General features: G+C 47.3%; 23 protein-coding genes and 5 long non-coding RNA genes across 69 annotated transcripts; 16 read left to right on the top strand and 12 right to left on the bottom strand.

Annotated features, from left to right (window-relative positions):
- Positions 1–3,469: 3,469 nt before the first annotated feature.
- On the top strand, positions 3,470–22,269 carry ANO9 (anoctamin 9). Of its 2 annotated transcripts, XM_084519569.1 has the most exons (24): positions 3,471–3,940; positions 8,809–8,874; positions 9,093–9,209; positions 9,860–9,999; positions 10,299–10,348; positions 10,938–10,996; positions 11,199–11,281; positions 12,812–12,946; positions 13,057–13,153; positions 13,545–13,605; positions 14,665–14,747; positions 15,211–15,315; positions 15,571–15,735; positions 15,830–15,866; positions 16,344–16,455; positions 16,723–16,780; positions 16,946–17,043; positions 17,249–17,415; positions 17,948–18,100; positions 18,390–18,537; positions 18,992–19,111; positions 19,253–19,346; positions 19,466–19,578; positions 20,484–22,269. In XM_084519569.1, the coding sequence occupies exons 1-24, from the start codon at positions 3,935–3,937 to the stop codon at positions 20,509–20,511; spliced, it is 2,295 nt and encodes a 764-aa protein (XP_084375695.1). In that variant the 5' UTR covers positions 3,471–3,934; the 3' UTR covers positions 20,512–22,269. The 2 variants fall into 2 exon arrangements, with proteins under 2 accessions (XP_084375696.1, XP_084375695.1); XM_084519570.1 differs by lacking the exon at positions 15,830–15,866 and having other exon boundaries at positions 3,470–3,940; positions 15,571–15,754; positions 16,326–16,455.
- On the bottom strand, positions 5,594–13,559 carry LOC311436953. Its single transcript, XR_014693181.1, has 4 exons — positions 13,434–13,559; positions 6,603–7,041; positions 5,956–6,163; positions 5,594–5,858 (listed from the first exon to the last, which is right to left on the bottom strand). It is a non-coding gene; the product is annotated as an uncharacterized lncRNA (long non-coding RNA).
- Positions 15,244–15,544, bottom strand: LOC311436955. Its single transcript, XR_014693183.1, has 2 exons — positions 15,471–15,544; positions 15,244–15,391 (listed from the first exon to the last, which is right to left on the bottom strand). It is a non-coding gene; the product is annotated as an uncharacterized lncRNA (long non-coding RNA).
- A 2,989-nt stretch (positions 22,270–25,258) lies between the features above and the next one.
- SIGIRR (single Ig and TIR domain containing) lies at positions 25,259–30,669 on the top strand. Its single transcript, XM_084520562.1, has 10 exons — positions 25,259–25,494; positions 27,243–27,379; positions 27,680–27,866; positions 27,947–28,077; positions 28,305–28,445; positions 28,575–28,718; positions 28,842–28,944; positions 29,024–29,174; positions 29,557–29,737; positions 30,066–30,669. The coding sequence occupies exons 2-10, from the start codon at positions 27,373–27,375 to the stop codon at positions 30,266–30,268; spliced, it is 1,248 nt and encodes a 415-aa protein (XP_084376688.1). The 5' UTR covers positions 25,259–25,494; positions 27,243–27,372; the 3' UTR covers positions 30,269–30,669.
- A 446-nt stretch (positions 30,670–31,115) lies between these two features.
- PKP3 (plakophilin 3) lies at positions 31,116–38,390 on the bottom strand. 2 transcript variants are annotated; one of them, XM_084520948.1, is made up of 13 exons: positions 38,054–38,390; positions 36,960–37,036; positions 36,028–36,752; positions 35,529–35,652; positions 35,148–35,352; positions 34,737–34,911; positions 34,435–34,552; positions 34,076–34,243; positions 33,538–33,723; positions 33,169–33,322; positions 32,694–32,886; positions 32,227–32,314; positions 31,116–31,970 (listed from the first exon to the last, which is right to left on the bottom strand). In XM_084520948.1, exons 1-13 carry the CDS (start codon positions 38,298–38,300, stop codon positions 31,935–31,937), a joined length of 2,496 nt encoding a protein of 831 aa, XP_084377074.1. In that variant the 5' UTR covers positions 38,301–38,390; the 3' UTR covers positions 31,116–31,934. The 2 variants fall into 2 exon arrangements, with proteins under 2 accessions (XP_084377074.1, XP_084377075.1); XM_084520949.1 differs by having other exon boundaries at positions 38,069–38,388.
- Positions 38,391–42,543: 4,153 nt separating this feature from the next.
- Positions 42,544–67,105, bottom strand: B4GALNT4 (beta-1,4-N-acetyl-galactosaminyltransferase 4). The gene is made up of 20 exons (XM_084519568.1): positions 66,794–67,105; positions 56,543–56,655; positions 54,944–55,051; positions 54,461–54,556; positions 54,065–54,155; positions 53,626–53,726; positions 53,169–53,236; positions 52,764–52,842; positions 50,993–51,059; positions 49,236–49,379; positions 48,857–48,966; positions 48,429–48,529; positions 48,101–48,183; positions 46,182–47,382; positions 45,088–45,395; positions 44,637–44,790; positions 44,414–44,486; positions 44,172–44,325; positions 43,734–43,860; positions 42,544–43,511 (listed from the first exon to the last, which is right to left on the bottom strand). Exons 1-20 carry the CDS (start codon positions 66,942–66,944, stop codon positions 43,397–43,399), a joined length of 3,444 nt encoding a protein of 1,147 aa, XP_084375694.1. The 5' UTR covers positions 66,945–67,105; the 3' UTR covers positions 42,544–43,396.
- A 2,480-nt stretch (positions 67,106–69,585) lies between these two features.
- On the top strand, positions 69,586–70,862 carry LOC311436952 (dispanin subfamily A member 2b-like). The gene is made up of 2 exons (XM_084519575.1): positions 69,586–69,894; positions 70,335–70,862. The coding sequence occupies exons 1-2, from the start codon at positions 69,679–69,681 to the stop codon at positions 70,542–70,544; spliced, it is 426 nt and encodes a 141-aa protein (XP_084375701.1). The 5' UTR covers positions 69,586–69,678; the 3' UTR covers positions 70,545–70,862.
- LOC311436954 lies at positions 70,807–74,482 on the bottom strand. The gene is made up of 2 exons (XR_014693182.1): positions 74,109–74,482; positions 70,807–71,813 (listed from the first exon to the last, which is right to left on the bottom strand). It is a non-coding gene; the product is annotated as an uncharacterized lncRNA (long non-coding RNA).
- A 105-nt stretch (positions 74,483–74,587) lies between these two features.
- LOC311436950 (interferon-induced transmembrane protein 1-like) lies at positions 74,588–76,148 on the top strand. The gene is made up of 2 exons (XM_084519573.1): positions 74,588–74,929; positions 75,813–76,148. Exons 1-2 carry the CDS (start codon positions 74,657–74,659, stop codon positions 75,966–75,968), a joined length of 429 nt encoding a protein of 142 aa, XP_084375699.1. The 5' UTR covers positions 74,588–74,656; the 3' UTR covers positions 75,969–76,148.
- Positions 76,149–76,712: 564 nt separating this feature from the next.
- On the top strand, positions 76,713–78,233 carry LOC311436951 (dispanin subfamily A member 2b-like). The gene is made up of 2 exons (XM_084519574.1): positions 76,713–77,038; positions 77,748–78,233. Exons 1-2 carry the CDS (start codon positions 76,853–76,855, stop codon positions 77,889–77,891), a joined length of 330 nt encoding a protein of 109 aa, XP_084375700.1. The 5' UTR covers positions 76,713–76,852; the 3' UTR covers positions 77,892–78,233.
- Positions 78,234–78,922: 689 nt separating this feature from the next.
- Positions 78,923–80,397, top strand: IFITM5 (interferon induced transmembrane protein 5). The gene is made up of 2 exons (XM_084521317.1): positions 78,923–79,423; positions 79,907–80,397. The coding sequence occupies exons 1-2, from the start codon at positions 79,238–79,240 to the stop codon at positions 80,123–80,125; spliced, it is 405 nt and encodes a 134-aa protein (XP_084377443.1). The 5' UTR covers positions 78,923–79,237; the 3' UTR covers positions 80,126–80,397.
- Positions 80,398–81,353: 956 nt separating this feature from the next.
- Positions 81,354–101,115, bottom strand: PGGHG (protein-glucosylgalactosylhydroxylysine glucosidase). Of its 11 annotated transcripts, none has more exons than XM_084519549.1 (14): positions 100,713–101,115; positions 95,044–95,311; positions 93,757–93,967; positions 92,717–93,152; positions 91,522–91,641; positions 91,193–91,327; positions 90,735–90,846; positions 86,883–86,955; positions 86,236–86,372; positions 85,485–85,618; positions 85,125–85,220; positions 84,575–84,672; positions 82,223–82,437; positions 81,354–82,053 (listed from the first exon to the last, which is right to left on the bottom strand). In XM_084519549.1, the coding sequence occupies exons 1-14, from the start codon at positions 100,959–100,961 to the stop codon at positions 81,989–81,991; spliced, it is 2,349 nt and encodes a 782-aa protein (XP_084375675.1). In that variant the 5' UTR covers positions 100,962–101,115; the 3' UTR covers positions 81,354–81,988. The 11 variants fall into 11 exon arrangements, with proteins under 11 accessions (XP_084375675.1, XP_084375678.1, XP_084375680.1 ...); XM_084519552.1 differs by having other exon boundaries at positions 91,193–91,324; XM_084519554.1 differs by lacking the exon at positions 100,713–101,115 and adding an exon at positions 97,239–97,524.
- Positions 100,170–101,699, top strand: LOC311436946. Its single transcript, XR_014693180.1, has 2 exons — positions 100,170–100,343; positions 101,478–101,699. It is a non-coding gene; the product is annotated as an uncharacterized lncRNA (long non-coding RNA).
- A 1,956-nt stretch (positions 101,700–103,655) lies between these two features.
- Positions 103,656–111,851, bottom strand: PSMD13 (proteasome 26S subunit, non-ATPase 13). Its single transcript, XM_084519566.1, has 13 exons — positions 111,599–111,851; positions 111,385–111,463; positions 110,666–110,700; positions 110,529–110,584; positions 110,129–110,172; positions 109,795–109,881; positions 109,327–109,498; positions 108,777–108,856; positions 108,567–108,692; positions 107,590–107,652; positions 106,584–106,664; positions 105,248–105,364; positions 103,656–104,485 (listed from the first exon to the last, which is right to left on the bottom strand). The coding sequence occupies exons 1-13, from the start codon at positions 111,691–111,693 to the stop codon at positions 104,390–104,392; spliced, it is 1,131 nt and encodes a 376-aa protein (XP_084375692.1). The 5' UTR covers positions 111,694–111,851; the 3' UTR covers positions 103,656–104,389.
- A 438-nt stretch (positions 111,852–112,289) lies between these two features.
- On the top strand, positions 112,290–118,067 carry SIRT3 (sirtuin 3). 2 transcript variants are annotated; one of them, XM_084519565.1, is made up of 8 exons: positions 112,290–112,443; positions 112,633–112,732; positions 113,789–113,986; positions 114,464–114,696; positions 114,841–114,941; positions 115,169–115,330; positions 115,749–115,958; positions 117,118–118,067. In XM_084519565.1, the coding sequence occupies exons 1-8, from the start codon at positions 112,389–112,391 to the stop codon at positions 117,136–117,138; spliced, it is 1,080 nt and encodes a 359-aa protein (XP_084375691.1). In that variant the 5' UTR covers positions 112,290–112,388; the 3' UTR covers positions 117,139–118,067. The 2 variants fall into 2 exon arrangements, with proteins under 2 accessions (XP_084375691.1, XP_084375690.1); XM_084519564.1 differs by having other exon boundaries at positions 112,291–112,443; positions 113,786–113,986.
- Positions 118,068–120,502: 2,435 nt separating this feature from the next.
- On the bottom strand, positions 120,503–134,550 carry RIC8A (RIC8 guanine nucleotide exchange factor A). Of its 2 annotated transcripts, none has more exons than XM_084519560.1 (11): positions 134,412–134,550; positions 133,002–133,101; positions 129,384–129,431; positions 126,833–127,447; positions 126,550–126,644; positions 125,626–125,776; positions 124,685–124,780; positions 124,279–124,423; positions 123,678–123,822; positions 122,420–122,539; positions 120,503–121,769 (listed from the first exon to the last, which is right to left on the bottom strand). In XM_084519560.1, exons 2-11 carry the CDS (start codon positions 133,083–133,085, stop codon positions 121,649–121,651), a joined length of 1,620 nt encoding a protein of 539 aa, XP_084375686.1. In that variant the 5' UTR covers positions 133,086–133,101; positions 134,412–134,550; the 3' UTR covers positions 120,503–121,648. The 2 variants fall into 2 exon arrangements, with proteins under 2 accessions (XP_084375686.1, XP_084375687.1); XM_084519561.1 differs by lacking the exon at positions 134,412–134,550 and adding an exon at positions 133,264–133,582.
- Positions 134,551–134,813: 263 nt separating this feature from the next.
- Positions 134,814–140,406, top strand: BET1L (Bet1 golgi vesicular membrane trafficking protein like). The gene is made up of 4 exons (XM_084519567.1): positions 134,814–134,965; positions 135,660–135,751; positions 136,542–136,598; positions 138,181–140,406. Exons 1-4 carry the CDS (start codon positions 134,947–134,949, stop codon positions 138,346–138,348), a joined length of 336 nt encoding a protein of 111 aa, XP_084375693.1. The 5' UTR covers positions 134,814–134,946; the 3' UTR covers positions 138,349–140,406.
- An 857-nt stretch (positions 140,407–141,263) lies between these two features.
- Positions 141,264–146,105, top strand: CIMAP1A (ciliary microtubule associated protein 1A). Of its 2 annotated transcripts, XM_084519563.1 has the most exons (7): positions 141,264–141,550; positions 142,712–142,838; positions 143,463–143,663; positions 144,068–144,169; positions 144,350–144,471; positions 144,923–145,063; positions 145,906–146,105. In XM_084519563.1, exons 1-7 carry the CDS (start codon positions 141,425–141,427, stop codon positions 145,987–145,989), a joined length of 903 nt encoding a protein of 300 aa, XP_084375689.1. In that variant the 5' UTR covers positions 141,264–141,424; the 3' UTR covers positions 145,990–146,105. The 2 variants fall into 2 exon arrangements, with proteins under 2 accessions (XP_084375689.1, XP_084375688.1); XM_084519562.1 differs by lacking the exon at positions 145,906–146,105 and having other exon boundaries at positions 141,277–141,550; positions 144,923–145,606.
- A 2,394-nt stretch (positions 146,106–148,499) lies between these two features.
- Positions 148,500–165,436, bottom strand: DDB2 (damage specific DNA binding protein 2). 12 transcript variants are annotated; one of them, XM_084519522.1, is made up of 14 exons: positions 165,360–165,436; positions 164,748–164,944; positions 163,961–164,120; positions 162,725–162,859; positions 160,885–161,068; positions 158,624–158,754; positions 157,945–158,136; positions 155,176–155,342; positions 153,932–154,031; positions 152,387–152,564; positions 151,162–151,307; positions 150,728–150,892; positions 150,364–150,409; positions 148,500–149,693 (listed from the first exon to the last, which is right to left on the bottom strand). In XM_084519522.1, exons 5-14 carry the CDS (start codon positions 161,054–161,056, stop codon positions 149,443–149,445), a joined length of 1,548 nt encoding a protein of 515 aa, XP_084375648.1. In that variant the 5' UTR covers positions 161,057–161,068; positions 162,725–162,859; positions 163,961–164,120; positions 164,748–164,944; positions 165,360–165,436; the 3' UTR covers positions 148,500–149,442. The 12 variants fall into 12 exon arrangements, with proteins under 12 accessions (XP_084375648.1, XP_084375654.1, XP_084375653.1 ...); XM_084519528.1 differs by lacking the exon at positions 155,176–155,342 and adding an exon at positions 156,931–157,076 and having other exon boundaries at positions 165,360–165,430; XM_084519527.1 differs by lacking the exons at positions 155,176–155,342; positions 165,360–165,436 and adding exons at positions 156,931–157,076; positions 165,093–165,352.
- A 24-nt stretch (positions 165,437–165,460) lies between these two features.
- Positions 165,461–184,810, top strand: PACSIN3 (protein kinase C and casein kinase substrate in neurons 3). 2 transcript variants are annotated; one of them, XM_084519544.1, is made up of 12 exons: positions 165,461–165,592; positions 175,926–176,000; positions 177,235–177,335; positions 177,753–177,909; positions 178,423–178,658; positions 179,012–179,167; positions 179,705–179,880; positions 180,657–180,777; positions 181,352–181,488; positions 182,159–182,221; positions 182,736–182,896; positions 184,496–184,810. In XM_084519544.1, exons 3-12 carry the CDS (start codon positions 177,282–177,284, stop codon positions 184,609–184,611), a joined length of 1,377 nt encoding a protein of 458 aa, XP_084375670.1. In that variant the 5' UTR covers positions 165,461–165,592; positions 175,926–176,000; positions 177,235–177,281; the 3' UTR covers positions 184,612–184,810. The 2 variants fall into 2 exon arrangements, with proteins under 2 accessions (XP_084375670.1, XP_084375671.1); XM_084519545.1 differs by lacking the exon at positions 182,159–182,221.
- A 10,186-nt stretch (positions 184,811–194,996) lies between these two features.
- ARFGAP2 (ARF GTPase activating protein 2) lies at positions 194,997–204,083 on the top strand. 2 transcript variants are annotated; one of them, XM_084519515.1, is made up of 17 exons: positions 194,997–195,156; positions 195,247–195,365; positions 195,746–195,818; positions 196,066–196,197; positions 196,287–196,367; positions 197,424–197,526; positions 198,189–198,245; positions 198,796–198,840; positions 199,931–199,983; positions 200,398–200,534; positions 201,047–201,178; positions 201,652–201,780; positions 201,862–201,990; positions 202,354–202,480; positions 202,582–202,672; positions 202,793–202,911; positions 203,361–204,083. In XM_084519515.1, exons 1-17 carry the CDS (start codon positions 195,085–195,087, stop codon positions 203,379–203,381), a joined length of 1,620 nt encoding a protein of 539 aa, XP_084375641.1. In that variant the 5' UTR covers positions 194,997–195,084; the 3' UTR covers positions 203,382–204,083. The 2 variants fall into 2 exon arrangements, with proteins under 2 accessions (XP_084375641.1, XP_084375642.1); XM_084519516.1 differs by lacking the exon at positions 198,796–198,840 and having other exon boundaries at positions 194,998–195,156.
- On the bottom strand, positions 203,017–283,419 carry CSTPP1 (centriolar satellite-associated tubulin polyglutamylase complex regulator 1). 3 transcript variants are annotated; one of them, XM_084519547.1, is made up of 11 exons: positions 279,087–279,111; positions 278,084–278,127; positions 274,046–274,148; positions 257,366–257,496; positions 219,042–219,126; positions 213,498–213,583; positions 210,736–210,931; positions 209,063–209,172; positions 206,696–206,759; positions 206,034–206,216; positions 203,017–203,035 (listed from the first exon to the last, which is right to left on the bottom strand). In XM_084519547.1, the coding sequence occupies exons 1-10, from the start codon at positions 279,107–279,109 to the stop codon at positions 206,036–206,038; spliced, it is 1,023 nt and encodes a 340-aa protein (XP_084375673.1). In that variant the 5' UTR covers positions 279,110–279,111; the 3' UTR covers positions 203,017–203,035; positions 206,034–206,035. The 3 variants fall into 3 exon arrangements, with proteins under 3 accessions (XP_084375673.1, XP_084375672.1, XP_084375674.1); XM_084519546.1 differs by lacking the exon at positions 203,017–203,035 and having other exon boundaries at positions 203,511–206,216; XM_084519548.1 differs by lacking the exons at positions 203,017–203,035; positions 278,084–278,127; positions 279,087–279,111 and adding an exon at positions 283,177–283,419 and having other exon boundaries at positions 203,511–206,216.
- LOC311436939 lies at positions 283,046–296,088 on the top strand. 3 transcript variants are annotated; one of them, XR_014693177.1, is made up of 4 exons: positions 283,046–283,180; positions 286,738–286,839; positions 293,691–293,759; positions 295,814–296,088. It is a non-coding gene; the product is annotated as an uncharacterized lncRNA (long non-coding RNA). The 3 variants fall into 3 exon arrangements; XR_014693178.1 differs by lacking the exon at positions 283,046–283,180 and adding an exon at positions 283,695–283,755; XR_014693179.1 differs by lacking the exon at positions 283,046–283,180 and adding an exon at positions 285,689–286,167.
- Positions 296,089–296,754: 666 nt separating this feature from the next.
- Positions 296,755–372,136, top strand: LRP4 (LDL receptor related protein 4). Of its 3 annotated transcripts, none has more exons than XM_084519513.1 (38): positions 296,755–296,910; positions 334,795–334,941; positions 340,728–340,844; positions 342,898–343,011; positions 343,474–343,590; positions 345,989–346,117; positions 346,458–346,577; positions 346,711–346,836; positions 349,132–349,257; positions 349,737–349,871; positions 350,036–350,161; positions 351,188–351,418; positions 351,725–351,881; positions 352,221–352,438; positions 352,767–352,943; positions 353,545–353,670; positions 354,378–354,586; positions 355,160–355,241; positions 355,890–355,995; positions 356,902–357,103; positions 357,446–357,635; positions 357,883–358,014; positions 358,672–358,812; positions 359,517–359,603; positions 359,813–359,984; positions 360,068–360,230; positions 360,476–360,701; positions 362,061–362,364; positions 362,702–362,920; positions 363,069–363,203; positions 363,376–363,484; positions 363,802–363,946; positions 364,463–364,576; positions 364,879–365,002; positions 365,662–365,729; positions 366,246–366,333; positions 366,869–367,010; positions 367,578–368,819. In XM_084519513.1, the coding sequence occupies exons 1-38, from the start codon at positions 296,817–296,819 to the stop codon at positions 367,620–367,622; spliced, it is 5,463 nt and encodes a 1,820-aa protein (XP_084375639.1). In that variant the 5' UTR covers positions 296,755–296,816; the 3' UTR covers positions 367,623–368,819. The 3 variants fall into 3 exon arrangements, with proteins under 3 accessions (XP_084375639.1, XP_084375638.1, XP_084375637.1); XM_084519512.1 differs by having other exon boundaries at positions 296,756–296,910; positions 353,548–353,670; positions 368,782–372,136; XM_084519511.1 differs by having other exon boundaries at positions 296,756–296,910; positions 368,782–372,136.
- Positions 372,137–373,010: 874 nt separating this feature from the next.
- On the top strand, positions 373,011–419,401 carry CKAP5 (cytoskeleton associated protein 5). 4 transcript variants are annotated; one of them, XM_084519703.1, is made up of 45 exons: positions 373,011–373,117; positions 381,133–381,225; positions 381,763–381,956; positions 383,093–383,299; positions 385,388–385,559; positions 386,483–386,615; positions 386,899–387,002; positions 387,405–387,518; positions 387,745–387,849; positions 390,727–390,816; positions 390,954–391,118; positions 391,925–392,053; positions 392,490–392,672; positions 393,569–393,682; positions 394,839–394,949; positions 396,173–396,265; positions 396,555–396,740; positions 397,206–397,300; positions 397,949–398,006; positions 398,091–398,216; positions 398,570–398,706; positions 398,874–399,048; positions 399,587–399,700; positions 401,584–401,712; positions 402,359–402,553; positions 402,908–403,043; positions 404,552–404,640; positions 405,439–405,546; positions 405,840–405,965; positions 406,656–406,805; positions 407,069–407,272; positions 407,520–407,655; positions 408,467–408,660; positions 410,395–410,567; positions 411,703–411,876; positions 412,326–412,446; positions 413,147–413,326; positions 413,645–413,832; positions 414,258–414,333; positions 415,127–415,315; positions 415,394–415,531; positions 416,070–416,153; positions 416,247–416,406; positions 418,028–418,182; positions 418,669–419,401. In XM_084519703.1, exons 2-45 carry the CDS (start codon positions 381,169–381,171, stop codon positions 418,921–418,923), a joined length of 6,222 nt encoding a protein of 2,073 aa, XP_084375829.1. In that variant the 5' UTR covers positions 373,011–373,117; positions 381,133–381,168; the 3' UTR covers positions 418,924–419,401. The 4 variants fall into 4 exon arrangements, with proteins under 4 accessions (XP_084375829.1, XP_084375827.1, XP_084375830.1 ...); XM_084519701.1 differs by having other exon boundaries at positions 405,436–405,546; XM_084519702.1 differs by having other exon boundaries at positions 373,082–373,212; positions 405,436–405,546.
- A 3,044-nt stretch (positions 419,402–422,445) lies between these two features.
- On the bottom strand, positions 422,446–432,589 carry F2 (coagulation factor II, thrombin). Of its 2 annotated transcripts, XM_084519706.1 has the most exons (14): positions 432,432–432,589; positions 431,353–431,516; positions 429,697–429,721; positions 429,438–429,488; positions 428,817–428,922; positions 428,607–428,737; positions 427,238–427,534; positions 426,702–426,815; positions 426,275–426,401; positions 425,684–425,851; positions 425,188–425,361; positions 424,773–424,951; positions 423,156–423,226; positions 422,446–422,741 (listed from the first exon to the last, which is right to left on the bottom strand). In XM_084519706.1, exons 1-14 carry the CDS (start codon positions 432,508–432,510, stop codon positions 422,598–422,600), a joined length of 1,830 nt encoding a protein of 609 aa, XP_084375832.1. In that variant the 5' UTR covers positions 432,511–432,589; the 3' UTR covers positions 422,446–422,597. The 2 variants fall into 2 exon arrangements, with proteins under 2 accessions (XP_084375832.1, XP_084375833.1); XM_084519707.1 differs by lacking the exon at positions 429,697–429,721 and having other exon boundaries at positions 431,333–431,516; positions 432,432–432,570.
- A 5,619-nt stretch (positions 432,590–438,208) lies between these two features.
- ZNF408 (zinc finger protein 408) lies at positions 438,209–439,819 on the bottom strand (the record flags this gene model as incomplete). Its single annotated transcript, XM_084519696.1, has 1 exon — positions 438,209–439,819. The coding sequence occupies one exon, from the start codon at positions 439,817–439,819 to the stop codon at positions 438,227–438,229; it is 1,593 nt and encodes a 530-aa protein (XP_084375822.1). The 3' UTR covers positions 438,209–438,226.
- Positions 439,820–439,963: 144 nt separating this feature from the next.
- Positions 439,964–464,349, top strand: ARHGAP1 (Rho GTPase activating protein 1). 4 transcript variants are annotated; one of them, XM_084519697.1, is made up of 14 exons: positions 439,964–440,099; positions 444,024–444,207; positions 444,733–444,825; positions 449,591–449,620; positions 454,919–455,006; positions 455,250–455,381; positions 455,851–455,937; positions 456,550–456,648; positions 457,352–457,459; positions 458,689–458,765; positions 459,169–459,246; positions 459,818–459,946; positions 460,168–460,271; positions 460,864–464,349. In XM_084519697.1, the coding sequence occupies exons 2-14, from the start codon at positions 444,069–444,071 to the stop codon at positions 461,041–461,043; spliced, it is 1,344 nt and encodes a 447-aa protein (XP_084375823.1). In that variant the 5' UTR covers positions 439,964–440,099; positions 444,024–444,068; the 3' UTR covers positions 461,044–464,349. The 4 variants fall into 4 exon arrangements, with proteins under 4 accessions (XP_084375823.1, XP_084375826.1, XP_084375825.1 ...); XM_084519699.1 differs by lacking the exon at positions 439,964–440,099 and adding an exon at positions 440,133–440,235; XM_084519698.1 differs by lacking the exon at positions 439,964–440,099 and adding an exon at positions 443,739–443,917.
- The last annotated feature ends 1,209 nt before the right edge of the window (positions 464,350–465,558 follow it).

The raw sequence follows: 465,558 nt of genomic DNA, 5'->3' as shown, positions 1-465,558 counted from the left end.
GGTGCAGCCCCCCAGTACTTTCACCTGGAGCAGCACCACCTCACACAGCCAGAAGGCTACAATGTGCTGCTTTCTGTCACCTCCAGAGCCACAGCTGGCCCTCTCCAGCACACTGGCTCTTCCTCTGCCTTAGTCTCAAATTTCAAAACAAGTTTTGCCCTCAAAAGTGGAACTTTTCCCATCCAGAACCACTTCCCTTGAACTATCTCCACAGCACAGCTGGTGGTGCTAGATGACAGCAGCTCGAGCATTCAGACCCAATATATTCTTGCCAGGCTCTCAGTATCTGGCCAGCTTGCTCATTAGCACTGTTGTCTAATAAGATTTTTTATAGCTGCTGAGAAACATATGTACTGCAATCAAATCTGAAGCTTAAGATGTTCAGCAAGTATTAGGCTTTATACAGTGGCTCGACATCACGGGCTTCTGTCTGATTCTTGTCTTCCCTGCTTTTCCAATAGCAGGTAGGATTCAAGCCCCATGTGACTTATCCTCTGCCCATTTCCCTTAGCACATTTTCTCGGAAACTTCTATCTGTTTTTTGACTGATGTCTTCAAAATTAAGCCAAAGTCCTACAAACATATTTTTATTATTTTTTTTCTCTACCCATTTTATGCCACTCAGCTTGCACAAACAGAATGGCTAATTTCTTTAATTGCTAAGGATCTCTCAGGGTGGTGGGCTGTCACACAAGGCTGAGCAGCCAGTTCTCATCTCTGCACATCTGGGCAGGATGAAGGATCTCTGCCTCCAGTCGGTTCATAAGTGGCACAGAAGCGCCTCACGGAAACACAGCTCTTCTAACAAAAAATAAAATAAAATATAACAAAATTGCAGTTTGACACCAACCACATCTAAACAACTTCTTCCGAATGATCTTTCTTCCTTTGTGTCCTTCCAGCCAGATGCACAGGAAGGCAATACCCTTCAAACTCTTGGAAAGAAGGAAAGAAATCGGAGGCCCTGGGGACCTAGAAGACCAAATAAATACTTTATCACCATCCTAAATTAGGGCTGCATGCATGCAGGATCACTTTGGAGCACTCAGAAGAGGACTGCTCTGTCAGAAAGCATCACTGCAAGGCAAGATGTAGACAGGCATCCTCTTTCTAGTAGAAGAGGTTTAATACATGAAGCTTTCAGCTGTCTGTTACCACTTCTCAGATGGAAACCACGTCTGGCTGGGACTGACAGGACAAGGGAGTGCTCCTAGAGAGCTTCAGTACTGCCTCGCTCAGTGCAGGTCAAACCACTGCCCAAAGTGGTTGAAACGTGTCAGGCTGATGCGATACCACAGCAGATTAGGAGGTACTCACGTGACTGACCCCAGCAGCAATAAACCGTTACGGGCGATACCATCTCAAATCACTCTGGCTGCTTACAAAGCATTTGTGCTGTTGCAATGCCTCAGCAAACGCACAAGCTGGAGCTTCGCAACACCTCACGCCTTAACCAGATTTTCCACCGACAGGCTGGAGAGTTCATAATTTTCCCCCCCTGCTTTTAGTTTCCCATGCTGCCATCCTCAGCACCGTTCCCCCAAGAGCACTAAACGCCAAGGCAGAGTGTTGCAGGAGAGTTACGTGAGGAGGAGAGCACTGAAATAAGCACACCATCAATTTGGCTGCCGGCCTCGCTGCAAAAGGAGCTGAATCTTGCCAGGGCAGAGCCAAATGCCTTCTGAACTGAAGAAGAAAAAGTTCATTGTTTCCTCTAAATGCCACGAGAGACACCACAGAGGTCGAACACCTAGGACAAAGAGCCGGTCTGCAGGCACAGACTCACCTTCCCCACTGGCTAGCAAAGCCCACGAGCTCTTGGGACTGGTGCTGGAAGCAGCTGCTGCCCGTGTTCAGGGAGCTGCCCTATCTGCAGAGCAAAGTCCTCCCAGCCCTCCCTGGCAAAGTTTGCAGGACGAAGACACAGATGTGCAGGTAGAGCCACGTGGCTGTCCTACCTTTCTGTTTAACCCGGCCGTGCTCAAATTGCAAAGGGCTTTGGTATTCTGTTGGGAGACACGGAAAGCACCATGGATCCCGTCTTAAAATGTTTCACTCCTTTCCCACATAAACACACACGTGTCCTCCCACACCCGTGGGGAGCTGCTGGTGATCAGGACAGTTTTCCCCTCCTGGCCAGCCCTACAGATCGCTTCTGGGAGGCTAAAGGTCGCTCCTTGCCCCCTGCTCTACCCTTGATTTCAAACACAGCAGGAAATCCAGAAGACAGCTCTTTTTAAAAAATGGTAATCGCAGGGCTGATTCACCGTCTGATCAAGGCGCTTGGCAAAGCCACAGAATGACTGGAAAAAACAGCGTGGAGATGCCAGCTGCCTTTCCTGCCAAGATACACCTGGGTTACCCCCCAGGACTCATTTTATATAAGAGCTACCCAACGCAACGCCCTCGGAGAGCACAGGAGAATCCAAACCAGGGGATGACTAACTCTTCTGGGAAAAGGCAGCTCTTCTTATCTTGGAAACTAAAACAAGAAACCACCATAAAACAGATATAGGGAGAGTTGTCAGACATGGCTCACACATCATGTTTTCACTGTCTCTTGTAAAAAGACAGAGCTATACCCCACTCCAAGCTGTAGGTCTGGATGAATTGAGCCTTTGTGATCATATAAGCGAGCAAACAAAAACATTTGTGTTTCGTTTATGATTTCCAGTGGGTCACTGCCAAGCACCTTGCCACAAATGCCGTCAGAAAAGCAGGGACTGAAGCTGTCACATGCTAGTAAATCACATCTGCTTAGAAGTGACAAGATTTTAAGGAGCAGTGGGAGGCAAGTGGCCTACATGGTTTGGGGGAATATTCAGGGCACACTTTGATGCTTCCCTCTTCAGCCACAAGGGAGGGAATACTTGTTCTGAGGGACTGTAAAACACTGGGAGATGTTCCCATACTTGTTGGCACTGGACGCTGAGGCCCCGCACGCAGCAGCACTATCACATATGGGAGAACGAAGTGCACAACTTCCAGTGCTGCTTTCGGCAGCCAGCGAGGCGTGAAGAAGGATTTATCGGTCTCTGTTCAGCCCTTCCAGGAAGCCAGATTTTCTGTGTGGTTTGGGAAGACCAGGCTGGGAAATACAAGAGGAACAGAAAACACTGGGCCACTGAAAAACCATGGAGAGCATCCTCACTTACCTGGAAGCTCCTACTTGGCCTCTTTTCCTTGTCCTGGCAGTTAAAAAACTTGCTTATGACCCCATCCTGTTCACTCTCAAAGCCTGTGCTGCTCCTACCATCTCTTCCATGGAGCCCAGAGTTCCCCCCAAGAATGATACAGATCGTGCACAGCTCAGATTTAAGTTTTTTTTTTTTTTTTTTTTTTTTTTTTAAGGTTTTGTGCTTATTCCCAGCTCTTTATTTCTCAGCCTGAAGTGTTTAATGCTTTCTAGAGCTTCTGCTCATTTCCTTCTTCTAATTTCTGCTAACTTCCTTCCTCCTTTTGGCCCCTGCTTGTGAAACCTCTTCAGGGGTGTTCAGAGGACACAGCGAGTGGCTCTGTATCCAAGGAAGACAGGGGTGCCCAAGGTGCTCTCTCCGAGCTAACAAGAGGAGCCACGAAGGCCGACTCCGTGGGGTTATCAGCTTACGCCGCTGGGCGGTACTGGGCTTGCCACTCCTTTGAACAAGGGTGAAGGGCAAATTTCTCACCTCCTCCTTCCTATCTGCCCACTGCCGAGCAGAAGCAGCTCCCTCCCAAGGCAGGAGGGAGTCCCACACGGAAGTCACCGCTCGCGTTCACATGAGACCTCAGGCAGAGGTGCTGGGGAAGCAGACCACCTCCTGCCAAAAAGCCTCAGGAGCCTCTCAGCCCGCTCCACCTGCAGCCTCCGCCACAGCACCGGCCTGACAGACAGCTCCCGAGGGACCAGGAGGAGCCAAAGGAGAGCAGGGGGTGGGAAGAGAAAGACTTCACCATGCAGGTAGGAAATGGAAACTGCTCAGCAATTTCCACGAGGTGGGTGTTTTTTTTCCAGCACCTCAGAGCCATCTGCAGCTTTGGAAATTCCTACGCTGTAAGCGCTGATCTCTGCCACTGACATGCTGTCAGCCCCCAGGGTACTCAAAAACTACCATAAAACCTCAGTTCCTCTTTCCAGTGAGCAATCTCGTTCTTATCATGACCACGTAAAGGAGAAAGCAGTGCGCTATGCTTGCTCTGCAGTTTCCCCACAGTACCTCCAGCGTGGGAGCGAGGCAGGGCTGAGCTCCACACACCACCTCAGAGGTGCAGGGGGGGTTCACACATGGACCCAACACCTCAGTGCCACAGCTCAGAGTTTCCAGGGACCAGATCACAGGAGCGTGGTTTGGTTTTAAGAAGGCTGAGACCAGATCTTTAGTTTCTACATGCCCAGGAAAAGGCACTGCTTGTTCCAGCAGAGGCGACAGCCCCCCGCGTTACAGGAACGCCTGAAATATTGCCAGGGGAGAAGGGGAGCTGCAAAGATTTGTTTCTTTGGCTTGAAAGAAAAGATAAAGTTTCTTTTGTTCAAAAGGCAAACTGTCTGCCTGTTCGATCAAAGATTGTCACGTTTCTTAGGAAGCTATGAGGTAAGGTGGAAGCGCTCCAGGGGAAGGGAGGAGAGCACAGGAAGCATTTGTAGGAATCATCCCCAAGACAAGATAGCAGTCCGGTCACCTTTGTGTGGGTGATAGGAACCACCCAAACTTTCACCAATCTACAGCTGGAAAGGAAAACAAGGATGCCGGATCCTGCCCAGGTGGTTCGCCTCGGTTACTCACAGAGCTAACTACACTTCCAGCCCAAGGGTACCTCAAAAAGATCCAGTAACCTCCTTGCATGGGGAGCAGGACTCCTGGCTGCCTACAAGGACCCGCTGGTACAGCTGGAGAGAAAACTGGCACACTTCAGGGCACACAAACCCTCCTCGCCAGCAAAAACACTGCTCTTTGTGCAGGTTGCTTCTCCCACAGCTTGGCAGAGCATGCCTTCAACCCTGCTCCAAGCACAGCGCAGGAAAAGGGCTAAATGGGAACCGTCCTTCTTGATAGCAAGGAGTAGAGTCCATGGTTTATACAACCGCTTCGGAGCTGAGGCGGCCTTGCCCACACACGAGGCTGACCCGGCTGCCTCATGCTCCCAGAGCAAAGCAGCTGTCGCCAGATTAGTGCTGCCAGTCCCCAGGGCCAGAGAAATAGGTGTGGGAGTCCTAATGATCCAAAGTCCCTGCCTTCTGCAGCTGTCCCTTCGCACGAGACACATCTGGCCTCAAAAGCAGGCAGGGCTCCTGCACAGCAGCCCCAGCAGAGGAAGCTTAACACAGCCTTTGCCTCAGCCTTTGCATGGATGTCAGCAGCCACCGAGAATTAAGCCTGCTGAAAGACCACCCTTCTGTCATCCCAGGTCTGCAAACCTCCCTCCCTGCAGCTGAATGCAATTTTTCCTATTAGAACTCCAGAGGTGGGCACCAGGAATCATCTGCACCGATCTGCAAATAATTTGCAAATCCTTCTCCCCCCCACACACACACACCGTTTTTCAGTCCTACACAGAGGCACTCACGGTGCCTACAGAGGGGGGACCAGGTGGTAAATCCTATTGCTATGGGAACACAGAGACAAGCCTGCCGAGCTGCTGCAGACCCTGCTTCCACGACATCCGTATTGCCTCGACAGCTGTACGCAGGTGGCCTGAGAAGCATCCCCACTGATTCTGGGGAAGATTAAAAAGTAACAGGTCCCACTTGGGATTAAGATCAGCGCTTGCTGTTTCAGGAACAAGCAGAAACAAGGGCAGGATGTGGCAGCATCAGGTCCAGGAGACTGGCCACATTATGACAGGGAGTGCTGGCAGGGGGAGGATGCTCTGCTGGAGCTCTGCAGGGACAGAGCAGGACTCAGGGGCTGGTGGCACCACAGGGTGTGAGGGTGAATGAACCTACCTTGGTAGATTCCTACCTGTGCATGAACCTACCTCGGTAATCCCTTCAGAAGTTTTTCTCTGGGGTAGGCAGTGCTGGTCAGGATGCTTTGCCTCCCAGTAGGGGACTGTGCGTGCAGATGACTTGCCTGGGCCACCTGGAAACAGAAGCTGCAACACTAGCAGATCCATCCACCTTCTCCTGAGCTCTGCTGGGGCTGACACCAGTTGGACAGCAGCGTAGGGGTGCATCTGGGAACACCTAGGGTACAAAAGAGTACCCTCAGCGTTGTAGGGATCATTGCTAGAGCCGAAAGGCTGGCAGGCTTTGCAGGATGAGGTTGGTGCATGCACAGGCTGGGAGAAACCAGCTGGGCAGGAATGAGACAACGCAACCTGCAGAGAGGTGGTGCCAGCCCAGATCTGTGCCAGCATCTGAGCATCAGGAGCAGGGGCAGAGCCCTGATGGGACTCCTGTTCCCTCCCCGTGCCCAGAGAGGGGCTCTCGGACAGGGACAGGTAGAGCTGCTCCACCAACTCGGTTCTTCCCCACCTAGGGAGACCGAACTGAATGAGAAGAACTTCTCCCACCCCACAGCCTGTTCAGGGCTTGGATGGAGCACATGACAGCACCACAAATGCCCTTTGTGTTGTGGCTTTAACTGGGGAATCTTTCAGCAGCGGGAAGCACTGGTTCTTACCGTAACAGTGTCTCTTTAGGGGGGACCCATCTTCCCAAGTCTTCTTGCTTTGACTTTCGCAGTCCCCCCACTGCTCTTGTGCTCTGGGTGAAGCCATGGCCATGGCTCCACATTAGAAAGTATTTGGCAGAGCGTTTCAGCCCTTTCCTCATCTCAGTCTCGCTGGCTCCCATGGCCTCATTCTTTCTTCAGTGGAAGCTTGGGATCCAGATCTTACATCAGGACTTGGTTGCACCACCACCGCTCCGCTCCCGGGATTACAGCTGGATGAACTCGTCTGGCTGGCCGATTTTTTGGGGCACAAAGTCTTCAGTGGCAATCCTGATTGATGATATCCCCTTCCCCAGCAGCTTCTTCTTTCTTCTGTGCTGCATCACCGTGCCCTTAGAAACAGCAGCATAACTATTTGCGGGGCTGCACCGTGAATCACGCCAAAGAACTGCAAAAAGAAATAATTTTTAAAAATGTCACTTTTCAGACAAGATCAATTCCCTGCCCTTGTACAGCACGGCCTTCAGAGCAGGTCTTTATTAAACTCATTAGGCTCACTGGGATCTGAAGCCCAGCACCTTCTCTCCAACCCACTGAAGGGCTGGTTGGACTAATCCTCTCTTGCTTAAGACCAACTACAGCTGCGGGACCGGGATAAGATCACGCTGGGGAGGCCAGGCACAGAGGATGGGGACAAAGTGTTTTGAAGCTGACATGCCCCTGTAGCGGGCACCCACCAACAGATGATCCAGGCCACCCAAGGGTGCTCTCTGCAGCATCCCTCAGAGAAGGAGCACCCTAGGCTGGACTGAGGACACCTACTGCCACAACATCATCTTACTTGCTTTGTGCAGCCCCAAAACCACCCCGCTTGGGTGTCTGAGCATGATTAGGCTCAGACTCACTTGGGTGCCTGAGCAAAATTGTGCGTTTGCTCCTGCACAGCCTCTCTTTGGAGCTGGCAGTGCACAGGAGGTCAGCAGGAAGAAGCCAAGTGCCAGCTGCCCCGGGCCCCAGACTGAGCCATTTGTGGTGCTTTCCAAGGAATTATTTTCCACCCTGTTTGCTGCACAAGCCTCCCATTGCCTGCGCCCCACTCTCTGGTCCAGAGACTTCAAAACTGCATTCCCCTTCCTGGCCAAAAAGCTAAGCTCCCTACCTGAAAGGGAACAGTAAAGAGCAGAAAAGGAGGATGAAAGTCTTGTAAAAACCATTGATGCACGCAGAGGGAGTGAGTTAAGCATCCACACTCCTCTGGAACGGATGTCAGGGCACCGGGTGAAACAAGGAGGAGTGAAGTCCAGAACAGAGGGAGGTTTTGTTCTGCTGGCTGGCTCCCTCGGGGCCCCAGGACTCTGTAGATATGAGGCATTACGAGATCAAAACGAGGCTGCCCTTGCCCGTGGAGCAGCAATCCCTCAAGGATCCCCAAACACAAAGACACATTTTTTGACAAAGACACATTCAGAAAGAGCCTGAGCTGGAGACCAAGAGTGCATGGGAGGAGGTTTTGGACAAAACATCCCTCCCCAGGTACCCCCTCACAGCCACTGGGAGAGGCATGAACGTGAGACCAGCAGAACCGAGCACAGGGAGCCTGGCTGATCCCAGCAGCTTCACCTCGCAGGAAGACCCTTCTGTCATGCTGTCCAACCTGCTGTCCCACCTGCCTTAATTTTGGGCTCATTTGGTCTCTGTTCTTCAGATAAACCACAAGTCAATGCACTCTGCTTAACCCCAGCAGGTTATTTATCTCACAATCTCTGCTGACGGGCAGGAACCACTCTTTGCTTTGCTCTTTGAGGCCAACTACACACCTCCACCAGCCCAGCTGGGGCATGCCCAAGATCCTCCGGCCCATATTCTCTTTCAGGATGCCTTTCTCCTGCTATTACCAAACATCCCTAGCTTGGACAGCCTGACAGAGCCTGTGCAGACCACATACAGTGCTGGGTTGGCAGACAACACTGCACATCCCTTGCCTGCACTATCAAAGATGGGTTTCTCCATACCACAAGCAGAGTGTTGCTTACCTGCTCTCACCAGCTGGAGCAGGGCAGCTTGACCCCATTGCTTCCAGCAGCATGGGCAAGACCTAACCCAAAGCATTGCAAAGCCATCCAGGTGTTTGCAGAGAGAGGTTTGCTCTGTGTCCAAACACAGGACCTCGCAGAGACCCCACTGAAGTCTTTGCTGGTTTTCTCTTCTTCCACAGGATGAAATTCTGTTGACCCCCTGGAGAAATTTTCCCTTTGAAGACTCAGATCCATTTGCCTCTGCGGTAAGCTTGGGTCCCTCTGCACTCACAGTGGGTTCAGAGATGAAAAACATGGATTTGGGGGGGAACACCATGGCAGCAGCTGCCTCAGTTTCCCCATCCCCACTCTTCTGCTCAATGCCAGTCCCCAGGGCACCTCTATAGAGAAAGGTCCAGATGGACTGGAGCCAAATGGGAGAGCTTACCACCCCCATTAATTCCCTTGTATTTTCTGTGGGCAGGATGAAGAGAAGTGGGATTTTGTCCTCGTGAGCGACATCCACGAAGTGGGCAGCACGAAGGAGATCAAGAGGAAGAAGTTCCTGGATGAGCTGAGCAAGAAGGGGTTCACCATCAAGGTAAGGGGCAGCAGGTATGGGTATCTGCTACGTAACACAAGGTCTGTAAAAAACTGGCTTCTAAGGGAAGGTTAAAGAAAGATAATTAAAGCCAGAAAAAAAAATAATCTATCCCTGTACTATCATGTGTGTACACAGAAACAAAATACTCATTAGTGACATAAGAATTTGGGTAAGTTTATTGACCTTCATATCTCTATGTGAAAACTAAGTTTTGAACTGGAATTCACACTCACAAAATCTCTATAATTACTTAGCACAATTATCAGATGCTCTTTAGGTCACCTATATCTTTCACGCTACACTAAAGCATTTCCAAACCAGCAGTTCATCTCAATCACCCCAATTATCAGTTTATCTGTTTTCAGCAGATTGTATTTTAAAAATAAGAGGAAGGTGAGACAGAGGTTATTTCTCTTTCAAGAACAAAAGGCTGGGGATGTCTTGTGGTACCCAGGATCCCAGCCTAGCTCAGGCCTCAGGAAGAAACACGAACCCTCAAGTAAATCACCCCACTGTGTGTAAAACACACGGCACATGCACCCAGGGGAGACCCCAGCCCCAGGACTCACACAGCCCCTGGATCTTACAGCTCTGCCTTTTTTTCCCTGCCTGTGTTGCTCTAACAGCCTCTCTCTTCTGCCCACTAGAAAATCGAGGACAAGAAGCTATTTTATGGGGTCCGTGCCCCGAAACATATCTTCCGGAAATACCAGTGGCTCCTGAGGAACCCTCAGGACAGCCGGCTGCAAGACTCCGATGCCCATCATGACATACCAGTGACCACCAGGTGGGTCCTGAGCTGGGCTGCTGGCTTCCAGCACCTTGCAGCCCCTTACCACCACACCAGCATCCATTTTTCATCTCAGCTCACAACTGTGCCAGGCTTTTCATTCTCCACAGAAAGCAAATTACCACCGTTGGTGCAAAGTGGCCAGCTCCTCACTGTCCACAAGCAGATCCCTGTTTCTTCCCCACTTCCTTCCCTGGGGTTTGGTGCACACCTCCCTTTCCTTCCCCTCTCTCCGGGGCAACACCACCAGTCTGTATCCTCAGGCTTCCCTTTAATCCCAGTTTCTCCTTGCTCAGGATACGGATTGTGAACTTCATCTTGCAGAACACGGTCACGCCTGACCTTGGTAAGGGAACGGGGCCAGTGGACCCTTACATCCCCCTTATCCCCAGGGGATAAGCACAGCTCCTGCCCTGTGCCAGGCACAGGCAGCCCAGCTGTCCCAGCACCCTTGGGTGGGGATGTGACAAAAAAGAGGGGCAGCTCTGGGAGGTCAATTTGCTGCTGTATCCAGAGGCTGGGAAATTTGGACTGCAGGAACCATCAATGGTCCACTATTCCCTTTCCCCAAATCCACCACCACCCTTCTGTGTCCCCAGAAAGGCTCGTTCCTCTCTGGCACCCTGGGATCAGTAGGAGAGCTAGCAAAGGTGCTGGCTCTCCAGCTGTCTCTGAGGACCTGCCTACCTGGCTCACTGCCAGCACCAGCCCCAACACAGCCTGCGGCATCCCAGCTGAGCAGCAAAACCACAAGGATTAGCACTGATCCCTTCTGGGTAGCTCAGCCTCTCCCAGGCATTTTTTTTTTTCTGTCCCCGCCCTTAAGGCTTCAGAAAAGATTTTGGGTGATGCTGCCTGTCAGGAAAGGTGCAGGGGGGAAAGCAAAGCTTTGTGTCACTGTGTCACTAATCCTTCCTGTTCCACTCTGCTACCAGAGAAGCTGCGTGACCTGATAAATAAGAACGTCTTTGAGACAATGTTTCCACTGCACGAGGTGAGGCCAAGTACACAGATGCCTGGGAGGAAAAGCCACAAGAGGTGGAGGAGCCAGACCGGGTGGGAGAGAGCTTTGGGTAACTGGGGCTGTATCGGGACACACCTGGATGTAGGGCACAACCGGGCTCCAGATGGGAGCTGGGCTGGGGATTAAGGTTGCCCTGATGTTCCTGGGTCCAATCAATTTCTCTGCTCTCCAGAAAGAAGAGGTAAGAGAATTCCTAAAGGAGAAGTGGGCTCGCTGGAGAGATATATTTTGCCAACAGCCGATTGAGAAGATCAGGTAACGTAGGCAGAAGAGGCACAGGGGATCCATCTAGCCAAGAGGCTCCACCTGAAACCCCTTCCCAAGCTCCTGTTTTTTGTTTTTTAAATCATTAGTTTCTACCTGGCTCTTCTCACACATATTGGGCCTTTTCTGCAGCTTGTGAAGTTCTGAGCCTAAAGGGAATCCCAAGGCACCAAGCTCCGTCTGCTAATTTTGCAGCATGAAAAAACCCCCGCATCTGAGCGGCTTTTAATTAGCCTCTTTCATTTTCCACCACCCTCTTCCATGTTCAAAAGGAAGGTGAGATGAGAACAGAGCATCAGTGAACACATCCAGCCTGAGGCTGAACTTGGGACTTTAAGGGCAACAAAGGGCTCCTAAAGCCACATTAAAACTCAGAGAAGAGCTTGGCTATTTTAAAAAAGGGAAGAAAACTAAGTCTCCATGGCCAGGAAGAGGAAGGCAAAAATAACATGCTGCTTCATAAGGTTTTCAGTGGACCGTGGGAGGGAGATGAAATGCTAAAATTGCATTCTCTTTCCTTAAACGTGTCTTACAGTTTGCAAGTCTAGCAGGGGCACCAGGGAGCCTCGATCCCTCCATGATGCTCGAGGTCAGACAAAACACCATTTCTAAGGTCAATGCATCCTGACCTGTTGTTATTACAGAAGAATCAACGGGCCAAGTACGAAATCATCTTCTTAACACAGGCCAGGGAGCACATCACCACCTCTGACTGCTGGCAGGGAGTGAACCCCTCTGGAATATCGGAGGGGAGGCAGGTCCCCCAGTCAGTAGTTACCAGCATTTCCTACCCATGCCTCCAACCTTCTTGCCCACACAAGAAAAAATGAGATGCTGCTGTCAGAAGGATGAAACGTGGAAGTATTGCAGGGAGATAGAGGATAGATAGGAGGGGATATTGCTCTGGTTGGAGAAATGCTGCACCTTGCAGCCCTCTCATCTTTTTGAAGCCTTTCTGTTCTGTAGACACAGGTTGCAACTTGGGCTCTCAATCACTCGCACCACTTTTACCTAGGATACAATTCATCTGACCACATTTACCCTTAAGGCAGTTTGCTTCAGTCACCAGGCTGACTGAGAACAGGAGAAACCACCTCATTGCCTTCTCCAAACCCTGCAGGACAGCATGCCCAGCACCACATGGTCCCCAGGAGAGCTCTGTGTTTCTCTCCATCCCACATTCAGCTTTCAGATGGAGCCGTGCTCTGAGCAGGTCTTTGCTGTGCAGCCCCACAGCAACATCCACAGTGCTCTTTGCTGCATCCTCAATCAGAGTCCACACACAGGGAGTCTCAGGATCTCCCTCTGCTGCCAAAATCCCCTGGGAACCGCTGCCCACTCCTGCTTCTTCCAGGTCACTTGGGCTGACTCTCCCAGTCCCAGCCAAATGCCCAGATATGCATGCAGCACTGCCCCTCCTGGACATGGCTATCCCTTTGGGGGTGGAAGAGCATTTCCTAGTGACCCCAAGCAGCATTGTCTCCTTGTTGGCCCCAAAGCACATCTCACCTTTCCTTCCAGGTGCTATTTCGGTGAGAAGGTGGCCCTGTACTTTGCCTGGCTTGGCTGGTACACCTACCTGCTGGGATTCGCTGCGTTGATGGGCCTGGTGGTCTTTGTGGCTGGGATTACTGTTTTCAACTCCAGCCAGGTGAGGTAAGGCAGCTGAGAACACCAAATGCACATCCCCTTCACCACCCTTTGCTGTGCATACTGCTTTGACCACTGCCACTCCCCTTTGCTTCTCTCTACTCCTTCCTCTCCAGCAAGGAGATCTGCGAAGCCAATAACACCATCATGTGCCCACTCTGCGACCAGAAGTGCCCGTTCTGGCTGCTCTCTGACACCTGCACCTATGCCAGGGTAAGTAGCCCCCTTCCCAAGACAGGCTCCAGGTGAAGGATAGGAAAACTCCCAGCTTATGCTGTGCCCACGCCACCAGAAATAAAAGCCCCCCCCCCAAAAAAAGTTGGCTGCAACACACAAGAGACCTCCACTGATAAGGAGGACAAGCTCCAGCCTGATCATGGTCTCCACCACCACCAAAAAAAGGAAAAGACCAAAGAAAAAGCATTTGCCATGATCTAACATGTCCCTGCTCTCTATCCCCTTCCTGCATTTTGCCCTCCTGCACCATCTTTACCTGTCTCTTGGGAGATCAGGGTGGCAAGAGGTCTACCGAGTGCAGAGGCTTCTCCCCAGCCCCGAGGTGCTCCTTGGTGCCCCCATCACGTTCTTCCTTGATCTTCTCCAGGTCACTCACATGATTGACAACGAGGGGACAGTTATATTTGCCATGTTCATGGCCATCTGGGGTAGGTGTCAATGTCTCAGCACCACACACACGGAGCTTGCAAGGAGGAGCAGCCCGCTATAGCTTAGGGGGAGAGGAGGTGGAAGAAAATGGGACACCAATGCAGCTCCAGCATTCAGGGGCTTTTTAGTCCCTAGCTCCTCTACTTCCAGAGCCTTCAGCTCCCCCTCCAGACAGCACAAGGGATAAAATCATGCCCCAAATTCCCTTCTACATCTCAAACACTCCTCAGCCACCCTGCCTGAGAGCTTTTACTCCTTCATCCACCACAGCCTCCACCCAACTCTGATCCTTTTCTAGCAGCTGCCTGTAAGTGGACACAGCTGCAGGAAGGAGGCACCACCACATCCCTCATTAATCCTCCTCAGGTTGCCACACCATCTTATAGCTTCTCTGGAAGACCATTGGGCTCTGAGTTGGTGTGATCCCATCACCATATTAGCTGCATGTTTAGTCTGCTTTCACTACAGCCCTTTCAGTTACAAACACCACCGTGGTTTTAACCAGCCAGCACCTGGGCTGGGTGTTTCACTGCTGAGCAGGTTACAGATGTGGTCTTGCATGTCCCCGTGGGTCAGTTTACACAGAACAAGCTTAGGAAGGTTAATTAACAGAGTGGGTGGCTGCAAATTAATTTGCAGAGGCATAGCCTTGCTGAGGTGCAGTGTGGGATGCCTACTCTCTTTTAAAGCATATTTTTCATCAGTCCAGAATAACGTGGTTGGCTGGCCCCAGGTAACCATGCCCACCACAGCAGGCTAGCCCTGGTGCTTACTCTGGTTTAGATCAAATCCCTTACAGTCCGTAGAGCTAGCCTGACTCCTGGTAAAAACTCACCCCCGTACCTCCATCCTCTTCTTCACTGCTGCTCATCCCGTGTCCTTTCTGGTTGCTGAGGTGCAGAGGTGGCTGCTTGTCCTTCATGGGCCGAGAGCAGTCCAAGCAGCTTTGCCATCAGGTTGGGTGGTAACACGACTGTCCATCCTGTGCTGTGGAATGGAGGGGTGACTTCTGCAGGGCCATCCCTGAGGGTCACCGTGCTCCCACCTTCCCCCCACAGCCACTGTGTTCCTGGAGCTGTGGAAGAGGCAGAGAGCCACTGTGGTCACCAACTGGGACCTGTACATGTGGGATGAGGATGAGGTAAGGATGTCATCTTTCCTGCTTAATGCTTCCCTTTTCAGGGCAGGAGATAGCTAGGCTTGCAGAAGAGACATGGCAGAGGTACCTCTCTGTGGATGTGGACACATAATAGAGGCACTTAAGCAAGGGGCAAAGCCAACACCTGCCTCCTTTGACGGTCCCAGGAGAGGCAGACCCCTCCAGAGAGCTGAGCAGATGCTGGCCTCCACTCCACATTGCTATTCCCCTCTCTGCATCACTAGCCCCCTCTTCACCTGCACGAGTGCTTGAACTCAGTCAGGACTGGTCATGCTGTTGTAGGTTGGGTTGGGTGCTCAGTTCTGTCCTCTGGTTCTGCTCATCCCCCACCTCCATTTACACAACCACCCTGGGCTTTCCACCACCTGGGAATGGCTCTGTTGGATCCTTCATTTTCCATACATATACATACGTGCATGTATTTGTTTTATTTATATATTTTTAGGAGGAGCTGGCTTTGGAGCTGATCAATAATTTGCAGCACGAACCTCGGCGGTACCAGCACTCCTACTTGCGCAGCACCATCGTCCTCATCTTGGTTCTGGTCATGGTATGTGCCAGGATGAACGTAGGGTAGAGGAGGCAAACCCTTGACACTCTCATTTCTTCCCATGAGCGTGACGAGCCTAAGGAAAGTCTAGATGAGGAGAGGTGGAGACATCCATATTACAAACCTCTAACCTCCCCTTAAGAGGACTGGCTTACTTTGGAGGCCAGTTCCATGTGGTGAAGAGAGGCAGTGTCTGAAGGCCTGGTGGTCCTCAGCTGGAACGGCTTCTCCTCACCCCTCTGCCCTCCTCCGCAGATTGCTGTGCTGATCGGCATTGCCCACGCGCTCGTCATTTACCGGGTGGTCGCGACGGCTTTCTTCACCCAGAGCGACTTCGAATTCTTCCGTGAGCAGGCCAACACGGTGGCCGTGATGACCGGGGCTGTGCTGCACTACCTCACCATCATCATCATGACCAAGGTGCAGAGAGTGGCACAGGGTGGGAGGTGGTGGGGTTTGCCCTTTTTGCCCCATCATCAACGCTCCCCTCTTGTTTTACACTTCTCTCCTGCAGGTCAACAGGCATGTGGCCCTCTTTCTCTGTGACCTGGGTAAGGGAAACTGGGGGCTGCCCCCTGCCTGCACCTGCACCCCACAGCGGTCCCCAAATGCAGCCAGACTCATGGCCCCTTCCCTTCCTCCACCACTGCGAAGCATCTCCCAGGCAGCTCTCACCATGCAGGTCCCCAGGGAAATCAGCAGCCCAGCTGGCTGTCCCCAGACACGTTACACCTTGGAGGGGCAGTGGGGCTGAGAGTTGAGATGATCAGGAAGCCAATAACAACCACAGAAGAGCTTATAGCATGGTTTTCCTCCCAACTTGAAGCTCCCTTCTGCCCCAGCTTGTGGCTCTGAGGGATCTTTATTCTAACCTAGGCTTACCACCCTCAAAGAGCTCAGGTGAAGGGGCAGGGAGAGCTCCACAGGGCGCAGAGACCCCTTTACAACCTCCAAGGCTACCATGGGATCCAGGGGGAGCGGGGCAAGGTCCCACCACTGTGCGACCAAAGCCCTGTTTCTGTCTACAGAGAAACCACGGACCTTCTCCCAGCGTGAGAACAACTTCACCATAAAGCTTTTCATCTTCCAGTTCTTCACAAACTTCTCCTCGCTCATCTACATCGCGTTCTTCCTGGGGCGGTGAGTGGTGGCCGGAGGCCCAGGAGGAGCCCATCCCATCCACCCTCCTCACCAGAGCACAGCGCTCAGGGCAGACGGGAGAGGGCCACAAACCACCTGGGAGCTCAGCAGGGCTTTTCCCTGAGGGTGCAGTGGGTGGGGGGAACCCCTCGCCTCTCTGCTGATGTCTGGAGGTCGGTGCTCTCCATCTCCATCCTCCAACGTTTATCCAGAGGGGGGTCAACGGTGGGGCTCAACAGATGTCACTCTTCTTGCTTCCCTGCTCAGGATCAACGGCCACCCAGGGAAATACGTGCGCATCGCTGGCAAGTGGAGGCTGGAGGAGGTGAGGGACTTGCCGTGAAACCCTCTGACCCCACACCACAACTCCCACACTGCATTTCCCCCCTACCCAGCAAGGCTCTGCTGAGCCTCAGCTTGGCTAAGTAGCCCCTCAGGGCAGGTCACGCTGCTTGTGGTGCCCAACCCCTCTCCTCTTATCCCTTTGCAGTGCCACCCCAGCGGCTGCATCACCGACCTGTTCATCCAGATGGCCATCATCATGATTCTCAAGCAGACCATCAGCAATCTGGTGGAGTTCCTCATCCCGTAAGCTCTCCTCTAGCCTGCAGAGCACTTCCAGGTGTTCCTCTATATGCAGGACATCCTCCCAGCTCTTACAGAGAACAACCCTGGCCTTTGGGCCAAGATTTCCTCCTTTTCCCTATATCAGGTCTCCAGGGCTGTCACTGCCAGCAGTTCAGCCCCGCTGTCCTCTGCAGGCAGCGGTACAAATTGCTTCCTCCCCTTGCAGCTGGATAGGCCACAAAATACGCTCTAGGCAGAAGCGCCCCAAGAAGAGAAACATGGTGTTGGGAGAAGAGGAAGAGCCTGAGGACCCCTGCAAAAAGCAGTGGCTGAGCAACTATCAGCTCAGCGAGGTCAACATCTTCAGCTTGTTTGATGAGTTCTTGGAGATGGGTACGTAGGGAAGGGGAGGGTGAGCAAGGAGGGGTGCTGTGTGCCGTGCCATATGTCCTCCTTGGGTGGGGAGAATCTGACCTTGGGGAGCCCTTGTATAGGCAAGGGAGAGCTCTGAGACCCAGCTCCATGCCCAGCCCCACTCCAAGAGCCCTGGCACACCGAGATCATTCCCAAAGTCAGGGAGGACAGGCAACTGCATTGACCTTGGGTCCCTGCCTAGCATCTTCCTCTCCTCCTAGGAGCATCAAGGTGATGGCCGTAACCCTTAGGTGCTCCCTCTGCTTGGCTGGCTCAACCACTGCCCAGTGGGACCCCCACGGAGCTCCCTCTCCGATAGCTCTGGGAGAGGTGGGTGTCCCCTGTGGGGGTGTAGGGTCTCCAAGACAGGTCTATCTCCCCCTTTCAACCCTGTGAGGCCCCTCTGACACAAGCCATGAAGCAGGACAAGCCCACACTGCAGCTGGGTCCCTGTGGGATGACCCCTCCAAAGCAGCTCCGTGCCATCACCCGGCATTTCTCCCCTCTGCAGTGATCCAGTACAGCTTCACCACCATTTTTGTGGCTGCCTTTCCCCTCGCCCCGTTGCTGGCTTTCTGCAACAACCTCTTCGAGATCCGTCTGGATGCCATCAAGATGATGCGGCTGCACCGGCGCATGGTGCCCAGGAAGGCCAACGACATCGGTGAGACGGGGCCCTCTGTAGCTGCTGCTTGGGAAAACAGTGCAGGTGGAGAGCCCCTTCTAATGGGGGTTGGTCTGGAGCATCCCTTTGCCAAGGGCTGGTACCACAGGGAGAGCTGTGTTTTGGGGAAGGAGAAGCAAGTTCAGATCCTGCAGAGGTTGAAGAGCACCTTGGAGCTCTCCTTCTGGCCTCTTCTGGCTATGCCAAACCTGCTGGGGCTGGGTTTGCAACCCCAGGAGAGTGGGAGAAAGCTGGCGGGGGGGTCTCAGTGACTGCTCCTCTCCTGCAGGAATCTGGCTGCAGGTCCTGGAGGCCATTGGCATCCTGGCCGTCATCGGGAATGGACTGGTGATCGCCATCACGTCTGACTTCATCCCTGTGCAGGTCTACAAGTACACGTACAGCCCCTGCATGACGAAAAACAGCACTGCTGTGGAGTGAGTGTTGCTGGGCAGGTGCCCCCACCCCTGCAGCCCTGCCTGCAGTGTCCTGTCCTGCCTCGGTGCAAGAGTGTGAGGCTTCCTCCAGAGTGGGGTGGGTCAAAAAGAGTTTTCAAATGACTTCAGAAAGAGTTTTCTAGATGGGACCAACTTCAGCATCGCAGCCAGCCTCACACCCACATCAGTGGGTCAACTGGTGCCTCTGAATGGAAAGAGCACTGCGCAGCACCCAAGAGCTGCAGGGAGGACTTTCAGCTGGGTGCCTGCCCATGCCCTCTCCTCCCCTCCCTCTTTTCCCACCTGGGGCCTTTAAGTTCCCTGCCAAAAAAAGACACAAGAGCTGCAGTTTCCTTCAGGGCATGCCATAACTTCTCTGAGTGTGGCCACAAAGCAGGAGCTTCCCCTCACCGCAGGGTTCCTGTGCCCAGATGTGCCCTTTCCTCCCCCACAGCTGCCTGACTGGCTACATCAACCACAGCCTCTCCGTCTTCCACATCCAGGACTTCGAGCCCCACACAAAGCTGGCCGAAAATCAGACAGGCATCATCTGGGATGAGATCACGGAGTGCAGGTACCAGCACCCCTGCCAGCCCCTCACCACGGCACCTAGCCCCTGGAGGAAGCCACCAGAGCTCTCCTGGGACTGCCGTGGTGGGATGTGGTGCCCTGTGAGGGGGGAGCCTGGGCTGGCGCTGATGGGGCTCTGCTGCAGGTACCGGGATTACAGGAACGCCGACGACTACAGCTACACCGTCCAGTTCTGGCACGTCTTCGCAGCCCGGCTTGCCTTCCTCATCCTCTTTGAGGTGAGCACTGAGGGCAGGCTGCCTGAGGAGGCACAGAGAAGCTGGGTCTAACACAGGGGTGGTGGCATAGACCTGGGGAGCCGCTCACTGCCCGCGGTGGCTCCGTTTGCTTTCTGCAGCACGTGGCTCTGTGCGTCAAGCTGATCGCAGCCTGGTACGTCCCCGATGTGCCCCAGTCAGTTAAGAACCATGTTCTGGATGAGAAACACAGCAACCTTCGGAAAGAACTGAGGTGGGTGATGCCCCAGAAGGTGCCAGGGGTTGCAGTGCTCAGAGACAGCATGGTGCTCAGCTGGAGACCTGGCTGATTGCAGGATCAGCCCACTCCAGAGCCCCGTGATTGGGCTCCATGCCTCTGTGGGCACAGAGGAGCATGGGGCTGTGAGCCCCTGCCTTCTGGTAAGCTCCTCCATCACACTTTTGGAGGTAGCTTCTCCCCAGCTTTCAGTCCAGCCCCTCCTGCTTAGGGCCTACAGCACTAAATGTCCATTTAAAGGTGGGCTGCATGACCTGGAGAGGAGGAGCCACCTCCCTCCACACCTGCAGTGTCACCGAGCAACCCAGGTGCCTGACTTTCAAGTGCCTCAAGGCCAGTGAGAAGAGTTCCACCTGAGGTGATTCAATACTAAAGCTCACCAGAGGAGGAGTCTGCTTGCTTTCATCTTTTCCTTTAGGAAAGACAAGCTCAAAAAAAAAAAAGAGCAATTTTGTCCAAATTTTCCATTTAAAACTTTGCTGAGGGGCAGGAGGGGGCAACCCACAAAACAATTTCAGCTGGAGGCAGAACCAGCTTAGCAGAAAGCTGTAGGTGCTGTTGTCCTCTAGGACTGAACCCTGCTTTGGAGGGGGGCTCAGCCTGCTTTGGAGGGTTTCAGCCTCCCCTGAAATCCAGGTGAGAGCAGAGCTCTGTGGGGCTCGGGAAGCATCACACCACCACCATCCAGCTCCCAGGCTGCAGCTTCCCATCAGCAGAGAGATTTGCACACACAGGGACTTCCCACAAACAGTGGGTTGTTCTCTACATGTACTTCTATCTGGCAAACAGCCCCATTCCCGCTCAGAACATTTTCCCCTCTTCCCCCCTTCCTTTCCGATGCAGATATCCCATCCGTAACCTCCCTCTCCCTTCTCCTGCAGCATGATGGAGTACTCCACCGACGTGTAGCCTCCTCACACTGCGGAGAGTGAGAAGCACGGACCTGAGCCCCTCTCCCCAGCCCAGCAGTGCCACAAGCACCGGAGGAACCACCACAGCACCGCTGGCAGAGACAGGCCATGTTCCCCCAACCTTGAACTTGAGCTGGGGAGTGACAAGGTGATGGCAGCTTCACAGAGCAGGATGTTTTATGACTTGCACAGCCACAAGGAGGAAGAACGTCTCAGTAGAGACAGGAATGCTACCTGGGGCACGGACTGGGCGAGCGTGCTGCTGGTCTGCAGGAGGTGATCGAGCTTCCCCATCAGTCATTGACTCCACATACCGTGCAGCCTCGCAGGAAAAGGCAGCTACTTCAGTCCACGTTCCCTCTCTGGTTCCTTTTCACTCCTTGGCACCTTCTTCCTCTGCCTTCAGTGACCTCCCTGCTCCTGTACCATCAAGAAAATTCAGTCCTTCCTCTTTCACACCAGCCAGCACAATGCTCCTCTCAGCACAACTACCATGTGGCTGCAACTCCAGCCCAGTGCTTTCACAGGCTGGAAAAACAAACTCATTAGCCTGAGTGGCTTTTGTACTGGGCCCTGCCAAGTCACTGCACCTGCTCTGACTCAATTACATTCCCACCTCAGCTAGAATGAGAGAATGGTGAATAAACACACTAACCGTGCAGGTGCAAGCAGCCTCATCTTCAGCTGCCATGAGTCACTGTAGTCACACTGGAACCATTCCCCCCTCCCCTCCTTTGCCATCCACATCACCCAAAGGAATTGTCTACTCCACCCCCTCTTTTCTTCATGTGGGTAATCAAAAAAGGGCCAGAGCTGGACCACTTGTGCCTAGCTCAGCACTAGGGCTGGGGGAGAGGTGCTGGCTAGTGACAGGACTAAAAGAAGTTGGTGCTTTGACCATGCATAGTGGGGGGGAAAAAAAAAAAAAAAAAAACAAACATTTTAATTTGCTAGGGTAACAAAAATGCATCAAGCTACACAGAAAATCCTGAGTCACAGGGCTAGAAAGGGTTACTTCTTGCTGCAAAACAAACCCACTAGCCTAAACCCCAGCCCTGCCAGCCTGATATTTCTTCCCCTCTTCCCTTACAGCTCTCCCTTCTCCCTACAAACACAAGAGGGTTTTGTCTGTAGCAGAGCAGGGGCTACGTGCCACAGCTGGTTTGGTGTCACAGCCATCACTGTGACTTCTCAAATATTTATTTCCAGCCTCTTTGCTTTGCTTACTGCCAGGCCTACCTGCAGATTTGCCAGCTCAAGGCAGAGTTATTTGCACGAAAGGAATGATGTGTTTGTTTGGCACTACACAGAAATGAGAACGTGCCCTCAAACGTGGGATCCTTCACTCAACGTCGGGTGCAGAAACAGCCCTTTGATGCCCCATGCCATGTTAGACCTGTGGGCGGCAGCCTTGCTGAGTTGGGTTGGTAAACACAGGGGGAAACAAATTTTCTCTTTTTTTTTTCTCTCCAAACTTTGATCCATGAGGAAGACAGGAGCACAGGCTGGGGCATTATAGCTCAGTTTCCAGTTTTATCATGGTCCCTGTAAGCTCTGGGTAAATCCACTGTGGATTTTTAAAGCTGACCTCTGAGTTTTAGGGTTTTTTTCTTTATGAGAACTGAAAACTTTTAACCAGTTTTGAAATTTAACCTTCAGCTCCACGCTTTCATCATCTCCTCTGTAAAATGGAAATACAAACCTCAGGGTGAATTGTGGGAATAAGATGAATAAAATGTGGGAGCTACATGGGTAAGCATGTGTGTGAGCATGTGTAATAAGCGTGTAGCCACAACACAAACTCAGAAAGATGCAGACAATGAAACCAGAGAAACACAGGTCAGGAACAAGTATTTCATTAGGACTCATCTGTCTCATTCTGTAATTAAAAGTCAGAATAATCCAAGTCCCTGTAAAGAAATGTATACAGTGATGCTCCTTTCTGTAACACCTGGAGAGTCCCTGTCCCGATTTAACAACGAAAAGCCACCACCTGCTGTGTTTCCTGGGAAAAGGAGAAGAAAAGTGACAGTGATTAAATGTCTGCTGCTAGGTGGCTCCTCATCCTGTAGCACTGCTCTCATTTATGGGACGTGGAGGTGAACTCCGGTATGCAGCCGCCTGGCAGCATTCAGTAGCTCAACCTTAATTAGCTTCAAGCTGTTAAATGCAGCAAGAACCGGCTATTAGCAATCTCCCATCGATAAAGTTATTTCCATCTGCCTCCTAGGTGGCCGGGAGCTCTTCCTACCTCAGCAGCACGCGCTCACCTTGGGCCAGGGGGCAGCAGCAGGGGGACGGGGTCACAAACCCCACAGCAGCACCACACACCGAAGCAACAACCTCAAATCAAGAGAATTTCGGCTGCAGCTGGGGATGCAGAGCCAGCTCCTTCCCTACAGCTGCCCCATGTGTGATGACCCCAGCCACTGCCTGCCTTGCACAACGCAGCCCTGTCAAAGCACAGAATGGGGGCAGAGCTATTTTATTGCTGAACCCCAAATATTTATGGTCTCCTGAGGGTCCCACCACACACTTCCAGCAGTTGCAGGGCTTGCAAGGACTCTGCCTTGCTACCAAGGCCAGCAGGTAACTCTCCCAGGGGGTGACATGCCTGTGAGTCCCTGCCCAGAACCGCAGCAAAAGGCACCAAAGTTAACTCAAAACAAAAACTTCACTCCCACGGACGTGGAAAGCCACAAACCACCAAGCAGGGAAATGAAACAAACCATGCAATGCTCTCGGCCCTCTGGCTTGTTCTGTCCTTTTGCCATGGTGAGCAAGATCAGCTCCATCTCCTCTTGCTTCAACTTACCCATGGGAATAACTCTGACAGACAAGAAAGGTTTTATCAGCCCTCAGGTCCCTCCCCTGCCTCCTGGTGCCCTTGCTATTCACATGAGCTGGGGAGCCTTGGGGATCCTTTATCACAGAGCCATCAGGGTTGGAAAGCCCTCCAGGACCACCTGCTTCAACCACCCCCTACCACCAATGTCACCACTAACCCATGTCCCTAAGCACCACATCCAACCTCTCCTTGAGCACCCCCCAAAAAGGGTGACTCGACCACCTCCCTAGGCAACCCACCCCAATGCCCAACCCCTCTCTTTGAGCAGAAATGTCTCCTCATTTCCGACGTGAACCTCCCCTGGCACAACTTGGGGCCATTCCCTCTAGCCCTATATCTGCGAGAAGAGGCTGACCACCACACACAGGAACCACAAACCCTATGGTAAGGGGCACCAGCCAAACACAAACCCAACCACAGTCCCTCTATACACCCTTTTTCCTTTTTACACCCCAACTTTTCCCTCAGGGTTTAAATGGCTCAGGGAGGGGAGTGGAGGGACTACAACTCCCGGCGTGCCCCGCGCGGGGTGGCAGCCATTGCCGGCGGGTGGTTGCCATGGAAACGGGGGGGGAACACACTGACCTGTGTGGGAGGGATTTGGGATTTTTTTTTTCATAGTTTTTAACAATTTTATTTTTTTTCAACGGCTATCTGATGAGCTGCAGACAGAAGGAGCTGCGCTGGGGGTAGAGCAACGGCAGGCCACCTGTGCAGAAGACCCTAGAAAAGCCTTTTAAAAAATAAATAAGTAAAATTTAATTAAAAAAAAAAAAAAAAAAAAAAAAAAAAAGCTATATATGCATTTTGAAAGGAAAAGTTAAAAAAAAAAAAAAAAAACAAAAACTTAAAACATAGAAAAAAAGAACAACCAGAAGGTGAAGCACTGGAGCCATGACACCCTCTCCCTACATCTTCCTGCCTCTGCGCATCCCTACCACACAGCCGTCCCACCAAAATCCCCCAGAAGCCAGAACTGTCCCCAGTTTCTGCCCTTCTCGTGCCGCAATGCTGCCTGGTGGTCGCTGTATTAATTTATTTCTAGAAAAGTCCTGCGGTGAGAGACACCCGGCAGTTCTTACCACTCCCACCACCATCACACTCCACTGGAGCAGGGTGTTTCAAGAAGAAACAGGCGCTTTTCTTCCCTTTTCAGCCACAAACTGTGTGATGACCTCACTGAAGACTCTGATTTTGGTGCTCTCAGGCACAGCCAGGTTCTCAGGCAGCAGGTAAGGACCACGATGTCCTTACAGTGGTCATTCACTGCACCAAATATCACCACAGCTATGAACATAACCCGTGCCTGGGCGTGCTGCAGCTCTAGTATTTACCTCCTTGGGACACATCACAGCTGTCACCTGCTGCTCATCAGCAGCCACGTCTCACCCAGCCCTGGTTCCCCACTGCAAGCTGACCCCACATTACCCACTTGGTCCTGCAGAGATCCTTCGGGCAAAGCTGCCACCCTCCTGGCCATGTCTGCGCCCCGCCATCAGTACCTCACCTTGACGGAGCCCCAAAGCACCGAGTTTCTGGGTGCTCAGCAAACCCTGTCCCCAAAATGCACCCTGGGCATCAAGTCAGTACCTGTGACCTCCCCTCTGTGGCCTGGGGAGCTGGTGTTACCGGTGGGTGCAGGTTTTGCCTCATCCCAACGCCTCCACTGGCTTTTCCAGCCACAGGGAGCTGGAGGGAATTTCCTCCTGCATGCACCCAACTCCCCGGGGGCTGCTCAGCTGGCAGGGTGCACGGTTTGCCTTCCTTCTCCTTTTTTCTCCCTCCTTTTTTTTTTTTTTCCTGTCTTTTTTTCCCCTCCCATAATGCCAAAGTTTTTTTGTTTTTTTTTTTTTTTCTCCAACAGGTTCAGGTGGAGGTGGAGCAGCGGGAGGGAGGGAGGGACGGCCAACTCCTCCTGCAGGCCTGGCGCCCAGTGATTGGGGCGGCAGGGGAACCCAGCAAAGGGCACGGGCTGAACCGGGGAGGGGGGAAAATAATAAATTTAAAAAAAAAAAAAAAAAAAAGGAGAAAAAAATACTCCACCAAGCACTGGTCCGGCAGGTCCACTCGGCTCAAGCGGCGCAGGAGGGAGGCAGCTGGCAGGGAGCCCGCAGCCTGAGGAAGCTCCTGAAGGTAAATGCAGCTCTCCGCTGCTTCCCTTTCCGCGTCAAGGTCGTCTCGGACAGGGTCTGTAGGGTCTTGTCCTCTCTCTGCAAGCCCCACCGCTCTCCTCTGGCTCCCCAGACAGCTTCCATCCCTGCTGCTTGCTCCTCTGCTGCCATGCCTCCCTGCTCGTTTTGCTCTCTCCATGGCTTTGCTCTGGGGGGATGCCACAGCCCAACCATCGAGCTCAGATTGCTATAAATTCGGCCTGTTCCTTGTCCCAAGACGTAGGAAACGGGAGCGTGCTACACGTTGCCCTGTGCTCCTCCTCCAGCCCTACACTGAGCTGCCCTCTGGGCACTCATTTTGGGCCCCACAACAAAGGAACCCCAGCTGTGCCTCCCCATGGGACTAGGGGGGCATTGAGGGCTTCCCTCAGCTCTCTGGCAAGCCCACATTTTGATGGGACTTAATATTTGCAGTGATGAAACGATGTGAGAGTGACCTATCTGGGCAGGACGAAGTGCAGGCTGAGCATCCCACCAGGCAGGGAAAACCCCATGGCACCCCAATACAGCCAGGTAGGGGAGGGGGGCTCATCTCCAGCCCCTGCTCTTCTATCATGGAGAAACCCAGTTAATCACGGAGACACCCAGTTAATATTTCAGGTATTGTTCAGCTGCTCAAGCGTTTCCTGTGTACCTTGATCCCCAACTTCACCTGGCACCAGGGCCTCTGTGCCAAAGGGAAGCAAGGTGCCTCCGTCCCCACTCCCAGCAGCGTCCCAGCATGGCTTCTCCGGGGACAAACTGGGTTTCATCGTTCCAAAACCAGTTGGAGTGGTGAAGGGCCAGGGCAAAGAGGCAGCCAAGAAGGATTTTTACCCCTGCTGGCCCCAGCAGTTATGCTGGGTGTGTTTACGGTCGCAGTGCCTGGCAGAAACACCGGCAACGTGACGTCCTTGCTATTCCCACATCAGCCCCGGCAGGCACAACACCCGCACTGGGGGCTCTGCGGGCGTCTGGGGACAGAGGAGCCCAGCCCCACCGCCAGGCTCTGCTTCACCGTTTGCTCCTGGTGCCTCTGCAAGCTATAGCAGGGTGTGGGGTGTCCTCCCTGGTCCCCCTTCTTCCCCTGGGTCGATTGCAGCTTCTGGTCGTGCGATGCCAGCCGGGGGCTGGTCCCCAAGACCCTAAACACACAGGGCACGTTGTGTGGCTGTGCCTCTCCCCGGGCATGGCCACGGGGCAGCACCGCACCAAGCCTCCTAACGTGTCTGGGAGCACTGCACCCATTTAGATTAGCTCAACGGTATGAAAGCTCACGAGATAGGGAGCCCGTGCTACTATAAATAAACCACCCCGTGGCTTAATTTGCATTCTCAATGGGCACCTTGGGCTGGAAGCAGCACCGTGGCCAAGTCGCGCGGCATGGAGGAGGGTCCCCCGCTTGCACACCCCGACGAGTGGCTGTGTTCAGATTGTGGCCTCTGGCTGGTTTTAGCTGGTGGAACATTGTCCCAAAGCCATGTTTTTAATGCCCCACAGCCCTTAGTTGGTCATTAATCGCCTCCTGACCAGGAATTTGCAGGCTGTGAGTTAGCACTGCGCAGGCAGAGCAGGTGACTTAGTGGCTGTGCTTTGGCTTCGCCCCATGGTGGCACCCACCACCCCGTGACCCCAGACTGCTGCAGAGGGGGAATAGGGCACTTGCCCAGCGTTGTGCCAACCCAGGAAAGAGCACCCAGTGCTCACGGAACATTTTCTCATCTCTCCCAGCCCCAGTCCACCCCGCGGCAGTGGTGGCAGCGACAGGAGAACTTTGCCCCCCCCGGCAGACGGCACGCCGCGGGGGCCCTCCTGCCGCGGGTGGCCCGCCAGCAATGCCAGCAGCTGATCGCTCCTGACCATGGCAGGTAGGCTGCAAAATGAAACATTTCACATATTTTCAGCTGGGGAGGACCCTGTGCTCCTTGGGCATGGCGGAGGTCCTGCTTGTTGCTCCGGGGGTGGGTGAGGGGCTGTCCAAGCCCCAAAAACCGGCCCAGCCTGCTGCAGCGCAGCTGCAATCGGTGCTTGCTGCCAGACCCCGGCAGCTGAGCTTGTTTTTCTGGGGGAGCTGGGCTGGCTACGGGGCTGTCATGCTTTCCACGCTGCTGGAAGGTGTATCCCTGATGGCTTTCCCCTCTGAAACCCCCTTCCCACTGTGCCCCCAGCCCTTTGCAGCATGCCTCCTGAACTTCTTGCACCTGCTGCCAACGAGACGCTGGTGCTGGCGCGGGGGAGCCGGATAGCCCTGAACTGCACCGTGCGCTGGGCAGCCACCGAGCACTGCGAGCCTGTCCCCTCCTGGACCAAAGACGGGCAGTGGCTGGGCAGCGAGAGCAGCCAAGACACCACTTGGTAAGGAGCCTGCCCCAGGGTACGTCTGTCTGCCTGTCTGTCTGGGTTGCCCAACCCACGGGAGCTCCTTCTCTCTCCAGGTTTGGCCAAAATGCCTCAGAGCACCTCCTCGCCACCGTCCTGCAGGTCAACCTCACGCATGACACTGACTTCGGGGTGTTTGCCTGCTGGGTCAGCAACGCCACGGCCACCTTCACCCTGCGGCGAGAGGGTAGGGGCACACGGGGACCAAGTTCTGGTGGGGACAGGGCAGGGGACAAAGAAGGGACACCCACGAGGAGCGTGGTCACGGAGGGTGGCCGCAGCGGCCCCGTGGGTATCACAAAGCAGGCACTGGGGGCATGGCTGCACGTTGGGGTGCAGAGCACCATACATTAAACCCAGAAGCCTGCATCTGGAGCCACTGACTGCTCACCGTCCCCTTCCCCATCCTTGCAGAGGCCGCGGGGCACGTGAGTGCGGTGCTGGCAGCCCTCCTGGTCCTGGCCCTCCTGGTGCTGCTGGCGGGGCTCTACATCAGGTGCCGCCTGAGCGTGCTCCTCTGGTACAGGAACCACTACGGCGAGCTGGAGATAAACGGTGAGAAGGGTGTAGAGGACACGGTGCCCCCCCTTAGGACAAGCCTCCCCTGGGCCAGGGACTCAGCAAAGTGCAAAGCTCCCACCCCAAGGTAGGCTCCCCTTTTCCCCATGGTCACTGCCTCCCCAGACGGGAAGCTGTATGATGCCTACGTGTCCCACGCCACCGCCCCGGATGACCGCAAGTTCGTCCACTTCATCGTGAAGCCACAGCTGGAGAACCGCTACGGCTACAAGCTCTTCCTGGACGAGCAGAACATCCTGCCCAACGCTGGTAGGCACCCAGCTGATGCCCACCCAGCCCTCTGTGGGGTTGGGCAGGGGGACAATGCCAGCACCTGGGCTTGGAAACCAAGAGGGGACAGGGGAAGGGCTGAGCTGCTTGTCTCTCTCACAGAGCCATCAGCCGACCTGATCATGAACGTAAGTCGGTGCCGGCGCCTCATCGTAGTCCTCTCCGTGGCCTATCTGGAGCAAGACTGGTGCAACAGCAGCTTCAGGTACGAACCTGCTCCTGTCAGCTCCTGGGGGAGAGGAGCCGGTGGGCCCTCACCCTCCTGCCCCACTCCTGACTCACAGGGAAGGCCTTTGGAGGTTGCTGGAGCTCTCCAAGAAACCCATCTTCATCGTCTTCGAGAGCCAGTACCGGGAGATCACACACCCTGCCATCAGCCTGCTGAAGCAGCACAGGAACCTGGTGACCTTGCTGGTGTGGCGTGCTGGCTCCATGGTAAGAGCAAGGTCCCACCTTGCCAGCACCCCTGTTTTGTATAAAAGTGCCCCATTTTGTGTACGCTCAGCGATCAGGAGCCCTGTCCTGCTCCAGGGTGTTCCCCAGCTGAAGGAGCCGGGGCAGCAGAGCTTTGTCCCCGTGCTGCTGTTGCTGCTCACGTCTCAGGGCCGGGCCATGAGCTGCATGCAGCAGGTTGGGCCGGTTTGTCTGCCGCCATGCGGGCACACTGCCATGCCGGGAGCACAGCTCTCACCTTGGCTGAGCTCCCAGCTCTAGAGAGAGAGAGCCGAGCCCCACAGAGCCTGCCACAGCCCCACACGGGCTGGGCTGGGCTTTGCTGCAGTCCTAATTCAACCGGGTCCCTTCTTACCCCGCGCAGACCCCGTCGTCGGACTTCTGGAAAGAGCTGTGCCTGGCCCTGCCCCGCAAGGTGTCCTTCCAGGGGACCATGGGGGACCCGCAGACCCAGCTGCAGGAGGACAAGGACCCCATGCTGATCCTGCACAGCAGCTACCTGGACAGCCGTGGGGACCCCCACCCTGACGGAGACCTGGGTGTAGGTTCGTATCCTCCACCTCCTCTCCCACGGGGGACAGATGTGCTGGGGACGGGGAGACACGTGCTAGGGGTCACCTGCCTGCTGTCCCTCTGTGCGATGCACAAGGACAGAAGTTTGCCAGCCCTGGGGTACAGAGGTGTTAATTTTATTGGCAGGGCCACGAAGGATCTTTTTGAGCCAGTGCCAGTGGGTTGGGGGGGCAGAGGGGCTGCTCAGAGTGGGGCCAGCCTCACAGCTTGCCCCTTTGGGCTACATTTACACTGCTGTAGTGGTAAGGTTGGCTTGAGCCCCTTCCCCGACACCTAACCCCTCTCCCCAACTCCTTCCAGGCCTCCGTGGATGCCTTTTCAGAGGACTCCCACCTCCCCACGTCAGCAGCCTCGGGGTGCCCGCAGCTTTGGCCACCGGCCCGCCGGAGGACGCGCAGCAGAGAGACGGGCACAGAGCCGAGATCGACATCTCGGACCTGGGCTCGCGCAACTACGGCGCCCGCACGGACTTCTACTGCCTGGTGACGGAGGATGACATCTGAGCAGGGCCACGACGGGGAAACGGGGTGACCCCCCTGCTCCGCAGGACTGCACGGAGCCAGGTCACAGCTGGAGGATCCCAAACGCGGTGGCTGGACCAGCACTGGGAAGAGAGGAGCTGGCTCCTTCTGGCAGCGCGTTCCCTGCTTGAAAAGCACCGCAGGGCTTGGGCACCCCTGGGTGCTGGGTCCCCCTCCCTTGCCATGGGTGGAAGGGACATTTTTCCCACCTAACAGACAAATTTGGGGATTGACGATGCCCTCCAAGAAGCAGCGTGCACTTCTGTCCCTTTTCCCTTCACGCCCCCCGTGGCCTGGGCTGGAAAACCACTGGGAGCAGCTGCAGCACCGCCGGCTGCAGCACCCGAATCCCAGTGGCAATAAAACGCTGCTGCTTGGAGCAACCCTGGTCTGTCTGCAGGGACACGGGTGACACTGGTGTCCCAAAGAGGATGAGCATGATGGCACCGCAGGGCCAAGTTCCCCCATGCCAGCACCCCGCAGGCCCTCTCCTCCCCTCCAGCAGGCGCAGGGCTGTTGTTCAAGGCCTTTATTTTGGGGATACACAGTGCTCGGGGAGCTTGTACACGGAGAGCTGGGGAGATAAACGGATCCCCTGGACCTCGCTGGGCCCAGGCGTGCCAGAACAGCCGCATCGGGGGCTGCTGCAGCCCCTCCTGGCAGCGCTGCCTGCTCTCCCCCCCCTTGCCTGCCCCCCACCCCTGTACCTATACTCTACCCCGTTTCCCAGACAGGGCGCGCGGCACACCCCAAGCGCAGGGCTCCCCTTACCAGCCCCAACCCCCCTGGCAGACCCAAGCGACCCCCAGCCCTTCCCCGCACGCCCCAACCCGGCCTCTGCCTCTGCAAAGTGAGCTTTGGACCCACGCTGGCGCCAGCCCGCGCCGGGCACCAAGGGCATCTCCCCACCCCATAGAGAGACGCCGCCCAGCAAACACGAGCTGCCTGGCCCTGCCTGGATCCTGCTTATGCAGCACCAGCCCCAACCCCAAGCCCTTAACAGAGCAGCAGCAGTGCCCCAAATGGTCCCTGTGGGGTGCAGGGATGGGGACAGCCCATCTTCCCGCAGCAGGGGCACGGGCAGCCTCAGGCACAGCTCCAGGTGGAGCCCCCAGCAGAGGGAGGACTGAGAACCACAGCACTGAAGCCGGTCCCAGCTCCTTTCAAAATCTGGGGAGCCAACAGCAGCCACCTTGCCCCCTCCCCAGGCTCCCTGCGTTGTGCAAAGCCCCGTCCCCGTGCAGCCAGGGCTGGACCGGTGGCACAGTCACTTGGCACGCTGCGATTTGGGGAGCTCAACCCTATTAGTGGAGGGGAGCTGGAAGAGAAACTCCCTCAAAAGCCCCCCTCGCCACCAGCACTGCTTTGCAGGAGCCTCCCCAGAGCTTCTGCTCCTCGGCCAAGCCACGAGACGAGCTTGAATTGGCGCAGGAAGGAGGGAGGGGGCTTGGCAGCACCTGCGTCTCCAGCCCAGGGACAGGGCGCCCAGCAGAGGGGGTGCAGGCACGAGGGGTGCAAGGAGCAGCCGGGGACTACGCTACGCAGCAGGGTCCTGTGGCGAGCAGCTTCCCCAGGACACAGGAGGCAGCGAGGAGCGTCCCAGCAGGGAGAGCGAGGGCTGTGCAGTCCCTTCTCTCAGGGTTTGTCCTTACAGGCTGAGGAAGTCCTCCTTCCGGTACCCCTTCTGCAAGAGAACAGGCCACCCGTCACACGCCGCGGGGACACCGCTGTCCCCGCTCCTCTAGGCGCCTGCCACCAAGGGGACGATGCCGTGGGGATGTCCCCACCTCTTCAGGAGGCAAAGGCAGAGAGGCCGAGCGAGCTGTGTGCCCGGATGCATCTGGGTGGCTCAGTTTTCCAGGGCGAAGCCCCTGGCCCTGGCTCCTTTGGGTTCCACCCCGGGGCCCCACTCCAGGACCCCGCAGGAGGGAGGTACGTACCACCTTGAAGTCCCGGTGGAGCTTGGTGTACTGCCACATGTTGCCCAGGAGGCTGGCCGCCGCTCTGGAGGACTTCTCGTTGTCCGAGCTGGAGCAGAGAGAGGCTGCGATGAGTTTTTGGGTGCCACCAGGCATGGGGTGATGCCCACCAGCCCACGGATACCACCCCAGGAGGGCCAAGGATTTGGGGGAAAGAGGCAGAAGACTACAGGCTGGGGCCTGCCACGACGGGCTGGGTGGCTGCAGCAATGGGCAACCCCATCATGGGGTGTCCCGAGGAGGCTATAAAGGGCTGGAGGCCAGCCTCGAGGCCGCTCTGTGCTGTCTGGGGATTCCCAACACCAGGGGAAGGGAAGGGAGGCTGGTTGTGAGCCTCGTCCACCTCGCTGGAGCAGGGGAAGAAGGAGGAGAGCAGGACAGGACCCCAGGTCCACTCTGGGAGAGAGGGGCAGGCAGGGAGCTCCCACCTGTCCCTTCTCTTCTTTATGTAGAAGAGCTTCCTGAGGCCATCGAAGTAGACGATGTCGCGGGCCGCCATGGGGCTCTCCACCACCAGGTTGTTGAGCACGGCGATGATGTTCACGATAACGTCAGCAGGAGGTGCCTTGTCCCCAACGCTCCCCGGCAGCTTCTCAATCAAGTGGCTGACCACCTTGGTTGCTGGGGGGCAAAGGCATCACGTCAGAGCCCCGGGGGAGATGCGACAAGGACAAATCAAGCAAGATGGCGGGGCTGAGGCAGAGCAGAGCACACAGGAGACGTTCGGGGAACAGGGAACAGGGAGGACACCTCGCATGCCAGCACTCTGCCTGCCTCTAACTGTGAGCTCAGCAGGCAGGAAGGTGCTGAGACACGCCCGCAGGTAACCAGAGGCCAAACAGAGGATCAAAAAGGGTGGAGAGCGTCCAGCCCCGGCCCTGCCCGGCCCTCCCTGGCACTCACACATCTCGTCCTTGTTGCGCGCGTGGCGGGACAGGTTGCGGATGAGCCCCGTCAGCGAGCGCAGCTGGTGGTGGTCGGCGGTGCGCACGCGGTCCAGGACGGGGTTCAGGATGCGCTCCTGCTCCAGGGCCAGCCGGCTCAGCACGCCCGCCCACTGCAGGGGCAAAAACACGCGGTGGAGGCACCCGTTAGGACCACCAGGCACCCACCTCCTCTTCCCACCCCATTCCTCCTCCTCCTCTCCTTGCCCAGCGTGGCCAGATGACCGGGCTGGCGAGGAGCGTGGTGGCCACGTCCCCCCAGTGACCAGCAGGAACAGCCCAGCGAGACGGGACAAGCCCAGGGGACGCTCCCCTCGTGTGTCCTCACCCTGCGGTCCCCAGCAGTGATGTTCTGCAGGGCACCCGAGGCCGCCTCGGTCGTGTGCTTGTTGAGCTCGCAGCGCTGCAGCAACCGGTTGTAGATGCCCACGATCTGCGGGTTCCAGAGCCACTCCATGCCCTTGGGGTCCTTGGAGACCTCTGTGAAGGTGACGATGTCCGCGTTCAGGTAGTGCTGCGGGGACGGGGACGGGGTGCAGTGTTAGACCTAGAGGGGTGTCCCCTCCACAGTGCCCCTTGCCCTTGGCATCCCCCGTGTGCATGGGCACCTCCAGGACCTGACAGGGACCTGGCAGGTCACACCCTTCGGCGTGGGGAGGGCTGGCACCCGTTGCCACACACGAGTGCCATCTGATTCACCCTCTGCTGAGCTCACCCGCCTGTCCCACCCAGCAGCCAAGGCCAGCGTCCACCTCCGCCCCGCTGTCATCACATCCACCAGCTGCTTCCCTGCCCCGGATGATGCAGCTGGCACGGCACAAAAAGGGCCACCCCCTCCCCAAAATCACCCTCTCCCTTCCACTGACCTCACGTGCTTTCTTGCTCTGGGGGCTGAAGCAGCCCACCAGCTCCCCCGTCATGGTGCCACCGTTGTTCCTGCGGTGGCCCTCCAGGCGCTGGAGGGAGGAGGGGGGCATCTCGTCGTACAGGCGGTAGGAGAGGTTTCGCAGGACGCAGACTGCATTCTCCACGCTCTGGGGAGAGAAACGGGGCACGGAGGGGTCAGTCCTGGAGAGCATGGAGCATGAGCACATCCCCTGGGGGGCAGTCACAGGGGGTCCCTACTGGGATCCACAGCCAGAGTCACACCTATGGCACCAAGGCTGGCAGCACCCCACTGTGCCCAGTAAGCTTGGACATACCCAGAGTAAATCCCGGGGCTCACCTTGTCCTCCGACTTGCCCACTTCCAGGGAGCTGTTCACGTAGTGGATCATGGAATCCACCAGCCCGTGGCACTCGCGCATCTTCTGCCGGGTCTGCTGGCTGGCAGAGCTGAGATTCCTGCGGGGGGAACAGGGATCCATCACAGCAAGAAGGGGCCTTCCCCTGACCACCACCTCCTGGTGCCCCAACTCTGCAGGGAAGCAGCTAAAGCCACAGGGCTGACAATGCTTTGCCTTGATGCACCAGTGCCTCAGAAACAAGCCCTAGGGATCTTTACCCTCAGCAGGAGTGGAGCAGGTACCTGAGGAAGCCCGTGGAGTTGTAGAAGATCTCTGCCTCAGAGGGGTTCTGCTGGATGACACCCGAGCCACCCAGCCCAGAGAGGGGGACCAGGACGAGGTCTGTGAGCTGCTCCAGCGTGTCCCGAGCCAGACGATCCTTCAGGTTGTCACTGGAGGAGAGATTCCACAGGATCCCTGCGCAGAGGAGAGGGATCCTCAGCCCTGGAGATGGCTGGAGAGCATGCCCACCCTGACCCACCTCCCCAGGGCTCACACCGGCCACCCACAGCCAGGCATACCAACGGGACAGCTCACGGCTGGGGACACCACCCAGAGACCACCCAAAGAAGTTGTCCCCACTAAGGCGGGGGTGGACCAGACCCACCTCCATGCCAGGAGGACCCCTGCCTGCCCCCGTGGCCATCTCTGACCTGTGACGTTCTTGCGGAGCTCGTCGTCGGGCTCCCGCAGCGTCCTCATGAGCTCGTAGATGCCGTTCTCCTCCACCAGCGCCAGCTTGTTCTCGGCGTTGTCGTAGATGAGGTTGCGCATGGCGCCGGTGGCGTGGCGCTGCACCTCCTGGTTGGGGCTGTTGAAGAGCTTCACCAGCTTGGGCATGGCCTGGAGGCTGCGGGCCTGCGAGGAGAGAGGCCAGATGGGTTGAGAGGCCAAGCCCCTCTCCCTTTCACTTGGGGTCTGGGGCTCCCTCCACCTCCTTCACCCCTCCAGGAGCGCCCCACTGCAGCAGAGAGGAGCAGGGGACCCGATGGAAGCAAGGACAGCCCCGTCCCCTTTGGCTTGCAGGTGCCCACCTGCTTCTTGGCGTTGCTGTCGCTGTAGCATTTGTGCTGGAGGTAGGCAGCACCCAGGACCTGCAGGTTGGGGTCAGTGGCTATCAGGTATTTCACCGCGGAGGGCAGGTCGATGTCGTCAAACCTGGAAGCCACAGGCAGATGAGGAAGAGCCCAGGCAGGGCATCCCCCGAGGGCCTTCTACCTCTGCTCCCTACCACATCCCACATCTCCAAGACCAGCCAACCCATCACACTCCTTCCTGTGGCTGAGTGAGCATCTTCCCACCCTCACATCTCAGGATGGGCTGCTGGCAGGAGATAAAGGCACGCAGAGGAGATAAAGGCACTTAGAGGCCGCCCCGCACCGTGGTACCTCGCTATGGGGCTGAATCCTACCAACCACCTCACCTCTCCTGCTTCCCTCGCAGCAAGGCGATGCCAGGAGGGCTGGAGGGTTTTGCCCTGAACCAGCCGAGTGCCTAAGGAGGACACAAAGGACTCATCTGCTCGGCACTCACCCTCCCGACTGCTGGGTGAGCAGCGTGCTGTGCCCGTTGTACATCTCCATGCCGCGTTGGTCCTGGAGGTGGTGGCTGGACTCAGCCAGGCTGCGCACGGAGGGCGCGCGGGAGCTGTGCTCCACCATGCCCATGTAGGAGCCCCCGATGCCCGCCTGCGAGGACGGCTGGATGCTGCCGAAGGAGCTGGTGCTGAGCCGGGAGCGGTTGTTGCTCTGGAAGCGCTGCAGCGTGCGCATGGCCGGCGCCCGGATGGTGCGGCTCTGGGGCACCTCGGCGCCATCCAGCCAGTCGGAGGAGCTCTTGGCGTTGGAGCCAGCGCTCATCTGCCTCTCGAAGGTGTAGGAGCGGGTGAAGCCGCCGTTGCCTTGGCTTTTGTAGAGGGAGCGGTGGCCCATGGGGTCCAGCTGATCCGAGATGACGCTGTAGCGGTCGTCCGCGGCGGTGGGCGGCAGCGGCCCGTCAGCCAGCCGCAGGGAGCGCAGCGACAGCGTGTCGAAGCTCTGCCGAGCCCGGTAGTTGCGCTCGTGGAAGGAGCTGGGCCGCGGGGAGGTGTTGGCAGCCTGCGACATGGCGTAGCCAGTGCCGTAGGCCCGGCCCTTCGCTATGCCCCCGTTGCTGATGGTCGCCATGCGTTTGTGCGGCGTGAGGTCCACCGCTGACCGCGAGGACCAGCTGCTGCCCTTGAGCGTGCCAAAATCTTTCTTGGCCATTGACTGATACATCTGCAGGGCGGGGAGCACAGGGTTAAGGGACGACGGCCGTGAGCCTGTCCCCTCCATCCCCACCACGAGCAGAGGGAAGAACAGAGCCAAGAGCCCCCTCGGTGCTAAGTTTCAACTAGAAAAGCTACAGCTAGAGGCTGGGCATCCCCGGCTGACTGGGAGATGGGTCCCAGTGCAGGGGCGAATGGCGAGCCCCCCAGTACCTACCGAGCTTTTGGAGTCCAAGCCATTGCTCTGGGAGCGGGAGCTGAAGGACGGGCGCAGGGTCGTGCCATAGTGACCGCCTGCGGGATGGAGGGTGGAGGCGGTGAGGGGCGCGCACACATCCAAGCAAGCAGGGAGGCATTTGGGCAGTCTGGGACCGATGCAGCCCCACTACCCTGCTGCCCTAGGGGTAGCAGAGCCCCGCTGGGAGTTGCCGTGGTGCCAGGGCAGTGGCAAGAGGGATGAGCGAGTCGGAGGACTGGGGATGTGCCTGCCTTCCAGCCACGGAGAGCAGGAAGAGGCCGTGGAGACAGCGCGCCTCCCACGGCCTCCCTGCCTTTCATCGTGCCCCGACAGCGAGAGGAGTAATTGCTACCTTGGCAGGGACACGGTGGCTCAGCACGGCTCCCCTTGGCCTTACCCGAGCTGGGATTTGCGCTCAGAGAAGCCTGCCGTGCCCCAGCCGGGACGCTTAGTCATGGCCTCCTGCTGCGGGAGGCAGAGCCGTGCCACCACAGCCCACCGGGTGGCCGTCAGCAGCGGTGCTGTGGCGTGGGTGCCACCAGGTGTCGGAATGGGGACAGCTTTGGGGCTTGGGGGGTGAGCAAGGCAAGAGCTGGGAGCCCCCAAAAGCCAGTCCCAGGGACGGGGCACGAGGGAGGAGGACAGGGAGACCCCGCCAGCGCTGCGGCTGCAATGGGAGCGTGACCCGCACCCACACCCAGCCTCGGCGAGCCCAGGGGTGCCACTGGGGCTCTCCCCTCGCCGTGGCGCAGCCCAGGGCACAATGGGGAGAAGCAACAGGGCGGAGGCCAGGAGCTCAGACGTTAAATGGAGGCGCTTGGAGCCCGGCCAGCAAGGCGAGACGCCGCTGAGAACCCAGGGACGGGGAAGGCACAGCCCGCAATCCCTGGGGAGCACAAAGCGGGGCGCGGGACCCCTGCTTCCCTCGGGGTGGGGGGAAACTGAGGCACGGGGGGAAACCAGCCCAGGCTTCACCCTCTTTGCTCCAGGGTGTGGGGCAGGTGTGGGCACGGGAAAAGGGGAACCCCCCACCCCCCTCCAAAATAATAATAATAATATAAAAAAAAAGCCACCTGGCGGTCTCCCACCTCTGCCGTCGACCTGGTCGAGCACGGCGGCCTCGGGGTGCGCGGCGGCCGCCTGCCCCCGCAGCAGCATTCGGATGCGGACCTGCTCCTGGACGCGGGCGCTGCGTAGCCTCTGGGCCTCGGCTGCCTCCCGGCCTCGGCCATCCAGCTGCCGGTCGGAGGGCAAAGCCAGCGAGCAGACGCCGGCCTCGGGCTGCAGGGCCGAGAGCAAGAAGTTGTTCGTCTCCTGCATGGTGGCGGTGGCGGCGAGCGGGGCCGAGGCGAGCGGGGCCGCCCTACTACGCAGGTGAGCACGGCAGGGCGGCGGCGGGGCCTTCCCTGAGCCGTAGGGAGGCACCCGGCCCGCCCCGCCGCCGCCACGCCTCGGCGGCCGCCGCTCGTCCCTGCTTAGGACAAGGTGGCCGCGAGCCCCCCGCCACCATCAGGGCCCCAGAGAGGTGCCCACAGGTGGAGGTGCCAAGGGGTGGCCTCACGGTGACAAGAGTGTAAGGGGTGTGGAGGCTGCCCCAAAGGGGTTTGGGGGAGGACGTGCCTCAGGCTACCATGACTCCCTTGGCAGGCTCCCCATTAAGCCCCAGAGCCTCAGCAGCTACCCTACCAGTAAGCCCCGGAGCTCCCCATTAAGCCCCAGACCCCTGCATTGAGCCAGCAGTGAGATGTGGACCCCTACGTGGTCCTGCCAGCCGACCCTCAGGGAGACCCCGACCCCTGGGCAGCCTCCCTGTTGACCCAGACCTTTGTGTGGTCTCTCTGCTGAGCCCTAGACCCCAGCACGGACCCAGCAGTGAGACCTGCACCACCCCATGGCCTCTCCAGTCCGTCCCAGAACCCCAGGCGACCCCCTTGGAGAGCCCCAGACACACATAGGGCAGCTCAGAAGGGTTCTGGACCACCAGATAGCCTCCTTGTAGCCCTGGTCAGTCCCACCAGTGAGCCTCAGACCTCCACGTGCCATCTCCTCGGAGAGCCCCAGGCCCCAGGCAGCCCCTTAACACCAACCCTCGCCCCCCAAATGCCCCCCACCCCAGCTGGGGCGCAGGGCTGACCCACCAGGGGGCTCCACAGGGGGCAGTAATTAGGGGCCAGGCTCTCCCTGCTTTGCTTTTCAAATCAGCCGGGGAATTAAACAACAATAATAATAATAAATATAACAACAAAGGGGGCAGCTCAGCGCTGCCGGGCTGGTGGCTGTGCACATGGAGGCAATGAATGTGGGGTGACTCAGCTGCTGCCGTGCACAGGCACTAATTAGGCTCGCCCCACCCACCCAGCCACCCTGGCCGACCCCAGCTTGGGGGGCACGCCTGCTTTTCCCCAGCCCAGCACGCTCCTGAAATCCCCACAGTTTTGTCTCGTGCCAGGCCATAAACCACGGCTTTCCCCTCTGCCCAAGTTCTTTCCCTGAGCCGCGCACTCATGAACTGAGCTGTGTACGTCCTCAGCCTCGGGACGGGGTTGGAGCGGTGTCCGCGGTGGCTTTGGTGCTCAGCGTCACCCGTTCCGGCCCCGCCTGGCAGCAGCGTCTTGGGGTTTGGCAGCTGGTGAGCTGGCCAGGGTTTGCAACACCCAGTGATGACAGCTCCAGACGGCAGCTTTTGTGCTTCGGTAGGAGGGGGAAAAGAGCAGGGAGGAATGTGCCGCCGTCAGCAGGAGCAGCGGCTTATTCTGGGCGGGAGAGCATTTTATGGCCAGGCAGCCTGTCCTCTGCTTTGATGTGGTCCCTGGTGCTGGTGGCTGCAAACCCCAAAACCCCAGGGCCACCGCAGCACCGTGCCCCGGGACTGATGACTCCCCCCGCCTCTCCATCTCTCCCTGGGGAGCTTCATAAGTTTGGGGATTACACCTGATCCTTCCTTTTTGGGGTCTGCAGCCCTAAGAAGACCCTGCTCCCGGCTCCGTGCCCACCTCGTGCCACCCCCACGGGTACACCGAGTTAGCAGAGCTCGGCAGGGCGCTCCCAGCCCGCATGAATCACATCCCCCCCGCCCCAGGAGCAGGCGGTTCGCTCCCCATGCAAGTTGCTGCTTGCTCACGGCCCCATGCCAGGCTCCGAGGGACTCGGGGACACCCCCCAGGCAATGCCTCCGCACCCCCAAAGCAGGCAGCCGGGGCTCTAAAACCCCACAAAATCATTCAGGATGGGGCACTTAGAAAGAAAACCAGCAGCACATCGGTGCAGCGTTCCTATTTGGAGCAGAACCAAGATGTGGCCACAGCTGGAGCAACGTGGGGATGAAAAAACTCTGTGGACACACCAAAGCAGCAGCTGGCTCGCACCCTGGAGGCACACCCGTCCTCTCCTCTGTGCCACGACTAATGCCGTGTCCCCCCGTGAGACCTCTGTGCCTGGGGGCAGGTTGTCCCCTCAAGCCCCACTGGGTGCCTGTCCCCAAAAGCAGGTCCCCAGGGAGCCTGTGGCTGCCGGTGCCACCAGCGGTTCAGGCAGGGAGTGGCTGGCAGCACCGCAGCGCACGTGGGCCACCCTGCCCGCGGTGTCCCTTTGACAGTGGGGACACCGAGGCACAAGGACATTTAAGAAGGGACATAAAAGCTGCTTGGCCAAAGCTGGCCAGGAGCTGGCCGCTGACGGACCCATCATCCAGCACGAGCTGCCCCTTGCCACCTGGACGAGCTGGCTGTGGGGATGCCAAAGGGTGGCTGATGCCACCAGCTCATCCCGGTGGGACCCACAGCCCCTCAACGCAATGACAACCCGCAGCGGGGACAGCCACACGCGTGCGAGAGCGATGGGCACGTACCTTGTTGGGTGGCCCCGGAGGGCCGGTGCCCTGCAGCATCCTCCCTCCCGGCCAGGCGCGCGCCCCTCCGGGTGCTTTCGGGGGAGCCGAGCACCCTGCTGCGGGGTCGGCGTTGCCGTCTGCGCCGTGGCGGGTGTGGGGCCGCGGCAGGGCCCGCCCCGGGAGCTTACCCAACCAGTCTCTTCACCGTTGTTTTGCATGTGCGCTCAAAAACCCACTTGCCTCACAGCCAAGTTCGTGCTTTTGGGGCTCGTGACGAGGCTCCGGCTCTCGGTGGCTCTGCGACTCGCCATCAGTGGGGTTCCGCGGGTCCCTCGGTCCCAGTCACCTCCACCGTGGTCCCAAAAGCCCTTTGGGGCCCCACCACCATGCCCCTTTGGCTAAGGCGTCCTGCCCAATGTGGGCCATTGAGCCCCCTGCCCAGCACAGGGCACCCATGGGTGCAACAAGGGGCTTCCAAAGAGGACAAGAGGGAGCAGAAGCAGAGGAGGGGGACACAGCTTTTGGGGCAAGGGGCTCCCCCCTGCCCTAGAGGCTCCCGGGGAGTGTGTTTGCATGTGTGGGATTGAGCAGGAGCCCTTTGAAGCCCAGATAAGCCGAAAGGGAGCGTTCCAAACGAGCCAAACCAGTTTTGGGGCCATCTCTCCCACCAGCGCCGGAGCCGTGGCTCCACACTGCACCCAGTGCTCGCCAGCCCCCTTTGCCCACCACCACCCCTGTGCTCAGCCCCACAGCCGGCCCTATAGAGAGCTGCTGGGCCACAGGCTTGGGGCTGGTGCTCATCTCTGTCTCCCCCCCCCATCCCGCAGGACCCAACAAGCCCAAATCCAGCACTCCCCCGGGGCAGGGCGAGCCGCTCAGCAAACGCCTCTCCCTCTTGCTCCTCAAAAAGAGGGAAACTGCCCCAGCCCCGCTGTCATTTGGGGTTCCCCTGCCCTACCAAAGCTGACATCGGAGAGGCTCAGTGTCCCCAGCAGGGTGAGCGGTGACAGCGCTGGTAGCAGCAGCTCCAGCGGGAGCACTGCCCGCTCTGACGGCTGGAAAAGTTGTGCCTAAGGAAAAGTGGCTTTGGGGATCATGCTGCCCACAAATTTTGGGGTCGGCGTGGCCGCCTGCCCCACCTGGGACTTCTCAGCCCTGAGGCCACCTCCTGGTGCAGCAGGCAGAGCCCTCACCCACAACAAAGCACTGAAAAAGGGCTCGAAAACAAGGGCAGCTGGGCGAGGAGTGGCATCATGGGGATAAAATCCCGCTGCCTGCCCTCTGCCCTCATCCCGCAGCAGAGCAACCCCAACAGCACATCCTGGGGTGACCTGAGGGACATTTCAGCTCCCTGGGGGTGTTCAGCCTCGCTGCATCACCCCCACGAGGGGCAAGGATGCCCCACAGCCTGCTTTTAGCCCCTGCTCCCGCAGTGGGGTGAGCTCCCCGTGTGGGGCATGGGCGGGTGGAGCCCAGGTGTGGGGTGGAGGCTCCCCAATCTCCCTGCAAGCCCGGGCGTGCATCAAAGGCACCCGGCTGCCTCCTCCTCCTCCTCCCCCCTTTTTCTGCACGTTGCCACCCAAAAGAGCAGATCCTCACCCCGTACCCGGCCTCCTCCTGCTCTGCCTCGAGGTGCAGGGTGACATGGGGCTGGGAGGGAAGGAAATCCCAGCCAAGACATTGATTTTATTTTTTAAGAATTAAAAAAAAAAAAGAAAAAAACAACGAACAAACAAACAAACAAACAAACAAAAACAACAGACAGAACTTCCTGAAAACAGCTTCCTACCTCATAATTTCACAGAAATTAGCTTGGAAACGTTGTTTGCTCTCCCCTGCTCCCGATACCTGCTTCGGGCTCTGCCCTTTCCCCCCCCCACAGCCCACCCTCCCGGGCCTAAGCATCGCCAGCTCGTCCTGCTTGAGGGGGTCCAGGAAGGGGCTCTGCCCCTGCCCCAGCCACCCACAGCAGCGGGGGCAAAGCCGAGCCCTCTTCTCCCCTCCAAGCCTGCCTCTGGGGATCCCGCTGGCCTTGGACCCCCACCCTGAAGGTATCTGCTCCGGCAGCCCCCCTGCAGAAGCTTGGCACTGGCATTTTTGGGGGGGATGCAGAGTGGGCACCGCCTGCGAACTTGGGTACTGCGTTTCTGGGTACCGCTTTTTTGGGTACCCTTTTCTGGGTACCTCTTTTTTTGGTACCTTTTTTTTGGGGTACCTCTTTTCTGGGGTACCTCTTTCTCACCTCCAGCATCGCCGGCGCAGCACAGCCCCAGGGCTCAGCCCGGAGGCTTCGCCCCTCCTGACAGCAGGATGCCCGTCGCCCCAGCGCTAATGAGTTAATAAATTCGTTTCTGACTAAGAAATTAGACCCTTAAGAAAAAAACCACGAGCCCGCTTTCGCCCACCCACCCCCCGTTCCCCGTATCGCCCCCCCAAAGTAACTGCGGTTCGTTGAGAGATCCTGGTGGCAGCAAGTGCCCTCCGTGCCAGCACCGGTGGCCACGGGCAGGGGTTGGGGACAGCCAGGTGGTGGCGGTGGTGGCCGACCTCTGGTGGGGCCTGGCAGCTGCAGGCCGGGCTCGGGGCGCTAGTCCTTGGGCGGCTTCTTGCTGCGGGTGTTCCACATGCCGCGCTTGGAGTGGTAGTAGTGGTAAAAGTTCCTGAGACGTAAGCGCTCCACCTCCAGCCCGCTCTGAAGGACCCTGCAGCCGGACAGAGGGACAAACGCTCAGGGAAAAGGAGGGCACGGACACAGCTGGGGGCGCCCCAAAGCCAGGTTGTGGCCTTGGGAAGCTGAACACCTCCTCGGAGGTGGCTCCAAGGTGCAGGTGACACAACCTGCCCATGGGAAGGGCACAAAGCAGAGCGGAGGCCAGCTATGCCCATAGGGGAGGGTTCAGGGGTCCCGGTGCCCCCATCCTCACCTGTCCAGGAGCTCCCAGTCCTCCCCGCCCCAACGGTCCCTGAACTCCTCCGTGTTCATCCCTCCGACACGGTCGAAGTCTGACTTGTAGATGCCGAAGAGGCCAAAGCCATTTACCTCCCAGTAACCTGCGGGGGAGAGCAGCGGGACCCCCGCCCCGCCAAACCATCACCCTGGGGTGCTCCCTACGGCCCGCTGAGCCCCAGCCATGGGAGCACCCCCCTTTCAGCCACCCCTTTCCACCATGGGTCTGTCCCCATCACTGCCACCTCCTGCTGTGGGTGGTTCACAGGGTGACACCACAGCTTTTGGAGCACCCTTGGGCTCCAAACCCCGTCTCACCAAAGCAGACCACGCTCATCCTCTCACGTCACCCAGCACGGCTGTAACCCACGCGATCCTGGGGCACGCGGGAGGCATCGCCCAGGGGACTGCTCACCGTTGGGCTCCCGCGGGGAGCTGCCGCAGCTCAGCCTCATGACGATGGGCGCGTAGGCCAGCTTCCCCTCCACGCAGTGCTTTCGGATGCTGTCCAGGATGTTGGCAGGGAAGTGGATGTGCAGGTCGCACAGGAACACGATGCTGTGCCCGTCCTGCAGCAGGGGGACAAGACGTGGCCACAAGGCTTGTGGACAGACAGCCCCAAGCCCCCACCAGAAGCCACAAGCAAGGGGAGCTCACCTCGACCATGTCCACGCCAGCCTGGAGCCCAGCTGAGCGCTCGAAGTTGCCCATGCGCCGCAGGTACTGGTAGCTGGGGAGAGAGCCCGCGGCAGTCAGTGTTGGTGGTGGAAGGGGACACAAGGGAGAGGGACTGAGAATAGCAGCGAGGATTGGCCCTGTGAGCCTCGTGAGGACCACGGTGGGACGTGGATGGGGTTGAGGGGTCTTTGGGGTAGGTTACCGGGGCAGCTTGGCATCCTGCAGGGCTTTCTCGACGTCCATGTCATCGCTGTCAAAGTCCACCAGGATGACGTTGAAGTTGGCGTCCTTTGTAGCCTCATACAGACCGGCCATGTCCGAGATGAACTGCTGGACCCAGCGCGCTTGGTTCTTCACTGCCAGGCACAGCCACAGAAGTCTCTCAGACCTCGGGATCCCAGCGCTGGAAGTCCCAAGAGCACGCCCAACCACACCAGCACCCCATCTCACGAGACCAGATAACCTCAGCATCACTAAGGACCTGGCCTCCTGAGACAGCCCTGCTCAGTGGTTGCCCAAGACCCCAGAAAACATGCTCGGCCCTACCATGGTCATGGGGATGTCCCTACACCCCTCTGCCCAACACAGCCACGGTTCATACCCTCTTGGCTGCCAGCACACCCTTGGGCCAGCCACGTCCTGCCGTCACCTACCAGGTACCACGAAGTGCACCATGATGTCCTGCTTCCAGCTGAGCTGCAGGGGCTGGCACAGGATGGGTTTGCCATACAAGACGCTCCAGGCGCTGGGCTGGGGCTCGGTGGCCCCCAGGGCCGGCCCCTCAGGGTTGGTCTCGGCACTGTCGTCCTGCTTGCCGTGGTGCAGGAGCACATAGACGTACTCGGAGAGCCGCACCGTGCGCTGGCCCCGCTCCGCCAGCTCCAGCTCCAGCAGGTAGCGGTTCCCTCGGGCCGTGTCCCGGCGCTTCTCCACGTTGACGATCCGCAGAAGGGTGTAGATGCTGCAGGGAGAGGAGAAGCAGCTGAAGCCACCACCTCCACGAGCTCTGCTCCCCGTGCTTGAGGGGCTGGGCTGAACCTGCTATCACCTAAACACCTTCTACAACTCTGTAACGTGTCTGTCCACGTGGGAAGCGGTGGGTATTGTTTACCTGGGCTTCAGCAACGCGTTTGATGCTGTTTCCCACAGCCTTCTACTAGACAAACTGCCAAGACACAGACTGGACAGGTGGGCTGTAAGATGGGCCAGCAGGTTGCACTCAGAGGATGCTGAGCAATGACTTTTACTCAGGCTAAAGAACCCGAGCGAAGTCTGGAGGAGTTGGGTCTGTTCACCCTGGGGGGACCTCATCACAATATTCCTGTTCTTAAAGGGCAGCTACAAGGAGGACCAAGGCTCTCTCTTCCCTAGGAGCCACATCAAGACAAGGTACAGCAGGCACAAGCCGCACCAGGAGAGGTTCTGTCTTGATATAAGCCAATTTAAACCAATTTTTTTTATTATTTTTTTTAAACAGTGAGAACAACCACTCACTGGAACAACATGCCCAGGAACACGGTAGCATCCCCACCACCGGAGGTTTTCAAGATGTGACTAGAAAGGGTGTCAGGCAATCTCATCTAGTCTCCTTTTTCCCTCCCCAGAGGTTGGGCCCGATGATCTTCCAAGGTCCCTTCCAACCTCCATGACTCTAACCCAACGTTGGGATCCCCCAAGTCCCAAAAAGCCAAAGGGGGCAAAAAGGCAGGTCCCCACACCTCCCTCCTGCCCCCTGCTGCCTCCCTACCCGCCATTCTTCTCGTTGAGCTTCTCCATGTACTGGGCCACCACGTCGACCACCTCGCTCTCGCTCAGCTGCAGGTTGCCCGAGACATTGCAGCGCAGGTCGTTCCAGTCGGATCTCAGGAGCTCGAAGTCCACCGAGCTGACGCTGAACGTCCTCTGCCAGTTGATGGAGTCCTCCAGCCAGCTCTGCGGCAGCTCTGCCGTCTCGTAGCTGTAGTCCGAGACCTCCTCCTCTTCCTCCTCCTCCTGGCCCTTTCCCTCCTGCTGGGACGCCGTCAGCTCCGACATCTTCAGAAAGGATGTCACCCTCGTCCCCACCTCGGAGGAGTTGTAATCGGTGGTGGCAGCCACCCTGCCCGGGGCAGCAGTCATGTCCTCGTGGGTCTCCCGGCTGAAGATCCCCTCGGCCCCCAGTTCTTCCCATTTGTTCACCCGCTCCCACCTCCTGCTTCCCATCCACGTGCTCTTCCTCCTGGCCGCGTCTCTTTCTTTGGAGATGTTGCTCAAGAGCCAAGGGGTCCGGTGGCCGGGCACAGCTCGGAGCTTGCTGGAGGTGATGGGATGCCTCTGAGGGGTCCTGGAGCGAAGGTGCACTTTCTTCAGAGGCTTTGGGTACAGGAAGATGCTGGGGAAGGCAGGCTCCTGGGCAGGGGTTTTGCGCTTGCCCATCTGCAGCCTGGTCACGTACACCTTCTCCTGGGTTTTCTGTTTTTTTTTGTCCTTCTTGGGTGCCACGGGCTTGTTGGGACCTGGTGTTTTGGCTCTGCCACCAAAGATGGGAACAGAGAAGTGGGGTTGGTGGCTCAGGGTCCCAGCATGCTTGGAGGATGCCAGCAGCCCTAGTTCATCTTCCTTGCCCTCACTGGGCTCCTGGGGTAGCCACTGGAGCATCCTCCCGTTGACTCGCTCCTGCATGGGTCCTGTAGCCCCATAGCCATGGGGACCCTCGAGGGTGGCTGCAGGGCTAGGGGTAGCCAGGGGCACGCTCCACCTTCCCATGCCCGCCTCATCCTGCGCCTGGTCCTGTTTGCGGCGAAAGCTGTAGTACTCCAGCTCGTCCCCATAATCCCTGGTGATCGGCAGGATCTCCTTCTTTTTGGCTCTGGTTACCAGCTCGAGGTTTTTCTTGGCTTCAGGAGGTGGGTCGGTAGGCTCAGGGCTGTCTGCTCCATCCTCCTCCTCCTCATCGTCCTCAAGAAAATCTAGGGAGCAAAGCCAGAGGTAAATACCCGGAGGGTTCAGGCCATTCTGCAGCACGATGGCTCAAGACAAGCAGGCAAAGCTCGTCTCCCTAAGGAGGATAAACCTGAAAACTGCCCCGAGGTGAGGGAGACTGAGGTGGCAGGTGCTGAGTGATACACGCCAAGAACAGGGGTGAGAGACTCTGCTAATTAACCCCTCCAAACCTCGGCTAATTAACCCCTCCGAATCCTGGCACTACTCCCATTTCACCTGGGAACAAACCGAGCCTGCACCAAGAGCAAGGCAGGCTCTGAAAAAAAAAAAATTAATTCCCCCCAGGAATCCCTGCCTGCACGGGCATCCCCAAAGTCCACACTGGTCCCAGCTTGGAGAGATCAAGCCAATGCTGAATCAAGCCCAGGTGATGCTAATAACAGAAGAGGAGAGGTAGAGCAATCGGATAATTAAATAGTGGGCTTGTGGGACAAGAGGGGGAAAAACCACGCCTGTCTACTCTTACAGATGCTGCAGCCACAGCTGCTTTCAGCCGGGGAGATGTGGCTTCAAAAAGCAGGGAGGGTGAGCCCCTGAGCCCCCAGCAGCAGCACATCACCGGAGGCATCCCGATATGCTGCCTCTCGCAGCGGGTGGGCTGGTGGGTCAGGATGCCAGGTCCTCAGCCCCGTGCCAAGCTGCTGAGAGATGCCCGAAAGCTGCCAGCGGGCGGGCATGACTCACTGTCTGGGCTGAGGAAGAGAAACGCTCGCTGGCGTGGGTCCTCCTCTTCCTCATCCATCTTCATGTACTTATAAAAACCAAACCTGGGAGACGGAGATGAAAGATGAGGTCCTGCAGATAAGGGAGGGGTGCTCGCGGGCGGGCGGGTGCGTGCTGCCTCGCACACACACATACGGGTGCACGGGGGAACGTCCCCAACCACAGCCCAGCTCTGGGATGGGAGCTGGGACCCCAAACCCAGCCCAGGAGCCCACAAGATGGGGTAGGAGCCAGCCTGGAGGTGGCTTTTTGCTGGGGACAAGGTTTGGGGTCGCGGCCCGACACTTACTTCTCCAGGTAGAGCGGGGACTCCCGATAGAAGCACTTGTTCTCGGTCTCCATGTGAGTGAGGCGCGTGAAGTCGTTGGGGTACACGAAGGAGAGGTAGACCTGGGGAGCCGAGCACACGGCCGTCACCCCTGCGCAGGGTGGGCTCACTCTGAGGACGTGGGGGACGGGTGGGGGGCACCCCAACAGCCAGGAGACCTCAGCTCCAGCCCAGCACCACAAACACACCGTGGGGTGCTCATTTTGGATCCCCCCGGGTCAAGGGGGGGAAGCTCAGCCTGACCCTCCCGATGGGGACGGCTCCTGGAGTTTAACCAGGTGGACACGGCCCTGCCAAGCCAAACCCCGAAATGAGGGCAGGAGCTTTGGCAGGTGTCCCGTGGGAGTGTGACCCCATTCCTCCCGCAGGTGTCGGGGAGAGACACTTACGAATTGCAGGCCCTGGTAGCGGGCGATGGGGAAGTCCTTCACCACGTAGGTGGGGCTGTAGGCACAGGGCACCAGCACGTTCTCCACTCGAGATGACTCTATAGCAGGGGCTGAAGAGAGGCAGCTGCAGCTCAGCCCCCAGCCTGTGCTCTTCCACCCCTGCAGCCCCCTCCCACGTTACAGTTTGTAGCCCAGACCCTCCCAAATTGCCCCCTGCAGAGCTGTCCTTCACCCTCAAGACGGGCAGAAGGCAGGGAAGATGCTCTAGGTACCTGGGGCAGCCAGGTCCTGCCTTTTTCGTTGAATCACAGGATGGTTTGGGTTGGAAGGGACCTAAGAAGTCACGGAGCAGTGCACGGACCTGGTCCCAGGCACTTACTGAGGAAGAAGGTGTCCCTGGGGTCAGGCTTCAGCATGTCAGCCCCATGTTCGTCCTGCTGGGCCTCCCAGAGGTAGCTCCCGCTGTGGCTGGCCAGGGACTGCGGGATGTGCTCTACGTGGTTCATCTTCAGGGACGACTCGTCTGCGGGGAGCGAGGGCAGAGCCTGAACCCCGTGGACACCCACTGCAGGGCTCGCCCTCCAGCCAGCCTCCGAGCACCATCTCACCTTCCCTAAGGAGCTGGGAGCATCCTCCAAGGTGGCACATCCCAGCCACTGGCCTCATCCCACCTGGAGGGCTCAGGGGATTGGGGATTCCCCCTCCTGTCCCCATTTGTTCATCCAGGACACAGTGTGGGAGAGGGGAGCCCTGGGGACCCCCCTGTGACTGTGGGGGGAACCCGGCTGAGTGGGGAACCCCACTGCTCAGCACCGGTTCCTGTGTCCCCCCCCTCGCCCAGCAGGGACACAAGGTTTGTGCCCCCAAAAGGAAACACACACACACGTGCTCTGCGACCCCAAACTGATGGTGGTCCTCCCTGGGAACAGCACATCCTACAGATTCCCAGCTCCTGCAGAGCCGAGGAGCCTGCACCAGCACAAACCCAGCTCCTTCAGCCCTCTCCCAGGCTTGCAGACCCTGTGACTAATCAGCCTGATAATTACTGACGTCAGCTAATGACACGAAGGGACAGGGTACGGCTGATCTCAGCCGGGAGCCCCAGCTCTGATTACAGCATCGCTCGCCACAAACACCAGGGATGGCAGCACTCGGAGGCTTCAGCTCCCAAGGACACGGGAATTAAGCCACCAGCGCTGTTCCCCTTCAAGCTGCAGGTAAACACACAGCGAGCTTGTTTGTGCCCTTTCTTCTATTTAAGGCTTCATGCGACACGTTGTCCTTGGCTGTTAAGCAGCCCCCAGAGCGCCCAAGGGGAGGTCACCGTGCTCTGGCCACCTCGGTCCCACGCAGAGCCGCCTGTCCCTAGCACCCAAGGGTGCCCTGCGAGGCAACGGGCGGGTCCCAAAGCCAGCAGCACCAAAACCGCTGCTTTTTGCTGGGAAGTGTGGGGAGACGTGGGACACGTTGCCTCGGATCAACAGACCCAGGGCTCCCCATACAGCAAACCAAGGTCGGGCTGCAGCCCCTGGAAAAGGCTGGAGCAAAGGAAAGGGAAAATCTTTTGTAGGAACCCCAAGGAGAGGCACCTCCCGCGTGGCTTGGCTTTTCCCTGGGATGCTGCTGGGCTCCAAAGGGAGCTCGGCGGCAGGAGGGTGCCAACACTGATGGATAGTGGCTGGGGGGGATTTATCTCAGCCTCATCCATCTCCTGGGCACCGGCATCAGCGTCTCAGCCCCCTCCATCCCTCTTCTCCCCACTGATCCCCATGCGCTGCCAATCCTGTGGCCTCATCAAAAACCTTCGAGGGCATGTTTGATGACCGGCTCTTAAGCACGGTGAGTGCAGGACCCATCTATCAAGCGCTTTCTTGCTGCCAGGCCGGGGAAGGGGCAGGAAGCAGAAGATCTATAGATTTAATTAACCCCCCTGCCATCCATCCCCACCCAGACGACAGCTCCTCATAACTCAGGGCCGGGCCAAGGAGCTGAGCTGCTCACCGAGGAACCAGATCTCTTTAGGAGGGTGGAGGCTGAAGTGCAGCAGCCCTGGGAGCTGCGTTTCCATGGCGTGTCACCTCCAACATCCCGTTTTTGGGAGGTGGGGTGCCCAGGGAGCTCCCGGGAGGTCCTTACCTGTGTACAGAGAGATGTAGGAGGAGTCGATCACCTCGAACTTCAAGCTGGGAAGGAAAACTCGCCACTAGGAAAAGAAGGACAAGGAGGATCAGTGGGAGGATGGGTCCTCATCCACCCTCAGCTCCCGGGAATTCTTCTGCATCGTTCCCAGCCCCAACCCTGCAGGGGTGGAAGGAGAGGTAGGTCTGACCCTACGCAGGTCCAGACCCATCTCCTGCCTTAACCCAAGGTGGTCTGGGCTTATTCCCTGGGTGGCTGGGAAGAACGAGGCTCCCAGAGGTGGGACAGAGCGTCTCATGCTACCTCCTGGCTGGGACTGCCACATATCCCAGTTATTTGTGGTCCTTCCAGGCCAGGCAGGACACATCCAGCTCTGCTTCAGCAGCAGCCTATTTACTAGCATCAACATCACAGGGGCAGCACAAACGTGGGCAGTGCCTTGGCAGGGCAGGGACAACGTCAAGGATCAAGACCGTGACCAAAGCCCTAAAATACCCCGAGCCCCAAAAGCACATCCTCCTTCCTCTGTCTCTCCCCAGGGCTGCGAAACGCCAGTGGTGAGGACCACAACCCACACCAGTCACCACAGGAAACCAGCACAGACCAAAGCGGGTCACAAAGCAACCCGCAGCAAATTCCTGCTGCTTTCTTCACGACTCGTTTCAGCGCAGCTGAAGCTGATTTGGGGCACGTTGAGTGTGCATTGACTTACGAGGGTCTTCCCAGCTGCCTGCACCGATGTGACTACATGTTAAAAGCATGCCTTCAGATGGATTCGAGCCTTCGTCCAGACAAGCCTTTAAGTTCCCCCAGGGAGAGATGCATTAGGGTCCTTTTTTGTTGTTGTTTCTTTGCAACCATCTGCGAGGCTTCCCTCCCTCCAGCAAAAAAATGCCTTCCCCACACCCCCCCCCCATTTGTTTTTCACATCAGAAATCCAGATCTTATCAGTGCTAGATGCACTGGGACCGGAGCCCTCAGAGGGTGAGGTTGAGAGGTGGGGAGGAGAGAGGCGAGGAAGGGGAGTTGTCAGCCTCTCTCTGATGCTTTGCTGGCACAAGTCTGACAGCAGTGATTAATGGCTGTTTGGGAGAAAGGAAACCTTGGCAAAAGAGCCGACATCTTCCCCTCCCAAAAAAAAAAAAAAAAGCCCGAGCTCCTGAGATGTACGCTTCAGGGCTGCGCAGGCAAGGCAGGCAAGTTCAGATTTGAAGCTCCTGGTATCTCCAAAAGGAGGGGGGAGGAAGAAAAAAGGGACCCAAAGTAACAAGGGGGGCTGACAGCTCGAGGTGACAGTCAGACAGTCCTGGATCAGACCTGTGGCTGTCCCGATCTTACCCACAGTCTGGGCTCCCCCAAAAAGGGACCTTTCCTCCTTTTCCAGCCCAATTCTCTTCTGCACAGAGCAAGAGGGAAGGGGAGGGGATGGGACTGGCTGTGCAGCGCTGGTGTCTGACCACCACTGCAGCCCAGAGCAGAGTCACTCTGTTAGAATCCATTACAGGAGGTCCAAGGGCACAAATGAGGGATGACGGGGTCTTTAGGTCCCTAAAGGCCGTCGACATGCAGGGATCGGACAAGCTGGGAGAAAAGCGTGTGTAGGAACAGCCCAGGTGAGCAAGTCCCAGCTCTGCTCCAAACCAAGGGGAAATCCTGGCTTTGCTTCGGGGTAAAGCACTTGAAGGCACACCAGGAAAAGCCCCGTTAATGGCTTTGACGACGCGATGAAATGAAGCTGGGAGGAGGAGCACAGGGAGCATTTACTCACCCCAACCTCCACATGGTCCGAACCTCGGTCATCTTGCTTATGGAGCAGCTCGAAGTAGTAGCGTCTGGATGACATGAGGCTGCATAACAGGAGAAAAGGCTGTTTAGGAAATACGCCTGCTACTGCTTCCAGCACGACGAGGAGCCCCTGGACCCTCAGGGCCAGAGGAGCTCTCTGGAAACTGCCTCTGCCTTGCTCACGTGTGGCTAAACTTCTTGGGGTGGGGAGAAAGGCACCGCGAGTGGGATACCTGCTGCCCAACTCGACTGTGGAGAAGCCTTATAAGAATTGCTAGTCCCCACCTCGTAGAGCCCAACACATCTGAGCCCCAAGCTAGTGGTGTTTTTTTGGGGGAAGGGCTTTTTTTTTGGAGGAAGAGCTGGTCAGGGTCAGGGCGCAGCTTACCGCAGAGGCTTGGAGACCTGCGAGCTGAACTTGGTGAACTCCCCCGGGGCCGTCCACTCAGTGCCCAGCTGGAGGAAGGAAAAAAGAGCATGTGAGAACCGCTGGGCCAAGCAGGCATGAGCCCAAATTCAGACAGGCAGCAAGGAGCAATCCTGAGGTGGAGAAGAAGCCAGGCTGAGATGGCCTGGCACTTCCCAGGAGGACGAAGCAGCAGCAGAAGCTGCCTCTGGCAAAGTCACCCACGGACTCTGCTTGCTCCTTTTAAGAGCTGCTGCAGCATAGGGACTCATCGAAGGGAGATTTTGTGGCAGGGACAGTCCTATGGGTTTGAGACACCGTTAGCTAAGTACTGGGGATCCCCACAGCGCAGTGGGGCAGGACATTAGCATGCTGGAAACGAGAGGCACCCCAAGGGAGGAGCTGCCCTCAGCAGGAGCTCAAGGACGACGGTGCGTACCTTGCCCACAAACGCAGCCAGCCGGGAGTTGGACGGGCTCTCGTCAGAGCTGAGCCAGAACTCCGAGTTGTCATCTGATGCCACGGAAAACTGGAAATCCCCTGGGGAGAGCAGAGGAGAAGGTCACCACGGAGGGATACAGCAGTCCTGGAGGGCTGGGATGGGTGCTTGAAGGTGACAGCTTCTCCTTGTGACCCAGGAAAACAGAGGGATGGAAGGGCAGAGGCGACAGGCTGGCCCAGACCCCACGCTGTGCTCTCCTGGGTGGGATCAGGGCTTTGTCTCCATTCAAAACAACCATGGAAAAGGGTCTTTGCCTCAAAGGGGCAAGCCAGGGGATTTGGGACTCCCTTCTGTCCTCATATGGTCCAAGAAGGGGGGAGGAGGCAGCTTCTCCTCATCGCAGCAGGGGGAGAAGAGGCCGAGCTCCATCACTCACCATCCTTGAAGGGGTGGATGTAGCCAAAAATCCTCAGCCCGTAGTTCTTCCACTTGGGCGACACGGCCAGCTTCTTCACTGTGGTGCGGGTCTGGGGACGCGAAAACACCCACGGTTCATGCCTTGCACCACCACCACCCGCCCCTTGTCCTCCTGGGGTCTCATACCCCTAAAACCAGAGGGGACACAGCAGTCCCATCACCACCCAGATCCCTCCAACTCAGATCTGGAGCTCGGCTGGCTCCAACGGGAACGACCTGCCTGAACAGGACCCAAAACCTGAAGGCTAAGGTCTCAGGGAAGGGCCAAGCTCACAGCAAGGGGAGATGAAGCAGCACCCAGAGAGGGGCGAGCAACCCCCCTCTCCCACACACCTCCTTTGGGTCTGGGACTCACGTGGGGAAAAAGCGGAAAGTGGAGGTTCTTCCTCAGGTGCCTCACGGCTCCTCCGCACCAGTCTTCGAAGACGTGCAGGTTTGCCTTCCCTTTGTACTGCGGGAGGAGAGTGCCGGGGAAGAGGGGGAGAGGTAACAGGACAGTGTCAGGGAAGGCTGAAATGTGGACACCCACGGCCCATCACCCACACTAACAACCAAGAGAAAGGCTGATCCCCAGCCCTGTGCCAGCCCCACGGTCACAGCACCCAACCCCAGCAGATAATCCTCCTCCTGCTGCTCTGACAGCATCCTTTGGCTCACCAGCAGGCTCATACAAGGGCTGATTCCCTTATGGGTATGGCAGCAAAAGCTCAGCTCCATCATCACCCATCCCCATTGGCACCAGAAGGCTGGGTGGAGGGAACCACGCGATGCTCCCACGTCCCTGGACAGCAGGGTTGTGGCTGTGCTCCCCCTCCACCATCACCTCCTGCCTGCATACCTGTTCATCCCAGGGCAAAGCCTGCTTGGTCAGGTTGAGTTTGGGGTGCCTGGTGGCTCGGTCAGACCACGAGCCCCTGGAAAGCCAGCCATCCAAATCCTGTGCGTCCTGCCAAGGAAGCAGGAGAGGGAGGTGAGAGACGCAGGGCATCGGGGCCAGCCCGCTGCAGGAGGAGGCCCCCCTACACGTAAACGTCTCATTTGGGATGTCAAGCGTTTCCAAACCAAGGGGAAAGCTTTCCAGGATAAATGCAAAGGAAAGCAGAGCACCCCAGCACAGAAAAATATTGGCGAGGCATCCCAGGGAGCAGGGCTTCAAAAAATGTTCCAGCTAAACTCATTTCCCATCCTCTGTCGAAAGTGCCCCTGCTCCTAAACAGCACGCCTTCTGTGCATCCAAAACACTTGGCCGGTCCTACAGGCTCCTGGAAAGGGAGCATTTGGGGCTTTGTTTCCAAAAGAGCAGAAGCCTGGGCAATAATGCAACCAGTGCATCTGCGCCTCCCTGCTCCCCTCTTCCTTTAAAGGGGATTAGGTTAATCCCATCACTCGCGCCTCATAATTTAGAAGGGCTTAGGGGAACAGTCACTTGCCGAAAGTGGCACAGAAGAGCCGTGTGCTTTCGGAGCTTCCCCTGCACTAACACTGGCAGAGGCCAGAGCAAGCAGATGAGCTCAAGATAAGGAAGGACGGGAAGGGACGAGCGACACGGGGCCAAAATGTCACCCTTCAGCCCCAGTGCCCTCCGAGCAGGGACATGCTGTGTGGGCACTGAGGCTGCCTGACCCCAGAGGACTCCCAGTCTCCCATGGACTTGGACAGGGAAGGAAAGACAGTGCCATCCCCCCCAAAAGAGGAGCCAAGTGTCCCCAAAACCAGCAGTAAGAACCGCAGTGCCAGCAAAGCCCAGCCCGTTAAGATGTGCAGCGTCAAGGAAATAATTAGCAAAGTTTGCCTAAATGAGCTCATTACCGTCCCGGAGGAGGGGAGCGATGCCCTTGGAAGGCATTATTAGGGAGGAGGCGTAATCGTGCTCCCTGGGAAAGCCAGGATGCAATTACAGAGCAGCCTCACCAGAACAGCCCAGCATTGGGGCCAGGGTGTCCTGCACACGGGAACAGGAAAAACAGCAAAAATTAAAAAAAAAGACCAAAACTAAAGTATCGGTGGTGCCAACAGCAAGATCCACTCTGATGCCTGGCACACGCTTGGAGCGCAGTGGGAGTAAAGTTTCCCATCTTTGCTTTTAAGCTGCAGCTGTTGCTCTGGATTCAGGGAGCCTCTTCGATGCCTCTCCAGGCATCCAACCTGCTCCGAAGCATCTTTGGCACGCAGCGAAGGGCTGCTCTTTTGGTAAGCAATGGGGCTTGCTGTCCCCATCCCGAGAGCCACAACAGGACCTGGGGCTAAGGAACAGGGAAAATAAGGAGGGGACAGCCCACGTGGCTCCACTAAGGGCAGATCGTGCCTGACAAAGCTGGTGGCCTCTCCATCCTCGGAGCCCCCTGCTCTGCTTGGCCAGGTGCTGAGCCAGGGACTCGGGCCAGGGATCTCGGCCGGTCCCACCCCACCCCAGACACGTTACGGCTCCCGTTGTCACCTGCTCCTCCTCGCGGCTCTCGCTGGAGTCCTCGGCCTTCCCTCGACGTGCCGATGCCTGGGCCGACGCCAGCCGCCTGCCGGGGTCCGTCACCTCCGCCAGCCGCTCTCCATCTGCAACACCAACAGGGAACCGGTGACACCACGGCCACCCCCTCATCACAGGTCCCGCTGGCATCCCTCACCCTGACAGGCTGTGGGTGCCCCATCCCTGGAGGTGTTCAACGACCGCTTGGACGAGGCCCTGGGCAGCCTGATCTAGCGGCTGGCATCCCTCTGCCCATGGCGGGGGGTTGGAACTGGGTGATCTTTGAGGTCCCTTCCACCCAGCGCCATCCTACGACCCCCCCCCCACAAGATGTTCCTGGGCTTTCCTGAAGCCACCTCCTGGCCCTGGGACAGGGATGGACGGGGTGACAGTGAGGCGGGTTCTGGCTGCAATTCCCTTTGTGGCATTCGCGTCCTAAGCAGCTTGCGGTGGCTCACCAGCATCAGGTTTAATTACTCCTCTCACAGCCCTTTGACGTAAGAGATGGGATAAGCTCCCGCGGGACCTCGGCTGCCTGTCCAGCTACGGGGACAGCGCTGAGCTCTGCCGTGAATTAAACTCGATCCAAGCATGGCGTGGAAAATAAAAGCGCAGAACATCCTGAGGTGGGAGGTACCCACGAGGATCACCAAGGCCAAATCCTGACTCCACACAAGGCAACCAAAGAGCCAAGCCATCTAGGAGCATTGCCCAAACGCTTCTTGAACACCGGCATGCCTGGGGCCATAACCACGTCCATGGGCAGCCTGTTCTGGTGCTTTCTCAGTGAAGATCCTTTTCCTAATACCCACTAGAAACCTCCTCTGATGTATCTTCAAGCAATCCCCTCGCATCCCACCACCAGAGAAAAGAGGTCAGCACCCCCTCTGCGCTCCCCACCATGGGGACACGGCGGGCAGCCAGGGGGTCTCCTCCTCTTCTCCAAGCTGAACCAAACAAGCATCCTCAGCTGCTCCTCCTAAGCCGTGCCCTCTGGGCTTTTCACCACCTTTGCTGCCCTCCTTTGGGCACACTAATATTTTCATACCCTTCTCACATCGTGGAGCCCAAAACGTCACGCAGCCTATGCATGCAGCCCGGGTGGGATGCTCCCATCTACCCAGCTCTCTCCGTAGGGCCTCCCTACCCTCAAGGGAACCAACAGCTCTTCTTAATTTAGCATCATCTGCAAACTTACTTAGTTTAGGACTCAACCCACGTCCCAGCGCTCTGATGTAACCGGAGAGAAACCAGCCCAGCCTGCCCCATGGGCTGTGCATGGGACAAGGACAGGCCCCAGCCCTCCTCCCGCAGGTCCCCAGCTCTCCCGGGGCATCCCACACCTCTGAGCTCACCACGCTGACCCCCTTTCCCCCCCCAAAAAAATCTCTCCCAATATATCTTCCTGCCTGCCAACACCAAGCTAAAGGGAAAGAAGGGATCCTACACCCACCGAGGGAGCTTGGGGACCCACTGCAGATGGCTTCGTTACCGGGTGCTGCGATAATTAGCGCCAGCCTACAGGCTCCCCTCTGCAGCTTGCACTGATCTTCCTCAGCTGCCAGGGAGGGTTCGCATTAAAACGCCCTCGCTTCGCAGTGTGAAAATAATCTGCTTCCCCCAAAATAACAGAGCAGACTTGAAAACTGCATTAGCTATCTCTGGGAGGGGCGGCAAACCCCCTTCGCTCACCACAACAGATGGATGCCTGCGAAACTTTTAAACAAGCACGGAGGACCCCAAAACCAGCACGGCAGCCCCCCGATGTCCACAGCGGGGTTCCCCCTTACCAACCACCCCGCACCCTGGTGAGAAACCCTCTCGGGGAGCCCAAAATGCCACGAGCAGCGACGGGTCCCCACAGACAGCAGGAGGAGTGGGGTGTCCTCCACATTTCGGTGCCCCCCACTCTCCATCCCCTCATCTGGCAGCCCCGGGGGGCTCGTCCCTACCCGAGTCCATTAGCATTCAGGCGGCCGCGCAGCCCATGTCTCCTTGGAGATGGCGGCACAAATCCCGTCCCCAGCGCAGCGCGGGAACAGGAAATTAAGCTCTAAAGCCCCCTTATTCTGCTCTCAGCCATTATTCAGCCCTGGCAGCTTCAGCTTTCTCCTGGCAGCTCCCTGCCTCCCTCCCACGTCTTCAGATACGCATCGCTCCTCCTGCGACCCCACCGAGGCCAAGATGGGGAGCGTCGCGGGGGGGAAAGCGAGCAGGTCCAGCTCTGCAGACCCTCCCCGTTCCCATACACCCTCTCTGGGATGACCTGAGCCAGCTGCAGGACACGGAGGCATGAGGCTGTGCCCTTGTGTTCGCTGCATGGATGCTGCCCCAAGTTTGGGGTCTGGTATACGAGGTACTGGGGAAATTGGAGCGAGGTTAGCAGAAACGCATGCAGAGAAAGAGGAGTCACCACACGGAGGCAGGCACCTGCCTCTACCCCACGCAAAGCAGAGTCTGAGATGCAAAAATTCAATTTTGGCCATGCAAAACCAGCCAGGGTGAGGTCGGTCCCCGAGCACACCATCGTCACCTCCCCCAGCAAGACAGCCGTGGAGCAGGAGGTGCCGCTGCTCCTACATCCCCCAGCCTTACGGTCCTCTACGGGAACACCATGGCAAGAGATGCTCTTGCCAATGAATTCACTCATATCCCAGCCCTGCCACTACAAATTCATTAGGGCAGGGTTAATTGCGCCTGCAAGCTTTCGGCAAAACCCTCTCTTCTCAGCAGGGATAGGGAAGCAAGCGTGTGCTCAGAGAGGTGGCCACATCCCAGGAGGAGGAAAAGCGCCAGCAAAGCCTTGGAAAAAGGTTTCTGCGACAGTGTTTGTTCTTCTGCAATTCAAATATGGGGTAGGAAAGTCAAGGACAGGCTTTGGCCCAAAAAATAAGTGCTAATCAGCCTGGCTGCTGCATGTGGGAACTGAAAATGAGCACCCCCCCTTGAGAAAGGGAGGGAAAGGCCAGCATCTCATACCAGCCAGCAGCAGGTTGGGAAGGAAAAGGCTGCCCGAGATGGAGCCCGTCAGCACGGGAGCGAAGGTCTGTCCCTGGGGGACGAGCCAGACCTCTGGTTTTCCACGACGGCAGCCACACGAACCCGCTCCGTGCCGCTCCGGCCAGCCGGGACCGCGGCGCACAGAGGCCCTTTCAAGCTGCCAATTCCTGCCTTCCTCTTCCCCTCCTGCTCCGCCGGCGGCACGCGGCTGGCTCGCCCCGAACACAGCCCCTTTCTTTGGGCAGGCTCCGGAGCTGGGATTTCTCCTGCTGCCTTGGTTCGAGGCCAACCCTGCCAGCTCAGGGGGAGATGCCCCTCGGTGATGCTTTCTCCCTAATCGTTCCCAAGGCGGTGCTGAGAGCTCGCTCTGCTCTTGCCCACCCAGAGGAGTCTCCAGGGATAAAGGCAAAGCCAGCGAGCCCAGCTGCCCGTCCCCAAATCCAGCAAACCAAGCTCCCCATCCCACCCCCTCCAGCTCTTTCCGTGTCCCTTGCATGGATGCGAGATGCTACAAGAGGGCTCGCAACCAGACACACGCCACCCCACTGGATGTAAAATCAGGGATGGATGTAAAACCCTCCCCACCTCTCCTCCAGCCCCAGCCAGGCTCGTGCAAGCCGTCTCCCTCCTCCCCGCTGTCATTATCAGCATCCCCAGGCAACGCCAAGAAAGAATAGAAGAGCAGCCCTCGCCTCCAAAGCAGAGGGTGCTGGAAGCCCGGCCCCAAAGAGGGGACAAAGGCACTGGCGAGCCTCATTGTTTGGCTCCTGGCCCCACTCCACAGCAAAGCCCAGAGGTCACAGCGAGGATAAAAGGCATAAAAGGCTCCTAGGAGATGCTGCTGTTCGGGGAGGAGCATCCCCTCCTCTCCTCTCCCTTCCCCTAAGCAAACCCCAACTGGGTGCTGCCAGCAAGACGAAAAGCGATGCACCCCAGTGCCAGATTTCCAAGCACATCAACCAGGTGGGATGTGGGACACAAATGGGTGATTTGCCATCACGTTCCCCCCGAGCCTTTGCCTGGTTGCTCCTCTCGCTGCTCATCCCCTCCTAGCAAGGTGCTGGTGAAGATACAGGTGAGGTGCTTGGGGCCAGGGAGAGCTGGAAATGAGGACAGTCAAGCATAATATTGAATTTGCACCAAAGCCCCCCAAAATCTTGTGCTAAAAAACAGAACAGAATTTGTAAATGCCACCACTGAGCCTCCAGGGTTTGGTTTCCCAGACTGCACAGCACCCACAGGGGGGCACAGAGGGATTTGGGGTTTGGCTGCCCCCCAAAAAGCCAGCAGCACTAGTGGTGCAGGATGTTCCAGCTGCCCCGATGAGCAAACCACGAGCAGAGCGATGCAAACGGGGATGGAGAGATGTTGCTGGGTGCTCCCAACCGAGAAATCTCCCCAGAGGCAAGCATCTGCTCTTGTCTTCCTCTTTCTGCCGAGCCGGAGATGCTAAAGCAAGCTGGATCTTACTCCAAGACAACCACCAGCAGCCCCTCCACCATCTGCCCCCGAAATATCGGCAGACCGGGCTGCACCAGTTGCAAAACCATCTCGGTGTCTTCAGAGCTGCATCCTTACAGCCCGACCCTCCTGGCGAAGAGATGCACAGAGGCAGCAGCTCAACTCACGCACAAGAAAGTGTGGAACAATCGGGATGGAGATGTAACAACCCCATCAGAGCCCAGCCCTGTGGTCTAACCAAGGCTACAGACAGAGTTTTACTGCTTACGGAAACCCAAACCCTGGGTTTGCTGCTCCTTGGCATCCCAAAGCTGCTCCCAGCACACCGGTGACGGGGTGAGATGCAGGAGCATCTGCTGAGGGCCAGGTTTTGGGTACGCTCAGTACCTGACCTCCCACCTTTTGGGGCTGAAACCCTTCGGCGAGATCTGCGCACGTCCTTTTCTCCTCCAGAGGCCGTGTGCTGACCTCGGAATTTTTGGGGTGCTTTTGAGCTCAGGAAGGGACTGGCACAAAGCTCTCCCAGCCCTGTCACCCCTCTCCAGGGGAGCCTGGCCTCCCCGAGGTGCCATCCCAGCAGATAATTACCAACAGCTCGGTGCTCGCCGCTGCCACACAGCCTCTGAGTCAGCAGCCAGCAGCGCGAGCTTCCCCCACCACCGGGCTGCCGAGCAGTTACAATCAGAGTCAATGCTGCAAACTCCTCCCAAGGCCACAAAAACCATCAGTGCATCTGTCCGGGAGGTTGGAATAAGGCAGGGGACCGCATGTGGCATCCCAAAGAGGGGCACGGAGCAGTGGCCAGGCGGGGATATTTCCCCTGACACTGCTGCTCCCGGCAGCTTCGCTTGTGCCACGGGAGACAGTAACGGTGGTTTCTTGGAGCCCATCAGGCTCCAAAACATCAACGCCTCAAACAGGCAGCCCCACATCCCCGTGCTTGGCCCTGAATCCTTCTGGTCACCCAGAGCTTCCCAGCTCCCACCTCCCTGCACCCCTGTCGGTCTCCATCCTCCCGTTTCATTTCGTTTGGCACCAGCCCCAAAGCACCCCATGGTGGCCAGCACCTGCGTTATGTCCTCCCCGTCCTCCCCCAGGAATTTCCAGCAGCCTTGGGTGCTTTTGAACCTTTCCTTTGCTTTTACATTAAATTTGAGAGGGCACAGAGGGGGGTGCCAGGCTGGGGACATCCCCACAGCAGGGATGTGGGCAGACACAGAGGAGATGGATGGTGACCCCAGCATCATTAGCCCCACAGCAAAAAGGAGACTTCAAACAAAGCCTGGAGACAAACAAGACAGGAAGAAATTCATTTTTAGCAGAAGCCCACATTAAAGAGACTGAGGAGTATTTTTTGTTGGGTTCTTTAATGTCTTTTTTTTTCCTCTCCTCTTTTTAAAAGGACTCGAGCTGTTGGAAGAGGTGATGCACCCCCCCTGCTGTGCAAAATGGTGCTGGGGAGGACCAGGACCCTGCAGAGCTACAGGGATGCTCCGGCACACGCTACACCATGTCCCAGCCCAGCCAGGCACTAGGCTCCAGTTCCTCCTCCCCTCATTTGGGGTCTCACCTGCTCAGGGTACCCACACTAGGGACCCTTTAGAGGATATCCTTTATATATAGCTCCTTTAAAGGACCCTTTAGAGGATAAAAGGCACCCTAAAGGAGCATCACCTGTCACAGCTCAGGATGCAGAGGGGATGCTGAGCCCCATCCCTGATAGTTTTGGGGTTTGTGCTGAGGCAGGAGCCATAAATGTGAACTCTCAGCCCCCTCCCAGACATCACAAAGGGGAAGCTAGAGGACTGTTTGGATCAATTAGGTGTAGCCCATCATTTCACTTCATTACCAAGCCTTGCAGTCGTCCCCACCCCGTTTTAAGGAGCAGCTCAGTGCTCACCCAGGGCAGAGGTGCCCAGGGCGGCTCAGAGCCGTGCTGCCACGTTTCCGAGCCACACGCCAGCTCGTTTTCCAGCCCCAAAGCCCCGAGACAGCCCCAGGCTACCCAGGACAGGGCTCGCTTGTCTGCCTGCCTCCTCCTCCTCCCCTTCCAGCAGCTCTTGGCAGGGCAGGAGCGGGTACAAAGAGCCGATTCAGGGCAGTGGGGCCGCAGTGAGGAGGGAAAGGGCTCCCTGGGGGAGGCCCAGGGGATAGCACGGAGGGGAAGACAGCGGCTCTGGGGACAGCAGCTGCCATCCGCTGCGCTCAGCCTCCCGGCGAGCACCGCTGTCCTTCCACAAGGGCGACCGAGCCTTTTCAAAGGGCTTTTTCCAATCCTCTCCCCTACCTGCACCTCTGGAGAAAGGAAAAAAAAGCCACCCAGCTTCACAAGTGTGCCAGCCTTCCAATTTAAAAAAAAAAAAAAAAAAAAAAAAAAAGCACATCATGAACCAAGGAGATGTGCTCGGGATGCTGCACGTCAGCCCGAATTCACTCCTTCCTGCTGTCCCTAGGGGCACAGGTGAGGACGGGGCATGGGGTGTGCAGGCAGTGATGCTCACAGCTCCTCCTGGAGAAGCGTGGTGCTCCCCGCTTCATACGGAGGTGGGAATTGCTCCAGCATCCAGCAGGGCCCCAGAAGGTTCAGGGCAGCTCGGCCAGCAGCTGGGCAGCTCGTGAGGTTCAGAAAGGCCAAGTGCAAGCACTTGCACCCAGCCTGTGCCAGCACAAGAGGGATGGAGTTGTCAGAGCAAGCTGGAAGACCTCCTCTATGAAAAGGGGCTGAGAGAGCTGGGCATGCTCAGCCTGGTAAAGAGATGGCTCTGGGGAGACCTCGTGGCAGCCTTTTCGTACTTAAAGGGGGCTCTTGAGAAAGATGGATAGGATGAGGGTTTAAAATTGTAGATTTAGAATGGAGGTAAGAAAGGAATCCTTCGCTCTGAGGGCAGTGAGGCGCTGAGCAGGCTGCCCCGAGGAGCTTCAGGTGCCCCGTGGCTGGATGAGCTCAAAGCTGGGTTGGACAGGGCTTTGGGCAACCTGGTCTGGTGGAAGGTGTCCTGCCCACAGCGTGGGGGTTGGACTAGCACGTCTTTTATGCCCCTTCCAACCCCAAACATTGTGATTTATGACCTCAGCACCCTCCAAACCAGCACCGCCTCTGCTCACAGCATTTTGGGGAGTTCTCTGGGCCACCCCGCACACCGAAACACACACACAGCAGCCACCATCTCACCCCATAAAAAGCCCTGCTAGGTTTTCCTCCCTGTTTTGGCTTTGGCTAGAGCCATCGCCCTCCTCCACCAAACACCCCACACCTGTTGCAGGACCCTCCCAAAACCAGGATCCCAGCACATCTGCTGCTCCTTTGGCACCAGCAAGAGCCCTGCGCATGCGATCGCTGCTCCAGCAAGGTGGCAGCCAGGGAGCAGGACCAGCCAAGCACCCCTGCTAAGAGCTATTTTAAATGTCTACTGTATTTTTTTTTGTCTGTTCTTCCCCTTTTTTTCATTTTATTTTTTTTTTCCTTTCCACCTGGCACGCAAGCATTTCCACCCCATTGACTCGGTGCGGTTTCCAGCCGGGAGAACACTGTAATGGTCTCATTATTTCAGATGAGGAATCTGTGTGTTAAATTAGGCAGAGAAGGGTAATTATCTACTTGTGGGAGATAAGGAGAAGGGGGGTATTTTTTTATCAGGGACACGATGCCAGCATGGTTCCCAGCTAAGTCCCCAACCACGCTGCTCCAGCTCCCTGTGTGAGTGCCTGCCAGGCCAATGAACCCCATGAACCCCCAAAAAATCCCCCCCACGTGCTCAGACCCCCTCCACACACACCTCTTGGCATGGCCCACCCCTACCTTGCCCCCAACAGAGCTGCCAGGAAGACTCACATCCCGCACCTTCAGCTTCCAGAAAGCCCGTGGGCTCTGTGCCACTTGGTTTAACGAGTAATTAACCCTTCCAAGCACCTCCTGCTGGCAGACACAAGCCAGGCAGCATCCTCTGAGGCAGGCTGAGAGGTCTTGGGCACCCTTTGGTTCTCTCGGGCACAGCTCCCCAGCCACCTCTCCCACTCCAGCGACAAGTGTCCCCAAAAATCCCCAAAGGCTGTGGGGCTGGGGACACCTCTAAGCTCAGAAGATCAGGTACCGGCCGTGCCAAAAGCTGTTTTTCCCCCAGTTTTTAGGCAGCCACGTCCCCAAATGCTGGGTCTGAATCTCTGCCACGTACACCACGGTGTGGATCGAGCCCAGAGCACCATCCTCACCCAGCACCTCCAAACCCACTTCTCCTCACACAGCCCTACAAGCGTTCCCCCTGCTGCAATCCCCAGGCTCTTTTTCCCCACCTTTCTCCCCCAAAACGAGGATCCCCCTGGCAGCTCGTCTTTTCAGCTGCAGCACGACTGCAGGGCTTTCTGCCAGGAGCCAGGGCACAGCGATGAATCTCGCTGCCACAGCACACAGCATCCCCTCGCCCCCCGAGCACCGTAACAGGCCAGCAGGGATGTGGGGCATGTACAGGAGGCAGCAGGGGAGAGCAGGAGCAGGCACCCACCGGGTTCAGCACCCTAAAACACAGCCAGGGAACGTGCTTTTGCTCTGAGCATCCTCCTCAGAGAAAAGGAAAACCTCACCCAGAGGGACTACAACAGACAGACAGCCGGGCTTGCCATCCCGCACCATCTGCCAGTCCCAAAAGAGGACTTTTCTGCCCTAAAAGATATCGGGCAGCCTCTTTGGGGTTAGACTTCTGTAATTTGGGGGTTTCCCGATGAGCCTGATCCTGCAGCGGAGAAAAGAAAACAAGCAGCGCTCCCCGCAAGTGCTCCTCAGAGATGATGCCCAAGCAAATCTCATTTCCTGCTCCTCTTATTGGCGTTATCCCGATTGCACCGGTGGGGCTTGAAAATCTGCAGGATCATGCTGCTCCTGCGGTCGGAAACTTTGGGTTTAGCAGCTGAGAGACTTCACCAGCCTCAACCTGCTCAGAAAAGTCATTTCTCCCCTCTACGAACACCAACTCCTTATTCCTTTCCCATGATTTTAGGGCACAAAGCATTTTAAAAAATAATAAGATGGGAGACAGGTTCTTCCTGCAAGCCCATCGGAAACGTTTCAAACTCAAGTTTTGGCCCACCTAGCAAATATTTCATGCAGTTTCATACCAGAAAAACAGCCCAACAAGGTGTGCAAGGCAGAAAACCGGGGGTCCATCAACGTGAAGCCCCTCACCCGGCTGCTCCCCTGGGGCTAAGCTTTTGGGGGAGCACAGCACCGGGCCCTCGGGGCTGGCCGTGCTGCAGTCTCCCACATCCTTTCCCAGGTGGAAAAGGGGTTTGGGGATTTTTGGGGGGGTCCCCATGGAGGGGATGGGGATGCTTCAGGGACAGGGACCTGCACCAGCGCCTGGGTGCCCCCGGGTTTAAGGCCGACTTTCTTTTGTTAGCACGGAGAAGAAGCAAATGGCTGGGAAGAGAGGTAGGAAACCCTCAAGGAAAGGAAATAATGGAGCAATAAATTTAAAAAATAATAAATAATAGTAATAGAAATAATAATTATGAAAATAATAGAATAATAATAATAATAAAATGAAATTAATAAATAATAATAGTAAAAGCCCCGAGGGATTCTCGGCTCCTTCTCGGCTCCCTCCCGAGGGTGTGGGGCTATGGATGGAGGTGACACCGCCTGTAGGGGAAATGTGGGATGGATGGGGCAAGCGGGGAGACACCGGGAGGGGGATCAACGCCCAGCGGGGGGTCCCGGTGATCCCAAGGGAGGGGTCCCGGGGGATGGGGATGGGGTGGGGGGAGTGTTACCTCTGCCGTAGGCGAAGGGGATGCGGAGGGCGCGCCCCTGGCGCACCAGGCTGATGTGGAGGTAGGTGAACCAGACGGCGAAGGTGAGCAGCGCCAGCAGCAGCAGCAGCTTCAGCTGCTTGCGGATCTTCTTCACCGGGAGCCGCGGCATCACCGCCCGCCGCCGCCCCTCCTCCTCCTCCTCCTCCTCCTACCGGTGTCTCTCCCCCTGCCAGCCGCCCACCGCGCCCCCAGCCCCCCGCCGCCGCCTAACCCCGGCCCCTCGGGCCCCCGGCAGCCACTAGGGGCCGGCAGCGGGGCAGGGGGGGCGGCGGCGGGGCTCGGCAGCCCCCGGCCCCCCGGAGCATCGCCGCCGCCCCGTGGCGCCGGGACCGGCGGGCGGGGGATGAATGGGGCGGCCGTGGGAACGCGGGGAGGGGGCGCCACCGATGAGCGACGGCGCCGCCGGCCAATCGCAGCCCGCGCCTCCCGCGGCTCGCCCAATGGGAGAGGAGAGGGGGCGGGTTTGGGGGGCCCGGGGAGAGGCCACGGGGGGACGCGGGGGGGGCGGCTCGGCCCTGCCCGGCCCTGGGGGGAGGGGAGGGGTGGGGAGGGGGAGGATGGGGAGGGGGCACGGAGCCGAGGGGAGGGGGGCTCGGGATGGGGGCTGCGGCTGCACGGACCCCCGGGGGTCGCGGATTTCCCCCCCCGCCGTGGGGTGGTACGGCCTGCAGGCTGCGGGGGGGAGGGGGGAGCCCGAGGGTGGGGGGGGAATAGGGGGGAGCCGGGACGCAGGCACCAGCCCCATCCCATCCCATCCCCATTCCATCTGTCCCCATCCCCATCCCTATCCCCATCCCCATCCCATTCCATCTCTGTCCCCGTCCCCATCCCCATCCCTGTCCCATCCTCATCCCATCCCCAACTCCATCCTCATTCCCATCCCATCTCTATCCCCATTCCATCCCCATCCCCATTCCATTCCATCTCTGTCCCCATAGCATCCCCATCCCTGTCCCCATCCCTGTCCCATCCTCTTCCTCATCCCCATCTCCATCCTCATCCCCATCCCCGTGCTCGTCCCGTCCCCATCCCCATCCCATCTTATCTCTGTTCCTGTCCCCATCCCATCCCGTCCCCATCCCATCCCCATCCCCATCCCCATCCCAATCCTTGTCCCAGTCCCAGCCCCGCGCGGTCCCACTGCCACCTACCGGCAGCTCCTGCAGGCTCGGCCCCCCCGTGTCACCAAAACCTCTCCCACCGGAGTTCCCCCAGTCCAAACTCTGCCAAAATATAACGATGGAGCTCATAATGCCCGTGGTGACGATGGCCATCACACCTGGCACCAGAGGAGCCGGCCCCAAGTCACTTCACCGCTGCAGAGGCAGAATTTTGGGTGCAGGATGTTGTTTTTTTTATTTTATTTTATTTTTTTCTTCCTTTCTGTTTGCAGCTTGGAGCGGCAGCTCCTCCTCCATGGAGCATGGGGCTGGGAATGAAATGGGGGGAGAAAGCATGGTGATAAGAAAAAAAAAATAAAAACCCTAACATCCGCAGCTGGGGAAACTAGAGGGCACCCGCGCTCCAGGCTGCGTTTTCCCACTCAGCTGGCGAGCAGATGTGGAAGGTTAATTGGCTCGTAATTAAACCTATTAGGCAACCATGCGGTACGTGACATGGGGAGCTCGGCTGGCCTGACTGTCCCAATGGCCACAGCAGATGCGTGTCCCTCCAGACATTAAGGAAAGTCAGGTTTTTGTCCCCAATAAGCGGCACCCTCCGGCCTCCCCCATTTCCCCAGGGGCCAAAGCGGAGCTTGGATCCTGGCCAAGATTTCGGCCCTCCAAAGGGCTGCGGGGCACAAGGTAACAGCGGGGACAGGTTTTGTGGATCAAAACCCAGTGCCTGCCTTCTGAAACACCCACTGAGAGCGGGGAGGGACGGGGGTCCCAGCACCACACGGCAAGGACATGGTTTAGGATTTCTCCCTCAAGCATCCAGGCTCAATACCAGGGACAAATCACACAGTGCCACACAGTGGGGCCATTATTTTGGGGTTTCATCAGGGGGTCGCAGAGCGGGAACATTATTTGGGGGTTCTTCCCCAAGCAGCCAGGCTCCACACCGGGGTGAAGGCTTCCAGCACCACATGGAGGGGACATGGTTTAGGGTTTAGTCATCAGGTGCCCGGGTTCAACCCCAGGGGTCGCGGTGCCACGTGGTGGGTACGTTATTTAGGGTTTCTGCATGGAATCGTACACTGGTTCAGGCTGGAAAAGCCCTGCTAAATCACCTGGTCTGACCCATAACCTTGCACTGAAGTCCGCCGCCAACCCACGCTATGGGGTGCTACATCTCCACGTTTCTCCAGCGATGGCGACGCCGCCACTTCCCTGTCCCAATGCCTCACACCCCTTTCCGTGACGAAATTTCTCCTAAAATCCAGCCTAAACCTCCCCTGGCACAATTTCAGGGCGTTTTCCCTCATTTGGCGGACAGGAAAAGAGCCTCCCCTCGCCACGACTCCCTTTAAGCTAATTACAAAGCACGGCATTACGCTAATTATTTAGCGCAATGAAGCCCCCCTGAGCCTTCTCCCTGCCCAACCACCCATCCAGCAGCCGGCATCACCCCCATCTCCTCCTGCTGCCAAAATTAATACACAAATAATTAAACAGACACTTTAACGACCCCAGCCAAGTCCTGGCGCTTGGGGACGACGCGGGGCGCAGCGCCGGGGCCAGGACATAGGAAGAGGGCGGGGAGGGCTTTTCCCCTCCCCAAACCCCAGCCCCAGCCCCAGCGGCTGGGAAACGAAACCTCGAAACCTGCGGTCTCTGAGCGCCCCCCCCTGCCCGCAGCGCCGCCCCCGCCGCCCGCCCCCGAGCCCCGAGCAAGCGGGGATGGAGCGGACCCGAGCTCCGGGACTCGCGCTGCCACCCTACGAGCCTCTGGTGGAGGGTTTGGACATGGAGAACATGTCCCGAAGCGTCGTGGTGCCCGTGGAGCCCACCCCGGTGCAGGCCCCCCCCCGCGACCACCTGGCTTGGTCGCTGTGCTCCACGCTGTACAGCAATGTCTGCTGCCTCGGCTTCCTGGCGCTCGTCTTCTCCGTCAAGGTTTGGGGAAAAAGGGGGACGGGGACGGGGATGGGGTGAGGAGGGGGTCGGGGGTAGTGTTGGCATCCAGGGGGTGGTGGGGTGGCGGCCGCGCAAGGTGGGGGGGGTGGAGCCGGGGAGCCCCAAAAGCCCGGCTCTAGGATGCGCCGTGGACCCCACAGAGTTCCTTTGGAGCCCCCCAAAATCGCCAAGCCTGGGGTTGCCTTGTGGAGCACCAAAAGTCCCGGCCGTGGGTTAATGGGTGGACCCCACAGATCACCTGACCCTAGGGAGACCCGCGGACCTCCCCAAATCCCCCATCCTGGAGGTGACCCCGCAGGGATCTCCGCAGACCCTCCGGAGCCCCAAGCCCAGGATGCCCCATGGGTTGCCCAGAGCCCCCATCCGCAGCCCCCTCTCCCCAGCCCTGACCCCACTGACTCCGGCTTTGGTCTCCCCAGTCCAGGGATCGCAAAGTCCTCGGCGACTACAGCGGGGCGCTCAGCTACGGCTCCACCGCCAAGTACCTGAACATCACGGCCCTGCTGCTCAACATCTTCTTGATCATCCTCATCATCGCCCTGATCGCGAGCGGCACCATCACCTTCGTCAACCTGCTCAACCACCAGCAGCAGCGGCAGGGTGACCACCGCTTCTTCGGCCCCACATAGCCCCTTCCCCGGCACCGGGGGCAGAACTCGGCCCGCTGCAGCCCCCGCCGCCCCTCGGAGCAGGGCTGAGACCCCCGTGCAGCCCGTCCAGCACTTGCTGGGGTCTTGCCCTGCTTCCCTTGCTGCTCCAAGTCCCTCCGACCACCGCTCAAAGCGCCTCGTGACACCTCTCCTCCGGCGGGAGCCGAGCCCCCAGAAGCTGCCTTTGGGAAGGGGACGCGCACGCTTTGCCACTTGCTTTGCTCTGTCTTTTTTTTATATATAGCCCCAAGTACCTTCTTGTCAGAAGTGTTTTTAATAAAGGTTTCTTTCACTTTTGCCCACGGCTCATCCTTTCTTTTTTTCTTTTTTCCTTTTTTTTTTTTTTTTTTGGTGGGGGGAGTCCCCTAGCCCAGCTTTTTGGGACGGGAAATGGTGGCTGTCCTGGTGAAGCACTGCCATGGGACAACTGTCCCCTCTGTCACCCTCAGTGCACGCAGCATTGCAAGGATGCTCCGAAATGCACAGACTGGTGAACCCAGCTCAGTGCATTGGGATAGGATGGACCATGGCAAGGATGAGGGCAGGAGGGAAGAGTGTCCCCGTCCCTGGGGTGCCACCACCATCACCCCTACCCCTAGAGATGCAGGCAGGCTTCATCGGGGGGCAGGGAGGTGCAAAAAGGGTTTTGGCCCAGCTCGGGGCAGTGGGGGACGGGAGAGGCTTCCAGGAGGAAGGGGGAGCCATGGGTGGGATGGCCCCATCCCAAATCACCGCGATGGGAAAGCACCACCAGGTGACAGAGGCACGGGGTGTTTTGGAGGACAAGTGAGATGGCAACACCTCTCCCCTCCTCTCCAAAACTTCTCAGCCTTGCCCCATCCTGCCAGCCCCCCTCCCTCAGCCCAGCCGAAGGGTGATGTAAAAAAAAAAATCACGCCCGTGGCTTTCATGGCTTCAGTCGTGTCCAAATTGACCCAGGCAAGGCCCCGACCACCCGAACAAAAGTCCCGGACAAAGCCGATCTGGCAGAGGTTCAGGTATGTGCTTGGCCTGCCTTTCCTGCTCCCCAGCTCGCTGGAAGCCTTCGCTCTGCTCCCCAGGGCTGGGGCCCCGCCAAGCTGAGAGAAAGCCTTTGCTTTTTTTTTTGTTTCCTCCAGAACAACTCCTGCCAAGAAGCTCTGCTCATGAGCAAGCCATCCGAAATCCTTCCCGCAATACACAACAGTTATTTGTTGCAGGATCCCTGGCAGCATTGGCCGGGTGAATCATTTATTCCTCCTCTCATTCCTGTAAAAGCAAACAGACACGTGCTGCCGGCTGGGAGCAGTGCTCTCGGCCACCTTCCCGAGCAGCCAGCAGGCAATGCATGTCCACAAGCAAGATTTGGGACTCCGTGTTCCTGTCCAGCTGCTGGGGTCAAGGAGCCTTGCAAAGGGCAATGAAATCCCTGCTCGGAAATGTTGTCCAGACCTCTCCAGGTCTCAGCAGCGCTGCCTCCTTCTAGTGTTGGCAGCAGCCTGGTCCCGTTATACAAGGTCTTGGCGGGGTGCGGGTGGGCTGGGCTGAGTCCCACCCTCTGCTGCGTGTTCCTTCCCCTCCTCAGCAGCAGGACCCAGCTGAAATCCCCCCCCCCAAAAAAAAATCAGGGTGTTTTTCACGCATGCCACCTCTCCATCTGACAGTCTCCCCAGGCAGCTGACACATGCAAAAACCTGGGGGCAATTCCTAAAGACAGCCTGCAGCCAAAAGTGGACTTCAGTTCTCCGGTCTGACATCCCCGTGGGGAGTGGGACAGACTCAGCGAGTGCATCCCCAGCCCCAAAACCTCTTCCCTGAGCGTGACCGTGCTTTTCCGTGCGTGGCACAGCTCTGGGAGGCACAGCTCCCTGGGGCCAGATCCCTGCAGGCAATGGGAGGGGGGGGTCTTTGGAAGCAAAGCCCTTATTCTTGGGGTGCACAGGGGCAGGGCAGGGGTGTTCCCGCGACATGAACAGTCCGTTTGTGCCCTTGCAGCAATCGCTGCGGGCCGTTGGCAGGCAGCCACCGGGCCACTGAACTCCCTGCCCTGCTCCCAGCAGCGAGCCCAGAGCGAGCAGTGGACTCGGTGAAACCCAGCGCCCCGTGCTCAGCCCAGCTGAGAAACCCTCCGACAGACCTGAAAAAAAATAAAAGTCTCATTCTTGCTTTGCAGAGACTTTTTCTCCCTTCATGCAAAAAGCCAATCCTGGTATTTCGCTTTCTCATCCCGTCCCTCTGGTGCATGGTGCCCTATAGCATCCCCCTAGCCCCATGCAGCCCCCTTCTCACTCCAGCATCCCCCTGGGGCTAGTGGGGACTGCGGCCCCCACCCAGCAGCAGCAGGGGCTGGACTTTGTCTCTTCCTTGTGCCTTCTTGTCCCTGTCATTTGCTCAGGTGCAAGAGCAAACTGAGGGCAATGCAGGCGACAGCGGGCAGGTGGCAATTTCAGGATGTTCGCGCTGAGCTCATTTAGATAAGACCACAACCATAAAGCCACGCTCAGGGAGGATTTTTAGAAACCTCAGCGGAGACGTGGGGTCTTTTGGGACGAGCCAGATGCTCATGACCCTCGCAGCTGCCAGCGCTGTCTCATTTTGCCACCAGCACCTTCACCCTTGGCTTGGGTGAGGCAGAGCAGTGCATTGTGCCCCGTGGAGGGACACCTGCAGCTTTTTCGGCAGAGCTGCGGGTCAGGTTTTTGGGTCTTCAGCGCAAACCCAGCCCCAAATCCCCGCCGAGCCCTCTCCCTCCTCCAGCTACAATTCCCCTCCCCGCCAGCCTCTCCACTTAATTGTCACTACGCCCAACTGAACCTCGTTACCTTCAAAGAGCAGCGCCCTGACAATGGGAAAATAGCTTCAGGAACAGGGAAAGAAATACATTTTTAAAAAATCTTTCTGTTCCTAAGGTTTTGAGATAAGCAACTTTGGGGGCCAGGGCTTGGATTTGCACCAAAGCATTCAGGTTTCCACAAAAGCCTTGTGACAGCAAGCACAGGTGGCTGATGCCCTTGATGTAGCCCAGACATGAAACCTCCCAATCTTCAATTTTTCCTGAGTAGGAAAACCCCATTTCTCAAAAAAAAAAAAAAAAAAAAAAAAAGTTGTTTCAGTTTCGTTTTCTCTGCCTCTAACTCATTTCCCCGGGAAACGTGAATTGAATGTGCAGGCTGTTGATGTTTCTGAAACACACACAATGCGTTTGCTCTGTGCATTGGTATTTTTTTAATTCAGGTAATTTTTAACTCCTTGCTGCTTTTCTGAACCTTTTTTTTTTTTTTTTTTTAATTCCCCTAATCATTTCAGCAGCTGCAAGACACTACAAAGGAAAGAAATAAATTTATAAATTAAAAAAAAAAAAAAAAAAAAAAAGAAAAAGAGTAAAGAAAAGAAAACCCTTCAAACCCAAAGTGCAAAGCCAGTAGCTTTATTCCCCGCAGATGGGGATCGAGTCCACAAATCCTCCTGGGGACAAGCAGCACACCCTATGCCCCCTTCCAGCCACCTTGCCCCGTGCCATCGAGAAGCCACCCTTTGCACTCCAGCCTCACCGAATTGCCATACCCTTGCTGACACCGTGCAAACGCCTCGACACGAGCTGGCTCCCAAATGCTGGCACTGCTGGGGATGAGATGCAAAAGCTGAAGCAGCTCCGGAGTGGTGTTTTGCAGCCTGTCCCCCCCACAGCCTCAGGATAAGGGCTGTTTGGGGTGCTCGTGGTGGCCCCCATCTGTCCCTACTGCCCTTCGTGTCCGTGCTGGGACAGAACAGCAGCTGGCACAGCCCTGCCCTGCACTCCCCAGGGCACGTATAAAGAAGCATAAAGCAACAAGGACAAGGAGATGAGGCTTTGCCACATCACCCAGCCTGTGGACTTCCCTTTGGCCCATCTCCCCATCCTCCCCACAGATCGTGTCTGGCTCCTTGTCGCTCCCCTGTCCCGATCCCAGTGACCCCAAGGCAGCCGGCTAATCTCCAGCTGGGACACGGGGCTGGTTGCCCCCGCCCCAGTGCGGGGCGGGGTGACCCCACCCTGACAAACCCTTCCACTCACCCATAACTGGGCGAGCCCAAGCACCGGTGCTCCAGCTCTTCGCTGCTGCCAGGCTGCCATGGAGAACTACCCGCAGTCCTTCAGCATCAACATGCAACCCTACGGCAGGAACGGGGGAGCCAGCACCCCCAACCCCCCGGCCACCTCCTTTGGCCAGGCCACCTCTTTTGGCCAGGCCACCTCTTTTGGCCAGGCCACCTCTTTCGGCCAGACGGAGCCCACACCCGTTTCTACCCCGTCACCCAAGGACTTTGTGCTGTGGTCTTTCTTCAACGCCATGTACTGCAACCCCTTCTGCCTGGGCTTCCTCGCTCTTGTCTTCTCCATCAAGGTGAGGGAAAAGTCAGCCTAGTCCCGGCAACCCCCCGCCCAGCCTGGGAGCCCTGGCTGCCACCTGCCCCCACGCTGGGGCTCCCCAACCCCATCCCACCCTACCTTTTCCCATCCCATTTTGTCCCATCCCATCCCATTTTGTCCCATCCCACCCCAGCTTGCCCCAAACCCCATTATCACCACTCTCCCTTCCCTGCCTGTCTGATGTCTCCCCAATCCACCCTGCCACATCCAGCCCTGCCCCACACCCAACCTCCCCTGGAAAGCCACCGTTGGAGGGCCACTTGTCACCTCTCAGCGCTTCACCGTCCCCAAGGGCCACAGGGAGAGGGGGACCCAGGCACCATGTTGCTCTCGGCTCTTCTCCACTGCCCCCGAGCACCCCAAATCAGCCGATGGTGTCACAAAGCCATGGAGCTGGCTCCCTGCTCCCCCCACCCCACCCCGAGAGCCTCATGCAGCGCTCACCAATGCGCCACGACACTTTTGCCCTACCTGCGATAAGCAGCAGCTGCTCCCCAAGCACCTTCCCTTTATTGCCTTTAAGGCTAATCGTTCGTAATGAGCACACAGGGAGGGGAGGGCGGCATTCACCGGCGCCCCGGGAAGCACACTGGGACCCCCCCCTCCTTCTCCCCCATCTCTCCTCCACTGCCAATGCCGCGGCTCTGCAGGACCGGGCAGCACATGGCCAAGTGTAATGGCTTTTAATAAGCCATTAAGAAATGGCTTTTAGGCTGCCGGGAGCTCTGCTTCCAACCCGGGGGGAGGGGGGTCTGGCGCCTCATGGATGCCGCTGCCAGGTTTCGGCAAGAGCGGCCGCGTTGCGGTGGTGGAGCTGGGCGGGTGTCTGAGGCTCCCTCGCTCCTCTCCCTCTGCAGGCCCGAGATAGGACAGTGGCGAAGGACCTCATGGCCGCCAACAGCTACGGGAGGACAGCCAGGAGCCTCAACATCGCGGCGTTATGCCTGGGTATCGTGGGCACCATCATCGTCATAGTCATTGTGGCACTGCTCTACAGACCAGTATACCCCTGACCTGGCCCACCGAGGAGAGGCAGCACCACGGCTTTGCTCTCCCTTACCCCCCCCCGGCCCCAAACCCCATCACCCTTCCAACCCCCTCCCTCCAGCTGAGGGGGTGCGCCCGCCGTGGTGACCCCGCTGGGAGTGAGCCTCTGGGGTGAGCTCAAGATCAATAAAGCTTTCCTCACTCCCTTTTGGCTTGGAAATGTCATGGTTTTGGGTTTCGGGAGGCGTTATCCACCCTAAGCATCCCCACCTCAGGGGGCTGTGGCTACCCCATAACTCAGACGAGAAGGGAACGGGGCCAAGCAGCAGCAGAAGGTCTTGGAGAGCACATCAGTGCTGTTAAATATTTCCCCCTTCCTGGGTTTATGGGGGTGTTTAGCACCCCCAGAGCCCCCTCCCAGACCAGTTAACCACCCCAGGTGGAGATCACAGTGGGGAGGGGGACCACCAAGCTTTACAGCCCTGCTGCTGAACCCAGGGGGAGCTGGGGAGGGGCTCCCACTTGTCCCCCCCCCCCCCCTCCAATCAGTCCCTCGGCAACTTTTAATCCCCCCCAACCCCTCCGAGCAGCAGCTTTGCCTTTTTCTGCCCTTGTAGCCCCCCCTAAAGCCTGCCCACACGCCGGCTGCCAGCCATGTCCACGGCTGCCCGTCCCTGAGAGGGGTCAGTGTCCTCGCACCCGGGGGCGGGAGCATGGGGGGGGTAAAAGGACGGACACCAACCAGGCTGAGCCTGGAGGCCGGGAAGGGGGCTCGGCTGCTCCGCCTGCGCTCTGGGGCCTCGGGGCCGGATTTAGGGGCGGTGTGGGGCCGCTGCGGGGTTGGGTTCCGTTTCAGTTCCCCTACACGCTTCCCAACCCTCCCGTCCCCGCTCGGCGCCCCTGCCCCGTCATGAAGCCCCAGCGGGAGGAGGTGAGCATCCCGCTGTACCCCCCCAGCCGGGGGCAGCCCCCCACCACCGGCCCCAACGAGCAGCCCCGAGACTTCTTTCTCTGGTCCCTCTTCAACGTCCTGATGGGTTACGAGCTCGCCTACCTCGGCTGCCTCTGCTTCCCCGCGCTCATCTTCTCCATCAAGGTGAGACCCCCCCCCACAAATCCCCCTCACCCCCCGACCTGGTGTCACTTTGCCCACCCACCCCAGGACCCCTGCCCACCCCGTGTCCCATTGTGTTGTCATCATGCCCCCCTATTCCAAGCCACCTCCTCCTAGGGTCTCCAGAGCCGATCTGTCCGGACCCCTGCCCCCAACCCAGGACCCCCAAATCCCCCCAACCCAGGACCCCCCGATCCACCCCCTTTGGCCCACCCCAGGACCCCCCCACTACTTCAACCTCCTCCAATCTGGTCTCCGCCTGACCCAGCCTGACAAAACATATCCCTCTCCCCCCCCATCCCCAACCCCCCAATGAAGTGCCCCCCACATTCGTTGCTGCCCAATCTGATCCCCCCCCAACCCACCCACACAGCTTGGGACCCCCCCACAACCCAGAACCTCCCCTCCATGACCTGAGCACCCCCCAGCCCAGAACCAGTGCCCCCCAACCCAGCCCGATTTTTCCCTGACACCCCCTCAGTTTATCACCCCCAAACCTTCCTACCTTGCTGCCCGTACCCCAAAATCCAGGACTGTGTGTGGAGGGGGGGTACATGGGCAACTTCACACCCTGTCCCCCAAGGGAAGGCATCCATGAGGTCCCAGCTCCCTTTTGAGAACTTCCCCAGGTGGGGAGGGGTCCCCAGATTTTTCTTCCTTCCCGCCCCCCAGCCTCCACTTGTTCCCACAGGCCCGCGACTGCAAGATGCTGGGGGACGTGGAGGGTGCCAGGAAGCACAGCACCCGGGCCAAGGTGTTGAACATCATCTGCTCCCTGCTGATGGTCGTCACCGTGATCGTTGCCATCACTGTCTTCGTGGCCGTCATCACCTGACCACTGCTGGCCACATCCCCTCGACCAATGGACCGACCCGCCACCCTCCCACTGCCCCCCTACCCCCCAAAAAAATATGTACCTTCGTGTCTCTGCTTTGGTTGGAGGGGGTGGTGAGGAAGGCAGAGCCCTGTCCCCTTGCTGTGCCGGGTGGCCGGCATGGCTGGTGGTTGGAAGGGGATGGGTGGGCCAGGGTGGGACGGGGAAGGGGCAGCCCCCTTCCTCCTCTGCTTGTGCTCCTCGTCAGGGAGCTGCTGGGTTCCCTGGGCTGCGTCGGTGTTTGTTGAAGCTGCAATGCTCATGTAGATCGCTGCTGCCACAAATAAAGCTCCTGCTTGCCAAGCCCCTTGCCTGTTGCCTTATTCACAGCCGGGAAGGAGAAGAGAGGGTCCTTCAGCATCTTGGTGGCAGCCTCCTCATCCTCACCCTCCTCCATCCCCACCGCCTTGCAGGGCGCTGCCAGCCCCCACCTCTTCCCCCAGCTGAGGACATGAGTTTTTTCCTAAAGATTTAGGCACAGCAGAAGAAGGAAATGGGGAAAAAAAATGTGTTTTCTGGCTGTAAACAGACATCCTGCTGCAAAGCCCCATCCCCTCCTACTTCCAGAGAACCCTAGAGGGCTTTGCTAGAAGCAGCCCTTCCACATTTTAGCATTAAATGCCCATGTAATGCATTCCTGGAGGAGGGAGGTGGGGAGGATGCCTAAGTGTGGAGCTTTTAGCAGTACTTAGTCCCACAGGCTGCTAGCCCATTACCCTGGGTGCTGTAGTGACAGAGATCAAAACGATTACTTATTGCAATTGCCCTTATTGAAACAACTGACGTGAAAGGCGCGTTGCAAGGCAAACACACACACACCCAACGACAGCAGCTTCTGCTGACACACAGGAAACTCCAGCCTCCCAGAGCAACCAGGCCTTGCTGGTGTTTGAGGAGTTTTCCCGATCACCACCACCTACAGGCCTTGGCTGGAGGCACCGGTGTGAGGAAACGTCTCCTGGCATCCTGCATCGTGTCCGGGGGGTGGTGGCTGCTTGGTTTCCAACCCATCCCACAGCTCTGTCCCCTTGGTCCCGTGCCCCTCGCTGTGGGAGAAAGGCTGGATATAGAAAGCCCATCCACTCGCGAGAGAAAGGCAGGCTCACAAAACCAACTTTGTTTCTCCTAGCTCCCAGCCAAGCATTTCTGATAACCACAGCTCGTGGAGGGCTGTAATTTCTCTGTTTTATATATAGAGGAGACAAGGCCGGGCTGCAGGCGAGCACTATATAAAGGGGCCGCCCGGCCCCGCTCCCCCAGCCAGGCTGGTGCAGCAGGAGAGCCGCGGGGTGCCTCTTTCCGTGGCCATGGACACGTCCTACCCACGGGAGGACTACCTGCCCATGACATCCCACAAGCGGGACCTGTCTCCCACCGTCGTCACCGTCGGGGCCTCTGCGCCACCCCGCGACCACCTCATCTGGTCCATCTTCAACACCATCTACATGAACTTCTGCTGCCTTGGCTTTGTGGCTCTCGCTTTCTCTGTCAAGGTAAGCTGTGCCATGGCCAGGGCATGAGCAGGGATGGGAGAGGGGGTGTTTGGGGTCACCTGGTGTTTCTAGGAGTCCCTGTCACCCCCCCGTGCTGATGCAGGAGCAGGGAGGATTTTCTAGGGCATCACAAATAACTGCCTGGAACGGCTGGGATGGGGGGCACAAAGATGAGAGCTCAACACCCTCAGATAGACCATTTTAGGTGACAGCATGCCCCGGTAAAGCCCTCCTCTTTGTCCTGCCACCTATTAATAATGCTGTCAGAAGGCCCCCAGCCAGGTAATCACAGCTTCTTGTTACCACCCGAGGAGCTACTGTTGGCCCTAGATGACGCTGGAGGGGCTGATATGCCCCCAGCCCCATGTCTGGATCTACCCTCCAGCTGGGCTGGAGCTGGGCAGACGCCCCAGGGGAAGGCTGGAGGAAGCCAGGAGGGTGCACGAGGGGAGCCAGGGCTGCCCTGCGTCTTGGTTCTTGCAGGCGCGGGACCGCAAAGTGGCTGGGGACGTGGAAGCCGCTCGGCGCTTCAGCTCCAAGGCCCGGTGCTACAATGCCCTGGCCACGGCCGGGAGCGTGGTGCTGCCTCTCGTACTCGCTGCCCTGGTCGTCACCGGTGTCCTCCACCTCTCCAAGCTCGCCCAGGACTCCGTGGGCTTCTTCAGCTACCAGTTCAACACAGGCGACGACGAGGACAAGTGACCAGTGGGCGATGGGCTGGACAAAGCTCCTTTGCAGCACTGGCAGCCTCCCGAAAAAGGACTGCCAGCCCTGAATAAAATCCTCATCCAGCCCAGAACCCCCAGCCCCTCCGTGCCCAACCCCATGCTTCTTTGGGCAGCTACGTTATTTCCGTTTACCTTGTGTGGTTTTGTTTATTTGTTTTTTAAATCCTGCCTCCCCTGTGGACTACGGCACCCCTCCAGCCTCAGCGATTATTATTTAAATCATTAAAACAATTCACCCACTGCGAACCTGTGGCATGCCTGTGTGTACGTGGTGCAGGGATCCTGCTAAGGGATGATATAAATGTGTTTTGTGTGCTCAGATAGTGCACTTCACAACTGCAAGAGTTAATCTACATCGCTTCTAGGGTGTCCCAGCCTAAAACAGTTGGGGTGAGGGGAAGAACATGGGCCTCATCTATAGCAGAGGAGGGGAAAGAAGTAGGCAGATGTTTCCTGACTTGGGATGGCAACAGCCCGGTAGAGCAGCCACCACCTCCCCAGGCAGAGCTGAAACCTACAAATTCATGGCAGCACAGCAGAATCCCCCCCAGCTGGCTCCTGGGCCATGACAGAAGGGACCTGCGTGTGATGACTGCGAGCCACATGGGATGCTGTGAGCCACAGCACGCCCCGGCTCAGCCCACACAGGATCCATGGGGACCTTCCCCATTGCTCTAAGCAGGTCAGGAGACATCCCCAGCCCTCAGGCTTGGCTCTCCCTGCTGCTTTGTGTTACGGCCAAAGCTGTCTCATTTTGGAAACACAGCCAAAAACATCCATTCACAAGTGGGGCCTTATTCCTATCTCCTCCCCAAGCACTGTAACCCAGGTGCAGCCCCCAGAGCCGTTATCATGGGGCAGGACAGAGGGGGCCATGCGTCCTGCCCTGCTGCTGAGGGCTGCTGCTAATTAGCGGTTCCGGGCCCGGTAAGGAGCCAGCCCTAATTACAAGGCAGAGGACCTCCGTTGCTGCCTTGCCTAAGTGTTCCCACATGCTGTCCGTGGTGCCAAGCAGCCACAAAGCTTTTTATAAACTCCCATCCATTTAGGTAAGATTCCTGGGGTTTGTGTACAGAGCAGAACAAGTCTCAGCAGGGCAGGGAGAGCCTTCAAAATCCCCTTGCTCAACACACGGCCGCTCTGATGAATGCATGCAGGAAATACAGTACCAAAACCACACATATTGTACACCAGAACAATGCTCAGTTTCAGCCTTGCCTTTGTCCCCACCTCATCACACTGCCTCTGCAGCATTTCTCATTGCAGGGGAGTCAAGTTCTGGGGGTGCTGGTACTTGGCACATCGAAACACCAGAAGCCAAGGGATCCTCCTTTTCCTGGTGGCTGCTGCTGCAGATTGACGTGGCAAAGCATTCATGGCTAGGCCTGCAAAACCCTTTGAGAAGCACAGCAGGAAGAGCACCCGCTGCTTTCTCAGAGTTTCGCATCCACAGGCCACTCAGAGAATGCATTTTAAACTGAGCTCACACATTCCACCGGTCTCTCCTCGTGCAAAGCACATGGGTTTTAGGCTTGGTGTTGTCCCCTCTACTAAGTGAGAGATGGGGACAGCCTGTGAAGTGGGAACACATGGCTCAGTCCCCCCCACTGTGGACAAGGATGCTCAGTTTCACTCAAAGAGCTGCTGCCAGCCCAGTGATGGTGAGTGCTCCACGCACCTTCCCCAGGCCCAAGAAAACAAAGCATACACAGTCCCACAGGGGCAAAAGTTTTACGGCACAGGCCAGAACACCACAAGGATGCTTCATCCTTCTTCCTCTGACATCTGCACTTCAGGATTTTAGTTCCCATCATGCAAAACCCAGATCAGCCAGGCTTTAATGCGCCTTGGTGGGTGACCTCTGAATCCATCCAGCCACCGTGGGGAAGGAGACGCTCTGCCCTGCAACAAAAAACAACATGCATGAAGCACGGGAACAGTTCCTCCCAACATTTTCTTCATTTATAGGAAAGTTGCCCAAGCAATGACTTCCTGAAGAGCTAGAGAGCAGGAAGTGCTGTTGGACAACTGCAAGGCCAGCACGCATAGTCACCCAGGGTCATGACCGTACCTTCACCCAGGGGAAACCGCTGCCCTGACTCCTCCAGCACTGCCTCCAGGGGCAGTGCGGGAGGGTCAAGGGGAGATTCAAACACTTCAATCCTCATCTCTTCCTTGGTGATGGTGAACTTCAGTTTGTTCCCCAAGTAGGAGACACCAGTGACTTTCAACTTGTGGATGTCATCAGGACACGAGGGGTTGAAGAGAAGGCTGGTCTTTGTGATCCTGGAAAGGCAGGAGGAAGTCAGTCAAAACAGCACCCCCTCATGTATCCTAGTGGCCCCTCCTCTTACTCCATGCATTTTCAGGCAGAAAGACTCCTAGGTGCATCCCAAGGCTCTCTAAGCAAATCCCAAACACAGCAACAAAGCATCTGGTGAAAAGCTACTGGGGCTGTGATTTCACAGCCCAGCACCCTCCGGTGTTTCTGTCCCTCTTCCAGTTGCCCAGCTTAGGATCCGTAGGTTGGATTTAAAATAAACAAACAAAAACACAGCAGGATTATACTTTTTCCCCTCTCAGTTTCCCGCTCCAGCTCAGGGGGTGACTTTATCAGCAGCTATGCTGGCAAAACTTCAGAAATGTCCTGCTCCGGGATGGGGAGGAGAACTGGGCACAGGAACAAGCAGTGGGCAGCGGAGTTGTATACAGATAATAAACTGCCAAAATAACTCAGAATAAATTCAAAGCCCCATATGTGCTCTTTCACAGAAAGATAAAAATCAGTCCAGCAGCTCAAACCCTTTCTCCAAAGCCTTATCCAAAGTCAAGCAGAGCCCATTTTTGTGTTTGGCTTTGGACAAAAAAAAAAAAAAAAAAAAAAAATGATAACAGTCACTAAATAAATCTCCTGCTGAAATCTTGACTTGTGAGAACTCTTGACTCTACTTGACTCTACTGAGAGGACTTGAGAGAGGCCCAAGAGCAGAAACAGCACACTTCTCCCAAGCTGTTATACCAGACACACATGCCACCAGTCCTCAGCCTGAAATTAAATGGGGCTCACAGCCTGGGCCTGTGCTGCCCCGCTCACAGCGCTGCCTCCACGGAGGTACTCAGCAGCAGAGCAATGTGCCAGCCAGCCACGGCTTATAACAAGCAAGGCAGGAGTGTGGTCTCAAGGACTACATCAATGTCATCGTGACATTTTTGGAAATTTGGCTCGAGCCCCAAAGTCTGTGGGTTGAGCCTATTGGAAGAGAGGCCCAAATCTGACACACACACTGCATCAGAAGACCTTGAAGCTTCGCAAAAGCTGAGATTAAGGTTTTCAGAGAGGAATATAGTAGCTCACACCCAGCTCCACCAAAAGTCTGGTGGATTTCTCAGCAGATTCTGGCCACACACACACAGAGTAAAAACACAGTGCTAGAAGGCCTTGCTGGCAATCAAAAGACTTGCCAGTGTGATCCATCCTCAATTAAACTCTAAGAATACACTCCAGGGACTGCTGCTTCAGGGTTGAAACCACCAAGCTGCTTCAGATGTGAGAGGCAGGCTTGAAATTATATGAAGAGCTTAGGGTGTTTTCTAAGGTATCTTAATGCTGTGGCAATTCCAGCTGACCACTTTTCCTCCACAAAGTTGCAGTCCTATGTGTGGATGGCAGATTACTTCAGAGGGGATGCAGAAGGACTTACACCTGTGTGTGTGGCATCTCTCACTGGCAAGGCTGCTGTTAGCCAGGCCATCTATGACCCTTTGCACTAGCATCCTTTTCCACACAGTTTCTGGGACTCAGCAGGAGACTTCCCCTCTGTTACATATGCTATTTTTAGTCTTTTGGCATGAAAAGAGCAAATACATTTCCCAGTCCCTTGCCATTTCAGCAGCGTCACCATCTCTCACCATGGTGATATCCACCGTGGCCTGTGCAAAAAAAAAAATATAATCTAGCAAACCAAAAGAGGTGCAAAAGAAATGGAAAGAAGAACTTCTGCCTGCTTGAGACTCCCTTTCTACTCAGCAGAAAAACAGGGAAGGAAGAAAACAGCTTTGCAAAATGGCAGTTTTGCTCAAGATTACTTTTATCTCCTTCTTCCAGCAAAAGGAGGTTAAGTCTTGACTCCTTTTGAAGCCAATGGCTTTAAACACTGACATAGCTGGAGGAGAAATGGATCAAAGCTCATCATTTCTGAGAACTCTGCTTTGTTCTCCAGCGGTGACCAACTGTCCCCAGTGACCACAGTTCATCAAGGATCGTTAACCACTACCTGCCAGGAGCCATTGGCAGATGTTCTGGAATTTGCTAGATGCTTCAAGTTCTTTTCTTTTTCACAAGCAACAAGTTGCTCCAGCTAAATGCTAACATTTCAAGTCACTTGTTGGTTAGAAATTAGACAAGACATAACGTAGGTCTCACCTGAACCCTGTGTAACCAAAGAGGACAGCTTGCAAGAATCCACCCATCCCTGTCAAGAAGTTCACAGCTCCAGATCCATCTGAATTCTCCACCCAGATCTACTCCAGTGTGAGGGGGAGGAGGGGAAAAAAAGTCAGTGGTTTCACTGGGACCCTTCATACAGTTGCGTGTTTGAATATGCTTACCATCACAGCCACATATTAGGGGTATTGCAACAGTCCTATGCTGTTGCCCATCCCAGCATGAAGTAGGCCTTTAAAATACTGCCACCTCCATTCCCTTTCCCACCCCTTAAAGGAAGAAGGAAGCCTGGGATGAGCAGGATACTGACCCCTGGCTTTGTATTGCTTGGTAGGAAGCAAACACCTCCTTGCTGTTCTTTGGAAACATGCAGAGAGAAGACTGAACGTGCAGCCACCCAGCTCAATATGATAATCATCTAGTGACTGCAAGCACACACAGCATAGATGGGATCTACTTGGGAACACACAAGATAGAAGCAAGAGACATTTGTCACATGGAAGCAGCGACAACACTCCACACAGCTGACCTTGAAGGGCTCCGTGATGTTGCTGAAACACTTGTTCAGTTGGCTCTGTGCTCTCTGCATCTCCTTCAGCTCCAGCCAGCCCACCGCAAACATGCTCTGCAGGAGGGAGAACTGTCCTTTTGCTGGCTGCTGTCTCCCTCAGGGGTGACTATGCTGCAAAGCCTCCAGAGTTACACCACAACTAGCAGTCTTCAGTGTAGATCCCTTTTGAACATATTTCTAGCTCCAAGATAACTGTCTGCGTTCTCTTATCACTTAAAGTAGGTTTATGCCCATTGATACGGGCTGGCATTGACTAACTCAGACAGAAATTACCACCTTGTGGATGAAAGCCACCTCAGACTTTGCCCCTCTCCTTACCCAGGTCATGGCTGGCCCATTCACCTCGGTGACAGGTTCATACATCTCCAGATCATTCCTCCGGACCTCAGGGCTCATGGAGTGCATCAGAGGGAATCCAAGCAAGACAACATCAGCTTGTTTCACAGGTTCACCTGGGAAAAGGAGCCAAGAATCAGTCAGACCACATATGCCAGCCAGGAATAACTGATGGTCTATTTACTAAAGGGAATGAATCTGGCATACAGAATCATAAACTTAAAACAACAAAAACCACATCGCGTTGGAAATGTTGTGGAACTGCAAGGAGGACAAGTCATCGCTGCCTTGCTAAAGGCAAGTAAAATGTACAAGGGGGCATTAAATTGAATGTTCACTTCCACACAAACTTTCACTACCAGAGGTTGCTGGAATGGCAATACATCGCACTTGACCTTGGAAGGATAGACCTAACTGCCAACATACAAGTTCATAGCCACCATGTCATCTGCAGCCCAGTAGCCCATGCTCTCAAGGCCTCTTTCTACCCTCTGCATACCTAAAATTCTTACTTGTATGACCACAATAATGAAAAACGATCCACCAAGAAGCAGAAAAAAAAACATCTACAGATCAGGATCCCCACACTGGCAACCCAAATGCTGCACTGAGAGAGCAAAAGCTAGAAGGTTTTGCTTCAGCCAACCATTCAGGCACTGTCCCTGCCTCTCGTGTGCTTCAAAAGAAAGAGCACCTGCCAATTCAAAGGTCTGCTTGCTGCCCCTCCGCTCACCTGGGCTGTAACCATCATACTCAGGATGATATTTCTTCTCCATATCAAAGGGCACTTTGATTTTGTTGGCACATTCCACCCACTCCTCTGGCACAGGGATCAAGAGGTCTTGAGCAATGTCAGCTGCAAAACGTAAGCTGAAAAGGAGCGAGGAAAAATTTTTTATATCAGGCACAAGTGCCTGTGACCCCTTAGAGAGGGAAAGAGAAGGGAGGGAGAAACATAAAAAACTAATTGAGCCATAACTCACCGCCAAAGAAGCAAGTGTTTAGAAAGAATATGGGTTAAAGTCTAAGCTCGGGGTAACAGCTTTCATTGCTGGAGCTGGGACTCCTTGTCTACCTACATATATTTCCAGCTGGCTAATTGTCTAAACATCCCACACAATGCAGGGAGATGAAATGAAAAACTTGTGAAATGCCTCTGCCTAATGCAGATACCTGAAGGGTCAGGTGAACTGCCAGGGGAACATCTACCTCCTTCCACCGACTGCAAACAAAGGCAAAGGAGACCAGCTCAGACAGAGGTATGCAAAGAGAGGAGAGGAGTGCAGCATGTGGGAGACTTGCTGTCTCCTACCCCTGCCAAACAGCTAGGCAGAAGAGAAGAAAATTGGCCCAGTGCCTTAACCAAAGCATGCGTGTTACCTCCGCTGGGCCAAGGCATTGGTGTAAGCAGAGTTATCAACCTGGTAGTGATATTCATCTGGGGGCATGACACCTGGAGGGAGAGAAAGGGGACACTTCACACTGCAGTACACCCAAGGTTTGCCATGGCTCTGTGCCCCTCCTCAGGGAGCTGGCACAAGAAAGGGAACCCCTCCATTGCACTGATGCCTGCTCACATGACTAGTGTGGTGGAAAAATTATTAATCCTTAAGATTTGAGAGGTCTAAGAAGTTTATCCTAATGAAAGGAACACTCCTTTCAACCAAAAGTTAGTAGCCCTGATCGTTTCTATCTCCCACTACTGAGCTAATACTGGATGTGCTCCTCCTATAGGCCCTAAGGAGTCTATCCCTCCCAGAAATGGGAACTTGGTTTCATTAACAGATGGTTGTCCAACATCCATTCTTCCCAAGAATGTATTTCTGCCTTTTTAACTTTACAGTGATTTTCCTTATGTCCTTGAAACAGCATATAAGTGCGGCCTCTGCAACGACTGGGCAGAGAGCATGGAGGAAGAGATGTGCCTGAGCATTCTCACTATGATAATAACTACTGAAAACACCTGTCTTGAATTGTACCTGCATTATTGCATGCTTGGAGTCCTGATATTTCCTGACAGTAGGTGTTGCCTCCCTGTTTCTGGAAGTGATCTCAGTGCAATGCTCAGTAGAGGGGAATGTAAGTGGTGTTTGCGTTTGCTGTAAAGAAGAAACACCCTCTCTTACAGCTTTATCAGTTAGCCTTGATGATCCTTGTGGCTTCGTTCCAACTTGGAATATTCTGTGATTTAGCTGAGAAAGTGCAGACTCTCAAGGTAGCAGACAACCTGAGGGCATTTCCCTTACTTCAGAGCTGAGACTCGTAGGCAAGGTGACCTTCAAGTCCTTAACTGGACATATTTCGCTAGTTACAAGCTCAACTCCTTCTCTTGCTTATGTCCACTTTCCAAAGGAAAAGTGAAAATAGGCATTTCAAGTGCCTCCTTCTGGGACAACTTTCAGGACACTGGGGTTTAATACAAAGGATCTATTGATCACAAGCTAACCTGCAGCAACTCCGGGGGCTTTTCTAGCTCTGATCACCCCAACTGCATTGAGATCCTTTCACTCTAACCCAGCCATCTCCTCCAGACCTTCTGCCAACAAACAGCTCTGCATCTCTTTTAGATCTTCCTCAAGTCACTGGTGATGTGTGCTCATTCAACATAAAATGCTTCAGCAGGATTGCTGCCTGTGGAGACACCCTTTGTCCTGCCAGACATCTCAGTGGTTGTACTTAGTTGGCACCAACAACACCAGGAGACCTTCAAGGAATCAACTCCTGCAGGCTACTGTCAGATTTAAACTCGGGTCTCATAAAAAAAAAAAAAAAAAAAAAAAAAAAGGTCTGCCTGGGTTGCCAAGTCATAGAATGGCTCGGGTTGGAAGGGTTTGCATTCTTTTTTTTTTTTTTTTTTTGTCACCCTGCAGCCCTCTCTTGTTCAGGCTGAAGATCCCCAACTCTCTCAGCCTCTCTCCATAGGAGAGGTGCTCCAGCCCTCCGAGCATCTTCGTGGCCAGAGCAGAGGGGAACAATCCCCTCCCTGCATTGTAGAAGGCCTCCAGGAGCATTTGTTCCATGATCTCCCCAGGCACAGAGGCAAGGCTCACTGGTCTGTAGCTCCCCAGGCCCTCCTTTCTACCCTTTTAAAAATGAGAGTGATGTTTCCCTTCTTCCAGTCACCAGGGGTTTCACCTGTCAGGGCTTTTCAAGTATGATGGAGAAAGGCTTGGCAACTCCATCAGCCAATTCCTTCATGACCCTGGGATGCATGGCATCAGGCCCCATAGACTTGTACCTGTTCAGTTCCATGAGATGGTCTCCAACCTGTGTTCTTCACTTACAGTAGGAGGGACTTTGCTCCCCCAGCCTCTGCCTAGGTGTTCAGCAACTCAGGAGATGTGGGCAGCCTGATTGGCAGTGAAAATGAAGGCAAAGAAGTTGAGTCCCTCAGCCTTCTCCATGTCTGTCATTACCAGTTCTCCCTTCTCATTTATCAGAAGGGGGGCACTCTCCTTGGACTCTCTTTTCTGGCCAGCATACCTATAGAACCCCTTCTTGTTATTTTTTACATCTCTCGCCAATCTCAGTTCCATTTGTGCCTTGGCTTTCCACATCCCATCCCCACACATCCGAACAGCATCCCTGTACTCTCCTCAGGCCACATATCCCTGCTGCCACTGCCTTATTTCCTTCTCACGCCCCAGTTTGACCAGCAGGCCCTTGCTCAGCCATGCTGGTTTCCTGCCTTCCCTGCTTGATTTCTTACACGTGGGGGTAGAGAGCTATTGCACTCAAAGGAAAACATCCTGAAAGAGCTGCCAGCTCCGATCAGCTCCTCTATTCCTAAGAGCAGTGTTCCAGGGATCTCATCTACTAGGTCTTTAAATAGCTGTAATTTCCCTTTTCTAAAGTTCAGGGTCCTGACTTTGCTCTCTGCCGGGTCCATATTCCCTCAAGATCACGAACTCAAGCAGGGTGTGGTTCCTGCAGCCCAGACTGCCTCCAATCTTCACCTACGTAATGAGTTCATCTGCACTGGCGAGCACCGGGTCCAGTAATGCCTCTTCTCTGGTTGGCTTCTCTAACACCTGGACTGGGAAGTTATCCTCAATGCACTCCAGGAGTCTCCTGGATTGCTTACAGCCTGCTGTGCAGCTTTCCCAGCAGATATCTGGGTAGCTGAAATCCCCCCCCACCATGAATGCTTGCAAGCACAATGCTGCTTGTAGCTGAAGGCCACGTCCACAGACTCCCCTTGATCAGGCAGCCTGTAGTAAACCCCAGCCACGAGGTGTCCTTTATTGGTCAAGTCCTTAACTTTTATCCACAAGCTCTCAACCTGTCTGTGGCTGTTTCTCAGAGGCAGCTTTTCACTGTTGAGACATTTCTTATAGAATCATAGAATATCCGAGTCGGAAGGGACCCACCAGGATCATCGAGCCCAACTCATGTGTCTGAGAGCATTTTCCAAATGCTTCTTGACCTCTGGCAGGCTCGGTGCTATGAGCCACTCCCCTGGGGAGCCTGTCCCAGTGCCTCACCACCCTCTCTTGGTGAAAAACCTTTTCCTGAAATCCAACCTGAATACTTAACATAAGCAGGGAAGGAGGTGTAGGAATGCTGCCCTCCATCTCTTCTGAAGCCCTTCTTGTAACCCTCTCTTCCAGTGTTCCTGTTACGTGATCCATCCCACCACATTTCCATGACAGCAATTAAGTCATGGTTTTCTAATTGCCCTGTGGTTTCCAACTCCTCCCACTTGTTTACCATGCTGAATGCACTGGTGTAGAGGCACTTCAGCTGGGCCATCTGCCACATCACCTTTTTGGAGGAGTCCTTCCCCAGTTCCTTTGGGACAATTCACAAGCATTTCCCTGCTGTCTCCTAAAGCGACAGTGTTCCCAGGTTCACTTCCATCATGCAGAGGTACATCCCTGTCACCTGCTGAACCTCTCTCCCTCCTCTCTAAAGCCCTCGTATCCTATTTTCCAAAGTGTCGCCAGTCACACCATCAGACCTCAAACAGCACCCAGGCTTGTCGCATCAATTTATACTGCCATGGAAGGGGACGTTGAGGGGTGTCCTGTGAGCAGCAAGGGGCTGAGAGAAAAACCAATTGGTCTTGTGGCACTGAAAGATCTGGGCATCTTGCCACATGGATATAGACGTGGATAACAGGGCAGGAGGCTACAGAACCCACACGTTCCCACCCAGGTCTGGCTGGAGGAGTTCTGAGCCTCTCTTTGCAAAGCCCTTCCCCACAAACAGGCCTGGAAGTTGAAGAAGTACCTCTGATGTGGTAGCATTGCTCCTCCTCGCTCCACACCATCCTGCTGCACCAGTACTGAGCCACGGCCCCCACCAGCTTCCATCCTCCATCCTCCCTGAACAGCTTCTGGTCCTGGAAGGAGCCAAAGCCAGAGAAAAACAGGGATGAGGGAAAAACAGGGAAGCATGAGGGAAATTCAGACGGGCCTGGATTCAGCAGAAGGAAAGGAGCTATAAGAAAATACACAGAGCAGGGGAAAAAGGCAGAAAACTGGCCTGAATTGAGTCAATAGGATGCCGAGCCACCCATGGAGGATCAAGAATGGGAGGAGGAGATGAAGAAAGGATCCCAGGATGCTACTGGCAGTTCCGACAGGAGCAGATAACTGCAGAGTGTCTCTGAGAAGGGACAGTGACAGTCATCAGATGCCCTACAGGCCTTACCACCAGGCCCTCTGTGTGGCACACGCTCGCTTTACCTGTGTGGTGTAATAATACTGCTCAAAGGCCATCAAAACATCCCCAGTGATGTGAATTTCTTGGGCTCCATAGATGTCCTCAGGACAGACCTCCTGGCCAGTGGCTGCACTCTCCCATGGGAATTTAGCACCCTGCTGGGAGAAGACACCCATGGAGCAGCTAAACACAACCTCTTCTGACACTCTTCCCTGTTTACAGCCTGCAGGCAAAGCCCAGCTCACAGCCTCTGGCTAAAGATAGAACCATAGAGGAGGAAGAAAGTCCAACTGTGCTGCTGGGTGATGCTGGCTGGGCTGCACTGTCCCCAGCCCAACAGCCCTGTCCCCACCTTGTAGCCTTGCTCCTCTGCGTTGCGTAAGGCTCCTTCCAGCATGCGAATTCGGTACTCCAGAATGGCTCGGGCAGCCTCAGGGTAAAACAGCAGGATGTTTGGGAACACCCAGGTGTCCTGAAAACATTGAGCAAAGCAAGGCGGTGAAATTGGCTGGCTGGGCACCCAACTGCTCCCACCAGTTCAAGTCCACTCACAGTCCTGAATGCTCTGACCATGACTTTGCTGCTGCTTAAAGGTGCTGTCACATTGGCTCACTAAAAGGGATAAACCCTCAAAGGTCTGTTTCTGCCCTCAAAAGTGCATCTAGGCACCCAAACCTCCTATCCTCTGCTAGCCACCCCCATGGTATCTTGCTAGGATTATCTCGGCGGGACTGTCCACATGCAAAAGAGGGGAGGTAGGAGTCCTCCAAAAAGCCAAGGGCTCCAGTGTGAGTCAAAAATAAGGCCCACAGGACTAAAAAGCCTTTGCCCATTTGAAATACCAGGCTGGGTGCAGCACAGGGGACTCAGCATCATCTAGCCATGTTTCTCGCTCACGTTATGCTTTAAATATTCAACTGCAGAGCTGCGTGCTCATTCGGTGCAGCTGCCTCCAAGGGCAGCTCTGAGCCTCTGGTCAGGGCAAAGCTGCCCGGATGGACTGGATTGCTGAGTACACACCAAACCCATGCCAAAAAGCTGAAAACATAGAAAACGCTTGCTTTTTCAATAGTTACCTCAAGCACAATAGGGTTTGCTGATGCCACCAAAGCTGGGAGGATTTCAGGCTGTTTTCAACTTGTTTCCCATATGTTAGTGGCCTCGCTTTAAACTAGACACTGAAGTTCCCTTTGCTTTGGCCTCCCCTGGGTGAGCGACCTATCTTAGCATGGGGAAGAGAGCTGCCCTGCCGTGGGATCCCTCTTGGCCTCTCACCCCCACTGCCTAAACATCAACACCAGCCTTCTAGCTTGGCTTTAGGCAATTAACTTTTGAGTTAGAGGAAATAACTAACATGAGAAATACCTAGGATGGAGCTGCGTCTCACTAGCTGTTAGCTAAGGAGAAGCAGGATGCTCTTCTACAAGAGGCTGGTGCCAAGACACCCCTACCATCAGGGAGGAGATGAGCAACCTCACACAGAGTTTTCTCTATCCCAGTTGCTGCTCAAAGCCCTGAGGTGAACCGACAGCACAGCTTTAACCCACCTGGTCCCAGAAGACATGCCCCCAGTAGTCCTCACCCTGGGTGCCATTGGACAAGCCGCCAGGGCTGATGCCGTGGAATAGGAAACCCGGGTTGTCCCGGGGAGGGATGGCGCTCAGCAGGTAATACAGACACCCGTAGAGGGCCTGTCTTAGAGGCAGAGGGCCATCCAGGTCGATGCAGCACCCTTGCCACAGCGCATCCCAGGCATGGATGTGGGAGGAATGCAGGGAGCCAGAGGCAATGAGGGCCAGCCCCTCGCTGTAGCTCCTCTTCACCTCCTCTTCGCTTTCAGCCACAGCTGTCAGGAACTCCCAGGATTGCTCCTGCTCCTCCCCGCACAAAGTCAGGTCTTGTGGCACAGGAGTCCAGAGCATGTGAACAGTAGGCTGGGGTCCCCCCTCTACCTCAGGAACCAGCGTCGTCCCATAGACGTAGCTGCAGGGGATGGCAAAAAGAAAGGGAAAAGTAAGAGCAGACCAGAAGTGCAAATCAACCCATGCAGGGTGAACCATCAGCTGAATTTTTCCCCTGTTCCCACCTAGGAAAGAAGCTCCCTTGTCCCCATACTTCAGCTCAGCAGCAGTCTCAATTCCAAACTGTAGAAGACTGAGATCCATCACAACTCTCACTGGGTCCCCAGCCCCACAAAACCTCTAAAAATGGCTATCTCCTCCAAGCTCACAATTTTCCCCAAACTCATTTCTTTGTAATCACATATAGTCCCTGTGGCCTCTGATGCTCTTGTGTGTCAGCATAGATAATAATTTTGGCACTGCAGCTAATAAAAGTGTTTCTATATATTTTATATATAATAAATAGATATATGCATGTGTGTATATTTGCATATGTATGTATGTATATATATACACTTCTTGTTCCTGTCAGGAAGAAGTAAATTTGCACAAACCTCAACAATACTTATAATCTCAGTCTAGCTCTAGCCTTATTTTTTCGGTTTCCTATCTGGGAACAAGGCAACGTGCTACAATCTGTGAAGGATTTGTTCCAGGCCAGGCTCCTGCCTGTGATGCAAACTCACCGTGCTCCCTGGAAGTCCGGTCCTTGGTGCAGGTCCAAGTCCTGGCTCTTTGGCACAAAAGGAGTCTGGAGCTGCACCGTGATGGGTTGGCCGGTGTGAGCTGACCGCCGGATGGTGATGCTGAAGGCCATCAGGTGAACAAGGGAATGGTGAGCGTAGATTTGATGGGTGACTGTATAATCAGTTGACTGAAGCACATGGCTGAAGGTTCCTGCAAGTGCAAGAGTCAGCCTTTTTAGCCACCAGGTCCTGATGTTCTGCCCCAGACTACCATTTCTACCTTATTTACTGGTCCCTATTGGCAAAGGAACAGTCTTCCCCAGATCCAGGCCAGAACATAAATTTTGACTGGAGAACACTGTTAACACACTAAATCTGACCAAGCTGGTGAGGAATGGATTTATAATTTTTTTTTTTTTAAACAAGGTTTCACCATTAAACAGTCTTTACTGAGCCTGGCTCCAGCAGGGGTTGAGATATAATCTGAAAATCACCTGCTTTTATTCTCCACTTATTCCAAAGCAACTTCATAAGAGTAATGTGGGAAAGGAAAGTCTTCTGCATGTCTTCCATGCATGAATGAAAGTGCCCATTTCATTCAATATGTACCACTACTAAGAGAAGATTTGCTTCTGAAAATAAATGTAGTTCTCTGTAAAGCTACATCCTGAAATCTGCAAAATGAGCACTCACAGAGAGATCAGCAAAAAACCCTCCTCACCTTTCTTCCAACTAGACATTCCAGTGCATGACATCAAGGTCAGAGCTGGCTGTTGTCCAAAGGCAAGAGCAAACAATGCCATATCAATTTCTGGCTCCTTTAAAAACACACTGTAGGGTTCACTTTACAACCATTAGCTAGCTGCCTCCAAAATAAATGCCTGCACCTGAACCAAACAGTCAGACACCTATGACAGTCAATGTAATCCGGGGTATGATTCATTTCATCTCTTTATAAACATTTGAATTGATGGATCAAATCTCCTTTGCCAACAAAACTACCTATCTGTCCTGCACAGAAGCTCCAGTACTGACTGCACCTAGAGCAATGAATTCCACTGCTGGGGTGGAGCTGACATCCTTCACAGACTAATCGGTACACACTGAGTCAACCCCATGGGTGAGTGGAGAGCAGGGAGAAGAAAGATGTGAGCTCCTGGAAGAGGCAAGGAGGCTTAACTTCCAGCAGAGGGTGGCCAGCAGTCGGAGAGGAAGAGCAAAGGGCACACATGCTGCAGGTAGGAAAGTTGCAGGATAGGGACACCTTCTCTGTGCTTTGCTCTTTACCCGTCCAGGCGTTCAGGGTGAAGGTCTCAGCCAGGCTGTCCGCACCAGGCACAGTCATTCTCACATTGAGGGGGCTGGGGACGTCAGCACGGTGCGTGTCGCCCACCGCGCCGTTGTACACCCCGTTGACATGGAGGATGTCCCGGTACACACGGGTGCCGAGGTACGCGTTGGTCACCGTAGCAAGAAGGCGCTGGTCTGAGGGCAAACAAATGGTGGTGAACACAGCAGGGTCCTCCTTGCCGTCAGTCATTTTTACCAGCCCAAGCTGCAGAACAAAAATAAAAAAAGTAAAAGTCAGAGGAAAGGGCTGGATGGAGCAATCCCAACACAAAGTTGGTGTAAGGCCAAGCATGGTTGGGGGGGGGAGATGTCAGCTGAAAATGGTGGCTGCAAATCGCCCCTCTTTGCACAACCTTCCTGCTCATCTACTTCCAACCTCGCTATATTCCTAGGGTCTCTGTTTCCTTTATTTTCCCCTCTGGTCACCACCAGCACCTCCAAGCCACAGTTTTCCTCCATCCCAGTGCCTCAGGTGGGTCAGCTCCACCTAGGCTCATTTCCTCCTGTGTAGCTTCCTTTTTGGCAGACATCTCCCAGCCAGCTTCTCTAACTTACCCAAATCTTGCGTGCTCATTGCTTTTATCACTTCTCCATTTTTTCCCCTTTCACTTCTCTCTCCATGCTAGTATCTCACCACTTCCTCCCAATACATCGCATCACACAACAATCTTCCTCTTCCTTCCTCCTCTTCTTCCTCCTCCCAACATTATTCTACAACATTACTGAATATTCTTTTATTCTTTATCCTCGTGGTACCTCCACACTTCCCTCTTGCATCTCTAGTTTCACTTCAGTTACTGGCTTGCTGAGGAAGGAACATTGTATTTCCTTATATATATATATTTTTTTTTTTTCTTAATATATGCACATATAAAGAGAACATTGCAGAAATTAGTTGCACCTGGTGCCTCTCAGCATTAGGCACTGCATTAATATAAAAAATGGTAGAAGTAGAGCAGAGACAGGCTCTCCGAGCACAGGGAGGACACCAGCTCTGGGCAGTACCCAAAAGCTGTCCCCACGGGCTGCCCAGCCGTGCTTGGGGACAGCTCAGTTGGCTCACGTCAGGCGGTGCCCACAATCAAATCACAAGGAAAAACACTCCTCCTGCCTGCAGGGAGGGAGTTAAAAAAAAAAAAAAAAAGAGGTGTGGGAAGTTCGGAGATTTGAGCTTGCCTTTCATGTCAGGCTGTGCTCGGACTCTGACCATGCAGGCTGCTGCCATGGGGCCCTGCTGGAGGGGAGACGACGGAAGTTGCCCAACTGAGATGGGAGGAAGGAAATAACTCCCCCCGCCCTTCCCCTTCCTTAAAAATTATCTGGTTGACACGTAGGTACTTGCCTAGATAAGCTCACCGTCCGGCACACCAGGGACTGGGGCTGCATCAAGCACCAGGAAAGAGGGACTGAGACAAAAAAAAAGTTTGCCAGCTGAAAGCTGTCCAAGGAATTCAGCAATGAGCACAGCCCTGGCAGACGGCCACCATCGCTCTCCATTGAGAAAGCAGCACAAATCCCTCTGCAGAAGGAATTGTGGCTGACAACTGCCCTTTGTCCCCAGCTGCATTGTGACCCTTTTACTTGCCTGCTTTTGGAGACCCAGACTTCAGTTTTGTAACTTTCCAGCTTCCGTCCTTTGAACCGCTGCTGGCGCTGCAGCATGTTTTTCTGGTGCAGAGCAGTCCCCACCCTGATATGCTGTGCCACGAAGGCACTTCTAGCATGAATCCCCATTCCTCCCAGACCTTCTGTCATTTTTAAAGCCCTGTCACACACAGAACACAAGGGTTTACTGAGCTGTCCTCAAAGATGCCCAGCTTACCTTCTGCTACAAGGTCAAACATGCTTTCTTCCGCATGTTGAGCTCAACCTGCCAGGCTGCATCATCTTGACACCACCCAAACACAGAAAAACCACGTCTCGTGTAGCACCCAAACCCCAATTCCAGCTTGCTGATGCAGATAAGCCATGGCCTCGATGCACCTGAGGCCCTACTTTGGAGGAGCAGCTGTCTGTCTCCAGCAGAGACTGCTTTGAGACAGCCAGAAGCCACGGTGCTGCACAGACATCCTCTATGCCCAAGACCACAACTACACATTTCCCTGCAGATTTTTCCAGAGCAATGTTCTTACCATCTCATGTCACAGTCCGGCTTTATACACGAGCAGAAAAACAGATCTTGCAATTGCCAACTGCAGTGGCCAAATTCATCCCGTGTGTCCTGCAGCAAAGGGGGATGGCTGCTCCTCTGCAGACACACTCGTGCTCTCCATCAAACGTGGCAGCCACAGGAAGGCACAGAAGCATCACGTTGCTGACCTAGGCTTAGGAAGTGGGGGCATTAAGGGGAGGGAAGAAAGAAAAAAATAGGAAGCTACCGTAGACCTAAGTGCACATTTCTCTCTGGATTCCAGATGTGCCTCCAGTTTATTTGTCAGTGCCCACTGGAAGATGGAGGTCCCAGATCCACCTCTTACTTCATTCAGTGTCTTCTCTCTGAGTCTGATCCTGCTCCCTTTCCCTCACCTTGTCTCCAAGGTCAGCCCAGGCATAGAGCAACCTCAGCTTTTGTTACCCTTAATGCTCCTGAGAGCAAGAGCATGATCAAGGCTCCCTGCTCAACCAAACTGAGCACCACCTGTGTCCCTGATGCAGGGGAGCACTGCATTAGCAGCTTGCCTGGCACCTGAAACACAGTCCTGCCATGCTACAGCTGCTGGAAAGCTTCAAACTGAGTATGGGAGAACAAAAAAATAATCCACCCTACACCAAATGTGAGCAATATAGGTAAATGTGTAGGGCAGCATCAATGCCAAAATGCTTTAAGGTCAAATCCTAGCCTCTACACAGCTACCCTCTGTAGCCTGCATGATCCTTGGAAGGACAAACCTCCTTTAGCCAAAAGATCTAAGGTCCATTCCTCAGGGATCAGTGGACACGTGGAAAGCAGCATGGCCAGATGCTGTGACTCGTGTAGCAACCTACTGCCTCTGGCTCAGTGCTCAGAGAGGATTATCTTATTGAATAATCCAGCATTTATGGGATAAATACTACACATCTGTTCTACTCTCTGCAAATCCACAGAAAAGCCAATGTCTGACTCAAGCAAAGCTGTTATCAGTGTTATCAGAAGGAAGCTGTTATCAGTGTTATCAGAAGGAAGCTGTTATCAGTGTTATCAGAAGGAAGCAAATCCTTCGTCCAGAAGCCCTCCTAGGCAAGCGAAGACGTTGCTTCTCTTTGCTCGCCATGGCTCGGGGAAGATGAATGCTCCTCACCACACCTTCCTGAGCAAGCCACTGTGAGTCACTTCAGGTTTATGCCTCAAGTCTCCCACAACCAGCACCAAAGAGAAGTGATAGTGACTGAGCCAGGAGGAACACGACCAGAAACCACGCTGAAAGCATCATGTAAGCTTGTAAAGAAAATAAATGAAATGTTCCTTGTCCCACCTCTGGGTCCAATCATGCTAAACGGGGCTGAGGGGTTTTCCACAGGCACACTTGGTAACATGTCCTGAAGCAGCTTCCAGGGAGGAAGGGGAAAGGAGAGGTAGAATATCAAGGATGTAAGAGGCAAGAACATGGGCTGCTCTACAGCTTCTTAGGAGACAGGGTCAAACTGTGGCCACTCCTGCTGTGCTCCATGTTCATCCCAGCAATGCTCCTCAACACGAGTATTTGTCTCGCATGAGAAGATTGATCTACAGGAGCAAAAGAGATTTCTCACCAAGGTTTTCAGAAAGGTACAGGAATGCTCCCCCCCTCCTTTGCACCCTAAAAAGCTGAGCGGGAGAGGATTGATGGAAGCAGGTGTTGCAATGTCTCCTAATACAATTAGGAGGAGGAAAGTGAGTAAGCATGAGATATAAACAGGGATTTCCTGGAGGTCAGAGGACTAAGAGTCTCCTTCCTTATCTCAACATGAAAAGTGTTTTTGTGAAATTGCTCAAAAGAAGAGATCTTTGCTGTTGGAGGTTCCACCACCTCCCCAGCTTTGTGACTGCCACATAGGGAGATTTTCCAGCTCACTGTCAGCGAGTTGGAAAAAAGTTCTCATGAGACAGGAGTCAAAGAGGAATCCTTCAGAAAGCCAGTTGCATGCAGCAGATATAAGGTAAGAGGATTCTCTTACTGCTTTTAAATTTCTTCAGTCATCTTTCATCAACAAAAGTGTGCTTGGCCTGTCCTGGTCCACGCAGCTCACTGGGCCACTTGTAAGGTAAAAAGCTGTACCTTCCTGAGACAGCTGGTGCTCTGGGAGAAAGTCTCTGACCTTCTCAATATAATAATAAGAACCCAGTTTTACCCCAAAGAGGAGCCCGCTGCACACCACAAAACCCCAGCAGCTGCCAGGAGAGCATTCCCAATTCTGTACAAATCTCAATAATCTTTCTGTGTAGCTGTTTTTAAGGGAGAGAAGAACAAAGCTGGGTTATTCAACGAAGCTGGCACGTGTTGAAGCAAAGGGGCCTGACTTGTCCCTCTGACAAGTGCCTGCACATCGCAGGAATGCGACCCAGGCTCGAGGCTTTCAGCCACTTCTGCTATCGGGTTGAGGCAAGTAGGAAGTTGCTTCTGCAAACATCAGCCCAACCTGACCAAACACCACCAACGAATCCGTCAGCGTCTCCAACAGTCCGTGGCTTGCAGAACAGATCATAATATCACATACAGTGCCTGTAAGTGCTTGGTTGGGAGCCTGTGCATTCGCTGAGCCACAAAGGGAAGACGGAGGAGCCGAGCAGCCATTACTGGTTCAGGCCAAGCAAGGGTTGGCCATCACATCTGTAATACCTTAAAGAATGCATATGCTTTTTATGGGTCTTACAAATTTAACAAAGTTCAGAATAAAAGGTTTGCTCTCCAGCAGGACTTTGCAGAGATGCCTTCCCTTGATAGCTGGGGCTGCTGTTTGTGGGGTGCAGGCAGAAGGCCAAACACTCCCTGGGGGAGGAAAAACACAGCGAGCACTCGAGGAGAGCCTCGAGGCTCGCAGGTTTTCTGCTGCCACGCTCCCAGGAGAGCGGGCCGGGTGCCGAGGGGTGGCAGCAGGGGGGTGGCAGTGACAGGCTGGGCAGCTGCAGTCCGAGTTGCAGCGAGGAGGGCAGCACTCAGCCTGCCGCCATGTGGGGCTTCCAGAGGGGCTCCCGGCTGCTGGCCACCATGCTGCGGGCACCACGGGTCCCCCGGGCGGGGGTCACCTCCAAACCACCCGAACACCCGATTTCTGCTGGGGTGAGTAGCTTTTGGGGGGGTAAAAAAAAAATAAACCCGGTGGGAGGGGGGGGAGGTAGCTGGGGACGGCCTGGGTATTGGCATACAGACCCAAATTTTTGCTGGGAATTAAAGTGAGGTGGGAGGAGAGGGAGGAAGAAAGGTGCACACACCTCCTATCCCCTAACCCCCCCCCGGCTCTTGCTTTCCTTTTATTTTGTCCATTCAGCACCCCGCCTGCCTTTTAAGTCCCCTACAGCCCAGAGTGCCCTCCATGGGGCTGCTTGAAGGCCCCAGGCACCCCAACAGTGCAGGGATAGCCCCAACCCCATTCCCACCCCCACCCCCGCCCCCCCAAATTTTTACTGCCATTTCCAGAGGGGCACTCACCCCCAAAGCAGGTGTCCTCCTGTGCAGGGAAGGTTTGCTGCCCCCGCAGAGCTGAGCTGTGCAGGTCCCTCCACCATTCCTTCCTTTGGCAGTGGGGACGATTGCCCACCAAAACAGCAGCTGCTCCAGCTGCAGAGACCCTCCTGGGCTGGGTGAAAGGAGCTCAAAAAAAAAAGGAGCTTTACGCCAAAAATCCTGGGTGGGTTTCGCCGCCAGCTTTTGCTTGTGGAGTTTACCCCCAAGCTGCATTTCCAAGGTCTGCAATGAAGTGTTCCACGGGCCTGATGACTCTTCTTCAAGCCAAATAAGAAATAAAAATGACAGCACAACGGGTTAAGTACCGTGCTTGTGTGCCAAAAATGGCAGAGGCTGCTGCGCGTTGCTCTTCCCACCTCAAAGTCATTTGAAAGTCAGGCACAGCTGCTTCTGCAAACTCTGTGGGCCCAAGCCCGAGTCTCGCAGCCGCCTGAAGGACACAGCCACACTTCCCAGCAGGTATCGTGACCGAGAAATACAGAGCAATAGAAACAGACCTAGAGAGCAGACGGCTTGGTCCGCTGTTGGTAGAAACTGCTGTGCTTACCCAAATCTTTCTACAGCCCCAAAAAAGTTTTCACCTGACAGCCTGGAAAGGGCAGAGCGCGCAGATGAGCGCACTCTGTTGCATTAGACACCGCAGCATGCAATTGCCCTGGGGACCCCATGGGCATTGCAGCTGCTGTGCAGCCACCCCGCTGATTCTTCTGGTCCTTCTCCCACCCGCAGGAGCAGGCCATCGCGCTGGCTGCCATGTTCACATGCTTCCTGGCACCAACAGCTTGGGTCTTGGCACACGTGGAGCACTACAAGAGCAGAGGAGATTAAGAAGTGGCCAGAACCACCTACACCCCCGGGAGCAGAAGTGTGAGCGAAGATAAGATCACAAAACAGATCTTCACCCAGGAAAGAACCCCGAGTTTGTTCATTAAAATCCATGTTTGCATTAAACACCGGGGTCTGTGGGCTTTGCTTGGTCCGCGTGCTTGTTGGTAAGGGAACGAACCAGCAATCCTGTGCTGTCCTGGAGGCAGTATTCCTTTATAGGTTTGCAGCAGGCCCCAGGGCTGCATGGTTTCCCTCTTGAGCTTTTACCTAGTAGAGTTGCAGTGCAGCAAAAAGCAGATGCCGAGGAACTACTCAGCATGAGCACAGAAGAGAAAAATTAAGTTAAACTCCTGACAAGAAAATGCTCAAGGCTTTAAACATCACTTTAAATACCACTTTAAAAGTGGTCTGCTGGCTGCTACACATCTGACTTCTTTTGATCCTGTGTGAAGGCACACACACCCCCCAGCCCACCACCCAAACACACACCAAGCTTCCTAAGCCCAAGGAAAGCTGACAGCCAGCACTTGCTCCCACTCAGAAAGATCTGGAGAGCAAACCGTATTTCCAGACATCCTGAAAAAACTTCTGAAACTGTCACAATTCAGTCAGACTACAGATCTTTACACTCACTTCAGAAGCTGCTCAAACGTTTCTGTACAAACACTCCCCACAGCACAAGAGGGTTGTCAAAATACTCGGGGAAAATACTCGAGTACTGCCTCAACAGCACTGCCTCAGCCTTCTGACATGCTTCAGAAGTGATGGCAGCCCTATGAGCCTGCTGCACTGTTGGCACTGTCTTTACTCCCAACATGCAGCGACATGAGGCTGCTAAGAAGTTCTATTTTCGAGTCCTCTTCCTGTCTTTAGCTATGAGGTAAATGGAAGATTTTCCTGACCAGAATGCTCATTCCCCCAGCATTCTCTCCAGAAGTCAGTAAAAGCAAGATCAGGAATGAGCTTTGGAAGGTGCAACAAGGCAGGAGCTAGGGAAGTCAAACTGCATGAGCTAGGAGGAGAGAACATCACAATGCAATTCAACAGCTCAGCTAAGGGCAGAGCAAAACATTAAAGCTGATGGAATGGGCAGGGAAGACGTGGGTATTCAGAACTGAACCAAGAAATTTTGGCAAAAACTAATAAGAGGCAGAAGGGTTGAGGGTGAGCAGGTGTAAGGTATGACAGTTTTACTTTTGCTGTTTTATAAAAGCTTAATTCTTCTTTGTCCAAGACACCTTTGCACTCACATAGCAGCATAGCATCAGCCATGTGCTTGCTTTTTTCTGTTGCTGGTCTTAAACCCTGAAAGTCAAGGCAGCAAACAAAAAAAGCATACAAAGAATAAGAATTTCTATACTAGTTTGAGCGATACAGCATATTTAATAAGCAGAGAATCAAAATGCTAACCGAAGCACTTGAAGAACAGTAGTCCATCAAGCTAGCACTGTGAAGCAGAAACCATCCATGGATGCTTTGGCAGCAGTACTTAAAAAAAAAAATCCAGTTACACCCTCAGGAATTTATCAAAGTTGTACGACTGTGCTCAGTTTAAAGCCACTGTTATAAGTTTTAGTGTATTTGCTATTACTACTGTTTAATTATGCGTGTTGTGCATCCAAATGGATACTTGGACATAGCCCCCAGTTCAGACCTGCATTTGTTTCAAAGTCTTGATGTGTACAATTATTTTCCATCCTTATGAAGACATCGGCAGTTGTAGAGTGAAACCATTACATTATGGAAAGCTTTTAAAGTCATTAAGAGGCAAAAGCAAAGAAACAAACCCAGAAAACCACAACCTCATCTCAGGCCTTATTCAACCTTTTCAGTCACTTATGCCTATTTGTAAAAAGATATCAGGAGTAGTTTCCCACAAAAGAGCAGAACTTGACAATAAAGAACACATTTAAATAGTACTACGTACTATGCAAATTACACACTCATCCAGCTGGTGATTAGCAGACTGATTTAATCTGTGTTGAAGAAAGGGCTTTTGTAACATGAAACCTAGAAGGAAGCACATTCGTAAACAGAGCAGAGATCCAAATGCGAGTCAGAAAGAAGGCACAACAGAACTACAAGAAAAGGGAAGGCAGAGACGTTTATTCCAGCAATACTGCTGCAACTCGCTTTAGCACAAAGTGTTCATAAAAGACAACAACCCCCAGAAGTATATAAAACCAAATCCACTGAACGGCAATCCTGGAAAAAACCCTTTGATGGAGTAAACACTCCCTCTACTGCAAATGAGGAGGAGGGGTTGTGGAGAAGGGGGGCGAAAAGAGAAAGATGATTTCAGCAATGCTGCCTTGGGGCTGCTGCAGGGGCACAGAGGGAGAGGATACGAGGGAAGGTCACGCCCTCCTAAGGCCAGTACCACTACGTAATACCACATACAGTGATCAGGCACCTCTCTAGCACGCTTTAATAGAGGAGCTTCTGCTACCCCTGTACCAGGCAAATAACCTCCACCCCCATAACATGCAACCAGCATCGTCCTCCCGCAACAGCTTGATAGCAAAACTGATAAATAAACCACTGTGGAGCCCGTGGCCACTTTTTTACGAGAGCAGGACGGGAGCTCCCACGGTCAGTGCCACTAATGGTAGCGTGTAGGGAAATCTTGACTCCAAGCACCAAAGGGTTACACTGCAAAAGGCCACTTACTCCTCCGACCAAGCATCAGAAAGCTGCTCTCCCCTCTGCCCGCCCACCCACCCCCCTTCCATATAATTCAGTACAGAGTCAGTGGTCTGAGTGCTGCTAGCAGCAGCAGCAGAAGTTACTGTCCCAGGGTAGTGCAAGGGCTTCTATGTCAGGATGTCGTGGGCTTGGTGCTCCACCAGCATCTCCATGCTCCTCACATCTGTGCACCAGAACTCCAGGCGATCTTTCATCCCTTTGATCTGGAAGACAAGTCCACAGAAAGTCACTTTGCTGCTCCCTCCCACTACAACACCAACACTCACTGTTAAGGACAAACGCTTGAGATCTCAACTTCTCATAAACCCCTGCATCTAGAAAAGACACTGCTTAACATCTCTTAACATCAGAGCTACGGTATTGTAAATTAAACTGAAACGCACAACAGGAATTGTTTGCAGCTATTATGCCATGGATGTAGCAATTTTGTGTGTGTGTGTTTCTCAAAAGGTAAAGGCACCTTATATAGTCTCCCAAAACATTTATTACGAAGGTGCTGAGCTTCTCAAATTCATCTTCGTTACCACCTTGAACTACTCTCTTCCCAAGACAAAGCTGCCACCTACAACCTGGGAACACAACATTTTGTTCGATGCACCTAAGTCTGAAGAAACCACATAAACATCTGCAGCCTTCTGTAGCACACTGTCATCACCTCTCTGTTTCCTGGTGGTTTGTGTGGTTTTTGAGAAGTGTTGCGAGTAGTTTATCGCCTGACAGATTTGCAACTAGCTACTGCAAATCAGATACAAGAAGTACTGTCTACCTACGGTAAGAGCTAAAGAAGGCAACATAAAAAGGATGGAGGAAAAGCTGATATACTTCTGAGCTCCTTGAGGAGCTTCAAGAAACACTAAGGAGACACTCTCAGCTAGTAACTCTTCCCAGTTGTTACTTTAGTTTCCGGTCACCTCAAACACAAGAAAACAAGTCAGAGCTGCCACAGTACTCAAGCTGGTCATTACCTGCTGTAAATCCAGCACACGTGGCTGCACCCACGTCATGTGCACCCTCTTATCCACTTCATCAATACTGCCCTTTACCAAGCCTACTGACAGCGCCTTCATCACCAGCAGTTCCACCTTAAAAACGAAAAAAAAAAGATCAAGAACACAGAATCAGCCGCTTTTCCAAAGATGGATGAAATTTTTAAATGGATCTAGCCTGCAGAATTCTTTCTACATTCAAAACAATCAAGACCACCTCCAGTCTCTCACACCCATCTTTTAAATGGAATAACTTATTCAGTGGATGAAGAGCTGTAGGTGCTCTGCACCTTTCTTTTAGCAAGGAACTCAGCAAAACCTTTTACCACATTCTTGTTGACAAGCTCGTCAGAGCATACAGAGGGACCGCAAGATGAGTGAAAGAATCTGCTAAGCCTCCAAGCTCAAGGGGTAGTGGTTAGTGATTCAGAGCTGCAGACAGCTAGCTACAAGCAGTTTCCCAGGCGTTGATACTGGGTCTGATACCAGTTCATTGCATTTGAAATCAGCAGCATTACAAATCTGCAGATGAAGCCAAACTGGTAGGAGAGGTAGATAAGCTAGAAGTAAAGAGTCACCGTAATGACAGACCTCAACAGCCTGAGCTAACAAGAACTGCGTGGAGTGCAACGAAGACAAGTGCAAGGTCCCACATCTGAGACAGAAAGCTTCCCAGCAACGGCACAGGCTGAGCTCTGGCCACAGAAACCCTGCTCAAAAGAGGGGGACTCGCAGCAGGGGCAGCGACCTCACACTTCCTCAAACATACCTGAAACACTGGGGTCTGCTGTGCACCACCCTCTTTCTAGTTTGAGTCAGGCAGTGCAAAACTGGAGAGAGTACAGCAAAGAGCCACCAAGATTAGGAGGTGGGGAACCTGACATAGGAAGAAACTGGATTTGTTCAGTTTCAGCAAGAGAAGGCTTAGGGAAATCTCATCACTGGCTTTCAAAACTTAAAAGGCAGTAACACAGAACGTGGAGGTAGCATTCTTACAAGGACACATGAAAAGACAAGGGACAACAGGCAGAAGTTGCTTCAAAGGAATTCCACCTGGATTACAGAAAAAAAACCTTCACTGTGAGAAAAATTAAACATCAATGACATGGTGGAATCTCCCCTCACTGGATGACGAAGAATCTGCCAAACTCACTTACTAAGAACAGGAACAATTCCTCGCAAGAACGGAGTTCTCCAAATGCACAAGAACAGGGGAGAACGTTTATACTTAGAGTTGAGCTGTGGGAGTAGACCTATCCAGAAGCTTTTAGAGCTTCAAAACTCAGATATCAAAAAGTGTCAGACCTGAACTCACCTCATTCACAGTCACTTTGGCACTCTTAGCAATCTCTTCAAAAGTGAGTTGCCTGTGATTGGCTGGTCGGGTGAAAGTCATCTGAATTCAAGCAAACAGAACAAAAAATAAAGCCGCATAGTTTTATTTCCCCTCCACGCACAGGTTGCACAACTTTCACTGCATCCCCCTGCTGAGCGCTCAACGTGCAGTGCCAACTACATTGCTTACATTTAATTAAAACACTTCAAATAAAAACAGATTTACATCAGCAGAAAGGAGCAGCACCCCTCACTCCTCCACACACACCTCGATCCTCCAAGCATTTCTTAGACAACAAAAGCTCCAAATAAAGCAAATCAATCTGTGCTGAAGTGTCTCAGTGCCCACCAAATTCCTGGCATAACACAATGCCTAGAGGACGTAAGACTAGTTCTCAGTAAAACACGAGAAGTGGAATATATCTGCACACACCTGTGCACAAATACATAAATATACATTATCCTTCAGATACTCAATATTTAAGTTTTTGAGAACAGATCCAGAGCCATGGAGGATTATACGTCAGTGCTATTTAGTAACAATAGAGCCAAAGCCTTCGAGTGACAGGAAAAAACTGCTTTTAATATATAGGGTTGCCTCTCAGGGAAAGGATTTTCAGGCCTCCTTAAATTAAAACGTTAACTGTGTTTTCAGAAGTCTTTGTTATACTAGAACTGTTACACTTGAGCAGTTTTTGCAGATACCTTTCTTCCCCACCTCCACATCCTTCCTCAAAGAGAGCACACCCTTTACACTGCAAACAAGCAGTAGCTGAAGACTTTTCCTAGCAGTACTTGCTTTTTGGCACCACCTAGAGGTGAAACTTGCAGTCAACAGCTAGTTATAACCCTGAGGATCCGTAAAACAAGTAAATCCAGCAGACAACACGCCGCTTAACAGTGCGATCCCCATCAAAAGGCAGTTAGAGCAGTGCCTTTCTATTTCCCACATTTAACACGTAACAGCTGTCAGCTCAGCAGCTCACCTCCATAAGACATAAAAGTTGAATCTTCTGCAGCAGAAGTGCTTCATTTGCGGCCAGATCTGGCTGTGAGAGGATAAAATGAAACATGTTCATTAGTACTTATTTCCCCCCCACCCCTGGGAGCACACTGTACACTGATGGAAGCCACTCGGCAACCCGTTATCCTCATTTACAAGGGAAAGACACCGTTATGATCCACCTACTGCTTGGCAGTCAGTCCATAAAATAAGTCTGCATGCTTAAATGCAGGGCTTCAAACGACGGGCAGCCTGCTACTACACGGCCACAGCCTGGTAGAAGCAGCCAGGTCAACCTGCAAATTACTGCTATGTCCATAATCACGGAATCAGAAAATCCGGAGTTGGAAGGGACCCATGAGGATCGTTGAGTCCAACTCCTGGCTCCACACGGGGCTTCCTAAAAACTAAACTGAACACAAGTCCTGTGAGGAGCAGCTGAGGGCACTGGGGGTGTTTAGTCTGGAGAAGAGGAGGCTCAGGGAGACCTCATTGCTCTCTACAGCTACCTGAAAGGAAGGTGTGGGGAGCTGGGGGTCAGCCCCTTCTCACTGATAATTAGTGATAGAGCTAGAGGGAGTGGCCTCAAGTTGCCCCAGGAGAGGTTCAGGCTGGCAATGAGAAGCCATTTCTGCTCAGAGAGAGCAGTCAGGCACTGGGACACGCTGCCCAGGGAGGTGGTGGAGTCGCCGTCCCTGAGGGTGTTCAAGGAGAGGTTGGATGTGGTGCTTGGGGACATGGCTTAGCGGGGAAATTGGTGGTAGGGGGTGGTTGGACCAGATGGTCTTGGAGGGCTTTCCAACCTGAATGATGCTGTGCTTCTATGGAAGAAGCATCGCTATGCTATGATTAAAATTACACCCATGCAAAGATTCAGGAAATTTAACTCAAGTTAAAGCATCTCCTAAGCAAACTCTGTAAACCAAGCCTAGCCTGAAGCAACGTAACTCGTTCACTCACCTGCTGCCCCCATGCTGACTTCAAAGCCTGAAAAGTCTCCACATTACCACTGTTGAAGGCATAAAGTGTATCAATCAGCCACTGCCTGTCAGTGTTCCTCAGGGACTCCAGAACAGGGTGCATGAGCTGTAGAATGCAGACAAGACTGTGTTAATAGGGTAAAATCAACTTGTGGTACTTAGGAGCTGAAACATAGCAGCAGCAACTTACCAGCTCCCCAAAGTTATAAACACCTTCTCCCAAGAGCCCTGCCAGCCCCAGGGTAAAGGCTCTCTCCTGCTGCTCTGACACTGCAGGAAAAAAATACAAACCACACTCAAAACAACAAAAATAAAACTCAGGATGAAGCAGCAGCCTAAGATCCATCGCCCCTTCCCTCACCCTCCTCTCTGTCTGTATTAAATTATCTCCAGCCTTCCTCCTCCTCATCTACTCCCACAACTGTCACTGCAGGCTTACTGAAGTTCAACAGTAGTGGCACAAACTGGCTATTTTTTAAACCTATTTTGAAGATTTTGGGGAACTAGAAAAAACTATCCCTTCCAGGAGAAGCACTACCCCCTGCCCCCACCCCTTCAATACATTTCTGTGTCGAATCTTACTCGGGCATTCTTTTGGTGTTCCCCTTCCCCCTAAGCCCTGACCCAACGACGACAGATTCAAAATAACATTGAGAAAACTTCTTCTCTGCCAGTGCATTCATTTAAAATGGTAAAAGAGAATGGAAGTTGGGGCTTTGTGTGCTTGGCGAAGGAGTTACCTGGCAGATCTTTAACATCGATGCATCCCAGGAAGCGCAGAGCATCCTTGTAGTAGGAGGCGTGGTTCCCAATCGTCTGGTAGTACTTGCTGGAGAGGTCGTAGAAGCGGCTGTGAACTGAAGTCACCCCGGGGAGATTGTTCAGCATCTCCTCAACCTCCTCGATGGTCTCCTGGAGGAGAGCAGGAGGTCTGTTTGTTACAGGTAAGGGCACAGCTCACACACGTCCACCTCCCAGGTTACTGGGAAGGGGTTTGCACTCCTGGTTGTTCCAGAGGTAGCACCAATCAGCAGTAAAGCAGATGAGGCCACTGCCAAAGCCCAGAGGATGACAGAAAACAAGGCAGGAAACAAAGTACTGCAGCTCAATCCTTGTTAGCTAAACATCACCAAGCACCCTAAACACTGCTGATTCCAAAAGGCTCTGAGTTGGGACCCAAAATACATGAAGAGCTCTCCTCTTCTCACCTTTGTGACCTGCAGGTCTCCGATGTTCAGCTTCAGGGCCCCAATGGCCGTTTTACACAGAATGACAGCTTCATCGCTGCTTTTTACCTGCAGTTACACAGAGAGACAGTTAGAGAACGTCACCACCCCAGCCAGGCAGGCTCCTGAAACCTCAAGGTAGTTGCATTCCATTTGTTAACAGGCCCCTGCCTTAAAATAAGGGATCATTCACCACAGAGAGGAAGTGTTCTCTAGTGCAGGTCTCAACACACAGTCTGCCTCTTCAGCTATATGATGCTCACAAGCAAAACAATTCCTGAAAGCAAATCACCAGAAGGTGCAACCTCTAAATTACCTTTTCTCGAGTCTTCTCCAAAAAAGTAAGGGCCACCGTGGGATCTGGAGTGGAGAAAGAAAGCAGCAATATCAGGAATTCCAGCCGAAATAAATCTCAGCCTTTAAAGAAATCTTTTAACAGAATTCAAGAAGACTGGAATATTTTTCCTAGTGTATTGCTCCACCTCCCAGAGATGCAGAAAGCCTGGCCTACAGACAGTGGCACAGCAGCTAACTCTCCAACAAAACAGCTCTCATACAGCAGCGATTATTTCAGCTCTTCCTGTTGGTGCTTCCCTTTTCAGCATAACCAAAACACAACAGCTAAGTTTTGGATATTTGGCCATTCCTATTAACTAGTTACATTCCACAGCCATCCCTTTTTAAAAACACTGTAGGCAGCGGGTAAGGTCACCTACCTGTCATCTGCCTCACTACATGAAGAATGATCTCTACGAGGGACAAGGGATTCACCCTGCAACAACAGAAAAGTCACTGCCACAGGAGTCGTAGCCGGCGGCACATTACCTAAAAACCTCCAGGCAAATAAACTCACCTGTGTTCAAACTCGCTGATGAAGTTCTCATAAAGCTGTGGGTACAAAGACATCGGCAGTCAGGGCAAAGTTATACTTTGTTTTACCTAAGATATTCAGTTTTCGTTGCATTCCTATTCATCCCTTCAACAAAGCAGTGGGCATCCAGCAGAGGAATGCCTACGGCACGCAAAATTCAGAAGCCCCAGGTTGTTTATTTTGGATAATTTTGTCTGTTCTACACCTAGAAATTAACAGCTCTTTATCACAGAAAGAAGTACAAAGTGGGATTGGGACGGAAAAACACAAAGGAGAGGGAAAACATACAACTACTCACGCAAGCAGTTATCTCCAGACACAGAAAAGCTTCCCAGAGCATGGGTGAAACAAATTACTGAATGATTTGAAGCAACCGTGAGCATGACAACCCACCCTGTGTTTGGGATCATAACCCTTTTGTTGTGAAAGGAAAGAGACTCCCTCTGCACCCCAAAACAATCTCAAGTGCCCAGAATTAAGCCAGCATTGGATTGAAGCTCCTCACGCTAACACATTTAATCTCAGCAGGTTTTTAACACATTAACTAAAGCCTACACACTTCATAACCCCCTCAGATTAAATTCACCTAGCTCAGTAATGCTCTGCAGTCCCAGAGTGCTTGCAGTGAGTACGATACAGCCCCTGTTGATCCGTCCCTGGTAGCAATAACCCCCGGGGAGGGGGAGCCCCGCGCGCCTCACCTTGATGAGCCCATCTCCCTGGGCGAAGCACGGGTCCTGCACGAAGTCCAAGACCTGCAGCGTCAGCTGGTGCCACAGCCTGTCAAAGCCACAGAGCCGCTCAGCGCCCCGCGCTCCGCACCGGCCCCACGCCGCTGCTCAGCCCCCAGCCCCGACATTACCCCCCCACACCCCCCCCCCCCCCGTACCCCCTCGCGGCCCCCCCGCGCCTCACTTCTTGTTGTAGAGCTCCTCCAGGCGGTGCCACACGGCGGCCTGCCCCGGCCCCGAGCTCTGGCTCTGCTGCAGGAAGCCCGGCACGTCCTTCATGGCGGCGGCGGCCCCGATCCGGATCCCAGTCCCAATCCCAATCCCAATCCCAATCCGGACCCGGCCCCGCGCAGCAGCACCGACACCGACACCGAGGGGGGCAGCACCCCGCCGGAAGTGCGCACTCACTTCCGGCCCCGCGCGAGGCACGCTGGGTAACCCCGGTAACCATGGCAACGCCCCCGAGGCCTAGGCCAAAACAACGGGCGCGCGGCAATGCGCTCACTTCCGGCCCCGCGCGGGGCACGCTGGGTGTCCCCCCCCCTCCCTGTAGCCATGGCAACGCCGGGCTCCCGCCTCCCCAAAAACAAAATCATTAACAACAAATAAATAAGTAAATAAGTAAATAAATAAATATATAAACAGTGAAATCTCTCCTCTCCGGCCCCGCGCGGGGCACGCTGGCCGTGGCAATGATTTATTTTTTTTCCTCCCCGCTCCTAAAAAAATAAATCAGAAAAAAAATAAAAATAAAAACACACACGTCAAAATAAAATAAAATAAAATAATAATAATCATCATCATCCTAAACAGACACATACACCCTCCCCAAAGCCCTCCTTTCCGGCCCCGCGCGGGGCACGCTGGGTCCCCCCCGCAGCCATGGCAACACCTCCCCCTCGGAAAAAAAAAAAATAAAAAAATAAACCAGCCCCAAAAAAGCCCGGCCCGGCCCCAAAGCGGGCCGCGGAGCCATGGAGCGGGGGGCCCGGCGCGGGGCCGTGGCGGCCGGCGTCCTCCTGGCGGCGGGTGGGGGCCGAGATGGGGGGGAGAGGGCTTGGGGGAAGGGAGAGGGCAGCGGGGGGTGGGCGAGGGCTCGGAGCCGGGAGGGGCGCCGGGGGGAGAAGCAGGGGGTGAGGGGCAGGGCTGGGCGCTGGGGCGGGCTGTGGGGACCCCCGCCCCGAGCCGCCCCCTCAGCGGCTCTGTGCTTTCTTGCAGCATGGAGGAGCCTCCGGGAGCGCGGCCCAAAGGATGGAGGCGGCCCCCGGGGCCTGGCTCGGCTCTTGTCCTGCTGCGGGATGGGCTGCGGAGCCTGGAGGTGGGCTACGGGGCTGCGGGGAGCAGGCACCCCGAGCCGGGGGCTGCTGCCTGGTTCCGCCAGGTCTCTGCACCCATATGGGAGCAGGACCCCCGTGGGAAGGGGCTCACACTCCTAGGTTGGAACTACAGAGCTCCTCCTGTCTAAACGGGCACACGGTCTCCGTGTCTGTGAGCCTGAGCTGGTGTGTTCCAGCCTGTGAGCCCAAGGAGCCCTACTCCTCGGAGTAGGGAGGTTTAGCCGAAAAATGTCAGCGTTTGCCAGGTTATGAATTTAGCTCTCTGGGAATCTGGCCTGGCAAGGCAGAGCCACGTCCTTGTCAGCCACGCTGAGGGCGATGTTAGAACTCGATAATTGTTATCTGCAGATTGCCAGGATCCAGCAGCTCCCTCTTGGCTCTTCACGTTCCCACGCCTTCCCTGGACTGCTCTTAATGTCCTGCACTAGCAAGCACTAATTGTCCAGGGAGAAACTGTTCCTTGAGATGATAATGACTGTTCTCAGCCCCATCTGCATGTACTGCTGACCTGCAATTCCTTTAGTCATTTTCCATTTATACGTGGAGCTCTCCCGAGGCAGAGCCCCCGGGGAAATAGAGAACTGGTGAAATGTCTGTGCTAACCCGGGCAGTGTTGTCCCAGTGACCACACCACCTTGTTAGAAACTTCTCAAAACCAAGGCCATAGAGAAGAGTCTTCATTATCCCAGAAGCATTGCAAGTAGATTATGAGACTTGCAATTCCCTGAATGCTGTTCTCACAGTCCTGTGTCCACTCCCTGTGCAAAACAAACAAACAAAAACTCTCAGGGGAATATGGTGCGTTTTGATTTGGCATTTTTAGATCTTTGTAAGAAAGTGTAATGCAAAGCACCTTTTCCTATGGTATTAGACTACTGCTTAAGCTTTCTCCTCCTTGATTAAGTACTAGCACACAGTCCTGCAGATTGAAGAGCTTTCTGCAATTTCTTGGGGTGTTTTTCTCCCCCTGAGCAGTTCTTTCAGCTGAAGTCTCTGACAGCGTGCTACCTGCTGTGCTTTCTCTCTGTTCCAAGCAGGATCCAAGGCACTAGGCCCTTCTCGCTGTCTGCTGCCACCAGAGCCATTTTAGGATTGGGCAGATGGGGAGATGATGGTGGGAAGAAGCCGCTCACCCTGCAGGACGTGGCAAAGCTAATTCGGAACAAGGAGTGTCGCCGAATAGTGGTGATGGCTGGTGCTGGGATTAGCACCCCCAGTGGTATTCCAGATTTTAGGTAATGCCTTCGTTGTTTTATTTATCCTTTTTCGGTGCTGGGACTGCCAGGATCAGGTGTAGGTAATGGTGGTGCCAGGCTAGGCTAATCACAGGAGTTTTCTTACCTGCTTATTCTCTGTCCGTTAACGGCAGGCTGGCACCACTCTGGGTCATGTTTTGGCCCAGGTCTTCAGGATGATAGTCGTGCTTGTTGCTTGGGTCTGTGGCGGCACTGATTGCACCACCTTGGCCCTTCCAACTCTGACTGTCAGCACACCTCTGCAGCCAGAAGGTGGGGTGGCACTAGATCAGGCCCACAAGGTGCATTCTCTTGTGCAGAGGTGGTTTCAGGTGCTCTCCTGATGCAGCTCTGCTCTGAATGGATGATGCAAAGCAGCAAGAGAGACCGCAAGGACCTGTCTGTGTGCTCTGTTGTGTCTGGATCTGGTTCTCTTCCTGCAGTCTGACCACCAGTCCTGCTTTCCTCTCTTTGCAGGTCCCCAGGGAGCGGCCTCTACAGTAACCTTGAGCAGTATGACATCCCTTATCCAGAAGCCATCTTCGAACTGACCTATTTCTTTGTCAACCCCAAGCCCTTTTTCACTCTGGCCAAGGAGCTGTACCCTGGCAATTACAGACCCAACTATGCCCACTATTTCCTGAGGCTCCTTCATGACAAAGGGCTCCTTCTGCGGCTCTACACCCAGAACATTGATGGGCTGGAGAGAGGTGAGTTTTCTCTTCCCCATCTCCCAACAGCAAAATACCAGGAAGAGGGTGAGGAGGAGGACTGGGGAAATGCCTAACAAACAAGGAGTTTCTGGGTCAGTCACCTCATGCTGAGTTGACCCGTCCCCACCTGCTGTGTTCCAGCTGCTGGGATCCCTCCTGACAGACTGGTGGAAGCCCACGGCACCTTCGCCACTGCCACTTGTACGGTCTGTCGAAGGAAATTCCCGGGAGAGGACTTCAGGGTGAGTGGTCACAGCTGGGCATTGACACAAACCAATGCAAAGAGAAGAACCTATTGCAGGCCCGTTACTTTTCCCTCAGGGCCAGCAGGGCTTGTTGGAGGGGATTAGGCTTGGTGCAAGGAAACAGAGGGGCTGGATGTTGCAGCAAGGCTACGATGTGGTTATGACCCTGCTTGTGCAGGTACGTGCTGCCCCGTAACGAGTGGTGTTGGGTGCTTTTACTTCAGGGGGACGTCATGGCAGACAAGGTCCCCCACTGCCGTGTCTGCACCGGAATTGTCAAGCCTGACATCGTGTTCTTTGGCGAGGAGCTCCCGCAGCGCTTCTTCCTGCACGTGACAGACTTCCCCATGGCGGACCTGCTTTTTGTCATCGGGACATCCCTGGAGGTCTGGGACTAGGGAACACCCCATCTCACAAGAAGGAAAAGGCACACCAACAGGGCTGAGGGCCTTTGGGGGACAGAGGGGGCTTAGAGAAGGCAAGAAACTGGGTTTCAAGGTAAAATGTGAGGTGGCAAGGTGAGAAATAGGGTGCATGCACTTTGTGAAGTCGAAAAACCTTGTGTGCTCCTGGTAAAGGTGGGCACCTAACAAGGAAGAAGCATTTTTTGCGTCTACCCGAAGACAGGCCACCAGATAACTGGTGACATCTGTGATTTGCTCAAATCTGGGGTAGCTTAGCCCACAGTGGGAGAATCTGATAAGCGCTAACGAAGTCCTCATGTGCAGTGAGTAAGTTCATGCCTTCAGTGCCCCTCAGCCAGGTGACGGTGTCTCTCTGCTCCTCTGGGTTGCCTTCCTTCAGGTGGAGCCCTTTGCCAGCCTGGCAGGAGCTGTTCGCAGCTCCGTTCCCCGAGTCCTCATCAACCGCGATCTCGTAGGACCGTTCACCTGGCAGCAGCGCTACAACGACGTAGCCCAGCTGGGGGACGTGGTCGGCGGGGTCGAGAAGCTGGTGGAGCTGCTGGGCTGGAACGAAGAGATGCAAGCACTAATTCAGAAGGAAAAAGAAAAGGTGGGAAGGGGCTCAGAGCCCCATCTCCCTCCCTTAGCCTCTTCGTTCCTCATGCTGGAGTTATCTTGGGGGAAGCAGGTGGTGCGTGCTGGGATTAGAGACTTGTACCCCAGACATTGCCACGTTTGCAGTCTGCATTCAGAGGGAAGGACCACAGAAATGTGCGGAAGGGTTACAAAAAGAAAAATATCAAACTCAAGTGGTATTTCACAATGAGGGCAGGCGCAGTGCCTGCCTTGGTGCCTTGGTTTCATTTCTAGTGAATTTTCTGGTCATTTGTGAGAAACAGGTAATGCTAGAAATGAAAGTTGTCTCTCACTGTACCACAGCTGACGCCAAGCGAGGTGCTGCAGTGGCAGGTATGCTGCAGCCACCAAGCAGCACGCAGCAACAGCAGCGCTGAGTTGCTAATGAAAGACTTGGCACCTCTTTTTTACACCTGATTGTTTATTTCACCATGCCATTCTTCTTACATCTGTACTCTTTTGAGATCTTCAGAAGTGAGAAACTGTCAGCAAGCAAGTTCTTAATTGCTTTAAATTTAATGCTAATGTTAATTATTATATTACTTTAGATCCACTGGGAAGATTTTTCTACATGTTGCATGGAATTCTCTAAACTTTCTTTCTTTTATTTTTAATTTAAGCCAAAATTCTAACTTGTGGGCTGGGCCAATTCTGCTTGTGACCATGCGCACAGCTCCATCCTCGGCAGCAGGGCTCTGACAACTTGCTGCAGTGAGAAGCCAGTTGTATTTTTAAGCATCTGTATGTTAATGTTTGCACACAAATTAACCTGACCCAAGAGAAAAATCTGGCTTCAACGTTCCATGTTTAATATTAAGGTTGTTATAACTTTCATCAGATTGTTGGATAGGAATGAATAAGAATTTTTAGGTTTAATTAGTAATTATTGGTTGGGTTTTTGATTTCTCATTGTAAGACATGTTGCATTTGTATGAGTAACCGGTCTTTGATGTAATGTTTGTGGTCTTCTGCATCTCAGAGGGATAAAGCTGGAGCAAATGTGGTAAAGCATGGAAAAAAAAAAGCCTCCTTGCTCTGGGATTTTGGTGTTAGCAAGCATCACGGACTGAAATAGCAGGGGATGGGAGGTTTGAAACACCCCAGCAAACACTGTGTGGTCTTTCTATTTTTAGCTGGATGCAAAAGACAAATAGGACAGCTGGCTCCCTGCTGCTGGAGAGCAACGTTCACCTTGAAGAGGAGACTTTGTGCCCAGCATGGGCAGGGAATAGCATGATGGCAGGGAGCTGTGGGAGAGGCCATCCAGCTCTGCAGCAGCAAATCCACCTGGGACTGGCACTCCGGGAGGAGGGGGATGCTCGTGGCTCAGTCCAGCCTGCCTGCAAGCAGACCAGCGAGGCCTTCACCACAAAAGAAGGGAAGCTGAAGGGAGCAAAGCCCAACTACCAAGCTGCAAACTGGTCCTGCACGTGAAGGCTTTTCTACTTGAGATTTCAGAACAGTTTATATAGCCAGTGAACATTGTTCTCTCCTCGCCTTACCTCATTTCAGCACCCACTAGGAGACACTTTCCTCTTCTGTGGCTGTTGCCCTGTCAGCATGCTATTTCACCATGTCCAGCCATGAGACTTCCACCAGTAAGTCACTGGGAGCTCCTGGGCTCACACCAGCATGCCAGACAAGATACCCAGCTGCAGTTTATGGTTAGCATCTCCCTCTTTCTGAGCCATCCAACCTTGGAGACCCACAAAGGACTTCACAGAGCCAGAGTTGAAAATGCCACGAAAGTCAGGCCTTACAGCAGCTGGTCAGAACCACTTAATTCTGGAGTGAGTTTCCCAGCTGCCCCCACAGGGCTGAGCATCTGCCAACTCATTTCACAGCTCCTCCACAGATATTTTTGTCTTAGTCGTGATCTTTCAGCTGCTGCAGACTTGTAGCATTTAGTCTTTGGATGAAACCTGTGCTAATCAGGAGATGAATGCTGTTAATGTGCCTGTAACTGGGGCCTAGCCCCTGGTCCTGTTCAGGAAGGCCAAATCAAGCCACTGGAAGAGCTGTCAATCAGTACAGTATTAATTATTTAATAATAAAAAGAGTTTGTATTCTTTTGCTGATGCCAGCTGAGGGTTTTTCTGTAAAATTCACACATTCCCTAAGTCTTTGAATACATTCTCTTCCTCCCATTATCACTCCTTCACCTGCTTTTTATGTGTCCCTGCTCCGTTTTTTTTTTCTTTTTGACTTTACAAGGGTGCCTTTCTTCCCTGTAAATGCTGTCCCAGGGAGAGGCAGTTATCAGGACACTGCACTTACCTCCCACTCCTTCCCAAACATGCTCTAGGAAACATACTTTGCATGTCACAGGTGTTGCAGAGCATCTTCTCTGCAACAGGGCATGAAATTCATTGCCACTGGTTCCAAATTTGGCTGTGGGGACTGAAGTCACATCCAGGTGGCCCAGGGTGACCCACCTATTACCACAGCAACCATTCTATGCGCAGTCCCAGATTGAAACAAGCTCTAAACAAGCACAATAAAATGCAAAACATTTTACACCACCACATTGTTACAGTCAACACTCAAATGCAGAAAATCATAGTGAAGGGAACAAAAGCATTTAAGCATACGGCTACGTTTTACTAATACAACACTGGTAACTTCTATGCTCTAAAAGCTGTTTCTGAGGCAAAGGTAGAGCCTCAAAAAGCTGTTGTATGGCTGATTATATATATAATTAGAAGTGTTTGGACCTAATACTCAGCTGCTGTAAATCAGAGTAGCTCTAGGAATGGTACTGAAGTCAGGATGGGATCAGTTTTGTGTGTTGGGTGTCCTAGCAGCTTCCTAGAAAAAAGGCTTGAACAAATTCCCAGCCAGATGAACAGACTTGTTTATCCAAATGTGCAATTCAAATATATCGGCACGGTCCGCCTCACAGCAGTGGGTTCATTTGAATGTGCAGCAGTAAAAGCAGAGGGGTTGTTCCCACTTTGCAGAGCACTAGAAGCCTTGTGGCACACAGTTTCATGGTGAAAACGAAGGGAATAATGCATTGTTTTTAGACGTGTTGTTTTTAGACCGTACCCTGCTACTTACCCAGAAGTGGCCTGTGGTGAGCGCAGCCCCTGCCTGCACTGGCACTTTTGAAATCAGGGCTCATCAGGGTTTTAAGCAGGATATTTGAATACAAGAATAGTACAAGCATTGCATTAAAAAACAAACCCTTTTCTTTTGCATGTAAAGCTTGAGAGCCTTACCAGCTAGAAAGAGATCGGAGGTCTGCATTTTCATGTAGAAGATTGAGGGTGGTGGGTTTCTGTTTGTTTGGTGGTGTTATTTTTTCTTTCTGTTACTCAAAACAAAACAAAATCAAAAAAGGGGCGATACAATTGGCCTGAAGGCTCCTGCTGTGATGTGCTGAAGCTATGTCATGATCTGTCATGATCTCATGACAAAGCTATCCACCATTTTCAGTGGGTCAGTTTCACATAAACACTGTACACCCCTGGGAGAATCTGTAACTTTAATCATGACTGCTAAAAAAAAAAAAAAAAATCATAATCACGCTGAAGAACTAACCTGGCAGTTACGAAGCATTCTTTCAGCTTTTCTCCATGCACAGACAGCCTTACAAAAGCAAGCGCTGGTTCCTAAATACACACGGGCAGGAACAACTGCAAACCCTCTGATCCCCCCCCTGCTGCCCTCAGCTGCAGCCTCCCTGGACCCAAATCGACTCAGGTCCTACTGCAAAGGCTGAGCAGCAAATCCCTGTTGCACAGAAAGAAAACAGAGCTGGTGTGCAGGATTTTGAACTACGACAGAACATTTGCAAAGCAGATGAAGAACAGTCCTGTAAACAGCTGCCTGCTGTGAGGCACAAGGGGCACATCGACATTAGAAAAGGCTTTTTAATAAGTATGTCAACAGCAAGAGGAGACCTAAGGAAGACATTGGACTGATACTTGGCAAAGATGGTCACCTTACAAGCAAGGATGAGGAAAAGACAGGCACTTAATGCCTTTTTGCCTCAGTTTTCACTATTAATGATAGATCTTGGGCTGCCCAGTTCTTTGAGCTGGAAGACCTTGACTGGGGGAGTAGTGACATTTCCTCTGCGGCCACTGAAATTATGAGGGACCAGTTGTGTCAGCTGAATGGCCAGCAGTCCACGGGCCTGATGGGATTCACCCCAGAGTACTGAAGGAGTTACAGAATGTAACAGATGAACCTTTCTCAACAACTCACCAAAGGTTTTGGGAGTCAGTAAGTCCATTCCAACTCAACTATTCTAATTTTAAAAAGGGCTAAGTTTTGTTTGTTTTTGTAAACTAAGGACTGAAGCTTGAGGATTAAATTCAGATTGCCCCATTCAGATACATTTAGTGGCTGCGGTACAGTGGGAGGTTCTGACCTAGCTTCATTTTAATGCTGCAATTTTACCTCCCAAATAAAACCGAAGTTCAGGGTGGCTGCAGCAAAACCATGTGTTAATTAGAAAAAGGTATTTCCTTACTTGCTCAGAAATACCACATTTGATGAATCACTGCCATGTGCAAATTCATCAGAAGGTTTCCTTTATTCTAGCATCATGTTTGCATTCCTATTTGTGCTAATACTAAGAGTTCCAAAACTTATAAGACAAACAGGAATATTTTCTTTAAAACATTTTCTTTAGAAAGAAAAAAAAAAGGAAAAAAGACAAATCTAAACCATGGCAAAGGACAAGACCAACACCAGCCCCTGGGTGCAAACAGCAGTGGGTCTATGGGAAAGCCAAGGCAGGTGAGGAGGCAGCACACAAAGCACATATTTTGGCCTTTCATTCAGAAAGCGTGAGATTGGGAAAGGCTGATGATGCCAAAACCTAAACTCCGTGGCATTGGGAACATTGCACAATGCCACAGACTAAATCTCAGAGCGTTGCTGGCAGTCGCCTGCAAGTTTCTTTCCTGTGATCAATGGGAACACTCTGGCAATGTCACCAAGGCCTCCCCTCCTGCCTGCTCCCCACAGCACACACACCAGTGCTCCCCTCGGACACACAAGTACATCCATGCGGCCCTGCTTGCACAGCCACAGTCACTCTCACTGCCACACGTAGCACACACACACGTACAGCTTCCTGCTAATGAAATGGGCGCACGATGCTGAGGCACCCCACAAATACAATTCCCCAAAACCATGGTCAATAACTGCTCACACTCCTCCCCTGCAGCCCCACGTTCCCGGGGAGCAGCTCCCCTCACGTCGGGCTGACCGTACACACAGGGACACGTCCACGCTGCTGACATGCAGCCACACGAGTGTCAGCACATATACAAGATGCTCTGCAGATTACTGATCCCTGATGGTATGACAGATAGATTCCCCCCCGACCCTTTTTCCTAAACCACATATTTAAAAAAAAATCCTACTGAAAAGTCCTGGAAGCAATTTGGAGTGTGAAATCCTCAAAGCTGCCAATGGGAGAGACCAAGGTAGAGCCAGGCCGTGACGATCCCCTGGAAGGAGAGGTGGTTATGGAGCTGGGGAGGTGGCAGGAGGTGTTCTTCCCTGTGGACTGTGAGGGTCCAGGCTGGATTCAGACACCACAGGGAGAGTCCTGGCCCAGTACTAGCCTCTGGGTGCAGCACCAGTTCCGAAGGGAGAACGGAGAGAGGCTCCCCAGCTCTCTGAGGCTGGGGCGAGAGGTCTGGATCAGTCCAGCCCCAGGTCTGAGTCAGATGACGACCTCTCGTCAGCCATATCACGGATGGCGTTCTCCATGGGGGCCAGGTTGCCGCTCGGCGTGATGCCCATGGGCTGGATGACTTGCTCTCTGCAGCCAGGGTGGAGAAAGGGGGGAAGGTAACACAAATTTAAACAGAAGCTTACAGCGGAAATTACTGCAGAGACAGACGCATCCTACAGCAGGAACGCTGGGCCTGTGCAAACTGCCATGAGGCAGAGCCCAGAACGACCCTGAGCCAGCAGCAAGAGCTGTATGAGGTCAGAACACCCTCAGCAGATCCTGGGCTCCTCTCTGCGATGCCAATTAACCAGGGATGAAAGATGACTGGAGAAAGCATTCCCACAGGGAAGGGGACTTGCTGGCACTAGCTGCCATGTGTCCCCAAAATGCCATCTCCTACCAAGTGGCCTTGCTAGGACCGTGGCTGCTGCTGCTGCCTAGCACTCAGCCAACCCTGGGGAGGTGCCAAGTGCCTGGAAACCCACCATAGGCATGTAAGGGAATTTCATGGCAAGCCATAGGACCAAAGAATTCTGTAGGGCTTGCAATGCCTTCCCCTAGATGTAACAGCACCCAGCTTAAGGAAATTTGGAAATATTTCTCCATGGATCTCTCCCACTGCCTTATGTCCCTTCAGTTTGTAGATGCTTTGAATGCATTCCCAAGGGCAGCGATAAATGTAAGTTACAGACAGCCAGGTGTTAACACAGACATGACTACACACGATCTTCTAGTACCTGGACAATTTGTCAAACATGTTGACTAACTTCATGGCTTCGTATTCCTTCTGCTCTTCAGTCATCCCTTCCATGGGGTTGGGGAGTTTCTCCTCAACACGTCCCGTGACAGGGTTAATGCTACAAGAAGAATAGTGAGAAAAAAGGTAAAGGTAGAGGAATACAACATCACAGCTAAGGGTGAAACTTAAATAACGAAGAAGGAACATTGCACATGAAACACAAGGGAGGTGGCAGGGTGGCAAAGGAGGGAGGTAAAGCACAGAGGTAAGAAAGCTGTTTAAAAACTCTCTTTACCTATACTAAGCAGAGGAATGCACTGGCAGAGCTAGTTGTAATTGCCACAAACCAGTGCCCTCTGGTCTTGCTGCCTAGGTTAGGTCTTGTGTTATTGCAGTGCAACAACACGTTGACTCTGATCTCTTCCTGTATGCCCTACACACAATCCCCCCCGCTACAAATCCCTCTCATTTCTCTGGTGAGAAGTTCCCATCCTGCCAATTCCACCATGCAGGTTTAAACCACGTGCACAAGGGGAGGCAACATATCTTCCCTCTCCTTAAGTCAGGAGGCAAAAAAACTAACACCAAAAAGGATTAAAAAAAAAAAAATAGTGTAAACCACATTTTACGCAATGCTGGAAAGTGTGGGACTCACAGTTGAGAACAATTCTGGAGCTCTCCCTTCATACATTTCACCCCTGAATTACCACCACCCAATAGTGAGGAAAGGAGAAAAATAAAAAGAAATAAAAATTCACTCCAGCAGCACAGGGCTCTGGAGCTGGAGAGAGGTAATCAACACTTTCAACCCAGCTGCAAGCCAGGAAAACCCTTGTCCCCTATATCTCAGTGCACAGTAAAACCCTGCCTTTATGTTGGGCCACCAAAAAGGTGTATAGGATACCAACTAGAGAGATGCTGCCACATGCACACCACGAGCAGTTCTGGTGCAGAATAGGCTCTGGCTCAGGCATCTACTTTGCTCTAGAGGCTGTGCCCAGCTGTAGGGACTGGGTCTACCTACCCGTGACCACACACACCACGGGTAGCTCGGCCACAGAGGCTTTTCACCCAAAAAAAAGGTAAAGGTAGCGGAATATAACATCACATCAAAGGGTGAAACTTAAATAATGAAGAAGCAACATTGCACGTGAAACACAAGGGAGGCGGCATGGAGGCAGATGAAAAAAGGGACAGAGGAATGGGAAGGAGGTGTAGGAGTAAGGGTGCTACAGAGGGGGAGCAGAGTTCTGTACTTGGGCTTTGCCTCTTTGTACTCTTCTGTGTCGGTGTCTTCATCTTCCGAGTACTCTCCCTCTTCCCGACCTCCAGCCATGAGGCCTCGTGCTGCCAGGAGCCCAGCCGCGTTCCCATAGCCTGTGTACTTCACAAACCGTGACACTAAAGGGAGGACAGAGAGACAGATCACCCTGTGTTTCCCCTCCTACCTCTGCAGCCCCGCCTGCTCCTCCACGCTCTGACAGCAAGATTGGTTCAAGGCCATGGAGACGCAGAAATGCCGGTGTTTCTGTGAACCCGGTGACAGGGAGCACAGCTCCCACAGCACGCACCAGGAATGGCAAGGACAACACACACAAGGTGTGGGGGGAATCTGAAAGCGGGTCAGGCTATCTCCAGGGTGTCAGGGTGTCCTTCAGCAGAGCTTTCCTGTCACCACTGGCATGAGAGACAGCAAGCCCTTGGAAACTCCACTCTCTTCCCTATCTAATGCATCCAGCTCAAGGGAAGACAGAGTTCCTGGTGTCTGCAGTCACCCGTCCCACACTCTGACTTGCCCAGAGGCCAGGCTCCAGGACTCCCTCTCACCAAAGCCTGCGACAGGCCCCTGTGACTCACCGCTCTCCTTGCAGAGCACAAAAAGGAACTCTGCTGCGCAGTGTTTCACTTCGGTGTCGATGTGGGTCATCAAACGCACCAGCTTGTTCCGCAGCGAGTTCCCCACCTCCGGACGGTTCTTCACATCCCGGAGCGGAGGCAGCACCTACAAGGCCACAGTGAAGGGGATCAGTGGAGCTGGAACATGCAGGGAAAAAAGTACATGCACTTTACAAATCAATTAAATCTAATGAACCCACAGAGTGTGAAGAAAAAACACTGTAGGTATCATGGGCTTCAACCCCCAGTATGTCAGAACCTAATACAGAGGGAGAGGAGCTCCCTCTCCTTGGATGGCAATACTTAGGCAGCTTGCTCTTCCCCTCTCTCTCAGTTCAGCATCACTTTAGTTGGAACCATGGAGTACCTTTGCCTTCAGGAACTTCCTCGTCTGGCGGTGAACTCGGGCGCTCTCAGTCAGCAGGTTCAGCACAGGGGTCAAACTCTCCTTCAGCTTGTGGCCCTGGAGAAGTGTTCACAAAAACGAGCAACATGTCAGTGACACCGAGTTCAATCTCTCTAGTTCGTGGTGGACATCACGAGTATCGAGTGGCAAGGAAATGGATGGACACCGAGGCAATTCCAGCCTCTGCAACAGGAGTTTCAGTGCTTCATCACTCCTCTAACTCCTCAGGCTTTCCGAGTCCTGCTCTGCAGCACAGCAGTGCTAGAAATAGTTGTGCAGAGCTTCAAGCATAGAGAAGTGCGGTGGTAATATTTGGAGGACCTTTGGAATAACTCCAGAGACTGCAAACCACCACCAGCTCAGTAACAATGCAAATTCAGGCTTTCAGAAACAGAGGAACAAAAGAGCACAAGGGGCTCGGGAGGAGTGAAGAAAGATGAATGGTCTCGATAAATAAGAGCATGACTGCCAGTCCTCAGACAGCAGACTGCTTGGGGAGTGTCAGAAAAACCCATCAAACAATTTGGCTGCATCCAAACAATTAAGCTGCCCAGCAAATCACCATTTACTTGAGTGAAACCGAGCACTTCTATTTTAATCACCCAGCTAACCATCTGCTGCTCAACCGATCTCACTACCAGCAGTAGCAGCAATGACACAGCGACCCTCCCGGTTCACAGATATTGTTTCAGTCCTACCAGCGATAATGGTTTTGCTTCTGCTAAGAACAGCCACTTCCGTAAGGCACTACCTCCAAAGTAACCGTGCCTTGCTGGTGCTCCTGTGGTTTTGACATGACGTGGCGGCACCGGGCTTTTCAAGGCTGAATGCAGGGAAGGTGCCCTGCACTGAACTTGTGAAACGAGCAGCCAAGAACTCTGCACAGCAGCCTCTCAACTTACCCTGTCGAGGCGGCGTTCTAGGAAATCCAACAGGATGTTGACTGCATCCATGTTGACACCCATGTATTCAAGCGAGCCGGGCCGGACTTTTGGGGTCAGGAGGACATCCAGACATTTCAGGGGCAGGTTGCCCAAAAGATTAACTGTATGGCTGAACATGTGAAAGAAGAACAGTGAACACACAATCAGGGATTTTTGTTCATAGAAGTTCTTCAGCTATCCAGAAATTAAGGTTTATTAACAACTTCCAGGAGCGCAACAACTCCTAAAGCAGACCTAACCTGTCTTTGGGTTAGATCCCAAGCTCCTCACACCAGTGGAATGAAATAAATCAAACTGCTTTTTTGTACAGCTGAACAACTTGCTGGAAGTCCAAAAAGACTTCAGTGACAACTGAGAAACTACGGATCTTGGCACAGAGGCCAAGTAGGACCAACAGGGGTGGTCAAAGGTTGTATCTAGGACCTCCATCACTCACTGGACCAATAAAGCTTAGCAATGTGGTGCAGACAATTTCTCAGCATGGCTCAAGAGACAGACAGTTAATTAAGGCCAGCCCAGAGACTCTTTAATTAAGGCAGAAGAGATCTGCTCTGGCTCACTGAAGTGGGAAGCACCATTGAAAAGACCTGGTGCACAACACTGAATATGACCCTTGCAGTCAGGCAGGCTCAGACAAAACATTTCCTCCTGGACATCATCCAGGAGGCTGTGGTATCAGTGCACATAATTTGACTGCAAAGGGCAGTCAATTCTAGCAGCACGAGGAACCTGCAGGCTGGACCAAAGATGCCTGTTTGTCAGAAGTGACCTTAACAATCAGCATACAAGCAGAGGATGGTAATGCCAAGGTCAGGCAGGGCCTGCCCTGGGCAGACTTCGGGTCGGTTTCTGTGCAGATCTTTATCTTGTTATCTAACAGACCTGTGGAACTCCTCCGTTCGGTCCTCTCCGTCAGCAGAAATCATGAGGCAGTGGCGCAGGAGGGCACCCAAGTGCCGGTACAAAGCAGCATCTTCCTGGCCCCAAAACAGAAAATGAAAACCTCGATCAGGAAAAGGGATTGCTTGCTACCTTTACACGTAACTGGGGGCTGCCTGGGGGGTAGCACCTACTATGAGAAAATGCAAGCAGAGCAGAAAAACAGTAGTCAGGCCATAGCCTGGGAACACGCAGATGTGGTGTGGTGTAGTATCCAGGAGCTTACCTCATCTACCTCCCTCTTGCTGGAATCAAAGGTGATGTTGAAGAGCACTTTGAGGATCTCCATGGCTCGCTCTGTCTCTTGCCGGGGCAAAGGCGGGAGGAGTCCCTCCTCGGTGGCAACTTCGTAGGGGTCCATCCACTTTACGCCAAGAGTCAGCTCCAGGGTGTCTGTCATCAGGCCGACGCCCCTGAGCTCTTGGGCCAGCTGCTGTCGGATGTCCACTCGCAGCGCCGTCAGCAGGAAGAGGAGGCGCAGGTCGAAGAACTTGACCTCGTGAGGAAGGTTCCTCTCGTTGTACAGTTTGATGCGCTTGGCCAGGCCCACCACCAGCCGAGCCTCAGCCGTCAGCTCCTGGGCCCGAGGGCTGCTGAAGACGATGTTGCAGAGGCATTTGAGGGATTCCAGGATGACGTCCAAGTCTGGCACCTCCCGGATGAGTTCCTCGGAGTAATCGATGCCAGCGTGCCTGGAGAGGGTCTTCAACCCTTCCTTGGTGGTGAAAGGGTCGAGGCAGTACTTGTCCCGGGACAGGATGCGGATGCTTTCCAAACAGGTGACCTGGCAGGACGGCTGGAGCTCTCTTTCCAGGAACTTGATAAGTAGCTGGGCCATTTTCTGTGCAGTTGGAAACAAAGAATGCCTCACGCACTGACACCTCATAGTGCTCCCCCAAGGGCACCACCCTGTTACACTCTGCCCTGGAAGATGAGAGCATCACCCAGACATGGACCTGCTACCAGCTCTGATTCAGGAACACATTTGGCGGCCCTTGGGAACAATTTGGCTCTAGAATCCAGTCCCTGCTCAATTCAAGCAAGGACAAGCAGCAAGAGACAAAGAATGGCTGGGAAATTGTATCAGATCAAAGGGGAGAGCACAACAGGTTACTGCTACTGACCTAAGGGACGATTGCCTATTTGAGGTTCACCTGTGGTTAGGATGGTTTAGGCTAATATGGTTTATTTGACAGCTGCATTAAGTTAAGGGACAGCAGGGCAAAAAAAAAAAAAAAAAAAAAAAAAAAAAGGAAAGCCCCTTTTCATAGCTTCAGAGCAACAGCAGATGTCCACTCGCACCAGAGCCTTAAGGTTAGGGAGGCATCTGCCTTGGGTGCTCCAGAAACAGGCTGATGAGCTTGAGAGATGCATCAGAAAACTGCTGCAGGAGGGGAAGAGGAACTAAACGAGTTCAGAAGCGTTTGTGGTATGATAGGAAAAGAAATGAAAAGACCTCAGAAGATTCAAGTAAGAAGTACCTCCCTAAATCTCAAGGCTGTCTGGAGACCTACTAGCCCAGATCTTCAGCAGGTACAGACTGGCAGAGCTCCAGTAACACCAATTTACAGCAGCTGAAACGCTGACCCTGGTGGGTCACAGTATTGCGTGTGATGGCAAGCTGTGGAGGAGCACGAGAGCAAAGGTAATGCCTCACAAAACCAAGCCTGGTTTTAGCTGCATGTAGCAACATTTCACATTTCACTAGCAATCCATTGCTCAAGCAATCATACCACGATGAGGGAAGATCTCACTAGGTCTCTCTAACAATAATAGAGAGTAAAGGTCTTTCTGACTCAGTCAGGCTAAAGAGATCTCAAAGCACGTGTGTCCACAGCTGAACCTTCAGAAGAACCAAACACACAGAATTACACAGTGATGCCCAATTCACGTTTGATGACAAACACCCCAGAAGTAGAGCACCTTAGCTCTGGGTCTGAATTCACAGCCTGCGCGGCCGCTCCAGCTCAAACAGCAAGGCAGTGCAGGGCAAAGAGCCCCGATCTTCTGACCATGAGTCAGGCTGCAGCTGGAAAAACTTCACGCTAGCATTAGCTGGCAATGGCAAGGACAAAAGAGGTCCCATTCTTCACCCTGATGGCCCTGTCTATGCTTGCTGTGCTAACACAGGCAGTAGTGCATGAACTGGACCACAAAACTGATCCAGGTGGAAAATAAGCCAGGAAAAATAGTTTTTTGTTTGTTTGTTTGTTTTGTTTTTTAGGCAGATCAGCCCACCAAACATATTCACTGTGCAGCCATGCAAGGGTCTGCCCTGGCATGAGAAATGCAAGACTGGAAGTGAACAGACAGGGGTGTTTATGTCCATTAAGCACCAGATTATGTCAGCTTAAAGTGCCTGTTAATACACAGCCCTGGTCAAATCCTGCAGCTGGCTCACGGTGAAAGCACTTACCCACTAGAGGCATGCATGTTACTATGATTTTTGTCCAGCACACTCGTACCATTGAGACCCACACAAAGGATCACATTTTTTGTACACCTGTGGCCGAGGCTATACACATCTCCAAACCCAAAGGGTTTGCTAATGTTGCAAGGATGCTGACCTTGTTCCTAAACCATCATCTACTGATGGAAAAACTAGAGCCAGATGCCCTGAGCACACCGTTCCCTGGGCAGGTACTTTACCAAGTTTTCAAAAAAAACACTCATCTCTTTCCCCAAAGGAGCTGCAACCATCAAGCCCTGCTGGACACAAGTGCAGAGCAGCAGATTTACCCCTCCAACAAGAGGAAGAAAGCAAAGAGCACGCCTACCTTCCTCTCTTCCCGTTCCTCATCATCAAAGGTGAAGCACTGAGATTTCTGTGGGGGCAGAACAGAAACAATTAAAATGAAGGAATAGTTTAAAAAGCAAAACTGTTTGCCTCAGCCAGGGAAAAGTAATTCAGCTTGAAAGCAACAGGTCTAAAAAAGAAAGCAAAGGCAAAGAAGTCTTCTCAGAAACAGTCACCTACCAACACAGAGGCAGGGAATCGGCATGGCAAGGAGTGTAACAGCACTTGAGAGGTCTGTAATACTCACAGCATTTTTAATGAGCCGTGGAAGTTCCTGAGGAGTCAGACAAAAGGACAACTTCCCTGTTGCTGAAGTTTTTGCTTCCTGCCTCTGAGGTTTTTGCTTCCTGCCTGCCTTTTCTCTCCTACATCATCCTTTCTTAAGCAACTCCAACTACTCGCATCACAACAAGCAGGGAACGAAGCTGGTTTAGAAAGCACAGACATTGTGACCCACACTGCCAGGTCAGAATAGCTTTCCTTGACCAAGATCCCTGCTATTCCAGGAGCCCCTGCTTCCTTTTCGTCATTGGAAAAGATCTGTGATGAATAATTCCCATTGCACTCTTCTGTTGGCTGTGTTGGAAGCTGAATGCCACAGGCCAAAGCCGTGCCCATCTGATGGATGGACTTATTTTTAAATGCTGCAGCTGTGAAGTGGGTATTCATCATAAATATCCCAAAACAGTCTGTAACAAAGTCATAGAATGGTTTGGGTTGGAAGGGATCTTAAAGTCCATCTGGTTTCAACCCCCTGCCACAGGCAGAGACACCTCCCACCAGCCCAGGCTGCTCAAAGCCCCATCCAACCTGGCACTGAACACTTCCAGGGTTGGGGCATCCACAGCTTCTCTGGGCAATTCCTCTCCCGAGTGAGGCCACCAAGCTGTGCCTACACACTTCTTCCCTTCTTATTTATTGTTCCTTTTCCTGCCTGAAAGCACCCTCTCCTCGTTATTTGGAGACAGATCCTTGTGTTCTTCGTTCCTGCGATGTCTGGAAGTAAGAGTGTTTTTCAGCTCGTGTTCTTTAAACACAACTGATAGACACAGGTAAACACCCCACTCCACGTGGCACCTCACAGCCTGAGTTACTCCTGTGTGCCTTTGCTTCAGAGAGCACTTGAACTGCAGAATGGTTAACATGCACAAATAATTCATGACCTCTTCAGTAAGACACATTGACAGCAAGTACTGCGAAGAAGGAATTGCTGGAACCAGGTAGGAAGAGCAGCCATCCTCTCCGCCTTCTTTGCTTCCTAACTTCTGGCAGAGTTCTCCAAAGGTGAACCACCCCGCACGAGGCAGTTTCTCCTTTTATCCCACACGTTGCCTCAAGTCAGACAAGGACTGTCAGTCAAGTCTGATTTCCTGCACAGAACAGTTCCGGAGCCTGTTTTGGAAGAAATCTGAATTTCTCTACACCCCCATTACATCCTTTTTCTTAAAACAAACAAAAAAAAAAAAACAGTTCTGCTCTGCTCACATGAAACGTTCCTGTGTGTCTCGTGGCTGTGCCTAGGAGGACAGTCTCCTTTCTGGCTACATCAGTTTCCAATGAACTGCTCAGCACAAAACATCAAAGGGTCCCTGGTAAAAAGCAGCACTTCCCAGTCGATGATGCAGTTCTGATTTATACCAAGAGAACATGAGGAATGCTTTTGAGAATCAAACTATTTAAAATTTATGAAAACATTAATTATGTATGCATAGATACAGCCTGATCAGATACAGATAGAGACATGGGGTATAATTATATCATATTTCTCTATTATTTTCTTAGTGCTCCCCATCACCTTTTACTGAGTTACACTGCAGACACACACTTACAGAGCTGCTCAATAATGACAATTAGTCTCACCACAAACAATTATTGTTATACACCAGGCTAGTCCTTCTCTTGAGCTTCTGCGATTCACCGGTATCCCATCTGCATGTCTGAACAGCAGAGCTTGTTTCCTGCGGTACATACCACCTTATGGCTCTGCTTCCCCCGAGCTGATGTTGATGCATCACTTGAGAAACTTCAGGTGCAGAAGCAGGACAGCTCTGCTCCTGTAGTGCTGGGCCAGGGGCTGGCCTTTTGTGCTTCAGCACCGTGATCTGATCTGTGCACAGGCTGTTGCACCATGTTACGAGGAACTGGCAGTTCAGTCCTGGAACCCATGTGCTCTGCAGACATCCATGGCACTTGTTCTCTTCCCATCTCATCCTCTTTGCAGGCTCCCGTAATCTCATTTACATACATGTTCACAATATCTGTGGTTTTGCTTTAGATCTATTTTATTCATAGAATCACAGAGTGGTTTGGGTTGGAAGGGGCCTTAAAGATCATCTAATCCCAACCCCCTGCCATGGGCAAGGACACCTTCCATGAGACCACGTTGCTAGTTATTCCTGGCAACCACAAATTGACTGCATATTCAGTAGTGAATTAAAAAACATATACCCCCAGAAAAGGGTACAGTACCACCAGCTTTTGCACTAAAAAGTTACGTAAGGAAGTTCCTTATTTTATCTGCATTTTCATATCCTCTTCGTTTGCTCCATTTCTTCTAGACAGACTAGCAAAATCACTGACATCCTCACAAGTTTCCTACGCCTGATACACTGACAAAGGATCCAGCTGGAGGAATTCTACAGAAAATACTGTGTTTTGATGCCTCAGATTGGTTGCACATCAAGTGCCATTTGCTCTCCTAATTTCTCCAGCATTACAGCTGCTGCAGTTGATGTTGATCCCGTTGACCTCTTTTTAACAGGGAGTCACTACTTCTTAGCTAAGATTTCTCCTATTTCAAAACTGACTGTTGGAAATAGTAGCACATTTCCCCTTATTGCACACTCGTGCAAAAACATTCACAGGTTTTCCCCACTGACTTCCCACCTCCTTAAGAATGGTGCAGAATGAGTCACGTAGATCTGCAGGGGCAGCCCTACCCTGGCGAAAACCCTCTGAAAGAGACTTTCCTGACAACCAGAGTCTGTTTCAAAAGTAAATTACCCCCACAGATAACCTTTTACCACTGTAAGGCTAGAATCACTTCCATTTCTGCTTCCCAACCATTCTTATTCATATTCTGTATTCATTATTTTGTATTGTCAGCTTTCAGACCAGGCGCCTGAATCAAATTGCAGCCTCCATTCATGTCATTCCCTAATTATCTTTTACTTGCAAATCAGAATTTCACCTGCAGCTCCTCCCTAGATGTGAGTTTTATTACCTCCAAACCTTGCCTAACATAAAGAGCTCCTCCTACTTGGTCTTCACACCCACGATTATTTCCCTGCCAGGTTTTACTTAGAATCTGGATAATAAAGAAAATCCTTTCTATGTGCTTTTCTTCCAGTATCTCAAGGACACAAGATAAAGCAAGGCTACGTAGATGCTTCATAGCAAAACATCAAAGAAGCAGCAGTCTGCAAGTAAAAGACGAAGCAGCCTGTAACATTTCCAAGGCAGTAATGCGCAGACAGATGCGCTCAGAGGAGGCAGACTGGGGACAGCTGGGTAGCACAGAAATCCCACAACATGGCCAACCTGCTTCCAGCCTTGTAAACAGAAGCTGACATTAGGCAGAGGTTTGATGCCCACTCACCTCCTGGTTGTAGATCTGAAGCACCTTGAGGACTGTGTCTTGCTCCCCGTTTTCCACCGTGGCTACTACAGTCCTGAGCTCCATTATCTCAGCAGCTCAGCTACAACAGAGGTGAAACAGAGAAGAAGGGGAGTGAGGGGGCTTCCAGGGTTCCTGGATAATAGTGATGCAAAGGGACCTCAACACACAGAGATCTGAGAGGGAGTGAGAAAGGGGTGGGGAAAAGGAGGAGGAAAAAAAAATCCCAAGTGAAATTGCTCACTCTGTTGCATCCATAAAAGCAGAGCAGATGGATAACCCAAGTACAACCAGCAGCCAGGCTCCTCTCTCTCCCTTTAATCCTCTTCCTCTCTTTGCTTTTCAATGTTTAATATATGCCCTTCCAGTAAAGCACTCAGAAAAACCTTCCCCCCTCCCAGCCAGGGGATTAACACAGAACAGATAACAGCAGCTCCCTGAAATAGCTCCCTGCCTCCTCCTCCTCCCCTGGCTGTCCTGATTTCTGTTACCGCACAGAACAACAACAAAAAAATAAACCCAGAAACATAGCTGTGGAGTAAAAAGAGCTGGAGAGGAAAGCCAAACGGATAGGCAAGCACCTCCGGGCTTGCTTTAAGGTGGAGCTACCTTTTAAGGTGGTGAAAAGAAAGAAAGAAATTGGGATTTTATTGCATTTGCTGCTCCCTGTGCTGGGACACTCGATGCCTGACAGACCACGTACCAGATTATGGCAGAGACACTGCTCAGGGGGGTAAAAACGCACATATGGCGGGTGGCTGGCCTCCCTGGCTCAAATCTGCCTGTCATTACAGAGCACAACGCACTTCGCGATAATAATGTAAATGAGCAGATGCGCATAATGACAGGGATCATCATTATTTTAAAAATAGGCGAAAGTTTAACAGCTTGTGCAGCCAGGCAAGCCCGCAGTGCTGGAAAGTAACTCCTAATCGTGGAATATCGAACAAAATTTCAGTACAAGCACGTGTTCGTACATCTGCTTAGATCCTGTGGAGCTCTGTGCCACGTCCCACAGCCTGGGTGAGCGGTAGATAAATGTGATTAGGAGACAGGGCTCCGCTCCTGGAAATCATGCTGTGCTGAGGGAGCAGCATCAGGTTAGCCCAAAGCATCGCGTTATCCCCCCTCCCTGCCCCAACACAGCCAAGATGGGGACTGTGAGGGCTGAGGGCAAGCCCTGCAGCCAAAAACCCAACAAAATGCCGAGCCCTGGGCCACAAGAGCAGGAGGAGCAGCTCATCCACACCAGGCATCTCTCGCACTGCCACACTGGGGTACCCGGAGCGACCTCCCTCCCTTTTCAGGGGGCAGGAGCAGCTCACAGCATGCCGTAACCCCCTCATTTTTGTATGTATCTTTTATTTCTGTCCCTCAGCTCCCTCCTCATACCTCCTTTCCACACCGGAGCCGAGCAGAAGGGGACGCCTAGGCCCTCCGGGGACGGGCAGCGGCGAGGAGGGCAGCCCCAGCACCTTCCTCCCCGCCGCCCCGGCTTCCTGCCGCGTTTCCTGGCCCCGGCCCTCCCCCGAGCTCCTCCGTGCACCGGAGGAGGGGAAGGAGCCGTGGAGGCTTCACCGAGCGGCGTTGGGTTTTTTTGGGGGGGGAACGCGGCGCCACCGCCTCTTACGGCTGGTCTGGAGGTGTCACAAGCACGGCGCAGCGAGGAGAGAAGGAAGCCGCTAAACCTCGCGGCTACCAGCCACGGGCGAGCTCCTCCCGGGAAAAACTCCTAACCCGGGGGGAAAACGCAACCTAAACTGCTTCTGGCCACGAGGGGACGGGAAGGGACCCCAAAAGGGCCGCGCAGCCCCCCGGAGTACCAAGGAGCCCCATAGCGGGGGGCGGTGATGGCGCTCGGCGGCCATTTTCTGGAGGCGGGGGCCGGCGGGGCTCCGCCTGCGAGGCGCCGGGGCCGGCAGGCGCCATGGCGGAGTGGGGCCGAGGTGAGGGGAAGGGGGGATGGCGGCGGCGGGCACGGGCTGAGGGGGAGCTACCCGCCGCTCTGTGGGGGTGAGGGGGAAGGAGACGCTTCCAGGCGCCATTTGGGAGCATCTCCTGCTGCTTCAGGGCTGGGGCAAGGGGTGCGACTCGGGGCGTTGTCGGCGATACTGTCGGCGACATCAGCCATCCCTTTGTCGCTCCCCTGCGTGACATGGCAGCGGGGAGGGCTGAGCTTCTCCCTCTCCTGGGGGGGGAATGGCCGTCTCCCGTAACGGCTTGGCAGGAGGCATGTCAGGAATGGCCGTGCAGGGTTTACACCGTGAGGGTCCCGGTGCTGAATTCACTGCCACCCAAATCCCATACGTGGGACGGCGCTGGAGGTGTCTGGAGAGTCACACAAAATCTGCACTGCTTAGAGCTGTTGGCCATGGTTGAAGTTTTTGGCGCGTTTAAGGATTTGTTTCCCTCTTCCATGGTCTGTCCTGGGGATGTTTCGGTGTGTTTTTGTCAAAAAAGGTTAGGAATGTTTAATAGTGTAGTGGCCGTGGGATGTGGATGTGGGCAGCTTCTGACAGCCCCTTGGGAGTGTTGGGGCGACCAGCCAACAGCTGGGCACCGAGGCTCACCACGTTGATTGAGCAAACACACAGTTCCTGGTGTCAGACTGATAAAACTCGTTCTTTTCCTTTTCCCCAGGTCAGAATGGAAGCGGTGTGGAGGATATGCTGGATGTGGAGAACAAGCGTATGGCAGACAGTCTGGCTAGCAAGGTCACCAGGCTGAAGTCGGTGAGTTGTAGAGTTCACATCAGATGGCACAGTGAATGAAGTTACCTCCATCATTCCTCTTTCTTTCAGAGTCTCCAGGGAGGTGCAGATGTGTGGTTAACACAAAGGGCTTCCTATCTACTCATGACTTTTAGAGAGTGTTGTGGTGATGTCACAGTTAACTTACTAGTAAAATGCAAGGGATGACTTTGTGAATCTTTACTTTTGAGATTTAGCTACATCATCTCCATGATTCCATGATCTGTTGGGAATTATGTGCGTTTAGTTACATTAAGGGAAGTTTTAGGCACGGAGAGAAACCTTAAAGGTTCACAGAGGAGTATTGCTAAGCACATCTCAGGAAAGAAGTAATAATAAAAAGATGGGTAAATTACTTCTAAAAATTCAAGCACCTCTGTGTTTGGTGTTACTGATGCTAATTTGCTCTTACTAACATCGAATGTTTTGATTTAGAGCTTAGTAGAAATCAGTGACTCATTTTTGAAGAAGAGAACACTGAATTTCTGCTGTCATGTCCTAGTGTTTAAATACCCCTGTCCTACGTTGATGTTGGGTAGTCAAACTTTATTTCCAGCATTGCAGAGCTGAAGAGTTCCAACAACCTGAAACTGAAACGAGGATCTTGTGTTGTCACTGTACTGAACAATCTTTCTTCTTTTTGTGTAAGAGACAAGGATGCAGTGGCTTGCTCTTCTAATGCACACAGTGGTTTTACAAGCACTGGATGCATTAAAAGCTATCTTCTTGTTAAAAGTTTGTTAATAACCATTTTCTCCCTTATCCTGTGCAGCTGGCTCTGGATATTGACAAAGATGCTGAAGAACAGAATCGTTACCTGGATGGCATGGTATGGAACCAATGAAATGTAAAAAATCATGGTTTTTTGTGTGCTAGCTTTCAGTACTTACCTTAACTTGGGCTTACTGGTAATTAAACATTAGATATTTAGCAGCTGCTAGTATCACATTGTCTGAATGGGCAACAGGGCATCTAGCATCTGGAAAGACTGATGTAGGAAAACACAATTCAGAAATACAGCTGGAGGTAACCTCATTGCTGGAATTAAAGAGCTGCTCCCTGTGGCTAATTCTGTGAGGTGGATCTATTTCTAAGCTGTTCCTGTGATTTTGGGTAATGCATAAATCTGCCAGGGTTACTTACTGTAATCTCTGTAACAGTACCTGTCAGGACTGTTCACTGATGTCTTTGGAAGGGGCAAGGCCAATGTTTTGGTCCTGCTCATGTTGTTCTGTGCCTTGTTCTGTCATTTTTCCAACACATAACACCTTGTAAAACCAAAATCACTTTCCAGAGTAATTGTCTCTAAAGCTTTGGTGGCTAATGGAAAACCACGTACTGGGGAAAGGCCAAAATGGCAGATCCTTATAGCAAAGGGATTACCTGCTGAGGCTTTTTAGGAGAAAGGTATTTCATAAACTGAATTGTGAGGACGGGAATCCAACCCAGAGACTGGAGAAAGAGATTAGTACAATAACACTGCTGTGTGGAGGGCCTTTTCTGCACATGCTGGATGTTGGAGAGCTGGTACATGGAAGCCAGAGAAAAGTTAATTGTAGTGTTGAAATCAGTCGAGTCAAAGGTGTGAGCTCAGCTTGGAAGCTTAATAGCAGAGTACGCTGACAGTGTCAGAGTATCTGAAATAGATACTTGCTCAGCCCAGAAATTAGAAGAACGGAGAATTGGAAAGAAATGGAGAATTGATGTAAAGGCAAAGGATCTTAAAGTAGAAGCCCTTATTCAGCGTGATATTATGCGTCCAGAACAGAGGTGGTTTTGAAATATTTAAAGAGAAACATAAGCAGAAATTCTTAAGTAGTTCATGAATAAGGAAAACAGACCAGGAATCAAAATGAAAATGCCTGAACTGAATTAATAAGGGAATTTTTAACCACTGCCTGGTGGAGTTGCACATGCATGCTGTCCTATACCGAAGAAAAGGAAGTAATGGAAAGGAACTGCAATTTTTCAATGCTTTTTATCCTGCCCTGGTATGCATGAATGGTGCTAGCTTCATGTAGAGACATTTCCTTTGGATGAAGTGTTGACTTGTAGAGTTGCCATTAGCAAGCTGCTCCCGGCAGAAAAAGCTGCATGGGAACAATTGAACAGCCCAGTAGCAGGTGGTTTGGCCCTGACTGAAAAAAAGGAGGCACACACATTGTTTTACATTTGGAACAGAACTTCCCCTGTCCTTTTTTCTGTGCTTTGAGCACAGTGGGAATGGTGCTGCTCCTGGAGCCTGAGCACAGGAGGGGAAGGGCCTTCTGAGAGGGATGTGATGGGTGTGGAAAAATGGGCAGTTACTGTGCAGCTCCCTCTGCAGATATTTTTTAGCCAGGAAGTGGAATTCTTCAGGGACAGCTTCACCAGTTTAAAATGTCTCAGTTTGTTTTTTCTTTCTCCTTTAGGATTCAGATTTTATGAGTGTGACTGGCCTGCTGACTGGCAGCGTGAAGCGTTTCTCCACCATGACACGGTCTGGGAGGGATAATCGCAAGTTACTCTGTTCCGTTTCTGCAGGACTGATTGTTGTTTTCTTCATCCTCTACTATCTGGTGTCCAGAGCAGGAACTTGATCTTGGTTGTGATGTGGCAGTTTTACAGAACAAAACCTATGTGATGATTGACAGACTTGTTCGTCACCTTTCTAAGTCTGCCCTCTTGTGGGATCCTTGAGACTTTCCAGACAGACATTCTAAACAACTTCTCACCAGCTTATTGTCATTGTTCCAGCTGGTCATCAACGTATCTTTATAAAATGAGTATGTTTCATTCTAAATGGGTTATGATGTATAACACAATTTTGATGTTGTTAATGCTTAAGACTTTATCTCTTGCCTAGTTGTCCATGTCTGGCAGCCTGTTTTTAAGGACCACTTTTGTCCTACCTCCTTTACTGATATTCGATACTAGGCTTATGAAGAGTTGCGTCTGATAAATCCAGAGACTTGTCAGTACTCAGAAGTTCAATAAATCAGCAGAGTTTAGAAGCTGCAAAATTTAGGATGCTGATTTATAAACTTCAGAAGGACAAACATGACTTATTCCAATTGGCCTCTAAGCTGATACCTGGTCTCAGTTTCCCCTTGACTCAGAGACCTGTTAATATCCTTGGTGTCACTGGGATGAAACGAAGTCTGTACTGCTTTGAAATGAAATCAGCATTAACTCTGAACCCTGATATTCTCTAATTGTTGCAGTGAGAAGTTGATGAGGTAAAACTTTGATGGACCCTGCAGGAAAGAAGGACCAAAGTCCCCAGGCTGCCTTGATTTGCACAAATACAGTATCTTTCTCCTACCTTCCCATACACTTGCAAATGCATTCCTTTAGACCATGAAAGCAGCGTAAAAAAAACTCTGATAGTAAAAGGTCTTAGGAAGATTGAAGAGGAAGCTGATTATGGCCTCATTACACTTAATTCCAGGTATTCCAGTACCCTGGTATTAGAGTGCTTTGGAAAGACATTGCAATTAAAAGCAGAGGTTGAGGTCAGGTGAAACTTCTAAACCATGCTGTTGGGGTGGTGGTAGGTTGAGGAAAGATTTGATTGGAAACTTAATGGATTTATTTATTAACATGGAAGGTAACCTAAGAAACTCTTAACTCGCTTTGCCGTTCACAGAGCTTTGCAGATCCGTGGCTGCGATGCTTGTGTCAGACATGGCAAAGCACACCCCCACCGGTTTTGTTTACAAAACAGTCGTTCCCAACCCACATGCAGAGCATGCTGGATTTCCTGTCCTGGGGAGCACTCTGGGAGTGCAGTAGCTGGGAACTGCAAGTTCCCCTCACCCTTCTGTCCCGTCATTGGGCTGACCAGCATCTCACCCAGGCATCACGGCCCCATGTGTATTCTTCCATGGTTGAATTATTTAAGTAAGTCTGCCTCTAACTGGAGTTAAGAAATCTGTAACTTTAAAAATACTGTGCCTGTTGGGGGAGAGGAAAATAAAAAAGCTTTCTCTCCAGACAAACCTGCACTGTATAAGCTTCCTGATGTATAAACCTTTCACTTTAGAAAGCAGCTGTACAAAGCTGCTGTTTCATCTTGTCTGTTTTCTGTACCAAGTGCCTATGTGTTTTGGGATTTGCTGTTCAAAGTCTTTGCTTATTTGATTTTCTTGTCCTCCTGTGACCTCTGCAGGACTAAAGCATTCCCCCTCTGGTTTCAGTCTTCCTCTTCCCCAACAAGCCCGTATTGGCTAGATATTTCCTGTGGCCTCGGCCTGGAATCACTTAGCAATTTCTTTGCCCTTGGACTCATCTGGGTCCAGATCTGGAAATGGATGGTGGTGTCCTTTGTTTAGCTGTGCCAAAATGCCAACCAAGTACCGGGACTAGTTTAGGTGTTGTTTTTTTTTCCAAGTTTGAGGAGAATGTGCAGGGAAGAAGAGTAGGAATGGAGGCATCAAGGACTTTGGTTCTTATCGCTGCTTCTCTATTAAATGTGGCAGCTCCCAGCAATGTCTCTGTGTGGAGGAACGATGGGTGAATTGACAGACCGCTTTGATTTCAGAAGCGGATGACTTCTGATGACAGGCCACTGGAACAGCCTGGTCTTCATGATGGTGGCCATTTCAGTTTGCTTTAGCTGTTGTAAATAAAGACCTGGTTTTACATTTTTTTGCCCAGGTGTTGTGTCTGGTTTTTTTTTATTATTATTATTTATTTCTCCTCCAGCTCCTGGTCTTGCCCTGGGCTCCTGTCTCGGGGTGCTCTGGCCTGTTTCTGTTGGCTGCTGCCCGTGCCCTGCTTGTGCCTGTTGACACGAAGCACTAGCGTGGGGCTGGAACAGCGGCTGCCGTGTGTCGGCACTGCCAGGCAGTGATTTCCATCATGAGGATTTATCTGTCTGTGGAATCTCTTATCAGGAAGCAGTAGCACACTCTTATCAGGAAGCACCACATAACCACGCTTAACCCTCTGAAACAGAACTGCAACATTTGGAAGTTCTTGGAGAACCTGAGAAGGTATAACCTGTACGCGTGCTGGAAAATAGCCTCCCCCAGCAGGAAATATTCTGAGAAAGTGCCGTACCTGAGACAATTCACAAGTATGAATTCAAAGCGGGTGTGCAGGGTAATAACAGCAACACAGTAGTTGAAATGACGATAGGGTGTGTGTTCAACTCTATAACACTACTGCCACTGGGACATGAAGATATTCCCTTGAAGGTACGCCGCTGCCCAGGCCTTCACCGTTATCTTCAACATTATTATACCATGTGGTTATTGAGTGACTCATTTGTATTGGTTTCAGTGCTCTCCCATAGTCCTAATACTGCAAAGTTTTTGCTGACACAAAAATTAGAGAAAACAGCGTGCACGCCCACCCACGCACCCAGTGCTGAGTCAGCACAATAGTTGCAGGTACACTGATTGACGTCCTAACAAAGCAAGACTTGGAGTTAAGCTGTGAGCTGTTATTTTAAATGGGGCTTTCCAGCGCCATCTAAAGGTGAATAAATGTGAACGTGCTTTACCACAAGCTCAGGATCAAGATCTTACTGCTACAGGGAGGCAGAGAGACAAAAAGCTCTCATTTTGGTTGCTTTGGCCTCTCCCTTAGGGACCACGCTGTCTGCAACACTCCCTCCTGATCTCTTCCAGCAGCGCTATCTGTCCATTCATCGCTCTGCTTAGGGAGCTGATGGTGACCAAGTCTTTCAACTTAGTTTCCCTGGAGATGGATGAAGTGGCTTTTATGAAGTCACCCCAGGAGAGCTGGGGCAGCAATAACAGTACATTTTCTGCTGATACTACCTGTAGCTTGCAAGTACGTCGAGCTATCACATAAGCATACCCACGGTTACGTGTCCCCCGGGTTTCAGTGCCCCTAGGTTAATTACCTCAGGCACTACCCTGCAGTTTATTCACATCTTCAGTGCCACAGCACTCAGGGCCCTCCCTACCCACTCACACCCCACAGCCAAGCATCCATCCAAATTTTAGATTTCTTTTCACCCTTCTTTTTTTATTCTTGTGCATACACTATCACAGCAAAAACATGAGATGAACTCACTCTGTTGTTCTCCTGAAACTCAAGAACCTGCCGCCTCAGAGCCCAATTTCCCTGTTTTATCGAGAAATGGTGTGTCTTCAGTGAACTGAGACACAGGGATGTGAGCAGTGCTGCCCTAGCTCCAAAGCTGTAATCATTCGTTGCTCTGCAAGATCTTCCTGTGCTGTTTCAGAGGAGGCCTCGTCTCTCCAGTATTCTCTCAGAACAAAAATTTACATCACACAGAATCGTAAAATCATCCAGGGTAGGAAAAGACCATTTACTCCCACCTTTAAACTAGTCCTTACAGGACTAGTTTAAGTCCCTAGTTGGAGACTTGTCCCCAGGGACAGAGCCCAGCTCCACGCCTCAGCCTGGGGGGCACAGGGCTGGCATCTCCCCGGGCTGAGGCCAGAGACACTTTACCAGCCCAAGCCGAGGAGGTAACAGCCCAGATGCCGTCCCCGTGGTCCCGAAGCCTCTATGCTGTCATAATGCATTTCCATGGCGATGCCGTGCCGCCCCCTATAAAAGCTGGCAGCTGACCCCCCCGCCCCAGAGTCAGAGTCTGTCCTGAGCTCTGCCTGTCCGCAGCAACTCTCTGTGCCCTGTGACTGTGAGCAGCCACAGCAGCAGCGCTCATCCTCACCGAATTTTCCTTCCAAGGCTAAGAAAGGTGAAGTCGGGCTCCTCTCGCAGGGGGAGGCGGGTTTCAGACCTGGGTTTTGGGACTGGAGATTCAGCTGTCGGTCTGCTGGTGAAAGCAGCAGCGATAGCTTTGTTTCCTCTGAAGGCTCAGTACCGAGGCACAGAGGGGACGGTGAAGAAGTCCTGTACACCAAGCGGAGCACTGGCACCTGAAAGAGAGGGGCAGAGCTGAACTCCAGGCTCTTTTGGGGCAGCCCATCAGTAACTCCTCTGCTCTTCTACCTTTAGGCTTTGGAGACACCTACCAGCATGGACGGAGCCTTTGTGGGGACGTGGAGACCTCACCGCCCCCGCGGCCCGATCATGGCCCAGTTCACCAGCCCTGGGCCCAAGTACTCCATCCCAGGGGCAACAGGTACCGCAACCAAACCCAGGGCGGGCGGCACATCTAGGACATCGCTGCTCACAGCAGCCCAAAAGTCTTTTCTGGCAAAGCCTCCGTGCCCCCCAGGCCTGGCAGAGGAAGGCTGATACTTCCCCACGCCCAGGAGAGCGCTGCTTTCATACCAGCAAAAGCAACGGCCTGGGCAGCATTTCCTGGCGCTGTTCCCATCGGCACTCCAGGGAAGTGAAAGCCTCACAGAAGCCACCTTCCTGCTGGCTTGCACTCGGCTCTCCCAGTGTCTGTGGGGTTACACTCTTGGATAGCAGCTGAATCCCGGGGATGCTCGTTACGGAGGGCCAACACTGGTGCTCCAAGCAGTGTTTTTGAACCGCTGGGTGCAGGAAGTTTGCTGGCCAGACATCAGCTGTCTCTATCTGCTGCCTTTGCAGTGCAGCTACAAAGCCATTTGTGCTTCTTGGCCGACTCTTCTGCACCCCAAGCACTGCGTAACTGGCTTGTGGTTGTAGTAGTCTTGGAGGAAAAAGGCCCACGGGAGGGGAATCTGGGAGGATGGCGACTCCAACTGCGCCTCTTCCAGCGGAGCTTGAAGTGTGCAGCCTCCTGGAGGTGTCCTTTGTGTGCTTTGCTTCCTAGGTTTCGTGGGCCACAGTCCCATCAAAAGCCGAGCCCCTGCTTACACTTGCAGAGGGACCAAGCCATCCGTGACCGGCGGCTGCGGTCCCGGTCCCCGCTACTTCGTGGAGCCTGACATCACCAGGACGGGGAAGTACGTGCCTCCAGGCGCCCACATGCGGGGACTTCCCAAAATAAACACTGAGGTCACACCCGGACCAAGTGAGTAGCGGTTCTCCAGCTCTTCATCCCGACAAGACCACAACACCCCACTTCTGCCCTGGCCTAGCAGGGGAACAAGCCATAAGTGTGGGCAGCCATAAGTGCCCTCTGAGAAGGATTGCTGCCAAGGACTACAGGCTGTGGGCACAAGGGGGCAGGACCCAGAGTCCAGAAAGAAGGGGGCACAGGCGGGGGGCTGACAAGAGGGACAGCAGGGCAGGACAAAGCTGTGGGGTGCAGAGAAATCCCCCTCGGTGCTGCCTGTGTCCTCCAGCACAGGGCAGGAGGAGCTGCCAGAGAGCTGGGAATTTTGCAGCTCTTCTGAAGATCCCCTCCTTGGGGTATCACCTCTGTGGCTGCAGAAAAAGACCAACACTTGACTGCTTTTCTTCTCTCGGCCCCAGGCGACTACCACACTGAAACATCCAACAAGCACGTCTTTAAATGCCCACCCGTGCAGTCCATGGCCTTCCGGCACGAGGCCTTCCGAGCAGACCACCCTCCAGGTAAGGCGACCCCGGGCAGGGCAGACACGTGCAGCCTGAGCGAGCTCCAGGGACAGCCTGCTGCTGCTCCGCCTCGGCAAGGGGCCGCTTCCAAAGCCTCCCCCTGACCTGTGGGGCCAGAAGCAGCAGCCTCTCACTCAGGACCCCAGCGCTCACCCTCTCTTTTCACTCCTCCTGCAGGCCCTGGCACCTACACCTTACCCAGGCTGATGGGACCTAACACAGCCTACACAACCGCCAGCCCGTGCTACTCTATGAAGTGGAAGAGCAAGCACGATCGCTTCGATGCAGACCTCTCCAAGGTGAGCGGTGCTTCCCTTCTTTTCTGCACTGCCTAGTGACCCCGAGCTGCTCTCCTCGTGCCACGAGGGCTCCAAAGCCTGCTGCATCCTTGCTGAGGGCAGGCTTCTGTGCACCAAGAGCAAAGCCAGAGAATCCACAGCTGTGCTCACAGGGCCACAGAGCTCTCCCGCTGTTCCAGCAGAAGAAAACACAGGGATGCTCTGCCTACACCTGCAAGTGCCTCACTTGCCAGCTCTGGCAGTTCTGATGATGCAGAGCTCATCAGAACTGATGGCTACCTGCCTGCCGCTCTGGAACATGCCCCTCTTTGGAGGGGAGCAGGCTGTGCCACAGCTGACGTTGTCCCAGGCTTCCCACGCCCCTTCTCTGTTGAGGGTGCAGCCCTCGTGGGGCATCGGGAAGGAGAAACCTGTGAATTTGTACCCAACGAGGTCCCCGGCTCTCTTGCAGACTCCCGGTCCCGCCGCATTCCCAAAGATTGAGGTGGACACCTACAAAAGAAGGGCACCCATCTACACCATGGGAGCCCAAACCAGAATTGGAGGGGACAGAACCATCAAGCCTGGGCCCGCGGACTACCGCACTGGAAAGGTAAGGCAGCCTGCTCGCCTCTCCTGCTCCGTTTTCCAACGAGCAGCCTTCAAGCATCTCCCCCTTCTGCTCAGGCTTCAGAGAACAAACGGGCTTCTCCCTGCAGGCACCGGCTGCAGGACAGCAGGCCTGCTCCCTGCCCCAGACCCTAGCAGAGGAAGGGCAGAGGACACGGCTTTTCCCTTCCACTCCCTCTGCCCTTACACGCAACTTGCTCACCCATCACCATCTGTGAGAGTGGAGCTTGGGGACACCCTGCAGATACACGGGGAGGGGAATCCAGCAAAGGCTGGGCTTGGAGAAAGTTCTGGATCCAGCGCAGGTCCAGCTGAGCTTGCCATGCCAAGCAGAACAACTGTCCTTTCAGCCCAGTTTCCTTTTGCACACAAGAGCTTCTCTTGAAGCGGAATGAGACAAAAAGCAAACAAAAATCAGGGAGGTCGTTCTTTACCTCTCCCATATCTATGGTGATGACTGCTTGCCCCAAATGGCAAGCAGGAAGAGCATCAAAGCATTTCCAGTGCTCGGCTAACACGGGAGGTTTTGAAAGAGCATGCCACCAGGACAGGGAGAGTTAGCTAAAGGTTCCCATGCATGCATACAGATAAGGATGAGACATGCCAAGTGCCCATAACCACCCGTTAGAGCAGCCTGCCTTCACTGCAACAAGTCTGCTCCAGCAGGAAGCTGAAGCAGCGCTGCACTGACATCCTGACACGGAGCAGTAACAGAGGCATACAGGGACTGGCTAGGAACAGGGGGATGTGTGGGACAGCAAGAAGAACCCTTAATGAACCCCCCCCTTTTTTTTTTTTTTTTTTTTAAAACTTTTCCCCTTCCAGGTGACACTGATCAAGCCCCAGGCACCTGAGACCACTTTTGGAATCCGTCACTCCATCTATACAACTCCACTCATAGTGGAATAAAAAAAAAAAAAAAAAATCCCCAAAAGACCTGGTTTGTTCTCCTTGAGCTGTGAGGAGAGGAATGGGAAGGAAGGGAAGTGGGGTGTGAGTGAGGAAGTTTCCTTTTCCCTCTGTAAGGTTAAAGCCTCAGCAAAAAGAGTTCAAGAGGAGAGCCCTGCAATCCAAAGGGCACGCAAGACAGCCAGCTCTACCAGCACCTTTTCACCTGTGTGCCTTCAGCCCACTAGGCCTTGCATCCTGATGGCTCCCTTCACGCTGTGCCAGGGCCGTGCCTCTCCTGCAGGCTGCAGTGCTCCTGGCTGAGGAGAGATGCCAGCCCCACAAAGAGCCATCGGAGCTCAACGCCGCGCCGTGACAGCACTCAGGGCCTTCCCTACCCACTCGCACCCCACAGCCAAGCATCCTGGAGCCGCACCACGCAGCTGCTGCAGGGAACTTTACACCAAGTGTTTACCACCTGCCTCGTAGCTTCTGGCAGCATGCGAGACTGCAGCAGGCACCAGAAGCACCAGCACTTCACATGGTGATGCTGTTCACTTCCCACCCTAAGTTCCCTTTCTGGTGCAGTTCCTTTCCCCTCTTGGCAGCAGAAGCCAGATCTTAGGTTACAGGCATTTCCTTTTCTTCCCCATGGAGTACCGTGGGGGCTTTTCCCTACACCATATTGGCATCTGCCAGCATGGGAACTCTGAATCAGCAGAAGCAGCTTGCTTTTCTCAATATCTTTCCCACCTTTTTAGCCTCTGAAAACCGCATCTAGGTCTGCTGCATAGCAAGACAGTCATAAGGGAAAAGCCACTGCCTGTGAGAACAGGCACAAGAAAGAAGTAAGAGAAAGTACACTGAAGGGGACCAGACCTGTTGTCTTTCAAGGCAGCAAATTTTGCACATGCAGAAGAAAGGTTTCTGTGATGATGTACTGCAGGTGTTCAGGAGCTTCCCCCTGCTCTAGCGCAGACTGGATCAGCCCATGGCAAATGGTAGGGCTGTGTTTCCACCCCTGGGGCAGCCGATTCCAAGTATATTGGACTCCCCTCCAAGTGAAGGCAAATTGTGGCCTGCACTCTGCTGCTAGAGGGATGGAGAAAAATGCATTAGCGATATCAATTGTGGCGTACCACTTGGCTGCCTTCGATTCAAGTTCGTACTGAAGTTCCAGCATGTCCGGCACTGCAGCACTCAGTGGTGGCGTCACTTCGTTCAGGCCACGATAGTCCACTGTTAGTCTCCACTCGCCATTAGACTTTCGCACTGGCCATATGGGACTATTGAAAGGTGAATGAGTCTTGCTGATCACTCCTTGGCTCTCCAATTGACGAATTAGCTTATGGATGGGGATCAGGGAGTCTCTGTTAGTGCGATATTGCCGCCGGTGCACAGTTGTGGTAGCGATTGGCACTCGCTGTTCTTCGACCCTCAGCAACCCCACAACAGAGGGGTCCTCTGAGAGACCAGGCAAGGTAGATAATTGTTTAATGCCCTCTGTCTCTAAGGCAGCTATACCAAAAGCCCACTGGAACCCTTTTGGGTCCTTGCAATATCCTCTTCTAAGATAGTCTATGCCAAGGATACACGGAGCATCCGGGCCAGTCACAATGCGGTGCTTTTCCCACTCATTCCCAGTCAGACTCACTTCAGCCTCCAATACAGTCAACTGCTGAGATCCCCCGGTCACTCCACAAATATAGATGGGCTCTGGTCCTTTATAGCTCGATGGCATTATAGTGCATTGTGCACCGGTGTCTACTAAAGCCTTATACTTCTGTGCGTCTGACGTGCCAGGCCATCGAATCCACACAGTCCAATAAACTCGATTGTCCCTTTCCTCCCCCTGGCTGGAGGCAGGGCTCCCCTAATCCTGGTCAGAATCTTCTTCGTTTCTGTGTTTGAAGGACTGTCTGCTGGAAGTTGGAGCAGCAAACTTTTCAGAGAATCCCTTTTTCTTGATTGTTTTCTTTTGCAACTCACGTACCCGTGCCTCTAGGGTCGCGGTAGATTTTCCATCCCATTTTCTCATGTCCTCTCCATGGTCTCGTAAGTAAAACCACAGGGTGGCACGGGGTGAGTACCCACCCCGTACACTTTTTGACTGTGAATGACTTTCTGTGATTGTTCCAATACATTTCCTTCTCATCATTAAAATAGATTCACACTGAACTCCACTCCTCCTGTTCTCTGAGTTCACAGGTCTAACCCCAGTGTGCTCAGTGCTGGAAAACAGAACGTACTGCAGTACGCCCCCTCCCAAGGGGAAACTGTGATTTACAGTCCCAGCAGCAGACAGAATTGAGATAAACTAGTTTTGATGGCAGCAACCATGCATAGACACAGCTCATAATGCAGCTATGAAGGGTCCATTGAAGACACAGCATTACGACTGACTTCTCTAGTTCTAGTACTGTTCTAGTTCTCTTAGTTCATCAGGAGAAAGGTCAACGTCTTCTAACCTCCCAAACAAAAGCAGCTCAGCAGAATGTGCAAAGCACCCACTCTATGTACCACAGAAGGACTTCAGTTTAGTACAAAACTTTATTCATAGCAATACTGCAAAACTACAAAAGTGAACACAGAATCTGAGCAGGCCTGGAGCCTGTCCCATCCACCAACCTCTGGAACAGCAGCAAGGCCCCAGACAGCTTTATTTTATTAACAATCTAGAATATGCAAAACTTTTCAGTTTAACAGCAGTTTGAAGATTTGGCTCTGAAAAGGGGTGTCTGGAAGAAATCCCTCATTTCTGCCTTAAAACATTCATCCAATATTCTGACGTGCATAGGCATGGGTGAGAAAAATTACCTAATTGGTAGCAAGAAAAAGCCTGGAGTTCTCGAGATAGAAACTACAAAATCAGTAGGTTCCCAGCTCTGTACTGCCCATGCATCCCACAAGGCAGACAAAGAGGGCTGGCGTGTTCTTTGTAGCCTAGTTAAACAGCTGCAAGCACAGAATAGGCGAAGCCTGAGGTTCTGACAAACGCACATTGTGGGGAAAGCTGGTGTTCCCTGGGTCACCCAAGCTATCCATCACCTCACCCCTGCAAATATTGGACCTTTTCAGGACGTCAGTGTTGCTAACAAGGGCTTCCTCAGTTCAGTTTGACTAGGACTCTCTGGGGACCCGTCACGAGCTGCTCCACAGCGCGCTACACGAGGTGATCACCTCTGTTACCGATCTGTTACTGGTAACAAGCAGATGTGGCAGGCTGGAAGCAGTAACTGCAGCAGGATCTGAAGACCTCTGAAGTTTCCCTGATGCCTCAGAAAATAAGTGGTAATTCCACCTGGAGGACAAATGGACAACTCTCTAGAAGGGGAAGCAAAGGGAATCAGGGAAGCAAGATCAGATCCAGGGAGGAAGGACAAAGCAAGAAGGCTAATGCCCTGCAGCACTTATGCTGCCCACTGCCAGCACTGAATTTGTCCTCTCCGATCCAGAAAAGATCAAAATACTAGATCAGTTTTCTAGATCCTTCCCTTTTCGCTTCCTTGCCTGTGACTTAGAATCTTTGCTTTTTGTTCTCATCTCTTCCACATCCCAAGACAGTAACTTAGCTTTCAGTTTGCTTGTCCCTGGGTTTGCCTGTCTCTGCCCTCCACGTCTGGACAAACTCCGGCTTCCGATCCCCTGTTCTGTCATGGCTTTCAGAAGATGTTCTTGCTTCTTCATCACCATCTCCTCCCGGCTCCAGATCAGAATATTAAAGCCTGAGAGGAAAAATTAAACATTGTATTTGATGTAGATCTTCTGACGGACAATACCTTTGGCTATGCTGCTTCAATGCCAGAAATTCAAAATGTTTTATCTGTTCTAAGACATTTCCAAGGCAAATAGGATACAAAGATATTTTATTGCAGACAATCTCCAAACACCCATGAAATTTTTCTCTAATTACAAAATGTAATCAAGTAATTTCTAATCTCATCTGTCACAGTTATAAGACAGAAACCTATAATCAGTTCCCTTAATCCCATACGGCCTAAGAAAAATCGTGTAATCTTGGCTGTGAAGCCTGGGAAATAAGGTAAGTCAAATAAAGGGAAAGTGCTACAGGCCTACCCGGAAAAGGCCTTTTTCCCCCCATCCTGTGTTCTGGAACTGTTATATGGCCGGCAGATGGCAGCAGGGCTCAGGGGAGGCTTCTTCCCCTGCAGATCTCGTGCTCAGGAATGCTTGAGAGATGACTAGCAGCCCATTTCGTAACGGCAAAAGTGGAAGACTGACAAGAAGGTCTTGACTTCCTTCACAGATGTAGAAAATTATAGGGGAGTACTAGTGAATGGGATCTGGGAAACCACACTCACGACTTACTTTTAGTCTTGAGAAACAAGCCTAGTCTTTCCTGGGTGCTTAGTGTTCTAGGTTCTCTTTACTCACCCATGCCAGAGGCCAGTGTGTCTCCCATAGGGTTAAATTTATTGAGCTGAAAATGGAAAAAACAATGAGAGTCTGTAAGAACATCACTGCTTACATAACAGAGGCATAAGAGCACCACTGCTTACATAATGGCAACAAACAATCTGGAAAGCAAAATGCTCCCTAAAGAGCATCACAGGAAACCCACAGATGACCACAGAACAGCCCTGCTCGAGTCAGCAGCTTTAGCCAGCAGCCACAACCCCACGAGACCGTGAGTCTGTCACAAGTGGAGAGGACGTTCCTATTGTTCTCGCCCCTAAAGCCCATCTCTTGGCTGCAGTTCAACACGCAGAGGTAGTTTTAGTTGCAGTGCCCAACTCACCGAGATGATACCAGACGCATTTGGGTCATGGAGCTGACAAACCATCTCCCCGGTGTTCCCATCGAATATATCAACAGTCCGCAGCTCGTTCACTGTGTACCCTGGGAACTTCGGGTCTGGGTAGCGACCCGCTACAATGAGGTCATAGCGAGGATGCCACGTCGCCTGGTCACAGAGCAGAGGGACAGGGAGTTAGAGAGGGGCAGAGTTAATGCTGACACACACCAGGGAACCAGCAGCGTGAGCAGCAGTTTGTCCATCCCACTCATAGACTCAGAAACACGAGCATCCTCAGCGGAATGCTCTGCAAGAGCTGCAGCAGTGTGAATATCCACCCACCATCGTATCCTGCCCAGAAATCAGACCATTTCTTTCAAAGCCTGCTGCTAGCACCAAGAGCAATGCTCCTCTCGGACTATGCTGGCTTAACTCACCTTAATAGGTGTGAGGTGCTGGAACTGCCGATGTGGGTGTGGGATCAGATGCTGTGGCTTGGTCCAATCTGAACAAGAGTAAACCCTGATTTCGTTGCGCTGGTCTGTACTCAGCAGCTTGGCACCATCCGTTGGGCTGAAGTAAGCTGGGAGAGGGGGACAACAAGGCAAAGAGATCAATATGCTGTGATTGACAAGAAACATAAAAGTCACATTTCTCTAACTAGGAAAATGTCAACTTGTTTCTTTTTTAAACTAAAAACGTACACGTGGCCATGTGCCCCAACACAAGACTTCACCCGTCTCAAGCAAACTCAAGGCTCTTACAGTAAGCTGAAACCTACAGCATGGAGTTACATAGGAAGAATCACTATTCTCATTTTAGAGTCAGAAAGAGACATAGCCAAGAAAGGAACTTGTTCATTCAGATGGGAAGTCACCAGAAAAGATGGAAACTGACACCTGCAGTTCAGACTTGCAGAAACTGGTAAAACTGCAGCCAAGAAACAGCCTTGAGTCCCACGCCCTGCTTTTGCCAAAGGAACCATCCCAATAAATTCAGTTTTCTCATCTCAGACACTGCTGATGTTTCAACACTAAGAAAGCACAGTGCCACGGTTTGTACAGCAAGTCTGAGGCCATCTGTAGCTGCCCTATTTCACCTCCCTGCCTCTGGCTGCACATTCCCACTGCCTTCCTTGCTTATAAGCACCAGCAAAAGGAAGACAGCTGGCATGCAGGAAAGCTTTTCAGCAAGAAAGCATGAGCATCCTCTCTGTTAAACCTGTAAGGCAGTACCTCAGAAAATGAGCTCTAAGCTGCCTAGCGTAAGTCTGTCAAAAAACACAATTTATGTGCGCTTCCACCATGAACAGCAACTCTGAATAATTTACTCAGAAGGTTGAAAAAAAAAAAATACAGGTTAACAAGTTAAATCAACCTCCTCCCAAAGGACTCAGGTAAAATTCATGTTCAATGTTTGTGTTTAAAAGTTACATGATACTTGAACAATTTGCATCTGGCTGTATTAAGGCTTGCTCCAAAGTGTTTTCATCTCTTAAAAAGCACAAAGAGATAACTGGAAGAAAGAGAGGATCAACTCACGCTTTTTGGGAAGAAAAGCAACGTAGAAGCCAAAACTCAGGAAAAAAGAAAAGAAGAAAAGCACGTGGATGGGAGATTCAGCAGACATCTGTGCGACTAAATTCTTATCTCATGAACTTACCTGCATTGACAGGTTTGTCGTGAGGAAGCACATGAAGAAAATTAGTTTTGTCTTTGATGTTTCTGAGGTCCCAGATTTTGACTGTCTGATCCACAGATGCTGTGGCCAACAGCCACTCACATCGAGAGTTAAACTCCACATGAGTTACTTTCTTCTTGTGCAATTTCAGCTTCCAAATCTGAAGCAGAGGAAACAAACAAACAAAAAATAAAAATCACACACACACAAAAAAGGACTGGATTTAAAAAAAATGAAATGAGAATCTGCTAGTGTACTAGTGCAGAGTAAAGAGGTCATACATTTACAGAGTTAAAAAAAAAAAAAAAAACCTTCTATAATACACCTACTGGAAACAAGAAAGGAGAGGAATGATCTTGGAACTATTTATTCCTGGGAGAATCTCTGATCCACCAACTTATTACAGCTATAGGAAAGAAAAATACAATCCCTGTTTCATGGAGCGAAGCATTAATGTCACTGTTAAGACCTCATGTGGAATACTTCATGCAGTGCCAGTGTTGCAGCTGCAGGAAGATTAAAACAAACTGGAACAGGTACAGAAATGAGCCACCAACATAATAAGGATGGGCCTACTTTGTGGGAGATCAGAAAAGCTTGCTTTCTTTATCTTAGTAAAAATGACAGGTGATGGGATACAATTGGCTTCTAGAAAGGTATCAGAAAAGAAATATAAGAAGAAATATTTTAATTCAGCAGAACAAATGGATATAAACTGACTATCAATAAATTTATACTGGATGACAGAAGATTCTTTCTAGTCAAAGGAGTACAGTTGGCCCTCCCTCTATAATAACAGGTATCTCCTAAGTGCAGAAGAGCCCATCAAATTCTTTCAAGAGAAAAAAAAATAAAGCAACTAACCTTTAATGCACAAAATTCATGTATGTGTAACTGCTCGCTAATTTACACAGCTGCCTCTGGCCACAGCTCACCGGGTGGCACACTCTTACAGATGTTACCCTTGCAGGCAGGAGAAATGGTAATTCCAGTGTGGTGGTACAGCAGGCTCCTGTAAGCAGGGCCACTCCAAGCCTGTTCTCTAATAGGTTTCTGTACTGCTTCAGAGTCTGCCTCTGCCTGCCCTCTCATGTCTAGAAGCAGTAGTGCAATTTATATCCCAATGTTTGTTGAATTACTGTTCCGTACTTACTCCACAGTCATGGAAAGGTGTCCGTCAAAGCAGTGCCTCCCAAATGACTCCTATCAGGGCGCTAAATTTTTGGAAGGATGAAGGTTGCTGGCAGAAGGTATTTAGGCTCTTCAGTTTACCATATAATTACTCTGCCCAGTAACAAATACTTTTAAGAAAAGGGCAGCACATCACACAGTCCCTGTTGGAGATTTGTTACTATCATGCTGACCAGCATGCTTGGCAGAAGCTGAGGAAGTCTTAGCCCCTAAACTATGTGTAGGCTCATCTCAGCTGCAAGGCACTTGTCCACTTTACTGGGCCCCTGTAGTGCAGGGAAGTCAATGAGCAGTGCAGATTCCTGTAAAGGAGGTGCTATAGGGAGCCATACAAACCTCTTCACCAGAAGTGCTGAGCAGAACCACGTTGCCCAAATTATCTCCTGTCACCACAGCGCGGCAGCTTGCAGAAACATCAACGCTGCAGTACCAGCAACTAGAGGGAAAGAGACAAAAATCAGTGCTGCCTCCCACAGGCAGCTGAAGGCAGCTGAGCTCTGGTTCACATCTGGTCCCTTTCTGACAAAGGAGACCACAACACATTGTAATTGCCATCTCCTGCCTGATCTGATGGGGTGGCCCTCAACATCAGGAAGGTTTATCAGCAGTGCTTGTTTTGGCGACTGAATATGAAATAATTTCCAAATAATTTGTGAAATGCTCACTAGACAGAGTGTGACATGTTGCAACAGTGGAACACAAAGGCTGAGAAGTCCCTTGGAGCCTGCACACTTTGAGAAAGATCAGAACACCCATGCAACATAGCCAAACATACAGAAACAGCTTTAAAATAACGTTTCCTACAACACAGTGAAGCAGCAGTAAAGAAAAGACAAAAGCTTTGGATTGGAAAGTTGCACCTCTAAACTGTCTCAACTTCATGCTCCAAGGAACAAAACCAAGTGGAGATTTATCTGATAAAGACCTATTTCTTAACCCCAGCTCTGCTGGAGGGTAGGGCCAGTGAGAGTAAAACTGGGGTCCTTTGGGAACCTGTAGGGAAAGCTTTAATTTGCAATGAATTGCAAATTATTCTTGATTTCAAGGCACTGGGAATTAGCATGGTGAGCCTGCACACTCCAGAGGGCAATAGGGTAAACTCAGTAAGCTGAAACTTTGATTCCTCAGGAATGTTTTTTGGCCTGAGCTCTCCTCTGCTGCCTGAGCTGCTGCACACAAAGCGCCCAGAACACCGATCACAACGAAGAGCAGAAAGCATGTTCTGCTCTTCTCACCTCACATTTTATACAGCAAAGCTTTGTCAGTACCTGCAAGACAGGAGATGGTGTCACCAGAAATAACACCAGAAGGTGCATGCAGCGCACTCAGCTACTGCAAAAACCGAGGTGCCCCGGGGCTGCCTAGCTTGTCACCCACCCTGCCACGCTGGAGCTGGGACTGGGAGCCTATCTCTGAGCTTCCTCACAGGGCCACGTCACGCCAAGGATCTCCTCACGCTTGCAAAGAAGCAGATGTTAGTGAGCACGAGCAGAGCCACAGCACTAACCCAGCGCTAAGGGTTAACCATTAACCACAGCATTAAGGAGCAGAGATTCATCCTTGTGCTGCTCCCTCCTCACCAAACGTTATGGAGCTCATGGCCACAGTCCGGGGCACGGGAGATCACCTGCACGGCTCTGCCCTCAAGGTCCTGCAGGCTTAGGGTGCCATCCCCTGATGCCACATAAAGCTTCACTGCCTCATAAGGACTGAACTTGATGTCTCCAAGAGAATCTCCCGGCCCTTTCTGGAATACACACAGAGCCAAAAGGCATCAAGGTTAGAGTGGGGGAAAAAAAATCTTAATACAACTCATCTCCTGGAACACGCTGCAGGTTTCCCAAGGCACGATGCACCGCTCTTTTTTCAGGGGACACACATAAGATCTTTCTGATCTGTTTCAGACCTGAGCATATACGTTCTGAGCCTCTAGGTTCAACCCCAAAGCTTTGGGCTGCAAACCTCATTAGCAGCACTGCTTCCTCTGCTGCCGAGGGAAGGACAAATCTGCAGTGAACCACCTGGCTCAGACCAGGTTTAGGAGATCAGAAGAAAAACCAGCACCACTGCATGCAGAAGCTACAGAAAATCTCATGACAGCCCTGCACCAAGCTTTTCTTACAGAGGCTTCGTTCACCAGTTCACTACAGCCTACTTCCATTCCATACCTAGTCCTTCTCAAGGTACCAGCAGGCAGCACAAGCGCAGTGCCAGGAGTAATTCTACTGCTAGCTACGAGGCACAAGAACCTCAACTGAGGAAATGTGGAAAACATACACAAAGACAGAAAAGAAGGACACAGACTGGGAGTCCCCAGACTCTGATGTGCACTCCATCTGCTGCTCACAGAGCAACCATCTAATGAAGTCACACAGTACACATGAGCTGTTAAGAGGCCAATGAAGACAAAAAGCCCATCCATAGAGCTTGCCTGCCCTCACAGCAGCAAAGACAGACTGCATGTCCTTTCAAATCCAGGCATTGCTGTGACAGGGATCCACCGGGATACAAGATCTTCCCGTCCCACCTTGCCTACCTGAGCAGTCATCCCAGCACCACTAGGGCTCACCTTCTGCCTCAAGACAAGACTGCAGCTGGAACAGCCGCTTTGGAAACCAACCATGAAAGCCGCTACCAGAAAGAATCAGGTGGAGAAAAGCAAAGAGGAGGCTAACCCCGTTTCTCTCACTTACCTAGCACTGAAGTAACTAACTGAAGAGGTCAGGCTTCCTCATGAGTCCACAGAATAGTGTGAGAGGGGGATTCTAAACACAGGCACATAGAATTGCCTCTAGAGATTCATCCCCTCATTCCTCTGAAGAATCTGAGTCTTAATTTTGGTATTTTACACAAGAAGCACCGAAAGTTAGGTGGGACGAACTGGTGTGATCCTTATGACGTGTACCACTTAAAGCCAGTGGTGTTTGTGGAGAAGGACTGAGGGGACCGCAGATGGCTCTGCAAAAGCCACCTGGCAGCGAGCAGCACTGCTAGCAGGCCAAGAGGTCAGCAGGTCCCCAGGGCAGAGCTACAGAGCACAGAGCTGAGGAAATCCACCCCACACTCCCACGTGTAACAGGTAGTAAGCAAGCATCTGGGTCCTTCCCCTTAATGAGGGAGAGCTCTCTTCTACCCACCACCCCATTTCAGAGAAAAATAAAAAGGGAGAGCGAGCCTCCTCAGAAGGGAGGGAACTCTTGAAATTTAGAGGGTAAAGGAGGTCTACGTGGAGAAGAAGCCCAGCTCCCATATATTAGAGACCAGCATCTCTCTCTCTCTGTGTAGTGCTCCTGCCAGCAGGACGCAGAGGCCCAAAACATTGCTGTATTTCTTACTCCCAGTCCTCGGAGATGGTGAAGACCCGGAAAGTATTGCCATTAAAATCCTGCAGGGTGGTAGTGCCGGCAACTGACGAAGTGTACAGCTGGCTAGGGTTAAAAGGGTTAAACTTCATTCCTGTGATGGCCCCTCCAGCTCCCATCTACAAGGAAGGGGATGAACAAAAGAAAAAATCCACTGAGTGATGGGGAAGAAGGAAAGTGTGTGCTCTAAGTCTGCATTCTCTGCTACGTTCTTAACAGCAACAGTCAAACACACCACAGCCCTCCAGGAGACAAAGACAACCATGCCTTCCCACATGACAGTTGTCTAGGCAGCTGCCCTCCCAGAGAATAGAGCTGCAACTCCGCCAGTCCCCCAGCAACGTGCTCCTTGGCTGACATCACACTAGTAACAAAAAAAGAAATACAGCCCTGGAATTTTTGGAGGATGGAATTCCTTCCAGTGCACACCTATGTTAATTTAGGAAGGGACAGAAGAGTCTTTTAGAGTCCCTGTAGGACTGCCAATGGCTGAATATGCTATGGGGGCATGCTAGCTGTACAAACCACTCATTCTAGCTTAGTTTTTTACTTCAGATGTAGGGACTTTGTTTCTCTCCACTCCAAGTTGCTTCTTCATATGACACAGAATAAAAGGTGAGCAGAGAAAGATCAAGACCTAAACCAGACAGACCCTCTCTGCCTATTTGCTTCTGGCATCCCTTTAAAATAATTGTTTTGCCAGTTGCTGATTTTTTTTTCCCCCCACACTGAACGCACATCAAGTACAGTTTCATTATGAATTTACTCAACAAGCCTCTGTTCTCCCTAGTGCAATAGGATTGTTCCCTAGAACAATCTGGAATTTAGGAATGACAGCTGCTGCATCTCAGTCCTGACCCATGCCTGGCTACTCTGCAGCCCAAGGCCTTCATGTGTTTCTCACAACAGATCTCACTTCTGACCCGCAGATATTTGGTGGTGCTCCAGTTTTCCCCTCCTACCCACCCCACACACCCAGTGACTTACCCCTTTTATAAAGCAGGTTTTAGTAAGTACTTCGTAGTCCCACAGAATGATGTCTCCACCTTTGGAACCAACGGCTACGGTACTTGGGTGTGTTGGATGCCACTCCAGGCACGTCACTCTCCTGTCAAAGGGACTTGCTGTTCGAAAGAGGCGGTATGAGGTCAGAGAACGCAGAAAGGGCAGCTGTAGACACTGTTACAAAGATAAAAGATAATTATGACTTCTGCAGGGATCCCTGAGTATCTCTGAATGAGGAGCACTAACAATTTCTAATCACCACCAGCTGTAGAACATTCACAACAAAGGCTAAGCTCCTCTCCGCAAGGAGTACATGCTGTCCCCAAGGGAAACTATCTGGACCACACAAATCCACATCAACCACAGCACCCGGAAAGCAACAGAGAACTGAGAGATACCATGCTTTAAATGACGTACAGGGAGCTAAGCCTCTTGGGCTGAGCTAAGAAGGCAGGATAACTAATATTAACGAGGGAGGATAACATCTCCCTGTCAGAAACAAGACCTTGATGACTATGTCATTACTGTGCATCCAGAATGTTACACTTCACCTACAGCTACAATGTCATAGGCCTCCATCCAAATTGCTTGCAGCTTAACAATATAGCATAAAAAAAAAGAGTTAGGACATCCAACAGGTCATGAAGGAGGAACTCCTCACCTGCCTGAGCTGCGCCCGGATGGAGCCTCCCAGCTTGTTCTGGTAGACATAATGAACAATGCTGCACCGCCGCTCCAGCTGATGGAAAAGGGCTCTGGTGTTTCTCGTCACAGACCCACCTCCACTCCGACCTGCCAGAGAGAAAAAGAATAAAAGTTACTGGGAGCCAATGCCGGTCACGCTCATTCACTAAACATGGGAAGACATCTGCATTTGCTGCTAAATCCATGAAAAGCTTCAGTCACAAGTGAAAAGACTAAATGACTCTTACACGTCTAAGGAGCACGCAGCCTTTGCCACTGCGGAGCCCAGTGCTTCCCATAGGCTGCCAAACTTTGTGTATGCTTCCTCATGTTCAAACTTCCTTCTGCTAGCCAAAGATTTAGCAAAAAGACAGCACGAGAAGGAGGACTAAAGCAAAGTCTCAGGTGGCGCATCTCTTGGACAGTATACAGCCTGAATGGTTTGTACCCAGAATATACTGAGGCCATCCAAAGCCCCAGCAACTTGGCAACATGCAGTGGGAGGGGTTGAGCCCCTGTGTGCAGGGGAAAGAAGGTCAGACGTGTGAAGAGCAGAAATATTCCACCTGAAATTTCCCCAAGTGTGGCAATGGGAGTTCCCACACAGTTCCTGAAATGCCTGCTTGTGAATGAGAATATTCTATCTGCTTGTGCTGTAGCCCGTACAGTCTGCCTGCAAACTGTGAGGTTTGTTTTTGATAATAGACTTGCTGACGCCTCATCGCCTGAAAACCTTTCTGTTCAGGGTGATTTTTGCTGAGAGCACAGCATGCTTCTACATTTTGTTCATGTTCCAAGTTTTATCTTCAGGGACCTTTAGATAAAAACAAGATCTGTGCGCAGTCCCATGTCTATGAGCTAATCATCCCCATGGCAATAGACTGTAACACCTCAGTAGATCTAGATGTCAAGTGAGAAAGATGCCTTTGTTAAGAAACAAAAATGCTACGTTCATTTAAGGATACTAATGAAAAAACAGAAGACCAAAAACATAAGGATCATTCTGTGTGATTAGAACCTAAACAAAATCTTCCTTTAAGGCAAGCCTGGAACCTAGAAATGCAGGGGTGAGAGACTAAACTTCTTTATTCACATGCCAACATAGTGCTAACACTTGCCACACCTGTTGAAGTGGGCACAAAAGGATTTATATTTTAATTCCTTTTTTTTTTTCCCTCCACAGAAGAATTAGCATCCACAGTTCCTTCTTCAGAAGTGACAGAAGGGGGCATATTTTTTCAGATTCAGTGTGGTTGCAAATGAAAATTTACTAAGTAAAAACTTCAGGCCTTTTTAGAATCTGCTGTAGTAAACGCTTAAAAACAGATTTCAACTGCAAGAAACTGGACCTGTACTACATAATTCAGAAGAAAAAAAAAATTTTTTTCCAAAACATATTAAAATCAATATATAAAACAGCAAAGAAGCATTACGATTTTCTCTGGGGGGTTGGATGTTTTTCTCACAAAGTGTGTATAAAGAACAGAAAATCTCAAATGCAAAGGTCTTGATCTTTTTAAGAAAAGTCTTCGGGAAAAATACGATTGGTCTCTTTTTCCTCAAAGTACTAACCATATCCAACTCCCTCTGAAACTTAGGGGAACTACAGGTGCTCATCAAATCTGAAAATCAGGCCATGAAGTTACAATGAAAACCACACAGCTAAGTCAGCTACAGAAGATGCTTTAACTATCCACAACTACGTACAGAACTCCTTTCCAACAAGAGTATTTTGCTTCCATGACCACTGTCCACACTAACAACTGCTCCATATTTTGTAACTCCTGCTTGCTTTAGGAAAAGTTAGAATACGCACAGATCAGGTGGCAATGTCAGTTTAGACTGCATGCTGTAGAACACCAACCTTACAGCTAAGAAACTGCATTAAGAATTGCATGGAAGAAAAAATGATTTGTTACCAAGGCTGTCTGTCCTACAATAAAGCAGAGATCTGGTAATTCAGGAATTCCACAGAACTCTCCAGTGTGCTGTATTGGCATTATCGGTGGACAGGCTTCTACCAAGGGGTATGGAGTCTCAAATACGAAGGACAGACATGCAGACACACTCTCACTAGACAGATAATTGTAGGCTGCACTACCCCGATACATGTCTGTGTATCACTTGAATATGTAATAGAGTCATCTGAATGTGACTCTTGGCATTCTCCTTCTTCAGCTAGTCGATACCTGTGATTTAGGGTAAATCTGGTTGGGAGAAACAGTAAAGAAGCATTACCAATTTTCTCTAGGGGTTTGGATGTTTTTCTCAGAAACAATTTCTTCGCTAGTGGTTCGTTCTCTAGTTCCTTGTAGTCCAGTTTCCTTTTCCCAGACGATTTTGCTTCTTCTGACCAATACTCATGCGCCCTCTCATGCTTCTTGTCCTTTGGCTGATTTACTGGAGCCATTCTGTCTGACCACTAGAAGCAAATAAAAGCACGGAAGGTAAGACTGTCACAGACTTTTAACCAGACGACAGAGAGGAAAACTGGAGTGAAATTTATCCCAGTGGCCTGGAAGTAGTGCTTATACCCGTAGCCTCTTTCATCAGCATGACAGTAGCTTTTTGTTGTGCTCTGCTGGAGAGGGGAACAGGTTCAATAAACTCTTCTTTGTTCCCATATGAAAATGAGTGTATCCTACAGCACTGGGGTATGTTTTGACAGATGTGCTTCTACCGAAATTTTAAGCTTAAAACCCACAGATCTGCATAAAGCACATCTGTGAAACCACATAATACCCTAACTGTTCCTGCAGCAGCTCACACTGAGCTCTTCAGACTGGGCTAAGGACAGGGTCTGAGCTGTTGCGAAGACAGCCAAGGCTGACTGCTGTCCCACCGAGCCCGTTCAGAAGACACTTCCTACTTCACGGCCACCACCTAATATTTGGGCTGGGCTCCCTCGCTAAGCTCCAAACACGCTTTTGACCGTGGGGGCCAGCACCACGAGCCTGCTGCCTGCCCCGGCTCCCCGCCTCCTCCTCCCGGCTGCCGGGCACCGCACCCCGGGGGCTCCTCGGGGAAGAGCCCGCTGAGGGCCGGGTCCCTCCCCGAGCCCCCACCGAGCCTCCCCGCTCTCACCTGCGCTCCGCCGGCCTCCGCTGCCCCGGCCCCTCCCCGGAGCTTTCATAACCGGGGCGGGGAGGAGCGGGGGGGCCGCGGCTGCCGGCCCCGGGAGCGGCGCCGAGCGCTGAGGCGGCCTCGGCAGGGCCCCGCCGCCGCCATCTCACGGCCCCAAGCGCGGGGGGACAGCCTCTGAGGCGGCCTCCAGGGGTTCAGCTCAGCTCTTTCGGGGCTCCTAGGGGAATAATTAATTACTGCGGCACCGAATGGGTTGATTAAAGCTGCGTGGAGAGGGCCCAAAATAGATCAACCGAACAGCGAGCGAAAAAAAGAGAGGCTATTTAAAAACGCGACTTGCACTGCCAGGCGCACCTGGTGTCGAGCTGTGGTGGAGCTCAACAGAAAAACCTGTGCCTTACAGCTGGGGAAAAAGAAAAACAATCCCCAGCTGGAGGCACACACGCCTCCCTCCCTCCCTCTCCATCCAGGAGGGAGGCTGCTGCCTGCCTTGCCTCCAGAGCAGCAGGCAGCCTGTGCCTCAGGTCCCCATCGATATTCTGAGTAATGATGTCCTGTCATCCACACAGCTGGTGTGTAGTCCTAAAATATCTCTGTAACCACTCCTGCAGTTGTAGGGGTGCTGCTTTTTTGAGGGGACAGGGGGTTCTGTTCAAGTTACCTATACATTTTCTCACATAGTAGAAAATGAACTGAAAAACTACTAGGAGAAGCTACAAAGAGCCAGACTCCAGACCTTTCTGCTGCACTGCAAAAATGTTATATTAGTTTTAGCATCGTAAAACCAAGTATCAGAATGACCTGGAAAATAAATCATAACCGCTGACAGATGTCAGTTTTGACATGTTGACAGACAACATGTCAGACCGTTTTGAACATGTATGCCAGCCTGACCATGGTCTTACCAAGCACTTTTGTAACACACAGCATCCTTCTGAGAATTGTACCCATTAACAAAAAAATAGCAATAGCAGTAACTGAAAGTAGTATTTACCTGCTTTCCTCAGAAGCCTTGAAGGCTTGATTTCTGGGAAGGGAAACTGCTATAGAAAAATAGCCTCCTTGTCTTGACAATGATCAACGAGTTTGTTTACAGGTCTGCACATGTCATCATCATCAGAGGCAGAACCTGTGGAGGTCATCAGGAATCGCCAACAAATCACCAATTAAAGGACAAAAATCTTAACATCCCCTGTTTTTCACATACAGTAAAAGGTGTAAATTTCTAAGTCTGTAACTGAAGACAAATGCCCCAATACCAACTCTCCTCAAGCAGATTGAAAGACCTGTATTGCTTTCAGTGATCTACGTATTAATCCCAAAGTAGACTCCAATGGTGTCATCTAAGTTACCCCCAGCAATGTTGTGTACTTCCTGTCCCCATTCCTTTCATCCTCCAGTGTTTGCTTCCCTGCACAGAGGGCATGCACAGTAACCTACGGGTTTCCTCATTGCGCTGTCATGGTTAGCATTTTCTATCAATTACTAACACCACATTTGCTTTCTCTCTCAAGAGTCACCAGATTATTTTTGTAATCGTTATTCACTAAGGACAAGAATAGCAGTTCACAAATCATGCACAGCAGAAAGGCCACTGGCATGGGGTGCCGCCAATTAGTACTGGTATGCCAGTACTAAGCAGACGTGGTACACCACAGGCCAGAGAAAGAGTAATTTGAAAATACTATTCTGCATTTACAGGCTCACACTCTTCAAACTAATGCATGCAGCAAAGTCAAAGGAGTATAAATATGCATGAGCAGGATATTAGGCTTTTTTATTATTATTTTTTTACAATGCCTTCTGTCTGATATACACTCTTGTTGAGGTTCCACCTTAGTTATAGCTCACAGTTCTCTATTAGAGAATAAAGCTGTCTTGTTGCTGGGTCTGGTAAAGCTATATTCTGACTAAGACCGTCAACTTCATGGTATTTGTAATACTAGTTGGTATTTTGCCTCCTTGTTGCCAGGATCTTTTTCCAAAGCATGAATGTTTTTGGCTACTTTAGTCTGACTACTGATGTAAAGAGTACCATTACAGCAACTTGAGTTTTGCCTGCAGATGCAAGCAAGACTTATCTTCTGCTAAAAGGTAGGAAAAACTTTTCAATCCTCTGGAGATAAGAGTAAATATGCTATCTATCCTCCTTCTACCCCATGACCTTTACTAGGCTGCCCTGCATCAGGAAAAAGAGCAGAAGTATTGCTATTCTAATGATCTTGTTTACCTGAGCACTCAATTTTCCCTAAGCAATTCCAGTCTTAGAGGAAAGGAGTGAGACAGCTATGTTACGTAGTAGCCTCGCCACTTAGTCAGCACTGGGGACAGCCAGATCTGAAATGGAAGGCATCTCAGATGCTCAATGCATGGAGTATCAGTATCAAAATCTGCATAACATAAAATAAGGCAAACAGTGGATAAAGAATATTAATGAATTACGTGTTTTTGCTTTCCCCTACCTCACTAATGTACGTACATTTGATAATGGCATTAAAGTCTCATATAGTTAATTTAGAGAATCTCTACGCCAAAGAATTGGCATTGGTTTTGTTCATTTTTTTTCAGGGGTGGTGGTGGTGTCTTATTTTTAAAATAAAAAAATATTATTTTAGTAAGATAAAAAGTTAATGCTCAGTGATAATTAACTTCTAGGGTAAGATAAATGTCTTGAGTCGCTTTTTGAAAGTACACTAATTGTTGTACCACATACAGTGACATATCACGGGAATCTACCCAGGGGAAAGTGAACTGAGGATTGGCCCCAGGGCAAAATAAGTGGAATGGTTTCTAAGATCTCTTTTCTAATAGGAATTCATAGTCTCTGAAGGTCCTCTGTAGAGGTACTTTTCTACCTCCTATAAAGCTTGGGGCAGTTGTCAAGAGAGAAAACATCCCTGGGCTGCTCCAGAGAAGCGGGAGCACAGATTTACGGCATGTTCTTTCCTCTCTCCCTCCTGTAAGGCTCTCAAACTTTCCTCTCTCCACTGATTGCATAAACATCACAGCAAACTCACAGTTGGTCCTTGGAGTTGGGTCCCAGGTCTCTTGGAAGCAGTCGAGAGGAGAGGGGCCAGCGAGGCCTCCAGGCACTCCTCTACACGCTCTGTCCCAGCGTCATGGCAAACCACACCCGAGGCCTGGCGCTAGAAATGGAAACTCTGGCACACAAACCTCCTGGTACTTCGAAAAAGCTGGCTTCGACCAAGAGACTCTGAAAAGACGAGGTCTGGGTTATTCAGGAAAAAGGTTTCCAGAGGAGAGGGCGAACGGACTGAGTCAGCTCTGAGGGAGCGAGCCAAAAGGCCACCACGCTGAGCTGCGGCGAGGCTGCTCCCCGACCCCAGGAGGGTGACCCACACCTCACAGAACCGAGGGATGGGGGCTCTGGGTGGGCACAGGGGGCTGCAGCTCGCAGTAACCAACTAACCGAGCCACAGCCCCACAGACAGGGCAGAAGCTCAGCTCCTCACAGGGCTACCTCCCCCCTCAAGCACCCGCTATGCCGGGGGGCGACCCCACTGGGTGCCCCCCCAAGTGCTTTAAGCGACACCCCACAAAACGCAGGGCAACCCCCGAGCCCCTGCTGGCACAGCAGGACAACCACTTCTCCTCCGAGCCAGCCCCACCTGCCCGTGAGGCCCCGTTAATTAGCTAATTAGGGAGGGGCGGGCAGCAGGCGGCCCCCCCACCCCCGGCCGGCCCCGAGCTGCGGGCCGGGCCCGCCCCGCCGGGAGCAGCTGGAGGCGGAGCGGGAGCCCCCGCGTCCCGTCCCGCGGCTGAAATAGGGGCAGGGCCCGGCCCGCTCCCAGCCCAGGTGGCCGCTGCCCTCCGAGCCGAGCCCGGCCGAGCCGCCTGCGAGGTAAGCGGCGGGGTCACCCCTGCTATAGGGCGGCTTTCGGCCCCGTTCTCCGGGGGGAGCCGGGGGTCCCGGCGGCTCCTGCCCGCGGTGGGCAGCGCGGCTGCGAGGGAAAAGTTTCCTTGGGGAGAGGGGGCGGCGCTGAGACCCCCGGGGGGGGCCGGGGTTGTTCCCCGGGAGGTGTTAGCGGGATCTGGGCACCCCCCGGCTGGGCTCCGCCGCCCCGTGCCCCTCGCAGCACGGTCTCCAGCCTGACCTTCAGCGGGCGCCCCCGTTCCTCCCCCCTTGGGGCCGGCGCCTCAGCGGGCTCAGGGCCCCTTTGTGGCGGCTCCGGCAGCGCTGAGGGGCGAAGCGGCTCCCCCGAGGGCTGGGGGCAGCCTTGTGGCTCCTGGGGGGTCTGGTTGTTGTCCCCTTGCTGTGAGCAGGGTGGTCCCGGCTGTCTCATGCTCCCCCCTCAGCCCTGGGGTTGGTGTCGGGGGATTGGGGGGGCTGTGGTGGCTGTGCCCGGCTTTGGGGCAGGACGCCGGGGTTACCGTGTCCTCTCCAGCCCGGGGCAGGCGAAAGCTGCTCAACATGGAGGTATTAGTGGGCCTCACCGCCCGGCGCTCGCTCTGCGGGTTGTCACCGCTCACAGGAGGAGGGCTCTGCCATCTCCACCGAGCGATCAATAAGCGAAGTTAGCCTGGCCCCAACGTGTTAACCAGTTTCACCGCTTTTTGTGCCAACTCTGTGTGCTTCACTTGCTTCAGTTCTTCAAGCCCTGAGCCGTCCCTAGGTGTGGGGGTGAGGACGAGGTGAGCCGACCACCTCTGGTGGTGTGGTCTGGCCTTCTCGTCCACCCTGCACCTAGTGGGCACTCCCTGCCTCTTGCGGTGGGAGATCAGCCTCCCTCCCCTTCAAATCCACCACTGATCTGATTTGCACAAAGGTATTTGTGGTACGGCAGTAATCGATGGCCATGTGAAGCCCTAGTAGAGCCTCCCGCTCCACCCTGGGATTCAGATGTCGCCCAGAAGCTGCTAAAGCCTCACGGCGATCCAAGCAATGCCCAGTGCGTAATGGGCGCAGAATGCACAACTGCAGCGTGTGGGCTAAAATGACAGGGGCTGACTGGTCCCAGCTCCAGGTGTGAGCTGGTCCCTGGGTGGAGTCACACCGGAGCTACTCCCTGCGCATTGCATAACCGAGCACATTCCTTTTCGGGAGGGATTCACCTTTCTGTGAAGTGCACAGCATGCTCTGTGTGAGACGGAGCGTGTTCTGCTTTGGCAATGCTTTGTGTTATTAATAGTGCCTCGCAAGAAGTTCCCTAAAATGTTTACTAGATCGTACTTCCAGTTGCAGCTTGGAACAGAACGAGCGCCTGAGCTGGGCTAGCTGCGTGCCGCCTTCCGTGTGCTGTGCCCACTGTATTGTATTGTTGCATTGTTTTCTGAGCTCTTTTTTTCCTGACCTGTGAGTTTGTGCTTCTCTGGCTTGCCTGCACTTGTTCTATTAAGGCCTGTCTTCCTTCTCGGGTTGTAAAGGGTGGCAACTTCACCGTGTTGGTAGGTATAAGTGCTCATCTGGAACTCCACTATCAAACTTCAGTGAGTAAGGGCTGTGTGTGAGCTGGCTGTACCAAAATGCTGCAGGTCCTTGGCAGGCTGCATGTAATCAAACTATAAAAGTCTGACTACCTCATGGACCCCAAATCAGTTCTTTACAGGACAGTGATGCTTTTAATCATTCTAGGTCATTATGGATTACAAAAGAACTAGCCTGACTTTTTGGGGCCTTCCATGGATGAACATGAGCTTACAAGCCATCACCACTCCTAAAAATCTATATGTACACATATGCACGTATAAAGATTGAACAGAGCAGTCAGGTATATCTGTAATGCGACTAATCTTAGAAGATGACTGTAAAACTGAGAAACAGATGAGGCCCTATACTAGGGGCAAGATCGGCTCCTGTTAAAAATGTTGTATCTCAGAGTGGCAAATACTATATATTCTTTATTCTGGCAACTTTGAGGGCTGGAGATTATTCAGTTGTTGTTGTTTAAACTGTTTGGTTCATGTGATGGCTGGCATCCAGGGATTGAATTGGAGACCTCAAAAGTATCTGCCTATAGCCTGAGTGGAAAAAACTATGCTCTTGATTAAAAAGCAGTAATAAACTGCCTCTTTTTTTTTCCATCAGCTGATCAGTAATATGTGAAGTTAGGCTGCTCATGAGAGTTCATGGGGAAATTTCTAAACAATGGGAGAGCTGTTTAAGCCCTTTGAGGCACTCTTATCTTCCTAGAACAGGCTTTCTGATCGGGCAGGCTATTTTATCATACTGACATAGCATGATGGGTGTAGATGGTGCTGTATGACAGGGAGCTGTGTCAGAGAGATTAAAAAAAGGCCTTAGTCTTAATCTAAAGGCTGTAGTGGGTGAGACAGAAAACAGTGAGTAGTGTATCTGGAGGGTTTTGTGGAGAATTTGGGCTTCTTCTATTTGAAGAGTAACAGGAGAGCTTTGCATCCTTGGAGCAGTTTGGAAGATGTTCAAGAGGTAGCTTAGCTACCTTGTGGCACAGTGAACACTCATTTAACATCCAAATGCCTTCTGACCATCTGGGCACACATTTTTCCAGCAGAAAGTGTAATGTGAATGCAAAGACTCTGATGTGCCCTCTGCTGTAATCACCCAGCTTTGTTTCAGTGACTCGTACAGGAGTTTCATGTCCCTTCCAGCTGAAATGTGGGCTGAAGCTGGGTAATGCTGTGAAGCAACGTGTGTGACTGGCATCCTAATCATATTTCTGCCTTCAGTGGTGTCTCCTGGCTGTGAATGGCACAATGGGAAGGAGCCTTTCAGACTTGAGACAGTTGGAATTTGTGTGTTCAGTCTAGTGGTTGTCAGTGGGCATTGTAGTTCGCTCAAGAGGCATGTGAGGGATCTCCATGGTACCAGGGGCCTGGATCCAGAGGCATTAGGCTGGGGGGGGATTTTATGCTCTCCTAGCTGACGATTGCAGTAGGACTGTTCATTGTGACCTGTGGGTAGGCTTTTTTGCAGGCTAGGGGGGTTAGAATTGCTGCAGACAACACGGCTGACAGTAAGTCTTTTGCCCCATTCATGCTACGAGCTTGCCCAAGCTGTGTCTCATCTGTTTGTGGGAAGATGTGGTTCTCCTAGGCTGTTGGGGATCTGGTCAATCTTTTCAGTCACTGTAGATGACTGTCTGTTGGCAGGAACTTCCTCCTCTGCCTCAGTACCTTGCTGCTGAGCCAAACCTCTCCTGCTCCTGTGCCTGCTGAGCTGCATGGGCTGCAGCACTGCAGTATAGGAGTGTGAGGTGGGCTTCTTACACGACCCTGACAACAAGGGCAAGAAACCTTCCTGGAGGACCTGGAGACAATGAGCATGTTTCACTTAGATAATTCTAGATGCTTGCTTTTGCTTCTTGGTGTCCTTAATCAGCCCTTTCTTGTACCAGCACTGCTCACCCCATTGCCTGGAAACCTCTGTGAAAGCCTGGTGTTGACACCAGCAGGCTCCTACCCCAATACAACCAACAGCAAAAACAGTTTTTTGAGCTGTGGGATAGGAGCTGCTTCTAGAAGCCACGAGGGAGGAAACAATGCCCGCTGGATTGCTCTGTTTGTGCATTGATTTAAAAAAAAGGTCCTGCTGTTCTTCCCTCACATGTCTGTTTGGGTCCTGAGGATTAGAAACTGAGATCTGTGCTTTGGCCAATGGGCTGAGGAAGCAAATGACATTCCAGTGATGCTCAGCAGTTGAAATTTCTTCTGTGATATGTGCCCTTTGGACTGAGTAACACATTCCTTTGTAGCCTCTTGGAGTTTTGTCGATAACACATGGAATACGAAGTATATTGACTTTAATAGACGTGTTCTTCAGCTTGATATTCAAAAATGTATTTGAAGAGGGCTGAAGAGACAATACCAAAAATGAGGACCGGATTCTGTGCAGGTAATCTGAAAGCAGACAAGCTGCTGCAAGACGTAGTGTATGTGACCTCCAGGATGAATGTGTGAGGTATGAATAATCACAGTGCAGGACAGTTCCTGATGGCTGCCCTTTTCAACCTCCTTATCTGTGCAATCTCCAGGAAATATGTCAAAAAGACATAGGGTACCTTTACAAATAAACTCTCTACAAAGCAATGGAATCTGCTAACTGCTGCTTGGACCAGGAGATGCTATGAAGGGAATCCAAATTACTGAGTGTTCTCTACACTCCACAGAGCAAATGTTCTTTCTGGGACCAGGCGTGTAAAAAACACTCCGGTTGTGTAAAATAACTTTGTCTTACCTCTTGCCTGTAGTCCTGCCACTTCATGTGGTACCGAAGGCTGCCTTATGATTGCATCTTTGTGTTTAAGTGTTCCTGTGAGGAAGCAACTGAGGGAACCTATCTCTGGTGACAAAAACTGCTAAAGAGGTTTGCTGTCATCTAAGTGCGGGAACTGGCCACAACACAAAACAGAAGCAACGTGTGTGATGCTTTACCTCTTGCTTCCCCTTTACTGCAAGATGTTCTAGCACTCAGTCTGATCTCATTCAGCTTTCCTTGCAAGAAGTTGTCCCTCCCTGTCCAGGGAGGTGATGGAGCCCCCGTCCTTGGAGGTATTTAAGAGACACATGGATGTGCTACATAGGGACATGGTTTAGTGGTGGACTTGGTAGTGTTAGGGTTAATGGTTGGACTTGATTAGGGGTCTTTTCCAACCTAAGGAACTCTGATTCTGTCTAATAAAAGCTGATTTACTGTTTACCAAGTAAAACCAGAAGTCTGAGAGAGAAAGAGGAAGAAATAGACTACCTTGAATTCATTGTGCCTATGTTTGCCGTGTACTTTGTCTACATGATGAATATTTGCCAAGTCCATCTCCCATTGCCCCCTTCCTTTAGAAGACAGTTCAGTGAAACTGCATATTGGTAAAATGGAGCCAAGGGCTTCCTTGCATACAGAGGTATGCAGAACTGCAGCTGGGTTAAAGTGCTCCTTCCCAATGGAAGGGGCAGAGGAGCCTGGTTGGAGACACTGCTGCACTACACCACACAGTGGTCAGGGAGCTGCCAGAGGTTTGGTGCTAGAGCGGTACGCAGTGGCCTGCGGCTCTTCTGAAGGCTGTTGGGTCACAGCCGGCTCCCTTAAGGCCCCTTAATGCATTCAGGTAAACTTGATCCCTGCTCTGGGGGTTACAAGGTGACTCAATCACAGGAGAATATTCCATTGATAGAAATGAACTGCTTTTTGCTGAGGTTGGGGAAAAAGCAAACAGCAGCACCACCCCGTTATTTCTTTTCTTTACTCTGGGCTGGATGAAGACGGGGCCTTCTGTTTGGATCACTGCTTTGCTCAAAGACTGGCTGGAAGTGGGCACACAAAGTGGGCCTGCTGTTGCAATCTCCTTTAATACTGGAGATCTACGTCCTATTGGAAAGGAAAACAATTTTTCTTGGTGAAACAGTTTCTGCCTGGTACAGCTATGTTGGTCAGGAATCTTAACCTTTAGATCAGCAGTGACGTGTTGGCAGAAGCCTATCCTGTAGCCTTGGCCTCTGCGAACTGGACAGGCAATAGCTAAAAAATATGGAAAGTATTTTGTCTGAACACTTTTTAAAAAAAAAAAAAAAAGAAAAAACTACTTGGGGTTACGGCATGGCGAGATGTCTGCAGGATATTAGCTTGGCCTGGATCTGGAGGAGACCAATATAAGGAAGCTGTGGCCTGAAACTAGAGAGAGCGCTGAAGCAACACATAGGCTCAGGAGGTCAGCACTTTAAGCGGAGGAGGATCTTGTCTGTATTTTTGTACTTTGGTATAACCATTGAGAATTTTGCTGGGGGACAGCCACACAGTCTCTGGAGAATCATTGTCTTGGAGACAAGCTGCTGTTAGAGGCTTGCACATAGCTGAAGTGACCTTTGTGTGCAGTTACTGCTCTGCCTGATGTCTCTGACCTCTCCCTGGCTGGAGAAAGAGAAAGATCTCTAAACTGTACTAGGCAGCCCCGGCAGGCTTCAGGGAGCAGCTGAGGAACACGGGTTTGTAGGCCCTCTCCCAGGCAGGCGACTCTCGCAAGGGTGTGACCACAGCAACAGGGTAAGCATCTCAGGGGATGTTTTGCTGGGCAGGAGTCATTTCAGGTACACAGGCTTCTTGGACGATCTTGATGCCACTTGGTGCTCCTCTAGCTGTAGAGAACTGGCCTCTCTCTGGCAGGTGACCACCTGTAACCATCAGTGCCCCTGTGTAATGGCAGTGGAGAGCACCTTAATGGGCATTGTTCAATTCAGAGCTGTTGGATGCCCACACGTAGAGATGAAGCTGGAGAGCAAACCCTGTCCCATGCTTTGTTTCACTCTTCCCGTCAGGGACCTTCCCAGCACTGCTGTACCAGTACCAGGCCCATTTATTGTGCTGCTGGGGGTCTGTGGGCCTTCCTGGTGTCAGCTCTAGCTCCTTTCTGACAACAAGTTACCCAAAAAAGGTGTTTTCATGGCAGCCGCTCTGGAAGGGGAGGGTGGACTGTTGTCCTTTTGCGTCTTCAGGTTGTTCAGATGGAAATGTTTATCTGCAGCCTACACCAGAAGCGCCCTGGAGTGAAAACAAAACCTCTCCCACTGCCTGCTGTACAGGAAAAGTGACTCCTTGGGAATCAAACGGGCTGGTTGCAGAGATGGCACGCTGCTGCTTTGAGGTGTTACTGTCCTGAGGTGGAAGTGAGTTAGTAGCCTGCTCCTGATTGAAACTCTTGGTTAGCTTGTCTTGAACACCCCTACAGGAACTGGTCCATAATAAAAGTCCATCAGCAAAGCCCAGTTAGTTGATAAATATAATTGAACATTTTCCTTCATCTGCCTGGATCCAGTGCTTGCAGTTGTACTCGGGCAAGGTGGAAAAGGGACTCTGCTGGGCAGGAGGCTTTGCCTGGTGCTGTACAAGCTCTGTTTCTGTGGAAGAACTCCTGCAGGCCTGTATGCACCAGCACTTGGAGCGTTTGTAGAGCTCAGAGGCTGGTTCTTGGCAAACCTAGGGAAACAATTGCTCACAGGGAGTCTCAGGAAGTGATCAAGCAATGCACAGAAGCGATGCCTTGGGCGTTTGGAGTCTGGAAGCACTGGAGTGCGGTGTAGAGGGAAGAGGATTTTTGTGGCTTGTGTGCCTTAGGGAGAAGTTTCTGAAGTCAAGGGTGCTTATTACTATCTGGCCTTGAAGCTTTAATTGTGGGTCAGGACCCTGTTGTACTCGCTTTGTGTAAACACAAAGCAAAAAGGCCTGCTGAGTGGTGTGGTGCCAGATGCACACGAAAGTGAGGGTTTTAGCCTGACCTCCCGGTCTGAGGGTGGGGAGTTGTGGTGTGAGATGTGACAGACCGGAGCAGGGGTGAGATGGATGTGGTTAAAGGCTGAAACAGCTCTGCTGGGACAAGTGCTCTGGCGGTTCTCCTAGTGGAGCTCAGCACCAGTGAATCGGTCCTGAGCCACTCTGCCCTTCTGCAGCTGAAGGCCAAGAGCTCTTTTTGGATAACTTACTCTGTTGGTCAAAATAAGAGCAGATATTTGGGGGATGGAGGGGAATACTTTTTTTTTTTTTTAAACACTATTAGCAGCAAGGCTTGTGTCTGCATAAATCTCAGTTGTACAGTTTATTTTGTCTACTTGTCTCTGCTGGTTGTGTCTACAGTGCTCTCATCTGTAATTGTGCAGAGAAGTGACTGGCGATGTGGGTGCTCTCCCTGCTCCCTGGGGGAGTTCCTCATGCAGGAGCTGCACTGAGGTCTCATTCACTCAACTGTAAGAAATGGACGAGGGAAGCAGGAGGGGAAAGAAACATTCCTCTGCTCTGCAAACTTAACGTTGGTCCCCTCTTAGCAGAGGCGGCAGTGGCATCAGAAAGCCTTGGTGTTGATCCACACAGCTGCAGCTCATCCTGTATGGGCTCTGCCAACCTTCCTGAATGACACGGTGGCTCCTGCTCCATCAGGACGCAGGGTAGCACTGTCACCTCCCCACCTTGCTGTAGAGCAGCCTTTGGCACATGTAACACTCATCTGTTTGCTTTTCCTGGCAAACTCGTGTTTTCCCTGGTCTCAAGCTCTTGGCAGCTCCCAAAACATACGATGTCTGGGGAATAACCAGGCGTGAGGGGGTGGAGTGGCAATCTATTTGCTCCTCTTGGGCTGAGGGTGACAGCAGCAGCTGTTCTTCAGCCCCCGTGTGCACTGCTAAGTACCATCCCCGTGTCTGCACGCAGATCCAATTTGATCTGCTGACTGACATGGGCTCATGGAGTATGTAAAGTCCAGAAAAAGCCTGGCAGAAAAGGGTCCTCCTTGTTCTTTGACCTTTTTGCTTCTACCAGGACCCTTTTATCTAGACTTCTATGAAGTCTATACAACTGCTATTGAAATAACCTATTCTGCTGGCTGCTACTTGGGCCATGAAGATTAACCTGTAGAAAGGTTAAACTATTCTTTTTTTTTTTTTATTTGACCACCCAGCTCCTGTGGTGGTGGTCTCAGTAGAGCTTTGAGCTGTGGGGTGCTTTGCCGTGTGTTATTGATGCTGAAAACTCTCGTGTGTTCAGATGCAGACTGGAGAAGTTAACGGAAGGGAAATTCATGGGGTGTTCCTGAATTCCGAGGTGCCACGTTCAGCTCAGGAAGTTCCTGTCAACAAATGGTTAGAGGCTTGGAAAGTACGCAGGGAAGCATCGTGTATGCTTGCTCTGTTCTCCAAGCAAGGAAAAAATAGCTGCTTTTGGCCACTGGCTGTGAAGCGTATGCGGTGACAAGGACCCTTAGTCTGATCCAGCGCAGCTACTATTATGTTTCAGAGCCTGCTAATCTTAGTGATAGTAAATCCAGTTACTTGCGTTTGTAACTCCCAAGAAATTTGAGCTGTGCCTCTTGATTTTATGGTGGAAATAATGGGTTTGGGTTCCTCCTTTCTTTACTGACTGTCCTGGTTTCAGTTAGCACAGAATTAATTTTCTTCCTAGTAGCTGGTGGAATGCTGTGTTTTGGCTTAGAATGAGAAGAGTGCTGATAACACCCCGATGCTTTAATTGTTGCAGAGCAGTGCTTATACTAAGCCAAGGACATCTCAGCCTTTGCTCTGTCCTGCCAACGGGCAGGCTGGGGGGTGCAGTAAGAGCTGGGAGGGGACAGACCCAGGACAGGTGACCCAAACTAGCCAAAGGGGTATTCCATACCATCTGACGTCATGCTAAACAATATATAGGGGTGGCTAGCCGGGGGGAGGGGGCGGGACTGCTCGGGGTTAGGCTGGGCATCGGTCAGCGGGTGGTGAGCAATTGCATTGTGCATCACTTGTTTGTACATACTATTATTACTTTCGTATTATCACCATTGTATCATCATTATTATTATTGTTATTATTATTTTGTTATTTTTTTTTCCCTGTCTTATTAAACTGTCTTTATCTCAACTCACGGGCTTCACTTTCCATTTCTCTCCCCCGTCCCAGAGAGGGAGGGGGGAGGGTGAGCGAACGGCTGCGTGGTGTTTAGCTGCCGGTCGGGTTAAACCACGACACTGACTGACCAGGCAAACAAGCTCGCTGTGACACACAAGCTTTCCGCATTTACCCCTGAATTCTAGCACGCTGGAGTCAGTCTGAATCGGAAACCAGAGATGGAAGGCATGGTTGTGATTCAGGGCTTCCCGATAAAGAAGTGGGGATGGGGGCAGTGTGGGAGGGAAGGGTGGAAAAAGTGATACAACCTTAATGGGTGACATCTAATTGAGCTGTGTCTCCATGAGGAGAAGCTTGGTTTTAAATGTAGAACTGAGTCCTTTGTCCCTTTTTGATCTTTAGGGAAAAGGGATGGGAAGAAGCCCATGTCTGTCCTCCCCTTCTTTTCTTGAAGCCTGCCATGTCTACGTGTGAGGCACTGGGCTTTCCCACCAGCTGCTGTGCAGTGCGGGGGCTCAGGCCCCACCGCCCCGTGCCTGGGGTGTGCTTATTTTAGGCCTTGCTGGCGTTGGGCTGTTCCCTTTGCTCAGCTGTTGTGATGCTGCCACCTTTCCCGCACAGTGCTGTCATGCCGCCCCAAATAGTTTCTATTTTAACTTTCTCTGGGGCTAGGTCTTGTGACACAAGGATTTGGCATCTCTCCTACGTGCTGGAACGTGGCATCTTCGGAGGCACAGTGGCTGCAGCTGCTATATCAGGGTGCCCCTCCTAGTAGCTGGCAGAAGGGGGACACTCCTATCCCGGCCCTGGGGTTGGGATGTGTCAGAAGAGGCAGCATCCCTGCGAGGAAGCAGCACTTTCTAACTGCCTCTCTCTCTCTTCTCCAGTCTGTTGTAAGGAGTCTGAAGAGCTCGGGACGTACTTGCCAGCTCCCTGCTGCTCCCCTGTCGTCTCCCTCTCAGGTACGTGGTTACTGGGGGCGATGCTGAGCTGTGTGCCCTGGAAGCACACCAGATGGCTTTGCAGCCTGCTAAGGGAGGATGGGGACAGCTGGTGGCATGAGTGGAGGTGTTCTTCAGGCTTCAGAGCTTGTGCACCTGAGCATCACGTCGCGTTTAACAGCTGGGTTGTGTGACTGGAGGTCCGCACTTCCAGCCTTCTGGGGAAACCCAGAGGAACGGCATCAATGTGCTTCTGACAGTCAACAGCACGTGAGACTGGGCAAACAGAGCCCAATTGTTTCTGGAAGAAACGGAGGAAATTCCTGCAGCCTGTGTTGGGGTGCTGGTGAGGTGGCTCGCACCGCAGCTGCCACGCTGAGGAGGATTTGCAGGAGGTGGGAGACGGGCACTCCTGACCTGGTCTCCATTTCTGCTGTGTACTCTGTGGGCTGGCAGAACCAGCAGATACCTCCCCGGGGTGTGAGGGAAGCTTTTTATAACTAGGAATGTGCAAGAGGAGAAGTGGCAGCAAAGGACATCTATGCTGCGTTAACCCAGGCTTGCCCAGAGGGGAGCGGGTTTGTGCAGGAGCAACTGGCATGGGCCTCTTCCCATTCCTCATTCCTGCACAAAAGCATCCTTGGGCCTCTCCCCAGGGATTTCAGAGTCACACCGCATCAGGAGCAAAGCAGCAGCGCTGGCTTGTATAGGGAATGGGCCAAAGTCCTGAGACAGAGGTTGAGAAGCACCTTTCACCTTCTAGCCTAGATCTTGAGCCTACTGAGGTGACAGACTCGAGTGTTTTTGGGGAAGCCATGTGGCTGGGTAACCAGCGTGCATGCTGCGGTGCCATGTGCCTCTGCATGTTCCTGTAGCTCTGCTCAAGCCCAGCTCAGGTGGTGGGCAGCTTATCGGGCTCCTCCCCATTCACAACATGCCTGACTGCTTGGCCTCGTTTTCTCCAGCCAGTTGTTGTAATCCTGACTCACACCGGGAAACCGGAGTCATCTCTGCTGATGGAGGACTCGAAGTGATTCAAGTTTTCAAATATCTGTAGCTACTTCAGCTTCTGTAGCTTTTGCTGCCTTCCCGAGGGCCTCGGTTGAGAAAGGGGTCTCTGCAGGGGTGGCTGGTGCTGCTGAGAAGTGTTGGATTCACTGCTGTCTCTAGGATCTGTTCAGCTGAAGTTTGAGATCGACACCTACAAGGAGGTTTGGCCAGTGCTGTGTTAGAAATCCCTTTTCTCTCTCCTCAGCTTAACTGAAATCTGCAAAAATTCCTTGCTGCAAGAAAACGAGGGCGATGTCATCAGAAGATGATGCTGGCGGGGAGGCTCCTGGGGGCAGTTTCTGGGAGGTAAGGAGGATAATTGGGGTGTGAGGGAGGTAGGAAGGAATGTCTTACCTCCCACCCATGGAATTAAAGGGTTGAGTTTCAGGTTCACGGGTGACATGGTGCTCTTGGGGAGTGGAAGGGAGAGGCTGTGGGGTGGTTCGGTAAAGTGTTGTCTTACTGCAAGGAGGAGTAACCCTTTCCTCCACTGTGCTGTGGAATGAGACTTCCTTGTTCAGCTGACACTGCTCAGAGCTGTGAGAGGCAAAGAGCATCCTGGCGTCCTCCCTCCATTGCTCTGCCTGGCCCACCAGAGGCGGGTCTGAGCCCAGCTACAGGTTCCAGGAGGGTCTGTGCTCCCTCCCAGTGCGATGCTCAACCTCCTGCCTGTGTTGAAGGAGTGTGAAGGTGCAGTATAAATAACAATGTGTGAAATTTCAGGCTGGAAACTACAGGCGGACAGTGAAGCGTGTGGATGATGGCTACCGGCTCTGCAATGACTTGATCTCCTGCTTCCAGGAGCGAGCCAAGATAGAGAAGAACTACGCCCAGCAGCTAACAGAGTGGTCCCGTAAGTGGAGGACCAATGTGGAGAAAGGTAAAGTTGGCAGGCTGCGCTATGAGCAGGGTGCAGTAATTGCACTGTATTCCTGGAGTGCTCTGTCGTACTGAGGTGAGGCTGTTTCCTTGGGGGGGATGGGACAGGCTGCTCTTCTCCAGAAAGAGGGGTGTGAATTTCTTGGGCATTGTTTTTTTTTGTATGTATATTTTTGTAGGCAGCTCTTTGATTTACTTTTAGAAGTCTTCCTCTTCCTCTGCATTGTCAGGTGTTTGGTTACAAAAATATTTTTAGTATTGCAAGTCCTTGGCCAGTCCAAAGCTTAAATCGAGCTGCAGATCGCCCATCTTAAATGCCTGCCTTGGCCAGCTGTGACAGCCAGTCTGGGTGCTGCCTTCTGGGACTGCGTGGAGACCAGTCAGTGCTGACTTACGTGATGGAGCAGAGCTGTGGAAGTGACTCCAAAGTGACAGATGAATGTAGAAGGAGGAAAATTAGTGTTTTTTCTTGTGGGCAGGAGGTGAAGAGCCCCTCTGGTGCTTGTTCCTGCAGGTCCACAGTATGGTACTCTGGAGAAGGCCTGGCATGCTTTCCTGACAGCTGCAGACAGACTTAGTGAAATCCACTTAGATGTCCGGAACCACCTGGCTGGTGAAGATTCGGATAAGATCAAGGCCTGGCAGAAGGAGGCCTACCACAAGCAGATGATTGGGGGCTTCAAGGAGACAAAGGAGGCAGAGGATGGGTTCCGTAAGGCCCAGAAGCCCTGGGTGAAGAAGATGAAAGATGTAAGCAAAGTGTGAATGGGGAAGGAGGGGTGAGGGTGGTCCAGGTGGGTGCCACTAGCCACAGTAGGGAGTGCCACAGAGGGAGGGATGGCTAGCTGGCCTCTTGGTCTCGGTGGTCTTGTAGCTTTCTTTCTGTATAAGAAAAGTTTAGGAACAGGCTTGGTGTTCCTACGTGGCAGGTTAGCACTACAAGATCATCTGGAGATACCTGTTCCCATGGTTGGCTAAACACCAGATCAGCATTTCTGTTTGTCCTCAAACAATTGCTGCTGACTGTAACAAAGTGTTAATGTGCTCTCTCTGAAGAACAGAAGATTTCTGACAGAATCACCTTGTCTGCATCACTCCTACAGGTAGAGACCTCAAAGAAAAACTACCACGCAGCCCGGAAGGAGGAGAAAACAGCCCATACAAGGGAGAACCATGCCAAGGCAGACTCCTCGGTCTCCCAGGAGCAGCTGCGCAAGTTGCAGGAGCGTGTAGAGAAGTGCACTCAGGAGGCTGAGAAGGTGAGCACTGAATGGACACGCATCACAAGGATGCGAATTCCAAGGAGAAGGCACAGGCTGCATTGTCACTCAGTGAAATTGCTCCTGCTGGAGGCTGTAAGGAGGTGTGAGATTGCATCGTTTTGAAGTTTTAGTGAGTTAAACTGAGACGTTAGGAACAAAGGCTGAGTGAGGGGTCTATCCTTGGTGTTGAGTAGAACTTAATTTATAAATATCTTTTAAAAAAAGTAGGGGGCTGGTTGCAGGGGGAGGGAGCTGCAGAGCTGAAGACTTGGTTACCAAATGTGGGTGGCTTACTTGCTGACAGGAGTGAGTGTGGAAGGACCTCTATGGAGGAGGGTGGTAAGGAAGGAAGAACTTCTAAGATACTAGGAGAGCAATGGATTTGGATACCAGCTGTGGGACTTGATCTGTTTTCTGTGCTGTGTGTTCAGCAGTGCAGGGGGGGAAAAACTTTTTAGTCCTGAGCAGGGGGAGTGTCAGTGGTTTGATACCAGAGTAACATATCACCCCTGTTCCCCTCCTGCGTTGATACAGTGCAAGGATCAATACGAGAAGATGCTGGAAGAGCTGAACCGCTACAATCCCCGCTACATGGAGGACATGGAGCAAGTGTTTGAGGGCTGTCAAGAAGCAGAGCGCAAGCGATTGTGCTTCTTTAAGGAGATGTTCCTGAATTTGCACCAGCATCTCAACCTCTCCACCAGTGAAAGGTACCAGCCCTGACACAGAAGGGCGGCTCTCTACCCTGGGGTGTCCTGGGCACTGAAAAGGGGTCTAATTCTGGTGTTGGTGAAAGGGAGCTGCATCAGGCATGTCTCGCTCCTTCCCCTTCTGATTGAGAATGGGCATTCGGTCTCTTTTTTTTTTTTTTTTTGACTGACCAGTGTAGGAGGATTCCCACAGAGGATTCTTTCTGCCTCTGAACCCTTTGTCTTCCAGTACTGACCCATGGGTGTGTCTCTGTTCTGTGAAGTGCCTCAGTGTTGTGTGTAATCCCAGTCTGCAGAAGGCAATGGAGCCACATTCCTGTATGTGTAGTAAATACACCCGTTTTGTCCTGAGTAGAGACATCTTCAGAGAAAGATGATCATGAGCCCATGAGTTGCCCTGAAATAGGGGTTACACAGGGAGGTAGACCCTTCTGGGCTCCTATATGTTGAGGTGGAGGTAACAAACCTGAGCCACTTCCTTATTTGCGTGCACGAATGTGCCAGGCTCTTTCGATACTCATTTGAGCTATGCTGGGAAGTGGCAGATGTTAGCTACTACCACACCAAACAGCTTGTCCTGCTTGCCACAGTAACACTTCTACAATGGTGGCCCTATTTTTCTTGAGTTGAGCATGCATTGCACCCTTCTAGCACCCTTAATTTTGTGGGGTTTGATATGCTATGTAACTGTGCGTGAGGTTACGCTCTTTGACTTGGGCTTTGGGGAGCCACTGAGGGACTTGGTTACTGATGGTTCTGTTTGTTCTTGGTCGTAGCTTTCAAGCATTGTATCGAGATCTCTACCAAGTCATCATGGCTGCAGACAACCAGGAAGACCTGAAGTGGTGGCGCAACACTCATGGGCCAGGCATGGCAATGAATTGGCCGCAGTTTGAGGTGACAACACATTCTGGAGTGTATTACTATTATTTTTTCACTATCTAGCTGCTTTCCTGAAATTGGTGGATTACTAGCCTTGTGTTGGAAAGACATGCATCACACATACCTCTTTCCTTTCCTTTCCAAGAGTTTCTGAGAGCGGGCATCTGGTCCTCTTAGGCTAAACCATGCTGGTGTCTCTGGCCTTGAAGTGAGGCTCTTTGAGCAGACTCATGATATTAGGATCTTCGGAGACTTGTGGGGTTGCAGTCCCTTCACTTCCTTAAAGGAATGTGTGCAACCTTGCTGAACTCCAACTACTCTGCCTTCCAGTTGTAACAGCAGGGAAGCTGACCTGGTTCTCAGGGTTCTGGGATAAGCTCCTATTGTCACTTTTCCCACAGGCCCTCTTGTTGCACCTCAGGACTCAAGAGGAGTGAGCCTGCTCTGTCTGCAAGGCCACTTGGCTGATCAGCCACAATTGAAGCATGACTTGTGTTACTACTCTTCCTTCTGTACTGTCCAGTAGAAAAGATGCCTGGAGCTCTCACATCTTAATGGCTTGATGGTGTTATTACTTCTCCCTGAACAGGAATGGTCCCTGGAAACACAGCGGCCGATCACCAAGAAGGAGAAGAGCGGTAAGATGGCCGACGATGTCACGCTGACCAGCATTTTGCCTGCACGGGATGGTGTTCTTTCACAGACCCCTCTGCAGACGAGGCGAGGGTAAGGACTGAAACCTGGGATACATCCTGTTAGGAGAAGTACAGCCCTGCCCAGGGTAATTAATGCGTTGGGTTGACAGGACTGATCTGAACTTCTTGTCTCTTCTATTTCTAGCCCCATGGCCTTGCCCTGGACAAGGTAGAATAAGGCTGTTAGGGGAGCTCTTTTTGGTCTCCTATATAGCATTCTCCTAGATACCATCTCACTAGGGGCCTCCCTTGTAAAGATCCTTCTAGTGATGAGATCTGGCCTCGTTCAAACCAGTGCTGTGCAAGATTGTGGCAGGTGTTTCCACACCTTCTCTTCCACCCAGACAAGGTGAAGAGAGTTGGGAACTGGCGACCTTGTGAGCTAACCGTACTGTTTCCTAAATGAAGGCATTAGTGTTTGGTTTTTTTCCCTTGGCATGGTGCTGAGTGCTGCCTGACAAGTCTGGGTACAGCTGCTTCCCTTGCCACCAGGAAGCAAGCAGGAGAATAGGGAGATATAGGATATAGGGATATATAATAGGGAGAATAGGGTGTCCTGCAGTGCTGTCACCATCCTGCCTTAAATGGGGAACCCTGGCATAAGTGAACTGGGTGGGAAAGAAGGGGAACATAGGGGTGTCTCGAGGCCATTACTGTATTTCAGTCTATTGGATTCAGGGGCCCTATTTGCCACTCCACAGGTCTTCCTATCAAGAGGAGCAGAACAGCTTCTATGACAGCCTGAGGGCACCCACATTTGTGAAGTTAGTATGGAACGTAGCCTCTTCGGGGGTTTCTGGGTTCCAGGTGCCTGTCCTCTGCTGTTCCTCCCCTCTGCTCTTGCTTCTCACTCAGAAAATGGCATTCCAGCCACATCTGTTTGGGATGGGAGACCTGTTTTTTTTCCCTGTCTGTCCTGTTCTTGGCTGGAATAACTCTGGACACAGCTGGCTCTCCATTTTAGGACTGACTGACCTTCCCTGAGTGAGATGGTCTGCTAGTAGGATGAGGTCATGAAAAGTATGCATGTGTGGAAACGCTGAGAATAAGTTACCCTCCTAGCCCTCAGGGCTCTAATGCTGGGATGCTTTCAACCAAATCTAGTATCTCCTGGTGTCCTGCTGTCCCATTCACCCTGACTTGGCTTTTGGGTCTCTTGCACTTCGTTCTATGGCATAGAAGCCTTTGAGGGGTCAGAGAGGTGTGTGATTCAGGAGGAGGTGGGTGAGAGATGACCCTAACTACCATCTTGTCTCCTCTCTGCTTCCGCATGTACAGTGGGGGAAAGGAAGACATTTCGGAGTGGTCAGATGAGGACACTCCAAAGAAGTGCCTGGATGCCAACGGGCATGAGGAGGACTTAAAGGTACCAGGTGTACGGGTACGAGCACTGTATGATTACACAGGACAGGAGGCTGATGAGCTGAGCTTTAAAGCAGGTACAGAAGCACTAACCTCTCACTAACTTTTTGCTGTCCTCACTTGAGCCAAGTGAATGATTGAAACACTGTAAGAACTGGATGTCCACTTGAAAACTGACAACTATTCTTCTTTCCCTGGCCTGACCCACTGCCAACTGCTGAGGCAGATGATACACCAGGCAGTTCAACCTGTTGTAGATCAAAAGACAGTGAGGCCACAAAGTCTGCTTGGATCTTGGTTACAGTGTAGGGAAAGCAGCAGACCCAAGTGGGTGAAATGAATCCTACCTGCTGTCTCCTTAAGCATTTATTCTTTATTAAATGTTTTTCCCTTGTCACTGATATAAGTTACTCTTCTCTGAAGTACAAGAAAGGTGACCACCTATATTGATTGTCCTTTGAAGTAACCAGAAGGTAGATACTCTGGGAAGAAAGCCCATTTGACTGCCATGCACTACTGAAGGCAGAGTTCAGCTGGCAGAAACAGCTATGCAAACTGTGGGTATCTTGAGAATGGGTGCCCTGGCTCCCAGCAGAGAGGATTGAGTGAGGGAGAATGTTCAAGCAAATAAACCCCTCCCCTTCTTTCTTCTGTCACTTAAACTTATAAGCTTAGTTTGAATGTGCCATCTTCTCCAAATTCAAGAGGACATCTGGATCTTGAGTGTCTCTAATCTTGCTTTTTTATGTGGTGTCTGCTATAGAAATACACCCCTCTTTAAAAGGCGCTGTCTTTCAGTAGCAAGGACTTGTGCCTGAGGCCAAGTATCTGTGCTGTGGTGTAATCATTCTAACAAACTTCCTAGTGTTAACTTGTTGCTGTTGAATACCAGTGCTCTGGATCTTGACTCTTTGGGGTCTTGACTCTTTGCAATTTCTTTCTAGCCAGCTGATAAACAGAGGCATGACTGGTTATCTTCAGCCATCCCTTTTCTGAATCTGCTCTGACAAGCAAGGACCAGTAGGGCTCAAGCCTAACAGCAGATGACTTTCTTTCCCAGCCTCTGCCAGTGTGGGATGTGCTTACTGATGCAGTAGACCTCCCCCTCTGGCAGATGTATGACTTTCTACTGACAGAAGGGGACCTCTCTGCCCTTTCCTGTAGTAGATACGGGGAGGTTAAAAGCCTTTCCTGATCATAGTCTGGGAAAGGAGTTAATTCCATGCCTTTCTGGCCAAGCCAGACAGTTCATCATGGAATAGTTGTTTGGGGTATTTCCAGACAGAGCTTAGCTGCTTTTTACATTTCCTTCCTACCTGCTCCAGTGGAACTTTTTTTTTTTTTTTTAAAAAAAAAAAAAAAGGATCCCTGAGCATTCTGAGCCATTTGGCTTATAGGCATTTTCCTCTGGGGAAAAGAAGGTTGGGTAGAAATATTGGGAACAACTTTCTGATGTTGAAGAGCAGAAGTTCCTTTGCCTTAGGGGATGGTACTGACCACAGCTACTGAAGAGGTCAGTAACTCTGGATTGGATTAAACTGCAGTATGATACTGAGTGGGATAAGGGGAAAAAGTGTGGGGATTCAGGCCAACTTTTTTCAATTCAGAAAAAACAAATGCTATTCTACCTTCCCCCTTTCCCAAGGCTGCTTCCTAATAACTGTTTTTGCTTGTAGGTGAAGAATTAATGAAGATTAGTGAGGAAGATGAGCAGGGCTGGTGCAAGGGCCGACTTCTCACTGGCCAGGTTGGACTCTATCCTGCTAACTATGTTGAGAAGGTTGGATCATGATTGCTACTGCCCTGTTAGTGTCTCAGCCATGCCAGCATCTCCTGCAGAGGTCACTGGGTCACTGCTGGCTCCACTCCACCTTTGCAGTATATCCAACACCTTCTGGACTCTGAGGGCATGTATTCCATGTAACTAATGCTTCATTTTAAATGCCTAGACCTGTAGGGATTTTCTAATAAATAAACAAGGATGAGTAAGACTTTTCTGACTGTGAGCACTATAGGAATGTAAAAGTGCAGAAGAGAACAGATCCTCCTGACTTGCACTTGGTGAAGGGAGATACATGACATGTCCAACTCCTCACAACAGACAAAGACTTCCTGGGCTTCAACATGTGCATCCATAGCATGGGGGTGTCTGCCCTGCCCCCAGGCTTCCTGTTCAAGGAACTCTGGATGTGCAGGGCTGTAGGGAACTTGTAGCATTGCTTCCTCTTTTTTTGCTTAGCTGAGCTGAGGCAGAACTCTGTTTATCTTCTCAAATCTTTCAGAAATCTTCAGTGTCCTTTACCTCAGGCCTGGTGACTCCTGTGGTAAGGCAGCTGATAAAAAGGTGCAACTTCAAAAGCCTGGATTTCCCCTCCCACTGTCCTCCAGTTTATTGGGATAACACCAGAAATGCATGATAACACAACTTAGGGACAGGAGAAAGGCTTCTATCTTGCACTGTGTAGCTGTTCATGCTGGCAAGGTGGAACAGGAATGTCTGGTAGCATACTGGGACTAGCTTTTTTCTGGTCCTGAATCTGTTTCAGGTGTACATATGCCCAGTTAAGGGAAGACCTCTCCAATCTCTGTCCTGCCTTTCTGCCCTTCAAAGCCTCTGAGGCTGTTGAGACAAAGTAAGGTCCAGATTTTAGTGCTTTGTGTATTCAAACATGAGCATTTGTCAAAGGTATATGGCTGATAGACATGTTCCAATACAGAATAAGCCCAAAAGCTTAAAGGAAAGCAGAAAGAAAAGTAAACATTTATGGTATAAAACTCAAAAGACTAAAAACTAGCTACTTACTGCATTTGTTTGAAGCTGTTGCTGAGATGCAATGTGAGCTTGTAGGAGCTTTCTGCAGTGAACTTGTGGGTTAGTACCTCAGGAATTTGGTTCACTCAGACTCCAAAAAAAAAAAGCCTCTACTACGCACTACCACTGGTGCTAGCTGCTGCAGAGCTGTTTGGGAAAGGGATGATACAAAGAAGGAAGTTTTGAATTCAGAGGTGAGCACTTGGGATTACGTGACTGCAGAATGTTAGCAGATAGTGAAGCAAAAAGGATGTTTAACAAGTGTGGACTCAAGGAGGTGGGGATGGACAGATTCAACCATTAACCTAGGGGAAATTAAAAAGTGTCACAAAGCGTGTTGCCTGACTGCCAACGAGAGCAGAAATGAACTGTTTACAGCACCTTGGATGGGGTAAAATATAGTCTGGCATGGGCAACAATCAACAACTCTGTCATTGTATAGGCATTTTGATTCAAAGATCTAGGCTCTCCTTTCAGTACCATGTCCCAGGTGAAATATCAGCTGTGTTAGGCAGTAATAGCCAGTTGCTGACCTCCCCAGCTGAAAAAATTTCTGCTGTCTGCGTTGCTCTAATATACGTGAAAGTAAAGAACATGTGCCAGGCCTGAGATAAGAGATAAAGAGTGAAGGATTAAAAACCTGCTTTGTGTTAAATACAGAAATTTACCTTGTTAGCTTGAATGGTTTCAAGGACTAAGATTAGCCTTTCAACTAGGGTCAAAACAAAGATCTAAGAGGGAAGTAGGAAGGACAAGAAGCTTGACTTCAATTCTTCCCCCAAAGTTCTGATCAGGTTATAATTAGGGGTGGAGGTAGGTGTGGCCAGAACCTGCTGTGAGAACAGAAATGGCCAGCGGACAGGACCCCTGGTTACAGTACAAACAACCTGAAATTCCACAGGACAAAGTCTGAACAGACTTGTTTGTCCTAGGAAAACACCATGACCTGATCACAGGGGGCTGCTTGAAGGTTTCCAGAAATAGTGACGTGCCACACTTTATGTGAACGTGTCCTCTAAAGAATGTTTGCACATCAGGAATTCTTGCCAAAAGCTGAAGTAAAAGACAGGGGAAAATGCATCAAGAATAAAGAATTGCTCAGCTGGAATGTACCTCATAAATTTTGGTATGGATACCCAAAACCAAATGGAGCAGTAAAAAGAGAGCCTGTGTAATAAACCCCTCCCTGGAGGGGTGGTGGTGGTGGGGAACATCTAATGGTCTTAAATTAATGTAATATTTGCCTGGAGACTTACTCACTGCTATGGAAAGCTAAGGTTTCTTTTTAACCGCAAGGGCTCTAGTTGAAACTTGTTATCCATGCCATGCCAAAGGTTCTGCGTGAACAGAGAGCTAGTTGCACATGTGACCTCATAGCTGTGCCTCACCTTCAGGTCAGCAAAGGCTCTTCTTCCCACAGAGCTTCTGTAAAAACACACAGATGTGCCTCTGTGGCTGATGGACGACAGAATGAAAACATTATCTAGTTGTTTTTTTTAATAAAGCCATTCCTTGTGAACAGCTTTGTATGTCTGTGGTTGGCAGATAATTTAGTTCTGACATCTTCCTGGGAAAGTATTTCTAAAGCATCATGCAAAGCTTGGCTTTTATGATGATGATGAATTTTTCTAGGAAGAGGAAGTTAAGGATTCTCCATGGCAGATCCCACCCATTTCCCCAAAGCAGAAGCTGAGCTTGCTTAACCCGTTAATAACATTTCTGCCCCGTAGGCAGAATCTGGGCCTTGGACCCTGTAGAGCCCCCAGGCCAGCTGTGCTCTGCGGTGGCAGCTGAGGGTTGTGGTTAGTATCTGACTCTTGGTGGCATTCCCACAGCCCTGTGTGGAGCCTGGGGCCGTTGGTGCTTCAGTTTGCTTTCCATTTCCACTTCCCCATTCCCTGTGTTGTTGTGGCTGGTTTGCTTGGCACAAAGCACCAAAGCAGGTGTGAGTGGATGTCAGTCCTGCACTGGGACCCCTCAGAGCTGTTAAAACCCATTCTGGATGCCCTGGATTCTTCTGGATGCCCTTTGCTCCTGCCCTGCTTGCAGACCTAGCCCACGGCTGCAGCCATGGGGTGCTCAGCTCTGCTATTTCAGGCGCGTTCTCCTTGACTGAAGTTCAGGCTGTGCACAAACTGCACAACTGGGGCTGCTTCAGTCACGTTTCTAGATCTGCTAGCATTTTGCTCATGGGCAACAGTCTGCAAAATTCCCATCTGCTTGTGAGGAAAGCTGGTACTGGAGGTAACATGGGCCTGCACACCACTCAGAGTGTTGGGTAATTGCTCCTAGGGTAACTGCACAGAGGCTGGCTGCAGGGACGCTCCGTGCTGGTCATGGGGCTGAACCTGAGGCAAGGCCAGGGCCACAAATTCCAGCTTTACCTATGGAAATGAGGTTGGGAAATACCCATTTAAAACAAAAACAAACAAAAAACCTGCAACTTAGTGTTGCACTGCCACTCATTTCCAGGCTGGAAGGCTCAGGGGCTGCAAGGGAGTGAATCTGTTCATCAGCCTACCTAAGAAGAGCAAACAGATGAATGTGAGATGGTGTTTCTGGACAAGATTAATAAATTCTTGCTGAAAGGAAAGTGGGGGTGAGGGTAGGGAAGGGGGTAGCTCTAAAAGACTGGCTGTTTGTTTTTTTTTTCCTAGGGATATCTTGACTCAGTGGCATGGCTGCAGTGAAATTTTCAAAACCAAGCTTTAGGCCCAGTCACCTTCTCAGTTGCTTTGAACACATCCATCTTACTGGCTGTCTCATCCTGCTTTCCCTTGTCCAGTAACCCTCCTTGTGCAGGTTCATGGTTTGCTGTCAGTCCCGCAGTTTGATGTAATTACAGTTGCAGCTTGAGATGTCCTTTCTCCAGAAGCAGTGTAGTGGGTCAGCACTTCTCCAGTAGGTGCAGAGGCCCATAATCTCTCTTCTTCAGTCTCAGCGCTTTCACTGGCTCCGGCTATTTATAGGTCCTGTGATCCCTTCCTCCCCGTGTTTCCCTTCTATCCTATCAGCTGGAAATCTTCCAGGTCCTGTATTCTTCCCCTTTGACTTCCTGAGTCTATTGTTCCTGCTTTCAGCAGGAGGCTGACACTGGAAGCGTCGCTGTCCCCAGCTGTGATCGTGCTAGCCCTTTCTCTCAAATCCTGCTCAGGGCCACACAGGTGCCACACAGTTCCTAAGGAAAGCTGCATCCACAGCCCAGTGTGTGTTTGCATCCCCTCTACACATTGTGGCCACCCACAGAGCCGAAACACTGCTACCTACTCACTCTCCACCCAAATCCCATTTCACAGTGGTGCTTATATTCTGTGGGAATTGTGTATTTTCAAAACTTTTATAGTAAAGCAACAGCTTTCTGATTTTTCCTTGTTTACACTGTGTTTTTTTTAGCATTGCCTGCCTTGGGTCACTGTCTTCTGCTCTAGGCATGCTTCCCACTCCTGTGGGGCCTGCAGGCAACTAGTCCCTGTACTGGAGGGATTCAGTTTAGGACACTGGTGAGTGAGGTGATCTGCAGGGAACATGGAGATTACATGCCCGCTGGAAGAGTCAGAAGGGTCACGTATAATAGGACAGCCCTTCCAGCTCTGTCCTAAAGCAAATCAGTGCCTGTGCTGTGTACTGCCCCTGAAAGGAGGCAGTGGCCAGGCAACTCAGAAACTCCAGAAGAGGCTCGTTGTTCTGGGGTGAAAAAGGAGGCGTTTCCCCCACTGGAATACCACCATCTTCCCTCTTCTCCACCTCCCTTCTTCCCCCACCCCCAGGTCACTTGTTTTTTCAGTTTATTTAATTCCAGCATTAAAGTGCTTCAGGAAAGATGCTCAAAACCACAGAAAGCACTAGGTCTTAACTCCCACATGGTCTGTCCCAGGCCTGCAGGCTGGCAGCTAAGCTAGTCCTGACAGCCCAAGACCAACACAAACTATAATTCTCAAAGACAGTACCTTTTCTTCAAGGAGTTGGACTTCTTGTGACTTCAGGGTCTGCGAACGAAACCAATTCCTTTGATGGCTGCTGCCTGGGCCTCGAGTTGTCTGAGAGGACAGCCAAGGCTTTCGGCCTTGTGCTGCCACTGCTGTTCCTGAAGTTTCAGCTGCTGCAGGTGTTGAAGACTGGTGAGCCACTCAGAAAATCAAGTAATAGCCTCACACCCTGCAAACTGAGGCAAAGCCAGGTTGGCTGTGAAATAAAGGTCTCTGCTGTGCTCCTGCTGACCAGCTGAGGAGCACCATTCCCCTGGAGCTGCTGCTCTGGCCAGGCTGACGTCCCCCTGCCTGCAAACAGCCTGGGGATCCCTCTCCTGCTGCAGAGCACCCTGGTGAGACACGCAGTGCCAGCACATGGCCTTGCTGCTCACCTGGAAGGTCCCAGAGCCTGCAGCGTTCTGTGGACAAAGGTGTGCAGGTAGCAGGGACACTGTTGTCCCCGGGTTCCTGCTGCCACACACAGGAAGACTTCTGCAGTCACTGACGCATCGTCTGCCCTGTAAACCCCAGCTCTAAAGTCAGTCATTGTGTGCCACACGTTGTAACGGAGCTGCCTCTCCAGCAACATTGCTCCAAAGAGTCGCAAACAACATCAGAAATCTGTCCTCTGCATGCAGCCTGCCTGCTGAGGCACTGAAGGCTGAGCTCAGGGCTGGTATCGGAGCTGGAGACACCTGCAATGGAGAACACAGGAAGCTGAAGGAGAAAGATTTCATGAAACCATGGCCTAGGAAGAACTTGAGCAATGAGGAAGTGGCTACAAACCCTAAAGGCCACCTGCTCCTATGTGATCTGAGGGGTAACAGTCTCCCAAAGTGCTTTCCTTCCCTGCGGCAGGCTGCTTTGGTTTTCTGTCAGAGGCTGATGGATTCCCACCCCTCTTGGGTTCAGAGAACATGTTCCTCTCTCACTCCCTCTGGGAGTCTTTTTTGGCCTTTGCTCTATCCAAGGTTTCACAATTAGGTACTGAGATCTGCTGGTGTGCAGTTTTCTGTTCCCTAAAGAAGTTCTATTCCCCTTCATCCCAGCTGTGCCTCTTTCCTGCTTGCCCACGAGGATGTCTGTCAGTCACCCAGATGCAAGCTACTGCCTGCTTTCCCTGGTTCCCAGCCTTTCTGCTTCAGGCTCGTCACTGAACACGACCTCGTTTACCAGATGAAATGCTGTGTGACACAAGGCACACTCCAGGCCCCGCATTGCTCTGTGGCTCTCCACTGCTCCTTACAAGCTTCCCCCTTTTCTGCAGCTCAGTACAGCACTGGGCACAGCAAACTTTGCCTCTTCTGTTTATTAACCACTTCCCAGGGCTGAACATGTCTTTTATCAACCTCTGACTAATGGCTAAGTCTATCAACTACCCTCTGGGAGAGGGATGCAGCAACTGTGCCCTGGCTTGCTGTGGGGTCTGGTTGAGGGTCATTTTTCTCGCAGCTTCCATCCCTTTCAAGGCCGACAGCGGACCCAACACAATTTTGCCAATATGCCAGCAAATGTTTATTTTTTGTAACCTATTCTTCCACATCCCATCCCCTGGGCTGTCCAGAAGTGCCCCCTCATGGCTGAGGAGCCACTGTGACTGCTATGAGCCCGTGGCCATGCAACAGCACAGCCAAGAGTTCCAGTTCTGCCATGCTTGAGGCAGACAGGGTTTTTCTAGCTGCAATGAGGCCGAAGCTCTGCAAGGAGACTGTGCTGCTGCCATTTCCATTTTTTATGTACCTTGTTAGCTAGGACAGGAGTGATGTCTGTTGTTGAACCAGTCTTGCTGGTGCCAACTTCTGCTGTATTTTGGGGGACCTCAGGGTGTGCGTTGCTCCTTGGATGGCTTCTGTGTGGGAGAAAACAGTGGGTCATTCCAAGAACAGTTAAGACTGTGATGAATAAATCACCCCCAAAGGCATCCCCAAAGCCTCCCATGTCCCCAGCACCTGCAACACCAGGTGAGTGTTTCAAACCAGACCTTTGAAAATAAATATTTGCTTACAAGAGTGGAAATGGAGTTACGAAAGAAGAGCATGAAGACACACGTGCATGCACACACGCAGAGAGTCACTTAACAACTAGGTTATCGGCAGCAATCAGGACTCACGCTCCAGTTACCGTTTCCATCAAGCCCCAGCAGTTTTGCCTGGCAGCCCAGCAACATCAGCTGATGCAACTGAGAGGGACAGTCCTCTCCTCTCCTCTCCCTGTCAAGCCTTCCTAGCCCTTCCCTTACTCTTGCAGTCACAGGGGAAAGAGGGAGACCAGCTCAGCCACCAGAGCGGGTGCAAGGGGCATGATGTGCAGCAGGACCGGCCTTTCGGCTGCAGCGCAACCCCAAACTGGATGAAGCCAGCCACGACTGCTCCTCAGTATCTCCCAAGTTACCCACCCATCGTCTTCCTTTGTAGGTTCCTTCTACCTTTGCTGGATTGTCTCCAAACCACAACATTTGTAAGACTGCAGTAAAATTGTGTAAGTTGTAAACCTTAACAAAATATTCACTCTGCACATAACGTATTAGCTCCTTATCTTAAATCTTGCTGGAAGCATTGTACGGAGTCAGTGTGTGACGTGCCTGCCTGCCTTTGTACAGTACTTTTCCTAGGGAGGCAGTTACTAATTGCACTGGCACAGTGGCAGACTGGTCCCCAGTATCAGTAAACTGGTTGGTTAAAAAAAAATAAAAAAAAAAAATAGAAAAATAAAAGACTTAAGAATTTCTCCTCTCCCCAGGGAATAGCTAAATTCCTGGTACCCTACCACTCGCATTGTGATCCATGGGAAACTGTCTCTCCCAGTTATTTTGGGGCAGTTTACTGAATTTCCTGCTCCCTCCCCTATTCTTCTCATTCAGCAAAAGCACAAGCGGCCAACAGGTCCAAGAAGGAGGGCAGGACCCAGCCAGCACCCTCCCTCTCCCGCACAGTCCTTGCAGCCCGCAGTCTGTGCTGAACAGTGGAAAACAGCAAAGCCCCTGCTGCCCTCCGGGACCACCCTGCTTCCAGACAGATCCCCAGAGGGGCACCTTCTCCTTGCCTTCGCTCTGACCTGCAAGTGCAGGGCAGGTTTTCCCCCATCACAGCACTTAACTCCTGAGCCTCCCCAGCTCTCATCTGACTATCTCCTCACTTTGCCATTTATCCTTCCACGGTAACCTCAAACAATAAGATTCTGTGCTGATAAAAGCATCCCCAGTGGCATGGCAGGCTCCAAGAGCAAGCCTGGTCACCCTCCTTCGCTCTCCTGGATGATGCTGGGGACTGTCACCTCCTGACGGCAGTAGCAGCAAGGAGATCTCCGATTATGGGGCTACAGCTGGCTTGGGGTCTGGTGTCACAGCAGTCAGGAGGAAAGAGGTGAATGTCAGATGTGATGTAGGTGGACATGAAAGCTGAGGGCCAAAGAGCAGGCTGCCAGCTTGCAGCTCAGAAATTCAACAGCAAAGCACATGAGATGCAAGAGAAACAGATGCAGGAAATAGCAAGGACTGTGCAGTGACAGCACACGCTCGCAGGGAACAGTCAGCAGCGGGAGGTCTTTCCTGTACTGACAAAGGCAACAAAAAGAAGCTGACTATTTTTCAGACCAGCAGCATGCTCTTCCTGCTGTTTTTATGTAAAACTGATGGACAGGATCAGCAGCCTTGCCAGCACTTGGAGCAAACAGCGTGGGCTGGAAGGCTTGCAAGGGACACAGCTGAGGCAAGGAAGCTCAAGGAACCCTGCTGTAGCAAGCCCTCTTTGGACACAGCACAGCAAGCATAAACCATACACCCTTCACAGAGCAGAGCAGCCTGCACTGTCTCTCCAGGTGCCTCCTAGCACAGACAGGCAGGGACATTGTGTGACACTGACCTACAGACCTCTGAGGCTGCCTGGGCTCATGCCATTTCTCTCTCGTAAGCCCCAACTAGGGTTAACACCACCACAAATAGATTCTGTCCCTCCTGGCCCCCGCACAGCATCTCTGCCACATGGCCAAGCACAGACGCAGGCAGAATAAAGCCAGCAGAGGAGGGGAGCAGCAGCACACAACAGATGGGACAAGGCAGGAGCAAGCACCTCAGGCTGACACTGCTCAGGCCAGCAGAACACCACCACTCCCAGTATATGCTCACTGCCTGAACTGGCTTTCAGCAAATGCTCCTCTCCATGACAATATGCAATTTACGCAGTCTCCACCAAGCCACTATATGCTCTACCTCCTATCCCTCTATCTGCCTTCAGCTGCTACAACCCTAACAGCACTAACAGATCTTAATTGCCCTGAGCAGCCCCACCTGGAGCATTTACCCGCAGCTGCTGCCCATGTGTGGGTGGGTGTGGGTGTCCATTTAAGTTCAGCCCAGGGCTATTACCTCTTGTTTGAGCTAACCTGGGGAGGTGCTGCAGTCTGGCTGTGCCTTCTGGATCCTGCTGAGCTTGAGCCTGTTGTTAAATTCAGCTTGCCACCATGGACCTGCCTGGTGATTGCTAGACTTCATCCTGAGTTGTGAATTGCCTTCCTAGCCTGACTGCAGGCCTACCTCGTTGCCAGGGGCTTGCCTGGCAATCTCACCTCTTGGTTGCTCCCCTGCTTGCTGGGCTCAGGTTTTATGGGATGGGCCAGGACCGCTGAAGGCACAGCCCTACCAGGAGCTCCTCTCAGCTCCCCTTTTCCTAGGGCGCAGCTAGCCCTTGCTGCGCTCACTGCTGGCCCTCCTGGTATGTGCCCAGACAGCTGCACCACAAATGGGAGCAGGGAGCTCAGCTGGCTTAAAAATAGCCGTGACAAAAAGCTATCGCTTATTTCTTCTACCTGAGTGGGACCCCAGCACTGCAGGGGTAACCCAGAAAGGGGCACAGAAACCACCACGAGGCAGGGGCAGCCAGGGCTGTGCCTCACGGCCTCACCGTGGGGGAGCTCATGGCGGGTGCCTCAGCGGAGGGGCAGCCTGCCTCCTAGATCGGGTCTTGGCAGCGAGACCTGAAGTACAACGCCTGATTCCTCCGCTAAACCTTTTTTTTTTTTTTTTTTTTTTTTTTTTTCAGGGTCTTTTGCTAATTAGTTCAGTTGTTGCTGATTTTATCTGCGTGTCTTGGTGTTATGGAACTTAAGATCATGGATCGCGGGCTCCTAAGGCAGTTACTGCCACAGTCCTCGTGTGGAAAAAAAATAAAACGAAGCGAAAGGCAAGCCGTTCGATTTAACCCGAAAGCCGTTAAACTTAACCTGAAAGCCGCCATGCCCAGGCACTAACCCATTTCCTCTTATTTTATACGCAATAACTTGTCGTGACGGGGCAGCGTCCTCCGTGAGGCGAGCCCCCCCCTCAGTGCCCGCCCCGCGCTGCCGCTCCCCTCACGGGCGGCCACCGCCGAGCCCCGGGCGGGCGGGAGGCGGTGCCCGGGCCGCCCCCCTCGGAGGCCGGAGCCGCCGGGGCCCGTCCGGCTCCCGTAGCACCGCCCGTGGCTGCGGTGGCGTGTGGGAAGGAGAGACGATGGCGGCGGAGCCGGGCCGGGCGGAGATCCAGGCCTTCTTCAGGCGGCTGCGGGCGGCGCCGGCCAACAAGGTAACGGGCGGCGGGGGAGGAAGGGCGAGGGGACGGGGATCGGGAGGGAGCCGCCGGCCCTCAGCCGCCCTCTGCCTCTCTCTGCCTTAGTCCTGCTTCGACTGCGGCGCCAAGAACCCGAGCTGGGCCAGCGTCACCTACGGCGTCTTCCTCTGCATCGACTGCTCCGGAGCGCACCGCGCCCTGGGCGTGCACCTCAGCTTCATCAGGTTGGGGGGCACCCTGCGGGGCTGGGCGAGCTGGGGAGGAGAAGAGTTCGGGTGTGGCTTCTGTGTGCGGGGAGAATTGGGTCTGGGGTGCCGCTGTCTGGCCGTGTGTGCTGCCCCGAGGGGCTGTGAGGCGGTGAGGTGCCACCCTCACCTTCTAAATGTGAGTGCTGATCACTCACGGACTTTACTGATCACTTTAAAAGTCCAAATCGATTCCTTCTGGGAGTAAACAAGTTACCGAGATGTTCTTCCCCCCTTTGCCACCATTACTCTGCTGGGATATCTGGCGATTCGAGCTCAGAGCATGCTTTTTTTTTTTTTTTTTTTTTGCCTTTGCCACGCCTGCCTATTGTTGATAGGAGTAACTTGTTCTTGCGCAGGTCCACGGAGCTGGATTCCAACTGGAACTGGTTCCAGCTGAGGTGCATGCAAGTCGGCAGCAATGCCAACGCGGTAAGGAGCCTTTGTAGGCATTTTGCTTGCTTTCCGGTTTGCTAAGCCACGTCTTCTGTTCCTTGTCCCTTTCCTCTGTGGCTTTCTGGGTGCCAGCCTCGCTGCCATACCGTGGTCCATACCGTGTGCTCAGAGCTATATCCTCTGTCTCTGGGAAGCTTCCTCTTCCTGTTGTCTTTGCATTGTGTCTAACGCTTGCCTGAGTGTGACCTGGCAGCCAGGAGACTGAACATTGTTCTCTTTTCAGACTGCTTTCTTCCGTCAGCATGGCTGCACTACAACAGATGCCAATGCGAAGTACAACAGTCGAGCTGCCCAGATGTACAGGGAGAAGATCCGGCAGCTGGCGAGCGCTGCCATGGCCAAGTATGGCACTGATGTAAGTTGAAGCAGCTCTCTGCTGTTAGATACGTAGAACTGGGTGCTGAGTCTTGTAGGATAGCTTCTTCTTTCCTCTTTTCTCTTCAGCTGCTCATAGATGGACTGAGTGGAGCCCCTGGGCACTCCCCTGACAAGAGCGATGCTGATTTCTTCATGGAGCACACACAGGTGAGAAGCTGTCCAACCAGACAGCCCAAACAGCTCTCAGAGAGCCAGCTGGTCACCCAGGAGCCTGGAGAGGCAGTAGGAACAGTCCTGCTTAGACTGGAGGGATTTTAAGTTGTATACACATTCAGTAGGAACACGGAACAACTAAGATTCAGTCATCAGCCTGGTATATAATCCACAGATCTAAATATTTCCACATGGGGCCTGTAATATCCATGTCCTTTCTCTTTGAAAGTATCTTCATCTTCAAGGGATACTCAGAGTCATCAATTACTCCCTGGAAAATTCTTTTTCTACTGCTTTAATGCAGAGTCTGTGGACAGTTAAAGAGAGGGCTGGCTGTTATGTGAAACTTCTGGTTAAGTCAGCTTTCCAGTGCATAGACCTTGGTGAAGTTGGATTTAGGCAAGTGCTTCTACAATGCAAAGTGGATTATCTCAACTGAATGTAGTGATGTGACAATGTGGCAACAAGTTATCTGGCAGTAAGGACAATGGAAATCACAGTTATTTTCATAGTCCTGCTTTCAGTTGCGATAGTTAACTTTCTACAAAATACCCCCCAGCCTGCTCCCCTCAGTTTCATTGTTCAGCATGATGCTGTGTCATGTGGGACATCCCTTCGGCCAGTGTGAGTGAGCTGTCCTGGTTGTGTCCTCTCCCAGCTTCTTGTACCCCACCCTCCTTGCTAGCAGGGCACCATAAGAAGCTGCAAAATCCTTGACTCAGCATAAGCACTGCTTAGCAACAACTGAAACATTGTAGTATTAATATTATTCTCATTCTAAATCCAAAGCATAACACCATATCAGCTCCCAGACGAAACCAGGACACTCATTCAGCTGGCTTCTCTTTTATTTTTTTTTTTTTTTTTTGTCCCTGATAATAATGTGTGGACAGCTCCACATTCCCTTATCTTCAGCAAAGGGTTAGTCTGGAGTTGGGAACATGTTTTCTTGACCTCAAATTCAGTACAAGTTATTGAACTTGAAGTAAGTTGAGGATGGTTAGATTCGTTCATTCTCTGCAAATCATTCAAATGAGCATCTCCTTGCAGTCTTCCAGTACCTGGGACGTAGCAGATGCCAGCCAGAATCTTGCACAGTCTTCCCTGGAGGTGGAAAAAGCACCAAAGTCATCAGAAGGCAGTGAAGCATCAAGTGAGTTCCCTGCTTAATAATTTTCTCGAGAACCTGACTTAATGTCCAGGATGTCCAGGAGAGTACAGTTCTGTACCACAGTTGGAAGGGCTAAGCTTTGTCCCTTGGTTCAGGCTTGAAGAAACTGTGTGCTGTCTGATGTTAAATTAGTGGACACTTAAAAGAACAGCTTGGTTTGGGCTCAAGGAGTCAGTTCTTTGCATTTCCTGAAATGCATAAAAAACAGTTTAGTTGGGGATGGTTGCTCTGTTTCTCTACTTCCAGACGTAATTCTTCATTTAAACACTTCTCTCTATCCCTTGAATTTGATTGTTCTATATTCACATTTTATTTTCAGACCTGAAAACCATTTCTAGGGTGAATTACAAAGAAACCAAGAATGTGGGAGAACAGATGTAATTTGAAACAGCTTTTGTATTCCCTTGACAGAGTATTTACTTTCTTTTAATGCATTAAGAGCACTGCAGAATGGTTAACTTGCTCTGTGGAGACTTAAGGTGGTTGTGCTTGGCAAATTGCACCTTTCAAATGGAAATTAGATTGTTGAAGGAATTTCTGGGTGATGGGGGGGCAGAGGAGGTAGAAGACATAGGGCAGAACTGTGAACACAGAAAAGGAAGGAGAATTTCTCTGAATGTTCTCTTCTGTTCTTGTGCTCGCAGATCCCAGCCAAGGTCCATCTATTGACTTGTTGAGCACATCTCCTAAAGCTCCTCTAGGTAAGTAACGCTTCAGTATGTCCTGGATCAGTCTTGCTGTTACACGTACTGTTCTGTAGTAACTTTAGTAGAACTGTAACTAATGAGCCTATTTTCAGAATATTGAAAGGTGTTTTATCTGACTATGGAGCAAATACTGATGATCTCCATAAATTCCAAAACCACTCCACAGCTTATTGGAGGTTTCTTGCTCCTTTGGATGATTGAGTCCAAAGCTGTCTCGTTCTCAAAAACTTGTTTTCGTTTCTGGGCTTTGGTCAAAACTTGGTATTTGCGTATCTGGAACTTGGTTGACCAAGGCCACGTGGCTGTTTTGTGTTTCATCTGGCTTTTTCCCCTAGAAGCTTGGAACAAATACGCATTTAGTTTGCTGAATAACAGGTGTTTATATCTGATTGTCCCCCACCATTACTGTCCTGGCCACACACAACGTATAGCTCAGCTTCTTTTCTTACCAAGAGTGTGCTCCTGGCCCACAGGGGGCTTCATCCTGGGTGGAAAGCCTGTGTCCTTAAGCGTCTGTTCATTCCCCGTGTTTGTTTCTTCTCAGACGCGTCCATGTGTCTATCAACACAAGAGCCTGCTCCTGCCAGAGGTAACTGGCTAACAGCTGGCCTGCTCTGGCTGCTTGTGACAACTCTGCCTGCCCCTTTTGTAATTCTGCCTTCAATAACTTTAGCTTCTTGTGCTTAGAGGGAGAGAATGAGCCAAAGCTTACATGTATTGTATTGGGATCTAAACCAGCTATTACTTCTCTGGAAATGGACCTTATTGTTACTTCTATTAAAACATTTCTTGACAGTAATCAATAAAATCAGGACCAGTATGCTGAAAGCAGACTGATAGTGATGAACGTGCCAAACCCCTTATTTCAAAAAAAAATCTTATGGTAAAATGAGAAAAGATCGTTCTTGACAGCCTTCCCAGTATCTCAAGTATGGATTGACAAAAGTCATGTGGGTGTAGAAAGCAAGGAAACAGTTCTGTGGAAGAGAATCCCACGAGGGCAGTAAGACTGGAGCTACATAATGTTAAAAGCTGGAAAAGTGTCCTGGGCAGTCCCCCTTTATGCTTGCTTTGTTCTTACACATTTTCCACAGGCACCTACTGCTTGGCTGGATCTTGGCTGTTATACAGGTGTGGCGTGCTTTATGCCCTCAGAGTGACAGGTTTCTGGTAGAAGGTGTTGAGGAACCTGTTGCTTCTACAGCTCGCTGCACTTTAGGTCCATTTTGTTGGTGGTCTGTACATGTAAACGTTGCTTTAGGGTTCCTGCTTTCATCCCTAAGGCACTGGTGAGACGCTGACCTTCATGTGGTTTTGAAGCTTCGTTTTCCTGGGTTTATGTATGAAATAAATGTAGTGTCTCTAGCAACCCTGATCTGTACTGGACAGGGTCGCCAACTGCATGACACCTGGAGGAGCTTTTTGAAGGTCTCAATTCAGTTACAAGCTTCTCCAGGGATGGGCATGCTTCTCTAGGCCACCAGCCTGCAATTGTGGAGCTTTTCAGTGCATCTTTCTTGGCTGGGTGAAATCACCCAGCTTTCTGATGCAAAGCTGCATGGTGTGCCCTGGATTCTGTAGCAGCTGGACTGGGGTGGATGTCTGTGTGGGTTCCTGACTAATTTTGGCTTCTTAAATTAATTCATTTCTGTTTGTTTGCTGCTTTCCTCCTCTTGCAGAACTTAAATCCTCCCTCATCGGAAAGAAGAAGCCTGGAGCTGCCAAGAAAGGGGTACGTCTGAGCTCTTACTTTCTGGAGAGGAGGCAGAGCACGTCTCGTATTACTGCTGTCCTTTCCCTGGGCCTGTGCTTTCTGCCATTACCCAAGCTGTCTACTGAGAGATCTGTTTGGGGAAGGCAGAGCTTTATCTCAACGCCTCTTTTGAAAGCTAGCTTGTAAATTAATGGACAAAAACAAATAGGGTTTGGATTGTTACTGGAGTGTATGTGGCTAATCTCTTCACACTGGGCACCGGTGGGTCAACTCTCATGGTTTTTTTCCATCCTCTGCTGCAGGCTGTCCTGGGACTGTAGGTTGTGACTAAACAGGGAGACCAAAAGCCTGAGCTGCTGGTTTTCTTGTACTGCGAACAGCTTAGGGGGAAGAAGTCCTTTTTGTATGTTTTTTTTTTCCTTTCTTTCTCAGCTGGGTGCAAAGAAAGGTCTTGGAGCCCAGAAAGTGAGCAGCCAGAGCTTCAGTGAGATTGAGCGGCAAGCCCAGGTGGCAGAGCAGCTGAAGGAGCAGCAGGCAGCGGAGTCCAGGAAACAAGCTGAGGAGTCCATGTAAGTGCCCTGTCTGGGCCGTACGCCTTGTGTACGTAAGGTAGAAGTAACACATGGTTGATGCTGTTCTAGGACTGTCTGATATGACTACAGAACATCCACAACCAGTCCTTACAGCAGGGCACAAGCTATATTGCTGTATTTTATTCAAATTAGTACCTCTGGAAGGTTTTAAGGAGCAGATATGCATTTTTTTTATTTTTCTGTGGACCTTTGGCCAGGACTGATAAAAGCAAAGGCTGAGCTGGGTGGGTGTTCTTGTGCATCTGTCTCAGGGGGTACAGAGGCAATACCTACACCAAGAAAATTACATTTTGCTAGAAAAGAGTTGAATCCCAGTGGAGGTGAGGTGGGGAGACAAGCTGCTATGAAGGGATTTTTGGCTGTGCTGCTGTGGAAGCAGGTGTTTTCAGGGGTTGTCAGGGTTGCTCTTCCCCTTGTCCCTCCACAGCATGGGCTGGGTTAGGGCAGAAGGGTAATGGGCTGGTACTCACTGCAGCTCTTTCCTTTAGAGTCACCTCGATGCGACTGGCTTATCAGGAACTGCAGCTCGATCGGAAGAAGGAAGAGAAGAAACTTCAGAACCTCGAAGGGAAGAAGCGTGAACAAGCTGAGAGGCTAGGCATGGGCTTGGTGTCAAGAAGGTACTTGGCTGGGGATGGCATGGGGTAGAGGTGCTCTGGAACCACACTGCTCTAAAACAGTTTCCCAAAGGCAGTAGCTTGCTGCTGCTCTAACAAAAGGAAGGGAATCTTCTTGCATGCTGGACTGTGTCTAAAAATGCTTCACACCGCAGAAGGAATGGAGACTGTTCAAAGGTTCCACTTCTTGTGTGAGCTTTTCCAAAGTTGCTTGTGGCCTGTCAGTGCCTAGCTCTGAAGCCTTACAACTCCACAGATGTCTGCGTGTAGGCAGGCATCACCCTACCTCCCTTAAGAAGGTAAGTCAAGACTTTGAGGGATTCAAGCCTGACGTGTGGTAAAGGGGGTTGGCTCCCCACAACTTCCCTCCAGCTCTGTGGCACCTGCCCTGTCTCTGAAGGCCAGATTCAGTTTTGAGGGAGACTGTTTGTAGGAGCTCGTAGCTGTCAGCCCTGACCGCCTGTTTGTTGTGCTAGCTCTGTTTCACACTCGGTGATGTCTGAGATGCAAGTCATTGAGCAGGAGACGCCACTGGCCGTGAAATCTTCCCGCTCCCAATTGGACCTGTTTGAAGATGCTGGAAGCTTCACATCTGGACCCCCCAAGTAAGACTAAGCTTCAGTGTAATGTTTGGCTTGTTTCTAAATTGAGTATCTGGCTTAAACTACCTATTTTTTGGTACCTAGGTACAAATATAGTCCCTTCTCATTTGAAGATGCCTTTGGCTCACGATGGGAAACAGACTCTTCGTGGGGTGTTGACAAAGAGGAGGAACCAGAGGTGACAATTTCCAGTATTCGGCCAATTTCAGAGAGGTAAAGCACCTGCTACCGTACTGTCCTTGTACGGGACAAAGGGATGGGTCTAGGAGTTGTGGCGGAGATGCTACCGTGCTGTGACAGGAGCTGAGCCTTAGGCTGCAGAAGATCACTTGCATGGGTAATCCTGAGAAAAGGGGCCTTTGGTGAGAGATCCTTTGGGCACTTCTTTTCCTATTGTGTCACAGCCCTTATGGTCATCAAATGGGGTCTGTCCTGGGGTGGAGGGAGGAGAGAACTCTGGTAGCAGCTAGCCCTTGGGGTTTGTTCCTCTCCTTCCATCAGATGGGATATGAGACATGTCTTTCTCTACTGTGTTGCTGAGCTTAAGCTGAGCTGTCTCCTCTCTCTCTTCCTCAGGCCCACCAGTAGAAGAGATACAGAGAACAGGACATCAGTTGTGGAATCAAATGAAGCTCGGCAGAAGTTCGCAGGAGCTAAAGCTATCTCTTCAGATATGTTCTTTGGGCGGGAAGCAGATGCTGAGGTAAATGCACTTTGCAGTGCTCTGACTTCATCTCCTGTTTGCTCAGGTTGTTCTCTGTTCCGTTCCTTTATCTTTTTTATTTGTTTTCCTTTCTTCTGCAGTACGAAGCCAGATCCCGACTGCAGCAGCTCTCAGGCAGCAGCGCTATCAGTTCTGCAGACCTGTTTGGAGAGGCTGAGAATGCGCACTCAGGTTTGTTAGCGCTCAGTGGGTTGAGGAAGGGAGTGCAGCTTCAGAGGACCTCAACAGGAGGGGCTCAGGGTGTTCTCTGGAGCCGGAGAACTCCAGCCTTACTCCTCCTGGTTCTTGTAGGTGGCGTGTCGATTGGAAATGTCCTGCCTGCAGCCGATATCGCACAGTTCAAGCAAGGAGTGAAGTCAGTTGCTGGCAAGATGGCTGTCCTAGCCAACGGGGTGATGAACTCCCTCCAGGTGAGGTTGCACTGCAGCACCTTCAGACAGGTTCTAGTCATGTTCGGGGACTTCGACCATATCCTGGCCATTCCGAGTGATTTCACTGGGATTATCATCGTCTTCTCAAATTATATAGAAAGTCCTAGGTAGAGATGAGCCCTTTTGTAGCTGAGGATTCTATAGCGGACCAATTCCCGGTGGCTGGTGAATGCTACTCGGACAACATTATTCTCTTGCTGGACAGGTTACTATGTTACGTTAGATATGCCTTTTCCCACAGATCTTTAAACTTAAAAAATTGAGCCCATTTTACCTCCTGTCTTTGCAAGGTGTCCTCTCTTGAGGCAACCTGTTGTTGACCATTGTGTATTGATTGCATTAATGCCAAACCCCCATGACCTTGTTATTTTCTTCTTTGGAGTTTGCAGAGTGTTACAGAATGGTGTCTCGGTGTGTTTCCTCCCCAGGATCGTTATGGTTCATATTGATGACCCAGGAACTGCAACTCGCAGGGAAGCCAGCAGGAGGCACTGATGCCACCTTCGCCTGGAGTAAACTCTGCAGGATTGTCTTAGTTTGTCTGGGGTGGGTGGGGAGGGGAGAAGGAAAGCAGAAGGGGGCAGGACATGGCTGTGCCCAGGATGCTTTCCAAATATCTGAATTCCACTCTGCATTAAAATTCGATGTGCCCTCAGACCCACTGCTATCTACTAGCCAGTGGAGATGGGGATAACCTCACGGCTGTGAAAGATGTGGGAATTCCTGTGACTGCCCTCATCAGTGCTCCTATCCTTCTTGGCCCATCCCTTAGCTGACCACGTGACAGAGGAAATGGGAATGCTGTTTTTCTGAATGTGTTACCTGGTCCCCATGGACATGACTGTTGCTTTCTGTTCTGCTCAGTGCTCTTACTGCCTGATCCCAAGCAGGCTGCTGCAGCAGTTCACAGCACGGGTAAGGCATTTTCAACTGCAAGGTTCTAGTGTGCATGGTAAGCCATGGTGTCACAATTCCTCTGTATTTGCAGGGTTTGCCTTTTACCATGGGATAATCCTTTTTATTGTCTTGTAAACCGGCATATATTGATGCGGGAGAACAAATCAAGCAAAGATTATTTTTTTTAGCTTCTAATCACATCATGAGCAAAAAAAAGGCCCAGGCCATGAAGTACTATAAAGATATTTGCTGGACCCTTGGTTATTGTGTTGCCCTACCCTATCTTCCATCCAGACTTGGACAGAGGGGGAAGGTCCTGAAACCCTGGCTTAAGTGGGACAGGGGTGAGGGAGGCTGTCCCCATGGGGACTGCAACCTTAGTCCTACTCAGGTGGGCTCTTTGCTTCTGAGTGTGGTTTCAACAAGAGCAGTTTTCCCTTTTCTTTATGCAGTTGAGGATCGGATGGGCCTCTTTTTTTTTTTTCCCTGTTCTTATTTTGCAACTATTGCAAAATAGCTGGATGAGCAAAACGATTTAACTCCATGGGTTCCTGTCAGCAAACGCCCCCTCCAGGGCTGGGCCCCCACCTTGTGCCAGATGTGCACGGACCCCCCTGGTCCATTGGGGGCTGCGTGGCAGCAGCCAGAGGGGCCGTGGTACCCCCAGGGCTGTGGCGGGGGTGGAAGTGGCTGAGGGTTGAATGTGCTTGCGTGGGTGGTGTGGGCACGGTGCCATTTGTGCTGGGGGTGGCAGCGGGCCCCACCCGGGCGGGGTCAGCATTGTGGGGCCCCATGAGAGGCCACTGGGGCCTGGGGGGGGGGGGCACAGACCACAGTTTCTCAGGCTTGGCCCCAGGCCTTGCACTGCATGCTTTATTCCCTTGCTTTGGTTGTTGCCCACTGCTGGGTGAGGAAAAAACGTGCAGTTAAAGAGCATGCTGATAACTTACAATCAATAAATACCTCCCCCTACCTCCACAGCCAGGTCAGCAGTAGCTAAAAGATTACTCTTAAAATAGTTCCAGCATGTGCTGAATCCGCTCGGCTTAGGGCAGCGCTAAGCTTTGGGTTAACAGATCTTAGTAGCCTACACCGTGCAGCATTTTAGGGCAGGGAAGAGCAAAGAGGCTCCCAAAGGCTCACGAGAAATTGGGGTGTCTTGCGAAATAACAAGTCCATGCAAGCTGTGACAGAGATGCATGGCTGGTCAGCTGTTCAGGGCTGTGGAGGCCAAGCTGCAGAGTTAGTTACCACTGAGGCTGCAATTCTTTCTGTAGCTGTACAGGCCACACCGCGATGCTACAACAATGCCAATATTTACAAAAAGTACCTGGGCCTCACTTGAAAACTGCCTCCTTCTCCCCCAGTGCTTCTGCCCACCAACCCCCAGCAGATACACTGTGTTGGCAGGCTGCACCACCACCTGTGGCCAAACCATCTGAAGACTTTTCATCTCTCTGTTCCACCCCCCTCTCCAAAGCCTGCTTTCAGCAAATGAGCTTAACGGGGAGGCCTCCCAGAAGGGAACTCGGCACAGCAGAGGATCCGCAAAGCACCATGCAGTACTTGCTGAAATCTAGCTTATTATTTGCTTTGGCTTGGCTTGGACTCATGGAGGAGGAAGCTGTGACAGGTGGCAAGGCACTACCTAAACCCTTCTATTCTAGGAACTTAAGGAATTTCTCTACCTTTGATCACATGCAGGTGCAGCTTTACTGGGAATAATTACAATGGAGCGTGAATGCAAAGCTGCCGCTGGCAATTTAACCACTCTATTGTCTAGGCCAAGTCTGAACACAGCTACACAACAAAACCCTGGCACCCAGCCTGTGCCAGCGCTCCCACTGCTCCAGCACCTGCTGAACTGGGAGAGAGCCCTGGCTGGGAGAACGCCGGGCTATTTCCAAGTACGGGCAGCTCGAGCAGCTGCTGGTTTGTCGTCTTACGTGCCAGCAGATGGCAGCAGAACTCTGCAGCTGGAAATAGCTACTCCTACACAGATTTGGATCTAGGGAAAAAAAAAAAAAGGCAGCGTTCTTGCTGGGAAGGGACAGGTGGACTTGGCAATGGGGCTTGGCACAGCCGTGCACACACTGGTGATGTGGATGTAACCCAGTGCCAGAGCAGATGCTCTGGGAGGAGGTGCTGCACCTCCAGGGAGATGTGGACAAACCAAAGATGGGACCGGTGCCCACCCTCACAACCTTCAGTTTTCAGAGGAGTCTGTCTCTTCGTTGGAGCCTTCACTCTCAGCATCCATTTTTCGGCGATGGTGGAGAGGTTTCCAGGGAGAGTTAATCCTGGGTGAGTGACGGACAGGCAAATTAGCAGTGTCCCCGCTGGAGCTGGTAGGAGCAGAGATGGCAAGCCCTGAAACCTGAGCTATCCTGGAAGAGAAAAGACAAATGCTGGGTAGCCGAGCTTGTCATCTCCAGCCTTAACCATAGCAATTTTGGAGTAAACTCGTGAAGAGGACTTGTTCCCAACTAGAAAGATGTTCATGGCAAAGATGGGGAATACTTTACACCAGTATCTGCCAGACTTGCTGTGCAAATCTTTTTCCCCTGTTAAAACAGAACATCTGGGCTCAGCCTGTGTCTCCTAACACTCCTGGTTTTCACCATCCAACTTTTTTTTTTTTCCTAACCAAGGTGCATTTCCTCCCCAGTTTCTGAAGCCTTTTCTAAGGATTTTGTTAGCACCACCAAGGCACCCCAGGAGGCCCTCTCTGCCCAGGCTGCTCTGTTAGCTCCTCTCTTGTCTTATAGTTGAGTAAAAGACTAGGGGCAGTACTTCAGTGAAGCTTTCCTTAACATGCTACTTTCCATCTGTTGTTTTACCTCCTACTCCAGGCAATTCCACTTACAATTTCTCAAGTTCCTGATCCATGGCAGGGTCCAGAAACAAATCTCCTTTATCTGGCAAAGCCCCTGGGAAGAAGAAGGAAAAAAAGTATCAGAGCAGAGTTAGGCTACCCAGGGGTCACCTGTTCGAAGAAAATTACTGAAGTCATACCAGCATCTGTAATGTGTCCTGCAAGACAAAAAAGACCCTTCAGAGGAATGGACATTGAATATTGAGGATCAAGGACAGGCAAAGAATGATGTTGCATACTCTGTGTCCTTCACACAGGCTCTAGCGGGACCTCAGCCTAGATGGGAGGCACTCAGCAGTCTCACCTCTCACAGAACTTGAAAAGCCCAAAGATTTGGCAGGTTCTGTTCCTCGAACTACTGGGTGCTGACTGTCACAGGGTGATGTCCCTGTGAATTGCCCTATACAGCTACCAGTCCTAAATCCTATAAGAACAACACAGCCTTCAGGAAGATGGGGCTCTTAGGAAATCCCTGTAACAAACTCCACCTTGCACAGGGACCGTAGGAGGGTCTGATCGGTCAGCATGGAGATGACAGAAGTTGCCTGAATGATGCCACTGCACACCAGGAAAAATGCATTTGGTAATCTGTACCAACACTGCAGCGAGAAATGCTCTTGTTTTTCAGGAGACCTGTGTGCCACACTGGGTATCCTTGGGAAGGAGCTCTTGTACTGCCCTGGGGGGACACAAAGCAGATGTCTGGCCCTGGCACCTCTGTCCTGAAGGAGGGGCTGGAGAGCCACCTCTTACAGACAGGCAAATGGCAGTCATAAAAAAATGTAGCAATGAGCATCTAACAAATTAGAAGCAGTTCCAACCAGATCTGACTCCTCTACTTCCAGTTCTGGTCTTCTTCTCTTGCACATGACCAGGAAAACCTGGCACAGCAACACAGAGTGGTGGGAGGTCCAGTGCTTGCTTTCACACACTACATTAAAAGAATAAGCAAGCAGCTAAAGCTTAACTTGTTTCTGTGTTTGCAGAATGTAGTGAGGTCTCTGGGGCACAAGAATTACTTGGGAGAGTCAGTAAATGGCACTTAAAGGTTTCACAAATCTACGTTAACACTGGAGTTAGGCTGCAGGTTTCCATTTGCCTGACAAGTTCATCAGTGCTACCCCAGCCAGAATGAACTGCTGTAATCCCTACCCCAGCTCTAGAGGGGCCACTGGCTTTGTGAGGCGGGAGAGCAGGCAGGCCTCCTCACTGAAAGCTCCTTTGCCTGAAACTGCCCTTGCCGAAGGGCTTTGGGGAGCTTGTGATCCCCTACAGACCAAAGACTATTGAAATCACCCTTCAGGAGAGATTAAAAGACACCAGGAAAAGAATCCTCCTCTCCTTGCCAAGATGCTAGCACCTGTCAGACTTGTGGCTGCTGCCCCTCCTCTGCAAGAGGCCTCAGCAGGAGGCTGGCAGAGGGCCAGGGGCCAGGCCCACATTAATAGAAAGGAAAACCCACACACTTTGTAGATGGCACAATGGAAGCTGTGGGCAGGTTCTTTTTTTTTTTTTTTTTGCCCATCTGTTTTCTTTGCACTCGATTGGAAGTGGATTTTGTCGGGCAAAGGAAAAAAGAATTTGTTTGGTGCAATCCAGGCATCACCTGTGAGTACACGGCTTCCTAAACCTGTTTGCAGAGGGGAGTGCAGGGCTGTAGTCATGCACCTTTGATATATAATCTCCGTGTTGCTGGGTAAGCAGCCCTTCCCCAGAGGGGCATTAGCAGCTTAAATTGTTTGCTGGAAGAAGAGGCTCAGCCAGGGAGGGGACACTTCTACTATGACACACCTGTGCAAAAGAACAAGCCCTCAGGCAAGGTACAGCATCTTTTCACTAAGGCTTGTCTTTGAAATATGGGGATTGGCAGATACTCAGGCCTGGAGTAGAGGGAGAGGATAACCAAAGAAAGAGCTTATCCTTACTGACCCGATGGTCTGCTGAGCAGAGTGAAGGTGTGTGAGCCTCCATGCTTTCAAACATTTCTCCTTGTCAAATGCCAAAAGCCATTGCTGTTCCCCTTTGCAGGAGGAAGAGGAGCACAACCAAGTCATATGGGGACAACACAGCATTATGTGTCTGAATTATGCACGGATTAAAGATGTAAAGCATTGCTGTCTTAGGGCAGCATTTCACACCTCATTTTACTGTGGAAGAAGCTCCACAGCTTCAAGCAGACAAGTAAGGTGCAGTGCTATGTTTCTAAACTTTAATCCATTTCAAAAAAAAAAAAAAAGATGAAAAATGGCCCCACTTTCTTCCTAATGAAGTAAAATCTGGGGCATAACTACAGCGGAAATTCCACAGAAATGCAGAATGACTGAAAATGTAGAGCTGTCCTAGTCATAGAAATCTTACCTAGGGCTCTGTTGATCCCTTGGTCCTTTGCAAGCGCCAAAAGGAATCCATAGAAGGTCAGTCTCTGTGCAGTACTCAGCATTTCCTTCACAAGAGCACAAGGTGGACAGCTAGGAAAAGAGAGACAAAGAGGTTATCTTGTCTATTAAATATCTTTTTTTTTTTTTTTTCAAGATGCAGCTCAAATTGGAAGAATATGCCCATTTACCTGTTCAAATATTGTCAAGTTGCCCCCATTGTTTAAAACTAATAGCCAACAGCTTGTTTACTTGGCATTGCATCTGCTCCCAATTTGCTAAGCAAAAATGATTGGGCTGGGGTACATCCCTAGGAGCAGTCTCACCTGCCTCCTTTCCAAGGACAGGGAGAAAAACCCAGATCTGCTGAGAAGCATATACACATGTCCACTCTTGACATATCATATTCTTTCATTAAAAAAAAAAAAAAGGAAATCCTTTCTTTTAGCAGTCAATAAACTCCCATTTCTGTGAGGGCACTGTTATTATCACCCTTTTACCATCAACAGACATTCAAGGGGCAGGAAAATCTCTCCAATGACAGACTAAATATGTCCTAAAACATTTGAGTGGGGACTGCAATTCCTATGTCCCCTTCATCTACACTCACCTTAAACCCTGGCCCTGACCTTTAGGCAATATCATCATTATGATTCTTGCTCTTGCTTAATACTCCTGCAAAAGAGTTTCCTGCAAAATGGAACTGCTGCATGTAGAGGAAATGAAAGTGCTGAACAGATCAGGACTTAGTAGCACTCCTGGGAGATGTGGGTGTGGGCTGGTGATCCCTCACGCAAAGGTGGTTACCAAAGCCTGGCTGAGCATTGAGCTACTTGAGGAAAGGCTGGGAATGTCTCCCCTCACAGATAGGCTTACAATATCCTCCCCAGCTGAAGCTCTGGGGGCATACAGGGAACGTAGAGCTTCTGTTACTTAAACGTCCAAACAGCCTGGAATCTCTGCTTAGGTGCCTATGGTTCTGGACAGTAGTTCAGAACTAATTTTGGGGATCACAAATTTCGATTCACATAAAGCAGGAGTCAGGTGGGGCCTGCGTCATGAGTCTTTTTGTGGATCTAGACCACGACTATCTGCTCACTACCTGCAACTATGAAGAATGTGTCTATTAAAGCTATACAGTAAGGCCTGGTTTTTCTCTGTCCCTTGATGAACCAAGGCTAGTCTTGTGCCTGGGATCTCTAACTGGAGACCAGCTCCATCCCATATTCCAGTTCAGACTAGCGGTGTGATCTTGTCCAGGTGCTAAAGCTTCATCCACCCCAGTGTGGCCTGCCTGTACTTCAACACTCAGGAACACATTTGTATTTGTTTATCTCTTCTAGTTAATCCGTGATGGTAGATGAACCCTCTCCTTGATGAAAATATCAACGTAAAAGCGAGCAGGAAAGCAGAGTCCCAAATCAACCAATTATCCCAATAATCTGCTCAACTCCCCTGTGTTTATTAGGCCCAGGAAATTGTTTTTCTATTTTGGTTAAGGCAGTTCTGCTGTGATCTCTCCCTTCATACTTCTCCAATGAGATCTATGTGGAAGTTACAGCTTGTTCAAAGTCCTGTATTTCTTCGCAGATCCAACCTTACCAAGGGTCTCCAGAGACAGAGACTTCACGTCTGTGTTTTGGACTCTATTCATACCTGTATTTTGATCTGTCACACAGGGACTCTAGGCACTGGTAGAAGAGAGACGCCTCTACCCCATCGAGTGGGTTGCAGTCATTTGGGGGTTGTCGCTGCCGATGTTGCCCAGAGGATGATGTTGGCACAATCACAGTATTTGGATTCTTACCAGCCAATAGGTCTTGATAAATGGCAGCAACACTTTCCAGGAACTCTGGAAAAACAGAAAGCGATTTATAACTCAGGGCTACAGCCAGCTAAGTATCTTCCTGACCTACCAGACCCAGGATTAAATTGTCATTCCCTGCTCTGTGCTGCACATGACACCAACAGGAAATGAATGTAAGCACAATACTAAGGCACCCTGCATATTTAGATCAGATATTATGCAGGCACAAGCAGCCATTTCCATGTAAGTTGCTGGCTTCTCCCTGTCAGGATGGTTATGAGAGGCCAGCCACTCTGTTCAGACTCTTCTAAAGGGAACAGAGGCCAGCACGTGAATAAAGCAGTGGAGTGTGAAAGCTAATGTCAAACACACAGCTAGTTTGCAAAGTCTCAAAAGTTTTCCTTCTTCGTCTGTTACCACCAACCGAGAACTCATCCAAGTTGGGAACAAAATATATGGTACTGCAACAGAAGCAAAGGGAGCAAGTTAGTCAGGGCTCCAGGCTGTATCCCAGCTTGTCTCTGTGCTGCTCCAAAGTAAATATTACATGGGATCTAGAGGAAGGGCCAGGGCAGGTCAGGGCTAGAGTTGGCAGAAAGCCTCTCCCCAGGCTCCTCATACTACCCACTGTTTACTGCAAGAGCCTAATTTTAAACAAGTTTGTTTATGGATGTGGTCAGCAGTTTACAAATCTAGATTCCATTTGGAGTGGTTTGCATGTGTGTGGGTTGGTGGGAGAGCGTATGACAGGCTGCGTGTGTGCGCTGTGCCTGGGCGAGCGGGACAGGGCCGGGCTGCCTGAGTGTGTGCACACAAGGGCGCGTTTGGGAGGGCTCCGGTGGCATTTGTGTCCCCAGCAAATGGAAGTGCGAGGATGTGCGTGAGGCGGCTGGAAAGGAAAGGCGGGATGGCGGTGGGCCCTCGGGCTGCGCTGAGGTTTTTCAGCTCAGTGGAAATATTTTGTTGTATCAGAGAAAAACTTTCCAAGCGCATTTTCTGTCCGCAGCTCAAGGCGCTGCAAGCCTGGTTCTGCCCAACCCAAAATCACCATTTTAACTGTTTTTCTTTGATGACTTGTCACGGGTAATGTTGTGATATGCACAGGGGAGTTATACAGAGAAAAGTACTAAGAAATAGAGATGTTTGTATTAGGAATAGCAGCTGACTCATAACTGCTGGAAAGATGGGAACTGACAGGTTGGATCAGATCAGCAGGCCACCCAAGGCTGCACTCTGACCACAAACTGTGCTCCACCACAGCTTCTAGCCAGTGTCTCCCTGTATCCCTGACCTGGCCCCTTTTGCCTGATCAAGGCCAACCGAGAGCTATGCCCATCAGCAGGAACTCTTAGTGTGAGCGGACAGAATCCCATGAGCTTTTGTTGCCTTTAGAAAGTGCTCTGTGCTGCAAGACGAGTGAGTGAGTGCCTGTGCAGTGCCCCATGCTTGGGAGCGTATCTAACCTTGATATGGGAAATGTTTCCCTCTTTTTCCCCACTTGAGCAGTTTCCTGGATGAGTTCCTTTCCTCAACAACATTTTAGGGGGCTAAGACAAACAGGCCAACATACTTTAAAACATCTCCCTGTAAAGAAAAAGCACACGAGTGTTCATCCAAGTTTCTCTCCCTTGCCACCTGAATTTTAGTTTAAAAATACCTCAGGATTTTTACAGCTGTGTATGTGTGGGTGAGTGTATGTAAAAATATGCATACACAAACTATTAGTATTTGATTTGTACTTCTCCTGTCAATAATCTTAAAAGAAGTACTTCATCTACTTAAAACTCAAACTGAGGGAGAGGGGTAGAATATGACAAATGACCAATAATACGAAAAGCATAGATAGGGATTAACTGTTCGTTTTCCCTTCCAACTAGGGGCTCTCAAATCAAATGAGAGGTGGATCTTCGTGGAACAGGTGGCAGACCCATGCAACTCCTTGCCAAGGAGAGTTGCGGAGGTGAAATGTTGATGTGATTTCAAGGGGACACTGGAAAATTCCTTGGGAGAGGAATCCCCTGAGTGTTTCTAAACCTGTAGAAACTATACGCATTTCAGAAACATTTTGAGCTGAAAACAGCTTGTAGTTGGATGAGTATTAGGGGTAAGAATTGGATGAATTTGCCAAGTTCCTTTTTTTTTTTTTTTTTTTTTTTTGAGGCACCAGCTCCCAATCCCTGTTGGGGTCAGAACATTGGGTTAGGCTTGCTCTGGGCTGTTCTGATCCTGTCTCCAGCAGGGGCCACTACTTTAGAGGCAGAAATGCTGTATTGCAGAATTACAGAACAAAAATATTAGTAAAAGTTAACTGTTAGGTGCTAACATACACTAGACAAAGCTTGAAATTTATGTCTCAGGGCTAAGACAAATACATGCATAAGCCATAGCTATTACAGGTATCTTGTTATTCATAAACATTTGGAACCTCCTTATGAAGCCTTCTAATCTATTGGCATCAGTGACAGCTTTTATTGATGGGTTCCATTAGCTATATATTCTCTGTGAAAACCCATGCGTGTCCTTACAAGGCTGAAAAAACTGCAGGGATAGAAGAGCTGTAAGGCTGTAATGATATGCCAGAGGGTGAAACCAGCAGCTTCCCAGTATTTACCTGAGTAGTAGAATTGGATCTGGAAAGCAAAGAGGAAATCAGAAAAAGACATCAGGCAATCCATAGCATCATCCATCAGCACAATCCTAGGAATAAGATGAGAGAAACGGTTTGGCATCTCCAAAAGGACTAAAGCCTTCAAGCAGGAACCCCAGATCCAGAGAAAGCACAGCTAGGCAGCTACATGCAACTGAAAACTGCTAGTGGCTTGGCCCAGGGTAAGAGGTTAGGAGAGAGCAATGGGAACACCCACCAGTGCGTGGATGAGGGCACCCTAATATCAAATGAAAGCAGCTTGAGAACCTGGGGTGAGGAGAAGATCCTGAGTATCAGTGCTATCATGCACTAGCTTCAGTGTGACCAGAGCAAGATGAACGTTAAGCATTCAGGCCTGGGGGATGTGCTGGAATGAACATTGGCAGTAAAACTACTAGGCTGGTTCGCATGGCTGTATAAAGAGTAAATTTGCTACAGGCCAGGCAGTTACACGATTATAAAACTGGTGTAAGCAGAATGAGACTTGTGCTATTCTTCTGTACACCAGATTTTATTGAACTAGGCTATTTCCACATTCATAAGTATAATAATAGCCGTTAAATTCCAACCTATGGCCCAACTCCACCTGACTACAGAGGAAATAACACGATGTCTCTTCTGCATCAACAATCAGCTTTAAAATTACTCACCGTAAACATCCTATCCTCCCTTTCTCATGGATCAGTCCCTTTTCATATATTATCAGGTCAAATTTCATAGAGACTGAAGACTTCCTGGACAAGGGACAATGTCTTCTTTCTCTCTGCTAAACCCCAGGTGCATCTAGGGAGTTACATGTATCCTTATTTTGAATCATACTTTAGGAATACATAAAATATCAGCAATAGGCCACAAAGATGAAGTACAAGGGATAGCAAACTCCACCTCCTCCTTTTGGGAAAAAAACGCTGGATTTCAGAACTAAGTAGTTAGGGCAAGAAATATAAAAATAAAAATGAAAACAATGCTCTGGTCACTACCAGGGATTAGGAAACTTGAGCTGATCAGCGATAACTTAGACCAGAAAGCAGAAGGAAACACAGCACTTTGACAGGAAAAAAAAAAACAGTACTCAGAGGATGTTAAAGAAAGGTGGCTGGTGCTTCCTTTCAGCTATGTGTTTTCTGGACCACCATGCAGCTTTAAGCAGAAACAGGTCTACTGACCCTGTATGGTCAGTATCTGGGATATCACACAAGGAGGATTAGCAGTTCACTACAGCCAAAGTGTGGGCCATCTACTAGGACACTTCTGAACGCAGGGCCAAATGCTGTCCTCAGACCAACTCCTGCAGCATCAATGGTCTGAACACACTGCTGGGGAAACACTGCTATGTCTCATGTAAAATACTCCAGGGAGCTGTGTGGGAGGCTGACCTAGAAGAGTTAGAGGATCTTGCAAGAGTCTTACTTCCCCGCCACTCAGACCAGTTCTGTTCACTGTGGCAAAATCAAACATGCAGAGCAGCTTGAATTAATTATCTCAAAGAAGAAAGACTGGGGCTAAGAGGGTCCCCAGGAGAAAAGCCAGTATTTAAAACAAAACCCTTTGAAGATGTCAAAGTGCTTCTGATTTATTTATTATGTTCCAGAAGCCTCCTCCTCCTCCTGTCTAAAGAAGCAGTAGCTTCAGTGCTTAATTCTCACTAATAAGCATGTTACTAAGATTGTCAGTGGCCACATCAAGGAAATAGCTTTGAAGCTGGCAGGCAGAGCATCCTCATCTCTCAGGCAATATTGCTCAGCTACTGGCATTTCCAACCACTCTTTAAGCACTGGAAATGCTATGGGCCACATCACTGAGAAGCTGCACTCCCTCCTTTGAAATAATGGTCTGTCTCCCAGATACCCTCAAAGCACGAGCTCCAAAGCTTTTACCAGTGCATTTCTTCATCCTGGAGAAACAGGAGAACAATACTGGAGAGATTTTTTTACATATTTATTTTGTGGAGAGAAAATATTACATCACCCTCACAACAATCAACTAATTTCACTTGTTTTAAATCTAAAGCTATGGTCGATGGGTGTGCCCTGCAGCAGGAAGTCCCGCTCTGCTACTTACAGAAGAGCATCGGGAAGTGGGCAGAGGTCTGAGAATTTAATATTTCTTGCTGTTAGAGCCAGCAAGGAGCCTCTAAGGAGGGCTGCACAGCACATATGTAACGGAGGAGCGTCTAAATAGAAGCAGGTGCACTCTGGTGCTGGGTTACTGACTCCACTTGGCCCAGGAGCCTGCACTCCGGAAATGTTGAGAAGTCTTTAAATCCAATACAATCATTTATGAGGAGATTGACTGCAGCTGGCTATTCCCCCACATAGCCAGCTGACTGCGCAACCAGGGAAGCTGAGAGAGCATCACATGCAACATATCTGTACATCTTCCCTGAAGTATCTGGCAGCGAGAGAATCCCAGCCATTGCTGGTCTGTAACCTAGCCAGCAGGAGCTAAACTGAGGATGAAATCTGAAAAGTCTGAACTGGAACTCAAAAGAGTTCATCAGGTAGCTGAGATTTCAACAGTTGCTTTATTCACTCTTGTCCAAATTAGATTTTAAGCCCTTAGGGGCACAGACTTATTTACGAGGTTAGTAGTCAGCACTTAATGAATAATGAAAATTAAGGAGAAACTCTGGAAAGGATGTAAGAAAGATGCCTCCATTTCAGGGACTCTGGTAAGGGTGTAGTGGTCTTTCAGGGTTCAGGCGGGTTTGGCTGACAGGGAAGCCTTGCTATTGTGCCAGTGGGGGAACTTTATCATCTGCTGACTGTGGTGAAAATCTCGGAAACCCAGACTAGACAGGATGTCCCCAGGACAAACTCTAGAGCAGGCAAGTTGAAAGGACTTTTACTGTTCCCCGCTACCATTAAGGGCTAACTGACACTGTGTGTCTTAAGGCCAGGCTGGCTCAAATGGGTCTTCAGGGACGTGGTTAGTTTGCTGATACACAGAGGCAAAAATAAATGGAACATGCAAAAAGAGCAAGCTCTGCACTCTCAGGCAATCTTTTACACTTCTATTAGCAGTGACCCGTGCAGCGTGAGCTCCCATATTGCATAAAACAGCATGGGACCTGTGAGCTACTTGGTTCCCACTGCTGTAATGCAGGCAGTGAGCTCTGTGGGTTTCTGTTACAGGAGAGGAGTCAGTGCTCAGGTACAGGTCCTGAGATCCCAGCACCAAACCTGAAAATCCCTTCCTTTTCTGCCCTGTCGCAATTTCAAGATTCAGAAAGCCAGAAGGTGCCTCTGAAGATCAAAGGTATCCCTGTAGATTAAGATCTTTAATCTGCTAATGCCTATGGCCCTTTGAAGGGGAAAAAAATGTCCAAGAAATCTCACTTATAGCTTGGGTTTTTTAGGGGGTTATGACCCCTGCATTTGTGTGGCACCAGGAACAGACAGATGGAGGTCTCTGGTGTAATGCTAATAAAACCTATATTGTTGTAGCCTCTGTTCTGCTCTGACATTTCCAGGTCCTGTTCGCATCCAGTGTTTGTTATCAGCGCGTAGCAACAGCTCGTGGGCAAGCGGAGAGCCCTGTGCTCTGAGCTCATCTCAGCCAGGCAGCGCTGGGACCGCAACTGCGACTGCTCCAACAATTACACGGCTCCTGGCTGTACCAGCAAACGCTGGGGCTACTGCCACCACTGCACTTAATTCCTTTCCCAAGGCAAATCAGCACCAAAGTTGCTGGGGGCGTGTGGACAGAAGGAGGAGCGATGTCAGGAGGTCTGCGTGTGCCATTCCTGCTCCGCAAGGACGTAAGCAAGCAGTGCTGGAAGGCAGCCTGCAGGGCTCACCTTCCCGGCTGGAGGAACCGAGGAGGACATTAGGAAGTGGGAACCAGAATAAGCAGCAGCACGGGGCAAGAAGAAGGAAAACGAGTGAGAGAGAGCAGCAGCTAGAAGCAATGAGAAAGATGTTTGAGAAACATGATGAGTTTTATTAAAATTGCTCAACCAGATTATCTTGTAACAGAGGAACAGCAATGTTTAAGTAAATCTCTGGCCAGCCAACAGCAAGAGTGAGGTCATCCCCACCTGAGCCGGGGTGCCTCAGACAGAGATCTCATTTCTCTCTAACACCTGCTCCCAAAGCTGGCTTGTCTGTCTCTAAGGCACACGCACAACAGCGCAGCAGGCCCCTGAATGGGGCCTCTAGTTTACAACAGCCTTGTGGATTAAATTCCTTGACACAAACATCATAACATGTGTAGATACGCTGAAGACTCCTTTCATGCACCATCAAAAATTCCTGCTCCGCTCAGTTGGAGCTCTCTGAAATGCACACCCGCACATCGGACTGGTGCTGCAGTACCTCCATGAAAGGAAGCAGCGGCTAGATCCCTGCTACAGGGTCAGCATTCTTTCTTAGCCCGGCATTGGAGGCCAAGCAACTGTACTCTGCAGAGCCCAGAAGGCCCACTGATGAGTTAGAGGGAATGGTAGCGCTCCTCTTTTAGTATTAATTGAAGCAACACAGCTTTAACTGCGGTTCAGTTCGGAGAGCAGAACAGAGAAGCCTGGGAAGAATTCAGAGAATCAGCCAAGTGGAAGTGCTAGCAGATGGATAACATTTTTTCATTCTCTTTTCTTAATATACTTTTCAAGGGACTCTCATTCTGTTATCTTTCTCCAGCATCAAAGACAGAAAATGAGGACCTCTTCATTATGCAGGCCATGAGCAACACAGGCAGCAGCTATCATCCTGATCACATGCCGGGATTCTGTTTCCAATGCTATATCTATATAGCATTATATATATGAAAAGCCTTTAATTTCCATGCCCCCTCTACTGACATGGCTAGGAATGAAAGTACTTAGTAATCTTGCTGTGATTATGTATACGTGTGTGTGCTCCTACTGAGATCTGAACTGACCCCCTACCCCAACAGATGTATATACCTTATTACACTTTCACTATCAGATAGTTAATAATCAACTGCCTGGGCTGGACTGGAACCAGCAAGCACTAACAGCAAAAAAATCCCGTATCACCTTATCAGTGCCCTGAGCCATCTATCTGCTTTAGGCCTTGTCTAGATTAAAACAAAATTTCAAACAAATTAGGTACCATGTTCTTAGCTACAGTACTTTAAAACAATCCTTCAGAGTTTAGTACCTTTTTTACATGTGATCAAGCATAGGAAACTGGGGAGGGTGGAGGGGAAGGAACACATTTTTAAAATGGTAAACTATTTTAAATAGAGTTTAAAATGGTATCAGTTAAAACCACTTTGACTAACATTTTTGATATGCAACTCGTCTGCTGAATTTAGAGATGACAGCAGCATTCTGCGCTGAGATTTCAGTCCTTGTATACCATAAATACACATTCTTTCTCATTGCTAGAAAAAAGACACTCTGTTCTTAATCTCAAATCATGACATGGCTTTTCCCCAGAATCTTAAAAGCTGGAGGTCCCTGTTCATATCTTTACCCACAGATCTAGTTCCTAAGTCCATGTGTGTAGGGCTGATCTTGCCTTAAAAGAATCGATGAGGACCAACCTTGCTGCTTTCTGGGTGAGTTCCATTGGGAAGTCAGGGCAGAGCAGCTGCAGCAGGCAGTGGTATTCCTGTGCTGTCAGCAAATCTGCAAGAAAAAGAGAGGTGAGAACATCAGAATTCTCTTACAGGTTGTTCCCTCCCCTTGTTTCATTTCTAGGAAAGAAATCAAGCTCTCTTCTCTTCTCAATTCAAGCAGACTGGATACTTCTGACACCAAAACTGCTAGCCTTATTCCCCAGGCCCTCAGAACTGGGCTCTGCAGATAGGAGTTGCCAGTGACCCAGGCAATCGGAAAGGGGCCTGACGAAGGGGAAATGCTCCTGAAGAGATTCCCTCAGAGAAACCGGTAACAGGTAGCGGTGATTCAGTGTGAAAAAGAGGTAACCAAAACTGGGCAGTTTCAAGTGACAACACGGTTTGGTTTGACTTGAATATAACCATGTGGAAAAAAGAATCATTTCAAAGTTGCTTAAATTTGCTGAAATTCACTGGCATGGCGACATTCACCACAATGAGCCTGAAAACCGTCCACAGAACATCTGGCAGCAGTAACAAAGGCAAACAAGGTTTTGGGGTTGTATATGGAAGGCTACAGTGTATAAACCACAGACGTTATTACTTTGGCATTCGGTAAGGCAGCTGGACGGTCTCTTCTGGAATAACGTGTACGAATCTGGTCACTCTATTATAGGAAGCACAGAACAAAGATCCAAAAAACACAAGAAAAGCAATCAAATGATTCATGTTTTAGGGAGCTGCTTTGTGAAAGACTGGTCAAGAAAGCTCTCTGTGGTTCAGCAGGAGTCATAGAGGTGAATCTTAGGGAACTTTATAGGATCCCAAGGGAATGGAAACATACTGATGTCAAAAAGCCCTACATGATTGTATGTTCACAGTCCAAAAGCCTGTGGACTGGGCTTACGGAGACGACTAGCTGAACAGCAGCAATTTTGCAGTACTTCTATATACAGAAGAATGTCAAGTATGGAAGAAAGAGCCAGGGGTGGAAGTAGAGCCAAGCAGTAGTCAGGGAGGGAATCCAAAGGGCACAGGCACTAGGGCTGAGGTACAGAACATCAGGTCTGTTACCACGGACACGTCTTAGCCTTCCTTAGGCCTGAAACTCCCATCCAAATAATCAACCTCGTTCCAGGTGATAGCCACAACTTCTTCATATCTCAAAGCATGATAGTTCCACAAAATTAGGAGAGAGAATGCTACACTTCTGTCTGTTTCAAGAGGCAGATATTCAGTAGCAAAGGACATTTCACTGTGACATCCAGCCCAGCCAAAGTAACGTTTTCAATGCTGACTATTGAAACATTGCAGGATGACTGTCATCAAAATCAGGCTACAGACTTTTCCTTTGCCTACATTACTAGCAAGGGAGGTGGAGGAAAAAAAGGAAAGATCGAATACTTCTCTCTTCTGTTCAGGAAACTCTAGAGCTGAAAAACACTGTCATCAGGCTCTTCAACATCCATTATGGATGCTGTCTAGAATTCCATACTTTGCACTGCTCTCAGGAGGACATTCTATCTCATGAAGCACCTTAGATTTAGGGTCATGCTATGAAGAGATTATTTTGAATAATGAGTAGAAAAAAAAAATGCACTGTCTGGAAAAGCCAATTCTGCAGCCAGAAATCTGCTGTAACAGAAGGAGGTCCCAGCCTGTGCTGAACTGCAACAGCACTGCTGGGATCTGTGCATCCTATTCTGCTATAGGGGTGAGTACATCAGAATCTCTCTTCTTCCCAGATAGGAACACTGAGCTGAATTCAATTTCTGTGACTGAGCTGAAATGGCAGATGTCTCAGAGAATATGGAGGGCACTGTAACATTTTTCTATTGTCATTTCTTACTTAAGCACAGTTCAGAGGCTGCCCTTCATTGCAGATGCTTGCATATATGTCAGCATATATCTGAGCTTGGAAGTTGCTACTTGCAATTTTTCAACCAACTATTTCTATTTCGTGAAACAACATGGAGAAAAAAAGACTCTTCTCGGTTATTTTGTTAATCCAACATTCATTTATAGCAGTAAAGATTTTGGTCCTAAGTTCTTAAAGAAGCAATCCGAGCAGTTAGGGTACATGCAAGCTTCATGAAATCATCCTCAACTAGCTCAGCACATGGAGCAGGTTAGGGAAACCAGAGAAGCTGGACATAAAAAGGCTCTTTAGAAACAGACACTTTGTTATAATTGAAGAGAATGGCATGGGCCTCTAACAGCTACTCTTGAAGACTTTCTAAATCTAGCTTTGAATAATGCTGAGCATTAAAATCTTGATCTTTTTCTAAAAAGTTTACACATTGGTCCTCAAGGAGTCACACCATTTGGAAGCTTTGCCCAATACGCAGTTTACATTTCTGGGTTGCTTAAGTTCAAATTCCTGTTTATGCATCCTTACAGTCTCTGAGACAAAAAGCATCTTAAAAGAGTAACTGGGCCCTAAGCAAGCATTAGTTCTGAGGCATAGAGATCTCTCACTTGCTGGAATTAGTGTATTTTTAAAACTTAATCATCATTTATGAGGTCTTTTTCTCCTTTCCCTTTGCACTGAGTCATGGCATCATCCTCACTCCTCCATCACAAAACCACAAAGCAACATCCAGCTAAAGCACAAGTCTGCTCAAAAGGACCTTGGGAAAGGGCGTCAGAGACCTCTCCAGCCAGCACATCAGCAGGTGATGTGTATTCTCAGCACACGTGAATTCACTAATTGCAGTTTGAGTCTTTAAGGAAGCGGTCTGTTTAGATGGGAACTGCACGCAGAGCTGAAGCGGTGCAGAGAAGTTCCTGCTGTAAAGAAAGCAGCTCATTCTTTACTCCTTCCTTCTCGCTGCTTGTGCCTGGAGCGAGGGCACCCTCAGCTGAGTCATCCAGCACGCAGGCAGGCTCTTTCAGCCCAGAACGCAGCTCAGCCCGTAGACACCCCAGGCATCCGACCAATAAATCATATCAATTTCTCAGACTACGGATGGGTACCTATTACACAGGAAGGGGGATCACCGCAGACCTTAGGAGGTGTCTACAGTTTGCTGTGATGGCTGTTTTCCTATTCCCTACGGCAAGGTCAGTGAAGCCCATGCAGAAAATTACATTTGCCCATGCACCATATTGTCTGCCAAGAGCTGCTTGGAATAAACAAGGGCAGTTTTGGTGCATGACCACATTGCTCCTTCCTGTCTCCAGGCCACAGCTGAGTAAATAGTGTTCAATGCTGCATGATGAAGAAAGAAAGAAAAGGAGGAAGGTACCGGTCAGAATGAGTGAAAACTGGAATCCACAACTGCTACTTTGGTTGCTACCACAAATTACTGCATCTCAAGTTCCAGTAACAAATGAAGCAAATCACAGAGTTTAAATCTGACCCCATAGCATAGGGCAGTGAGCTATAAGCACTCTACCACGCTCTCGCAGTGGAACAAACTCGGTCATACCGTGTGCTTAAGGATGGAGAGAGACTGATTGCAATCTGCATGTTAATCGTGTTCATTTACAGCTGAAAATAATGCTTTGCTCTTCTCCTGTAAAACAGCTAATCAAGAAACTCCAGAGTGATTTTAAAACAGCAGTCCACTAAGGAGGAGCTGGGAGGCTTAACAGAAAAAGTAGAGGAAAAAGTAAATGGGTATGGCTGAAGTTGCAGAGGAAGCTCAACTGTTTAATCCCAAATTTTGCTGTGCTGGTCTTCAAACTCTTGCCCAGCCTGCTGCTCCTGTGCTACTAGGAAAACGCAGGCTGTTCCCTACCACCTCTTACTGCCCATGATTAGTTTATTGGCCTTCAGTGCCTGGGGCAGACTCATCCTTACATTTCAGAGACACAGGGGAAAAGGGTTTTTGTCCATGTGGTATAGTTGTGGAACACAAACACTGCTTTCTGGACAAAAATGGCCCCACAGTTGAGAAATATGGAGGCAGCCACTTCATATTTCCCTGGCTTTTAAAACATAGGCTCTTTTTACCCCCTTCCTTTGCTCTGTGTGTGTAGCTGACAGGCAGCACCTAACGCAAACTGATGCAGACCTGAGGAATGCTAAATGACGCGTTTATGCTGTTATCAGTGTCCTGAACAGAGTGCAGCACACACACACCTGAGCCATCCTTAAAACAGTTCTTTCCTACTGACAGCAGCCCAGTCACAGAAGCCTGGAGCTCAGTGAAGGCTGTAAAATCAACCCAGGAAGCCAATAAATATTTAGGACTTAGCTTGAAGTGCAGTCATTGCTTCTATATCTAGGCTGCTTTCGGCACAAAGGGTAGCTATCTACAGTGCTGTCACAACACTATGACAGCTATAAATATGCCAAAAGCAGTAAAAGAATATTTATCGCAGTTGGTGTATGAAATCTGACCCAAAAAGCCATATTAGTAACTCCCCAGAAACTGGAGGATTTCCTTGATGAATATAAATTGAAGTTCCTTATTCCCATCGTATTTCACATACAACTACCCAAACAGGCTGGAGCCCTGAGCAATGTAGCCTTCCCCTCTGGATTATGGTAGGACACAAAATTTCCACAGACTGCTTTTCTGCCACAGTCACGACGTCATTCAAGAGCCATAAAGTCAGAGAGCTGTAAATCAGCCTCCTAGAAATATAACAGAACAGCCTAATAAATAATCAAATGTAATTTTAAATGCTGGGAGAGTCTTTCTCGGCCTTTAGATTTTTAGGATTTCTGGTACAAATATCACATTCTTCGGATTCTCTCCATATCTGTGCAGTCTCGTAACCTTGTAAAGAATGAAAACAAAGCCTCTAAAAATAAAAGTCTAGGTGTTCTTGTGCTGCCTATAGGAGCTGCAATCTTACAAATAAATAAATAAATAAACACATCTACTGATAATACTGCAACTTCACAACTCTCATTTGAGCAATAGGCTGCACTCTGCACGTCTCACTCTCAGGATACCGATAGCCTCATTTCCTTACCTCTCCATACATCTAGCACTAATAACAAACAGAAAACCGAGAACTCAAGGAAAAGGAATGCAAACATTCTTTCCTTTCTTCCTCATAAAACTTTAAGCTTAATAAAAAAAAAATCCTTCCTTATTAATCATTTATAAAATTTGACATTGAGAGATTTTATGAATTATCATGAAAAAGATCTGTTTCTGTAACTCGAAGAATTAATAAGAATTTTAAAGAAAATAAAAGCATTCAAGTACTGTTTCTTTGACTAATTTTTTTTTAATGACAAGAAGAGATATAAAATAAACAGAAACCATATCCAGAATGTGCATTTGTCTTATTTTAAAAACTTGTTTTCTTTATTTTTCAAGCAAGTTAGAAAATAGTCCTAAGAGCAGAGAAAATCAAAAGAAAACTCACAGAGACTTAAGAGTTACTTTTAAGTGACAGGAAAATGTACTGAAGCCAAAGATTTCTGCCAGGTTAGCTCAAAACCAGCTTCCCCCTAAGGAAGGTTTCTAGCAAATATTTTATAGAGTGCAATGGTCAGATCTGTTTCACGGATCAACACAAGATCCTGTGCTTTACATGGAATTTTGGACATGAAGCTTTAAAGGACTAGTTTTAATAACTGGATGCATTACCTCTGCCTTCCTAATGGTGCAGGTCAAGAAGCAGCTAAGACAGTTTAAAACCTTCCTCTTACTGAAAGGGTCCCCTCTACCCTTTTTCCCTTTCCCCTTCTTGCAGCTGGCCACATGGTTGTGAATGACCCCTGGTACCAGCTCTGCAGCTCAGCAGACCCTTTAGGAGAAAATTCAACTTTTTCCCTGGGCCAGTGAATTGAACTGACTCTCAAAAACATGTGATGAAAGCTTGTGCAAAGTAAGCTGTGGAGAGGTGCAGGGAAGAGAGAAGGTAGAGGGAGAGCAGGACCTCCCCTTTTCAGCAGAGATAAACCTAGACAGGCTCAGGTAATTCCCTGCTTAAGGTGTTTTAATTCATAAGCCCAGGATATGCAATCCTATTGTCATAGGATTAATGATCCTTGTAATCAAAAGTAGGTTTGGGTCAGCTGGCTGAATTTGCATTACACTGCTAAGACAGTTTGTTAACACTCTGCTATCAGACACTCTTGAGACTCAAATTCTGGCATCCTTACTATATCCAAGCAGGCAACTCATGAATCCCATCTGCTCTTTCCACAGATACCATTTAGGTCCTTCCAGAAAGGATCCCAGGGCATCCTCAGGAAGACTCAGGACCGTGGAAGATTTGTGCCTGACACAACAGCAGAGGCAAGCAGGATAACTGAAGAATTCAGTTGCTAAAGTTTGGCTCTGTGGGTGGATTCTTCCCAAAGGGTACTTGAAGCACTGAGTGCATGCTGGATTGCCTCTACTGACCTGAGAGCATTTGCAAAATCCTGCCAGAACCAGATGTGAGAGAGCTGCTGCAGGCAGCTAGCCTTCACAAGGTGTTTTGGAGCACAGCTGCGAGCAGTAGTATATTTAGGTGACTCCTGATGGCAAGAGGTAGAAAGACCCAGCTTTGGATGTGAAAAAGAAGAAAAGAGTGACAGAGATGTAGTGAGATTTGCCTGGAACAACCTGTGTCAGACTCGGGACAAATATAGTGGAGAGCTAAAGCAGACTGACCTAAAAAGATTTGTTGGGGGAGTGCTGAAAGAGAGAACAGTTCGAGAGGATTAGCACCGTGCTTGAGCAGAAAGCTAGTTTGAAGGCACTCAGGTAAGAAGGAAAAGATTCAGCTGCAGCTGAAATAAAGAATGAAAGCATTAGTCCTGAAGGGAACCTGAACAGTTCATATGAACAGTAAACTCACAGCTGGCTCACTATGGGCAAAGCTCCAGTAGCACCACATTTTGAGTGAGTTAAAGAATATTTTTTTAAATAAAATCCTCTAAATAGTGCAATTATTTTTCTGTCCCTTGATCTTGAGCCCTTTTATCAATAAGCCACTTGCCAGATTAACAAAAACAAGACACGAATCTCTATAGAACTGCTCCAGTTCTATCCCCAAAATCCAGAATCTTGCTGTTTATGCAAACTTTCAATCATCCTCTAGTCCCTTTCAAATTCCCTGTAATTATCCTGCAGTATGAAACATTTCATGTGGCAGAATTACTTAGAGCGACTGTTAGTCAGGGCAGGATGAGCTGTGCCAAAGGTACAGTCCAAAGCTATCATGTGGCATACTTATGTGGCTAGCATGGCACATCCAGAAACTGAAGAATTTAAACTTTCATTAGAAACAAAAAATGTTCTCAGCTCTCATGGTTGTAAAGAAAACATTCCAACAGTGGAAGAGTTTAGCCATCATCAGTGTGGCATCCCTGAACCCACAGACAGTTTGAAACATAACTCAAGAATGAACTTTCCACCGACTTTGGGAACCCTAAGCCTAAAACCCGATGAAATATTAAAGGCAATGCTAACTCTTCCATTTTGTGTTTTAGCTATAGGCTGGGACTTCAAATGAAGCTGAATTTTAAAGAATTCAGAGTTCTTGAAGTGCAAGAACAGCAAATAATAAGAAAGAAGATGTGACCACTACTTCTGACAGTATTTTCAGAAGTAGAAGATAGAAGACAACAAACAAAAAGGGATGGTTTAAATTTCTCAATCTATTGCTGACTACAGCAAACAAATAGTATATAAAACTTTATTTGCTGCATAGACTTCCAATTTTCTCCATGCAGCCTTCTTTCATGTTTGCAAAGATATTTCTGTGTATATTCAGAAGCATGGATAATCCTAAAGATACGCTCAGCTCTTTGAGTATGATCCAAAAGGACATTTAGCCTCCTTCAAAGGACATATGCCTGAAGCTGGTTTGGTGGACTACAGTATAAAAATTTATGGCTTTCCATCATATTTAGAGGCATTAAAAAGCCAAGTAAGAAATGTTAAGCATACCCTAACATCTGAAGTTGAGTGTGATAATAAATACGCTGTATATGCTTGGGTAACTGTAAAGCTGTGACCAAGCAGAAATTACCCCTGGTAATCCTCAGCCTGTAGGTACCTACAAGGGAAACAACACCAGATAATAGTAAGTACTTTAATCCACCAAATATACATATAGCAAATACAAAACAAAACAGGACTGGCTCTTAATACAGATAAACTGGAAAATCAGAAATAAGGTATAATTACAGAGTGAGATTAATTTAAAACTAAAACATTGTGACATTTGACATTCTTTGTGTGCCATCTACGAAACCATTTTTTTCATTTCACCCTCATGTCCCTGAAGATGCAGCTAGCAGATCTTCCAAAGGATAGGTGACTTAAGAGAGAGAGACTGCTTCACTCTTGTTCACCAGTTGATTTTCCTCACTTTGAGGAGCTTTCAGTCTCTCATTGAGCAAATAATCAATCCAATGCCAGAGCTAAGTGGTTGTGTAAACAATAAGGAGCAAACATTCCCGTAGGAGTTCTGGCCATCTGGGGGGCAGACTGCTCAACCACTTGAAACGGGACCCACAGCAATCTTCATAGTGAGCTACAGGAATGCCGGCAACACTTCACTGGAGGGGACCAGCAACATTTCCCCGAGCTCTCAAACAGCATCAGTAATCTTTAGGCAAGATGTGGCTCAGGCTCGATTCAAGAAAACAAGTTGTCATTAAGCTTAAGATCTTCAAAACAACTAAAGAATTCAGAGCTACACATCACGAGAAGGGTAGAGCAAAGGGCAGGTGGTATGCAGCTGCATCTCATGCAACACAGGACCTTACGTACAACCCCCCCTCAGATGCACACTAGGTCTTGTGACAGTAATAGGACCATGGCCAAGGAGAGGCACAGAGTCTTCTGGCACTGCCTGCTATTTTCTTTCTGTTTTGGGAGCCCTAAGGAGTAGTTGGCTGGCAGACAGCTCATCTGTGTCATGCACAGAGGGTCTGGGAGCAGAAGAAAAGCTATGGCATTGTCCTAGAAAGAGGAAAGAAAGGACGTACGATGAACTCTGGAAATGCTGCAGAGTGCTGTAGCAATTTCAGGTCAAAGAACTCCTTGACTTACAGTTTCTTTCTAGCCTGACCTTTCCAGGAAACACCAACAAAAGGTTCTGGTGAACCAGTTCCAGTAGAATCAAGTATTTCAAATACACTGAATTTCCCAAGCGTTTCAGACTCCACATGGCACATACAAAGCATGAAGTGCAACGGTCAACAATTTCCCCAGAACAATGAGTGAAGCTGGAATGTTTTGGACTTTTATCTACTGTTTCAGAAGAGGCTTTCAGGGAACAATGCAGTTGCTACGAGCACCCTACGGAAGGCTGACAAAACATTTCAGCATAATTTAGGATGCCATTATGCAAAGCAGCCAACTCGCTGTGGATGAAGCTAGCTGTGATCCACAAAGCACTGAATGGTCTGGCACATCTTTCTCTGTAAACTTGTGTCCACCTGGGTCAACATCTTGACTTAAACATGAACCTACCAAGAACCAGAAGCCATTCACAGTCCTGGCCATTCTTTGGCTGCACTGCACAGTCCATTTATATATAGGGTTTTCCACAAACTATGCCGTACAATCTTAAGCACCCAGACTGTTAGCTAGTTTTCTCCAATTTTCTTTTACTAATTATAATGCTGAGGGAAACAGTGTGAAAGAACTCTTTTTTAGGAGCTTCTGAGTCAACAGTTAAAGCCTCTATTCATAGAAACAAACACTGGAGTACATGAAGCCGTGGTTTGACAATGTTTTTCTGTCACATAAAATGCTCTTGAACACTCTGACACTAGATCTCTTTTCTGAGTGTGAAAACCTAAGAAGAAAATGAACCCGAAACTAAACAAGTCAATAAGAGAACTGGTTGGAGAAAGGTTAGCCGGTTAATGACAAGACAGAAGAAGTCACCAGTTGGTTATTTAGAAGGAAAGGCAGTGGAGCATGTAAGCTCCACAGAGAGTGTTTGCAGCCCATTACAATAACAATGAGCTAGATTAATGATTATAAATGACTACCAGTACAGAACTGGCCTGAATGCAGAGCAGAATGAATGCGCTAGGAGCAACCTGAAACAACGAGGCATCCAACCACCCCTTTTACGGGTATGCTTTTGGCCAAGGGTCTGTAACCTCAATCTTGATTTTAACTCTTAAATACTCTAGTGAGCAGTATGCCCCCACACACACACACAGAAGAGAGAAGGGAATAAGTTAATTTTATCTGTATTTCCCCTACATTTTAAAATAAAAACTTATCACAAACATTCACTAAAAAAAAACAGAAATTGTTTGTCGTTCTTTAAATTTCAGCCCAACAAGTTCTAAACTCTTCATATGTCCATTAGTCCAGGAAGTTTCACATGGACAGCATGCATTTTTGTCAAAATTTAACTTAAACACCATCTATTTTACGGTGTAATACATTTCCATGGACCATCTACCATGAACCACAAATTAAGATTATTTTGCTGGAGGAAGGTTCAAGCAAATGCCCTAAATTCTCCAGCATTATGTCCTAACACTGATGGTATGCATATATTATGGTAATGAGAGAAGTGTAAGAAATTAGACAAAAGAGTGCCTCTTGTTGGCAAAAGAAAAAGGACACTCTTGTTGCTGCACAGGATTTTCTAGAGAAAACAAAGGCCATCTACTGGAGGACAAACGTAGAGATAAATCCATACTGTAATTCTTGCTTGAAGACACTGAAAATAGCTAAAGTTCAGTTGTTTAATCTTCTTTCAGCCTCATAACAAGGTGAGGCTCTTCAGCTGGCAGTGTGAAGATCTTTATGGAGGGAGCAATAAAAAGGAGTATCGCTCAACAGAATTGTGGTGATAGCTTAGCATAGCGAGCAAATGCTTTTGACCAGTTATGACATACAAGTGATTTCTTCTAAAGGAAGCATGATCAATACTCTGTGTAAACTCCTGTATGACTGCTGCTGCAATGCAGGCTACTGAGAAGAGAATCAAAGATGAAACAAAACCAGAACTTTTAAGAGATGTAGGGCTATCCTTATTTGGGAAGAAAAAAAGAAAAAGAATTGCAGGAGTCCTAGTACCCCAGTTACTGCTGACTGACCCATTTGATGACAACAGTAAGAGAGGCCATCCATACTAACACTATATTAACCTTTACTAGCAGCTGGATCCTCACTTACATTGTTCTAACACAACTGTACTCTTTGTGGTTTTGCTCTTACATTTTTTTTTTTTGTCTCTTGTGCAACAATATCCTGACTGTTCAGCAAAAAAAACATCATGGAAATGCAAGTATGATAAACCCTCAGAGTGGGAGTCAAGATGAAAGCTGCTCTTTAAGCATCTCCAGCCATTAAAGACTTACAAAACACATGTTCCTTTTATTTGCTGCAACATTTGCCCTTCTTTTCCCATTTGATGGTGAGACTTATGGAACAAGTCTGAAAATCAGATGGTGCAAATCATACAGCAATATAGCATTAAGGAGTACTTAAACGTAATGTATTTCAGCATATGTTCTTGACTCAAAGGAAATATGCCAGATCTTTCAAAGCAGAGCTTAAAAGTTGAGGTCCTGTTTGCTCCATGCAATTATAAATGTTTCTTCGTGGTGCCTTGTTGGGAAAAAATTTGCTTCCTGGTGTTTCTGGCAAAAGAACTGTATCTAAAGACACTACATCAGATGTAGCTGCATTTTAGTAGTGCTCCATGTGAAGCGAATGGTAAAAGAATACATAATAAAGATGCTATATACACGTATTGATTCAGATTCCTCTCACTTCCATGCCACATTTAAAGGTAACATCCATCCCTCCAGTTGTCTTTCACATGAGTTATCTCCTGTCTGGATCTGTTTCAGGCTTTGCTGTTCCAGGTCCACACCCACATGTAATACCGAGGGCTCTGAAACTAGTAGTGCTAGCTTTTAAAAGATTCAGGATTAAATACAATTATTAACATATAGTTAATGGTCCCAAAGGAAAGCTGAAAATATTCCACCTCCAAAAAAAATTCCAAGATGTTTAGCAGGTAGACGTTACAAGAAACAGCTCCTCATTTATTACAGAAATACAGAAGTGACTCTCTGGACTTGAGAACCTGGTTCCAAGTGCCAAACCAAGGCTTTACTTACAAGCTCCTGGAATCAGGAACAGACAGAAAGAACAGGGCCCTGGAGGATCCATGTTGGTGGGCAACAAACAAAACGCTGAAGTTCAAGGTTTCTAATTATCTTCGCTAATATGGGATATGTTTGGAAAGTCACTTTACATGACATGTTTTTCAGGAGAAGCAAATCTTCTCGCTATTTACTTTTGCTCTTTCCTTTTAAGAGGATGTCTTCTGGCGTTTGCTAGAGAACAAACAGATGAGAGCTGCAAAGGGAAATAGACTGAAAGCCTTTATGTGCACATCTCATTTTCACTTCCAGCTCTGTATACACAGCTGTGACCAGAACAGACTTCTGCTGAATGAAGGACACAGTTCTGCATCCACTGTCACAGCACAAGGAAAATCATCATTTCTTCCTTTTCAGTTAAGGTTTGAAATAACAAATCAGTGAATTATTTGGAAGTTTAATGAGCCTTTCTTCTGATTTCCTTTTCTTTTTGAACTGCTGTCTGTGCCACTCTACAGTCTTCCCATGAATACAGTGTAGATTTGAAAGCTTTTCAGTGCTAGACAGATTAGATTCTCATTTCAATGTCTGAGTGAAAATTTTAACTATTCTAGATGTTAAAAGGAAGCTATGAAAATGCTTTTTATTATAACTACTAATAAACACAAAGAAAGCTATACAACTACTAGAAATTTCTGGTATATCAGGAATATGTGGAGATGCATGAGCAGAATTTGTGGTCTCAGACAGTTTCTGCCTTCGGATATTAAATAGAGATAGGGAGAGAGGAGTTTTGACTACATAAGACTCATTCTCTGTAAAACAAGCAAGTCTAATTTATTATTTGTCTTTCCAGTATAAAACTACTTCCTTGAGAATGCAGTATTTTAATTTTTTTTAAGTGTGAATACTGCTGGTCAGTAACAAAAAAGATTGGTACTTTGAGATAATGACATATCAGCATATGGACACACCTGGCTCAAAAACATCCAAAAGCTAGAGTAGAAAAAATCATTGAATGTAAGGGTGAATTTAATGCAGGTGAAATATTAATCAGAAAGATAAAAATATTCCTGATTTTCTCCAAAAAATGACAATGTTCAGCTGAGTCACAGACCTGTCACAGTGCAAACAGCGCTTGCTGTGCCATAGGAAGTCTGGGATTCAGTCACAATTCCACCCCTTTTTTGGGAATACAAGAAAAGAATACAGTGATCTAGTTATTCATGCTCGGGGCACTTAATAATAGGTTAAAAGTTAATGTGTAACATTATAAATAGAGATCTATAATCACCTTTTGAACTTGGCTATCTTGGTCTGCAAGTATAATGACGATAGAAGATAGGGCATGAATGAACCATCTAGGTGACTGAACGGTTTTGAAAAGACCAAAGTTGATACCGTCCCCTGAAAACCTTGGACAGCAGTTACTAGTACACTTGCAGGTCACCACTTCCATCTGCAGAGACTGGAAACAAATAAAACAAAAAAGCAAAGCACCAGCATTCCCATTTCCCCAAAGTAGATTAGGATCACTTGGAGAAAGAAGATGGTTTCTTATCAGGGAAAACCCAAGACTGCCAGTGATCTGTGATACAGAAGCAAACAAACATGAAAAGTGAAATGTAGAAGTGGCTGGAGCCACTCTGAACTCCATGAACTCTGCCTGACCCTCAGGTGGAAGATGGCAAGATGACCTTACAGACAAGCCTCTAAAGTTTTCTTTAAACATTTTTCTCTAGAGGACTTGGAAGCATCTATTGCTAGCATTACTACCTCAGAGAGGATGGAAGTACAGGCAGCAAGGTTCAGTCAGACCAAACTCTGGGTTCTGCTTAGGCAAAGGTACAGCAAACTCAGGAACCAAACATGCAACAAGAAAATCAGAATTATTCCACCCTGCATCAGGTTGGAGACTAAGGAAGAAAGATGCACTGAGTTACTTAAGTTCAACAATTCATCCAGTCTGCTAGCTGTGAGTGCTTACTTCCCACTGTGCACCTGGCAATATTGATGTAACACACAAACAGAGGTCTTTCCTTTTCCTAAGATGATGAACTGCAGTGCTGAATGTGCTAATTTGCCTTTCTCACTGTGAACTTTCCCACTAAGAACTATGAGCTATAGCTGAAGTAGAACCCATACAGCAAAGGAACTTCTTACCTCTTGTTTACTTACCCGAGACAGGAACAATCTTGTTCTCTCTTCTTAAATTACATCTCCCCAGCCTTTTCACTTTCAAAGCTTTGGGTCAAGTGAGACTCAACTGTCACAGTATGCCAACAGAATTAGGGCACCTAATGTAATCAGAAACCTGGGGATAGACTGCTGCCCTTTTGGTACAGAACATCAGCAACACTACCACACATTCGGTCAGCTACCCAACGCTAGCTAGATACTTCAGTAATTTCAAAATAGCATTGAATATTTTCCTCATTGATTTGGGTGGGTAGATTATCACTGAAAGCCTAATTGTGCATCATTGCTACCAGACTGTATGAAAACCCATACAATAAATGCATGGAATCCCAAAGAAATCTGAGAGCACTGTGAGGCAGACAGTCACTAGTGTTCTAAACAAAACCTCCCTTTATTAAATTGGTGAATATCTTAAGTTTTAAAATATGAAGACATGTGTGTTTCTATTTCTAGGGTTTTCCTTTCCCGTTCCAAGACAGATCATTAAAGCATCCCATGATATTGGAGCTGAAAATCAGCTGTACAGAAGGAAGGTCTTTAAGTGATAGTACACGATACCGCATTTAACAGCGCTTCTGTGCCAGTCTGCATAATGAGAAGGGGATGAAAAGCAATCGTTTTTCTTCATGTACCGCTCAGTAAGGACAGTTCCAAGCCTGCCACACAAAACTTCTTTAATAATGCAATCCAGTGCCTTTGATTTGAGGAACACGCAAAAGAATAAACAACCTATTAATCTAAATTTTCTAGTTTGCCTGAAAGTACAAAGCGGCAATGAACAAACCTCTTGGCTACATTAAGTGTACTGAAATGCAAAACGGCTTCTTTTCTCACCCTACAGTTACTCAGGAAAAAAAAGGGGGAAGAAGAGGGAAGGGAGAGAACAGGCAAGGGAAGCAGAAATGGTCTTAATATAAATTGCTCAGTCAAAACACGGGGCATAAAGAATTCTGAAGAAGGCTTTCAAGTATTGCCACACGAAGGCACTTTAATGCAAGTGGATGTGCTCAGAAGATGAGTGCAGGAGATAGCATTACTTAGTAAAGAGCAAGAATCCTCAGGCTAACCAGCTCTCAATTGAGCTGCTACTGTCAAGATGAAGGAACCAATGGTAGCAGTTTGATTAATGCTTTCAGTGGTTTTGTTTGTTTGGGGAAGCTGCAATACAAAATACAGGTGAACACCTTGATTAATGTTAGTCTCCTGCCTGTCTGCAGTGGTGTGCTTTGCTCTGTTATTCTAATGGACTCGCAGTCGGCAGAGGTGCTTTCATCATCCATCCCCGGGTTTTAGCATCTGAACTGGAATTGTTCTAGAAGCACTGTCAGTCTGACTCACAGCAAGGCTGCTGCCTGAGCACTACCAGTTTGGTTGGAGGATATGTTTAGGCATTTGGTTAAATGGTTTTTGGCAAAAGTTCTTGGTTCCCCTACGGCCTTTTTCACAGCTTGAGAAGGGCAAAGAGATATTAAAGACAAGCAGCTTTACTACACCAATGGTTTGGGTAAAACATGGATAGTTTCAGTCAAACTCTTCTCACTATGTACAGAAAATTACAACGTACTTGGGAAAGTTAGACAAAAAAAAAAAAAAAAGGATGAAAATGCTGCTTCATTGTCTGTAACATAAATGGACTTTTGGAAAAAGTAGAAGTTTTCTGACAGCTTGGGATGAACAAAACCATGAACTGAGAAAAGGGTGGGGCTGATGCCTCAGAGGATTTCATTAATACCCCTGGGCTAGACTTCTCTAATACTTTCTGTATCAAAAATTCAGTGAGAGGCTCTAAATACCTGCAACCAGGGTATTTTTGGTAAAACGTTATTTGAGCCAATATACTAGTCATCTTTTTGCTTCAGCATGCAGTTAAATCCAGACGTGACAGATTTAGCAAGCTGTTGGTAGCTTATGCCACAGTTGTAAACAAGAGACCCGAGCTTATATATAAATTGTTTTCTGAGGAACAGAAGCTTGATGGCATTAAGAGTAAATTTGGCCTACTAGGCTCTTTATGTCACTACCAAGAAAAGCCATAGTACAAACCCAGACGGCCATCTGCTGAAAAGCTCAGTCCTCCTCCCTGCTCTTCACACCTAGCTTCTCCACAGCTGCTTATACAGCTCTACTGTGAACGGGTCGAGAACCTGATTAAACTGAGAAGTAACTTCTTTTTTTTCCAGGTTATTTTTTGTTTGGATTAGCTCTGTGCTGTCTTCACACAGCCAGCTTTGCCACCACAAAGGAAGGGGAAGAAACTGGTAGCACAAAGGAAGCCAGGACTACTCCTTCCCTCAGCAATGCCAACCTAAAAGTGCTTATCTAACCACAGTTGCCTTCCTTGGAAAGAGGCAGTTTCCTTGCAAGCAATCTTGTAGAATAGTTTGGCTTGGCACAGGCCTGTCCATAAAAGTTTCCTCCTAATTCTCCCATGTCCAAAAGCAATGCATCATCTTCCTCAGAATGCAATCCATAAAACATCCCTGCTTCCACGGAAAAGAGGACAGAGTGACAGACAATATTTCATGGCCCTAAAAACGATAGCAACTATGATTAGAAAATGCAAATGAAATCCATAATATTCCTGGTTTAAAAAAAAAAAAATGGATAAATGTCAACACTGGTGAAAAAGCAGGAAATTAATCTCTTGGAGAGTAAATTTAACTATCTTCTGCATCGTGCAATTCTAAATCATTAAGGAAATAGCTTATGGTTATTAAAAGCTAGAGAATTAAAGGGATAAATCATTCCGAATTTATCTACTGAAGAATCTCTTACAAGAGTAAAAAAATCATACTAAATTTAGTGAACAAGTGCCAGATGCTTCCAATTATACCCTCCAGTAGCCACCATCTGAAGAAATTTAGGGTCATCTTAATTAAGGACAAATGAATCTTAACCAGACACTTTAGTACACAGCAATGGTCTATGAACTTCTGTTTTGTAGCAGTCAGAGGTTGAATTTTCAAGTTTTATTAAACAAGATGGGAACATCCCTTGCTCTGGGCAAAAAAGTCATTAGATGCAGCTAGTTCCACCCTGTCTCTCTTAGGCTTTTGTATTTGACTTGGAAAGGTGCGTCTCCTTCAAAAGTGCCATGTCTGCCTTAAGGTTTTCCAACTGAGTCAATTTTCTTTCCTAGTAATGGGACTACTTACCCTTTTGAAGTTTTTTTTTCCTTCCTTTTTCTTTCTTTTTTTTTTTTTAGAGTTACTCATGATTATCAGGTGGTTGAAAGTGTAATAATTAATTCTAAAAAATTACCAGATCACACTTCTCTGCAGAGAGCAGATTATTAATAGCTGAAGAGTTCAAAATTCTGAAAATCCACCCACACTTGGAATGACATGTCAACATGAGGCATATTTTGCCTTTACTGTCAGTTTCTATCACTATTTAGTAGAATTACTATTCAACTTTATGAACAGCAAATGGCATTACAATAAACTTCTCTAATACGTGTAAATTGCAAGAACTGGCTTTGGATCTTCACAGTCTAAAAGTCTACTTTTCCACTCAATAGAGTAAAAGGATGAGCATGGATCAACCAATTTATAGTTTAATAACCTTTTTAGGAACTTTACAATATTGCCTACATACTGAAATTCTAATCTGATGTTACAATTTACCATTCCAAACCGAAATTTTCCCTGTTTACATCTTCACATGTTTCAGAAGTCATGCAAAGAATTAACAAGGCTTTGTCCCACCTGTTACCAAATTTCATACACATCTAATAGAATGAACACAAGAAAAATTACCTATTAGGAAATTTCTTCTGTACATCAGATAGGAAGGCAGTTAGTATTAATCAATTATTTCAGTTGTGTGAAATCTTGTTCATCTCAACAACAACAATGTAAAAGCATGTAAAAAAAGCTTGTAAAAGCATGACTGCACTACAGAACTATATTTGTATTGCTAAGTACTGTAAATGTCAGAAAATACTAAAATTAGGAATGAACAGAAAACTTTATCTTTCTCAAGTCCATATAAGTTATATGACCACATCCTTCGTTATGCAAACACTATTCTTAAGCATTATAATATTAAGTTTTTCCTAGCTTCTTTGCAAAGTCTGTTGTTTTTGCCTACTTCATAAAAATTTCATTGTGCCAGTGTAGTAGTGCCAACACATTAATTTTTTTGTTATATTTTATTTGAATAAAATGTCATTTTATTTATTTTCCAAAAGGTGCACAGGGTACAGAAAGTGAAATTAAGATAATAGGAGAGATTAAGTGCCAAAACACTGATAAAATTTTAGCTACTTTTCTGGTATATTTCAATTGGAAGATTCAAATAAAACTGACGTAGTTTTGGCATCGATGTCTTTCTTGGACTCCTAAGCAGTATAAAAATAAATCATACAAAGTAAAAAAAGGCTCTGCTGACAGCAATGAATAATAGTGAGAAGCCACGACTTTGGAGATAATTGAAAAGAGAAACAAAATGAAAGAGGGGAAAAAATAAGGGGACAAAAAGATAATTATATGTATATCAGGAGAAAACTGTAGTAATGATAGTGCTCTTGACATTTTGCTCTGGGGAGGAAAGGAGGGGGATAAAGGAGTATTCAGAAAAAGTGTGTGCTGCATTTAATATAATACATATCATCCTTCTTTTTCTGTGCAATGCAAACATTTTCCATTTCAGTGATGACTTGGGAAGATGTCAGTAGTGAAGTGGTACTTAACATATTAAGAAATTAAAAACAGATGTTCATAATTTGTCAGAATTTTGAAGTGAGTTGGCTGAGAAGCTCTCAGCACTGTGGAAAATTGATTTGCAAAGTCTACAACACCTGGGAAATTTTGTAGAACTAAAAGACAGTTAAATTTCTATTAGCACTTAAAATTATAAGATCAGTGGTTTATTCTGAAGTGCTTACCCAACAGGAGCATGCATGCAGGAGCTAGCGCAAAGATGGGGTCAACACAGGGCCTACAGTGCTGCCACAAGATGACTTAAATATTTGTACCATGGCCAGCTCAACAGAACTCTCAAAGAAAACATTCGAACAGGAAACACCGGACTTCTTCCAGTGAACCTACCAATAGCTATCAACTATGAAAAAAATAACCTTGGAGAATTATCTTTTCGAATGGGAATAAAAACCTAGATGTAAAAAAGCATTGTATAACAACCTTTGAGAGATATTGCACTACACTAAGGAGTGCCGTGATTAGAAAATGTGAATGCTATAAGAGGACACCTTAACAGAATAACTGTTGTATCTCAAAATGAGGATGAGGAATCACCACTTAGAAGGTGCATTTCACCTGGGACCACCAAGAATACCACCACAGATCTACACTCTGAAGAACTTTCTAAATTAATGGCCTACAACAGCACAAAAATTAATTTGGGAGCCATATAGCAACTGTAGAAATATCAAAACTTTGAGGAAAGAGTAGTGACATAGGAAAAAAAAACCACTGACAGACTTTGCTTACACCTAGTTTAGAGTACCATCATGTATGAAATAGAAACAAATCTAGAAACAAATAATGCAGAGGGCTCCACCTAGGTAATAAGCTTCTACAAAGACAATGGAGAGGAAGGTGAACATGAATGCTCAGAACAATGCAACTTGGAAGGTAATCATCTTCAGATGAATACACACAGTAATGCCAATTAGAGAGGCTGAGTTACCAGTGCTTGGCCAGTCTGAAATACTCACAACTCAAAAATGATGGTGAGAACTGAAAAGGCGTCAAAACAGCTGCAAAACTAAAAATGAGCTTTCAAAACATGCCTTAGACAGAGGTTCAAGGTGATAATTTACTTGGCTTATTGAAAAGGTGGCTAAGACACTGGCTTCAACATATGATTCAAGTAGTTAAGAAAACGTAATTTTCATAAACTTCTTAAATGGATATATTTAAGGAGAAGATAATCAGATTGTTAGAGACTGCCACAAGTTGAGGTTGTACTGCAGTGCTCAGGATTTTGATTTTACTAGTTCCTGATATTTTTCAGTTTGAAGTCAAGCAAATCTTAGTAAATCCAGTCCTCTCACAAAACCAAAGTTATCCAAAAAAAAACAAAAAACAACACTGACAACCTTACTCTTCCAAGGAGGGTTTCTTTCTCATCTGTCCCTTCTGCTACCACAAGGAGCCCATAAAAGCCACGTCCTTTTCAGCAGCAGAGAGCAGAGCGTGCCCCGGAGCCACCCAACCACGTGTGTGCAGAACTGCTGCGCATCTCTCGGGCCTCCTGCCCGTGTGTTAAGGCATGTTCGAACACACCGGGCACAAGGTGTCTGAGAGCAAGCTATTTCCAGCAGCCCTCCTTCCCATGAAAACTTGGTGCTTCGTGGGGCCCGGGCCGCAGGCCAGCCTAATTGCTCTGGCAGCTCCACCAGCTGACTGCTTCCTGCTGCTATTTTTCCCAGGGGCCTTCGTCCCCTTCAGTGCCACATGACTTAATCAAACCTGAATGCCCTTCTGGAAGATATGCAAATGATTTTTCAGTCACACAAAAGGGTTTTGGCTCGATACTGGTGTTACTAAGTGTAGTTTAATGATGTGCTATACAGGTCAGGCTACATGGCCTAGTGGTGCTTTCTGGCTATAAACTCTACGAGTGTATTACTCTCTAAAAGAGGTTTTAAAACAAAATACTAGCATATTGCATTGTATTATCTAATTAGACTGGGCCAAGTGTCAACACAAAGGAGTACGACCTGTACTTGAGGGCCAGGCTTGTCCAAATGGGAGTTATGGCGTTTATAAAGTGCTGGTTTGAGTTCAGCTGTGGTGCCAGCCTCTGCAGCCCACCTCACGCGTGACCTTGCAGTGGCGCAGCTCAGCGTGCTCTGCTGACAGAAACTAACTCAACCAGCACAAATACTACACAGCTTTCTGCCAGTTTAGCATGCTGAGGCAGATCAGTACAAGAAGGGACAAGTGCTGGGGCTGGCATAAGAAGGATGTGAGAAGGCACTATCTAGCTAGCCAGCAATTAGATCGGGTTATGCTGACACGGAACTGCAGCTTTAAGTAAGGTATTAGCAGAATCTCAGATGCATTCAGAGAAGGCATCAACTTCAGTTTATGATCTATCCTAGGCATATGACCAGAATAGGTTTCTCTTCCCTGTATGGCTCTTACCACAAGGAACTGCATCACCGAGATATCCTTAAGTACTGAGCTGAAGCTTTTTCCACTGCAAATTAGGATAAACCTATGATGAATGTTTCATAGCCACATGAAGCATGCTAGTCTGGTTTTGAAGCCAGTTTAAAACTGTTTGTTTGTGAGGAAAGATGAATTATGTTGCTTTCAAGGCAACAAAGGTACAATCCCTAAAAGAACAGGTTTCAACTTGCAGGATTCCATCGTGCTCTGGGCAACCCATTCACACTGCGTGGTGGAGCAGCCTTGTGTGTTCCCTTTGTTTGTATTAAAGACACAGTGAGGGATCCTAAAAATGCCTTACAGGTGATAACACTTAATATTGGACAACTCCACATGCATTTTCTTGGTACTTTCACCTGTTAAAATTAACTCGGAAAAACGCTAGAGGTAATGCTAAGACAAAGACACTAGTAGTTGTACAATAAGGCTTCTGGGATAAACTGGCAAGCATATCACTAGATGCTGGGATCAGTTGTTCCTAAATAATAGTGGTACATCTACCTTCTCCTGCCAGCTGCATGTCCTTGTATACTTTACTAGAATACTATACAGAACTCCAGATAACTCATTGTTTATTTACAACCACCCTTCTCACATGCTAATGAGTGACACCAGCTCTTCAAAGAGAAGGAGAATCTGCTTTTCTTGCCAACTCACCCTTGGCAGACTCTGCCCTTGAAACAGAAGATTTCAGAGAGGGACTGAAGCCAATGAAAGGGAATGTGAGAGGATAGTATGATATGAGAAGAATGCCTGCAATTTCACTGGGAGAAGACCCAGCTGCCACTTATTTAGATGTTTCAACTCACACACAGATATTAAGCTATTCCATCACCAAAAGGTACACACTTAGATACTTAATAGTCAGAAAATGCCAGGGAACAACAGGTCCTCTAAACTCCTTATGTATTTATAATTGAAGGTGGCTGCTTTAAGAAATAATGCAATATACCATACTTTCTCCCACCCCCGAAAAAAAAGGAAAATATCTCTACTACTACACCTTCATTTCTACTGTGGACAAAGCCTACGAAGATAACGTAGTTACTAGCAGCTTCTTCAAACTGACCTTTGATTCGGGTAAACTATGCTGGCCTTGGCACTTTTCTCAACAAGCAAAAACCGAACATAATTCAGAATTTTGAAACTCTTCCAAACGAACAAACAAGAAAGCAACAATGAAGTAGTTTGCCTCTCTTTTGTTGTATTCCAAGCTCCTATCAGTCCATAGTGATGCGTTTGTCCCTTTCCAAATCATTGGATGCTACTGAGAAGCAAAGGGATTGCACTCTGTAGCTTTAGGAGAATGCATCTGTTCAGTGATGCTTTTTTTTTTTTTTTTTTTTAAAGCATTCAGACATGAAAATCACACACTAAACCTGTAAAATAAGAGAATCAAAGGATTTCTTGGAGAAGTAACTTCCACACTAGGCTAAAACTGCAGAACACATCTCTTCAGTACCTTTCCTGTACACTACTGTAAATGGAAAAATGACATAGTTACATATGCGGAAACAGGAGAACAAACTACGCAATGAATTTCGGTGCTGATGAGTATTGTAAGATATTAACATTAGTGGAATCTGATGTAGTTAAAGCCTAAACGGAATTTTGCAAAACGTCACCCAATTGATTTCCAACTCATTCCCATTCACCCAGTTGATTCTGATCCGCTGTAAAGATTAAAGAAACGGATGTGTATGCACTGTTCTCTACCTAGTGGCTTTAGGAGAAAGACTGTAAAATAAAAGAAAGCTCATCCATATTAATAGCCAACCTAAAGTCCAGCTTGTGAAGCACCACACAAAGGTTCCCCCCCACCACCTAACTTATTAATTTTCATTTCAGCATTACTAATTAGTCAATGACATTTACTGCCACTTATACCCAAACTTCCTTACTTTCTGCTACACTCATCTTTATAATGAGCAAGCTAATTATATTTTAGACATCCATCAAAAGCTACTTAACCTACTCTGGTAGGGGGAGGGGAGTTGTCAGCCAGTTTTAATTTATAACTATCATGGGAAGGAGAGATAGAGTATGTTGGTTAAGATAATTGGATAATCTTTTTTAAAGCTTTAAATTAGAATCACATTTATATTTTGCTACCTGCTGTTATATTAAGGTACAAGGCTATAGACAGGTATAAAATTTCATACAAATAGATTTTTTTGTTTAATAATTTGTAGCCAAGAATTGGAGATGATCATATTTACAGTTGTAACAAGAATAAACTCAAACACATCAGAAGAACAAAAGTATGTTCTTCAGGTAGGTTTCAATTTGTACAGTGGAGGTCTGTTAGTGGGTATCTCTTTCTTTGATAGCAAATTTGACCATTTATCACTTCCACATGCTCCTGTCACAGTTCATGGCTCTTTGTTTGCCAAATCAATTGTTTTAGGGAATGTGTCATAAATCCGATTATTAAAGTAATCCAAGTTAAAAATAACCTATTAGAAATCAGTAAAGAAGTAGTGAAAGGACAAAACACTATACTGACTACATCTGTCTAATCCCACAGTTTAAGAGGAAAAAAAGAAAAAGAGAACTTTTGCAGAAAACTCAGCAGTCCACACGTCACCCTAGCTTCATTCAAGTCCCCAGCCATTCTGTATTGCACTTTCAACTACAGCAGATGTGAGCTGATCTAAGAGGCTAAATCTAAAGTATTTTGGTGAGTTATCACTTCCAGTTATTTCTCAGTGTTGTTGCTTTTGGTTGATTGGCTTTGTTTCTCCTCAAAACCATCACAGATGGCAAACAATGCAAAATTCTCTTCGGGGCTCCAGGTGAATAATATCCATCAGAACTGAACTTACCTTGAAACTATGTGAAGCCTGAAATTATCTGTATGAAGTTCCTAACAAGTAGATGAGTCATTCCCAGGTACTTCAGCAACTTGAAGACTCAGTATTTTGAAGAAAAATCTACATTTTATTTAAATCATCTCTTCTACGGAAATACAAGCTATTTCATCCTGTAATTATTTACCTTTGCTGGTATTTCCTCAAAAAACGTACTATAGTCTGAAAGTAAGACTTTAGACTAACTTCTGGCTATAACATGAACAATAATGGCTATAACATGAACAATAATGTTCCACACAGATTAGGTTGTAAGGAACATACATCTGTGTAAAATGACCCAGTTAACTTGCTCATGATTCAAACTCCTCTACAGTTACTTACAACCACACTCCAGTTACAGATTGATCATTGCTGTGTAACTGTAGAGGTTATGTAAATTCCTTTTGCAATGTTGTCTGCAAATGACCTTATAAGTCATATAAATAATTTTCTAGTGAGAGCTAACTTACTAGCAAGCAAATATGCAGTGTTTTGAGGATGTTTAAAATAAGAGATTACCTCAACACTTACCTAAGCCTCTTCTCAAAATACCTTACAGCCATTCCTTAGTGGTGATTGAATATTGAGGTCTGCAGGGTAGTCATAAGCCACTGCTCTGTGCTTAACAGTCAGAAATACAATCTTACAAATACTCACAAATTAAGTATCAGATGTATTTCACCAATGCCTAATTTTTTAATAGCCATTTAATAAATGCTCATATACAGATACATCAAGAAAAACATCGAGGCAAGGAAACAAATTTCAACTTTCTGACTAAAAAACATTGGTCTACTTCATCTCTGTTGAAAGCATGCTGGGCCTGAAAGAGTTCAAGATGATTGTGTATGTTGTGTGTGATAGTTTTCTGCAACCAAACCACAACAAACAAAGCTGCCACTTTCATATTTCCTTTCTGCAGGTTTAGTTAGTTTTTGCATGAATAGATATAGCTCTTGAAATCCTATTCTAACTATCAAAAAGTATTTTCTTTCTTCTTTCAGAACTTATTTTACTATCATCCAAAGAGCTGTTAAAAGGCAGAAAAATTCCCATAGGAAAAAACTTCAGAGGGGAATGGCAAGAGGAGGAGGAGGTAGAGGGGAAGATGAGAAGGATTAAAGCTTTTTAATGTCAAATGCTTACACTGCTTTACTCATTCTTTGTATATTTAAAGAATTTTTATTTTAGCAAAAGGAAGAAGCAATGAAGTTTGCATGCTCTTCTGCTGAAAACTAACTGCTTAATACAAACAAAACAAGTGAGAGTTCATTAAAGCCTTGATGCTGTCAAATGTGATCTACACAGACATCTAAGTAGTCTCAGTTTTACTTATCTAGCCAAAACTCCTATGTCCAGTGTGCTAGTCTGATTCAACAGGTGGAAGTCCAGGTTATAAATAGGAAAACAGAAGTGCATTGAGGTTAAGTGATCTGCCCAGGACACTGCCTAAAAGGATTAGGATTCAGGAGTTGCCAGTCTGCATTTCTGTTGTTTGTCCCACTGTTGCTCCACCAGATTATGTACAATAAGAAGAGCAGGGAAGGAAGGAAAATGCTTACATCTTACGCTTGGAGCCAACAAAAAATACTGTCACACTATTTAATATCAGATATTTACCTACAGATTTGCTTTACATACCTAAACCACGTCTATAATCTGAAATAATACAAGGACACAAGAACTAAATTATTTAATTTGAAATCAGCACAAGTTCTTACAAAACTAATATCCAGACTCTGTGTATGTAGAGGGATATTGTGGATACAATCTCTAGCATGGCAAAAGAAAGAATGGATAAATTTACAGTAGCTATCATCTATGCTAAAAAAAAATAATAAAAAAAAAAGCTTCCCTGAAATGCCATCTTTAATTTCTTCATCTGCTAAAGCTGTCAGTGTTCACTTTCAGAGAAACGGGTCGCATTTCACTAGATTTTTTTCACCTGTAACATTAGATCTCCAAGATGTCTTAAATAGGATTCCAAATGAAATACTTCAAGAGATTATAAATTTGATTTCAGTGACTGTGGGTTTGTTTAATAAGACTTAATATGATATTAATTTTCTCTCCCCTACTTAGCAGATACTTGAGATACAAAAGTTGTAGAAGATTTATAAGGGAAGAAAAGCATTTTGGAATCAAACACTTTCCTAAAAGGCTTATTTATGGGTACTACAGAACAGTGAGCGACAAACTGAAATGAAACAGCATCATCAAAAAGGTGCATTTTGCTAAGGGTTTTGTGTACTCCTCTGAGAAATGGCACATCAGTGAAATTGAAGAGTGCAAAGGTAATTTTTATGCTGTCCATATGTTTTAACCTCTGGTGACAAACTTAGAACCTCTAAGGCTGCTCTACATAAACTCCTAATATAATCATTAAATAAAGATTCATGGCAAGATCCCACCTGAACTGTTCAAAGCTGCCCTCAGATCACCCCTCGGATCACCCCTTCTCTGTTGGCTATAAAAGACGACTATGGAGACTCGATTTCTATTCTGTGCATCGATTCCCATTGGAGAATTCTCTTGTATTCTCATGGGACAGGGGGAATTCTAATCAGATGTTAGGGGGGAAAAAAATCTCAACCAGAGTAGTCAAACACTGGGACAATTTACTCAGGGGCATCTCCACAATTGAGGATCCTCAAAACTCAGCTGGGGAGAGCCCTGGGCCTGCTCAGAGGAAGGCACTGACCCAGGTAAACCACAGGTGTTGCTCTCAGCCCAAATTACTCTGTACATCCTCAACATGAATTCCAACTTTCCAAAAGTGTTTTCCTCCTTTTTCTTCCTGGTGACCTTCACACAGATCTCCCTTATGCAGTCTATGCCAAGACTAACACATTAAGAATCCTCTTCACCAATTTGTGTCCTTTTTATTTTTATTATTATATTTTTATTCCTTTAGTTCAAGAAGGTTGAAAGTAACAGCTGCAGCTCCAGCAGGTATTCTTCAGCTTTGGTTACTCAAGTGCATATGCACAACTTTTCAGTGCAGACTTGTTGGAGCCAATGCCAAAATCTCACTTTGTTGGGTTTGAGATCCAAAGCTCAGCTTATAAACCAGTATTTCCAGATAAATAGCAAGGTATAACAGAGCCAGCTCAAGTTCTAGGCTTCTCCTCTCTAGGACTTAAACAGAATTCAGACAACAGCTCTTCACAGAACAGATGTGCTCAGGAAATCTTTCACTAGACAGAACGTGCAACTCACCCAGCAGTCTGGACCTAAGGGGACAGAACTGTATAATATTTTATAAGGTGGTCCCTTGAAGAATAACATGTTTGAACATGACTCTATACTAGTTAGTCCTTTGAAGTTATGGAGAAACAACAAAAGACTGAAACCTCTGTATAAAAGGAAAATATTCTGAATTTACAATGAGGGAAGATGAATAAAGGAGATACTCCAGCATACAAAGTAGTTTCTATTTTGAGCTCCTTCAAAACAGAAAATCTCTTGCCAATTTAACATTAGAAGCTAGCAACTTCTATACAAAGGGATTTGCTTTTTAAGTGACAAAGTTACCAGATAAGCACCAGAATGCTTCTGAGCCAAGGCACATGCACATGAGATTACCAGGATTGAAAGGGGTACTAAGCATGTGGTTCTACAACAGAGATGAATATGACAACATTTGTTAGCTAAATGACTTCTGTTTTGCTCCAAAGATTTTGACTTGAAAAGCAAACAGTGAAGGGGGTTAGAATATCCAACTTGAGAAGAACTAAAAAATACATCCTATGACTGCATGCAGGTCATGCACTGCGGTATACTATTGTCAGTAAGCCAATGATCACTCAAAACTGTTACAAATTAAATATAAACCAGCTTTAAAAATAATTTATTTAAACAACATTGCTTCACAGTAATAGTTACGTTTTCCCTACTTGTCTCATGGTAAAAGTAGCCCATGTTATGATTTGTCATTTGTCATAACTCAACACTGGTAGGAAGAGTAGGAAGAAAAACAGGAATAGATCACCAGATCCCAGGTCTAGAAGGAAGCATATTTGAGAAACAGGTGATCAAAATAAACACAGATAAACTCAGGAGAACAGCAAGGTGATGATAAATTATAAAAAATGGGCAGGTAAAGAACTGAATAGAGGAAGGAATGAATATAGTTCAGAATGAAAATTTGTCCTACGGTTCAATGGAACAAAAAGCGGAAAGGCTGAAATGCCATTTAGAATAATATCACCTTTCCTGACTTCCCTCCTCTCTCTACAAAAATGAACACTAGTAAAACTTTGGAACCTGACATACTTGCACTTTCCACCACCACCAAAAAAAAAAATCAATTTCTTTTCAACCGTTTGATTTCCTTTAGGTTTACCTACTCAGCTCCTTGTACTCTCCAATCCTTAGCACTGCTTCTTCTCTTACGCAACGGGAGGTTAATTTCACTATTACAAATAATACACAAGTTCTACTGAGGAATTTATACCAGTTTATTAAGTCAGCTGATGTAAATTTTGAGTGCTTCTGGGCCTAGACTTTAATGCAGGAAAACCTCAGAAGACAAGTTTTAACAAGTAGCTCTGTGAGCACTGGAACTAACAAAGCCTTTCTCCTGCAGATTTGTGGGTTTTGGCTAAACTGACATTACAGTCGAGGAAGGTGTGAACTTCTATTGAAGCTTTTCCTGCACCTGAAGCATTTCTAAGGTCTTTGTCTTTATACCTAAACAACCATTTCATGAAGCTTTCAGGAATTTATCTGATTCCTATTCTTCTGTCAAGTTTAGTTGAAATCAACTAGAAGATACTGAGAGAGGACACACAGAAAACAATCATAGACACAACCACAACCCAGTCATACATGAAGAGAGAAACTAAACCAGTACTTGTTCTGGAAGTACCAAATAAGGCTGTGATGAGGCTAATTTTGTAGATGTTTAAACCCTTATGAAAAGGAGACGAAAGAGAAAGCTATGTTTTTGACAGTCACACCTGGTTTGTTAGCAATCCCTCTGGTTTTATTTCTAGAGAAAGACTTCCTACTTCAAATCTCAGTGAATAGAAGAACAATGGGGTTTGGATGCTCTAGTTTAACAGGGATTTCTTAGTCCCACTGAGATTTAAGGGTGGTCAAACACTGGAACAGTTTGTCCACAGCGGTTATGTAGTCTGCATTTGCGGAAACATTCAAAGCCCAACTAGATGCTGTTCTGGACAACATGCTCTAGCTGACCCTGCTTGGTTCCTTCCAACCTAAACAGTTTTGTGATAACGTTCAGAGTTTTCTACCCAATAGCGCCTTTCTTATCACATCCAAAACTTATTTCCTTTTTCAAAACTTAATCTTCTTTCTACCATTTTCCTTGTGAGAGCAGAAATCACCTTGGAAACATACACCAGGCAGCAGTGACAAAGCCCCAGGCCTCACTCGTGCATCTATCTTGGGTTATTTGAAGAAGCATACCCGATTGTGGCAGTCTCTAGATAGCACTTAAAACACATTGAAAATTCAAGAGTTCCCTACAGCACAGATATGCTGTTGAGTAGCCTCCGCATCAGTGAGCAGCACAGCAGAAGATTGTTCTGGAAGTATCAGTTACAGTTAATTATCCTTATGGTGTACTGAAAAAGACACTAAACACCCATTATTTCTTTTGGGGGATTCTTTGTATCAAATACAAACAATAAGTTTAGGTTTTTGCAGCTATCTGTATGGAGGATCCACATCACTGAGCTAGGCAATATTCCATACGGTTCTGGATAACAGTGAAATAAAGGGATTAAAGGGAGGGATTTTATTTTGGTAAAAGTATATCGTAGACCAAGTCATTTCACTTCCCACTTTTTTCTTCCCCAATTCCGTGTTTTGCAGTTAACAAAAAGGAAGGATTGTGCCATCGGAGGTGAGTTCATGCTTTGTAAGGCCATGGAAGGCAAGTTACTCTCAGATCAGCTTGTGAAGGAAGATACCACACTGTACAATGTCAGAATCATGTGCTGGTGAAAAACTCAAAATAGATCGAGCTTTATTTATAAATATTACCAACTCTATTTTGTAGCTCATTTGCAGATGACAGGATTTCCGCAGTACTACCTTACTGCCATTTCACAAAGTAGTAGTAGTATATCAAAGTACTAATCATGCATGCAGATCACTTCTACTGATATTCATCTAGAATTCTCACAGGATGCACAGCAGAATACAACTCTTTTTTTTGTTTAATCATATACAACACCTTTATTCATGATCATACTGATTTAAACCAGACTTACATAAGTCTGGTAAGGTAAGACAACTTTAGGATGATGTAAGAACTCCTACACCTAGGCACAGCTGCACTGTTTAGCTAAACTAATTCAACATCACACCTTCAGTCAAACAGGGGCATCCTGAAGGGCACCAAGACCTCAAACCAAAATGCAGAGCAGGGACTTCCTGAGAGATTATGAGTCTGTAGGCATTAATTACCTTGCCTAGTAGGAAAAGATTAGCTGGAAGAGTTTGGTAACATTATTACAGGAATAGAAATTTAGCTTATATCAGTCCTTTGTCACCACAGGGAAAAATCTGTTCCCAGAAGAAATAAACGGCATTAAGAAGCCTGTTTCACCAGAATAACTGCACTTCAAGTTTTTGGTGAGTATAACCAGTTGTGGAAGAAAAGTAACAAGAGTGAGAGACTGTGGTTGTCCATACTCACAATCAACAAAGAGATCAAAACCCTTTTAGATAGAGATTAGGCCTCCTTCATCCTATAGGTCATGGTACATGCTCGAGTCAGAAGCACATTCTGTAAATCAAAAGGGTTAATTTACAAAAGCTAGGACAAGAATTTACAGTGATGGAAACTATGCATAAAAAAGAACACCAGAGAGGAAAGCTACAAGCAGCAGCTGGGACAATAAAGGCACAAAAGACTGGTTCAGAGCAGCTGGATGACAGTATTGAATAGATAGATAGATGTAGATACACCTTCATTTATCATGACATCTGCTAGCACCTAGGCCACTTTGAAGAATTAACTGTATGTGTGTAAATGAGGTTCTTTATTCTGTTCACACTGAACAGGAATACACATTCTCTCTTGATATTGCTCATCCTCAGGTTGCATCTACACTGCAAAGTATCTCAGCACACAGTCCAGAGTTTATTCCATGGCAATGAGCTGCACGGACTCAGTGTAACAGCACTGCTCGTATGTCAACTGACCTGCTGAGAGATAGCTGGTCTCAGGCTGCTAACAAAGAAATTCAACTCTGCAACTTTAAGGTCCCAAGCTAGTATCAGGAGATAATGCTGAATTGTGTGATATGGAAACATCATCCTTGAGTTTTGATTGTCTATATAAACACTGCATTATACAGCACAGATGTATGCTGGAAACAAGCAGCTTGGGGAGAAACGTTTCATTGTTCAGTGAGAAGGATGAAGATAACACTTCTCTCAGTTAAGGCACTTTCACGTCTCAAGGCAGGTTAAGAGCCAACAGTGGGTTGAAAGCAGATGTGGATTTCACAGAGGTTCTTGTTTTCCTACAACTTTTTGCAAAAGTCACAATATAAAGAATCAAGAGGGAAAAAAAAGGTGCTCCTCTCCTTTCTCTATCTCTCCCCCTTTCTTTTAGCATCTCTGCTGCTGAGGAGTAGATGAGAAACACCATAAAACATCCTAGTTAATGAAGCCAATGCTTCAAAGACCTTCTGCTGGATAATTGCCCACGCATGTATAGTGTGCAGATCACCTCTCAAAACTTGTCACAAGTGACAAAAGATAGAGACCAAGATCATTTAATATAAAAAACATGGAGAGTTCAGAATCCCAGCCCAGATCACACAACTTAGAACTAGTTTTATTCCAGGGAACTTCCCCACGATTTGGAATACCAATTCTCCAGGCCCATATCGGAATCTAAAAAAGTCTTAAGTGACTTAATTGAAAAAATCCATTTCAGTTGGTTTGAATAAGGATGCTGTCATAGGGATGGGCAACTTGCCAAAAGACTGCAAAGCAAATGGTAATAATGATTGTCAGTTGAATTTTGGATAATTGCTTAGCAGAATGCAACAATGATCACTGTGCACAAACTCATTTAAATGTTTCATTCTAACTGGGATGAAAAATAAAGAACATATTAATTTAATTTGCCAGTGACAAAGCCAGTGGAGTACTGTAAGACACAAATAGCCAGAAAAATGATTAAGAAGAAAACACAGAAAATTTATTGTTTTTCCAGAAAAAGTGTATTTCGAGAGACCTAGAATATGAAGTTATGAAGTTGAGAAAAACATGTGGAAATTAAAATGAGCTTCTGCTTGTTCAAAGATATAGTTAAAATGGAAATGCAACATTGGGGGGTAAGATTAGATAAGGATGACTTCTAGTGTACTATACTGAATTTCACAAACTGCATAGAGAAAGACTGAATTCAAGGAGAGGCTGGGTGAAGATTTGATCACTGACCTGTGTGTTGTTCCTACTACAAGTGATTACTGCAGTGCATTTTGTGTCTATGTAAAGCAGATGTTTTGACTTACAATGATTGTAGATATACCTCACCATCTCTATAACGTAATCCTCTACTTATTTCTCCTCAGTTTCCGAAATCCTTTGTACTGATATTTGGGAGTCATCAGTGGTTCCAGACACAGCTACATCAATAAATCATAAGTAGTAACAGCTACAATTGTAGGGCAACGGAACTACCAAGTGAACAAAGGCTAGAGATCAATCATTTCAGCTAAGGCCATTTCACTGCAGAATGAACTTCAGAGATCACTATATTAAAATCCATAGCTTAATCATCTTTAGGACATACCACAAGCCCTTACCAATTCATAAAAAACTTTCCTGCAGTAACATTATATAAAGATCTAATTTGGTTTTAATAGCAAAAGGGAAAAGGCAGTAGATTCTGCATTTATCTTGATCATCACTGTATCATTCTATGCATCTCACTAAATAAGGGACTGCGACTGCTTAAGCTATAAATGGAGTATAAAAACTTACGAGGGAGAAAGTAAAAAAAAAAAAAAAAAAGAGAGAGAGAGAAGAGTTTAATATAGGGAATTAAATGGGGAAGCGTTAAGATGACACTAGCAAAGGAAGAGGTTTCAGAACCTCAAGAAAGTAATCTTGTCAGTGAAATGCATTAAAATGTATCTTTCAAAGGAGCTGGGAGAACAGTGTTCTTTCTAGCTCTTCTCAATCTTCAAGTTACATGAATCATACAGATGTGGTATTTCTTTAATTTCTGTAAGGAGTCTAACCTTCCCGGTGAACCCAAGAAGACCTAGTCAGAGTCGCATACCACCCTTCTCACTCCCTGACAGATACGTGCTTGTGATACGTCTTCTCTCCAGAAGCTCCAAAAGTAGGTAGACTATCAATTTCTTAATTCATGTGTGCAGAAACAAAGCCATTACACCATGTGATGAATGTGAAAGAAACAAGCGAAGTATAGAAGATTTTATTTCAATTCAAGCAGTAACACTACTTTGTCTGAAGGGGAGGTAACAGCCTGCAAAAAGGATTCTTAGCCAATATACTCCAGCATACTTTCTGCAGCAGTTTTATGCTTCAGTGCTGTGTGGATCTAAATAAAGTGACAACCACCCCTGCGTGCAAGGATAAGATCCTGTATCTGCTATTGAACCATTCTAGGACTATATCTAAAGTATCAGACAGGAACTATTTTTCCTGGAGGCAATTTTAAGTTGAAGGTTTTTAAAAAAGAAAAAAAAAAAAAAAAAAAAAAAAAAAAAAAAGGAAAGAAAGAACGAAAGAAAAAAGAAAAAAGAAAAGAAAAGCTGTTGAAAAGCACCAAAGAAAGCTGGGTCTCTAGAAAAAAAAGTGCCAATGATCCTGACTGAGCTTTCTGTTTGCTTCTCAATACATCAGGCCTGGAACAAGTTTCTCAGTGCAAAATTTCTCTAATTGGCTGGAAAGCATTTAAGGAAAAAATCTTTTTAATTAAAAACAGAGAACCAAAAAGACATGAAAGCCATGGGGGTTGGGAGAGGCATATGTTGACCTTATGAAGCTTCACAGCAGAACTCTGCAGGGGCTGTTTAAACTGAGAAAGCACAGTTTTAATTAAAGAGTCCTGAGGAACAGACAATTCAAAAGAGCAGGTCAGCTAGATTCCAAGAGGTCAATTTAAGCATAAGAGGAGGGAAAACAAGACTTCTGGTCATTTCGCCTTCCTCTGGGAGAAATCTGTTTCTAACCAAGCATTATGCTCTGTGTTTCTCAACACAGAAACTGGCTGTCCCTCTGACCACCTCCATGGGTGTTGTGTATCATCGGTAAGTGCTTATGGGATGGAAAAAATTTTGTCAAGTCCACCCCAGTTTCTTGACACCGGGTCACATTCTAAAATAAACCCAATTGTATTTTTTCCCCAGTGCATGGAATCCCAGATATGCTTATGCATACTTGAAAACAAAACTCTGAACTTTGCTAAGCTTTGAAAAACAGTGGGAAACCCTGTCAAAACCAGATCCGTTACATTGAAATCCTCCTCCTTTTTCTTTTCCTAAACTTTTTCTTTACTTTTTGAAGTGTGCTATGTTGCTAACACAGTTAGTGAAGCTAGTGATTTTTCCTTGCTATTTGGAGACAAACTGAAAAATAAATCCAGTCTCCAAACAGAACGCATGAGCAACGTCACTAGAACTGATCAAGTATCAGGGCTAACATACAAAATCCTAATATAAAAGGTGCTTCATTTCTCCAAGAAGAACTAGATGCCTTTAATTCAAAAGGATAAGGAATTAAGCAGAAGGGTAGTATCTACAGGCTGCCAAGGGAAACAATAATTTTAGTTCATTTCAATTAGTGTATATAGGGTTCTGCACATGCACTGATTCTGAGTATTGCTCCTGTTCAGATCTCTCTTATTGACCCTTTGAGAACTCATGGCTAGATGCATCTGCTTGGTGAACAAAGTGCACCAAAATCAAGACATGCTTATTTCAAGAATTATAGATCAAGTAATAAATCCTACAGGGAGAATTTCACTGCATTGAGCAGAAGCAATTAGCAGCCAGATTAGTTGGTCAGTTCACTCATTTGTGAAATAGTCTGCTTTTCTAAAATCCCAATTAAATTCTCAGAACTGGGAATTTTTATTTATTTCTTAAGATTTTTATACACTTAGGAATCACATTGTCTCATAGGCATCTTTAATCCTATTCTCTCTTGCTTCATCCAGAGTGCAAACTTTGATGCAAGTTCTTGTTTGCGTTGATCTACATCCTCAGAGCCGGCATTTATGCAGTTTGTACCCACCACAAATGGAGAAAACTAAGAAAAAGCCATCCACTTGCTTCTAAAACAGAAATTCAGGTCTGGCATGAAACTGAAAAGAATCGAAAGGGATGACTGGCACCAAACACATTTGTGGCAAAGGAATGAACAACAACAGAAACTTTCCGTTCACCTGACACAGTGCACCAATTGTAGAGAGACACTAGTTCCCTTCTCAAAAGCTATATTCCAGGATATCTGGAGCAATACTGCTTCTAATTCCAGAACTGGCAGGTTGTTTGCCCTGTCATCAGTTGCATGGTGTAGGATTACCATAAACAAAATTTCTGAACAGGACTCTTAACTTTTCTACCTCTTGTACATAATTAAGTTAAAATTGTCCTAATTGTATCAATGTAAAATGACATGCTGTAGCAACAAACTGTCTTTAGGTAGAGTTATGATTCCATGCAAACTCATAACTACGTTTCTTTGATATATACGTGCAGTCTTGCATTCTCTTTCAGTGATCATAAAGAAACAACTAATTTCTGGAATAATCTAATTCGAAGACACTCTGACAGCCATGCTTCTAAGGAAAGCTCCAAGCTGAGAGTCTTACTTACTTTGGTTATCACTTAAATTTGACTTTTTCTATTGTAACAAGACATATTTTGTAGTTTGGATCACCGAACTAACTTCTGATTGCTGTCATTTGTTGTATAACATTATTTCTTCCTGCATTCACCCCCAAAACATCTTATTTCTGATAAATATATCCAAGTCTAGCCTACGCGTGAGAGTGGTAACAATCATCTTTCATCTGCCATGTTACAGAGGTTAGGTGGCAGCTGCTTCTTAGTAAATTGAGTTTAGTGCTTAAGAGACCATGGATGTTCTGAGTTCTCTTATGCACAAGTGTAGTATTTTGATTGCAGATACAGAGTAATTCCGTTAAGAAATGAATGCCTGCTACATGATGCATTAGGGACAATAAGCTCAGAGCAAGTAAAACTAAAATGAATAAAAGCAAGGTTCGAGATTGTAATTACTGATATCAAACCAGAGAAGTTGGACTGAATGGCTGAAAATCTTGTCAGCAACTTCTCTAAAATTGATTAATTTCTACCTCTAATTAACTTAAAAAGGAAACATATATAAACAATGTATAAATATACAGGTAAACATGTTGTATTTGCTTAGACTAAGAAATACAGCCACTGGACTTTGAAGTCAGAAAAATATATCCTAAGCTCTTTTAAAACCATAACCAGAGTATAGTAGCATTCACCTGAGCTTTTGTTCTTATGGTCCTCCCTTTCCTTTCAAAGTACCTTGGTGGTTACATTTTCATCCAAGACCTTTTCCATATTCACATAAAACTGCTCCAAGTATTGACTTATTATGTAGTCAAAGCTTTTTGTTTCTTTCTAACAAATTCAATTACCTTTCATCTGGCCAGATCGGATGTTAGATAGACAAAGTGTGGTGAGAACTTGCATTGGAAATACAACAATTGGTACCTTCCATCACATAGCTTCTCAGTTTGTCAACAAGGTTCACCACTGACAAGCTGCAGTTCTGGTGGATGACTTCTTCACTGTCATCTCTCAACTCTACTACAGAAACCTGTTCCAGGAATCTGTACTCTATCTTTCCTGACCAAGACCTGACCTTACATCATAGATGTCTTCATGGCATACTCATTAGATTAGTACCATACAATTTACCTGGTATCTTAAAGGTGTTATCCTTAAACCAAAATAAATGATTTAGAACATAACAGAACTATGACTAGCAAGAAGGTGTTACAGACAGCATACCTAGTCACCTCAGTAGCTAATTACAGATTTTGTCATGTTAACTACAATTGTCAAATTTCAAAGGATCTAAAACAGATATGTCAAAAGACATCTCCTTATTTATACTCTTGGAAACTGTTCATCATAATCAGAAACCTTGCAAAGCTTAGCTAGAAGTTGAGTATTTATCTGTATGTACAAAGATGGTTCTAGTCTTCCCTGCTACAAGAAGTGAGGCTGAATAGCTTGAAACAACTGAGGCTCATAGTCAAAAAGAAACCAAAAAGCAAAAAACAAAACAGACAAACAAACAAAAAAAAACAAACACCACTAAAATTCATATTTGTACAACAACATTTAGTATGTTTGCTTAAATTTTTGAACTAAAAACCAAACCAAAACTTAATTTTAGTTGCATGTAGTTACATGAGTTTATTTTGAACTCTGGCCAGTTCTCCAATACCTAATCTACAGTGTACAGCATAAGAATAGCTAGACGAGATAGTACAGTGCTGAATGGTTATTTTGGCATTGAATCTTTTTCCTTGTGGGTGGGGTTGGGGAAGAGGTCACACAGCTGTCAGTGGTCCCTGTTCCATACTCATCAGGGTCCTGTAATGTGATCTAGGAGATGTTCCAGGACTAGCTCAGGCACAGCTTAGGTGCCCGTGTTCACCACCCTACAGCCCAACACCACTGTAACTCCTACCTCCTGCAGAGCTCATGGTCAAAGCACTGGGCATTTAGTGCTCTCAGTCTGAATACAGAGTAGGAAGCATATCTCCACAACTGCTATCCCACTCCCATCCACTGATGCCCAGCACTTTTTTTTTCTTTGCATCCCCGTGCATAGTCCCACAAATGTCCTCCCTCTGGTCTGTTGTTGCTCAACACGCTGTTCTGTAATGGAAGGAGCACAGGCAACAAGGTGCCCCTATACTAATTTTCACATATTCCACAGGGTACTGTGATGATGTTTCCCTTTTTACAGCATTAGAACATTCAGCCAGTGTGCAGTGTCAGTATTTGTATTGCACTAATAGCCTAGCTAACAATTTTGATGTCAATATAACAAGATATCAGCAGATGCTGGAATACTTGCCTCCGTTCTTCCCCACCGTTCGGAAACATCTCCAGAAGGTCCGAAGAAAAGATGCTCTGTTATGAGGGGTAGCTTGGACAAAGCTGAACTCACGGAACAAAATGTGTGTTCCTTGACGCACACTGTTAAAACTGTGGAGATAAAGTAAAAACAACAAAACGTTAGAAAGCTGAACCAATGTGAATGTTCTGGGGCCAGCTGGAACAGTAGCAAAAAACCACTGGCAGTTATATTTTGTGAAACCAAATCTCTAAAGCTTATATCCATCTGTTCTCTAGAGAGAAGACTATTTGCAAAAACCACACATTGAAACTTAATTATAGGAATTAAGGGTTTGTCAAAGTAAAATTCATTCTAAAGAATCCCAGCAAGGGGTGTCCAAGAGCCACTTAAATTCTTGAGACCAATCCACTGGAAAATGAGTGGCTAAGAGTTACTGTTGTTTGTCTGACCAGAAGATGCCTTTTCTTTTAGCACCATTTGAATTTCACTGCTATTCTCACCAGTTTTCCCCGAAGCCACAAAATAACAACAAAAAACTTCTTCAACAGAAGTCTCAAGATTTTATTTCTAGGTTACTTGACTGAGACATGACTGTACTGAATGTATAAAATCTGCTTTAGTTGTCATGAAAACTAGACTGGCACCTCCCTAAATAACTCTTTGCACCAGTGCATTTTGAAAATAGTAGCTGGTCATTATGATGGAGAGTCAATTTGATATTCAAAGTCTTGGATTTTAGTACAAATTTCTCATATTTGACTTGTAAGCACTTCAGGCTAACTTCTTATGGCAAACATTTGTCTTAGAAAGGTTTCTCTGAAGTGTAAGAAGCTCTCCTTTGGGTATGGTGGAGCTCAGCATGTAAGAACAATAGAAATGCAAATACAAACATTATATACCAAAGGTACAATGACAGGGTTGCCTCAAAGATGGATTTTGCGCATTTCTCTCTGAATCATGCAAGTGGGACAAAAGCTTTCAAACACTCCAGAGAGATCATTAAAAACATTCACATGGGACTGCAGCTTAACTTGCCTGCACAGTGGAGAATTAATGAAAAGATACAAGCTTATCTTTCATCACAGCAGAACCTCTCCGTAGGTAGCATCTCCGCAACAGAAAAAATCCAGTGGTCAGTGGGAGCCCATTCAGTTTGCAATTTTAAAATCATCTTCTTACATATAACTAGTTTCAATCACCTTTTTATGCTGCCTAGCATAGAAAAGGGCCTCACATTTCAGAGAGAATTATACCAGAGATAGCAAAAATTAAAGCCATATTATCAGTTTAGGGGGATGGGAGGGTGGAGTGGTTGTAGCCCTCCTATTCTGAAGGGAATGCAACTCACATAAAATAAGTACAACCACATTATGATTAAAAAACACTCATCCTTGAATCCTGGAAATCAGGAACACTTTTTTTTTCTGTAAATATCATGAACAAATTGATTATTTCACATTTATGAAGCCTTACTCATGTACCTGTGCTGTGCAAGCCAGTGAAAAGCACAGGCATCGTAGCAAAAGATTTAAGTAAATAAGTGGAACCTGTGTCTGATCAAAATATCCCAAAATTAGAGGAAAGGGCTCCCATGACTATCACTGTAAGTGAAGAATATTCACTACAAAGTGTTATAGCTCATTATTTAGAGGGAAGAAGTACAGAGGAAGGGAAAGAAACTTGCTTTAAATCCCACAAAGCAACTGTGACAAAGCTGGAAATGGCATTTCAGATCATCTCATCCCAAACCACAACCTATAAGACTTTTTTGATTTCTTATTTGCATTGTTTTGTTGATGATTTGACAGCCTGATGGAAAAAAAAGAAGGGTACAAATGAAAAAGAAGCAGCTTGGTGTAATTGAAGAAGGCAGCTTTCAGAAAGATGACACGTAAGGGAGATATATAGGAAGAGGAAAAAAAGATGAAGGCAAGAGTACGGTTGTACAGACCCCTGAGGGAACGAGAAAGAATACTCAAAAGTTTAAATCTGAGAAAGAAATAGGGGGAGGTTAGCTGCACAATGATTTATCTAAATGTACCCAAGTTATATTGCTCAGAATAACTACAGTACCTACACCAGCTGGAAGCAAATCCTGGCACATCTATAAGGGAAAGTTCCAGACATGAAGCTAACATACTATTAGCTCACAGCAGACAGCTCTGCTATATTACTCCTTAGTCCTAATAAGAGAAAACTCAAGGCACTTGGATTTTCAGCACGGGATGGCTCTAAAGCTAGCAGGCAGAAGGGAATGATATCATTTGTTGTTGCTTACTCGGCTATAAGAGTGGGTGGATATGTTGGAACACAGCACACCTGCGTGTACTGACAGCCAAGTGCCGTCAGCTAGTTGAGAGAAGAGGTCCATTGCTTCTTTCGTTCCTCATTTCTTGCAATAACATTTCATTTAACTATACAATGAGAGGATTTTGCCCCAAAAGCTCAAGTCTGCAACCACAGGAGTTAGTGTTATCTCCGTTAAGATGCTGCATTTCAGTAATTACTTTATACATTCTTTTTTTATAGTTTGCAAGTGCTCAGCTCAAAGGAGAGCACCACCTCCTGCAGCCCACGGTGGAGCTATCCAGCAAGCAGCCCACTGAGATCAACAGGTCTGGTCTCAGGCAGGGTCAACACCGCTACCAGGGACAGGAATTTTAAACATATTTTAAACATATTTTATAATACTTAGAGTATTTATTTTATAGTGGGTAGAGGGGCAGTATAAATCTAACTCTGGCACCTTTTCCATAAGGATCACCCAGAGATGAAGTTATCATTCATGTGGCAAGTAGCAATGGCCTGCAGGTAAACTCTGCTGAAAGCATAAGGAATGGTGACTACCAAAACCTACTGCAGTTATTTCAACTGCATGTCTGCAGTGTGACCAACACATTACCTTTGATTCTAATATACACTTGAACAGATGTCTTTTCCAGTTTCTTTTGAACACAGGAATAAAAGAAGCTGCCCTCCCAGAGGAATGGTTTAAGTAAGCAAGATATCAACTGCAAGGCAACAAACTTAGCTCAAAGATTTTCAGCAAGTTTAACAGCTGCTGAGGTTCCTCCCTTAGGATTGCTCAGTCTTTTCCTCTATCTGTCCTCCTCTCATGGAACAATTCATACCCTCAGCAAAGTCAGGTGGCCATAGCTCAGCAGCACATTGTGCAGGAGAAAGACCTACAAACTAGGCTATCTTTACAAGCTGTTAGTTTGTCCTCATTCATTTGAAAGCGGGCTTGTGAACCTAGAAATACAAGCTGGGAAAATAACTCCTCACTTATCTGGTTACCTCCTCCTTTCCCCGCTTTCAGGCATTCAGCGTGGCCATTTGCAGAGAATCCTCCTAGAAGGAAGCTTAGAAAGTTTCAAAGTCTTCAACTGCAGAACTAATGGCTGTCTTGGCCCTCTACCTTACCAGTAAACAGTGTAGACAAATAAGAACACTACCAGAAGTTATTAATGACACGATTATGTTTGTCTGAAATAAAAAATGAGACCAGGCAGTGAGTTGAACATTAACACCAGTTTACTGCAGACACTCATATTTCACACAAGAATTGTTACACAACAAGGTACTGTGCTAAGCTTCTCATTCACTTAAGAGAATATTCTGTGGAAAGATGAGACAGGTTTAAAGCAAGGTTCTTGCTCAATGGGAAACTTTGAAAATTTGAAGAAGGTTTTGCAGTAGGGACCTAAAGGTCTTCCTTTTTCACTCTTTTCCATCATGCGCCCTAGAGCAGCCAACCCAAGGAATCAAATCTCTTGCGATGCCTCTGCTGAGAAAGCTGCATCTTGCAGCACACCCAGTCCATGCTTGGGGGATGGCACGTGCATGGGAGAAGAAGAAAAAAGTTTTGGGAAGAGACTGATAAAACAACCCCAGCTCTCAGAAATGGCTGTGCTGGGAACCCTCGCACTCAGGTGCTGCTTCTCCAAACAGAGCTGCTTTCAGTAAGGTTTTGTCTTTTGTGTAATTACATTTCGGCAACTTGCCAGAGTTCAGAAACTTTCAAGCACTCTTTTCAAACCTTTGGACTTCTAAATAGATTGTAAAAGTCCCAGGATGCTATGGTAACATCCCAATTGAAACCCACTGCAGTAGTTAGCCTCTGCCTGCTGAACTCGGGCAAAGCCAAACATGCACAATGCAGAGAGAGCCCCGTGCCCTGCAAAGGACAGAAGTTTGCCAGCGCCCCGCTGTCCCCCTAGCAGGTGCCACCTTTGGTTACTGAATGAGTTCTCAGGGCCCCTTCTCTACTAAAGCAAGGAACAGGGACCGTTATTCCTTAGCTTACACCATACTGCTTTCATTTTCCACCAAGAGCATGATGAAGGAGGAAAAGCTCACTTTGCTGGCTTATGCTGCTTCTGCAGAGGACCTGATGTCAACGCTGTGGGTATTTCAGGGTTCATTTTTCTTGAAACACACTTTGGACTGGCTCTGGTTTGGTCTCCTGGACTGCATGCTCATTTGCAGTTGGAACACATCTTTCAGTTTAGTTCATCTGAAAGGAACCCAGGTCACGAGCTCCAAGTCTGCTTCATGGTGTGAACCAAAGCACAGTAAGTAGGGATAATCAGGAGTATTAGGATTAGAAACTACGGTACAATGGGTAACAAAGAACTAGCTCTAGCAATAGAAAATACTGGAATTCAAAAGGCCTTAAAGCTCAGGCAATTTCTGTTGTTAAATAACTCATCCATGCACAAAGCATCGCGAAGCGACCAATCACACTTACCCAAGGTTTTGCTCCAAAATAGCAAAGTCAGGTTTACCTTGCCTGGAAAGAGCCCAGAGAGGGGAAACATTTAAAATAACAGGCATCACTGAGAAAAAAATCCCAGATATACTGCTACTATGAATAAAGTACTACTGAATGAGCATAGTTTAATGTAAGATTGCTGTTCCTTACCTATTTAAGTTTACTAGGCTACGTGCAAGATGCAGACCAATCATTGGATTATTTCTTTAGCTATCACTCTTGGAAGGTAGCAGAGAAATATCAGCATTCCTCAACACAAAGCTGTTGTACCAAGTGCTTTGTGAAATTCCAGAGATACTAAGATTCAGGACAATGAAGTTAACCTAAAAGAAATCAACATCTTCCTCTAATGAAATTAACAGTGCTTTTTAGGCACTTCCTTTGAAATGTGTTAATGGTATTAAGGTGAAACAGATGCCGACAGTTATTCCTGATGGCTGACTTTAAGGAAAAAAATCCTTTTTTAACAACTGGGCAGATAGGAAATCATTAACACTTAACATTTTGGTGCGACTGGGTGATGTAACACTGCAAACAGACTTTGTGGGTTGTTTTTTTTTTGCAATCCATTCTGTCTCACCCACTCAAGTTTATTTCAGCTGAGAGGAGCGGAAAGAGAGAAAGGAGTGACACAAATGTTAGAGATTTGTTTTCAGGCTTTCTGGTGTAGGCTCAGGGATCTCTGTATTCATGGCAGCATTAGTACAGGTGGTACAGAGATTATCCCCAGTACCGTCTGAAAGGAAATGAACCACAGCACCTGTGACACAGCTCAGATAGGCAGCAAACAGGCCTTCTTATGTTGCTTTGTATCAAATCAAACCCTCTGAGACCAGTCTACAGATTCTGGAGAAGGAAAGGATAAAAAGAGTTGCTGTGCTTGCTTTTTATTACCTGGAATCCCTTTATCTTTTTAGAGTCCCCTCCCTTGATTTTTCCTGTGCTAGGTCAGTAATTTAAGACCTTGAAGCTTTCAAATCAAAAGCTAAAATGACCTTACTGTGTTGAATTATTAGCCCAGGATTTAAAAACAAAAGCAGCAAATGGGGGCTGGGAGGGGAATCTCTTAAAACAGAGGCCTTTTGATCAGAGCAGCATCCTGCAGTTTGCTGTAACTCAAGCTGGCCATTCTTACAGAGCAGGAATTAAGGACTCCCCCTGCCAGGCAGGGCCCTATTAAAACACAATAGCTGCTTGAAAAGAGTAAGGCAAGCTGATATGGATATAATAGGCCACATATTGAGGCCTCTTTCTGCTTTGAAATAAAGCCGCTGCTTAGAGTTATGAGCTGGGAAATCTAGTATTTGGGAAGATGGGAAGGGCGTACAATGGCAGGCTGTAAATAGCCGTGCAGAAGCCCTCCAAGGTGCTTAAGGAAAAAGTAAGGAAGCCTTCAGAGATAAGCATCAATCACCACGAGTTGCTTTTTCAGTCTGATCAGGTAATTTCAGACCACATGGTGCTTCAGTGAGCCTAGAAAGGTCTTGCTGGTATAAATGGAGGTTTAGTTTTTAGGGCAGAATACAAAAACACAGCGTGTTGCCCACTGCAGAGACGGCTGCATGAATGCTGTTAGAACAGGTTTTAAGGAGATCACGAAGTTGCTACTCAGCTTCCCTCAAAAACCCTTGCCCTCCTTGTACCTCAACATTAAATAATTAAATAAGTAAAATGCAGAATTATAACTACACCAAGGAAGGTGCTAACTCTCCAGCTAATGTGGTTAGTATTTGTTCAAACTCGTCTAGGTAGACATTTCTTGGGAAGAAGAGGCCTCTGTATTGAACTGCTCAATAACCTTGGCTATGCAGATGGCATGGGAGATTCAAGCCTTCAATAAGCATTGCTAACACCATGAACTCCATTCTTTGCCTTCCTTTATTTACGCGGATATATTGTTGCTCTACCTGTCACACTGCGGAATTGATTCACGGTCTCTGAGATGCTACAGCAACCGTTAAGGGAACTGGGGGCAAGGGTGAGAGAATGGCACAAGGAAAAGAAACCATTAAAAATGCAAGCATCACAAGGTAGCAGTCGGATTACTTCCAGCCTAACAAGTCTGGAAGTTGCTACGGAATTGACAGTGGCTGGAGATGGAACTTGATACCAAAAAGTCAATGTCCACTGAAAGAGGAGTGTGAATTTGAGAATCGCTGAATGACTGAACCCATCTCGTACCATTGAGATCAAAGTAAAGGCAAACTGGCTTCTCAGAAAGGTGAGGGCCTGCTTGCTCCACTCTGCACAGTCTCCTGTAGGTCATATTGCCAGACAGTTCAAGACAGCTCTGTTATAATAAATCAGACTTTTAATTAGTTTAAAAGATATCAGTACAATCGCATTATGATGGTGATGATCCACAAACCACTGAAACAAAACCTCACGACTGTTTTAAAAGGAGATTCAATGCTGCATGGTTCTGCCATGCGTGCAGCTCCAATATTTGCTTTTTTCAGTCTTGGTCAGAATGGAGAAATTTAGAAGGAACAAAACCAACAACCAGTATTCCCTCACCTGATTCAGTCGCACTGGCAAGAACCACAGCACATCAGAGACTGAGCAGCTTCCAGGATTTCCATCACGGCAACGAATGAACACTGCCAGAATTCCTCAGCAGAGATGAAGCTTCATCATTTTACGTTAATGTTAGGTCTGCATTTAGAGATTGCTGAGCTAAACCACTTTATGCCCACTGCTTGGCTGTAGCATTGACGAGCTACTGTTTGTCCAATTTATTTGATGAAATGCAATGGGATTCATTTTGTCAGACATGAGATTACTGCAAGTCTCTGAGGCTAACGTTCTGGAATCTGTATGGTTTCAACACTACACAACAGCACAAAATCTCAGGTTTACTATTTTTAAAAAGGAGAGAAAAGGAAACTAACTAGAAGAACTATAAGGCTTTCAGCTGTCTGCTATTCTTGGGAATGCAGAGACATTTAAGGGATTTTACCTTGTAAAGGATACAGAATCCTATAATAGGATCTTGTTGCATCCCATGCTGTAGGCATTTGCTGATTTTTACAGCTTGGTATAACCAGTTTATGAGAAATTTTACATTTGTTGGCCATGTTCTTAGCAAGACAATTGGAAATGCTCCTCAAAATTTCCTTTAACACCACAACATTTTACAGCCTAAGAACAAACACAAAACTTCTTCCAATATCCCCAAGACAATAAATGCCTAAATTCTGTTCCATCTTTTCTTAAAGATCTTTCCAGGACAGATAAAACATTCCTCAAACTTACATTACTTTATTCTACTTTAATACAAAGTCTTGTAAGTTTAAATGGATGGAAGCCAAATATTCTTCTGAAATTGATCTCCCATTTGCACATAGTCTAGATTCATGCCAAAATGCTTCATTAAAACTAGAACAAAACCAAATGAGGTTGTAATACAGGGAAAGGTATAGTTAATACTGAAGCCATCATGTATGCAACAGTGGTTTTCTTACAGTTTGAGACATCAAAAACTGTTTTGGAGGAACTAGTGTGTTCCAAAAAATTTCCTTACAGAAAAGGAAGAGACTATGACATGTAAATTCCTAAAAAGAAAAAAGAGTATAGTAAAATGAAGTTACCAATGGGTACTAAGCTTCCTCCATTATTATGCTTTTCCAGAGCTCCTATTTTCTCCTGCATTTCTACTGAATCCCCGGTGCCAATTACACATTACTAAAACAGTTTTCTTCAAAACATTTACAGAAGCTGCAGGAAATCCAATCCTTACGGCAAGTGACCAAGCATGACAAGAGATTACTCTTTTATATACACATTGCAGATTGTAAGCAAAAGACTGTAAATAGACCCACTACATCTGTTGTGGATAAGTCACTATTTGCCTCTTTTTCCAATATATTCCAACCCAGAGTGACTCAGCAAGCACAAATAAGCCATTTTCCAGAATGATGGAGAAAGATGTTTTTCAAAGTGATCTCAACATTGAGTGTTTACTTTGCATTACAGAAAGCTCTGCTCCAGAGCTTCCCTCGGTGGAAGACAGACAATATACGATTCTGACTCGAAGGCCCTCTCACTTCTGCAAGAATTCAGACTAAAGCAGAGCAGAAATATGTGATCAGAAATGCAAGAACAGGGAGAAGGAAGTAAGCGTCAAATACCACAGATATAAAAAACAAACAAACAAACAAATAAAAAAAAAACACAAAACAGTAGACAGTTGGAGAAAATAAAATGAAACAAAAGACCCTGTAGCGTCCCAAAAGTAACACAACGATCATCTATAAAATACCCAACTGATGAAATAAGTTATGGCGAAATGACCCCAAAGAACTCATGTACAGGAGTTTCCCTAAAGATGTTCTTAGGAACTGCAATGACTTACACATCTATTTTGTTGCACTGCCAAATGCAGACAGCAGGGGTGGACCAGGGAGTAGGAAAACTGTATCACAAACCAAATAGATCAAGTTAAAATTACTTCTGGTACCTTCTAATCCACATGAGAGTGATCAGTTTTCAGCATATTGCAGGATCTCATCCTTTTCAATTACTCCCTAAATTATTCAAACTGTTCCAAGAATAAATTTATACATTCAACGTATCTTAACAACAGCCTGATATTAACTTCCAGCTGGGATCATGCATGTGTGTCCAAATTTGCATTAGTAACATTAACAACTACACCAAAAACTAATAAAAATTTGGAAGCATAAGCAGAATTATTACCTAAAGCTAGACAGAGGAAAATACATTCAAACCTAGCCCAGAGAAACAGCATAAACATAGCTAACTCAGATACACATCATCCTACCACTTACACCATTTGCCAGGTTTCTGGAGTTCACCTTTTGGAAAATTTCAGATGTCTGTTTTTCAGGCTCATTAGCTATCAACACTGCTTATATGCAATTAGGTTTAATGATCATTGAAGGCATCTCAGCTCTATGGCAAACGTGTTGCCTTTCAGCATTCAAGGTTATAAGAAGGCATACAGATACACCCAGCTATATAAAGGTCTTCTATCAGGCAGTCAGACCACATGTGCTGCAACATGTAGTTTCCACGATGTAAAGCAATAGTAAAGAAGCAAAGACTGCACTGATACGCAGTGAATGCCTCCTGGAAGCATCACAATCTGACCACACTGCATATGAAAGATGCAATTGCTCCCCTTCAGATAGCAAGAGCAGAGTGCAGCTCGGCTATTTAGAAGGGGAGGCTTACCTGTAGAGAACTACCCTGTGCTGCCACTGCGCTGATATCAAGTGCTAACGTTCCTATGTTATGGCACGTTTTCTAGATTCTGCTGTCATCAAAACAGTATTATAAGTTTCCTGAGTGGAATGTATTATCATACGCAGCATCAAACATAAACGTTGCCTTCTATGTTCAATGCTATGTTGCTCTTCTGACTGCAAACTTCATCTGTTTGTCCTGCTTACCAAACATCCTCTTTATGATATTTCCCCCCCTCTTTCTTTGCAAGGGTTTGGATTCATCCAAGCGTCTCCTCACTTTTAAGATTCTCAACTATGTGGGAAAAAAAAGTTATATTTTTGAATATATTGGCAACAGGTACAAGCTTCAGTGGGAATCGGTGTGTTATTCCCATTAATATATGCATTTTTTCCAGCTGTTTACTCAACAGCAGCCATCCCAATCAGCATACTTGTCAGGCTAGGACTTGTTGCAATGTTTGTTGCAAAGAAACAACTCTGGGAAAACTGGGACTTCACAGAACCTGCCTGTCAGATGAAGATACGAGTACTGTTCCTGCTGTCAAGCAGTTCTTTACTGGAAACATCAAGCTACAGGCAATCTACAGGCACTGGACAAAATTTGTGTAATTTTAAATGACAAATGATCTGAGTTATCTACCCTCCCATATCTTCCATAGCTCCCATACAAAACATATGCCCTTACTCTGTAGGCAGGTGGTACTGAAATCCTTTTCCTGCTATGGCTTGGAGAAACTTTGATTATAATGAAGAGACAGACTTCCCGTTCTAACAAGTCTGCTCTGTAGAGGCAACAAATGGACTTTAACAGAAAGGCTTTGTGTCCGTTCACCACACATCTGTGAGTGCAGAAATATGCAACTATTATAGGTTCCCCAGGAAAATTTATCGCCAAATTCAGTCCTGCAAATCTATCTGCTCTCCGGAAACGGACACTGAGAACGTCTTGCTCATAGTAACTCATTCACATGAGCTGCAAAATCTGTTCCTCAGAGTGCTTGGCACGAGTGCTGTCTCTCAGAATGCATATATTCATTCTCTCTCCACTGATAACTGAAAAGTGAAGGAGAGACAGGCAGCACTCTTATGTAGTGCCCTAGGGACCAAGGAATCCCAAGCAAGAGCTTGTCAGGAGCCATCACGCACATCCCCCCAGCTGAGATTTTCAGCCCAAAGGGCTGCTTCACAGCTGGGTCGCTGACAGCAGCAGCTTCACACCTATCACACAGCTCACTGCAGGCTCACACTGAGCATGATAATTTTGTAGTTTTGTCTCCAGAGCAAAAGAATTGCAGAAGTCCTGAGAGCATTTAAGGAACGCAGGAAATACAATCTCATGAGCTATTGCAAAAATAGTGAGAGAGCTTATCAACATTTGCTGTAAGAACCTGAAAGAATTTTTACCTGCCAGATGCTGAGTTTCTCAAAACCAAAAAACACAGAATGAGGGGGAGGAAAAAAAACAACACAAAAAAATAACCTTCCCCACCAACAAACAAACACACACCCGCCCCAAACAGTCTTGCCAACAAGTTCTAATGACGACACCCTGCCGGACTCCATCTCTCAAAAAGGGAATCCAGTACAACCTGTCAAAGCCCTAAGGACCTTCTCACTACTGTTTTTGCTGTTTATACTACAACCGTACAAAGCATGGAGACAATGTCATACAGTGCTGCATGCTGTAAAATACATGCAGTACAATATAATTCCTGTCTTGAAGAGCTTACACTATCCTTGCAAGCAAGATAGAACAAGTTACTGTGAAAAGGGGAAAGATACAGTGCAGATGACAGCGAGATGACGACGATAAGGCCTACGCACACAGAGGGCTGAAAAAAAAAAAAACAAAACATATGGCTCTGAGTTAGCTCTAAGAATCTCTCCTGTTTATAAGCAGATAATTCAGCTTATTTCCAGTTGTCATTCAGTGCTGCCTTCAGTGAGTGGCTTATTTCTCACAGGCATCCCATCTGTCCCATTCCTGGCCCTTCCCCTCTGCCTCTTCCATTCCCCCAAGGGTACTGAGACCATTTTAAACAGGAGGACATTGTTTCCTCTACACTTTTATTTAGCTAAAGAAAGGTAGATGTACAGGACTGAACAAGCTGAAAGCTTTTTTCTGATAACGAAGCTGGTGTCACTGCTATTGCCAGAGGAGGTCAAAAAAGCAGTATCACAGCTGTCCCTAAGGAGTAAGTTCACCAAATTGTTCTAGCCAATCCAGAGAGCAGGAGAAAATGAGGGACCTTCATTACTATATTATTTCTCACCACGATAACATCTTCCTGTCCCATGGTCTCAAGCTATATAGCACTGGCAGTCCTGTTATTCTGAACTAGATAAGTGTCCCTTAGTGTAAAAGTGCTCTACATAGCAGAGACCTGGGATTTTGAAAAAAAAACTCCATGCCAACCACACAACTGACCTAAATGCAGCATCCAGCCCCCCCTCACAGCAAACACACACATCACACACAGCTTCTCAGATAGATATTATCAAAGCAGTCATCAGAGAGCACATGAATGTGCACAAGATCCAGCAGGGACGCTTCAAGTTAAACCCAGCTGAAACATCCTTTTACATAAACAGGGAATCTTGGACATCAGTTTGCAGAGCCAAATAGAGGCGATGAGGCATCTGCAAAACAACAGCAAGATGCCTTTCTCAGTCGTGCTCCAGCTGGCAGGTAGACCCAAAGACATTGCACCATAAACAAAGGAAAACAACAAGTGTTCTGGAAGAAGAACAAAAAAAATGCCTTTCCAAGGAGTCTTGAACAGAGCAGGTCATCTACCTGCAAACTGGAAAAGTTTCAAGCACACTGTCAGCACAGAAAAAAAAAAAAAAAAAAAAAAAAAAAAAAGGACTAAAAGGAAGCCTTTTGGTAAAGAAAAGTTTGTGCTGCTTCTTTGCTTCTTCTAGCTGAAGGGAAATAAACACACAGCTTCCCCTTAAGATCCCAGAAAGCTTGAAGTGGGGCATGATGCACATTCCCTCTGAGTGATCAAATCCACTAGCACGGGGGCCCTGCTTTTCTTGAGTACAAGAACAATCAAGAAAACAGGATAATAAATAATGTATAGGAGGAACGTGTCCCTTTAAGATATGTTGGCACAGAAGATAGGCTGGAAGAAGTAAAGCAGCATTAGTCCATAATTACACGGAGGGTTTTCAAGAGTCTGTATTTCATGGAGATTCAAAAGCAGAGCAGAGACTTCTTGGGTTTGTAACGAGCAAATACCAGTAGCATTTCAGCAGATCTATAAAATTTAGACTAGTCCTGAGAGAGGAATAATTTTACTCTTTAGCTAAAAGATGTGGATTAATTCACAGAAGAGTGATTGAGCCCTGTTCCTCTAAGAGCCAGGAGCGAGTCAGGTGAGAGAAGCCTCAAGGAACTCCCAAGATTAAAAGCAGATGTCCACGTAATTGGGACAAATGAACAATTGAATAAAGTGGGTGAAAAAAAAATATCCTTAAAGACTAAAAATATTCTGGAAGGGGAGCTGCGGAGATGAGGGTCAGCCCTCTGCAATCAGCAATCAGTGCTAGGCAGTGAATAGCAGTGGAATACATAACCAGCCTCATTTCCGGAGCTAAGAACAACTCCTTGCCTGCAAAACACTTACAGCTTGATCCATACAGAGCTCTATGACCACCTAGTTTTCAACTCTGAAATTTCACTCAAATAAGCTAAACCCCAAAACCGAGTATTTTCTTAATAATTATAAGCTGTTGTAACTGGTACAAAGACTTGAAGTGACCCACGGTAATGTGTGATGGAAAGGCCACAACTGCTCTTCAGTGGTGAATCCAGTGAGGAGGGGTTGTCCATGCAACACCACTGTGTTGAACAGTGTGCCCTCTGAAAAGAGTTTGGAGAATATCTAACACACTAACTTCACATCCTTGACACACTAACTTCATTATTTCTGCAAAGTTACAGAAGTTGTATTACTTCTGTAATACAAACTTGAAAAAAATTACTTGCTTGAGCCTACCTCCTAGCTTCCTAAATTCTGGGCTTTTAGCCTGTGATGCTAAGCGAACACTGTGCTGTCCTTACTAACGTGAAGGATTGGACACCTAAAAACAAGCTCCTTTATCTTAAATCCCTACAGCGTACTTCAAAATACAGACATGCCAATCCTCTCCCGTAGAATAACCTGGAACAAGCAAAACACTAGAACAGTACAAACAAACCTTAGGAATCTCACGAGTTATCTTAGAGTTCTAAGGTATTAAGATCAAAAAATAAAAATCAAGATCAAGCATAGCCTGAACAAACACTGACGGATGGGTGAGTAGAATTCCACTGGGCAGCAAGGACACACCACTTACCCCTGGGAAACTGCCTATTCTGTCTGTCTCCATAGTTCTGATTATTTTTTCTCCACATAAGAAAGATTCACACATTCCACATGCTAAGAGTTTCACAGCTCTCCAAATCACAAAGGCTGTTTGTGCTTTGGTACAGGGACACAATGTCATCCGTTAAATTCCAGCTATACCACATAAAAAAAAAAAAAAGACAGAAAAAAAAAAAAAAAGAAATTACTCTAAATTACTCACAGAAAAAAAAAAAAAAAAAGCCATCTTTTTCTGTCTTTCAAAAAATCAGAAGCTCCATGGAAAACTCAGTGTGAACACAAAGCCATTGTAGAAAGCCATATCTTTGAAAATAAACAGGAAAAACATGAGCTCCAGCACTTACGTCAATCAGAGGGTTGTGCTCCGTGCTGACAGTTCTGTTTGTTTGTTGCAATGATCTGGAATTACTATTTATGCTTTCAGAGGTGGAAGAGGGCTAGGAAGTGTAAAGGTGGTGGTTATCAGGTCACGATGAAGAAATACTGCAGAGAAGCAACATCAGCAGTTTTTAAAGAGTGTGGTAGACCTCTTTGACCACCATTTAATTTTTGAAGTATGTATGTGCAGAAGTTTGGAAAAGGCCCTGAGGTGTCAGCTTGAAAGCAGGTGCAAACCAAACCCAATCTGGACAGATGCCTGAATGACAATTTCGACTAGGTATTTCAGAGCCACCTTGTTTTCAGTCTTGGTAAACAAATCCTGCTGAGGGTGGAGGTCATTATAGTTGTGCTCTTTATCTTCAAGCTCTTGTTTACTATTTGTTCAGATGATTAATCTTGGTATTACTTTCTGTGGAAAGTCACCTGTATCTGATGGAGTATCATCATTCCCAATCACATCGTGTGCAGAGATTGTAACTTCGTTTGTCCCCAGTACCTGCTCTCAGTGATTAACTCTCCATAACTCTCACATACCAATGACTGCTACCACTGCAACTTGCTCAGAACATGGAAGTGCACTACAGGGAAAGGTTAATAGTAAAACATAACAGCCTTGTTCAGCTGTTTGATTCTTCTTGATTGTTCTGTGTAAATGCCTTTATTCTGGAAGTCGTACATGGGACTTCCAGATTTTGTAACAGGGACAATTCAGTCCAAGTGAAATCTGGAAGTACTTTGTTGAGAACAAGAGAGATAAGGAACTACCAAAAAAACATTTTCTTGTTACAATGCGACCTACCTAAAAGACTTGTTCTATAAACAGAAAAATGAGATAGCCCATATCTTACCTCCTCTGCCAAGCATGGACAAAACACACTGGTCTCGAGCAGCTTCTCACCCTGTTTCCAAAACAACTTGCTTTGAAAATTTCCACTCAGACTTGCTGCATAGTTTATTTTAATTACTACTTTACCAGTGAGAATCTCTGGTATCTATAAGTTTAAAATATGCATGGGGAAGGAAAATATAATGTAAGTAGTCCAGACAACTGAAATAGCAAGTTAGATCTCATTTGGAGGTCAAATGGATGCTTCAGTAAAAAAAACCACCTCTGGTCAGCTCAGAAAGAAAGTTGCTCCTGTGCTTTGAAATTCTCTTCCACAGACGTAGTACAGAGAGTTTTGTGAAATGCTCTGCACGTTGATTTGTCTCAGCAAAAGTTAACAGAAAAGGAAGCAAGCAAGCAGATTTTCAAATGGGCAAAGGACAGCCTGAAACATACCAACTGCAAGCACACCCATTACCAAGAGATTTTTTAATGAAGCTGCCTGGAGACCTTGAAATATTGTGTAAGACAATAAGTTCGCAAAACATACAGTGATCAGCTGAGTCAACATCAATAACGTTGAAGACTAGCACGCAGTTTCCCTCCCCCCTAAATCCTTCTAAACTAGTAGGAAGAGATTATCTGTGCTAATTATTATGTTCCTTTTAAGGACTTACACAGATTATAAGGGAGCAAGAGACATTCTATTAAAGCATTCAGCATGATAACAATCACACAAGGAGACAAAACAGTTCAAATTCATGCTCAGAAAAAGACAGAATAAGTGCTGCTGAAACCAGAAGCACTCCCCGCTTTTGTTACTGGCCAACAGCCCTGATTAAGCCAAGCACAATTTGTTTTTTTAATATGCTTTTAAAAACTCTCTTCCCCAAAGTGACTGCTTCACATGGAGGTTTGTAACAGGAGAGGTACCAAACTGTACGAAACCCATGCACGTTTCTGAAACATGCTCAGGCAGCCCTTGGCTAACCTAGTGAAATGCAGCATTCACAACATAATCAGCATGTGTCCAGCTCCATTCTCCATGTACCCTGCCTGTTTCCAAAAGCCCCCCTCAGGCTGCCCGTGTTGGCAGTGTCCTCGTGTACTTACTATTCAGTGAAGAACCTGGCAATGCCATACTGACTAATATCTTCTCTGTTCTCCAACAGCTGGCTCACTGCATCCTCCATGTACGTGAGGACATGTCTTTGAGCTGCAAATAAAAGACAGTAAGAGAGAGAAATTAGAATACAAGTGGGCCTGCAAAGCCCAGAGCCAGACTAGCCTCACTCTGTGCCTTACAAAAACAAACCAATAAGCATTTGCTCCCTCAGTTAGAAAGCAGAGCTTAAATTCTGCTAGATATGGATAGTAGAACTCCTCACTTAAGTCCTGCTTTAATTCCTGGCTACACAGAGGTAGTCATTAACAGTGTGGACCCTTTTTTAAGTCCCCTGAGATTCTGCAAGCAAAGGAAGTTGCAGATGCAATGGAGTTGTCTGCCTTGCTGGAAAATGCTTACTCCTGATCTCTGTTCCGAGTCACAACCATCTTTCCCATACAGCTCATCAATGCTGTATCAATGGGGTTGTTGCAGAGCTTTACATGTTCCCCACCCGTCCCTGCTTACGAAGCCAAGTAGCTCTAAGGTTGTTCTGTAAAGATTTTTTCCTAAAGGTGCGACTAAAAGTACATCTGCTTCCACGCAAGCATCAATGGCTGTTCTTGGAGTGGCAGGTGGGGAACAGGTCTCAGTGCCAAGAGAGATTTATATTGCTCAACAGTCAATCTCAACTAACTGCCTAACCAAACGCAAGGAGATTTCAGAAGAGGCAGATCTGCCAGAGCCCAACCACAGAACCCCGCTCACTTCTGAGTTAAGGTAGTTTGGTACAAGACAAACCATTTTGCTGCTTCTACAGGGGGCAGACTCTGTACAAGTCAAGCGCTTGCCAGGGAGGAAACAGCGCGGATTTGCCACTGCGAGCCTTTGATGTTTTTGGCTGGAAACCAACTCGGAGCAACAAAGAGCCGAGGCTGGGGTGATGCGCCAGCTAGCAAGCAGAAGACTTTCCAAATCTACAAGTTCAACAATCAGAAGACAAGTCACAACGAACCCAGGAAAATCGTTCCTAACCTGGAAAGCGCACAAGCCCTGTTCCCAAAGCACACGCCTCCATCCTAAACACGTATGCTACTGCACCTTTGCAAGTAGTGTCGTGTCCTAAAAAGAGCAGGAGAAAACCCTCAGGGGATATAGGAAAGGCAAAGGCTGTTCTTGCTCCTTGCCAATCTATTCCAGACTTGGCAGCATCATCCCCTCAACCAGCAACTGGCCAACCTCAGACCCACATCAATATTCTTCAAACCATTTTAATTTGTGCTTAATACCCTGGTAAGCGTCAAGCCTGTGCCACTCGATACACAGCGTGGAAATCCCTTTCATCTTAGTGTGGGGCAGGTGGACTTCAAGAGAGGCCCGGAAGTGATTATTCCCAGTGGATACAGCGATTAAAAATATGTATGAACATTGATTGCTATCAGGGGATTTCTCTGCCTAGAACACTTTTCAGGACAATGGCAAAATTGGTTAAGCACACCCTGGAAAATACCTTGCAGCTGATAGCAAAATGGTGAGCCAAAGGTTCAAAGATATTATCTGGCACTAAAAGATACAGGGCGTAGCTTTATTTAATTATTTTAATGCAAAGGAATAAATTTAATTTATGTGAGTGATTAAAGAAAAATAGCTCTGCGCACCTGTGTCCCCTGAGGGAGGAATGAGTCGTGCAGCTCAGTCACAGTCTTAAGATAACAGCAACTGGGTAACTTTATTCCAGCCCATCCTTCCTCCCTCTTCATTATGCAGCCCATCTTACACCCAGAAACTGTCTTCCCAGGCCCCTCGTGGGCTGTCAGTGGTACCAGGTTAAGCCAGGAAGCCCTGCTAGCAGCCAGCCTTCCACTCACGTTGGTCTGCAAGCAATGTCTGAGTTCCCACTCAACTGTAAAACCATTTCCTAAACCTCGTGGGGAAGCACACGCACCTTTTGTTGAAGAGCCCCTATCAGCAAAACACATTTCTGTTATTTGGCTTGCTTGGAGTCATTAACCTCTCCCCGAAAAGACCAAGGGAATAAACAGGCACGGTCCTACAGTGCTGCACAACACAATAAGACCGACCTCTATAACAAAGACCTTTAAGTCTGCTCCTGGAGAATAAATTAACTTTCAGCATGGAATTTCAGCCATTTCTGTCACACGTAAGTGTACACAAATATGCACGGGTCACTACTGAATACAGTCCCTGGACAAAGGATATTTCTGTTAAGCTTTTTGCTGCATGGTCTCCGGGATCCTGGCAAAGAACCTCTCTCCATATTTCCCAGAAGGTAGGTAGGGGAGTAGGGGAGGGAAGAAATTAGTGAGCAGAGAAGCTGAAAGAAAATAGCACTTGCAATCTACTTTAGAAGCCTCTCTCCTTGGCTCTTTGACTACTGTGCTGTTTTCCAGGTAGCACAGCTCACGGTGCCAAACCAAATTCCAGTTCTGGCTTCCTGTTCTCTGGCTGCCTAGTTTCATGGAACGGTACGAGCGGTGTTTTATAGCCCGACCAACTTGATCCTACACAAAAAAAGGCATAGAATATAACTTAATTTGCAGGCAGGTTCTAGCAGGCCAGGGAGGCAAAATAAAACGCCAGGAGTCTGGTTATAGCAAAACACGAGTGCCATAATTTATACAAATGGTACTTTCCATAACAAACACGGGAACCATACCGCAACATTATCTATTTATGCGAGCAGAGAGTTAAAAATCCATGGGGTCCTGTGCAAAATAAACATGATGATTCATAGCTTTTAACAACGTTTTAGATTCTTTGAAAATCTGGGGAGATGAAGTATTGGTATAGTCAGTGCTCATACTTTTGAAGTTAACTTTGCAATAAGGCAACAAGTCCAAATCAGAATGTAAAGCCCAAATACTCGTTCAACAATGCCATTACAGCTTGCTCTCCCTGCTCATTTCCTTCCTGATAGGACTCCTGTATACTGCAGCTTCCATGCACATTACCTTCATCATTTATTGTTTATGGCTTATTCCAACAAAAGCTCTTCTCCCTGCTCATACAAAACCTTCCTAGGTAATGGATCACGCAACCTGTATTTGCTGAGCTCTTCCCCAAACATGCCCACACCCCACCATCACGCACGTGCTCAAGGTTCAAAGTTAATTTTGGAATTAATGCACTCTGGCTCAAAACCAAGTTCAGGGTTGAATAGTGGCTGTTCAACTCAAGCATGGCCAGACCAGGTCATACAAGTTTCCTCCAGCTTACAAGAAAAAGGCAAACAAGGATTACATCCACAGTCAGTCCACATTCTCTGTTTACATGACCCCAACTAATTCCCTTTAGCTGTAACAGTACCAAATCATGTACTAAAACCAGTCCTTTCCTAAGTCTGTGAGTGACCTCTTTCAGTGTGCTTATGAGAACAAACAGTCCTGGTAATCTGTAGACTTGATTACAAAATATGCTAAGTACAAGCATTGATACTTGAAAAAATCTTGAAGGAAAACGAAAAATGAATGCAAATAATACCAATACATGAAACAGAATATGTGTCTTGAAATTCTCAAAGCCAGAAATTCAGGAGGAAGGAAGGAAATACACGTCACCTTTAAGTAATGATACTGCATTTATGTATTTTTTTATTTTTTTTTAATTACTGGTAATGCTCAGGAACCAGGAGGATTAAGACCTTACGTGCGCTGTAGCACTGTTCACAAGAGTTGCGTAACACCTACTTCAGCACACACTGGCAAGACGATGGAGTTAACCGTGCTGCTTCTGCATATTAGCTACCTACTGTTACAGCTTAGGTGCATTTCCCTATCACTACATTAATAATTAGCTTCTATTTCCAGTAAGTTTGCTTTTTCTAAGATGGCATAGAGAAAAATAATAATACTGAAGATAAATATACCAGCATGCTTACCAGAATGGGTTACTGCATGTCATAAACAAAGGGACTAGGAATCATGGGGTGGCCGGAAGATGCAATAAAAAGATCAGCAGAAGCTGCAAACAGAAAAATAAAGTGTGCCAAACAAACTGAAGGAAGACTATGATTAGAATAAACTCACACAGGATAGTGAAACACACATCAGGACAGGCCACCAGACACATCCTGTTAAAAGAAGCAGCAGAACAGAGCCTTAGAGCAGAGGTAAGTCCAACCAAATGATCAATTTTTTTAATTATTATTTTTTTTATTTCCCCTAGCCGGTTCATTCCTAGCATAGCAGAATATTTTGAAAAATCAGGAGTGAGAATTCCTGGATAATAAGACCAATTTTTATTAATTGCCTCCTCCTCAACTAAAGTGCTGAAAATACACACTCTTCGATGCAATTAACTTTGTAACTCATTTCAGTTATCAGAAGTTCAAAAGCATTATAAGCTTTAACACACTTGAAATATTTTCTGCATTTCTAAATCTCTAAGAGTGTACAAAGTATCAGCTAAGTACACTTTCCGAATTTATTCTAAATTGGTGCTTAACTAAGGAGCCTGCTGCATTACTGACTTTTGGAAAGAGACATCTACGACTACACCAAACCAGCTTCATGCAAGGAACTATAATGATGTGAGAAGGAATTAGCAAGGATACAAATTGCAAGAACAAAATAACAAATTCTGGAAGATTTTCCAGCATTAATGGTCTTTCAGGATGCTATTCTTAATCTCTTCAGATATCCCCAAGGAAAGGACTGAGCAAGAGAAGTATGTAAACAAAACAATCAACCTAAAAACTAAATCACTGTACAGCTGTGGTTCCTTCCAGCTTGGCAGTAAAATTTCCTATTAACCCTAAAAAAATGGGGTTAAAGGACAGAATGTGTGGCAAAGTGCAAGGAGACCTGGTGGCACCAGAAATAAACACTAGGATGGGAGACACCGCCATTCAGGAAAGCACGCTAAAAGACAACAGGACACACTGTATTTTGTACGTTTACAGTTTCAAAACTGCTTTCAACAACAACAACAACAAAAAGAAATGTTTCAGTTTATAGGTTAATCCTGACCATAACTGAAAATTTGTCTCAAACAATTAATCAGCATATTAATTGCAAACCATGACGTTACCCTCCTTCAGTTTGCACACACATCCTCAGACCACACACAGACCGACTTCACTGCTCAAGTCCCTCCAGCAACCACCTCCTGCAAGACACAGTACAGCTGCTGGGAATCACCACCTCTTCATTGCAAAACTGTTGAGCTATTTAAAAAAATACAAAATAAAAAAAAAAAAATCTGAGTTTAAGCAGTACATTATTAACACTGTGGAAGTAATCATCATTCCAGCTTGTTCTAAGGACACTAAATAACCCAGTGGCTCCCTACCTCTTCATACTCACATGCTCTCCAGTTCTGGAAATCTCCCTAGCTCAGTCTCAGATTTCCCTTATGCCCTTCAAGCTAAGGTGGAAGTCCTGAAGTGCAGCAGCAGGTTTGGGGATGAAACTGCAAAGTTGGAGAAAGTCCTAGATTTTGGAGAAACTGCTAGTATCTTAGAAGATTCTAATGTATCATTTTTACATTCAAACTTGAATGCATCAGTGAGGAGGTCATTCATACTCCACGTTATAGATCTCCTATCCATACAACAGAGCAAGAAAGAAAAAGAAGCATTGCATTGTTTTCACTTTTTAGACCACAAGCTTTTTCAGCCAGAAAAAGCTTGTCAGATACCTCGATGAAGAGGAGATTCAGCATGGGCTGAGATGTCTGGATACCAATATAATCTGTATGTTGAATACGCTGGTGAATAAATTGTGCTCAGGAAAATTGAGTTTGGAAGTCCAAGACTGTTCAGAAAAAGAGTAAATCCTGGTTGTGTGCAAAGTATCTGCACAACTGAAGTTCTCTGCTGGAAGCTGCCCTTGGTTTTGTAAAAGCACCAATGCCATGAATGTTCTTTCAACTCATTAAGCTCAAGCCCTCTTAAGAGAGAGATGAGGAAACAGGACCTTGTTTCTGGCACTCGGTAGCCCCATGCTTTACCAAGAAGGCATTTCCCTAACAGAATATTTATGTTCTTACATGTCTTATGTTGGCAGAGGAAGAAAAGAAACAACATCCTGGAGCTGGCAAGTGAAAAGCGGGAGAATCCAGGGGAAAATAAAAGTTCAGAAATTTGCAATAATCTTCAGCACTTTCTTTATAACAGAGGAGGAGGGGAAACATACAATTTGAAGCTTCAGAAGACAGCTGCATGAGTAGAACAATACACTAAGTGCTCCACTGCCTGCTATAAATAACCAAGCAATCACCAGTTATTAAACCATAATGAGGAAGGCATGGAAAAGTGTCTCAAATAGGCCTCATTTTGCCTACTGTAGTTCTAGTCTCATCCATCAAATGTAAAACACATTTTCATCACTATCCCCAAACACTAAATGTTGTTTACTCAGTGAAAACGCTGTTTAAAATATCCTGCTTGTTACAACTTCTTCACTGTAGCCTTTGTGCCAACTTTGCAGACCTCATTTCTTTTCCTATTCTCTCAATTCTAGTCACCTCTGTTCTTTACCTGCTGTCTCGCAGTCACTATGGCCTGTGTTCTGTATTTTCCAGGAGCTCTGCTGTACCAAAGCTTTGCATTTATTTTTCATTTGAAGAGAATGCTTGATTCACTTCTCCATGTTTATTTCTATTTTAACTCACAACTGCTTTTTTCCTCTTAGAATATGTTCAACCGTGTAGTACTCTTAGCATCCAAATTGGACACAAAATATTTTTTTTTCCATATTTAAGGTAAAAGTGAACACAGCAAGTAACACAAGGTTATTTTGGCCACTGATTTTTATTTGTTTGCCTATTTTCAGTTCTGAGAAGGGAGGGAAAAGAGGTTAGGTGTAGCTCACCCATTCCAGGCCAGGAAAGACAGAGTGCCATCTGATCTGGGAGACTCAAAGAATACCTCATGTGGCAGCCTGGGGCAACACAATTTCAGAATGAAATTACAGAATGTGAAACTTGTTTATCACAGTTGCTTACAACCCCACATCAGACAACAATATTAACAAGACTTTGAGGAACACAATAGAACGAATCCAACCAACGGTGATTTCAGAATGCCAAATAATGCAGAAAACTAAAAAGCATCTTATAAAAACAGTTTTTATCAATTCCCCACTGTGAAGACAAAATTCATTCTCTTTTGTGTGTGAGCAGCTTGGTAAGTTACAAAGTCTCGTGAAGACAAAACAATTATTCTTGATGACATTTACGGCCAATGAAAACACCCCTGCGCAGCAGACGCTTTCTCTCTAATAGAGGACAGATTGTAACTTAAACAGAAGGATGCGCTATGTGAGCAACAGAACAAGCTCTTATACAAGCTACTGCTCAACCTGCATGCTCCTGTGTGTCTTCACCTAACCCAAATGTCACAGAAATTTAGGTTTTACAAAATGAAAAAGGAAGGGTAGATCAGCAAGTAGAACAGAGATAAAAGGAGGCTCACTTTAAGTAGGCTAATAATGCTGCTTGTACCACGCAATGTTACACACCTCTCAGAAGTCTCACTTCTCAGCTTCAGGTGTAAAACAGAAAACTGGTTATTTCTCCTCACTCTCTAAGATTTTTTTAGTCTGCCTCCTAGATTGTTTTGACTGATTCAGTCCTTACTGACAAGTTTCACACGAGTAAGAGTTAAGCGCCGATTTCATTAAAAACAATTAAACGAACCTAAAACCAAGTTGGCTCATTAAAAAGAAAGAAATTTTGCAAGTTTCAGCCTAGAGCAACTCTGTGGAAAAGTTATGAGCACCTCTATTAATGAGTAGGTTGAAAATGCTGACGTGGTGTGATAGAGCAGTACACAACTGAAGGGTGTATTTACACGGCACGCCGTGATATTGTTCTCAAATACCTGAACTAGCGCCAACATTGAAATCAGTAGTAAGAACTTCACCAAAGTGGATCTCCTGAGAATCATCCTGACCTGAGAACTAAACCTCTGATTTCTGCCTTGAGTTTCCTTAACGCAGAACAGCACCGTGGTCACGTAGGGGGATGCGCAAAGCATCCCAGTAATGGCCTAGTAGCAAAATTATGAGATTCTACTCCAAGAGGACCTACATCACTCCTCTGCTTAACCACTTCAGCTCTCTTTCTTGCCATGATGCGCTCTGAAAGACGGGTCAGATTCCTACTCATTGACACCAGTGCTAGGCTAAAGAAACCGAGTTCCTGTAGCCTCCCGCCTGTAGGACTGGATTTCCATTTACTGGAAGCTAGCGATGTTTTCTAGCCTTGTCCCATTCTGACTGACCAGAGATGGCAAAATCATGGTGGACTATGTACCACAAACCAATAGATGACGTTTCTTACCTTTTCTTGTATAAGAAAGCTCCAGAACGTTATGTATATCTTAACAGTTGTTACCAAATAGCATCTCGGGCCTAGAAAGTGATGGCTGAAGAATTTCACTTTTAAAATATTGATTTGTATGTGTTCCAAATGCTTACCACTTGCAATTCATCTCCTCTTTAGCAATTAAATGAAGTCATATTGACTTTTTTCCACCATAATTACTTTTCTTGACGTACTAACACCTAATCTCTTTGTTCCTTAGTTTACTGAACATTGAGTAGTAGCAACACAAACTGCTAGAGCTTCAAAGTTTGCAGTCAGTAAGGGAGCAGCTGCTTTATGAGCGAAAAGATTCCCATTTTACGGGACACAGATCAGTAGGAAACACCACCTTTAATCCAGAAGAAAGGCTAACACCCAAACCACCTCAGGCCCTAGCCCGAACCACCTCACAACCTAAGAGCAGCACCCGTTCTGACATTGCAAAACAAGCCTAAAATAGGGTTGCTCTCACAGAGGGCAAACAGAGGACTTCCAGAAGTCCTCACAGGGGACTTCGGAAGGGCTACAGGGGGGCAGGGGCAGCAGCACCTTGCTCCGCGCCACCCCCACAGCCCAAGGATGCGGGCAGGAGGCGGCAGCCCACCCTCCTCAGCCCAGCCCAGCCTGCAGGGAGATGGCACCCACTGGTCCAAGAGGGGCACCCAGAGGGATGCAAGAGCCCCGTTCCCCACCCGCAAGCCCCAGGCAGCCGAGATGGCGGACACGGAGCCCCCTCCTCTCGCCTCAGGGGCTCTCCCCGGGCGGGGAGGGCAGGCACCGGGCAGCCCCTCCGCGCCGCCCCGCTCCTCACCCAGGTACTCGGGCCCCGGCAGCGAGAGCCGCTCGGGGCTCAGCATCCTCTCGCCGCCGCTCCCTGACGGTTTCCGCCCGTTTCCAAGGCTCCCGACGCTCAGGGCCCGGCGCTGCTCCTCCGCCGGCCCCGGCTGGGAACGAGCCCCGCCGCCGCCACCGTTCCGGGCCCCGCAGCGCTCGGCCGAGGGCTCCTCGCCACACCGCCTGCAGCGGGGCCACGGCGGTCACCCTGCACCCGCCCGGTGCTCGGCACCGGCCTGGGGCTGAGGGAGAGGCTGGGAGGCCGTGAGCCGCCTCAGGGGACGGGGCTGTGAAGGGCGATGTGACGGCACGGCTTGCCCTAAGGGGCTGGGGTTGACATGGCGGCCATGCCCTGAGGAAGGGGCCGGGGGTGATGGCCTGGGCTGCGGGCATCCTCAGCTCTTGGGGACTCCTCAGAGGAAGGGCTGAAGAGCCAAAATGGCACGAGGAGTGAAGGCATATGAAGTCGTTCTGGTTCAATTTGGAAACCAGAAGGTGCCTAAGACTGCTGGAGGTTCTGGGCTACGGCTGTGGGGGGTAAGATCCAAATTTGAAGGTCAATGGAAATAAGTCACTGAAAGGCGTTATGTAGCAACCTTGTTCCAGAGAGCCAGGCCTGAGCAGGGTGACCATGAAGGCCCCTTATGGTTACATCAGTCTGTCAGTACTGCTGCTTGGCTCCCAGGCTGTTTTTTTGGCAGCCCTGGTTCTCCAGAGAGGAGGGAACGGCAGGCATCGGGCATTACCCATTGCTCACAGGAAAGCAGAAAGTAACAGAAAAGCTCTGAGCCTCTGAGCAGCTCTGCTGGGTGCCTTTTCCCCAGAAGCTGATAGGGCTGAAATTTCCCAAACCCTTTGCAGTTTTTTCTTGCATCAGCATTAGAAAAAGCCCAGCCCAGGATGTAATCCCAGGAGTTCCAAAAGAAGAACTGGAAAGTGTTATGTTTTTAATGACAAATGCAAAAGAACAGAAATTAAATAAGCCACTTACGTGTGCATGCAAGCCTTTACTCCACAAAAAGAAAAAGCTGTCGCTGTTGGAAACTCAGCTTTAACTTCTACTCAAAGTACAGCCAAAAGAGCAAATAGGATGTTACAGATAACCTACTTAAATTCCACATTACCCCACCCTTCATCCCCCCGCCCCTCCCCAAATTGCCTGGACCTTTCTGCTGTCTTTGTCTTGTTCTGTCTTTAAAATGTCTTAGATATAAATATTTGAAAGCTAAGTAGTGAGAATAATGTAAGAAACAGACTGAGACACCCCAGTGTGAAGAGTGATTGGATAAAAGATAAAACTGTCTTAAAGAGGATCGTTAAACATATCAAATGACAATATTATTGAAAATTATTTCTGCTACAATGAAGTTCATTTTAAAAATCATGTGTCCACTTTTGCAGTTTACACATTTAGTCCTGTGTATTTAAAGGCTATAAATTTAAAGAAGAGATTTTGATACCAGATAAAATCAGAATGTATCTTGCATTGATGCAAGATATTTTTGGAGCCAAGAATTCAGCAGAATTTAGAAAGGAAGTAGATGTTTTTACACAGAATGAGAAAATACCGGATTATGTTATTACATATAAAACCATACAGGGGGAAAAAAACAGCACAGTGACTGGAGGAACATGAACTTCATGGTGAAGGCAATTATCTGACTAATGGGGTTTTGGAAAATATTTTTCCTAACATGAGGTCTATCCATAACTGCTCACTTTAGGGTTTCAGACACTTTGCAGTGAGGTGTCTGGTTCTAGGCCACTGTTGGAGAGGAGACAGAATTTGGTAGACCCCCTGTGATCCTTAGGTTTAAGAACACAGTTCTTGTGCTTCTAAAACTAGTGTCAAGATCTGTTTTCACAAGCAGTCCTTTACAATCATCCAGGCAGTTTTACTGGTATTTAAAAGCCAAATCTAGAAGACTTTCCTCTCCTATATTCCCAGTCAGCTGTGCTGGTTGGGGCCTTCCACAGGTTCATTATTTCTTTTCTGTTGTTTAACCCATTTCTGTAAAACACAGTTTCTCCTTGATCAATTTCTGGAGCGCTCATTTACAAGATGCTTTTAACGTCCATTTTTAACAACTACATTATAATATTTCTATTTTGCATTTTCTCTGGGATTTTTTTTTCTTGTTACGGTTTGGTCTCTATGGATTGGACTATGTTATTTCCCTTAAGCTAGCTCAGGGAATCCTTTTGGACACCGAGCCCATTTGTGGTTGTAATAATGATAAGTTTCAGCAGTAGTGGCGCCTGACTGTTAATGACTCAAAGAAAAATATATAAAAACAAGACGTCATTTCTGGAGCCATTTATAAACTTCCCTGTTTACTATAATTTCTTTCTGGGCTTGCCAGAGCCAGGATTAGGTGATATAACCAATCAGCTGCAGCACTCACCTGTTCTCTCAAGCTTGTGACCTGAAAAGGGAGAAATGCTGCCAGCCTGGCCATGGGTATTGCTTTCCTATATTCATCCTTGAACCTAAGACTATTGTGTTTTAATAAAAAGCTCTTTTAAATTGAGAAGGCTTTTCTGGATCAGTGGGAAACATCTGCAAGTTTAATAGCTGCTCCAGGAAGAACAGCCCTCTAACAGGAGGTTAATGTTCCTTTGGACCCAGCTGGAAGAATGACAATGAAAACCAGTAGTTTTCTCTGTCAGCAGCTCCTCAGTGGATAATCAGGGGTACAGGTCTTGCTTTAGGACAAACATAGGGAGTAGACTCTCAAGGTTACCGTCTGCCCTGGCAAACATGGTGATGCTTGCATCTTTTAACTAAACGTGCTGAGTTCGTCTACCAGCATTTGGGAATCCAAATCAGTCTTTCAAGAAGATCAGTTGGACTACACTGATATATTTTGTGAACACCGTCTCTCAGAGTTAAAGTGACCTTGATTTGATTTAGTTTAATTCACTTCAAAGTCTGGTTTTGGAAGGCCTTCAGAAGTCATACCTTTAGGTAAATAGGGGTAATTTGCTTTTATAAGAGACCATGTGTTCACAAGTTTGAAAATAGTCAGTGGCATAATTTAAATTATATCATGAAAGAAAGTATCTCTATTATGTTATGATGCATGGACTGGAAAACTCCTTCCTGTGTCAGTTTTACAAGAGTTTCTCATCAATTTAGCTTAAATCAGATTTGTCTTCTCCGTTCCCACATACTTTGCACCCACTGTGTTAATTGTGTTGTTTAATCTTTGCTGTTTTTATGGTCACTGTTCTAAATGATACTATCAAAGTTCTTCTGATTTTTTTTTTTTAATTAGTCGGAGTTCTGTGAGACAGCTCCTAATTCAGAGAGATTATTGTATAGAATAATAAACAGGACTAGATATCAAGCAACAAATTCTAGAGGAAATGCCTTGTTTTAAACAGACTGAGTCATTTTGTCTGGCTTCTATTAATTCTTCTTGGAATGAAATATTTTATTTGCTTAGAATTTTAACAATTGTTGCTAAAGTATTTACAATAAAGCATAGTGGTATCGGAGGCAAAAATGTAACTTTTTTTTTTTTTTTTTCTTCAGGAAGCAGTTGGAAACTGTCGCTTTAAAGGTTATAACTACAACATACAAAGAACTAGGTTGTGGGGAGTCTTCAGGCCTGTTCCAGGTCCGACTTCTATTCATGTAAGCAAGTTTCACAAGAAACACCAGGAAACTGTCTCTAGACTTTCTTGTTTATCTTCTGAGTGTCCAAAGCATTGTCCTATTTTAGAAGAGTTAACTAAGAGCCTATACTGTGCAGGACTTTGGGGGATTTGGTGGTGCTTTGTATTTTTTGAGGTCTCCCATATATTTGCCAACTGAGCTTTACCTAGTACGTGAGAAATAAGAAAATTGCTGGTGGGATAACAAAACACATTTATCTGAAGACACCTGAAAAACAAATCACAGTGAGAGGAGAAAACACTGAGTGAAAACTGCTGTCAATTTTTATTGATGATCTATTGTTTTAGGCACCATAGCAGAGAGAAGTTTTGAAGGGCGATCTGAAGGAATGGGGAATAAGATCTTCACATACTATTGTTTATGTAAATTATTGGAAATCTTGTAAATGAGATTAGGATTCTATTATGCAAGACATTTGAAAAATAATTGGTGCTGCAGCTGGATGATTCATTTGTGAGTCAGTTGCAAACTCATAAAAAAAACTCCCAATTAATTTCTGATTTAATAATTATATGTATGAATTATGATCAAACTCTCTAAACACATGCACTAAAAATAAGATTATCTTAAATAAAAAGGTCAGCCAAAACCACAATGAAATTATGTGAAGAAATCTGTATTTTCATATTGTTGATTCCTCAGGAGACATTTACAGAGAAAGATCCAGTACTCCCAGTGCTTATCCTGCTCTGAGCCTCCTCATGCTGAATGAACTGTTTATCTAGTTTACAGTCAGCACAGAGGTTTAGCACAACATTTAATGCTGTCACTTTTCCCTAATAAGATAGTATTAATACTAATTTACCTCTGCATGTAAAACCTAGGCAACCAGATGGGTTTTAGATTGTTTTTAAGGCCAACAGATGTTAGAGAAATAAGATTCACAGTTTCTCACTCCTTACATCTGCTACAAAATGAAGTCTAGAAACAACATTGTATTTTGCAGCTAGTGATAGGATATGATGACAGCAGCAGCTCTCTTAAACTGCCAGGATTTGTACCATTAAAAGGGCTTAAGTTCGATACATGTAATTATACCTGGAATTCTTAAGTCGAGGATATACTTAACTGGTAAGGTGTCATAAACACGCAGGAGACTACGCTGTGAACATGATTTATTTCTTCTTTACTAGTAGTTTACCTGCTAATCCTTAGTCTGGATCACTGAGATTTTGTCTTGTTCCTTGAACTGGTGGACAGAAAGAAAGTAAGTAGAGATCTGTTGTAATTTTGAGGTCTCTCTATGCCGATAAACTTTATGTTCACCTGAGGATTTAGGTTTAATCAAGTTGTGCGATGCTTGTATTTTAAATGTAAGTTCTTAAAGAAAAAAAATGTGAAACATTCTTCTACTTGTTGGTCATGAGAGTAGTTTTATATTCTGGATGATCTGCTTATGAGAAGAGGGAATATTATTATGACAGGTTCTGTGACTTATGGAGGCTGCATCTTCATTTTACAATCAAGGGTAGCTCTAGGTGGTGTGGTAGATTCCTGTCATGTATTATATGTGTTGTCCAAATTTTAGTTGTTTTTGAGCTCGATGTTAGTAAGCAAATTTGGCTTTTTTTTTTGTAACAGCAAACTGTTGAAAGACTCTCCTTCAGTTTTTGTTCCCATTATCTCTTCAGGAAGGAAAGGACAACATCTTTAAAAATACTTAAGTACCAAGCGAGTGACCCTTCTCTGCTGGAATGCCGCCCCACTAATGATGCAGAGAAGAAAAACAGCCATTTCTGGCAGAGTTTTCAGGATCTCTCATGCCAAACACACACACACCAAAAAAAAAAAAAAAAAAAAAAAAGTCTAAAATGCCTGGTAAAAATAAATATCAGTAAGAAATCCTGGCATGGAAAACATTTCTGACAGCCAAGGCTTAGCTCATCCTGGGGGGTAACTCAAGAAGGCCTGCAATTTTCATTCTTCTTTTCTGCTCATTGAATGCTCCTTGCAAACTTAAGCATCTAGAGCATATCATCTATTGGGCCAGGTGTCTGTGTGATAAAATAAGTAAATGAAGTTCTGTGTGTGTGTTTATACACACACAAGAGAAGGAGTGGGTCTGTGTGGAAATGAGCTGTTGCTTCTTAGGCTGAAGTGAAGCAGTTACTCTGACAGCTGGACTGGCCAGCTCTTATGGGAAAGGGACATAAATTCCTATCTGCAGTACAGAGACTTAGCACATTCAAAATAGTTTGGACGTAAGTAAGACAGAAGGCTTACAACATCTACAGGGAAGATCAAATGATGGAAACAAGGAAAAAATAGCAGAAGGAAGTGAAAATCATAGATTCATTAAAGTTGTGAAACTCTTGCAAAAGAATCCTTAGCTTTACTTTTCAGGTACATAAAAGAGAGCCCGAGTATTTATTAGGGCTATTGCAAGGGAGCACTGCAGAACATTGCAGCTATGCAAGAGCTGAAGTCAGTGTTCTTTTTAGTGAGAGCACACACTGATATGCCAGTCATTCATGCAGTAATCTAAGACAACAAAGTGAAGAATGTTCTTTCCTTTCTGCTACATAATACTTGAGGTGTTTTCAGGAGTAACAGCTTTGTGGAGTCACCAAAAGAGAAGATAGAGACCAGAAGATTATATAGTGGTTGGAGAGTTTAGGAAGATATATTGAGAAGCAATAGATGGGAGATAGAAAAGGTGGCATGCAAATCACTTACTGAGGGAGAAGATAAGCCAAAGGAGACTGAACCAGCAAATTAAGATACTAAGTTTTATCTGAGGAATGTATTTAAATTTTGCTTTTGATTTTCTGACTTTATTGTGCTTGTTTCTAAAACAGAAAAATAGATTGACCATTCTCCATTTGAAATTCATAATAACACATAAGATAGTCAGAAACTTTCTTTAAGTCTCCAATTCTTTACACATTAAACTTTACGCAGCAAAAGCAGAGTTGCTCCTCGAACACTCCTGAAGTTTAGGTATGCGTCAGAGTTTCCCTCAAGCTCTGTGACTGGATTACATTTCTGGTATTTACTAATCATATTCGGTGTGGTCTAAGTTATGTGAAAGGGAAACCTGCACTCTCTGTGACAAAATTTTCACTGTGCATCAAAAGCATACTTCTGTGCTTGCTTAAGTCCTTAAGTTTCTATCAACATTTATGAATGAATTAATTTAGTCTGAATTAAAGCCTAAATTGCAATACACAACCCCCCATTACCTAGAATTCTCAGAATATTAGGGTGAATAGTATTAAAAGGGTAATGCTTAAGTGTCCTAAAATCCTAAAATCGCAATGACATAGATGTGAGTATACATGGCTGGGAGGGAGATTGGACATGTGTGTATACGTGTGGGCAGCTGATCTCAGAGGTGGAGGGTGTGTACAACTCTGGGATCTTGCTCCCACCTGTGCCTTTATTCAGGTCTCACTTGGTGCTGGTAAGAAGCAATTAATTTGTTCCCTCATTCACATTTATCAAGAGCTAATATGAGAGAGGGAGAGGTGTTAAGAGGCGTCTCTGATTCAGCCACCTGATAGGAGAGCAGATGGTTGACATGTAGTATCTCTTATCAGAAAGGCTCAAGGGTTATATCTTGTGCATGCTGGCAGTACTTGCCTAACTCATCATGCCAGTAAAGTATTAGAACTGAATCATCTTCAAGAAAGAAAACACTCTTTATCTGTCTGTCTACATTTTTACATGTCACTCATCTCCATAGTGGCTGGGTTTCTGCAAACAAGAAAGGTTTGTGAGATGAAGGAAAGATCTGTGTCTTTCACATCTATTCCCATGGCTCCTTGTTTCTCTTGCGGGCCCAATTCAGGTACTCTGCTTTTTTTGAGGAAGGAAAGCTCTGCCCATCAAAGCTATTCCTTGTACTGAGGTGTAAGGTCACCTTTCTTTCTGGTTGTGTGACTGAGTTCCAGAGTTCCACCACAAACTTTTTGTTTGAACTCGGAACCTATTGATTACAAACCACATTAAGAGCCTGAAATCAAAGAAAAGTCCTGGTCCTCAGTTCTTTGGAAAATGCTTCTCTATGCATTCAAGAATTACTTTAGGAGCCACAACTTGTTGCTTATCCATTTGAATGTGTTTGGAGAATAAAGGTGGTTAGGTTTTTGCCTTCGAATTGAATTCTTCTACTGCTAGCTTTTAAAAGAACATTTTTCTTTTATGCTCTTCCTTTTTCTCTCTCTCTCTCTTTTTTTTTTTTTTTTTTTTTTTTTTTTTCTGCCAGAGTCAAGGTATTAAACTGTGCTCTTCCTAAGGCTAGGCCACAGGCTACCTTTGCAATGCAGACATTGTGCAAGGCCTGGGTAATTGCCATTTCACTGCAGGGAGGAGTCCAATCAGGAATAGAAGAGGGTGTATTTGCATTATTTTTACATAGAGGATGTAAAGGAACTGGCAAAAGAAAGAGCAGAACCAGCTTGCAGGACACCCAGGAAGAGCTACTGTCTCAAGCAAAACATGAAGGAAGGTTTGGTTTGCTCTTTTTCCTCCTGATTTGAGAGTCAATTTACTTACTTGGGGCTTTTTGCACCTCTCCATCAAGTGTCAGTAGATAAATAAATAAATAAAAGAGCTTTCAGATGAATCTGCACTTGGGTCATTAAATTACGTAGTGACTTTTGCAGGATTCTTCGTATCTCAGCTTCTGAGTGCAGCCATTTAATGTAATGTTTAGTTTTACTGTTCTGCACCATAAAGTAGAATTAATAGTTGTCTGTTAGATGGTCACAAATTTCCCTCAAATAAATTGGAATTTGACTGTTTTAGAAGGTAGTAAATAGAAAAAAAGGCTGAGAATGGGAAGTAGTGCATGAGCTCTGACTTGTTAACCTGAATTTTGTTTTGTCGCAAATGAAAACAACTGCGGTAACGCTGCAGAAGACAACATATGGATTACTGTTGTCTTCACAGTAAGTGGCTTCAGCTTGAGAAACAGCATAAAGGACAGTACTGACAGGACTGGAATGTTTATGACATCTAAAAGGACATCTGGGTTCAAAGTAGTGGTGCTACTGCTAGAAAAATTCAGGAAAGGCAACAAGGGAAAAAGCGATAGCATAGCATAAAATATAAATCAATGCTAACATTTCATTTAATGTATTTAACACTGAGACCATCATTTACAAACTAGGTCACCAGCTGTGAATGCTGCAGGCCCCTCAGCTCTTTGGAAAATCAAACTGTTTCTTTCTATGTACAACAGTGAATTCTGAGGCCCAACTGCATATCTGCATCTTCCTCCATATGGGTAAAATCTTCATTTTTATCTTACCGGGCATTCCAAGCTACAGCCTCTTTGGTTCACTAGTGACACAGAAAAGGGAACTGGTATGGGTAACGTAGCAGGAGAATAATGATAGAAATTAAAAGGGCCATTGAAAAATCCCACAGTCTGATGGCACTGTCATTTTATCTTGAATGTAGAGCTCGGTAGGGAGCAACTTGTTATTTTCCTGGATTTTCTATTTAGTTAAGGAAGCCCATTAGTACAGCAGAATTTGAACAACCAAAATGTAGACTTCATATTGATCTTTCCAGTTAAATTTTTTTGAGTTATATCCATAGTGGAACTGGAGGTTTGGAAGAGATCCCAAAAGACCACCTAGCTCAACCTGTACCACATCCAGATTAATTATATCAAGGCCAGCACTAGCAAGTTTATCCAATTTCGTTCTTAAAAAAAATCCAATGGAATTGATTCCACAGTGCCTCTAGACAGTCTGCTGCAGTGTTTAAAAAAAATGCTTAGCTGGAATGCTGATTAGCAAAATCTTTTAAGTATTTCTTGTCAGAAATCAAGTTGACTCTTTAATGCCTTTCTACTGGAGCCATAGAGAATAGCTGATCACCATCTCTATAGCAAGCTTTTATGTATCAGAAAGCTGCATCTACTTGGAGCTTATTTTCTTGACTAAGCTAATCTAAATTCCTTCAGCTTTTTCTCGTAGGGTTTGTTTTATAAACTTCTTGTTCTTGTTGTTATTTTCTTGTTTCTCTTCAGCTGTGTTTGTATTTCTAAGGTGTTCAGCTAAAATGAGATGCAGCGTGCTACTTGGGGCTTCAGTACCATGTGAAGCTTAGAAATGAAACAAATTGTCTTCCTTGTGACACACCTTTTAATGCATTCCAGAATGAAATGAATTTTTTGGCAGTGGCACTGCACCGCTGATTTATACTGTTTGTTATACGTGTAACCCTAAGATGTGTTTTTGCTGTATTTCTGACTTGTCAGGAATTCACAATGTTTACAGATGTCTGTTTCTGAAGAATAATATTTTACATTTCTCGTTACTGTTTTCTTCCTTGTTGATTTTTGGGCAATCTGTCCAATTTGTCAATAGTATTTGGGGAATCTGATCTCACCCTTCCTAGTGTTTGCGTCCCCTGCTGTTCTTTTGAGATTATCAGGGTTTCTTTAATACAGATATTCAAGCATAAATAGTGTGTTACCTAAGCTGTCTCTGAACATACAAAGCAAAACAGGGGTTAGGACAGACTCTGAGAGGTACCAACTGACATGCCTTTGCATTTTGATAAATAACCACTGATGACCACTGTGGTTTTCTTCTATCAGATGCCTACACACTTTCCACTAGTTGTATTTAAAGTATGATTCTGTGAAAACATCCTGTGAGACAGTGTTAAAAGTCATACCAGATTTATTGTGTCTTCTGTTTACCCAGTAAGCCTAACATTACTTAAAAAAGGGAGGCTAGCATTTTGCCCTTATTAAATTAACTCATACAATCCTAAATATTTAGAACATGATTGCTCCAAACCTTTGTGAACATACGAATTAAATTATCTGGTCTGTCATTCTCTTCTAGGAAACTTGAGGTGTGGAGCAGCATCTTCCAAGGAAGGGCCATTTGTGTGCTTTAGAAGTACTTTGACAGGTAAGAACAAAACTGCCCATCTTTCTCTCTCTCTCTCTCTCTCTCTTTTTTTCTTTTTTTAACCTATTTTTAGGATCTTTATGGTTTAAAAATAGCTAAAGTGCATTTTCTCTCGTAATCCTACCTGGTTCTAGATCCTTTCCTTTTTCCTTTTCCAATGTCCTTGGTGTTCTGGACGCAGTTGCTACAAATGATGCTAAATTTTAATATTATTTCATTGTAGTTATTTTCTCTCATTGGGTTGGTTTATTTCTGTAATGCATCTATTATTTGGGGGAAAATTGTGTCATGAAATGGTCGTTATGATGATAATTTCCCTGTTCCCTTTATAATGCCTGCTTTATTTGATTAAGCATATTGTCATATCAATTAATCATTAATTATATTTTAATTACTCCTTTCCCATTTTCATTACAATACTTATGCTATATGTCACTTATCAATGATCTATAAATTATTACAAGTTACATAATATTCTTCCCTCACAGCTGTGTGTAAAAACCAGTACATATCTTGTGCATGTGTTGAAATGTCTTCTGGTATCCATGTAGTTTTTCTTCAAGTTATTTGGTTTGAGAGAGTTAAGTTCTAAGCATATGGTTCAATTTTACCAGCATTATTTAGCAGCTTTTCTACTGTTTTTTCACCAAAAATATTCATTTTGCACTACATCAGTCCACTTCACAATTATTCCTGAAAGATCCCACATGGAATCAGGGCTATATTCAGTCACAGTATTGTATCATCAGGTAGGTAACTCAGAGGGTTAGGAGAAAAATTTCCATCCTCTACTGCAGCAGATCTAGGAAGTTGTTATGAAAAGCAGAATAATACTAGTGCTTCTCTATCATTTCACCTTGGGATTTCAATATGATTTATAAGTCAGAGATTTAATTATAGGGAAATTGAGCACAGAGAGGAAAGTGATTGCCGGAACACAGGCACGAGTTGCAGAGGACTGGTAAACACACTTCAGCAAACACAAGTGGGTAAAAATGTTTGTTCCCTGGGGAGAGAAGGACTGAAGAGATAACAAGTGAATTTATTTGTGTTTATGACAATATTTTTTCAAGAGGCTTTTGTTTCAAACACAGGAAAACACTCCTCTCGATTGCTGGAAGACTGTTTCATGACTTAAGTATGTAGTTATCAGGAAGTTCTGGGCCCTGTGTTTGTGCATTATCACGTGCAGTACTTTAGCATCTAAACTTCTCACAAGCTTCTGTGAGCCTGAAGTGAGCGGGGCTTCTCTGATTTACCCACAACCTTCTCTGATTTACACCACAATCTAGCCTCAATAGAGAATATATACTTGAATGAATTGTGGGTGTGTTGCCCTGTATTTTTAGGGGGTGCAATAATGTGAGGGTTTGGCATGGTAGCCAGCCAGCCAGCCCCCTGTCAGAGTTATGTTAATGTTTTCTCACCTTTAACTTCAGCCCCCTGTTCCCAACTCTTCCACTTCAATCATCTCGGAGCTTATTCTCTTACAATAACTGCTTTTTCTTTTCGTGCCTCAGTCTGTCCCTGTTTCCAAGTCAATGTTAGCATAGCGAGGCTTTTTAATCGCTCCACCTCAATTAGTCCCTCTTGGCTACCTTTTTTGTTGTTACTGGTTGGCAACTTTGTGCACTTTGTGTCTGTCAAAGGCACAGGATTCAGAGCCATAGTCGAGGTGCTATTGCACACATGCTGTGTAGAGCGGATCTATTCCCCTCCTGAAGCAGCAATTCAGCATATAAAACAAATAGACTGTTGTGTGAGTATTTTTTGCAATCTGGGCCCCATATATTGTAAATTTATGCTTGGTTTGCTTCTTCTGGTGTTCCTGTTCTTGGGAGTTCTCCTCAGTGAAGCTGTTTCGGATTATTTTTTTTCTTTAGATTTCTTTTTTTTTTCTCTCAGTTCGTCAAGAATCAGCCCCTGCTTTAATTTTCTGTTGACATGTTTAATAATATCCTTTGTTTTCACCATTTTACACTTAATTAATAGGAATGGCAGAATTGTCTCAGTCACATGCTGTGCTGTTTACTTGCTCTTGTGATTCTTTAAAGGAGAGGAATAATTGCAGCTTCCTCTGGATTCATCTGCGTGAAGGCTTTAAATAAGACCATTGCTAACTCCGGCCCTTTGGTGTCAATTTGACGAAATTCCCATCTTCCCCTGTGGTCCAGGGTTTGGGCTATCTGAATCAGCTTGCCATCCGAATTAATACTTAGAAATCATCCGAGATTAATTACATAACAGAACTTTCTTGCGTTGCCAACCCCGCGTATTAAGATGTCAAGTCATGCCACAGAGGATCGTAAAACTTGTTTTAACAATGACATCCAGTGAAAGCCTGTCTGCTTTTAAACTCAAGGCAGAAACCAGAAGGCACGGAAGACGATTGTCCAAGTGTTAATTTCTACTCCTACAGGCTTCGACCCTGGCTCCTTTTTTTTTATTATTTTTTAGGGTAGCAGAGATTCCTACATCATCGGCTGTCTCCAGGCTGTAAAAAAAACATCAAATATGAGAAGAATTGCGATGAACGGGAGGGGGAAATTTCTCCCTCGGAGCAGGGAGCTGGGGAAGGGGCTGCTCAGGGGCGTTCAGTTCCCGAAGGGTGCGCGGCGAAGGGGCTGGGACGGGGCGCAGGGGCTCTGCCTCGGCTGCACCGGGCACAAGGCGGGGAGCTCTCCGCCCCCGGGGGGAGCCCGGAGCCCCGGGGACCGCTTTGGGGAGCCCACATAGGGCCGAGCCCGAGGGTCCCGTGGCGGTGCCGACCCCGGGAGGGGGGAAGGCGACGGGTCGGGGTCTCAGCACGGAGCCGCCTCCGCCGCGCGGAAAGTTTGGGAAGCGCCGGGGGGGAGCGGGGCGGGGGCTGCCCCGGCGGGGCTCCTCCTCCGGGGCCGGGCCTGGGCCGGGCGGAGCGGGGAGCGAGCCCCCAGCCCCGGAGCCGCCGCGGCTGCCGAGGGAGCGAGCGAGCGAGCGGCGGCGGCGGGGAGCGGGGAGCGGGGCTGCGGCGCGCAGGAGGAGCCGGCGAGGGGGCTGCGGGGCCGGGGCGCTGCCAGCATGGGGCGGCGCGGCGGGGGCTGCCTCTCGCCCGCTCCTCCGCCGCTCCTGCTGCTGCTGCTGCTGCTGCTGGGAGCGCTGCTCCACGCCAGAGGTAAGCGGCTGCCGAGGCGCCCTCTGCCCTCGGGGGGGGGGTCCCGGTACCGGCCGGGAGCCGCTCACCTGCCCGTGCCCGCCCGCCGGGGAGCGCTGCCCCGGGGCCGCCGCCGGAGGGGATCCCTCGGAGGGGGTCCCCGGAGCCCCAGGCGGCCGCTGCCCCCCTTGGGAGCCGTGCGGCGGGCTCGGGCTTTGTTCCCGTGGGGCGGGCGCGCAGGTTGCCTCCGAGCCTGCCGTGCCCGGCGTGTCGGGACAGCCGCCGCTCCGCAGCAGGAATGCAGCCGCGGGCCCCTTAAAGGCGCAGCCCGGCTCCGCCGTGGCTCCCCCCAGCCCCGGGCTACCTGCCCCGGCCGGCACAGGGGGTGGGGGGGGCGCTTCCCCCAAAATAGCGGCGGTGGGGCCGGGGGGAGGCTCGTTGCCGAGCGGGGACGCGCTTGCGGCGAGGCTCGTCGGGGGAAAAAACTTCGCCCCGCGGTTGCCCCGCCGCCTGCGAAGCGCTCTTCGTCCTCGTGCGCGGCGGTGCCTTGTTTTCCGAGCGCGCCCGGTGGAGGGGAAACCATCCAAACGCTCCTCGGGATTGTTTATAAAGAGTTGGGAGGCTTCGGGGGGAGGGGAGCGGAGATACGGACCTCGCTTCTCTCCCTTCGCTCCTCCGGCGGCTGCCGCGGGATTTCACCCATCCTTTTTCTCCTCCGCTTCTCTGAAATTACAGGAAGCGTTTGCAGCGGTGCTGCTGACCTCCTCCATCGTTCTACAGGCATCGCCTCTGGGGCACAATCACATGGGGTTTGGGTTTCAAGTAATATTATTTCTCTTCTAACAAGAGACCTAATTGCAGGCAGCTTTGAAGAAGGTGCTAAAGCAGCTCAGGAAGGCTGAGTAGAGGGCTGCAGTTCCGTGTATCAGAAAATCTGCTTTTTAAAGCAAGAGGTGCTCTTAAGTTCCCAAGTGCCACACATTTAGCTGCGCTCTAGGAGTGAGAAGGATGTAAAGCATAGGTCTTCGTGTAGGTACAGATCTGGATGTGTTTTATTTTGGCTGTTACCCAGGTGCTCCTAGTTAATGTGTCTGGGCTGTTAACAGCCATGTGGGTGATGTCTGATTGTAAAGAGTGGGTTTGTTCCTAGGTGGTTGTGTCTTGATGTCTCTGGGACACTTTTTATGGCAGTTTGTCTCTCTTTCAAGTAGTTTTCCCATCAGCGCCCTTTTCTCTATCCTCTTGTCAAGTGAGCGTGAGTTTTTGATTGGATGCACCAACTATTCCCAGAAGTGAGCTGCTGCTTTCTTTCACGGGGAGAAATGCTTCCCAATAATGCAGGACACAATTCCTGAACAGTATTTTTTGTATTTAGAAGTAAGGAAAAAGATAGGGAGTTGGCAGAGAAGATGCCAAAGCCAGTGGCGAGTTGGTGGCCCTATTTTCCACCCCTTAGCTTTTGCAGAGCTTTTCCCATCGGTGTTCCTTAGAAGTACGTGTGGGGACAGCGTATAGCTCAACTGTCATAAAGCATCAACAGCCACAGAATTTGCAATGCCAAACAAGTAAATTATAGGAAATGTTAAAAGCACCCGGTCATTTACTGCCTGCCGAACCTCACTGCAGGAGTGGGTAAAGCAAACAAATCTCCAGGACTGAACTTTGATCTTCTGTTGGTGGATAGGGGCAGTTAAAACGGGAGAAGTCTGTGCAGGGGAATAAAGCAGGTCTGCAACTATCATGAGCTCTTGGAAAAGCATCTCACAGGTAACAACAGGCACAGAGGGGGAGAATTAAAAGTTAATGGCATGCACCGGTGGTGCATGGTGATGAAGAAGGGCCTGACGGTATGATGGTCTGTGTTAGTATAAACACAGAATGTCACAGAACCTGTCTGGGTGATGTGTTTGCTGTTCTAGCTCCTGGAGCTCTGCCAGGAAAATACATGGCTAGTATCAGAGCTTCACTCCCCGAACATCTTGACTCTTAGAGTCATGAACTTGAAGGTGGTACCTCTGGAGAAGTACAGTTTGCAGTGGGAGTCAAGATCTCCACTACCTGTGTTTGGCATCACTGTTGATTGTACAGCTCTGAGCCAGGTGCAAAGCGCTTGTTTTCCTCTTGTCAGTTTAGAGCTGATAATGCTCTTCTTCCTGGTTAGGCTGAGTGTACTTGGGTTTGGTGTCAATCAGGTTGGATGATATCCCCAGCTCATGCTGGTCATGAAATTTCTCTTGACCGTTTCTTTTTGTCAAAGCGATGAAAGCACTGAAAAACGTCTCCACTTTTAAAATTAAGAGTAAGATGCAGCAGGAGAATGAAAATGTTGGGTGTCTTATGTTGTTGTTTTTTAAACAATTCTTTGTCAACTAAAACATGGTAGCATGTGAAAAAGCATAAAACATAATCTTCCAGTACGCAGTTAACGTTTCCGTTTATTTAGTGTAGATAAGCAATGTTCTTTTGTGTTCTGGTTCCAAAAGCTTTCAGCTCTGTGCTTCAGCACTGCTGTCTGCACTAGAGAATCCCTTCTTGCATCCTGGCAGTGTGGGTGTATGCAGCGACCAAATTAATAGGCACTTAGTTATGTAAAGTGCTTGCATTTCCAGAGTGTCTTGTGAATCCTGAAGAGGGATGTTCTGTTCATGTGGGCCACAGGTTGGGATTTCAGAGAATTGGAGACGTTTCCCTACATTCTGTTTGTTGAAGTTAAACAAGAAAATGTGGTTGTATGTAAAGATTATGCAGTTTTTTGTAGTTCAAGCCTGAAAACAGTACTTGCTGTATGTTAACTAGGAAAAGAAATCAAAGTGATTGTATTTTGTTTTAACTCCTGAAAGCCTGCAGTTCTCCAGACTAGTGACATTAACATGAAAAAATAATTAAAACATTGATTCTGTGAGAATGATCTGTAGTCTGATAGTCCTCCTGAATTTTACTGCACTCTTTTGAAATAGGCAAATATTATCCTTGTTTTGTGTATGTGGGAAGTGAAGTAGAAATTGTCTTGCCCAAGGCCAATTCCATTTGCCCTAGAATGCAACTTAGCATTGAACACAATAGAATGCATGCTTCATAACATTTTGCCTCTAACATACTAACATACTGCTTATAAAAGCTGATAAAGAGATGTTATCTTGAAAACCAAGGTTTTAAAAATAGGTTAAAAAGTAAGTGCATGTCCTACACCTTCATTGAATTCTTCTGCTACTTGTGATTTTTGTCTATTTCTCTTTTTTATTAATACTTCTATTTCTTTTGCCGATGACCAAAGACACATGAGATAGTGGAAATTGACTGACTCTCCATCAGAACAAACGAATTACAAGTAAAGTGTTGTCAAAAGAAACATACCATAAAAGTGGACAACTTATTTACTTTGCTGTTATTTCCACCTTAGTTATTTATGATGTTATCTCACCCAGTTTTATATTACAAGGTGATATATACACACATGCATTTACGCCAACCATCATCCATTAAAGATGTTTGACTATACCTGATATAACATCCAGAGCTGGATCTCTGGCATGCAGCAGACCCACTCCATTAATTGGCATCCTGTATTTAGTGGCTGTCTGTGTTTCACACAAATCACGGCAGAGAACACTAATTGTAATTGTCATCCATGCATCTAATGAGCCTGATGGTTCAGCTCTTGCTTTTGCATCTGTAGTGCCTGTGGTTCTTTGACGTGACTGCTATGTTAGGCATTAATCTTTCATGGGATTTTGTTGCCTATCCTGCACGAAGACTGGGCACTGTAACGGTTCCTAAGTCTTTTTGTATCATCTTCCCTGTAGATTTCCATCTCCCCGTAGTAAAGATAAAAACAGTAACTGCATGGATCCAGGGACTTGTAAACCAAAGGTTTGTGATTTATTCCTTCTGTGTATTGGGTTGCTCTGGGACTGTTACCTTGGGAGTATTTGGCTGCCATCCTCCTGTGGGTGAGTTTATGTTCAGGTTTTTCAGCTTTCCAGTCTTTTTTTTTGCTACTGCCTGTTAAATGTTGAAGTATTCCATCCTGTGTACTTAGTCTGAGAGACTCTTGAGCTGCAGTCAACGCTTCTGTGAGGAGCAGAACTCCTCCTAGATTGCCATGGGCCCAGATGAAAGGAGACTCGCTATGCAAAGGCAGGAAAATAAGTTCTCATAAGAGTTTATTAATGTTAAACATTGTGGGCTTTTGCCTTGCTCAACTGTGGAAACTGAATACTGACTGAAAGTCTTCATATCAAGGAATTATGGTGGGATTGAGCAGTCAGAAGCCTGATGGTCTGAGATACATCTAAACGTCCTGCTAGAGTCACGTTAGCACAGCTTTGGAGTGTGAAGAGGTTTAAGAGAAGCTTCTGTTTTTCATAAGGTTCTTCTTAGGTCATTAGATGTCTCTGCATTTAACCACCAGTCAGCAGGTCACAAACTATTAAGATAAATGGATAATAAATATCATATATGCAAAGTAAATGTTTGTACTGCAAATTGGAGGCTTGTCAAAAAGTGTCTGACCAAAGACTACGTGGGCTCCTGTTTCCCAGGCTGTCAGATGTTGCTAGCAACTTCCTGATGTCGTTGTAATGCTCAGAGCGAAGAAGCACCAGCTACTTCCCCTGGATGGGTTAGGATGACAGGAAAATTCACCTCACTGTAGCATGGCAATGAGGATGTTTAACGAAGTGTTGTCCAGCAGAGCTTCCAGCAGGGACTGTGTCTGCCTGAAAACAGATCCCACGTTCTGCGGTGTCAAGGTGAAGCCTTACTCCTGGAGCTGAACTTGCCAGCAGTGAGACATCGTTAGGCCACGGGGCAGAGGGGACCCTTCTCCAGGCTACCAGCGTGGTGACTTCCTCCACATGCCCTAGTATGGGGCATAGTCTTCTATGTCTTTGTTAGTGCCTGACAGCCCCTCCCGGCTGCTGGAGCTTTCTGTTCCTATTGCATAGCAGCAGTTCTTTAATCAGAAATCTTGTTAGTATTCAAGGATAATTGATCCGACTCTCTGGTAGGGGGTGGGGACCCAGCCTTGCATCCTTCTCCTACTTGCCACCCCCAGTTTGACCCCTGTTGTCTCTTTGTTTTCTCCTGTTAAGTTTGTGCCAGTGGTGTGTGTGTGTGCTGTTTTTCCAAGCAGCCTGAAGTTGGCTGTAACCACGAGCAGCAGTTAAATAGAGCCCGATTTCCCCGCTTCCTGGCGTTTAGTTGTTCGGCTCCATTTTCTGGTCTTCTGTGTTTTTGATTTGCAGAGAAGGAACTTACTTGGTGCCCCCGGGCATCTCTTAAACCCATTAGAACAAACTCCATTATTTCCCTGTACTTAGAAATCCTCCTCCTTTAGTCCCAGCATCCATCAAAATAATGTATCCTCTGTAAGGCCCTCTGGAAAATGTTTAATAGGATCTTTTCAAACTCAAGGACAGTTCCAGTTTGCAAGGGGGAGGGGGGATGGCTAATGGAAGATCTGACTGTGACTCGCAGTAAGCCTGAACTTGGCCTGTGTCAGCTCTCCCTTCACCTCCATGCCGAGGGAGTGCTGAACAGAGCGGATCCAACACTGGGATCAAAGCTGGGAACAAAAGGCTTTGGGAGAAAAATTTCCCGTCTGGCCAAGAGGCAGCCACACAAAGGTGGTGCATAATTTATCATTCGAGGTTTATTTCTGCTGTGCTTCTTCTGGAGAGGGAAGAAAAAAAGCAATGACTCTCCTGCTGTTTTGAAGGGGATAAGTGATGGCTTTGGGACTTGAGGCGGGAAGCAACTAGAGGTACCACGGAAAAGCCTTTTCAGTACAGTCTATGCCCAGCTTCTCTCTTCTCAGACAATGTCAGGCAGTCTTTCTTTTTTTTGGGGGGGAGGTGGCTGGGAGCCGGGGGGAACCACTCTTGCCTTTGGAATTTTTGAAGAGCGAGTACTTCTCACTGCTCGAGTCATTCCCAAGTCCCAGTGCGTGGAGTGGAGCTGATCTTGGCAAAATGAAATTGTTTGCATTTCTGAGGTATTTTCCTTACCTTAAGGATCGGTCTAAGTGCTGTGGCTCTGTGTAACGTGGAGGAAGAGGCTACGTTTGCCTGAAGGGTTTGTAGTCTAAATTAGACATCTGATAAGGATCAGGGATGTGATAATTCTAGTGGGATAGATAAGGTCCAATATTAAAATAGCATAGCTTTCTAATTAAATTTCCTTTTGCTTTGGTTTAATGGGAAAAGCTTCGGAAAGGTTTTCTTTCCAATCACTTCTTAAAACAAGGGTAGAGAGTTGGGTTGTTCTGTTGTTGGTCTTTTTTTTTTTTTTTTTTTTTTTTGGATGGGGTTGGCATGGAAAGCTACTGAAAGGCGGTAAATGGGGAAATGAGGATGAGGAAGCAGTTGTAAGAGTAGTTCAAACCATGAGAAGAAAGGAAGGGGGTATAGGAGCACAGATGCTAACAGAAACAAAGATAGGGATTTTGGAAACGAGAGCCAAGGACTTGAGCTGGCAAAGGAACAGAAGAGCCACGTAAGGAGATCCAAGTGGAATAATTATATGAAATCTGATGGCAGAAAGTTATTAATTAGGTAGTGTAAAAGATAGAAGTTTTCAAAGCGGAGGTGAGCATTGAGCAAAACGTAACTGTTGAGGTAGAGAGAGAATTATTTTAGTGATGCTTTGAAGGAAGTGGCAACTTGTTAGGTACCCTCAACGGTAGAGTTCCTGTCCTAATGGGGTGATCTTAAGCCATATGAGGAGCTTAGCCATGGGGACGAGAGGTGGAAATAGAGACTGATGCTGGCATAGTACAGGGATGGTAAACCTGTGAGTTAAAGGTGGTGATGGGGTTGTCTGCATCTGTGGAATTTGGGACCAGTCAGGCTTGGGAGTGTGTACAGCCAGAAGGATTTTTGCATGGGATGTCCAGGAAGATAGAGAACAGTCCTGTCCGGAAAAGGTTATGAAATGGGAGAGCAGAGTTGAGAAGAAAAGCCAGGAGGCTGGAGATGATTGCCTGGAAAAAGGCATAAAGTGAGAAGAGGAGATCATTCTGGGTTTGGAAAGAAGTCTGGGTATAGGCAAGGAACGGGACTGGTGACAGAAAATATCCTTTCCTGCAGAAGGAGGCTACCTCTGCCTCCTCTCCATTGCTAAGTGAGGGGATGACTCATTAGGGAGAACTGTTACAACACTGCCATGTGACGTTCCCAGCCTCCTGCTCTGAAAGGATCATAAGAAGCCTTGTGTGGCTCTGTAAGAAGGTTAGAGGGAAATACGGGCTCTGCTCCTTGAGCCTGTATCTCCAGCTGCGTCAGTTCGTTTGATTTGGTGACAGCTGGAGTGGCTGGGAGAGGTTCTTGCCTAAGGTGCAGCCCTTCGCTGCAGCAGAACTGTGTCTCATGGGATCTAGGGTTGGAATAAAATAAAGACACACCTTTTTTTTTTTTTTTTTTTTTTTTTGGTCTTTCTTTCTTTTGTGCTCCCACCCAATTTTAGTTCTAAATTTCCATAACTGCTGAATAGTCAAATGCTTTCTTTGCAACTCTTGACTGCAGGAAAAAAGATGAGAAGTCTCAGGATTATCATTAGCTGCTTCTGTTCTGAGCTCCCAAGGATGAAATTAGGAAATATTTTTTCTACGACCTCAGAGATTTTGTTCCTCTCTGGTGATTTTGGAGCCTGTTACTCTTGAAAAGCCTGAGGTGTTTCTTACAGCTTGAGGACATGCCCCTAATTTGTGCTGCCTTTTGAAAAGGCCTTGATCAGCATAGCGCCTATTAGCATGAGGAAAAGCATAATGGGCCTGGCTGTGAGAGAAGACTGGAAAGCTTGTGGTATGGGAAAAGGAAATAGATGGGAGGTTGCTGTTCTGGAGGTTTTAACATCCAAGAAGCACGAAAGGATGCTTACAGATGAGTAGGACATAAGAATACTATCGGACTACCTGCATTTTTGTCATGGACCCTCAAAAAGAAGTTCTGAGTGTCTAACTCTTAGAAATAATGTGAGGTTTCCTGATCAGGGCACAGGGAGTTGCCTTGCAAACAGATGTGGTTTTAATGCAAGGGAAGAGGTAGGTTGAATTGAGAGCCGTATCCATGCAGAGGGAAACTGGGGAAGGGATTTTTCTTGGGCATTGATGTGGAAACAGGGAAGAAGTGAACTGATCTGGTTGGTGAGGTTCCTGCCTTTGGCCGTCTTTACTAGGCTTTAGGGAAGACTGCCTGTGGGTCTGACTTCTTTCCTGTACCCAGTCAAGCAGCGAACAACAGCTGCGAGAGGGTGTTGACTCACGAACAGCTGATTCACGAGCGGTTAAGATGTCTCCACCACAAGGGTGGTAACCTCATCTGTTGTCCCAGTTTGAACAGTCATTGCTCGTGAATCAACACCCTCTGTAGGCTTTTGTTCGCTGCATTTTTGTGTAAGAAAGAATTCAGACCTGCAGTCAGCATTATCTTAAATAACAGAAGGCTTTTAGGCATTATTTTCATTTTTATTTTTTCAGGCCCACAGTTCTTTTATCTGTGGAGCAGGTGGATGCCCTGTCTGTGCCTCAGCTCCTCTGGAGGGGCAGTTTGAATGTGTCTGCATCTTTGTGAGATCTGTTGAGTAATTTCTAGGCTACAAGTACTCAAAGGCTTCTTCCCCGCCTAACCAGGAAAGAATCACCTTGTTGATCCCTGCCTTCTGCAACTTTTCACTAAAATCTTCTTTGCTTGAAATGGCTCATCTGTTCACAAGAGAAACCCATTGTTTCTCTGTTTCTCTTGTTTGTGACCTGCCTTCTGTGAAGTGGAAGGTGAGGAGTTGTAATCTTTTGCTGCTCTTTGTGCAAATTGCAGACTAGAACAAAATTAGTTCCGTAGGTTAAGTTTTCCAGTCATTGTCCTTAGATTTTTTTTTTTTTTCCTCTTTGTTTCTGTTCTTGTTTGTTAAGGTCTGTTCTTCACCCACAGCTCTTCAGAAAACCCGAGACTGAACACTGAAGCTGAAAAGGATTGTCCAAAAAATAAGTAATTCCTGTGACATTCTGTAGTAATGTTTTGTTGGTTGTTTCTTCTGGAGAAGTAAACTCTTGATGGCAGTAATACTTGTGCTGGAGGGAGAAGAGAAGCTCAGATGATGAGTTTCTGAGAAATGACCCATAACCACTCTTTGTGCTGCAGATGCTTTTGAACAGGCTGGCAGGGAAAAGGGGTGGCAGGCACTTGCCTACTTTAAACACTTGACAAAAAACCCTGCTTAGCTTAATCTGGCATGCAGGGCCAAATCTAACATGGTTACAGTATGGAACTAATGGGAGATGCAGGGCAAATTAAACCTATGTACAATCCATCAGTTGTAGAATAAAAATAAACACTACTCAGAAGCCTTCGAGCAAGGAAGGGAGTGAGGCAGAGATGACATCTTCGGTATGTACATCTTGACTTACGCTCTCAGGCGAAACAGCCTCTGAGCTCAGGCTTCCGCTTAAGTGACTGGGACAGCTGCCAAAACACCTGCATTTGCTAGCTAATGTACTGGGTGCAGTGCATTGGTCCTGCAGGTTAATCTGGGTAAGGCATGATGTGATATCTGGGCTGGTTTGGGTCTTTTTCTTGAACAATGTCGTAACAACATGATTTGCATGCTGTATTTCAAGGTCTTAAAATAAACGTGGTGGGGATGCTTAAACTGACTATTAAAGTGTTGTGAGGAAAGAGGGCCATCAGTTATGCCACAGAAGACCAGATATGCCTAAGGAGCCAGCTTCCCTGACCTTGCAGTCTGCATACCAAAGTCTGAGGTATGTGCAATGGGGCTCTGTACCCTTTAGAGACAAGTAGAAGAGGAGAGGCTCACAGGAGGGAAATGACTAGCTCTGTAAGGATATAATTATTCTATTGCAGGATAGGCCTGGGCTGAGCTGGGCATGCATCAAGGTCCCTCTACAGCCCTGCACTATCCAGCCTAAGGAGCCTGTGTGTGTAAAAGGCTTGATGCCAGTGTGGCGATGCTGGGTACTTGGAGGTCCTATCAAGTAAGACTCACTTTAACTACTTAAATAATGAGATCTGTGAGTACAATCCACAGATTTTGCTGCTATACCATTCAGTGGCAAGTTAAACTCAATTCCCCCATGGATGAATTCCAGAGCTCTGTATATCCTTACATTGTAACCAAATGGAAGTTTTTTATTTTCAGATCTGCAAAGATGTGGTGGGACTACATCTATGAAACCTATACAGTGATAGCTGCAGAGTAGAACTGGGAGGATTTCCATTGCTGATGTTTGCATAAAAAGGCTTGGCTTTGCTGCTATCTCAGCCAAAGCGGCAAAAGCTGCCACCTCCTAAAAGTTCTAGAGACACATAAACTGAAACCAAACGAAAATGCTGTCCATTCCTATGAAAATATTGCTTCTTGGACTTGGAACTCCTTTTGAGTCTAACGAAGCAAAAAAATTAATCCAAAATCCATCTGCTTGAGAAACTGGTCTGAATCTAAACCAGAACACAAGTTTCTGTAACAAAAACAGCAAAAAAGTACAAACCTAGTAGCCAGCTAGACTGCAACAAGTTATTGCGCAAAGTTATCATGCTGGCAGATAGCACAAAATGAAATGTGCAAAACTAAGTCAGACTCTTACCAAATCCTGAACTGGCATGTGCAACTTTTGAGTTGGATACAGGGAAAACTCCATAAATCAAACTTTAAAAGTCTGGAAAAGAGAAGTAAAAGTAGAGACTTAGAAGGAAATCTTCTGATGCTGTGAGTAAAATACAAAAGTTGAGAGAAGGCAAGAAAAGATAGTACTAGAAATAGAATATTTTTCATTTGAATATTTTCATTCCTATTATTGGCCTCCATGCGATGTAGCCTTCTCGTGAAACCTTTGTGAAGGCAAGCACTTCATATGTTGAATCCACTTTTGGGAGAAACTCAAGTGTGGTGTCTCTTACATGTGGGTAACACTTGCAGAGCTTGTTTTGCCAATAAAATTATCTTTGAATTGACTGTGGTGGGATGTGGTGCAAGTTCTGATGCAACATGAGGTTCTTTGTAAGTGTGGATTTTGATGAGAACTCCTCTCTAAAATCTCTAGTAATCTTGTTTTCTTGTTGCTGTTGTGAATTGGCTCCTTCCTTTCTGTGGTCCATTGTTGTATGGTTGATCTTTGAAAATGAAATGTCTTCCATCTGCTTGAGAAATTTGGTTTATCCTTGGAGGCCTGAACTACTGCCTTCCCTAGTAGGAAATAAACAATGCTTCCAACTGTCCCCAATTATCACCCACTTGCCTTCCTGCAGATCCACGTCTCTTGCAGGGCCACTAGAAGAAATGACTTATGGAGCATGAATTGCATTTTTGCTGTCCTCTCTTCCTTAATCTCTGCAAATGTAGTCCCTTCTTCCTGTTTAAACTTTGTAAATTAAACATACTACTTAAAGCATTTAAACAACAAGCTGGACAGTAGCTTACTTGGAGCATATGCAGTAGCTTTTTTTTAGGTGACGTAAGTGACTCGCTGTGTTCCTACGGACACATTCAGGTAGCTGACTTGTAGTCCAGGTTAGTGTAACCCAACCCTATGGGAAACGTCTTCAAAATACAGTTTGAGGCTAATGTAAAGCCCGTGTTTTGGAATATCAGAATGAGAGGAATTTTTTTTTTCCTGCTGCCACTTGCTTTTGGTACACCCAATGCCTCTCTTGGTGATAGAGGGGGGGAAGAAATCGGTAGGAGTACCAGGATGCTGTCATGGCTGAGGATGGTTCTCTGCCTGGAATATATGTGACTTGGGCTATAGCTACACGGCTTCCTTGATGCACGGGCTGTGGTTTCACACTAAACCTGATCTAAAGTAACTGTGGCTTACCTCACAAGAGCAGTCTCACCCTTGTGTCCCTTTGATAGGTTTGTGTGTGCGTGTGTCTGCTGGATGAATCGCTTCAGCTTGTTCATCTATCAACAGAGCTAAGCTGCAAAATGGTGAAACCAGCAATACCACAGGTTGCACGGCATTTGCGAGCTGAACAGAATTGCTCTTCAGTGAGCCAGTCAGTATGGACTGATTGAAATACGAGGGATGGAGGAAGGCAAGGCCAACTTAGTTTTTTTTCCTTCGGTAGTGATTTGCTGCTGCTTTGCTTTATCTTAACTGTAGGTTGGAAGGACTAGCTCTGGGAACAAAGAGAGGGCAGAATTCAAGCATGAGATTCAGTTTCTGTAGCTCATGTAAAATGTAACCTGTCATGCCTGTAATTAGCAGTCCTAACTGTATTAGCATCAACATGCAGTGAAAGATTAACCTATAGTTATTGGAACTGGTGTAGTATGTTAATTAGTGATGCCTTTTGTGGGGAAAACATCTGTTCATTAAAACTTGAAGCACATACCTCCTATCTTGTGTTACTTGGGCTAACACAGACTTATGTTCTGAGTTGTTGCCAGAGAAGTTGTCAATCTGAATAAGAAAAGCTTTATCCCCTTGCTAGCTTCCGTAATATTGCCTTTTAAATGACTGATGTGTAGTGAAGAGTTATTTTTTTGACCCTTAGTTGCAGAATCTGGATTTGAGTTTTATTCTTCCCACCTCTCTGCTGATGTGGTGATGTATTTTGATGAGCCTGGCGTGGGCATGCACACCCAAGGAGGCACAATGCCTCTTTCCCCCTGAGTTGATGTAGAAATGGCAGCGATGGCTGTAAGTGCCTGGCTGGTCCAAGGAAGACAGAGGTAACTGTTTGGAAACATCTGCTGCCTAAGCAGCCATTTCCCTTCTCCCTGAATGATTATGTAGGAGACTGAATGGGAAGATCTGCACGGGCTGAATCTCACACATGAGTTGTCAATTGGATCGTTTAAAGATCCACTCCGATGGAAATCGGAGCTTTGCATTGTTATATGCAGTGTGTGCATACAATAAGGACAGTCCCTGCTGAAGAGTTCCTAATTTCTGCATGCAATAAATTGACAGATGTATCAAGTAATAAGAAGAAACATAATGAAATACTGATAAACATAGTAAGTAAGGGCTCTGAAATGTTTTGCCCTTTAGTCTGTATGTTGATAATTCTTGTCCTCTCCATCCTCAGAATGCCTTTTTGTTGAAGCTGTGTATCTCTATTCTTTTTTTTCCCCTTCTGACATGCTGCATGCTGCATTATCACTAGTAAACGGATACATTTGGTATGTGTGGGGTCTGATACCAGGAGAATGAAAATTATTTTCAGATGTAATGCCTTTCTAAAAGGATCTTGCTGCGTTTGTCCTAGGTAGCACATGTTCCTGTTTTCTGCCAGTGTGTTTAATAAATGCTTGTCATTTAGTCCAGTGAGGGGTATCATATCTGAACCTGTCTCACAAAGATCTTTTCAACCTTCATGTCTCTTTCGTTCTTTTCCATATACTGACTGTAGCAACTTCTAGGATGGATCACAAATGGATATTTAACCATGTAACCACAAAGGTCAAGAAATATGAGAACAGACGCATAACTTGGACTTGGTTAGGAATCCAAGTGTTAAACCATGGATTCCTGACTTGGAATAGTTTAGCTGCAGCCAACTTCAAATAATAATTATTAAATGTTCCTCTTGCTGCTTTGTAGCAGGAAGCTAAATTGCTGGGTACAATTCTGTAAATACGTAGCTGGCCTTAGCAGCCATACTCCCAATAGCTTAAGTGTGTTTTTCTTTCTGAAAAGCTTTGGAGATTTTTTGTACAGTATTTCACTTGGGAGCATCCCCTTTGCAGGCAGTGGCGTAGCTGTTCACCGTGATGGTTGCGCCAGGTGTGCCAACAGTTGGGACTTTCTTTTTTTCGTCTAAGGATAGATGACAACTTGATTTTGGAGGCAACAGAATTTCTTCTTGCAAGGGTAAAAAACTGAACCATGGTAACTGGTTGCTTAAGAGCTCTTTTTTTCTGCGTACTGAAGTCAGTGGCTTTTTCCCAAATTAGAATGTTATGTTTTTAAACATTTACTGTACTCAAGTGTAGAATGATCTAATTCACCATGTTTATTCCTTTTCATAAGAATTTTCAGCACGGCAGCATGCATACCCGACTTCTAAATGCACAAACAATTGGTAAACAGACTGGAAGAAGAAAACAACTCCTGAGCCACTGTAGTAAATATGTCTGTAAAGCCATAAATAGGAAATGACCCCAACTTCTCCTGTCAGTTTGGCTCTGGGGCTATGGTTTTGTGAGCAGTGAAGCTGAGTGAGAAATTAAATCAGCTGGGTGAAAAGGAATTATAAGGCCCCTCCAATTTCCCCTGCTTACCCTCACTGTACCATTTTCCCTAATCTATTTCTTAAAAGGCTGTACAAAGACCTGTGCGAGCTCATGGACAGTCATGGGGCTGGTAGTAGGGAATGGAAGGCTGGGAGCCCTTGGAGCTACCTCTCCTGCTGAATATGAAACCACAGTCGAAGTTTCTTTTCTGTTTTGATCAAGTATTAGTTTGTTTCTGGAGGACCTGTGGGCTGTCTTACTTCTTAAATATAGTCAAATCAAGACTGCTTCCTGTCCTTTGCTTGTCATGCACAGAAGAGGGTTTGTTTTGGGAGGATATCTGGCAAAGAAATCAAGAAACTAGGTTATAGCATGAAGGGCAGGAGATTATATCTTCCACATGGAAAATAGTCATGCTCTGTTGAGGACTTGATACCTAAATCATCTTGTATGTAGTTCAGTTTGCCAAGTATTTGTACAGTTTTAAGGAGGAACATGGGAACAATTTCCAGAACGCCGCTGCTATTTGTAATCCTAAATTGTCTGATAGCATACAAAAAAAAAAAAAAAATGCAGGGAGGGGAACGAACCTCTAAGCACTCTTCTTCTCAGAACCTGAAATTAATCAACTTTTGACCTCCGAATAAAGGACCAGGAAATGGGAAAGCTAACTGAGCTCAACCTCTGAGGAAGCCCCTATTCCAAGGTGAGATGTACGCTATTATGACCCTAATGGTACGTAGCTTAGAGGCATGCTGTGATAAGCATACAGTAGACTGATCTTGAGCCTTCAAGGCTTGTTGGCTGAAGGTCTAAATGTACTAGATGTTCTTACTTCATAGAGAATTATCTGTAGGAATAAATATTATGTTTTCTCAGGGTTTAGGAATGGGAATGCAAGGTACAAGAAATACTTAGCAAATTCAGTCAAGATACAGCTCTACACTGAAACATTTTGCCCTCATCATAGAAATCCATATTTTTTTTTGTGACTGAAAAAAGTCATTTTACTGCATAACCACTAAAATAGATTACTACATAATGTCCACTTAGGAGTGGAAAGACAGGAAAAAGTCTGCATCCAACTGAAAAAAAAACAACAGGAACTTCTCAAGGTAGATGGTAATTACTGGAGATAAAGTTCTGCTACAAATGGAAGTAACTAGAAGAGTAGCCCCATGTTCTGCAGCATCTTTGCTGCTGTCCAGTTATTTTAGGTGGCGGTTATAACACTGAGAGGCTTGGGTCGTTCTTTGATCAGAGAAAGCATGCTATATTTGGCTGGATAACGTCACTTCTTGCAGTGCCCACGAGTTGTCTCAAAAGCTTGATTCAGCTTGACTTGTTGCACCCTACTCCTAAAAGTACAGTGGAATAAGAGAAGGAAAATGGCTGTCAAGACAACAGAAGATGGAACAGCTGCTTTTCTTGTTTTTTGGCTCTGAGATGATGGTTCCAGTACGAGGCAGCATGCCTGTGTGTAAGGTAAACCTTTGCTCTGTAGACAGAAAAGGTTAAAAAACTTTATTTAAAAAAAGTGCCAAAAATTCTTATTACAGGACTGAATGGTGTATCTGCTGAAATAAAGTGTGGGATTTGTGGAGAATACGTGTTTTGTTTTGTTTTTTATTTAGATATGCATCTCAGGTCTTGGAGCTTGGTCCAGGAAGTAGTATCAGGAGGAATTCTTATTAATATTGTTAATATTGGCTCTTCTCATGAGAAAAATCTACAGGCATCTTTGCCCTGCTTTTGGATGGAAACAATGGTTATTTCAATGTGTGTGCGTATTTTCTCGCCCCCAAAAACCTGGTTGCAGAGAAGTTTCATGAAAATAGGCAGCACAATAAAGGGGAGGCACCACCTAAGTGACTGGGCTGTAGGTGAAGATTACTTGTGAGTTTGCATTTTGTCAGACATCAAAGAATGCATTCCCTGCATTTGGCAAGAGATGTACCAAAACTGACTATTTGAGATGAACCCATCTGAAACTGGCTTTTTTAGTTCTGCTTCTCATGGAGCTCTTGAGGTTAATCAGGTGTGCACGCTGGAGTCTGGCTGGACATACGCCTATTTCCAGGTTCCCAGGCAGTGGCAGTGGTCCAAGGAGGTTCACCAAGCTCAGGAGATAATTCAGTCTGTGCTCGTGAGGAGACAGAAGTCTTCAGTTGGCTTTAATTGGGTTGCACTTGAGGACTGCTCCCAAGCTTTGGCTGGTATAGGATGTGGCTGCTTGGCTGCAGAGTGATATTTCTGGTGAGAGAAGCACGGTCAACTTGTGTTTTGAGCCACTGGCTGGTTCCCAGACAGGAATGAAAGGCTTTGTTTGTTTGTTTTGTTGTGTTTGTTTGTTTGTTTTGCTTAAACCTGTTAAATTGTTGGACTGGATTTGATCTGCTAGTGGTCTGATCTTCTGCTCATCGCCCACTGAAGGTCCACAGAGGCTGGCTTCACTTGTATAGGAGCAAATTTAACCAGGCTGTCTGAAGTAATGACCCCTCCCAGGGGTCTGTCCTGGGCCTCGGAATGGCTGAGTAAGAGGTAAAATAGTGCTGAATGTCACTGTTCACAGCCTGGCAACTTGCATTTATTTTAGTAGGCCAGATTATAAACTGGTGCTTTGGGAGCTGTGCACAAGTGTCCTGAGGTAACATCTTGCCAGATCAGACCCAGCAATCCGGAGGATCTTGGCTGATTGAACTGGAAGGAGCTGCAGGCGGGATGCTCTTCGCCCCCCGGAGACCTGAATCTCTTGGTCTTCAAGTCGCGTTATGAGGCCTGTGTGCCTCAGCACGGACAGAGCAGAGAAGCAAACTGAGAGGTTTTGCTGAGGGCAGAGAGGAAAGGAAGACGTCCTGCATGTTTCCAAACCTCCTCAGCGCCTCGGAGCACACGAGAGACACTTTACAATGCTAGTTGAACCAGTTCTGATGGTCCTTCCTAATTAGTCACATCAGAAAAGGCCAGGGATCTTTATTTCTTTTACTGATTTTTTTTTCCTGTCTTTTTTCTTTCTCTTTTGTCTTGCTTTCAGTTCACCCATCTGCATCTGGTCTTGCCCGGGCAGCTGCTGCTCTATTTGTATGTTCCCTGGGGGAGCTCTGGTGCTCCTTTAAGATCTCCTGTTGCTTTGGGAATTCACCTTTTAGACATGGTGCTTCATTAGCCTCACTCATTTATTTAGGACTGTGAGAAAAGATTTCCCCTCCCAAAAAGCAGAAGAACGGGTTTCCAGCAGCATCTGCTTGAGCGAAGAGTGTCTGTGTAAATAGAGCGTGTTTCAAAGCCTCTGCAATCAGCAAAGGAGCGGCTGGGGAGTTTTTGAAGGAATATTGTTTGACCGAGCTGGCACTATGTGGCCCGTTTGGAGGCGAGGCCTGAAGAGTTCCTGTCTGCTCTTTCTAGCCTGCGGAAGGTTTGGGGTTCGTGAGTGGCCTTGCTGCCCTTCCAAACCTCTCCAAACCAGAGAAAGGAGACTTTCTGGATTTTTTTGACCTCCAGGTTCTGTGTTTTCTTGTGGTTTGCTGCACCTCTCCCCCGTCGGGTGTTGTGGGAGAGCCGTCCCCTCTGCAGGCGCTTGTGGGAACGGCCCCGGCCTCACTTATCACCGGTGACAAATCAATGGCAGCCTTCAGAAAGCTGGCCCCCAGGATCCCCGCTCGGCCCGGCTCTGGAGCAGTGGGAGGCTTCCCTGGCAGATAAAGGGCTCCTTCCAGCTCTGACTTGTTGCCTTAAATCTAACCGAGGAAACCCTTTCATTCCCTATAGCAGCGGCCCCCTCCCTTCTCAATTTGTCTTAGGGAAGGTGGCGGTGGGTGGAAGGGGGGCACCTGGTGAGGGGAGGGGAATGGGAATGGGAGAGCATTTGGGTTTGTAGTGGTTTTTCTGTTTCCCTTTCACAATAGTCTGGCTGGTGCATGCGGAGCTGGGCTCACAAAGCCTCCCCAAAGTGCCTGGAGTCCCGCAGGGCTCCTCACAGTGCAAGTTTGCTGTGTGTATTCCTACCGACAATACAGCTGGGCCCAGCGACGGGCTCCAGCTTTGGGCAAATATTTCTACAGCTTTCCCTTAATCACTTTGAGGGGAGGAGGGTGAGATGGGTTTGCGAGGTGGGAGGGGGGGAAAGAAAACTTGTACATGAGGAAGGGCAAAACAGAGATGGGTGGAGGGGGATTTATCTCCAGCTTCTGTGATCCAGGCTTTTAAAGGGAGCCTTTGTCAGTGTTCAGCATCCACATTAAAGCTGGAGGGTTTGGGGGGCATCAGTGTTGGATCTGAGGGAGGAGATAGGTTTGGGCAGACAGCGCGTAATGGTTTGGGTTCAGCCAGTCTCCTTTATGGTTTTTCTTTTAGTAGGAGACATTAGCTGACATGTCCCTTCTGGGTGGTTTCATCTAAAGTGTTGGCATAGGCTGAAAGGGCAGACTTCTCGTGTTGAATATGTCTAGCTTATTTCTGCTCAACTGTCCTGTATGTTTTTATACTTGACTTTATGTTCCCTCTACTACCTGTGAACTATCTCTCTATTTCTAGTTTATTTGATCTGGCTCCCAGCTCCAGATGTGAAAGAAATCAGAGAATTGATATCTGTTTAAAGCAGGTTATTGAAGCTTGAGTGCCTGATAGGTTTTAGCCTTAGGAGTTCCTTGCACCCCTGCTTGTAGTTCTGGAATAGCTTGGTAACCTCTTACCTACATGCTGCTTCTGTCCTCTCTTTCTAAAGCTCCAGTGAAGGTATATAAATGGCACAAAACTACTTGTTTGTGACAAGGGACCATACAAGCTCACTTCTCACTAGCGTTAAGGGTAAAAAGTAACCAGGCAGCCTCCATTAAACATTCTTTTCCTTCCCTGCAGGGCTCCAAGCAAGCCTGCAGTTTGAGGCTAAATTCTTACTTTGGATACTCTGTATAGCAGGTGTTATTTGTTGTGTATTAAAGACTGAAATGACTTCTTATACCGGATGCTCTTGTTATAGTAGAAATGATGCCAGAAGCATCATCTTTGTTCTAAATCACGTCAGAATTGAAAATTGGCCAGGAGCTGCTTACCTGTGTCAGCATTGTTCTAAGGTCGTAGCTCCAGAGGTGCTTCAATCTGAATGTAACTACGAGCTGCTCAGATGGAGGCTGGACTTCCAGAACTCTCTGGCCAAGGCCTGGCTCATCTTCTGTTTCCAGTCAGTTAAATCCCAGCGAAATTTCCGAACTGAATCCAGTCTCCAAGCGATCAGCAGAATTATATAAGTAAAGATTATTCTGTGTCAGCATATGGGAGGACATGCAGGTTGAGAGAAGAAAAATCTGCGGTGCTATGGTAAAGCTCACAGTAAAGTTCTTAGCATGGATACAGTGAATACATTCAAATGAGGGACATCCATGCCTCTCATCTGGAGATGAGGGTAGTAAGTCCTTTTTTTTGTGGGAAGAAATTACTGACATGCCAAATACAGACCTGAGTCAAAAGAATGTTCATAAGTATCTTTATGGAGATTTTTTTTTAAAGCATCCTTATTCTCACTGGTATCTGGTGACTGCCCCTTTCTTGTGGATTGTTCACGATGCGATATTTGTAGAGGCATTCTATCCTTAGATCATCACAACTGCAACTGAGGGCAAGGTTTGTAGGGAAAGAGAACAACTTTAGGCTGGCTTATAAGCCTGGAAAAAGACATGGTTTTGGGAGCACAATTTCTCCTGAGAAGTAAAATAGAATATAAATCTTGAAGTGCACGTTGAGAACAACTACTTAGAGTGCAGTTTGTATTAATGTATTAGAAATTGAAGAGAAGGTTTCTTATACCTCTGAAACAGAAGGCCGTGTGTGTGAGAGGAGTGGTGCCATAGGAACCAAGCCTACCACAATCCCTAACTAATTTTCACTCTTTTCAGTTGCTTGAAGTTTGACCAACTTCTAACTTTCTAAGGCTGAAACTTGCGGGAGAGAGAGAAGGGTTTCTGCTTAAAACCCTCCGTAAAACTACAATTAAAAATGGTTCAGTGAGTTTGCAGAATAAGGATAGAGTGGAAACGCTTTGTTTTCCCATGATTAAAAACTTGCCATTCGGCAGAGAAGCTTCAGCGTGGTTTTTAAGCCTCCCATGCTCCAGAAATACAAATAGTGGAAAGTACTCAAAGACTCTTTGCTTTCACTGAAATCCACCCGTGTATGGTGGAGTTGTAAATCTTTGAAAATCAGTATTGGTATGTGCTGAGTCCAAGTTAAAAAGGCAAACAGCAAAAGCCTCTTTGACATCTCTCTGTGATGAATATTAGCTATCCAGTGTCCGGCTTGAGCTGAACAGGAGCTCTGCTCCAAGTGTTCCCCCAAGTGAAGGGCTGCAGAGGAACTGGGGTCTAGATAATGCCTTCTGGGCCGAGCAGGCAGTGAGGAGGAGGAGAAGACAGCTTGAGTAGGCTATTTCTGTGTGATACAATGCAGTACTGAAGATGGTGTTGCAACGCAAAAAATAACATAGTTCCCTATATAGTTGATTCTGTCATGCCACGAGTCAGTAAAGCCAGTGCACAAAACATGCAGCTGTGTGATTCCGGACAGTAATGCAACCTGTCTGCCTGTGCAAGTTCTTTCATGTAATTTTGAAGGCTTAACTTTTCACTAGCTGTTTTCCATCTTGATCACTTAGCTGTTTTTTTTTGCAGTCATCTTGCACCTGGCTTAAACTAAGGTATGTATTCTCAGTCAGAATAGAGAGAGGGCTGACTGTTTTCACCTGACTTGGATCAGGTTGAATTTCTGGGCGCTCCAGGTAAGCAAAGATGTTGTTCAAAGCTGAAAGAGCATCCTTCCTTTGAGAAAGTAGAATTAGCCCATTTGAAATGCCATGCTGGTGTGTATCTGTTCTTGTAGTGTTGCTGTAGAGAGAGAGGTAGGAGTTGAGAAGGAAAGAGTAAGAGGATAATAAACTTCCCTACTTCCATAATAATTAGGTAACAGAAAAGTGACGAAGGCATCTGGGCAGCTGTGAGATGGGAGATGCTGCCTCCTGCTCACCTTTTCTACATCTTGCCTCCTGCTCCCAAGTCTCACTTTTCTGTAGTGGCTTGCCAAAAAGCAGCATGTATCTTTCAGGTTCTTTTCTTTTGCCTGTCCTTTTACTTACAAAAGGAGATCTGAAGTTTGAGAGGCCTGAGACTGACTGGTTTGCTTCTCTTCCTCCGGTGTTGCTCTCCTTTCCTTCTGTTGTGTTTTAAATGTACTGTTGTCAGCATCAGCTGGCTTTATTTTCTTCTGAAGCATGCTCTGTGATACTGTTTTTACCAGGCTGTTGCTCAGTCCTGCTGTGAGAATTTTTTCATACCAGGAATTTCATACTTGTTAAGTTCATATGTGTAAAAGTAAATTTACTGAAATTTTTCAGGTTCTGTAACCGTTGGTGTGCTAGACCTGACCCCTCAGTTACCTTCTGTGAAAAGAGAGAGAGGTGGTGCTTGGGAGTCGTGGTGTGTCCACTCTTAGCGTGCTCTCCACTGCTGCCTCTGTGGTTAAGTTGTTCCTCACACAGCGTTCATTCTGTCTAATTCTTTGCACGGACACGTTCCCCATTCTGCAGAGGAATCAGCGTGTCTACATGTAGTATGTAGTATGAGGTTATTTTTTCCTCGGAGCTGTCCCATAGCATCTCCCTCCTATTTTTGCTCCTTCAGGAGGAAGAGAGCCAAGTCTCTCCTAGCAGTGCTGCTTGTAGCCTCTTGCAGCCTCTTCTGACCCATTCCCCGGTGAATGAGAGAGTTGAGCGGAGGCCACAGGTCTGCCCATGAGAAACACAAGGAACATGAGTTGAGATCCATGTTAATTTCCCCCCGGAAGCTGCCTCTCTGTAATTACAGTTCCAACATCCTCCAGAAGAAAAGGGCCCCGTCCCCCCTGCAGCCCCCCTGGCACACGCGATGCTCCTTGCAGCAGGGAAGGCAGGCGTGGAGCGGGGCAGGTCAGCTGGGGCCTGAGAACGCTCCCGGTCTCTGTCTTCCTTGCAGAAAGGGGGTGGGGGCTGTCCTCCCCCCCAGCCCCTTCCTTACCCCTTCCCCCAAATCTCCCAAGTAAATACAATTTTATTTTATTATATTGCTGCCGATCTGCTGTTGTTTTTCATACAAAAAAGGTGGAAGGGGCAAGAAGGAACGAAAGAGTCTGGCGACAGGAAGAGATGAATTGCTGAAGAATGACACTGGCAGGGACTATTGTTCATTTTAACGCTGGAGCAGGAGCAGAGAGAAACGTTCACACGCCATTCTTGGGCATCCTGCTGGGCAGGCTAGGAAAGGGGCATTCCAGCTGGTCATGAGATTTGGCCGGACAGATTGAATTGGGCTGAATAGAGTGCTAGCTGTTTTTATTATTATTTTTTTTTTTCTTATAAAAGCCCACTGATTAATTGCAATGGAACCCGATTAAAGGGAGAGTCTGAAACCCACATAGACACTACAGACATAAAGCTGTCAGCCTACCAGCATGGGATAACTGGGCCTTAACCCTTTACGAGGCTCACAGGGGAGGGGGATGCTCACCAGAGTCAGCCTTGCCCGGTCGGTGTTTACATGTTTGTGTGAGAGAAGACTTCTCTCATTTGGGGAAAGGGTTGTGTGCACAGCAGGAGCCCTGTAAACAGACTCTATCTCATGAAGGACAAGTGGCTGAAGAATGAAAATAAGGTTTGGGGATATTGTGCTCATGGAGACGTTGTATGGGAATTTGCTGAAATGTTGCTGGTTATGTATTAATAACTTCGCAAGTTTAGCAACTCTTGTCCACATCTGTCTCCTCTTCTGGGCTTTCTTCAATACAACAATAGGAAAAAATTCATGAAGGGACCTGCAAAGTTCCACAGGCTCCGTGTGGATTTTTGCAAACAAACTTAGTAGAAACGCAAATAAACCGGTGGTGTATATAAAGTGACAAAATGGGTAGGTGTGTAAAAGAATGTTGTAATCTGTGGGAGAACAAAGCTGTAGTTCAGGTGAACATGGGAACTGATGCAGAGATTGAAAGCAAAGAGACAACCTGGACATGCATTATCTGAGCAGTGAAAGGATGGAGTTTCAAGATGCTTAGAGACCTCTTTCTGAGTGAAAACCCTGGTTTCATTTCAAATCAATGGAAAAAAAGGTCTAAGTTGTGATACTTCTGGTTCCCTTTATTTATCACTCAACTGATTTAGTGTCTGGACATGGCTGAATGCTCTCTGCTCATTCTCCATCTTTACTATCATGATTGCAGTTTGCTTCTGCTGTTGAGAACAGATGAGTTATTCAAACAGACTCTTCAGGCTTTGAAAGGGGTCTCTGTGTTGCAGTGTGAGATTCTGGGGGGGAGGAAACGCTCTAGCCCCCCAGCAATGTTTAGCTTCAAGCATGGCAGAGTAAAAGATGGCAATGTAAGATCTCTAATGAGAGTGCCGTTTGGCCGTTTTATCCTTTTCTACAGCAAACCCTGCACGTGTGTGCCCACTGGCTCGGAAATGTTTCCCTAGAGAGGTGAAAAGAGCAGGGATACAGTTGGTAGCAAACAAAGGTTCTTTGTGGGGCCTTTGGGAACATGATGGAGGGATTACTTTTTGCTATCTAAAATCTTCCAATTCATCTCTCCAAATGATTTATAGGAGCAATGGGAGGTTCCTGAGCAGAAAGTTGCTCGTCTTCCTTTTTCTTATCCTGCATCTGTGGTCGCTTCCATCAGAAGTGATCAGTGCAGGTTGTTCCCTGCCAAACTGGCTTGGCTTCACAGGAAGCAACTGGGGGAGTCTTCATGCTCAGCTCCTTCCTCTCAAGAGAAGGAAAAATATCATAACAGACGGAAATATCTTTATCCTCTCTTTACATAGATGTTTGTATTAGATGGAGTGTTTGAGTATTCAAGGCAAGAAGGGCACTATGCTAAATCCATACAATTCATCAGTGAAAATGGAGAACAGTGTGAATGGACAGTTAGGATCTTGCATATTGCCCTGTGAGAACATGGGCTCTGTGAAGATACCGAGCGGGGAGACTGGAAGTAACCACCTGCTCTTGGTTGACCAAGGACAGGAGTTCAGTTTCATGGTAACTCAGCTTTGACATAGCCAACGAGCTGGGAATAACAGAATTTCCTCGTTCTTACTCTGTATTTTGAATGTGGAGAAAGAAAGGTGGATGAGAACTACTGTAGTTAGAAAAAAAAAAAATACGAGAAAGTGAGACCTAAAGAGTGCTGTTCACACAACCTAGTAGGAGGTTGGACAGGGGAGTCACTTCTGCACAAAAATATTCTTACTCGGTGGTGTCTTCCCGTATCTTGTTTCTTTTTTCTGTTTCTTCTGTTTGTTTGTGCCTCCCCCTCCTTCCTCCCTGCCACCTACTAGTCCTGCTGTAGTCCTTTCCTGCAGCTCTGTTAACGTTTAACAAATTTCCCTTCAGTTCCTATGTTTCTTTTGGCTGTAGCTCAAGGCAAACTCCCCAGATCCAAAACTAATTTAGGGCTCTGAGCAACAGTAGCATTTAAATGTTGGCTTTATGCCATCAGGCGGGCAGCCTCTTCACTGAGAAGAAATCTAATTCCAGTGTTTATTAGATCAACAGTGGCCTCAGGGCTGGACTTCCTTTAATGTTGGCCTTTTAATAATCGTAAGGCTAATACAGGAACTTGGGACCCCCAGGAGGGTCTCAGGAGCCTGGCTCTGACCTTTTTTTGGGGAAGCAGGACTTGGATCTTGCTTAATTTGGGTCAGGGAGCGGAGGGGAGCAGACTGGTGAAGTGGAGCGGGAGGTGTTATTTTGACTTCCCCAGCAGTGTGTGTAAATCCTTCCCCATTTGTGCAATGGTGACTTTGATTTCCTGCGAGTTTGTTTTAATGAGCTCTCTGGGGTAAGGACCTAGGTAGGGCAGGGCAAATTGCGCCCTGATTAAGAAGTGGACTGGGACTGGGTAGGATCTGCGTTAATTTCTCCATTTGGCCACAGGCTCTTGGGGAAGTCACTTAGGACTCAGGTTTCCAAGCACGAAGAGTGCCTGCGGTGGGAGGTATGAGTACTCGGTAATACCGAGCGTCAGGTCTAAATCTTCTGGGCCAGATGTGTAATAATAGGTAAATGTCTAATTTTCTGCCGTTTTTAAATGACTTAGGCACTCAAGTGCTTACAGATCTATGCCGCTGGGCTTCCCCTTTCTGCTTTTGAACCAAAGATGATACTTCCCAGTTTCAAGGGGTGCTGAAATCTTTCGTTAAAGGAGAAAGGCTCTCCGACACTACCGTAGTGGAGAAAGATGTGCTTCCATAATTAGGCCACGTTGCTTTTTCTGCATCTTCCTCTGCCTGCCTCAGTGCCGTTGCCATTATTTTGTGGAAGGTGGAGGTGAAACCCAACATCAACAATATGAAATTGGCTGTATGGGATTCTCTGGTCCTTTTTCACTCTTGTGGTTAATTTTTCTGCCGTGGGAATACGAACGAACTGCCGAGCTCGTGGCTTTGTGCAGGCAGCACCTGAGCCCCACAGCTGAAGCAGAGGAAGAGCTTTGCGACCACTCTGTAAGTCATGCGAAGGAGCCTCGAGGCCAGGCGCTGTGGGAGGTGCAGGATGGTGCTTCGTGAGCTGCCTAGAAAGCGAGCGAGTGCGGGTGGGCTGAATGGGGCCGATGCACAGCATAGCTGCCCTGCAGTAACCCCGCTCCGACGTTCTTGCTTTTCCTCTTGGCAAATCCGTTGGAAAGAACTTGTCCCATCTGAGCCCATAAAACATGCTTGTGTTAAACTTGTGCCTTTGAGTGCAAGAGTGCACGTGTGTGTGTACTCAAAAAACGTTACTTGTTTTTTTTCCTTTTTTTCCTTTTAAGTGAATCCAGTTCTCTGGTAGGCAGTACGGTTGCTGTGATGTCTTTGTGGTCGTGTGGTACCTCTCTTTGCCAGGCCCAACCCTGTTCTTCCAGCTCAGTCTGGCCAGCTAATAATTGCCCCTTCGTTGCTCATCCTCTGAGGGCAACATAATATCATGTGTGGGATTATTTTTTTTTATATTTTTATTTTATTTTTTTTGAAAAAGCAGTACAGAACAACTCTTTTTCCCAAGATAGCTCCGTTTATCTCGTGGTTTGCGCTTTTGAAGTCCTCCTGCCTGTGGGATTGCAAAAATGAGCTTGTGCCTCCTTATTGCCACAAAACCACCCTGTGTATCCTACCCCTTCCCTGGAGAACTCCTCTGCTAAGCTGAGCTATTGTGGTTGGCTTCCCAGTTTCTTGTGCGGCGGGGAGCTGGAAAGCTCCAGAGCTCAGATGCTGCACCACTAACATGATGGCTTCTTTAAAGGAGACCAAATAGACTTCTTAAAATGACCCTGTCAGAGAGCAGTCTCTGTCTTATCCAGGAGCCTGGCCTTTTCTGTGTTATGCCATCATGACGAGAAGAAGCTGACTGCAGCCTGCAAAAGCCAAAATGGGCTTTGGGGGTGGTGATGGTGGGGGGAAAGCCTGTCATCTCCTCACCTTATGTGCCTGGACAACTGCAAAATGTTTGGTTCCTGGAAAAGGAGGATGTTATAATGCTGACATTTTATTTCCTGAAAAGAGATGTATGAATGTCCATGCTGATGTATCCTGATCAGGACAGGAGAACTTGGCTTTTGTCTTGAATAGGTTAAACAAACAAAGGAACGTCCTGGCTTCTAGCTCTGGAGAAAAGCTGGGCATGACAGAACATCCTTACAGCTAGTCCAGTGCCTGGAGAATCATACGGATGAAAGAGGCTGACTGACAATTTCCTGTGGAACAAAGTTATTTAGTGTACTTCAGAGAGCCGGTGCAGGAGGAAACCGTGAAGGCCAGTTCAGCAATGGCATCTGAATGTATTGAGAGCAAGGTTTTGGATGCTTTGTAAATCGAGAGCACTGGATTGGACAAGCACTGATGCACTAATTGATGAAGATTATAAAAGGTGCAGGAGAGAAAGCTAAAGGCTCAAGAAGCTTCTGAGTCTGTCGAGAAAGGAGCCAATTTCTTAGAGGATCTGTGGCAATGAGGTGGTTGTGTATAATCTTTTGTGCTCTGAACTTTCCTAAGTATGTTTACCAGACTTTTAATCCTTGCAACTCAGATCCAAAAGTGTCACTTTCAGCTTTCTTGGCTCTGTGAAGCCTCTGAGTGCTACTTTTCAAGCAAGGATGGCAGCAGTGCTTTTCTACTCCTAGCTGTCCTCTTTTGACCATTCTGTTTTCTTAGCCCCCTTCCCCCCACATCCAAGAGACAGCTCAGCTTCTTGGGAAGCTGCAGTTAAACAGGTGCGGTGTATAGATGGTAGACATAGCTGTCCTCCTACAAAACTAAAAACTTTTTAAAGCTCAAATCAGGTTGAATTAGATCATGCACAGTGAGATGACAGCTCTGTCTCAGCTGCTAAGCAAGGGATTTAGGAAATCCCAAAGATGCTTAGAGCTTGGAAGAGGACATGACAGGAATGGGAGCAGAAACAGAGTAAATGTTGGAACTGTACTGAAAGTTTGTTTGCCCTGAAAGTTAATATTTGGGTTACTTAAACTAAGGGAAGTGAAGTAGAAGAGGGAGGAATGCATGGATACAAATTCAAGGTTTTTTTCCCTCATATTACCGTTACAAGTGACAGATGCTGAACTGTTTTTCATTAGGTGTTGTAGTCTGCTTGCTCTCATTTCCATTCAGAGAAGGGGAAGAATTGGAAAGCTTCAGAATTTGTGAAATACCTCTGAACTTCTGATTCTTCCAAGTCACTTCCAGGACGTGACAGAGTATGTATTTGCTGTGACTGTAGAAAAGCTCAGGTGCTCCTGCAGCTGAGGTAACGTAAAGCTCACTGTAGGATAATTGCTTCTAGTATTTACTTGACTACTTTAGCAGGTGGATTGGGCTCTGTGCATTTGTGACCTGACTGCTACCCAAACCTTAGTCATCTAAGTCCACTCTTCCAGAGCTAACTTCAGTAGATCTGCAGTATGCCTTAGGGACAGTAGCAATTGAAGCAACCTGTTTGCAAAACAGTGTCTGTAGCAGTAAGAGCAGGCCGGGGGTTATTTCTAGGGTCTTGCAGAGAACCTGTTTTCCAAAACTTCCTTCTGAAGGGCTGTAAGTAGCACTATTTGGTTAAAGCAGTGAGCTGCTGCTTCAGCTACAGTATGTTTGATATATGGGATGTGCAGGATGTAACCTTGAAAGTCAAGAAGTGGTGATATTGAGGTTAGAAGATGGATAAGTTGTGTCTTTCGTAACATCTGGTGGACCCATCGCACCCAAACTATGCCTCTGAGGAAACTTCTTTGTCTTGGCCAATTAAAGCTTTGGGGAATAAACCTATCATTAGGGTCATGAGTGTTGCATTGTGTAGGCCACATTTCAATAACTTGAGGGGTGGTGTTTGTCCTGCTTCCTTCTGTTAGGAATTGCTTCCCTGTGGCGAGCACAGCAGTTTTGTGTGTTTATCCTTAGCTTTTTATTGTAAGCTTGCTTTTAGGAGGATATACCATAAGAAAACTATCTAGAAATTCCCTCATAATAGAGAACTTCCTACCAGAGATGTGAGTCAGTCTAACTCCAAAGCTCAGTTTGTTATTTGCAGAAGAGAAAGATTAACTTTCTCACTGCTTCGTAGACAGAGGGATTTCTCTAAAGGAAAGCTTATGAAACTAAAATAGTGATGCTTTCTGTTCTGTAGCCGGGGAAACAAACTCCAGTGCTTCACTAGCCCTAATCAACATCTATAGGTCATCTCCATGGACATACAAGAGTAGAAGAAGGATTTCCGACTGCTCACTCAACTTCAGACTCAAGAACTAACATGCTAGTGGAAGTAGAGTAGCTGAAATGCATCGGATGTACCCTTCTTCCTATGGGTTATCTGTTTCTTAAAACAGCAGATTGCTTCCCTAGCTGGCACTTACCAGTTGTCTGCTATCTTGAAGGTCTCCTGGTAACACTTCTGTTGTTTTGCCATTATTTTGTAACTTTGAGTGTCTACTGTGCTGTATGATTCATGACAAAAGAGTAGTAAATTGTTCACATCTATTATGGGACAGGAAAGGATAGAGGTTATTAGTCTGTGGTTTGGAAAAAAAAAAAAGGTGAAAGAAATGGAAAGTTATTTGTCTCATCTTGCTGAGGTGACTAATTCTTGCAAAGCACGATGTAGGTTTAAGGTAGTATTTTAAAGTGTTTGTCTAGTGTTTACGTTCAGAAAGGGTTTGAATTCTGTAGTTCCTGCCTTGCAGGCCACGGTGTTCCAGCTAAAAATTGCTGTGTTGTTCTAGAGCAGGTGATTATATTTCTGCTCTGTCTTGTGCAGCAGCAACCTGTTAGTATGCTGCCCATTTCTGAGGGATTTCTGGTTAATGTACTTGAGTGAAATGGTTCTGCACGACAAGTAATTTCGTGCTGTGGCTGAGCACTAAAGACCTGTCCCTTGGATTGTTCATTGCAGTTCTCTGTGGACACGCAGTTGCACAGGAGCTTGCAGCTGTGCAAGGAAATGCCACTCCAGGCTAAAATAAGCAAAACGTGTCTTCTGATGGTGTCTTTCAAATATCACTCTACACCTCATGACAGAAGATGGATGAAATGCTCTGTGTTTAAGAGGGCAAATCTACAGACAATGAAATGTCAAGGCTGAAGGGATGCTTTTAATAATGACAGGAAGGAAACTTCACAAGGTAGGAAGCATAACGGTCCTTGGAGTCCAAATTTATGAGCAAGACAAATAATTAAGTTTTCCACAGTGAAAACAACAAATTCATTGGATAAAAGGATTTGGGAGGCTGAACCTCTTCCTGTAAGGGCCTTGGAGAATGTCAGAGATGGTGGACTGTAGCTCATGACTTTCTTTAGTCTTTGTTTTACCGAGAATCTGTGAAGGGGAGAATGGATGTTCCCAGTGTGTAATGTTTCAGAACACTCGTGTAGAGGTAATGGCAAAACTGTCACACTGAACTGTGACCTTTTGAAATACTGAAAGCTGTTTCTAAAAGATGTCTCTGTTGGATTTTCGTTGGACTTCGACACCTGACGCTGGCTGATACAAGGCTGGTAGTGTGCCTGGTTCCTTGGATGAGCACACCACTTGGCAGGCCTCTGGAAGAAGGCCACAGAACAAAACTTGTGTTTTTGAATCCTCGACCAGAAGTCATAAGGGTAGTGTGCTAATGCATTTGCTGTACATTTTGTTGCTGCAGTTAGAATATCTTGTTTAGTTTCCTTATATTAACCTGGTGCTGGGGTGTGTGGAACCGAGTGCTTTAACCTAGTTCTGCACAGAGAGAAAATTTCTTCCTCCATGGTGTGACACTTCTGCATGTTTAACCTAAAAATACTTTTTTGGCTGCCATATTGCGTCATGACATAAATCCATGGCCAGCTTGTCTTTTATTATTGTTCCTTGATTTCTGCAGGCATTGCTGCATCCCAGATTTTTCTTTTCAGTTTCTTTTTTTTTTTTTTTTTTTTCCAGTTGAGTATCTGTTTCAAATTACTTTCCACCAGATGCATTAGCTGCCTTTTTTTTCCTTAATTTTTTTGAAAGGTTGAATCTTAATTTCCTGCTCATAATTCTAATCTTCTAAGGTCTCATCTGTATTATTTCTCTGTCCTCTGTGGTATTTGCAGAGGAGTGTTTCCTATTTTGGTATCCCTTGCAAGCTGCTTTAGCATGGTTCTTATTCTCTCTTCCATATTGTTAATGAAGTTATTTAATGGGACTGGATCTAATGCTGATCCCTATGGTATCTACTAGCCATCTCCACCCCCTGCAGCTTGACTTGCTGCCATTTCTCATTATCTTTTGTTTATGGTCCTTCAGCTGATTTTTTTGGTCCGTGTGTGCTTGTAGCCAAGCCAATTTGAATTAGTTTTTGTGAGCAGGATTTCATGGCAATAATACTGTCCTTTCTGCTCAGTCTCTGGATATTTAGGAGAACACAGCAAGCTTTAGCACGCTGTGCTGAGGTGGCGGTAGGATCCCTGTTTCTAGAGGGGGGAGAAGTAATTTGTAGAATGTTGTACAAGATAGAAATAGATCTAGGACAAGTGTCTAGAGACCTTGGTTCCAGTCATCTTGTTTATTACGAAGTGTCCATTTAGGAGTTAACGTGCTTGGGAGCACAAGCTGTAACCATTGCTCCTTGATCCTTGAGTCTTTTTACGTTCAACTCTTTCTTCAGTGTTTTCCTGTCGATAGCTGTTTCTGTTAATGCTTTCCTATCCCAGTGCAGAATGAGGTTTTCAGTGGGGCTGGTAATCTTCTGTGGAATCAGAATTGGGCCCCAGGGAGTCAAACATGTTTTTAAAGGCCTCATATCTCCTGACCCAGGTAGTATTTCTGAAATACAGCCTCTGTTCCTGTCTCCCCCTGCCTCACACATATACCCATAGCACCAAACACTAACTAATTTTGCACTTTTAATGCTTTCCTTATTTTCTTTAAAAGCTAAGTAGCAGACATCCCCTGGCATTTCTCTTCTTTGTGCTTGTTATTCCCTGTTGTCATATCCACTGTAACGTTTTTCAGGTCTACCTGGCATAGGTGTGCAATTGAATGAGAGCTAAAGGGTGGTTGTAGTTAACAACATGCCTCTCCACAGAACTTTGTTCAGCCACGTCTTTGTTTGAGAACCACTGGTTCAGGCTGAGGTTTCCCTTCTTTTCCCTCTAAGCCTGGAAAACTTTCATCCTTGCTTGAAAACTGTTAAAGTATGCGCAATACCCTGTTACAATAAAATAAAAATCTTTGTCAAAAGAAGCTGTAACATCCCTGATATTCTCCACCTCATGTTTTTGTTTGTTTATTTTTTAACAAAACCTCACCACTGTAACATTTTTCTCTCAAACAACAACAACAAAAAGTTTTGTTTAAAACTTTGGAGTCTTTTGGGTTGCTCATCCCACTGACATGTGAGGTTAATTTTACTCTAGGCAGGCATCAGATACTTGGACACCCTGTGGGTACCTAGTAAGAGCTGCTTCAGGTACTTCCACAGTGGGAGTAATAAAAGAAAAAAAAACCCTGTTGGCTTTTATCAGTGCGAGGTTACCCCTTCTGACATCAGGCTGTGCTGTAATATTGCTTTTGCTGTGTCTGCCAGCAGAGCTCTGGGCTTAAACAATGGTCAGCAAATCCGTCTTCTAAAGGTGGATTAACTGTACTTTCCTTCAGTGGAAACTGCTATTTGGGTAAGGGAGAGGAATCCAAAATTTTCATTTTCCTTCAAGATAGGCAAGAAAAGAAAGCTGAGCTACTTTGCTACAGTAACAGCAAAGTGCTGGACAACGAATATGTATCAACTGAACTATGTACAAGGCTGTCTGAAATGTCCAAGGTCTTTCCTCATCAAGGAATATATGTGATGGGAACACAAAAGCAAGCTTGGCCTGGAAGACGAGGAAGAGAAATGGTATCCAACACAGGACTTACAACAGCAGGTAAACAAGGTGCTAGAGGCTATTAAAAGCTGTGCTACAGAATTCACTGATTTTAACCCCAAATAAACAATTAGATGCTCATGGGTTCCAGAAATTAGAAATGAAGTGCACTTACCAAAGCCAGGGCAAAATATTCTGGTGCTTAAACTTTTTTTTTTCTTTTTCCCTCCAGAAATGCTTTTTGCTATATCCTTCTGTACTTCTTCTGGGGGAGAATATTCACAGCCTTGTGCCTGTCACTGTTAGGATTTGGTTTTTGCGCTAATTTTCCATTTAATTCCATTGTTCATACTCCAGTTCTGTTATACAGCCCTAGATTTTTCCTGTATGTCACTGCCAAATATTTGTGCTGTATTCTCACAACTTTTCAATATCCAGTTATATCTTCTATCCTCTGCCAGGGACTTAGATGGTAGGATTAAAATTATAAAAGCTGGTATTGTCATCTTTTTTTGTTTTGGTTGCATCTCCTGTGGTAGTGAAATGGCTCAGAAATATCTGTCTTCCCCTGGAGGTCTTCTGGAGGTGATGAAATGCGGAATCTGTCCCTGGACGGGGAGGAACCCAGGGCTATGTTGCTCAGTCCTGGACCAAAACAATGAATATTCTTTTCAAAGGCCTCTGTTTCTGAACTGAACACTCTGCAACCATAGGTCATGCCAATTATTTTAGTAGTTTTTTTAGGGTTTTCTAAACGTGCTGGTATTGTTTTTTACCTTGCAGTATAGAAGAAATAAATGGATACTTAGCCATGATTAGCTGTGCTACTGTGCTATGTGTACACAAAGATTTATGGGATGGTACAAGCAAACTGATGGCTGTGAATTTAATACTACTGCTTTAAAAAATAGCAGTAAGAATTTCTGTGTTAGGGTGAAGGGGAAAAGATGCGATGAGTAGGGTGGCATGGAGAGGAAGAGTCTCTGGCATAGTCATTTCTTGGTACCTGGAAAGAAAGAACATGTGGAAAGGCAGCGTGGTATTGCCTGTAGATGCCAGGATCTTTGGCAGTTGTTTGTGCAGTATTCTTGGCCCTCATCCATTTGAGGTAACTTTGTAATATGTGAGAAAATCCTGCTGTTTGCTAGAATGCTGCCAGGGCCTGACAGAAGTGATGGACCCTGAAGAAGAAGAAGGTGTTTAAGCAACAGCCTGTGGAAGGTGGAATCCCTACAAACTAGGGGTAAGAGCTGCCATCTGTCACTATTTGCACTGAAAATAGGAGAAGCTTTTCTCCTCCTGGCATGCCATCAGGATTTAAAAGAAAACGTGTTTTCAGTCTCCCCTAAAAACTTGCTGTTGCTAACAACAAGGGGTACAGAGTTCAGCGTGATAATTATTCAGTCTGCTTAAGTTTCCTTTGTAGTTTCAGGGACTCTGTGGCAAATACAGCGCTGTTAAGTAATAGCTCAGAGCGTTGCAAGTGACCTCATCAGCAAAACGAACCTTTGCAGGACTGGCCAAGACAGGCCAGGAGAGTTGAGTGATGTTAGCTCAGAACCTGGCAGTGTCTCTGCATAGCTTCTATATATTGTTTTATGTATATTTCAGTGTTAAAATATGTCATTTTTTGCCTCTTGCATAAGCAAAATGACTTTGGAGTACAGAGGGTTGTTAAAACGTCCAAGCCTCCAGCGTGATGAAAAGTTTTAGGAAAATTGCTTGTCACGGCTAAGCCCCAGAGGTGCCCCTTGTTCTTGCTCTGGAATAATGTGCAGAAGTGTAAGAAGATATTTCTGCTTTGATTGCTGGTCCAGTTGCCTGAAGGGCAGGCGCTGACTTCCGCTGTGTTCCTGGACCCCTGACGGACTGGTCTTGAAACGTGACACTGGAGGTTTATGTTCCACCCTAATGCGTGTTTGGTTAGTCTTCCATCTCACGCTCCCCATCTTTAGTAAGAGCTCAATGTTAAAGAAGAAGTCTTGTGTTGAGGCTTCTCACGCCAAATGCCCTTCTTCCGCTTGTCTTAGAGGTGATGGAAGAAAACGCGCTTCTCATCTTTCTTCTTCCTGGCCCTCTCTGGTTACAGAGGTGCTGTCACTGGAGCTCTGAGCACTGGGAAATAATCTTGGGACACCAAGGGTGAAACACTGTCCACATTGAGAAAATTGAGAAATGCCCAATTGAGAAAATTCCTGTTATCTGCAGCTCGTCCCAGGCTTCATTCAGTCTCTTCTTTGTATTGGATAAATGCCAGTCATCTGGGATTGGTTCTTCTGATGCTATTTACAGGTTGGAATAAGTTACTGCATTAAAAATGGTCATCTTTCAAGGTGAGCAATACTTGTGCTCTCTGAACGTGAAAGCCCAAGTGTAAGATTAAGGTAAATCCTGATTTATAAAGCATGTCATAAAGGCTAGAAGGTTAGTTAACTTCAAGATCACAAATTGCAAAGCATTAGATTCAGAAAGGTCATAACATACTGTGCTCCACTAGTCTAAATTGACATAATAGTACCATGGATATAGGCTCGTGCATATAAGGGAGCGTTGGTATTTGGGTTATAACATACCCTTCATCTCCCTACGGTTTCTGAAGCCTTATAAAGACACAAGCCAGAGGTGGCTGAACATAGCAACTTCAGTGAGGTGGGAGGAACAGGTTAAAACGTGTATATTTGTATATCCTGATATTGGTTGCAGTAACTTTGGAAGATCAGTGTGTTGAACAATTCAGCTGGTTAAGTTGTAGTATGCAGGTTTCCCAGCACCAGACAGCTGCACTAATTCTTCCTCTGCAATTGCAGAGGTGTTCCTCCATGCTGCTATCCAGCAGCTAAAGTACCTCTCACTTTTACTTTTTTTCCCCAACTTCTCTGACTGAATATTTTCCTCAAATTTAAGAGCTGTTTGTCTCAATGTTTGATCCTTTCCTGTCTTTCCTGTTGCTGAAGCTACCCTAGGTCATGACATGGCGGGGGCTTGGCAATATAGAACAAGTTGCTGGTACTTTCATGTGTGTGTTTTTTTTTTTTTTTTTTTAAGGGTAATGAGGATGGTGATCATCATCTTGGTGTCATCATCAACAGGAAGGGATATTGGAGCTGAAAGTAGTTAGAGTAAGTGCTTCGGGTTACTGTTGAGCAAAACAGTAGAAAAATTGCTTTGAAAGAGGTAATTTAAACAGCAGCTACCTTAGTTACAATATGCAGCTGGTTCTGCCTTCCTGAGCTGTGGTAGGCTCTGGCAGAAGGTGATTTGTCCTGAATTTCCTGTGCTGTCAGTTTGAAGGAACTTCTGCTTGACCTTTGGGGAAGCTTGTGGTTCTTCTGAATTTCATTGTGATTATTTGTAATAGTCAAGTGTATTGTGTTGATGATGTGTTACTTTTCCTTAAGGATGTCTGTGCTGAGTTTTTTGCCTTCTGACTCACATTAGGGTTAAACTTGTCTTTTGAAACCTGCATCACTCACTCGCTGTCTTTTTGAGCCAGGCTTTGCTCTGGCTGTACCTGGTGAGTTCATTGAGTGTCTGAGACCACTCCACTCCCTTTCATTTCTAGGTCCTTCTTTCTGTTCCTTGTTCACCTTATACTCTTCCTCCTTCTGTCTCTTTTTACACCAAATATTCACCGCTTTCCCTAGCATCTACAGTGGTGCCTTAGATGTGCTTTTTCTACTAAGCCTTTTAAAGATAATTTGTAGCAGAGATGGGAAATAACAAAAAGCTTATTGCACCCATGGCAGTCTATGAAAGGGAAGACATGGCAGCTGGTTTCATTGGCCCAATTCAGTAGCTCGTGGATGTGCTTGGGAAACAGTTTGTACTGAGCCCTTGCAACAGGCAGTATAGCAGTGGGGGCAAGCAGCAGGGGCTGGCACAAAGCTCAGACAGCTCTGTTGCAGAAGGAATGGTATTATTGACAGTTCTGTTGCAGAAGGAATGGTATTATTCCTCTCAGAAGAAGTGCATCCCATCAAAACTTAAATCTTAGCTTAACTTGTCCAAGTGGATGTCCTCACTGGAGAGAGTTCTACTGCTGAGAAAGCTTGCAGAACAGTTGCATAAAATTTTGCAGGTTGTGCTTTTAACGATTAGAATAGGAAATAAATTAAGAGGCTTTTTTTTTTTTTCCCCTCTCTGTAGGATTTTGTGGTTTATGGTTTATCTTGGATATACTAACAGTAACAACTGAGATCAATAAGTCTGCAAGTAAATAGGTTGGGGAGTCGTGTCTGGGGATACCACTTGTGGCAGGTATCCCTCTGAACTTCTTTAGTTAAGATTTATTTCTTACACTTAAAGTTTTAACATTGTTTGAATTGCAGCAAAAAGGAACCACCAAAAAATCCAGTCACAGATTAGCCCGAGGTGGTTGCTGATTGACAGAATAATCATTTATTTAACAATGATATTGATTATATTGATTTGTCTAGATAACTTCAGACAGAAGTTCAGGTATGACTTCTTCCCGTTTGAGAGGTGGGCTGTAGCCTGTTCTCTTAAGGCAGAGGCTTACTCACAGAACGTGTGGGTTAACATCTTAAACAGTTTTATTTGCAAATGGGTAAGTCAGAGTTGAGCAGAGCATTGTTCTGTAGCTGGGAAAGTGGAGAACAGGATTGGGAACTCCTTAAGCTAACATTAAGGCTGAAAAAAAAGTTCTTATCGGATTATAGCTTGACATTTGGACTGCGTTTTCTTTTGGTCAGTTTGTAGAGCTGAAAATCCTCTTCTCTTGCTTTCATGAGTGTCAGTTATACACACGGCAATGTCACAGGTTAATCTCTGTCACAGGTTAATTAATAAATAAGAAGGATGTCTTTTTTATTTTACTGAAATCTCTAAAGCTGTGACATGTAAAAGGTTGGCATCTAGAAAGTTCCAAGTCTGGAGAAGATCCCTGATAACTCCTCTGAATCAGAGTCTTTGATATTCCTTCTGTTCTGTTGTCAGAGCTAAATGCTAAGTGGAGCAGCATCAGTGCTGTGCCGTAGAAGACTGAGTCTGTAAAATAAAAAAGGGTGTTCTGATGCCTGGGATTCCTTGAATTTGATTGTGACTAGTGCTGAGTTATTTTCCACCTAACTGATTCCTAAATCTCTTTTTGGCAGGTTGCTATTTGCTGTTGTCTTCAAATAGCTCCATTCCAGGAAACTGTGGATAGTGCTCGATCTCCTATTTCAGCAGTGTGAGAGGGATGAATGCTTTTCTTTGCAGGAGAGTGTATGTTCGTGCACGGAGTGTGTACGTGGAGAACAATTGTAATGTCAGTTTGTATTTAATGTGTGTACCATAAAATAGAGCCACGTCTTCAAAACATCTTTTTTCCTTTTGTTCCTTTGCAGGTGTATCGAGCAGCACCGAATGCTCCTGTGGACGTAATCACTTCACATGTGCTGTCAGCGCTTTCGGTGAATGTACGTGCATCCCTGCTCAGTGGCAGTGTGATGGAGACAATGACTGTGGGGACCACAGTGATGAAGACGGCTGCAGTAAGAATACCATTTGTGACTTGTGTTTGTGAAATCTGATTGTTTTAACTGTGACAGGTAACTTCAAACAAACCATGTGTAAGAAAGCAAGATACTCAGCAGTGAGAGAGCTGCACCTGTGGAAAGCATGGGCAGAGACAGTTTCTTCCTTTTGAGTGAGATGTTTTAGTTCTGAGATGAATTTTCAGTGTTGTTTTCTTTTTCTGTGTGTGTGTTCTGTTGCAAACTGTACAACAAACTGACATTTTTAGAATCAGTTCCAGTAGGTTTTTCCTCAACCATTATCTTTTCAACACATCCCAGACTGACTGACTTTTTCCTATAAATATTTTCAGCTTGGATTGATGTCCTCAGACTGCCTGGTTCTTGTAGGTGTTTTCCTGTAGTTCTCAGGAGAGTCCTGCCTCTGCTTACCTGGCTATGACGGGAACTGTTTTTCTTGCAAATCTGAAGCCCTGCTGTGACAGGAGCCAATTATTCCGTGACATGTTTGCTTCCTGCTCCAGATCATGTTTACAAGCCATAGTCCTGTAGTAATAATAGTAATAAGCAACCTACCAGCTGTCATGCCAGCTTCATAGACTTTCTCTATTTGGTGTCAGCTCTCTGGCTTGCTGACAGTGTCTGACTTGGAAGCCTTCGCTACATATGCCCAGAGTAGCTCAGCTGCCTTCCTGCCTTGTGCCAACAGAGACTACTTTGGACTGTCCCTAACGAAAGCTGCGTGCGAGAAGAGGAATGGTTTTCATTCTGCCCTTCTATATGTACTTTGAAGTCCAGTGTGGTGTGAATGAGTCTTACTTCCTGTGGCAAGGGTGAAAGGACAACTGAGTAAACTTGGCCTGAGGATTGATAAATAGTTCTGTTTCTCATAAGATACGCCAAATCCTGTCCTAACCATCCCCCAACAGAGCCATTTTACTCTGAATTTAGCATCTGTATTGTGCCTCCTCAGCTTGTAAATGTGTCGCTCCATGGAACTCAGACATGCTTGCCTAGCTGCATGTGCTGTTGTACAATGCTATTTCATTTAAAGAGCCTGAAAAAGAATTTACTTCTTTTACCTTAAAGCATACTGAAAGTAGCCTTCTGTTTCCATCTCATTTGGGAACTTCACGTAATTCCTGTTGAGCTACAACACATTCAAGTCCAGTAGATTTTCTTTGTTGCCAGAAACAGTATAGCTACTACACCTACCAGTCCCACACAAATGTGTTCTGTGATGATGTGAGGATAAAAATATCCCAGGCCTTTTACTGAAACTGATGGAAACTTTTTTTAGAAAAATAGTCTTCCCTCTGCCTTCTCCATAATCACCAGTCCAGGGCTCAGATGCAAGAGCTTAGGTGAAGCTTTGCTTCTAAACTTCTGGTTTGGCTAAACTGAGTTTATGGTTTCTGTTGAAAAGACACCACTTCCATATCTGGTATTTCTTGTGAGTAAAGTTTACTTCATGCTTTATTATTTTATTGGGCTTGCTTTTTCTTTAAAAGGCATCAAAGGGCATCCCAATTAATGCAGTGCCCCTCAGGCATAGCCCTTTTGATTGAAGGGTGGTGGAAGATTGGGTGTTGATACCCTTTTTTCTTCTCTTTCTTTTTATAATTTTGACCAGCAAAGTGCGTAAATACAGTTTGACAGCACTGTTGAAAATGTTTTCTGTTATTCTGGAACTAGATTTTCCAAAAAACAGTTGATGAAATCTGTGTGCATACAGACATGTAGCTATATGAGTACAGCTGAGGGTCAGGCTACTGGTAGTATGAACTTTTTGTAATTGATATTTAAACTAACTCCTCATTCTTCGTATGACTGAGGGTTTGTCTAATCAAACCGTATTGTTCAGCCTGCTGTGATCCAGTTCTGAGCACCAGTCACTCACTGTCCTTGAGCACGAAGCAACCTGGGCACTGCAGGCAAAAGGGATAAAGTGTTCAAAGGCTAGTGGGACGTGATTGAGGCTGTTTCACCTTATAAACTTCCCTTTCCCCCTGCTCTTCCCCCTCCCCTTCGGCTTGGCTGTAAAAGAGCGCCCTGTGTAATAGGAGTTGGGAGAGGGGGAGGAATAGCAGGCCTACGATAGACCTAGCTTTGCTGAAACTTTGGATGATGTCCAGTGTGACCATGCAGAGGGATGAGCTCAGGGAAATGGTTGGAAGTTCAAAGGCCTTTTTGTGTTGCTCACTGCAAGTTGACAGATGTGCTCTCTTAGGCTGTCGCTGGCCCGCTTAGCTCTTCCCGCACGCTCCCTTTCCTTGTGCTTGTTCCCTCTGCTTGGGGAAGCAGGTTAGTTCCTATCCGTGTGCCACTTGTCTGTCTTCAGCTCCATCCTAGGACTTGCCTTTGCTTATTCCTTTCAAGAAAAATACTGCTGCTTTGCACGAATGCGGAGAGAATTGAGTAGGGAAAGGGGGGGGCGGGGGTTTGAGGCTTAGTTGCGTTTACCGTTGCAGTGCCTAAATGCCTGATCCTGCTCTAGTAGTGGTAAAACCATGTTAGTGCAGTCTAACAGTTTCTCATCAGTGGAAACTGCCTATGAAGGCCTTGCAGCTATCATAGGAAGTAATAAATGTCCTTAATTTTACCCCTGCTAGAAGTGGGGCTGAAGTGCTAGAACTGTCCCACAGTCATGCAATAATTGCTATCAAAGCTGGGGAGCAAATATAGGTGTGCTGTTTCCAGGCTTCTGGCTGCTAATCCAGCTTGATAATCCACTCTTTCTCCCTCTCTGGCAGTGGAAGGAATCCTTGATGTTTCACAGGTGTAGCCATGTATTCTTCTAATTGAGGGAGGAAGAAGATGGAAGCGTGGCTTTTAAAGTTAGTTAAAGCAGTAAAATCCCTTAGCAAATTGTAAAGGTATTCCATGATGGCAGAAGAAAATATAGTGGAGGTTGTTTGAATACCCTGCACTATGTGTTTTCTGAAGCGTGACACCTTAACTTTTAAATTTCCTCTTAACTTTTTAATTTTCAAACAATTTTGGGGGAAATACTTACAACAGCACTAAATTTTATCCTCTGGACTAATGATATGCCCTCAGCTTTAACTCCATAGGAAGAGAACTCAAAATATGAAGAAATAAATGACTAACAGAAGGGCTGAACAATAATAGCCCCAGAACAAAGGGCTGTACAGTGGGACTGAAGCTGACGTGTGTAGAACTAACAGGAAGACATGCAGGAATGTTTCAGTGAGGACAGCTTGCTTTTTAAAGGGGAGAAGGGATCATGGGCTGGGAGGATCAGGGCTGGGAAGAGGGGATAGGGACAGGCTGCCCCTGCGCAAAAGCTGCTCCTGGAATCTCCTGCATTTGCCTTTTGAAGCGTCTGTTTCTGAACATTATTAGATTCAGGTTACAAATTTACACAGATCCCTGGCCCGATCCCATTGGTGGTTCCTAAGCTTTCTGAAACATCAGCCTTCATTCATTATTTTTTTTGTCTTAAGTGTTTTTTTCTTTCTTTCCATTTTCCTTCCTCCTTTAAAGGAGAGCTCCTCTGGAAGGGGATTTATCTCCCCCCTGGTGTTGTCTGGGCTGGCACATACTTGCTGTCTGCTAGGGTGGGAATTAGGTCCTCCTTTGTATGTGGCAGTTTGTGTTTTGCTCTCTTTCCCCTGCTCCTGCTCCCCCTCCCCTGTGGTTGCAGCTCAATTTTTATATTTAAGGGAGAGTATGAAATTGGCTGAACTGCTCCCTGTAGGGGTGGAATTTCATTTTGTGTTGTTACCTCATGAAGGGATGCAGCAGTTCAATGGGATAATGGTATCAGCTCTGAACCAGTGCTAATGGCCTAACCCTCTGGGAGCCTGAAGAATTCTCCCCTGGAGAGTCAGCATGCAAATTCCCTTCCAGGCGGCTCCTGTGCAGTCCTTTGGTGATTAGTCACGCTGGGACTGGGCAGAGCAGACAGAAAAGCATATGCTGGGGGGATGGTCTTAGTCCTGAAACTGCAGCTGAGGCCAGGGAAGGTTTGCTCAGCATGTGAAGTATGTATGGGAGCTGCACTTGGGGGAGAGAGGGCTGATCTGTGGGGCTGGCTCTCTGAATCCAAATATCTGCCTTGGCTTTGTTCGGAAGCAGAGTTGGGATTTCTTTCCCCTTTCTATCTGCCCTGGGGAAGAAGGAGGCTCTCCTCCTTCGCTTTGATGCAGCAGCACAGGGCTGCTCAGAGAAAGCACAGGGTAGGGAAGTGGGCCAGCCTCCGGACTACTAGGGTGTTGTCAGAGCTGTGAGGGTGGCGATACAGATCTGTGTGCCTCCTGCATACCTCTCTGAGGCCTGGAAGTGGCTGAGTGTGATCTGAACGTATACCTACACCAAGACGTCGTGGATGTGATAGGATGAACCTTTTCCTGAGGGCTGGTGCCACAGTCTGTATTTTGTCATCAAGTGTGGTGTTCAGCGGTGACGCCCTGTCAAATACAGAGTTGTGGCTTAGGTGATCCACATCCATGCTTAGACTCTTACAGCCAGTCTGAATTGAACTGCAGTAGTGTATTCTGAGGGTTGGGAGGCTTTTGGGCCAGGCACTCGGTATGAAATGTTGGAGGGTGTGCTATAAAGAGCTGTGAGTGATTCCGTGCAGTGTAATCCATACTGCTAACACAGGGCACTGGCAGCAGTCCTGGCCTATGTGGAAATGGAGGGGTGAGGAAGCTGGGAAAGTAGAAAATGTGGCTATTTGTTCTCCTTATTAAATCCTCCTCCTTGTGTGTGTGGCTGCTGTCTTCACCTTCTTTTAAGCCTTGCGCCCCCACCCCCGGGACAGCGTTGGCAGGGGAAGAAGTAGGGGCAGAGCAGAGGAGGGCTGAGCCCCTGGTGACAGACGGGAGATGCTGTCGGCAAGCTGGGCTGGGATGAAAGGGTTTCAGGCACTGGCCTCTGCAGCCTGTTCCCCTTCACGTCGCTGAGCTAACCTTGCTCTTCGGAGAACACACCTGTCAGGAGCGGGGTCTTTTGCAGCCCCTTCCCCACCACAGCTGGCAGCACTTAAAAGCATGAACCTCCCCGGGGTTGAGGGTTTCTCTCATCCGTGGGGGCAGGACGGAGCTGATGCTCCCCCGTGAATTCCAGCTTTGTGGCTCTGGGCTGCCTTGAATGCTGTGGATTTGTGGTTCCACTCCGTTGCCAGCAGAGTCCTGTGTAGACAAGTGTCCCATACACCCTCTCCCTCTATCCCTTCTGGAGACCTTTAGCAGGGTTTGAACCCTATTGCCCATACCCAAGGCACAGTGAATTTATCCTCAGCAATGGGTTCCTGCCTCTAAGCTTCTCCTCACAGATTTAGACAAAAAAAGCTGGCAGAATCCCCAAGCTGAAACACACTTTTCATGTGTTTTTCTTGTGGCATGTGCCTTGCAAAACCCTGTTCCCCAAACCATTGTTTCTGATGGTTTTTATCCTAAAGAACTCACTGGGTAATTGAAACAGGATGGACTGTACTGGGAAGCATGCAGGAAAATGTTGATATTGTAATTTTCCTTGTTATGAAACAAGTGCCATTATGGGATGATAGCAGGCTTAGGGATGAAAGAGAAAAAAGGAACTCAGTGGGGAATTGTGATGGCTACTCTATTGTGGAAAGGTCAGTGCTCCTCTGGGGAGGAAAGGCTGACAAACTGCAGACCTATCCTGCCACCCCTCTGAGGCAGAGCTCTTCCTTGTGACTTGAAATTTCATGTCTTTTGTTTCTAAGAGCCTTCTCCCATCAGGAGGGAAGGAACTTCTTTTCAGGAAGGAAGCTGGCTGTAGCTCCATACTGAGGTGTTTCTTTGCTCTTGCAGTGCTGCCCACTTGCTCCCCCTTGGACTTCCACTGCGACAATGGGAAGTGCATCCGCCGGTCATGGGTCTGTGATGGAGACAACGACTGCGAGGACGATTCTGATGAACAGGACTGCCGTAAGTCACCTCTCAGAGGGGAGGGAGTCATGCTGCATGCCTGCCATGGGTGAGGAAAGTTAGCCCACTCCGTTACAGGATTTTAAGGGTTTATCCACTGAGGCAGACCTTTGGCTTACAATAAGCTATATCCTGCCTCTGACAGAGATGTGTACCTAATGTCCGTAATCCCTCCCCCATTGGCACCTGGCTTGTGGTTCAGATGTGTGTCCTGGGGGAGGGGGTGCTGCTCTGTCCAGCTGGAGAACAGCTTATGCCCTGCAGCTTTGCTAGTTAATGTCCCATGAAGCACTTCCCCGAGCTGAGCGCTTCATGTCCTCCCCTGTTCGTGGAAACGCCTAACCCCTGCCAAATCCAACTGAACTGCCTGTCTGGCTGACTTCCTGTGGCCTCAGGTTCCACTGTCTGACTTTTCTGCTGTGCTGGGTTGTCCCCAGCATCCTCTCCCTTTAAACTGAGCTCCCTGAGAGAAAGGTGCTGTAGTTATGCTCCCCACTCAGAGACCAGTTACCCTGGAAGCTGACCGACTGCTCCCGTATGAGGTTGCCATCTTCAGAAGAGCTGCCATGGCAGGCTGCTAGCTGTGAGCACTGTTGTTGTGCTTCTGCAGCTTACTAAAACTGAGTGAATTTGGCCTGAGCCCTTGCAGCTTTCAGCCCCTTCCTTTTACACTTGGTGTTGTGGAATGAGGTTTACTTGTGGTAGGCTTCTGTTAGCAAAAGGTGGTCAGGGGGTGCAACTTTCCTTCTTCACAACAGATCATCCAGTTTGTACTTGGCAACATGTGCCAGGGAGCCAGCACACTGCATAGTCCTTGAGCTTCAGATTCTCTGAAACTGCACTGGTTGCTAGGGCTGACATCAGGCTGCAGTTAGGAAAAAAATTTTGTGCTGCCTGTTTGAGATGATTGCAGCTGCTCAATAAGCATCACTCTGCAGTCCTTGAATTCTACAGAAATTGGGTGCGTAGTGCTCCAGAGTGGCTCTGATGGAGGAACAAGAAAAATAAATTTATTGGCTGTAAAATATTCCGTGTCATTTTAGCCATTTATGCAATGATTGCGTGCTAATGAATTCACTTTTTGATCAGAATTGCCCTGATCTTTGCCTTCCGGGCAGAGGGCTGGGACCAGGGTCCAGGGATCTGACATCCTTGTGATGCTCTGGGTGGTAGGACTAAGGTTGGTTTTCCAGTCTCTTTTCAAAGCTTTTCATAAAAAAAAAGTTATTTAGGTCTGGGTCTGTTTGGTCTTCTGTTTTTCAGAAAAGGTTGGAAAGCCCTCATATTTAAGACAACAGTAGAGAAGGGTGTGATCAAAAGTTTTGGAGACTAATGAAAGGAAAAAGGCAAGGTTCTGAGAATAAGAGACTCCTAGGGAGTTGTCCAGACTAGCACTTAACCATAGGAGGGTTTCGGTTGGATTAAGGTCCTCAGGTGCTAATTTTGCAGTCCCTTTTTCTTTTCCTCACTGGCCTGCAGACAAGCTTTTGTAGAAGACTGGCAAAGAGTGGAATGAGGCTGCAAGTACTGGAGAGTTTGGAAGAGAAAGTTGAAATTTCTCCCTTTTCAATGAACATTTCCTTTCCTTTGAAGGTAGTTTTGGTATTGTGGGAAAAAAAGGTGGAGGTACAATTCTGACAAAGTATTTGTTAGGTAATGATAGGCCATATTAATTGCTTTAAAAAAGAGGCCTGCATTGCCTTTTTTTCTTGTGGGGTTCACTTGAACCACGCTTGGGGCTGTGCAAGAATGCCAGCCCAGGGTGGGCGACTCCATTATTCTGTTCCAGGTCCTTCCTCCAACCCATGTTCTCAGGTTTTAGAGCCCACTGTGCAAGCAACTTGAGTGGAAGCAACAGCTGGAGTGGAAGAGAGAGGTTCGGGGAATATCACAGTGGCCATCTTGATGTTGTTAGGATAAGGGAAATGAACTCTCCAATTAAGTAGCCTCCTTGGAGGAGGATGCTCAATCTGTGACACGCCACAGGTTTGGCATTTGCGAAGCTTAATCTTACTGCCTTGTCTTCACCTTATTCTCTTTCGTGTCCCTGCAGCTCCACGGGAGTGTGAGGAAGATGAGTTCTCATGTCAGAATGGATATTGCATCCGCAGCCTATGGCACTGTGATGGAGATAACGACTGTGGAGACAACAGCGATGAGCAATGTGGTGAGTAGCGGCCCTGCCAATATCATGAATGACAGTGATGGCTGCCTGCCCTGCTAGGGCTTGAAAAGGCATCGCACAGGCTCCCACCTGTGCAGTTCTAGGGTCCTCTTAGCATGGCAAGGGCTCACAGCTGGCTTATCTGGACCAGCCTATGGGATATTGTGTTCCCATGGCTGGCTGGGATTTCAGGTTGTGTGGCTTATTTGCCAGGCAAAAATCACTTGAGGCTTGTTATTCCTTCACATGCAATTGTGAAGACCCATGGATTCCTTTCAAATCCAGTGCTCTGTGTCTGTTAAATGAGCACTGACAGTTTTGTCCTGGCACTGCATGACATGGAAATGTATGGTTTAATGAGCAGTCTTGTTTGTCAGTGCCCTAGGAGCTTCAGGAGCGTTGTGTGGTTGTTTCCTGGGTACTCTGAGAAAAGACAAGGCTTTGTTTGTATTACTATCTTTGCAGATATGAGAAAGTGCTCAGAGAAGGAGTTTCGTTGCAGTGATGGCAGCTGCATAGCTGAGCACTGGTTCTGCGATGGTGACACAGACTGCAAGGATGGTTCTGATGAAGAGAATTGCCGTAAGTGCTCTCCTTGCTTTGTAACCACAGGAAATAGCCTTTTGGACCTGCTCCTGTCTTGGGGTTTGGCACGTTTTCTGCAGCAGAGATCAGAAACGAGTTAGTCCTGCCTGTACTGGCAGCTAGGCTGCCTTCCGTTGTCTACCCCAGAGGGCATGAGAGGAGGATGGTATGCCTCTTGTGTTACCTCACAGAAATACTTAGGCTGTTCCTGGCTGCTTCTCTGTTGCTTCCCATGGATATATGATCTTGACTCGGAGCAGGGGGCTTACGCTTCATTGGATAGAGCTCTATATAAAACTGTAAGAGCTGGAGGGCAGAGAAAAGGGGGAGAAAACTGCTCCCTCCTTTATTCTCTTGTCTGATTCCTGCCTGAAATCTCCTGGGGGGCTTTGCCCACTGACAGCATCCTAAGGGACCGCATGTTCCCAGCTGGCATGCTGCAAGGGCTGCCTGCCTGCCCAACCCCTCTTCACTCAGATGCTTTACTCAGGACCTCGTCAGATAAGGGCTGATAGGATGAATTAGTTGGAAGCTGATTTGACTGATGGAGATGGGGGAAGGTGGGGGTGTGAGAACCCACAGCAGTTTTCTCCTCCACCATCATGGGCTTGTGGCAAGTGGAACAGGAGTCTATTATGTCCCTTCCTAACCCCCACTGCTCTCTGCCATGTCTCTGAGCGCATTTAGTGTCTGTGGAAGTTTCAGCGGTCCCTTCCCCCACCCTGCTTTCAAAGGCATTTTGCAGAATTTGTTCTAGATAGCAAGAAACTTCAAAAAGCTCTAGGAGGGGGGGATCAGGGCCGCCAGCTCCTGAAGGGCAGGGGAGTGGATGCATGGGGGAGTTGTCTTTTATCTCTCCAGATAATGAGAGTTGGCAGCAAGCCAGGGGCTGCAAACATTTCTAAGCTGGGAAAAGGCTCTAAAAGGAAGCCAGCCTCTTTCCCTCGCCTTTACCCCTCTCTCCTTTCTCATTCCCTTGCCTGTTGATTCCATGCAGGCCATGAATAGGCTCTGGGGAAGTGAGGAGAGATGTTTCAACCTTGCCTCCTATGCAGGTGGAAGGGCAACCTGAATTCATGCCCATGCTCCTCTGAGTTGAAATGCTTCTCAAATCGTGGCTGGCAGTTTTCTCTGTAAAGCGTTTTAGTAAGGAACTTCACTAAGAAGCTCATTTTGGCTGCCTCCCTTTCTCTTACCTTACTCAGTGTGGCTGTCAACTTTTCCTTATGTCCAGTCCTGTTCATTCTTCATCTAAGACAATGTGGGACTACACTTTTTTTTTTTTTCTTTTTTTTTTGATGGCATGGGATGTATAATTGTGTTACATGAGAATATAAGTCATCAACTTCATTTTCTCCTCAGGGAGGCCCAAACGCTACTTTCAGATTGCTTAGGTGAGGCACAGGTTAACACACCTAGTAACACACGTTAGTAACTAGCCACTGGATACTGGCTGAACTGGAGCTCTTACTATGTGCCTGGAGGCTCTGCCCACTACTTGAGGTTGGATAGGCAGGCGTAGTTCAGGTCCCTGATTGCCAGCCTTTGTTTTCCCTTTTGCTGAGTGTATTTGTTTTCTGACCTCCTCAGCTGAAAGACTCGTGCCTGAAACATGCAGTTCATTCTCCAGACAGCATGAGAAGAGGTGTCAGATTCTGTTGTGTGGGACTTAGATTTTTCATCACTTCCCACGTAGTGTACTGCTGAACAGAAAACAGTGGGCAAATCCTTGACTGCAAGTTTGTTGGGCTCTGCCTAGGGTCATCTGCCCGCCAGTGCTCTGAACTGATAAGGCACGGTTTGTTTTAGCAATGGCTTGAGAGGAAAGGGAGGGGGGAAAATTCAAAGGTCAGGTGCAGAAGCGGGCACCTCGCTGCTTGCTTCCTTTGGTCTTCAAATGTTTGTTTTTGTTAAAATTTTAAAGGAATCATGCCATATTTTAACTTTGCATTGTGATGTGCCTCAGTCCTTAATATAGAGCTACCCCAAAAGGTAGCTTTGTTTTTATACCTGACTTTCAAAGGTTTAATAAACATTTCAAACCTTTATACAGGGCACTAAGACATAGATAGTATCTTGAGCGTAAGAGGGAAGGTGACACTCTTGGATCCTTTTTGTTGCTTTCTCATCAACCCCTTTGTGTTTTTTTTTTTTTTTAAGTGAGTTGACTGCACAGTTTTGTTTGTACATAGCTTTAAACTGCCCCTCAGTGAAGCACAAACAGCATTCAAGTTCTCAGCGATACAGGTCATGCAAAGCTATGCAGCAAGGGCTAGTAATTTCCAACACTTTTCTATTGAATATTTGCTAGTGCATTATTAGATGGAGAAAGGTTGCATTTAAACTGGATTGTGCCCTTTTACCTTAGGCATTTTTTGTTTGATTCCCTTGTTAGCATCAGATGTTCCAGCTGCCACCTGCAGCTTGGAGGAGTTCCAGTGTGCGTATGGACGTTGCATCTTGGACATCTACCACTGTGATGGCGACGATGACTGTGGGGACTGGTCTGATGAATCTGACTGCTGTAAGTTAGTGCAGAGTGGTACTGGTCCAAGCTTCTGACCTGCAAGCCTAAATGGATTTTGCATTGGCTGGAGAGACAGCTATCTAATTTGTCACACATAAGCTGATTCTTTGATTATTAATTTTTTAACTCAAGACAGCGAGAGTAGTGATGGGGGTTGCTGTGTAGTCAGCACATTCCTGCGTGCAGGAATTAAAGCAGTTTCCAGGAGGGATCTGTTGAGGACCAAGTTCCACTATAGTGGAGCATAAATGTGGTGTTGAGAGATTTCTGGGATGTTCCATAGGTCTGAGTTTGCTCCATATTTATTAATTTATTTATTTATTTAATCTCTCCACAGCATCTCACCAGCCATGTCGCTCTGGGGAGTTCATGTGCAACAGTGGCTTGTGCATTAATGCTGGCTGGAGGTGTGATGGAGACTCCGACTGCGATGACCAGTCAGACGAGAGGAACTGCAGTGAGTGCTGGGGACTGGTGGGAGTGTTCTGTTTCTGTGGATGCAAGAGAATATGTGGAAGTGTTATCTTTGAAACAGGTCTCTTCTGATCCTTCTTGCTCACCTAATTTTCTCTTTTTTTTGGGTCCCTCAGCTACATCTATGTGCACAGCTGACCAGTTCCGCTGTAAATCAGGGCGCTGTGTCCGTCTGTCCTGGCGCTGTGATGGGGAAGATGACTGCTCTGACAACAGTGATGAGGAGAACTGTGAGAATACAGGTTTGGCCTGCTGCCTTGCTGCTTATAGCTAACATTTCTATCCTGGAGGTACAGATAGTGAGATCTCTTTTGGATAGTTTGAGTTCAGCCTCGACTTACTGTGCTTCCCAGAGTATGAGATCTGTAAACTGTCTTCTACACTTGCAAACATGCGCTGGTCTGTGTGCTTAAACTAACCTAAGTAGTGGTGTTTTCTGGTCAGGTGTCAGATCCCTGTATATGCCTATCCTGCCCATACTCTATGAATTACAACAAAGCTCTGAGACACTTCCATTCAAACCTGGAAGCATTAATGAAGTTCAAAGTTCCTACTCTTGTCAAATGGACTGAGTCTGGCTCGTTCCTTCTAGGTAATTCTGGGTAGCTTTCATGTTGCCTTATGAAGCTGCCAAGCACTTTTAACAGGAGATCGTATCAAAAAGGGCATTTTGTAAAAGTGAAGAATAAAGCTTTTGTTTTAGAGGGTTAAGAGTACCAGCCTCACCGTGCCTTAGACATTTTCTAGGCAGTCTCTTGCTATTTCTTGTAATCATTTCCCCTAGAGCTATTCTTCTATATGATGGATATGGAAAAGAAGAGGGTTTTAACAGACCTCTGTATTGTGGTAAGATTCAGGAAATAACTAGAATCTTCTATTTTTCTTAATTTTTTCAGGTTGTTTGTAGCCCTCATAGAGGAATAGTATATACTGGTCTGTGAATTTGTCACAGTGAGAAGAGCCCAACTATGTATACTGACCTATTTAGATCAGAGTATTTCAAAAACTGTGTTTAGAGTGACAAAAAGGACTTTTAAAACTGCAGCCCTTGTTTGGGCTTGTTGAGGAGAGGGCAGTGTGTGTCGTACAGGTATAGATGAGCTCAGAGGACCTGGAGCTATTGCTCTAGATAAGTCAGCTGGCATGAGTAGCATTGTGCAGGAGGTGGTGGTGATCCTGGAAAAAGCAATTGTGCTTAGACAAACCGGTAAACCCATTGCCTTATCTTGATAACCAAGATATTTAAACAAATACTGAAAGAACTGTTGCAGCCCAGAAGCCAAATCAAACTTCCAGAGCCACTGAACTTCAACCTCCCCACTCCAAACGAAACCCGAGATGGTAGAGTACGACTGTTGTCACCACAAGGTTGGTTGTGCAGTTCTGCATTAGGTCTACAGTGATAGTCGTCAGGTAAAAATTAACTGAGGGGTTCTAGTCCCAGCAGAAGTACTGGCTCATCTAATGAGAAATAGTGCACTGTCTTGATGTCTTTAGCAAGTTAAAAACCTGTGTCAGTTCTTGGATTTATATTTTTATTGGCTATAGGGAGAAAATTCCTAGAACACTAGGAGATCAGCTGATGTAAGAATCTTTGTCTTCATTATGACAAATGCAGTCCAAGTTTTGGAATCCTTTATAAAAAGTATTTCTGTTCTCTGAGAAGTGAATCCGTATGTGATTTGTTTTTATGTTCCCGGTTGGTGTGTCTGTTAGTTCTTATTTGTACTTGATAATCTCACAACTACCCTTTTCAACTCTGCTTGCAGGCAGTCTGCCAATCTAATTGTTTCTTTGCTGATAACTGTATTGTCCTGTTACACTCCTAGGATTATCAGAGGGTGATGGTTTGGAAACCACTGACAAAGTCAGCTTGAGAGGTATAAGAAATAAGAGGCAACAGGACAGTGCTGTTATTGACAAAGACACAATTAGATTGGCAGAGTCCCTACAAATAGCATTACTTTACTTACAAGAATTTTGTAGAGCCTTCCTGCCAACAGCACAAGTTGAAGTGTGTAGCTCGTGTGAAATCCTGTTGCCTGAGCTCAGATTTCAGTGATGCATGTAAATCTCATTCCAAGTCCGTCACAGTGCAGTTAGGGCTGGACAAGACGCCCATTCCTAGGCAGGCTTAAGATCCATAGCCGTGCTGGGGTGGCATCTCAGATGATTAAAGTGAAGAACTGACTCCACTCTGACACATGCTGAGGAGGGTTGTGGAATCTGGAACCAAAGGGAATTAAGCCAGGACCTTGAAGTCGTTCTGAGAGTGATTAAATAGCAGAGCTTCCCAATATAGCAGCATTGGACTCGGTCTGGAGGAGAGCTCACAGGCCTCTGAATCAGCATGAAGATATTTGGAGCAGTAAGGAGTGGAAGATGAGCTGAATTCAAGGAAAGAGGAAGTAATGGATTTGTGTTCATATATAAAGATTGTAACAAATCTTAGAAAGTGTTCTGTGTCCTTTTCTCTACCATGACTGTTGTTGAATCAGTAAGCTCTGGTGTTTACTTTCTCCTTCCTCTTATTGCAGGGACGCCTCAGTGTGCCCCAGACCAGTTCCTCTGTGGGAACGGGCGTTGTATTGGACAGAGGAAGCTGTGCAATGGAGCAAATGATTGTGGAGATGGTAGTGATGAGAGCCCACATCAAAACTGCCGTAAGTCAATAACAGACTCCAAGACAAGTCTTAAATATAAATGGAGGCACTGTGTGTGGGAGTCTGTCTGGTGTTGCTGAAGGATGCGTGCAAGGAAGAAAGCCTGGGTTGTGTTAATGGGAGAGTGGGTGGGTTGAAGACTGAGGAAAATGACCTTTGTGGTTTTGCCAATTGCATGGTGTGGAGAGGGAATAATGGGGAGAAGATTATGCTTTCAGGTATCAAAGTTTGTCTGCAGAGATAGTGAATCCCAAACCATATTATTCTGAGCTTCGTTGTCCAGGCCTTGGGAAGGGCTGATACCCATTGGTTGTGGCCTGCAGGGGAGAGTTCTGACTGAAAAGAGGCAGCTTCCAGCACAGTTTGTCTTCCCTGTGTTGCTTAGCCTATTCTAAAGTGTGGCTGCTGCCTAACTGCTGAGGACACAAGCAGCTGCCTTGCGGTTTCAGCTTAGTTGTCTTCATGCATTACTTTTGCAGGTCCACGAACGGGGGAGGAGAACTGTAATGTCAACAACGGTGGCTGTGCTCAGAAGTGCCAGATGGCACGAGGGATGGTGCAGTGCACCTGCCATACAGGTTACAGGCTCCTGGAAGATGGACGATCGTGCCAAGGTGGGTTTTTGGAGCAGTAGCCTCCTCCCTGCTGCTTTGATGTGCTTGGAGTTGATGGCTACGATAGGTTGCAAATCAGAGCATGAAAGCAGAAGCAACCTGTCAGTGAGGTTGCCTGGCTTGTTGATGATATAATGGTAATTTTCTCCCTTTGTAACATGCAGATGTGAATGAATGTGCTGAAGAAGGTTACTGCAGCCAAGGCTGTACCAACAGTGAAGGAGGCTTCCAGTGCTGGTGTGAGCAAGGCTACGAGCTGCGACCTGACAAACGTAGCTGCAAAGCTCTAGGTAAAGAGGAATTCAACCTTACACTGGTGCATGTGTGTTGATACATACATGTTCTCATAACTTTGTCTCTGATGCTTTGTTGGCAGCATTATGCTGTTCACTGAGCCAATGTGTGACACAAGGAAGTACCTGGATTTTTATTAGATATGCCTAGGTTGTCAGTGAAAACGTGTGGAAACTGTGATTTTGACTATGGAGAGATATTTTGGTATTTTCTTTCCTTGCCAGTAGGACAGCCTTTGTCTGCTTTTTGTAGTTTCTTGTCATTCCTGGTGACCCAGACCCTGGGACAAAACTAGTATCGTGTCTCTGTTTAGGAAGCGTCTCAATCCTTCCTTGTCAGTGAAGTTGCATCACATGTCCTTGCTCTGGTTTAACCTTTGATGCTGGTCACCAGTTCTGAATGTCGTGAGTGGCTGCTCTATGGACATCTGTTTCTAAGGGCATACATACATTTGTAGAACTTAACTTCTCAGCTCCCCTAATGTAGGAAATGAGGAATTAAGAGTTCCGTTACGTAAATTAGGAATATTATTAGGAATTCCCCTAATGAAATCCACAAAGAACTTCAATTCTTTTTTCAGCAAAAGTATCTACCGAGTTTATATCTAGCTGAGGCATACTTTAACTATGTCATGTTTTGCTGTGACAGTAGGCTGTGGTAGAAGGTGTGGTACAGCATGTGTGTTTATATGGCTGGGAGGTGGATATAGGCAAAGGAAACTATAACCTTGCTGCCAAGTGCGTGCCTAGTGGTATGGCTTCAGAGGCTGAGGTGAGGTGAGCTCAGATGGAGCCTGGAATGATCACATCTTGATAAATAAATGTTTGCCAAGAGCTTTAAAACTGCCAGATTTTGAGTTAAGTTTGTGTATTGTGGTTATGGAAACAGCTCTTTGAGGTGTTTTGCACTTGGGCGTTGATTTCTTCTTGCTGGTACTTCAAAACAACGTAGTGGAACTTAGAGCAAATGGTAGGCAGGACCCTGTCAGAGTACTCTAATGCTGTCTTCCCATCTATCCTCAGGGCCAGAGCCAGTGCTGCTCTTTGCCAACCGAATTGATATCCGACAAGTGTTGCCTCATCGCTCAGAGTATACGCTGCTCCTGAACAACTTGGAAAATGCCATTGCCCTTGACTTCCACCACAGCAAGGAGCTGGTGTTCTGGTCTGATGTCACTCTGGATCGCATAATGAGGGCCAATCTGAACGGTAGCAATGTGGAAGAAGTGGTTTCCACAGGGCTGGAGAGCCCAGGTGCGTCACCACAAAAAAGACAAAGGTCTGGGCGCTATCTGTGGTGTGAGAATAGGGATGGGTGAGTGGAGAAAAGTGGGTACCCAGAGTTCAAAATGGAGTGCATCTCCCTGAGCAAGGGGACGGATGGGTTGGATGGAATTGGGTGTGAGATGATTGTGTCCCTGGTATTCATCTCATCTGACAGGGTAGAAGACAGGAGGACTGAACAGGGACTTCCCTGAGGCTAAGAGGGAAAGGGAACTATTTGTCCGAGCAGAGCCTGCTCCTGGTTTCACTCTGTGCTTAATTCTCCCCTGGAGATAGGTGGACTTGCTATTGACTGGATCCATGACAAACTATACTGGACAGATTCTGGGACATCTCGAATTGAAGTAGCAAATTTGGATGGCACTCACAGGAAGGTGCTTTTGTGGCAGAACCTGGAGAAGCCCCGAGCGATTGCCCTTCATCCTATGGAGGGGTGAGTGAGAACTTTAGACCTCAGAGAGCTTTCTGTGCAAGTGCTTCTGTGTGGACAATAAAAACCCTATCCTTGGTCACTAAGGCTGCCTTTGTACTCGAGCCCTTTATTTGATAGCAACAGTTTGGGAAACCTTGAGGTGCTGAGGGCTTTCAGAGCCTTAGTCCTATTCTGGAGCCTCCAGATTTCGACATCTGGCTGTTGCTTCTTCCGTGGCTGTGGCCCAGGTCTCATGTTTGTGGTCCCAGGATCGATAGTGTTTTGCCCTGATAGGAAGTGATGCTGTGTGCATTACGTGGGACATGAGTTTTCTAACCTGTTTCTCCTTGCCTCCTCCAGCACTATCTACTGGACTGACTGGGGCAACACTCCCCGCATCGAGTATTCCAACATGGATGGCTCTAATCGGCGCATCATTGCGGACACGCACCTCTTCTGGCCCAACGGACTGACCATCGACTATGCAGGGCATCGGATGTACTGGGTGGATGCCAAGCACCATGTCATCGAGAGGGCTGACCTCGACGGGCGGAACAGGAAAGCTGTTATTAGCCAAGGTAAATAACGGGGCTGGGTACAGGGAATGCTCTCTGTGGTAAAGAAGAGTAGTAGAATGTTAACCTGAGTTTCAGAGCCACCTGCTTGTAGGTGAATTCTGTTGTCTGTTGTGTTTTTACCATGGGATGAATTTTGTCACTGCTGTGAGATGGGCTCTGCTATCTGGACATTAATGGACAGGAAGTTTCTGTCATGTTAGTTTAAGGTGGATTTGAACAGGTTGACTGTGGAAATGCCTATGGGGTGGTGCTAAGAGTTCCCTTGCCTCTGTGCTTGCCTGACTCCTGTTGAGAATAATTAAATCCCTTTATTGGACATCCATTACAGGCCTCCCACACCCGTTTGCTATCACCGTGTTTGAGGACAGTTTGTACTGGACAGACTGGCACACCAAAAGCATCAATAGTGCCAACAAATTCACAGGCAAGAACCAGGAGATCATCCGGAATAAACTCCACTTCCCTATGGACATCCACACGCTGCATCCTCAGCGCCAGCCAGCAGGTAACTGCAGAGGGAGTAGAGACCTATTAGAGCCTCTGGAAGATCTGCTGCCACCCATCCTGTAAAGCAGGGAGACGGCAAGCCTGAACCCAGGACATTGACACATCCTCCACTTCTGGCCAGAGCTGCCACCGCACCTGCTTCATCCAGCAGTTCAGTTTAGGTCCCCCAGTAGCAGACAGAGCTAAGCGTTACCTCAGCTCCCCCTGCTGACACTTGGGAGTGGATGCTTGCCAGTGAGAAATAAGTCGTGGTTCGTGTACTAAGAACAACTGGGGGGAAGAAGGGGATGGGAGGGAAGTGCAGGAATCATAAGTGGGCACTAGTAATGACCAACACCTCCCTTATTCTTTTTAAATTACTGTAATCTGCTTGGCAAGTGGATTGATTTAAAAGCTTTTTTTTTTTTTTTTTTTTTTATCAGATCAACCCCTACAAGTGGAGTTACTGCTTTAGTTTATTGTCTTATCTACACAGAAGTTCATTGAGAATAAGTCGAGTTATGTTATCCGTGTGAGACTTTGTATCTTGGCTGGTATTTTTCCTCTTTTCTTTTACTCTTTGCTTTATGTGTGGTTGTCTTTGTCTTTGGCTACTTGAGCAGGGAGAAACCGTTGTGGGGCCAACAATGGGGGCTGTACGCATCTCTGCCTGCCGAGCAGCAAGGATTACACCTGTGCCTGCCCCACTGGCTTCCGCAAGACCAGCAGCCATGCCTGTGCCCAGAGTAAGTGAGGTGGGACCACAGCCTGTGTGCCCAGATGTTTGTTGGGTGGCAGAGGGTTGGAGATGGGAGTAAGCAGCAGAAGTTGCTTCCAAGGGGATGCAGCTGGATGGACTCAGTAGTATTAAGGGCCCTGCTGCAGAATACCTCACCTTCTTGATGCATTCCCCTGTTCTGCATTCGCACTTCCCTTGATAGGCTGGATGGGTGGGGATGCAGAGAAGTTCCATCCTTCAGTCGTTAATCCAGTGTTGCTATTGGTGCCGTGCTGTCTGTCGCAGCTGACTGTTTCCCTAGAGCTCCTATAGCTGTGTCAGTGATGAACAAAAAATTCAGCTTTGCTGACTGCCAGAGTTTCTGTTAGTTTGCAGCCAGATGGGAGAATCAGGCCAACTGTTGTCCTAGATTCTCGAGAGATGGCATAGTTATTTGATTTGGAGAGATGTCTGTGCCATTCTTTGAAGAATGTGGTTGAATTTATTCGTTTTGCGTAGGTTACCCTCAGGAGACAGCTCTCTACTGCTATGCTTCTCCCTGCTCCCAATCCCCAATAAAGTGATATTTTTTGCTACCGATAAAATCCTGGGCTGTGACCTGCCAGTGATAGATGATGTAAGGTTAAGTTTGGATATAGCAGGGAATTGTCTGTGTCTATCACTGTGTTGTTGAACTTAGAGAAATTAAAAGAAGACCTTTCGACCTTTGATCAGGTCTTGACAAGTTCCTGCTTTTTGCCCGAAGGATGGACATCCGTCGGATCAGCTTTGACACAGATGACCTGTCAGATGATGTCATCCCCCTTGCTGATGTGCGCAGCGCTGTGGCTCTGGACTGGGACTCCAAGGATGACTATGTCTACTGGACAGATGTTAGCACTGACTCAATCAGCCGAGCAAAATGGGATGGATCAAGCCAGGAGGTACAGTGTTAACTATGTGTGGAGACCATCTAGCCAGGAGACTCTTGGAATATCAGTTTTGAATCTACTGGGATCTACTGGCTTCCTAAGGAGCTGTAGTTCATGTTGTATTTAATGTTCATTGAGGCCCTAAGATCACTTAACACTTCATACACAAGTATGGTATATGTTCCCGTTTTTCTGGAAGACCTTGAAGTGGGACACAAAGCACGTTGATTTACTAGCTCTGTTGTAGCCCTAAAATCTGAAAGGAAAAAGTATTAATTCTTCCAGTGATGTACTACATTAATAACAAGAGCCACAGTCCTTGGGACTTGCATGTGCCCTTAATGAGGAGAACAGAGTTCAAGATTTTGGAATAGTATTTTAAACAGACAATGAAAAATAGGTGTTTCTTCAAATGTAAGAGTTATTTGAACTTGTAAGCCCTTAGTGCTCTCATATGGCATTGTTCTCTTTGTGCTTTTGCCTTTTGAGAGTTACGTTGTTTGAGAATGAGTAGTGCATTGGGCCAGTGCTTTTTCTCTAAGGTCTAATCACATTAATGATTTTTTTATTTTTCTTTTTGTTTAGGTCGTGGTGGATACCAGCCTGGAAAGTCCAGCTGGACTGGCAATTGACTGGGTTACCAACAAACTATACTGGACTGATGCAGGTATGGGATTCCTCTGCTTTACATAGGCTTAAACCTTCCTTATTAGTAATGAAAAGTGAATAATAGCTGGGTAGTTCTAACTCATCCCCAAGTTTGTCTGTTTCTGTCTAGCAAAAAAAAAAAAAAAAAAAAAGCACTTGAGATGAAACTCACTTTAACAAAGTGGGAGCTGAGGTGGTATCTTTAGTTTAATTCTCTTTGCAGTGTCCCCAGTGCTAATTCTGTAGAAAGGTTTATAGCAGAAATCAAGCGCCACTGTTGTCTTGCTGCAGAGCTTGTGGTTGTGTATGTTCACATATCTTCCAGCAGCGTATCTTGGGGTGCAGCAGGTAGAATTTGGGGGTTGTTCCCTGCCAGAGAGTCATAGTTCAGAGAGATGTAAGAAAGATGATTCCTTTCCAGCTGTTCTCTCGTGCCTCTGTAGAGGTCTTGGGAGCTTATAAAAGTGCAAGAGACTCTGCACCAGTCACAGCCCTGAAGTGGCATGAGAGATCTAATGGAGGATGATACTTTGAGCCACGTTACCTATTTTCTAGGTATGAAGAGAGATGGAGAGAAAGGAATAAAGCATTACTACATGGATGTTTCTTGTGTTACTTATTGTGATTCCAGAAGTGCGTGTCTAATTCTTTCTCTCAATATTTGTAGGAACAGATCGGATAGAGGTCTCCAACACAGATGGGACCATGAGGACTGTTCTGATCTGGGAGAACCTAGACAGACCTAGAGATATCGTGGTGGACCCTGTTGGAGGGTGAGAGACAATTTCTTCTGGCATGACGTGGGAATTCTTCTGTCTCTAAAGTTGTTCGGGTGCTTTGTTGTTGTGCAAATATCTCTCCCTGGTGCCTTTGTTCTATGTCCTGCCGAAGTCTGAAATTAGAGACCTGATTTGGATGATACCAATAATATCCAAACAGGATAAGCAGGGGTAACTACCTGTCATGCTGTAGAGCTTTTGCAGGAACTGGCTGCTGTTTTCATTTGTTTATCTTTGGGACCTAATGACTAGAGATCTGTTACAGAAATGTTGTGAATGAGATCTTTTCTGTTTGTTTTATACCTATGTTAAATTTCTATTCAAACTCTCTGCTTATCAACCAGAGTTGAATCAGAAGGATTTCCTCAGGTAGATTAGTGCTGATCTTAAGCAAGATGTAATGCTAGTGATCTCTTGGCTTCAAAGCATTGCCTCAGTGGGAATATTGAGGGATCAACTACACCACAGAAAGCAAACCTGAGTAGAATAACAGAAACAAATAGTTTTAATTAGGGATTTTGCTTCTGAATTACAAGACTGTGGAGCTAGGGATTGGATGGATAGAAAGAAGAGTACTGTTCTTTCCTTGAGTGGATTACTGGAAGACCATTTCAGCAAGAGTATAAAGGACTAGTGGTGGAGACTGGTAAATAACTGGTTATTTATTAGACCTTGAACTTTCTCCTCCATGTGTTAATAAGGCCAGTACATGGACAATGGAGAGGATATCAATTTGAGTATGATTTTAGGCACAATACAGAAACCCAAGGCTAGTCTAATACTGTGCCCTGTTGGCTTCTGAAGGCACCAGGCTCTTTTGTGTCTCACTACAGGCACTACCTGGCTGTGAAAGCAGTAGAGGAGTGCAGGCATTTACTTCTGTCTTGGCCTTGTGTTCAGGTTCATGTACTGGACTGACTGGGGAGCCAACCCAAAAATTGAGCGTGCTGGTATGGATGCCTCAAACCGCTTGGTGATCATTTCTTCCAACCTGACATGGCCTAATGGCTTGGCCATTGACTATGAGTCACAACGCTTGTACTGGGCAGATGCAGGCATGAAGACCATTGAGTACGCCAGCCTGGATGGTAGCAACAGGAAGGTAAGGAGGTTGTCTTTAAGGAGAAAATTTTGGAGCCTGAGGTGCAAGTCCTAGAGCACCAAGTGCGAAGAGGCCCTGCCCCTCTTTCCAGTTGAAAGTGAAATAACCAAATCAAGACATGCTAAGCTGCTTTCACTGGGATAGAAGAGCTCCCTTTCAGTTACAAACTGTGTATGAGGAAGCCTCTGTTTGAGGGTTCATGTTGCCTCATCACTCTCCTCATGCTGTGACTCTATATTATAATGTTGAGAGAGGGGGCAAGGGGAGCCATTAGTGACATCTTAGTAATGTTTTTCTTAGTAATGTTTTTTCTGGGGGGGGTGCTGGGGGTGATCTGACCAGGTGCTGATTGGGAGCAATCTGCCTCACCCCTTCGGACTTACTCTTTATGGCGAGAGAATCTACTGGACAGACTGGCAAGCCAAAAGCATCCAGAGCGCAGATAGAAGGACTGGGCAGGCTCGTGAAACACTGCAGGACAATCTGGAGAATCTCATGGATATTCATGTTTTCCACCGGCACAGGCCACAAGGTACAGAGTTCATCCAAAGCCACGTGAAGAAGAGAGCTTGCTCAGGCTCTGCTGTGTGGCACAGCTCTCCAGCAAGGAGCTGGCCTGTCTGTCAACCCTCAGTGCCTTAAGTCTGGATGGAATATGAGAGCATGAAAATAACCCTGGGCTTGACATTTAAGGGCATTCTAGAATACATTTCTATAGCTATTCTACTCTGTTTGTTCTCATTCTACTGGCTTATGGATTCACATCATCTTTCCTGTAGTGCGTACACCATGTGAAGTTAACAATGGAGGCTGCAGTCACCTATGCCTTCTGGCACCTCTTCCAAAAGGTTACAGCTGTACCTGTCCTACTGGCATCAATCTGCAGTCCGATGGCAAGACCTGCTCTCATGGTGAGTCCCCTCTGCAGGATCTTCATTGTAACTGGACCATAACTACATTCCGCTCCCACCTTGTTACAGAACAAAATTCACTTCATGCACTTACCTGCTTTACCCCCCTTGAAAAGCCCATTTGCTGCCTGTACTTACACTGTGAGAGGGAAACACTGAAAAAAGCTGTCAGTAACTGGATTGATGCAGAAAAAATTGTACTTGAAATTGCACTGGCCTAACTAAACTGGCTCTCACATTTTCCTCATGCTTTTGCTCTAACTTAATTTTAACTACAAGGTGCTATATCCTTTAGTAGATCTGTACTCACTCCTTCTATTGACTCTTTTTTGAGGATTGTGGAAGGCTCTTGGCTTCAGGCCAAGGTACGTTCATTTGGACATCTTAACAGGAAAGCCAACTCCTGATTCCTGTTCCCCACATGGTACCAGAAGTAACTCTTCCATGAGTGCACTCATTTTCAACTTGGAAATACTGAGTGATGTGGAATGATTCTTTAAAGCTCTTGTGCCCCAACTCCCCATAAGCAGAGATCTGTCTCAGACTTCACCTTTTCCACTGAAGTGGGTTTTGGCTCCAGAATGCTCAATAAATCAGGCCTTGCAGTTGGCTGGACTTGTTTCTCACTGATACCTGTCTGCTTTCAACTTTCTGCAGGAATGACCAGCTTTCTGATCTTTGCCAGAAGGACTGACATCCGTATGGTCTCTCTGGATATTCCCTACTTTGCAGATGTCGTTGTCTCAGTCAATGTCACCATGAAAAACACCATTGCAATTGGAGTGGATCCTCGTGAAGGTATGAACTTCATAGTGTATCAAACTGCCTGTTTGAGAGGCAATAAGTGACTTCAGTATCTAAATGTCTGAATAAAGACCTGGGTGCAGATTTCACTGTTGTAGATTGTGAATTTGGGTAGATTTTTTTTTCTAGTATATGCTGCAAATGTTCCTTTCACATCAGGAAAGGAATACCTACATGAGAACAGACAGCCCCAGCTAAGTGGCCAAAGCTGCATGCTATACAGGGAGAGGTTCCTGTCCATTTTGGATTTAAGAAAGCTTTCCTCCTGCTGAATTGTGTTACAGCAGTAGAGCTGAGGCTTTGTCTATTGGCTTATACTAAAATCTGGTGCTGTGCTTGATGTAAACCTACTGCTGTGTAGTAAGGTAGATGATATGATTGCTGTCCTCAGGGACATTGCTAGAAATAAGATGTGGGATTCTACTACTAGCTGATAATGCGTTATATGTTCTCTGACCTTGTGTGTAGGTCACTGTTAGAACAGCAGAGAACTCCCCAGAGCCAGTGCTACCACACCTTTTGGGAAGAACTGGAACAAGATAATTTGTATTGTTCTATTGCTCTAGCTGAACAGTCTTGTGCTGCTGCTATTCCTGTGCAGTCAGATCAGTCTTGAATGGCCTAGCTGGTAGTCAGAGACCTGGATCTGATTGTTAAGGGTTTCGGTGATTTATTTTAATTTCTCTTCTTCCACCCAGGAAAGGTTTACTGGTCAGACAGCACACTGCGAAAGATCAGCCGGGCTGCCCTTGATGGCTCCAAATTTGAAGATATCATCACCACAGGTAAGAGTGATTTTGTCCAGGGGTCCTCTTGTGCAGTGTGGAAAAAAAGAGATTCTCTGATCTCCCGGTGGAATAATCTTTAAATTTTTGGTGGAAGGGCAGGCAAAGCATAAAGCAACTCCCCGATGAGTTGCAAAAAGGCAATATTGGAAGCTTCTGAGTAAGCTGAGAGGATGAGCAGTGACTGATACACCTTAGTGTTTTCTCAGGTCTGTTGACTACGGATGGGCTGGCCGTGGATGCTATTGGCAGGAAGATATATTGGACAGATACAGGAACAAACCGTATTGAAGTGGGCAACCTTGATGGCTCCATGAGGAAAGTCTTGGTCTGGCAGAATCTGGACAGCCCACGGGCAATAGCCTTATACCACGAGATGGGGTTAGTGTTGTCAAGAGGGTTATCTAGGTGTTGGAACACAGCTTCTGACATCTATTTCCATAATACTTACTGCTTTTCTCTAGGTATATGTACTGGACAGACTGGGGCGAGAATGCCAAGCTGGAACGCTCTGGAATGGATGGCTCAGGACGTGTGGTGTTGATCAGCAACAACCTGGGCTGGCCTAATGGACTGGCAGTGGATAAGGCTGGGTCCCAGCTGCTCTGGGCTGACGCACACACTGAGGTCTGTTTCTGTTCTTTAGTATGGTTTGTCACTGGGTCTTTAGTAGATCCTGGAGGCTATTTTGAAGCTCTTGAACAAGCTATTGTAAGAACAAGGGGAACATAAGTTTTTCCAAGAGCTTGGGCTGTGTGGAGGGTGGACTTGAATAACATCACTTAGGCTCTGGTTCCCACTTGATATAGTCGCTGTTACCAAGAGGGTCAGTGTGTTGAGTGTTCTGCTGATGTGATTGCTTCTTTCTTCAGCGTATTGAGGCTGCAGATCTCAATGGTGCTAACCGCCGCACCCTGCTGTCCCCAGTGCAACACCCCTATGGCCTGACTTTGCTGGACTCTTACATCTATTGGACTGACTGGCAAACTCGCAGCATTCACAGGGCTGACAAGGATACTGGTGCCAATGTCATCTTGGTGAGGGCAAACCTGCCTGGCCTCATGGACATACAGGCTGTTGACAGGGCACGGCCCCTGGGTGAGTTGCTAGGCTGCTCCCAAATGAGTGTGTCTGCTTGTGGTGATTAGGAGAACCCTTGGGTCATTGAAAGTAGTCCTTTGAAAAAAAATGAGTGATAGAAATAGAGCACCAGAATCAGCTTTTCTTCTTCCCTCTTGTGTATCTTTTTTTATAATTTCCCCTGTTCATCCAGCTCCATAGGCCTGTTATTTGTTTTTTACTGCATGCCTGTTGACCGTTCACTTCATTTCCTTCACTGGATTGCACTGACAGCCTCATTATCACATGCATCAGAGCCATTTTCTTAGGAAGACTGAATGAGTCATGCAATATTAGACTTCACCTGAGTCTTCTGGCAATGGACAGTCTTGTTTTTTTTTTTTGTAATCTCCAAAAGGCAATCATTCCTCTTAAGTTTGTTGCTGAAACCTTATTTCAAGTTCCAGTCATTTTTTGCCCAACTACTGCATGCTTCATCTTCCCACTTGCCACTTTGCTCTACAAATCTGTGCTTTGTTAGCAACTCTTAATATATCATCCGTTCTGTGCCAGAGTGGAATTCCTTATGTTACCTTTTGGGGATCCTATACAACCTCATCTTGTCTCCTTGCTCTTCAGTGTGAGTTGCTTTGTGTTGTCCCTTCATACTGGGGAAATTCCACTGAAATGTACTTCTACAAAAAACTCTGTGCTGCTTCTCTGTCGCTACTAACAGTAGAGCATTGCTCTTGACAGTACAACTTAACAGTATAACCTGAAGCTAGAACTCTAGCCATCATATCCCTCTTACATTCCCTCCACTCCCTGCACCTTAAGGGCTTATCCCCTCCTAATAAATGTATGCTGGCTTTTCAATAAAGAAAAAGAGTCGGAACTGAAGATATGACCCTAATATGTCAGACACTTACAGCAGGCTTCTCTGATGCCTTTGTTTATTTGCCACTGTGTGCAGCTAACTTGAAACAGAAGCTTCTTTGTCAGCCTGGCCTCTGGTGCATTGTCACGCTGCTTCCCCACAGGGTGGGATCTTTAAGTCAGCATTATTTTTTTGCAGCTATAATAAATCTAAGCTGCAGTTCTGTGAATCTATCAGCATTTGTATGATCCTTTTTCCATGGGAAAACTGATCAGCAAGGAATAAAGGTCAGGATTTTGCTCCTGTGCTCCCCGCTACTTCTGTGCCTTTCTGTTCTCCTTGCCCAACCATTCATTTTGGAGGGAGGCAATCTCTGTATGCAGGGCCGTAGATTCCCAGTAAGGCTACAGTTAGGATGAACTCAGCTGCTAGCAAGTTGTGCGTGTGTGTAGACTTTAAAATAAAGCTTTGTTCTCTGGGACCACATTGATCCTTAAAATGTGCTTTGTCTACTTCTAAAGGCTTTAATAAATGTGGATTTCGTAATGGTGGCTGCTCCCACCTTTGCTTGCCTCACCCCACTGGCTTTTCCTGTGCCTGCCCCACTGGCATCCAGCTGAAGCGAGATGAGCAGACGTGTGACTCTTCTCCAGAGACCTACCTACTCTTCTCTAGCCGTGCTTCCATCCGTCGTATCTCACTGGACACCAGTGACCATACAGATGTGCACATCCCTGTTCCCGAGCTGAACAACGTCATTTCTCTGGACTATGACAGTGTGGATGGCAAGATTTACTACACAGATGTTTTTCTTGATGTCATCAGGTGGGTGCCAGTGATCTGCTTGGCCAGTGCCCAGGTCACCCAGCTGTGTGTGCTCTGTGCCACAGTGAGCTGTGTGGAGTGCCCCAGGAAGTTGGGGAAACCATGAGATGCTGTCAATACACCACTATTCATGCCTTGTCTGTGGCCTGCAGCATCATGTGGTTTGCTGAAGTAAATGCTAAAGGTGTCCTTAACCGGCTGGAGATTATGGGGAGAAAAGAGATTTGGGAGGCAGCAGTATGAAGTAATCCTGTCGGTGGAGGGACCTTCTTGTGTGATCCCTGTCAGGAGCTACCCATTCCTCACTGCCATTTGTTACTGATTTTTTTTTTTCCAGGCGATCTGATCTGAATGGCAGCAACATGGAAACTGTTATTGGTCAGGGTCTGAAGACTACAGATGGCCTGGCAGTGGACTGGGTCGCGAGGAACCTCTACTGGACAGACACAGGACGCAATACTGTAGAAGTAGCTAGGCTGGATGGCAGCTCCAGGAAAGTGCTGATCAATAACAGCCTGGATGAGCCCCGAGCTATTGCTGTCTTTCCCAAGAAGGGGTAGGTTGGGCAGATAGTTGGGAGAAGCAAACTACAGACCACATGAGCCTTTCTGAAAACAAATAACGCAGTTTACTGAAACTTCTAGCTGAATAAGGCTGAATAAAATGTTCTTTTTTTTTCTTGCATTTGCCTCTTATCTCATTAGGTACCTCTTCTGGACAGATTGGGGTCACATTGCTAAAATTGAACGGGCAAACTTGGATGGCTCTGAACGTAAAATCCTGATCAACACAGACCTAGGGTGGCCGAACGGATTGACCTTGGATTATGACACAAGGAGGTCAGTGAAATGATTTCTTGCACCTGTATAGAATTAAAGGATATATTAAATTTTCTTTAACTGTTTTAGCTTAGTTTCAGGAAGTGTTTTGATTGGTCCAGTCCATCTTGGCTAGCAAATGACTAGAAAGTAAAGAGGGATTGGAAGCTCACCTCTTTCCCTGTTCCTCCAGGATTTACTGGGTGGATGCACATCTTGATCGCATAGAGAGTTGTGATCTCAATGGGAAGCTACGACAAGTGTTGGTCAGCCAGGTGTCACATCCCTTTGCTCTGACCCAGGTAAGAAGATTTACCCCCACATACCTTTCTCCCTGCTGAGCTGTTTGGACAGTGGAGCTTGGGGACAGGCAATTATTATAGTCCGGGGGAAATCAAAATAGATATGGGGTAGTACTTCTGTGGAGTTAACAAAGGAAGTTTGTCTGAACTTCTCTGGGGTGTACACAGTCTTTTTCTTTATGACAAGAAGGGGTTGAAAAGGCCTTTCTCTGGGGCCTTCTGACACTGGGACATGTTTTTGATGGGTATCCTGCGTCTATGTGGCTAAACATGCTAATGGCTGTGAGTTTTTTCCTTCTTGCTATCTCCCTGAGCAGCAGGACAGATGGATATACTGGACTGACTGGCAAACCAAATCTATCCAGAGGGTGGACAAATACTCTGGACGGAACAAAGAGACAGTCCTGGCCAATGTTGAGGGGCTAATGGATATCATTGTAGTTTCCCCTCAAAGACAAACAGGTAAATAGGAGGGCCTGCTCTCAGGCAAATGTTAATTGGAGTCAAAAGGAAATCTAGAACATTGTGCTACTATAGATGTCAGGTGAGGTTGACATCCTTCCTTGGATGCAAACTTAATGCGTCTTCCCTGGGCACGTTCTTTGTCTGCCTGTGACATTTCAGCCAAGAACATCTTGACTGTGTTCTCTTACAGCTTTGATCAGCAAATGTCACTGTCTGTATTATTCATCTGACATTGTGTTAAAACAGAATGTGAGCTTGTTTTTTTATCTGTGCAGCTGTGTTGACTGGGCTACTGTCTACTGATTTCCAGTGCCTTTGTTTCAAGGCTATCCTAATCTTACCAACATCTGGCTATTGTCATCACTTTCTTAGCAGTCAGATATAGGGCATGTACCAGAGAATAGTAATTTGCTGAATTTCTAGGAAGTAGCTCTGGCTGAGCAAGAAAAAAAAGATTGTTGCGCTCCTACCTGGCCATCTGCAACAGATTTAAAAATTGCTTGTTCCTTCCAGGTACTAATGCTTGTGGAGTGAACAATGGAGGCTGCACTCACCTCTGCTTTGCCAGGGCTTCTGACTTTGTCTGTGCCTGTCCAGATGAACCAGATGGGCGGCCCTGTTCTACTGGTGAGTTTTGTGAGCATCACTTGGGTAGTAGCTTCTATGTGTGAGCCACTGCCACTACTTACATGTTGAGCGTTCATTTATCTATGGCAACCGGAGCATCCTGAAGCTCTCTAGTGCAAAAAGTTTGCAAAGTCTTGTACTTGGAAGTAAGACAACTGTGAGCAGAACTTTCTTCCGTCCTTTCTGCTTGACAGGCTGGGTTTGGGATGGCAATCACATTTCAGAAGCTATCTATAGCTTACCAGACTTGTTCATCTGTCTCACAAAGTTGGGGTCGTCTTTATTTTTCTTTGTCGTTCTAGTTCCTGGTGTGGTGCCCCCTGGTCCTGAAACCACCAGAGTAAGTGAGAAAAGTCAGACACCACCTGGCAGAATGGGTACCTCAACAGCCAAACCTCTCACATCTCTGGAAGCAGTGGAAGGAAAGTAAGTACTATTGTTCTGTTGTAGTTGGGGTTTGAAAGTCACCATTTGTGCGAGATGCAACATACAAGCTTTCTCTGGCTGTCATCATCCAAATACACATCTCCTTAGCCAAAAGGGGCTATTCCAGCTCCAGACTTTACAGACATAAAGACATAACGAAGTGTTAAATTCCTCCTGAGCCCACGTTGCTCCTTTTGATTTATTTTTCAACTCCTGATTTTAAGAACTTAATTTTGAGAAGAGACAGGAATTTGTTGCTCTAGTTCACTCCAATGCATCACACCTGACAGACAACTGAGGAAGTGGTTTTGCTGGGTAATATATGGCTGTAAATATACAAGGCAAACTTTTGGCTTTGTTGGATACAATCTATTGGACAGAAAAATCTCTGTGCTGACTCTAGGAAGTTTTTTCTTTTTCTTCAGCACTGTGATTTTTGCTTCAGCACTGACACTGAAAATGTTGTGATCTAGTGAAATACACATATGAGGTCCTCTCTCCTCTGGATGCGGGAGGGTACTAGAGAGGAGAATGGAGGGCTCCTGTTGTTGAGTTGGAAATGGAAGGGATTTCAGTGCTAGCCTGTTCCATCCTGTCTTTTGATACTTTTGGTATTACTTTCAGTAACAGGATACTAACTGAGTCCTTTTGTCATTCAGCTGCTCCGACAAAGATGCTATACGAGGCTTGTGTACCCATGCCAATGAGGCAGTGTTGGCAACAGTGGGTGAGTTCCCTTTCTTTGCTCTTAAACTTGATCCTTAATTCCTCAAATGCTTTCTGAGCAAAATGTATCTGAAAATGAATAACAGTCATACGCATACATTAGCCTATATGGGGACTTTTCCAAACGCCACTTTGTTGTGAAGAATACTGTTGTTTTCTTTCATCTCCTACTTCATCCACTGGGCTCTCTCCTTTAATGTTACCCCGCTTCACCATCCTCTTTGTGTTTAGTGGAGGATGGTTGGTTAGGTTAATGGTTTCTCACTACATGAATAATCTGTTAGCAAGGAGGTCTAACTCATCTTTATCCAGCCCCATTACAAAGATCGTGATGCTCCTGGTTTGCTGGGGCCTAGGTGGGAGGAATGGATTTGTTAATATGTCAAATAAAACCCTTTGCTAAACCTCTGTGTGTTGACGTTTTACTTCACGTACTTCTGTATTTTGTTACTGAGGTCAGAATTATCCAGTGGAAGTTAAGGAAAGTGTATAATGTACCCTTGCTGTTCTCTTTCAGGAGAAGGACTGCACGTTAGCTACATTATTGGGGGCCTTCTCAGCATCTTGTTTATTTTGCTGCTTATTGCTGCTTTCATTATATATAGGTAAGTGATCTTTTCCCCTTCTCCTGGACCATAGTAAAATCTAGCCTGTTTAAGAGCAGAAACCTCCTGAGTAACACTTTGTAAATGCCAATGAAGAAAGACAATCCCTTTGTTTTCATTTGTAAGCAGTGTCTGATGATTGTATTAGCCAGATCAGTACTGTTCCTTTGAAGTGTTGGGCGTGCACATATTTTTGCAGCAGTATTGGCTAAATTTTCTGCAGTGAGCTTAGGAGTTATGGACGGGGATGTGAGGTGATTTGTATCTCAGTACATGTGTGGGCCTGTGTGTGCTCTGCCAGGTAGCTTCTCTGATTATTGCCAGTATAGCTTTAGTGGTTACATGGCAGAGCCTTGCTGCACTGGTAGCTAGTGAGTAGAGTATACTGGTAGCTGAAGAGCCTGGTGAAACCAGTGTTCCCCCTCTCTTTGAGGGGCAGTGAAGATTGCTGGAGCTTTCCGTTCACTGAACACTCAGGAGCTTCAGATCCTGGCGGAAGGGCTCTTTCTCTTTTCTAACAGCTCTCTTCCTCTAGGCATAATAAGTCCAAGTTCACAGACCCTGGCCTGGGGAACCTAACCTACAGCAATCCTTCGTATCGGACATCTACCCAGGAAGTGAAGATTGAAGCGATTCCCAAGCCAACAATGTACAACCAGTTGTGCTATAAGAAAGAGGTAAGAGCTGCTACTAAGGATATGGAAGACGAGTTCAAGCTGCTGTTAAGTATTACAGGGCTTCACGTGTGAAAATGTTGCAGCTCTGTCAGCATTTACCCTTTAGGACATTGGAGGACAGCTTCAGTAAATTTCTCAGGCTCCTCCAAGCAGCAGCATTTCTTCCCTAGTGAGCTGTAGTGAATTGGGCCTGTCTTTAGCTCTGTGCTTCTTCTCCACTCCCACAGTGTCTTATATTTCATTTGCATTGGATGTTGGCTGCTGAAGTACAGGAGACAAAGGGAATTGTCTTCCCTGGGCACAGTCCTGGTTGGTGACTGTTGCCCCAGGGCTGCTTTGGGCAGTCACCAGGGAAACAAGGAAGGCAGAAAGAATTTGGTAACAAGAACGTGGCTCCTGGCTGTGCACTGCATGGAAGGGGTGGGTGGGGTAGGGCGAGAACTGGAGCTCTTACTAAACGTGGCACTTGAAAGGCCCTCTAGAGGTCCACCTTGTGTGCATGACAGGATGGAGAGGGTTTAATAAGATGTCTTGCAGCACTTAGTTTCTCCTCTGTTTTCTCCTCAGAAGCTTTCTTATCACTCAGATAGTTTCTCATCTTCCCTCTTCTGATTTCCATCCACATCCTCACGTCAGGTATCACTATTCTATGTGTGTGTTTGATCCTGCCTCCCTCACTCAAGCTGTGTTGTGTGGCTGTCCCATACTAATTCCTCTTTCTTGTTTTTTCCTTGGCTTTTATGTCCTTAAATCAGTTCTACTGTCTGCCAAGAAAGTTGAGGTCACTTTCTCTGGTCTTGGCTTTGGCTACTTAGTATGTGAGATCTGAAAAATAATTTCTGTACAAGTATTTATGATAGCCTGTTAAATGACTTAGCTCCTCTAGCAGGGATCATGACAAGACTTATGCAGAGAAGAGTTTTCCCTGGCTTTGTTTTTCAAATATGCTATCTAATAGGTTTCCCAAACTTTCCTGCAAATTTAGCCTTGCCTAGTAAGGATAAGACAGGATGATTTCTTTGGAAATCCACATCGTTACCACTTACTTCTGCTGCTTTTACATATGCCCAGATGTATTCCCCTCTCACTCCACTTTCTTCCCAGTGAACATCAGATGTTCTAATGCTCCTTACTTGCCAGTGAGCCAAGTAAGGCAGATTTCTTTACTTTAATCTTATCAGAGGCTAGCATGACCATACTGATTTCCATCATTTCCCTATAATCTGCTTCCCCGTATCACTGTGGAGCTCAGACTCAGCAGCGGTGTTCCAGCTGTGCCTTCCTGAGAGCTGAATCTAGAATGACTCAGATATCAATTCACTAAACCTACCTATTTTTACCATGAAGTTTTCTAGCTCTTTCTGCTTTCCATGTTTTGGTGAGTTTTTCTTTTTCTTTTTTATTTATTTTTTTTCTTTTTGGCTGGTTGGTTACTTCTTGTTTAACTCCTTTTTAGGCTCAATATCCTTGCTCCCTGCTGCCAGAGGTTCTATATAATTGAATTAGGAGAGCTACCTCATGCTTATTCCCCTTCCATGATTTCAAGGAGTTTGTAATGAGAGCTCTTGCAGGGACAATTGTATCTGGGGAAGGGTGAAGAACTGAGGGGAAACTTAGAATGGGTTTTGCCATTGTGACAGTGAGAGCCAGTGGCTGTTTACATGGAGGTCCAGCCTGTTACCTGCTTCATGCTTTGTGCCGACTCTGCTTTGCTCTTTGCCTTGTTTTTACATAGATGTATTGTTTTTTCACTCATCTCTCTGCTCCCTAGACTGGTCCTGACCACAGCTACACCAAGGAGAAGATAAAGATTGTGGAGGGCATATGCCTTTTATCCAGTGATGATTCAGAGTGGGATGACCTTAAGCAAATTCGGAGCTCTCGAGGAGGGATCCTCCGGGACCACGTTTGCATGAAGACGGACACGGTCTCTATCCAGGCTAGTTCTGGTTCACTGGATGACACTGAAACTGAGCAGCTGCTTCAGGAAGAACAGTCTGAATGCAGCAGTGTTAACACAGCAGCAGCCACTCCTGAACGGCGGGGCTCACTCCCAGACACAGGCTGGAAACACCAACGCAAGCCCTCCACGGAGAGCGAGGTCTAAAGTACACGCTCCTTTGGAAATGCTCGTACCCTCCCTAGCCTTTGCTCTGCACAAAAAAGACAGGACTCTGCCTGCAGGCAAGGAAGGGCACAGAGACTAGCCTCTCTTGTGAGGGGCCCAGAGACTGTGACTGCCTTTCAGCAAGGAGCTTGGGCAGCTGTGCTGTTGTGGTTGGAGGGGGAGGATGGGTGGGTTGGAACCCAGAGACCCTTTTGGCTCATTTTCACTGTCTGTGGTTTATTTATATGTTCCCTTTTCCTGGAAGCTGCCACGTTAACTTTTGCAGTGACTCCTTTGGCCTGAATCTGGTCCAGGTTCTGTGTTCTCTGGCAACCTGCAAGTCCCGTGCCGTCCAGCTCACAGTCGATGCCCATGAAGAGAGCAGAGCTGCCTCGACGCTAGCTCCTGGTCACAGAAGTTCCCCTAGTCATTCCAGCACTAGCAGCACTCTTTGAGGCTTTATGTTGTGGGGTCTCTGACTGGAGAGATGTTTTGGAATAGATGGAGTATACTCTGGGGCTCAAGGGGACAGTGACACAGTGTCAGGTCACCTTTTGAGGGCATAAAGAGGGTAACCACAGTTGCCGTGACACTTCAGGAGAGCATCACTGTTTACGTTCCCATCTGCTAGTAAAAATCCTTACGGAATTCTCAGATCGGAGCACTGTGTCTGTTGCTGGCAGTGGACACTGCTCCTGTTTCTCCCCTTTCCTATTGAAAAATATTTCTGTTCCAGAAAAGTAAGAGTCAGCAAGTCGCCCTTTCAAAACTGCTCCCTGTGGGTACTGGAGTCAGAGTGCTGTACTCGAGGAAAGAATAAACCGGTATTGTTCGTAGCTCTAGAGAGCTAATGGGAGGAAATGCATCTCAGCCAGACCCAAGTTTTACTCTTGCCTTTGCATAATTGATATATATAAATATATATATATATATTAAAAATAAAACTAAAATTGCTAAATCCCCACCAGTTCCAGTTCTTTTGGAACTGAACAGGTCCCAGTTCTCTTGGCCTTTATGACCTTCGATTACCGTAGCAAGGGAAAAAGGAATTCCTAGGTCAAGCCTCCCCCAGGGGCACCCTCAGTGCTAACAGTTAGGAGCTGGTTTATTACAAAGCCGAGCGCATTTGACCTAGAGTTGGAGACAATAATCACGGAGCTGCAAGGGCCATTTTAAAATAGTTTGTCAGGGAGAATAGCACTTTAAGCCCCGCTGTTCTACTAAAGAGCTCTCCTTGCAAAGTTGTTTTTCCCATCAGCTGTGTGAGCTTCAGTTGTTCTCTGGCCTCCAAGGCCTTTACCCTCTAGGGGGGTAATTCTACCCTTGCAGTTACACCCCAGCAGCAGCTGGAGCTTGCACGCTCCCAAGGACTGTTGCCACCTTTTCATAGTGTCCTGACTTCTCTTGTCATCTGTTTGTTCAGGCAGGAAAAAAGATTGAGCAAATGTCTCTTGACGCTTCTTCAGAAATGAGATTTAAATCAACCCCTCAAATTACATGAATACTATCATGGTAAAATAGTAAGTGTTAAACCAGATACTTGGAAGCAGAACTTTCCAGTGAAGAATTTCTCACGGCAAACTGTGCAAACTGTGACCTCTTTATCTCCTAGGAAGAAGCCAAGTACATTCCCACCCATGGTGTAAAGAGAGCAAAGCATATGGTAGATGTGCAGGGGAGGATACATCTCCTGTGCAATATTTTTCCAGCTAGTAAAAAAAAAAAAAAAAAGGAAAATCAGAAAATCAATCCTACTCTGCTCTAACCTTGTTCATATACTAACAGTCCTGCCACCCCTGAAAACATGACGGTTGCTGGTGGGTTGGCTGTACATCTTACACCAGAGGTAGCTTTGCAGTAAGGGGAAGGCTGCAGCTTTGCCCTGGCTAGGTGGCTTGAAACTGTTCATAACTGCACCATTGGGCTGACTGGTGTGTATTGCTGTGGAAAACAAACTGGAGCGAAGGCTTGGATATCTCCCTGTGTTAATGTGGGACTCTTCCCTACTCCCAGAGGGATTGTTTTTTTTTATTAGATTTTTATTTAATTATTTATTTGATTGACTCCAGCATGGGAAACTTTTTTTTTGTTGGACGGGGGCACTTCTGGATTGAGGTGTGGACTCAGGTGGGGACTGAGAAAGGATTGTGTATCACTGACACGGACCTGGTCGGTCTAGGCTGCCTCATACGGGGACATCAAAGGCTGAAGAACAGGCACAAGGCTCGATCTGAACAGAAGCCACGTGTAGGGGCAGGGGCATTAGAGCTGGGAGTGAAGGACAGGGGAGGAAGACTTTGACTTGTGGGAGAGCAGGAGCTTTTTTTATATTTATTTACTTTTCCCCAGTAGCTCTCTAAGTGTGCACCAACCTCCTGAGGTGGGACAGGGGTGAAAGGAAACATCTGTCTAGACTGGCCCTTGAGGTTCAGTCAAGCCTGTTGAAATAATTGCTGTCCAAGTCACGAGTGCAGAAGGGAAAGGAAAACCCAGTCAGTCCTTCCAACAACTAATGGTGCTTGTGATCTCCACCTTGGTTTATCCTCTGCTGCTTCTGAGGAGGGACCTTGCATACTCCAGCCTAACAACCATTCATAACTGCCCCATTCCTGAGAAGAATACGGCAGAAAGGCACCAAAACATCCCCCAGTCTCTCCTCTGCAAGTGAGGTGGACAAAAATTAGTTTCTTAAAGTATGGAGAAAGCTCCAGTGAGATGCTGCCTCGGGGGTGCATCGTGTTTCCCCATTCTGGGGAAGAGAAGACCCTCATTGCACTTAGGCTGCTAAGAATGTAAAAAGGCCACTGGAGGATGATCTCTTGAGCACTGATTTACTATGTAAAAAGCAAACCTCTCTCCTGTCTGTCCTGAGCTAACATCAGTGATTTCCCTGTGTTCCTGTGTAATGGTTTTAACGTTACTCACTGGAGACATCGGACTTTCTGGAGTTATTTAACCACTGTGTTCAGTATTTTAGGGGTTGATGATAATTTAATATAAATTTAGCTTTTCTTAACCACTCTGCCTGGCTTTTGGTTGTGAATCGTGCATGTTATTTGGACTCTACTTTGAAAGAGGAGCTCCCAGACCTGTTTGCACAAAACCTCACCTTACTTTCAGTTGAGAGGAACACAAAGGTAGGAGGGGATGGGGGTGGTTTCCCTCAGCAGTGTCACACACACTTCTGTCACTAAGGCTTTGAAGCAAGGGCCAGCTCCCTCCACTCACCTTTACGTCCCTACACCCACGTGTACTCTCACCCTGCCCCTATTTGGCTTTTTTCCCTTTACCATTTTGACATGGGGACAGCCCAGCAGTGTGGCCTTTATATTTTTTTTTATGGGAAGTCTCAGGACAACTCTCCAGCAGCGTATGACAAAGAAAAGGGTTGGTGGAAAAACGGAGTCCTGAAGAAGAGGAGGTGCTGGCTGGGGCCTTTTTTTAATAACAGAGCTTAACGAAGGAGGCAGAATACTGAAGGACACGCTCAGTAGGAACTGCCTGCCCGCTCCTGGTGCTGATCTCGCATTCCCTGCTGCCTGTTCCTGGGGGAGCAGAACACCACCGACACCATTCCAAAAACTTCTGCTTTATTCCTCCACAGCCTCTGAGATAGCGCAGGAGTGATCACCCTGAGGCCACACACAAATGCTTTGACACCTCATTTTTATTTAATGCCCGTCCCCTGGGTGGGGCGGGGGGCACAGGGGCAGGGGGAGGCGCTGCGGGTCCCGAAGCCGCCCCTTTGGGTCCCCCCCGTGCTGAGGGCGGCTCCCCCCGGCCGCAGCCCCCTCAGCTCCCGGGGCTCTCCTCAGGGCCGGGCCGGGCCTCGCCGCTGCCGGATTCAAACGGCCCAATGAGGAGCGCGGCTGCGGCAGCGGGCGGGGCGGGCGCGGGCCAATGGGCGAGGAGGACACTGGGAGGTGCGGGCGGGGGGAGCGATTTCAAACGGCGCCGAGCAGCGGCCGGACACTCGCCGCGCCCGACCCGCGGCGGCCAGGTGAGAGCCGCCCCCGCTCCGCCGCGCTCCGCCGGGCCCCCGCCGCCGCCTCCCGCCGCGCTCCGCCGGGCCTACGGAGGCCGCTGAGGGTTGAGGTAGGCCCCGGCCCTCCGCTAGGCCTAGCGCCGGGCCCTCCGCCCTGTCAAGGGGCCGCGGCCCCGGGAGCGGCGCTGCCGCCCCCCTGCGGGAAGGCGCCGGGCCCCCCCCAGCTGTCCCCGGGCCGCTGCCGCGCTGTGAGGGGGGGACTGGGAGCGGGGGAGGCCGCGGCCTACGCTGTGCAGGCGGCTGGGGCCTGGCGGGGCCGCGGCTGCGTCGCTCGTGGCATCGCGGCGGGGAGGTGCTGGGAGGTACCGGGGGGTACTGGGAGCTGCTGGGGTCGATCCTGGGAGGCGGCCGGGCTCGGCCCGCTGCTGGAGCCCCGTCACGGAGGCGTTTTGCTGGCCTCCCGCCCCCCCCACCCCCAGCCCTTGTGTGGGGATGGCTTCCTTTCGCGAATCACCTGGGGAAGATGTCCCTCGAGATAATGACGGCCTCACAGCAAAACCTGCAAACGCTCCTGCTGGTCCTCCGTCCCCTGGGCCCGTCCCCAGGTGCTGAGCCCTCTGTAGCTGGTAGCAGTGTGGGATCCCCCCACCCCTCTCCTCGTCGGCTTCATTCTGGTTCTGAGTCACAGTCTTGTGATGCTCCTTAACGCAGGAGCTTTCACGTTGCTTGGGGGGGGTCCTCCAGAATCTGGGTTTTTTCCAGCAAGGGACCCATAGGATTGTGCAGCAGAGGCTGGGGAATGAAACTTGTGTGCAGCGCAAGCAGGCCTGGACTCTGCTGTTTAAAACAAAACAAAACAAAGCACACCCATCCCCCAAAACACCCTAAACTCTTCTGCTACAACCTGCTGTCTGATTTTTGTTCAATGTGTATCAGCTATCTAATTACGTTGAGGATTTTTTTTTTCTGATTCTTATGTTACGTTTAGTATTAAATCCTCCAGTGCTTGTACTAAACCACGGTGCTATTACAAATTGCCCTCTGCAGGTGGGGAAGGAAGGAGTAGCTGTCAGGATGCTGGGCTGCCAGCTGTGGGAGACCTTCCTCCCTTATTACTGCTGCATTGGAGAAGGCATTGCTCTGCACTTTCAATTAGCATGCTAATTAGTTGGAAACTGTAAAGACGCATGTTTCCAAATGCTGCTAGTCTCAAATATTGAAGTATTATGAAAGGCTACTAATAGAAATCTATTATTATTGAAACTTTGCAATAGCATCACGCCAGAAAGAAGAGTGATGGGGTGCAAGCTGCTGTTACAGTATTGACACTTCTGCTGTCCAGGATCAGATTGATTGGTTGGGTAAAAATTAGGATTTTGTTGCACTGTCTCTTCCCTCATGCTTCACCTTCCTTAAAACTTTGCTGTTCTTGGTTTCCTCCATTCAAAACCTATAGACACGCCTTCTTTTTTCCCCTTCAGACAACTGCAATAGGGTTAAAGCTTTTAAGCTTCACCAAGAAATGGATTTATCAAGGTAGTATCAACAAAAGCAGCAATCAGGTACAGTGAGCTGGTTGTCAACAGAGTTATAGATGCGTTTATTGAAGGTAACTCTAAAGAACACAAAATTGGGAATATTAACTAGGGGACCTGCAATGGAAAAAATTATTTGTGGCACCTGCACAAAAATAGATGGAACTTGGATTTTGAAGGAATGGGAGATTAGAGCCAGACTGCTTTAAATCTGTACTGATGCAAGACTTCTCATTTGCTAAGTTAATATAAAAAAATGAATGTGTGCTAATGGATGGGTATTACTGGTTCTCATGCCCGTGTGACTTGGATCTGTGGGACTTGTTTCCATGCTGACTCTTGTCCTTCCCCTGATGTGTGCCAGTTATGTAATCTGGGCCTGTGTCTCCCAAAAACCTGGCCTGTGCCACTGTGGAGCTGCTAATCTCGTGTAGACCTTACAGTTCTGACAGACATCGCGTTCCTGTTTCCCTGTCAGTTCCAAAAACCTGCCTTCCAGCTCACGTTACGACTTGTTTTTCTCCCGTGCCTCTGTGTGCGAGGTGATGAATTTACAGCTGAAATTCACTTGTCACGTTGTGAGCTTTTTCGGTCAATCCTTTTTTTTCCCCCCCTCCTTTGCTACCCTGGCTAATTGTCATCTGCTGCCTGCACCAGCTCCCTGCATCCCTTTGTAGGTCTGTTAGGAACATCCTGAACTGTGCATGCAGTTGGAAGTTGATCTGAGCGCTTTGTGGGGTGGAAATAATTGTCTCCAAATCTTAAGTATCTGATATGAAGGTTTTGTTGTGCAGGGAGTATGACTTGAAGGACCCTTGAGAGCTGTAAATACTTGGAAATCCTAATTACAGGCTTTACTAAGTCAGAGTCAGCGATTATCTGATTGTTTCTTTTTCCCCTTCCCATTTCTCCTCTGTCCCATTGTTCCAGCTAGATGTGCTCTTCCGTCTCGTAAAAGAAACGTATTATGTTATGTTGCTAATTTGTCAATAAAATACTGAATACGTGTTGTGAAAGCCCTGCTGGAGTAGGATGGGATGCAGGCCGCGGCTGGTTTGGGGACAGCACAGGGCACGGCGGGGGGACCCGTACAGCCACCAGCGCGCTTGGCGGTGCCCCCCGCGGGTTACAAAGGCCCCCGCCTGGTTCATTGAACCCCGGCCTCGCAGCGGGCGGCGTCGGGAGCTTGATTTAAAGACCCCGCGGGGCAGGGGCAAGGGCAGGGGAGCCGCGTGGTGCCCGGCAGTGCCAGCCTGCGGGCCGCCTCCGTGCTGCCGCAGCAGCCGGGGGCCGGCGGAGCCGCCCCGGGGGAGCCCCCGTGTCCGCGGGGTGCCGGCGCTGCCCTGCCCGCCTTTGTCTGGCCGGGCTGGGGCCGGCTCCCCCCGCCCCCGGGCCCCGGCCCCGCCGCGGCGCCCCCGGCCCCGCCCGCCCGCGGGGCGGCGCTTCCAGCCCGGCCCGGCCCGGCCCTGCCCTCGCCGCCTCCCCGCCGCCGGAGCCGGGCCGGGGCCGCCAGGTGAGCGGGGCCGGGGCGCGGGGGGAGGCGCGGGCAGGGCCCGGCGCTGAGGCGAGGAGGCGGCCGCAGACAATGCGGGCGGGGCTGCACCATCCTGCCCGGGCGGGGGCTCCCGGGGGCTTCCCGGTGGCAGCAGCCCCCGCCGGCCTCCAAGGGAGCATCCCGGGGGCCTCGCCTGCTTTGGCAGCGCCCAGGCTCCCCGCCCCTGCTGCCCCCCCTCCCATCAGCCATCCGCCCTCACGGTCACCTCAGGGCGCGCAGCCGTGCCCCGGCGCTGCCCTTCTCCCTGCTCTCTGCTGTCAGGTTGGCTTTGCTGCGGGCTTACCCCTGTGGGAAGGAATCGCAAATATGGATCTGCAAGCAGGAGGTCGGTTTGTTTTGCCTCGTCTCTCACTTCGAGGCTATTTCCACGCACCTAAGTCATTTGAGGGGACTGTGCCTTGAAATGTATCCCAGAGAAATGAGCTGTCTCCCTCACCAATAACTTACCAGCGTTGCTATTAAGATGTCACTGAGCCTGCTCAGGACAAATGCATTAGAGCAGGCAGGAGAATGTGATGCTGTTTACTCCTGTGTGCCATTCCAGCGCTGCTGGAGCTGCGAGGAGCTGTGCCATGCACTCCGCAGCCTGCAAAGCAATTCCTTTTAACCATGTGTTTCTCCTATTTAATCTTCATTATTCCGAGGCCCTACTTTCCTTTCATCAAGAGCCTGTGTATTTTGCATCTTCTAATTGAAATTGCCGGCCTCTAAAAGATGAGGAAATTTTTATGGCCTAAGCAGCAGATAGCCTTCTGTGGGGTTTTTCTTGTGTGTGTTTGTTTTTAAACCTGATCTTCACTTTGTGGACTGAAGCTGGAAAGCAAATGGTCAGCATGACAAAGTTCTTCTGACTCTTCAGCTTTTTGCAGGCCTCTTTAGTTCAAGAATATTAGCTGGACTTCATCTTTCCTTCTGATGGTGGAGTTTACTAAAGCAACCCATTGCGTTGTTTCACTGACTAAGCTACAGTTCTTCGATTCGCATACTCAGTGTGTCTGAGTTGTGTTTAAAATAAAAATTTAACTATGCTATGGTTACTTTATTTTTTCATTATTTTTTTAAGCCCTGTTATGTTGTAGCTAGCAAACACAAAGGTTTAGTAAGGAAGTACTAGCAGTTCTGCTGGGCTGAACTTCTGAGGCAGTGAAACTTCATGTTTTCAGAGATGAAGAGCAAATGTGACCCAAAACTGCCATTAAACAAATAAAAATTCTCTGTGCTGAGAAGACTGGACTGTACTGGCAGAGAACTGTGCTGAGAAGTGTAGTCTCAACTGAAACGTGACATACAGCTTTGTGCTTTCCAAGTATGTGCTCTACTCTGCAGGAACATATCAAACCCAATTTGCCTTGAGAATGGCCTGCCTTGCTTTCTCGGAACTTCCTCTTTGGGTAAACCTTCTGGGAAGGTTACTTTGGCATCAAGAGTTTTGATGACTTAAAAGCTGTTCTTGCACAGCAGTGATGCTCAGTAGGTGGAAGTGGGTAGGGAGAAGTGGACAATTGGTGTCAAGAAACATCTGGTTTGGTTAGCACAAAATGGCTCCCTAGGTTGCCAATGCGCTTTTTATGGGAAAATGGTCTGGAAGCTGAAGGTTCATGATAATATACAGTGAATTGGTAATGAACATCTGCTTCAAAATACAACATTTCAGAATGTTACATCCAGAGGCTTTGCTTTAGCAGTGTCCTGTAAGGTTGATACTGTTCAGCCCTCAAAAACTGTAGCAGAGAAAGCATTTATTTAGAGGCTGAGTTGGGAACTTCTCAGATCAGTGTGTAGCTAAGCCACAGATTCCTGCAATGTCACTTTCCCATGTTCTCTTAACGTGTTGATAAATTTGTTTCCTACACTTATATCCAGTGGGCCACTTTTACACTTTTTCTTGCATTTGTGCTGCCTTAAATATTTTCTGTACTTGCTGTTTTTGCATTGTCTCCCTTTAAGATATATCCTGTTCTTTCCTTGTTGGCCTTCATTTTCTTACTGCTCCGTAGTACAAGAGCTTGCCCTGCCAAGAACTGTCAGGGAAGATTTGTTGTTCCTCTCCATTGCAGACTGCTCAGCTGACTTGCTTTTGTAAATGTTCTGTTGACCACGTTACTAACAGGCCTCTCTCACAAAACTTATTTTGGTGGGTCAGTCGCTTCAGAGCTCCTGTTCACTGTATTCTACCAAAATGGGTGTTGCTACAGAAAGACTGAAATCTGTTTGTTCCGAGGCTGTAAAATTAGTTGTGCTCAAAAGAAAGCTATATAGGTCAAATGCTTCGTTGCTGCAAATTCACTGCTAGTAACGTAATTTAGCTGCATTATAGTAGAGTGAAGCTACTTGCTGTTTAGTGTTGAGAAGTGATGGAAGAAGTTTACCTATCTTTGCAAAGAAACTTTAAAACAATAATAATCAAATGTAGGATCATTTCTGAACATACAGAAACCAGTGATGTAACTGAAGGGAGAAACAACAGTCTCTTATTCTGGTAAAGGCAAGACTGAGGCAGCACAAGGTTTTGGGATTAGGGCAGGTGTGAACAGTGATGGAGCTGGAGAGAAGTGATGTTTGAGGGAGCGCTCCCTCTGTGCCTCTAGATAACATCCTGATAAACTGTTCCAAAGGGATTTGTAAGTTAGTGGAGAGGACGTATAATTTCAGCGCTATTTTTAGATGCAGGATTCAGCGCAGAAGGCAACTTAACCCATTTTATAATTGAAGTAACAGTTGTAGATGTTGCAATTAAAAATAGTAGGGGAACTGACTTGACCAGGCTGAAAAAATGGGTGGGAATACGCACTGTGTTACCCTCCCCATCCCCACAAGGTGAGTTCCTCCTGGTGTTGGGAAGGAAGTGCTAGGTCTTCTTCTGTTAGTTTCTGTAATGCAGCACTAGGATATACAACCCAGGGTCAAACTTCATAGCAGTGAACTATTGTCAGCGTGTAAAGGTTTAAAAGGAATGTACTTGGAAATCTGCATCAGGCTTGCAACGGCTGAGGCTTTTTAGGGGAACTGCTCCTGATTGAGTGTTTGAACCGATTGTAGGGTTGCAGTAAGGCATCACTGACCTGCACTAAGATTTTCCCTGGTGGAACAAGTCTCTGGAGAGAAAGGTGCCCCCTTGCACTGCTGAGGTCGGGAGTTGGTGTTGCTGACAGGTTTCCAAACAAACGGGGTGTAGATGAGGGTTTGTTGTGTTACAAGTGTCAAAACTGTACTCCGGTGTTTGTGCTGCTGCCAGGTATGTTGGTACCTTACTCCTTTTCCTGTTTTACCCGTGAGTACCTCTTGTCCTTGTGTTGCTTTCATCAACAAAAGGATACAGACAGGGAACGGCTTGAATACTACCTCCAAGTTCCTCAGCGAGATTGAAAACTACTGAACTCCTTATCCTTGACAAGAATAAATGGAGCACATTCAGTGTGTGTGAGCCAGGGAGGGAGCGCTGTATCTAGTTGTGATTTGCATCCCCACTTAGGAAGTGCCCCCATATTTTCTGTACTGGTACGTGAAGTTAAAGGTGTTCCTGATGCAAACACAGCTTATATGGCAATGCTGTGCCTCTCCTGATGTTGCTTGGCTGCGAGGCTGACCTGATGGATTAAAAAAGGGGAGTCTGCTCCCGTGACTGCACTCACATGGGGGCATTCCCGTGTCCTTGACTAGATGAGCTGTTTGAAGAGTGTTTTTTATCATAAATGCAGCTTCATTTTCTCGTGGAGTATTGCTAGCCTGGTGTTCCTATTGCACCAGCTGTATGTTAGTGCTGTGTGGCTGGCAGATAGCTTTGCAGGACTTGCTTGTATTAACTTACACCGATGAAATTCCGCTCCTTATTCTAGGGCCTATTTGGCTATGGAGAACTGCTGTGCGTAGTTTGTATGAAGCACTTTGTAGGTGAAATAAGCAGTTTTGCTGGCATAGGCTGAATTTACATCAGGAGTATTGTGCTCCTGAAGGTGTTTATATACCAGCAGAGTTGGATTATTGAATATAGTGGCCACCAGTTTTTGGAGTTTTCCTCTCTTTTTTTTTTTTTTTTTTGTCTGTGGATTTGAATTGGTATTCTGGAACGTGTTAATCCTTACCTGGTTTGATTTCACTTGTTTGTATAAATAATGTTTCGAGTCTTCTCATTGCTGCTGTTTTCATTTTGCTTATTTCCTCTTCATCAAGCTTATTCTCTGAGTGTTTGTATTAGTTGTACAGCATGTCAAAGATGGGCCTTAAGCCTGAGGTCTCATCTCATACCCCTAATGGTCAATATTCCTATTTTAATAAGGGGGGGGAAACACTTACAAACTTGAATTGAGTAATGTTTTGAGCCTACATAAAGTAAGAAACTGATCCTCTTGTTGACAGTTGGCAATGCTGATTATGTTAGAATTGGGGCATAAGGGCACAGCTAGCAAAAAGGGAGATTGTTCTTCTCTTGGGACTGTTCATTTCAGATGTGCTGTGTGTAAAGTGGCTAAAATGGCTGTCCTCATGCTAGCACCCGATTATTTTTTCAACACTGATTCATGCCACCTGTTACAGAAAGCACATGTCAGTAAGAGTCAGTTTGCTGGTGTTGATGGGTAGTCATTTCTTATCAGCTCCTTCATTGTAGTACATTATTCCTCAAGCCTAGACAAGGCTATATTCTGCATGCTTTAATCTTAGTTTACTAAAACTTCCACAGATTGAGAATTTTAATACCTGAAATGTTACTCAATGCACGGCTCTTTAACCTTCAGTGGCTTCTGGTAGCCTTACAGGGCTAAAAGAGTACTGCTCTAGTCTTAGTACATACCTAAATACAATTACAAGCTTGGGAGCATGGGTTTCATGTTGGCTAGAAGACTTGGTACAGAACTGTCTTTTTTTTTTTTTTTTTCCTCAACTGTGTTGCAGGTAACGCCTCATGTATTTTTCTGTGTTCTGACTTGTCTCTGTCTCCGCAGGAATTAGTGTAATTGTAGAGAGAACCTGAATTAACAATGGGGGACGACAGTGAGTGGATGAAACTGCCCATTGACCAGAAATGTGAACATAAGGTAGGACACCTTCTCTTTGGGTTTGGTTTATTGTATATCAGTGCTGTGGTGAGGCAGTGGTATTCCCTTACCTGTTTGCACCAAAATTAGGTAATATAGCTGCACAGCATGTGTATGACGGGTCTGAAACCACCAGTTCTGCTCAGCCTAGAGGTAGAATAACATCTATTAAGCACAATTTAGTTGCATGATAATCTGTATGGCAAAAGCGTGTGTGCTGAAAGATCAGCGTACTTGTGCATGTGGAGAGATTACTCATCTGTAGCTGATACTCTGGTTAGGATCACACCTACTCACTGGTGGTTGCTAGAGCTTGTGAAGAGCAGCGTAGCGTACTGGCATCTCTCTAGCCAGATCACTGTTGACAGGAAAACAGTGTTTTGTCCTGTTGCATGTTATTCATGTAGTCATTGAAGATACATCCTGAGGATGCTAGCTTACTGAGCACACCTTCAACTATGATTGAAGTACTTTGCAAGACTGGTGAGTTAAGGTTTGTACTAGCACAATACTTATGCATTTGACTTTTGTTTCCAGCTGTGGAAAGCCAGATTAAATGGCTATGAAGAAGCCCTTAAGCTCTTCCAGAAGATAGATGATGAGAAGAGTCCTGAATGGTCCAAGTATCTTGGATTGATAAAGAAATTTGTGACAGACTCCAATGCAGTGGCTCAGTTGAAAGGACTGGAAGCAGCACTTGCCTATGTTGAAAATGCTCACGTAGCAGGGAAGTAAGTAGCCTTTGCTTGCTATCAGTAGGCTGTTAGGAGTTTCATGTGCCTCTCTGAGAGTCTGCAGGTGAATTTTGTGGTGGCCATTAATAACTCTGGTATTTACTGTTGAGATCAGGATTAGCTTTCAGATCTAGAAAGCTTGCTGAATGGCAGGCTTTCCTTGTAGATGGTCTCCATGTGCATGTTAATGTGTCACAAGTTGCTTACATAATGCCATATGATAACAATGTTCAAAGGAACTATTCAAGAGTAATACAGATTTCTGAAGTGGCAGAGAATCTGTAAATTGGTGATATGGATGTTGTGAATTGGAATCCCTGTTATTTTTTTTTAATTATTTTATTAAAAAAAAAAAAGTGTGTATATGCAGGGAGGCTCTTTCCTGGGTGATATTCCTATAATTTAACCATTATGTTTATGTGGAGTTGCATCTAGCTTAACTGGTCTGAATCTGCATAGCTGCCAATTTCTTCACAGGACGTTTGTTAGTATTTCTTGGCTGTCAAGCCCCTGAAATAGCCTGTGCTCCTGGGGGTGAAATTAAAAATCCTAATGCACCTGATCAGTGTTTTGGTCCACTGGCTTTAAGTGACCTGATAAAATGAATAAAAAAAAGTATCTTTAACAAATGCATAAATCCAAACCATAGATCAAAAATCTAACAGCTTTTCCAAGCCCCTTAACTTACAAGTGGTGTAAATGAAACAATTTCATTACAAAGCGTGTCGGCAGCTTTGAAATAATCCCAACAAATTAATTTCTATTTATTCTCCAGTGCAGTATGTTAACAGTAATATATGCAATTTCAGGAGATAACATTCAGTTACGGACCAGAACTAATGTGTATTAATAAATATACTTCTGAGAAAATGTCTTGTATTCGCTGTTTGGTGTAGCCTACTATTAGGAACATGCAGAATAGCACTCAGTCTGCAGGAGTTCTCTTGATTAAACGAGAGGTTAAAATCATCTCTTACAGAAGGTTATTACCTTTTGAAGTTAGTTTAGAATTTAGTCCCTATTGTATGAGGACTTACTGAGTTCTAATCCATATTTCTGATGTTGTGTGTGCTTTTTCCTGTGGATAACAATGGAGGACACCTGATTCACCTAAACATTCTTCCTTCTTCCAGGACAACAGGAGAAGTAGCTTCTGGAGTTGTAAATAAAGTGTTCAATCAGCCAAAAGCCAGAGCGAAGGAGCTGGGTGTAGATATATGTCTAATGTATATAGAAATAGAGAAAGGGGAGGCAGTACAAGAAGAGTTACTGAAGGGTCTGGATAACAAAAACCCGAAAATCATAGTAGCATGTATAGAGACACTGAGGAAAGCACTAAGGTAAGCTTTTAGTTTGGGGACTTTCTTATTCTGTGTGTTGTGTGTTTTTTTTTTTTTTTTTTTTTTTTCTGTGTGTGCATTTTCTTTCCTTCCCCTAGCTCCAGTAGAATGTGGAGACACTTCAGTGTTTTTAACAGGCTAAAAAGACTTGTTGAATAGGATGTATCTATACTGGCATTTTATGGCAACAACAGTTGTTAGAGCATCATGGGATTTGTTAGATGTGAGGGATCTCTTTGTTGTACAAGCCTCATCAGGATCACTTTGGTTAATGGTAACTGTTTGCCAAACTTCCTTTTTCACAATGGACCTCTGAAAGAGAAGGGCAGGATTAGCGTGTCTTGTTCCAGACAGTGCTGCTTCTCTTCTGAATTCTGAAAAACAGCAAAGGGAAAACTAAAATGTATTTGTTTCTATTTAAAAAAAAAAAAAAAAAGTTTTTCTCACTGATATGAACCCTGTTGACTACATTGTGTATTTTCAAAAGAGAAAGATCACTGCAGCTTAAATGTGTTTTGAATCAGAATTACGTCAATTTCCACTGTCCATATAACAGTATCTTCATTGAAAAATAAAAGATGTTCATACTTACAAAAAAAACAAATTTAATCTTGAAACCAACTACCCAGTCTTAAAAGTGGAGCATCTTTGTTTGTTCACCTTCAAATGTATTTTCTGATTTTGAAGATTGAGTGAAAAATACTGTTTTTAATCAAATTCTTCTATGTTGGGTGTGTATGTACCCAATCGGTAGTGAATTATTTAAAAAAAGAAACATAATATTGGTCAGAATAACTATTTTTTGTCAGAAAAAAGGCAATCTGAAAACACAAATACAGATATTTTATATGTTTTTTTATTATGTTTGAAATGGCAAGATCAAATTAGTTCATGGAGCCTTATTAACTTCTCCTTTAAAGTTGTCTTCTGCTTTCATAGAGTTTCTGCATTGATAGCAAGATTTGTGTTGTACCTAGTTTAGCTTTTGGTGTTTTTTATCTTGTGTTAAAGCTTCTGCTTTTCTTCTTGTGTTATACGAATCAGATAAGAACGTGAGAAGTTGAGGTGGCCTATTGTTGTATAGCCACTTTTCCTCATACACCCTTTTAGTTTTTCTGTATCACCCATTTGTTCTTAGTTTGCATTTAAGTTGCATTAATTCCAAGATCAGAGCCTGTTTTGCATGTTTTATTACTTCATATTTCTAGCAGTAGAATTTTTAGAACTTAAGGATGCAAGTTTCAGTACTTGAGCAGACGTTTTTACTAGACTAGCTTTCTCATGAAAAATTTGGCTGAAAAGAAGCAGAAGAAAATGTGATTAGAAAGTTTAATTTAGAGTTCTCAAGGAAGAGAAATGGTTCTGAATCAATATTTTATTGCTTCTGAAGTAATCTAGATATGCTTTAAGAACCTAAGCAGTTTACTATAAGTATCAAAAGGAAACTTGTGTTTTCATTCAACAGTGATTGAAAAATGAAGTGTTGTGTGTTAAATCCAACAACATGTAGAATCTGCTGACAGGAGAGAGTGAGTGGCTGGGGAAAATTGTGTCCTTTCAGTAGCACGTATTTCAACACATGTATTTTCTGTGAAGATGACCCAGGCTTACTATAATTATCTGATCCAACAAGTAGCAAAATGACTAATGCTTTTACTGCAGTTTGCCTCCAAGGATAGACAAAGGAGATTCTATTCTGATTTAAAAAAAAAAAAAAAAAGTAGGTCATACAAATTTCAGTTTAAGGACGCTTTTTTTCTTTTTTTTTTCCCTCTTCTGGCAAGGGGACAGATTTAGGCAGTGGATTGGAGTAAATGCTTTGAAGTAATTTCAGAAGAGGCCTGATTTTGGTAATTCCAATCTGGTTGTTGAGAGTAATTATGTTAGGACAAATATTTTTTTAAATTGTGCAGCAACTGAGTAGTGTCACCAAAAAAAAAAAATGGTTTCAGTAAATGTCAGAATCCCTAGTGTATGTACTAGGTGCATATCATAGATTTTGTTTTAAATATTTTTTTTATTTTTTTTGTGGCTCACTCCTTGGTTCCTACTTGGACTCTGATGCTATTCCATGTTTTTAATTTTCAGTGAATTTGGTTCAAAAATAATCTCATTGAAGCCAATCATTAAAGTGTTGCCAAAACTATTCGAGTCTCGTGAAAAGGCTGTTCGAGATGAAGCCAAACTCCTTGCTGTGGAGATCTACCGTTGGATACGGGATGCACTGAGACCTCCGTTGCAGAACATAAATTCTGTTCAGGTAGGCAGAATGTAGTCTTGTATCCACACATTTGAGAAAACACTTCTACACGTGCATGTGCTCGCCCTCCCTGATCCTGTGGTGTTGGTCATCCTTAAAGGTCAAAACTGGAGCTTTCATTAACGAGGCATTATTTTTAGCTTCCTGTTTAGTGCCTCTTTGTTTGAAAAGACAGGACAACATTTTGTTGTTTGTACTGAAACTGAGGAGGAGATTTGGAAAAGTAAAACGGCTTGTCTTGGGGATCTAACCCAAGGGCAAGTAATTTCCTGCATAAAGGACTCCTGCACTGAAAGTGTTCAGGTCCACAATTTTTCCGCTCAATTTTCTTGTGTGATTGCTGTACTTTGGGAAGTGGCATCGCATTAGGACAGATAACTATGCTATTGGAGATGGAACAGTCCATTACTTGAAAACTTTATAAATTATTAATGAATCTTTCTCTACTACCCACTTGTATTAATTGTGTTCGGGTAGAAAGCAGTAACTTCCTGGAGCAAGGTATAATTTTTGTTTGTTTTTTTCAACTGTCTCGTCATACGTATCAGCGTGTTATGTTTCATCTTCATTTTACTATCTGAGAACAGCATGGATTTAACAAGGATCTTCCTCCGTGCTCAGCCATTCTTATTTTAAACCTTCTACGGAGGCTGCACAACATTCTGACTGTTCTACAGTTTGTTCTTATGCAAATGCTTTGCATTTTTGTTGATGATGTTGTGTTATGTTACTATACTTACTCAAAAGCTTCTGAACAGTGAGTGTGAACAGCGAGTCACTTTGTTGGTGGCAGGAAAAGGAACTTAAAAGATAGCAACGTCTTGGATTTGAGATGGGAACATTCTGTTGCTTTCTGTGAAGGGTGTCTTGTCTGTGGTATGTACAAAATATCTCGGATATGATGATTCTTTTCCCTTTGGCAGCTAAAAGAACTGGAAGAAGAGTGGGTCAAAGTGTCAGCAGCTGCTCCTAAGCAAACCAGGTTCCTGCGTTCCCAACAGGAGCTGAAAGCAAAATTTGAGCAGCAGCAGGCAGTTGGAGGAGATGGAGACGGAGGTAAATTACTTACGCTTTTTAGTGGAGTGCAGAGATTATCACTGATACACTATTTGTTAACAAATACTTCAGTCACAAAGGTTCCTTTATTCAAGCTGGTGCAAAACAAGTGGAATGCACAATAAAATGTGACTGGGGTAAGAACTTTATATGAGAGAGTATCTGTCCTTTGAAACAGCAAAATCACAAGTGTTGATACTGTTTTTTAAATGAGCCTTAGGCAGTAGTGTAGCTGACATTTCACTTGTCACTATGCTTACGTTTTTCTCATTTCTGGTTGCAGGAGATGATGATGGGGAAGAGGTGGTACCGCAAGTAGATGCATATGAGTTGCTTGAAGCTGTAGAAATTCTTTCCAAGCTTCCCAAAGACTTCTATGAGAAAATAGTAAGCAGAAACTTTAACACTAATACTACCCGTTAATTCCATGGCACATGGTGCTAATGAATCTAAAGATGGACTAGTATTTTGCGATGTAAGCTATACTGCTACTTGAATGGATAGTAGCAGACTAGTGTAAGCAAAATATAGACTATCGTAAGTAAATATAAATTTCTTCTTTATTTTTACCAGCAAGAAAGCTGTAATTTTAAGGCACTGAGGTAATCATCCTGGGAAAGTACTGTATTTAATGTTTCACTGCAGTTATTGATGTTAAGCTGTAGGGAAACTTTTTTAACAAGTTTTGACTTTCTCAGAATAGAGTTAAGCTTTAAAGTCTATCGCTTTTGCTAATTATGCTTCTCTAGAACTGTTTGCATTTATAAACCAATGTGACTTGCTCTGCAGGAAGCGAAAAAGTGGCAGGAGAGGAAAGAAGCTCTAGAAGCTGTTGAACTGCTGGTGAAAAATCCCAAATTGGAATCAGGAGACTATGCAGACTTGGTGAAAGTTCTCAAAAAGGTAATAAATAAGACCCAGTGTGTACATACAGTTTAATATTTTTTAATAAAGGTTCTTTGTATTAAAGTTTAGAAGTTCTAATTGAGGTAATGCTCAGGAGTAGAAACTTCTTCAGTTATTCGCACCACTGTTACAACTTACCTGTAGCACGTTAGCTGTATTAAGAAATCTTTCCAAGTCTCTGAAACTTGGAGTTTTCAACCTGTCATTGCTTTTTGCTCTCCAGGTTGTTGGAAAGGATACAAATGTTATGTTAGTTGCTTTGGCTGCCAAATGCCTTGCTGGACTAGCTACTGGCCTCCGAAAGAAATTTGGACAATATGCAGGACATGTAAGTAAGAGTATGTACTTCTTTTTCTGTTTTTCTTTGCTGGACACCAGGAAATATCTTGGGTTTATTTATCTGTTTAGTGTTTTGCTTGTCAAGGGCTGGTATTTATCAGAGAGATTTTGTACTGTTATGAATACCTACCTACCCCTTGATGGAGCAAGAAGTGAAGTGCCTGCCAGGGTGTCTTGCAGCTTAAGGTCTCAAAGGTTCTTGCTTATTAACATGGAACAATATAAAGCTTGTTGTTGCAATGAATCTTGTTTGCTACAATAACTGTGATTTATCTGCCATGAGATGAACTTTATTTACAGTACCCCATCCTGGAGGTACACCCACAGAAACGCATTTGTGGCTCGCAGTGGAAAAAGAGCACTTCTGAGCCTGAATTCTACACAGCTGCTCCATCGTGTATAGTTGGCTTTTTTTTTTTTTTTTTTTGGTTTATTTCTTGTTTTGTTACCTGCTTTAGATAGCCAAATTGCTGAGACTTCAGTATCAAAATGTTCTGGTGATCTAGATTAATCTCTACTCTGCTCTCCTTTGCTACTCTTGTCTCATGAACAGCTAACATCAGGGGAGCTTAACCAATCTTTGGAAATAAAGGCAGCTTTAATTGCTGGTATCTCACTTGTTTCTTAAGTCACTGTTGCATTGTTCGTTAAGTTAATCACCTTTAATTTTATCTTCTAACAAGTCAAAGGGAGCTGGGGGTAGAGCTTGAGACCAAGAGAAATGTGTCTGGCTGCTGTTAGAATTAAATTTTGTGAGGAGTTGTGAATGTTTCTGGAGTAATGAGATTTGGTGACTTTAAGTCTCCTGAACTGTGAACAAAAGTTTGGGCAAAGACAATTTCATTCTGAAAGCTGTAGGTAGTTGTAAGTAACAGTCTTACACCTGTTTATGCTTGATGTGTATTTTAAAGGTATTTTAAATATTAACTCTGCAGCTCCTCACAGCTGTGGAGTTAATATTGGGGAGAAAAATAAGCTTCTAAAATAAAGGTATAGCTCCATTCAAGCAGCTAAGCAAGCTGCATTGAGATGTAGATATTTTTTTTTAAGTACCATAATGACAGCTCTGAATTGCATCATCTCAGCACCTGTTCTACAAGTTGATTCGGTTTGTGTGCTGGACTGATTTACTGGCGTGCTAGATGTAGGCTTTTCCTGAGAGCAGTTTTTTTAAGTCTTGGGAAACAAAGTTATTGCTAGAAACGTTGCTAGATGTAGTATAAATTCCACTAGTTAAATATAGGACTCTAATGTCCAACTCTGTGGGACTTGAAACAAAGGAGCAATGAAATTAAGCACAGAACCATACTACTCATTATAGTTGAGTGCATGATGACCTTCTTCATCTTTGACTGCCTTTGAAGCCCTAGACTGATCGTTTTTCCCCACACACAGACCTCCTTTCTCCCTCTTCCCCCCACATCACCACTATCTTCTCTCTCTCTTTTTTCTCTTACACATAGGGTATAGCTTCTAACTTTCACGTTTAAAAAAAAAAAAGTGCACCCTCTAGCTGTCAGCATTTACTAAAACAGATTTAATGATTCAGTATCCTTCCTATGAGAAGGTTCTATGGTCTTAAATATTTTCAGGGATGGGACATCCACAATTTCTCGGGGTCTCACCACCATCATAGTAAAGAATTTGTTCCTAATATCTCATCTAAACCTACCCTTTTTTTTTAGTTTAAATCCATTACCCCTTATCCTATCGCTATACTCCCTGAGAAAGAGTCTCTTCCCCAGCTTTCCTGTAGGCCCCCTTTTGGTACTGGAAAGCTGCAATAAGGACTCTCCAGAGCTTTCTCATCTCCAGGCTGAACAAGCCCAACTCCCTCAGCCTGTCTTCACAGGAGACATGCTCCAGCCCCTAGATCGTCTTCATGGCCCTCCTCTGGACTTGTTCTGATATACCTGTGATATGTCTGGTCACAGTGCGTTGAGATTTTGTGGTCCACTTTTGAGTAGAAAGTGGTAGTTGTGGAAAACCTATTTTGTATCATGTAAGAGCTTATATCCTCTATGTAATCAGCTTCTAAACTATCAACTGTTATGTTTACAAAACCTTTGAAGTAGCTTGCTTTCCACAGGTAAAAGCTCTGCATGTCTGTAGTTTAATGGTAGAAGTTCTTGTTACAGTACCAACTGTGTAGGTTATAGAGACCATAGTTAAGTGGAGGTGCTTGTATTACTGGCACGTGAGTGTGCCAGCTGATCTCTTTCAGCACTGGCTGACTGAGCAGCTGTATTGGGTATAAAATGCTGCGAAATTCCTACGTGACATGGTTTAGTGACAGGTATGCTTTTTCAAGTTGTTACATCCAAAAACACCACTGTAGGGACGGTGCAGGTGTATTGCTCTAGGAAAGATTCAGGCTTTAGAATGTAGCCGTGCCAGCTGTGAGTCAAATGAGAGCATTGTACAGAGCTGTGCTGAATGCTGTGAGGAAGCTGGGAAAGAGGGAACAGGTTATATACCTTCCTGGATTCCTACAGGATGAGAGCACAGTACTCTGCTGTGTAACCGTTTGATTTCTATTCAATTTCTTTGTGTCCCAGACCAGTCAATCCAGAATATTTATCTGTAATTATGTGAACTTGTACATCTGCCTTTTGTTTAGGGTTTTTGAACAATTTCTCATAGCAAAGCTATATTTGAAAAAAGATGGACTAGAAAGAATTTAATGTTAGAGACAGCTAGAATAAACTAGTTCATATTGTTGTTGTATGGCCTTGAGGGGCAGTAGTGATTCTGATTTGTGTTATTGGTTTCTTTGTGCAAAATCAGGGAGCAGACTATCAGGCTTTATATATAATTACACTAGTGAAGAATGGATTGACTTTTTTCCTTTTTCTCTCTTCTATAGGTTGTTCCAACAATCTTGGAGAAGTTTAAAGAGAAGAAACCTCAGGTAGTGCAGGCATTACAGGAGGCCATTGATGCAATCTTTCTTACGGTAAGTAAAAGACTGACAATTGGTGCTCCCCCCCAAAAAACAAACAAACTGCTGTTGTCTTAGATTTGATCTCTAGTACTTACTTGCTTTTTTCTTCCTTTACTGAAAATTAATGACTTATTTATCAAACATTGTAGACCACATTGCAGAACATAAGCGAAGATATTTTGGCAGTGATGGACAACAAAAATCCAACAATCAAGCAGCAAACATCCCTTTTCATTGCAAGAAGCTTCCGTCACTGCACGCCTTCTACTCTGCCAAAGAGCCTGTTAAAACCCTTCTGTGCTGCACTTCTCAAGGTAAAACAGGAGGAATTGTTAATTCTCTGGTACTGAAGTACTGTTAAGAAGCATTGGGTTGTTTGGGAAAAAGACTTATGGTACAGCAGAGACTGAGAGAGCTTGTGTGCTATGTGGCCATCAGAGTGAGTCTTGACTGTTGAACTCTAAGATGACTGTCAGTCATGGGAATAGTTTACTCTCCTCATCCTTAGCTGTCTCTAAAACAGAAGACTCACCTAGTTTGTAATAGTTAAGATAGTGATGTGTAAGTATTAAACTGCTGGGCACTGCTACTTGCCTCTTGCAGATTATCTGTAGCAAGCTTTTATTGGAATGCTAAAAAAGAACTGTCATTAATTCATAGACTACAAGTACGCTAGACCATTTACCAGTGTAAAAAAAAAAAAAAAAAAATGATGTATGGGTTTTTTTCCACTATGAAGTAACCCTTTCCTTCTTGGAAGCTTCCCTGGCTTCAAAAATGAAGATTTGAAAAGGATTGCAGGACTTCAAACTTTTTGTAAACTTTCATGGTATTGCAATATCTCTTAAAGCCTAAATATTTACCACCTTCTTGTTCTCTGAAAGATGTAATGATGGGAAGCTAGCTGTGTTTAAGAAACAGTAGAATTGATCAGTACATGGGAAAAAATAAGTGGAAAAATAACTTTTTTCTTTCCACCATGGAAAGAATATTAAGGATTATTCCGTAGTAGCTGTAGGCTTTTAAAAAAGGTGGGGAGGGATTGATACAGAATGTGGATTTAAAATTTTGTTTAGATGTGAGCTGCAAGTTGCGTTATGTGCACTGTATTTCTCTGCAGCATATCAACGATTCGGCCCCCGAAGTAAGAGATGCTGGTTTTGAAGCATTAGGCACTGCCTTGAAAGTGGCTGGAGAGAAAGCTGTGAATCCTTTTCTAGCAGATGTGGACAAACTAAAGCTTGATCGTGTGAGTTTATTGTAACTGCTGTAAAAATGCTTTATCTATCCATTTAAGATCTATTTTAAGCTAGAGAAGACTAAAGAGGATGCTTGAGCTGCTGATTTGAAACAGATTTTTGAATTTAGTTATTTATTATTTGTTTTTTTTTACTTAGAAGTTACCGATGCAGCAGGGAGTCTGAGTATCTTTTTATTTCTTGCTAAGTATCATGTATCCTTTCTTTAACTTTCAGTACCTAAACTGTATTGATATGCTGTCAGTGCACCTTTTCATTCTTAGATACAGTATCTGTTTGGTTTAAAGACCTGTGGAGTGGCATGTCTTTTTTTTTTTTGTTTTGCTTGGTTCTGTAATGGTTTTTGTTTGGACACTGTACATCTAGTAGTGGTAGCTGAACAGCTTTTTTTTTTTTTTTTTTTTTTTTTTTTTAACCATTTGGCAGATTAAAGAGTGTGCTGAGAAGGTAGAACTGGTTTATGGTAAAAAGACAGGAGGAGCTGCTGAGAAAAAGGAAAGCAAACCTGTTGCTGGAAAGACCCCTGCTCTTTCAGGGACTGCTGCTGATAAAGAAACAAAAGATGCAGCAGCCAAACCAGGACCACTGAAAAAAGCACCTGCTGCGAAGGTAAGAGATTTTCAAGAGGTTGTTGATAAATGTATTTGTCTGTGATTGTATAGACATATGTTGAAGTTGAAAGGTGGACTGTTGAACATCTCCTTCCAGTGAAGAATCACTGTGACGAAAATGTCCTTGTGTAGGAGTTGGGGAGCCTAATAACAAAAGGAATCTGGGACTTTCTGATCAAGTACCTGCTGAAATCTCAGGGCTTTTTATCATACTAAACATAAGCAACAAACTTTATACCAAATTTTAATAATGAAATAATAGTAGACCACTGGAGGCAATCGGGTGAGCCTCATATGTGCTTTGTGGTGGCGTAGTAATATTTGGCTCTTTTTATAAATAGCAAGGTTACTACTGAAATGTTGTGTTCTCTTAAGTGTTTGTTATCGTAAGTAACTTAAACCATTAGCCTGTATTATTTTAAAACGGTTATTTGGATTTTAAGAATTGATTTAAGCATCCCAATAGATATTTCTAGTGCTGTACTTCTCCAGGTGGGAATCCTGGGAGTGAATAGTAGAATAGATTGTATTTTTTTTTTTTTAGTATTTATTAATACTCTAACATCAGTTTTCCAGGCTGCCAGTCACAGATTTAATATCTAATCTGTATCTATAGGAAAATGCAGGGATGAGTTCACGAGTTCCTGAACCTTCACAAATGCATACATTCTTTCCCTTTTCATCTGTCTTGCATGTCCCTGTACTGTACCTGGTCAGAAAGCAATGTATGACCTAAATAAGCTGTAACATTGCCTGTAACAGTTATGGTAACAGATTGTCTTCTAAATGCATCTTCTGACATCAGAATGTATAGATGTGGAAAACCAGCAATTCATTTGGAGTCTGAGTCAGAGACCTGTTTGGTCTTGGCTAACTTGCTTGTTTCCTTTCTAGCCTGGGGGCCCACCCAAGAAAGGCAAGCCAGCTGCAGCTGCGGGTATGGGAGGTGCTGGGGCTAAAGGCAAGAAGGCTCCCGAGACCAAAGAGATATTTGAATCAGAGCTCTCAGTAAGTATCCCCCTATTCTCTGAAATACAAAGTGCTTTATGCAAGTAGTTGATCAGTTCTGCAGCTACTAAAATTATTTTCACAGAAGTTGGGGTATTTTTGTTGGACAAGGAAAAGCAGTGCACTCAAATAAATGGAAGTCATAACCAGTAAAATGGATGTTTGATATATTCTGGTAAATTCACACTTGTTCTACAGGCTGTTGTTGGTATCAGGTTGTGTAAGACAGTAAATACTAAATCATGCTAATATCATGAGGGATGTTATGTTGCCTCTGAACTAGGAACAGATAAAGGCAGAGATAGAAACACTTTTAATGTAACTGCATATGTGATTTGCTGCAGGGGTACTAACTCAAATTTATTCTATATTATTCATAGTAAGTTGAGTCAGGAAAATGTTTAAATTTTGCGTGTTAATTGAGCCACTCATATAGTTTATAGATATGGGTTAGACACTGTTTCTACTTTTCCTAGAAAAACTTTTCTACTGTATCGTCTTGGTAGATTACCTCATTCCCCTCATCTGTGGGTAAAACATTAGTAAAGCTATAAAGGTCTGATTTACTGCTTTACTAGATCTACGGGCAAGGTTTTTGGATTGTCAGTTATCTTTATGGTGTTAAGTACTATTACTTTCTATTATACCCTGTTTACATTATACAACACAAAATAAGGATACAGTTCTTGAGGGTAATGCAGACACCAGTGAAACAAGGGAATTTTATCTTGTTTCACATACTAAACTTGACTCATTTTGCTAAAATGGATACATAAGATGTATTCTACCATTTGCCTTTATCAACCCTCAGTTTGTTGCTATGAACGTTTACCCACGCTTCCATTGAAATTACCCTCAAAAGTTTAGTTTACTTTTACTGTAGCTACCTGCTGTCATTTTTGACTGCTTATACTTCTCAGGGATTATTCTTCTGTTGCAGTATGACTTAACAGCCTCCCAAATTCATAAGGCCCCTAAACTGTATCCCATACAAAATATTTCAGTCTACAACAGAACTTATGATATGGTGACTTGCATTTTGTAAATGCACTGCAGGGCAGGGGTCATTCCAGCATATTATCTGCCCTTAAGGCTGCAGCCTGCTGTATCGTGGGATCCTGCAGGGTATGTTAACCTTGTTCTGTTCTGACTGCAGATAGAAGTATGTGAAGAGAAAGCTGCTGCCGTCCTTCCAGCTTCTTGTATCCAACAGTTGGACAGTGGTAATTGGAAAGAGAGGCTTGCCTGCATGGAGGAGTTTCAGAAGGTGAGTTTGCAGCAGTTGATAGGAGGAGAGGTGAAGAAGGAGAAAGCAAAAAATGTAATTTCTTCAGCTTTTTAGGCCTGGTAGTTCTTATAAAAAGGCATAGCAGAGTCGTGATATGTCAGCACAGTAGTTCTTCAGATAGATTAAACAATGTTTGCAAAAGATAAGTGGTTTGTTTTAAACTAGTTATTAATCTATAACTATAGCACAGTAAGTGTCTAAGTTTTTAATGTAGATATGCTTTTGTCAAAAGTACTTGTATGTGTATTGAGGATGCATACAGGTATCTTTAAAATACTATGCAATTCTAAAGCTTAGTGTCAAAGATAGCTAGGCTTAAGCAAAGGTTTGCAATTATTTTGGCAAAAACACTTGCAAGTACCTGTTGACTGAATGTTAAGCAGCAATTGATTAATAAACGTAATAATGATGGAAATAAAATTTCAGTTGGCAAATAGCTGATGTTTGAAGCCTATGATGACATCAGCCTAAATAGCTGGCAGTGAATACTTTGTGTAGTTGCAAATAAGCGTGATGTCACATACAACTAGAACAGGAAGCCTGGCTATTGTATAATACCGTAAGATCATTGAGAGATCACGTTCAAAAAGCCATCAATTGCAGATGTACAAATAGTTCATAACACTGCACCGTAGTTGCTCTTGCATTTTAATATTTTAGTTGAAAAGGTCACTAACTGAAATCAGAAACAGTGACTGGCTGCACTGAAATGCTGCTGCAGAAGCCAGAGTAGTTTTACTCAAATGTAAAGATATTATGGTTTCATTGGAAGGTGTTTATTCTCTCTTTTTTTGAATGGATGAGTCTAACAACAACTACAGCTAATTTAGGTTATGTTCAAGCTTAATCTGCTTTCTAGTCAGGCCACTTATTAAGTGTTAAATTCCCAGGGCTGGAATGGCCAATAGGTGCTTCTAAGTACGCTTTTTAAAGAATATACAAAGTGTAGCAATATGAATACTGTCACTTAAATAGCTTTGCACATGTAAAATGGACTACGTGTGGAAATGGGCCTTGTGGTAAGGCTGTTCAGGTCGATTGTTATGTTCAGAGCTTCTGCAACTTAGTCCAATGTTAAGAAAGTTACAGGACAGTTGAGGTAACTTCACTTGTGTGGGTGTTTTGTTAGGTGTTTTTGTTGTTGTTGTTGTTGTTTTTGCACTGTTCATGATGGACTGGCTAACTTAATATTTATCCTTTAGGCTGTTGAGCTCATGGAAAGAAGTGAAATGCCTTGCCAAGCTCTAGTAAGAATGCTGGCCAAGAAACCTGGTTGGAAGGAAACAAACTTTCAGGTAATACATTTTATTTACATTAACTAACAGTAATGGACTGTTAGTTACTGTGAATTGCCTTTCTAACTAACTGAAAGGCCCTAGCTGCATGTACATCACTGATGACAATCTTAGTACATATATAAAGCTGCTGAGCTTTATATATATGTAGTACATATGTACTATGTATAATATATCGTTTAAATATAATTATAAAATTATATAATATTATATAGTTATAACTATAATTTTTAAAAGGTCTTAAAACATGAAAACATGAGTGACTTCCTTGCTGTTATGAACGTTGCAGGTGATGCAGATGAAGCTGCATATAGTTGCATTGATTGCACAGAAAGGAAACTTCTCCAAAACTTCAGCACAGGTTGTGCTAGATGGTCTCGTAGACAAGGTTGGTGATGTGAAATGTGGGAGTAATGCAAAAGAAGCCATGACAGCAATAGCTGAGGCATGTCAGTTGCCATGGACTGCTGAGCAGGTGAGTGAATAGTAAAGGTATTCTTCCAGTAAAGGCAGAAATACTATGTGGGATATTTTCAGTCGGAGGAATAACTCCTAAATCTTTGATTTATTTATTTTGTGTTTTCTGGAATTAATTTGCTTTCAAGGTATCTCTTGAGGTAGCAGTTAAATAAACCTTAATTCAAAAGAGGTAATAGCAAGGTACTGACTTACTTGTTGAGATATTGTCAAAACAGTTAAACTTGCATAGCACAGGTAATCTCCAGCTGCCTTTTAGTACTTCTGTAACCTCTGGGTCACTTCAGCTGCAATCATATTATGCTGTAGTGACACAACAAGTTCTGGCTTGCTTATTATGCTAGCTGTTTTGGTTTATTTGCCCTGGCCTGTTTTTTTCTTTGCAGGTATTTTAACTCATTTGTTGCAGTGCTTAGTCACCTGGCTTGTCAATGAAAATTCACATTTAACTCTTCTGTTCCAGGTTGTGGCTACGGCTTTCTCTCAAAAGAATCCTAAAAACCAGTCAGAAACCTTGAACTGGCTCTCAAACGCGATCAAAGAGTTTGGCTTTTCTGGGTATGTCTTTTAAGTAAATTGGCAAGAGCAACTTGAATGAAACTATTTCTTATATTGGACTGAGAATCTGTTCATCCTAATAAGTGCAAATGCACTGAACTTTTGTTCCCTCATCTGTAATGCTGGCTATATCAGTTGCCTTTCCAGCTCTATATGTGTAAATAAAAGCATCTAACTTCAGTAATAAGATACAATCCTTTATCACTACTCCATTCTCACTGGATGATCCTGAGACAGGTCAACAAAAGAGTACCTTTTATTATGCACCTGTATATCAGGTGCTTAAATGATACTGGACTTATCCTTTGGGATTTGAGTCCTAGCAGTTGTGTGGGTGTCATAGTTTAAGAAAATGTACAGCTGTAATAAATGCAGTCTTTGATGTAAAATATCCTAGGTTTACTGTACTGACATTCTTATTAGGTTATTTCCAAAACCTGTCTATTTCAGTATCTTTTTAAATAGCTACCATCTGCATTGTACCCGGGATATTATACTGTGCAAATATTTTCTGCTTCTAAGTCATTTGTATGTATCTGGTTTATTCTCATTGCATTATTTTAATCTGTAGCATGTTGTGATGATTTTGTTTCTCATTGGTGTTTGCTGTGTTGCGTTTTACTCACGGGAGCATCTTTTTCCCCACAGACTGAATGTCAAAGCTTTCATCAGTAACGTGAAGACAGCTCTTGCTGCAACTAACCCAGTAAGTAAATTTACAATTTTAATACTGACTTTTTTTTTTGGTCCTTAATTGGAAGACTGAGTGCTTTTATCATCTTTCTGACAGGCTGTAAGGACTTCTGCCATTACCCTGCTGGGAGTCATGTACCTTTATGTGGGGCCTCCTTTGCGAATGTTTTTTGAAGATGAGAAGCCCGCCCTTCTCTCCCAGATAGATGCAGAATTTGAAAAGGTATGAAGTCTAGCACTCTTAATAACAAGTACCATTAAAACTAAAACTACTTGGAAACTTCAGTAGTTGGAATGTGTAGTAAAACTGTGGTCTAACCTGTGTTTTTGTAAATGAATCAAACTTCTGAAGATAACCTGCCAAAGCAGCTGCAAACACACAGTGAGTAGCTTGGTCAATAGTCTATTTTTTTTATCCTATGACAGAATTAAAAAGCTTCTGGTTTTGGGGGTATCATTATGTTCTAGAAGTCTGTTACACTGAGATAGCATATTTGGGTCATGCAACAGTCTCCGTTTTTCATGTCAAATGAAAAACTCTAAAATAGCAATTTCTGTCTTTTGTGTTGCTTCCAGATGCAAGGGCAGACAGCACCAGCCCCAACTCGTGGCATTTCCAGGCACAGCGGAGGCAGTGGGGATGATGGTGAGGAAGAGGAACAGGAGGATGTTGGGAATGATGTTGTGGATCTCTTGCCAAGAACAGATATTGGGTACGTTAGGGTTCTACAGCTTGAAGGCATATTTGCCCTGCAATTCAAAGCTTGCTATTTCTAAGCACTTCATAAGCAGATATCTGTGTTGTTAAAGTGCTAAATTACTAAAAAAACATGTAGCAAAGAAAATGGGCTTTTTACTACTTTTTTTTTTTCTCTTACAGTGATAAGATCACAGCTGAGCTAGTGTCTAAGATTGGGGATAAAAACTGGAAGATCCGAAAGGAAGGTCTAGATGAAGTGACGAGCATAATTAATGATGCTAAGTTCATACAGCCCAACATAGGAGAACTTCCAGCTGCTTTGAAGAGTCGTCTCAATGACTCCAATAAAATCTTGGTATGTTATTTGAAATCCTATTTCAACTATTTACAGCATAGAACTACAGACAAGCTATTTCTGAACCTTGCTTATGGTTCACATCTATTAATAATGTCATGAAATGAAGAGTTTGAAACCAGTGAACAGCGTATTTACAGATTATGTGCTTTCCCATTCTTACAAACATTTGTCTTTGCAGATTTTTATAATGTCTTTGGAGAAAAAAAAAAGTCAAAAAGGGGGAAAGTTTACCTCTGTACTCAGAGTAATGTAAGCAAACTCGAAAAAAAAAAAAGTTGCATTGCTTTACTTGTGGCAAAAAATAAGTCTCTTGTTTCAAACATTTTTTTGCTGAACTTGATTGGAATTTACTTAATATAGAAATAACTTTTGCCTGTTTGTGTGATGAATTTGAGGTCTGGAAAGGATATAGTTGAGTAGGCATTCTAAAGTAAAAGCCTAGCTAAACAGCAGTGTTGCTTTCCCCATATGACTTGGAGTTTTGTGCAGGTGCTTGTGACTGTAGTTTATTCCAAGCCTTTCTGTTTATGTGCAGGTGCAACAGACGCTGAGCATTCTTCAGCAGCTAGCAACAGCAATGGGCCCCAATATCAAGCAGCATGTGAAAAACCTGGGCATTCCTGTCATTACAGTCCTTGGAGACAGTAAGGTAGGACACTCGAGACCTCTTTCCTTTTTGCCTTTCACTGTCTAAGCTATGTCTGAGAATAACTATATAGGCTATAGTATTTAGCCTTGCTTTTGAGACACAGATGGTAATTTGTAAGCTAATGAAGAAGTTTTAAAGTCGTGGTGCTGTTGGACTTTTCTTGGGGCGTGGTTCTTTCTTAAATGACAGCTTATTATCAAAATAACAATTTCTACCTTGTTATATATTCTGAGATATATTTTACTGCTTGTGAATAAATGCAGTCAAAGTTGTGCTTCAACTTTAAATGAAACAAAATGACTGTATGTAGATGTACTTTTGATGCTGAAAATATACCACTTGACCAAACAAACCTGATTAGCTTTTAAAGTTGCTTGTTAGTACTCTTCTTTTCGTGTATCAATGTGGATTCCAGTGTACCTTGTCTAGTTATGTAGGAGACCTTTGAACTGGAGGTAGAAACATGTCACTGATGACCAACACCAAAGCTTGTATAATGTTAGTGTGGAGCTTGTCAAGATACAGTGTCAAAATCAAAGCTAGGACCATGGGAAAGCTATTTTGAGGAGTTAGGGAAAGGAGGCTTGGTACGATGCCAATGTCTTGTGCCAGAATTCACAGGCAATTATCAGAGATGGTGTACTTCTGATGTTTCTACTCTGCATGTGAGTAGGGAAAAAGAACAGAAAATAGGCGACCAGCCTGAAGCTGAAAGTCCTAATAGCAACAGAAGCTATCACTTCAAAAGCTTCCAAAGATGTGTGTCAGAACTAGATTCCTACCAAAATACTTTGCTGTTGGTAGTGCCCATAGGAGAAAGGCTCTTGACACAGTCTGCATTTCTGTGCAGAAGAATGGTCTTGCCAGTACCTCCCCCAAGCTCAATTTTGAGCCGAATTGCCAGGAGATTAGAGCAACTCTGCTGGAGGCCAACGCTTACTCAGCATAGACTCAGCAAGCACCTTCTAATCCTCCACAAGCATATAGGATTCTTTCCCTCCCTTGCTTGAAGAAAGCTGATTGTCACTCTCTAGGAAAAGGAAACTGCTCCTCTGTCTCAGTGTTACGGATCTTCCTGCTTGTAAGGAGCCTATATATCTGAAAGCAAGAGAAAACAGTTTACAAGTTGTGATGTTCATGCATCTACTAATGAAAAATCAAAATGTGTTTTAGTCTGCTAACAAGCTATCCTGAAATTTAAAGTACAACGTGCGCGTATTGATGTATGCCAACATGCATTAGCACATTAATGCTCAATGTGTCTGTATCCTTGGTACTGGCAGTGTATGCATAGGTGCTTCTCTTATTTTACTGAAGGGGCAAAAATTCTAAATTACTGTGCACGTTACTCCTATTTATATAAGACTTGCACCTTTTGGTTGTTTGATGATGTTCTAAAGTAGTCTGAAGATGGAAAATGAGTAAGAGTAGAGGGCTCCCCTATTCCTGGTTCGACTTCTGCTCACATGTATCCTAAATAACAGTGCCCTGCAACTAATAACAGGTTCTATAACCCACTTGCCCTGATTTATGAACATGCTACATCTATCTTTACAATTAGGTAAATCATTAACCTTATTCTTTAGCTAGGAAACTAAGCTAAAGGAGACTCCCAAACTCTCATCAATGAATGGTAGCAAGTTCAGAGTGCTTCTAAAGATGCCTTTTGTCCTTTTTTACTAAACTACTACTAAAAAATGATAAATTAGTATGATGCAATTTGTTCATTTCTGCATCTCATAGCATTACTAAAATTAGGTTCTTCTGAATATTAGGTTTCTCGAGCAGTGAAGAGAAGGTTTCAAAGCCTATAACCTAGAATCTTCTGTTGTAATCTTCTGAGCCTTCTTTAGAATTATTCTTCTTAAATCTTTTTGTTACAGAATAATGTTCGTGCTGCTGCGTTAGCAACTGTGAATGCCTGGGCTGAACAAACAGGAATGAAGGAGTGGTTGGAAGGTGAAGATCTATCTGAGGAACTCAAAAAAGAAAATCCGTTCCTAAGACAAGAGGTAGGCTTCTGCTAAGTAAACATCTCCACATGTGCATGTAATCAAGATAACCTTACTTACAAAGGAATATGTTCAATTAAGCAGACTGACATTGCATAATACGACCGTTACATGGGTAAACAAGTAACTCTGTTCTTACTGACAAAATGTCAAACTTCACAAGGCTGATGAGCTGTCACCCCTGCATGTTAGCCGTAATTCAGATTTCATTGCCTCCCAAATGGAAAGTTTGCCTGTTTTGATTACCCTTTTGTTTTTCTTCTAATTAACCCTATGGTGATGAAGACCTGAACTGAACTGGAGGCATTAATAAATTGAAGTGAATGAAGTGCAACTTACTGATCAGCTGTGCTAGCTGAAATTACAATGCTTTTTTTCAAAAGGAAGAAACAACTCAAGCAGTCTTAGCTAACCAGGCTCCAAATTTTAAATTAGCTGCATATTGACATACTGTACTCATTTTTTTTAAACTGCTGATATTAAAGTTCACGTTAAGAATGTTTGTCTGAACAAATGTTGTAGGGCTTTGTTCTTTTTGTGTGTGGAGATGTGAAACACTTCTACAACTGAGCTGCTCTTTGGCTTATGCTAGGTGTTCCAAATAGCAGCAAGCACTTCCCTAGAAACTTTTTATTCTTTCTTTCAGCTGCTTGGTTGGTTAGCTGAAAAGTTGCCTACCCTCCGTGCTGTTCCTTCTGACCTGCTTTTGTGTGTGCCTCACCTCTACTCCTGTCTTGAAGATCGAAATGGGGATGTGCGTAAAAAGGCACAGGATGCCTTGCCGTTCTTTATGATGCATCTTGGATTTGAGAAGATGGCAAAAGCCACCAGCAAGCTGAAGGTATTGTTGTCACTAAGATTAGATAATGTGACCTTGAATAGTGGATATTAACAAGTCACACTCACAATCTCATGACTTGATGTCTTCGGTCATTAAAAGCCTGTCTTCAGTCCCTTTGAGTTCAATGCAAATAGCATCAGGATTGCTAGTTCACGTTTCCTATAGGTCCTGCAGAAAGAAGCTAACGGATGACATGTGCTTTACCTCAGAACAGAAATATCTGAAAATATAATGTTTTAAGATAAGCATCGTGGAAGATGCTAACTAGAGAGTAGTACTGTTTGCCTTGTCTGTAGCATGTATTAGCATTGTAAAACTTCCATGTCCATTATTTTTTCCCCCTCTGTTCTCTAGCCAACTTCCAAAGACCAGGTACTGGCCATGCTTGAGAAAGCCAAGGCCAACATGCCAGCCAAACCAGCTCCTGCTGCTAAAGCATCTTCCAGAGTGGGTGGGGGAGCAGCTCCAGCCAAATTCCAACCTGCATCAGGTAACCTCTCGAGTTTTGGGAAATGAGCAATAGAAGGGTGGGTTTTCCTTCCTTTAAGTAAATTTATTGGGTTAAATAGCACTTTGAAGTTTGATTATATTTTTTGAGAGCATAGGTTCAGTAAAATTGATTCTCTAATTGATTTTCCCAGCTTGGGACTACATAAAAAGGAGTTTTATTTGCATGATCTGAGCATTGGAATTAGTGGATAAGCTTACAATTACTGTATTAAGTTTGAGATAGTAGGTCAGTCATCTGCAGGGAAGAGCTTTTGGCTATATATGGATATTACTAACTGCGGTATGCCATTGTAGAGTTTGTTGTAGACATTCTTTTTAGATTGATAAGCAAGTTGTTTTGAAGGTAACTTTCGGAAATACTCTTTACACAAAGTCTGTGGTCTGGACTATTACTAAAAACATGGTTTCATAGGTCCAAAGACAAGGGTGTCAGTGGAATATTAACCTGGAAATCTGTTTTAATATTATGTACCTGTATCTAAAGAAACAGAACAACACTAAAAAAAAAAAAGTCTGAACTTTTGAACAACAACAAAAAAAAAGTTAAAATCTTGGTCCTTCTCAATTTCTAAATTAACTTCTATTGATTTAGTACTATGCATTTCTGAAAGAGTATCCTTGCAGAGAATGACTTGATTACGCTTGCATTTACTCAAACTTCTTCAGTGCATGCAGGCAAATTAATAGTCTTATGTATCTGTTTCACAGAGCTTAAGTTTTGAGGTTTCCAGGGAACCTTTTTGTCAAGACCACTTAACAGGAGAAGGAATTTCAGCGTAGTTAGAGTTGCAAACAGCTTTGTGCTTCAGTCAGTTGTGCCTGCGGTTCTGGTCAGGGTTCTGGTCAGTCATGCAGTTGATTTGACTTTCATTGTAGGAGGGTGTGGGGTTTCTTCTTGTTTTCGTTTTGTTTGCTTGTTTTTAAAATCGTTCCATACAACTGTCTGCGAGCTTCTCTTTGAAAATATCTGTGGTATCGAAAATAAAAAATGGCTTAATTGTTATGCTAAAATCAATTACCAAAAAATTCTGTGACAACACTTAAAAATTATCTGGATGATCTGTCCAGTGTAGTTTACTGTGGGGCTACTGGAATGCTTGTGCTGACACAAGGGAGAGGGTGACAGGATTGGGTTACAGGGGATTAGAAGAAGCAGTCCTGCATTATCTCCTTCTTAGGGTCAGCTTGCCTGCTCAAACTGAGGACAGCTACAGCTTCGGACATGAGCACACACAGTACATCTGCATGCATGTTTTTAAACCTATTTTGATAATGACAAATTTGACATAGTATGATTTTAATTGAGAACTTTGTACGCTAACATGCAATAGAAGGAATTTCTTTTACACATTTGAAGTCCTCAGATGTCAGTGTGACAAAGGCATTATTATCTTCATCAACATTTTTTCTTCTCTGCTAAGGACAGAAAACCAGCACTGACCTAAAATAGACTTGCGTGTAGTTTGAAATGGTCTGTTGTTTTTCCAGCTTTTGCTGAAGATTCAGGGTCCAACACCATGGAATCCAAGCCTGATCCCAAAAAAGCCAAAGCAGGAGGTGCCTCCTCTAAAGCTAAGGTATGCTGATTGCATTTTGTATGAAATCGGTTCAATTAAGTTAGTAGATGTAGTTTGTTAACGTATTATAAGTTTAAAAAAAAAGAGTATAGCCCTTGCTAGGGACTGCATTTACTAAGAATTATTGTGATTGTCTGATTTCTGAAATTGTTCCCATATCATCTACTTCATCACTATTTTTTTTGTTATTAACTGTTGAATTAGTCTGTTGGTACAAATGCAGTTTTGTGAACAGCTTACTCCATGTTCTGAATATGCTTGATGTCCTTGGTTTCATGCAATTGAGAACTCACTATTTCTATTGCAGTTCCAACATTATACTTGGTACAGTAGTTTTGAGCCCATGTATTGGAAGAAATTAATCTCTCCTTTACAGTAGGGTGCATAAAATGCACTCTCACACAGGAGAAGGAAGATGCTTAAATGCATAGTAATAGCCTCAGCTGTGGCTTACATTTGAATTGTGGTTAGGTGTTTCTGCTTTGTTACAGTAATTTTTCTGCTATTAATTTTTAAACGCAACAAAAAGAAAACCTGTTCTACAGTCCTGTTGCCTCCTTTGTTGAAAGTAATGCTGTAATGAGATCAGTTTTGATACAGGTCCAGATTTATGACAGAAAAGAATGAATCAAACTTTGAAGGATATTATAGGCTTGCCTAGGTTAATACGTTCATCTGTCAAAACTCTGATGCCAGAATTAATGCCTCTGCTGTGAACTCATAGGAATTTTGGAATAGTAGCTCTAGTGAGTAAATCTTTCTAACAACAAAGCCTTTTTTGTGGCTTATTTACAGCAGTCAGATGTTAATAGCACTATGTCCAAGGGCAATACCAGCCTGTCCAAAACTAATACAAGCCTCAGCAAAGGCAATACCAGTCTGGCAAAGAACAAATCTGTCAAACAGGTACCACGTTGGGTTTTAGGGATGTGTGTGGGTGACTAGTGCACTGGTTGAGTGACATGTCATATTTCACGGAGTACTATTGCGCACATTGTCATGGGTATTGCTTCCACAGCAGCAGAGCACGTACTTCTAAAATTCTAATCAATGTTACTCTTCTAGTTTCTCTCTGGCTCTTGTACACCTTGGCAGCATGAGGTTGGCTGGTATCTAACGCTTGCAATTGCTTGCCTAAGGCATGTATGTGTCTTGCATTGCCTCTTAAAACCTTGTGTTTGTGTTGTGTTTTTTTTCAGGGTGTACAGGGGAAGAAAGTATTAAGTAAGCCTACTTTGAAGGAAGATGATGATAAATCGGGTCCTATTTTTATCATAGTCCCAAATGGGAAAGAACAGAGAATGAAAGATGAGAAAGGTCTGAAGGTGAGGAAAAAAAAAATGGATGTATTCACCTGTTTTGAAGTAGTATAACCTTATACCTTCCTTTTTGTTCTGGTACTTAGTTAAACATGCTAGGGCATGAAAGTACTAGGCTCTGTCCATCCTTTGGATTGATTTTTCTACTGCCTGGTTGACTTTCACAGGTCCGTATCAGTCTTACTGTGGTGTTTTTGTTTTTCCTGAATTTTGTGCATTCTTGTAAAACACAAAGGCCTTTTTACAACTTCATTCAGTGGAGAACTCTCTCGGGTATCAAGTTAATCGACTGTTTTCACATAACTAATTCTAGAGTTGTAAGATCCACTGTAAATTCTTCATGCTTGTTTTTTTTAACAGCACTTCTTATAAAGCTTGTCTTATCCGTGGAAGTTCTGTTATTTAAAACACAGGGTTTATCGATTACTTGCTAGTGAATAGGCCTATTTTGCCTAAAAACAACCATTTAAAGTAACTGGTAATAATTAAGGTAACAGCCTAAAGATAACCACTCTACATAATCTTTCACATAAGCCAAGATGAGGAAACACCACCAAACTTTTCCCCACTGCCTTTTGATGATGAGAAGACTTTGAAAACAGATTCTGAAGCAATATTAAAAGCAATGCAACTTGCAGGTTATTTCAAGAACAGAAGGTACTGCATGCTTTGAGTTCTAAATGCTGGCTTTTGCAGGTGTTAAAGTGGAATTTCACTACTCCTCGTGATGAATATATTGAGCAGCTGAAGACTCAGATGTCCAGTTGTGTGGCCAAATGGCTACAGGATGAGATGTTTCACGCAGACTTTCAGCACCACAACAAAGCACTGGCTGTTATGATTGAGGTAAGTTTGGATCTGTGATAGTGGATGACAACATATAAAATTATTCCTTACTGTTTCTTGAGAGAGGAAAAAATGAGTTAGTTCACTGGAGACTTCATAGAATTTCAGAAAGCTGTACAAGGTAAAAGTGAGCACTTGAAATTTTAGGAGTCAACCAGTAAAAGTAGACAGTTTTAACAGGCATAACTTTTCCTTATATCTGCCATCTTGAACAGAGTTACACTTTGCACAACCTCCTTTTTTTCTTTTCCTGTCACTTCAAGCATTTGGAGAGTGAAAAAGATGGAGTCATCAGCTGCCTGGATCTGATCTTAAAGTGGCTGACCCTGCGGTTCTTCGATACCAACACAAGTGTTCTCATGAAAGCACTTGAGTACCTCAAATTGCTTTTCAATTTGCTGAGTCAAGAAGAGTATCACCTTACTGAAAATGAAGCATCCTCTTTCATCCCGTATCTCATCCTAAAGGTACTTTTCATTGTTTAAGTTAACCTTATTTTTTGTGGGAAACATAGGATGGCGTCAAACACCTCAGTAATTTGTTCTTTTTGAATATATCGCACATCTGACTTTAAAAGGCATTTGCAAAACCATTCTTGATGCAAAAACCTTTTTTGGGTTTTCTTAACATTATTTAGACTGTCTCATCAATGGTAAGATGAGGCTGTTGAAAATGTTACGTATTTTCCACACACATGCCAATCTTTTCTTCTAGGTAGGAGAACCAAAAGATGTCATCCGCAAAGATGTCCGTGCCATTCTGAACAGGATGTGTCTCATATATCCAGCCAGCAAGATGTTTACTTTTATCATGGAGGGGACAAAATCTAAAAACTCAAAACAGCGTGCAGGTGGGAAATAGCATTATGAACTGAGCAATTGCAAGTAGTTCAAACTGTATGGTTTAGTATTCCAAAAAGCCAGCATAACTTTTGGTGAAACATGAGATTTGCCCTGTATGTAGAATTCTGTGCACTTGCAAATAATCCTTACGGGGTGTAGATTTTAAAGGAGAATAATCTTTATTTTGTGTCTTTGGGAGGTACAACAATCTGTTAAATTACTATCAATGTTAAGATAGTCTCTGTTGAGTATGCTTGTCTTAATAAAATAGTACTAGGGAGAATGGTGATGAGAATATTGTCCAAGTGACTAGGGGACTCGGATAAACTGATCAGAACTTTGAAAAGAAGTATCTCTACACTGCACATCTGTCTTAATTATATTTTGGGAATTATTTATCATATGGTGTTTGTGTAGTTCAGACCACTCTGGTCACCTTAGGGATATCTCATCCTGATATAACTAGAGAGTTAAATTCTATGCATAAAACAACATTGTAAGCTCACAACTGTCTAAGCTACCTAGATGTAAAGTTAAACATCACATTGCTTGTATATGGTAATAGGAAATATTTGCAATGGTATGGGGATGACCGACAGCTCTAACATGCTATCTCTGTGCCACTTGCCCCATGAATCACCTGGAGAGTGTGTATCTATCAACAGGGAGGGCAAAAATTACTGTTCTGATAAGAAATTCAGCATTGTGATTCATGCTTCTCTACAGTGAACATTCAAATTGTGCAAGCAGCACAGAAATCTGAGGGCTCTCTTCCCAGCAGCTTTAAATTTGCATGTGTGTGTCATTTTCTTCCTCTAGAGTGCCTGGAAGAGCTTGGATGTCTGGTTGAATCATATGGCATGAATGTATGCCAGCCAACTCCAGGGAAAGCCTTGAAAGAAATGGCAACTCACATTGGTGATAGGGACAACACTGTGCGCAATGCTGCACTGAACACCATTGTGACTGTCTATAATGTTCATGGTGACCAAGTATTCAAGCTGATTGGAAATGTAAGTGTAACTGGAAATACGTCCTTTTGTTCAAATCCATACGCTTGCGTAGGGATTTGCACTGTTTTTCTTGTGATGGGTCATGTTACATTTTGCTGTTGGTGTCAAGAGCATTTTTGTTATGTTGGGAATAACTTGCTATACCATAGATACCCTAAAAGTTGATTATTTTTTTTCCTGACTCTGAAATTTATAACCTGGTTGCTCATGAATGAAAAGTAAAATTTGCAGAAATGAGCAAAACACTGACCTTTAATAGGAATTAAGAAGTTTGTAAGGAACAACTTGCTACAGAGTTTGGAATCCTTGTGATTTGAAATGAGATTTGGATAAACTTGGCCAAAAAAAAAAATGCTAGTTGTTGAGGCTTCCTCAAGTACTTGGCTTGCTTTTTTTTTTTCCTATGCCTATCTCCACAAGCTGTTTAGCAGCTGAAGTCTGGTAAGTTTGGTTTGTTTGCTTTATCTTACTGCACTTACGTGTTGAAGGTCTGTGCCAGTCCTGTGTAGCTTTGTATTGCTGTTGTTTTGTTTTCTGGAAATCATATTTATCCATGTTATATAAATGCAGCAGAAGTTAAAGGTAGCAAAACTCAGTTTCCAAAATAAGCTGGTCCCCCATTCTCGAGCGGTGGAAAGCCAGTTTCTTGAGTTTTCTACAATTGTTGTGCATAACAGATCAGGTATCCTGAATTCTAACTTGAGTCAAGAGCTTTTAGACCACTTTCTCCTGTTCTGTTCTCTGAATTTGCGGTCTCTCTCAATAATGTTTTTAGCAACACTTAAACTGCTGGGAATATGATGGTAATGAGCAGGGAAACAAGGCTGTTGACTCCACACTCCCTTTCTGGTTCCTGAAGTAATTCAGGATGCTATATTGAAATTGGTTTAATGTGATTCTCTGTTACTTTCACTAGTAGCAATCTCTATGTGAAGTAATGCTGCATTTTCTTCAACCTGTTAGATTCACTTCTTATTTTAGGTCTCTTGTTCGGAGTGCAGTCTGCCTCCTTTTGAGTGTTATGTTGCATAGTCCATTTCCAGATTTTCGAGGTTAAGAAAAGAATTGCTGTCAGCTTCAGAATGCCCTGCCTAGTCCCTATATCCACAGCATTTCAGAAAGGTTTATACATCTTATAAGTGCTGGAGAGTACCACCCACAAAAATGTCCAGGCTACTTTTGCTCAAATGTTGTTACTGGTAATCCTCAGTCCTGTAGATAAGCATATAAATATGCTTCTTATCACCGCAAGAGTTGCAGCATTCAGTTGGCTTACCTTGTTTTCACGTTGAGTTATGGGTACATTCAATAGGCCAGCTCTAGAAGGACCCTGGCTTTTGTGACAGGGTCCACAGTGTTAAAACATTGACTGGGCTTCCTAACAGGGGATATGGATATGTGAGTGGGTAGTTTGGTTTTTCAGCAACACGAGCAACAGTTAGAAGTACATGGTAGTGCCAGGGTTTGAATTCAGAATGACTTGTTTCTTGGAAACTGTGGACTAGAACTGGCTGTATTCCATATTACAGCTTGTTAACATGGGTTAATTTAACACCTTCAGGAGTATCTGGTAGCACAGAGTGGCCCTGATAGAGTGCTGCTAAATGGTGGTGTTGAGCTACCCTTGGTATTATGAAATCTAAGTCTGAGGTAGTAAGCGTATACCTCCTATAAATGACCAAGATTTCTAAATTCAACACAACTCAAACTAAGTGAAAGCATTATTTTTTGTAGCTATCAGAAAAAGACATGAGCATGCTGGAGGAGAGAATAAAACGATCAGCCAAGAGACCATCAGCAGCTCCCGTGAGACAAGTAGAGGAGAAACCTCAGCGTGCTCAAAACATCAGCGCTAATGCTAGCATGCTGCGGAAGGGACCAGTTGAGGACATGTCTTCCAAACTCAAGTATGTAATGATACTTTGTGGTCTGCAGCTGGTATAGTATGTGTGCTAATATCATGTCCAGCAATGTTATTTTAGTTCTTGTATCATCATCTTTGCATGTTGTGAAAATTGGCCAAATAATTTAAAGCAAAATGTCTAAAATTTTTTTTGTCTTGTCTGTCTTTAAATCTTTCTAAATGGTCTTGTGCCTTTTTTCACTGCTTCTCCATGGACAGAATTATGTATCGCACTTATAGGATGTAAGTACTGCCCACTAACTCCTTGGTAGCAAGGCTCTTATCTTTTAATTTCTATCCTGGTCATGCCTTCCTGTGGGTGACAGGTTTATCAAGGCTGACTCTAGGTTATTTACATTCTCTGATCTAAATGAAAGTAAGGAACAAAAAATACATGTTTCTACAAAGCTAACTGTAGATCAAAGTGCAGGCAGACATGGCACTTTGGCTAGGTAGCTGTTGAAAATGCTGGGAGAATTTAGGATTACATGTTACATTTGGTGTTTACTGAGCCCTGTTCTTGTTAGGGCAGGCAAATAGTGCAGAAGTGGATGAGCATGTGTGAGTCATGGAGCCTGGAGCAACAGTACTAGAAACAAAAGCTCAGAAACAGTATTTCTAACACTTGCTTGTTATCTTGGAATAAAAGTCCCTGTTGAGAATCATGTACTAGAACACTTCTGTTGAAAGATATACTACAAAACATTAGTTCTGAAGGACAATGAGAGTCCTACATTCAGTTAAGCTTGCAAGATTCCCATATGCATATGCATCCTATTCATCAGTTGAAAAAGCCCCCCATGAAACTTAACTCTGTATTCCATTCATGCTACTTTAAGCTGTGCTGGAACACTTTCAGAATGAACCAGTGTGTACCTAACACCGCTGTAGGGGGGTTTCAGGTTGTATTACGAGCATTACTAAGAAGGCAACTAGCAGCTACTCTTCTGACCCTATTAAAAAAATGTTTTAATAAGGGGAATAGCAAAGGGGATTGATTATTAAGGGGCTCGAATAAAATCATATCTCCAAAATCTGTGCTATTCTATTACGAGAGCTTTAGGGCTACCAGTGGATGCTAGTGCTAGTACTCATGCCTGTTGTATATATAATTAACACCTCTCTCCTGGTTTCTGTAGCCAAAATCGCAACATGGGCGGTCACTCTGAGACATCACATGCAGTTCCACGGGAATTCCAGCTGGATCTTGATGAAATTGAAAATGACAATGGTCCTGTCAAATGTGAGATGCCAGCACTTGTACAGCACAAACTAGATGACATCTTTGAGCCAGTTCTGATTCCTGAGCCCAAGTGAGTCTAGTTGCATCTCTTTAATGAAGTAATAGGGCTACTTGAAACTATTTTGAGAAGCTGAAATGACCGTGCTGGTTTGTACATTCAAACCTCTTTACATAACAATGCAAACAGTCAACTAGTTCGAAGATAGATGTCAAAGTGACAGTAGGGGGTACTGTTCTAAAGTCTGGATAAGTTTTTTTTCTAATAAGAAGAGACACTGATTTCTGTTCATTTTTGTATTTTACATGTTTTTTAAGACAATATTGAGTTTCTAAATGTATTATCAGTGTCTTTACATAGTGCAATAGACACGCTACAAATGATTTCTGCCTTCAGTGTCCCCTGTGAAGATGAAATCCTTCTCTCTTGTCTCTAAACTGTCACTGGGGAATAGCAGTTCAGTACGAACCAGAACTCTTTGGAGAAAGGGTAACAAAATCTTGTTTTCTTCAACTGTTTAGGATCCGTGCTGTGTCCCCACACTTTGATGACATGCACAGTAACACAGCTTCTACTATCAACTTCGTCATTTCCCAAGTAGCCAGTGGTGATATAAATACAAGCATCCAGGCTCTGGCCCAGGTAAGAGAGCTAAGGTAGCAACTACTCATACTGTATTCAACTATTTATCCGCGAGAGTGATGAGCTGCACTCTGGTGGAGCGACCGTGTCGGGTGACATGGGCTCTGCTCAGAATCTCCCTGATGACAACACTAAGTGCACAGGGGCCATCTGACTCGCTTTAGCAATAAAAATTTTGCTTGATCAAACTTAGAGAAGCACTAAGGGGGAAAAAAAATCAGTACGTCTTTTGGTTTTGTCAAGTGTATGTATACCTATGCTAAAAGTTCGAAAAAGCAGACTTGGAATGAGGCTTAACTTTTAAATGTAAACTGTTTTGCAGGTCCTCAGCAAAAGAATTTTGTATTTTCCCTCATAGCTTTTATGTGTTTATAGGGTGGCTTTAAATATGTAGAAGTGTTTTTTTTTCTGGAAGATTTTATGAAGCTGTTAATTCCAGAATCTGTAATGCAGCATGTAATGTTCTCATTTGTACAGGATAGAACTGCAGCTCTATAAAAAAGAAATACTTTGTATTGGGATTAGCAATAGAAATTTGTGGTTACTGGTTTCAGGTAAAAGCTTAGAACAGAAATGCCTTGACAAATAGATTAGAAGGGCAAGACCTTTCTTATAGAAATGTTTTCAAGTTACAGTTATTTTGCACTGTTTTCAGTATGTTGACTTCACTGTACTTGGGTGTTTTGTTTTTAAATCTTAGATTGATGAGGTCCTCAGACAGGAGGACAAAGCAGAAGCAATGTCTGGGCATATTGACCAATTTCTAATAGCTACGTTTATGCAGCTTCGGCTAATCTACAATACACACATGGCAGATGAGAAGCTAGACAAAGATGAAATAGTGAAACTTTACAGCTGTATTATTGGGAGCATGATATCGGTAAGGCTTTAACCTACAAATTAATGAGAAAAGCAAGTGATTTCTGTGTGGAAGTTGCAGGCAAATGGATCATCTAATTCCTTACCTTTTGAGTGCTTAGTTGGGGGTTGAAGTATATTCAGAAGTCATTTAGTAGAAGTAACCTCCCTAGTTGCATTTTTATTGTTTAATATTGAGGGGTGGGGTCCCTAGTTGCATTTTTATTGTTTAATGTTGAGGGGTGGGGCAGGAATGTCAAAGGATTAGGTAGTGTGGTGAAATCCTTATATTGAAGTATTTCATGCAGGGAAATCTTCTAATCTTGTCCTCAATTGGTAGCTATTTCAGATAGAGAGTCTGGCTCGAGAGGCTTCTACTGGTGTACTGAAGGACCTAATGCACGGTCTTATCACATTAATGCTGGATTCTCGGGTTGAAGACCTCGAGGAGGGTGAACAGGTCATCCGATCAGTCAACCTCTTGGTAGTGAAAGTTCTGGAAAAGTCTGATCAGACCAACATCTTAAGGTATATTTTGAACAAGAAAAAGGAAGTTACAAACTGTGATTACTGCTTCTCTTCACCTGTTCTTCTGTGATCTAATTGTGCTTGTTAGTCATTTTATAAGGAAAGAATGATGTATATAAAATTGTTGAGTTAGTTAATAAAGAGTTGTCATTGATTGTTGGTGGCAGTCAGAGCGTGACTGCACAATCTCTACTGCTGAAGGCAGGTTAAGTGAACTAGCTTAGTGCAATTCTGTGTGCTTGGTAGGTCAGCATACTGCCTCTTAAACTCCTGTAAAGTACTGGAAGGAAAGAGTTCTTACACAACATGACATAAACTGCTGGACTAGCCCCAGTCTCTAGTGTGATACTGTGTTTGGGAACTGGCATCTTATCTGTGTGTAGCACTTCCCTGTGTAATTCTGTTACTGAATTTATTCATTCTAGTGCTCTGCTTGTTCTGCTCCAAGACAGTCTACTAGCAACAGCCAGCTCTCCTAAGTTTTCAGAGCTTGTCATGAAGGTGAGTCTTTAATAGAGATTTCAAACTCCAAAACATTTGGTTTATCTGAATCAACAACCTAACTTTAAAAAACAGATATATTAAAAAAAAAAAAAAAAAAGTGACCATAAATTGAAATATTTCTTAGAATTCTATTAAATGTTACATGCAGTGACTTCATTGTGTATGCTAAGCTTACATCTGCTAATAGTCACATCCACTAATAGTTCGCAGAAGTTTGTGTGTAAACTCCCTACAGAGGAGTCACCTGCTGGATTTATTTGCTTAGGCACAGCACGGTACTATGCATTCAAAGAATCCCAGGCTGGAGCTGGCTTAAATTTAGGCAGAAGGGACACACAAATGTGTGCATTTATTAGTATGGATGTAATTTTTTTTTCTTTATCATACAACACCCCTTTGTAACTAGCATGGTTTAGGGAACTAAGACTGAGTTCTTCTCATTAAAAATTTAATAAACCTGAAAGCATGTTGTTCAGATGTACTTAGTATGCATGCATTATCTGCTGACACTTCTTAGCACAAAGCATTCAGTCTCCTGTTACTGGTAGCGAGGTCAGCACTAACGCATACAGTTTTATGTATTGTTGCTAAAGAAGGACCTGGACATGGTGCAGCTAGTTACAAAGACTGTATGTACCAGTTAAACAAATTTTGAGAGACATGCTACATGTGTCAGGGTATGTAGTAGCAGAGTGAAATGACTCATTGATACTTCTGTATAATCTGCTCTTAAAGTACTTAAATGCTTCTTCCATGAGTTGTCTTGCTCTAAGTAAGCCTGTCATTCCAGTGTCTGTGGAGAATGGTGCGTCTTCTTCCGGAAACTATTAATAGCATCAATCTGGATCGGATTCTACTGGATATCCACAATTTCATGAAGGTCTTTCCCAAAGAGAAGCTGAAGCAGTGTAAGAGTGAGTTTCCTATAAGGACACTGAAGACTCTGCTTCACACCCTGTGCAAGTTGAAAGGGCCCAAGGTCAGAGACAGTGCTAGTTATTTGCTTTGAAATTGGATGTTAATGTGTTCTATAAAGTTTTTGCCTGTTTTTCTTCAGATCTTAGATCACTTAACGATGATAGACAACAAAAATGAGTCTGAGCTGGAGGCTCACCTATGTAGAGTAATGAAACACTCCATGGACCAGACTGGAAGCAAAGCTGATAAGGATACGGAAAAAGGGGCTTCTCGCACAGTAAGTAACAGAAATGTGATGGTGGGAAGAGGGAATGTAAGGCAATTTACTCAAGGAACAAGCTTAATGACTGTGGAGTATGAAGTAGTACTTACTTGTCCAACATACAACAAATGTTGGAAGTGCTTTCCTAGTTCCACTTCTATGGTGGTTTTGGGAACTTAGTGTGTTTCTGTTATATGCACACAATATTCAGGTGATTTCAGGATCAGATGGTCTCTGAGACATTCAGGTATGCAGCACAGGCTTGATACTGCTTGTTACTGTACTTCATCTGCGAACAGCTGACACTGCCCAAAACAGGTTTTAAACACTGGTCTCTTAGAAGCATGCTTACAGCTTGATGATGTCTTTACTCTCATTCTGTGTAAACAGTGGCTATGCAACAATCCTAGTCACCTCAAGGTTTTCTTCATCTTTGAAGCTCTGTATCCAGCTAACGGGTTTGAGCATACTGTGGATTTGTCTAGCTGCCCTTTATTTTTAAGAGAAGTTTATATTATTCATGTTGTTTAGAAGTTTCCCTTTATTTATTTAGGAGGAAAAAGCTTCAAAGGCCAAAGTGAATGATATTTTGGCAGAGATATTTAAGAAGATTGGCTCCAAGGAGAACACTAAAGAGGTAATTGGTCTCTTCCTGCAAGGAAGAAGGCATGATGCATTAGAATGGTGTATACAGCAGTTGTAGTAATACACAGGAACTCTTCTCTCCCAGGGTTTGGCAGAGCTATATGAATACAAAAAGAAATATTCTGATGCAGACATTGAGCCCTTCCTGAAAAACTCATCTCAGTTCTTCCAGAGCTATGTGGAAAGAGGCCTCCGGCTGATAGAAACAGAACGGGAGGGGAAAGGACGCATTCCTTCTTCTACAGGTATATTTTATAGCAACACAATTTGATTTATGAGAAGCAGACATCATACAAGGAGAGCAGTTGCATGTGCCATGTTAAATATTTGAAATTTTTATGGTATTCTGAAGTAATTTATGTATTCTCTTAGCACTTGCGTTGTTTCATGAGGCACCATTTGCAGAGACTACACATTTTTTTTGTTTATAAGAAAGTTGTTATAACCATTGTCACACTGCATTGAAAATATCTGAAAGGCGCTTGATAAAACAGCTGTTCTAATTTGTTTTAATTTGTCTTGTACTGTGTATTAAACATTAGCATATGCTTCATGTTTCTGGTATCGAGAATTGTTTCTGGAAGGCATACAGCTGGTTTGTAACAGCAGCAGCTGTCAGGTTCTCCTTTCACCTTTTCATTACAAACACGGTACGGCAGGCTTTTTGCTGGAGCTCTGCTTGTTATGGAATTTGAAAGTTTTAACAGATGTCTCCTTTTCAACAAATAAACTTCTATATGGTATAAATTACTGTTAAACATGCTTTAAGTTTTAGTGAGTATTTTCATTGCAGATAAGTACAAATGACTAATGCAGTGTTAGAGAGGAATGTGACAAATGATTAGCTAACAGTAAAACCTGATACAGTCTGGCAAAACTACACTTATTTCTTCAAGTATCTAACTGTCCTGTGAGATTTTAGTCTTCAGCTACTGTTCTTTCTCCTGTTCCTGCATTGTGAATTACTGTGAGAAGAAAGCTTATTTCAGAACCTTATAAATGTGTCTGACTAGATAGAACAGAAAATTCTGCATTATGTTCTAAAATTCTGTACAGCCAAGAAATTTTAGTTTGGCAGTTAACACTTTGAATTTGTGCCCCAGTTTTGTCGTCTTTCCCCAACTGTAATAGTTAAATACAATGAAGGATATTGGTCTGTCTTGTGAGCTTGGCTTTATTTAAACCAAGTATAAACACTTTAATTCTCAAATCTATTTTAAACACCCTTGCAGTAAACTAGTAAAAACAAATCCCTGTCCACGCTAAGCGTTGTAACTTGACGTTCACTTCAGAATGAAAGTTTTTCTCCTAATGTGAAGTCCTTTCCTAGTCTTTTAACAAAGTGTTTAAAGTTTCTCTACTACATGCCTTTTGGAAAGCATTATTTCAGATTCAACTGGAATTTGCAATACCTTTCAAGTTAACTGAACAAGAAGTAAAGAGTTTAGAATCAGTGGTGAGGTCTGCCAGAAGTACTACTGAACTTAGAAAAAGAGAAGGCTCCAAATATTTTCCATCCTGCCAGTGTAATTGCTGAGTTCCCTCTATTGTTTACTTTTGATCTGCATCAGCATCTTTCTCCCTCCCATGCACACCCTTCCTTCTCCAGCTGTCAGCACCAGCGCTACTTCTGGAGCTGCTCTACTGCTGCTTAAATGTCTTCATTTCTTTTCTTGCTTTTCAGTTGTTGCTCTTTCAAGGAAATGATCTAATGCATGTGAAAATGCAAAGAGTTTACTAGTCTATGGATTGGTTGATTCTTCATCTATCGCATCTCACTTGAAGCAACTGATCAAGAAGGGTTATTTTTGAGTTTTTAATATTTTATTTTTTCTTTACTTTTTTTCCTCCTCCCCCATCCTCCAGGAATTTCTCCTCAGATGGAAGGAACATGTGTTCCTGTTTCTACCCACACTGTATCTTCATCTATAGGAAACACAAATGGGGAGGAAGTGGGGCCTTCGGTTTACTTGGAAAGATTAAAAATCCTCAGGCAGCGTTGTGGCCTTGACAATGCAAAGGTATTGTATTTGACAATGCTTGCAAATCCTGTGGAGTTGTACCTCATTTGCACTTTTTTTTTTTTTTTTTTTTTAAGAAATCAAATGATTGGCTCCTCTGTGCCTAAGACAGATTCAAGTCAGAGTCTAGATTTGATCTGAGGCTGAAAGGTCTCAAATGTATTGTCGTGAGTCTAGTGTGACTACTTCTTGCAGATGGTTGGACTTCTGCAGATTTTGTGTCCAAACTGACATCAAGGTAACAAAGAACTACTTTAGAAAAAAAAAAAAAAAAAAAACCACAAATTATAGGAATTGAATATTGTAGTTAGCTTTGCATGGTTCTGCCTTTGGCAACTGACTTTATAACACTGATGACTTAGAGGAAAGGAAAGGAAAGATACCACTCTGTTTTCAGTGTTTTCTGATGAAAAGCCATGAATTATGCTCTGTACTTAATGGCTTTTGCCATTATCTGTCTTAACACTTCACTTTCCTCCATCGTAGCAGGAAGACAGACCACCTCTGACATCTCTGCTCTCTAAGCCAGCAGTCCCTACAGTTGCATCCTCTACAGATATGCTTCACAGTAAGCTTTCCCAGCTCCGTGAGTCACGGGAGCAGTACCAACATCTGGACCTGGACTCCAATCAGACTCATTCCTCTGGCATTGGAACTACCCCAGCTTCACCCTCTTCTGCAGCAGCTAATATTGATGACTTGAAAAAAAGATTGGAGAGAATAAAAAGCAGTCGCAAATAGAGATGCGAGAGGGACAGCATCACGGTTGCTTGGGCTGTCTTCAGCTTTAGTTTACTAAACTAGAAGTCTTCATAGTTAAATGGCCTCATTTAGGCCTAATGTATACAAACTGGTTTATGTATAATACGGTGGATTTTGGGGGGTTGAGTCATTGTGGCACAAGTATTTGTACATACTCTGCTTCTCAGTGAGCATCTCTTGACAATAGAAGGCTGTCTGTGTATTAGTTTTAGTGTACAGACCTGTAAACAACCATCCTCTTGCTCAGACTAGTTTCTCATAACTTGTTTTTTATTTGTAAAATTGTCGTTAAGATCTTTTTTCCTAGTTCTTAACTCTTAGAAGATCTTTAGTGCTTTCACTTTTAATTTTGTGAATTCTTCTCCATGTAATCCTTGAACTGTTGATTCTGTATGGACACATGGCATGAAGTAACTAATTTAAGTGTCTTTTGTAAATAAAGTTTGCATTAACTATACCAGTCTCTGTAGGAACAGCAGTGACTGCTGGCGAGAGAAGTTGCTCTCTATTCCTGAATGTTAGTGACTGGGCATCTAGCAACTGAACTGAGCTATTGACATGAACACGGGGCTTGGATATATTATAGGGACGATGAGTATATTCAGTGTATACTATCTGTGGGTTGCAGTCCTGAGACTTTGCACTCTTCTATAAGCAGTAGTGCATTTTTTCGTGTAGTTGCTCTTTATTTTTGTTCCAGAATATGGTTTCAGTAAGTTGAGACTGCTTAGTTTGCTAACATGCTTATTTTAAATTACTAATCCTTGTGATGCCTCTACCCAGATTAAGCATAATCTCATCTGTGTACAAATAATGCTTTCTCTTTGAGGGAGCCTGCTGCTGTTGATAAGGAATAGATTAGCAGTGAAGTACAGTCAGTGTACTCGCTTATCCTGAATTTATTTAAGTGGTCTTCTTCAGGTAGACTGCAGCACCACATTCAGTTGCATTTAAACATCCAATGTTAGCAAACTCTCCTGTTTTATAAAACTAGAAAAGACCTGGTAGTGTTAGTCTGCAAAAGCTGCAGTCACTGCTTTTTAATTCGAGAGAGAGTTCTGACTAGCCTTTTTCAGAAGCAACGAGTACGAAAGCTTAAAGACCTACACTGTGTAGCCTTTCTAGCCCTTTCATCTCTAGGGAGGTGATGTATTTTAACCTTGCTACTTCACTTCCGTGGGTGAGCTGGTTGTGAAGTATAAATTCCACATCTGTTCCATAGCTGGACTGGAGTTGTTGAGGAGTTGGATGGGCAGGCTTAAAACAGCACGTTTCTGCTCTGGGTTTTAACGTGGTTCCATGTAACTGCTGCTTTTGTTGTTTGCTCTGGGACCCAACAGTCTCTGCATCTGGGCTGTTGCTGAATCAATCTTGCCTGATTATAGTAAAAAACAGACTTTAAATTAATACCTGTATAACAAATCTATGCTAGAGCTTCTGCAAATGGCTGCAATTTTCCTGTTACAGGACCCCTAGGCTGGGGTTGCAGTGGATTTGTAATACTGCTTGGTGCTTGTGGTGAGTTTGTGCACTGTGATAGCAGGTGACTTGTGAGCGTTCACCATCCTGTGTTAATTGACATGATGCCATTCATTGCTCCACCGCTTTGATTTAGTAGTTGCAGTCTCCTATCCTAACCTGAAGCGGTCATGCCCTTTCTTGTGAAACACACCTGAATGACAAGTGGAAGTGTTTGGACGTTATTGGTAAGTGCTGAAGTTTTGTGCACTTAAATTGAGGCTGTTTGCGAATAGTTGATGTCTGGCTTGCATTGGAGTTACTGCCACTACCTCTCAATTATCAGCTGCTTTTTGAAACCTACTGACATTTAAATGAACCCATGTGTTGATTTACTGTACCACATCTAGCAGACATTCTGAAGAGCTGTTTGTTAATTAGCTCAGGATGTTAAAACAGTGATGCCTGCAAACCTGCATACAACTATTTTAAACTTGAAACTGAATTGGGAGTGAAGTACAGGAATAATTGAGTAGAAGATATAGTTGCTTACTATGAATGAGTTTTTGCCCTGTGTCTCTGTAGTGTTTGGTTGGACTCAATATCCTGGGAGTTCTGAACTAAAACTTGTGCACATAAATTAATAAAGCCTAATCTTTAGCCCAGAAAATATTTAAATAACATTAAACTGAGTTTTAAAAATGATTCTTCTGTATTGTTTGTAATAAGTCCGCATTAACAGTGACTTACTCCAGAAATTGTACGGTCCTGGTTCCCGTCTGTTAGATAGTTTCTTACAGATACTGGATAGTTGTGGAAGGGTGAGGCTAAAAATGCAGGCATTAGAAGGGCTAAACATTTTCATTTTTCTATGCCTGTGGGTATCAGTGACTTTAAATGATTGTGGAATGGTTGTGCAGTTAAAAATTGGTTTCTTCAGGTATCTCTGGGAAGTTGTTATTGTACTTGCTTTGGGAAATTAAAGTGGGTTGTCTTCAAGTTGGTTCCCAGATAAGCCATCTTCAAGGAGGTTGCAAAAGCAAAACACAGTGGTTGATTGCTAACTTTGTTATCAGCTAATTTCAGGTAGTTCTGCCATATTTTTTCACGTCTCCTTTCACTCTCCTTAATACTCTCTGAAGCACAATCAACGTTATCTATTGCCTGCTTCTCTAACGTGATGGCACTGTGAAGGAAGAGGAATTGGTAATACGATGTCACAGGCAGCAAGGATAGCTTACAAATCTCATGGTCACTTTAAAAGAAAATTGCACTGAACCGATTGGTTTGTCAAGAATACGTTATTTGCTACTGTACTGCTGGGTCTGCAAATATTGCTAAAGAGTTCATGAACGAACTGGAGCTTGAGAGTGATTCCTAAATGGGCTTTATAAGAACAAAACTGGTAGAGTGCAGGATGCTTCCTTTGGACGCACCTTTGACCATGCACAAATTGCTTTTCTGAATCTGGCTATGCCAGTGGAAAATACGCTTCCAGGAGCCAGCACCACCTGCCGTGTAAAAAGTTACTGCCATGCAATAAATCCAATGCTACTTCTTCATCTATTCCAACCCCTATTCCTGTGTAGGATGAGTTGCATATAGCTGGCATCTATAACATCTTTAGACGCTAATTTTGCAAATAATGGTGCTGGTACTTTGTTGACTGCTATCACAGCCAAGAACAGTGCCTTTCTTATTTAAAAAAAAAAAAGTTGATTTATTTCTGACATCAGTATTGTTATTTTGATAATTCCACATTTTTTGTAGGGGGGTTATCTCCAGTACATTTTCTGATCAATTTATGGAAGAGAAAATGAGTTGACTTTAAGGGAGGAAATGGTGTATGAGGGAAGTTTTGCTTACTGCATCTGAAGGCCATCGTCTGAGGTCTAAGATCTCTCGATTATTAGAGCCAATAGAAGGGAAGAGAACGTTTGAGGCACAGCAGGTAATTAGCAGTACAACTGGTGGTGTTTGATACTCCTAGCTATTGTGATTGCATGGATTCAAGTGCAATTCAATTCATGAACAAAAGGAAGATGAGGTTGTTGAGAACTTTTATTTTCAAGGAAGAACACCTTCCTTAGTCAAGTTGTAGGCATGTAACTTTCACTTCAAGATCTTCAATGCTTATGTTTTCAAGAACTGGAATACTGTAGCAAAACTGAGAACAAGCAAGGGGAATGCTTCTTCTATCCCCCATGTTTTTCAATGGCTTTTCTCATCCACTTCTTCAGGCGGAATACGTGGGTATAAAATCCATATTTGCCATCTCGGTCACAGCCTTCTCCCCATGAGACTATCCCCACTTGATACCAGCGGTTGTCATCTGGGTTCTAAATCAAAGCAAAATGGGATCGGCATGAGGAGGGAGAGACTCGGATCTGAGCCTTGTTTGTGCCCCAGCCTGTTTAGTCATGCATGCTGCTTTGGAATTGAGCTTGGCGTATACTAGGTAACAGCTTATTGGCATAACTGTGTCTCCACTCTTAAACCTCTAAGTGGGATTTGGCCATCACTTAAGAAATCCTCAGCTGATCTCTCTATTTGCTGAGAGCTCAGTACAGAAACGGAGCAGAGCTAGATGACTGCAGGATTCATCTCAGTTGCTCAGCTCAGGCTTGAGAGGGGTTTGCTTCAGCCACTCAATAGTTTGTATCTGTGCTGCTGCTTTTTAGACAACTATAAAAGTTCAGTACAACACAACCCCAGTGCCATGCGTTTTATAAGTTTGAGCTTATTGAATGTACCTTCATTACAAAAGGTCCCCCACTGTCCCCTTCACAGGCATCTCCTCTCTTTGAGTCTTCGGGACTGTAACCTACAGGAAAGAAAAGTCAGACATCTGGCTGTAGGGGAAGTGACTGGTGTTGGCTATCTTTTCCTTGAATTATCGCTGCATAACATGTCAGAGCCATGAGATTGCTTGCTGCTTCTACCAGTGTTGGACTTAAAGGGGTTTAAATTTGATGTTTATAAAACAGCCAACTGCTTCTGTCTTTGCAGAGTTACTGATTGTATTATACTGTGCCACCCTCTGTGCTCTCATTCCTATTTTTCATCAGAATAGCTGTTAGTCAGCTGCCACCTTATTTTCAGCTGTAGCTTAGGCTACTCTGCCTTTGTTTCTACAAACTTGTGTGCTCAAGTTCTGTGTACCTTGGTCTTTCATTGTATTGACTAGAGACATGGCCTTCATCACTTTTATTTTCCTGTCATTCTGCAGGTTCTGTTCTTTGTCTCGTCCAACTGATTGTGTTTATTTTCCTACAGACATGTCACAAAGAAAATAGGGGTTTTACTTGGATACTGCCTAGTTCATCAGGAATTCTTGCATTTTCCATCACTCAAGTCTCCCTTTTGAAGTCTCCCTTTTGCTGCCCTATGTCTGAATCTCACCTATTTTACAAGTGTTTTCTAGAAAAAGGAACTATGAATACTATATTGTTGGTGTACTCTACTATGAAATTGGCTTCTATCCTAACTTTCAAGCATTTATGTTATTAGATGGAAAGAGGACAAACTCTGCCAAAACTTTTTGGAGATTTGCTTGCAGAAACTTATGAAGACTGCAGGAATGAAGAATATAGCAGAAAGTATTAAACCAGTACATAAATCCATAGTGTGTTTATATCTTCAATGCTATGTTTATGCCTCTTCCCTCTCCAAAAGGGTATGGTGCTAGAAGAGATTTAAGAAGGTGCAACAAGGATTATCAGAAGTACAGAATGCCTTCTATATTAGGAAAAATTAAGTCCTACTCAGCTTGGGAGAAAGATGACAGAGCTGTGAGAGGTCTGTAAAATATCGTATTACATCAAGAAAAGTGTTTTTAAAGCTATGATTATAGATGTGCACCTCTTCAAATTTGTTAGGAAATTTAACAGAACGTGAGGAATGCCTCTCTTCTCACATGCTGTAACTAATCTGTGAAGGAGCCTGCCACAGAAATTGTGGGCATAAGAGTAAACAGGTGCTCAAAAGGTTGAGATAAGTACAGAATGAGTCACTTAGCCTAGTGAGTAGTATAGCTGGTTTGCAGCCTTCAATGCAGGAAGCTGCTGAACTGTTCCTTGTGCTGGTGAAAAGATTGTTCTCAGAGCTCTTGCACAGCTGTTGCTGATACATAGCGGTGCCATTGTGCTAGTTGGTCTGACAGCGTGGTGGCACAAACCTTATTCATAGCTTTAACTTCTCCTGCCTTCAAGTCTGAGAGTTGGAAAAAAAAATTATCATGGGAAAGTTATTCTTTAGGAGGGCACTTAAAAATTTATCAGAAAGTAACCTTGTGGTATGTGTCCCAGCAGGAGCTCAGCCCCCTTGTCTTCAGTGGCAGGTGTTTGCCTTATGTCTCTGGGTCTACTTACCTGCACAGAACATGTTGTCAGTGACTTTAACTCTGGTGGATGCCTTGCAGGTATCTTGGTCTACAATGGGTATGTTGAGCTGTTGCAGGACTGTGGGGAGGTTGCTTGGGCTAGTGGCCCATGTTTCTTTCAGATTCCCCCAGCCAGTTACCCGCCCTTTATAACCTGCCAGCATCAGCCTGTGGAAGCAATCACAGAATGGAAGGAAGCGTAATTATAATCAAATTATAATCCTTCTGTGGAAATCCTTCCACAGAATGGAAAGAAGTGTAATTATAAAATCAAGTATGTTGTAACAGCTTTCTCCTGTCTGGCTCCTTTGCTGTGAATCGCCTATACAGGCGTTTTTATTTTGTCTTCTCTGAAGGCCCAAAGGGCGCTGTTGCAGCCTGTATTTCTAGGTTTGCTGCCTCACCTTTGCACAACCTCTTTGGTAGGCAGGCAGACAGGATGGATGTAGTCACTGAAGGTGATGGGTCTCTTCAGGTGCAGGAGGGCAATGTCTCGGTCCATGTTCTCTTTCCAGTTGTACTTGGGATGGAGGATGATCTTATCCAACAGAGCAATTTTCTCTTTGTTCTTTTCATATCTGAAATAGTTGTGAAGGAAAGAATGCATTGTACAATAGGAAATGAGCAGCTCTGAGGCTGATGCTTCTCTCAGATCTGTTGTGCCCTCTGAGACGTTGTCCCCCTCCTGACAGGGGAGTGCCCCTTTAGACCTTCCAGGGTTCTGCTCGCCCTTTCAATATCAGCAACGGCTGTCTCCATTAAATCTCATTCTTCAGATTAATAGCATTGACTCTATATGTTTCCTTGGGTACTGAATGATATTCTAACCTCACTGCATCTCACTACCTCAAGAGAAAAGCTAGTGTACTCTCACTTAGTTTAGGCTGTTCAGGCTCTTACTTTGCCCTGAAATGTTTGCCAATCCGCACCAAGATGTCATTTGTAGTTAAGTTCTTGTCCCAGGGTGGATAAAAAAGACAATGAGCAGCAGTCAAGACCCAGTTACTACTGATGAGGCTGGCACCACACAGGAGCTCTTGAGGGCTCTTTTTGTAGAGCATCACCTGCCTGAAACAAAAGGAAAGAGGAAGACTTAAGACTAATGTCTTGGCTTGCAGTGTGTGTCTTGGGGCAATTCAAGGAGAGCAGAGTTTGGATCGAGCAGGGAAGGGCTTTGTGCTGTACTGGTAAAGACTGCAGAGGTCTATTTCTATGTAATAGGCAATTTACCTTATCTCCTTTACGTACCTCTCTGCTCCAGCAAAGCTGGAAAGAGGAGCAATGAGCCCCACCACCACTAGCATTCCCTGGCAAGCATGCATTTAGCTGAAGCACAGAGAAGCTTCTTTCCTACTCTTTTTCTACCCCTCTGTCACATGCTTGGAGAATCTGTGCTTAGAAACAATACTAACTGCATGCTTCCTGCCATGAGAGATCCCTTTTATTTTCCCCTGTGGTGGAAATGAAGGACTATGATGAGATAATGCTTACCAGGGGGAACTTCCCAGTTCTGCATCATCCCCATGCACAACTCTGCCTCCTATATAGGACTCCAGCAGCTCCTTCTCACTTTTGTCTGTTAACTTTTTCTTCTCAAATAAAGGACGAGTGCCACAATCTGGGGGGGAAAAAAAAAAACAACAGACAATCTGGTTTTGATACTCTGCCTCGTTCACAGTAGCAAAATTGTCTGCAGTCACCATGCTCAGCTTGAAAAGCTTAGGACAGGCATGCTAATTAGCTCCATGATTTTAACTAGAGCTTAACTTTTGATGAACCTTTATGCAAATTAAATATCTCCTACCCTTGCTTTTGACAGCATTTGGTAAGCTGACATTTCTGAGGTACAGTGAGTGCTCTGTGGGAAGAAGCTGCAACTTTTCTACCAACTGATGCTGTATCTAGAGTTTTTGCTCACCTGCTTCACCTGTACCAAAAGTTGCATCATCAAAGAAGGTTTGGAACTCTTGAGGAAGGAGGGTACGTCCTCCTCTTTCCTCCAGCTGTTCATACTCATCCTCTAGCAAGCTGTCTGAGAGAGACAGAAAGATAACATTGTAAAAGGCTTAGCTGCTGTGGTCTCCATCTTCAGAGCAGCGTCGATGTCCATTTCCCAACACAGTGAGAATGACAGAGGAATGATGGTTGAGAGCCCTTGCTACTTTTAATGCTCATTGTCTACCAGCGAGAGAGACCCAAGAGAGTTCAGTTACATGCATGTATGGCAGGTTAGTACATGAAGGCTTCCACATGTGTGGCATTGTGTTAGTGGTAGACATGTCAGTACTAGGTTAAAGGTTGGACTAGATGATCTTAGAGGCCTTTTCCATCCTGACTGATTCTATAATGATTCTATGATTATAATTTCTCCTCCCCCTCCCCTGTCAGGTCCTTCATTCTACTTGCACGTACTACCTTTTTTGCCCCTGCCTCAAACCAATACAGGATTCTCACCGCAGTAGTTCAGGTCACAATATTCGAAGTAGGGTGGTTCATCTGTTACACACCAGACACCCTCTTCATCTGCATCAGGGTTCCGACAGTAATTCTCCAGCAGCTTCACCTCTGGGGTGATGTCTTTATTTTGGAGCAATGCCTTGGCCTTCTCTGAGTTCCACGGCAGGCATTTTGCCCCAGACACAGTGACTGAGAGGGTCCCGGTATAAAGCATGCCTCTCTCCGGTTCACAGGCCTGCACTGGAGCTGTTGTTGTGACCCGTGGAGTAAATTCAACTGTTGTCCTGTCTTGACCTGGAAGGACAGAAAGCTGTGATTTAAGTCATAGCTTTGCATTAGAAAATACTGAGCAGCCATTGAGGAAGCAGCAGTAAGCACTTTAATGGGGGAGACTGCATCTCTGTGAGACTGATTCATGGCAACTTGATCACAAAGGAACTGTACAAGAAAGCTAAGGATTTTCTAGTCCAGTTATATCCATGCACGTGTAAGTGTAACAGTTGGTTACTTTGCCATAGGGCAGAAACTAACTCATGAGCAGAGACGGTGCCAATGTGTGGTCATCCCAAAAGCCGAGCATTATTTTTCTCCAGTTTGCCACATGTCAGATTGGAGCAATGTTAATGATTTTAATGCTTCAGAACAATTATTTGTCAAATTTGTTATGACCTCTATGACTTTCATGAGTCATTGCCTCTAGTCTCTGCTTTTGCAAGAGAAGCTTCTGCTGTGACAAGGTTCTCCACTTTCAACCATTTCTTCTGAGATGAAGGCCAAGCCCCAGAGGAGACAGCTCTGTGTTGTAGAGAAGAAATGGGAAGGTACAAGTGGAGGGGGATAGTTCTCCATCCTGTCAAAGGGGATAATGAGACAAGGGCATCTTCTGTCTTCTTGAGAGGAGACAGAATGTCACATGCTGCACGCTTCTGTATGAGCGAACATTAAGGCGAGCAGTCAAGCGTAAGTTGTGGTGGTTTTATCCTAAAGGAATTTTGACCCAAAAAAAGGCAATATGACTCATTGCTGTCACAAGTTAGAGGCAGCTGAGTCAGGATCTGGGGGTGCTCCTGGCTGGCAAAATTGCAGTAGACTGCTGGAAACTGTTGACAGCAGGTTTAATCTCGTTTTGTATTAGTCTAGAGAAAACACGGCGTTAGAGGGTCTTACCCAAGGTAGATGGACGGGCATCTCCTTGCCACTTTCTCCCCAGCCACTTTTAACCTTTAAGGCACAGCTTCCCTACTCTGAATGACCTCTGTTTGTATAAGATCCCTTCCTGCTAATTCTCACCCCTTCCTTAGCATCAGTGTTAGTGCAAAGTTCCTTGCTCGCGGAGAGCTTGCAGGGGCGCAGTGCTGAGGCGTACCGCACACTGGAATGGGACATTCCTCCCGTTCCACTGTTGGGTCTCGGGTGTAGCACCACGGGCCTTCAGAGTTGTTGTCTGGGTTCCTGCAGTAGTTCTCGATGAGGTTGGGATAGATGGTGGCATTAAACCTGGGGGAAAAGGCTGGTTAAGCTAGGAAGGAAGGACACCAGGGAAAACTCTCCAGGGGAAAGGGGGAGATGCACTTACTTAGGGATATGTGGGTATTTGCTTGTCCACACTTGACATTCAATCCCGGATTTGGTGTAACTAATTGTCCCCTGATAGTTCTGGCCAAGACCAGCAGAGCAGTTACCTGTCAAAAGCCCAATACAGGGTAAGCCTGGGCCAGTGGACATGGATGTTACACTTCTCAAGGTCAGAGGTACCCTCCCACAAAGCCCTTTATCTTTTACTGCATACACAAGCCTGCACAGGCGTTCTCTTTAGGGGGTGGGAAGAGCACATGGCTTAAACTCTCTCTGCTTCATCAGAGGGAGCTCATCCTGAGGCTTTGTTCTTTGCTTTGGCTGTAGGCACAGGTCAGAGTATTTCTGAGAGGCCAGTCTAGCCTAGAGCTGGTCAGGGACACACTACTGTGTCACTGGGAAAATGAATGCTACCCTGTATCGTTTTAATTGGGAAGTTAGGCAGTTTGTGAAATGGTTACTGGGGAAATAAAGAGGATGAAAGGAATTTCAAGATCCCCTCATGCTATTTTTTCCTTCTAATCAGATGACCTCACCACCTTCAGATTGTTTTTTTCCATCCAGACTGTATGAAGCAGGTTTCTGGCACTCAGGGAACTTGAGGTCCCCATGAATTTCTTACCTTCTAAACAAGCATCCAAAGCCGTCCTGGTCTTTCTCATGCCCTGACATGCTAACAAAATAAGAAAAATAAAAAACATTACAAGAAAGGAATCTAAGCAAGCATCATGGTTTGAACCATTTTATCTAGGGCTTATTTTAACATAATGGCTTTGTCCTGGAGAGTGAGCTCTCCTGAGGGGGAAGGGAGCCATTCCTCCAGGATGGGTCAGTACATCCTGAGGGAGAGCAGAGCGCCTGCAGGACTTGGAGCAACTTACCTTGGTATTTTGGCCAAAATACATTCTGTAAAAACAAACAAACAAAAATATTGAAGAGCAGAGTGCAGACATCAGACCTTGCTTAGCTGCTGCAATTCAACCAGTAGAATGCCTTATCACAGCAAGTGGCACAAACTAACCTAGCTCTTTTGATAGCAAATATGAAGTCCAACAAAGCAAAAAATCTAATATAAAACTCCATTCCCACCCACCAGACTCAGGGATCAGGTCTTTTTCAGCTTTGCCCAAGCTAGGCAAGCATTTTGGAGGCAAAACACTGAACTTCATGCATGCGTGTTTCTGCATCTTTGCAATACCCAGACGTAAGATCTCCACCATCTCCAACAGTCTGAAGCTTGGAACGACCTCATCTGTAAGCCCCTGTCCCTAGCTAAGTGGAGGTGGGACAACTGTTGAGGAATATTACAACAGCTTCTGGTTATCTACCTTCCTTTCGCAACCATGGAGCTCCAAAATTACGTTTTTATCCTGTTACTATACAATGTGCTTTGCTTTATGCCCCATGCTGGCAAAAACCAGTACCATAATACAGCTGTGTCCCTGTGACAAACTAGCCTGATGTGTGCAGGTGTCTGTACCATCCTGTGAAAGGTCATTTTGACCGTTCTGTCTGTCCTGAGCCTCCACCTTGTGTTTGTCTTCTCTGGATTGACCTAGAACAGGATGTGCCAAAGGGAATTTTTATCCCTAACAAAAGCGGAGATGCAAACCCTGAAGATCAGTTACTGTGCAGGAACATTTGTTGTCTCTTTTAGACTCTTGATCATGCAACGGATCATCTCCAGGAGAGACTCTGGTTGTTTGCTATGGACTTGCAACTAATCAGAGTAACAGAGAGAACGGTCACTTTTAAAAAAGACCAGAGATGCTTACAGCAATTCTCCCTCATCAATGTGCAGAGGAAGCAGAGCTTGTGCTGCAGTATGGAAGTCCAAGGAATTGAACCCAGAACTTCTAAAGATCATATGCAGGTCCTGCTCCATTCTTCAGATCTGCACCTCTCCTACGCAGCCTGAGAGTTTGTGCTGCCCTAGGAATACTCTGCAGAGCTTCTTTCCTGCTGGCTTAAACTCCTAGCTGGTAATCTGGTTTGTGTTTTATTCTCAGGTGTGGAATTCAGCACTGATACTGGCCTTGGGGCTAGGAGCATTTCACAAAATGACAATGAAAAAAATGTAGCAGAGTGAGAGTGTGTCTGAAAACCAGAAGAAGGGACAAACTATGCCAGAGTTTCAGCTCAGAGGGGCTTGAGGCACCTGCACTCCGGGTTTGATTGTGAAGGCATCTGTTCTGTGACTGTCTGGGGCTGTGGCAGTTCAAATGTGTGTGGCAGCATGCTGGACTAGTGCAAGATGAAATTCTTGGCTAGTAGTTGAGGAAATACTCACTTTTTTTCACTTCATGTTTACAATAGAGAAGGAAGGAAAAGAATCTGAGCTTTGAGGTGCGTTTCCTGGTGTGGCTCTAGGAGGGAGTCTCCCTGAGGGTGTCTAAGCTCCCTGTGTGTCACACACACACCAACCTTATCTTTCTATCACAAAATTCAGCCTTAAAACCCCAGTGCCTAGCTTTGTGTGACCCACTGCTCTCACTGCAGGAGTCAGCCGCGGGACACCCCCGTGCCCTGTGACGTACCGTGTCAACGGTGGATTCGAGGGCTTCGAAGGCCTCCTCGTAACTGCATATCTCCTCCAGGCACTCTCGCTCCAGGTTTCCTTTAAGCATCTCTTCAAGAAATCCCTTGTTGGCACGTCGCGGGCGCTTGAGCAATGACAGTGCCTGCCCCTTTTCCAGGAAAACTACCGAGTCAGAACACTGCCAGTCAAAGGGATGCTCGCAGTGGGAGGGTCCCCGCATCTTCCCTCGCAGTTTCCAAAAGTCACGCTCAGCTGATGTGCTGATCCCATAGCCCAACCTCCCCCAGCTCACCACAGAGAGAGGAGAAGCCCTGCCCAAGACCTGTCAAGTCCACACCTGACGATCAGCGCAGTCTTGCTATAATTCATCTTTTGGGGTTGGCAGCGCTGAGGCAGCAGAAGCGATAGGAGTCCTCAGCAAAGCTGCTCTGCCGATTTGCAGTTAGATAGAGGCTTGTTTGCCCAGAGCCCGCCTAGAGCTCTCTGCCAACCAGTGTATTTCTGTCTCGCCAGCCTCATGCTACTGTGGCAGGCATAGCTTGATTCCATCTTTGTGTTCAGAGACTCTGAACTGAGACCTGTGGACAGGTCTTCCCTCACAAAGCAATGTGTCAGAGAGGACCTAAGCTCATATTAAGAACAGATGGATGAAGTAAAGGCTCTGGGAGAAGAAACGGAGCAATGAGCAGGAAGGCTGCATACTGCATCTGACCTAAACTGTAGATAAGGGCAGCTGAAGAGGCAACAGAGAATTGTAGCAACACAGGCGAGCTGAGGAACTAACCCAAAAAGTGGCTGTGCTACACAAGGTCCTGAACTGAGCCCCGTTCCCCTTCCCCACCATCTCCCAGGTGACCCACAAAATCTACTGAGCTGTTGGCTTTCCCTGCCAGCTGCTGGATGCTGCTGCATCCTCCTGTGCAGGAAAGCCCTCTGCTCAGTCCACTCTCTGCACCCTTTTGCTCCTAGCTACAAGGTTTAGAAGCTCCACAAGCTTCATCCCTGGAAAGAAGTAAGTCCATCTTCCTTCCTTCATCACCCACTGGTCCAGCCCTTCTCCCTGTGCCAGAGACTTACCTCCATCGTGGCTCAAGGTGAGGTGCAGGAGGCTGGAAAGGAGCAGGCCCTGCAGTATGCTGGTTTTGCTGTGCGCCATGCTGTACAGCCCTGGCTGTGGAGGAAATGCAACGGGAGCAGAATAAGCGGAGTCACAGCCCGGCCGGGTTAATATTAAACCAGAATGAAGAAACAGGACTCCAGAGGTCATGGTGTGTCAGGGACAGCGGGACTGAGGCTTCTCTTATCCATCCTCTTTTGGCATCTCTCCCTCCCTTTTCATTTTCATACTTAATTGGTGGAAGCCAAACAAAATACCTCTAAATGCACACACCCCAGGAGAAAAATTAGCATCTCATTTCATAACAGGGAAGATGCGAGAGGACAAGCTTGTCCCAGGGCACAGGGAGAACTTGGGCTGGCCGAGAGAAGTCTCTGCCAGGGGACAGCCACCCCAGCCCAAGCAGCTCACTACTTTTCCTGCGGTGCCACCCGGCTCCCCCCACAGCTCTTGGCATGACTGCTGCCTCCCCACCGTGCTGGTTCCAAATCCTTCTGCTTTTAGGAGCAAGCCGCCCCTTTTTCCCCTGGTGTCCAGTTGTCTTTTCTCCCTGCAGTTATCACCAAGCTTAGCCCCAGCTATTTTGGCACCCAAACCCACAGTTTAAGTCTCCTCCATCTCCCTCATCCATGCCATGTATCAGAAGGGGTGCCTGCTGCAGCCCATGTGGAATTTAATTTCCCCCCCCAGTGAGGTCAGCAATGCCATTCTCAGTGTGTGTGACTTCCCACTGTATATTAAAATACATCCAAAAGGAAGCAGAGGCTCTGCCAAGCAAGGAGCTTGAAACAGGCAGAAAAACAAGGGCTTGCAGGAACAGGGAGGCAGGAGTAATTCAGGTGCCACAACATCAGCTAATAAATAAGTAAAGAACTGGACTTCCAGAGCTGGGAACACCGTCATGATCCCTACAACAATCAGAAAATCGGCATGGTGAGAACACAGCAGAAAGCAGGGCAGGGTCAGGATGGTCTCTAGAGCTGCCACATGGCACAAAAGTGTTTTCTGCCAGCAGGGAGCATGTTTTGTGCTGTGCCTCCGTGCAGGGGATACGGCTGTAATATTTATCTCCATAGAAGGAGTGCAAATATTAGCATTAGGGTGGCTCAGGAATGACTCTGTGTCCACTGGTACAAAGAGCAGTTGCAGAGGCTCCCGCCCTCACCCAACAGGAGTATCCCCTGCTCTCACCCACCACACCTGGGTTTTGGAGAGGCGCCTCCAGGAACAGCCAAACTGCCCTGGGTGTGTGTATATAGGATTATGCACAACCCTAGAAACACCCCGTGTTACTTTGCAGGAGGGAACCGGCATTTAGGAGAAATGCACAGGCAGGGACTGCAGTAAGGCGGGGGCAGGAGGGAGGCATCAGTGCACAAACAAAGGTTTGGAAGAACGGGGAAATCAGAGCTGCTGCTGTCCCACACAGCAGCCACCACTGCTCCTCACTGTGCAAGGAGGCTCAAACAGCCCCACGTTTCTGTAAGCCTGGCTGGCAACCAGCGGGACTTGCTCAGCTGGTAGAATAGAAGAGGATGGCAGCAGGGACAGTTTCTTTACTCGCTGTATGATAATTTGGTTCTGGTCTCACACTGCAGGTGGGACAAATGACCTCAAGGTTGTTTTCACCAGGGCAGAACTGAGCGATCCCAAGTGGCTGTGCATGCGGAGCAGAAATAGCACTGGTGGAAGACCACCCTGACTTCTTGGCTGTAGTGATGAGTGATGGATATGCACCTGTGCAAGTGTTCATTGTGGATCCCAGTAAGAAAGGGCACAGAGTGCACAAGGTATTGATTAAAATGGCATTTGTTGGAGATCACATTAGAAGGCAAAGAGGGATAGCATTAGTGCCAAGTGGAAGCAGCCTGTAGGCTCTCCAGTTAGCATTAGCCATCTTAGCTCACCCTGTGGCCAAGTGATACATGCAGCACAGCACAAGGCTGCTCCTACTCACGCCAACTCGCTATGTGGATCCCTGGAGTATTCCCCTTCATAAGAATTTCCAATATACTCATTTTTTTTTCTTCATTCCTGCACTTCTCTCTGTCTCTTCTTTGTAATAACCACACAACCTTTATACTAGAGCTGAAATCAGCAGCTGTTATGTTTATGCACAGCATTTTACCATCTTGCTTTTCCTTTCAAGGAGAAATGTTAGCACTTTATATGATATCATGCATCGTATAGGGGGAAGTTTAAGCAACACTAGAATCTGGCTGTTAAGCTTGGTTATTGGACAGATATCAATATCCTTTGATATTTATCTGTCATCTACCTTTTGTGTCAGAAATCTGTTCTGATCCCTTCATCTGTTTTGTTGCTTAAAGACTTGTTTTAAAAAAAAAAAAAAAAAGTTACTGAAACCAACTGTTCTGTCACTGTGTCTGGCTGCTTCTTTTCCAGTTGCTGTTCTTCAGCGGCTTCCCCTGTGAGACAGGACCAAACCCAGTGCTGTAAGGCTGATAACTGTAACTGCTGCAGCCTCTTGTCTCAACTGTCACTTAAGTTTCAGCTATTTCTTTACACTGACGTTGCATTATATGTGGAGATTTCTGCTACATCCTGGGGCTTTTTCATCACATCCCCAGGGGTTTTGACTTCCACGCTTTGAACATTTAACTCTTCCATCTCTATTCGTCATTCCTGTAAGCAACTTTTTATCATCTCCTTTTCTTTTTGCCTGTAATGGATGCTATTTTCTTTCCTAGGTGAAGATTTGCACCTTTATGCTCCCACAAGTATGGTTTTCAACACAAATGGGAGTTTTGAGCTCTTTCCCCATATGGGTTAACTCTTTTTTTTAAATGAAGAAAATATTTGTCATTTACCAGTATCCCAAAGCCCTGGTGAAGCGCTTCCAGCAAGGCAGACCGTGACTGGACAGAAGACCTGTGTGCTTGCTGCCTGGAGATGTATGGGTCACAGGCATGCAGGATCTCCAATGAGACCCCAACCAGACAGGTTCTACAATTCTCTTGGTTGTCATCTCACACCAGGATTGTGTGATGAGGTTGCCCAGGACGTCCCTTCACTTTGGTCATAATTAATGGTCCCATGTTCTGGGATCCCAAACTTTGCCCTGTCCTTGCTGCTTACGGATTATACTGCCTACAAACGGCACAGCAGCGAGCAGCCTGCTCCTTCACCTGCATTTCTTGCTGCTGGGATACCCACACTAGTTCTTTCCTTATCCTCCATATTTCCATATCCACACAAGAGACTCTTTTACCCCTCGCATCAGACCAAAACATTCCCACACTCTTTTCAAGCATGTTAGTAACAAGCAAGTACAACACATTCTTGTTGAACTTTTCTCATCCCTTCCTCTTGGAGAAAACTTAATATTTCAGCTGGAGTGGGACTTCCAAATAACTCCTTCTGAATCTCCCAGCTCACCAGAAGGTCACCCAGGCCAAACACCACGTGATTATTTCTCATGACTGTCGACAGGACCCAGCAGGAACCCATTCTTTTCCTCACTATCTGTCCAGTAAGGCATTTCTCACCAGGATCCTTCTGACTACACCAAATGTAGTGCAAGTGTTCATTACGGATCCCCATAAGAAAGGCACTCAGACTCCACAATATGTTAATTAAAATACCATTTATTGGAGATAACATTGGAGACAAAGGGGATGGCATTCGAACATCTTACAACTCTACAGATGCTGTGAACCCCGAGTTCCGTGGATCCTATCCTTGCTGAGGTTCACCAGCATCCTCATCTTTGGAGTTACGATAGGATTTCCTTAGAATTAAATAACTCTGTTCATCACTTTTACCATTAAGATGTTCACAGTCACTAACACAACAGTTTTTCTGTTAGGACCACGTAATTGCTCCTGTTTATTCTCCCCTATTCGCTCAGAATGAAGAAGGCAGTTACAGGGCAGCAGATTAAGCAACAGGGGCCTGGATTCTCCCCTTCCCTTTGCCCTGCTGTTCCCCCTTCTCTCCCAGTTGTGCTGTGACAGAGGGCACAGGCTTCAAACACAGCATGAGAGCTCCAGCGAGAACACTTTGCAGCTGTGTCAATATTTGAAAGCTGCAAGAGTTCAGTCAGGCACCACAGGGGGAGCAGTAGAAAGCAGTGCAGCTTCAAATTTAAGCCCTCCCGCATACACCTGTGCTCCCACTGCTCTGTCTCCAAACTCTCAGGGCAAAGACTGAGCGCATCTGCCCTGCCCTGACTTCAGAGGAAATAGCTGAAAATGAGGATATCCAGCAGCTCATCAGCTGAATTTTACCTACCTGCCTCACCTCAAATCAAGGTGTTGTGGATCTGACTCTAGTACCTCATCTACAAACCAGTCATAAAAGTTTATGAAAAAAGTTGAAAGAAGGATGAGTAAAAACCACAATGAACAGTTTCTCAGATGGTCACTTTACTGTCTTTATAGCACCCCAAATGGGAATTGTGCTAATGATGATTCTCAGGTGACGCCATCCCCTCCTTTTGCAGTGGGCATAAAAAGCCCAGAGATCTTAGGCCTCTGAACAAAACTTTCTAGGGAAACGCAGATGTTGGAGAGGGTCAAGATGGAGACAATGAATGGCTAAAGTTAAGGAGGTGGCAAATGAAAACAGTTTGTGTAAGAAATGCAAGTGTGGGGCACTGAAAGATCTCTGCTAGGGCTGGTATTGTTGATTTCTTCCTATAAGGCCAAATTCACATGGCCTTTGGAAATGTGCACTTCTTTCCAGGTACCAATTTTATTCAGTGTATCTCACATGGCAAATGAGCACTAAAGAAGATGGAGCAGTGGAAATATTTGGGGTGTAGTTGCAGTTTTGCTGTCCTTTTAGCTTTATGGTGCAGGAACAGGAAAGAACTGGAATACAGGAAGCAAGAATACAAGAAAAAGAACAAGGAAACAGATTAGTGAACCCCATTTGCATGTGGCGGGGAAAGGGAAAATCTGAGCATACTGAAATGAGCTGTTGAACCCTTACCTGGACAGGTAAGGCGCTTCTTGGCCAGGAACAGTGAAAATTCACTGTATAATGTTCCTAGTACTGTGAGAAAGGAAACAATCCTTTACCATCCCTGGACAGACCAGAGAGCCAGGAAGCCAACAGCAAACAAAACAGGGGAAAACAGAGGAAAAACACTGAGCCCTAGCTCTAAGGCAGGACTTTGCTTCTGCTGATTGTGAAAAATGGTTTTCAAAAAAAAAAAAACACAACAGGGACACCTTGTAAATGCTTGTAAATGCATCCCAGCAATGTCTGGCATTAGCATCACGCTCATGTGGTCAGAAATGCTGTTGGGCTCCAGCATAAAATCCCAGAAAAGTGCTTGAATAGCAACAGTTAAGCAGGAAAAGAAAAATTTGAAAGGAAGGAATTGTTCAAGGCTGCTGCTTTTAGATTTTTCCCCATGGTGCACCATCACCCGCTGACAATGTAACAGACAGAGCAGGGGCCCTGCTTGTTAAAACGCTGTTTCCTCTCTAAGTTGTTCCCATCAACAGCCAATGCCTTCCCTGCACCAGGCCTGGCACGTGTAGGTTCATAGCAGCTACTGAAAAGACCGAGCTCTACACCCACAAGTTACCTCTACAGCTACTATTTCTGCCTGGTGCTGAGCCCCAGGGCCTTTGTTGCCACAGAAAACAAAACAAAACAAAACAAAAAAACAGAGCTAGTTTTTTTTTAAAAAAAAATATATATATATATATATATTTTTTTAATAAAATCTGTTTTTTTTTTTAATTATTATTTTTATTTAAAAAAAAAAAAAAAAAACACTTTAATATTCTGTACAGAAGCTCTGCAAGCTGAGATAGTCAGGTCCCAGTCTCGACCTCCACCACTTTGGCCACTGCTCCGAAGCCCACCCCCTCCTGGATGATGACCACGTCACTTGGTGAGCCCTTGTCCTGCACAATAACGCACTTGTCCTCGTGCTCGGAGATGGTGATTTCAATGACGTCCTTTGTCGATGGCAAATGCTCAGCAGGTCTCCTGTGTGCCTCAGGACCTGGGGTCTGCCCTGAGGCTGGTAAGCAGCAATGCAGTGACCACTGGCTGTGATCAGGAGCTCTGCCTCATTGTCTGGCTCTAGCACCTCCACCATGAGCAAGGCAGGCTCTGCCACCTCCTCCTCTTGATGGCTTTTCCTCTGATGCCTTCTCCTTGCTGCCTGGGGTAGGTCCACAGCAAGAGAGGCCCCTGCCGTGTTCAGTCCCTCAGGGTCCTTTTCCGCCTTGTGGGCGAGCATGTGGTGTGCCAGGCTCTGCGAAAGGTTGTAGCCCATGCCGCAGAGCTCACATTGGTAGGGCTTGTCAGCCAGGTGGCACTTCTGGTGGCGCTGCAGCTTGGTGGCCAGGGTGTAGGACTTGCTGCAGCGCTCGCGGGTGTGCAGCGTGTGGGGGTCCCGCAGCACCTTGCCACACACCGTGCACAGGTGGGCCTCGCCCGTGTGCGAGATGAGGTGGTGCCGCAGCTCGGGCAGCTTGGGGAAGGCGTCGCCGCAGAAGCAGCACTCGTAGGGCTTCTCGCCCATGTGCAGCCAGAGGTGCTCACGCAGGTTGCTCTGCTGTCGGAAGGCCTTGCCGCAGTAGGGACAGGCATAAGGGCGCTCCCCGCTGTGCAGCCGCATGTGGTTGTGCAGGGAGCCGGGGTTGGCCAGGTGGTGCCCGCAGATGGCACACTGGCATCCCTTGGGATCAGCCGGGCCGGTCGCTGCGGCTGCGTGGATCTTCCTGTGGATGCGCAGCGAGGGCCGGCATGCAAAGGCCTTGCCGCAGTGCTCGCAGGAGAAGGGGCGCTGCCCGCTGTGCAGGACCCGGTGCTCCTGCAGGTTGCGCTTCGTTCGGTACGCCTTGTCGCACCGGGGGCACTCGAAAGTCCGCACGCCCCGGTGGGCCAACAGGTGGGCTTTGAAGCTCTCCTCCGAGCTGTAGCTCTTGCCACACTCCGTGCAGAGGAAGGGTTTGTGGCCAGCATGGACGAAATGATGCTTCTTGAGGTGGCAGAGCTGCAGGAAGGCTTTGCCACACTCCCCACACCAGTACCTTCGCCTGGCCAGCCCCTTGTGGGACAGGGCACCTGGCAGGGGGACCGGGCTGCCAGCATGACCCCGCACCAGCTCCATGCAGTCCTCCTGCTCTCCAGGCTGCCCCAGTGAGCCCTTTTCCCCATGCTCCGGGGATCCCAGCTTGGAGTCTTCGCAAACTTTGCCCTCTTTCCTGCAAGTCCCTATATCCTCTCCTGAAGGCCTGGGCTGCCGGGGTTCTTCCCCAGCTGTCCTGGCCCCACAGCCCTTAAGGCACTTCTGGAGCTGCCCACTTGAGGGCAATGACAGCTCCCGCTCTCCCGAGCACGCCTCTTTTTGCCCCATCTCCACTTCTCCTGCCGCGGATCTCGGCTCCGCACCCTTGCCCAGTCCTTGCCCTTGGCATTAGCTCTCGGGACGGCCTGGAGGTGCCGATTCCCGGCCCGTGGCACTTTGTCTCGCCACAGCTCATGTTTGGGAGCGGGGCTCTCCCCTCCTGGCTTCGGCTCCGTGCTGCCGGGGGGGAGGCGGCCGGGGCGGGGAGCGTTCCCCCGGCGACACGCCGCCCTTCCGCCGGATACGGGGCGGCCGGCAGGGCCGGGAGGAGGCCGCTGGAGGGCCGCAGGTACCGGTGGAAAGGGGGGGACACGGGGCTGGGAGCGGGGCGTGAGGAGAAGGGCAGAGGGGCAGAGGGCGGCGGGGCGCTGCCTGCCCCCGCGCCTCAGCGGCTGCCCGTGAGGGGACGCTGAGCCCTTTTGCTGGTGAGTCGCAGCCTTAGTGTAAGGCTTTGAGGTCTGCTGCCGAGGAGCTGGCTGCCTTTTGTTGTGTTATGAGGAGAGGAGCCCTGCAGAGGGGCCGTGCCTCACAGGAACGCTGCCTGCTGAGGTGCCCATCGCTGTTCCTGACTGGTGGGTGCAGCGAAACAGGCGTTGGGGCAAATAAAACTAAGCGGGGAGGAGCTGGCGGTGGCAGCACAGGCAGAAAAATCATTGAGACACCCCAGGACCGGGATTCCTGCTTGGCTGCAGCGTGGCTGTGGTAATTGGTTGGGGAGAAGGAGCCATTGGCCTTTTGGTGGTGGAAGGACGGGCCCGGGGGGTGCTAACGCGCGTCCGATGTGCAGGTTTACTCCGGGATTAATAGTACGGCTGGAAGAAAAACAGGAAAAGGAAACTGCAGAGGAGGTACGGTTTAGAAACAAGTGGTGGCGAGGCGGTGAAACTGGAATTGGAAAAAAAACACCACCAGAAAACCACCACCAAAAAGTCTGTGTGAACAGCAGCTACCAGCACGTCATCGATACCAGAGAGCTGCCTTCCCTGGGTGAATTCTGGTAGGATCTTGTACAGGGAGTGTCCAGCAATAAAAACTGTGTTTTAAAGGGCCGCGGTTTCTCTCTTTCTGCAGAACGTGCTGTTCTGCACATCTCTGTCTTAGCCAAAAAGTCAGTTTTTATTAGAGAGCCAAGCACATGGCTCAGCAAGCGTTGAGATCACCAGGAAAGGTGCAGAAAACACTTGGAAAAATGGAAGGAGTTGTCTTGTTAGAGCCTGGCTTCTGGTGTCAGGAGTGATTCTCGAGGTTTTAAATGCTTGAGCAGGCTTCGTAGTTTTTAAATCTAGCTGCATCGCTTTCCTTACATTTTCATTGGCTGTGCAGGGTGTGCGATTTGCATCTTGCCAGGACATTTATCTAAGAACCGTGGGGCTCTTAAATTGTGTTACATCTGCTAAAATGCTGGTGGTTTTTTTTGACAGCTGTTTCACCCTTATACTGATGCAGGACGCACTTTCTGTTTAACAACAGGTCCTGCTTCCAGGTCAGTTTTGGCTAGACAGGGAAAAGATCTTGTGCAGCTGTTCTGTCAGAAAATAAAATCTGTGCCCTCATGCTAAGATCCCTATTTAATTTCTTACATCTGAACCTTCAGCTCCAGGTCTCTTTCTCAGTGCCCACGAGTTCCTGGGCACTGAGAGGGTTGTGTTTCTCTGAACTGCTCTGATGTGGGAGATGCTGTGCTATTGGCTTTTGCACAGTTGGTAAAGGACTGGGGGAACTTCTGTGAGAAGCCTTCTGGAATCCCCTGGGCCCTACAGGCTGGTTCACAAGCAGAGCCTGCGATCTGTGAGGATTGGATCCTCTTTCCATTAACATTTCTGTCGTGAAGCACTAACCTAGAGCCGAGCAATGGAGCTGCCTGCCCCGTAGAGAAAAAAAAAAGCAGATACCTGGCAAGTCTGGCAAGGGGTAAGGACGGTTTGGGCAAGAGGCTGTGTTGGCTCCTTTTGCAGTGTGGAACTGTAAGGATCCTAGCGATGACTTCCTTCTACCTCATGGTGCCACACTAGGATTGATTTCAGGAGCATGCCCAAGGGGAAGTCCCCCGGTGGTGTCCAACAACCTGCCCTTATGCCCTGGTGAAGCGCTGCCAGGTGTCTCTGAAGCCAAGTCATGATCCTTGGAGCAAGAAGTGAGGAGACCTGGTGGCTTGCTGGCCCCGTGGTGGTGCTGCCGCTGCTCTGTAGGAAGATTTGGGTTTGGACCCTGAGCACTTCGGGACCTTGCTCTGGGGACGCGGTTGCTGTGGGGCACTCTGGAGAACTGGAAGGTGTCTCAATAGGTCAGTGGGTGCAGGAAGGTCCTCTGTCCCCACCAGGGCTGGGAATTCCCTGGGAACTGGGTGCACTCGGGGCCCACACGCAGCAGGCCGCCCTGTGGGGCCGTGGATGCTGGCTTGTGGGGCCGCTGAGCCGCAGCGGGGAGCGCTTTAAGCACACTGAGTCACAGGCACTGGTGCCTGGCGTTACCATAGGAATCCGAGCAGTTGCTAGGGGTGGGGAGCTGGCTGTCACTCGGCCCTGCTGCTGCGTGGTTCCAGCATGAGCTCATGGTGCAGAGGAACCTGATTTCTTGCTCCCTGCCCCTGTGAGAGCAGAGGTCAGGCAGCTCTCAGCCCTTGCGGGAGGAGGGCAGGGAATAACTTTGCCTGGGCCTCCACTCGGCTGCTGTGCTCAGACCCCTCGTGCTTGCCATTCTGCCGTAGTGATCCACTGCTGTGTGTGTCTTGCTCTTTCTTGTTTTGGGAATCCAATTTCTTTTGCTTAGACATAGCTCCCAGCCCCCTGGGAGCCCGTGAGAAGTGAAAACTGGTTGTAAACTGATGAGTAAGAGATAAGCTTACGCCTCCCGTCCTCCCAGGGAGTAATCCAGGGACAGGGGGCAGATGCCGACTGTCCAGTTCTGTGCTCACATCCCCGTGGCTGCCTGCTCATCTTCTCTGGATGGATGCACACGTTCAAGCTCTGGGGATGGAAGATGCAAAACATCATCGCCCCCCTCCATGCTGCTGAAGGAAATAGCCTTGCTCTGAGTGTCATCTTTCCACAGAGAGGTGTTGTGCCTCCTCAGATCATCTTTGAACCCTGCGCTCGCCTCGTAATGGAAAACAAGCACAAGCCTGCCCGCGAACCAGCGTTACAGAGAATCTTGCTGATGCAAGGTGTCAGTTTGTTTTGCTACAGTTCCTCTTGGCTCGCGGCCTGTTGGCCCTGAGCTGCTGTCCCTGTGGTGATGCTGGCTTTGCTCGGTGTGAGCAGTCGAGGTCTGCCTGTCTGTCCTGCCAGTATTTCCTTGCTTATTTCCAGGAGACTGACATTAGAGGGCAACAGCAGTTCTCCCAAAGAGCTGGTACCCTTGGAGGGTGCTGCGTGCTGTGCCAGCTCAGAGCTGGGTCTGACAGAGCATCGGCTCCAGGTGGGAGTGAGAAACGTTTGTGAGCAACAGCAAATGCAGTTGTCTGCTTCTCGGACCCTCTTGATTCCTTGGTCCCCTCGGTAGCGTGGGATGCTTGGTGAGGAACGCTCCTCGTGGCAGCAGGGCTTTGAGTTAAAGTGCTGAGTGCTCTACTTCTCGCTGCTGTGTCGCAGGAATGGTTTGATGGTGGTGCGTGTGGTGTTCCCCACGTCTCACCAGCTCAGCCTACAAAATCCTGTTTTGAGAAGCTCGGAGCTGTTCACTTGTGCGTGCAGATCCCAGCACACCGAGGCACCCACTTTGGTGTTGCTGAGAGCTCTGGCCCTCCCCTGTGGGGAGAAAGGGGGGGTGATTCCTGGGAAAGCTTCCAGCGCTGGGCCAACTGTGGAAAGGGCTGGGCTTTGTGCCAGCCCTTCGGAGGGAGGGGGAGCTCTTAGCTGCAGTGAGTGTGTCAGGCAGGGGCTGGCATAGCCTGTCGCCTTCCTGGGCGGCTCGCTGCTGCTCCTGTGCCAGGAGACAAACTGATCTGGACACAGCTGTGGTCAAGCAGAGCCTCACCGAGCGGGTTGGTACAGGCTCCCGACGGCCTTTTGGGAGCAACTGGCACAAAAAAGCTGACATATGTCGGTGCTGCTGGGAGGAGGAGGAGTTCCTGCTTGCCTCGAGGGGGAGGGGAAGCACGATCTCGGGGTAGGTGAAGAAAAGGCGGGCTTGGGGGAAAATCAGGGAGAAGGGGAAGAGCCTCTTTGGGGAGGGAAACTCATGGTCTCGGTGTCTCACCTAGCCATCTCTGCAGTCCGTGCTCTAGGTGCTGCAGGACAGACGGCGGTATTTGGCCACCATGGCTACAGACCCGCTCTCAGAGCTTCAGGATGACCTGAACTTGGATGATACCAACCAGTCCCTCAGCCAGCTCAAACTGGCCTCCATAGACGATAAGAACTGGCCAGCAGATGAAGTCCCTGCGTTCCCCAAATCAGGTAAGTGTCCTAATAATTTGGGGGCTGGCTTGAGGCCAAAAAGGAGTTGTTTGTCCTGCATCATTGTGGTCAGCTCTGCACGCAGACAGAGTCCCAGCTCCATCTAAAAGCTTTACAGACCCATTACTGTTGCACCACGCCCAAGTGAATTAGCCCTGCCATTGAATAGCACTGAAAGCTCCAAGCCAGCTGCTGTAAATGTATTCTTTGTAAATATATTCTTCTCAGTTCTGGCACTGGCTGCGCTTTGATGGTGACAGTATGGACACGCTGTAAATCCTCGAGTGTCCTCTGTTACTGTCTCTTGCAGGACAGTTTGATCTTCCTGGATAGAAAGGTCTTGAGCTTCCATATGGGAAGCAGGACTGGAGAACTGGGCTGTTGCTCTGAAAGTCTGTAGGAATGCAGTCAACTCCTGCACTATGAACTGTTGCCCAAGGAGGTGTGGGAAACCAGCTGAAGGGCACGTAGGGCAGCCAATCCAGATCCCTTCTGCTAATTTCTTGTTCCTTATGTTTTGTGCAGAGGACTCCAAAGGCTCCCCCGAGCCCGTCACTCACCTGCGGTGGGATGATCCCTACTACGATATCGCCAGGCACCACATTGTGGAAGTAGCAGGTAGTCTTTGCTCTCTGTTTTCCCCTCGGATATCTTTGCAGCTGGGCTGAGGCAGGGTCTCTGTAAGGGAGTTGTGGGGGCATTTGCTACGTGCCAGGCCCAAGTGGCAATGACAGCTGGCATCATAAGGAGAAGGAGCACCAAACTTCTTGAATGCTTGCCATAAGTGCAGTTTTTCCCTGACCTTGGTTAAACTTGCATTCCTTCTTGGTTCTTGCTGTCTTGATTATATTATTAGCAGGACTTGGTCACTTTTGTCAAATTGTTTTAGGTGTGTATCCTTGACTGTATCCTGAGCACAAGACGTGGATTCTACGTGATAATGTCACACAAATTACCTAGTTGTGAGCTCCCTCAGTTGACTGAGTGTGGCAGCTCTGTTGTATCCGAATGACCAGTTTGCCATCCTGTCCTTATTCAGCATTTTTAGAAACCTGAAATATGGGGGAGAGGCCTGGGGCCCACTGCAAGGAAGGACCTGACCATTCAGGGTTGCAAACATTCTGATTTCTTCTGTGTCGTTGTCTAATCAACATTATTTTAATTACACTAACCCTCAGCATTTACAGCTGGGACCTCCATGAGAAAAACTCGTGGAGACAGTTTTTAGGTTGCTGTGGTAAGTCTGAGGGAAGGTCATTCTAGTTTGTCTTGCATTCCCTGTTTAAGAAAAAAAAGCCTCTTCAACCTGTTGGGACTTGACACACTTCCTCCTTGATCATCTACAGCCACCTCCTTCCCTTCCTCTTGCCGTTTCTCTGTACCTTGGTTCCTGCCCCACGTGAGAATTTGCAGAGAGGCGGAAGCACAAGCTGGAGTCCTCCTGATAAAGGGTTGTTCTGCAGCTGGGCTGGGTTAGAGAGGAAAGATTTGCAGGCAAGAACCTTGGCAAGAGTTGTCCTGACATTATTATTTCCTAGGCTGTCATCTAGAATGAAGTTCCTTTCTCCTGACCTCTCATGTTACATTTTTAGGGAACAAAATGATAATGGCAAACTCAAAACCTTCTTTGTCTCCCTGTGTGCCTTTGGCTGCTTAGGATGACAGGCAGAGCGTTTAGCATTTGAGCCCTTGTGTCTTCCAGATTCTCCATGAGCGCTTTGATTTGCGGATGTGTTAGTAACCTTCTCCATGGGGCTGGACTTCCAGGACTGGAGTTAATTTGGGTCTGCACTCTGGCCTCCCTGCTGCCGAAATTGCAAGGGAACAAATGTGTGGAGTCCTGCCCTTTCAGTGACAGTAGCTAGAGCGTTTGTAATGCAAACGGCAGAGGTACCCGGTGTTCCTGAACTCTGGGAGCTGGTGAGTTAAGTTGCCCTGTTGTTCACTGCAGACAAAGCCCCAGTGCTTAGCAGAGTGTTTAGATCGCAGACATCGATAAGACTGGAATGTCGACCCAAGCCCAGCACACGCTTTGTGCTCTGCCTCTTGATGTTAGCACCAGCCTTTCTGCGGGATTCCTGTTCCAAGGTAACGCGGCGGCTGTTTGACCAGCTCGCTGAGTATCCCTGCGAAGGGGATGATGCCTCGGTGGTGCTGGAAAGCAGCCATTTGACACAGGCGTCTAGGATAGCACACGAAGAATTACCTAACTTCCTGGAAGCGTTTCAGGCCGGTAAGATGGCTGCCTGGGAGGTGTGCCTGCCTTCTGAAGGGCATCTCTTCCCCGTCATGGCTTGAATTTGTGTTTCGAGTGAGTTCCCCGGCCCTGTTCGCGTGTCTGTGCAGCGCAGCAGCATCTCACAGAGCCATCTGTTGCTGGCTGCCATGAGCCACTTTCCACCACTGGCCTGTTTATCTGAAAATGTCTGATAGGGCCCACCACAAAATGTGGTGCAATGCCTTTTCTGGGTAAAGAAGCCCAGCTCCACGTAGTGGGTTTGCTGGCGCTTTCATTTTGAGGCTCGCTGGTGTTGTCTCATCTCCTGGAAGTAGGATTTATGAAGGTGGGGGCTGGAGCTGAAGCAGTTTGTTCAGTTTTCTTGGTCAATAATTAATAACATTAACCATTCACAGAATCAGGCAGGGTAATGTTCTCTGGGCTGTCACTGGAGGCAAACAATCTGGGGAAGCTGGAAAAATCCTTTTAGAAGTAGCCTGGGGAGTAAAAATCTCGCTGGGGGATTAAAGGGGAACTGTTTGGTGCTGGCTCTGCTGACGAGCCGTGCTTGTCAGCACTTCTTGGTGCAGCCAACGTTTGCCACGCTGAGTCTGAAGCAAAACAGCTCCACCCCAGCTCTCCTGTAAATATGAGCAGGTGGCAGCAGATCAAGGGTAGTTTTATCCATTCTGCTGTTTATGAGCTTTCACTTCTGTGTTCTTCCCTGCTCTTTGCTTCAGAGCAGAAAGCATATGGCTAATTCTGTTTGTGCTTTCCCCAAAATACATTCTGGGGAGCTGATGCTATTTTGAGACAAAAGCAGAAGGCTGGTTACCGTCCTTGGGCTGAGATCCCAGGGTTATCCTGTGTGGTCAGAGCACTAACTGCTTCTAGTGGGCTGGCGCGTGGTGTTAATAGTAGCTTATTTTAAAAACATTAAAAAAATAGGAAAGGAAAGAAAAAAACAACCACCAAAACAAACAACCCCAGTTCTGATTACAGAAAGTTAGTGCGCTCGTTTTCTTGCTGACTTGAATTTGTGACTCAAATCAAGTCATGCCAGATTTCGCTATCACAGCTATCTGGCTTAAGAGGAAGGAAATTATTCAAAAAATAAAGTTTGCCTTAAAAAAAAAAGTTTCTGTTTTCATTTCCCCCACTTCAAAACAGCGCAGCACTTTCCTGGAAGCTCCCCTTCGTGCCCTGTGCTCCTCTCTCCTGGGGGCTGAGACCTTCCTGGATGGGGCCATGCATCACGACCTGCCTTTTGTCCACGGAACAGAGCTGGCGTGTCATTGCTGTTCCTAGGGGGGTGCTTCACAGGGAGACAGGGCAAAAGGCGCTGTTACAAACCAGAATGTTTTAGGAAAGCTTGTTTTGGTTCAGGAATTTAATGCTTTTTGGAAAGAAAGAGATGGCACTATTTACCTGTCCTTTCAGACCTGCCCTCAGCAGTTTGTTTTTGGAGCATCTTACAGAGGTTGTGGAGAGGTCCCTGTGGTTGTGCTCTTCCTGACTCTGAGTTCTTCTTTCTGTGAGTGCTGTAGCCAATAACTTTGTCTTTACACGTGGATAAAGTTGGAGCAGATGTAGCTCGGTTTCCCTGCACAAACCACTTCTGCAAAGTGATGTTTTTTTTTCCTTACATCATGTAATGCTTGGAGGAAACACAAGCTTCTGGCTGAAGGCTGTTGAACCGTCCCACGTCCCAAACTTCTGATAAGTTTAAGAGATGCTGTGTCCTGCTGCCAGGTCTGCTGTGGCAAAGGTGCTGCTACATAGTCCCTGCCCAGTGACTTCAGTGCCTTAATGAAGCTTACAGCATGTTTCTGCTAGTCTTGTGGGAAATCTGCTGCTTCCCCCCATTAATGGGCAGCCTGTAGGGCTGCCCTTGCAGAGAAGGCTTGGTGCCAGGGTGTAGTAAGACCTGCTACTGAAATGGGGGAGCCAGGTGGCAAGCTGGAGCTGTTCTTGAGCGTTACTAGATGGCAGAGAATCCTTTTTCTTTGTGCCAGGTACCAAACTTACCTAAAAAGCATCATTGCTGGCTGCAGGTGCCAAAGTTGTAACTAATGCTGACGATGGTGGTGATGGATGTGGGGAGATAAAATCCATCTTGGAGCAAGCTCCAGTAGCTGCTGTTGCACCAAGCAGGCAAAGGCAGAAGTTGCAGACAAAGCTTGCGTAGGAAGTAGGTTGCATCGTTGCACCCCTCCGATAATAAGGGTCCTTTCCCCTTCTAGCATGGTGCATTATTATGGGCTCTGTTAACGTGGGAAGCCTGCATTTCTGCTGCATTTGAATGTACTTTCTGGCTTTTGCTCTTTTTTTTTTTTTTTTTAACGGTATTTATATGATACAGAATGATGAGTTGCTTCTGTGGAATTGGGCCCATCCAAAGGCAGCCCAGCTTCTGCACCATGTTTTGAGATAAGAGACCAAGGGAATGGAGAGTTTCTTGTTAGACCCTTGCTCTACTGAGCTTCCTATGTCAACAGGCCCATTTGGGTTTGGGGAGCATATATGGCTGTGGGAGAGATGGAAAGGAGCTGGGGATGGCAATAAATGCCTTCATAACCTCCTCCCTGAACAGAAAAAACATTTTCCCCCCTAATTGCCTTTTTTTTTTTTAAATTCAGAATCTCATAAGATTTTCTTATAACCTGTGTCAAACATCCAAATTGTCCTCACGTTCCTGTTAGTTCCTGTTAGAAATTTGGCTTCTTCCCAAACAGTCTGTTGAGCGTGCCATTCATACAGAGTGATGTCATCCTATGTACACTTTGCAGGTTGTTCAAAGGACCTTGACTTTCTGAATTTGTGGCATTTAACCCTTTTAAAAGTGGCAGCGTGGTGGTTGTCATTTTGTTGGTGGGGGAGGTGTTACCTGCAAGTGCCAGAAATTGGGCTAGGATTATACAGAATTTGTTGCAAATTCAAGAAAGAGGCTCAGGAACCCTGGGTACAGGATTACCACCTCTGTTAGTTATGGTTACTTTTGGAGAGGAGCATGGGGGAAAGATGAAGGAGCTTAACTGCTGCACGACGGCAAGTAAATGCATCCCAGCAGCAATCTGGCTAGACTCTGAGACTTTATGCTCAAGGTTACTTTCTGGAAAAGAGCGCAAAACTTGGCTTGCTATAACCTTGTTTCTGTTCCTCCAGACCAGGGTGCACTTGATGGGGCCCAACCAGGTAGGTAGATGTTTTGTGATGCTGTAGATCCCGGTATTCCTTCAGCATGACCGTGGCCTGTAGCTGGGTTATCTCAGGGGAGCCCAAACTTTGCTCAGCCTTGGGCTGTGCTGGCAATTTTTCAGGAGTCCAAAGGCTGCACAAAATTGTCGTCTGAGGACTGCACCTCTGCCTCAGGCACAGCAGTATCATCTGAGCCAAATTTGGCCCGTGGGCTTTACTTGGGGCACTTTGGGGCTGTCGGGTCTCAGTGTAAATCCTGTTCCTCTTCTGGTGGTGGCCTGCTTGGACCAGTTCAGTTCGAACACAGAGATACCTTGTTGTCGTGTGCTTCAGAAGCTCATCCTAGGATTGCTTCCCATTCCTTCAGACGATCTGCTGCTGCGTGCACTTACAGTGCAGCTGGCACTGAAATTGGATTCTCCAGCTGGAAGCTACTATGAGCAAGTTCTTCTCCGTTTGGCTGCAGAGATGTTGGGTTTTGGTCACCTGTTCCTTATTCCAGCCTGAAGCTGCGCTAGACTGCTCTGTGCTTGCTGAGCATTTGTGAATAGTCTGGCCTTCAGCCCCAAGCCTTAAGGATTTCACACTTCTTGGTGTAGATGAAACTCTTGTGGTACGAAATTCTTTCTGCTGTTTCTGAACAGCAGGCCAAGATCTTTGCACAGTCCATGGAAATGCTGATCCTCATTACACGGGTTCTTGTCTACCATTTGCTGTGGGAGACATCCTTCTGTTTTATGTTCTTTAATCTGATCCTTTAGGTTCTGTTTTTTTTTTTTGTTTGTTTGTTTGTTTGTTTGTTTGTTTATTATCAGTTAGGGCTTTAGTCACTTGATGAAGCTTGATAATTCCAGCAGAGTTTGGATATTGGGAGTATCTAGGTGTAAGATGTATTAAAATGTGGCTACTTCAACCTCCTTACTTTCTTTTCTTGAGAGGCTAAATCCATGTGGGAATTTCTCGGGCATCTAAAATCTGCTATGGATACTTTAACACAGCACTGTGTCATAAGTTTGGCATGAATCTGAAATTTCATTAGAGGAGTTTTTTGTGTTTTTTTTTTGTTTTGTTACTGATGGTGGCTCTGATAAGCATCCTGAGCTTTGTGAAACTTGTGTAGGGGTGTTCTGGATTTCTGTACTGATGTCCCCTCCTTCTCCCTGACCTGGCAGCTTTGTTGCTTTACTGATGACACTAGCTCTTCAAAGAACCACGGAACGGTTTGGGTTGGAAGGGACCTTAAAGACCACCTGCATTCTCTCAGTATCCACGTACCAGGATCTTCTCACTTGCATCTTCCATCGAAGTGGGATACTCAGCTGAGGGTATTTGGCAAATGAGCAGGGCACCTGAGCTGCAGTTTTACTGGTAGCATCAAATCGTGGCAGAAAAGCTGACCGATGATTTTCAGAAGAAACACCTAGAAATATATAGCAGGATTTGCGAGTCAAGCACGTATTTTCCATGTTGGTCGTACAGATTTGTTTAGTAGAGTCCTGTCTCAGGACAGTCCTGCTACCTTGATAGGAATTCCTGCTCTGGTACGTTTGCTTTGCTGCAGGTTGCAAACCTTAGCCTTGGTGATTGAGCTTCAGCTTCTAGGGGCACGGTCCTACGCTGATGGTTTGGAACTGCAAGAATGGTGTTCTCAGCCCACGTCTCAGGAGTGCATTGGAAACACTGCTCTTCAGAAGGGAGTTGGAAACGAATTTGGGCCTTAAAAGCACCACAGCAACATTCAGGAGAATCAGCGCATCTGAGTGCCACAAGTCAATATCTATTTAGATGAGCAGCAGTCTTGACTGGTAGACTCTGCGTGTTGGCTGCTGTCCTGCTCTTTGTTGTTTACAAAATAATAATTCGGAATTCCAGCCTGTAGGGAGGTCGGTGGGTTCTGGAGTACCCTGAAAGTATGTTTTATGCATGAGCATACAAAGGCGTGCACTCTGTTGGGGTGCTCCGAGAGTGCTAACATATATAATTGCCTCCTCGTTGGTTTGTTGTTAACTATTGCTGAGCATTTCTGGTCTGGGGGAGGTAGCAGACAGCCTGAGAATCTGAGCAGCTACTGCATGGTCTACAGTTGTGCTCAGTGGAAACTGTAGGTACTTGCACTTGCAAGCAAGGGGTGAAAATGTAGATAGATAAGATTAATACTGCAAGCAAGAGAACAAACAGTACAAGGGATGGAGCATCTGGGAAAGATCAAATGTGATAAGGAACCGCTCAGTCTGAGGCAGAGAGGCCACCTGGAGGCAGTTTCCTCTGGCAACCAAGAATACATGGAATGGGCTTTAGGTTCTTGTTTATAAACTGGGACCAGCTGATTGTTCATCTTTGATGCTCAGGAGCTGAACTTTATATCTGGAGAAACCAGACTGATCTGATACACGTCAGGTGGAAACAGGATTGGCACTGAGTGGGTTTGAATGTTTGTGTTGACAGGCTGAGCCCAGTGTGAAACTCACAACTCAGTAATGGGCGTGCTGGTTCCTGTGGAGTTCTCATGCAAAAATTCATTCGTATTTGGAAGGCTACAAGGGCCACTCCTTTTCCAGTGATCCAAGGGACTGTAGGTAATCTTTCGGTGTGCTTGGCCCCGTAAATTATCCAGGGGAAACATGCCAATTCCCTTTGGCAGAATCGTTGATTGTCTGTTTTTTCTTTTATCAGCAATCCCAGGGCTCTTCACCAAGGCTGTGTTTAGAAATGAGATTCTGGACTTTGCATAGGCCCTGCTGAAGGCTTTCATGTCACTCTGGAGGAAGGTGCTCAAGGTTTTGGGTTCCTGACTTGTGATTTGTCCAGCCTGGAAGTCAGCGCCCAGGAGCCTGAGCGGGCTGTGTGGCCACCTGCAACATCACACGAGGATGGAGCTGTACTGCAGTCCCCCACCACCAAGGCCTGCCTTCATCAAGCTTACATCTGCTTCACGCCCTCAGACCATCCATGTGGATCTGAGTTGCATCCTGTTAACTGAAGACAGCAGCTATTCTTCTTTAACAGAGCTGTGAACTGCACAGATCGGTGGGCTTTGTGGCCATTTTCTTTCATCACCACAAAACTCAGCAGATTCTGAGATGCTGACATCTTCTTGCTGCTCTGTGCAGGCGGGATCCTTTGTCTTCCAGATGGTGCCATAAAAATGGTTAAAGACCACTGGGTAGAGCCACAGTTTGCCGTACCCTCTTGCCCAGAACTTTCTAGCCTTTGTTCTGTAGACACCTCGCGTGCATTTGAGCCAGCCCTAAAGCTCACAGCAAGCTACCAAGAAACTCCGGGCTAGGCAGAGAGTGGGCTGCCGTGGGATGTGCAATGTGATGTTGGTCTCGTGGCCTGGCTGTGCCTGTACCCGGTTGTTCCAGACCATCCTTGCATCACTCTCTTCTAGTCCTGCTTTCTGGGTCGTGTGTCCTCCCGAGCTGCCCCCAGCTGCGCATGTGTGTGTCGGTGTGAGCCTCTGCCAGCCTCTCCTGGGCTGTACCCGGTGCTGCCTCAGTGTCCCTAACCTTTGTAGAGGCTCTGGCTTGTGTGCATCACTGCGTTCTGTCTCGTGCTGTCTGGTGAAAAGTGGCTTGAAAGTGAGACTTGCAAGGGAAAAACAGAAGTGAAAAAGCAGAGGGAGTCTTCTTCTGGCCAGGGTAGGGATAAAAGATAGGCTTAGAGGCTTCTTAATGTCGTGGCTTGTGTATGTAAATTCTCTGGCTTCCTTTTGCTGCGGCAGTGGTCGTCTGTTACAAACAGGCATCGCTCCTGGAAGCCTCAGGTTTGCTCAGGTTTGATTTAAGATCTCAGTTGCTGCACGGCAAGTCTAACCAAGCAGGGTTTGGGCACTGGAGCCCAGGCAAGGGGGAGGAAACAGCTGCATGCTCTGAATACTGCAAATCCAGCATGGGGAAAAGGATATCTTTCAGGAGGAATGTGTACTAAAGGGCTATCCTGCATATAAGTAGAGATCTTTGCTGCTTTCTGTGATGTGGTCTGAATGGGATGGTTGTGCTGCAGGGGAGGGAGGAGGGCCTTCTTGAATATAGCCTCAGTAGCCCCTTTCACTGCGCTGTGCTCCTTCTGATTTGACAAGAAACCATTGCTCTCAGAGCAGGGTGAGTAGCCAAAAAGACAAGAAAACGTTAACCCTTGACACTGAAGGAACAATTTCACCTCCACGGGTGCTAAAAAGTAAGTCATCCTTATGGAAATGAACTGGGGAGGTGTCCATCTGGGAGAGAACCAGATTTCCCTCAAACCCTGCATATCCAAATGATTTGTGACTTGGTTCTCACTTACCTAAATCCCTCAGTTCCCCCAGCATGTCTGCTAAGCGTGTCCATGCCCACCTGCTTGGGTTTTGTTCGTGGTGCCGGCAGAAGTACCCTGATGTATGAAGGGTTGCTTTGGGGAAGATTTGGTTTGTTGCCTCTGAAGCCTCAGGAGGTGGCTGGGAGTGTCCTCCCCTAAGATGATGAGGTTGTTTTATCGGTTATTTGGCTCCTTTGTGGTGGGGACTGTTTTCTGCTAGGGGTTTGACATAGAATTGGCTCGGTTGTGCCACGCTTTGCAGCTCCTTCCATTTCAGAATGGGAAAATACAACTATAGATGGAAAAACCTGGGAAGCAGCGAACAGCAGCTTGTTCTGCAGACCGCTGTGGAGAATCTGGTAGGGCTAACCTGGTCCATCTGTAGAAGAGGCTTGTGATGATGCTTGCTTCTTGTCTCTGGGATGTGGCTGGGCCTGCCTGTTTCTGGGAATTTCTTGGTTTTCAGGATGTGAAACTGCTTTGTTCCGTGTGCAGGATGAAGCTGTAGGTGAAACAAAAGCCACGCACACCAGACCATGAGTAGTCTGGGACTGTGTGCAGAAGGGGAGGAGCAGTTTTTGTGCCTGTGAGGGGCAGTTTTCCTGTGCCTCCCTGTGCACACATACAAGGGGAGCAGTGCCCTCGGGAGCAGCGTTGCAGGACTAATGTTCCGGGTACTCTGCTCTGTACTGGAGGCCTCCATTCCTACATGCTCTGACTCATCCTGGCTTCCAAATCTTCCTCTTCTTTCAGGGCTGGAGCATGGACTGTTCTCCGTTCACGTTGCCAATTTGCCAGGCCCTTGGGGTTCAGGTTTCTGCTCCTATACTAGGCCTGTGGCAACTCTGCTGAAAGTCAGGTTTACCTTTACTGTCAGCTTTGGCAATCTCAATTTCTGCCTTGTTATGGTGGTTTTCCATGCTCCATTACCCCTTTGCTGCCAAGACCACAGCGTAGTGCTGGAACTCCCTGTAATCTCTGGCATTTCATCTGCAGGTGATGACAAATATGGAAGGAAAGTCATTTTGTTCAGTGCCTGCCGGATGCCCCCAAGTCATCAGCTTGATCACGTGAAACTGCTGGGGTGAGTAGTGTCTTCGGAGGCTGCTATTAACTTCTTAACCCTGACACGATTCCCAGGTACTGGATGCCTGAGGCTAAATCTGTATGGAGTGTCTTCTTTATCTTGACATGTCCTTGCAAAGTGCTTACGTTCATTGATGGGGATAAAAATCCTCTGCTATGGCACGCTAAAAAGAGGCCCAAAGGGAGGAAGAGCCTCTGTGTGGCAGAGCATGAAGCGAGTTCATCAGCTGTCTGTTTTCAGGTACCTGAAATTCACACTGGACCAGTATGTGGAGAGTGATTACACACTGGTGTATCTGCACCACGGCCTGACCAGTGAGAACAAGCCATCCCTCAGCTGGCTGCGAGACGCCTACAGGGAATTTGATCGCAAGTGAGTAGGGGGCAGCAGGCAAGGGTGTGGCATGCTGCTCTGCAGCCTAACACAGGAGATCTTTCCCCTGCGCCCACGTAGCCCAGTGATCATAATTTACTATTGCTTGTTTCTACTGCTTGTGGAGGTGGTTTTCTTTTTGATGCAGGCTGAATCACAGGACGCCCAGCTCTTCCTGGCCAACAGGCAAGCAGCAAAATCAGGAAGCAGTGCAAGTGTGTCAGCCCCGTGGTATAATTGTTGCTTCTTGGTGAGGCTGGTCACTGCTGCTGGGTGAATCCTGCAATAATGTAGAGCGTGCCCTTAGGCTGCTGGGCAGCCTGACGCTGCTATCAAGTGTGGAAGAGCAGGGTTCTGGGGAGTGGTGAGGCAGAATCCAAAAGGAATGGAGCATCTGGGATGCCTTAAACTTGTGAAAAGTTTGGTTCCCCTGCTTAAGGCACAGTTCATCCTTAGCTTCTCTTGGCAGGTACAAGAAGAACATCAAAGCCTTGTACATTGTGCACCCAACCATGTTCATCAAGACCCTGCTGATTCTCTTCAAGCCTCTGATCAGGTAGGAAGCCTCTGGTCACCCACATCCTCACACTGATGGGGAGTAATGGGGCGATTATGTGGGGGGGGGACAGGATGTGTCCAGGCTGCCGAGCCTGCCCTGCTGGCCCTTGCCCTGTGTTGTCTCCTCCTGTTTCTGAGCTCAGAAATATTCAGATGCAACAACTGCCTACAGAACATGCAGATCTGTGCTGCTCCTTGGTTATCCAGCCAATTGGAAGTAATGTGGTGCAGGCTCTGCTAATAATGAAAAAAGAAGAGAGAGAATTGGTCTAAATTATACTTAATTCGTTGTGTTGATGCTGAAATCCTAACTGTAAAATAATCAAAAAGTTGTCTGCAGCTTACTGCTGAGCTTAGGAAGGAGAAAGCCAGGGCTTTAGGGAGGCTGCTTCTGCAAGGGCTTCTGACGGGACCTGGAAAGTCTTGGCATCTCCTGGTAAAATATGTGGAGTCATAGAGCTGCGTGGGTAACACATCTGCCGTTCAGCCATACTGTCTCATACCCATCAATGTCTCTTTCAGACCCCTGCTCTGCTTGCTTGTAAGAAGTCCACCATTCTGATACCGGATTTCCTGATTCCTCACCTGCTACTTGTCTCTTGTTTTTCAGCTTTAAGTTTGGACGAAAAATCTTTTATGTGAACTTCCTCAGTGAGCTGGAGGAGTACGTGAAGCTGGAACAGTTGGGGATCCCGAGCCAAGTGCTGAAGTGAGAGTGCTACCTATCTCCCGTGTGTTTAGGGCTCTACAAGAGGGGATTTTACTGGATGAATGGCAAAGGGAAGAAGGGATTGTACCACCTATGCAGTGTTTTTTGAGTGAATGGTGGTAAATTGCCATAAGGACTGTTGTTTCTCTCCACTGTCTCTCCTGTGTGTGCACCCCAGTACCCAGTTCTGTCCTTGAGTTTAAAAAAGCTCCAGTGGAGCACCCATCATGCCCACCCACCCTTCAGGGACTTTCTGCAAGCTATTGACATTAACACTGACTTGGACCTTGTGGTGTGTATCTGCTCTGGCTGGGCAACTGTTTTCCTCCCTTGGCACAGTTCAGCTTGTCTTTGAGGCTTCCCGAAGTTACCACAATCTTGGTCCAACCATCCGTCCCTCACACATATGCAACTGTCTCATCACAAACAGTGCTGCCCTGACCTCTTTCTTGTGCTGTTATCTTCAGCTTCTCCAGCTCTTGATTCCATATATATCTTTCTTCCTTCTGCTTTTTGTTTTTTATTTTCTGGCAACCAAATATTTATATGTGTTTATCTAGGGCTGTCTATTCCGTTTTTGCATAAGTGGAACCATGCAAAGGCTGGAGGTGTTACTAGTGTGTTAGCAGTGGGTCATGTGCAGTGTGGGGTTTGTGCTCTTTCTGGAGCTGGACTGGCTTTTTACTATTCTGTCTTGCCACAGATACGATGAATATCTGAGATCCCTGCAGAAGCCTGCCCAAGTGCCCCAGAAGCCGACACCCCCACGCCCGCCACTGCCAAACCAGCAGTTTGGAGTCTCACTCCAGCAGTGAGTATCTCTGGATTATGTTGCTTTAGCTCTGACCTGGTGGATATGAGGTTACTGTATTTATAGCTGAACAGCTGCAGGAGTGGTTGTAAAATTTCTTGCAGTTTGGACTTCCGACAAAACTATAACCGTCCTTCTGAGGAACTCTGTGTTCATGTCCAGGGCCTGACTGACTCAGTTCAGTTCAGCGCTCTTTGTTCCCGGACTAGATCCTAACCTCCATCCTAAATTAGTATGAGGCTGTTTCTGCAGCTAAGGCTTACCAAAGGAGAAACAAAACAAGGACCATGAGGACAGCTTTATGCCACTAAAAACTTCGTTTAAGCAAAGGAAGTACGTGAGAGGTGGATTGAGGTGTCTTTACAGTGCTATTTTTATTGAGTAGGACTGCAGATCTTTTTTTTTTCCATATCATAATTACTATTTTAAAAGCACTTCTACTTACCCTTGTACTGATTTCCATCACCCATTCCTGCACAATGACACAGGCAAACACAGACACTGGCAAGGGATAGTGATACTGGCTAAGTGCTGAAGGTATTTTTAACCTTGAGTGTGATTTTGCAGCTGTGGAATGAGGAGGGGCCAGCGTTGTGTGTCCAGACAGATCCTCTGAAGCAATGTGGGAATGCATTCCCCAGCTTCAACACAACATTTCCAATTGTAATCCCTGTGGTGCTGTGTGCCTGAGCCTGGTAGAGGCCTGAGAGGGGTGAACAGCTCCATACCAAGTGGTACAAACTGTGCAAGTGAGGGTGGCACAGATGCCTCAGCATCACTAGGCCTTTCTTGACAGCTATTGTGTTGGTGTGTCTTCCATCACAGGAAATGGGTGGATAAGTTTATTCCATGTATGTGTGTCAGCTTCTTTCTGCCTTTGTCCACAAGAGGGAAAGACAAAGGCAGTTAACTCTCTTCACCTGGTTTGTAACTGGCAGCCTTGCCTTCTGGGAACCCTGTTGCCCTGGTGTCTACATGCTGTGATTTTTATAGAAGACAAAGAAATATTGCTGTGGTGTGGCATTGATCCTAGACTTGCTCCAGTGAATGACTTAGCCCAGTGGGTGAACAGGAGAGAAGGCAGGAATAAATGGGTGAACTGGGGGACTGGGATAGCAAGATCCTGAGTGCCAATCAAAGGTAGTGCTTGTGTGGGCAATCTAAGGTCTCAGGGGCTGCATGCAGGGCAGGGAGAATGAGTTATTGTAACCTTTTGTCTCTTCCCACAGTCTAAGGGAGAAGAGCCCTGATCAGTCTCCTGTTCCTCTGGTGGTCAGAGAGACCATTGCTCATTTGCAGGAGCACGGTAAGTGTTAAAGGGAAGCTGCAACCCCTCGTAATTTCACATTGGTGGCCTCTCCTACACCCAGTTCCCATCCAGAGTGTGGTGAGAAACAGCAGAGCAGCAATCTAGAATAAGTTGTAAAGGCCTGACCCATGGGGATAAGCCTTCAAGAGACTGCATTTTCATGGCTTGGAAGAACTTTTTCTCTTAGCTGTTCATACTCCCACTTGTATAAGAGTAGCAAATGCTGCTTGTACCCTTTGCCTGCTGCTGGAGGCAGGAAGAATTGCAGTTCTATAAAAAAAAAAAGGGATGTGTTGGCAACTGCCTGAACACCATACAGCATGGATTTATAGTTAAGACCAATGTTCCTGGAGACTCCCGCGTATCTGATCTTTTTTCTCCATCTGCTCTCCCTTGACAGCTCTTGCAACAGAAGGGATTTTCCGGAGATCAGCCAATACACAGGTTGTCAGGGAGGTCCAGCAGAAATACAACATGGGTAAGTGTCCCAGCTCAGCAGAGCCCGTCTCATTCTCTGACTCCTGCTGTCTAGCTAGAACGGTGTTGGAGCTAGTCCAGCATGGCTCTTCACCTTCTCTGATGAGGCCCCATCCTCACCTTCTCTAGGGGAGGCCCCATCGGGGGAAGACCCGAGTTGCAAGGAAGAAGCATCTGACACTGCATAGTATTTCTGCTATGTGGGAAGCATAGTTCTTCCCACTCATGTTTCCTACACTGCCCTTTTATGTCCTGAATATTTCCCCGTTTCTCAGGGTAGGATATACTACGTTTGTCTAGTTATGCCAGAGGGACTGAAGATGACGGGGAAGAAACCTGGTCATCTGTTTGGTTTGCTTTTTTCTAATGAGTTAGTGATGGATTCAGCAGTGCTTTGCATATGCTTTTGGGACACATTTTGTCACTCTGTTAGAAGATGTTGTGCTTTGTTATCCTCTTACATTCTTTAAAATGCTGCTTCTGCAGCTCTGGGCTCTGACCATCATGCCACGTTCTGTGGAGGAGATCCTACTTTGGCCAGTGAATGCTGAATCTCTGCTTTACTTCCTCAGGCGTGCCGGTAGATTTCCAGCAGTATGAAGATGTCCACCTCCCTGCTGTGATTCTCAAGACCTTCCTGAGGGAGCTACCCGAGCCCCTCCTCACCTTTGGCCTCTACAGCCATGTTGTCAGCTTCCAGAGTGAGTTGTAACAAGAGTGTGCTCTATACACCCTGCATGTTGCATTGGCCAAAGACAAATCTTCCAAACTACCCTTATCTGTGAAAGGGCCAGTCCTGCATGGGATACCCTGTGACTACAAACTGTGCTTTCACTGGGATGCGTGCTGAGGTATTCATCTTTTGTGTGGAGAGATGAGAATTTCTCATGGGCCTGCTTGTCCCATCTCTCCTGCATTTTAGGTGTAGAGGAGGAGAATCGTGTGGACGTTGTTCGCAAAACGCTCCAAAGTCTGCCAGAGGAAAACTACGAAGTGCTCCATTTACTGACAGCCTTCCTGGTGCAGGTGAGCTGCTCTGAGATTTGGAAGTTGTCTTCTAGTTCAGTTGCCAATGCCTTGCATCAGCTTTTTGCCTGCCTGCTCCCTCCTTCCCTTTGAGAAGAAATGAGTCTCAAGCTAGGAGATTGCCTCTCTCTACCTTATGTTCCTCTTATTTGGGGTCTCACGACTGAGAGGTGCAGGCAGGCATTAAGCCAGTGTGAGCTGTACCAGGGAGGCTGAAAAAGCTCCCCAGGGTGGAGGTACAACAGCAAAAATAACTGAGTAGAAGATAGGACTAGGAGAGGGGTCACAGATCTACCCCAGATCATTTTGGTTAGGTTACTGCCTGACAGTGCTCTTGGTCCTATTATCATATGGCCTGATTGTTGAGCCATAATGGGATGTGGGAAGTGGCAAGATGTTGCTCCTCACCTCCAGAGTGCTAAAAATCATGTGTTTCCCCCAGCTACCTTCTGGCAGTGGGTCTTCAGCTTCTGCCTGCCATCCTCCTTCCAGTTTACCTGGAGAGTCTGCCAGCTCTGGCTTTGGGGAGGGTAGAGGGCAGCTGCTCTGTCGTTCTGTAGGATTCACAATGGTTTCTTTTCTTCCCACATAGGTCTCTGCTCACAGTGACAGAAACAAGATGACAAACACCAACCTGGCCGTTGTGTTTGGCCCGAATCTGCTGTGGGCCAAAGATGTAGCCATCACCCTAAAAGCCATCAACCCCATCAATACCTTTACCAAGTTCCTGCTGGACCACCAGAAGGAGCTCTTTGAGAACGTGGAGGCCTGAATCCAGGCCAGCCCACTCCAGCACACTGTGCCCACCTTCCCACCTTCTTTCCCACCTTGTCTTGGAGCTGTGACCAAGCTGCCTCCAGTGCAAAGGGACCATTGATCCCCTGGGTGATGAGCAGAATGAGGGCTGTGGAGATGGTGGAGAAAGTGTAAGTAAGCAGCAGACCTCTTGCGTCAGGTGGGGATGGGAGCTGGTCTCCCGGCTGCTGGGTGGAGTCCTCCCCAACCTGCCAGTCTGTGCAGCTCCTCCAGGGCTCATCACCAGCCTGCCGCCCTATAATGACCCGCCTTCCTTTCCTCCTTCCCTCACCTGCCTTTTTTCTGCCCTCCTGGTCCCTTCCTCAGCAAAGATATTTTTTGGTTTCAACTCCCAACAGCCCCAGCTCGCTCCCCTTGCCTCAGCTGGGCTACCAGGGCTAGGGCAGACTTGCTGGGTTCGTGGCAGAGGTGTTCTTGCTGAGTGCCATCTTCCAGCACTGAACATGCATCCTGCCTTCTCCCAGAGGCACGTGAAGCACTGAAGGGAGCAGGCAGCCCTTGTGCTTCATGTAGCATCGTGCTCTGCACTTGCAAACACCTCTCCAGGCCCACGGTTTTGACCAGCAAGTGAAAGACAGGTTCACAGCACGTGGGCTGTGTGGACCTGCCAGACTGCAGCACAGGGAAGCTGAATTTAGCCCGTATTCCTCTGGGCTCACCCACTCCACGTATTCTTCAGCTTTTCCTGGGGTGAGGTTGCTCCTGTAGTTACCCAGCTCAGGTGTTTTTGTCCTTCCAGCAGCATTTCCAGCCTGGCTGGGACGGTTCGTGCCGGGCCTGGCTGTGCAGGGGTCTGGCTGGGGCCCTTTCCCAGACGGGAGGAGGTGCCCTGGTGGCACTGAGCTGCTGAACACCGTGAAGATCACTGCCTTGCCCTGTGGCAGCAACACGAGGCCTCTCATACTCCTTCAGGCGTGTGTACCTGTGCTGCCAGGCACAGCCTGCCTTGGTTCTTCTTTTTTCTTCAGTTTGAGCAGAACTTTCTCTAGCACAACGCAACAGTGAGCGTGGCCGTGAGGGGAGGTCTGGAGCCTCGCGCTGGGGTGCACCAGGCCTGGCTTACAGGTTTCTGCCCCGGTGCTGAGCTCTCGTGTGCCAAAATTGTGAGGGAACAGGTATTCCATGCTGAGGGCCCTGCCCTCTCTCCTCCTCAGTTCATAGTTCCCTTGCATCCTGCCATGGAAGTCTCCTCAGATACATCCTGTATGCCCTGGGCATGCCTGGAGAAAACTGGGAGGTCTGGAGGCAGGTTTAGGGCAGGATGTGCCCGGTGCCTTCCCCAAGCAAGGCATCGCTGTCAGTTTGGGGTGCAGCCTGAGCTCAAAGCGATCCCTGCCCTTAGCCTGGGCCTGAGGGAGCTTCTGAAGCGGGGAGCTTCTCGCCTTATTCCTCTGGTGTATTTACCTGTGTATCTCGTGCCCTGCATGCCTGGGCCAGTCCCGCTCCCTGTTGCATCTGGCCCTGGGGACAAACGGTTCGGACCAAACAGAACTCTTTTTTTTTTACAAGCTACTGGATGCTAAATGGGGCTTGCCTCTTCACAGCCTTTCAGCCTGAACAAAAGCTGGTGCCCCAGCTGTAATGAAAGGAAGGGAGCTGTGAGCTGTGCTGCGGGGCTGATGGAAGCGGCTGCTTCTGCTAAGCTGAGGAGCGGGGCTGGGTGCCAACACAGGGAGCGTGGCGGGGCAGCACCCGGCTGGCTGGGAGGAGGCACAGCGGCTGGGAGCTGGGCATTGCTACGGCTGGAGCCAGAGGTGTGCTAGGGCAGTAGGGCAGGGCTGGGCCCCATCCCTTCTAGGTAGGGGGGACTTTGCCCCGAGGAGGCTACGAGGTTGCCGAGTTTCCCTCCTTCAAGAGTAGGACTCTTCCCTGTTTGGCCAAGATAGGAGCTGCTGCAGTTAGGCTTTACCAGCGGGGAGACTCCTGCTCTGGCTCTGCAGCTGGCTCTGGCCTTGCTTGCATCTCCCTAGAGGAAAGGCAAACCCAGCTAACTTCTCCAGGGACAAACGAGCTTGGAACAGCAAGTGCCTGTCTGCTGGGGCACGAGGCCTTGATCCTACGGGCGGCTGCAGCTCTGGGCAGGGTGGCAGGTTGCAGCCCTCCGGGGCAGCAAGTGCCAGCCCGTGCCCGGGGGCCAGGAGCAGTCCTGGTGTAGCTCAGCTGCTCTCCAGGGGGAGAGCAGGGGTCGCTGCAAGTGTCTGTGTTCTCTCTGGAGTTTGTTGGGTGGCTGTTTTTTTCTCGTTTTGTTTTTGGTTTTTGTGAATTTTTGAAATCCTGTTTCCTTTTTTTAGCAAAAAGGAGCCTGGTGCACCCCCTGCAGGCAGGGATAACAGCCTGCTCCAGGTCAGTGCCTGCAGGGAGCAGATTTGGAGGGTGTTCAGGAAGCTGCCACTGCTCGTGGTGGGAAGGTGCATGAAAATCCTGGAAGGGACCCAGTGTAAATATCCCCTTTCCTCCCAGGCTCCTCATGCAGGAGCTGCCAGGGGCCCTGGAGTAGGCACAGTAACCGGGGCTGCTTTTGCTTCTGCACTCTCCTCTCCTGAATGCCTTCTGTGGAGAGATCCCTCCTGTGATTTGAGCAGGGAACTGGCCTGGGCCTGCCCGCAGCCTCTGTTGGGTGGATGAAATCCCCTCGCCCTGGTCAGCCTCCTCGCGGGGAGCACCGCCGGCAGGGCACGGGCCTGGCCAGGCTGCTGCTGTCCTCTGCGTGTCACTGGGGCCAGGATCTGCTGAGGGTGCCCGTCTTTGTCGTTTTTCTCCTCGTAGAGCTGCCCAAGGTCTCTGGTTTGTCTTTCAGGTTAGCGATGAGCCATTTCTCCCTGTGGGGATGGAGAATTTGCTCCGTTCCACACCTCTGCTTTTTAGCACCTAGGCCATTCCCCTCTGGGGTGCTGTCTTACCTGCCCCTGGTCACTCCCTGCTCCCTGCCCCAAGCTGCGCTGTGGCATCAGAGGTTTTGGGTAGTGCAGAGGGGGCTGCAGCCGTCTGGATGCCTTGTGGCAATGTCTGCAAATCTGACAAGAGAGCTGAGTGCCAGTTTGGTCCCTGTTTCCTCTTTGAAGCACAGGGGCCCCTGTGCAAAATTTTTGGCTTTGCTTTTGTTGCCGGTGTTCCCTGCCTTCTTTTCTGTCGACGTTCATTAGGTGCAGGGATGGGGTTTTCACAGTGGTATTAAGTCACATTGTTTATTTCCTTCTAATCTGCACCGATCTTATATTTCACGGTTTGCACTTTTTGTATTTCAATAAAAATGGAAATGTAATCCCAGCTCCAGGTGTGTCTGTCCCGTGGCAGCAGCTGCAGCACCACTCCAAGAAGCAGAAGTAAGGCTGGCTGTGCTGCCAGCCACAGCCACGCAGAGCTGAGTGAGCACGAGATGCCTCGTATGTGAGTAACGCGGGGAGGTAGGAGTACTTTGCAGGAGCATCAGGCTGGAAAGAGATCTAGAAAAAGAACGAAGTGTTGCAAGTTTGGCTCTCTCCTGACAGCAGGAGCCTAACCAGGGCTGGGCATCCAAGGTGTTACCTCCCTCTGGTGACGAGGCGAGTCATCTGCACAGACCTGCCCTCCCCGGGAGTAGCCAGGCGCTTCCCCAGGTTATCTTCTCACCGTGTGCCAAGGGGGAGCAGTCGCTGGCTCCCCAGTTAGGTTTATCATTTCTCTGACAGCCCACTGATGTGCGCAGCAACTCCTGTTGGTTTGTTTTGTGGGTCACTGACTCCTGCATGTATGGTGGTCTTGGGTTAGGGCCACTGCACCCCAGCCCTTGATGCAGACGTGGTTAACTGGCTTTTCCTAGAGACGCTGTAGTTCCTGGTTAAATCAGGAGGCTTTTTGGCTTGTAGAAAGACTTTTACATCGCAAGTGATTAGTACAGCATAACAAGCAAAAGATACTGGATGTGGGAGTAGGAGTACAGAGAGCACTGGAACTAAAAGTGCTACCCTTGGGCAGTAGCAGGAGCCCTGGCTGCTTGGCTTGGTGTCTGGCAATGTTGAATCTGATGTTAGCACTTGCCATTATACAACAGCCTGCTGCTCTTCAGCTTTTATTACCGATTGTGTATCATTCGAGGCCCATGCTATCCCATTAAGGGCTTCCCCACCTTGCCAATTTGCCATCTACATCTTGGCACTGTTCAGTGGGACTTGTGAGAAGCCATCAGCCAGATACCAGAAGGCATTTTTGGCACCTGTTCACAAGTGCTACTTTGTGGATGGTCCTTGTGGTCTGTTTAATTAATTTATTTACCTGCTGTAACTGCACAGTATCTCATACCTAGAGCTGAAGAGGTTCCTTAACCTTACTACTTCTGTGGGGCCTTTTCATGTGGATGGTGCTTTTGGCTGTAGCCTGTGCTGTCACAGGCTTCAGTCTGTGACTGGGGGTGGTTAGCAGACAGCCGTGAGCCGTGTGCTACCTCCAAACAGCAGAGCAGCAAGCAGCGTGCTCCTTCAGCAGCATTTGCTGC

The sequence above is a fragment of the Aythya ferina genome, assembly GCF_964211825.1.
Source record: "Aythya ferina genome assembly, chromosome: 5".
In the NCBI taxonomy this organism is placed as follows: Eukaryota; Metazoa; Chordata; class Aves; order Anseriformes; family Anatidae; genus Aythya; species Aythya ferina.
Note: the sequence above shows the minus strand (reverse complement) of the source record. Positions and strands in the feature narration are given on the sequence as shown.

Excerpts from the sequence above, each read along its gene's own strand:
- CKAP5 (XM_084519701.1), top strand. The coding sequence starts at position 381,169 with ATGGGGGACGACAGTGAGTGGATGAAACTGCCCATTGACCAGAAATGT. Across the intron at positions 381,226-381,762 it reads ACCAGAAATGTGAACATAAG|CTGTGGAAAGCCAGATTAAA; the intron begins GTAGGACACCTT and ends TTTTGTTTCCAG. Across the intron at positions 387,003-387,404 it reads AAGACTTCTATGAGAAAATA|GAAGCGAAAAAGTGGCAGGA; the intron begins GTAAGCAGAAAC and ends CTTGCTCTGCAG.
- PSMD13 (XM_084519566.1), bottom strand. The coding sequence starts at position 111,693 with ATGAAGGACGTGCCGGGCTTCCTGCAGCAGAGCCAGAGCTCGGGGCCG. Across the intron at positions 110,585-110,665 it reads ATCAGCGAGTTTGAACACAG|GGTGAATCCCTTGTCCCTCG; the intron begins GTGAGTTTATTT and ends CTGTTGTTGCAG. Across the intron at positions 106,665-107,589 it reads AACTTTTATGTCTTATGGAG|ATGACTTTCACCCGACCAGC; the intron begins GTGAGCTGCTGA and ends GCTTGAATTCAG.
- LOC311436950 (XM_084519573.1), top strand. The coding sequence starts at position 74,657 with ATGGAGAACTACCCGCAGTCCTTCAGCATCAACATGCAACCCTACGGC. Across the intron at positions 74,930-75,812 it reads CTCTTGTCTTCTCCATCAAG|GCCCGAGATAGGACAGTGGC; the intron begins GTGAGGGAAAAG and ends CTCCCTCTGCAG.
- LOC311436951 (XM_084519574.1), top strand. The coding sequence starts at position 76,853 with ATGAAGCCCCAGCGGGAGGAGGTGAGCATCCCGCTGTACCCCCCCAGC. Across the intron at positions 77,039-77,747 it reads CGCTCATCTTCTCCATCAAG|GCCCGCGACTGCAAGATGCT; the intron begins GTGAGACCCCCC and ends TTGTTCCCACAG.
- PKP3 (XM_084520948.1), bottom strand. The coding sequence starts at position 38,300 with ATGCAGGAGACGAACAACTTCTTGCTCTCGGCCCTGCAGCCCGAGGCC. Across the intron at positions 35,653-36,027 it reads CTCACCCAGCAGTCGGGAGG|GTTTGACGACATCGACCTGC; the intron begins GTGAGTGCCGAG and ends TGTGGCTTCCAG. Across the intron at positions 33,323-33,537 it reads TCACTGCTGGGGACCGCAGG|TGGGCGGGCGTGCTGAGCCG; the intron begins GTGAGGACACAC and ends TTGCCCCTGCAG.
- ANO9 (XM_084519570.1), top strand. Across the intron at positions 8,875-9,092 it reads CAGATCCATTTGCCTCTGCG|GATGAAGAGAAGTGGGATTT; the intron begins GTAAGCTTGGGT and ends TTCTGTGGGCAG. Across the intron at positions 17,416-17,947 it reads TGATGAGTTCTTGGAGATGG|TGATCCAGTACAGCTTCACC; the intron begins GTACGTAGGGAA and ends TCCCCTCTGCAG.
- BET1L (XM_084519567.1), top strand. Across the intron at positions 135,752-136,541 it reads AGGTCACCAGGCTGAAGTCG|CTGGCTCTGGATATTGACAA; the intron begins GTGAGTTGTAGA and ends TATCCTGTGCAG. Across the intron at positions 136,599-138,180 it reads ATCGTTACCTGGATGGCATG|GATTCAGATTTTATGAGTGT; the intron begins GTATGGAACCAA and ends TTTCTCCTTTAG.
- ARHGAP1 (XM_084519697.1), top strand. The coding sequence starts at position 444,069 with ATGGCTACAGACCCGCTCTCAGAGCTTCAGGATGACCTGAACTTGGAT. Across the intron at positions 449,621-454,918 it reads ACTTGATGGGGCCCAACCAG|GTGATGACAAATATGGAAGG; the intron begins GTAGGTAGATGT and ends TTTCATCTGCAG. Across the intron at positions 459,247-459,817 it reads CCAGCAGAAATACAACATGG|GCGTGCCGGTAGATTTCCAG; the intron begins GTAAGTGTCCCA and ends TTACTTCCTCAG.
- CSTPP1 (XM_084519547.1), bottom strand. The coding sequence starts at position 279,109 with ATGTGTGTGCAAACTGAAGGAGG. Across the intron at positions 278,128-279,086 it reads TGTGTGCAAACTGAAGGAGG|GATGTGTCTGGTGGCCTGTC; the intron begins GTAACGTCATGG and ends TTCTTTTAACAG. Across the intron at positions 274,149-278,083 it reads TGTGTGTTTCACTATCCTGT|CTCAAAGACATGTCCTCACG; the intron begins GTGAGTTTATTC and ends TTTTATTTGCAG.
- LRP4 (XM_084519511.1), top strand. The coding sequence starts at position 296,817 with ATGGGGCGGCGCGGCGGGGGCTGCCTCTCGCCCGCTCCTCCGCCGCTC. Across the intron at positions 351,882-352,220 it reads GCCCTTCATCCTATGGAGGG|CACTATCTACTGGACTGACT; the intron begins GTGAGTGAGAAC and ends TGCCTCCTCCAG. Across the intron at positions 355,242-355,889 it reads ACTATACTGGACTGATGCAG|GAACAGATCGGATAGAGGTC; the intron begins GTATGGGATTCC and ends CAATATTTGTAG.
- F2 (XM_084519706.1), bottom strand. The coding sequence starts at position 432,510 with ATGGCGCACAGCAAAACCAGCATACTGCAGGGCCTGCTCCTTTCCAGC. Across the intron at positions 428,923-429,437 it reads TTTGGATGCTTGTTTAGAAG|GTAACTGCTCTGCTGGTCTT; the intron begins GTAAGAAATTCA and ends GGCTTTTGACAG. Across the intron at positions 427,535-428,606 it reads ATGTCCCATTCCAGTGTGCG|GTCAAGACAGGACAACAGTT; the intron begins GTACGCCTCAGC and ends CTGTCCTTCCAG.
- SIGIRR (XM_084520562.1), top strand. Across the intron at positions 28,446-28,574 it reads CGGCGAGCTGGAGATAAACG|ACGGGAAGCTGTATGATGCC; the intron begins GTGAGAAGGGTG and ends CTGCCTCCCCAG. Across the intron at positions 28,719-28,841 it reads GAACATCCTGCCCAACGCTG|AGCCATCAGCCGACCTGATC; the intron begins GTAGGCACCCAG and ends TCTCTCTCACAG.
- LOC311436952 (XM_084519575.1), top strand. The coding sequence starts at position 69,679 with ATGGAGCGGACCCGAGCTCCGGGACTCGCGCTGCCACCCTACGAGCCT. Across the intron at positions 69,895-70,334 it reads CGCTCGTCTTCTCCGTCAAG|TCCAGGGATCGCAAAGTCCT; the intron begins GTTTGGGGAAAA and ends TGGTCTCCCCAG.
- RIC8A (XM_084519560.1), bottom strand. The coding sequence starts at position 133,085 with ATGGAGCTCAGGACTGTAGTAGCCACGGTGGAAAACGGGGAGCAAGAC. Across the intron at positions 129,432-133,001 it reads TTCAGATCTACAACCAGGAG|AAATCTCAGTGCTTCACCTT; the intron begins GTGAGTGGGCAT and ends CTGCCCCCACAG. Across the intron at positions 122,540-123,677 it reads TACAAAGAGGCAAAGCCCAA|CATTAACCCTGTCACGGGAC; the intron begins GTACAGAACTCT and ends TTCTTCTTGTAG.
- PACSIN3 (XM_084519544.1), top strand. The coding sequence starts at position 177,282 with ATGTCATCAGAAGATGATGCTGGCGGGGAGGCTCCTGGGGGCAGTTTC. Across the intron at positions 177,336-177,752 it reads CTGGGGGCAGTTTCTGGGAG|GCTGGAAACTACAGGCGGAC; the intron begins GTAAGGAGGATA and ends GTGAAATTTCAG. Across the intron at positions 179,881-180,656 it reads AACCTCTCCACCAGTGAAAG|CTTTCAAGCATTGTATCGAG; the intron begins GTACCAGCCCTG and ends TCTTGGTCGTAG.
- PGGHG (XM_084519549.1), bottom strand. The coding sequence starts at position 100,961 with ATGCAGCTTGGGGGTAAACTCCACAAGCAAAAGCTGGCGGCGAAACCC. Across the intron at positions 86,956-90,734 it reads GCAATGCTACCACATCAGAG|GTGTCATGCCCCCAGATGAA; the intron begins GTACTTCTTCAA and ends CTCTCCCTCCAG. Across the intron at positions 85,221-85,484 it reads ATGGGCCAGCCATGACCTGG|AGCATGTTTGCGGTGGGCTG; the intron begins GTAAGGAGAGGG and ends TCCCTCCTGCAG.
- SIRT3 (XM_084519564.1), top strand. The coding sequence starts at position 112,389 with ATGGAGCGGGGGGCCCGGCGCGGGGCCGTGGCGGCCGGCGTCCTCCTG. Across the intron at positions 114,697-114,840 it reads CATTGATGGGCTGGAGAGAG|CTGCTGGGATCCCTCCTGAC; the intron begins GTGAGTTTTCTC and ends GCTGTGTTCCAG. Across the intron at positions 115,959-117,117 it reads TTCAGAAGGAAAAAGAAAAG|CTGGATGCAAAAGACAAATA; the intron begins GTGGGAAGGGGC and ends TTCTATTTTTAG.
- CIMAP1A (XM_084519562.1), top strand. The coding sequence starts at position 141,425 with ATGGTGACCAAGTCTTTCAACTTAGTTTCCCTGGAGATGGATGAAGTG. Across the intron at positions 144,170-144,349 it reads CCGAGCAGACCACCCTCCAG|GCCCTGGCACCTACACCTTA; the intron begins GTAAGGCGACCC and ends CTCCTCCTGCAG. Across the intron at positions 144,472-144,922 it reads TCGATGCAGACCTCTCCAAG|ACTCCCGGTCCCGCCGCATT; the intron begins GTGAGCGGTGCT and ends GCTCTCTTGCAG.
- B4GALNT4 (XM_084519568.1), bottom strand. The coding sequence starts at position 66,944 with ATGCCGCGGCTCCCGGTGAAGAAGATCCGCAAGCAGCTGAAGCTGCTG. Across the intron at positions 48,967-49,235 it reads CAGGGACACCTTCTTCCTCA|CCCCTGCTATAGAGTCATCT; the intron begins GTAAGTGCCTGG and ends GCCTCTCTTCAG. Across the intron at positions 47,383-48,100 it reads TCTCTTCCTCAGCCCAGACA|ATTTTCTTGAGGACGATGAG; the intron begins GTGAGTCATGCC and ends TTTGCTCCCTAG.
- IFITM5 (XM_084521317.1), top strand. The coding sequence starts at position 79,238 with ATGGACACGTCCTACCCACGGGAGGACTACCTGCCCATGACATCCCAC. Across the intron at positions 79,424-79,906 it reads CTCTCGCTTTCTCTGTCAAG|GCGCGGGACCGCAAAGTGGC; the intron begins GTAAGCTGTGCC and ends TGGTTCTTGCAG.
- DDB2 (XM_084519522.1), bottom strand. The coding sequence starts at position 161,056 with ATGGCTCCAGTAAATCAGCCAAAGGACAAGAAGCATGAGAGGGCGCAT. Across the intron at positions 152,565-153,931 it reads TCAGCACTTCTGGTGAAGAG|ATTTGGAAGCTGAAATTGCA; the intron begins GTTTGTATGGCT and ends CCTCTGCTTCAG. Across the intron at positions 151,308-152,386 it reads CGACAAACCTGTCAATGCAG|CTTACTTCAGCCCAACGGAT; the intron begins GTAAGTTCATGA and ends CCCCTCTCCCAG.
- ARFGAP2 (XM_084519515.1), top strand. The coding sequence starts at position 195,085 with ATGGCGGCGGAGCCGGGCCGGGCGGAGATCCAGGCCTTCTTCAGGCGG. Across the intron at positions 197,527-198,188 it reads AGAAGGCAGTGAAGCATCAA|ATCCCAGCCAAGGTCCATCT; the intron begins GTGAGTTCCCTG and ends TTGTGCTCGCAG. Across the intron at positions 199,984-200,397 it reads CTGGAGCTGCCAAGAAAGGG|CTGGGTGCAAAGAAAGGTCT; the intron begins GTACGTCTGAGC and ends TTTCTTTCTCAG.